Below are 470,403 nucleotides of genomic sequence, written 5' to 3'. Positions count from 1 at the left end.
TACTCTATTAATCTTAAAATAAATTATTAGACTGACTGAAATGAAATAGATAACTCTATTACTCTCTGGAGACATATGTAATTTAAATTAAATTTAACCTGAAGTGGTCAAAAAATGGAAAATAACCAATGGACTTCTTTTTCCCTCCACTGTTTTTCACATGAACTAAAATGTTTGATGTTTTCTCACTACGTCTTTCAATGACTAATCTCACCAAAAATTAAGAAAACAACCACTACAGAGAGAAAAACACATCACTGCAAGCACACTGCCACTAAAACACATTATTAAAGGCAGGGCTGATAGGACCACCTATTATTAAAATTGTTCAACACTTTCCATTATAAGACTCTGTTTTCAGTTTCTTATAACTTTTGCAAACTTTTACTGTCTGGGCTGAAATTTTCCATGCCAGGTTTCTGTGGCCAGTGGTATCGACTAAATGTTTGCGGAAATTTCAGCCACAACAATTAATCCATTTCCAAGAATGATGCTAGGGAAAAATACATTGTTTTGCCTGTTAAAATCTAGCACCTCCATGGGGAAAAAAGATAACAAAGGCTCTACTGGGATAGTGCTTGGGGTCTCCTACAGACCCCCCCCAGGATCCTGTTTGGATATGGATACGGAGCTCTACTATTTTTAATGAAATAAATGCTACTGGGAATTGAGTGATTATGGGAGATTTTAATTTCCCAGATATAGTTTGGAGGACTAGTGCTTCTAATAATGGTCGGGCCCAGATATTCCTCGATGTGAAAGTCAACAGATTGATTCACCAAACAGTCACCGAACCAACAAGAGGTGATACCGTTTTAGATTTAGTATTGGTAAGTATCAAGGACCTCATAGAAAAATTGTTTGTAGAAGACAACCTTAGTTTGAGTGATTATGAGTTAATTCAGTTGAACTTAGGTTGGCAACTAGAGTCCTGGATTTCAAAAGGGTAAACCTTTAGAAAATTAAGGAAATTAGTTAGAGAAGTGGAGTGGACTAACGTGGAGGAGGCTTGGAATTGCTTTAAGTCAAAGTTGCAAAACCCTGCAACCCAAGAAAGGAGAAAAGTGTAGAGAAGGGTTGCAGATGAAATTGGATGAACAACCATCTCAAAAAGTTAATTAAAAAGCAGAAGGAATTCTATAAGGAATGGAAGAAGGGATGGATCAGCTACCATTTAAAGGTCTGAAAGTTGGGGGGGGATGAGAACTGTCAAAAGCCAAGCATAGTTGGACCTTGCACAGGAAATTAAAACAAATAGTAAGAGAGTCTTTGGCCATATAAAGAAAACTAGGAAAGAAGAAGTGGGACCGCTAAACACTGAGGATGGTGAGGAGATTTAAAATAATCTAGGTGTGGTCCAACACCTAAATGAATGTTTTGCCTCAGTTTTTAACAGGGTAATGAGGAACTTGGGGGCAGTGGCTAATGGAAGAAGGATGTGGAAGCTAAACTCAAACAGTTTAGAGGGACTAAATTGGAGGTCCCTGATAATCTCCCTCCAAGAATATTAAAGGAACTGGCACATGAAATTGCAAGCCCAATAGCAAGGATTTTTAATGAATCTCTAAACTCGGGGGTTCTACTCTGACTTGAGAATTGCAAATACAGTACCTCTATTTATGAAAGGGGAAAAAAGTGAACTACTGGCCAGTTAGTTTGACCTGAACTGTATGCAAGGTCTTAGAACAAATTCTGAAAGAGAGAGAAGTTAAGGATAAGGTCTACCTAATTGCCACAATTGGGGTCAGAAAGGAATTTTCCCTTAGGTCAGATGGCAGAGACCGTGGGGGGTTTTCACCATCATCTACAGCAGGGGGTCACTTGCTGGTTTGAACTAGAATGAATTGTGGATTCTTTGTAACTTGAAGTCTTTAAATCAAGGTTTGAGAACTTCAGTAACTCAGCGAGAGGTTATGGGCCTATTTACAGGAGTGGGTGGGTCAGGTTCTGTGGCCGGTCAGGTGTAGGGGGTCAGATTAAATTATCATAATGATCCTTTCTGTCCTTAAAGTCTATGTGTTGGAGCAGGGACTTGAAATTTGACAGGGAGTGAGTGGCCTTTATGTCAAGGTTGTGCCTTTTGCTGTCTCCCTAAAAATCTGCCCAAATTTGTGCAAGATATAAGCCTTTGAAAATTTTCAATCACAGTTCATGCAAGTTTAGTAGAGATTTCTTAGATTTTAGCAGCTAAATTCAGTGATGATTCTGTACGCACTGGCATGCTTCATCATAGGCTCGAGCAGGACTCTTACTGCAGTTACATCTCTGTGCTGTGGGTCCTGGTCCACAGCTGGCTCTCAGGTTCCCAATCTCACTCCGCGCGTGGGATGGATTGCACCTTCAGTCTTTGCACCGAGTGACCCCGGCTGTAAGGGGAAGTCTGGCGGGTGGGATGTGGGTGGAACATGCATCTAAGGGTTTGACTGCTTTTGATTTAGAAACACAGAAAGCCAAGTAATTTTTCCACAATAAGCAGGTGAGTGCAGCATCAACCCAGCCTGCAGGTTGATGGCTGCCCTGCACCTGGCCCCACTGCGGCCAGTTAGTGCAGACACTGACAGTGGCTTTCACAGGCACACACTTGGCTGCTGAGAATGGGCCCCCCGCTTCTCATTTCACACCAGGAGTTGGGCATGGAGCTGTGAGCACCATGACAACTGGAGCTGGGTGAGGAAACAAGGCCATAGCCCAGGCCCTGTACTTGGGTCACAAAGTAACTCCTGGTGTGGGCACGCTGCTCCTACCCTTTGTAGTGGTGGTTTGCTCCAACTCCCCCACACTCTCTTCTAATCCTGAAATGGTTTGCCCCAACCCCCTCCCAAATTCTTCTAAACCATGAAATGCGTCATCCCAAACCCCGGCCCCATTCTGACCCGACATGGTTTACCCTCACTTCCCTCTCCCACTGCCCCTGAAATGGTTTGCCCCAACCCCCTCTTTTCCTTCCCAGCCCTGATAGGGTTTGCCCCTCCCCCCGCCGCATACACCCTTCTAACCCTGAAATGGTTTGCCCTCAATCCCCCTCTCTTCTAACTCTGAAATGGTTCGTCCCAGGCCCCTCACACTGCGCCCCCTTCGAACCCTGCTCGTCTCAGGCCCCGCCTCCCACAATAATTTATCCCAGCGACCTATCCCACTCTCAGCCACCCCCCCCACCCCCGTCCTCCATTGGTTGTCAAGGAGCTTTTCCGTCCCCTCCCGCGCGCTCCTCATCCCGCTCTGCTCGCAGATTGGGCGGCCGGGAGGGTGGGAAGGAGCGCGCGCTGAGAGGGGAGCGCGCTGAGGGAGACAGTTAGCTGCTCCGCCCCCACCTTCCCCCAGCCTGGCTCCCGCCTCGCCTCGCGCCCGACGCGGGGCGGGGCGGGGCGGGGCGGTTGGGGAGCCGCTCACCTGCCCGTGGGTGAAGTGGGCTCGGCGGGCGCCACCATCCCGCGCCCGGGCCAAGGGGTGGAGGAGGGGTAAGATGGTGGCTGCTAGCGCCGAGCCGCGGGCTCCCCGCTTCGCGAAGGCCTCTTGGCCCGAGGTGAGGCCAAGCCCCACTTCTGCCCCGGGAAGGGATCGGACAGGAGCCTCCCGGTCTCCGGTGGGCGGAGCCAGGAGGCCAATTTGGCTGGGGGGGGGGGGTGTCCTGCTGATGTAGTTCAGAGGAGCAGCCCTGTTAGTCTGTATTCCCAAAAAGAAAAGGAGGACTTGTGGCACCGTGGAGACTAACCGCTTTATTTGAGCATGAGCTTAAATAGGATGCACTTCAGCGGGTGCATCCTTCTCCCAGGGGCTCCCCCTCCCCCTTTGTACTGGGGCGGGTGCGGGTCAGAGTCCGGCTTCCTCCTCCAGGGCAGGGGGGGCGGTGCGCCTTGCTGCTCGACGGGGGGGGGGCAGGTGCTCCCCTCGCCTCAGGTATTGGGGCAGGTGTGATAGCCACCCTCCCACTTACTTCTCTGGCAGTGGGGGGTTGGGCAGCTCCCTTCCCTTTGCCTGTTGGGGCAGTGACCCCCCCCACACACTTCTCTGGCAGTGGGGGGGCTGGGCTGCTCCCTTCCCTTTGCCTGTTGGGGCAGTGACCCCCCCCACACACACACACTTCTCTGGCAGTGGGGGGTTGGGCTGCTCCCTTCCCTTTGCCTGTTGGGGCAGTGACCCCCCCACACACACTTCTCTGGCAGTGGGGGGGGCTGGGCTGCTCCCTTCCCTTTGCCTGTTGGGGTAGTGACCCCCCCACACACACACTTCTCTGGCAGTGGGGGGCTGGGCTGCTCCCTTCCCTTTGCCTGTTGGGGTAGTGACCCCCCACACACACACTTCTCTGGCAGTGGGGGGGCTGGGCTGCTCCCTTCCCTTTGCCTGTTGGGGTAGTGACCCCACCCCCACTTCTCTGGCAGTGGGGGGCTGGGCTGCTCCCTTCCCTTTGCCTGTTGGGGTAGTGACCCCGCCCCCACTTCTCTGGCAGTGGGGGGCTGGGCTGCTCCCTTCCCTTTGCCTGTTGGGGTAGTGACCGCACACACACACTTTTCTCTGGCAGTGGGGGCCTGGGCTGCTCTTTTCCCTTTGCCTCTTGGGGCAGTGACCCCCGCGCACACACACACACTCCCCATCCTGCTCCCAGGGCGTCCTCTCGGGGCTTTCGAAGTGCCCATCACTGTGGTATCTACCTGGGGCTGGCGGCTGCCACGCTGTACTGACCCCTCCAACAGCACTGGTGGTGGCAATGGGTAACCCAATTTTCTGCCCGCTGCTGGGGGTTTTGCCAGTCGTCCACCCTCCCTGCTACCCCTGCCCTAGTGCCCACTAGCTCCTGTTCATACCTTCCTGCCATAGTGCTGAAAGGGTTTGTTGGGGGTAGTATTTGCAGACCTGGAAAAAGCAATTAAAAATCAAGCTGGGTCATTGAGGGGCGCACTTTAATCACTTCCTGAAGCTGTTGCTACCAAAGTATGGCACTCTTCCCCTCTCATGCTTTTTTCACACCGCTTTAAGCGCTGTACAGGGGTGACGATGTATCTTCCCATCTTATTGAAAGTGTAATTGGGGGAAGTTATCTATTGCCACAAGTTTTAAAGTGTCTCTCAGGCCATGTTTATCTACAGACTTCTGCTGGCCTAGCTCTGTTCATCTGGGATGGGGTATGGTCCCTGACTAACGTAGCTGCTGGCAGATGCAATTATGCTGGCCAGAAAGTGCAGTTTTATTGGTATAGCTTGTTTTGCTCACAGAAACAAGGGGTGGAATAAGCTGTACCAGTAAAAGTGCATCTTTGCCTGTATAAGTTAGGAGCACCTTGCTGGTATAATGACAGGTTTCAGAGTAACAGCCGTGTTAGTCTGTATTCGCACAAAGAAAAGCTCATGCTCAAATAAATTGGTTAGTTTCTAAGGTGCCACAAGTACTCCTTTTCTTTTTGCTGGTATAGTGTACCACTTTTTCTATATGGGTGAAATGCTCCTACTGTATATATGGATTTAGTGGTGGTTGGACAGCCTAGACTCTGAATTATTTCTAAAATCACTAGGGTGTGGATAAATATTAAAATCTGTTTCATGAAGAACTGATGTTAAACATTCAAGGATGTTATGCAGTTTTGAAGACAAGAGGATACCTTAGTGCCTTTTATTGATATTGCAAAACAGTATAAATGAGGGCTGTGACTTGTTCTTATATGGTAAATTATATATATTTATATGTGAAAATGAAGAAGCATCTTCCTTTCCCCATCTCTATCATACATATTCCTGCCAAAAATCTGTTAAGAGGTTATAGGGAGAAGTGAAAGAATGTGAGAGGTGGTGGGCTACAGAAAATAGTGACATTTCTGAACAGAGGGATGTCAGAGGAGAGTTGTGAAGTAAACAAGTACAAAAGCTTGAACTACAGTACAAGGAGGCAGGAGTCATTTGTGCTGAAACATCAGATGTTAAGAGAATGCTGAGGGGAATAAAATAGCATTTACTGAACCTGAAATAAAAATTTAAATGCATTTTATCCTTCACATTCACTTTTGAAATATTGCAGTTAGAAAATGGAAGGCTGTTCTCATTCCATTATCTCTAATGTTGAAAAAAGCAAGGAAAATCTAAGGATTGCTGGTAACAGTTAAAGCTGTGTCTACACATAGCTTTTGTACCGATTCAGTTAAATCCACAATAGGGAGCTGTACTGATTAAGTACAATATGATCACTCTTCTATTGGTATAACTACATGTTTACTAGGTGGTTGAGTATCAGAGGGGTAACCGTATTAGTCTGTATCCACAAAAACAATGAGGATTCTGATGGCACCTTAAAGACTAACAGATTTATTTGGGCATAAGCTTTTGTGGGTAAAAACCCACTTCTTCAGATGCATGTTTTTACCCATGAAAGCTTATGCCCAAATAAATCAGTTAGTCTTTAAGGTGCCACCGGACTCCTCATTGTTTAGGTGGTTGAATCGATTTAACTGAATAGGTTTTTTTCCTGATTTAAATTGGTACAAAAACTGCTAGACAAGCACTTTCAGATATTTGTAGATATTTCAATATTTCAGTCAACCATTACTGTTAAGCTAAAGCATTTGTAAATCTTGAGCCAACTAACTTGCTAGACAAGATTATGAGTGGAGGCTTGCATTCTATAAAACCTACTATATATAGAATGTGGGAGTGTGGTTTGTTCTCTGCTGTTCATGATACCTTTTGCATCAGGCATGCATTTTTTTTTTCTTCCCTATGGTCTTAGTGCAGTAGAACTTGCTGGCATTTCTTGACTGATTTTTTCACAGCCATCATTGATGAAGCACAACTATGTTTACTTACTTGTGCAGAGCCAATAGGGGGCTTTGCATACTGTTTTGGGGTGGGGAGTGTCTGTGTGTCGTTAATAAATCTAGTATCCACTCTTAAAAAAACAGACTCTGGAATACACTCCCCACCAGTTCATAAATTTAAAGTTTATCAAATTTTTAGTTTTCAGAGTAGCAGCCGTGTTAGTCTGTATCCACAAAAAGAAAAGGAGTACGTGTGGCACCTTAGCGACTAACATATTTATTTGAGCATAAGCTTTCGTGAGCTACAGCTCACTTCATCGGATGCTGTAGCTCATGAAAGCTTATGCTCAAATAAGTTTGTTAGTCTCTAAGGTGCCACAAGTACTCCTTTTCTTTTTGCAAATTTTTAGTGTCAACTGCAGTGTCTCAAATTTCATTTTGATGGCTCTGTCAGTTTCAAGTTTTTATTTTGCTTTTAGGTAAGTTGTAAGCCCTTTAGAGCAGGGACTGTGTATTTTCTTATATTTCTGTAAAGTACTATTCTCAAACCTATGATGCAGTGGAAATTATGATATTTGAATGAATAGATTTTTTAGTAGATTAATGTTTTCATCTTTTGTCCCCCCCTTCCGTGCTGGGGTCAAACAGGTATGAAATTCTGCTGTCAAACTTTATTTGTAGCCATCAGCACTCATGTTTGCACCAGTTAAGTTAATGCTTGTTTTTTTAGTATCTATATAAGAGCTATATAGATTACCATTTGCAGAACTGTGCTTTGAATTAATAAAATGTGTTTTAATACATCCAAATGTAAATGTATATATCTGGGAATAAAAAACGTAGGCCCTAATTGGAGAACAGCGGACAGTGACTCTGAAAAAGACTTTGGAGTCATGATGTATAATCAGTGGAACGTGAACACCTGCTGTAATACCATGTGATCCTTGGATGTGTAATTGTGACAAGAAGTAGTGAGGTTATATTACCTCAATATTTGGCACTTGTGTGCCTGCCACATGCAGTCTTGGTGTCAAAAACTCAAAAAAAGATGTTGATAAATCAGAGAGAGTTCAGAGAAGAGCCACCAAAATGATTAAAAGATTGGAAAAAATGCTGTATAATGATAGACTCCAGGAACTCAGTCTGTTTAGTTGAACAAAAAGAAGATTAAGGAGTGACTTAAATCACAGTCTATAAGTGCCTACATGGGGAACAGAAATTTGATCATGGACAATCTAGTAGATAAAGGTGTAACAAGAGCCAAAGGCTGGAAGTTGAACCTGGACAAATTTAGACTGGAATTAGGGCTCCTAAGAGCTGCAGTAATACACAGTAAATAATGAATAAGGTGCAGTTTTTTTTTCACAGAAAGGGCAATTCGCCATTGGAACAACTTGCCAAAGGCTGTGGTGGATTCTCGATCAGTAGCAATATTTAAATCACAATTTAAACCCCTCCCCTTAGTTATCTCTTTTCTAAGCTGAACACCCTAATCTTTTTAGTCTCTCGTCATATGGAAGCTGTTCCATATACCCTTGATCATGTTTTTGCCCTTCTCTTAACCTTTTCCAGTTCCACAACATCCTTTTTGAGATAGGGCAACTAGAACTGGGCAGTATTCAGGGTATAGGCAGACTGTGGATTTAAACATTGGCATTAAGATATTTTCTGTCCCCTCCCTAGTAGTTCCTAACATTATTGTCTTTTTGACCACTGCTATGCATTGGGCATATTTTTTCAGAGAACTATTCACATGACTCCAATGTCTCGCTCTCTCTTGGGTGGAAACAGCTCATTTAGAACCATCATTATATACGTATAATCGGGATTATTTTTTCTGATGTGCATTTCTTTGCACTTATCAACACTGAATTTCATCTGCCATGTTGTTGCCACTCAGTCACCCAGTTTTGTGAGATGCTCCTAATTCTTGACAGTCTGCTTTGGTTTTAACTACTGTATCCTGATAATTTTTTATTTTCTGAAAACACTGCCACTTCACTGTTCACCCCCTTTTCCAGATCATTAATGAATATGTTGAACAGCACAGGTCCCACAGATCCTTGTGGGACCCCATTGTTCACCTCTCTGCATTGTGAAAATGGACCATTTATTCCTACCCTTTGTTTCCAGTCTTTCAACCAGTTACTGATCCGTGAGAGGGCCTTCCCTTTAATCCAATGGCTACTTAGTTTCCTTAAGAGCCTTTGGTGAGGGACCTTGTCAAAAGCTTTCTGAAAATCCAAGTACATTATATTGACTGGATCTCCCTTATTCCTATGCTTGTTGACTCCCTCAAAGAATTCTAATAGATTGGTGAGGCATGACTTCCCTTTACAAAAGCTGTGTTGACTTTTCCCCAATAAATTGTTTATCTACGTGTCTGAAAATTCTGTTCTTTACTATAGTTTCTACCTGTTTTCTCAGTACTGAAGTTAGGCTTACTGGCCGGTAATTGCCAGGATCTCCTCTGAAGTCATGTTTAAAAATTGATGTTATATTAGCTAACCTTCCAGTCATCTGGTACAGAGACTGAATTTAGTGATAGATTGCATATGACAGCTAGTAGTTCTGCAATTTCATATTTGAGTTCCTCTATAATTCTTGAGTGAATGCCATCTGGTGTTGGTCACTTATTACTGTTAAATTTGTCAATTTGTTGGAAAACCTCTTCTATTGACACAACAATTTGGGATAGTATTTGGGATGGCTGATTTGTCACCCAAAAACTAGCTCCGATGAAGGTATCTCCCTCGCATCCTCTGCAGTGAAGACTGATGCAAATAATTAATTTAGCTTTTCTACGATGGTCTTGTCTTCCTCGAGTGCTCCTTTAACCCCTTTGTCGTCTAGTGGCCCCATTGCTTGTTTGTCGGGCTTTGTGCTTCTGTACTTGAAAATTTTTTTACTGTTAGCTTTTTACGTCTTTAGCAAGTTGCTTCTCCAATGTTTTCATGGCCTGCCTTATTATACTTTTACATTTTACTTGCCAGAATGAGTGATCCTTCCTTCCTGTTTTCCTCATTAGGATTTGACTTCCAAATTTTAAAGGATGCCTTTTTGCTTCTAATAGCCTACATTATTCTGCTGTTTAGCCATGGCAGAATTCTTTTGGTCCTCATACTGTCTTTTTTTAATTTGGGTTATACATTTAATCTGAGCATTTATTATGGTTTTTTAAAGTATTCTCCATGCTGCTTGCAGGCATTTTACCCTTCTGACTGCTCTTTTTAATTTCAATCTAACTAGCATCCTCATTCTTTTGTAGTTCCCCTTTCTAAAGTTAAATGTTACTGTGGTGGGGTGTCTTTTGGTGTTTTCTCCCCTACAAGGCTGCTACCTTTAATTACATTATGGTTGCTATTAATGAGCAGTTCAGGACCAGATCCTGTGCTCAGCTGAGGACTAAATCAAGAATTGCCTCTCCCTTTGTGGGTTCAAGGACTAGGAGCTCCAAGAAGCAGTCACTCATAGTATCTAGAAGTTTTATCTCTGCATCATGCCTGAGGTGACATTTACCTAGTCAGTATGCGAATAGTTGAAATCATCCATTGTGTTTTCTGATTTTTATAGTCTCTCTAACCTCCCTTAGCATTACACAGTCACTGTCACCATCCTGGTCAGGTGGTCAGTAGTATAGTCCTACTGCTACGCTCTTATTATTCAAGCATGGAATTTCTATCCATCGAGATTCTATGGTACAGTTTGAACCATTTAACATTTTTACCTTATTTGACTCTATACTTTTTTAACATAGTGCCACTGTCCCACCAGCGCTACCTACCCAGTCATTCCTATATATTTTGTCCCCTGGTATTATCATATCCCACTGATTATTCTCATTCCACTAAGTTTCTGCATTGCCTATTATATCAATGTGCTCATTTAATGCCAGGCATTCTAGTTCCCCTATCTTAGTATTTAGACTTCTAGTATTTGTATATAAGCACTTATATATTTTGTCAGTGTTTAATTGCTTGGATTGTGTTTAAATGGGACTCTTATGTTTGAGTGTTGCTCACTAGCTCCTACCTGTATTTTACCAATTTCTTTCCTACTTCTAAACTAGGATACAGAGTTCACCCTTTAATATATTCATCCTTAAGGGATATCACCACCTAAATTGTGTGCTGCTCCTCAACTGTTGGCTTTCCCCAGCCCTTACTTTAAGAAATCCTCAGCAACCTTTTTAGTTTTACATGCCAGCAGTCTGCTTCCATTTTGATTAAGGTGGAGCCCGTCCATCTCATATACTAAAAGGCTACTCCTTCCCCAAAAGGTTCCCCTAGTTCCTAATAAACCTAATCTCATTCTTACCCCATCATCTCATCAATGCATTTAGACATTGCAGTTCTGCCTGTTATACTGCCCTGCACATGGAACTGGTAGCATTCTCTGAAATGCTTCCATGGAGGTCCTTGACTTTAATTTCTTAACTAGCAGCCTAAATTTGGCCTCCAAGACCTCTCCCCCTATCTTTCCCTGTGTCATTGGTACCTATGTGTAGCACTCACTAGCACCACCTATAAGGCTATAGATGTCTCATGAGATCTGATACCATTGCACCAAGCAGATAATTCACTATGTGGTTCTCCCAGTCATCACAAACCCAAATATGATTAGAATCAGGATTAGAATTCAAAATGATCTTCACAAACTGGAGAAATGGCCTGAAATGAATAGGATGAAATTTAATAAGGACAAATTCAAAGTACTACACTTAGGAAGGAATAATCAATTGGCCAAATACAAGATGGGAAATGACTTCCTAGAAATGGATTTGAGGGTTATAGTGGATCACAAGTTGAATGAGTCAGCAATATAATACTGTTGCAAAAAAAGTAAACATCATTCTGGGATGTATTAGCAGTGTTGTAAGCAAGACATGAGAATTCTTCTACTCTTTTCAGCAGTGTTCATGCCTCACCTGGAGTACTCTGTCGAGTTCTAAGCATCACACTTCAGAAAAGATGTGGTCAAATTAGAAAAAGTCCAGAAAAGAGCAACAAAAATGATTAAAGGTCTAGAAAATGTGACCTGTGAGAAAAGACCTCTCAAAATTGGGTTTGTTTAGGCTGGAGAAGAGAAGACTGCAGGGCAGGGCATGATAACAGTCTTCAAGTACATAAAGATTTGTTATAAAGAGGAAGGTGATAAATTGTTCTTTTTAACTACGGAGGACAGGACAAGAAGTAATGGGCTTAAATTGCAGCACAGGAAATTTAGGTTAGACATTAGGAAAAACTTCTTAACTGTGAGGGTAGTTAAGCACTGGAATAAATGACCTAGGGAGACTATAGAATCTGCATCACTGAAGATTTTTAAGAACAAGTTAGACAAATACCTCTCAGGGTGGTCTAGATCAGTGCTACTCAAAGTGGTGGTCCGCAGACTGTCCATTGGCTGCCAGTCTGTGCGCACATTGGAAAAAAAATATTTCCGGTCCCCCACATCAGATAGCTTGAGAAGCACTGCTCTAGATAATACTTAGTCCTATGTCAGTGCAGGGGACTGTACTAAATGACCTGTCAAGGTACCTTCTAATCCTACATTTCTGTGATTTCTATCTATTTCTAATGATAGAGTTCCTGATATTTGGGTCCTGGCCTCTACTATTTACCCCTGTGATGAAGGGTTATCACTGATAAGTGAGTAGTACTCAGCTGCCATTGTGCCTAGCACCTCCAAGGGGGCTATGAGTCACCAGTTCAGCCTCTCTGATCAAGTTACGTTTTAGATCTGGGTAAACTTTAGATTTTAGACCAAGATTTTAAAATGCTTAGCCTGTTAACAATGCTAAGCCCTCTAAAAACTAGATTTTAAACTAAGATTTTAAATGCTTGGCTAGTAGCATGCTAAGATCCCTGCAAACTAGTTTTAAAGAGCTTACACTATTAAGCCTTCAAAGTTCAAAATCAGGATGTTCAAATTGAGAATTTAATTTCTTCTAAAAATAAAATTATTTTAAAAACCTCACCTTTTTAAGTCTTACTCAATAGTGGGCTGGCTAGGGTGACACAAACCATGACCCTCTGTGTTGGAAACAGAGAGATGTGGGTGAGGCAATGTCTTTTACTGGACTCCTGCTGATAATAGCTCATCTTAACTAATTAGCCTCTCATAGTTTGTATGGTAACTTCCAACTTATCTGTATGTTTATATGTATATCTTACTATATGTTCCATTCTATGCATCCGATGAAGTGAGCTGTAGCCCATGAAAGCTTATGCTCTAAAAAATTTGTTAGTCTCTAAGATGCCGCAAGTACTCCTGTTCTTTTTACTAGACTAACGTCTTTGTGGAGGAAATAGTCTTTTTTCTTTTGTCTGTCACACTCACCGTAACAAACATAACACATGGTCAGTGAATTGCTTCTTTATGGAGAATTACTCCCCCCAACCCAGTAATATATGGGACTTTTATGATCAGAACTCTTGTACTCCATTAAAAAAATTAATTTAAATAATTAAATCCCACAGCTAGTAATGCTTTCCTAGTGAGTGATGCGTTCTGACGACAATTTAAATCACTGTTGAAAGCATAAAGAAAAGGAGTACTTGTGGCACCTTTGAAGTGAGCTGCAGCTCACAAAAGCTTATGCTCAAATAAATTGGTTAGTCTCTAAGGTACCACAAGTACTCCTTTTCTTTTTGCGAATACAGACTAACACGGCTGTTACTCTGAAACCTGTTGAAAGCATGTGATCACCTTAAAATTGCTTAATATAAAGTGGGGAGCAGAGAAAGAAGAATTAAGTTTTGCAGCACTTCTCCCTTTTTCATCCTGCCCATATCGGTTTAGACTTTAGCCTTTTCCCCCAGGCAGCTCCGAAAATGTAGTAAGGAGGCTGTTTCCAGGGCTCTCACATTTGCAGTACATTACCTTGAGCCCTGTACTTTGTAGCTGTTACACAATAGGGAGAAGACTACAATTCCCATAGTACTTCCACATACTGGTACTACAGTGACATCACACATGACAGGGCTGAGAATGGTTGTATAGCAAGAGGAACGAAAATGTAAGCTCGGTTGTTTTTTTTTTACTCCTGTAGCAGGGCCTTGGGCAACCTGAAATCCTTGTACAGAAGAGGGGATTGCTGTTGCTGCAGCGGATGCATTTAAACGGGGAAAGTGTTTGAAGGGGCTGTGGGGTGGGTGGCATTCAAGTGTAGGCAGTTCGCAGTGTTTCTCCTAGTAGGCGCAGATTTGCGGCGACTCTGTCTAGGGCAAGCCGTGAGGAGTAAGTGCTTAATGCTAATGCTGCTAGTTTACCTTCTGAATTCATACTAGGGGCTTTTTGCTGCGCGCAGACCAAGCCGTGCCTGCCTTTCTCCCCTGTTTGTGTATTGTGCTGCTTCAGTGGGTGGAGGAGAGACGCTGGCCATAGCCTGGCAACAGTTTCTATATGCAAGGAGTATCGGAGGTGTGCAGTGTGCGTGTGTGTCCCATGGCAGCGGTGTTTAGGGGAGGTGGACGAGGTTCAGCAAGGTACAAGACTACGCCACTAGACTTCATGGCACAGGGATCAGCTGGTGCTGCAGTGCGTATGGTTGGTATGTTTTAACACCTCTGCTGCTTTTGCTTCCCCAGTGGCTTGTGTCGGTGGGAGGAACGCACTCAGGGAACGGCTGATGGTAACGTTTGTGCAGGTTTTGTTTTGGTGGAAGTTGATTCTCACACCTGGAATTCAGTTATATGTGCATTATCTAGATCAGGGGCGATGTTTGGAGGCTGTATGAATATTGCTGTTGTAGTGAGTGGAAAATACAGTCTAACAAAGCATTTTTTTCAGAATAATATTTTCTAAAGGAGCTAGATTGGTGGCCTGCTTAGAAGAAGCTGTGATACCTAGTTGCCTGGCTGTGCCCAACCTTTATAAATCACCTCGGAAATTGCTATTATTAACACTTACCACAAAAGCCCAAGACTCCAAACCGCAGTTGTATGTTATTGGTCGCTCAAAAGGAGCCTTCTACTAGGGGAAAAAGACAAATTTATTAGTAGGGAGGACAGGGAGGGATCACCATCTATCACTCCTTCACTCTAATCAAACAAACACCAAACAGTTTAGTAACTTTCCAGCCAGATAATTTTTCCTTTCATTTCTGTATTTTATGGCTTGTGTTGTTAAATAGCATGACACAATGTTTACCTCAATCTGATATTTTTGAGATCTTTGTCTGGGTTTCCTTTCTGTAGGAATTTTAAAAATTGCCGACAGAAAGAAGCAGTTTCTGAATCTAATCACAGTAGGCTAATATAAATAAGAAATAAATCCTTGTATGAATGTAATAATGAGCTACCTAGTACATTTAAATCTTGGCACAGGTGAGGGGAGAGTTCTCTTACTTGATAACAAACATTGGCTTGTTGCTTTCAGCTCCTTTTGAGACATTCAGTGCCAGTCAATTTCTTAACATGTTAGGAATATTTTTATAAGTATCTGTTAGTCTATTTAAAAGTGAGAATACATTTTGAAGGACAAAAAATGGAATTTTAGTAGGTATTAAGTAGTGCCCAAATCATCTTTTTTGTTTTGAATAAAACTTTTGGAACAATATATGGTAACTTCACTTTTACTTTCATTTTTTTAAATGGCAGGTTTGTTGATTTTGTACTGTGTCCCTTTTTAACCCTTTCAAAAATATTTTTTATCTTATGATCTGTAATATGTGATTTATAAAAATATTGAAACCCACTTAAACTGACTTGGTTTTGTTGACATTTTAGTGGGTCAGAGTTGATAGTCCCTCCTGTTTCCCTGCTCTACCAGAAGATAATGGATTGTGACAGAGGTATGAATTAAAAGGTGGAGGAAGTGTCGTTAGATAGTATCAAGCTTCGTTACCGCTCAGTAGAATCTGCAATGAATGACTTATAATTAAATGCTTTATTAGTGGTTTGGCCACTTACAAATCTTATGAATTTTATAGTTTGCCTATTGATAGGGCCAATAAAAGTTGTCTGTTCCCCTTTCCCTCCCTTAAATGAAATATTCTTGAATAGACACCTAATTTGAGTCAGAGCCTTTTGGAAAAGATTCTTTTAAATTGAATTTTGCAGACTATTCTAATACTTGACAACTTTATATGAATGCTTCATGAAGAGTTTTTGAAAGTAAGGAATACTTGTTATGTTTTAATAATCGGAGAGCAGAGCTATAAAGTCCTGAACTGTAGTAAAATAATCTTTTTCAGTAAGATTGTTCTGCACTTTGGGTCTCTTTAATACTATTATGAAATAATTTATAACTCATTATACAAAGACTGGCTTCCAAAACTTGAAAGCAGGGGCAAGATACTCCAAACTCTTTGCACCTGGAACAGCTATTTATATCAATGGTACTTCTGTGTACAGAAGTTTTCTGGCAACAGGTGTACTTTTTAGATTGATTTTTTTTCTTGAAGGTATTTGGGAGCATGTCTGATTCCAAAAGATTGGAAAAAATTGGTGTGGAAACAAGGCCCTTGTCTGTAACCTATTTTCATTTTAATTTAGTTTAATTTTACTGTATTTTAAGTAATAAGGCTGTAAACTGAATTTGACAGACAGAAATAACAAAATTAAGGTTCTTATGACCACATTTATTTGCTCACATTGCACATACATTAATGTTGCCAAGAGAGCTTTAACATTTGCATTTCTTGCTGTCCGAGTTTTGAATCTGCAACCTTAAAGTTGCATTAATGTTTCTGTATTTAATTTTTTAATCTTTATTAGGAAAAGAACTACAGTAGTGCATACTTCAAAGGTACCGGTTTGGTGTTAGCCAGGGAGTGGATTGGAGACTTCTGTTCTCCAGTCATTTTTTCAAATTTTTTATGCTCTGTGGCTTTGCAACCCGGAATGCACATGGGCCTCCAGAGTGAAGGAGATTCAAAGTAGGTGGTCTGAGAAGGAAGCGAGTTCCCCAGACTTTTCAGTGCCTTTTCCACATCACCTGAATTGTTGAATTTGGCCTTCACTCCTGGACTTCAGATAGGTTGCCAATCCTCTTACCATGCTTTCTCATGTCACCTCAAAATATTTATTTCAAATTGCCTGTTCTCTGGAGGCCTAGGTATATTCTGAGGTGCAGAGCCCCAGAACTAGTGAAATTTTTACACTTCTCTGTAGTGGCACCCACATACACACTGCATCTGACTAGAAAGGCATAATAAAACATCTGTGTGCGTGCTAAAGCTCCTTCAAATCTTAATATAGTGACTATTTGAAAATTATATTGTTAGGTTTCAGAGTAGCAGCCCTGTTAGTCTGTATCCGCAAAAAGAAAAGGAGTACGTGTGGCACCTTAGAGACTAAAAAATTTATTTATCTCACTTCATCGGATGCATGTAGCTCACAAAAGCTTATGCTCAAATAAATTTGTTAGTCTCTAAGGTGCCACAAGTACTTCTTTTCTTTTTATTGTTAGACAAATTCCCATTCCTCAGTGAAGATAATTTATTGGCTAAATTTGAGGTTTCAGAATTTTGGTGGTGGTTTTTTTAAAGCATGCAAGAAGATAATGGGAAATTGTTTTTTCCCTGCATTCTCCACACGTACATACCTCAGGTAACTCAAAAATAGCCCAATGAATTTCCACAAAAACATTCACCTTTTGGCTGAGCCAAAGCATGGATTGCTTTCATCCCAAAAAGAATCTTTTTGTGCCTTAGGTAGGGGAAACTGGTATAATGAAAATCATCTAGCAACTTTATAAGGATACTGTCAACTTTAAAATAATTTTTCTGTCTGAAAAATTTTATACCTGTTATAGTTATGGGTAATGCCTTAGGTAGCGGGGATAGAGAGTACTTCCCTGGATCCTTGCATAGAACTTGGGAGTGACTTAAAACCTGGGGTTGGGGTACTGATGGATTCTTCCCTCCCTTGACCCGTGTACTGACTGAGGAAGCAATTGGAGTCTTGGAGTTAGTGAATATTTTTTTCTCTATGGGGTCAGATGGGGATGAACAAGTGTTGGTGGGTCATCCATTACTCTCAAATCCTGTTAAGGGTCTGGAGAGCACCTGGTACTAGCTGAGGCATACGCTCCCCCACCCTTCCGTTGAGATCAGAAGAGGCACTTAGTTGCAGGGGTGAAGGAGGCCCCTATCCTCTCCATGTGACTGGAGACCAGATGTAGTTGGGCAGAGGGCAAAAGGAGGAAGTTTGTCTCTCATTTCCTGGCATGACTTTAAATCCAAGAATTTTTTTTAAGTTAAGAGACTTTGCCTCAATGTTGCTGCTACTGAAGAACCAGAACCCGTAGCAGAAGTGTGGATGGGGATGGGAGAAATCCTGCTAAACAATAGCAGATGAAAGAGATAAACAATTAAAATTTAAAAAAAATAAATTTAAAATAATTCAGGGGATACTATTAAAGGTGCTTTGTGAGAAACATGAATTTTTTAAAATTAGTCAAATAAAATGCAAGCTGTCAGTTTTCCTGTAACTAAAGCATTTGCTTCTGTCAAAGCTATAATGGAAGCATCTTCTATACATAAGATATCCCAAAATGCATTTCAAACAGTGAATTATTTACTACTAGTGCAATGAGTGTGCATGCATATTAGCCATTAAGTGCTCAGCAACAGCTCAGAGAAAGCCATGGACATTGAAAATCTATTCTACTGAGAGAGAATGTTGGCTAGGACACAAAGGTGGTTCCATAATCTTTTTCAAACAGCTGCCATAGACTTTAACTTTTACTTGGACACCTACCTACATACGTGGCATCGTGGAGTATCACCCAGTGATTTGAAATGCTCCCCAGTTGCCTCCTGTTCTAGGACATAAACTGCTTGCAATAGAATGCTTACCCCTCCCCACTTCATAATTGCATACCTGGTCAGATGCAGTATTGTTTCTTTTGTATTCCTGTGAAATATCCAGTATAATACAATGTGATAGCTGTTGTGATATATTAGATGAACTGTTGGGTCTCTTTCAGTAAGTGTACTTCTACACACAGATGAATGTGCTAATAGCTGAGCCATATTGATCGTATACATGTTATTTAACAGATCAGTAAGGCCTTATCTTCACTGCATGCCTATCATAGGGTAAGCAATCACAGGTTAATTAACCAGTGGTAACCTAACCCATGAGAGTGCATCCACACCTATTGTGCTGTCGCTCCTTGTGTCCACACTTGTTCTGTATCTGGCCATGACAGGCAATATAACTATCTGAGCATATCTTGAGCATATCTCAAGACTGCTGACACCACAACATGGCTCTGTGTTCCCATTTACAGGGTGTTGTGGAGCAACTTGTCTGCCCACGCTGGGGACTGTGGGAGGCAGTTTAATGGAGAGAATGCTTCAGTAAATTCTTTGTTTTGGGTATATCGAAAATACCAATCAACAGAGGAATTGAAATGAACTAAAACAGAATAAAATTAGTCAAAAGAAAACGATTGTAAAATAACTATTTATTCTCTTAATGATATGTACGTAAGAAAAGTGTGGAGAGAAGAAACTTCTTTTGAAACCTTTTAGTTTTCTGTCTTTTCCTATGTCTACACTAGTACTTCTGTCTGTATAACTGGAAAAACACCCCCCTACCCCCCCGAGCAACATAAATTACACTGATAAAAGCGCTAGTGTGGACAGCGCTATGTTGGCGGGAGAGCATCTCCCACCAACATAGCAACTGCCACTCATTAGGGGCGGTTTAATTATGTCGATGGGAGAGCTGTCTCCCTTCGACATAGAGCGGCTACCTGGGAAATCTTCCAGCTGTATCAGTACAGCTGTGCCGCTGTAAGATCTGTAGTGTAGACCTGGCCTTAATCTAGTCTGAAAAGCTTGAATGAATCAGCGTTTAGAATAGGCTAACAAACTTTTAATGGCTCTCATTAAAACTCATTTGTTCCTGATTAACTGTCCTGAATAACTTCATGTGTACACACTCATTCTGTTTAGTTGAACAGCTGTTGCACTGTAAATTCACACCCTATCTTAATCCAAATTAACTTTCAAGTGTAGACAAGACCTTAGTTTTAGCTTGAGAGACAGTAGGCAAGGTCAACCACCGTCCAAGTTATAGTGCTGACATTGCCTAGCTACATTGGCATAAACACTACAAATGACTTGTCTTCACTTAGGATTTTACAGTGAGATAATTATTGCACATTTGTTATCCTGTTTTTAAAAAAAAAAATCTGTCATTGAGGATAAATCCTAAGAGTTTCACTTTTCCAAGGGATTTTTAGTGGGCGTTGTTCTGCTGAATCAAACCCAGAGACAGATGAAGGTGGAGAAACGGCAAGCATGCAAACTTAAATTACGAGGCTGCATAGAGGCAAATTAATAGTCACCTTCTGTGGTTAAGCCTGTTAAGTCTTCACTGGGAAGTCCTACTTCTATAATTGATTGTAAGTCATTGCTGATAATCGCAGAGTTTACACGCTATCTTTTATAAATGTACATATGGCCAGCTCTATTTTTTTCAACCCATTCTCCAAGAGCCAAACTGTTACTCTGGGAAATCTTGTTTGTTGGGAATCTTAACTTGAAAGTGCAAAACTGGCTGTGAGGTGAAGTAGCCATGTTGTGACTAGCCTATGAGACAGGTTTAATTTTTTTCTTGACATATTGTTAAGGGCCCTACAAATGTTGATGTTTTGGAAAAAAACTGACTAATGTGAAGCTTTTAAATATTGCCCATGTTATTCTTCAGTCGACTGCTCTTTATTTAATTACAGCACTTGGAAGTCTAATATCACTAAGTTCATCCTTTTGAAATTAGACTTCAGTTTACCCACTTGCTGTTTGTTGGTGAATGACACTGAACTCATTAACACCATGTAGGTGAAAACTGACAGACCTAGTCAATTTTCACTCTTCTGCATCTTGCAGAAGCTCTGAGAAGCCAGGGAGACACTGGGAGTATCTGCCTGAAAACTTAAACCAGTGTGGTGCTGTCTTACTAATTTCTGTTTGCATTTGGAAGGTACCTTTTCTTTTTAATGAAATTGTAAATTCTGCAGGAAGTTATGGCATTTGTCAGGGAAATTTTCCAATTTGTGCTGGATGAGTGGATTTTTCAAGCCTTGGATTGGAATATAGTACTGTCATTTTGGCTGAACCTTATTTACTCAACTAATAACAAGTTAATCATCTTTAATGTTTCATTTTTTGGCCTTCTGAATAATATATACTATTTTTTTCTTAAAACGCTGATGTTTCTGGTTAAAATTGCTAACCATTGCTTTTCATGTTTAATTATCTTTAAATAGGCTACACCTGTGCTTAAGATTCTGAATTTCTGCATATTCGGCAATGCAACAAACTTGGGAAAAGAGAATTTATATTCTGACAGCGAGGACATGGTCAAACAAAGTGCCATTCTCAGTCATTATGAGCCACGGGTGAGTCCAAAGTAATTGCTTGCTTAGATGAATAGAAATGGAGTTCTCTTAGTGTTCGTTCGGTTTTTTTCAGACTGAAATGTATACGTTAACCCTATCTTTAGGCGTGTCTTTAGGTTTCTTATATGCTAGAGGTGGAAAAGATCTCTCTAGTGTCTCCATTTGCATCACTATACAGAAGAGTAATCCTAGATTTCTACAGCAATCAACAATTCCATGTCTAGTCTGGCCTCAAGTGACTCTAGTGATGATAATCTCATGAGCTTCTTTGGCAAAATATTCTGAAAAATAGTTGCAAGAAGTTGTTACCACTTGCTAAGTGCTCAGTGGCAATATGAAATGAATTAATTTTCAGTCCACTTCCCAGCTAACTGTTATCCACATAAAAAGATCATCAATACAATAGACACTATGCATCCTTGATGGCAATCAGATTATAAAGGCTAAGGAAAGATGGGCATCACAGAATGGTGGGAGTCCTAGCAGGTGCTAGCAGCTGCTATTGTCTGAAAACAGAAGGATGCTCTTAGTCTTCAGCTGTGATTCCATATCCGAGAGTAGGATGTGGCTCTTAATGGTTAAGCAAATAGACTCCTCAAACATGCATGGCCTGACTGTGATGTCGAGGACAGAATTCTTATTGTTATGTCCCAGTATTTACAGCTTAGAATCATAGAATCATAGAATATCAGGGTTGGAAGGGACCTGAGGAGGTCATCTAGTCCAACCCCCTGCTCAAAGCAGGACCAATCCCCAATTAAATCATCCCAGCCAGGGCTTTGTCAAGCCTGACCTTAAAAACTTTTAAGGAAGGAGATTCTACCACCTCCCTAGGTAACGCATTCCAGTGTTTCACCACCCTCCTAGTGAAAAAGTTTTTCCTAATATCCAACCTAAACCTCCCCCACTGCAACTTGAGACCATTACTCCTTATCCTGTCCTCTTCTACCACTGAGAATAGTCTAGAACCATCCTCTCTGGAACCACCTCTCAGGTAGTTGAAAGCAGCTATCAAATCCCCCCTCATTCTTCTCTTCTGCAGACTAAACAATCCCAGTTCCCTCAGCCTCTCCTCATAAGTCATGTGTTGCAGACCCCTAATCATTTTTGTTGCCCTTCGCTGGACTCTCTCCAATTTATCCACATCCTTCTTGTAGTGTGGGGCCCAAAACTGGACACAGTACTCCAGATGAGGCCTCACCAATGTCGAATAGAGGGGGATGATCACGTCCCTCGATCTGCTCGCTATGCCCCTACTTATACATCCCAAAATGCCATTGGCCTTCTTGGCAACAAGGGCACACTGCTGACTCTCATGTCCAGCTTCTCGTCCACTGTCACCCCTAGGTCCTTTTCCGCAGAACTGCTGCCTAGCCATTCGGTCCCTAGTCTGCAGCTGTGCATTGGGTTCTTCCGTCCTAAGTGCAGGACCCTGCACTTATCCTCATCAGATTTCTTTTGGCCCAATCCTCCAATTTGTCTAGGTCCCTCTGTATCCTATCCCTGCCCTCCAGCGTATCTACCACTCCTCCCAGTTTAGTATCATCCACAAATTTGCTGAGAGTGCAATCCACACCATCCTGCAGATCATTTATGAAGATATTGAACAAAACCGGCCCCAGGACCAACCCCTGGGGCACTCCACTTGATACCGGCTGCCAACTAGACATGGAGCCATTGATCACTACCCGTTGAGCCCGACAATCTAGCCAGCTTTCTACCTACCTTATAGTGCATTCATCCAGCCCATACTTCTTTAACTTGCTGACAAGAATACTGTGGGAGACCGTGTCAAAAGCTTTGCTAAAGTCAAGAAACAATACATCCACTGCTTTCCCTTCATCCACAGAACCAGTAATCTCATCATAGAAGGCGATTAGATTAGTCAGGCATGACCTTCCCTTGGTGAATCCTTATTTCAGCTTATTAAAAATGAGCTGAATGTTTGTCATGGTGTGCGTTAAGAGAGAAGGTATTCCACCAGAGTACGTTGTTGTTACATTTCCTTTACCAATTGGATACAACAAGAGATATTGTTTTTTGAAGAAGGAGAGGTTTGTATCCCCTGCTAGCTGATAAGAGAGACTGGGTGAAATCATGGCCCCACTGAAGTGAATGGGGCTAGGGGTTGCATGCATTTTCCCCTTAGTGGTATCCATAGGGCTGGCCCTAGCTCCCCCTGGAGCCCTGCACACATGCACCAGTATAAGGGGCACCGCCGACTCCACACCCTCTCAGTTCCTTCTTATCAACAGTGCCAGCTGGCTGGAACGCCTTCTTGCTTAGCAAGGCTTTCCTAACAGTGATTTGGACTCAGATCTGGTATATATAATTTTTGTAGTTAGTGAGTTTAGTTACAAGTCTTAGTGTGTGTATATTATAGTGTAGTTCAGATAGTTATTCCAGTCTTAGAGGGATGTTGTCCCAGAGACTGGGCATGCCCCAGTCTTCAGGCTTCAAGCCATGCTCATCCGGTGCCAAGTCTATGCCGGTGTGCGACCACATATGGCCTATCTGAAGTGCCTCGGGGAAGCTCACGTTAAGGAGAGGTATGGAATCTGCAGGGGCTTCAGACCAAGGACTTTGAAAAACAGAGACATTCGCCTGAAGGCTCTGCTAATGGAGGCAGCCCTCAGACTGGCCTCGGAGCCGTCCCGCTCCGAATCAGTGCTAAGTACTTCGGCCTGTGTATGAAGTGCACCACCAGCACTGGGCTCTTTTTGGCACCGTTCTCCATCCCTGGTGCCAAGGAAGAAGCACAAGAAACAATGCTTTGAAAGAGGGCTCTCCCCGGCACCGAAGAGAGACAGGAGGGGAGCAGCGGACATAGTGAGATCTGTGCCAGGCCACTTTTCCTCCCCAGAGCTGCGTCGAGCCCAGTTCGGGACCCACCTCCCACTCCTGTGAGTGGTTGTGGTACCTCATGCCTGCGGGCCCCCTCAACTCCAGAGGTCTTCCAGGCTGCAAAGGACTTGTTGCCCCTCCTGATGCCACCCACCCCCCAAGGTCCCATGCTTATCAGGGACAAAAGGGTGCAAAGCGTAGCAAGCTTCTTTGCGGCACTGACAGTTGTGGCACCGACAGTAGCAGCACCTTCCAGGGGGAAGTGCTGCATGGCCCCCCCCACCCCCCCCACAAGGGTCCCTGACCTGGCATTGGTCACTGCCTCCTCAGCATTACCTGGAGGTGGAACCATGGAACTGGGCATGGCCCCTCCTCCCCCGGTCTCTGGGAAAAGAGTTCTTCGCTCTGCCAAAAGAAGTACTGGTACCTGTCGTACACACCAGACTTTGATACTGGACCTGCAGCAGCTGCCTGGCCACCGGGACACTGGCTCATGCAGTGATAGTATTGGAACCCATGGGGGTTTCCCCTGCTACCGGGGCCCCCTTCCCAGTAGTCGTACTCAGTCGCGTCTGAGAGGGGAGCCACTACTTTGTCCTCCGGCATCGACCCTGGCTCCGAGGTCACGGAAGTGACCTCACTGGAGGTGGTAGTAGGATTATTTAACCTGGTCCCGCCAGATGACTTCAGGACATATCAGGAGGTCCTGATAGGGTCACCACAAACTTGGAGATAGAGGAGCTGAAGGAGTCCACTCACAGCCTGATAGATGTCTTGGCTGCAGCGGCTCCCTACAGAGTGACCCTCCCAGTCAATGAGGGGGTTGTAGGACCAGTCAGGGCTCTATGGCAGACCCTTCCTCTCTGCCCCGTACCTCAGAATGGGTAGAAAAGAAGTACTATATACTGGCCACAAGGTTCGAGTACTTGTATTCACATCCCCCCATGGGATCCCTGGTGGTGTCAGCCGCAAATGACAGGGACAGGCAGAGGAAGCCCAGTGCCACCTCAAAAAATAAGGAGGCCAAGAGACTGGACCTTTTTGGCAGAAAGGTTTATTCCATGGGAAGCCTCCAGCTTCGTATCTCTAACCAGCAAGTGTTGCTTGGGGGTATGATTTTAACTTGTGGGACTCGATAGCCAAGTTCAGAGACTCTCCGAAGCAGGAGTCGAGGCACGAGTTCATGGCCATCCTGGAGGAGGGCAAGACTGTGGCCAGAGCCTCCTTACAGGCAGCTCTGGATGCGGCCAACTCGGCGGCCAGAACAATGGCGTATGCGGTCACCATGAGACACTGTTTGTGGCTCCAGTTATCGGGCCTCTCGCATGAGGTGCTGCAGTTGGTCCAGGACCTCCCCTTCAAGGGCACCACTCTGTTCTCTGAACAGATGGACTCCAAGCTGTGTGGTCTCAAAGATTCAAGGGCTACACTTCGCTCTGTACACACCCCTGGCCTCCAGGAAGCATTTCCAGCCTCAACAGCCTCCCAGATTCTCGGGGCCTCCCAGACATGATTCCTGTAAGAAGAAAGGAAAGGGCTACAGGCGTCACCAGACCCTACCTTCCACTTCAGCCTCCCAGAAGGGCTCAAGTAGATACCCAGTGATTCCAGGCAGGCCTTTTGAGGGTATGCCTGAGGACAATATAACAGACCTGAGTCAGGATCCATCCCCCTCTTTTGTTTTTGGACCTCCTGTTTCCCTTCTGTACTGCATGGTGTCACATAACATGCTACAGTACATAACAGTAGAGGAAGTTCCTCGAGACTTGAGAGGGAAGGGGTTCTACTCCTGATGTTTCCTAATCCCGAAGGCCAAGGGGGGCCTGCATCCCATCCTGGACCTGTGTTGCCTCGACAAATATCTCAAGAAACTGAGGTTCCGCGTGGTCTCCCTGTCTTCCATCATTCCCTCTCTGGATCTGGGAGAGTGGTATGTCACCCTTGATCTCAAGGATGCTTATTTCCACATTTCCATCTTCCATGGACACAGAAGATTCCTTCAGTTTGTGGTGGGCCAATGTCACTAGCAGTTCACTGCATTCCCCTTCAGCCTGTCAGCTGTCCCACAGACCTTTACAAAGTATATGGTGATGGTTGCAACTTACCTGGGACGTCGAGATGTACAAATCTACCCGTACCTCGATGATTGGCTGATCAAAGACCATTTGCAAGCTCAGGTTCAGCACAGTGTTGGCATAGTACAGGCCACCTGTTGGGCCTGTTAGTAAGCAAATAGAAATCAATGCTAGTCCCAGTGCAAATAGTAGAGCTTATGGGGCAGTGCTCAACTCTACCCAGGCCAGGGCCTTTCTACCAGAAGCCCAGTTCCAAACTATGTCAGATCTAATTGCCCACATCACAGCTCATCCACTTTATGAGTGCCCAGGTATGCCTCAGGCTGCTAGGTCACATGGCAGTGTGTATTTACATGGTGCAATATGTGAGGTTACACCTCAGACCCCTACAGATGTGGCTGGCATCGATCTATTCCCTGGGCAGACACCACTTGGACTCAGTTCTCACAATCCCATCAACTGCCTTAGCATCTCTGACTTAATGGGTAGACCCGCGTTCGGTTATAAAATGGGTGCCCTTTGCTGGTCCGTATCCATCAGACACCTTGGTTACGGACACATCAGAACTTGGTGGGGAGCCCACCATGGCTCAGGATCCAAGGGCTCTGGTCCCAGGAAGAGCTAAACTCAGGGCGATACATTTGGCCTGCTAGGTGTTTTTTCCCCAGCTGTCCAGCAAGTTTGTGCAGGTCTCGATGGACAACACAGCCTTGATTATTTTATGTCAACAGGCAAGGGGGAAACTTGCTCCTCAGGCCTGTGTCAGGAGGCCCTCCGTCTGTGGGACTTCTACGTGAACCACGCCGTCCGCCTCGAGGCGGAACACCTTCCCAGAGAACAGAATGCGTTGGCCGATCAACTCAGCGGGTCCTTTTCATAGAATCATAGAATCATAGAATATCAGGGTTGGAAGGGACCCCAGAAGGTCATCTAGTCCAACCCCCTGCTCAAAGCAGGACCAATTCCCAGTTAAATCATCCCAGCCAGGGCTTTGTCAAGCCTGACCTTAAAAACCTCTAAGGAAGGAGATTCTACCACCTCCCTAGGTAACGCATTCCAGTGTTTCACCACCCTCTTAGTGAAAAAGTTTTTCCTAATATCCAATCTAAACCTCCCCCACTGCAACTTGAGACCATTACTCCTCGTTCTGTCATCTGCTACCATTGAGAACAGTCTAGAGCCATCCTCTTTGGAACCCCCTTTCAGGTAGTTGAAAGCAGCTATCAAATCCCCCCTCATTCTTCTCTTCTGCAGGCTAAACAATCCCAGCTCCCTCAGCCTTTCCTCATAACTCATGTGTTCCAGTCCCCTAATCATTTTTGTTGCCCTTCGCTGGACTCTCTCCAATTTATCCACATCCTTCTTGAAGTGTGGGGCCCAAAACTGGACACAGTACTCCAGATGAGGCCTCACCAATGTCGAATAGGTTTTCCTTTTCCTTTCATCCCGAGTGGTCCCTTCACCCAGAGGTAGTCAGTGCTATCTTCCAGAAGTGGGGGACTCTCCAGGTGGACCTGTTTGCCACCAGACAGAACAGGAAATGCCTCAGGTTCTGCTCAGTGCACAGGCTCAGTGAGGGCTCTCTGTCAGACGCCTTCCTGCCCTCGTGGGTGGGCAGGCTGCTGTTTGCCTTTTCACCGATCCCCGTGGGGTTCACAAGGTCCTCCTAAAAGAGGGACAAGGCGAAGGTTATCTTGATAGCTCCGGCATAGCCATGCCAGCTTTGGTTCGGCACACTTCTGGACCTCTTGGTGGCAACTCTGTTAGAGCTCCCATGACATCCGGACTTGATTTCACAGGACCAAGACCAGTTGCTTCACACAAACCTCGCCTCCTTACACCTGATGGTGTGGCTTCTGTGTGGCTAAACTCCGAGGAGCAGGCCTGCTCGAAGCAGGTCCAGCAAGTCTTGCTAAGTAGCAGGAAATACTCCACCAGGGCTACCTACTTGACTGAGGGGAAACGTTTCACTTGTGGGCCTGTGAGTGGAATCTTTCTCCATCTCAGCCCTCGCTGCAGTTCCTCTTGGAGTATTTGATCCACCTGAAGCACCAGAGTCTGACTGTCTTCAATCAACGTTCACTTGGCAGCCATCTCAGCTTTCCATCCTCTGGTCCGGGGCAGATCAGTCTTCTCCCATGAGATGATGATCAGGTTCCTCAAGGGCTTAGAAAGGTCTACACACAGGTTTGTGCCCTGATTCCCCTATGGGACTTAAACCTGGCCCTCTCAAGGCTCACGGGTCTCCTCTTTGAGCCGTTAGCTTCTTGTTCTTTCCTACTTCTCTTGTGGAAGGTGCCTTCCTAGTGGTGGTTACCTCGGCCAGAAAGGTCTCTGAAATCAAAGCTTTGACTTCAGAACCCCCGTATACAGTGTTCTTCAAAGACAAGGTCCAGCTGCGCCCCCATCTTGCCTTCCTTCCAAAGATGGTGTTGCAGTTCGTAACAACCAGGACATTTTTCTGCCTGTTTTATTTCCGAAGCCTCACAGCACCGCTGTGGAATGTCGACTACATACGTTAAATGTTAGATGGGCCTTAGCCTTCTATATTGAAAGAACTAAGCCTTTCTGCAAGTCTACACAGTTTTCATGGCCGTGGTGAACAGGATGAAAGGTCTACTGGTGTCATCCCAAAGAATCTTGTCCTGGATAACCGCCTGCATCTGAGCTTGCTATGAGCTGGTGAACGTTCCACCAGCGGCTATCATGACAGCTCATTCTACAAGAGTCCAGTCTTCATCAGCAGCATTCCTCACACAGATACCAATCCAGGATATCTACAGGGCCGCAATGTGGTCACCAATTCAGACCTTCGCATCCCACTATGCCGTCACCCAACAGGCCCGTGACGATGCTAGTTTTGGGAGAGCAGTGTTGTGATCGGCACATACATGAACTTGGAGCCCACCTCCGGGGATACTGCTTGTGAGTATGGACTGGACATGAATAAGCACTCGAAGAAGAAAAAATGGTTCCTAATCTTTTGTAACAGTTGTTCTTCGAGAAGCGTTGCTCATGTCCATTCCCTGACCCACTCTCCTACCCTCTGTTGGCATTACCTGCAAGAAGGAACTGTGAGAGAGTGCGGAACCGGTATAAGGGGTGCCTCCGGCTCATGTTCACAAGGCTCCAGGGGGTGCTAGAGCTGGCCCTAAGGATACCACTAAGGGAAAAATCTCCTGCAACTCTGCACGTGCACATACCTAGCCTGGACTGGACATGAGCAACACATCTCGAAGAACAACAGTTACAAAAAGTTAGTAACCATTTTTTTCTTTATTAAAGTGCCCTATAACATCAAAATGTTGTCCAGTCCATTCAGGTTAGGTGCCTTTTCTGCCAAGCTACATCTATCTGATTGGGTCAGAGTGGGGAAGAGAGACCTACTAAGAAAAAGGTATGGTGGTTACCACCAAATCAAACTGAGGCCTAGGTCTTGCAACAAGCAGGGCTTTAGTGTTCTGGTTTCTTGAGGATCTAATAGAGAAATTCAAAGCAGCTGAATCCCACTGTAGGTGTGTGTACCCCATGTGTGCAAGCCCAGAATCTTTTATCCAGCTGTATTCATTGGGGCTGCTCATGCATCCTGTACTCCCTCATGCCCCTCCCAAGGATATAAAGAGTGGAGCAGCCGCAGCTGCCACTCAGTTCCTTCTTGCTGCTAATGGCAGCAAGACAGAACTACATCGTGTCCTTTTGCCTCCCTGTAGTTTCTTAGGTTGTTTAGGATAGTTACTTAGTGAGTTAACTACTGTGCTTTGTAGCCTATAAATTTTTATTTAGTGCCCATTGGCCCCCCCAAAAAAAGGCAAAATGTATTTTTTTGTTCGATTGGTACTTGGTATTGAGGTGCAAGTCTGATGGCTGACACTGTCTTTGGGCTTTAAAATCTGCACTGCCTGTGAATCACCTGTGCCTGCAAATAATGGACGTACTAAGTGCCTTTTTTTTTTTTTGTTTAGGGGAACTATTACGGACAAATGTTCAGTTTGCAAATCTTTTTCTACGTGCATGCAGGGAGCTATAGATACCCTTTGAAAAATGTTTCTGATGGAAAGGTCAGTGAGGAGTTTTCCCAAATTTGAAGTCCCTCATCAAAATCAATCTGCTGTTTTAAAGCTGGTTTCTGGTAGTGCTTCAGCTACCAGCAATGCTACTCATATTGGATAGCATGCCTACTGCTCTAAGAGACCTCATGCTTCTCAAAAACATGCTGAGCCTTCTCTTCAGTCCTCTTCAGGTCAGTCAGTCTGACTCCTCCTGCTCAAGATAGGAAGGAGCAGAGATCTTCAGATGGTGTTTGGCACTGGTCACTGTCCTTGGCACCAGCTAAGAAGAGGTCTAAGACTCATTGCTCTGATGTCTCCAAGCTCGTTCCTTCCAAATCTGATCAGCACCGTGAGTCTTCAGGGACTAGGAAAGGCCTTCTTCCACTTGGTACTGTGTTGACAGTTCTCAGTGACCAGTACTACTTCTTCGGTACTGATACCACTGGTGCTGTCTGCCACAGATTCTTCAGTACCACACCTTAATAAAAAGATCCCAATTTACTGAGACATCCACACTGGTACCATGGAGCTCAGTCTACCTTGGTACTGATTCCTCTCTCAATGCATGCTGCCTTTACAACCTCTAGGAACATAGTGATCACTCCAATACCAGAATCTCCTGTCTTTGATATTCTCTAATATCTACTGGATTCAAGTCCCTTCTGGTATGGGAACCAAAGGTATTGATTATGAAAGAATCTCCCTGAGACAGTTATCTGTGGTACCAATATCTATTTTTCAATAACTAGAGTCTAGATCTCCACAGTCTGTTACAACCCCTCAGATAGTATGTACCATTCTGGATGGAGTTCTGCTAGTCTGTATCTTCATTTTATGACAGTAGAAGTACTTCTTGTAGATTTTCTCCTCATTCTCCTAGACTGGTTCCTGAAAGAGACCTAAGAAGGAGTCCTTTTTGTCATAGATCCCATACTTCTGACAGGTTTCAGGCACCTTACATCCTGTGGCATTATCTGCCTTTCCTGTATGGAATGCAGTCTTGGAATGCAGGTCAGCATGGAATCCTCAACATTTTCCTGCTTCTTATTCATCTAGATTCATGTCTGAGAATAGATCGCCTCTTTCTAAAGAACCATCTAAGGTAACTCTCTGACCGGAGCTCGTCCAGGAAGTTGAACAGGAACCTCACGGAGGACAATGAAGGACCAATGCATTCCTTTGGCTAGTTTATTTTCGTCACCAAATAAGGCTATAGCACCATCTGCTCCTTCCACAGCCTAACTTCAAGGCAAGTCAGGACCTCCTTTAAAATGATGGTGGAAACCTTAGATATAATCCTCAAAGTCATTCAGGAAAGTTCTCTCAAATTATTTGATATTCTGCATCCAGTCTCTCAAGTCTGTTTGGCCATGCCAATCGGTGAGAGTATCCTTGAGCCAGCTGAAGAGTTGTGGCTTGCCCCATGTTTATTTTTACTTGTGATTTGTGTCAAGCTCCATTAGGATGGAAACTGGAGTTGAATTACGATGCCCCAAACAGCATTTTAAAATTATCTTTGGTTAAGTAAAGCTACCTTTAAATGTGCTGCATACTTTTTAAAATGTAACTTTATCAAAATATATTCTGCATTTAAACCTGATTTGATAAACAAAGGAAGTATTATCTGTAGTTAGTTAATTGAACTGATTGTTTCTGGTTACCATTTCCTTTAGATTTTAGAAACCATAGCTCTCGTCCTTTCTCACCTAGTTTTTATGCATAGACTGGAAAGGAAAGCAAGTTTTCCTGCCTTTTTTCTTTTCTTAAATTCTGAATCCATTTCTCAACTTTCAGTGAAGTAGTCATTTAACCAACTAGTTGAATAAAATGAAATAAAGAAAATATTCTCTCTGCAGCTGTGTAAGTGGCTTCTGTTATCAAAATCTGGTTAACACTTCAACAAATGCACTTCCAGGTGCTTAGCACAGTGAATTCCACCAGTTCAGTGGTTTGACTTTCGTTAAAATTTCAGCATAAACATGTGCTGCTTGAATATTATTTAGTTAATTAATTTTGATAGATTATACTAAGTTTAGGCCTTAACATAAGTTGTCACAATTTCAAATTTAATTTTAAATAGGTTTATTTTTAAAAAGAAAAATCTGATTTAAATAACACATCTGATTTTTAAAAAAAACCATAGTTATGGATTTGCAGAAACAAAGTTTTCAGAAAGAAAAAATATTACCTCTTTTAAAAAACAAACAAACTTCCTTTTTTTCAAAAGAGGTGCCCTTTATTGTTCACCTACATAAACTCTTCACATTTTAAAACTGTTCACTCCCTTTTCAATTTAGGTAAACGGCAAGAAACAAAAAATGGACACTCAGTTATTCTCCCCATTGTTAGGAGGGATCACAAGTACACCACCACCCCTGGAATCATCCCGGTTATATAGTAATTGGTCTGTGTGTGGAGATGATACCAACACAGCAACTTCTTTACAAGACTGCACCAAAAAAAGGTACTAAATAAGTATAATCTTATGCTGTTCGCTGTTTTCTGTAAGACTGAAAGTTTAATTGGGTAGGAGTGTTTGAGTATTGAAAGGAAGAAGTTATGGGATAACTACAGAAACTCATGGCCAATAAATTACCTGCATTGAGTAGTATTTATCAAATAACTTTGGAAATCATGGTTATACCTTTTTTAATATGTGACCAAAGATTTCCTTATTAGGGAACGTAATGGGAAAGTCAAGTATCAGACAAATCTTGATCTTTGTATAATAACAAATATTTACCTTTTGAAAAAGCTTCCTTGTTACATCACGTCATTATGGCTCTTTTTGGTGACAGAGGGAGCTGTTTTCTGTAACAGCAGGGGTACAGTGAATGCCAGTTTCTTCCTCTTGTTACTGAACGGTACAAATGGATGAAGGTTAGGGGACATATGTGTGTGGAACTTCTCCACCACCCGTATCATAAGCATGCACATGCCAGCTTTCTGGGATTTATAGTCTTAACCAGGGATATGCAGAGGTCTTCCAGGGGGTACATTAACTCACCTAGATATTTGCCTAGATTTACAACAGGCTACATAAAAAGCACTAGCAAAGTCCATACAAACTAAAATTTCATACAGAAAAAATTAGAAAGTAAGCAGTTTTTCAGTAATAGTATGCTGTGACACTTCTGTATTTTTATGTCCGATTTTGTAAGCAAGTAGTTTTTAAGTGAGGTGAAACTTGGGGTACACGACAAATCAGACGCCTGAAAGGGGTACAGTAGTCAGGAAAGGTTGAAAACCACTAGTCTAGTCTAGTCTAGTCTAGTCTAGTCTCTCTCTCCCTCTGTTTACATAACTCACCAGAGATGCCTGTGCAGCCCTGAGGGCCCTCACTACTTGCATCACAGATTTAGCGCTGCTAGATGATATTGTTACATTGTAACTAAAATTTACTCGCTCAACCAGTGGTGTAGGATAGCTATTGAGCAACTTTTTATTAGTGGCAGAAGAGATCTGAAATACGGGATGTTCCAGTCTCAACATGGTTTACTTGATCCACTTACTCTCCCATCAAGGTGGGCAGCCTATATTAAGTATTGATAGACAGGAATCATGTTAGCTATTAAATTAAAGTTTTTAATGGACGCCACAGTCTGCACTCTGGTCCCTCTCTCCTAGGCCTGGGCTACTTTTCCCATCTAATCTTTCCTACCCTAGTCATTCAGTAGGCTTATGAAACTGTTGCTGCAGCTGCCTGCTGTTAGGCTCTGTATTACCCCTTCTTTTGTCTACTTCTATTTTCTTTCATATTCCTATTACCCTGTTCTGTTTCCTTTCCCCTTATATACCGGACATTTAAATGAGTGCACTCATGCTATCTCACATTTATCTTAGTCATCTTAAGATAAATATGTGCATCTGTTGAAGTATTTAGTGTATCTTTATGGTAGCTTTAGAAATATATAGGCAGCTGTTAACAATTAGAGAAGTTATATAAATGCAGACCTCTCTCTCCCTCCCCCTGTGCTCTTTTCATCTCTATTCCCGGTGAGGTCTATGGCATGCATTCTTACTTCAGGGTTGTATTATGCTAACTACCACAGTAATTTTTTGGCACTTGATACCCATGATGACATCATCTGCATTTTCAATATAAATATCTCATTTTAGTATTTGTAACTCACTACATCAGAAATAGGAAGCCTAAGAAAGAATAGGTGCTGTGATGGGTTCCCCCCGGGGTGCCATCTGGAACTGGGGTCCCACTAAGTACCCACAAGCCTAGGCTCCCTCTCACACTGTGCTGCTGTGGCAAGCTGCAGACCCACTCCCACACTTACACCAGCATTTCACCCAGGTAGGGACACGCCCAGTTGCAGTTACACGCAGGCTCTCTAACCACCAGCTTCCCAGCCTGGGACACCAGAGCAGTACCGTCCTGCCATGGTCAAATCTGGCCAGTATATGGGTTTAATACCCGGTCCACCTCTCCCTCAATGTGAAGAGAACAATGCACACTTGTGGTAACCAAGCAGAGATTTTCCCCGAGCACTCCAGTCAAAGCTCCCCGGTTTAGATTAAAACATAAACAAGTTTAACTGCAAAAGATAGATTATAAATGCTAGCAAACAGATTAAAGCAGATTACCTAGCAAATAACTAAAAAACGCAAACTAACCTTAATATACTAAATAGATTGGATATGAATTAGCAGATTCTCACCCGGAGAAATGATACAAGCAAGCTGCAGATTCTTAAGGGGCAAGCAGCACTTGCTTTACAGCTTGGAATTCCCAGGTCTTTTATTCACAGGCTAGAAATCCCTTTAGCCTGGGTCCAGCACTTCCCCCAGTTCAGTCTTTGTTCCTCAGGTGTTTCCAAGAATCTTCTTGTATGGGGAGTGAAGAACTCCAGATGATGTCACTCACTGGATTAAAGGGAGAGATTAAGGAAGATAAAGGCATTGCTGAGAAGCTAAATGATTTTTTTAAAATCAGTCTTCACTGGTGAGAATATTGGGAAGAATGACAGAAATGTAGGACTGAAAGGGACCTCAATAGGTCATCTTGTCCAGTCCCCTGCACTAAAGGCAGGACTACATAACAGACCATTCCTGACAGGTGTTTGTCTAACCTGTTCTTAAAAACCTCCACAACCTCTCTAGGCAATTTGTTCCAATGCTTAACCACCCTGACAGGAAGTTTTTCCTAATGTCCGACCTAAACCTCCCTTGCTACAATTTAAGCCCATTGCTTCTTGTCCTATCCGCAGAGGTTCACAAGAACAATTTTTCACCCTCCTCCTTGTAACAACCTTTTTTCGAAAACAGTTATGTCCCCCCTCTGTTTTCTCTTCTTCAAACTAAACCCATTTTTTTCAATCTTCCCTCATATGCATGTTTGCTAAACCTTTGCTCTTCTCTGGACTTTCTCCAGTTTGTCCATATCTTTCCTGAAATGTGGCACCCAGACCTGGACAGAGTACTCCAGTTGAGGCCATTATTAGCAGGGAGTAGAGTAGAAGAATTACTTCTTGTGTCTCGCTTACAACAGTTGATCACCACCCTCTTTATAACAGACCTCAATGTTTTTGAAGACTATTATTAGACCTTCCTGTCAGTCTTCTTTTCTTGAGACTAAACATGCCCAGTTTTTTTAACCTTTCCTCGTATATCAGGTTTTCTAAACTTCTTATTGTTTTTGTTGCTCTCCTCTGTACTCTCTCCAATTTGTCCACATCTTTCTTAAAGCGTGGTGCCCTAACCTGGAGACAGTACTCCACCTGGGGCCTCACCAATGCTGAGTAGAGTGGGACAATTACCTACTATGTCTTTTATACTACCCCAGAATATTAGCCTTTTTAGCAACTGCATCATGTTGTTGTCTCATATTCAATTTGTGGTCCTTTGTAACCCCTTGATCCTTTTCAGCTGTACTACTGCATAGCCAGTGATTCCCCATTTTGTAGGTGTTATTGCTCTTTTTTTATTCTCAAGTATAGTAATTTGCACTTGTCTTTATTGGATTTCATCTTTCTGATTCCAGACCAATTCTTCAATTTGTCAGTATTTTGAATTCTAATCCTGCCCTCCAAAGTGTTAGCAATCCCTCCCATCTTGGTGGCATCTTCAGATTTTATAAGCATACTCTTCACTCTACTATCCAAGTCATTAGTGAAAATATTGAGTAGCAGCAGACCCAGGACAAAGCTCTGTAGGCACTACATACATCCCTTAGTTTGACACAGAACCATTGATTACTCTTTGAGTATGGTCTTTCAACCAGTTTTTTACCCACTTTATAGTAATTTAATCATTTCCCTAGTTTGCTTATGAGAATGTCCTGTGGGACTGTGTCAAAAGCCGTAATAAAATCAAGATATCTCACACCTACAGCTTCCCCCTATCCTCTTGGCCAATAACCCTGTCAAAAATGGAAATTAGGTTAATATGGCATGATTCATTCTTGACAACTCCATGTAGGCTGTTACTTATAACCCTATTATCCTCTAGGAGCTTACAGTGGGATTGTTTAATAATTTGTTCCAGTATGTTTCCAGGTATCAAAGCTAGCTTGAATGGTATCTAAATTAGCCACTGTTCCACAGGAGTGGAGGGCAGCAAATTTGTACATATATTTTAAAAAGGGTCTGTGGGTGACTGGAATTATAGTTCACAAAGTTTTGCATCTGTACCTGGCAAATTTATTGAAATGATCATTTAAAAGGGAAAACAAAATGTCTGAAAGATCGTGATATGATAGGATTTAACCAGCATGGTTTCTACAAAGGAAAATGTCTCATTAATGTCTTACAATTCTTTGAACATGTCAGTGAAGTAGTGGATAAAGGAGAAACAGTTGATGTTTATCTGAACTACCAAAACAACCTTTGACCAGGTCCCTCAAAAAAAAAAAAAACAAAGTAGTCATGGACTGAGAGGCGAAGTATTGTTACGGATCAAAATCTGAGGAGGAGCTAGGAAGCAAAGGGCTATGTCTACATTGCAAATATTACAGCTGAACCTGCGCTGCTGTGGTGTAGATACTTTCTACAGTGATGGAAAGGTTCTTTTTTTAAATCCACTCCCTTGAGAGGTGGTAGCTAGGTTGACAGAAGAATTCTTCCTATGACCTAGTTGGTGTCTATACTAGGGCTTAGGTCGGCTTAGTTATGTTTTTCAGGAGTGTGACTTTTTTTCAAACCTCTAAGCAACATAGCTACATTGACCTAAGTTTAGGTGTAGGCCAGGTTGAGGATTAAGTGGCCAAAAAAGAAATATTTCCCACAATGTGTAATTAAGCTGTGGAAGTCGCTACCACAGAAAGTTGTTAAGGCAAGAATTTAACAAGATTAAAAAAAGGATTGGATACTTAACACAGATATCAAGAATATCCAGAGTTATAATTAGGTTAAAAATTGGTGGAACAGACATTAAACCAATCTCTGACTATTATAGATCACAATCAGACCTAAAGTTGGGAGTGCTGGGGCGCAGAACACAGTAGGGTTATTACACCTCGTTATATTTGGTGCTGGCCACTGTCAGAGACAGGATTCTGGATTAGATTGACTTTAGGTCTGATCCAGTATCGCAATTCCTATGTATCCTTTTGTAGTAATTTTCATGGAGCTGGTTGGAGGATGTTGGGTGTTGTTCCTCCCACTCTTCACAGGAGTGTTGCAACCCACTTCATGTCTGCTCAGTCCCCACCCACTCTTATCTCCCCAGAACAGCTTTCTGTGGAAGAGGGAGGAAAAGGTGACAAGGAGGCAGATGACATCCCATCCATCTTTTTTCCTTCCCATTCCCCTGTAAACATTCTAGAAACCAAAAACAATGCTTTGTGCATGAGGGCTGAGATCTGCACAAGGGGCCATGATCCTGATGCTTTAAAACATACTAGTTACTCAGATATGTGTTTACCATCAAAGGTATGATAGAAGATAATACTTAGCTTGTCATCTGCAAGGAACATTATTGCATTAATTTTTGGTGGGTGAGGAAGCTTCCTTTTCTCCTCCTCCTATATTTATAATATGTTACTGCTAAAGAAATCAGAAGGTAAACTTTTGTGTGTTTTCTCTTTATTGGTGGCTTTTTCTCCTGAAGACAGGATCATATTTGTCTGGGTCATTATTTTTCAGGGCACAGATAAATCTGTCTTACTCTGGCAATGGCCCAGATATGTTTGGGTTAGTGTCGAGCATCCTAGAGGAGCCAAACAAGCCAGAACCCGTTACAGATTGGTAAGTTTATACTGAAAACTTGCATGGTGTTGTATGTCTTACATTTTAAAGTAAGTTTTATATATTTTACATAACAGTAGACATTTGACAAGACAACTTATGTGTTGTCTGACATAGTACTGAGTTTTAAGATATTTAAATAAGCTATCATCAAGTTAAATGGGAAAGATCTGTTACTAGTACTTACTTGGAATAAACTAAAGTAGAAAGGCAGTCTTCTGTTCATCCTTCTACCAGCAGATGGCAACTGGAAAGAGAAATGCATGTCTTTTGTTACTTTAGTTTTATTAAGAGTAACTTTATTATTATGACTGTGAATATATCTGAAGGTAAAGGTAGCTCATAATTCAGATCATTCTGAAATATATTTGTATTTCTAGATACTATAAAAATCTTAGGATTTTGAACTGATTGATCATTGCAGCTAAATCATTTTGAGTAAATGGCCTCCAACTTAAGAATTTTGCTGTAGCATAGGCAGCCTTTTTCACTCAACTAAGACAAATGTAGAAGGTTTTATAGTGGGGGTTTTAACGATATATACACAAGGCTATTAAAAAAAAAACATTATAATACCGTCCGCATTTGTTTTAGTTGAGTGGAAAAGGCATCTTACCAAATGCTATGGCAAAATTCTTCAGTTGGAGGCCAGTTCCTCAAAATGATTTAGCAGCACTGATCAATCAATATAAAATGCTAAGATTTTTATATCTACACATACAAATACATTTCAGAATGCTTTGAATTGTTTATATATTTCCAGGATTTATGAACTATAATATCTAAGAAAACAAAAAATATCCCCCCGAACAGTAGCCAGTCCTGCAAATCAGTATTTTTTTTTTCTTCAATAAACTTACAGGGATAACATCAGAAGCAAAACATTAGTGTTGTATCTCTTCCCACATCATCCATCTGTCTTGTCTTTTTAGACTGCAAACTATTTGGGAGCAGGGACCAGATTTATGTTCTGCAAGGTACCTAGCATACTTTTGGGTCCTAACTAAATAATACTTTTAATTATACAACTGTGATGAAGTTTGCTAGTGGGATCTATGCAAATTATATTGTAGGAACATGAAAGTTAAATTTCTACCATTTTTGTTTTCCAAATGCAAAAAATATTTGTATGTAACAGAAGAAAATAATATGGCACTTTGAGTGCTATACTGATGAGATGCTTATTCAAAAGACAATGTCATAAAGTTGTGGGAATATACCAGCAAAGGAGGTACTCCCTTTTATTACTGTCATGAATTTTGGAGTGTCTTTCCTTTATAAAGAGAAGCAATGATATATTGATAATGCATAGTGATAAGAGCCATAATTTTGATTGTCCCCAAGAAGAGCCCATATTTTGGGTATAGAATCGTAGAATATCAGAGTTGGAAGGGACCTCAGGAGGTCATCTAGTCCAACTCCCTGCTCAAAGCAGGACCCATACCCAATTAAATCATCCCATCCAGGACTTTGTCAAGCCTGACCTTAAAAACTTCAAAGGAAGGAGATTCCACCAACTCCCTAGGTAACCCATTCCAGTGCTTCACCACCCTCCTAGTAAAAAAGTTTTTCGTAATATCCAACCTAAACCACCTCCCCCTCTGCAACTTGAGACCATTACTCCTCATTCTGTCATCTGCTACCACTGAGAACAGTCTAGAGCCATCCTCTTTGGAACCCCCTTTCAGGTAGTTGAAAGCAGCTATCAAATCCCGCCTCATTCTTCTCTTCTGCAGACTAAATAATCCCAGTTCCATCAGCCTCTCCTCATAAGTCATGTGCTCCAGGCCCCTAATCATTTTTGTTGCCCTCCTCTCAGGGCTGTCCTTAGGATTTATGGGTCCCTATGCAATATTATTAAACTGGTGTCCCTATGCCTGATGGCAGACCAGGCTCACATGTGTATTTTAGATAAGGGTGGCCTTTTGAAGGATTTATTTAAAAAACTATATGTCTGAAGAGCCAAGCATTGAAGGCTAAAGATGAATACTCAGATTGTGCATCTAAAAATCTATGCAAGGATTTTTTAGAGATGTGATTTTTATAATCTTCAGCAACCCACTAATGAAATATTTTTAAAGCAAATTTTAAACTTAAGGTCCTGTAGACTAACATGTTCTGAGGCAACCCCGCCGATCAGCGCCTCCCGCATCTCCTGATCAGCTGTTTTGTGGTGTGCAGGAGGCTGTGGGGGGAGGAGCGAGGGCACTGCAGGCTCAGGGGAGGGGGCGGGAAGGGGTGGAGTGGGGGCAGAGCCAGGGGTTGAGCAGTGAGCACCCCCCGGCACATTGGAACGTTGGCACCTGTAGCTCCTGCCGTGGAGTCGGTGCCTATACAAGGAGCCGCATATTAACTTCTAAAGAGCCACATGTGGGCCACCCCTGTCATAGAAGATTGCTAAGAGGGGAGGCCATCAGACATTTTCAACTATTACAGGAGTCAAATCTGTATCTGACGGCTTACGAATATTGTTAAACATCGAGCAGGATGATGTGTATATTTAAAACAATGATTAGAAAACCTTATAGAAAGGAATTTAAATAAATGCTTTCTTGCTGGGGGCAAAAACACACTTTTGAACAAGGAAAATGTAATTAAAGAAATAAGAATTACTGCAGAACATGGAATCGACTTTGCGGAGATGTTGTGAGGCTTAATTTTGTTTTAGAATACTATGGAATCTTTCTATGGAAAGTGCTATATAAGTTCAAATGTCAATACAGAAACTCTTAAAGAATAAATAATTAAGTCTCTGAAGATTACGAAGGGCAAATAGTTGTGATTGAAGCACCAAAATGTGACTAGAAAAAACAATAAAAAATAGACTTTAGGAAATAATTATAGGCTGTCAACAGTCTAGTACACTAGTAGTTTTTTATTGCTGATTTCTGTGACAAAATTTCTTGAAATTATATCTTTAGCAAAGGTTTTAGTAGTAGCTTTGCATTTTGAAAAGACACTAAATTCTCTGAACAAAGCTATAATGTAACATAAATGTGTTTGGTCATTCCTAAACGTGCAATTCTATTTGTTACAGGAATTCTCTGTCGAGATTGTTTCCCCCTATGTGGGCATCTGACATTGGAAACAATGGTGACTTCTCAGGTCTGTCTTCTAAGCATCCTTTACAAAGTAAAGATTTTCCAAACTTGATTGGCACACAGAGCTATTATCAAGGACACTTGCAAAAGTCACCTGATGTAGAGACTTTACACAGAGGATTTGAAGACCTTCATCTTATAGAGTCTTGGCTTTCTCCTTCTGACCCATATACTCAGCCATCTGATGATATCTTGAACATTTACCCTGAAAATTCTGCTTTTGAAAATAATGCCATAATTCAGCAAGAAGGATTAGCATTTCAGAATGTACAATTTAATCAGCACGTGTGCAATTATGATAAGATGAACTTAAATGGAGACAGTGAAAAGCACTGCTCTGATTTTAGTAATTTTTCTTCTCAATGCAGAATTAAAGATGGCACTGGTATTCAGAAAGAGTATTGGGAAACTGACAGAGCAAGAGGCAAACTTACAAAAAATGACAAACAAGAGCAAGCAAAGTACTCCAATGATGCTAATGGCACTTGGGGCAAAATGTTCCAGGACAACCATTTGTTTTCTAAAAGATATGAAGATTTTACAACTTCTCATAAATCACAGCCATCTGTTCACCAATCGCTCTATTTTTTCAATCAACCATTTACTAAAGAAAATAGTTTTCCTGGAGGAACAAATAGAAACCCACAGGAAACGCACTTGCAAAATGGCCATAATAGCTTCAATTTGGGAGAAACCTGTAATAACTCTGAATGTAAGAGCCATATTAATCCTAAAGAATGTTCTCGTAAACCTTCTGAATATCATTTATCTGTAAAAACTGCTCAACAAAATGGAAATTTTCATTCACCTTACCGTGGACATACGTGGCTGGATGGTAAAATCTTAAGTCCCACATCTACATCAGATATTGCATATAGGAAGCAAAACCAAGTAGTAACAAGCCCACAGTCTTCTTCTGGGGTTTCAACTATGTCCAGTGGATCTCCAACACATCAGTCTGTAACCCAGCCCTCTTATTACTCACAGTTGTCACCAGTGCCCTCTTCAAGGAAAGATGGAAGGATACAAATATCAAATAGTGTTCCTGGTAACTTGGGGGGTTCAAATTTCTTTGCAGAAAATCAGAAACAAATTAAACCTATTGGACATTCCCAGCATGATTCATTGACTAATAAAGGCCAGTATCGTAAAATACCCGTTAATTTGTCACACAACTGGTTAACACAGCAGAATTCGGCAAGTGATGAGTCTGAAAAGTATCATAGGTTTCGCAAAAAGCAAAACCAAGATAACTGTAATAAAGATGAAAGAAGAGGTAGAAGGAATTGGATACCCCATCCTGGGTATGCAGGGCAAAATCAGCAACAGTTCAACATGTTCCGAAAGAAGCAAGAACAGAATGGTGGCAACGCGTCAGATTTCATCAATCCTTCTTTTCTTCCTTCTTTCCCATTAATGTCTGATTTTAAGCAAAATCCCAATTTTACTCCATTTAATCCCCATCCTTTTCCATCAGCAAATAATTTTGCTTTTCCTCCATCACCATTTCCATTCTCGGAACTTGTTGATCTTTTTCACTATGATGATTTTAACCATTTGAATCCCTTCATTAACGACCTATTTTGTGGGGAATTAAGTGCACCATACTTTGCCTTTCCAACTCCTTTTAACAAGTATAGGCCTCCAAGAAATCGCAGTGGACCTGCTAATGAGCTTCATATTCGACTAGAGGAGTGTTATGAACAGTGGAGAGCTCTGGAGAAGGAGAGGAAAAAGGTAATAATATATACCATGATAGACTTGTATGTAGGATGGTGATTATAAAGGAACAGCTAGGTAGAGTAGAAATTCCTGCATCTTACTGGTAAAAAGGAGCCAGTCTTGCTGCCTTTTTGAAATATTGTGACTTTAATTCCACTCTAAATATTTTGAGCCCCATCTACAACCATCTATTTTGAGTATACAAAATTGTAAGAAGATACCAAACAGTGTGAATGTCGTACAATTGTGCGTGAGACTGAGATTCACCTTTCATTTTTCAGCGGCACAGGAGTTAGGACCGCTTATTCAGCAGTAATTTTCTTGAACTAAATTACACCTGACACCAGTGGTTGCTTAACCAAGTACCCTCTTTGGCCAAAGGTCTTATATTATCTGGTGGCATGGATCCTATTCTTCGGTTCATGTTGTTCAGTGCAAGTTTAGTAGCCAATAGTTACCACTATCCATGGATCGTGGAAGAGGCCACTGATGTGACTTGTATAGCTAAAGCCTGAATGGTTGATAAAGCAGGGACTTTATTAGTCCAGCTATTTTTGGATAGTACTCAGTTCAGCATGAACTGAGGGAGGGCCAAGAGGATGGTTGTTTATATCTGACTTCAAATATAAGAGATATGTCACTCTAAAACATATTATTTTGGCTTTGTCCAATATATCTTTATCTGCCTGGTATTGGGCTTTGCTTAGGCCTGTAGTCATAGGTGAGTTTCATGTCCATGTGGATGACTTTTCAGGGCTGATATCTTCTCAAAGCCAATATGTTAAACCTGGGATTATCCTTGGGGGTTTCAAACACAACCACTGCAGCAATTGAGGACATCTCATGTACTTGCTAGTAGTTCCTGGATTTGACCATCTGAGAGTCCTTAACAAAATGTTATCAGTAGGCAGTTGGGAATTCACATCTCTAATTTGGTGTGACAAAGCTACAGTGTAACCTTTCAAGGACGGTGCAAGATCCTTCTATTTACTTGTATCTGTACCCAAGACTGGTTAATATTGTAAAGGTAATTTTGTTTGTTGGTTACCGATGTTGATTCTAGATTTATGCTTTAAAGTAGTACTTGGAATTTTTGGAAGTACCCTTATATTTACAGCCAGTTGTTGGCAATTTAAAGTTTAATCATGACTTCTTATTGTTTTAAATGCCAACAGAGACTTAAACAGCAGACACATCTCATCCATCCATGTAGTAGTGAAAAAATAGAAAAGCTTAGGCTATAGGATGAAACTCCATTCTAAATATTTTAAAGGTATGTGTTTTCTCTTCAGACTGAAGCTGATCTTGCAAGAAACTTTCCAGGAAAGCGGGTATCTAGCTCAAATAACACTCCTGTTTCTCGACTTCCTGCTAACCCTTCACGAGTGGATCGTTTGATTGTGGACCAGTTACGAGAACAGGCCAGAGTAAGCATACTTACAGCATGGAATCTTCTGCAGGGATTAGTAACATCAGGTTATATTTTTGTGGGTTTATTATATTTTGTGTAGGATTTTAAAAAAATAACTGTTTTTGGTGTTTGAAATATATTCGTTAGGTGCTCACCTTAATAGGAAAAATGGAAAGGCTTCGCGGTACTCCTGTCCATGGGAATATATCCAAAACTCTGGAACATCATTTAGAAGCCATTCATGTTACACAAGCGAGGCGGAAAGATGAGATTGTCAATGCTGCCAATCCACAGAGACAAGGAGCACCTCGCTATAATAATGAAAAAGGTAAATACTTTTGATTGCTTTGTAGTTCTAAAAATTGTTTTTTTTTTCCAATTTGTATTCAGTTCAATTTGTAACACATTTTAAATGTTGTTTTAATGGTAACAAGTAGACTTACTCCCTTAAACAGAAACTTTCTCTATATGTGTGCCTTTGACTTTAAAAGAGAAAAATCCCCCTCACTTGTATCAGGTAATTTCTGCATAGACTTTATTCTGTTTTGTGTTGTTGATTTTTAGACCCCTTCTTGTCACAAGATATTTTCTCGGTTTAAAAAAAAAAAAAGCCCTCTATTAAATAATCAGATTTTGTTAAAGACTCTGGATGAATTCCTGCTTGTTTCAATGCATGCTGCTATTTAACAGGCAGGGGATATGAGAGTTATCGCTGTAAAAAGGTAGCCTATGACTGGGAATTGATACCAAACAAAAATATCTGCCAAGTAAGCAATTCACCATCCTTAATTAGGTTGTACTCATTTTAACAAATTGAGCTTCGTCATTAATAGTGATTGAGAGTGGGCTTTCATCCTTCTTAGCTTACACAGTGAAAATTTCCTTGGTCTTACACTGCTTATTAATTGATGTTTTGTTTGTCACAAAACCACTACAAATTTGGCCTGATTGGCAGCTTCTGCCGAGGTATAGCAAGCAAGACTGTTTGATGACAGGAGTCAAGTGCACTGGTGAATCAAAACCAGACCTCTTTTGTTGGGATCCCATCTATCCAATTTGGAGGCACCAAAAAAAAAAAAAAGAAAAAGAAAAGTTGGGTTTCTTTGTTTTTGCTTTGTTTAAAAAAAAAAAAAAAAGGAAGAGGAGGATAACTCTTTGTGTAAGATAGAAGCCCAGGATCCTAAGGTTAAGCATATTGTGGGCTAGTACTTCCCTGCTAGCAGTGAAAAGAACAGGCTTTACCACCAGATCTTGGTGTTGAAGAGTTCGAGTTCACCGCCAAGAACAGAAGTTGTATTCGGCAGTTAATTGAAAGTAAGTAAATTCCACATGGAAAAGGCCGTATGTCCAGACTCCAAAAGTGGAATCCATAGTCTCAGTTGAAACATAAAACCATCCTGATCCTGTGGACTTTTTCCTCTTAAAGATGTCAGACAGACTGGAAAAGCTGTAATAAAAAAAAAATCCACATTTGAGTTAGTAGACAGATTCTTGTAGACTTCCACTGCAATTGCGTGTTTGGAGGAACTTATCCCAAACAAGGACAAAAGAATTGGCTTTTTAATGACAAATATCTCTGGCAGTTTTATTCATGCTAGCCCCAATCACATTTCCAGCCAGACCCTTCGTGGGTAGTGCACGAGTTAAAAGGCAGCTTTGGCTTCATCCGTGGGTTGTATTTTTCAAGCAAGCAGTTGCTACTTTCGTAATGGTGATTGTGATCTGTGTAACCCAGACAAGAATGGCGGAGAATTTCAAGTAGGACAAAGTCATTGTCTACCTCCACACATGTTCTCCAGAAAGAGCATACATACTATAAATCTTGTATCTCCTTTCAACCGGTCCAGATGCAACAAGAAAGACCGCTCATCCTATACAGGCAAACTGAAGATTAGATCTTACAAGGAGACAAGACAAGAGTTAGTCTTTCAAGGTGTTTTCTCCTTTGTGATTTCTTGAATCGTTATGATTATCCACAAGGAATAAGTATCTTACACAGAGCAGTATATCGTGATTGATCATGTTAAATGTTGCAGAGAGAGCCAGGATAAAGGTGGAAGGCTGCCCTCCATCCATCTACATCAAGAGAACATCCATCTGTGCCAATAATACAGTTTTTGCTCCATGTTCTTGGGTAAATCCAGATTGCTTAGGGGCTGATATCTTGGTTTGAGATCAATGAGACTGAAAGTGATTTATTGCTAGCTTGCTGGGAACCCTAAAGATTTCATAGTGGATACTAGCCAATTCGAGTGCATCCAGGGTGTATTTCTTAAGTGTTGGTCAGTCTGGTCTATGATTCAAGGATGAAGGGTGGACTTACTCACTGAGTGAGGCATTGGCTATCTCCGTCAGGTGAAGCTCCAGTTTACTTTTTTAAAACCAAGCAGGAAGGGTAGTATAGGACAGGGGTCGGCAACCTTTCAGAAGTGGTGTACCAAGTCGTCATTTATTCACTCTAAGGTTTCACATACCAGTAATACATTTTAACATTTTTAGAAGGTCTTTCTCTATAAGTCTATATTATGTAACTAAACTATTGTTGTATGTAAAGTAAACAAGGTTTTTAAAATGTTTAAGAAGCTTCATTTAAAATTAAATTAAAATGCAGATCTTATCAGTTTAGTGCAGTGGTTCTTAACCTGGGGTGCACGCACCCTGGGGGTGCAGGATGCCCTTTCTGGGGGTGCGAGACATGCAAGATTTTTTTAGAAGGTAAATCATTGAAAAAACAAATTAAGCGCAGGCACATAAGTACAACTATTTTGTTTCATCAAACCTATGTATTTATTAACATTATACATTTTTAATGATTTCTGTAATATACAGACAAAGTTTTTAAGTTTTCAAGTTTTTAAGCTAATTGTAGTGTAACTTTTGATAAGGGGTGAGAGAACATATTTTAAGAACTTCAGACCATCAGCGGGCTGAGCGGGGATGGGTGGAGTGTATTAAATTGCTCCCCATAGGAATGTGCTACTTACAGTGTACCGCTTACGGCTGCCCGTCCTGATGCTCTGAGCGGCATGGTAAGGGGACAGGGAATGGGGTGGTTGGATAGGCGTGGGCGTCCCAAGGGGCCTGTCGGGGTCGGGGCAATCAGGGAGCAGGGGGGCTTGGATGAGGGGGTGGGATCCCGGAGGGGGTGGTCAGGAGACAAGCAGCAGGGGGATTGGATGGGTGGAGGGTTCTGAGGGGGATAGTCAGGGGGCAGGAGGTCCCAGGAGGGGGGGACAAGGAGCAGGGGCGGTGTGGGATGGGTCAGAGGTTATGAGGGGGGCAGTCGGGGGAGGGAAGCATGCTGGCTGTTTAGGGGGGCACAGCCTTCTCTACCCAGTGTAGTGTATTAAATTTCTCTCCATAGGAATGTGCTACTGACGGTGTACTAGTTACGGCTGCCAGTCCTGGTGCTCTGCAAGTAGCGCATGCCTACGGGGAGAAATTTAACACACTGCACCGGCGGACAGAGCCCCAGACCGAGGGCGGGCTGAGACGCTCAGCCCACCACTGGTCTGGGGTTCCGTCCGCTGGCTCCTGCCAGCCGGGGTCCCAGCCACCGGCCCCACTCAGCCTGCTGCCGGCCTGGGGTTCTGTTCACTCAGGCTGGCAGCAGGCTGAGCAGGGGCGGAGGCCGGGACCCCGGCTGGCAGCAGCGTGCCAGTAAAAATCGGCTCATGTTCCGCCTTTGGCATGCGTGCCGCCGGTTGCCGACCCCTGGTATAGGACTCGCAGGTTTGGGATTAAATCTCCTTTAGGGTGTTCAATAATTCCTTTGTTGTGAATGGGCTGAACTCACTGAATGATAACATGTAAGTTGTCACATTGTCTTGAAGGAAAGGAAATTTTTAGTACAAAGTTCTTTTTTTTTCCCCCTGCTTTATATGTCAGCACCATTTGTCACCAACAGCCCGTGTTCTGGAGTCTGAATTTATCTCATAACTTCGGTGCATTGGAAAGCCTAGAATATAACTAAAGAAATATTGGAAATATGGTTCTTTAATAACAGGGTGCAATCTTTCCCGCGGTTTCTTGGAATTACGTTACTATAATAAAAGGAGTACTTGTAGCACCTTAGAGACTAACAAATTTATTTAAGCATAAGCTTTCGTGAGCTACAGCTCACTTCATCAGATGCATTCAGTGGAATGTTTTTTCTTGTTTTTTCCTACCCCCCCCCCCCCGATGTTCTGGTTTAACTTGGATTTAAACTTGAAGAGTGGTCAGTTTGGATGAGCTATTACCAGCAGGAGAGTGAGTTTGTGTGTGTATGGGGGTGGGGGGATGTGAGAAAACCTGGATTTGTGCAGGAAATAGCCCAACTTGATTGTCATGCACATTGTGTAAAGAGTTGTCACTTTGGATGGGCTATCACCAGCAGGAGAGTGAATTTATGTGGGGGGGTGGAGGGTGAGAAAACCTGGATTTGTGCTGGAAATGGCCCACCTGATGATCACTTTAGATAAGCTATTACCAGCAGGACAGTGGGGTGGGAGGAGGTATTGGTTCATATTCTCTCTGTATATATAAAGTCTGCTGCAGTTTCCACTATATGCATCTGATGAAGTGAGCTGTAGCTCACGAAAGCTTATGCTCTAATAAATTGGTTAGTCTCTAAGGTGCCACAAGTACTCCTTTTCTTTTTGCGAATACAGACTAACACGGCTGTTACTCTGAAATCTGATTCTTGTCTTTGTAGATGTTCTTGCTCTGGCAGCTGCCATTAAAGAGTTAGCTGTTTCCACACGCAAGGCTCGTACTGCTTTATGGTGTGCACTGCAGATGACTCTACCAAAAACCTCCTTAAGCACTCCAGTGAAACAGGAGGAGGTCGAAAGGGCATTGCAAGAGCTTTGTCCAGGAAACACAAGCACACAAGAAAAAAATAGTGCAGATCCTGAAGACCAGGGAAGCAAAAAAGAGAAACATGAGGAACCCATACAGATTTCTGAATAACTGTGCAGAGAAAAAAAAAAAAAGGAAGAAAGTGAATTGCATTGTGCTATGGAGAACTTTTTTTTGCTAGGTTATCAGAAAAAATAAGGATAACTCAACTGATCAGTGCTGCAATTTTATTACTGTGATTCTGGTGTTGACAAATATTTCTTGTAATAGTGTTATTGCAGTTTTAATATTGCTGGTATTGCAGTGTCTTCTATGTAAGATAAAGATTTTATTAATAAGGGGAACTGGGCAATAGCTGATCATTTTCTTGACCACTTAGCCAAAGCTATGTATCAGCTGTGACCCAAGCCATGATCTGAGAAACCAGTGAGTGGCTAAGCTAATTTTGATTCTTTTCTTCATTTGTTAGTTTTAAAATTTAACATTCTTTAGAAATGTCATTTTTAAAGGGTATTCCATAATTATTGGGGTTTTTGCACCATTATGTATTCTTTTAAGTGCCAGAATGATTGCTAAAAAATGTAATTGTACTGTCACTCAACACTGAATAGTCCACACTTCTGCTTTGCTATTGTGACAGGGTGTCAAATCTTTCAGGTAATTGCCAAGAGTCTGACTGGAATAATCAGAGTTTAATGTTCGTTACATGACCTGCTTGTTCTGCCAATTAAAAGTTTCCAGCTGGACCAATCTAAACCAAAAGTTCCCATAGTATAATCCTTGTGGCAAAATTTTTACATAATAAATAAATGAAGAACTAATTTTAAGGAATTTTTAGAGTTGCAGTATATTGCATTAAAATACAGTTGGCAGTTAACATAAAATAGTTACTCTGACTTAGAAATTAGATTTACTGATGCCTAATGGTTAAAAACAGTAAGTATGCACTTAATGAAAAATTACATGGTTAATAATATGTTTATGGTATTTTAATTTTCAGAAACATTCCATATTTATTTTAATGTTTTGATTAAATGTTTATTTAAAATTCTATTTTAATAATATACAGTCGGGTCTTTTGCCAAACCTTCCTAATAATCAGATTTAATGATTTACTCAGGAACTATGTATATTATATATATAAATACACACAGTATATAGGGGTTTTTTGAGGGGTAGGGATGTTTGCAAGATATTTACACAAAGCTAACTATACTAGGTTACCAAAGCTGTTGAATTGATTTGTTTTAGCATGAGAAGATTTCATATGTTTAATTGCTATTTAGTAGTCTTCATCCTGGGGCTTAGACAATCAGAAGTGTTACGTATCAATGTGAATGTACAGAGTAAGAATTAGAAAAGGATGAATAATTCATATTTTGATCTTAATCACACTACTTATGAGTATTTTAATGCTTTATCAATCGTGTCTTAATGTTAGATTGTCTTTCAAAATGTACTAATTACCAAGTGTGTTCTTAGGTGTTAGTATATTGATGAATGGCTTTGGAGAGCAGTTCTTGTTTTAAAAAATAATTATGTTGAGGACAGGAGAAAAAGTTCAAAGACTTAAAATGAAGATTTATCTGTGTTTCATGATGTTATGATATTGAATTTGACGCTTTCTTGATAAATATATAATTCTGTTTGCATATACATGTACTTGCTAAATATTCCAAACAGTCTGTAATTTTGGACCTGTGAATGTTTCTAGAACATCTGTAGTCTTATAGTTCTATTAGTACCAATATAGTACCAGTGGTCGTACCATTGTTAATGGTAATGAGGTGATAAGTGCATCATTTTGTAGAACAGGAAGTCACTAAAGCCTCATTTTGATCCACTGATTAAACAAAGGAATCATAAGAAGGCAGAATCTTATTAAAAGTATGCTCCACATTTTCTAAAGAAAACTTAATCCATTTCAGTGGATATTTTTAAGCCTTAGTCTAAAACTAAAAATTGGTACTGAAGAGAATTATTTCAGTGCTGTCTCTGTGTGTGTGTGTGTGCAAAATCTGTTTGCACTAATATCTGAAGGTCAGATGTGTTTTTGTGAAATTATAGTTGGTGGTTTGAAACATTTTCAGAGTTTACAGTATTTGAGTTGTTGGAATTTAAGTTACGATTTCTGTTTCCTGTTAACATAGTATTTGAAAGTCTTGATTTGCATTTCTATTTACAGAATAATTTGTAGTCTTGCAGGATTGTTTTGTAGTATTGAATGTATTGGGCATATTAGGTCCTTATTGTATTGTTTGTATGTAAGTTATTGTGCAGGAATGTGATCTTAATCAGTTCATAATATAGTTAATGTGCCTTTAAAAGTCTTATTTTTCAAAAACGGTAAGTAACTGTGTATGCTCACTTTAGCTTTCTGTTGCAATTTAATAATACATTTAAAGGGGTTAAATGTAGCTGCATTTGACTATAGCTAACGTAGCATATGGTATTAGTGTTTTTCTTGCATAATATTTGATTGTCCAGTTATGGACTCTTTAACATGTGTAAGGCACCATAGCTGTTGAGAGTTGCCACAAGTCAAGTGTATTCATAACAGAGTTTAGTTGTGTTGCCCACAAATGCAACATGTGCACATTTAATTCTTTTTGACTTGACCGGCCTGTATTCTTCTTAAAATGTGAACTATCTGATGGTCCTCTTAGTATGGAAATTTTTCTGACCATTTCTTGAAATACTTAAACAATTAACATCATTGCAATGTAAAAACAAAAATTCTTTCAAGACGCTTCCGTTCTGTTTTTGGTTTGCTACACATTCTTCTATATTTCAGGGCGGAAATACAGTCTTTTGGAAGTTTACCAGTGTAAGTTTGGGATTACAATAGTTCTGTGCAGTCATATAGTGTTCCTAATTGACTATTGTTTGACTTGATAATGAAAAGCAGTTTCCATACATATTCCATTCAGAGCTTCAGGTGAATAAATATCATTTCCTTCTCTGGTTTGTTAGGGCCTAACCCTAGTCTCATGTCATTGACTTCCGGGGAAGCAGACCTGGGTTATTAGTTAGCAGTCTGGATTAAAGTGGATAGCGGTGTGTGAGTTTTTGAGTTTGTGGAGCAATCAAACAGTATACGGTGAATTTTTCTGTTTAAAAAGTTTTCACCCCATCCTGTCCTTTTTTCTTCTAATTGGCTCACACATTTCAGGTGTGCGGTTAAGTGTGGGGATGAGGGTGCTGAGTGTTCACTGTGGCTAGTCCACAATATTAGTCAGCTCAGTTCCAAGAGTGCAGAATGTTTAAGAATTCTTGTTCAAATCATGTTAGTTAAAATACAATTGTATTTATTTTATTAGAATAGGGCTGAAACTTTAAGATCCTAAATTGATAACACAATACAGTATAGACTTAAAAATCACAAGGTAACATCCCTTTTATGGGTTATTCCCCCGATAGTGGACTGGAAGCTTGTGCTTGTTTCCTATTTCCACTTTTTTGTTCCCCCCACAGAAAGTGTATGGCCTGCTGCAAAATGAGTACTGTTCCACCAATATGTTTAGCACCTGTGCCTTTGCCTCTCCTCCTCTACATCCCCAGAGTCCCTATGATAGTAAAGCTATTGTGATAGAACTGGTGTAAGTTAACACTAATGAGATCAGTATTAATTTGTCAGCATTAAGGGAAGTGAGATTGTCCAGGAATGTGGCTGTTCTGTATGGTGCCATGTCCCAACAGAGGGGATCTCCAGGATCAAGAAGTCTTTACAACAAACTAGGGCCTCATCTTTCTACAGGGCCTCATCTTCTGCCTCTTGCTGTCCTCCATTTGTGGAAACAGTGATGGATACTTTTTTCTAAATGAAGTAAAATTCATTGGTGCTCAATGTCCCTGATAGTGAAGGGCTTTTAGCACATAACTAATGTTTGGGTTTTTTCATCTCAGTTCCCCTCGGCCTGAAACCATAGCTTTCAACACTACTCAATGTGACATTTTCGGAACACATCCTTTTGTGAAGTCACAGCTACTGGTTCTCACTGAACTAAGGAGATGGCCTATAGGAAGTTGGATGTGTTTGGGTTTTTTTAATTGCAATACAGTATTACTATGAATAAAATGTAAAACCCTTGAGAATTATTTTTAAAAGATAATATAAAACACAATGCCATTTTCTGACCTGCTCTGAAAGCTGTTTTCATTTTCTATCTGTGCTCTGTGCAGCTTTATGTCAAAATGATGGATTCTGAGGCAATCCAAAAGATGACTGGTGTGTTTTTTGGTAGGGTCTGAGAAGTGAGCTTTAAATTAATTCTCCTTTCCGTTCAGGACATTTGAGTAGAATGGGCTTTTGTAAAATGTGCAGGTCTCCGCTAATTTGTGAAGACTTGAGTTCAGGATTCTTTTTCAACTCTGCAAGAGTTGACCTCAACTGAAAAAGAGAGCAGGAACACCACACTCTAGTATATTAGGCTAATATGATGGAGGAGCTGACTTTCAAATGTGTCTTTAAATGTGAATGCATTTGAAATTAAGGCTACACAGAAATTGTTCACAATCCTGCTTCCACTGAAGTCAATAGTTTTGCCAGATACTGACTTCAGTTGGGTTTACTGTTTTACTGACCTAAGTCTTTACTATTTAAGTTTTTTTTGTATATACAGGCTTTGCAGTTCATATTGAACATTAGGTACCAAGAAACTCCCGAAACATATGTTTTTCCTAACTTTATTGTAAGGTTTTTAAACATAGTAACATCTTGGAGTTAGGAGAAATAGTCTGCTTTCATTTAAAGCTGAGGAATGTACCTACTGTAAGATGCTTTGGCTGAGTTAAATCAATAGGCTTTTGAGAAATTTGCACCTTGTTTTATCCTGATTTGCCTGGATAGAAATACAGCCTTAACCGTGTTAAGATCTTGATTTGTTTCTTGTGCAGTTTTATCTGTCTCAATCACCAGCACTTTTCTGTTTTGTGGAAACGTATAAATAATTATAAAAGGAAAAACTGTGTATCTATGAAGTTACTTTTTTATGATAAATTGTTTTACAATTTGCTTTTAAAAAGCACTTTCTTTTTCTTTAGTTTTTTACTTTTTAATAGTGCAACCAAATCTGTCAATTTTATAGCGTGGTGACTCATTTTTCTTTCTTAGCAATACTACAATTAAAGGTGCAAAAAAATAAGGTGCATTATAATGTATTTATTTAGCCTTTGTTGTTAGAAGTTGAAAATGTATGGAATAAAGTAGTTTTGAGCAACTTTTTTAGAATTGGGGAACTGAAACTATAAATCCTCTGCTTCTTATTTGCCAGATAAGCTTTAAAAAGGAAATTGTTTGCATATACTATATGAAAGCTAACTAATGAGAGCAAGGATAGACCAGTGTCAACGTTAAAAAAATCAATTCCAGATAAAGGTTGCTTTACATTTTTTACTGTACAAAATAAAACTGGTCTAAAACTTGTGTATGCACAGTAATAACTTAATGAACCTAGGGTTTTTTCCCCCACAAAATTAGGCTATTTCCAATATATATGGGGAAAATAAGTTTACTTTTATTTTTATGACATATACAAAGACTAATAGTGTCTATATTTTAATATACTGTTTAGTGTCTGAAGTATATCTTTTACATGTATGTTGGTCAATCTCATTTAATTAAAAACAAATTTTACACTGTTAGTGAAATATTACTGAAGAAAGCTATTGTGAGTTAATCCATTTAGTAGACCCAACAGAAATAAGTGGAAGTATACATTTAACTAAAAGAAGCAAGATGTCAATTGTTAATACTTAATGATTAGTCAATTTAGGCTTATTTCAGTGTTTCTGTAAAATAACTGGATATTTAATGAACGTTGCAAAAATATCACTTCTACCTCTTGTGTAACACTTAACTTTAAAAAAGGTTATTTATACTACACAGATTTCTGTTGGGACATACTTTGCTATTTTAGAAAGTTGATACACCTTAACTAGTGAATTTGGTGTGCGTTTTTTGTTTTCGGTTAGACAGCTCTCTTATGTGGAATACCAGGGAGCCTTGCGGCTAGATTGTGTTCACTTGTGTAATGTAACCTACCATGATGTGTACACTTAAATATGGTTTATATTAAGAAAAAGGTACAACAGTAGAAAGAGATGCTAAGGTTTGTATTACATGTATGAAAGTCACAGATTTATGAGAATCCTGTAATAAATCATGGCCAGTGTAATTTTCTAGCATTTTTTTTATGTATGTGATTGTTTCCTTATTTAAATAATCAGTTGTGTTGTATGTATGTGGCTAATAAATAGTTACAACTATTGTTTTATTCAGTTCAACTCATGTTACTTTTCAGCTGCTGTTCTATATGCGAGGTGTTTCTTGTTTGTTTGGGGTTTTTTTGTAATTCACTGAAAAGACCTGTTGTATGTTCTGGGTAACACTTACAGTTGTAAAAATAATTAAACTATTTCGTATTTTAAATCACTGATTGTATTATTTCAGTAAATTTATGTGTGGTGGTGGGAACACCAGATGTCAATGGGTAATACTTGTTTTACATGGGTCAATGTTAATGAGCAATATCCATTATTCCAGTTTCCAGGTGTGAGGTCACATGTATGAGGTGCAGAATCTTTCTAAACATCAAAACTTAAATGAATTAATAAACTAATAATTGATAATACATAAAAGGAGAAGAGGTTAGTAAATAACCTAAGTAACTTTCACCTCTTTTTTCACCTCTCTTTTCTCCCTGCGCGAGTGAGATTACTGCAAGGGAATTCAATCTTGTTGGATAAGTTGATGTACAATTTAGCTGTAATTCTTTCACAAAGCATCACAAATCAGTTTCTGTTATGTTAGCACTTAGAAGCCCCAGTCCTGATCAGACCATTGGGCTAAGTTCTTTGCAAACACAAGAAGACCTAGATAGGCCCTTCACTGACAACCTAAGAGAAGAGCTGACAACCTAAGACCCTGATCCTGCAGTGAGATATGTGCAGGTGGACCCCTGGGCCCACACAGAGCCCCACACAGTTGGTGGAGCTCTGCATAGACCCAGGTGTGTGTCTGTGCATTTTGGAGGTTCAGGCCTAAGATGACAATCAGTATTCAAAGGGTAGGGGAGAGGATATAGGCAAAATATGTAGAATGTTCTAGATCTATTAAATTACATGTTCCTGTTTCATTTTAATTCACACTGTGATCCTTTCTACTTTTATTTTGTATACAATATATAAAAGCTTATTTTGTATAGCTTGTGTGACATGTTTTGAGAAAAGAAAAGGAGTACTTGTGGCACCTTAGAGACTAACAAATTTATTTGAACATAAACTTTCATGAGCTACAGCTCACTTCATCAGATGCATTCAGTGGAAAATACAGCGGGGAGATTTATATACATAGAGAACCTGAAACAGTGGGTGTTATGATACACACTGTAACAAGGGTGATCAGGTAAGGTGAGCTATTACCAGCGGAGGGAACAACATTTTGTAGTGGTAATCAAAGTGGGCCATTTCCAGCAGTTGACAAGAATGTCTGAGGAACAGTGGGGGGTGTGAGGGGGGAATAAACAAGGGGAAATAGTTTTACTTTATGTAATGACCCATCCACTCCCAGTCTCTATTCAAGCCTAAGTTAATTGTATCCAGTTTGCAAATTAATTCCAATTCAGCAGTCTCTCGCTGGAGTCTGTTTTTGAAGTTTTTCTGTTGAAGAATTGCAACTTTTAGGTCTGTAATCGAGTGATCAAAGAGATTGAAGTGTTCTCCAACTGGTTTTTGAATGTTATAATTCCTGATGTCTGATTCGTGTCCATTTATTCTTTTACATAGAGACTGTCCAGTTTGACCAGTGTACATGGCAGAGGGGCATTGTTGGCACATGATGGCATATATCACATTGGTAGATGTGCAGGTGAACGAGCCTCTGATTGTGTGGCTGATGTGATTAGGCCCTATGATGGTGTCCCCTGAATAGATATGTGGACACAGTTGGCAACGGGCTTTGTTGCAAGGATACTTCCTGGGTTAGTGGTTCTGTTGTGTGGTTGCTGGTGAGTATTTGCTTCAGGTTGGGGGGCTGTCTGTAAGCAAGGACTGGCCTGTCTCCCAAGATCTATGAGGGTGATGGGTCGTCCTTCAGGATAGGTTGTAGATCCTTGATGATGCGTTGGAGAGGTTTTAGTTGGGGGCTGAAGGTGATGGCTAGTGGCGTTCTGTTATTTTCTTTCTTGGGCCTGTCCTGTAGTAAGTGACTTCTGGGTACTCTTCTGGCTCTGTCAATCTGTTTCTTCACTTCAGCAGGTGGGTATTGTAGTTGTAAGAATGCTTGATAGAGATCTTGTAGGTGTTTGTCTCTGTCTGAGGGGTTGGAGCAAATGCGGTTGTATCGTAGAGCTTGGCTGTAGACAATGGATCGTGTGGTGTGGTCTGGATGAAAGCTGGAGGCATGTAGGTAGGAATAGCGGTCAGTAGGTTTCCGGTATAGGGTGGTGTTTATGTGACCATCGCTTATTAGCACCGTAGTGTCCAGGAAGTGGATCTCTTGTGTGGACTGGTCCAGGCTGAGGTTGATGGTGGGATGGAAATTGTTGAAATCATGGTGGAATTCCTCAAGGGCTTCTTTTCCTTGGGTCCAGATGATGAAGATGTCATCAATGTAGCAGGGGCATTAGGGGATGAGAGCTGAGGAAGCGTTCTAAGTCAGCCATAAAAATGTTGGCATACTGTGGGGCCATGCGGGTACCCATAGCAGTGCCGCTGATTTGAAGGTATACATTATCTCCAAATGTGAAATAGTTATGGGTGAGGACAAAGTCACAAAGTTCAGCCACCAGGTTTGCCGTGACATTATCGGAGATACTGTTTCTGACGGCTTGTAGTCCATCTTTGTGTGGAATGTTGGTGTAGAGGGCTTCTACATCCATAGTGGTCAGGATGGTGTTTTCAGGAAGATCACCGATGGATTGTAGTTTCCTCAGGAAGTCAGTGGTGTCTCGAAGATAGCTGGGAGTCCCGGTAGCTTAGGGCCTTAGGAGGGAGTCTATATAGCCAGACAATCCTGCAGTCAGGGTGCCAATGCCTGAGATGATGGGGCGTCCCGGATTTCCAGTTTTATGGATCTTGAGTAGCAGATGGAGGATAGCCCAGGTCGGGGTTCCAGGGGTGTGTCTGCGCGGATTTGTTATTGTGCTTTTTCAGGGAGTTTCCTGAGCAAATGGTGTAGTTTCTTTTGGTAACCCTCAGTGGGATCAGAGGGTAATGGCTTATAGAAAGTGGTGTTGGAGAGTTGCCTGGCAGCCTCTTTTTCATATTCCAACCTATTCATGATGACGACAGCACCTCCTTTGTCAGTCTTTTTGATTATGATGTCAGAGTTTTTCTGAGGCTATGGATGGCATTGTGTTCTGTATCCGATGAAGTGAGCTGTAGCTCACGAAAGCTCATGCTCAAATAAATTTGTTAGTCTCTACGGTGCCACAAGTCCTCCTTTTCTTTTTGCGAATACAGACTAACACGGCTGCTACTCTGAAACCTGTCAGTATGTTTTGAGAGTATATTATCAGTCATAAATCCAAACAATGTAAAATCAATGGAAGAATTCAGACTGTTTTTTCTCATGGAATATAGTGCCAAATTACCTCAATCCTCACCTGAAAAAAGATTTTAGGGTCAGGAATTAAAATTTCCATGTGATCTCCTTTCTGGTAACTAAAATAAAATCTTTAATTCAGTCTAATCCCTTTCTATCCCCTGAAGTGGAAGATTTTCTCAACTCCCCTTACGTACGAAAAATTAAACATGTGCTTTGTGACCACGTGGTTTCCCACTCCGTTCCAAACAGTGCATGCAAGCTGTAGGATGTCAACATCTATCCCTTCCTATGGTGTGGTTTTATTTCCTAGGCAACTGAAAATGATCTTCAAAGTCAAGCATAAGCATGACTACTTCATGACTACTTTCTCTTCAAGGACTGTTCAGCCTACATCCCAGGTCCTCCTCTCCCACAGAGACACTCTCACTTCCCTTATATCCATAGGAGTCTACAAGCCACCTGCAACAGTGCATCAGCAAAATGATGTTTTGTATCAGGATCACTGCCTGACTGTTAAAGTGACTTAAAAATTAGAGTCCACGGTCTTCCAGGATGACTAATTATACAATAGATGAAACATACAATACCAGTGGCTAAATTCTGTCCCTGTTGCTCTCCCCTCCCTGCTTCATGCTCCTCCTTATGGCTGCATAAGGTAGCTGAACTGGTTTGGTAGTATGCGTGGGAACCTGTGCACCCTCTGTATTCTGTGGAGTACTTCCCCATGGGACTGCATCCAAGGCTGCATGGACAGATGTGTTGGAGACTGGGGTGATTACATGCAACTCCATAAGCAGAAATGCCCTCCCTTAGAGGTGAAGCACAGAAGGTACAGAGCCTGATGTGGTCCTGAGGCATTATTAGCCTCTGTGTCATGCAAGTGCTTTATATAACAATACTTACTGTGCTGCTTTATATTTTCAGAGCACTGTACAAATATGAATCCCCATTTTTCTGATTAGGAAATATAGAGAGAAATTAAGGCCAGTTTGGGGCATCTGATGAGGTTCAACAAGGACAAGTGCAGAGTCCTGCACTTAGGACGGAAGAATCCAGTGCACCGCTACAGACTAGGGACCGAATGGTTCGGCAGCAGTTCTGCAGAAAAGGACCTAGGGGTTACAGTGGACGAGAAGCTGGATATGAGTCAACAGTGTGCCCTTGTAGCCAAGAAGGCCAATGGCATTTTGGGATGTATAAGTAGGGGCATTGCCAGCAGATCGAGGGACGTGTCGTTCCCCTCTATTCGACATTGGTGAGGCCTCATCTGGAGTACTGTGTCCAGTTTTGGGCTCCACTCGACGAGAAGGATGTGGAAAAATTGGAAAGAGTCCAGCGGAGGGCAACAAAAATGATTAGGGGACTGGAACACATGAGTTATGAGGAGAGGCTGAGGGAACTGGGGATGTTTAGTCTACGGAAGAGAAGAATGAGGGGGGATTTGATAGCTGCTTTCAACTACCTGAAAGGGGGTTCCAAAGAGGATGGATCTAGACTGTTCTCAGTGGTAGCAGATGACAGAACAAGGAGTAATGGTCTCAAGTTGCAGTAGGGGAGGTTTAGGTTGGATATTAGGAAAAACTTTTTCACTAGGAGGGTGGTGAAACACTGGAATGCGTTACCTAGGGAGGTGGTGGAATCTCCTTCCCAAGAAGTTTTTAAGGTCAGGCTTGACAAAGCCCTGGCTGGGATGATTTAATTGGGGATCGGTCTGCTTTGAGCAGGGGGTTGGACTAGATGACCTCCTGAGGTCCCTTCCAACCCTGATATCCTATGATTCTATGATCTGTGAATGGGGAATGGGCTGAAGCAACAGCCCTGCATGAGACCCTCAGATAATGCAGAGCAGTCATCAGAAGAAAATTCACAAAGGGAATTTATTACTTATTTGTACAGCATCTAGCCCAATGGGTCCTTGGGGGTCTTCAGATGCTCCTGTAATACAAATGATATTATGAATAGGAGGACTCCATTGAAGCTGCACCGTCAGGGAATGGGAGAGGAGGAATGTCACATCCCAGAGCCACTGTGAAGGCATAAGGTCTGTTAAGATTGCCCTAGTTTCTTGTGGAGATCTCAGGATCTGCAAGGTGTGGGGGGGGGGCAGAATTACATCATGTTGTTATGGGCATAAAACCCCCACCATTGCCTTGCTCCTCCCCCATAAAACAATTGTGGGGAACTCTACCAAAGAAAGCTTCAGTTCTTCAAGTGCTTGTTCCTGTCCACTCCATGTCAGGTGCGTGTGCCCGTCCCAGGCACCAGTGCTGGAAGTTTTCCCCCCAGTGGTATCTGTAGGACTGGTTCTAGCGCCCCCTGGAGTCACGTGCATGTGCTCCGGTATAAGGGGTGCTGCCGGCTCTTCCCCGCCCCCCCCACCGTTAGTTTCTCCTTACGGTGATGGTGCTGAAACGTCCTTTTGCCTCAGTAAGCTCTTAAACCAGTGGTTTTTTCTCTCATTTAGTATTCGTCTATTTAGTGTATATAGATTAGTTAGTTTTAGTCATTGGTTAAGTGTAAATAGTAGATAGTCCTGCGAGGTCTTAGCCCAGGGGTGGGGCATGCCCCGATCCCCAGGCTTCAAGCCGTGCATGTTGTGCAAGAAGCCCATGACCGTGAGTGACCCCCATCAGAGCTGCCTGAAGTGTCTTAGGGAAACCCATGTGTGGGGATAAATGCAGCATCTGTAAAGGGTTCAAACTGCACACCAAAAAGGAACAGGACATTAGACTAAGAGTGCTATTGATGGAGTCAGTTCTCACAACAGCTTCCAAGCTGGTCAGAGTCCACAGACCGTGTACTCTGTGCCAAGTACATCAGTGTTGGTAAGGAGTGTCCCTCTGGCACTGATCCCCATCGCTGCTACCCACCAAGAGGCATAAGGAGCAGCATACCAGGAGAGGGCACTTCCGGGCATCACGCAAGGGAATAGGGAAGGTTGGGGATGAGTTGAGACCCATGCTGGGCCGCTCATCTTCCCTGGAACTCGGGTAGGCAGCAGCCTCTCCCCTTAGACTTCTGAGCCTGACCCAGGACCTGCCTCTAACCCCGGGGAGCAGTAGGGGTGCCCAGCACCTGACACTACCATCTATGCCAGAGGCCTTACAAGCAGCCAAGGACATTCTTTCATTGCTGGTGCCGCCAACATCACAGGAAGAGAGATATCCAGAACCCTCGTTGCTACTGATGTGGTAGTCCCATCTAGTGCCAAGCCCACTATGGGGCCCATGCAGCGGTCTTCATCCCCACAGCACCACTCCCAAGATCCACGCCGGTCACCAGCATCTAATCACTTGTCCCTGGAACCCTGTTATTAGTCCCCGGACCCTCGGCACCGGTCCCCAGAACCTTTGCACCAGTCCCTGGAATCCCGACGCCAGTCCCCGGATCCCCATCCCTGGAATCTCAGCGCCCGTCCCTGGAGCTGCCACGCCAATCCTCAGAATACCAGCGCCAGTCCCCTGAGTACCGTTGTCGGTCACCAGATACACAACATCGCTCCATATAGCCCTGGTATATTCCCCAAGTGCAAAACACTGGGCCCCCCAACACAGTGGGAAGCAGAGGCTGCAGCCGCACTGCCTTGGTCACCAAGGGAGAACTCTTCCTCCTTGGACTCAGAGAGCGAGGAGATCACTATGCCCAAGGGCCAGGCATACCCTGCATTAGCGTCCCATGGGGGTTCTCCCCTGCCCCAGGATCCCATGTGCAACACTCAATCTCCAGGGCATCAGAGGGGCGGTATGCAACCACATCACTCCCGACTTAGATGACGGATTGGACCAAGGTGCCCAGGCATTAGCACTAGCCTGGGACCAAGGCTGCCTCAACTGGGGCGGTAGAATTGGTCCCTCTTCCCATTCTGGCCTCACCCTCTTCCTCACCTGATGAGGCAGTGGCGGAACCTTCACACTCAGTTCCATAGATGACTTTAGGGTGCACCAAGAACTAATCAAGTGTGTAGCCTCAAACTTGGACTTAGAAGCAGAGGAGCTCAAGGCGCCCACCGACACCCTTTTCGATATCCTGGCAGCAACGGCCCCATCTAAGGTGGCCCTTCTCGTCCACAAGGGGGTCGTGAAACTTGTTGGGCCTTGTGATAGACCCCATCCTCTCTGCCCCCTATTTCTAAGCGTGCCAAGAGAAAGTACTCCATCTTTGCCAGGGGCTTTGAATATTTGTACTCTCATCCCTCTCCTGGGTCTTTGGTGGTCTCAGCCGCCAATGAGAGGTACAGGCAAGGACAGACCAGTTCGATGCCAAAAAATAAGGACACAAAGAGGCTGGATCTTTTGGGCAGGAAAGTTTATTGAACTGCCAGCCTGCAACTGTGCATATCAAACCACCAAGCTCTGCTAGGGAGATATGACTATAATGTATGGCACTCCATGACCAAGTTTGCTGACTCCCTGCCGCAGGAGTTCTTGGCCATACTTGAAGAGGCCAAAACTGTAGCCAGAGCCTCCCTCCAGGCAGTCTGTGACACAGTGGACTTGGCAACCAGGACAAGGGCATATGCTATCTCTATGAGAAGGGCATTGTGGCTACAAGTCATCTGGCCTGTCCGCTGAGGTCCAGCAATCCATCCAGGACCTCCCCTTCAGTGGCTCAGCCCTGTTCTCAGAGGAAATGGATAGCAGGTTGAAAGATTCTAGGGCCACACCAGACTAGGACTGAGCCCTATAGAAAGAAGGGCAGGGCTACAAATGCCACCAGGACCAACCGCTGGCTGTATCAGCCCAATCAGGCTTGAGCTGCTAACCTCCTGGGAATAAACAGGATTTTGAGGGTGTGCCCGAGGGCGACCTTCCAGTCTTCACCCAGGATCCAACCCCCGTCTTATTTTCAGACTGCCTTTTGCCCTGCCTCCCTACTTGGGCCATTATAACATTGGACCAGTGGATGCTCAGCACTGTAGCAGCAGAATATACCCTCCAATTTATTTCCATTCTTCCTTTCCATTTCCCATCCCTGTCCCTCTTCAGGGACCCTTCTCACAAACAACTTCTCATCCAGGAGGTCCAAGCCCTCCTTCGGATAGGGGCGGTAGAGGAAGTTCCCCGAGAACGGAGAGAGAAAAGGTTCTACTCCCGCTGCTTTTTGATCCCAAAGGCCAAAGGGGGTCTACGGCCTATTTTGGACCTGCGAGGCCTCAACAAATATCTCAAGAAGTTGAAGTTCCGCATGGTCTCTTTGGCCTCTATCATCCCCTCCCTAGATCCTGGAGACTGGTATACCACCCTCAACTTAAAGGACATGTACTTCCAAATTTCTATTTTCCATGGCCACAGAAGATTCCTATGTTTTGTGGTGGGAAAAAGCCATTACCAGTTTGCAGTGCTCCCGTTTGGCCTATCAACAGCACCAAAAGTGTTCACAAAATGTATGGCAGTGGTTGCAGCCTACCTCAGACGTCTGGGCATACAATTTTACCAGTACCTTAATGATTGGCTTATCAAGGGTCACTTGAGAGCACAAGTCCAACACAGTGTCGCGGTACTGCATATTGATAAATGAACAGAATTTGACACTAGTCCCAATACAGAGGATAAAATTAATCGGGGCAGTTCTCGACTCTACCCAAGCCAGAGCCTTCTTACCAGAAGCCAGATTCCTGGCTATGTCAGAACTGGTCGCCCAAGTCACAACTCACCTATCACCGTGGCCCGGGTATGCCTCAGACTGTTAGGGCACATGGCAGCATGCAGCTATGTAGTGCAGCACACAAGGCTACTTTTCAGTCCCTGACAAGCATGGCTGGCGTCAGTTCACTCCCCTACCAAATGTCACTTGGACATGGTTCTCACAATCCCGCCACCAATACTTACCTCACTAGCATGGTGGTCAAACCCATATCATGTGACAAAAGGGGTTCTGTTTGAAGCCCTGAGACCCACGGTGTCCCTGGTGTCAGATGTCTCAGACTTGGGCTTGGGAGCCCACCTTGGTACCCTCATAACCCAAGGCCTTTGGTCCCGAGAGGAACTGTCGTTGCATATAAACCTCAGAGAACTCAGGGCTGTCCCTCTGGCTTGCGACGTGTTCCTTCCCTGGCTGCTGGGCAAGCCAGTACAGGTATTGACGCACAACACATCATCAGCGCTCTCTGTCAACAAGCAAGGGGGAGCACGGTCATCAGCCCTCTGCCAAGAAGACCTTCACCTGTGGGACTTCTGCATCAAACTTGCTATCCACCTGGAAGCCTCCTCCCGGGGTCCAGAACACTTGCGCAGATCACCTCAGCAGGTCCTTCTTCTCTCGCCACGAGTGGTCTGTCCACCCAGAGGTCATCAGGATCATCTTCCAAAAGTGGGGAATTCTACAGGTGGATCTATTAACTACCAGACAAAACAGAAAATGTCACCGGTTTTGTTCTCTGTAAGGGCTTCACAGTGGCTCGCTTTCAGATGCCTTTCTCGTGCCATGGGTAGGCAACCTGATGTACCCCTTTCTGCCAATCCCCCTCATCCACAAGGTCCTCCTGAAGATCAAGAGAGGCAAAGCGCAGGTCCTCATGATAGCTCTGATGTGGCCTTGCCAGCATTGGTTTGACATGCTGGTGGACGTAGTGGTGACAGCCCCATGGACACTTCTGAACTGCCCAGACCTGATCTCACAGGACCATAGATGACTGTTACACCCAAACCTCGCGTCCTGCACCTGACAGCATGGATGCTGCCTGGCTAAGCCTCGAGGAGAAGGCCTGCTCCAGGCAGGTCCAACAGGTTCTACTGGGAAGCAGAAAACCCTTCACCAGGGCCATCTACCTGGCCAAGTGGAAATGCTTCATTTGCTGAGTATCTGAAGGTAACATTTCTCCGGCTCAGTCATCTTTACAATCCATCTTGGAATACTTGTTCCATCTAAAGCAACAAGGCCTAGCACTCTCATTGATCAAGGTATACCTGGCAGCCATATGGGCTTTCCACCCTCACATCCGGAGTAGATCAGTCTTCTCTCATGCGATGATAATCAGATTTCTCAAGGGCCTGGAAAGACGTTTCTCACAGGTCTGTGATCCAGTCCCCCCATGGGACCTCAATCTAGTTCTGTCTAGGCTCACTGGTCCTCCCTTCAAGCTCCTGGCATTCTGCTTTCTTCTACATCTATCGTAGAAGGTTGCCTTCCTTGTAGCGATCACTTTGGCGAGAAGGATCTCAGAGATTAAAGCTCTAACCTCAAAACCCCCTTATAGAGTGTTCCACAAGGACAAGGTCCACCTGTGCCCCCACCAGTCTTCATGCCAAAGGTGGAATCGCAGTTTCATGTCAATCAGGATATCTTCCTGCCAGTGTTCTTCCGAATGCCACACAACTCCAACGAGGAGAGGCATCTGCATACTCTGGATGTCAGACATGCCCTGGCTTTCTCCCTTGAGTGAACCAAGCCCTTCTGTAGGTCTACTCCTGGTGTCATCTCAGAGAATTTCATCCTGGATGACTGCCTGCATCTGAACTTGCTACGAGCAGGCAAAGGCCACACCACCACCGATACTGACAGCTCATTGAACAAGAGCACAGGCGTCATCGGCAGCGTTCCTGACTCATGTTCCAATCCAGGACATCCGCAGGGCACCAAAGTGGTCATTTATCCGTACTTTCATGACCCACTATGCCATCACTCAACAGGGTCAAGATGATGCTGGCTTGGGCAGAGTGGTATTACAATCAATGTGTCCATGAACTCGTGGCCCACCTCCAGAGGTACTGCTGGTGAATCGCCTGACATGGAATGGATGTGAGCAAGCACTCGAAGAAGAAGAAAAAACTGCTACCTACCTCTTGTATCTGTTGCTCTTCAAGATGTGTCGCTCATGTCCATTCCATGACCCACCGACCTTCCCCTCTGTCGGAGTTCTGGCAAGAAGGAAATGAAGGGGTGGGGGCGGCACGCCTCATACCAGCGCATATGCTCACAACTCCAGAGGATGCTGGAGCCAGCCCTACGGATACCACTGGGGGGAAAAACTTCCGGCGCTGATGCATGGGGGGCGCGCACACACATCTGACATGGAATGGAGATGAGCAACACATCTCAAAGAACAACAATTACGAGAGGTCGCTAACCATTTTTTTCCCTGGGGCGCTGGTCTTTCTCCAGATCAAAGACGGTTGCATTTATGCCTCTCTTCTTGTAAAAATTGGAGGCAACTCAGACTTGCCTCTGGGGCTCAGGGCTTTGGCTATGCTCCTTCCAGCGGACAAATCTCGGCAGTTGTCTGTACAATCAAAGGCATTTGCACGCTCCCACCTTCTTTACTGGCATCCTAGCTTTTAAACCTTATGTTGAGGCAGCAGCAAACAAAACCTTTTCTCACTCTTCCTCCCTGCAGGGAAGCAAAACTTCCAGGGCTTCATCCAGGGCTTCATCCCCCAAATGGCATGCTGGCAACTGCTTTTCATTTATTCCTCTACCACAGTGGTTCTCAAACTTTTGTACTGGTGACCCCTTTCACAGAGGAAGCCTCTGAGTGTGACCCCGCCTTATAAATTAAAAACACTTTTTAATATATTTAACACCATTATAAATGCTGGAAGCAAAGTGGGGTTTGGGGTGGAGGCTGACAGCTCACGACCATCCAGGTAATAACCTCATGACCCCCCGAGGGGTCCCGACCCCCAGTTTGAGAACCCCTGCTCTACCCTGTCCCTGCTTCTCACCACACATCAGAGCAAGGCAGGGAAAGCAAAAAGCCCAGAGGTGCTGTGTCTGTGACAAAGACTCTCTTAGAAACCACATAAATTCATAGATTCCAAGGCCAGAAGGGTCTGTTGTGATTGTCTAGTCTGACTTCCTGTATAACACAGGCCACAGACTTTCCCCAAAGTAATTCCTAGAGCAGATCATTTAGAAAAACATGTAATCTTGATTTAAAATTGTCAGTGATGGAGAATCCACCATGACTTTTGGTAAGTTGTTCCAATGTTAATTACACTGTCTCTCAAAAAAAAATTTATGCCTTCCAGTCTGAATTTGTCTAGCTTCAACTTCCAGCCTTGGATCATGTTATAACTTTCTCTTCTAGACTGAAGAACCCAAATATTTGTCCCCCATGTAGGTACTCAGATTGTAATCAAGTCACCCCTTAATCTTCTCTTTGTTAAGCTAAACAGGTTGAGCTCTTTGAGTCTGTCGCTATAAGGCATATTTTCTAGTCTTTTAATAATTCTTGTGGCTCTTCTCTGAGGCCTCTCCAGTTTATCACAGTTGAATTGTGGGCACTAGAACTGGACAAAGTATTCCAGGAGCAGTCACATGAGTGCCAAATACAGAGGTAAAATAACCTCTCTACTCCTACTCGAGATTCCCCTGTTTATGCATCTGCAAATCGCATTAGCCCTTTTGGACACAGCATCACACTGAGAGTTCACGTTCAGCTGACTATCCTCCATGACCCCCAAATCTTCTTAAGAATCACTGCTTCCCAGAATAGTCGCCCATTTCCTTGGTGTATACATTTACATTTAGCTATATTAAAATGCGTATTATTTGCTTGCACCCAGTTATCAAGCAATCCGGATCACTCTGAATCAGTGACATGTCTTTTTCATCATTTGCCACTCCCCCAATTTTTGCGTCATCTGCGAACTTCATCATTGATAATGTTATGGTTTTTTTTCCAAGTAATTGATAAAAATGTTACATAGCACAGGGCCAAGAACTGATTCCTGTGGGACCCCACTGAAAATACACCCACTTGATGATGATTCTGTGTTTACAATTACATTTTTAGACCCATCAGACAGTTTTTAATCCATTTAATGTGTACCATGTTAATTTTATATCGTTCTATTTTGTTAATCAAAATGTCATGAAGTACGAAGTCAAACACCTTACGGGAATCTAAGTATATTACATCAACACTATAATCTTTATCGTCCAAACTTGTAATCTCATCAAAACATGATATCAAGTTAGTCTGATGGGATGTATTTTCCATAAACCCATATTGATTTGCATTAATTCAATTACTGTCCTTTAATTTTTAATTAAAGATCCAATATAAACCACTCCATTATTTTGCCTGGGATCAAAATCAGGCTGATAGCCTATAATTACCAGTCATCCTATTTAGCCTTTTTAAAAATTGTCACAACAGGTTTCCTCTAGTCATCTAAAACTTCCCCAGTGCTCCAAGACTTATTGAAAATCAATGTTAGTGTCCAGTGAACTCCTCAGACAGATTAAAAAAAACAAACAAAACCTTTTGGAGGCAAGTTATCTCGACCTGATGATTTAAAACTGTCTAACTTAGAAGCTTTTGTTTAACATCCTCTAGTGGAATGGAAAGTGTTTTATCACTATATAATGAGACAATATTCTCTTTCTCCCCCACCCCCGCAAAATGCAGAACAGAAATGTTTATTGAACCCTTCTCCCTTTTCTGCATTACCACTGATAATTCTGCCATTTTCACATAGTAATGGACCAATAATACCATTGTCAGGATTCTTTTAGTTCCTAAAACTCATTCTTAACTCCTTAACTCTGCTAGCCGTACACTTCTCCCTATGTCCCTTTGCTTCTCTAATCAATGTTTAGAAACTACAGAAAATTGATAAGAGAAGCAACTCTTCCCTTTCCTCCATTTGTAATTTGTTATAACTGCCTTCTTTCCCCCCCACACCCCCCCGCAACCATGTTGGTTTTTTAATCAGCATGGTCGTCTTTCGCAATTGTGGCCTTGGGGACATCTAGTAAGGTGTTCTTAAACAACTCCCAAATTGTCATTCATTTTTTTTCTGATTAAATTCTTCCTCCTTGCTGATTTGGCTCATAATTGTGTTTAGCTTTGTGAAACTGGCCCTGTTAAAGCGGTGTGTGTATTACTGGTCTGGACTTTATTCTGCTTGCACATTATAAATGTGATCAAATCATAATCAGTTGTACCTAAGCTACCATTAGTTTTTAGTTTTGTGATCTGTTCCTCTATCTGTTAGGCCGAAGACTAATAAAGAATTCCTCCATGTTGGCTGCAACACTTTTTGATTTAGGAAATTGTCATCCCTAATGCCTTGAAATTCCAAGGATGTTTTAGTACTGGCACCATGAAACCTCCAGCATATGTCAGCCAAATTGAAGTCCCCCAGGATCATACAGCTTTTTTCCCCCTACACGTTATACATGGGTGCATAAGGAGCTGGTCATCCTGTTCCCAGGTGTGATCTGGTTGTCTGTAGCGGACACCAACTAATACCCCATCTTGTGCTTTGTCTGTTTGGACACTGATCCATAAGTGTCCAATTCAACATCATTGTCTTCTGAGTTATCAGTGACTCGGAAACAGGTAATGCCATTTTGACGTAAAGTGCCACTCCCCCTCCCCTTTTGCTTACTTGATCCTTCCTAAATGGGTTATAACTACTGATTTTAATAAGGGGAGCTTTGCTGCAACTTATTCCTGCTCCCACACCGCTTGTGCCGTTCTTGGGGGTTGTAAAACAGAGACGGCATGTGTATCATCCTCATACCAGGTAAGACACCAGGCAATGTCCTCCTTGGTACCTGGCACTCCAACAACCTGGACTGTCCTCATCAGTTAAGAGATTATTCCAGGGGAAGTCCAAAAATAAAACACTAGAGATCCATTCAGTAATGTGCAAGAGACTGTAATCCCATTGGAAGAGGAAAGATGCAAGAAGAAAGCAGCAGCCAGTGTGGCTGCATGAGGGACTGTGAGCAGGATAATTACTCCATGTCAATTTCCCCGTATAGACAAGCCCTAGTTCTGGGAAACCGCAATGAAAGTTTTGGCATGCTGTTTCAATTATACTGTAGACTGATTTGATGACACTTGGCACCTTCTCTTGACCTCTTACTAAAAAAAAAAAAAAAAAAAAAAGTTGGTTGAAGGTATTTGTAACACGTCATTATTGGCATGATGCCTTCTTTACCTTCAGTTTAATTATTCTTCTGTTTGGATTTGTATTGAAAAGCCCCATACTCAACTCTGGCACCATATGTGCAATGTATTTCTGCAGTAGCTTGTTGCTGAGAGAACCTTTGATTGTAAACTACGAATTGTATTGTGTATAAGTGAATTTAAAGAGACTGTCAGATTGTATTCAAACCAAAACTTCTATAAACACAGAAGTGTTTCACTGAATTTTTAAAAATTCCCCTGGTCAGTATTTTTCAAAAAAAAAATTCTCAGAAATGTCCTTTGCACTCTTGGCAACTTAAATGTTGCAGCATTGTAGGGGAGTATGAAAGTGGAATGGGTTTAGAAATGGATTATAAATGTGAAACTGAATACCTTATTTTAATTTTCTTGGCTGAGTGAAATGCAAAAGATAAACCTCATAAATGGGGAAGAAGTAGATTTAGAGTTTTAAAATGTTTTTCAGTTTATTATCGGGGTGGTGGTTTTTCATATGTAATCCATTTGTTTTAAACATGACATTTAATGTGACTGAAATGTATTTAGTGTCTTTAATTTACTACTTATTGACCTTTATTGGGAAACTAATAAACCTTCCAACTAGTTGGTGGTTTGTACTACGTACATTTTCTTCCTCGTACCACTAATCACTAGTATTTTGTAAAGCTTGGCTTAAATCATTTGCTTTTTAGAGTTATTTTTGGGCATATTGATGTATGCTTAGTAATGCTCCTGATGTTCACTCTGATACATGCAGACTCGGATAGTAAGTTCTGGAAAATATATTAAATGCCAGGCAAATGCAGCTCTTTTGGTTGAGCTTATGTGATATCACTGACCTTACTGATATGTAGTGGCCAAAGAATGTGTCTGCCATGGCAAGTCATGAGTGTAGAAATATAAATGAGAGATCTCTCTCAAAAACTATAAACTTGATTATTGGTTGAAGGTTAACTCCAGTCAGGGTTTGAGCTTTTAAATACAGCTCACATTTACTCCCCATCATTTGCCATTTCACTTAGGGTGTCTGAAAGAAATAAGTAGATGACGAACAAATGGAAGCCAAGTACTAATCGGCCTATTTATTGCCTTTTCTTAGAGCAAAAAGCTAATTTTGAGTCAGGAGCAGCATATCAGTAATGCTGCTTTATTCTCCGCAGTAATAAGAGTTGGAGACAGATGAAAGCAGCAGAAGACCCTGGCTCTAAGTCGTAAGGTCAGAGCATCTAGAAAAAGCTGCTTGGTTGTATTGAAACTTTTGGCTGTGTGTGTACATACATAGGTATGCAACACAGAAAGAGAGAGAGAGAGAACATTTGCAGCAAAAAGAAAAGGAGTACTTGTGGCACCTTAGAGACTAACCAATTTATTTGAGCATAAGCTTTCGTGAGCTACAGCTCACTTCATCGGATGCATACTGTGGAAACTGCAAAAGACATAATATACACAGAGACCATGAAACAATACCCCCTCCCACCCCACTCTCCTGCTGGTAATAGCTTATCTAAAGTGATCACTCTCCTTACAACGTGTATGATAATCAAGTTGGGCCATTTCCAGCACAAATCCAGGTTTTCTCACCCTCCGCCCCCCCCCCCCCCCCACTCACTCTCCTGCTGGTAATAGCCCATCCAAAGTGACCACTCTCTTCACAATGTGTATGAAAATCACTTTGCAGCAAAGTGGCTGATGCAGCTAAAGAGGATGCATCCTCCAACCCTATCTACAGTATACTTACTCGCCCTCTGGTGTCAATCATGCACAGGATGGTCTTCCACTGATTTGTTTTGTTCCTCCCATGGCTGCAGTGACCCGGTTAGAGATTGTTCAACATGCAGTATGTGTGATTTGATTTTTTTTCCCCCTTAGTGGCATGAACATATTTAGGATTCAGTTCCCCAGTGCCCTGCATCATGCATAGGCATTGTATTGTCTTTTGCTTTTTAGCCAGTGTACATAATAGAAAGGAACCACACATGTACAGTAGGTCCAATCAACAGTGTTTACTAGTATACAGCATGCAGAGTCTAGCTACTTACTGACACTGCTGCTTTGGCAGGATTCTGTTGCCTTTCGGAGGAGACAGTGAGAACTCACAAACTACTTGGGGGATACTACCCATTTCCTGTACGCCACAAAGGTGTTATCATTCTGATCTGGTAGTGTTTTACATTTGCATTGCACTGATATAAATAAATACAAAAGGTTCAGGACAATGATGAATTGGGCCCTTCTTGTGCAATTAATGGACCGGATCCTATAATTCCTCTGTGCCCTGTAGGGAGGGCTTGAAGGATAATGTTATGTTACAGGCACAGCTGCATATTAAAATTTAGAAAAAAGGGATTTCCCACTTCCTCAAAAACTCTGTTGATGAATAAACAATAAGACCACGTAACAGGAAACAATATTTTTTTAAGATAGTAATATGCATACTAATGTACAAGACTGTCTCCTTAACGGAAAGGATTGCGAGCTGTTTAAGCAACCAACAAGCAATTAGGGATTGCCTCTTTTTGGGTCCCAATCCCAAATGGAACCATTGGTGGCTACCATAATATAAATGTTCAGAAATCGTTAACTTTTCCCTCCCTTTGTGTTGGTTAAGCTGGCTTCTGAGAGAGAAACTGTATCCTTCTGAAGGATTAAACTTGTTTTTATCCTTCTCCAGGCTAAGCTTGACTATGTGACTCCGGGATGGTTAATGTTTTTCTGTAAATCTATGTTTTTCTAGCTCTTGGGACCTAATTGTGATCTCTCTCCTACCTTATAGTGATGCAATGCCATTGACTGCAGTGGAGTCCTCCTTATTCTCTGCAGCGGGCATGAGAATATCGCCTTGGAATCCCCATCCTAAATCTGGACGGGAATAACTGTACAGGCCAAATTTTAAACCTTCATTAGACTCAAACACGTAAGTCAATGTAGTTTTGCAGTTTTAAGTGACAGCAGACTATGGTGCTTCATGTCCAGGTTAGATAAGATTGTAGCCAGCTTTTTTAAACTATGAAATAAAAGTGCTAAAGATTTACTAGATGGACAGCATGGTTCATTTACTTGCTGTGTGAAAACATAAAATAAAGGTAGAATAAAATGATTGAAGTAGCTACTGTATCTTAATGCACCTTGCAAATATTTGAGAATATCATTTTCGCCCTAAAAGTTGGCAGTTCAAAATATAACTACGCAATAGTGAACTGTAATTTTTTCTTGCAGGGGGATATAAATTAAAAAAGTAACTTTTAGGGTCTAATAAGCCATATAGTAGGGGAAAAGTCTTACCATTTCCCTCCACAGGTATATAAAGCCTTAACCACAAATTAACAGAGGTAGGGTATGGGGAGCCCACACATCTCTGTAGGGAATCCTTGTGCACTGGTCTTTTGAGGGGCAAGGCAGATGAATTGGTGAGTGTAGTTCCCTCCACTGGGTATTTCCCACCTTCCCAATTCTGTCTTCGTAGCCTGGAGGAGAATTTCATCCATCCCTGATCCCCACAGACCTCCTTGGTGCACAGTACATTTTTATTGGTGGATTTTAAGGTCAGACGTGACCATTCAGATCGTCTCTCTGACTTCCTGCATATAGTACAGGCTATAGAACTACACCCAGACTGTATGTCCAGAAAAGTTACCACCAAAATAGAAAACAAGCAGGTGGGGGATTGGATTTAACAAAAGCAAGTGAATGAAACGTGAAGTACATCATGTGGTGTTAATGCCACATTTTTTCATTAGCACTTCTTGGAGTGATTTAAAGGCCTCCTGAACAAAGTGTGTTTTAAGGAGAGGATGGAGACCAGGCAGGTGGTAATTACCAGGATTTAGTCATGCCTCACATTATCTCTATCACGTAAGTAAGTTATTCCTCTTTTTTTACAGGTGTGAAATTTTGAGGTTCTCCTTTTATTTTAATGGAACCTCTAGCCACGCTTAATCATCTGCATTTAGAAGGCATCATATAGATCAAAATGCATATGAATTGGGTATGAATTTAGGCAACCGTACCATGCTTATCAGTGTGGTGTCTGAGCACCATGACATGTTCCTTTATTTCTCATGCTACTACCTCTGGTGTCTTGCAGGCTGGAGTGCGTCTACTTTAACTGACATCTCTATAAAGCCCGATGGCATCTGCTATCAACAGCTTCCCTTTTCCCCATGTTCAGCAGAGATTCTTGAGCAGGGAGTGAAGTTCTATTCCATTTTAGGCACAGTTGTTTCTAATTTTGGTTCTGCTGTTCAAATTAAATTTCTGAAGACAGAAATAGATGACAGCAGCTAAGAAGACTCTAGTCTCCAGGTTTATGCATTTATAAACTACACGACCTTGAGGGCACCACATTCATGTGCTTTTGATGCTTGATAAAACTAGTAAGGGTTTCATCTGTGAAAAAACAGAGCTCCCTAAAATAGAAAGGCCCACTGGGCCCAGTTCAAATAGGATATGGAAATAAGCTCCCTTTCTTAGATTGGAAGCCCTCTGGGGCAGGGACTGTCTTTGTTGTGTGTGTTTGTACAATGCCTAGCACAGTGGGGTCCAGATCCATTACTGGAGAGCCTAGCTCCTACCACACTACAAATACTAACTGATAATAGACTCACTTCGACCTACTTACACCCATTCTACACCTAGATGTAAGGTGTAGTGCAATTTATTTTTGGGCCCTAAATGCTGTTCTGAGTTACTCCCTCTGCAACTCTATTGAGTTTAGTGGGGCTGCATAGGATGGGGAAGCAGATTATGGCCCTAAGGAGCCAGAAGAAGGTATAAAGTTAGACTCCCTTATGCTTTTGAAGAGTAAGTTTAAATGAACAGCAGTTAATGAAAGGCAGTCAAGCTTACACCACATTGTTCATTGCCTTTGCATTTGGAGAATTAAAACAGCCGTCACATAGTTTACAAATGATTGAGAAATGGTGTGCAGGAAATAACTTTCACACGTCTGTGTTTCATAGCATTATCCACAAAGGAGGAGAATGCATGGCTCCGTAGTTAAATCAATGGGCTTAGAGCTAAATTGGCCTCTCAGAATTTGCAGATTGTCTAACAGAACACCATTTCTATGCCAATATTAATACCCTGTCCCTCTGATAATCTACATATGTTCATAATGTGTGTGGTATTTGCATTGTTTTTTCTGGTTGCAACAATAAATTGCTCTTGTATGTCCTCATCAAAAGAGCAAACTTTCTGAATAAAAGAAAGGTGTAACTAATATATATTTTAAGGAAACTTCCAATCCTTCCCAAAAGGAAAGTTTGTCAGAACAAGTAACCAAGACTGGCACCCTTCAAGTTTGACTCTCTCCTTTCCTACCCTGCCAGTTTATTTGCAACCCTTTTTGCTTTCAACTGATTTCTTAGAATGCATAATAAGCATTTGTTTGAGTTTGCCACTGGTCTAGCTAGCAGTATTCTGTAAGCAGTCATGGAAGAGATGAATCACCAGGGGAGATTTGACAGAGGATAAGGTGATGACTTTCTTTTATGTTAATGTTTCTTCCTGATTAAGGCTCTGATTGAAGAAAGGATTTAAGCATGTGCCTAATTTTGAGCATATGAGTAATCCCACTGACTTTAATGGAGACTACACATGCTCTTAAAACTAGGCATGTGTTTAAGTATCTCTCTGAATGGGGACCTAACTCTTGTAATAACATGTTTCATATTATAAATTATCTTGTTTCATTTTGTGTCCTAGCGTTAATCTGAATATTGATTTTTGTATGGAAAGAAAAGGCCTCTATTCCCTTCTATCTTCCTGCCCCTCTACGTTTTCTGATGACTATGTGGGATCAAAGATATGTCTTGGGTGGTTTGGATAAAGTTTGATGAGATTGGTGATGTTTCGATACCTCTTGGCAAAGAATGGCTTATAGCCATACAGATGGAGGCTACCTCCATGTTAGAGTTAGGTAATAACTCACTGACCATTAAATATTAATCTTGCTATAACAGATACGCTCATGTTGGATAGTGAAACCCTGCCCATCAAAAAGTACTAAACCCCAACAACGCAAACTTTGTTCCCTATGCCCAAGAGAGATTCCGATCCCTCTAATAACTTGGGTGAAGCTAATTGGATCCACCTGCTGGTATGAATCTGCCATCATTACACTTCTCTTTCCTCGACATCTAGCAACAAACTAGAAGCCGAAGTTGAGAGAATTGCTTCCTTTTAAAACCTTTTATAAATGAGAACTCTGAAAATAATCATGCTGAAATATATGATTTTAAATTATGATTTGATAATTCCCCCCCTCTCCCCCACCGCTCATTAAAAATATTTTTCCAATAACCCCACCCATCCAATCAGGCTAGATTCTGTGCTGGCTTTTATAACTTGTGCAACTCCATTGAAAGCTGTTAAGTCATTCTGCATAGAATTTGACCTATACTCTCAAAATAATCAACAGCCTGCACGGCCCATTAGAGTTTTCAGCATCCTAATGAGATGATAACCCTACCCCTTCCCCTAAAATAAACATTAGTCTCTGCTGTACTCCAGGTCCTTCTTAAACACCTACCTCATTACAGCTGATAGAATTGACTTGTATATAACTACCTGTTGATCCTCCCAATGTCTACTTCTATCTGTCCTCAAATCGGCCTTTCCCAAACTTTTGAAAGTTGAGCCCATCTTCAGAAAAGTTCAGCCAATCTCTTTCCCATCCCCTTTTTGCCTCACTAATATGGGGTGTATTCCTCTTAATTTATACATCTTCTGTGCTCCTCTCCTTCTCCAACTAGTCCTTTGTGCTCCTAGGCACCTGTACTGCATCCTTTGGGAAATGCTACCTTAGGCCAGGGGTTCTCACAACAAATTTTTTGGTGGCCTCAGAGCGCGGCCACCAACTTTTGCTGGTGGCCACTCTGACAATTTTCCTAAAATACTTACTTAACTTTAGGGAAAACAAATAAATATGCACATATACATGTCCAAATCATTGTAATTAATCTATGTAGGGTTGGGTTTTTTTTGCAGATTCAATAATAAAAATAATTACAATTGGCTCTATTTACTGGACATAAAGAGAACAGAAACACAGATAAGGTGCTTTCCACCTTCTTGTCTTTTTTTCTTGTTTCTTTTGCTTTTATGGCTGCCTTTAAAAAAAAACCAAACTTGTTAGTTACTAAGTCTGCTGTGAAAAGTTGATATTAACAAGCATACAAATATCACTTTTCACAGCAGGCTTACTCAGCAAGCCCAGGGACAAATTAAGCACTGGATGGGGAGGTGGGTACAGAGGCATCAGGTGCAATGGGTCACTGCCGGAGGAGCAGTGGCCGGGGTAATGGCGGGGGAGGAAGGAGCTCAGGGCAAGATCCCGCCACCGTGCAGCCAGGGAACGGAGCCCAAAGGCCCATGCCCAGGGAATAGGGCCCAGGGACGGAGGCTGAAGTCCTGTGGCTGGAGCCTGCCACCCACCACCCCAGAGATGAAGACTGACCCCACCGCCCTGGGGAAGGTGGGGAACTCACTGGCTGCCTGCTCCTCCAGCTTTTGTGTCTCCAGAGTGGGGCAGGGCCCAATCACTGCTGGTGGCCCCAGGGGAGGGACAGCTGCCTTGCCCCCCAACCACTGGCTAGGAGGCTGTGGCCACAAGAAAAGCTCCCGGTGGCAGCGTTGGAGAAATGCTGCCTTAAGCTATGAGCCACTTGGAGGAGGGATCATGTCTTCGAGTGTTTGGAAAGTACCTGGCACATGGTGGGTGCTAACGCAAATAAAGATTAGAGCTGGTTGAAAAATATCAGTACCTTTTTGTGGGAAAATTTCCTTTATTTTTCCTTTTCATCAAAATTTCCCATGAAAAGTTGTCAGTTTTCAATGTAAAACCAAAACCTGAGCATTTAATTTTAATTTAAAAAAATCAGTGTTTTTGAAAACAAAAACGTTTTACCAAAGTAAATATTGGCTTTTGTGTGTTGGGTGAAAATCAGGGAAACATTTTTTGTTAAATTTTGTGGAAATTTTAATTTTTTTTTTTTTTTTGGGCAAAGCAGTTTTTTCCTGCAAAAGTACTTTTTGATCAAAAATGTCAATCAGCTCTAATAAACAGCAATACACAAATCATATGTAGTGGACCCAAAGCCTGCTGGTTGTACTAAAACACGGAATCTTACTGACCCCAAAGGGTGAGCAGCAAAGCATTTTGAATCAGTTTGGAATTGCTTTAATCTTCAGTGCAGAGAGAGTTTAGATGGGAGTGTTGCATTTTTGCAAAGCTCCCTAGCTTCACATTGGCCCCATATTTTTATAAAAACAAGGAATTTTATTAATTTAAAACCCTTTCAATAAAGGTTGCTAACTAATGTTAATAAAAGTTAGCAGTGACCCCTAGTGGATAGGGCACTGAAATAGGAGTTAGGAGAGCTAGCTTCTATTTCTCCCTCTGCCACTGAGCTGTTGCATGACCTTGGGCAACTCACTTCCCTCTTTGTGGAGAGGATGAGAGAACAAATCTTATATGACTGATGCTAGTCGTGTCACTTAACTAGGCTTGGAAAGATCTGAGTTTTGTCGGTAAATTTTTTATTGATTTCACCACACAAAGTGACAAAAAAAATTTCAATTGAAGAGAACTTCTTAGAGTTTGATTTAAGGATATTTACGATGTATATTTTGATGTGATGTTGACAATTTTTGTTTCAACGGTTATAAAGCTTTAACTTCTTGAATCTCAGCATCTACTGTCATTAAACAATTACCTGACCCCCCCCCCTCCGTAATGTCAAGCAACTGTGAAAATTCAAATTGATAAAAAATAAATGCATAAAAATAAATCAGTACTATCTGTTGAAATTATAAACAAATAAAAATTGAATTCTGCCAAGCCTACGCATGCATGAGTGGAAGTGGTTCAGATACTATGGTGATGATGGTGGCACAAGAACAGATATAGAATAGAAAAACATTAAAGTTCAAACATATGCATGCGAAGGAATGTAACACTTAAATGCTTAAGTGTGAATCAGATCTTATTTGAGAGGTTCAAACAGCTAACTCCCCTTTTTTTCAATGTAACTTTTCATAGGCCTCTCTACTTTTGTGTCTTATGTGGGACATGATCTTGGGTGAAGGCTGTGGATAGAACTTCAGAAATTAAATGTTGTGGGAGTGGTTCTGGTTTCAGGACCCAGGATATTCCCTTTCTTGGTCCCTTGGAAGTTTTCTGGTGGGTGCTCAGTGTACAGGGCCTTGAATCTTTTAGAGACTTTCCTGGGGTTCACCCGATTGTAACAGACTTTTAGAAGGTGGACATCCTTACCACACTTACAGCAGAAGTGTGAGGGATCCTAGGGAGGATGATCTTGTCAGGAGTGGTCATCTCATGCTCTCAGCCTCTATGGAAATAGTCTCTCTCTCTCTTGGTCAGGTGGACAGGTTCCTCAACTTTTGGTCATCTGAGAGGGTGGCGCATTATTTTCTGGGGGTCTCATGGACAGGACGGCTACTTTCCTTTGGAGTTCTGCCAGATGTTTCTTCATAAGCATGGTGTCAGACTCTGGTTCATCCCTGACAGCTTCAAGGGCTCTCACTCTCACAGAAGTTCCTCTAGTTGGGCTCTTGGGAGTCTTTCAAAGACCGTACACTGTTCACAAGCCAAAAAAAAAAAAAATTTTTTTTTTTTTTTTACAACTATGTATAACAGCTCCCCCTGGTGACTCCGGCCATAACAATAATACTGAACTTAAGGTGGTTTATGTGATTCCTGTTACATCGTGGGTCATTGTTTGTGTAACTATAACCTGAAGCAATTGTTTCCAATTTCAGAAACCTCACAGCAGGCATTAGCATTAGCTAATTAGGCATTAGCCTAATTCTTGTCTATTGTTTTTAAGCATTGTTGTGCTTTGAAAAGTGACTATGTAGAAGTAGGGACAAGGTGGATGAGGGAATATCTTTTATTGGACCAACTACTGTTGGTGAGAGAGACCCGCTTTCGAGCTTACACAGAGTTCTTCTTCAGGTCCTGAAGAAGACCTCTAATATCCTTGGACTGACACAGCTACAGCAACACTCCATATGTAAAAGTAGCACATTCTTACTCAACCAGTACTGTTCCCTGTGGGTATCTGGGATGTTATCTGCTTAATTTACTGCCCCACATAAGTATTCACTACTTGTCTCTCCTGTTTACCCGTGCTCGGCCGGAGCAGCTATGGGAGAGTGAGCAGGATTCTATTCCGGCTTGTGCATTGTCAACACAGTTATTGACTAAGTTCCAGTTGTGGAATCTTCATCAGCAGGAATGTGGAGACTAGAATGAATTAGTGGATTCGAGGCTGTGTTTGAGGAAGTGGTAGTTGGGAAAATAACTGTTTTTACGTGTACCGCGAGGCAATATGAGCAGGAGTCACAGAGGCAGAAAACCTGCTCTCTCACTATGCCATTTTTGCAGAGTCAGTTTTCGGAGCAGAACCACACTTTAATGTTTGGAGAAAGAGTGGCACAGTCACTTTGGTTCATTTGCTTTTTATTCATGGTTGTTCTGCAAATGTCCTTGGTCAAGGAAGCCGAGCCTAAAATGAGCTTTTTTCCCCATAAACCCTGTTACTGATCTGATGTATCTGAAAGGGAATTCCTCTTTTTTTTTTTAAGGAGACACTTGTAACACAAAAGGAGGACTTGTGGCACCTTAGAGACTAACCAATTTATTTGAGCATGAGCTTTTACAGACTAACACGGCTGTTACTCTGAAACTTGTAACACAGATACACTTTGCCAACAGCCTGTTCTCCTGTCTCTGTTTAACAGCTCTCACTTGGCTCTAGGACGCACACTTGAGAAGCAGTCCTGACGAATCCTGGCACCACAGCCTGTTACACACAGACACACACACATACACACTCACACCTCTGCCGATTTTTTTTGTTTTTCCTCTTTGGATGGGCCAATTGAGTCCCTAGAACTATGCCCTTTCGCCTCTCTACCAGATGAAATTTAATCTCTCCAGTAAGTGACACCCAGGGCTATTTTGGAGCTGGGAGGCAGAAGGAGAGCAAAGCACGTCAGCAATTCGAGTGGAGGAGGACAGCCAGGGGGAGGGGTGGGGCTGGGGGTGACACAGCCTACACCCCAAGCAGTGGAGACACTGCAGGGGGACTGGGGGACCTTTTACTGCACGTTCGAACCATCGTTGAGGTTTCTGTTTTATTTGCTGGAAGGGAGGGGGGACCAAAATCCAGATGGTCTCCCCATGTCCCCGACACCTCTTTCCCCCCCTTTTCCCCGTGTGTGTCTCAGTAAGGATCTGCTTTCCCTCACCCCGATGAGAGCCGCTTGCCGTCTCAGACTCTGACAAGACTTCAGGTAAGGTCCTGAGGGTGTATAGGAGGGAACAGCTCATCTGAGGTAGGCAGAGGGACTTGTTCATGGCTGAGGGAGGAAGGAGGTGATTTCAGAGTCCTCGTTAATTATATCTGAGTGTCTACTGCCTTGTTAAAGGCATTTGAGGTGAAGGACGACAGAGCTGAAGGTCAAAGAGACATTGGCCTGAGCAGTATTTGGATTGTTTCACTGTATTATTTTACCTGGGTGACCAGGAGACTAAAGAACAGTCTCCAAAAGAGCTGTGGAAAGATGGAAAAAAGAGGGCTGGAGAGGTTACTTGCGGGGGATTATTTTTGACCTTTGTAGCTGGTGGATGTCAACCTGTGTGACAGATGGGCTTGATGTTGGGGGTGGGGAAGCTGGGTGTTGGGAGGGAGTGATTTTATTTTATTTCATTTCCAAGGCATAAACCAAGTGTTGCTTTTCTCTTTAGTAAGTTTTGCACTGAGCTCCCCTCCGTCCCCATGTCGGTGCCAATTCAAGCTGCAACCCCCCACTCTCGGCTTGCATTTCTACAAATGGCTCTGAGGAGAGATGGAGTCCGACAGCTGGGGCTATTTTAGGACCTACAGCTCAGGGGGATGGAGCGGGAGCGATGGCAATGACATCCACCTTTTAAAATACAGGCGTGTTTCTGGAGAAGCCGTAATGCCATTGTCACAAAGGGGATTTTTCTTTGTGTGTGTGTGTGTCTTTTTTGTTTTGTTTTGAGAATGATAAAACTTTCTGGGTGGCCTGGCTGTTTAAAAATGTTAAAAGGTTATTTCCATGAGATCTCATTACAGCTGGGTGTTAGCTGTAAATTTAAGGTGTGGATCTAAAGTAGTTTGGGATTGTTCAGACCTAGGGTTTTGGTTTGGGCCTATCCTTGTGTGTGATTGCCAAATTACAGTATTGCTAACCTCAAGCATTCCAAAATCATGAATCATCCACAAAAGAAAAATCCTGGCATTCTTAAAGTTGAGGATCTTTTCCTTGGTTTACTGGTTGCTGAATATTTAGTATGCTTTAGGGTCACATTTTCAGTCTTTTTTTCTGCAACCACCAGGGCTAGAAAAGTACTGTTTTTAAAAATGAAAGCTGCAATTGCCACAATAATAGCTTGTCTCAGGAGCTGGGGCAGCAGGGAAGCACCAAATAGTGCAAGACTTGTGATTAAAAATTATGAGGATTATGACTCCCATGAATTGCTAGTTATGACCCTGGCAAGGTGTGGTACGGTAGTATCCCTCTCCTCATTCCTCCCACTCTGCCCTGTTTTCCTCAGAGCCAAAGGGCAGGAATGATGATTCCCAAACTCCAAAAGCTCCAATATATTATCTTCTATTTATGCATCATCGTGTCAGCATGTGGGATGGCTGCAGTGCATGATTCTGTACAGAAAAATAAAAGGCATGGATCCTGCCTCAACAAGCAAGCTAAGGGCCTGGTCCTGCAAGATGCTGAGCGCTCATGGAAGTCAGTGGGAGTTGGTGCTGAGCACCTTGCAGGAGTGAGTGCCAAATTAGGTCCCAATCCTGAAATGAGGTCTGTGTGAGTGGAACCCTGCCCTTGCATGAAGCCTATTGCAGGATCAGGGCGGTTGAAGGACTGAGGGGGAAAGAACAATGGATGGAGAGGGATGAGGTTTTCAAAAAATAAGACCATCTAGGGCCCTGGTCCAGCAGATGAGCTTAGGTACCTGAATCATCTCATTGATGTCTATGGTCTGCTCACATGCTTAATGTTAAGCACATACTTAAGAGCATGTCTGATTTGAGATCTGGGGGTGTTGTTTCTGGAGTGTGCACACGTTGTGTTAGTTCTGGGGTTTTTTGTAATCTGTTGTTTAATTTAGTTGCACTCGATTAGTCATCAGAAATGTCCATGCTGCTCTGGCTCAGCAATAGAGGTTATTAAAGCTAAGGGGAAGGACATTCCATCCACTCACATTATCTGACCTTTGAGGATGCCAGGTGGTTATGCTGTCCCTTACGACTGTGTAAATCTGTAGTAACTCTGTTGGCTTCAGTGGAGTTACTCCAATTTTAAACTGGCGCAACTGAGATGAAAATCCGGCCTCTCAGTTATGGATGCTTGTCCTGCTATGAAATGTTCACCAGTGAATTCTGCAACATTTAAGGCTTTTAGGGTAAAATTCAGCCCAGGTCAGATGATCTATGCATACATCATTTAACTAAGGGTGTGAGCGGTATACAGAGCCATTGGCAGGTCGTCTGCACTAGTGTGAATGTCATCCTTGCACATTCAGTCTGGTGTAATGTTTGGCCATGTCCATTGATTATGGAGCCACTTGAATAGCTCCGTAGTTAAATTTGCAGCTGGCGTGGAATGCTTGCCCTGGGGATCTCTCTGTTTGTTTAGTAAAGCTAGCTCATTCCCTGGGAGATCATGAAAGGTAACAGGGCAGCCGGATCACTGCAGTTTGCCATTAGCAGCTCTTCTATAGACTTCAATGGAAATTAGTGCTTCCCTGCTTTGTTGCCCATATAACTTTTCTTCCCAGTTCAATATTTTTATGATGCATTTCTTTTATATAAAACAATTGTTGCATGTAAATCACAGAATAACAGTATTGCCAACTCTCTTTATTTTATTTTATCTGATGACATTTGGGGTGTTTTTTTCTGAAAGGCCCAGCTCCCAGATTCAGGTTATTACATGACAGGTTTCAGAGTAGCAGCCATGTTACTCTATATTCCCAAAAAGAACAGGAGGACTTGTGGCACCTTAGAGACTAACCAATTTATTTGAGCATAAGCTTTCGTGAGCTACAGCTCACTATCGTTTTTTTGTTTTTTTTTTTAAAGTAAGTTTCTAGCCCTCATTACTGCAGAGTAAAGCTTGGAAATATTACCTCCAAAGTCTCAAAAGCTAGAAGGCACAGAAAAAGGCACCAAATTTAATATTTTACAAATATGATTTTTAAACGTTTGGGATTGTCATCAGTGTTGTACGTTCTAACATAGAGTGGTAAAGAAAAAAACAATTATTGCTGTCCTCAGTCAAACTTAACTTCCATAATGACAGGTTTTAGAGTAGCAGCCGTGTTAGTCTGTATTCGCAAAAAGAAAAGGAGTACTTGTGGCTAGTCTCTAAGGTGCCACAAGTACTCCTTTTCTTTTAACTTCCATTGTCTTTTTAAAGGACAGAGTGAAAGCTGACTCAGAATTTCAGGATGTGACCCATATGTAGCAATCTGCATGGAACTTGGAGGGAGGAGCACAGGTTACAGGAAGGAAGAGTTTGGAGGAAGCACCCGGAAGTCAGTCTCTGGGCACATGGTTAGAATGCTCGCTGCAGCTATAGCACCTGCGTAAATAGTTCTCTTAATAAAGAGCCAGTTTAGTTTTAGAATCACAAAGTCTTCTCATGTTACTACTCAGCATGTGGTACATAAAACGTGGTGGCACTAGCCAGCCTAGTGAGACTGACAGCAAGGAAGAGAGTGTGACTAACAATCAAACAAAGCAGCACCTGGAAACAGAGCAAACTGGCAGCATGGAGGGACTCAGGTCATCAGGAAGTGCCATTTTCTGGCAACACCTCTGGTTTTGGCTAAGATTTTACCTTACATAGTTAGGTTCAGAAATCCACCTAACACCTGCCTAACATTGTTAAAGCTACTGATTACAAATGTGCATAACATATACACAAATTTACCTCCCGATGAATTTTATTGGATATATAGTCCAGTCCTTACCACACCTCACAATCACACCTCACAATTTGTACCTGGTCACTATGATAGAGACCTTTTGGCTTTGTTGAATTCTGGGGCAGACCTCGGGTCTTGTATATGGTTGTCACATGGACCCTTCACTCTCCCTCCCTCAGTGTTTCCTCAGTTTTTCTGTGCTCTTCGCATGATGCACACAAAGGCTAGGAGTTTCAAAATGTCTCCGGTTTCAGAAGTACCTGGATTTTAGCTTGGACTTACTCAATAGGTTCATAGATGTGAAGGCTAGAAGGGTGATAATCTAATCTAACCTCCTGTATATGACAGGCCAGAGAATTGTATCTAGTGTCTCCTGTAGTGAACCAATACCTTGTATTGTGCTCCTAACTCCCTTTAGGCCTGAGGTCTCAAACTCCTGGCCCTGGCCCGCGAACCTCCCCAATGTGGCCCGCGGGGCTCTAGCAGTTTTGGGGCCAGGTTTCTCCCTTGGCCCCACCGGCGGCCCCCGGGTGCTCCCTGCCCTGGGACCCCGGCAGCGCAGCAGAGCTGAGCGGCGTCTGCCTGCTCGCTCCAATGGCTGTCGGCCTCCGCACGCTGCCCCAGCCCCGAGCGCCCCTGCGGCTAATGGGAAGTTGCGGGGGCGCTGCCTGGGGGCAGCAGCGCACGGAGGCTCCCTGGCCCGCCCCACCTTGGAGCCCCAGGTAAGTGCTGCCCCCCCGGGGCCCCCTCCCAGAGCCTGCCCCACCACCCTCTTTCCACACCTCCTCCTGCCCCCAAACTCCCTCCCTGAGCCTGCACCCCAATCCCCTCCCCCAGACCTCCTCCCCCACCCAAACTCCCTCCCAGAGCCTTAGGCAGGTGGGGGGGGGCGGAGTTTTGGGGGGCGGGTTCTGGGCAGCCTGAGTGACATTATTGGCCCGCTCGGAGGATTTGCGGACTGGCACTGGCCCTAAGGTAAACTGAGTTTGAGACCCCTGCTTTAGGCATTCCCCACCCAACTTCTTTAATGCCAGTTTTGTCCCCTTTGCAGTGGGTTACATAGCAAGGCTGGGATGAAGTATATCGCTAAAAAAAAAATATACTAAGCCCAAAGCTATTTTTTTTTTCTACCTATAGGCCTGATGCTGGCAGGTGCTTAGTGCCTCCAGCAAAGTCAATGGGAGCTGATGGTGCTTACCAGTTTATTGGACTGGGCCCTAAATTGGCATACACGCATGTAGCCCCATACATCTTCTTTGTATATATTTATTAAGCTTTTCAATCTTTTTTCTTATAACAAACCAAAGTCTCAGTGCCAACTGATACAACAGACACAGAAATGCGAGCTACCGGAAACAAGGAAAGACCAAAGATATTTTCACAATGCTGAGACTCCCGTGTATTAATCACAATATTTCCAGCACCCAGGGTTTTTATGGCACATATCGCACAAAAACAAAAAAGCAAAAAAAAAAGAAATCAAAGTCGAGGGAAAATGGCGGTGTGTGGGAGGGTGAAGAAGAGGAAGGGGGTGGGGCATGGAGGGAGTGTGCGGATTTACCTCCTGTGCGGCTCTGTACAACGCCAGGTAGGGTACGAGCTTGGAGACCCAGGTTCCATATCCTGCTCCACCACAGATTGCCTGTTTGAACTTTGTCATGGGTTGGGCTGTAGAAGAGACCACACTCGTTAGTGCTGTAGGGTATGCACATGCTGTCTTGTCTGCGTATCGATTCAGCCATCCCCTAAAATGCCTGCCGTTGTGGGACAATCTGCTCTCACCAGCTCATTTTAGTGAGCAGCCCTCTTTTTTGACAGCGATGTTGCACGCTGAGCAGGAGGCAAATGCCCAAGCCCAAGGCTAATACTTTCCACAGTGCCCCAGTTTCCGCTATATATGGCATATTATTGGCCAGATGATGTAGCAGCACTTAATGCTCTTCATTTGTGTTTGTCAAGCGTCACCGTGCAACCAGAGACAGTGTTTTCAGGGTTGAATGTAGGGGTAGGAAAAACTGCTTACAACTTCCCAAATTTTTAAATTTGCATTAAACATACACTCTATCCTGTTCCCTTGATACTTTCTCCAAGGAGCTAAAGATATGGTCCTGGAAGCACTCTCTGTACTGAATTCACCCTGAAAACTTCCCAGGTCAGACCTTCCTAACTCCATCACATGCAGGTTCCTGAATGGAACAACATGATGGAACATCCCTTGATAATTCAGCTGCAACTGTTGATGTGTGGCACCCCACTGTAGTCACAAGTATATTTGTATTATTATTTATTTGTATTCCCATAGCACCGAGGAGCCCTAGTCAGATTCCAGTGCTAGGTGCTGTACAAACATAGGATAAAACGACAGTCCCTGTCCCAGAGAGCTGACAACCAAACAGATTTTTGCAAAAATTATATTTTGGTGGTTGATTAAATTTCAAATATTCTAATTCTAAAAATAATCGATTTCAACTTTCACTCCTCCTTACCCCCAAAATGCCTTTGAATGATTTACATCAATATTTAACTCTTTAAGTAAAGAACCACCATCTTTCACAAAACACTATATCTAGTACATAAAAGCAGCCTTTAGGATAGGGAAAATCTTAATTTTTAATGCTTCCTTTGCCCCCAGCTACTTTTAAGTATTTTTCTCAATCACTGGATTTCTTCGAGCTGGCCTGATTGGTGAGTCATCACCAGTGCATTAATGCAGTGTCCCACAGCGCGTACCTGGCATGCTGCTAATTTCCCCTGAAACTGCTTTTGTGAGAGCAATTTTTTTTTTTTTTTTTTTGGTTATAGCCTGCCTGCCTGCCTGTCATCTGTGTATATGTGTATTTACGGATGCAGTGTTGTGGCAGCCGTGTCGGCCCCAGGATATTAGAGAGAGAAGGTGGGTGAGGTAATATCTTTTATTGGACCAACTTCTGTTGGTGAGAGAGACCAGCTTTCGAACTTAAGCCCCACCTGAGTGGGCTCAGGTAAATCCAGAAATGAAAGTAAGCCGGTCCGATCCGGTGTACCGGTAAGAAAGTGGCCGCTGGTACACAGCCGACCGTACCGGTAGGGCCACTGATGTGTGGGGAAGGGGCAGCTACCTCCACCGCCAATTTAAAGGCCTTTTAAATTGCTGCCGGAGCCCTGGGCAGCGCAGGCCGGGCAGCGCTGAAGGGCTGGCTGGGGGAGTCTGGCCCCAGCCCTGCTCCTTCCACCTGAGGCCCTGCCCCTTCCGGGGGCCCAGAGCCGCCCCCCCCCCCGCCCAGGACCCCAGCCACCCTGCGTACTGGTAAGTCCGTTAAATTACTTTCACCCCTGGGTAAATCCATGTAAAGGACAGCAGGTGGCTGCAATGGGGGAGAATGTTCAGGTAGATCAAAGATTGCTAGGAATGAGCAGGCTCCAGCAGCGTCCTGGGATTTGAGACTAAGATTCCAGTCTGGAAGGGCCGGGAGTAGCCTACTAAGACAGAAGAGATCCTGGGCAAGCAAGGGAAAGAGTGAAAGCTCTCCAGGCAAGGAGGCCGGGGGCCAGGAAGCAAAACGTTAATTTGGGTCTTGGAGTTATTGGCTGTGAATGAACCCACACTCCAAAGAGGGGTGTTTTGACCTCAGAAAAGTGTGTGGAGTCTGTGTTAGGAGCTCTTTGAGGGAGAAATTATTAGCAGGACACCACAGATGCAGCCCTGGCCATGAGCTGGTGCTTGGGTGGCTGCCAGCCCTGTTACAGCCCCTCATTACTGCGTGCCCCACAATCACAACTGGATTTTATCCTTTCAACACCCCTGGGAGGCAGGGCATTGCTATTATCCCCACTGTACAGATGGGGAACTGAGGCCCAGAGAGATTAAGTGACTCACCCAACGTCACACGGGAAGCCTGTGGCTGAACAGGGCATGGAACCCAAATCTCCTGAGTGCTCAGTCCTTCCTTCCTGCCACAGTGACAGGCGCTATCGAAACTCATCTGAAATAATAAAGACAGTCTGTAGATTTGAATGTGTGAATCCTGCCCTGATAGTAGTGATGGAGAAAGGACAGTTCAGAATGATGGATCAGTGAATGCTGGTAGAGGCCAAGGCAGGGGTGGATAACAGGCAGGAACCTCAGGATCTTGGCCTTACAATAGAAGGAGGACATGGACTCAGTAGTCCAGGGCAGAGCATTTGCCTTCTGGACTGGTGGAAAGGGTTACTTCACTTGCGGGGAGCTTCAAGGATTCAGGAGTCGGCATATAGACAAGATAAGAGTTTATTTCGGAGGTGTGAGAAGGAGAATCCACTGGGTCTGGGCATGGGTGGAAGACTCTAGCCAGGGGAGGCTGGAAGGAGAGTCTGCCTTGCAGGGGATGGGGAACTGAATTTTGGTGGAGCCAGACCCAGTTAGCCTTAAGCCTGGGGGGGTCAAGCATTTCAGAGACACTTACTTCACACTCCAGTCTGGTGCAATCATGGCACCAGCCCAGCCCAATATAAAAAGAGAAATACGGAGGGTCTCTGGTTTTAGAACACAGCCACTTCCAAATGGTGTGAGGGTTTGAGAGGGGAGGGGCCCATGCAGGGCTTGGAGAGTTTCCAGCATCTCGGATGCTGGCTAGATGGGAGCGCGTGCCCAAGCAGGTGGACTGTGAGAGCAGGAAAGCACCAGTAGTGGTAAGGAGCGGGGTGCTTTGGGATGGGAGATGGATGCCAGGGGGATTAGGAACTGAGAATTCTTGTGCTCCTCATTCCATGAGAGAAACTCACCTCCCAGCGTCCCTCCCCTGGCTAGAGTCTTCCTCCCAAGACCAAAGCCAAGGCCTGCAGATGCATTCGCCTTCCCACACCTCCCCGATAAACTCTTGTCTTTATGCCCACTCCTCAGTCCTTGAACTTTCCCCCACGGAAAGCAGTCCTTTTCAGACCAGCAGGCAGGTGCTCTGCCCTGGACTCCTGCCTGAGTCCCCAAGGCCCATTGTCCATTTGCACAGTACACCCACAGAAGGGTGTTCTTTTGCTTGTGACAGGGTGGGAAAAATCTGTGTTCAGGGACCCTGATGTGCCGTGGTGATGAAGCTGTTGTTCACTGAAAGGGCCACTGGCTGGCTCCAAGCCAGGCACACCACGTGACTCGCACTGTCTGTTTACTTCAGGCGTTCTCAAACTGGGGGTCATGACCCCTCAAGGGGTCATGAGGTTATTATGTGGGGGTCGTGAGCTGTCAGCCCCATGCATGCGGGGCTCAGGCTGTTAGCCCTGTGCATGGCCAACTCCCCGAGCCTGGCCATGCAGGGTTCACAGACCCACCACGCGTGGAGCTGACAGCACAAACCTCTCCAGCCTAGCTCAACCCCACTTCACTTCCAACATTTAAAATAGCATTTTTCATATATGTAGATATATAAACTCATATTTGAATAAGGGGTGAAGCATCTTTGGTTTGGCTCTGGAGTTACCCAGGTTAACACACTTGAACGTATTGTCAGGAACAATCATGAACTAGTATGGGGTCTGAGGAGGACTAGAAGACCTAACAGGTCATTTCCATCTCTCACGTCAATGGCTTTTTACATTTGATACAAGTACATTGTTAACATGTTGTAGCCTGTCGCTCAGATAAGTTAATGATGAAGGATAGGACATTAGTCTGTCTGTATAGCTATCTAATCTTAAAATAGCACCTAGGAGCCTAGTCCTGGACCAGGACCCCATTGTGCTAGGCACTGTATAAACACAGAACAAAAACACAGTCCCTTTCCCAAAGTTCCTGGTGCATTAATTTCAAAGGGCCTGATCCAAAGCCCATTGATTTCAATGGAAATTCCCATTCATAGAATCATAGAAGATTAGGGTTGGAAGAGACCTCAGGAGATCATCTAGTCCAACCCCCTGCTCAAAGCAGCACCAACCCCAACAAAATCATCCTAGCCAGGGCTTTGTCAAGCTGGGCCTTAAAAACCTCTAAGGATGGAGATTGCACACCTCCCTCGGTAACGCATTCCAGTGCTTCACCACCCTCCTAGTGAAATAGTTTTTCCCAATATCCAACCTAGACCTCCCCCACTGCAACTTGAGACCATTGCTCCTTGTTCTGTCATCTGCCACCACTGAGAACAGCCGAGCTCCATCCTCTTTGGAACCCCCCTTCAGGTAGTTGAAGGCTGCTATCAAATCCCCCCCTCACTCTTGTTTTCTGCAGACTAAATAAATCCAGATGTGGCCTCACCAGTGTTGAATAGAGGGGAATAATCACTTCCCTCGATCTGCTGGCAATGTTTCTACTAATGCAGCCCAAGATGCCGTTAGCCTTCTTGGCAAGAAGGGCACACTGCTGACTCAAATCCAGCTTCTTGTCCACTGTAATCCCCAGGTCTTTTACCGCAGAACTGCCGCTTAGCCAGTCGGTCCCTAGTCTGTAGCGGTGCATGGGATTCTTCCGTCCTAAGTGCGGCACTCTGCACTTGTCCTTGTTGAACCTCATTAGATTTTTTTTAGCCCAATCCTCCAGTTTGTCTAGGTCCCTCTGGACCCTATCCCTACCCTCCAGCGTATCTACCTCCCCCCGCCCCCAGCTTAGTGTCATCCGCAAACTTGCTGAGGGTGCAATCCATCCCATCATCCAGATCATTAATGAAGATTTTGAACAAAACCGTCCCCAGGACTGACCCCTGGGGCACTCTGCTTGATACCGGCTGCCAACTAGACATGGAGCCATTGATCACTATCCGTTGAGCCCAACGATCTAGCCAGCTTTCTATCCACCTTATAGTCCATTCATCCAATCCATACTTCTTTAACTTGCTGGCAAGAATACTGTGGGAGACCGTATCAAAAGCTTTGCTAAAGTCAGGATATATCACATCCACTGCTTTTCCCATATCCACAGCGCCAGTTATTTCATCATAGAAGGCAATCAAGTTGGTCAGGCATGACTTGCCCTTGGTGAATCCATGTTGACTGTTCCTGATCATAGAATCATAGAATATCAGGGTTGGAAGGGACCTCAGGAGGTCATCTAGTTCAACCCCCTGCTCAAAGCAGGACCAATCCCCAACTAAATCATCCTTCCGAGGGCTGATCATCCCAGCCAAGGCTGATAACCTTCCTCTCCTCCAAGTGCTTCAGAATGGTTTCCTTGAGGACCTGCCCCATGATTTTTCCAGGGACTAAGCTGAGACTGACTGGTCTGTAGTTCCCCAGATTCTCCTTTTTCCAAAAGGACATAAGAATGGCCATACTGGGTCAGACCAAAGGTCCATCCAGCCCAGTATGCTGTTTACTGACAGTGGCCAATGCCAGGTGCCCCAGAGGGAGTGAACCTAACAGGTAATGATCAAGTGATCTCTCTCCTGCCATCCATCTCCTCCCTCTGACAAACAGAGGCTAGGGACATCATTCCTTACCCATCCTGGCTAATAGCCATTAATGGACTTAACCTCCATGAATTTATCCAGTTCTCTTTTAAACCCTGTTATAGTCCTAGCCTTCACAACCTCCTCAGGCGAGGAGTTCCACAGGTTGACTGTGCACTGTGTGAAGAACAACTTCCTTTTATTTGTTTTAAACCTGCTGCCCATTAATTTCATTTGGTGGCCCCTAGTTCTTATATTATGGGAACAAGTAAATAACTTTTCCTTATTCACTTTCTCCACACCACTCATGATTTTATCGACCTCTGTCATTTCCCCCCTTAGTCTCCTCTTTTTCAAGCTGAAAAGTCCTAGCCTCTTTAATCTCTCCTCGTATGGGACCCGTTCCAAACCTCTAATCATTTTAATTGCCCTTTTCTGAACCTTTTCTAATGTCAGTGTATCTTTTTTGAGACAAGGAAACCACATCTGTACGCAGTATTCAAGATGTGGGCGTACCATGGATTTATATAAGGGCAATAAGATATTCTCCGTCTTATTCTCTATCCCTTTTTTAACGATTCCTAACATCCTGTTTGTTTTTTTGACTGCTGCTGCACACTGCGCAGACGTCTTCGCAGAACTATCCATGATGATTCTAAGATCTTTTTCCTGATTAGTTGTAGCTAAATTATCCCCCATCATATTGTATGTATAGCTGGGTTTATTTTTTCCAATGTGCATTACTTTATATTTATCAACATTAAATTTCATTTGCAGTTTTGTTGCCCAATCACTTAGTTTTGTGAGATCTTTTTGAAGTTCTTCACAGTCTGCTTTGGTCTTAACTATCTTGAGCAGTTTAGTATCATCTGCAAACTTTGCCACCTCACTGTTTACCTCTTTCTCCAGATCATTTATGAATAAGTTGAATAGGATTGGTCCTAGGACTGACCCTTGGGGAACACCACTAGGTACCCCTCTCCATTCTGAAAATTTACCATTTATTTCTACCCTTTTTTAAAAGATGGGCATTATATTTGCCTTTTTCCAATCGTCCGGGACCTTCCCCGATGGCCATTCTCTTCAGTGAGCTCTGGATTGCCCCCAGGGTGCATATGTACATCTGTTAACCACTGCTGTAATTTTCCCACTTGTAGTTTTATAAATATTTATGATAAATGTATTTTAAAGATTAAAAAATAATGTGGTGGAGAAGGAGTTGAATTTCACAGTAGCCATGGGATGCGCGAAACATACTTGCACAAACCTCCAGGCCAGTGTGGGACATGGTCCTCTAGGTTTACTGTTGACAAGCAATGTTTCTTGACACTGCATTTCTCCCTATCTCAGGAGGGAAGTGTAAGCAGGTTTCTAAAGTCAGCATAAATCCTATGATGTGTCTGTGTTTAGGGTTCACATCCTCTTCAGGCTGCAGCCACTAGGGGGCTGTCCTGCGCACAGGAACTGGTCCAACATTCTGTTGAGCAGAAAGCAATGGAGACTATGGTTGGTCAGAAAATGCATTTTTTCCCCCCCATTTTCAGTGAAAATTTTCTTCCAATTTTTTTGTTGAAAAAATGAAAACTGAAAACGTTTTTATTTTATTTTTAAAATGTTTATATATTTATTTACTTGTTTGGCACTGAGAGAGCAAACATGGACGTCTTTGGGTTTAAAACGGAAAACCTTCCGTTTTTGCTGGCCAAAACCTGGGAGGTGAAATTGGTTTGTGGGTTTTGGATGTTTTTGATGAAACCCCAAACATTTTCAGCAAAAATGGAATTTTTTTATCTTCACAAAAATTTCTGTTTTGTCAAAAAGCCATTTTCTGTCAAATGTAAAGTTTCCAATGAGCTTGAACAGTGACACATTGCAGGAAGGAAAAGAAAATGATGTTTTATTAATGAATAATATTATTGTTATAAAGTTTGTGTATGAAAGGAAGATGACATTAATTATTTGATCCAGGTGGGCTTCTAAGGCCTCCTCAGAGTCTCAAGGATAGCTTTATTATTTCGATAAAATATCAATAATAATAATTCAATAATAATAATAATTGTAAATACATTAATACAGTTGTTGCAATTGTGAATCTACATTTATCCAATGATTTTCTAGTACTTTACCAACATTTAATTGCTTCTGGGAGGCTGGTGTTTTGATCTCCAACTAGGGAAAGAGATACTGATGATTCATTTTTATTGTTAAGCATTATTTGTAGTATAGTGATGCTAGATGCTGTGCAAACACATTGTGAGAGTGATGAGTTTACAGTTTTAATAGCTAAGAAAGGAAAAGGGTGGGAGGGGAAACTGAGGCACAGAGTGTCAAAGTGACTTGTTCAAGGTCATGCAGCAGGCCAGTGGCAGAGCTGGGAATAGAACCCAGGAGTCCCGATTCCTTGCTCAGAAAGTTTTGCTGATTTTGGAACTGATGTCAACATTGAAATATGAGTCAGAGGAGAGAAGGGGAAAAAAGCAGCTGTAGAAATGGTGAATCATTCTCTCAACAGTTTTTAGGCCTGATCCTACTGATCTCCAGTGTGAGTGTGTGGGGGAATCCTGAGAGCATTTGTCATTGGGTGATTTGGTGGGTGGGTTGGTGGCAGGCAGGGAAGCCAAACTGCTGCAGGATTATAGAGGATATTTCTATCCCACTGACTGCCTAATGTTTCCTTTCTGAGTTACTGAGATGAACTGCAGTCCACAATGCCAGTCATTGAACTGCTTTGTGTGGGAAGTTGAAGGTAAATAAAATCAAGGATATAAAAAGATTGGCAATTATCACTAATTAGAGGCCTCAAATATAGCTCAATGGGTATTTGAATCCCCAACAGGGAAGGGTTATTTGGCATGATAGGACTTAGTAGATATAGTAACGAACTGAATTGGGACCTACAGCAATAGCTGGCAAGCTTGTTCTCTTTACAGCATGCTAAGACAGGGCCCAATCCTGTTCCCAGTGGAGTTTTGCTATTGCCAGCCATTAGATAGCTCTGTAGTCCTCCCTGTATATGCTAGCCAAATCCATGAAGGAAGCTCTTTCATTCGTTCCCACTTAGGGAAAAGAGATCCCACCCCAGCAGCAGAAAAACAGCCAGCCAGGAATCCATGTCAGGGCTAGTAAAGAAATGTGAGGAGGCTCCCAAGGGGACATGTGCTGTGCAGAATCCATTGGGAAGTTCAAATGGGTTAATGTCTGTAACATTGCTTTTCAGTTCTGCAGAGGCGTACGTGTGAACATTACAGTAATGATTAGCACTGCTGCCCATTGCTTTTAACTTTCTCAAGACAAGGCAGTGTCAGAATTGTCCTGACCTTTAGTTCCAAGCAGTACTTCAATTATTTTCCCTTTGCTGATCTGTCTTTGCACAGCTGGGAGCTATTGCACAGCAAGTATTTAAGGCAGCACAAAGTAGGCAGGCAACAAGTGAGAAATCTTTCCGAGAGCTTTCAGCCAAACTTTTTTGAGGAGCCTGACACCCATTTAGATTCAAACTTGCAATCACCTTTGGAAATGCTCAAGCCATGATTTTGCATTTTCTCCAAGAGGTGCAAGTGGCTGTCACTCGCTAACTGTCCTCAGTGAGAAGTTAGCCAGAGTTAAACAGTTGTCTTAAATAGCAATTGAGGAATAAAGAGGATATCACCAACAATACACTAAGCTTGTCTGTCTGTCCCTCTAAACACTGCCCCCTGCTGGGTGGAATGTCCTTCTCAGGACCGAGCTAGCCCATGAACATGGTGTTCTCTGCTGCCCACAGAGGACAAGACATGTGGAAGGGGAGGGAGGGGGACATGGAATGGATGAAGAGAAAAGCAGAGAGAGGTGGGAATGAAGAGGATAAAGAGAGATGAAAGTGAAATGTTGATGAAAGGATAGAAGGAGAACAAGTTGAGAAATGAAGGGGAGACAGAGAGATGCAAAGGTGAGTGTGAAGAGAAGAAGAGAGTGTGGGGAGAAGTATCCTTGATGTCACATTCCTACCAATCCATAAATATATCATGGATATCTGATGGTCCTTGGTTAAAAAACAGTCCACAAATTATAACCCATTAGTGCTGCTTTGTTTTGCTAGTGCATAGATTCTAAGGCTAGAAGGGACTATTACGATTGTCTAGTCTGACCTCCTACACAACACAGGCCCTTGGATTTCACACAGTGATTCCTATGGTAGAGGGAATCACTTGCCCATTTTACATAAGTGATTAATACTATTGAGCCCAAATTGAATTATCCATAAAAGACCTGTAATGTCCCTAAAACTTGCTGACTGATCATGCAAAATCGGTGGTGGAAACGCAGTGGACTGATAGCTATTGCTCATCTTGTTGCTTTATGTGAATACGTGTATTGGCATCACTATATAAAGACAAAGCAGACACTGTGTGTACACCCATGTATATCAGCTTTCTCTTGGTCCTTCTGTTTTCCTAGGAAACCAAGATGGATTACAGTTCCTTCAGTGGAGCCCCAAGGTTCCTGACTCGGCCTAAGGCCTTCATGGTGTCGGTGGGGAAGGATGTCACCCTGAGCTGCCAGATTGTGGGAAACCCCGTCCCGCTCGTGAGCTGGGAAAAGGATAAGCTTCCGATCCAGTCGGGGGGAAGGTTTAAAATGGTGGAAGATGGTGATCTGTACCGGCTAACAATTTATGACCTGAGCTTAGAGGACAGTGGTCAGTATATCTGCAGGGCCAAGAACACCATTGGGGAAGCTTTTACTGCTGTCAGTATCAAAGTTGGGGAGGAGATGACGGTGACGGAATCGGCCCCTTACTTCATCCAGAAACCATCCTCCATCAGAGTGACCCTGGGAGACGACGTTACGTTCAAATGTAAAGTCCAGGGCAGCACGCCCCTCTCTGTGAACTGGGAGAAAGATGGGAAGCACGTGAGGGGCTGGTCCGACTCCAGCCGCTTCCAGATTGAGTCCCTCGGGGAGTCAAATGCTCTCAAGATCCAGTGCGCTCGGTTGGGGGACAGCGGGACATACGTGTGTCGGGCGGAGAACCCCATTGGCTCTGCCAGTGCTACCGCCACCTTGGTGGTGGACACGCATGGTCCTTACAGTCCGAGCAGCAGCCATCTAGACACAGGCTATGGCAAGACTGCCTCCTTGCTGTCTCATTTGCAAAAGAGGCGGGAGGAGATCAGGAAGATGGACACGTCCATGCTTGCAGCCGCTGATCCCATGGCTGCCCCAATGTACTCCGCCCCAGAGGGGCTGTCTGGTATTGGTCTCAGCCTTTCTCTGGATTACGAGAGGGCTGCCAGTCTCACCACCAAATCAGCCCGCAACGCCACCTTCGGGGTGCTGACGCGTACCTTCAACGTGACGGAGGGGAAGCACGCCAAGCTGAGCTGCTATGTGACAGGAGAGCCAAAGCCGGAGATTGTGTGGAAGAAGGATGGCGAGGTGATTACAGAGGGGCGCCGGCATGTTGTGTATGAGGATGAACAGGAGAACTTTGTGCTGAAGATCCTTTTCTGCAAGCAGGTCGATAACGGGCTCTACACCTGCACAGCCTCCAACCTGGCAGGGCAGACCTACAGCTCCGTGCTGGTCACTGTCAGAGGTGAGCGGTTATGTTTACTTATCCATTGGGGCCTGTTCGTACTCCCTTTTGTCATCCGTGGGGATGTGAACCAGTGGGGATGTGGTTCAGTGACAGGAGAACTAGTAATGTCTCTTGTTTTTACTCCCTTTGGTTTATCCAAGTCTCTCACACAACTGTTTCCAAATGGCTATAGAGGGAATTCCTTCCATCCAAGTCTTCCCCTCAGTCTACCCTGGACTCCCTAAAGCTCTGGCTCCTTCCTAGGTCTCTCTTCTCAATGGAGCCATCTCTCACCATTACCTACTATTCCTGCCCTTTTTCCCAGCATGCTTTGCTGCAGGGCCTACAATTCCCATGTGCCCCTGGAACTACCATCCCCAGAATGCATTAGTTCTGGGCAGAAACCTGGAACAGGGCAGAGCTGGACCTGGGAACTCCCTTAAAAGGCCAGCAAACCTTGCTGACGGTCTTTCCATTGACTTCAGTGGAAATGGAATGAGATTCTGGTAGAAGAGTGTGACAAATACTAAATGAACTCCTCCGTAAAGAAAGTTTTCTTACTCAGTTTTGAATCTTTAAACAGTTCTCTCATCATCCAAAATTTCGGAGTAACCCATTTGCACTCTAAAATGTCCCTGTGAAAAATGAATTTACGTGTGAGAATTTTCCTTGGTATTTTTTTTTTTAATGCAAAAATGATGATTTCCTGGAAAATGATTTCTGGCTAGAAAAGTGGCCTGGAACAATAGAACATTAAATTCTACATGAGAGTTTTTCAGCACATTCCCTATTATCTGTAATACTGGACAGCATTCTAACACAAGTGCATTTTGCTAATCAGCATTTGAAAAGATACAGCAGCATCGCCAACCCTCAGCATTCAAAAATCACGAGATTTAAAAAAAAAGAAAAAAAAAGTTGGTTTCTTTTTATTTGCCCACTGTGGGTTGTGGTTTTTTTTTTAAAGTCTTTATGGTTCATGTTTTCAAGCTTTTCTTTGCCACCATGAAGGCTAGAAACTTACTTTAAAAAAACAAACAAACCTGTAAGCGGAGAGTCTAATATAATCACATGACTGCAGGAGCTGGGGCTTTCAGGAAAGCATCAAATAGAGCAAGGCACACAATAAAACCACAAGAATTAGCAACAAAATACATTTGCTGGAATTAAGACTGAATAAGGTTTTTGTGTTCTCTACCCAGTGTCCTTTAATAGCCTCAATTTAGTTTTTTTAGCCTCCAGTTTGTCCCCAGCATTTAGTGCCCCCTTCACCCACTTAGCTTATGGCCTGGGGTCACAGCCACTCTCTTTCCTGTCAGGAAAAATCCAGGGGGCTCATCTCCAGAGTCCATCGCTGCTGCTCCATATGGGGCCTACTCCTGCTCCTATGGAGGTCCATGGCAAGCCTCCCATTCACTGTGATGGGGGGAGGCCCCGGGAGCTCAGTCCTATGAGGCGCTAAGCGATGTCCGGAAGGCACAGAACGTCCTTGGCTCCCGTTGATTTCAGTGAGGGCACTTGGCCTCTCCCAGGAGGTGGCCAGCACCTCACAGGATGGGACTCAGGACCTGACCATTGTGCAGGGGCTCAATTTGGAGGTGCAAGGCAGTCCCTGCCTTGGGTATCCATCCCACAAGGCCAAGCATAATGCCAATGCACCTGAATGCAGGGGTGGCCCCCCCTGGAACATCAAGCTGCCGGCCAAATTCCAGCCCACACAACAGCAGCCTGCTGTTTACGCGCGCAGCATGCTGTTCGCCCTGTCTTCCACACAGGGCATGCTGGGAAATGCCTCCTCCTGCAAGGGGCTTGGCTGGAGGCCAGTCCGCTCACCTGTGTCAGACACTGGAACAGGCAGTCATGGAAGCTTGCTTCAATCCACTAGCTATCTGATGGCCAGCCTCTGTTGCGTTCTGTGTCAACAGATGTCCTCACAAATGGTAGGACTGCATCACTGGGTCCCTTGCAGGCAGGTTCAGCAGAGGGGACAAGGCCTGAATAGGTCCAGAGACCCATTTTGCTCTTCCACCCCTAGAACTAGCCTCTCCCAGTTAGAGGCATAGCATTGGGGCAGCTTGCCCTGCTCCTGCCCGTGTTGTACCCGTTATGTGGGCTACACAGGCTACCGCTGTCTCCTGGGATGTCCAACTGTTACCAGCACTCAATTCACTGAAAAATGAATGCAAATGTTCTATTGGATGAGTTGCCCATGTGGAGGAAAGCAGGAGACAGGCCTCAAAATATCAAACTCTTTATGAACCTGGAAGGAAATATGCCTTTCTGATTTTATTGCAAATTCTCCTGAACCAGGAGCCCCAGGTCACGCAGACAGAGATCCTACACCTTTCCCTTAGCAAATGGATAGTTGTTTTTATGCAATTTTGCAAATTTTATTGCCCCCCCCCTTTTTTTTCTCTTTTCTTTTGTGCAATGTTGATGAAATCTTCCCCTGGCACTTTTTTTTACACTAAAGTGTGCCAGAAATGCAAATCCCTCGCATTTTTGAAGCAAGCCAAAAATAGGCTAATTATCACTTTAAAAACAAAACAAAACAAAAAAAAAAAAGGAAGAAAAGAAACCAGTTAGGCAGGTCAGCCCACTTTTCTGTCTGTGTCTTGTGTCTGTGGTGTGGGAGTGGGGGTGGGTGGGTTGCGGGGGGAGAACAGGGAACCAACCTGTCCAAGTAGTTTTGCACTTTTCCTGTCTGTATATTTAAACTGTTTAGTGTTTAGGACTTAATCCCTTAAGGCCTCATTCCCGTGATACAAGCCAAACAGGTTCTGCCTGAGCGGATCATTTTGAAGGTTCTCAACCTTATTATTTAGAGTCGGTTGGAAAATTTTAAAAAATTCAAAATTTTTGACCAACAGCCTCCTCCTCAAAGAACAATTCTTACATAATATAGTGGGGTTCCCCCTGTTATTCAGCCATCGCTGCCCTCTATATTAAGTTAAAATGTAACTGTAATATAACTGGCCACGTATTTGGAATCTGTTGGGCATTTAAACAGAGGATAAGGGATGGAGCATGACATGTTGGAAGTACTGCATGTTGTTTCATACAGCTGCCCTGCCACACAAACCCTGCTAATAGACTTGACACCCACTGGTGCCCCTCTTTGAGGACTTTAGCAGCTATGTGGATTACTGTTGACCATTCGTATCTGAGGATGAGGAAATTTTGGGTACAGAGCTAGAGGTAACAAATACTGCCCTCTAGGGGCTGATCCAAAGCCCATTGAATTCAGTGGAAAGACTCCCAGTGACTTCTATGGGTTTTGGATCAGACCCTATGTCCATTGCCCATATAACTCATCCTACATGATCTTAGATTGAAGGAAAGAATGTGATCCAGTAGACTTTTTAAAAAAGAAAACATCTGCAGGTTGTGTTATCATTTATTATTAGACATAATAAAGGAAATAAAAGCTACAGGGTGTAAACACCAACAAGGGTTAGACTAGATGACCCTTGTGGTCCCTTCTAACCCTGTGGTTTTATGATTCCATGATGCGTTCTCTGGTGGATGGGGAAAGACTTAGATGTGCTGGAAAACATCTAGAAATAGCATTATTGAAAAGGGTTTTAGAATGGTGTCCATCTCATACATTCCTTTTGGAAGCTCTAGCATTAGTCCCTGTGACATGGAGAGTATGCAACTGCCAAATCCCTGATCATAGCCCCAGTGGAAAATATTAGTTATCAGTGTTCACTGTCAAGCAACACAAGTGAGTCAGAGAGCTAAAGTGGAAATGTTTATGGTTTGTTTCTTTGTTCTGGTTACTCTGTTCAGGCTTTCTGCTCTACGATGGAATGAATGGAAAATGTGTGTGTGACTGTTATAATTAAGTTTTGGATAGTGACTCCTTGCACCACCAGGAGGCCCTCCAAAAACACATCCCCAAAAGATGTAACAAAGAAGTGAACCTTTATATTATTTATATAATCGTCTCTGTGCCACACCCTTGCATTTGGGCAGCACATCTTCATTGAACAAGCAGGCCTTATTTTGATAAGGCAGGAAGCAGCAATAATATTCTCCAAGTGTCCACCTTTCGGCCAACGAGACCCTGCAAATATGTCTATGTACGCTGATACGGGCGTATTTATGGGGCCCGTCAATGTTATGTCTCAGGCATGCGTACTATTGATTATTCATATCTAGAAAGATGTCTCCATTGAGTATTTTCCTAAATGGCAGATTTTTTTTCCCAATCTCATATTTTATAAGTATTATTTTGTCTTTCTTTGGGAGATTTATAATTGAATTCAACAGCGTCTATAATGGCTCTCTCTGCTTTGGCTATAAACAGGCAGGTAAATGTTAAACAATGTAAAAGAATCTATAAGAATACAGCAGTCATTTTTCTCAGAATTTTGTACTAGAGCTGATGAAAAATCAGAATTTTCATTCCGCAGGAAATTCTGATATTGTGACATGTGTTTTATCCCCTATTGAGATGAAACATAGAAACAATTAATTTTTTTGTGGAATGAAAAGTTCTGAAAATGTTTTAATTGGAACTTTCAAAACATGTCCTTTCGATTCAGTTGGACATTACATTGCATCCACCTGAGCTGCTGCGGTGCTTCATGGAAACTGTAGTACAGGTGCCTTGTGCCTCCATTCTCCTGTATGGGCTGAGCCACCCAACTGGACTACATCTCCCATGATGCACTGCAGTCATTGCGACTCAGACAGAAGGAAGCCCTCCATGCATCATGGGAGACGTAGTCCAACTGGAGACCACAGCCCATGGGGAGAATGGCAGAATGAAGCAATGGAACTTCAACTCCCACGTGGCACCGCAGCGGCTCAGGTGGATGAAGATTAATGTCAAACGGAGCCAAAACAAAAGGTTTTGATTTTGTTGAACAAACTGAACTGTTTCGATTCTGGTCAACTTGACATGAATAGTTTAGCTTTTCCTAATGGGAAATTGAAAAATTTCAGCAAAACCAACATTTTCCTGTGGAAAATGTAGATGTTGCAGAAGAATCCACATGTTCTACTGAAAAAAAAAATTGATGGAAAATTCCAGACCAGCTCTAATTTTTTACAGAATCCAAACTCAAGAATTGATGGCTTTTCTTCACTGAAACAGTGGGGAAAACTTGCCACCCTGCACCCCACCTGAATTATTATTTGTGGGTAAGAAGTGGAATTGCCAGGCACTCTGGTTGTCCTCACAAAACTAGGCATTCTCAGCCATGTTCATATCTAACTGATAATAATGAAAATAATTATGTTTGCCAAGTCTGCCATCATCATGATCACTAGTATATTATTATTATTTTATCTATTAAGTTTCTACTTATAAAGGGTGAATAAATTATTCATAGATTTTTTTAAAATGGTTAATCAGTTGTTATAGAGTCTGACAGGCCAATTGGTTATTTATAACCATAACATTTAACCATCTATAGCACCTTTTAGTGATGTGTTTATAATCCTTTGTACCAAATGCTACTCATGTCTGTAACATTCTGATAACATCTAGTGATAATTTATTAACCATTTATGAATGGAAACATAATTTAAAGTATGACCTATATTACAATAGTGCCTAGGAACTCCAATCAAGGATCAGGATCCCATTGTGCTTGTTGTTGTAAAAATAAATAATAAAGAAGAGCCCCAATGAGAATCTAGATGTCAGACAGGAGAGGACAGGTGGACCAAATAGGCAAGTGTTGGGAATAGGGCTGTCAAGTGATTAATAAAATTAATCATGCTATTAAAATCAATTGTGATTAATCGCACTGTTAAACAATAATAGAATACCATTTATTTAAATATTATTGGATGTTTTCTACATTTTCAAATATATTGATTTCAATTCTAACACCGAATACAAAGTGTACAGTGCTCACTTTATATTTATTTTTGATTACAAATATTTGCACTGTAAAAAACAAAAGAAATCATATTTTTCAATTCACCTCATACAAGTACTGGAGTGCAATCTCTTTATCATGAAAGTTGAACTTACAAATGTTGAATTATATACAGAAAAGCAAGTTTGTTTACATTTTCAGGAGATAATGCTGCCCGCTTCTTGTTCACAATGTCTCCTGAAAGTGAGAACAGGTGTTCTCATGGCACTGTTGTAGCCGGCATCACAAGATATTTACATGCCAGATGGTATGGTGGCCGGAGCATGAAGGGGCATACGAATGTTTAGCATATCTGGCACATAAATACCTTGCAGTGCCATCTACAAAAGTCCCATGTGAACACCTGTTCTCACTTTCTGGTGCCATTGTAAATGAGAAGTGGGCAGCATTATCTCCCATAAATATAAACAAATTTGTTTGTCTTAGTGATTGGCTGAACGAGAAGTAGGACTGAGTGGACTTGTAGGCTCTAAAGTCTTGCATTGTTTTGTTTTTGAGTGCAGTTATGTAACAAAAATATCTACATTTGTAAGTTGCACTTTCACGATAAAGAGATTGCACTACAGTACGTGCATGAGGTGAATTGAAAAATACTGTTTCTTTTCTGTATCATTTTTACGGTGCAAATATTTGTAATAAAAATAATAATATAAAGTGAGCAGGGTATTCTGTGTTGTAATTGAAATCAATATACTTGAAAATGTAGAAAAACATCCAAAATATTTAATAAATTTCAATTGGTATTCTGTTGTTTAACAGTGTGATTAAAACAGCGATCAGAAATTTCTTTTATTTAAATTTTAATTTTGATTTTTGAAATCTGCAATCACTCAGTCAATAGGTTGTGTTGATCATTTACCCATCCCATGCTCTGGCATCCTCATGACATGCAACTTTTACATTCTCGGAACAGATCGTTTTCATTTCAATATCATATGATAAGATAGTTAGACAGCTGATACCTTCCCAAGAATAAGTAGGATAACCGCCCCCGCACTCTCCAGCCTAGATAATAATCTCCAGTGCTCTAGACATCTCTCCCCAGATGCCTGTGAGGAAATATTGACCTTGCAGACTATTTTCACTGTCCACAAGGCAGAATGGCTTGTCAGGTTAAAGCTGGGTCTGGGATCAGGAATCTTATGCTCTTTTCCTTGCTCTGCCATGCTGACTTACAGTGCGGCTTTAGCAGGTCACTTACCCTTTCTGTGCTTCAGTTTCTCCCTCTGTAAAATGAAGGTGATAATATTGAAGTACCACAGAGAGGTGTTCTAAGGCATGTTGGTAAAGTCATCAGGACCCCCAGGCTGGAAGGTGCAACAGAAGTGCAAAGTATTGTGTGTATATTATGCCAAATTGATGGTGATTGGATAGATGAGCAAATTGGGGTAGAGGGCTGAGTGAGAAAAGAAGGTTTAATGTAGGCCTATATTGTCCTGATGTATAGAATTGCAGCCTGTCTCAAATTTATTAATGAAAACAGCTTCCACTCTGCTTGAGTTCCAGGTTTGTCCCTCTTATTTACCAAAGATCACATTTTGTCTGGAACTCTATATGGCACACACAGATACCTAGCGGCTGGATAACATAAATACAAGCACATATCATTACATAGCTGTCTGACCAACCTGATTACCTTCTATGATGAGATAGTTGGCTCTGTGGATATTGGGAAAGCGATGGACGTGATATATCTTGCCTTTAGCAAAGCTTTTAATACGGTCTTGCACGGTATTCTTGCCAGCAAGTTAAAAAGTATGGATTGGATGAATGGATCATAAGGTGGATAGAAAGCTGACTAGATCATCTGGCTCAACGGGTAGTGATCAATGGCTTGATGTCTAGTTGGCAGCCAGTATCAAGCGGAGTGCCCCAGTGGTCGGTCCTGGGGCCGCTTTTGTTCAACATCTTCATTAATGATCTGCATGATGGGATGGATTGCACCCTCAGCAAGTTTGCGGAAGACACTAAGCTGAGGGGAGGTAGATACGCTGGAGGGTAGGGATAGGGTCTAGAGTGACCTAGACAAATTGGAGGATTGGGCTAAAAGAAATCTGATGAGGTTCAACAAGGACAAGTGCAGAGTCTTGCACTTAGGAAGGAAGAATCCCATGCTCTGCTACAGGCTGGGGACCGACTGGCTAAGCAGCAGTTCTACAGAAAAGGACCTGGGGATTATAGTGGACAAGAAGTTGGATTTGAGTCAACAGTGTGCCCTTGTTGCCAAGAAGGCTAAAGGCATATTGGGCTGCATTAGTAGAAACATTGCCAGCAGATCGAGGGAAGTGATTATTCCCCTCTATTCGACACTGGTGAGGCCACAACTGGAGTATTGCGTCCAGTTTTGGGCCTCCCATTATAAAAAGGATGTGGACAAATTGGAGAGAGTCCAGCAGAGGGCAACAAAAATGATTAGGGGGCTGGGGCACATGTCTTATCAGGAGAGGCTGAGGGAACTGGGCTTATTTAGTCTGCAGAAAACAAGAGTGAGGCGGGGATTTGATAGCAGCCTTCAACTACCTGAAGGGGGGTTCCAAAGAGGATGGAGCTCGGCTGTTCTCGGTGGTGGCAGATGACAGAACAAGGAGCAATGGTCTCAAGCTGCAATGTGGGAGGTCTAGGTTGGATATTAGGAAAAACTATTTCACTAGGAGGGTGGTGAAGCACTGGAATGGGTTACCTAGGGAGGTGGTGGAATCTCCTTCCTTAGAGGTTTTTGAGGCCCGGCTTGATAAAGCCCTGGCTGGGATGATTTAGTTGCGGTTGGTCCTGCTTTGTGCAGGGGATTGAACTAGATACCTCCTGAGGTCTCTTCCACCCCTAATCTTCTATGATTCTATACAATGCTATGCTATTTTTGGAGGATATATATGAGCCTGATGGGCCACAAATGGAGTTGCACTTATTTTGTTTTAGATACTATTCTGCAATTGTAAAGAAAAAGGAACTGATAAAGAGGGGAGGGATAGCTCAGTGGTTTGAGCATTGGCCTGCTAAACCCAGGGTTGTGAGTTCAATCCTTGAGGGGGCCATTTAGGGATCTGGGGCAAAAATTGGGGATTGGTCCTGCTTTGAGCAGGGGGTTGGACTAGCTGACCTCGTGAGGTCCCTTCCAACCCTGATATTCTATGGTTCTAAGATGTAGAATTTGACTCACTGCTTCACATAGAGAAGTGAATAGGAATTGGTGTATCTTACACTTTCTTATGATGCCTTCAGCATGTAAATTGCATTCCCTTACATTAACACCCCGCAGTACATGGGGACAAGCAGGAAAACGTATGCAAATTAACTAAAGGTATTACTGTAAAGTAAATTAGTTCAACTGCATAAAGCCCTTGTGTGGATGCTCTTATTCAGAAATAAAGTGGCCTTAATTTCATTTAGATTCTTATTCTTAATTGAATTAAGGCCACTTTAATTCTGAATAAGAGTGTCGAGACAGGGATTTAATGCACTTTAATCCTCTTTAAAAGTTAATTCGGATGAATTTTTCCTGAAGCAGGTGTCTCTGTATACACAAATTCTAATTTATACATTTATATCATCACTGAATTTGATTCATGGAGTCTTATACTCTCTGGTTTTTGCTTCCCTGCTCTGCCCCTCTGTCCTTGCCTCCCAGCATATGAGTTACATCAGCTCACACTCTCAGAGGGACAGATTTAGAGGTCACAGGACGTGGGGTGCAAGGTTCATGTCAGTTAGTGGGAGGAATGTAACTTACATGCTGAATGGGTCAGAGAAGGTTTGACTCACTTAGGTAAACTTAGACTGGTCTCTCTATGAGGCCCTTTGCGGGGGGGGGGGCTCTGTACTGTGTAAACCCATGCACACCTAGGCAGGGTGGAGGCAGAGAGTGGGACCCAGAGTGGCTGGAACAGCCCCGGGAGCAGGTAGGAACCCCTGGGACCCTTCTTCGTAGCCTGGAGCTGACTGCCCTCCCCCTGCTGAGTCTCAGTACCTCCCTTCACTCCCCCTCCTATCCCTCTTTCCCTCCCCCATTCACAGGAAGCTTCCACACACCCCTCCACTCTCTGACAGTGACTGGGGGGTTACTGGTAGAGCTGCTCTTAGAAGGTGCACTGTGCAGCAGGCAGGAGGCAGTGTTGCATGCTGAGACAGGCTTTCACCTTCTTTCCCCGCCACAGCAGGCAGGTGTGTACATTAGCCTTTCCTCCCCAAAGGGGATGCTGTTTTATGCCATCTTTGCTGAGAAGCAAGGCATTTGGGTAGAATAACCTCGTTTCCAAAAGTACATTCCACATGCCTCTGAAGTTTACAGGATGGAGGCTCCCCTCCGCCAAAGCACAAATCCAGGATGGTTTAGGGCCTAATCTTTGTGGGCCTCCAGCCCCAAGAGCGTTAAATGGTCCCTTGCTGGGCACTGCTGTTCGACCCAGGAGAGAGAAAGTGGTGATGTGCATGCACTAGCCATTCGAGCAATATCACAAGGCCACCGAGTTTCTTACAGTTACTCTTATCAGAACCTGTTCCTACAGCCTTCACCAGGTGTCAATTTATCTCTCCCCAATTGTGTACCAGAATATTAGGAAATGTTAGGGATGCACTTTCAAAGCATTGTCTGGTGATTCAGCCACATAGCTGCTGTTAATATGCAGTGGAAACTGTATGAATAAATCCCTTTGTTTTGTTTATAAAATGTATCCCCTTAAGGCACTGTATCAGCTTCAGCACTTCTGTTCTAACCTGTTTTCTACCTAAATAGGAACAATGTGGCCCAATGGCCAAGGCAGTGATGGAGGAGTTAGGTGACATGGGTTCTAGTCCTATTCCTAGTTCTGGTCTTGACACTGAAGAACGATGGTCCGGTGGTTAGAGCACTAGCCTACGGCATGGGAGACCTGTGTGCCATTCTCTGTTCCACCACATTCTCTGTTTCCACATCTATAATATGTGGATAATAATACTCACCCCTCCCTCCCTTTATAAAGTGCTCTGAGTGCCTCATACAAAAGATGTGCAGGAACAGTTGTTATGCCCTCCTTGGGAGGCCATGACCCAACATGGCGTGGACTCTTACAAAACCTGTTTGTGTCATCTTGTCTGGCTTCAGCTGACCAGACAGATTTGTATTTATTAGGCCAAGTTTCCAAAGCACACACAGCAAGCATTTCCAGATCTGCGTTGCTGCATAAGATCATCCCGGCCCATTGTTCTGACTATGTCATCTGCTCGGAGTCCCACCCGTGGCTGCCACACAAGTCACATGCTCACTGGCCTTATCGTAAAGACCACTAATAATTTAGTCTTGCCCTACCTGTCAGATCGATTAGCGTGGAGTTGACTGCGGTATTTGCTCCACTGGTGGTGCCAGTCTGTGTCCCCCATTGGTCCATGTCTCCTTCCAAGCGCTTTGGTGCTTTCTCCTCCACTGACCCTTGTGTGTGGAACAAACTCCCTGAAAATAATCTACGAAGCCACTACTCTGTCCCCCATTCAACTCCCTCCCATAGGCTCACCCTCTGCTGGAATGCTCACATGTGGGCTCAGCTCACATTCCCCTATTACTGTTACCGTGTCCTATCTCCCCCAGATCCCCACTTGCTTAGTGTTTTTTATTCACCTGTTGTGTCCTGTCACTAACAGGGAATGTAAGTTCTGCAAGGCCAGGACTGTCTTTTACTGCATGTTTGTACAGCGCCCAGGGTACGGGGCATAATCCATGATTAGGGCCTCTAGACACCATTACAGTGCAAATAACAATAACAACAATAATAACTAATAATGCATACACATTTCTATTTACTTACTTGCACATTAGGTGCCCCAACGATGTCACAAATTCTTGTTCCTTTGTCTCATTTCTAAGAGCCCATAATACCGTTCAAGACAAAACTGAAGGATGTTGAAGTTCAGGAGAAAGAATCCGCCACCTTCCAGTGTGAGGTGCCTGTCCCTAGCACTGAAACTGCCTGGTTCAAAGAGGAGACCAAACTCAAGCAGAGCAAGAAGTACAACATTGAAGAAGAGGGGACATATCGCCGGCTCACCGTCCAGAATGTCACCACGGATGATGACGCCGTCTACATCTGTGAAATGAAGGAGGGGAGCAGGACCATCGCAGAACTCACTGTCCAGGGTAAGAGAATCCACTGCAATGGGTTTCTCCTTCCCTTTTTGTGCCTCCCTCACACTCCTTAAAGATTTTTATTTGTGTGGGCTAAGGTAAAGCCTGCCTGACGGCGCTGATGATTTCATCTGGAGTTGACATGAGCGTTTGCAGCTGCATTTTATGCTCTGGTGGGTGGTGCACAGTGTACTGGGAATGTGATTTCAAAAGGCCTGCCGCATTACTAGGACAGTGGAATGATCCCGTTGAGGGGTTGTTAACGGGGATTGAACCTGGACACCCCAATCTGTAAGCATGAGTCTGTACCACTTAGGTGAAAGGATTTGGGGCCAGCTTTTTAAATGTAGTTAGATGCCTGAAGATACAAATAGGCACCTACTGAGGTTGTCAAAAGCTCCTAAGGGTCTGTCTCCCGTTGACCAAAATCTTCCCCAAGTCCTTTAGCTGTAAGCAGTAGCAAACTCAGAAACGTTCTGTGCGGACCAGCCACTGGAGGGACATTAAGCCACGCTGTCCTGGTGCAGGTTACTAGAGCACAGCACAACTTCGAGAGTAGGGCCAAAAGTCAATCGTTGGTGACTGGTGGGGAAAGTAAATGTTTTGGTAGGGTTGACAGAAAAAGTGAGTTCTTTTTCACTCTTCACTTTTTGCAAAAAACCAAAAGGCCATTTTCTGAGGCAGGAAAGTGACATTTCACCACTTAAAGCGATGATTTGCTAAGAGAATGTAAACATTTTTTTCTCAATGAACATTTTTTCAAGAGGTTGTGATGAAAGTTCACGAAAGGCAGCACGAGGTGATGAGAACAGGGAACTTCATCCCTAGAACAAATCTGTGACTACATCACTACTTCACAGATGGATATTTGAAAGGAGGAACGTTGCTAACATTAATGATTGTACCAATCACACTTCTCTCAGAGTGAAATTCACCAGGACAGGGAGTGGCCCAGGGTCTAGGCACTACTTAAGTCCTGCTTCAGCACTATTGTTAGCTCTTAAGTGGTATCAGTCTTGTGTGGGCTGTGTGCACAGGGGTGAATTTCACTCCCATCACCTGAGCAATAGACTGGAAGCCAAAAACTCCTACACTGTAAACTCAGATCTGCCTCTGACTTTCTCTACAGACTTAGGCAAATAGCATTCCTGGACTCAGTTTTCCCATCTGCACTATGGGGTGGGGTTTTCAAAAGTGCTGAAGTCTTGATGCTATTCATACTTCCCTATAGAGCTTTATCTCCTTATAAATACTAACAATATAGGGAGCACGGGTTAAAAAGGAAATGTATGACTAAAGTTACCATTAAATGTGAGCTGCAGCTGCAGAGTTCAGATATTGAGCCAGATCCAAACTTTCCTGAAGCTTACGGCTGTTCTTCATCAGGGATTTGGTTTGCCCCATAATATGGATTAGGCTCCTGGGGCAAAATCTGGATGTTGGTCCAAATCCAGATGCCAGTTTCCCCAAAGTTTGGGAGCTTAGGGTTGATGTGTATTGAGATCGAGGGTTTGGGCCAGTGTAGGTTTCTCACAAACACAGAGACATGTTTGCAGAAGTGTCTGTTAATTTTAAGTTTGTTGATTCACCTACATGAAATCTAAGTCCGATAGCTGTGATCATGATTCTGATGTTGATTCTACTTATGTAAATTATAATGATCTCCACTGAAACTAATGGAGATACACTGTTGTAAAAGCTAGAGAAGTAAATTTGGCCCTTTTCATTTCCGGTCTGACTATATTTCAGTTGAAGGCCACGGAGGTATCCCACTGTAAAACCTGGTGGGCCCTGTCAGATTTGTATATACAAATGCAGGTTTTACACCTGACAGCAAATGGAGAGGTGCAAGCATTATGGGAAATTTGACCCAAACAGATGCAGGAGTTGATGAAGGAAATTACAACCTACTCTTGGGAATATATTATGGATTTCTTGATTAATTGTGAAATTATAAACTTTAGAGACAAAAAGTATTATATTCATGGCATGCACACAAAAAAGTTAGATTAAAAAAATAAATACTCTTGTTGAAAGGTTGCTGTGTTACAATGCTTTATTTCTCAGAATTCAGAATAACTCCCAAGAACCTCAAAACAGAGAGCGACAAAGCAGGCTGCTCCCTAAAAGGGAGAGGCACAACTCACCCCACTTTACCCTAGAGTGGGTGGCTGCAGACCTACTCAGATGACCCATATCACATGGCTTCCCTCAGAGCCCCCTCACTTGCAAGCAGGACCAGGAAATCCTCACACTTAAAAATCGCTTGTTATTTTTAACACAGATGTTTTGGAGCATCTGATCCATCTTTCTGTAGTATTCATTGCCCCAAGTGGGGTGTATGTATGGCAAACAAGACAAAGAGGATAACCCTATTAATACTGAGGAGTCCGGTGGCACCTTAAAGACTAACTGATTTATTTGGGCATAAGCTTTTGTGGGTAAAAACCCTCACTTCTTCAGATACCCCTATTAATACCCCTCCTCTCCTCTTCTGAAAAAAAAATCCATCCATGACTTGAATATCATTACAGCTATTCGCATTTGCAGCTTTGCAAACAAAAGTAACTTGAGTTCACACTGCAGGATGTAAACCGATCTCACGTGGGAGTCAGAAACGATCATTTCCCTCCATATCACAGCATTGCACACCCAGCTAAATTCTTCGCATACTGGTCAATCCCAGAGATGGGATATTGAATACTAGTGATAGAGTACTTGTCTGATCTGCCATGGTTATGGATACAATTTTGTCATGGTAAAATTATGCATAATTCATGGCACAGTCACAATAAAAATGAATAATTTCAAACTATGGTAATGGCAACTTTATGGACCCTGTTGATGAATATGAACAGTTCATTAGTTCACTTTGGTCAAGTCTTCTTTGAAACAGGACTATCTGAAGCCTGTCTCCCAAGCAAGGGGGAAAAAATTCATAGGGAAGGGTTGCAGAACAAAGTGTGTGAACAAGCATCTCAAACAGGTTATTAGGAGAAAGCAGAAAGCCTACAAGGAATGGAGGAAGGATGGATCAGCAAGAAATGCTACTTTTTGGAGGTCAGAAAGTGTAGGGAAAAAGTCAAAACGGTCAAAAGCCAAGCAGAGTTGGACATGGCAAAAGAAATTAAAACCAATAGTAAAAGGTTTTTCAGCCATATAAATAAAAGAAAAACAAGGAAGGAAGAAATGGGACTGCTAAACATGGAGGATGGTGTGGAGATTAAAAGTAATCTCGGTGGGGCCCAACACCTACACTAATATTTTGCCTCAGTTTTTAATAAGTGTAATGAGGAGCTTGGGGCAGTGGCAAGATGGCTAATGGAACAAGAATATGGAAGGAGGTGGAAGCCAAACTCAGACAGCTTTAATGAGCCCAAATTGGAGGGCCCAGATAATCTCCCTTCAAGAATATTAAGGAACTGGCACATGACATTTCAAGCCCAATAGAAAGGATTTTTAATGAATCCATAAATTTGGAAGGGTCAACACTGTGACTGGAGGATTGTGAATATAGTACCTATATTTAAGAAAGGGGAAAAAAAGTGATTCATGAAACTATGGGCAAGTTAGCTTGACCTCAATTGTATGCATGGTCTCAGAACAAATTTTGAAAGAAAAGCAGTTAAGGACATAGAGGTAAATGGTAAGTGGGATAAAATATAACATGGTTTACTAAAGATAGATCATGCTAGACTGACCCAATCTCTTTCTTTGAGAAGATAACTGATTTTTCTAGATAAAGGAAATGCAGTAGATCTAATCTACCTGGCTTTCAGTAAAGCATTTGATATAGTTCCACATGGGAAGTTATTAGTTAAATTGGAGAAGATGGGGCTTTAATATGAGATTCGAAAGGTGGGAAAGGAACTGGTTAAAGGGGAGACTATAACAGGTCATGCTGAAAGGTGAACTGTCGGGCTGGAGTTCCTCAAGGATTGGTCTTGGGACCAATTGCATTTAATACTTTTACTAATGACCTTGATACAAAATGTAGGCATGTGCTAATACAATTGCAGATGAGACAAAGTTGGGAGGTATTGCAAATATGGAGGAGGACTGTAATATCATGCAAAAAGATATGGATAACCTTGAAAACTGGAGTAATAGAAATGGGATGAAATTTAATAGTGCAAAGTGCAAGATTGTGCACTTACGGACTAACAACAAGAATTTTTGCTATAAGCTGGGAAAGTATCAGTTGGAAATGGCAGAGGAGGAGAAAGACCTGGTTGTGTTGGTTGATCACTGGATGACTGTGAGCCACCAATGTGATGCGGCCATGAAAAAAGCTAATGCAATCTTGGGATAGCTCAGGCAAGGTATTTTCAATTGAGATAGGCAAGTGTTATTACCATTATACAAGACACTAATGAGACCTCATCAGGAATTCTGTGTGCAATTCTAGTCTTCCCATGGTTTAAAAAGATGAATTCAAACTGGACCAGGTGCAGAGAAGGGCTATTAGGATGGTCAGAAGAATGGAGAACCTACCTTACGAGAGGAGACTTAAGGAGCTTGGCTTGGTTAGCCTAAGCAAACAAAGGCTGAGGGGAGATAGGATTGCTCTCTATAAATACCTCAGAGGGATAAATACCAGGGAGGGAGAGAAGTTATTTAAGTTAAGAGCCAATGCTGACACAAGAATAAATGGATATAAACTGCCATCTATAAATCTAAGCTTGAAATTAGATGCCGGTTTCTAACCATCAGAGGAGTGAAGTTCTGGAACAGCCTTCCCAGGGGAGAAGTGGGAGCTAAAAGCCTAACTTGTTTTAAGATTGAGCTTGATAAGTTTATGGAGGGGATGGTGTGATGAGACTCTACAATGGCATAAGGCCCATCCACAACTGCTGTTAGCAAATATCTCCAATGGGTGGAGAAAGGACACTAGATGGGGAGGGTTCTGAGTTACTACAGAGAATTCTTTTCCAGGTGTTTGGCTGGTGGAACTTGCTCACATGCTCAGGGTCTAACTGATCACCATATTTGGGGCTAGGAAGGAATTTACCCCCAGGTCAGATTGGCAGAGACCCTGGGTTTTTTCACTTTCTTCTGCAACGTGGAGCACAGGTCGTTTGCTGGTTTGAACTAGAGTAAATGGTGGAGTCTCTGTAATTTAATTCTTTAAATCAAGATTTGAAGACTTCACTAACTAAGCCATAGGTTATGGACCTACTACAGGAATGGGTGGGTGAGGTTCTGTGGTCTACAATGCACAGGATGTCAGACTAGATGATCATGATAGTCCCTTCTGGCTTTATAGTCTATGAGTGGGACTGGATCAAAGCAACTAATAAACTGTTCATACGCAACAGCCGATGGAAGTGAACTAACAAACTGTTAATGTGGGGTAGCAGGATCCATATCAATGGCAAAATTCACAGTTCCGCGATCGTGGTGACCTTTCATGGTTGACTTGAAATAAATGGCAAAATTAACGGGTTCCATGACAGTGTGCACCAGGGCATAATCATATACTTAGCCATAGTGAACCCTACCTCCCCTGGCAATTCAGGATTGTTGCCTATAGGAACTATTTGCAACAGCCTCACAATAGGAGGAGTGGGGGCAAACAAGCTAGCTAATTTTAAGATGGAGTTTGGTAAATTTATCAATGGGATTATATGATGGGGTTGCCTGCAATAGCAGGTGAGTAGAACTGATGACCCAGGAAGTCCCTTTCGATCCTATGTTCCTGTCTAGTCTGACCTCCTGCATAACACAGGCCATAGAATCTCACTCAATTATTCCTATATCGAAGCCATATGTTGTGACTGAGGGCTTGTCTACACTACCACGTGGGGTCGATCTAAGATACGATCTAAGATACGTGGGGTCGATCTAAGATACGTGAATAGCGTAGCTGAAGTAGACATACTTAGATCTACTCACCGTGGTGTCTTCACTGCGGTAAGTTGACAGCTGGCGCTCTCCTGTCAACTCCGCTTGTGCTTCTCGTTCTGGTGGAGTACCGGAGTTGACAGGAGAGTGCTCAGTGGTCGATTTATCACATCTATACTAGACGTGATAAATCGACCCCCACTGGATGGATCGCTGCCCGCTGATCTGGGTGGTAGTGTAGACAAGCCCTTAGTTAGAGCTTTTGGCACTGTTTTGATCTAGCTGATCTGTGTACCGTAGTATTCTGTGTCTGCTGTATTATGACTGTAGTAGTTTTCTTTCATACAGGGAACATCATTAAAAAACTGCCACGGAAGACTGCGGTCCCCATAAACGACACAGCCATATTCTGCGTGGAGCTGGACAACGAGTGCCAGAACATCCGCTGGCTGAAGAATATGGAAGAAGTGAAACCCAATGACCGAATCACTATCACCTCAGCTGGCAAGCAACATACGCTGATTATCCGGGAGTGCAAGATGGAAGACGCCGGGGAGATTGCATTCCTGGCTGATGAGTGCAGAACATCTACCCAGTTCACTGTGTCCAGTAAGCTTTCCTTTATTCTATATTACAGTGAGCATCAGAACATAAGAATGGTCATACTGGGTCAGACCAACGGTCCATCTAGCTCAGTAGCCTCTCTGACAGTGGCCAATGTCAGATACTTCAGAGGGAGTGAACAGAGCAGGGCAATTATTGAGTGATCCATCCCCTGTCATCCAGTCCCAGCTTCTGGCAGTCAGAGGCTTAGGGACACCCAGAGCATGGGGTTGCGTCCCTGACGGTCTTGACTAATAGCCATTGATGGACCTATCCTCTGTGAACTTATCTCATTCTTTTTTGCACCCTGTTATACTTTTGGCCTTCAGATTGACTGTGTGTTGTGTGAAGAAGTACTTCCTTTTGTTTCTTTTAAAACCCGCTGCCTGCTAATTTCATTGTGTTACCCCTGGTTCTTGTGTTTTGCGAAGGGGTAAATAACACTTCCTTATTCACATTCTCCTTACGATTCAATAATTTTATAGAGCTCTGTCATATCCTCCCTTAGTCATCTCTTTTCCAAGCTGAACAGTCCCAGTCTTATTAATCTTTTGTCACACCCCTAATAATTTTTGTTGTCCTTCTCTGTACCTTTTCCAATTCTAATAGATCTTGTTTGAGATGGGGTGACCAGAACTGGATGCCATATTCAAGGTGTGGGCATACCATGGATTTATATAGTAGAATTATGATATTTACTGTCTTATTATCTATCCCTTTCCTAGTGGTTCCTAACATTCTGTTAAGTTTCTTGACTGCTGCTTCACATTAAGCGGATGTTTTCAAAGAATTATCCACTCACAGAGATCAAGAATTCACTCTCAGTCAGTATAATTATTTCCTGCTAGTGCCATGATAAGCTAGATGCTATACAAAGACAATAGAAGGCCCCATACCTGCCCCAAAGAGTTTATACCATAAAAGTGAACTTTATGTTAAATTATGATATCAAAATGAGAGAGAACAAAAGTTCCAGGGTGAGAGTGTAGTGTATGTGTGTATCTCTGCTGTAACAGTCTGCACTGAACACAAAATGGCTGTGTGGTGGGGTGGCTGCCCCACACAGGCAGGAGAAGGGTTAAGGCAGCCTTGGAGAGGCTGCGCAGAAACCAGCCAATCAGGAAAGGGTTTACTGGGAGAGCCAGTCAGGAGAAGGCTTGCAGGAGCAGCCCATACATAAAAGGCTGCTCAGCAGAGCAAGGGGCAGTCTCTTCCTGGAGGGCAAAGGGGAAGGACTGTCTGCTGAGGAGCACCGGCAATACTGCAGTGCTGGGCAGAGTAGCGGGGCAAGAGGGGAGCTCATGGCTGACCATGGCCAAACTGAGGCCCTGAAGCAAGGGCAGTGAAGGTGCTAGGGCTACGGGGGAAGTGGCCCAGGGAAAGTCGGCAGCAGGAATAGGAGGAGGGGCAGTAAGTGGCTGCCAGCTATAGGGTCCCTGGGCCGGGATCTAGAGTAGTGGGCAGGCCTGGGTCCCCCCACTCCTTTACCCCTATTTGTTAATGAGGAGAGTGGCCTAAATCCAGACTGCAGTTTGCCCTGAAGCCAGGGGCTAGACTAGAGACTGCAGTTGGCTGCTGAGGCAAGTGGAGGGACTAAGGACCTCCTGTCCCCCAAAAGGAGGGAAACAGTGGGCTGGGGCATAGCCGGAGGGCTGTGTCTCAAAGAGGACACCGCGGTCCGGGAGTGACACGGGTCCAGGTGGTGAAGACGGTGGAGGAAGTGGAAGTAACGGCGAGTGAGACATCGCTAATAAAGGGCGCCCTGGTGGTCCAAGAGAGCTATTTCCCAGCACGGCCTCAGCCGTGGGTCTGCACCGCTACAGGTAGTGATTCAGAACTAGGGCTCGGGACTTCTCTCCATTTAAAAATCAGTACACAGATAGCAATTCACACAAGCAACCTATAGTGCCTATGTGTTCATTGTTTACAGAGCACTGTAAATGGGCCAAGTGCTTTAGAAACTCTATTCCCCAAATGCTTAGGTGGTTCTTTGAGTGGTATTTGCCCAGTCCCACCTGTGGGACTGGCATCTCCCGGCTACTGAATCTTCTAGAGATCAGTGCCCATTGGAGTTGCTCGTCCCTCTGTCCTTCTCCCCCTGCAGAGGATTCTGAGGGTATAAGAGGAATGGGGGGAGTGGCCCTAGCCGTCCTGCAGTTCCTTCCCTAATTTTGGAATTCCTGACTGGAGCCTCTAAAGAAGTGGGGAAGGTGGGCAGGGAGTGTGAATATGCAAAGGTGATGCTCTCCAAGAACAGCTCCAGGTGAGGAGAGCTGAGCGGAGAATGTTTCATGGGGGAGTTCAAGATTTCAGAATTTGTTTTTGTTCCAATTTGGAATAAAACCTGAAAATTTGAGGTTGGTTTTAAAGAGGGATTTGGAGAGGAAAAGGGATGGTGCTTTTTTCTTTTCAAGCAGTTAGCCCAGCCTTAGTACCTCCACTTTACACACAATTCTTTATCGAGAAGCATTTAAAAAGTTGGGAAGTTCAGATTCTGAAACATTCAAGCTGTGGAACTAGATAGTCACTCATTCCCATTATCACTAATGGCATGTCATCCATTAAACACCCAAGCAGAGGCGTTGGAACAAATTGTATAGTGGGGCTGCTAAGAGCCAATGAACCAAACAGGATCAGTCCCCTAATTAGCACTGTAACAGTTATTGAGCTGTTTATCAGTATCTGGCAAAGCACACAATATCACATGATCTGCAAGCAAAATCTGACTGTAGTGATTGTTCATTTTATTAAATTGTAGCTGGTTAACCATGGAGATGAAAACTTTTAAGAAGCTGCCCTCCCACAGGCATATCTCTTGCTATTATATATTAAGTTAAATATACAACAGTAAGGCCCAATGATCTGATTTCAGTAGCTAAGTGTTCTTCTGAACCCAAATTGAATGATAAAGTAGTAGGAACTTTGACCTAGGTGGTTTAATCGTCAGTAACCCAATGGGTAGTGTGACAGTGTATCATATAACACTGGAATATATATTTATGTAACTAAGGAGGAAGAGTGGATCATGCCAAGGTTTCCTATTTTTACGCTTCATGTGTTAGAAAAGTGCCATGTTAGCTACTTGAAAATCCCAGGGACTGTGTTCACACCTTTTTCACTGAGCCATACTGGGGTAGTGTTGGCTGGTTTATGAGCCCTCATTAAAAGAATAATGCACCTCTCTCATTCTCCACGGTTTGTGCTTTAAAAAAATCATATTATTATTACACTCAATTTGTGGATGGGTAAACAGAGGCACAGGGTAGATTATGAAACTTGCCCAAAGGTACTCAGTAAATCAGTGACAGATATGGGAATCAAATATATCAAATGATGCCGACCTCTGCTCTTACCACTAGGATATGCTGCCTCTCAGAAGGTATTTAGCCTCTAAAGTAGTGAACAATTTTGATCAGACTTTGGCCTTCTCCAGAGACTTCAGGGCTTACCCAAGGAAGTTTTAAACATAAGTCTCGGATAGCCTACTATACACAAATAGTTGCAGAAGTAGAAAGCTATAGATGGGATTCCATAGATGCCCTGACAGAGCATCAGAACAAAAACTCAGGCTCCTGCAAAGCTGTATTCATTTGGGGGGTACTGATTTCATTTAATTATTTTAGTTCTTCAAGATTATTCCACACACAAGGCTCTGGCTGTCCATACATTACTAAACAAATATATGGCTTAGAAATCGCAGTGGATGGTACGAACAGCAAGTAACTGACTCTTGGGTGCTCATGTTACAAAGGGCCATGTGGATGGGGATGCCATGATGTGCTGAGGTTGGTATATCATTGGCTGTCAGAGACAGGACAGAGGAAAGACTCTGAAATGGTGTTCACTTCAGAGCTAGGCAAAGCATGTGTGACCAGTGATAGATCAGCACAAACAGTGTGACCCCAAAGACGGCATTATTCATTCATTTTCTCTGTCCCAGTCTTCTCTATCCCGTCTCTCCAGCATTAATGTCTGAGCTTGGCTGAATTACAGATCCTCGGCTGGCATAAATCGGTACTGAGGTCAATGGAGTGATGCCAGTTTACATCAGTTGAAAATCTGGGCCAAATTTTAGTTTCATTATTGGATCAGGTTCTAGGTAAGTAATGTTGCTCTGTGCAAGGGAGTGATCAGGCCCTCATCACAGGTTGCTCTAGATGGCATAGATCTATATTATGCACAGGATGCATGTGGCGGGGCGGCGACTCCTGCTGGTCGCCCAGGGAATTAGCGTTCCAGCCTCCGGAGCGCCCTCTGCAGGCCGGTGTCCCACTTGCCATTGGGCCCTGAGTCTCTCCCGGACCTCGGTGCCCCTTTTCGTGCCGGGGTGCTGCCACCTGCAGTACCCCGCACAGATCTAGGTCTCCCCTCCCTGGGGAACCCCCAACCCTCTACCTCCACCTCACCTCAATCTATGGCCACTGCCAGTCATCACCTAGCCCTGTTCCCTGGGGCCGACTGCAGTGTAAACGCCGCTCATCACTGGTAAGAGGGGTTTGGACCTGCTGCCTCTGCCTACCCTGTGGGCTGCCCCCTGCAACCCCAGTACCTATTTGGCCTTCCACTAGGCCTGCAGCCTGCGGGGTTTCCAGGCCAGAGCTCCCCCAGCTCCTTTGGCCTTCCCCCAGCCCTGCTCCACCTCAGGTACTCTCTCAGCTTCCCAGCAGCCAGGCCCCTCTCCCTCCACAGCTAGAGGGAGAGTTCTTCTGCTCCTGGCTTTGCTGGCTTTTAGAGGGCCCGCTGGGTCTGTCTGGGGCGTGGCCTCCCAATCAGCCCCGCTTTTCCACTGCCCCAGCCCTCTCCCAGGGCTGTTTTAAGCCCTTCCAGGCAGGAGCGGGTGATCACCCCGCTACAGTGCACTGCCGTCTGCTGGAGGTGCTGACACAGCAGTAACATCAGCAGCTCTCTGATCTTATCACAGATCACTTCCCCTCAGGTACGGCTTTTTGGTGGGGTAGCAGCACTGTATGTACAAAGGGCAAAATTCTGCTCTTCTTCCAGAGCAATTGTGGGGATGTCGCTGGTGTTACCCTGGGTTTACACCCGTGAAGCAGAGAGAGGAATTTTGGTCCGTTGCATTTTGAATTCCTTCATGGGGTCATTCTACTTATAGTACTGCGTAATACAGCAAATTGTCCATTACACTACACTGCCCAAAATCTTTACAGGAAGTTGGCTGTCTGCACTTGCCATGGAAAAATTAAGCATGATGAATCGTGAACAAACAACTTTATGTTAGGGAGCTCCCCAAGGCCAACTCCTATGTGTGTACAATGTACCAACCATCTCCTTTAGCGAAGGAATCTTTTGGAGTTCCCCAGCATTCTCAGCAGCCATCTGGTAGTACCGTGCGTACAGCCCACTGTTACTTTAAAGGGATTGCATAAATGCAGGGAGGGAAGTGCTGGAACAAGGGTTTGATTTAAGCAATGTTCACACCTTCTGAAGAATCCCAATTAAGATGCATCTCACCAGGGTAACAGTGTGTAGTGATGCTAAACGGGTGATCCATTATTCTAGCTGAGCGTTAATGAAATAAAATAAGTTAAACCGGCTCCATCTAAGCTTCTTACATGGTCAGTATTGGTATGTGTGTAGGAGTCAATGGTAATTTGTGTACATGTGTGAAAGGTCAATGGTAGTTTGTGCGTGTACTTGGGGAATGGAATTAGTGGTGTGTGTTGGGTCTATAATATTTTGTGTGTGTGAGACAGAAAAGGGGTACAGTCAGTGGACACCAGTGATACTGTGTGTGCGTGTGTGTAGGGTCCATGATAGGGCAGTATGTGGGAAAGCAGATGGTGAAAGATGTGTGTAATTATAGGGATTATTGGTATTGGGTGTGTGGGTCTAATGGTAGTGTGTGTTAGAGGTGTCAGTACTTCGGGGGTACTGAGTGCTGTTTTGTGTATGCTGTGTGTGTGGATGGTCAGTAGTGTTGTGTGGGGCCAGTGATCTCCGTGATTGTCTAGGGCGACACTAGCATTGTGTGTGTACATGGATTGTGTGTCCATGGACGGTACTGTTTGAGGATGTGTTTTTCTTCAAACCCCCTTGCTTATCCATCTTGGATTAAGACTGTCTGAAACATTCCTTGTATTGACGTCAGCAGAGGAGTAAGAACGCTAATCCGATTCCTGATAGCCCTCGTGCACAGGTGCCGGCGTGTCTGTCATGCGCTGTGGTGTGTTCATTCTGTGATATGGTTTTGTCTGTGTTTTTATCGCACTTCAGCTCCAAGAAAACCCCCATCCCATCCCCCATCCGACCCCGTGGTGAAAAATAAAACAGAAACCTCAGTGACGCTTGCCTGGTCCCCTCCCAAAATGGAGCAATTCATTCTCCTCGATGGCTACCTGGTGGAACGTAAGAAGCTGACCGGCTTTAGCTGGATGAGATGCCACCAATCTCACATCCCCATCCCAGAGTTCACAGTGAGCGATCTGGCAGAAGAGGCAGACTACCAGTTCCGCGTGTCTGCAGTCAACAGCTATGGGCAGAGCTCTTACCTAGAGTTCCCAGGGACCCTGCACCTCGGTGAGCCACGCAAACAAAGGGATTCAGGCCACTCAGTTGACTAACAATAGGGCCGTGATCTTGCAAGTCCTTGCCGTGTGCACAGCAAAGCAAGGCAAGGTGGCCGCGCTCCAGGATGCGTGCGAGCAGGGCTATGCATTGAGCTCCTGCAAGGTTAAGTGCTAGGCGCAGAGAGCTCTGCACTGAATCTCAGGCCCTTGCTCTCTAGAATGCAGAGCTGTAGCTGAAGAGACATGATCTTAAAGGCACTCGTGAGCAGGTCCGTGAGCCAGCGAGCTATGTGTTCCTGTCTTGGACCTCAGCCACGCTGCTAGATGGGGTTTATGTGATGATTGTGCAGTCACACTCATGCAGACAGGATCAGGTTCCCTGGTGTACCCTGCTCCACTCTGTCACTTTTTAACCTTCCAATTCTATAGAGAAATGTAGGGACTGGGTTTTATTTCTGGGCTGCTGGGTTCTCTGCTGTTTGTCGGTGATCTGTTGTATTGAGTATTTATTTGAAGTGACAAGGTGGATCTGATAGGCACCTCGTGCTATTATTTTATGAATCTAGGGCTATGTAAGTAAAATATGCCCAGCATTCTACCCTTGCAGGAACAAGCCCTATCTCTGTACCCTAACAGCACCGACCTGCTGCTGTAGAAATCAAATCCTGCAGCCCTTCCACATGCAAAATGCCCATTGCCTTCAATGGGTGCGGAATTTTGGTCTGTTACTTTCAGTTTCCTTTTTCTCCCCCGAAAAGTTCTGATCATAGGAGGCAACTCTTCACAGTGTCCCCTAGCTTCAGATTTATGGCTTGCTCTTCTCTGACAGAACCAGCATTGGCTGTGAAAACGCCCCTGACTGATGTTGAAGCTACTGCAGGAGGTGATGCTACCTTTATTGTTGACCTCACGACTGCTTGTTCTGGCACCTGGTACCTTAATGGCAAAGCCACACAGAGCGGTGAGACCTACATCATTCGGAGAACCAAAACCACCCACATCCTCACCATAAGAAACGTCACCAAGAATGATGATGGAGCAGAGGTGAAATTTGTTGCCAAGAACATTGAAACCAGTACGAAGATGAAAGTAAAAGGTAGTTACTTGGATCTCATTCATTTCTTCCTTCAGTCAAGGGGGAGGCAGGCTGGTCTTGTGGTTAGAAAGGGGCTTGAGTGTTGGAGCTCCTGGGCTCTATTGCGAGCTCCATTACTGATTTGATGTGCGACCTTAGACAAGTAACCTAAGCTTTCAGAGCCAGATTCTGATACCTGAGTAGTACCTCACTGACTCCAGCGGCATGACTTGAGGACTAAGGGAATATTCAGTGTTTCTAAGAGCATCAGAATGTGACCTTGAGTTGCCTAAGACTCCCTCTCTGTGAAATGAGGATCATAACACTTACCTGTTTCACAAGGCAAAGCTTAATGGACATTGGTAAAGGGCTTGTTGACCCTTGGATGAGAAATCCCTGTGGAAGAATGTTTAAAGTATTCCTGATTAGAAGGGAGCGCACAGCTGATTGCGTGCCTCATACAATGCAAATATTGATGGTGAAATTCACTGCAGTGCAGAAGTAACTTCCTAAACATTTCTTAACCCCCCACTTAAGCCTTTCCATGGGGGTGTAAATGGGGTTTAAATGTTTGTACAGCCTTGCCAAAGGGCAGTTTCACCCCAAGGATATTTGTTGTGTGCGATTGTTCTGACAAATGACAAAAATGTTTTAAAAATAACAATAATAATAAAAAGACATGTTGGAACTTTAATGTTAGGTGGAGTGTAGGGGTCTGGAGAGTCTGGGTTTTCCAGGTGCAAGGGCAGAGTTAAACGTAATGGCTTGTTAAGTTAAAACCTGAACTCATTCATTGAGCCACCCAAGCAGAATGGTGGCTTAGCAAGGGGAGGGTGTGGCATGTGGTGGGACCCTTGGTTTGAGGATGGTGTTCCTGCCCTTAAGGCAAACAAAATTTGGCAAGTTCTGATTTTAGCTCTGCTGCAGAATATAGGCTTGCCGGATGCTAAGACCGGGCGGCAGGCAGTAAGTGAGGTGACTTCATTTCCGGCGCTTGCACCTTAGAGGGAAAGATGGACATGGGGGAACAGAGGTCAAAAAGTGGGAAAATATTTACCTGGGGGGAAAATGATACTCTTCTGATACATTCTGATTCTTATTGAACTCTGCTGGATTTCTTCTCTTGTCTTGGGTATGAACAGGGCTGAGCCAACCATGAGTTTCTTCTGTGACTGGTTTAATATCCCTGCCTACAGGGAGAGGCACTGGCTGCTTTAGTGTCTAAAGTGAATTCAAGTTGCCTGTGGAAGACTTCCATTGGGGAAAAAGGTTTAAAACCACGGCTTCAGTGCTCAGAGATGTGTGTAATTGATGATGAGATTTTGGAGATAGCATCATATATGGTGCTCTACAAGGCATAAAAATTAGGGTACAGATTCTTATCTCATTGACACCAGTATAAATCCAGACCAAGTCCACTGAAGTAAATGGAGTTGCTCCGTATTTACACTGGAGTGAGACCAAGATCTGGACGCAGGTTCCTTCTGAGGAGAGCTTGCAACCTAACGCAGACATATATGTGGGACAGTATGATATAATAGCAAGCCTTTCTTTCTTTCTTTCTTTCTTTCTTTCTTTCTTTCTTTCTTTCTTTCTTTCTTTCTTTCTTTCTTTCTTTCTTTCTTTCTTTCTTTCTTTCTTTCTTTCTTTCTTTCTCTCTTTCTCTCTTCCTCCCTCCCTCCCTCCCAGCTGCTGCAGTAAGAATCACCAACAAGAGTGGAGACACAGAAAAGGTGTCTGTTCGGCTGTGTGAGGAGGCACAGCTTTGGGCAGAGCTGTCAGATTTGGAAGCTTCCGTGAAGTGGATGAAGAATGGGAAGGAAATCCAGGCCAGTCCAAAATACGAATTGAAAACAGCAGAGAAGAAACGCATCCTGAAAATTCACAACGTCACAGCAGAGGATGCTGGCGTTTATGAATGTGTCTGTGAAGGGGATGAAATAGTCTATCAACTCTCAGTGAAAGGTGCGTGACTTTGGCTGGGCAGTTCCTGGTGAATGGCCTGCCCCCAGCCAGTGTGGTCTTTATGTGACAGAAAGGGAGCTCACGGAAGTTAGTGACACCCACCGCTCCAATAGGAAGCAGAAGTACCTCCCTAGAGAGAGGTGGTGTGTGTGAGGTGAGGAGTATTTGGAAGCTGACACCAGACCCTGAGCTCTGTCAGTCGTAGAGGCTCTGCCATATCATCCATCCTGCTTCGTGTCCCGGAAAGTGGATGAGAAAGTCAGCTGGAGCTTGGTGTAGTTGAGTGAGCCTGGGCTATAGGAAAGGGAAAGATGGTCTTGTGGTTAAGAAACCAGCCAGGTAGTTAGGAGACATAGGCTCTATTCCTGCCAGAGACAGATTCACTGTGTGACTTTGGTCACATCACTTAGGGTATGTCTACACTGCCATAAATCACCCACAGCTGGCCTGTGTCAGCTGACTTGGGCTCCCAGGGCTTGGAGTGTAGATGCTTGGGCTGGAACCCAGGCTCTGAAAACCGGTGAGGGAGGGAGGGTCCCAGAGGCTGGGCTCCGGATCGAGCTTGAATGTCTACACTGCAATTTTATAGCCCACCAGCCTGAGCCCTGCAAGCCCGACTCAGCTGACATGGGCCAGCCATGGGTGTTTTACTGCAGTGTAGACATACCCTTAGGGACTGATCCAAATTTAGTTAAATTGTCGGGCTCAACGGGTAGTGATCAATGGCTCCATGTCTAGTTGGCAGCCAGTGTCAAGTGGAGTGCCCCAGGGGTCGGTCCTGGGGCCGGTTTTGTTCAATATCTTCATAAATGATCTGGAGGATGGTGTGGATTGCACTCTCAGCAAATTTGCGGATGATACTAAACTGGGAGGAGTGGTAGATACGCTGGAGGGCAGGGATAGGATACAGAGGGACCTAGACAAATTGGAGGATTGGGCCAAAAGAAATCTGATGAGGTTCAATAAGGATAAGTGCAGGGTCCTGCACTTAGGACGGAAGAACCCAATGCACAGCTATAGACTAGGGACCGAATGGCTAGGCAGAAGTTCTGTGGAAAAGGACCTAGGGGTGACAGTGGACGAGAAGCTGGATATGAGCCAGCAGTGTACCCTTGTTACCAAGAAGGCCAATGGCATTTTGGGATGTATAAGTAGGGGCATAGCGAGCAGATCGAGGGACGTGATCGTCCCCCTCTATTCGACATTGGTGAGGCCTCATCTGGAGTACTGTGTCCAGTTTTGGGCCCCACACTACAAGAAGGATGTGGATAAATTGGAGAGAGTCCAGCGAAGGGCAACAAAAATGATTAGGGGTCTGGAACACATGACTTATGAGGAGAGGCTGAGGGAACTGGGATTGTTTAGTCTGCAGAAGAGAAGAATGAGGGGGGATTTGATAGCTGCTTTCAACTACCTGAGAGGTAGTTCCAGAGAGGATGGTTCTAGACTATTCTCAGTGGTGGAAGAGGTCAGGACAAGGAGTAATGGTCTCAAGTTGCAGTGGGGGAGGTTTAGGTTGGATATTAGGAAAAACTTTTTCACTAGGAGGGTGGTGAAACACTGGAATGCTTTGCCTAGGGAGGTGGTGGAATCTCCTTCCTTAGATGTTTTTAAGGTCAGGCTTGACAAAGTCCTGGCTGGGATGATTTAATTGGGGATGGGTCCTGCTTTTGAGCAGGGGGTTGGACTAGATGACCTCCTGAGGTCCCTTCCAACCCTGATATTCTATGATTCTATGATTCTATGAAAGTGAATGGAGTCAGGCCCTCTGGGACCCAGTGTTTGCTCTGAGTACATGGAGGTTAAGAAGAGGTGTGGGGAGCTGTAAGGCTTGATCCTTTAGTGTTTGTAAAGCACTCAGATGGAAGGCACAATAGAAAGGCAAAGTCTCATAACTGTTTATTATTTGGTGTTTGCCAAGCTTTGTACAGGTAAGAAAAGTTCAGCTTGTCTTCACGTGCTCGTATTGTCCTTCAGCTCATGGTAATCCCCTGCTGCACTCCTTCCTATGGTTTGCTTCCTGTTCATTTAACAGGCATGTTGGCTACATGTTTGCTTTAACATTCAGCCCCTACCATGTAGCCTTTGACCCGCTGCATAACATTAATGGATATAGGCCTAGTGTTTACAAACCTTCAGCCTCCTCAGGGAAACTTAAGGCTCAGTCAGCCTGTCAATGGGAGAGTTTCCATTGACTTCTATGAGAGCTGGAGCTGGCTTGAAAGGGTCAAATTATCCCCTGATTGCACTGGCTGGATTTTCATCCAGTTGTCTAATAAGGCGGGCAGTATAAAAGCTGGTACTTTCTACTCCGCGCTGGTGAGGCCTCAGAGGGAGTACTGGACTGTGTTCCCATTTAGGCACCACAGTTTAAGGAAGATGTGAACAAATTGGAAGGAGGCCAGAGGAAAGAAACTCTAGTAAGAAGTTTGGAAAGCCTGGCCTACAAGGAAAGGTTGAAAGGACTGGGTATGTTTAGTTTAGAGAAGAGAAGGCTGAGGGGGATCATGACAACAGTGGTCCAATATGTGAAAGGTTGCTGTAAAGCAGACAATGTTCAATTGTCCTCCATGTCCCTCCACGGTAGAACAAGAAGTAATTATCTTAGTTTGCAGCCAGGGAGATTCAGTTTAGATCTACGGAAAAACTCTCTATTGACAATGATAGTTCAGCACTGGAACAGGTTACCAAGCGAGGCTCTTGAATCCTCATCACTAGAAATTTTTTGGAACAGGTTAGACAAACACCTGTCAGGGATGGTCTAGGTTTACTTGATCCTGCCAAAGGGCAGGGAGCTGGACTAGATGACCTCTCGAGATTCCGTCCAGCCCTACGCTTCTATGATTCTATATTGTAGCCTGTTGTCAGACCAAAACCAGGAGTTATATTACTCAAAGTTCATGTGGCAGGATTAGGGCATTTGGCATCTGATCCTCATCCCGCAGACCTTACCTGGCCAAAACTCCTGTTGACTCCAGTGTGGGTTTTGCCTAAGAAAGGACAGCAAGACTGTGCCCTCAGTGCATTTGCCTCAGACCTGGCCTTCCTCCTTTTCTCTGAGAATGGTTGTGTGAGGAGCTGACTGGAGGAGCAGAAGAAGGATAAGTTAGCTGTGTTTGTGGCGGGAGGTCAGAGGGGGAGCTGACTGGAGGAGCAGAAGAAGGATAAGTTAGCTGTGTTTGTGGCGGGAGGTCAGAGGGGGAGCTGACTGGAGGAGCAGAAGAAGGATAAGTTAGCTGTGTTTGTGGCGGGAGGTCAGAGGGGGAGCTGACTGGAGGAGCAGAAGAAGGATAAGTTAGCTGTGTTTGTGGCGGGAGGTCAGAGGGGGAGCTGACTGGAGGAGCAGAAGAAGGATAAGTTAGCTGTGTTTGTGGCGGGAGGTCAGAGGGTTAAGAGAGGGGGAAGAGTCTTGACTGTTTTGATGGTGTATGAGGAGCAGTTTACACAGCTATTATTGGTAGTGCAATCCTTTCTCTTTCATCATCCCATGCTGAGGTCCAAATTCAGCTCTCAGGTTTTCACACCAGGCTCTGATTTCAGTGAATATAAGTCTGTACATATCCCATAGAACAATTTGGTCTCTGACCCTGAGAATATGCAGAGCAGTGATCTGTGCAGGGTCCTATATTAAGCACAGTAACACAGATAGGGACCTAGCCAGCTTTCTCCCAACCTATGATTGGCTCCTCCTAACTGTGTGTATCTATGATCCCCCCCCCACCCCCCAACCTTGTCAGCATTTTCTGGCCTGTGACTTCCTTCAGGCTGTGATTCCCTGCCCTTCCACCACCCACCTCTACCTGCCTGTGAGATTGCAGTCTCTGTTAACTCTCATATGCCCGTGGGAGGAAGCAACATACGTAACTGACACATGAATGCTCGCTTGCTAGATTCTTCAGAGAGCAAACACAAAACAGGCATGAACACACATAAAAAGAATTCATTCAAAAATTCAGCTATTTGTGGAGAGCTTTTTGCTGTCTACACCTGGCTGCAGAATGATTTAATTCTCATTCTCTTGCTGTCCCTGCCTCTCTCTCGGTATATTTTTTTCACTCTGTCAGATCTGCCCACAGCTTTGTATTGGATTAGCTGGAAGACATTCACAAATGTTTTCACCTAAATGTAGCTCTCAAACGAGGGGTCTGGGTTAATGTTTTTCTGGTGCTGCATTGAGGGAGTTGCATTTGAAACTCCTGCTGTACTCACACTTTGGCTGCAAATGTATCCTCTTTGGCATCTTTTAGGTTGCTGTAGTTATTCTTTTTTTACCCAGAGCAGTCTTTACACCAGAAGCTAGTGACTGAATGGAGTCCTGTAAGAAAAACCAGAACAGCTAAAATACCCCCCACCTTTCTCAGCCATTCTCTCATTTGTCTGTTTAATCACTGGGTGTAGTCTTAATTCTAGATTGTGAGAGCTTTGGGACAGCGATTGTCTTTGTTTTACTTGTTTGTGCAGTTCCTTAGTATGATTGGCCCTGATCCCTGTTAGGGATTCTTAAATGCTACTGCAGTATAAATCATCATGAATCAAATTTTCATCATTGTTTAATCAAGTTTTTAAAGATTGTTTCTATCGGGAATCCCTCCTTACTACTGGGCTGCCCAGATCTCAAAGCATCAATTCCGCTCCTGAGCTAAAGGAGAACTTCCATTAGTTATAACTGACAGCAACACTAATGTTCTCTTCCAAGCCTGGGGAGAGACTGGAAGGTGCCCTGTCAGCTTCTGTGGCTTCCAGACTGTGACTGAAAGGGTCTGTAGCTATTTTCAGTAGGGATGATTAGTAACTTGGATAGTAGAGGTTGTGCTTCTGTCCAGTGGTGATGTGAAAGAAGTTCTGCACGCTCATCTCTGTTAGAAAGAACAAAGGGTTTTTTTTGTTTTTGTTTTTTAAAGGTTGTCAGTATCGTAAAAAGAGGGTTGAATTTATTTACAGTGTATCAAGCACTTCAGTGCCCAGCAATTCGATGTTGCTTTCCCTGCACATAAGAGCACAACAACTGTATAAAAGTAGTTCAGATATTTTTTCTTTAAATTAAGGGTAAAAACATATATATGTATACTTCTGTCAGAGTAGCTTTGATCATACTGGACCAACAAGCAGATTTAGATTTAAACTTTTGCTGTACTTTTTTAAAATGACATGGCAGAATTTTAGGACATTAATTCCCTTACTTGGAATAAATAGTATTATGTCTTTAGGCACATATTTTGAGTTAATAATTATTGCTGCCATTGTGTATTTGGATCTACACCTTGAATGGGGTGAGGTTATACTCGTGAATTGATTATTCCACTACAAATTAGTATATCACTGAGTTACTTTAATTCTTTTGTGTTCTAGTTAGTTTCCTGTAAGGGATGTCTCTTCATTTTTAGAGGGCGTTGGTAATTCTGTAGATTTATAGTACAGTGCAACTCAAATTATCCAGATTACATTTAAATATCTTGTAAGGTACAATTATTTGCTATCTAGATAAATACAGTGAGTTAATAAGCCTCAATGTTTCCCTTAATATTTGTTCATTCTCTCTTCCTCTCTTTCTTCCATTCTTTCCTTCCTGCCTTATTAAGATTATTTTGCAGGTTAGCATCTTGGATGATAACTGAAAATCACCCACTGTTGAAACATGAAATTCTTATTCATAGTCCCAAATGTAGAGTACATTCTAAGGCAGCCTTTACTTACACAAACTGTCCTCATTTACCTGAGTAGTCCCATTGACTTAGCAGAGCTGCTTGCACAAATAAAGCATATGACAAAGGCTTCCTGGATTAGATCCTAAAATAACAATTTGAGGTAATTAGCCAAAACAGGAATCCAGGAGCAACCTACTAGATCCTAAGTGCGGTGGGGGGATGGCCAGGATGACCTCTCAAGGTCCGTTCCAGCCCTTGCTTTTCTATAATTTTGTGATTTCTAATTAAAGCATATGTAGCTGGCTGTATGGATAGATGAACTGACAATATGGACCCAGTTCCTTACTAGTGCCATTTGCCATTCTGTTTCAGCACTCGTGCACTTCACAAACAAAGAGAAAGCTGGTGGTGTTGTCATCGCCATCTCCGGAAAACAGGCCGAATTTGTTTCTGAGACCTCTGAAGCCAATGTCATGGTGCAGTGGTACAAAGACGGCAAAGAAATCAGACGCACAAAGAAATTCACCCTGGAGGATAACGGAAAGCTGCACAAACTCATCGCCTCAGCTGTAACGAAAGAAGATGAGGGAACGTACATGTGCAAAGTTGGAGAGGACACTCTAGTTTTCAATTTAAAGGTCTCCGGTGAGTTCATGAGGCACGTGTGAGCAGGGCTTATGTTGGGTCCTGAAGTCCTGGCTCGTGTAGGAATATTATCGCTTAGATTGTGAGCTCTTTGAGACAGAGGCTGCCATCTTTATGTGTGTAGAGCATGTAGCACAGTGAGGCCTCGATCTCTAGGCACATCTGCAATACGCGTCAACAACAATAATAGTAATATTCAGGTCACTAGTGGAATGACTAGAGATGGGCCCAAGCCAAAACCACAGCTCTAAACACCCCAAACTTTGGACAGGTTTGCATCTGGATCTGGGTCTGAATCCTGTAGTTTGGTCCCTTCTAGAGCACATTGCCTCAACAATTTACGCTCCCTTTGAGCTCTCTCCTGTGAGAGGGGGTTTGAAAGTCTTGGGCTACCTTCTGAGAAAGCCTTGGTGTCCAGTTAAACTCAAGTTCTGTGCTCCTGTGGAACGTTTGCGGTCTCTGAGTGTGAGTCATTACTTCTGGGATAGGTCAAGCTACCTAAGGGAGAGTGCATGACCCTCAGGCCGAATGAGGGGGAGTCCTAGAACTGATGTATTCCAGTCCAGAGCTGGACAGGGGATGGCTCACTTGATGATGACCTGTTTTCTTCATTCCCTCTGGGGCACCTGGCACTGGCCACTGTTGGAAGACAAGATACTGGGCTAGCTGGACCTTTGGTCGGACCCAGTATGTCCGTTCTTACTTTCAGAGCTAATGGTATTGAGGAGACATGCTTTGTGAAATCCAGGCGACTCCACACACAGGGATTGGTGGGAAGTTTTTCTGGATTTGGTTCACTGGATTTTGCTTTGAGCTTCATCCTCAAATGATTCCAAAATCTCAAACCTTGAAACTACCAAGTTTCATTTGGTCATGGTCAAAACTACTGAATTTCACATTGTTTCCATCAGAAGTTGTAGCCTGGCTCAGGCAAACTCTACCCACGATTATCAAAAGATTTGGAAACCTCAGTGATCTTTTTGGCAAATGGTCTGAGTTTCAGGCGGCTAAGAAAACCCTAAACCAGACAGGTTTCACGTTTCATAATAAAAAATTGTCCAGAGTGCTAATCAGAAGCACGGCTAGGCAAGGGACCAGAACTAAGACTGGGAAATAAGGTACCTTTGTGGTAGTGAATGTTCCCCATAAACCTTTAATGCCAGGACTCCAATGAAACTATTATTCCATAGTCAAATAGTTCTTGTTAAAATAGATTACTCCTAATGGTAGATAAGTTTTAACAGAAATGTTTGTTCCTTGGTGCTGTAGAAATGGTTGGCATGGGTGTATCATCTTAGTTGTCCTTGGGATACTTGGCGACCTAAAGCAACAGGTGCTGCAGAATAGTATGTAATGTTAAACTAAGGTTACTTATCACTGACAGCCATCAACTTACTCTGCAGCAGGCTAGCTTGATTGAGTGCATGGTATGAAATACATGTTACACTCACTGTTGCTTGTTAGCATGAGCAATAGGATGTGTCATACATGTTTGTTCCTAGATTAATCTATAAGGTGCTTATCTCCATGCAGCTCAGTGCTACTTATGTCATCTTCACTTTAATGTTAACCCCTGGGGGAAAAAACCCAAAAACTACAGCCCTCATTGTAGTAACCCCCAACCTGGATCATTAGTCCGGTTTGAACCATAACCTTCAGTGCCAGGGTACAGGCCTCTACTATTTGAGATAAAGGAAAACGCCATTAAATGCACACTGAAAGATTTTATTATTTCCATGGACAGGCTTCTTGTTTTCTCAAGACTAAACATGTCCAATTTTTTAATCTCTCCTTACAGGTCAGGTTTTCTTAACCTTTTATCATGTCTATTGCTCTTTTCTGAACTCTCTCCAGTTTGTCCACATCTTTCCTAAGGTCTGGTGCACAGAATTGGACATAGTACTCCAGCTGAGGCCTCACCAGTGCCAAGTAGAAGGTCCCTTCCAATTACCCCCCATGTCTTACATATGACACTCCTATCAACTTCTGCCCTCAGCTACACTCATATGCAACTCCCTTAGTGACAACCATGTTGTCTTTACATTCTGTAACCATACTCATCCTTCCTGCATTAGGCTGAAATACATAGCACCAGATTCTGCACATGGTTAGTGTATACACAGCTCCCATGGAAGTCGGGGAATCCATGTTTAGTAACTCCCTGGAGTGGTCATCAGAAGGGTTTGAACTTGGGACCATTAGCACAGACCTCTAACACTTGAGCTAAAGGAGAAATTCCACTAGTGGGTAGCTGTAGTTGGCTGTTATCATCTGTGAACCTGCTACTAGAGGGGAATGAAACACAAGCAAGTTACAAATGTAAATTCTTCCATAGATGGAACCCCGGGCCCTGGAGGTCACTAAGATTGAAATCATGCCAGGGTGTAACTGGATTGTTCTTATGTTGCTCTAGGTTAATGGAGGGGCACAAACTACTTTTCCTTCTTCTTTTTTAGATGAAGTTGTTAAGTTTGTCAACAAGCCTAAAGCAATGCCAGAAATTTCAGTCAGTCCTTCTGAGGGTCTAGAGCTGGCGTGTGAGGTGTCGGTGGCCAGTGGAGCTGTTGTGTGGAAGAAGGATCAAACTGAGGTTAAGCAGGACCAGAGAATGACCGTCACCTCTCAGGGAACAGACCGAAAACTCATCATCAAGAATGTAACACAGCACGACCAAGGGAGCTACACCTGTGAATCTAAGGATGACAAAATAACATTCCAAGTCAAAGTCAAAGGTGAGCGGATGCATGAAATCTCAGGAGCAATAAAATACTTAATCCTGGATTGTGTCTTGCATCTAAGGTTCATCCCCAAACACTTTTTGGTGTAAATAACTCTGCCACAGGGCTTGATTTTCAGCTAAGCCTGAAACCTGCCTCTACTTTTGAAAGTGCAATTGTGTGTCCACAAATAATTGCACGTGCAACATGTTGTGGCTGCAGAAGGTAGCTCTTAGATATCTAGCAACCTGCCTGCACCATTACATCTGTAAAATTAGAGGCCATCACACCTGCAACATCAGGTCCACAGAATTAAAACACAGAATGATAGCAGAGAGTCAGGAGTGGGTGAGAGAGAGAAACAGAGATGTAGATAAAAGCAATGAGGGACGTTTGCAGCAGAGCTCTGGAACCAGATGGGAATCAGTGAGGTGGAGTGACACAGAAAGGCTCTTCCAAATGGCAAGAGGAGCTGGTTTTTGCAGCATTGATGAACTGGTTGTGTGTAGTGACAAGAGGAATTTGATGCTAGGCATGGAGTGGAAAACACTTATAGCAAAGAGAGAAAGAGTCTGTGAGGTGGGCTGGGTCTGGTGCATAGGTTTGCGAAAAGCAGTTTTGAACAGGATCTTGAAGCTGACGGGGCTTTGTCTGGGGTTGAGTGCTAAGAAGTACAGTAGAGCCTCAGAGTTGCGAACACCTCGGGAATGGAGGTTGTTCGTAACTTTGAAATGTTCGTAACTCTCAACAAAACATTTGGGTTTCAAAAGTTTGCAACTGAACATTGACTTAATACAGCTTTGAAACTTTACTATGCAGAGAAAAATGCTGCTTTTAACCATCTTAATTTAAAAGAAACAAGCACAGAAAAGTTTCTTTACCTTGTCAAATTTTTTTTAACTTTCTCTTTATTCTTAGTAGCTTGTATTTAACACAGTACTATACTGTTTGCTTTTGAGTGTGTTTGTGTCTCTGATGCTGCCTGATTGTGTGCTTCTCGTCCCAAATGAGGGGTGTGTTTGGCTGCTCAGTTCATAACTCTGATGTTCATAATTCTGAGGTTCTAGCATTTGTGTTTATTGTGGGCCTCGTCTTGCTTTGCTGTCCTTTGAAATCCTCCATTGGTTCCAAACAGTCTCTTGCTCACTGTTCCAGTTTTGACAACTAGGAGGCAGGAGGGCACCTGCTACAAAGCTATCCGCAAGCTAATCAGGACTAAGACAGGGCAGTGTTTGGATGGGAAGCCACCAAGGAACATGTAGGTGCTGGAAGAAGTCAGTGGAATTACTCTAGATCGGGGTGGGCAAACTTTTGGCCTGAGGGCCACATCTGGGTATGGAAATTGTATGGCGGGCCATGAATGCTCATGAAATTGGGTGTTGGGGTGCGGGAAGCGGTGAGGGCTCCGGCTGGGGCTGCAGGCTCTGGGGTGAGACCAGATATGAGGAGTTCAGGGTGTGGGAGGGGGCTCCTGGCTGGGACAGAGGGTTGGGGTGTGGGGGTAGGGGGTCAGGGCTCCGGCTGAGGGTGCAGGCTCTGGGGTGGGGCTGGGGATGAGGGGTTGGGGGTGCAGGAGGGTGTTCTGGGCTGGGACTGAGGGGTTTGGAGGGGGGGGAGAGGGATCAGGGCTGGGACAGGGGGTTGGGGCACTGGAGGGGGTCAGAGATGCAGACTCCGGGCGGCGCTTACCTCAAGCAGCTCTCAGAAGCAGTGGCATGTCCCCCCTCTGGCTCCTATGTGGAGGCACGGCCAGGCAGCTCTGTGCGCTGCCCTGTCTGCAGGCACCATCCCTGCAGCTCTCATTGGCCGGGGTTCCCGGCCAATGGGAGCTGTGGGGGTGGGGGCAGCATGCGGAGCCCCTTGGCTGCCCCTACGTGTAGGAGCCAGAGGGAGGACCTGCTATTCCTTCTGGGAGCTGCACAGAGCGGGGCAAGCCCCGGACCCCACTCTCCAGCTGGAGAGCCAGAGCGGGGCAAGCCCTGGACCCCGCTCTCCATCGGGAGCTTGAGGGCCAGATTAAAATGTCTGGAGGACTGGATGTGGCCCCCGGGCCATAGTTTGCCCACTGCTGCTCCAGATTTATACCCGGGTAACTGACAGCAAAGCCTAGCTGTTAATGTCTGTGAAAGTGTGTGATCCTTGGACTAAAGTGCAGTGTGGTGGTGATCAGTCAGGGTCATCACGTGATCTCTCTTTATGGACATTTGGTGCACCAGCCTACAGCAGCTTTAGAGGATAGGTTTTGTTTTTGATGGTCTTGGGGTGAAGACATTGGGTTGGGAATCAGTAGACCTTGGTTCCATTCCTAGCTCTGCAGGAGACTTCCCATGTGACTTTGAGATATTCCTCTCTCGATGTCTCACTTCCCCATCCGTAAAATGGGAACAAAGATACCTCCTTATCTCAGACGGCTGTTGTGAGGGTGCAGTCATTAACATTCCTGAGGTGCTAAAATATTACAGTGATATGGGGAACGTCACCTAAGCCCCTTGATAGGAGACTGCAAAAGGACGTACGTCACTGTGTTTCCATCTTGCAGAGATGGAAGAGGTGTTTTCAAACAAGCAGAAGGTGCAGAAGGAGGTGAAGGCCGCCCTGACAGAGAGCGCCACCCTTAGCTGTGAGGTGACTCAGGCCAAGACTGAAGTGAGGTGGTACAAGGACGGGAAACTGATCACCTCCAGCAAGAAATTCAAGGTGGAGTCTGAGGGCAAATCCCGGCGTCTGGTCGTGGAGCAGGTGGAGAAGAAGGATGCTGGAGAGTACACCTGTGAGGCCGCAGGCCAGAAACTGACTTTCAAAGTTATCATCACAGGTGAGGGAGATGCTCTGATTTGTATTTCATTGACTTCTCTTTCTGGGTCTTTTCTCATGTTCTCTGCTGACATGATAAAACGGATTATTTCATCTCCTTCTGTTGTTGCTTTGAGCTGTACTGCCATGGAGGCTGGGGAGGGCTGGACCAGATTTGAGGCTAGTCTGGAGACACAAGGTCTCTGCAGGTCTCCTGAGGTTCAGATTCTGGGGCTGGAACATGTATAAAATGTCATCAGGAAAAGCAGTTTAAGCACGTCCAATGCAATCACGCAATAATCTACCCTGTCCTCCCCACTGCTGCTCAGCCTGAAAATCACTAGCTCTCCTGTTTTGTTCTCTCTTCTTTTCTCCTCATAATAGCCTCCCTCTCATAGAATCATAAAATATTAGTCCAATCCCCTGCTCAAAGCAGGACCAACACCAACTAAATCATCCGAAGACACAGACACACACAGCTGGCACCTACAGGTTGGCAGGGCAAACAGATCAGCAGTAGACATACTCATTTGCACACACATACTGTGTGCAAAAAATACATATTTTGCATACTGTGTTCAAAAAATCCCCTCCCCAAGTCCTCAAGTGTGTGGCAAAGTGAACAAAAATGGAAATGTGTGTGTGGCTGGAATGAACAGTGAGTTGGATTTCACAAACACGTGAAAGCACATCTTTTATCCAGCTCTCCTCCCAACCCTCCTTTCATCCAGTGACGGTGACATTGAGTGTGTTCTCTAAATGGATCTGGGACCCACGGGAATCTTAAGAGAAGGTGTCTGTACAAGGTCAGCTCTGTTCTTGGAACAACAAGCAATGACCCAAGCAGACTTTTCTCTTTCAAACCTCCTTTGATTTTGAGGCTCAGGACATTTTAGGAGCTAGATTTTTCTGTCACTCTGACAGTGATGGGATTTCTTTTGGTATCTTAATCATTTTGCAAGCGGTTCAGATGTCCAGTAAATAGCAGCTCAGGCCTGACCTATCCTGAGCCATTTCAAAATAAACTGAAAATAAGATTCAATTGGGTAGAAGTGATGGGAACATCTTGCGGTTTGATCGAGCACCTGCCGATATTCTCCAGCTTTTTGCTGTTCCAGAAGCCTCTGGAGCCCCACACCATGACTACCAAATAATGAGAACAGCAAACAATCCCTGATGCTGAATTTTGTTTTCATAAAACAGTTCAGTGGACAGTTCTGAGTGTAACCCTTCTGCCCATCAGAGTTGGCAGCGACCGGGTTCAATATCGAGGGGATCCATTCCAATAACACAATGCAAAACCGGGTTGAGCCCCCACCCAGTGACCTGGGACAAATATATACCACCCCCGCTGGGCGCCTCCAAGAGGCAATACTTCCCCTCTCGCAAGCACATAGTCTGAGTGTAGCAAAAAGCCTTTTAATAACAGAGACACAATGTGACATTATGTTGGGGAAACACCACCCACAGGATTCATAACCCAACCCATGAGCAAAAAAACGCACCCCAAGCAAATTGGGGCATGCCCTTTCCCTTTGGTTCTTGAGTCCAGCAACCCCAAATCACCCAAAGTCCCAAAAGTCCAATGACCCAAAAGTCTCTGTCCCTGGTTAGGGCAGCCCCAGAGTTCGAAAGTTTATCTGCAGAGCTTTACCTCCCAACCTGGGTGGAGATGGGGTGGGGTGGAGAGAGAAGTAAGGGGCACCTTACATGATCTGAAGCTGACCGCCCCACAGCTCCGCTCCGCCAGCCGCCCCACGAACTGCTTTGCTTGGCTCCGCTCTGCGGCCCACAAGCAGCTCCCGCCATCCCACGAACTGCTCCACCAGCCGTCCCACGAACTGCTTCGCTTGGCTCCGCTCTGCGGCCCACAAGCAGCTCCCGCTGGTCCACGAACTGCTCCGCTCCACGTCCCACAAGCAACTCCCGCCGTCCTATGAACTGCTCCACCAGCCTGTCCACAAGGCACTCCAGCCCTCCCACAAACTGCTCCACAATATATCTTCAGGCTCCCCCACTACTTAACACAACGCTCAGTGATTTCAGCTCTTAGTCAGTTCAGCTCTTTGGTGAATTCAGCTTGTAATAGGGGAGCCTCAGTGCTGGTGCACCATTAGCCCAAAGTGAGCTCAGCAGCCTGTAACTAGAGTCCTGATGGAATCAAAATTAGCTCTGATATTCCACAGTGGAGAGAGGAGGAAGTGCAATTAGCATGTAAGGCCCTCACCAAGGGGCCTATGCCACCAAGTATTAATACTTGTCCCCAGTCTCTCTCAGTTCACAGAGTTTTGGAACCCATGACCCTTGCCTAGCGAGTGGTACTTAGTTGATGGTGAGTCCCTCCATCATAACAAAAAGCCAAGTACAGTTCCAAGCAGAGTTCCCATAATCAGGGTAATAACAATTTATTCTTCCTGCCCCAATAACAGAGACACTGGGGATCCCACAGCAGCCAAAGTGACCATTTGGGCAGCTATGGCCTCATTCTAGGCAGGGTGGGTGTGCCTATGCAAATGAGATCGGCCCCTGAAGTTCTTTTCCACAACTTGCCACACTTCACCACCAGATGTCAGGGTGGAGCTCATCCTGACACTGCTTACATGAGTAACAAATAGATTCCTTCAAACCCAAGTCTTTTGTGGATAATTAGCCCGTTGAAAGAGGGATACATTAGCCCGATAAATTATTTGCAATAAACAGTTTGAGCTGCTCTGGTGTTAATTCTGAAGACTAACGACAAAGGATTGAATGACAACATTACTGTTTTATTTCTGATCATTTTAGCAGAAATACCATCTGCTCTGGATTATAGGTGAATCTGGAGCAAAGAATATCAGCACTTCCCTCCCATAATCTGACCCTTGCTATCTGTCAATATAATCAATCTATTCTCATCTATTTGGTCTCATATCCATTTCTTCTACTCTATGGTATCTCTTTTTCCTCTGTTGGTGAAGTATCGGGTATAAGCCACTGCCAGAAGCAGGCTACTGGTGATCCAATCCAGCACAGTTCCCGTTGTCTTAAAACAGCAGGAATTTGGACATTAACAAATACCTTCCAGCGATTTATTTGGTATTAGGTTAGATTAGGGACAGATTCTGGGTGTGCTTCTGCAGGTGTGGTAGATGACTCCCTGTGAAGCCACACAGGGGCAAGGTGCTGTGTAATTATAATGCTACCAGTGACGTAGGGGGTAGTACTTGGGAGACCTGGGTTTGAGTCCCAGTGGGACTTACTGTGTGTGTCTGGGCTAAATCACTGCCCCTCACTGCATCAGTCTCCACAGGCTATGGAACTTAAAGTGCTTTGCAAACATGATGTGCTCAGTGTGGTTATTAATCAAGGTAGAAATTAGGCTACGGAATAACAATTCATTAATAAATTGTAAGATGAGAAGGGACCATTATGATCACCTTGTCTGCTCCCCAATTAAAACTGAAAAGACAAAAACTAGCTTCCGCCTGGCAGAGAGGCAGTTGTGCTTAATTGCTTTTTACTTTATATAAAGAAGGTCTCATCCCCAGATCCCTGTGCTTGTACCGGGCACAATGGGACACTAATCCTGACTGATGCCTTTGCGTGTGAATGTAACACAAATAAATAATGTTTTATTAGACACACAAAGGAGCCACAATGTTGGGAGGCCAGGGGCCCTCCTACTTCCGTGCTCACTAGGGGTCCGAGCCAATACAGGGTGCAGCTCCACCGTAAAGAGTGCAAGCTTTGCTGCTCCTTCATCGCCTCGGGAGACATTCTGCTTGCCTCAGTCTTCTGTAAGCAGAACACCTTTGGGACCTGCTGCCCCAACATGGTGTATCTCTGCTTCCTGCTAACACTGCTGTGGCTTCAAGTGCCCCACAATCCACTGGCCCGTGTGTTATGTGTTCAGAGAAGGTGAGTTTGTTACAGAGCTCAGCTACAAAGGTTTGGCTCTTTAGCTCAAGCTGTAGCAGCTTGTGCCTCTAGCTCAGGAGGTTCCCTAGTTCAGTCCCCAGTGTCAGCCAAGATGGCCGCTGTTGCAATTTAGTGGGGCTCAGACTAGGAAGGAAGCTTTTGGAGGGGAGATTGCAGAGCAGGAGTTGATTTTAAAAAAATGAAAGAAACCCTGGTGGTCTGCCATTGCAGATGCAAGGCCACAGAAAATTTCGGAGATGTAGCCAGTGGACAAAATGGCTGCCCTGGTCAAGCCTCAGAATGACGGAGTGCTGTTTGCATGAGAACACCAGTGTTTTCAGTTCTCTTTCAAACAGGGTGACTTCAGAGCTGCACGGGATAATGCGGCATCTTACCCCTCTCTTGTCGTAACCAGAGAGCACAACGCAGTTACTATTGCTGTGTTTCACATACATGTGACTGTAACGTGACATGCAGGTCCATCAGCAGCTCATTGGAAAACTGATCCAACCTTGAAAGGCAGGAGGGATTTATCAGTTCTTTTTCAGTGGCTGGTGCTTTAGTTGCAGAAATCTTTATTTTACTGGATTCTCCAGAAGTGCCGTGACTTTCTGGGTCTTAATTTATCTGGTTACCATTGCACTCACCTTGGTTTTCACAGTTCTTATGTGCCAGGGCTCCACTGGAAGCACAAAACCTTTCCTTTTAAAGGGGTAAATATTCAGTGTGACGCACTGGGATAGACTCATAAACTTTAAGATCAAAAGGGATCATCATGATCATCTTGTCTGACCTCTTGCATATTGGAAGCCACAGAACCTCGCCCACCCATTCCTATAATAGACCCCTAACCTGTGGCTGAGTTACTGACGTCATCAAAACCTGGTTTAAATACTTCAAGTTACAGAGAATCCACCATTTACACTAGTTTAAACCTGCAAGTGACCCATGCCCTATGCTGCAGAAGAAGGTGAAAACCCACCAGGGATGTAGCCACTCGCCGTCCTGTTGAGGGAAACAAGAACTGAGCATCTACAACCTTGTGCGCTGGACCACATATGGTCACCAAGGAGTTGGTTCTGCAATCGACATGATTTTAAAGTTAATTGTACACAGTGTTTGCTCATAAAATCCTAGTATAGAGGGGCCAGGTCCTCAGCTGGTGTAAATCATCATAAGCGACTTCTATGGAGCTACACTGACATATGCCAGCTGAGGACCTTATAATATGTCTATTTTACCAGCTTAATTGAATATCTTGCTTAACTTTAAAAGTATTTCTGTCCCTTTGTGAATTGTAAGGGTCATATTCATTCCTAGTATAAATTTAGCGGAGTTAACCTTGGGATAAATTTGACCCTAGCAGAGTAGCTCAATTATATTGACTGGCAATTAGCAACTTTATTCACAATATATAACATGTCTAATATTAAAGGGGAAAAGTAAGACTTAGGAGGTGAAATCATTCATCTGTAATGTATGGCCTGTTACTTGATCATTCAAATAGATGACATCCAGTTATGTGAGCTGTTTTGTGAATTATTGTATTAATATATACATGTCTAGTCAGTCCATATTCACAAAAGTCTAACATTCAGACCAGTGTTAACTGGACCGCTTTTTTTTGCCCCTGTAATTCTGAGTGCAAATAACTTGCATCCATGGTAATACATTTCGATATCTAATCACTGACTGTGTCTGTAAATCAATTTAAATATGTGAATCACCTAAATTGCATAAGCGGTTATTTTTAAGCACAAATAGTGGATGCAAAAATGGAAACTACTGCTTAAAAATCTGTCCCTAAATACCTACTGCCTGATTCTCCTTTCCCATACATCAGTTTTACACTAGTGCAATCTTTAGACTTCAATGCAATCAATTCTGATTTACACTGGTGGGAAAGGAGAATCATACCGCTTTTCATGTATGTATTAATGCAGACAGTAAATCAACATTTAAATAAAAAGATATAAAACAACATTAAGTACAATATACAGGAAGAAAGAAACTGTTCCACATAAACCACTCTCAGACAGGCAATTGGTTAGCTGGCAATTGGTTAGTCATTGGTTAGCAAGATGGCTGACCATATCCTTTAAATGGGTATATTTAGTTTATCATTTATTAGCCATAATAGCCTTTCAATGCCAGTTCATTTGCTGAGGTAAAAGTACTAAGGTTCTACTTTGGAAGTAAGGGTGTTTAAATACTTCATTTGCTGCCAAATATATTAGATACATTAAGGTAAAATCCCCCTGCTACACTGCTGAATGTACCATGTGTGTCTCAACATTCATAGATTTTGAAGGCCGAAAGAAACTGCTGTGATCATCCAGCCTGACCTGCATCACCCAGGCCATCCATTAATAATTCCACCCATTACTTCCTACATTAGGCCCATATTTTGTGGTTGAGTTAGAGCATATTTTAGAGGGAGATACCCAATCTTGATTTAAAGACTTCAAATGTCAGAGAGCTGATTTAAATGGCATATTACTAGACCACAGCAGCACTGCAAATGTGATGGGGTTGGCTTATCCCCAAGAAGATGAACCAAAAAACCCCCACTCCCAACAACAACAACAAAAGAAACAGTTTTTGGATGTTAATATTGAAAGCTGGAAAATATGCAGGGCTGCCTACCTAAAGAGAGTATCAAGATACCAAGGATTTGGAGAAACCTTGGGGGTGTGGGGTAGAGAGTTCATTGATAATATGCTGTTAATGGAGTATGGAACTATAAGAACCATGTTTCATCAAACGAATGACTTTATATTTTAAAAACACTAGATATATGTAACAGTCCATCGCCCATGATAGTTTTATTCCTTCTGTGGTTCTTCTTTAATTTCCCCATCTCAGAGCCTGAGGAAGTGTTTGCGAACAAGGAGAAGGTGCAGAAGGAGGTGAAGGCTGCCCTGACAGAGAGCGCCACCCTGAGCTGTGAGGTGGCCCAGGCCAAGACTGAAGTGAAATGGTACAAGGATGGAAAACTGATCACCTCCAGCAAGAAATTTAGGGTGGAGTCTGAGGACAAATCCCGGCATCTGGTGGTAGAGCAGGTGGAGAAGCAAGATGCTGGAGAGTACACCTGTGAGGCCGCAGGCCAGAAACTGACCTTCAAGATTATCATCACAGGTGGGAGAGATTGTTTCCTTTCTACTCATGCACTGATTTGTTGCAGTTGTTGAGTAAAGCAATCTAGAGTGAGATGCACTTCCTACATTGCTGCCATCTCAGCTCTGAGTGAAGGAGGCTTTTGAGGGGACTTTGGGTTTTGCCACAATATTGTGAATACATTTACAGAGTAAGCAGGTAAAATGCTGCTGAATCTTCTTAGTCGGTGGGTGTTCTGCAGGAATAGCATAACATTTTCCAAACTAGGTTGGAACTCTGAACGTGGTATCCATCAGTGCATCCTAGTTTCTCTGTCATGTCTTCATTTACTTTGGAAAAAATAACAATGCTCCTCAAAGAGAAGAAATGTTGGTCCTTTCACCTACCACAGGGGAAGGAAAGTTTTGCAGCGAACATCTCAGCTAAATAAGCTACAGGGAGGCTTGAGAGGATAAATTCAAATTTGGATCTGAGATCGCTCGAGGGGAACCATGAGAGGTTGAGTCTGGGGATTTGGGGTGGATTATTATAAAGGACAGGTGCTGGCAGGTCCATAGTTAAGGTTGCACATGGACTTGCACTGATGGTGGCAGGGGTCAGGCAGAGGTGGGAAACATGCGGTGAAAGGTGCCTCGGAGGCAGAGCTGTCAGCTTCTCCCTCTGGGGACTCCGGATGGCATCAGTGAGGAAGTTTAAGCCCTTCTAATTCCTTCTTCATGGCAGAGAGAGAGGATGTGTTTGCAAACAAGGAGAAGGTGCAGAAGGAGGTCAAGGCCGCCCTGACAGAGAGCGCCACCCTGAGCTGTGCAGTGGCCCAGGCCAAGACTGAAGTGAAATGGTACAAGGACGGTAAACTGATCACCTCCAGCAAGAAATTCAAAGTGGAGTCTGAGGGCAAATCCCGGCATCTGGTGGTGGAGCAGGTGGAAAAGAAGGATGCTGGAGAGTACACCTGTGAGGCTGCAGGCCAGAAACTGACCTTCAAGGTTCTTGTCACTGGTAGGAGAGAGTATTTTCTTTCAACTTAAGGACTGATTTGCTGCCGTTGTTGATTGAAGCTTTCTAGAGTAAGATGAGTTTCTTGCCCTGCTGGCACCTCGGTTCTGAGTCCAGAGAGCTTTTGGAGAGATGTTGCGTTTTGCCACAATGTTAAGAATAAATTCTCGGAGTAAGCAGGTAAAATGGGGAAGGCGCCTGAATCTTTGTAGTCGGTGGGTGTTTTGTAGCAGCAGCGTAAGATTACTCTTCGAGGTTGGGATTCTGAATGTCTGTTTGGCATTCATCTGGCTTCTCCTTAATGCCACTGTTTCACTCCTAGGGAAATGTCAGGGTTTGATTTACCTGTGCCCTGTCCCTTTAAAGATTGATGGTCTGCCCAGGTCTTCAAAGGGGACAGCTCTGATTGCAGCAGTCAAATCTGGTGTGAAAGGACTGTGTGGCAGAAAGCCTTGTGCAAGCTGGGTTTGTTTGTCTTTGGATTCTGTGTGTAATAAGCCCCCAGATTTGAAGCTGTCCCTGGCCGGGGAGCGGAACATTTTGTGAGCCAGGCTCAGGGACAGTTTTAAATCTGGATTTTTGTTAAGCTGGGTATCCAAAAACAAACACAACTTGCACAAGCCCCATTGCTGCTGAGTCCTTTCAGGGTACACACAAGTCTGCTGCTGCAACCAGAGCCATCACCACCTGAGAATCCATCCGCAGACCTTCCATTCTTAAAGGGAGAGGGCACAGGTAAATCAAACCTTGCTATTCCCTTATGAGGTATATGCAATCACGGACTTTATGGAGTTGACAGCACTATTTAAAGGGGATGAAAATATTCATCCCTTGAGGTTTCAAAGGGGAAGGAAATATTTGGACGGAAGATGAAATAAACTGAAGGGAGCCCTGCACCAATAAATTGAGATCTGGATCTGAGATCACTCTCCAAAGCAATCATGAGCATCTGAATGTGGGGGTTCAGGTTGGTTTATTATGAAGGGGATGCCATACAAGCCCCACAGTAAAGGTTGAAATTGTCCCTGTAGTTATGTTTTTCGGGGTCAGGCAAAGTGGGGGAGACCTGAAACTAATACGGCCTTAGGAATCATTACCTTTTCCCTGCCTTCTCCTTCTCTGTTCTCTGGATGGCATTGTTACAGCAGCAGCATAACGGTTTCCAAACTAGTTTGGGATTTTGAACGTCTGTAGGGCTTCCATCCGAACCACCCTGTCTTTTCTGTAATGCCTTCATTTACTTAAAAAAAATAACAGCGTTCCTCGGAGGGAAGGAATGTTGGTCATCTCAGCTATCAGAGGGGAGGGAAAGTTTTGCGAGGAACATCTCAGCCCAAATAAGCTACAGGGAGGCTTGAGGTGATACATTCATATTTAGATTTGAGATCGCTCCAGAGGAATCATGAGAGGTTGAGTCTGGGGATTTGGGGTGGATTATTATAAAGGAGAGGTGCTGGCAGGTGCATAGTTACGGTTGCATGTGTACTTGCACTGATGATGGCAGGGGTCAAGCAGAGGTGGGGAAACATGAGGGAAAAGGTGCCTCAAATGCAGAGCTGTCAGCTACTCCCTGCCTCCTTCTCTGTTCTCTGGATGGCATCACATCAACGAGAGAGTATACGCCTTTTAATTCCTTTTCCCCAACAGAGAGAGAGGATGTGTTTGCAAACCAGGAGAAGGTGCAGAAGGAGGTGAAGGCCGCTCTGACAGAGAATGCCATCCTGAGCTGTGAGGTGACTCAGGCCAAGACTGAAGTGAAATGGTACAAGGACGGGAAACTAATCACTTCCAGCAAGAAATTCAAAGTGGAGTCTGAGGGCAAATCCCGGCGTCTGGTGGTGGAGCAGGTGGAGAAGAAGGACGCTGGAGAGTACACCTGTGAGGCCGCAGGCCAGAAACTGACCTTCAAGATCACTGTCACAGGTAAGAGAGAATATGTTCTTTGAACAGTTTACTGCTCTTGTTGGTTTAAGTATTGTAGAATAAAGTGAATATCCTGCACTGGTGGTATCTTGGCTCAGACATTCCCTACTGAGTGATACACAATCAATGACTTTTTAAAACCAACAGTGCTTCTTAAAGGAAAAGAAAGTAGTCGTCCATTAAGTTTTAAAATCGGAAGGAAGGGTTTGTAAGGAAGATGTTGGAAAAATACTAAAGGGAGCTCTGTGCCGATAAGTTCAGATCTAGATCTGAGGTCACTCTCCAGAGCAATGATGAGAGTTTCAATGTGGAGTTTGGGATGGTTTATTATGAGGGAGACGCCCTACAGGCTCCATAGGTAAAACTGAATTTTGCTTGTAGCTATATCGTTCAGGGTCTGGCAAAGTCAGGGAGACGTGCAGGAAGCAACCTAAGGAAGCAGAGCTGTCAGCTTCTCCCTGCCTTCTCCTTCTATGTTCTCTGGGTGGCATTGCATCAGTGAGGGAGTTTTAACCCTTATAATTCCTTTTCTCCGGCAGAGAGAGAGGATGTATTTGCAAACAAGGAGAAGGTGCAGAAGGAGGTCAAGGCCGCCCTGACAGAGAGCGCCACCCTGAGCTGTGTGGTGGCCCAGGCCAAGACTGAAGTGAAATGGTACAAGGACGGTAAACTGATCACCTCCAGCAAGAAATTCAAAGTGGAATCTGAGGGCAAATCCCGGCATCTGGTGGTGGAGCAGGTGGAAAAGAAGGATGCTGGAGAGTACACCTGTGAGGCCGCAGGCCAGAAACTGACCTTCAAAGTTCTTGTCACTGGTAGGAGAGAGTATTTTCTTTCAACTTAAGGGCTGATTTGCTGCCATTGTTGATTGAAGCATTCTAGAGTAAGCTGAATTTCCTGCCCTGCTGGCACCTCGGCTCTGAGTCCAGAGAGCTTTTGGAGAGATGTTGGGTTTTAGCACAATATTGAGAATATGTTTACAGAGTAAGCAGGTGAAATGGGGAAGGCATCTGAATCTTCGTAGTCGGTGGGTGTTTTGCAGCAGCAGCGTAAGATTTCCCTTCGAGGTTGGGATTCTGAATGTCTGTTTGGCATTCATCTGGCTTCTCCTTAATTCCACTGTTTCACTCCTAGGGAAATGTCAGGGTTTGATTTACCTGTGCCCTGTCCCTTTAAAGATTGATGGTCTGCCCAGGTCTTCAAAGGGGACAGCTCTGATTGCAGCAGTCAAATCTGGTGTGAAAGGACTGTGTGGCAGAAAGCCTTGTGCAAGCTGGGTTTGTTTGTCTTTGGATTCTGTGTGTAATAAGCCCCTAGATTTGAAGCTGTCCCTGGCCGGGGAGCGGAACATTTTGTGAGCCAGGCTCAGGGACAGTTTTAAATCTGGATTTTTGTTAAGCTGGGTATCCAAAAACAAACACAACTTGCACAAGCCCCATTGCTGCTGAGTCCTTTCAGGGTACACACAAGTCTGCTGCTGCAACCAGAGCCATCACCACCTGAGAATCCATCCGCAGACCTTCCATTCTTAAAGGGAGAGGGCACAGGTAAATCAAACCCTGCTATTCCCTTATGAATCTTCTTCTTAGTATATGCACAACATGCCTCCTGTGGCATGTGACCAGGATTCATGATCAAATTTAGTCCTCTGGTTGGATCATTTGCTTCGCCAGCTTGGGCCAGGTACTTGCTGGGGAGTGTGACGTGAACGCTGATCCATGCCCCTCTCCTTATGAGTGATAAATAATCATTCATTTCTAAAAACGAACAGTACTGCTTAAAAGGAAAGAAGATCGGTGTCCATTCAGGTTTCTAAGGGGAGGGAAAGGTTTGTAAGGAAGATGTTGGTGAAAAAACTAAAGGGAGCCCTGTGCCGATAGATTGAGATCTGGATCTGAGGTCACTCTCCAGAGCAATGATGAGAGTTTGAATGTGGGAGTTCGGGTTGGTTTATTATGAAGGAGACGCCCTACAGGCTCCATAGATAAAGTTGAAATTGTACTTGTAGTTTTATTGTTTGGGGTCCTGCAAAGTGGGGGAGACGTGCAGGAAGCAGCCTAAGGAAGCAGAGCTGGCAGCTTCTCCCTGCCTTCTCCTTCTCTGTTCTCTGGGTGGCATCGCATCAGTGAGGGAGTTTTAACCCTTGTAATTCCTTTTCCACGATAGAGAGAGAGGATGTGTTTGCAAACAAGGAGAAGGTGCAGAAGGAGGTCAAGGCCGCCCTGACAGAGAGCGCCACCCTGAGCTGTGAGGTGGCCCGGGCCAAGACTGAAGTGAAATGGTACAAGGACGGTAAACTGATCACCTCCAGCAAGAAATTCAAAGTGGAGTCTGAGGGCAAATCCCGGCGTGTGGTGGTGGAGCAGGTGGAGAAGAAGGACGCTGGAGAGTACACCTGTGAGGCCGCAGGCCAGAAACTGACCTTCAAAGTTCTTGTCACTGGTAAGAGAGTATTTTCTTTCAGCTTAAGGGCTGATTTGCTGCCGTTGCTGGTTTGAATATGGTAGAATAAAGTGCGTTTCCTACACTGGTAGCGTCTTGGAGAGATTTTAGGTTTTGCCATGATATCGATAAGAAATGAACAAAGCAAGCAGATAAACTGGGGAGGAAACTGAATCGTTGTTTAGTCGGTGGGCGTTTCACAGCAGTAGCGTAATATTTTCCAAACTAGGTTGGGATTCTGAACTTCTGCATGGCATTAGTGTTACCACCTTTGAAAAGCAAAAAAAAAAAAAAAAGGCACCCGCCCACACAGAGGGCAAACCCCCTGTAACTCCAACCACAAGGCGACTTCACAGTTCCCCTTCAACAGCAGCTTATAGTTTCTATAGTAACACATATAGATAAGATTGATAACATCGTACATCTCCTCACTGTTGCGTGACTCAAACCATCTCTCTTACCCACGGCCGGTGCACTTGTGTGTTGGTGGGCAGCCAGCTGCTGTGTTTTCAACACCTTTGACCTGTTATCGCTTAAACGGCAGAACTGGGAACACTGCAGCATCTTTAGCTGGACACAGAAACTTTTAACATTAGATCTCCCATTGTGTTATGATAATAATGCAAATCTTTAGACCCATGTAAAAAAACCCTGGGAAATGAAATTTATTTTTCTGGCAACTGGCAAATCCATAAAACAATGACCAGGCCTGTCAAATATCTGCCAGGTGGTAACCCTGCAGGGCATCCATACATGCCACTCTGGCTTCTCTTTAATGCCTTCATTTACTTTAAAAAGTAACAGTGCTCCTCAGAGGGAACAAATGTTGGTCATGTCAGCTATCAGAGGGGTGGGAAAGTTTTGCAAGGAACATCTCAGCCCAAATAAGCTCAAGGGAGGGTTGAGGTGGTACATTCATATTTGGATCTGAGATCGCTCCAGAGGAATCATGAGAAGCGGAGTCTGGGGATTTGGGGTGGATTATTACAAAGGAGAGGTGCTGGCAGGTCCACAGTCAAGATTGTACGTGGACTTGCACTGATGTTGGGAGGGGTCAGGCAGAGGTGGGAGATGTGAATCAAAAGCTGCCTAAGATGCAGAGCTGTGAGCTTCTACCTGCTTCCTCCTTCTCGATTCTCTGGATGGTATCACATCAGTGAGAGAGTATAAGCCTTGTAATTCCTTTTCTCTGGCAGAGAGAGAGGATGTGTTTGCAAATCAGGAGAAGTTGCAGAAGGAGGTGAAGGCCGCCCTGACAGAGAGCGCCACCCTGAGCTGTGAGGTGGCCCAGGCCAAGACTGAAGTGAAGTGGTACAAGGATGGGAAACTGATCACCTCCAGCAAGAAATTCAAAGTGGAATCTGAGGGCAAATCCCGGCGTGTGGTGGTGGAGCAGGTGGAGAAAAAGGACGCTGGAGAGTACACCTGTGAGGCCGCAGGGCAGAAACTGACCTTCAAGATTGTTGTCACAGGTAAGAAACAATATTTTCTTTCAACAGTTTGCTGCTGTTGTTGGTTTAAGTATTGTAGAATAAATTGAATATCCTGCACTGGTGGTATCTTGGCTCAGACATTTCCTATTGAGTGATACACAATGAATGACTTTTTAAAACCAACAGTGCTTCTTAAAGGAAAGAAGATCAGTGTCCATTCAGGTTTCTAAGAGGAGGGAAAGGTTTGTAAGGAAGATGTTGGTGGAAAAACTAAAGGGAGCCCTGTGCCGATAAGTTCAGATCTGGATCTGAGGTCACTCTCTAGAGCACAGTTGAGAGTTTCAATGTGTGGGTTCGGGTTGGTTTATTATAAAGGAGACACCCTACAGGCTCCATAGTTAAGGTTGAAATTGTACTTGTCGCTATATTGTTTGGGATCAGGCAAAGTGGGGGAGACGTGCAGGAAGCAGCCTAAGGAAGCAGAACTGTCAGCTTCTCCCTGCCTTCTCCTTCTCTGTTCTCTGGGTGGCATTGCATCAATGACGAAGTTTAAGCCCTTGTAATTCCTTTTCCACGATAGAGAGAGAGGATGTGTTTGCAAACAAGGAGAAAGTGCAGAAGGCGGTCAAGGCCGCCCTGACAGAGAGCGCCAGCCTGAGCTGTGAGGTGGCCCAGGCCAAGACTGAAGTGAAATGGTACAAGGACGGGAAACTGATCACCTCCAGCAAGAAACTCAAAGTGGAGTCTGAGGGCAAATCCCGGCATCTGGTGGTGAAGCAGGTGGAGAAGAAGGATGCTGGAGAGTACACCTGTGAGGCCGCAGGCCAGAAACTGACCTTCAAAGTTCTTGTCACTGGTAGGAGAGAGTATTTTCTTTCAACTTAAGGACTGATTTGCTGCCATTGTTGATTGAAACATTCTAGAGTAAGCTGAATTTCCTGTCCTGCTGGCACCTCGGCTCTGAGTCCAGAGAACTTTTGGAGAGATGTTGCGTTTTGCCACAATGTTAAGAATAAATTCTCAGAGTAAGCAGGTAAAATGGGGAAGGCGCCTGAATCTTTGTAGTCGGTGGGTGTTTTGCAGCAGCAGTGTAAGATTTTCCTTTGAGGTTGGGATTTTGAACGTCTCATGGCATCCATATGAGCCACCCTGGCTTCTCCTTAATGCCAGTGTAGCACTCCTTAGGGAATGATCACTCTCCAGAGCAATCATGAGATGTGGAATGTGAGGATTCAGGTTGGCTGATTTAGGAAGGAGATACCATACAAGCTCCTTAGTTAAGGCTGAAATTTCAGGCAAAGTGGGGGAGACATGCAGCTAATACTGTCTCAGGAAGAAGAGCTGTCAGCTTCTCCACGCCTTCTCCTTTAATAGTCTCTGGATGGCACTGTATCAGTGACAGAGTTCACCCTGTAATTCCTTTTCCATTGGCAGAGCCCGAAGAAGTGTTTGCAAACAAGGCGAAGGTGCAGGAGGAAGTGAAAGCCGAACTGACAGAGAGCGCCACCCTGAGCTGTGAGGTGGCCCAGGAAAAGTCTGATGTGAAATGGTACAAGGACGGGAAACTTATCACCTCCAGCAAGAAATTCAAAGTGGACTGTGAGGGGAGATCCCGGCATCTGGTCGTGAATCAGCTTGAGAAGAAGGATGCTGGAGAGTACACCTGTGAGGCTGCAGGCCAGAAACTGACCTTTAAAATTATCGTCACAGGTGAGAGAGAGGTGTTTACATTGCTATTCTCTGTTGTGACCTGCCATTTTGATTTTCTTCTTCAAATATTTTGAGTTAATTTGAACGATGTGATATTATTTGCTGTTTTATTCTGAACAGTTGAACGGAAGACAGATGGGGGCCCAATCCCTAACTAGTGTAAATGAGCAGTGCTGTCTTGACCTTAGTGTGGCAATGCTGGTTTATACCAGCAGAGGATCAGGTCTATAAGGATGAATTTCAATGAGTTTGGTGTTATTTTGTGAATGGACGTCAGGGTATAAACAAGGACAGCATTTGGAGGGGAGGCCCAATTAATAACCATGGGGTGTGAATCGACTTTCACTTATACTGAGTTTACACCACTGTAACTCCACTCATTTCAAAGGAGGTACTTTGGATGTGCAGGCGTATGTGAGAGAGAAATCAGACCCTCATTTTATGAAAACACAAAATTTCATGTTCTTGGATTTTGAGATCACCTGACAATACAGACATTATCTGATTTGGAAGCTATAACTGCGTACCGAATTCATAAGTGCAGTTACCACCGTGGTGGCTAGGTGTGAGTCTAACTGATCAATGGCATTCAGAAATGCCGATGTGTGAGCAACTGGGCCAGCTGTGTTCTCAAATTCGATGCACATTTGTTCAAGCCCATTATATCTGTGTAACGCTGACCACGTCATTCGTTGTGTTGGGGATCAAACCTAAGACCTCTTCAGCTAAACAAGTGAGCCTCTCCTGTTCACCTAAAAAACACATCTCTAGCTGGCCTAGCCACCACTAGAGGGAGCCAAAGTGGCACTCTGAGCTGGCTGGGGTTACATATACAAGGCACTGTATTTCTTCTGGAGCCTTTCATTTCTTCTGGATGATGTAGCATCAGAAACACCTGATTGGTGGAAGGAGAAGTGTTGCATCTGGGGCTTGAATTGAACAAAATGGGGCCCATTTCAAAATTGCATGGAATGTGACGCAGCTCCGCTCCTGGGCTTTACATTGTGTTGGGAGTACTTTGTGCAGCTCTAACTGGGCATTAGGTTTTTAAATGGCTTCTCCCCCTCCCCCTTGCAGAGCCTGAAGAGGTGTTTGCAAACCAGGAGAAGGTGCAGAAGGAGGTGAAGGCCGCCCTGACAGAGAATGTCACCCTGCGCTGTGAGGTGACCCAGGCCAAGACTGAAGTGAAATGGTACAAGGACGGGAAACTGATCACCTCCAGCAAGAAATTCAAGGTGGAGTCTCAGGATAAATCCCGGCGTCTGGTCATGGAGCAGGTGGAGAAGAAAGACGCTGGAGAGTATACCTGTGAGGCCGCAGGCAAGAAACTGACCTTCAAGGTTATCATCACAGGTGAGAGAGACGCTTACTTCTATTTGTTATTTTATTGTCCGCTCTTCTGGGAGCGTTTCTTTGTGAGTTATGGGATGTTAAATAAGCAATATATGGTCCTCTGGCACTGTAGTGAAGCGAAGACTCACCGGCGCAGCACCTCCTGCTGGTCATCTGGGAATTAGCTCTTTTCCAGCTTACGGAGCACCCTCTGTAGGCCGGTGTCTTGCCTGCCGCTGGCACCGTGTCCCTTTACCTCAGGGTTCTGCCCCAGCAGTACCCCCACACACTCGATCTCCCCTTCCAGGGGAGCCCCCAACCCTCTAAACCCACCTTGCCTCAGTGGCTACTGCCAGTCATCATCTAGCCCCCGCTCACTGGGGCAGACTGCAGTGTAATGGCCACACATCATTGGCAAGGGGGTAGGACCTGCTGCTTTTGCCTGTCCTTGGGCTGTCCCTCTGCAGCCCCAGTACCTTTTGGCCTTTACCAAGGCCTGCAGCCTAGTGGTTTACCAGGCTGGAGCTCCCCAGCTACCTTGCCCTATTCCCCAGCCCTGCTGTGCTTCAGTACCTTACTCCCAGGCAGCTAGCCCTTCCCACTCCAGGGCTAGAGTGAGACTCCTCTGCTTCTGGCCCAGAGCCCACTTATCAGGGCCAGCTGGGCCCTGATTGAGCTGGCCACAGCTGTGGTCAGCTACTCACTCAGCTTCCCCCAGCTGTTCTCACGCTTCTTCCATGCTGCAGCCCTCTCCAGGGCTGCTTTTATCCCCTGTTCTGCAGGAGTGGGGCAGCCGCCCCACTATAAGCACTCTACTGCAGTGTGCAACTAGGCCTTCTGGGTGTGTATAACTTCCAGCTCAGTTGTAGTCCTGCTGCCTTCAGTGGGATTGCTCCTCTCCGTTAAGTTATGCAGGTCCTGCAGTAGCTTGCTGAATGGTGGTCTTGGTGAAATGCAAAGTCTGAGGTTTGGCGTTTGGGTTCAGATGAACCTCCAAGTAGTTCAGAAGCTCCTCTGAACGTAAGAGGATTTATTTGAGTCTCTTTCTGCTATTTAGTCATGTTAAAATCTCACAAAAACAGGCTATCTCACAACACTTCTGGTGCTTCCTGCTTTTGGCAAGGTCAGCAGTACAGTGAGAATAGGCCATCTCATTGTGCTCTGGTAATTTTTGATCTATTTGCTGTCTGAACCAGAAAGTGAAAAGTTACCTGTGGGGTTTTTTTTAAATAACAAAAAGTGGACAGAAAATTGTGTTGGTGTTTAAGGCAAAGTTTCTGTTCCTCTTTTATTTATCTGAACTGATTTACCCAGCACTAGATTCTACCACCGTAGTTCCCAAACTTGCCAAACGTTTTCTGTGCATTGTAGGGGCTTACTGGATTTTATCCTCACTTATTATGTCATATCTTTATTCTAGCTGTAAGTGACTGGAATTGTCCTGGGAGTAAGTCAGGGCCAAATCTGGGTCATTATATTGTGTTTGTGTTATCCCACACTTCCTCCACGAAAATGATGGTAATGATTGTAACATCATTTCAGCCTTCTGACTTGGCTGCAGGGTTAAGTAGGAGGTGCAGGTGGAGGGTGTGAGATCACAGATCACTTTTTTATTTTAGACAAGGCAATCTTTAGTGATTAGTGAAGGTGGGAGAGGAAAATTATGACAGATTATAAATACGAGACTGAGAGGCAGAAATTGGCCAAGAATCATATTACACTCTTTGAAACAAGAGCTCATGTTAGCTTCCTGTGGCGGATCATCGTTGTTTTTGTTTTGTTTTTTTTTGTTTTAAAGCCAGGAGCTAATTGCCGTTTCCTACTTGGGCAGTGCACACAACAATGCAATACTTCCAGCAAGAGGCATTGATTGTTTGCATCTATGTATACGAGAGAGCTCCATAGCTTTAGCACAAAGGTTTTCTCAAGATGATGGATGATGAAGTGCTTCTGGCTGAAATACCAGAGCTTTGCATGAGTACATACTGTAACCTTGGATGAAAGCCTAAGGATTTTCCGCTACTCAAGGCTTCTGGCATAAGGCTGAGACATGATAGGTTTGTTTGTGTAAATGGGTCTGGTGGTTACGTGCTAGGCTCCACTCTACTCTGCTGCTCACTTCCTGCATGACTTTGGGCAAGTTACTTAACCTGTATGTAACTGCCTTTAATCCAGCTGGAAATGGGCATGCTGATACTTCCCTACATCCCAGGGGCATTGTGAGAATTAATTGGTGTGTGCAAAGGGCTCTGAAATCCTCACATGAAGGGTGCCATTTACCTACAAAGGTTCCTCTACCTGTTCTATGCATGTTGCTAGGAAGGATGGTCCAGGGGCTAAGACAGGAGCCTGCGACTCGGGCAAACCAGGTTGGGCTCTGCCATGTGAGGCTAAACACCATACAAGATTGTGAGATGCTCAGACGCTGTAGTAGTAGGGGCCAGATAAGTAGCTTAGATACATTATTAACATGTCTTACAAGCACAAATTAGTTGAGCCTCTGTGAGATAGGTGGTATTATCCATATTTTACAGATGGGGAAACTGAAACACAGGGAGAATCAGGATGTGCTTCTGCTCCCATTGAAATCAATGGGAGATTTGCCAAATACTTCAATGGCAACAGTTTTGGCATCCTAAGTGACTTGCCCAGGGTCACAGGGAAATCTGTGGTAGAGTCAGGAATGGAAACCAGGTCTTCTGACTCCTCCTTCTGTGCCTTAACTCCAAGATCGTCCTTCCTCCACATCTCTTGGTATTAATTTGTGGTGAAATTCAAGTGAATTCACCAAAGAGAATTGGTGTGAGCAAGTGCCATGCCACTCAGGTAAATCCAAACAACTGAAACTTGCAACTGGGAAGAACTCCATCACTTAAAATTAAGTTCCATACATCTGGGGCAGGGACTGTCTCTTTGTTCTTTGCTTGTACAGCCCCTAGCACGGTTGCTTCTTGGTCTAGGGCTGGGACTCCTAGGCTCTACGACAAGGGTGCCCAACCTGCAGGCCATACATGGCCAACCAGAGCATTTCATAAGGGCCCACAGCCTGCTTCAACACAGTATACTACTGGCTGATTCATTAGCATTTTGTTGCCATGTTTACATCATTTTAGTTCACACAAGTGTGTAAATAGATAATACTGTACATAGAAACAGCCTATCTAAATACATACGAAACAAGCTGAACTTAAAATATAAATCAATACAGGTGCCTTTAAATCATATTAAAATATGTAGAATCTGTTTGGCCTGCACAAGGTTGTGCTTAGGTTTTATGTGGTCCTCCTGTGTAACAAGGTTGGGCACCACTGCTCTACGATAACACAAATAATAATAATGGAATGACATGAATTGTACATATTAGCGGCTATGTTGGGTTTGTTTTAGCATATAAAATCCTCTCCCAAGATTCAGAAGACAGGATCCAGTGGGGACGAATTAGTCCAGAGGAATACAGTTGTTCTTCCCTCATGGTCTTTGCAGAGAAATGAGCATACTCATAGGTGTGACACAAAGAGCCTTGTGGATCTTCTTTATTGTAGAGGGTCCAGAACACGTCAGCCATCCTTTACCCGCACTGGAAAATCACTCTGTGCCTAACCTTTCGGGCCAAATGCTTATCGAAAACACAGTGAACTTAGAGGGCTCTAATTCCAAGGAGAATCAGTTGTCATTTTGATTTACAGGTGCTGTAGGAAGCTCTGCATGCATCACATATGACAAGATTATATCCCATCCATTCTAGGAGCTATGGAAAGAACCATCTAAATAATTGATAGGCCCTGCCTCACAATGGTGAACAGCACTGGATATCACCATGGCCCGAGCTCTGCGAAACTAGGTGGTTTCATATAACAGGCATTTGTGTGAATATTTCTCATGGTTTCAGTCTGGATGGGTCTGCCTCATCCCTTCTCCACCTGTGTTTTGCCTTAAGCTTTGGGTTTGAAACAACTCAATATCTAAAAGTGCTGCTTGCTTAAACCCACCATATTTCTCTTGATTTCCCACTGAAAACATAAAACAATGTGCATTTGGGTGCCAAGCTACAAAGCAGCCCAGGCTTGACCAAAACTGTGTCCAGCTTTGCTGAAAAGTTTTGTAAATCTCAGCAAACCTTTTGGATGAATCTGGACTGAATTTCAAGGTTATCACAAAACCTGAAGCTTGAGTTCTGGTCCAAGGCCCATACAAGTCCATAGAAAGAATCCCATTAACTTCAGTGGACTTTGGATCAGGTTCAGGCATGTGGTATGAGGTTTCCTTGTGATCGTTTTACAGAGCTATGATGGCAGGCCTATTGCAATTGCCAGACTGGGTCAGATCAATGGTCCATTTAGTCCAGTATCTGGTCTTCTGCAGTGGCCAGTACCAGCTGCTTCAGAGGAAGGTGCATATTGACCTGTGGGCAATTATGGAATAGCCTGGCCATTTGGGAAGTCTCTTTCTGACCCCAATTAGTTAGAATTTGGCTTTGCATGAGAGTTCATGGCCCTTCCAAAATTTTTTTTTTTTGAAGTTCGAGCATCTTGCTGGGATTGGATCTTGAATGAGCAATCGCCTTTATTCCTTCACTCTGGAGATGGTGTGCAACTGCAAAACCTGTCTCTGGAGCTGTGTTAAAGTGCAAACATTCACAGAATTCAAGGAAGTTTTGAATCTGGAGTTCCAGTGACATGAAATTTTGGATTCTGATCTAAAATTCCCCCAAATTCAAGGGGATGTGGATCCAGTGTCCTGATTCAGACCTATCGTTCTTTCGATTGTAGTTCTCCTGGCACTGTGGCAGAGTTTAAATACTAAAGAAGAGATCTGAGCTAGGTTTTATATTTTTATATTTTGACAGGATGGATAGTTCTCCCCCCAAGCAGTTCTTGCTAAGGGTAGGTTCTGTCATTTAAAAGATCCGAGGTCAGAGTTCTGTCCAGCTTTTCTATTAAATGAAGTCATTAGAAGTTGGTCCAGTAAACAATACTACCTCTGCCATCTTATCGCTACATTAAAATGGCCAAACCTAGATTTATTTTAAACCAGCTGCAGTCATTAATGGGGAATCTGAAACCCCCTGCTTCAAAAGGAAGGTTTGTTTCTTGACTATCGCCTATCCTCCTATTTGCAGAGGCAGAAGATGTGTTTACAAACAAAGAGAATGTGCAGAAGGAGGTGAAGGCCGCCCTGACAGAGAGCGCCACGCTGAGCTGTGAGGTGGCCCAGGCCAAGACTGAAGTGAAATGGTACAAGGATGGGAAATTGATCACTTCTGGCAAGAAACTCAAAGTGGAGTCCGAGGACAAATCCCGACGGCTGGCCATGGAGCAGGTGGAGAAGAAAGATGCTGGAGAGTACACCTGTGAGGCTGCAGGCCAGAAATTAACCTTCAAAGTTATCGTCACAGGTGAGAGAGACTGATTTCTCTCTTATTTTCCATATTGGAAAACTGACGCACAGAAAAGTTAAGTGACCTGTTGTTCAGGTAGCCAGTAACAGAGCCAGTTTGGCTTATGATAAATTGAAACCAACCAACGAACCAACTGAAAAGTTCAGGAGTTTATGCATTAGACTAGTCTTTGATTCTGGCCTGGCATAATTCTGGAAAAGTAACAGAGGTGGGTGGTTTATTTTTTTTGTTTTTAATTAGAGAACACCTGTGAAATTTTGGAAAGTTTAACCATGAAATCCAGAATGTAGACTCTTTTTTTTCCCTTAAACCACCTTTATTTTGGATTGCAAGATAAAATGCATCTCTCCTCTTGTTTGTATGATTTAGTGTGTATTTTCTTACAGCACAGTCATCCAACTGATGATATTCAGTGAAGTTCTGATAGACAAATGTTAACAAATGCATTAGTTTCTTCCATTGCAGATTTTAGAAAATCATGGTAATTAGACATGGAAAAACCCTTGTAGGTCACCTAGCCCATCCTCCGCTGCTAGTGAAGGAGTGTTCCTCCTACCACTTGTTGATGTGGTCTAGTTTAAATGACTCAGGAGATGGGCACTCCGGAGATATGAATTTGGAAAAATTTTCATAAACCTGCCTGCTGGTAATGAAGATCAAAGTTGGGGGAGTTAACTTTTTAAACTGTTTCCCTCAATCTCAGAACCTGAAGTTGTGTTTGCAAACAAGGAGAAGGTGCAGAAGGAGATGAAGGCTGTCCTGACGGAGAGCACCACCCTGAGCTGTGAGGTGGCCCAGGCCGATACTGAAGTGAGGTGGTACAAGGACGGGAAACTGATCACCTCCAGCAAGAAATTCAAGGTGGAGTCTGAGGGCAAATCCCGACGGCTGGTCGTGGAGCAGGTGGAGAAGAAGGATGCTGGAGAGTACACCTGTGAGGCCGCAGGCCAGAAACTGACCTTCAAGGTTGTCATCACAGGTGGGAGAAACTCTTTTTTTTAAAATTTTTGTTAGGAGACTAAAGTGATTTTATTTTATTAAGAATATTGTCCACCTTTTTAGGAGCAAATTATGGGTCAGAGAGTGGCGGCTGTTGCTTTGGTGCAGAAGTTGGGGGGACTTTTAAGAAAATGTATATATTTGTAATGGATTGCAAGATCTTTAAGGCAGGGAGAGCCTCTTCTCAGTATGTTTGGAAAATGCCCAGTATATTGTGAACCCTTCCCGAATATACATGAATAATAATAGTGCCGCAATCCCTTCCCCTCCCGTAAATCCATCGATGCAGCCAGAATGCCAGAGAGCCAGCACATGGCTCTCCACGCCACTCTCAACCCTAGTGAATTTGCAGAGGGGGGCATGGTAGAGCGGCCCTGCGGGGGTATCTGCACTTCCTTGCCCCTCATGGATGGGTACTCTCCGTGTCTGCCCAAGAGACGTTGGTGGGGAAGGACATCACAGGGATGGGGATCTGCCTTTACACAAATGCAGTGGCCCTAACGCCCCATGCGAGTGGCACGGAGGGGCAGACGGTGAAGTGCGCTGAGGTCTGGTGCCTGGGCGTCTGATTGGGAGAGTGGATTTCACCTGCCCAGCTCATCCACGGTCCTTTGCAGTCAGTTTGATTACTCCAGCGTTATGTGGGAGATGAGCATTTCATCCCGAGCGTAAGGCTGTGTGTGTGTGAGGTGGGCAGGCTGGTACAGTCTGAGATGCTCCATGCCCCAAAGGGGTCCTGGCTGGAAGGGGATGGTGTGTAGCCAGATGACCAGTAGCATGGTGAGAATGCAGTCTGCACCCCGGTGCCGGGGAAGCATCCTTTCTGTCTCTGTAGGCTACAAGGATGACAGCTCTGGCATCTGCCTCTCAGATGGTGCAGCTCTGTGACATATCCTAGTGGAGCCAGGGCTGCAAAGCCACAATCCAGCCTTGTGTATAGAGTATACCATCTGATCTCAGCCCTCTAGCAATATACAGAAAGACTTCAAACAATGTATTAAGCACCTGTTACCCGGTCACCCCTTGGTGCTGTGCCTTAAGCAAATTCAGTAATTGAATCATAAATTCAGCTTGGTGGGCCAGCTAGAAAGTCCACCAGACCTTGTCCTAGCTATAGGAGACAGCCTTCTCCCAAATTTGCAGAGACATGCAGGTGCGAACAGGGGAGATTAAACAGTCATCATTCAAGCAAACCAAACTGCACAGAGGGCATGTGAGCCAATGGGTAGGGCACTGGACTGGGGACTCGCGAGAGCTTGGTTCTATTCCTGACTCTGCTGTTGACCAGCTGTGTGGCCTTGGTCCAGTCATTTTCCCTCTGTGTGTCTGTTTCCCCTGCTACCCTTTGCCTATTTAGGTTGTAAACTCTTTGGTGCAGGGACTGTCTCCTCCAGTATATTTGTGCTGCACCTAGCTTGGTCCTGCCTCTAGGTGCTTCTTTAATACCATTGCTGCTAATAACAACAAATATGAGGAGTTCTGCAGTCACCGTGGGATTCTAGCTCATGTCCTCAGGAAGGGAATAGCATAGTCAAGGCCCTGCTGCTGAAAACTGCAGTTGGTCTGATCCTTAGAATAACTAGTCAGAACTGCCCAGCTGATCTGATTTGCCTTGATGGGACTGGGAATGAGAGCATACTGTGGTGGTCAGCAATGTGGCCACCTTCCTGGCATGCTAACACAGATCCTTAACTGTCTTGTCATAGCTCCTGTGAAACAGTAACAAGAAGTTTACCGTATAAGAAAACCTGAAAATGTGTTCCGTGGTGATGTGAGAACTTTAAATGCATGTTGTCAGATTGGAGACGTGGATTTAACTGTTCCCCTTAGGCCCTGATACAAGTTTTGGCAATTTTCAGGTTATAGTTCCCCTAATTTGAAATGTTCTCTTTTTTCAGAGCCTGAAATCATATTTGCAAACCAGGAGAAGGTGCAGAAGGAGGTGAAGGCTGTGCTGACAGAGAGCGCCACCCTCTCCTGCGAAGTGGCCCAGGCCAAAACTGAAGTGAAATGGTACAAGGACGGGAAACTAATCACCTCCAGCAAGAAATTCAAAGTGGAGTCTGAGGGCAAATCCCGGCGTCTGCTCGTGGAGCAGGTGGAGAAGAAGGATGCTGGAGAGTACACCTGTGAGGCGGCAGGCCAGAAACTGACCTTCAAGTTTAATGTCACAGGTGGGAGAAAGACCCTCCTGAATTCCCAACGATACTGTCGTGTCTGAAAATGGTCTAACAACAACAGTAATAAATGTGTGCAGTGAGACAGACCCTCAGCTTGCATAAATTAGTGTCGCTCCATTGCAGGCTAGGAGCTAGGCTGATCTATGCTAGCGGAGGGTCTGCCCTAATGTTTTGCATATACCAAAATATCAGGGTGTATCAGTATGTGATAAGAGTGCATCAGATTATTAAATTGGAGATATAATGATAAAGTAATAAAAATTATATACTCCTTGCAGAACAGCATGCTACTTTTATATATAATGCATAATATATGGGAGTGGCCGAGTCACAGAGGGAGAAGTAAATTTAAGAAGCACAGACAAGGGAATAAAGAAAACTGCTCAGTTGAGATTTGAAAAGAAGCCAGGGGAGAGAGGCGCAGTTGGGTTGTTCCAGCTGGCAAGATCTGCAGAGGAGATGGCTTTTGCACGCACACTGGTGAGCTGGAAGTCCGTGGAGCCCTAGTGATATACACTAGTGGAGAAGCTAGTCCTAACTGGTGATGGGTGAAGCAGTGCGGAAACTGGCCCAAACTGTCACTCAGAATTCAAACCGAATCTGGACCAAACTTTTTGAAGTTCAAAAATGTTGGACTTTAAAAAACAATCAGACGGTGTGTTTCATTTGCTTGCTGCTGCTGCTTTTCCCATATTCAGGTGTAAAGTACCTAATTATCACAACAGGTTCTTCTTCTAGCGCCTGACACTGGACAGCATCCTTGTTCAGGAAAGCCTGTAAGCATATGCTTAACTTTAAGTATATGCTTAAGTGCTTTCCTGAATTAGGCTTTGGCATTTCCAGCCTCAGAGGAAGCCAGAAGTAACAAAAACCTCTTCTTGAAAGATTCCCAGCCTGGCTTTGGAGACTGAAGATGCTGGGATGTGTTTTTTGGAGAATCATCCATATTTTTGAGTGCTCATCCAAACTGATCTAAAGCTGTGAATTTTCTGAGGTCCTTTCATAGTATATTTTTGCTTCTGATCCAATGAGATGCTGCAAGCCACCTGCCATATATTAAATGCCCTCTTCTCCTGAAAGTTGCCTGCAATTTGCAAGATTGGACCTGATTCAGCAAGGTGCTTAATTTAGGTAACTTTAAGCATGTGAAGTCAAAGGGACGGCCAGTTGCTTTAAATTAAACATGTGTACACTTGTGTATCTTGCCAAATCAGGTCCTTAATGATCAGAGTATTGTACTAGTAACAGTATTCTTTGGAAAGAGAGGTTCCTGCTGGGAATGACCATGGGCAAGATCACTAAGAGACCGTTCTGGAAGACTGTGTTATCGTGTTGGTTTATGAGGGAAACATGATCAAAGAAGGAAGAACTTCTGCCTTGTATGGCCTAATTAGCAACAAGCAAATAAATAAATAGAAACATTCTCCAGCAGTGACTGCTATTGTTGGCAAATGACAAATTTCAGAATTTCCAAAGTTGGTGCACGTGGATGTGCTAAGACCTGTTAGATGGGCTAATTTTATTTTAATCAGTCATTTTTCTCTTTTCTTTTTCCCACTCAGAGCCAGAATCTGCATTTGTAAACCAGGAGAAGGTGCAGAAGGAGGTGAAAGCTGTGCTGACAGAGAGCACCATCCTGTCCTGCGAAGTGGCCCATGCCAAGACTGAAGTGAAATGGCACAAGGACGGGAAACTGATCACCCCTAGCAAGAAACTCAAAGTAGAGTCTGAGGGTAAATCCCGGCGTCTGGTAGTAGAGCAGGTGGAGAAGGAGGATGCTGGAGAGTACACCTGTGAGGCTGCCGGCCAGAAACTGGCCTTCAAAATTGAAGCAGTAGGTGAGTGTTTTCTTGCACACTCATTCTGGGAAGAATTGAGGTCAGACTTTTCATCTGTAAAACATGTGCTTGGAGTGAATTTATTTCTTAATGCCTGGGAGCAACTAGGCCAAGATCTGCTTGGTTGTTACATCACTGACTTCAAATAAGCTATACCACAGATTAATTAATCCTATTCACTTTGTTGGTGTTGGGTATGTGTAGTTGAAGGCAGAATTTGGCTGATAATCTTTACGTTGTATAACACGGTGCTACATGGTTTATTTTTTCATTGTCTCCTCCACAGACACAATCTCAAAGGTTTTACAGAGATAATGGGCTGAAAGTGAGATAGAAGTGGAAGGGTTTTAAAGAGGAGAAATGGTGACTTGGAAGAATGGTGCTAGTTAAATGGAGTAGCAGGATGTGTTAAAGGGCTGTGATGCGTTATGGGAGTTAGAGATGAGGCCATGAGAGGAGGAGAAAAGTGAGCCCATAGGGTAGTAGGTACAAACAAGGAAATTTTTTGAGGGTGCAGCACGTCCACAGAGTTGATTTTGAATTAGGACCATGGTGACAGAGTAATTTTCATACACTATGAAACAAGAATCTTAGAGGATCCCAGATGCATGTTTATGTGCATGTGTATTTTTTTTTCATTATCTTTGATTCTATAAGAAATTACCTCTGTGAAGGAACAACTGATCATTTCCCACTCAATCCAAGAGAAAAGAGACAGCAGGTTGCAAACATTCAGCCATATCCCTTGGATATGGTGGATCACAGGACAATTTTGGGGTCATTTTGTGAGTCATGGAGCAAAAAATGGTTGAGAACCACTGTTCTAGGGAGCAGGAAACCAGCCTGTTTTTTTATTTTCATTACTTCTCTAGAACCGGAGGCAAAATTCCAAAAGAAACTTGACCAGAAAGAACCGATTGTTGCTCAGGAACATGAGAGCATCACGCTGTCCACTTCAGTAATGCCTGAAACAGCCGAAGTCAAGTGGTTCAGGGATGGAACTGAGATCAAGGGAAGCAAAAAGTATGAGATTAAGGCTGACGGGGCCTCCAGGACTCTGACTGTGAAGCTGGCTGAGGGCAAAGACAGTGCTGTGTACACCTGCGAGACAAAGAGCGACAAGCAGGAGTTCAACGTGCAGGTGAAAGGTGAGAGGAACAGCAGCAGGCGTGTCAGCTTCGTTCCCAACAAAGTCAAATGGATCTTCCTCCCAGTGGGGGCCAAGGGGCTGCACTTGAAAACCACCCCCCACCCCCTCACCATTGCTCAGCTCTCAGGGCCCCTGTGTTGTGGCTGCTGTGATTCTGGCTCCAAGGTCCAGCGGATCCATTTCCCTAAATGTCCACACAGAGCAAAGCAAGATGCTTCCTACTCCCACCGGGCTAGTTCTTGGCCCATATTGCATGCTCGTGTCGGGGGAAGGGAGTCATAAGGTGCCCCCTATTCCTCGGGGCTTGCTATCCATATTACAGGTAGCTGTACGGGGGGAGAGCACTATTCCAATGCGTTCACAGTTGGGTGGGGTGCGGGCCAGCTTGGAGGTGGGCATAAATTGTGCAAGGAGAAGGGTGTAGGGGATAGCTTAATTCCCCATGGAGAAAGCAGGGACAGAAACGTGGCTCTGAGACACAGTTTGGCCCTTGCCGTGTCTCTGGGGTTGGGCTGCTCTCTGTGTCCCTTTATCAAGGCAGACTGTAGAAGATGACAGTCTAGCCTAGAGTGGTGGAGTTGCGCGGGCTCAGAAACAAATGGATTCTCCCATCTACCTCGCAGGGCTGAGTTATGGGAATGATTTGTAGCTGGGGAGCTCTGGGGAGAGCTCTGCTTACCCAGGCTGGGGAGAGGAGGGCAGCTGCTGCTTCCCTGGCCACCCCTTTACTTTAACCTCTAACAATGGTTTTGGGCAAGTCACTTAGTCTCTCTGTACTTCACTTCCCCGTTTACTTGAGATTCTACTCATTAGCAACCCCTCAGCTGCCAGCAAAACGTAGCTATGGTCTGGCTATTGCCAATAAGCAGAAGGCAGGATTGCGGGGCTGCAGCCAGGGAAGGAAGCACTGGAACATGCCAAGCACGGGCTGCAAGCAGATTGGTGGGGCCATCCAGGGATGGCCCATCCTAGCGCTTCGTCCCCTGGCTACACCCCGCAAACCTGCCTGAGGCAGGGGGTCTCGCTTCTAGAAAAAGTTCTCAGTAAGCGGCACATCGTTGCCAATATCCAATCCCATGAAAATTAAAGTCGATGGGACAGGATGGATTCCCAGCACAATATTGCTATGAACTGGAAGTTGTTAATATCAAGGTTGCTATTGAGGGCCATCCACTTTACTTCCCAACCTCACAGGTGAGTTGTGAGGGTAAATATATTAAAGAGGGTGAGGCACCCACGTAATGGGGGCGATATACGGGCCTTGGATAGATAGATGTCAAAGAGGTGAGAGAGATTGTGGAGAGAGATACCTGGGAGTGGAGGGTGAATTTCACATCCTGGGGCCACAGAACAAAGGCTGTATCATCTCCTACCCCAAAGCAATGATGGTAGGGAGTCTATGCCAACATCCCCCTGTCAAGGAGACACGTGATGTGATAGCTCAGCAGGTAAGTTTGGTTTATCAGGTGGAAGGGAGAACAAAAAGGAAAAAGGAGAGGACAATCCCCAAACCAGGCATTTTAAGGCATCATTCTGACACCTGTCCTTCCAGAATTAAAAGGGGTCTAAGATTTCTTTTGTATTTTATTTTACTTTAAAGGGTTCACTCTAAGCTGCCAACTCAATGGTCTGTAAGAATCTGATGGATTTGTCGCTTGATAAATATGCTTTCGGCTGTGTGTCCGTTCCCACTCTCTCAGGATAGGCAGTCAGCCCATAGGAGCATTGGATCAGCCGTTAGGAGACCTGGGCTCTATGCCTGACCTACTGTGGTGTGTGACCCTGGGCAAGTCACTCACCTGCTTTGTAATCTTAGTGTCCACCGGTGTAAAATGGGTTTTTTTGTGTCTTACTCATGTTCATGTCGTGTTTTGAGACGGGAGATGAAATGTTGTTATTATTATTACCGAGTCAGAATTTGTGACGTCGTTTCTATTGCTGACAATCTCTTGAATTTCCCTCCTTCCTCTGATCCAAAAACGCTCCTATTAAAAAAAAAAAAGGAGGTGGGGGATAAGAAAACAATCTTCTGATCTGCTCTGCTTTCATTCTTTCCCTTCCAATGACTCTCAGAAATCCCTGTGAAGTTTGCAAAGAAATTAGAAGCGGTGAGTGCCGAGATCGGAGGGACCATCTCTCTGACCTGTGAGCTGAGCCAGGCCAAGGGGGATGTGCTGTGGTACAAGTACGGAGTTGAGATCAAACCCAGCAAGCGCTTCCAGATTAGCGAGGATGGTGTCAAGCGGACCCTGACCATAAAGGGACTCCGGGCCGAAGACAAGGGAGAGTACTCCTGTGAATCCCGGGATGACAAAAGCAGCATTCAGGTCACCCCCAAAGGTACCTTGCCAGATCCATGACATTACTTGTGACATTCTGCTCCCCTCTCCTTCCATTACAGTGCTAAAGAGCTGCATTAAAAAAACTCTGCCTGTGTTAAGAGGGCAGGGGACATTGTCGCTAGCATGAAGAAATGTATGTTATAGCTGGGAAAATAAGAGCTACCATCTTGAGGTTAATGAATAGACAGCATGACTGCCATTCTGAAAGAGAGAAATGCAATGTATGTTGTAGGTAGAAGATCCCTAGAAATGATATTTAAATAATATTTAAACAATGATACAACTCTATAAATTTAACTAGCAGCAACAATAAGAGCTAGTGCAGTGTCCTGCTAAAGTAATATGTGGGCTTAGTATGGGTTGATTGTATCACCCTCTACTGGATGAAGCCACAGCGATATAACTTGCTGCTTATGCAGAGTTAACCAAGTTTCTCTTTTCTCTCACGTGGCAGAGCCCTGTGATTTTGGTGGTGAAAGTCCCAGGGGCAATCCCTGCGGGCAACCTTGGTATTAGTATATGTGAAGCCACAGTTTGTTACCTTACCATGTCCACTTTAAAGTCCAAATTATATGTGAGCCTTAAAAAGTCTCCTCCTAGGACCCAATTTGAACTATGGCAGTTTAAGAGGTTGTTCAGATTCTGCATTTGGATGCTCTGTTTTCAATTGATTTCATATACAGTGAAGGGCGGAACTCTGCTACCTTCCTGCAAAAGTGGTGAAGGTTCTCTTTGCAAAGAATGTTGTTGTGACTTTGAGACAAACTGAGTTGGAGGTCTCATGTTAGATAGGCCATGGACTTGTTGGCCCTGATATTGCATGTAAGGTTGGGGTTAAGGATCCTGAATCTAGACCCAGGATTTTCCCTTACACGCGTGCTCCTATCATAGAGATGGCACCTCCCTATTTAAAAGTTGGACAGTGAGATGTAATGTGACTATGTTACCATGAGCACACTGTCACACAATGAAATATCCATGGCAAAGCCATTTGGATCCATGCCATTGACAATATTGCTAAGCCAGTCTGCCCTCTGGAGGTGCTCACAGTATGGGGGATTCTCATGCATGTGCTTCTAAAATGTCTCCTTCTTCTCTGTCAGCTCCTAGAGTGGTGAAGTTCACTACAGGCCTTCACAACGTGGTGTCTGAAGAAGGAAAAGAGGCCACATTCAAATGCACCGTCTCCCCCAGCGATGCTGCAGTTACATGGCACAGAAACAGTGTCAAAATTGAAGCCAGTAAGAAACACGTGATCTCTCAGAAGGACACCAACCACAGCCTCACCATCGTTGACCTGACTCTGGAGGATGCAGCAGAAATCTCAGCCAATGCAGAGGGTGTGGAAAGCAAAGCCACCCTCACAGTCCGAGGTGAGGGAGTTAGGTCCCTTTGACTGACTGTCATCCACACTGTGGGATGTGTTGTTTTGTACGTTCCTTCTACTAACTTTCTGACTTGGCCATGGGGATGCAAAAGGCATGTGTTCCACATGTTAGAATAGTGCCCAGAATGTTGCAGTGCTGGAGATGCTGCTTCTGTTCATGTGGATTTTCCCCAGCTTTGATTTCCTCAGAAGCCACCGTTTTAATCTTACTTTAGAGCCAGTTTTCTGGAGTCACTCAACTTTTACTCTTGTCTCCTCTCATTTTCCAGAGGCGCCGGTGACGTTCAAGAAGAAACTGGAGCCCAAAACGGTTGAGGAGAGGGACACGGTGACCCTGGAGGTAGAGCTGAGCAAGCCTTCCATGGAGGTGAAATGGATGAGGAACAGCATCGTGCTGCAGTCCAGTGACAACGTTGAGATCAAGGCCGAGGGGCCGAAACACAGCTTGATGATTAAGAACATCACCTTTGCCGACCGGGGCTTCTATTGCTGTGAGACTCTCGAAGATAAGACCCAGGCCAAGCTGAATGTGCAAAGTAAGCTGATGCTGAATGACCACCTGTGCTGTAGCCAATGTTAGGAGGCTGGTTTGGGAAATGCGGGTCTTTCCGCTTAGCATGCTGCCAGTCAAATGACTGTGTGGGAGAACGTGAGCCCTGGAGCTATCACAGGGGCTGACTGGTTGTTTGCTCTGACCTCCCCCTTCTATTGTTTCCATCTACCACAGTCCCGTGTCTATTGGCTTCACTCCCCCTGTTCACCATTACACCTCTGAGCTTGTCCCTTCTCCCCTCAAATTCCCTCACACCTTTTCATTCTGTCTTTTGCCCCATGCGTTTGCTCATGTGAAATCATTCCTCTTCCCACCATTCCATATTCCACCTCTCTTCCTTACAGTACCCCCCACAACACAGCTCTTGAAATGCAAGTAACGTTAAAATAACAAATCTTCTACCAACAAGTGTTTGAGTGTTCAAATAAACTAACGCTCTTCAGTCTGTAACCTCTGTAATTCAGCCTCCTTCCCCGCATTCCCTTTGTCTTCATTGTAATGCCATATCTTCATTTAGGGTGTATGTGCTTCAGGGCTAGGATCTGTCTAGTTATATGTCTGTAAAGCACCGTTAGCAGTTGGGGTGCTATATAAATAATGCATGATATTTAGGCACCTTTTGAATATCTAACAGATGGAGAGATATGTTAGAGAGGCTGAGCCCTTAAGTAATGGTTCAGACCCGCACATGAACTTGGCGAGTTCTGCTGAACTTGGATATGGTGTTCTGGCTCATGTCTGTATCTAGTGTGTATACAGGAAATCCATAGCATCCAAAGGGATAAGAGTTCAGCAGTGAGAAATATTCTTACCAGGACCAGAAACCATGTGACACTCACCTGGCTTTGCATTTTGTTAAAATTCAAAACTCAGGTGATCTCTGTGGAAAGATTGAAAACCTTGGGGTGAGTTTTGAACAAACCCAGGCCAGTTTTGAACAAACCCAGGCCAGTTTATGGCTTTGCAGTGAAATCCTGTGAAATTTGTGATTTCAGTTATTTCAGTGGAAAGCCAGGTGACGTTCAGTCTTGTGGAGATTTTGGGTTTGTTCAGACCCAGAGTTTAGAGGTTGCAAATGGACATGGATCAAAAGCAAAGCAGCTGCTGTGAAACATCCGTAAGGTGTCTGGCCTTAGAGCAGCTTTAGCTAGGATAGATCCCAAAGTTATAAAGTGTGATGCTTCCCAGGGGTACCCAGGGTTGTGAGGCACCTAGCTAAGACCAGCCCTTAGCATGAGCAGGTCTTCTCTGTGCCTGCTGTGGCTGCCCTGAAACCGCCAGCCTCTGGCAACACAAGCACTGCCTGCCAGGCTTCTGCGGGCCTTGCTCTTTCTCTATACAGGTTAGCGATAGACACACTCCAACCTCTGAGACCTCTGAGCGACCCCCTGCAGCGTCCAGCCCCTGTTCCAATGGACACACAACTCTTAGACCTGCTATTCCCAAAGGAGTAGTACACACCAGTCTGTGAGATTCAACTCAAGGGGACCACTTGACTTAACACACAACACACAAAGATGTGTAGTGAAAACTATAAGAACAAAGAACATGGATTCTAGCGAGAGAAAGTCAGAATATTGGAAACAAATGGTTACATATAAAACAAAATCATAACACACTTTCTGGGTCCTAAATTTAATTAGCAAGGCATTCATAGAATCATAGAATATCAGGGTTGGAAGGGACCCCAGAAGGTCATCTAGTCCAACCCCCTGCTCGAAGCAGGACCAATTCCCAGTTAAATCATCCCAGCCAGGGCTTTGTCAAGCCTGACCTTAAAAACCTCTAAGGAAGGAGATTCTACCACCTCCCTAGGTAACGCATTCCAGTGTTTCACCACCCTCTTAGTGAAAACAGTTTTTCCTAATATCCAATCTAAACCTCCCCCACTGCAACTTGAGACCATTACTCCTCATTCTGTCATCTGCTACCATTGAGAACAGTCTAGAGCCATCCTCTTTGGAACCCCCTTTCAGGTAGTTGAAAGCAGCTATCAAATCCCCCCTCATTCTTCTCTTCTGCAGGCTAAACAATCCCAGCTCCCTCAGCCTCTCCTCATAACTCATGTGTTCTAGACCCCTAATCATTTTTGTTGCCCTTCGCTGGACTCTCTCCAATTTATCCACATCCTTCTTGTAGTGTGGGGCCCAAAACTGGACACAGTACTCCAGATGAGGCCTCACCAATGTCGAATAGAGGGGAACGATCACATCCCTCGATCTGCTCGCTATGCCCCTACTTATACATCCCAAAATGCCATTGGCCTTCTTGGCAACAAGGGCACACTGCTGACTCAACAAGGGCACACTGCTGACTCAACAAGGGCACACTGCTGACTCAGTGCATTCCCCTATCCCCTACAAGATAGCTTACCCATGTCCTTTCCCCAGCATTTCCAAGCCCATTGGTGGCTTGTCCTCGCAGGTGGAAGGAATGAGGTTATACCTCTGTACCCCTTTGTTATGCCCCCCAAAAGTTCATTGTCCTTATTTGTAAACAGGGCTCTGCCCTGCTGTTTCACGTCTTCCTGTATATTTCCTTTCTTAGAAGATTTCACAATTGTTCATTAGCAGGCTCAGAATGTAAATGGATACCCATTGTGAACCATACAATACTTAATTTAATGTAAACAGACAGACAGATAAATATTTCTTACCAGAAAGAAAACTCGCTTTTCACCTTTCTCGTGACCAGCCCCTAGTCACAGACCTTAAGAGCATAATTTTCAGTATATATACATAACTCCTTACACAACAGCCATACATGTTTTGCAATAATGATGATGACCACTGTGACACAGGCTTTCCTTAGAGATGGCCAATTGCCATCCAGAGGTCCTTGGGTCACATAAAGGTCCTTATACAAACTGGGGCCTCCATTTTAATTTTTATTTTATAGCTTTGTACATACCACAAGCAGAATCTTCACTAACAGGTTCTTTGATATAGCTCTCTGTTTGATACAAAGCTTTGTTTGTTGTACCGTGGCCACATCACCAATCCCCTCCTCTTTGGATCTCTCCACAGGTTCCCCTTTATACACTGAATCAGATTTAATTATTAGGGGTGAAATCTTGGCCACATTAAGTCAATGCTAAAATTGCCATTGACATTCTTGGGGTCAGGATTTCACCCCATTGTAATTCTGCATAGCACCCCTCTGGCCTACAACTCCAAATTTGTCTTTTCCCATGTCACCCACCCCCTCTACTCTCCCTCACTTTAATCCATATTATAACTTCCTTGGTTTATACAAACATATTTCTATTGCACACCAATTGTTTTGTATACCAACACTAGTGCGCGCATGCTGTTTGGTATTGTTTGCATGCATTTAAGACCAGATTAGCAATCAAAGGTATCAGAAACTGATGCCCAAATGTATTTAAAAAAAAAAAAGAAAAGAAAAAGCCAGGTCTGTGTAATCTCTTTCACACACTGTTTCTATAGTTTCTTCCTCTTCAGAGTCTTCCTTGCTGTCCTCTGGCAAGAGCCACTGTTTTAATATCCAGATACAGGAGAGTTATCAGCTCTGGTGGCAGCTGCTCATCCAACCGACACCAAACTGGTTAGCCCTGGGAAACAGCAGACTCTGGCTGTGGTGAGGAAGATAAAAAGTACCAACCAGGCAGTTAGAGGGCAGGGATATTTAGTGGGTCCATGCAGTGGTAGAATGATAAAGAACAAAATGTATGCAGTACCTGTTTTTTCTGCAAGTACCATATATCTTTTTTCAGAAGCTGACTTTTTTCAGTAGTTTAACCTTTACAATTCAAGCTGTCGGAGAAGGCAGTTAGATACAATAGAAGGCATCCTTCTTTGGAGCAGCTTTTGATATATTACCAGGAGTATATTGAGTTTTACAGGCTTTGAGAGTTTAGCATCACTTTAGTCCCCTGGACCAGTATCTTTTTTTATTGAGAATACGTTGGAAAGGGAAACATTGTCAAATCAAACTTGGCTCAAAATTTGGCTTTTGTAAAAATGTGTTTTACAAAACCTCAGACCAACAGAAATGTTCCCATGACTTAAACAATAAATTCCAGCAGAAACAGTTCTTCAAAGCCACATAAACATATCATGAATCATAGAATATCAGGGTTGGAAGGGACCTCAGGAGGTCATCTAGTCCAACCTCCTGCTCAAAGCAGGACCTAATCCCCAACTAAATCAGTGCTTGCAACCCATGCGTTGTAACTTTGGAATAATACAGGACAACTTGTATGTGAAATAACCTTAACTAAAAGTGAAACTGATTAGCATGTTCATTGCTCAAGCTGCTATAAATTTATAAACCACATAAATAGAGTTGCGTGAATGCATCACAATGAATTTGGCTCGTTTTCCTGCTTTTAGTACATCTGCAAGCAAATAGTGATGCCTCAAATTTATTCATTATTAAAAGAAGGATTTTTTAATTTGAAATTTTGTATTTTGTTAACTTTGAAGATTAATCTTCAACCCACCTATTCATTAAGGGGATGTACAGTGTAAGAGATTCAGACAGTAGACATGCAAAAAATATTTGGTACACGGTATTCCAAGTTTGAATTTTCTGTGTTAGTTGGGGTTGTTCACATCAATCACATGACATTACACTGTTTTTGACTGGATGAACATTACTCTTTGCAATTAGGTTTTCAGCACAAATGCAAGGGAAAGGATGGTCTTGTATTTACAATACTGGACTAGGATTTAGGAGAGTCTGTGTTTGATTCTACCATAGACTTCCTGTGTGTGAGCCTACACAAATTATCTAATCTCATTTGCCTCAGTTCCCCATCTGTAAAATGAGGATAATAACCCTTGCCTTGTCTAAACAGATTGTGATCTGTTAGAGATAGCAATTGTTTCTTGCCATGTGTATGTACAGTGTAGCACAACGGGGCCCGGATCTAAGTTCGGTTGTATAGGCACTCTAATAATACAAGTTATAAATAAGCACAGAATATTTGGAAATTCATGAACACTTTCCATGAACACTTGTAAGGTTAAACTTAACCTTCATGTTCCATGAACATTTGTGCTAATATACTTAGATTACTTGCATGCTCATGGGGAAAACCCCCCACAAAAACAGTGAGAATATGGACAAAGTAAATTCACATTTAAATTAGAGCCGGAATTTATATAAATAGTAGGCAGTAAATTAGGTATTTAAAAATTGTTTCAATTAAAATAATCTCAAGCATTGTTAGTAACAATTTAAAATCTATTTTGTAAACATTATTAGTAACTTTTTAAAACTAAGCAACCTTTAACCCGAGTGTCCCTTTAATATTTATAATGTAAAATCAGTGTTTATGACACATTTGGGGGAGGGATAGCTCAGTGGTTTGAGCTTTGGCCTGCTAAACCCAGGGTTGTGAGTTCAATCCTTGAGGGGGCCATTTAGGGATATGGGGCAAAAATTGGGGATTGGTCCTGCTTTGAGCAGGGGGTTGGACTAGATGACCTCCTGAGGTCCCTCCCAACCCTGTTATTCTATGATTCTATGACACTTAGAAAACCTGTACTGTGGAACTTAGCTATAACTCAAGAAGTTATGTACAGAAATCCCCAGCCTTCTGTCTTAATTGTACTAGACTGTTTGGCTAGCTCCATGCCCATAGTAAATTTAAAATATAACACAATATTATACAGAGAGGTAGAATGCAGTGGAACACAATACAGTCTGCTCCTCTCTCATCTTTCACACAATGTGCCTGAAAACACTTTATACTTTATAGGAAACATTCAGCATTCCTTCCAACAAGTCTGTTTGTCACTTCCACTGTTCTGAAGCTCAGGCTTCTGTTACTTCTTTTCTAGACACTGGCTAGTTATCATGGCCAATTGTTAAAAACAAAAGAGCCCTGGCATCCCGATCACTACTTATATTGTAATGACTTGGCTACTTTTAATGGCTGCAAAAAGGGTTTTACTCCTTAGGGTTTTGCATGCTTTGTACTGTGCAAGGCTAATTTCATGTCTCTCTTTTTTTAACTTCCCGTTCTGAAGACAAGAGGTGATTTCTGTGCCGGATGATCCCCCCTCACCTCCCCGCCCTTGTGCTTCCCATATATCTAGCTGCATTTTCATCACTTATTTCAGAGTAGCAAGCCTGTTAGTCTGTATCCGCAAAAAGAAAAGGAGGACTTGTGGCACCTTAGAGACTAACAAAGTTATTCTTAGCTTCTCTACATGAGATAGCTCTAAATAGGGATGTTAATGGTTACAGATTAGTGAGTGCTGGAACTGAATGCACAATGAGATTTAAAATGTACAAGGTGATCTGAAACAAACTGTGACTTTACAGAGGAAAACCAAGGGGATTCTCTTTGCATATGATCAGCCATGCTTTATTTATAAGAAGGCATAGGGAAAGGTGTCCATTTTAAGGAAATCTCAGCTATACGGTATGCAATGTTTATAAGAGTCATACACGTCACAATGCAAAGATTATAAGCCTAATTCTGATATCACGCTGGTTTTACACCAGAGCCAAGATTTTAAAAAGTAGAGGCCTAAAGTTATGCTCCTAAATCCATATTCAGGTAGCTAAATAAATGTCCTGATTTTTAAAAGTGCTGGATAGAGCTGTGAGAATGACTGACTGATTTGATTTGCGTAGAAGAGAAACCAACTTTTTTGATACTTTCAGGAAATCAGAAAAATTTAATTTTGGGTTGAACAAAATTTTTCATTGTGAACATTTTAGCAACAGCAGAGGGAATGAAGGGCTGGATCTATGAGAAGCTGCTGCTGCTGGTGGTTACCACTCCACCACCCTTTATATCCAATTTTGCCCAGTGGTTGGAGCACTCAACTGGATTGTGGGAGAACTGGGTTCAAGTCCTTGCGCCAGAGCAGGGTTTTGAACCTCAGTTTCCCACAACCCAGGTGAGATCTCTGACTTCTGGGCTCTTAGGTATAAGCATGGCAATTACCTAGTCCCTGATTCTGCATTTTTTGGCCACATTTTTTTTTCAGCCAAAAATTGTTTGCCCAGTTCACACCTAACAGTGCTCAGTAGTCAGTTTAAGTGCTCAGTAGTCTTGAAAATTGGGGCACTTATTTAGATACTTTGCACTGGGCTAAGAAGCTTGATTTTAGGAAGCCATTTTTAAAAATCTTGATCTGCACTGATACCATTTGGCCTGATCCTGCTTTCATTTACACTAGTGCAAATGCAGAGGTGTCACCGTAAAGTCAATTGAGTTATACCATTGTGAAAGCAGTGTGAGAGCAGTGACTAGAATATTAATATTGAGAGGGAAGATTGCAGATCTCTTGACATAATTCCAGCCTGTAATATTTTCTTTTAAAGGAAACCCTTTAAAGGCTTTTCCCCAGCTGCCCTCATGGGGGAGGATGTTTGCAAAAGAAGAAATTTGTCCCAGGCCTATCTGTACTATATGGCTGGAGGGCGTCTGCTGAGAACTTGCTCCGTTTCTTGAGTTAGTGTTTTTTTGCTAATCCCTTCCCCTCTAGCTCATCCCCAGCAACTTCAGCACATTCCCTGTTCAAAATGCTGAAGTATCTGTTGAACCAGAGGAAAGGTCATCACAGCAGCAGGCACACCGGATTCTTTGGAAACATCTTTCAGCTTAAAGAATAAGACACCACAGAGCAGGGAGGGAATGGCTGTAAACTTAGATGAAGAGCCAAGGACTAATGCAGCCTTAGAGAGAATGGACTTCAGAATCTGTGTCCGAGAGAGGGAAGCAACAGTGCAAACTCCTGGGAAAATGTCTCTTCTCCCCTCGTGGGGCATGTGCAAAGAATGTCCCGGGGGACAAATCTTGTCTCTGCCTCAGTGGCCGTGGAAAAGATGCCTTGGCAGAGGAACCAGTGCAGTTCCATTGGACAGAGATTGAGTAAGATTTAGAGATTTGTTGTGGGTACTGCACATCCCCTGCTGTGTGGAGGAACAGGGCAGCAATACACAGTAGGAAGAGCCAAAGGATCCATCATTGTATGGATTCTTTGGCTTTATTCCTGAGGCAGAAGGGGTTGTGGCCACATAGAACTACTTAGGCGTAGTTTCAGAAGCGGCTCCATGGAGCAGTTCCGCAGTTGCTCTGGAGTCTATGGGGAGGAGTACATCAATGGCTGGAGGGTTTTGCGTCTTGAAGAAGACAGTGGACACCTGAGAGTAAGAGTCGGGCCCAAGTCACAACCATGGAACTGAGCACCCATGTGAACTCCTGGCAATGCTTGGATATCTGGATCCATATCTGAACTTTGTGGCTTGGGTTCATCTCTTCTGAAGATACATAAGAAGGCTGGACTATTCCCAATTCAGCCTTGTGGAGTTTAAAGTTTTGTGTGTGTTTCATGGTTTTACTGAAGTTAAATATCCTAATTTTTTTTCTGTTATTTTAATCCATTTTTAAGGGTGATTCAGTTTTAAATACTAAATTGATCTTTCTAGTTGATGGGCTGTTGGCGCTGTGCATTCAGGGTAAGTAAAACTCCCCTCAAGCGAGGCTGGTTCAAGTGCATGTCCTAGGCACTGTACTGTGTACTGAGAGACTTTGTTATTCAAATTTTTCACTTCTTTCTTTACCTGCTATTTTTGCCTCATAGTTTATCCTTTTTGGAATGCTGATCAGTACTGATTCCTTGTTCCTTGCACTCCCACATCTGTCTGGTGTACCTACCTGTTGTTTCTCATTTGTATATGGCTTGTAAACTCTTCAGGTTAGGAACTGTTTCCTTGTTCTGTGTTTGTACAGTGCCTCGCCCAGTGGGGTCCTGGTCCATGACAGAGGCTTCTAAGCACTACCAATAAATAACAAAAATTACCTTCTCTAGAGCATCTGGTACTGGCCAGTATCTGTGAGTGGTTTGATTCACTTTTGTTTGTTCGTTTGAAGTGACTGATCTGTTACATTTACTCCAAGTGAATGGGTGGAGAGTTATCTTTGCTTCCCAATGCAATGTCTCCAACCCTTCAATATCGTTTGTTTTTCAGTGAGGCAGATCAAACTGGTGAAAGGCCTGCAGTCGCTGGAAGCCCGTGAAAAGGGGACTGTCACCTTCGAGCTGGAGCTGTCTCATGAGGATGTGGAAGGAAGCTGGATGAAGGATGGCCTGAAACTGAAACCAGGGGAGAACTGCCACATGAGCGTCCTGGGGAAGAAACATTCACTGACACTTTCATCCCTGAAGCTAGAAGACTCAGGACTCATCTCCTTCAAGGCAGAAGGCATCCATTCTTCAGGGAGGCTTATAGTAACAGGTATATAACCCTGCAGTTTGGAACTCCACTTGGGATGTGTTCCTGTAGAACAGACAGTGCATGCCATAGGTTGACTGCCAATGACGCAGTTCATCTGGGCATGTCTTTGATTAGTTGTTAATGCCTGAGGTTTTCAGAGCCGTGCATGTCAATATTCTGCAGCTCATACTGTGGAGTTCATACCTCGCTTCTGTATTTACTGTTGAGATGCACAAGAAAACAGCAGAGAAAACTGACATAAATATACCCTTTCACACATCCCCACCTATTATTATTTATGATTGATTATTATCTGTTATTAAGTACTGACAATTTGCTTGGTGCTGTCTAAGGTACCAAGTGAAGGCAATCCTTTCCCTTATTGTGCATAGAACTCCCTTCTTGAGCTGGTCTTTCCTTTATTCAAATCCCTCCCAAAGACCTGCCTTTTCTCTGTTGCCTACCAGTAACTATAATGGTATAGATGTAGGGTAATTTATGACTGTCTTTAGCTCTTTATATAGATAATGTATATGCTGTCGTTAAAACTGTGTATGTTCTGATGTGTCTGTATCTGAATGTCATGGCAGGGTCTTTGTCTGCCTTTTTATTTATACAGTGCTTAGCACATTCTGTCTGCTACCAGGAACAAATAATAATTAATAATAATGACATTATGTACTGAATAAATTAAATATGGGCTGTGAGCCAATGGCAGAATATGCAAAACAAATTTTTCATTTTCTTTTTTGCTTACAAGATATAGTAATCACTTAAGATGTAATCTATTTACTGATTATTCTCTGAGTCTTGTACTCCTACCAAACCCAATCCTCTTCTTACTGTATTTTCTTTTTGGCAGAGTTGCCTGTGAAAATAAGCAAGCCTTTGGTTGACATCAAAGCTCCTGAGAAGGATAAGGTGACATTCGAGTGTGAGCTCTCCAGGCCTAATGCGGAGGTCAAGTGGTTTAAGGTACAAAACTTAGCAGACAATAACATCTTCATTTCTCTTTTAGGGCCTGATCTAACTTCTCCTGAAGTCAGTGGGCACCTTTCCATTAACTTCAAAAGGAGATGGATATGGGCTGTTATGCAGCTCTGGTTATCCAATATTAATCAAAACTCCCCAGTTTTCTTTGTGTCCATTAGCTCGTACAGTCTACCTTACCTCTGCCTAGAATATTTATTTACCAGGTCTTTAAGGGTGTTTTCATGGAGGTAGTCCCAAATTTCAACTTTTCTGGAATTTACAGTAAACTTCCAGATTTTTGTTGCTTTTAGGTAAGGCTTGTTGATGACTATTGGTCCAGTCTCCTGACTCATTTAACTATGAGGCATGTTGTCAAATTGTTACAATACAAGACTGGGTTCCAGGACTCCTGGGTTCTATTTGCACTCCTGGGCATGTTAGATAGCCTCTCCTGGGCCTCAGTTCATCCCTTTGTAAAATGGGGACAATAGTGACAAGTCTCAGAGTGGTGCTGTGAGGCTTAATTATTTACTGTTTGTGAAGAGCTTTGAGGCCCTTGGATGAGTACACTACGGTTCCAGTTCCTCACAGTTTTAAGTACATGCTTAAGTCCATCCCTATTTGGTGATGCATTCACACACGTGCTTAACTTCACACACGTACGGTAAGTCCCATTGACGTAAGCGAGACATAAGCATGTGTATAAAGTTAGGCACGTGTGAATGCTGCGCTGAATCAAGGCTTATATAACGGTAATAAGTGACTATCTTGTTTTGGTTTTTTCCTTCTAGAATGGATCTGAGCTCCGGCCAAGTAAAAAAATGGCAATTATTTCCCAGGAGATTAAGAGAAGCCTCATTATTCACAAGTGTGACTATGACGACCAAGGAACCTATGTATGCGATGCAGCTGACGACAAGAGTTCCGCTACCCTTATTGTCCACGGTATGTTTGATAGATAGAGGAAAGGTCCCCTGCTTTGGAGGTGTATTTCCTAGGTGATTTCTGTGTTTCTCGTCTGCTAATAAGTTGCCTAGAGTTCAGAATTCCGCCTCGTTCGGTTTTCTCTTCTGTAGGTACTTTTGCAAGTAAATGCCAACTTTTTTTCCAGGGCTCATGGCAATTTATCATTTTCCTTATTCTTTTAAACTTTGTTTATCGATTTGTATAATAACCAACAAATTATGACAAATGATTGGCAAGAGACGAGGTACAGTACTGCTTGGTAGACAATCATGGTCAAATGGTTAGAACTCCCAAGTTTTAGTTTAGACTCTACCATTGAGTCAATGAGAGTTTGCCAGAGTCAGGAGTGGATAAAACTAAGCTGGGGTCCCAGTATTTGTTCCACTTTAAGCTACAAATGCTAAAATGGGAAAATAAAATCTCATGCTTCATTAGCAGCAAAGAGTCCTGTGGCACCTTATAGACTAACAGACGTACTGGAGCATAAGCTTTCATGGGTGAATACCCACTTCGTCGGATGCATGTCACCCATAAAAGCTTATGTTCCAATACGTTTGTTAGTCTATAAGGTTCCACAGGACTCTTTGCCACTTTTACAGATCCAGACTAACACGGCTACCCCTCTGATGCTTCATTAGTTTAGCTTACTGCCATAGATGTCAAGACCAGATTTTGTCCTCTGTGTACAGCAGTGCACCACTGCTGTATACTGATAGAATTTCTCATCTTCCTCTGAAGTTTCAGGTCTTAGCAGTGCTGAAGGAGGTTTTGGAACTGCGTTGAGTAGCGGTCTGGGCTATAATCAGTCATATTAAAATATAACATAACCGCCCTTTTTTGTTTCCTGTTCTATGCTGCCATTTGGCAGCCACTCCAGGTCAAGTTGCAGAAATGTTTTTAGACAATGTCCCGTTCCTGCCCTTCGTTAAACTCACCCTTTCTTCTTGAGTTAGCACTTTGGATTTGTTGCTCTTTGGAGGCTGGTTCATTTACATATAAGGATAGAAATATAGTCACAGGCAATTCTGAGATTAATGCAGGCTGTATGAGGTGCTTCCCTTTGGGTAGTGAAAGGCTCCAATAAAATAGACCAGGCTAGATTCAGAGCTGGTGTAAATGGTTGCAACTCCACTCATGTCAATGGACTTGTGCAGGTGCTTACAGAAGAGACCTCATTCTGATTTCAGTAGACCGTAACACAGACGTGACGTCATGAAGTTACAGTAACACCTGTGGTTGTAAAGCCTGCACAGCTGACTTTCAAACTAGGCCTCAGGGCTGAATTTGGGCTGCAAAGTTCCAATGACTGTAACCTCTCTAAGTGGAAATTATGTTTTTTATTGTGGTTGTGAAACACAAACAGAGGCTGTGCCATTGATCCTTGGCTGTGGCCAGGCACAAAGAGGACAGTGCAGAGACAGAGCCGGAGAGCTGCCAGTGCTCTGTCCCAGTGCTGGGACTTGCTGTGTGTCAGTCCAGTCCCCTGGCATAACTTAGGTTGCTCTAACTTGTATTGGCTGCCATTGGCCCACGGGGGCTGTCCTGAGGGCTGTGGATTGCCGGGGTTCAGGGAAGCCTTGTCCATGCCCACTTTTACTGGACCAAACCCCTTGCAGTAGCTGCAGAAAGGGGGTGGTGAATGAGCTGTTACACTGGCTCTGCAATGCTGGAGGATTCCCCATCACCCCCATACTGAGTTGGATCATCCCATAGTTGGCTATGCCATGTTCAGGGCTGCTTTATGCTAGCAGTACAAAACAGCTGCAGGCCAACCAGGAGCAGGGCCTGTGTATTTAGCAAGTGACTGGTTAAGGCACCCATTGTCGCATGGTATAAGTTTCCTCAGCTTGCTCAATTAATGCTTGACTTAACCCTGACCATCAAGGAGAACCATCTTAAAGCTTGACACTTAGTTGATTATGTTTTCTTGGCAGATGAATCCTAGGCTCCTCCTGAGAGTATTAATCATGACAAATTACCTATGATAATGTGAACTTTCCAGCTGTTGTTTCTGAGAGGGGAATAGATTGAGGTGGCTGATAGAAACCCAGCTATTATGGTGTCTTTAAAATAAAACACTCTGAGGAATTCTCAGTGGCCAGGGCAGATTGGAAAAGGCTTCAGATGAATCATACTTAACTGGCCAAATTTGCTTTCGCACCAAATTTTATCCTATTATATGCACAGTTTTGCCCTAGGAATGCACAGCTACTAGTATGAAGTCATTGGTAATTCCACAGACACTTAAAAGAGTAAAATGTGTCTAATATGCTATGGAAGGATTTGTACAGAGAAAGGTGGGCAAGTGTGGATTATGTGAAAAATAAACCAACTTCATAAAGCTATGGAGGAATCAAATATAAACATGTCTCTGTGATCCCATAGCCCGAGATATCAAGATCATAAAGCCCCTGCAAGATGTGGAAGTGAATGAAAAGGCGAGTGCATCTTTCACCTGTGAGATTTCACATGATGAAGTCCAAACCCAGTGGTACAAAAATGACACCAAGCTGAGGGCTGGAGAAAACATTAAGATGCGTCAAGAAGGTAGGGTGCAAAAGTAGGGTGTTGCACGCTGTATTGTTAATGAGTCTGTGGCAGAGAAAAGTGGGAAGAGGAGCAGCATTGCAGTGTAGTGGCAACATGAAGGGGGATGTGAGTATGGATCACTTGCCTTCATGGCACTCCAAGGCAGGAGCAATGCACTTGGTTCCTTGAGGGAGTGAGCCGTTACCTCGCATTGATTGACTCTGGAAGCAGCTGTGTCCAGTTTTCTCCAGCAAGGGTGCCTATCACTTATGCAAGAGGGGCTTTCAGTTTCTTGAGACAGAAAAAGGGAAAATGTGTGGATGTGTGTGTGTGTGTGTGTGGGAGAGAGAGAGAGACTCCAGATGAGTTCAACCATCCCTACTATTAAATAATTCTAAGTACAGTTCAGTCCCTCGAAGGCACAAGGATTTGGGTTGGAGTTAGAGTGTGTGATAATGTACCTGAGTCTGCCTATCCATATTCCAGATGGAAACTCAGAATGGGGGAGCCATTACAGTCCTACAGGGAGTCAGTTTTACTTTTCTAACCACTACAGGAACGTGCACTTACTGTGACTTGGGGGTCAGATTCACCACTATCAAAAGTGGCTATTGGTCTGTTAGAGCTAATGGAATAGTGGCTGCTTATACCAGCAGCATTTAACCTCGGAAGATAAAACCATCTTCTCACAGCGGCTTGTGTATGGTTGTATTTTTATTCACAGGAAAAACCTATGCATTAGTTTACAAAAGTGTCCATGTGGAAGATGCTGCAGAGATCAAATTTGTAGCAGAAAAGGCAGAATCTCGAGCGCAACTTAGAGTTAAAGGTAAGTCTAACAGTAATGACAGCATTATTAAAACAGTTTTTTGTAATAAATTAACCAGCTCCCACTGACTTCAGTGGGAACAGTGCGAAGCTGCTGCTTAGCACTTCTGAAAATCCCAGCCTCGCTACATTGAAATGAACAGGAAAAAATGGAACACCACTGTCTGGGTTTCCCTGTACCAAGAATCAGCCTCCTTGCTGGGTATTTACCTTTGCTAAATAACATACAAGTCTTCCTCTCGATACGGACAGTTTTTTTTATTCCTTTTTTAGACAAAAAGGGCCATGTGTAGATTTTGGAGGGAAATGTTTTCTTTCAAGAAGGCATCCCCATTTCTGCCTTGTGAGCACTGTCCCTTGCTACTTTACACTTAAGTTGTGTGACAATGTGTCAGACTGGGCAGCTGCAAGAGGGTGGTCCTATTGGGTTCCGGGAAGTGGGTGGGCGCAAGGGGACAAGCCACTGGGTCCAGGACTCAGATAAATACGGGGGACAACAAAACCCAAAACAAGGACAGGTGTGAAGGTCAAAGGGTCAAAAGTAGGCAACCTGAAAGGGACACTGAGCAGAGAACCCTGGACACCACCCACTGCTCCTTGAATGTGTCAAGGGAGCCAGCGGACGCCGCCCAGAGGAACTCTGCCCAGCTATGTGAATGGAGAGAGGAATGGAAATAGGCTCCAACAGTTGCATAGTGCCCCCTCGGTCAACATCCTCTCCCTAGTGTTATAGTGGACCACTTTGGCCATTGCTAGGAGGTTGATGAGGAGGTCTTGCGACTTTGAGGGACCATGGGATGTGCGTAGATAAGAAGGTGAGGGGAGAAGTGCAGCCAGAACCGTAAAAATAGGCTTCAGGAGGAGCCAGAAGAGGAGGTACAACCTGGCACACTCAAGATAAGCATGTGCCAGGACCTCCCTAATGCCGCAAAAGGAACAGGCATCTGGGATAGGGGTGAACCGTGCCGGATACACGCCCATGCTCATGATGCCATGAATGAGCCGCCAACTAATATCCCCGGTGGGCCATGGGACCAAGGTGGAATACAGACTGGTCCATCGGGGATCCTCACCCTCAACGGGTGGCAATAGTTCCTGCTACTTAATATTGGGGTGGGACACGAGGGTGAGGAAATGGAGAGTATGGGGCATGAGCATGTACAGATTTGTGCTTGGTGCGGTTCGGAAGTAAACCGGCTGCAGGTCATCCAATCATTTCCAAATAATTGATGATGATAATGAAGGAAATGTTACTAATGAGCTTCATCTGGCACCATCCACTACAACCACACAATTTGTTTTTTATTCCTCCTCCTTAGAACTGCCTGTAAAATTTGTGAAGCCTCTGCGGGATAAGATTGCTATTGAGAAGCACCGGGGTGTCCTGGAATGTCAGGTGTCTCGTCCTACTGCCAAAGTTAAATGGTATAAGAAGAACGTTGAGATTCTTCCCAGCCAGAAATATGAGCTGGTGAGTGACAGTGTCTATAGGAAACTCATCATCAACGACGCCGAGTTTCAGGATGAGGACGTTTACACATGTGATGCTACTGATGACACAAGCTGTGCTCATTTCTATGTTGAAGGTACTGGACTATTTTCTTTCAACTTGTTGGAAGGAGAGTGGATAGTTCCAGAAAGTATTTGAAATTTAATCTACACATGTAACTTAATTAGCATTTGATCATTTTTTTATTTCTGCAGCCCCTAGGCTATGGGGGGCAGGCGCATCCAGGAATATGAACTTGTGATCTGTCCTCCCAAGGGAAGTGTTAGAATCCCCATTCTGGAGACCTTTCCAATTAGAGTGGAGAAAGAATTATTCCCTACAATAGGCTAGTTTTGCAGTGGGATTTCAACTGGATGCCCGATGTGTTTCCCATCACTGGGAAGGTTTAATTCTCTGAACCTTCTATTTCGGTTTATATTTCTTGGTTTCTGATAACAGAACAGAAAGGATGGTCTTGTGGTTAAGGAATACGACTGCAAGTCAGGAGACCTGGATTCTGGCCTTTGTCCCAGGCTCGCTGTCTGACCATTCACCAGTTGCATGTTTTGCCATATATAAAAAGGAACCAATAATATTTACCTACCTGACAGGAGTTCTGTGGGGCTTAATTCACTAATGTTTGTTAACTTTGTTGACCTCTCTGGGCATGAAGTATTATAATTAATATGAAAAAGTCTATTCCTAAATGCATGGCCTAACACAGTGTTTCTCAAACTGGGGTCTGCGAGGATACTCTAGGGGGTCCGCAGGCCCCGCTGATCAACTCTTCCCCTTTCCTTCCTCAACTCTTCCCCCTCCCTCCCGTTGCCTCCTGCGTGCCAGGGAACAGCTGTTCAGCGGTGTGCAGGAGGCACTAGGAGGGAGTGGGAGGAGCAGGAATGGGGTGCATTTGAGGGAGGGGGTGGAATCATGTGCGGGGCCTCTGGCCCCACTGATAAATTCCCCCCCCTCCCCAGTGCCTCCTGCACACCACGGAACAGCTGTTCCCCAGTGTACAGGAGATGCTGGGAGGGAGTGGGGACAGGGCGTGCTTGGGGAAGGGAGGATCCTAAGGGTTGCTAAAGTTTTGAGAACTTAGAACCGCTGGTCTAATATATTCCTCTTCTTGCTTTCCACCCCCATCCCAGAGCAATCCATTAATATTGTAAAGCAGTTAAGTGATGTGGATGTGACAGAGCCCACAGAAGCCAAGTTTGAATGTGAGATCTCCATTCCATCAGTGAAGCCTCCCAAATGGTCTCTGGGTGGAGAGGTCTTACAGACTGGTAGAAACGTTTCTATAGAGCAAGAAGGCACCATCCATCGGCTGATTCTGTGGAAGACCAATTCTGACATGACAGGCACCATTCAGTTTGCAATTGGCAAATCAAAATCCACAGCAAACCTGCTTGTAAGAGGTAATTTGATGTGCCCTGGATGTGAGAATTAATTAGAGCATGGCCCAGACTCCTTCAGAACCTTCTCCCACGCACCCAAAAATAATTTCAGCCTAATTTGCAACTGTTTTCTGTATAGTCTCCATCGTTTGGAGTCTTTAAACTGAGATGTCTTTCTAAAAGATATGTCTTTCTAAAAGACAAGTTATTAGGTTTAATGTAGGAATCAGTGAGTGAAATTATATTGTCTGTGTTACCCAGGAGGTCAGATTAGATGATCGCAAGGGAACCTCTGGCCTTAAAATCTATGAATGTAAAACCAGGACAGTCACAGTAAGATCCCATAAGAACATAAAAGCTGACATACTGATTCATACCATGGACCAGCTTGCCCAGTATCCTGTCTCCTACAGTGGCCCATACCAGAAGTTCGGGAGAACTGTACAGAACAGGGCCACTATGGAGTGAGCCAACCCTGTCTTCCACTCTCAGCTTCTGGTAGTCTATACCCTCTATACTTCCTGCTTTGGGTCAGGGTCAGAAATAAAGAAATACTAAGAGAGGCTGCTCCCAATGTGGTTTTACTCACCCAAGCACAGAAAAAGGCTGAAACCTTCCAGTAAAGCCTCTTGCAGGTTTCCAGGCCCATTTCTAGAAAGGAAAAGTTTCAGTAGAAAGGCTTTCTCGCCCCCCCCCCTTTTTTTCCCTCCCAGGGACACACACACACACACACACAAACTCACTCTCCTGCTATTACCAGCAGGAGAGTGAGTTTGTGTGTGTGTATGGGGGTGGGGGGTGAGAGAGCCTGGATTTGTGCTGGACATGGCCCACCTTGATTACCATGCACATTGTAGGGAGAGTGGTCACTTTGGATGAGCTATTACCAGCAGGAGAGTGAGTTTGTGTGTGTGTATGGGGGTGGGGGGGGGTGAGACAGCCTGGATTTGTGCTGGACATGGCCCACCTTGATGATCACTTTAGATAAGCTATTACCAGCAGGACAGTGGGGTGGGAGGAGGTATTGTTTCATATTCTCTGTGTGTATATAAAGTCTGCTGCAGTTTCCACGGTATGCATCCAATGAAGTGAGCTGTAGCTCACGAAAGCTCATGCTCAAATAAATTGGTTAGTCTCTAAGGTGCCACAAGTACTCCTTTTCTTTGTTCAGATTAAGTTGATGATGATGATTGTAAAGTGCTTTGAAAATGAAATGTGTTGTGTGCCATAAGTGCTGAATATAATTTGGATAAGCTTGGTGAGACCAGCAACATTTTTGTAGATTCTAGCTGAGAAAAAGTTCCCAGTCTTTTGAACTTAATTTTTCCATATGCTAAATACCCTGGGCTAAATCCTGAAGTCCCCACTCAGCCCTTATTTAGACAAAATCCTCAGTAAGAATTTTGCTGAGTAATAAACAACGCATCAAAACTTTCGAAATTTGGCTCTGCATTTGGTGGTAAATATTCAACAATCCCTTGGGGAATCATATCAGCAGAAATTCCTGGTGTAAATTCTGCTACCCGTGGCCCCTTGGCAAGTCAAACCTCTAACAGAAATTCAGAGTGGTCCTTGTATTAACTGCCGTTGATTACAGATAAAATTGCACCTCTATTTTCAAATTGTTCTTACCTGTTCCTCCTTCACAACCCTCTTTTACAGATATTAACGTGCAGATTACCAGAAAGCTGGAGGATAAGACTGCCTTAGAACGCCATTCAGTTGTCCTGTCCTGTGATTTTAGGCCTTCTCCAAAGGTTGTAGAGTGGTTCAAGGGACACACCCTCATTGAGCCCTCTGAAAAATACAAACCCAAGTGGGAGAAGCACACAGCAGAACTCAAAATTCTGAAACTGACACCTGAAGATTCCGGCACATACAAGTGCCGAGCAGGAAATGCAGAAACCAAAGCCACGCTGACAGTGGAAGGTATGTGGTTTGCAGTAGGGATGGCTTTCTCATTTGCCCAGCACATATCTGTATGGTTTGATATGCACCTTTGGCTCTGAAGATTCTCTGCTTGGTTTCTTTTGTTGACCACAGAGAAATTCGCATATTTCTCCTCTGCAATTTTAATATGTAAATAATCATTAGTGAAAAGTGCTATTTTTCAAAATCATTACAGTGCATTTTAATGGTGCTGTGTTGATAGTCCAGCAGACAGAATTATAGTTCCTATCCACAGAACAGGGAAATCATGTACAGGGGCAGTGCTTGTGCAATGCTCTGGCATTATACATGTGATCATGTCATTCTAGTGGCTAGTCTGAGGGACTAGAGTATCTGGTACTTTCAGCTAAATAAGTCTCTTAAGTCAAGTCCTAGAAGCTCTGTTTTGGGCGCTGATGGTCCTGGGCTTTATCCCAATGACCAGTGCAGTGTCTGTTTATACGTGCCAGAGGTTCATTATTCAAAAAGTACAGGGTCTGGAGACAGAGGTAGGTAGACGAGACTTTCCGGGACACAGTAGTGCAGTCCCACACTCAGTCTGACAGCTTCAGTGGCGTGGAGGAGGAGGAAAGTCTCAGGAAAGGAGAACATCAAGCTGGAGTGGAGGGAAATTATCCCATAGTTGGAATGCTCCTTCCAGATGATGTAGTGGTATCCTCTCGCACTTGAGGATACCCCTGGCGGGGCAGCTATTAGGAAGAGAGTGGTAATAGTAATGGGGGATTTGGTTATTAGATAGTTGGGTTTGTGGTGACTGGAGAACTGCATGATGAATTGCCACTGGACAATGGAGTTGCTAAAGGACCACTCCAGGAAGACAAGCCCATTGCAGAGCAGCTAAATGAATTCTTTGTGTGAGTCTTCATTGCAGAGGATGAGGGGGAGTTTCCCATACCTGAGCCATTCTTTTTAGGTGACAGATCTGAGGAACTGTCCCAGATTTGAAGTGTCAGTAGAGGAGGTTTTGGAACAGCTTGATAAACTAAACAGTAATAAGTCACCAGGACCAGATGGTATTTACCCAAGAGTTCTGAAGGAACTCAAATATGAAATTGCAGAACTACTAACTGTGATATGTAACGTATAGCTTAAATCAGCCTCTGTACCAGATGACTGCAGCATAGCTAATGTAACACTGATTTTTTTAAAAGGCTGTAGAGGTGGTCCTGGCAATTTACAGGCTGGTAAGCCCAACTTCAGTAACAGGCAAATTAGTTGGAACTATAGTCAAGAACAGAAATATCAGATACATAGATGAACACAATATGTTGGAAAAGAATCAACCTGGCTTTTGTAAAGGGAAATCGTGCCTCACTAATCTGTTAGAATCCTTTGAGGGGGTTAACAAACATGTGGACAAGGGTGATCCAGTAGATAAACTGTACTAGGATTTTCAGAAAGCCTTTGACAAGGTCCCTCACCAAATGCTCTTAAGCAAAGTAAGGAGCCATGGGAAAAGAGGATAGGTCATCTCATGGATTATTAACTGGTTAAAAGATAGGAAATAAAGGGTAGGAATAAACGGTCAGTTTTCACAGTGGAAAGAGGTAAATAGTGGGGTCCCCCAAGGATCTCTAGGGGACCAGTGCTGTGCAACATATTCACAAATGATGTGGGAAAAAGGGTAAATGGTGAGGTGGCAAAGTTTGCAGATGATACAAAATTACTCAGGATAGTTAAGTCTGAAGCTCACTGGGAAGAGTTATAAAGGGGTTTCTCAAATCTGGGTGTCTGGGCAACAAAATAGCAGATGGAATTCAGTGTTGATAAATGCAAAGTAAAGTACATTGGAAAACATAATCCAAACTATACATACAAAATGATGGGGTCTAAACTAGCTGTTACCACTCAAGAGAGAGATCTTGGAGTCATCATGGATAGTTCTCAGAAACATCTGCTCAATATTTAACAGCAGTCAAAAAAGCTAACAAAATGTGAGGAATGATCAGGAAATGAATAGAAAATAAGACAGAAAATATCATAATGCCACTATATAAATCCATGTTATGCCCACATCTTGAATATTGCATGCAGTTCTGGTTACCCCATCTCAAAAATGATATTTTAGAATTGGAAAAAGTACAGAGAAGGGCAACAAAAATGATTAGGGGTATGGAACAGCTTTCCTATGAGGATTCAAAAAACTGGGGCTGTTCAGACAGGGGATATGATAGAGGTCTATAAAATTATGCATGATATGGAGACAGTGAGTTTACTTTTTCACATAACAGACGAACCAGGGGCAACTCAATGGAATGAATAGGCAGCCATCGGTTTAAAAGAAACATAAGTCCTTTTCTCACAATGCACGGTCAATCTGTGTAGCTCATTGCCAGGGGATGTTGTGAAGGCCAAAAGTATAACAGGGTTCAAAAAAATTAAAGAAGCCCATGTAGGGCAGGTCCATCAATGGCTATTAGCCAGGTTGGTCAGCGACACAGTTCTATACTCTGGGTGTCCCTAAGCCTCTGACTGCCAGAAACTGAACAATGGATGGATCACATGATAATGGCCTTGTTGTGTTCATTCCCTGTAAAGTATCTGGCATTGGCTATTGTTGGAAGACAGTATACTGAGCTGGATGCACCATGGCTCTGACCCGGTTATGCCATTCTTATGTTCTTGTGTTTTCACCATGCTTCCCCTGCGATAGGCTTCATCCCTGACCTAGAGGTGCAACCTAGGGTAACTCATTATCTCTGTCCAGTTAGCACATTGTCTATGAAACTGCAGTCTTGAGTGATTGTTGTGATTTTTTTGAGGGGGGAGGAACATGGCACCTTTCCACTAACAATGGAAATTAGGCCTGTGATTAATTTAATTTAATAGTCATATAGCCATCACTTGATAGCATCTAGATGCTACTGACCAGAATCAGATTCGTACTAGTGGCTTACAGTTTAAAGGTTCCATATTGCTAATCAATCCCCTTAATCAGCCAGTCCTGTGAAGAATAACATTTCAACGATCTGTTGGCTTTCAGGAAGGTGATCTTCTAGTTAAGCCACTGATCTGGAACTCAAAAGAAAGGGGTTCAAGTCCCATCTCTGTCACAGACTTCCTGTGTGACCTTAGGCATGTCACTTGATCTTTGTATACCTCAGTTCCCCATCTGTAAAATAGGGATAATTAAATTTTCTTTCTTGCACCCTTTATCTGCCTTATCTGTTTGGAGTGTAAGCTTTATGAAGCAAAGGCTGATTTTTTGTGTGTGTGTGTGTGTGTGTGTGTGTGTGTCACAGTGAGAGCTAGATCCCAGTTGGCACATTTAGATGTAATAATATTACTTTATAATATGTGGCTATACCATGTGGGGGAGGGGAGAGGTCCTATCATTTGAGAAGGAATTAATTATTTTTTAATAAAAAGAGTTTTGTATATTGCAAGGAGAATAGATGGTGCTGCACAATATGAGAAGAGGCTTTTGCATTGGATGTCTTATTATTGGGCTCAATACATGAGTGACTAGAGGCAATGTAACAGCCTGTGGTGTACAGGAGGTCAGAATTGATGATCTATTGGTCCCTGCTGGCCTTAAACGCTATCAGATCTGTGATTCTGTTAATGATTTTATTAATTAATTATCATCATTGTTGTGATGACTTATTCGTTTGTTTATTTATGCAACTTTGGTTTCTTGCAGCCCGGCAGGTGGCGATAACCAAACACTTGCAGGATGTGGAGACTGAGGAGGAGAGCTGCGCTGTCTTCTCCTGTGAGCTGTCCCATGACGACGAGGAAGTGGAATGGTTACTGAATGACACTGTCCTCTACACCAACAGCTGTAATGAGATCAAGAAGATCGGCAAGTACCACACTCTGACACTGAAGCAAGTCACGCCGGACGATGCAGGAACGGTGACTGTCAAGACAGAGAAGGTGTCAGAAAGCGCTCAGCTGAAGGTGAAAGGTGGGTAATGGCCCCAATCCTATGGAATTATTTAAGAATGTAAATAAGAAATGGAAAAGAGTTATTCAGTTGCCCCATCCTTTCCCTGCCAGTGCAGTGTAGCTCCCTATAGGCCCTATGATTCTCTACCAGAATTTGAGTAGTTAATAAACATGGATTCTACCTCTTCCCTTAGGTGTGAATACTGTAGTCCAACTGAAATGATTAGGAAATTCGACCCCGGTATCCTGCCAAATATTTCCCTTGTTCAGCATTATCCTATTACTTCTCACTGCTGCGACCTGGATCAGTCTGAAAAATTATTTCCTCTGCTGAATGTTACCACCCTTCAAAAATCTATAGATGATTATCTTGTATTGGCCTTTGATTATTTGTAGCTAAACTCCAGTGTGTATCTAATGGGGCACAGCAGACCACGCCTTCCTTTCAAGAAACCTATTCTGGAATTAGACTGTTTCAAAAGCAAGGAAATATTTTGTCATGGTTATGGATGTACCTTTGGCAAGAAGACAACAGAGGGAGAAGCTGGAACTGAAGGTTCTTTGAGATTTAGTCCCCAATTCCCTTCAGAGAATCTGAGAGATATTCTCCCCCCCCCCTGTCATGTCCTCTTCAGAGCGTCTGAGGGATTTACTTCCCATGTCCCCTCAGAGACGCTGAAGGGTTTACTCCCCTGTCCCCTCACAGTCAGACGTTGTTCTGTTTTTCTATACACAAAGAGCAAAGATGCACTTTTAGTAAAAATGTATTTTAAATTAGATTAAGGAAAATAACAAGATGTTGGAGGGGGAAGTAGAATCTCCATGAGAGAGAGCACACTATGTTTCTCTCCTGCTGCTAACATGCTGCATTGAGTGTTGAGTGATATGCAGTCTCTCCAGCTGGGGGTGTGTGTGTGGAAAAATGAAGTCACATCCTTTTCTCCGGGGCTCATTTTCTTTCTAAACCACAAACTCAAAACCAGAACCAATCAACTCACACTCTTGGGTATTAACAATCTGAACTCTTTCCAGTTCCCTTCCCTTGTGTTGATTCTCCCTGGCTACAATGGAGAGACCAACACTAGGGCTTCCCTGACCCTAGGTCTCTCCTGTTGGCTACCCCTGCTTTATAGCTGGTTTCCTGCATGGACACGACATGCTTGCTCCCAGTCATGTGTCCTGTGGCTACAACTTCCAGTTTTAAAGGGCCCAAGGGCCATAATAGGTCCATGGGGGTGTGCACCTGTACCCCAAGGCCCAGTTAAAGGCACTGTACTACAGAGAGAAATATGATTCATAACGGCCACAGTACACCTCAAGGAGCACCACGATTCCGTGGGACCTCAGCACTGCAAATAACTGTCCATGGCATGGAGATGCAGATCAGCTGCTCCCACTCATCTCTACACCCCTCCTCCCACAACAAAGGGGTTATTGAAAACTGTGGTCCCCCTCTCTCCAAAATAAATTCCAGGGACATGAGGTGTGAGAGTGCCTTCGATTCCATATGTATATGGTCATGGCTGCACTGAGCATGACAAGGGTTTGATTAAGCCCTCTTCAATCAACTGGAATATACTGCAAGTTGTTTTGTCTGAATGTCCTGGTTTTTTTTCTCCTTCTCCACCTCTCCCCCCACATTAATTTCCTTCAGAGAAGCCCATCGTCTTCATGAAGTCCTTGGATGATGTTGTTGGGGAGGAGCGTGGTGTGATCACACTGGAGTGTGAGCTCTCCAAACCAAAGGTCAACCCCATCTGGAAGAAGGACAATGTGGAGCTCACCCCTGGCGACAAGTATGAGCAGATGCAAGCTGGGAAGACACTGTGTCTCATTGTTCACGATCTGGACAAGAATGATGCTGGTTTATACACATGTGATATTGGCACTGACCTTGCCAAGTCACGGGTCAGCATTCAGGGTAGGTGCAGCTGAAAATGACTGTGTTCTTTTAAATGGTGCTATGAATGAGTGCTGCCTGCCTCTTCTTTTTGAGTCACATATTCTCCTTCATGAGGCACAGTAGTCTCCATTTTAAAATCAAGATGTCACTAGTTACCAAATGATACATAGATGTCTCTGCAATCACAGTTATTCTCTATTCTAAGCATAGGGAAAAACTATGACATCTCAAATAGCATTGAATGGTACCTGTTGGCAGCTCAAAACATTTTAGTGGCAGACATTGTAGACCTGCACATTTTTCAGGAACTTTATTTGCTCATTTTCTTCCTAGGTCAGGCATATTTTATGGTTAACTTTCATAAGGTGGCCAATCATTTCCCCTCGTATTTATCATTCGTTTAGTTTATGAGGCATTTAGTATAGCAGAGGTGCAAATTGCTGCACACCTCTCTGCTGGGTTCAGCTGTTTATTGGACTGAGCTATGGAGCAAATCCTTCCGAACCTTCTGTTATTAATAAAAATCATGAGCCAAAATGACAAATAAACTCCTTAATAAAAATATTGATCGTACATATGCATGCAAAGAGAAGAAATATGGGTTTCTTTAAAGAAAATAACATGGAATTTAACATGTTTCAGATGTTAGCTTAGAGTCTATTCTGAGGAAACATATCCTCCATCTGAAAAAAATACCCACAGGCCCCTGTTCCTCAGTCCTTATTACTATCTGTAGGAAGAAAGTGTCCCAAGTCTTTCAAATGCCTATGTGTTCTGAGCGGACTTGGGCAGGTCACAACATGGCAAACAATCACTAACATCCCATTTCTCAGAGCCAATGTGAGCGGAGACCTTCACCGCATGCCCAGTTGTAGAGGCTTCCTGACTGACATTCTTCTCTCCAGCTTTCATGAAATCTTGACTCCATTTCACAGAGGATGCTTGTTTTTCCTGAGCATGCTCATTCTAGTGCAAGTTGTCCAGGTTCTGTCAAGTCCCTTTCCCATCCTTACAACTCAGTGGAGGAGGAGGGGTTACACTGGGCATTAAGGGATAACTTAGTAGTAGTTCTTCCACAATACTGAATATGCAAATGAAGAATGTGGTGCTTTTCCATCTCTCATTCTCCTAACCCTTCAGATAGCAAGTGTTCAGTGTTGTTCTTCATGTGAATTTTAAGCTTTTCCATATATGTCGGTTGCCCTCTTAGGCCTCTGACTGCTATACAATACCACATTTCTCCAATCCTAAATGTAGCACCTGCCTTCTTGCCTTCCAGAGTTGAACATTGGTATCACTAAACGCCTGAAGAGCACTGAAGTTCAAGAAGGGGAGAATTGTACTTTTGAGTGTATTTTGTCCCATGAAAGCATTGGTGATTTCCACTGGATGCTGAAGGGGAATGAAGTGCACAGTGGTGGACGATTTAAGACCTTTAACAAAGGGAGGAAATACACCCTCGACATCAGGAATGTGGTTGCTGCTGATGCTGGGGAAGTAGTCTTCACTGCTCGCAACTTAAACTCCAAGGCCTCCCTGGTTGTGAAAGGTAACGAATGCAGAGATATTTCAGAGTTGGAGCAATGTCAAAAAATTGGTTAAGGCAAAATCCTTATCTCATTGAAGTAAATGGCAACTCTTCCATTGAATTCAATTGGATGAGGAACTGATCTTAAAAACAACTTGAAATATTGAAACATTTATATTGCTTTAAAGCTTTTAAAATAAATGTTTATGGAGGGAAGGGACTATTTAAAGTGGCTTCATCTCTGCTTGCAGTTTTCTCAGTACTATTAATTACAGGTCCAAAATTATGGGTGCAGATTATTGCAGGTGCAAATGCAGTTAGATGACTAGCCACTCAATTTGCACCCACAGTAACAGCATCCATAATTAACTATGGATGCAAAAATGGTAGCCATCAAAGTGAATGCCTTTGTTACAAATAAGTCCCATTCTGTCATTCTTGTAAGTAATTAATTGTCAGTTCCCAATTGCTGCTCATTGACATCCAATAAACAAAATTAATGTCCACTAAACATGAGCACTTGCTTTTTCCCCAGATAGTTCTATCTGAAAGTAAATCAGTAATGTAATGTGAATTTATTCTGTTATGTGAATCTATATTAAATGATTTTTTAGATAGAAGGAAGCCTAATGCTCTAAAAAATGATAAAGTTCCAGAACATGGATTTTTAACAGATATTGTTGCTTCCCTTAGAAAAACCAGCAGAGATTATAAAGCAGCTGGAGAATAAGACAGCAGCAGCAGGACAAGACATCAGCCTGAGCTGTGAAATGTCCAAACCTGACACAAATGTGAAGTGGTACAAGGATGGCAAAGCGATTCGGAAAAGCCAAAAATATGACTTGCGCCAAGAGGGAACATGGGCCATACTTGTCATCCATGATACCATGACCAAGGATACTGGGGAATATACGTGTGAGACGGAGACATCTAAAACTAAAGCATCGGTCACAGTAGAAGGTCAGTGGACAAACACCCGGGAGCCTGAAAGTATGTAGAGTAGGGCAAAAAACTGCAAAATTATTCCACTGGCCTTATTTAACAGACCAATTTTTTTGTTTTTCCAAACTTCGTACAGATCTATCTATCTTTCTTTTTTTTTAGATTAGTAATTTCTGAAAAAAACTTCGCAATTTTGCAGAATCTTACTGTGTGACTTAACTGACTGATTTGCATGGGCGATGGCGAGGGAAAGCCCCCAAACACACACTGAAAATGATATAAATGAAAAACTATTTGAACTTTATTAATGTTAATTGTACCCTAAACGCCAGAGTAATAAGACCACAATCTATGCCAAAGAGGAGTCCAGGGGTTAGAACAGGGGACTGGGATTTAGAAGCAACTGTCTCTATCCTCATCTCTACCGCTGACTCTCTGGGTAACCTCTTTGTGATTCGGTTTCCCTATCTTTACAATGGAAATAACAACACTTGCCCACCATTATTATTACTATTATTATTTAACATTTATATTACAGTAGCACATTGTCAGGGTTCCCCCGCACTCTGAACTCTGGGGTACAGAAGTGGGGACCTGCATGAAAGATCCCTGAAGTTTGTATTCTACCAGCTTAGGTTAAAACTTCCCCAAGGCACAAATTCCTTTCCTTTCTTTGGACGGTTTTGCTGCCACCACCAAGTGATTTACACAAAAATTCAGGGAAGGGTCACTTGGAATCCCTTTTCACCCCCTTTCCAGGGGAGGCTTGAGATTAATATACCAACTAATTGCCTTAGCAATGTGAGCACAGACCAGACCTTTGTCTTCAGGACGCTGAAATCAATCAGGTTCTTAAAAGAAGAACTTTATTATAAAGAAAAAAGTAAAAGAATCACACCTGCAAAATCAAGATGGAAGGTAACTTTACAGGGTAATAAAAAGATTTAAAACACGTAGGATTCATAGAATATCAGCGTGGGAAGGGACCTCAGGAGGTCATCTAGTCCAACCCCCTGCTCAAAGCAGGACCAATCCCCAATTTTTGCCCCAGATCCCTAAATGGCCCCCTCAAGGATTGAACTCACAACCCTGGGTTTAGCAGGCCAATGCTCAAACCACTGAGCTATCCCTCCCCCCGCAATTCCCCTCTGGGCTCAGTTTCACAGTTACAAAAACAGGAATAAAATTACCTCTGTAGCATATGAAAATTTACAAGCTAAAACAAAAGATAACCTAACGCATTTCCTTGCCCTACTTACAATTTCTGTGGTTTTAGATGGATTATTCCAGGTCTATTTTCAGAAGATGCTGTACCTGCTTGGCTTCTCCCTCCGCCGGGAGAGGGAACAATAAAAGAGAGCAACAAACAAATCCTTCCCCCACCAGATTTGAAAGTATCTCCTTTCCTCATTGGTCCTTCTGGTCAGGTGCCCAAGTAGTTTATTTGAACTGCTTAACTGCTTACAGATAAGGCAATTCAGTACAGCTGCCAAGGAGGGATTTTATGCTACACTTCCCTCTATATTTACGGCACACCTAAAGGCCACAACTATTACCCCAGGCACAAAACAGACCGATAATAAATTACAATCCTTCCCCCAAAGAGTTTGCAATCTAAAAACCAAAATGTAACAGATGAATGAGACACACCTCTCCATCTCTGGACAGCACTTTGAGGTGTTGAATAAGTGCAAAAAATATTCATGTTAATAATGATAAATAATAATACATCAAGCTCTGACAGTGTGTTCAGTGCTGTATGATTTGAAAAGTATCAAACCAATTCCAAGGCAATCCAAAATCCAGGTCTCAAGAGGTAATATTGTTATCATGTGACCTGATTTTCAGAGCGGCTTGAAATCTATGAAAATCAGGCCAGCAGTTATAATTCAAGTGGAGGCCCGGATTTATCCCTAAACTCATTGTACATGTCTCTTTTCAGTACTAGGAGCTAGTGAACTACATCTGGAAATCTTTGCATTTCTCACCAGGGAGAGAGAGAATTTCTTGCTGTGGAATTTAGTACATTGTCTTTCATTGTCTGCTACAGACTAGGGACCGAGTGGCTAGGCAGCAGTTCTGAAGAAAAGGACCTAGGGGTTACAGTGGATGAGAAGATGGATATGAGTAACAGTGTGCCCTTGTTGCCAAGAAGGCTAACGGCATTTTGGGCTGGATAAGTAGGGGCATTGCGAGCAGATCGAGGGATATGATCATTCCCCTCTATTCGGCATTGGTGAGGCCTCATCTGGAGTACTGTGTCCAGTTTTGGGCCCTACACTAAAGAAGGATGTGGAAAAATAGGAAAGAGTCTAGCGGAGGGCAACAAAAATTATTAGGGGGCTGGAGCACATGACTTATGAGGAGAGGCTGAGGTAACTGGGATTATTTAGTCTGCAGAAGAAATGAAGGGGGATTTGATAGCTGCTTTCAACTACCTGAAAGGGGGTTTCAAAGAGGATGGCTCTAGACTGTTCTCAGTGGTAGCAGATGACAGAACAAGGAGTAATGGTCTCAAGTTGCAGTGCGGGAGGTTTAGATTGGATATTAGGAAAAACTTTTTCACTAGGAGGGTGGTGAAGCACTGGAATGGGTTACCTAGGGAGGTGGTGGAATCTCCTTTCTTAGAGGTTTTTAAGGTCAGGCTTGACAAAGCTCTGGCTGGGATGATTTAGCTGGGGATTGGCCCTGCTTTGAGCAGGGGGTTGGACTAGATGACCTCCTGAGGTCCCTTCCAATCCTGATATTCTATGATTCTATGAATTCTATAACAGACTATGGGCATACCTAATACAGGTGGCCACAGAGAAGGAAGACTAATGACATTTTGTTTCTTTACAAGCATCTGATTCTCAACAGCTTTGCTCCTTGTACAGTCGTGTACACACCTGTGCATGGTAGATGTAAAAGTGCTACCGTTCTGATTGGATCTCACTTCGGACAGCTGTAAATGATTGCAAAGCAGTGGAGATTTCGGTCTAGGGTGTTTAGAATGTTCTTGAGGACTATGTTGGGCTAACCATTGGTTGTCACTTTCCTCAGAAAAACCCAATCGCTTTCTGAAGGAGCTTTCAGATCTGAAAGCTGATGAAAAAGGAGTCGCTGTTTTTATGTGTCAGACTGAGAAAGCCGCACCCACAGTGACCTGGCGGAAAGGGATGGTCGAGCTCAAGACAAGCAAGAAATATGAGATCGTCCAGAAAGGGAACATCCTGCAGCTCACTATTAATGCCTTAGAGAAAAGTGACAGCGACACCTACACCTGTGACGTTGGCGAGGCTCAGTCTAGAGCCAAGCTGATCGTGCAAGGTATGAACGGCTTGAATGCATGACCAAGTACTGCACGATTGACGGATGGCAGGAAGTGTGTGTGTTATAATTCTGAGCTCAACTTACTGGCAGCTGAGCAGCGTGAGTTAAGGGATGCCAATCGGATTACAGCCTAGAGGCTCATGTTTTCAAAAGTGGCTAGTGATTTTTGGCCCCTCCATTTTTTTTGGTGCCCAGATTGAGACTCCTTGAAGGAAGCTGACTTTCAGAAACTGCCTGAGCATTCACCCTTGAAAATCAGGCCCCTTTAAGGTGACTTGATTTGGGCACCCAGAATCACTACTCACTTTTGAAAATTTAGGCCTGAAATGCTGTGGGTGAAATTTAAAAAATGGGCACGAGTATGTGTGTGTATATATGTGATTGATAGGATTTGTGGAGCCAAGGGGTGGTGGCGGGGTGTGGGTGTGTGTGTGGTTAGTTCAGCACAGGGCCTGTATGCAGAGTGGCTGCTGCAGTCTTCAGGAAGTGGTAATAGCTGGAGAATCCTTCTGCTGCCACGGAAGAAGGATTTGCTTCTCTTGAGCCCTGTGGCAAACCTCTGTCCCAAACCTGTGCACTTGGGCCAGGCATAAGGTAAATATTTTTGGCCCATTGGTACATTTTATTCTGCGCTTTCAAGTAGCTGAATTAATTTTGTACCCTTCTGTAATTTAGTGTCGGTTGTGCACTAATGCATATGAATTGGCCAGGTGAAGTGAGGCCTAATGCTTGACTCAGTGGCATTTCTTTGTCTGTCTGTAATGTGATAACATTCATGGGGGAGACGGGGCACACACAGATCTCCTGACCTGCGGAGAGAGTGGGAGGAGACAGTGGGAACCTTAGTAAGGGGGCAGCTGGAAATGGGGAACTCACAGAGCCCTAGGTATGGGGAGATGGGAGATTTTTCCATCAGAATATCCTGATTCGTCAAAATCTAAACACTCCACAGGAGTGCAATGAGTTTAGCCTACAGAAGCAATGAATTGTGTGACCTTCCAGGTGGCCAAACAAAGTGAGGCCTAAAACTCCTCTGTGTCTATGTCAGTAATGCAATAACCTTTGAATATCACCTCTGATCAAGTCTAACATCTCAGAGAATGCTCTAGGCGCTGCTAGGATGAGCTCTACTGATTTTGGAGATAGTCAAAAACAACAGAACTTGGGGAAAGCCTGATTTCCACATAGTGCTCATTTTGGTGCTGCTGGCACAGGAACATTGTGACATCAGAGGTAATTCAAGCAATCATCACTCCCTCCATCGAGTTAATTTGCATGCTTCAGTCCCATTGGTTGAAATGAATTGGTTGATATGAGTCAACAGTGTGCCCTTGTTGCCAAGAAGGCTAACGGCATTTTGGGCTGTATAAGTAGGGGCACTGCCAGCAGATTGAGGGACGTGATCATTCCCCTGTATTCGACATTGGTGAGGCCTTATCTGGAGTAGTGTGTCCAGTTTTGAGCCCCACGCTACAAGAAGGATGTGCAAAAATAAGAAAGAGTCCAGCAGAGGGCAACAAAAATGATTAGGGGGCTGGAGCACATGACTTATGAGGAGAGGCTGAGGGAACTGGGATTGTTTAGTCTGCAGAAGAGAAGAAATGAGGGGGGAATTTGATAGCTGCTTTCAACTACCTGAAGCGGGGTTCTAAAGAGGATGGCTCTAGACTGTTCTCAGTGGTAGCAGATGACAGAACAAGGAGTAATGGTCTCAAGTTGCAGTGCGGGAGGTTTAGATTGGATATTAGGAAAAACTTTTTCACTAGGAGGGTGGTGAAGCACTGGTGATGAAGCACCTAGGGAGGTGGTGGAATCTCCTTCCTTAGAGGTTTTTAAGGCCCGGCTTGACAAAGCCCTGGCTGGGTTGATTTAGCTGGGTGGTGAAACACTGGAATGCGTTACCTAGGAAGGTGGTAGAATCTCCTTCCTTAGAAGTTTTTAAGGTCAGACTTGACAAAGCCCTGGCTGGGATGATTTAATTGGGGATTGGTCCTGCTTTGAGCAGGGGTTTGGACTAGACGACCTTCTGAGGTCCCTTCCATTCCTGATATTCTATGATTCTATGAAACTGCAGGTCAGGGTTGAGGTGCTTTGACAGAATTGGAGGGTGTGGGGGTTCAGGACTGGAATAGCAGGGGCTGTTTCAGATCTGGAGCTATATTGACCGAGGTAAGGTGAGGCTGCAGATTTGCACTGAGACACCCTCCACACTACTCCTGCCTCAGGCAAGATTATGTACCTTTGCCCAGTCAAAACTGTTTTAGTTAATCTAAACGGTGCCCATTTGGTGGGGCAGGAAGAGGGATTCCTCAGCACCAAATAACAACTGTCAATGGGAAAGGTGACCAAGGCAAGCAGCAGCATTAAGGTTTTCAGGTTAGGGTTAGGGTTACTGGAGGGAGTGAATGGTGATTGGTTGAGTTACCTCTGATGTCACAATGTTCAGAGGACCTCACGCACCTCTGATTGCAACACCAAAAGGGCGCTATCCGGGGGAAATTGTTATTGAAATGAAACTGATGAAACAACAAAGAGAAGAAGAGGAACAGCTCAGATGACTTAACAGTACAATTTTAGGTTCCGTGGCAGTGTCTTGTAAAATTGCTACGGATTCAGGGATAGACACTGCATTCTTGCCCCTCTGTAGCAGATCAAGCACTCACCAGCGCAGTGCCTCCAGCTGGTCGTCCGGGAATTAGCTTGATTCCAGCACTCGGAGCACCCCCTGCTGGCTGGTGTCTCTCCTGCCTCAGGCCCTGTGTCCCTCCTGGACCCTGGTGCCCCTTTCCCTTGGGGTTCTGCCCACCGCAGTGCCCCCACACTCTGGGTCTTCCTCCCAGGGGAACTCCCAACCCTCTAAGCCCACCTTGCCTCAGTGGCTACTGCCCATCGTCATCTAGCCCCCTTTCCCTGGGGCAAACTGCAGTCTGTGATGGCCACACATCACTAGCAAGGGGGTTGGACCCGCTGCCTTTCTTGGCCCAGCTGTCTCCCTGCAGCCCCAGTACCTCCTTTGGCCTTCAGCAAGGCCTCAGCCTGGGGACGTGCCAGGCCTGAGCTCCCCAGCTCTGCCTGCCCTTCCCCAGCACTGCTCTGCTTCAGGTACCCTGTGCTCCTTCAAGCAGCAAGGTCCTTCCCACTCCAAGGCTGGAGTGAGACTGACCCAGCTCCTCTGTTAGCCCTTATATTAAGGCCAGCTGTGACCTGATTGGGTGTGGCCACAGCTGTGGTTGCCCTTAACCCCTTTTCTAGTTAGGTCCCAGCCATAGCCCTCTCCAAGGGCTGCTTTTAACCCCTGCTCTCCTGGAGTGGGGCAACTGCCGCACTACATCCTCCCATTATCTGCCAGTTGAGCTTACAAAAGAAACAGTGTGCAACCTTCTAGCTTTCCAAAAGCACCAAATTACCCTAAAATAGGGAGGACCCAGGGTCTTGCCTAAGATGTCGTACAGCATCTGTTGCACAGTGTGAAAGATTTCTAATGCCAGCTTTAAACAACTTTGTTGACCTATAAAATATTTGATTTAACCACTAGAAAGGACAATGTTATTAAGCTCAAATATATGACTGAAAATGTGGAACAAGCTTAGTCCATGAAAACTATGGGAGTACTCTGGTTTTTGTGGTTCAGTAACACTTCTTGAATTTGTGTTGTAATTCACATTGACATCCGGAATATCTTTATGTATATATAATCTTTTTTTTCTTGTTCTTAGACTGATTTCCAGGACTGCTTCTTGTTTTTCCTTTGACAGATAAATTACTAACATAGTTCCCAAATTAAATCTCCATTCATCAGTGTGTTTGTCATTTGGCTGTTTACAGAGAAGTTGGAATCTGGCTGGTAGCACCGCTAAAGAAGAAAGTTGTATGTGGTCTAGCAAAATATGATAAATCCAGACAGGGGTTTTGGGAACATCCATTCAATGAACCTAGATGTCCAGAACACATGGCATATTGAGGGCCTCATTCTTTTCTCAGGTCCATATAGTGGATTTCATTTCTGAAATTCTGGGGAGATTAAAATATTAGAATTGTAATTTTCCCCTGAGTGTGTACTGGAATCTTTACAAATCAATGACATGTAGACTAGTGCCCTGAATTTGTCTTCATCCTGTTCTGGTGTGTCCTGTAAATGTTTATTTTCGCTGAATTCTTTGATCAATAACAGTGGAATGGTATTTAAACCTTCTGTACCAAGAATCGTGTTCCTTTCACAAAAGCACTTGTGCTGGAGGTCATGTCATTGGCATTCCCCTTTGCTTTTATTTGAACACAGGGATAGAAGCAAAGGAGTCCAGCAATTGATATGTCTGTGTTCCTTTCAGGCCAGAAAATACTAATAATTGAAGATCTGGAAGATGTTGATGTGGTAGAAGGAGAATCTGCCATGTTCAAATGCAGAATCTCTCCAGTAGAATATAGCAATGTGCAGTGGTTTTTGGATAAAACCCCACTCCATACCAATGAACTTAATGACATCCAGTCTCATCCTGGAGGATATCACTTGCTAACCTTGAAAAAACTGTCACTGAAGGATTCGGGGGTCATTACCTTTGAAGCTGGTGATAAGAAAACATCTGCCAGTTTGGTTGTTAAAGGTAATTCAAGCATAAAGGCCACAGGAAAGGATAAAGAGTACAGGCCAGCACTGGGTAGTGGTATATGTGTGCAGATGGATAGATAGCAGTAAATGCTATAAATTAGGTCCTGTGATATGAGTTCTTTAGTTAGAGAAGTCAGTATTGACAAACAAGGAAGAGAGAGAGAGAGAGGCAAATGGAGAGCGTCAATGAGGCCACATGACCTGAATGTTATGAATTCAGGATCCATACTGTGTACCTTTTGGAGTCATAAAATAATTCTTCAGTATGCAGAGCTGAGTAAAATACTTGGTTTCTGCTGCATCAAATTGAACACTTTTTGAAGAATCACATGAACAGTTTTGGAAGGGTGAAACTTTGCACCGTTTTATAAAATTGACATTGTTCTGCAGAATGGGCAGCTGTTTTCAGAAAGCAAAAAGCCGCTTTTACTAGCAAAACCCTGGCATTTAAGTGGGAAAAACTTGTGACGATCTGCTGGCAGAAACCAGTTTCTGATTCACTTCTTTAAAAACCACTGAGAAGTCAAAAGTCAACAGTTGATTGGTTCTGACAAATTTGCATTGCCATGTGCTTTGTATCGGATCAGTTTTCTCACTGTGCACATGTACACTTATTGTTTAGGCAGAAGCATCATGCTGTGCATTTTTCATATTGAAGAGGATCTAGGGGAATTTTCCTGAAGTAGTGAAATTCATGCTTCTCCCTAGTTAATGTTAAACCATGCCTGTTCTAGATGACTTATCCCTGATTCATATTCTTCCACAGAGACATTTGGCCCCTGGATTTTGCCATACTGTACCAGGCATTTTCAAAACCATGTCTACAGGTAGAAAGCCCCACTATAAGGGCTTAATGCCTCCCACCCCCAAATTGTTCTTTTGCGATAATGACGTTGCAGAATATTGAACCATATCTTTGGTATAAATAATCACATGTAAGGAAAGTGCTGCTCCCCTCCCTCTGAAAATCTCAGACAAGTTTTATGTGATTCTAGAGAAACCCTGCATCATTACAAAGGAGCTTGCTGATGCCAAAATCTTTGAGGGAGAGGATGCCTTTCTTCATTGTGAAACCTCCAAATCAGACAGCCCGGTAAAGTGGTACAAAGATGGGAAGACCCTTAGAAACTCCTCTAAGTATAAGATCAGCCGGTCGGGATTTGAAGCCACGCTTGTCATTCATGGGACAGAAGAGAGAGACAGTGGCAGATATGAGTGTGAGGCTGGAACAGCTAAAAATAGTGCAGTTGTCACTGTCAAGGGTAAGGAAGTTTGGAGTGATGCTGCCTAACATAAAGGTCAAAATAACAATTTAACACCTGGCTGCAACTGAACTGAAAATTAACTCCATCTCTTCACACTGTAATGCAAGATATGTTCTGACTAACTCAGCTGGACAGCCTCCAGGCAGGTGAAAAAGTGTAAAATAGACAAAACATTTATTCTGAGATTGAAATGAGCTTCGGAGTGCAAGGATAGGCAGGGGCTGGAGCTGGGTGTAGTTTACTGAACTGAAAGGAAAATACCCTTCTCAGTTATGCACATTGATTTTCAGTCAGCTTCCTTATGTGTGCTCATCTCCCATGAATGTCACTGAGTCCTCCAGGTATGTGGGGAGAGCACCATTTAGAACTGAGGGAATGCAGGATTTTGCCCTAAGAATGGAAGGAAGAACTATCTTAACAATGTGACGAAGGAGAGCTTTGTAGTTGTTACTCATCTTCATTTGTTCGTTATGCTTTTCTACCACACTTAGGGGACTGATCCAACTCCCATTAAAGACAATAGAAACACTCCCATTGGTTTCAATAGGAACTGGCTCTGACACTTGGGGGGAGAGGATTTTTTTTATCAAGAAAAAGAAATGCAATGTTTTATGTTACATAGCAACTACAATAGATTTGAAATTTCTCCTCTTGAGTGTTAAAGGATTTAAGCAAATGGATTTAAGAGATCCCCAGTGGAACAGTAGATGTAGATGGCCCATGGGATAAGGACACATGCTATAACACATTGTACTGCCATGCCCCGTCCAGCTATGAACCCAGGAAGTTTACTCAAGAGTTCCAGAATGATGAAGTGGTAGATAAAGGCAGGGCCCCGTGAAAGGTGTGTGTGCACCGAAGTAGGGCTGAAAGTGGAATGGAGGAAAGGAGCTGTCGTTCTTCAGCCAAGCAACTAGTGTGTGATGAATCAGAAAGTGTAAGTGCTGCGCTACACATTCATAACCTTGTGCTAGAAGACAGTAGTGAACACATTTGTGAAAACAGAGACCGTCAAGCAACAGCACTTTCTACTGTGACTGATCTGAAGCAGGAAACCCCACCAGATGTTTCCTCTTTCCTCTTCCACAGTCAACACTAACAGAAACTTTGGATGCCACCTACTTTTCACTAATTCACTTTGCAATCTGAAATCACTGTTTCGGACAGAGGCTGTGTGGGAATCTTCAGTGGGACTCTTTTATTTATCTGCTCACCTTTCTCTCTGTGTATGCTTTGCAGTGTTTGCTACATTAGTACATCTTCATGTCTGATAAAAATGTGTCCATCTTCCTATAAGGAGAAGGGATCCTTGACTGGGAAAACTAATGTGTCAGTTATTGTTTGTCATGCTGTTTGTCCTATCCTTGTGTTCTCTTTCTGTATGTATTATTTTACCTTGCTAGTTCTCTTTTTTTATATGGCAGTGGGCTAGCTCTGAACACCTGTCCGAAGTGTAGTCCAACTTCTCACATCCCTGACTGACATCTGCAAAATGTGGTACTAGAGAAAGGATACCTTTAACTAACCGCAGTGACAAAAATGGTATAAAACAGTTCCCCTCTTCTGTGTATTCAGTAGTTCACAGCATGAGGCAGGCATGCAAATAGCGTTACAGGGGAGTTGAAGGTGTCCAGTTTCTCTCACGATTGGGCCAGTAGAGAGTCTCCACATAACGAGAGGCCAAGATCTCATGCTATTAAGTGTTTAAACCATTTAAATAATATTTGTGGTGTTATTAATAATATATTGCACTGACAGCTGGAGATGGATTATTAGAATCTAAGCACTTTTTCATCCTGGCATTCTGTGATTCTACATCTTACGTGAAAGGGCTCATGTGGGATGAAGCAAAAAGGGGAAAAGTGATTTCCAGGCACTCTTGTTTTCTTCAATGGTCACACTCTGCAATTCTACATTTTTAGCTCTGCCAGTTCGTTTCAAACGAGAACTCCAGAATGAGGAAGCTAAAGAAGGAAATCAAGTCAAACTGACCTGTGAGCTGAGCAAACCTGACATCCCAGTGAAATGGACAAAGGGAGATACAGTTCTACAACCCAGTGACAAGTATGAGTTAAAGCAACACGGCACTGTTGCAGAGCTCATTATTCAAGATGCCAAATCAATAGATGCTGGAGACTATAGCTGCAGCACTGGAGAACAAAAGACAACTGCTCGGGTGAAAGTAAATGGTAGGCAGAGCTGGTAGATTTCAATTTATTTTACTTATGCAGTACTTAATACGTGTGCTATAATTTAACGGCAGTTCTTTATTATAGAGGGGCCAGTTATGGGTCCATAGTTAAGGTTTAACAATAATATATGTACTCAGTAATATCTGTATTACTTTAGTGCAGTTTCACATTACACTAAAGCAATGTGGGTGATTTATCCCCTGTTGTCCAGTCCCAGCTTCTGGCATTTGGAAGTTTAGGGACACCTAGAGCATAGGGTTGCATCCCTGACCATCTTGGCCAATAGCCATTGATGGACCTATCCTCCGTGAACTTATCTAATTCTTTTTGGAACCCAGGTATACTTTTGGCCTTCACAACATCCCCTGGCAATGAGTTCCACAGGTTCACTGTGCATTGTGCAAAGAAGTTCTTCCTTTTGTTTGTTTTGTACAACTGAAAGGAATTTGCACTTGTTTCACACCCAAATACACCACACTGCCAGTCACAAGTCCAATAATAATAATAATAATACTTCCTCTTAGTTTCAAACATACTGGCCATCTTTCTTGACTGCTGTTGAAAGGGTAGACCATATCAGAGCATTATCATATGGGAGTGGTGGACATGGTCTGTACACAATATTGATCACCTCTGGTTGTATATTTTAGCTCTGCCAGTCCTTTTTAAACAAAACCTGCAGAACACAGAAATGGAAGAGGGGAGCACCGTAGCTTTGCACTGTGAGATCACTAAACCCGATGCCCGAGTGGTGTGGAAGAAGGGAGGAGCCATACTCCAGGAGAGTGCCAAGTATGAGCTGAAGCAGAAGGGTTGTGTGGCAGAGCTGCTCATTCACAATGCAGAGCTGGAGGATGCTGGAAGATACACCTGTGATACTGGAGACCAGCAGACGACTGCTCAAGTCAAAATCCACGGTAGAGGTTTTTTCATCACTTTCTGTTGTTGTTGTTAATCATGTTTATTATGGTAATGCCTAGGCGCTGACTAAAATGGGCACCATTGTGCAAGCTGCTGAACAAACACAGAGGGGCCAATAGACCCTGCCCCAAAGAGCTGATGGTTTAGATAGAGAAGACTGATGACGGGTTGGGGGTAAGGATGTAATACATGAGCAGAGCAATCGGTGGCAAACATCGTGTTAGTTCCAAGGTTTTCTGGGAGGGATGTGAGAGGTTAGTTGGCAGCTTTAAAAATACAAAGACAAAAGAAGGGAGAGGGAATATTGAAGGGAAGGGGATGGTTGGGCAAGGAAGGAAAGAGGGAGACTATGAGGAGCAGATGTGGAGTGATGCTGAGGTGAGGAGTCCGTGAGAGAGGGCTGGAGCAAACCGCCAATCAGCACAAGGCAGCAAATGTCCAGTCAAACCTGTAAAAAGTATTTTGATGACATCGCCAGTGTTCAAAGTCCCCGGCTTAAACAGCTTCTGCAGAGGCTCTCAAGAGTCCTAACAGGTTGAGTCTCTGGCGAACTCCTCCCTGCAATTTCTCTCACCAAAGCCACATATCTGGAGGGAGGAGGGCCACTGTATAGGGTCTTAATGGGCCCCAGAGCAGGGGGCCTTCCCTGCACAGTTCGGGATCTGGAGGTCGGGTGGAGGGTCTGAGGGAGAGGCAGCCCAGGCTGGTCCTGCTTTTCTGTTGTGTTCTCTAGGTAACCCTCCTATCCAGGAATATCAGTCAAATGATCTTTTGTTGACGACATAATATCTGTCAATGGCTTTGAAATAATTATTGCAGTAAAACCTCTTTTCTGCTCTGGAGTAAGGCACTAGGCTGAACTTGACAGTCTAGCTGAAAGGCCCTGTGGGGCAAGATGTCTGATTTTAAAGAACAGGGAGTTTTTGCAGGGAGTTAAAAAGCAGGTTCTTTGGCAAAGTAACTGCTTGGCAACAGTTATTTTAAATTGTGTTTAATTCTTTCCCCGCCCCCCAAAAATTAACTGTGTGCGAATGAATATGCCAATTTATCAGCTCTGGAGACAGACCCCGCCATTTATCCAGGCATTTCCTTACGTCCCAGCTCACTTTCCCGTTTTATTTAGCCTTTCGCCCATGCCATCCTTGTCAATATCCTTATAAAGTCATGGCACTGAAAGAGAGTCATGTAACTGTTCCTTGTCTCAGTCTATGCCATATACAGTGCAACCATATTACGTGGATGCACATCATATAAATGCCTGTTTCCTCCTTCAGCCCTGCCTGTACTCATCAAAGAAGAACTGAAGAACTTGGAAGCCACAGAAGGTGGAACAGCCACTCTGCGCTGTGAGCTGAGCAAAGCCGCTCCAGTGCAGTGGAAGAAGGGGCCCAAGGGGCTCAGGCCAAGTGGCAAATACAGAATGAGACAAGAAGGCACCATTGCTGAGCTGGTCATCCATGATCTAGATCTGAAGGATGCTGGAGATTACACATGTGTGTTTGGAGATCAAAAAACCACAGCAACCTTAACAGTGAATGGTAAAAAGTCATAAAAAAAATGACACTCCTGAGAGTCTCCCCCCTCCCCCTTTTACCTATTTCCGAACAAAATTTACCTGTGTCCTACTTGTCTTTTCTTTGTTCTTCTTTGCACATCATGCTGTGCCTCCTATGTCCATTTGTCCTCTACCCTGACAGAATTCAGTGCATGTACGCACAGTGTAAAGTCTTCTAAAGAACGCTAACCAGGCAAAGAGCATGTGTGTGTATTTTACTGAATTGGTACTGAAGCATGAGACCCCCTGGGCAGTTATCAACCTCTCTGTTAAGGGGATTAAGTACAGTCAATCACTTCCTCTGTTGACTGTCACAAAAGCCTTGCTTTACTGGGGACTTAGTTTTCAGGTGGCTTGTTCTCTGGGTTTCAGTTGTTTGCAGCTAGACAAATGGTAGATCATGCTTGGTGTAAGAGTGTTGTGGTGAGGCCCATGGCATTAAAAAATAAATTACAGTTCACTCATTGTCCGAGGAAGATGCTTCACAGTTCCAAGTTTGTGGCATTTGGATGAAATATTTGTTTGTTTTGTGTCTCTCAGCCCTACCCACACGTTTCAAAAAGGAACTGAAGAATGAGGAGGCCACTGAGAGTGGAACAGCCACACTGCACTGTGAGCTGACCAAGGCTGTTGACTCAGTTGAGTGGTTGAAGGATCAAAAGGTGCTGAAACCAAGTGGCAAATACAGGATGAGGCAGGAAGGCCGCTTTGCTGAGATGATTATCCAAGACCTAGATTTGGCGGATGCTGGAGATTACACTTGTGTGTGTGGCGACCAGAGGACAACAGCTGCTTTAACAGTGAATGGTAAATGTGCCCAAAATTAAATAGGTTGTTTTATATTTATCTCCTCTATGGAACTCAAGATGTTGGCATTCAGCATTCACACTGATCCATGGCTGCTCCTCTGATCCCTTGTTCGCTGCAGTTTTGGAAAGAGGACTCATATCCTCAGCTTTGTGGTGACACTGGGTCACCTTGATAAAGAACATTCCCCCGTGTGGTATTGGTTTGCCACAGTCCAGCTATGTTCCCTCATTTCTTTTCCTTCTTTATGCACAACTTATTCTCATCCTTATTGCTACAAGCTGTCTCCATTCTAAGAATGATGCACATGTATTTAACTGTATATTTTACTTAGTTTCCTTCTTTTAGGGCTTTGAAATGTGTGATTGGAAAAAAATGGGTTATCACAAAAAAAACACAAAAAAATCCTACTCACTGCATTCTGGTTCTGATACAGTCTCTGTCTATATTGCATTCTTCAGCCTTGCCTGCATTTTTCCAAGAAGAACTGAATAACAAGGAAGTTTCAGAGGGTGAGACAGTCACTCTGCACTGTAAATTGAGCAAGCCCGCCCCAGTGGAGTGGAAGAAGGGACAAAAGGTTCTCAGACCAAGTGAAAAATGCAAAATAAGACAGGAGGGTCCCTTTGCTGAACTGTTGATCCTTGATCTGGATTTGATGGATGCTGGAGATTACACTTGTGTGTGTGGAGAACAGCAGACTACAGCGACCTTGACAGTGAATGGTAAAAAGAAACACGCAGCAGATGTCCCAGATAAAATGATATAACTCTATAATTTCCTCCCCTTTAAAATTCCTTTTCCAATATAATGTTTTATCCTCACCTTCATTCCACCCCCGGTATCCCTGTGTATTTAATTTCTTTATCTTTCTTTGCATTCTCCCTCTTGAGAGCTGCATGTAATTGCATTCATAGGCATTATATGTGCAAATATCAAAGGCAGTACAGACACCTAAATGTTTCTTTTCCCCAACTCAAATACAAATTCAGTCTAGTTTTTTGGTCTATATATGTGGTGGTTTGAAAGTTTTTCCTTAGGGATTGTGTTATAAAATGGGACTATATTATCTCACTTCAGATTACGTGGAATGTTGGGTCTGTGTTCCTACGGTGACCAGATGGTAATCATCATCTTATGCCATTACATAGAGGATAGTTTAGTGAAAATGATCGACTTTTTTTTATGCTATTGTAGATTCTGTCACTTATTTTGAATTGTTTCTTGGCCCCTCTAAAATATTTTAGTGCAGCAAAAAGTTGACACCATGGTTTCTAGTTATGTTCCCTTCTAAAGAGTTCTGTTTTAGAGAGAACACAGACACTAATCTGCATGGGTATTATTTATGTCAAGGGAAAACATTTTGGGCCTGATATTGAAAAGCGGTCTCTGATTATACTCCTGTGATTTTGCTGAGACAAATACTAATGGTTATGTAGCATTTTGATATATAATCACCTGATTTTTATCAACCGATCAGATTGATAGATGTTGAAATGCTATAAAATAACCCTACGCAATTGAGGGCACAAAATCAGAAGCCCGACTGAGACCTTTTTCTTTAAAAAAAAAAAAAGTCTTTGGGGCTACAGTGACAGCATTGATTTAGATAACTAACAGAGGAGAGCATTTGTAGTTCTGAGTTTCTCCGCTCTGATACCCTTCTGTCCATATCACATTCATTCTGCAGTTCTGCCTATACTTTTCACCAAAGAACTGAAGAATCAAGAAGCTACAGAAGGTGAAAGTGCCATTCTGCACTGCGAGCTAAACAAGGTTGCTCCTACCGTGGAGTGGAAGAAGGGACACAAGATCCTCAAACTGAGCGACAAGTATAAAATGAGACGGGAAGGTGTTGTTGTTGAGTTGATAATCCAAGACCTAGAAGTGACAGATGCTGGAAATTATACCTGTGTGTGTGGAGACCAACAGACCATGGCGGCTGTAACTGTAAATGGTAAAAGAAGAAGCATGCTAAAAATAATTCCATTTTCCCCTCCATTGCTTTGGATAGACTCACTCCTTTCCTGATGTAACCTATAGGCCTTTTTCATCCCTCGCTAAGGTCCTGATCCAAAGCTCATAGAAGTCAAAGAAAAGGTGCTCACTGACTTCAGTCAGGTTTGGATCAAGCTCTTACACAGACACAAAACAGTGAAAATAGATAAGAATGGGACCCTGCATAGCCAGAACTGCTGCTGCTTTTCTGTTTCCAGGCCATTGTTTCTTCACTGGAAGTTTCTTTGTTGGAGTTACTGTTCTCCTCATGCTCCCAATAAGCTGTTAGCTTAGTAAGGCCTATAGCCTGACTCATATTTAGGCTTTACAACAAACCGAAAAGTTGCATCCCATTCTGTCCTTAAGAAAAATTGATTCTTTCCCTGTGCTCCAGCTTTGAGACAGAAAAGTGATTACATACAGTCCTGTATGTAAAGGGCATTGCTGTAGAGTTCCCATGCTCTCACAATGAGAGCGGGTCAAAACTTTTCATGTGGAAAGTTTTCCCACTGAAAAATATAGTTTTGCTGAAACAGACATTTATTTTTATGGGGAATAAGGTCAAATCAGGTGAAATTTTTTTTTGTTTCCTTCAGGATATTTCTAAACAAAATTTCCTTTTCAAATTAACATTTCAAAATGAGGCTTTGTTTTGTTTTGACGTAGAATGTCATTTCGTTTTGTGTAGAAATCTCAGGTTGAAACAAGAAAAAAATCATTTTGAAACTTCTCATGGGAAAACCAAAATGTTTCAACTGAAAAGTTTTGAATGAAGATTTTTTCATTTGAAATTTCACGGGGGAAAACATGGTTTTTTGACCTGCTCTTCTGATCCTCTTGTCCACTTCCTTCTGTAATGATTTGTGACGATTGTGAGGCTTCTGCTCCTTTCTACCAATACTGCATTTCTGGGCATGGGGGTTATCTGATTATCTATTTGTTCCTCATATTGATTATATGAGAGCAGTGAAGCTGATCTAATGACAGCTGATGGTCCAGTTCTGATAACTCAGGAGGAATTAACTGGAAAATGAGGGGAACATTTAGTTTTTACTTTTCGCATTTTTAAATCCAACTGTCCTTATTGCTGTCCCTCAGTCCTGCCTGCATTTTTCAAGGAGGGATTGAAGAATAAGGAAGCCTCAGAAGGTGCAACAGCCACTCTGCACTGTGAGCTGAGCAAAGTCCCTGTCCTCGTGGAGTGGAAGAAGGGGCAAAAAACGCTCAAACCCAGTGAAAAGTACAGAATGCGACAGGAAGGTGCCATTGCAGAGCTGTTGATCCGTGACCTGGATGTACAAGATACAGATGATTATACCTGTGTGTGTGGAGACCAGAAGACCTCTGCTGTCTTGACAGTCCATGGTAAACAAAAATTCCACCTTACAAGAGAAATATTCCAGAGAGCTTCACTCCCTTTGGAATTCCCTTCCTGACCTGTTTTACTGTTAGTTTTCACTTTTCCTTTTTTTTCTTTCTATAGTGCCCATCTGTATTTCATTTCACCTCACCTTGTCTCTTGGTATTAAAATAATCTTCCTTATTGTGAACTAAAAGGGGGTACAGATGCCTTCCTTTTCTAGATCCATTTTGTGTTTTTACAGAGTAAAAACTTTATATGTACTTAGTAAGGCCAACATTTTCTAGGCCCCAAGAATGTACTTAGGCTTCTAAATAAAAGTGGCCTGATTTTCAGAAGATTTGAATACTCGCAACTCTGATTGAAGTCAATGGATTTCAGTGCCTGACTTGAGGAAACCATATCTGAAAATTTTGGCTTCCATTTGGTTATGGACTTTTTGGAGAAATCAGACCCTCAGGATTAAATGGTTCCCAGTATTTCTTGGGGGTAACCATGATATGTGCTAATGATGAAATTACAACATCCAATCTGATGGGTGCCGATGGTAATTTTATTGTTAGTTTTGCTGTCATGAGCCGTTGTCCTGGAGCTAGGAGTGCTGGGGGTACTGCCGCACCCCCTGGCTTGAAGTCAAAAGCCAAATACATGGTTTCCACAGTTTTCATCATCAGCACCCGCTCTATAAAGATTGTTCCAGCACCCCTGGTGGTGAGTGATACAAAACAGTCTTAATTACACTATCAGCGGTGTTAATTTATTTATAGTGCTGATCAATGGATAAATCTTAAGAGACCCTGTTCAGTTTAGATAAATCTCAAAGTTCAGATGCTTTTGAAATCATAGTTCAACCTTTGCAGCACATCTATGTCCTGTCCCCTTTCCCTGCATTTTATTCCTTCCTTCTCTCCCAAACGCAGTCTTCTCTTTCACACCAAGCCCACGCTTCCTTTTCCTCACAAACAATCTTCTGCACATTTGTTTATAAGCCCATTAAAAACCTTATTACCGATTGTTTGAATACTTCTCAAGAAAGGTATTTTTGATACCGAACTGACAATTATCATGTTCTGGAAGTTATGTCTTAATGCCATACATATGCTTAGGCTGCTAAATCAATATCTAAAGAGACAAGGTGGGTGAGGTAATATTTTTTTATTGGGCCAACTTCTGTTGGTGAGAGAGATTCTGTGTAAGATTGAAAGCTAGTCTCTCTCAACAATAGAAATTGGTCCAATAAAAGATATTACCTCACCCACCTTCTCTCTCTAATATCCTGGGACCGACACAGCTACCACAACACTGCATAAATCAAGATCTAGTAATTTAAAAGAAAGGTATAAATTAAAGTCTGAGTTTATGGATTTTGATGCACTTTCTGTCCCTATTCCATCCCCCAGCTCTGCCTGCACTGTTCAAAAAGGAACTCAAAAATGAGGAAGCCACAGAAAGTGGGACAGCTACTCTCCACTGTGAGTTGACCAAAGCTTCTCCAGTGGAGTGGATGAAGGCTCAAAAGGTGCTCAAAGTTAGTGACAAATATAAAATGAGACAGAAGGGTGCCATTGCTGAGCTGACAATCCATGACCTGGATGAACAGGATGCTGGAGATTACACTTGTGTGTGCGGAGACCAGAAGACCACTGCATCCTTGACAGTGCATGGTAAAACAAAAAATAATATGAGATTTTCTACAATGTCCTCTATGATTGCGATTAGGATCACAAACTGATCTTGATATCATCTGTCATTTTATATTGCTACTGTATTTATAACAACCACTATGCATTTTCTTCACTTTAAGTCCATAATTTGGGTTTGGTACAACGTTATGGAGGTTTTTCTGCTCCTTTTTGTCATGTTAATAGAATTTGGGGGTAAATAATTAAGTCATGGCAAAATTACATGCAACAGTTTGAGTTTTCCCCTTAATTAATTTCTTTAATCATATTACTGAGATTTCATTTATTTTAATAGGTAACTTGAGAGAAGATGAGTGGGAAACCAAGTTGACCCACAATAGCTTGCAATTTTAAATAGTACATTGGATACGTTTTAAATGCTAACCTAATAACAGCACAAGTAGACTAGGCGTACCTTCTTGAAAGTTCAGGGCAAGCTTTCTTTTATTGTATATGTCAGACGATGCCTCTCAGTCCTAACCTGCTACACTGCAGCTGTTCTAACACTGAGCTTGACTGTCTCAGAGAACAGACTGCCAGTTTGGTTGTAATGCGCTGAACTTCGTGCACTGGAAAAATGTCAACCAAGGACTCAGATGAGACCCATGAAATCATTTTAATTTGTTTTTTAGATACTGTATGTTGTAACCCAAATTACTAGAGACTGAAGATTAATACACTAATCTCCTGGAGCCACCCAGCTGCAATTAGTTCTTGAATTTTAATGCACTCTCTGTTCATCCTATGCTCCTCAGTCCTTCCTCCACGTTTTAAAAAAGAATTGAAGAATTTGGAAGCCAGAGAAGGTGAAGCAGCCATTCTGTGCTGTGAGCTGACCAAGGTCGCTGCCCCAGTGGAATGGAAGAAGGGTCCCAAAGTGCTGAAACCAAGTGACAAGTTTAGAATGAGACAGGAAGGCACCATTGCTGAGTTAGTGATCCATGATTTAGATCTGACAGATGCTGGAGATTATACATGCACGTATGGAGACCAAAAAACCACAGCTGCCTTAACAGTGAATGGTAAATAATATATCCCAAATTAAGTGCATAATTTTCTACTATCTGTTCTGTGAAAAATAATGGTATCATCAACTGGATTACAGCCCTACTTTCAGCCTGCGATAATTTAGTCTGTATATCTAAAAAGTTAAAATCCATGTGCTATAATTTTCTTAAATATTGCTGATGAATTTAGCAAAATTTTAGCGGAAATAGAAATAGACTGTTGGCATTGTTTGGACCAGATGTTGGTCATGCACTCATTGCAGAAATTTCCACAGAGAGTTGGGAAATACACCTCAATTTCAACGGCAAATCCTTCTGATTTTCATGTTAAATAGTAGGTGTTAAAACAGTAACGTTAATTTTATCACGATAAATGTTATGATGTTACATTCCAAGAACGGGGGATATCATGATAACAGCCAACACCATGATAAGAGACATGTTTCCTTATCAATTTTGAACAGTGTATTAAATTTCCTTGGCAGGAAATATAATCGTTGCTACTCTCTCTGGGAGGTCGGTAATGCGACATCCAGTGGCTAGTTGATGACACTGGTATGTTAGTGAATTTGCACAAAGCACGAAAACCACCAACACTTAACAGGAGCACCGTGTGAAGGTTGTTGTCTTGCTCTTTGAAACTTTCTTTAAATAGAAAATGAGGCAAACACCTGTATGCAACTGTGGTCACCAGGCATAAGCAATGGAGCACATCATATCTGAATGTCTCCTTCGTTCTTTTGCCAGGGGCCTGAAGGACATTCACCAGCACACTGCTGCAGCAATGTGCTGGCTATCAAATCTAGATATCAACAATTACAAATTTATACTCACCCAAGCCATACGAAAGAAGAAGAAGAATTTCCTTGGGGAGGTACTGACAGTCGTGTTATATTGAACTAGGCATATTGCAAGGACACATCTAAATGAGAAAGGACATGTCAGCCAGTGCCATTTCATTTGTGACCCTATTAGTTTATTTATTATTTGTATTACACTAGCTCCTAGAAACGTCAATCAGGTTTAGGAATCATTTGTTCTAGGCACGATACAAATACAGTAAAAAGGAGGTCCCTGCCCTGAAGGGGATCTGAAAGACGAGGATGGTTCTCTAGCTGTTTCATTCTGTGGGGCACCTTATAAAAAGAGAGATCTGCCTTAGGATAGGATCTTTTCTGAACCTCCCAAGCCACCACTATGTGGTCCTCAGTATGATTAATTCTGTTTCAGGGAAGGCTTTGCAGACCAATGGTGGTCCATGGATCACAATTTGATAATTCTGTGGGTTAGTGTGTTTGATGTCTGTGCCAGGTAGTTGCCGTAATGTGAATGTTCATGTACTCTGTCCATTCTGAACTCCTCAGCTCTGCCTGCACGCTTCAAGGAAGAAATGACAAATGAGGAAGCCACGGAAGGTGGTAGAGCCACTCTGCGCTGTCAGCTGACCAAGGTTGCTTCGGTGGAGTGGAAAAAGAAGCACAAGGCACTCAAACCAAGTGACAAATATACAATGAGGCAGGAAGGTGCCATTGCAGAACTAGTCATCCATGATGTAGAAGTCAAGGACTCTGGCGATTATACCTGTGTATGTGGAGACCAGAAGACAATGGCAGCTTTGATAGTGCATGGTAAAAAAAAATAATCAGAATTTTCTTTTTAAACTTGTGATTTTTCTACCATCCCCTTTGGAAAACTCAATACTGACAGCCACTAAGCTCCCATTCTCATCTTACCATAATCGGACTCTTCTATAATACATTTTCCTTCCTTTTTCCTGATCTCCATCTAACTCACTGGAGCCCTATTTCTTGTACTAGCTCTTAACACCCTGTGTGTTTTTCTATTTTCCATCTAATCTGTGCATGTTTCGTGCTTACATTATACTTCTTCTGGAAGGATTTCACTTACTTGCATTGTTTTTGTGTTGCTTGTTTCAGAATGAGCCAGGAGAGAAGGTGGGGCTGGAATTTTTATATTTCTTAAATGAGAAGAGAGGTCTTTGGTTATAATTTAACATTTGGCTGACAGTTTTAAGGGCTCAGGATAGTAATACTGCAAGCAAGCGATGGTTCTGTGCAGTCTTTCTTACAATTCTAACAATACATCCTGCATATTTGTCTACTTATTTGGCCCACGTCGCCTCAGTATCTGAGACATTATTCAGGTTTATCTGCACAATCTCCCTGTCGGGTAGGGAAGTATTATCATCGTGCCCATGGGGCACTTGTCCAAGGTCACAAAGAAATTCTGTTCTAGAACCAGGAACTGAATTCAGATCTCCTGAATCTCTGTTCTTGCCTGACTCTCCTCCTTCCATCATCGTCCTGACCAACAAGACATTTGCTCTTCCAGTCTTGAACCTCTTATGAGGTGACCAATTCCGTAATGAGTGGAAGAATATTTAGACATGGACAGAAGCTTGTGACCATCAATTTAATTTATTTGTCATCTCTGGAGGTTGTGAGAATGTTCCCTCACTCTTTGTTCCTTAGCCCTACCGGTGCTTTTCCAAGAAGAATTAAGAAATGAAGAAGCTACAGAAGGTGGTGCAGCCGCTCTGCGCTGTGAGCTGACCAAGGCTGCCCCAGTGGAGTGGAAGAAGGGACACAAGGTGCTCAAGCCAAGTGACAAATACAAAATGAGGCAGAAGGATACCACTGCAGAGCTGGAGATCCACAATCTAGATGACAATGATGCTGGTGATTATACCTGTGTGTGTGGAGATCAGCAGAGCACAGCTGTCTTAGCATTACATGGTAATTACAAGTATCATAATGAAGTTAATAATTTTCTAATAACTTTAATAATTTTCAGGTTCATCCAGTGGATTCAAACATCTGTCCTTGTGTAATTTGTCATTTCTGTACTTTTTCCTTTATTATATTTGTTGCATATAGGAGTCATAGTAATTAATTTGTTTTTTGTTGAGCCTCCCTCCCCGGAACCCCAACTCCATAATACAATATCTGTGTTAACAGCCTGATCCAGTTACCACTCATTACAGAATAAGTGTGGGATCAGGCCATGTGACAGGGTGCTCTGGTCACGGCAGGCCGGTCCCCCTCCTGCCCGTTCTGGGAATTAGCTCTGTGCAGCCCATGCCCCTTCTTGGGGTTACACTCTGTCTATTTCTCCCTCTGTGGTCCCTCTCTGACTCCAGGAACTGCAGCCTCTGCTTTGTGACTCAGCTGTCCAGCCAGGCCACTGTGTGGTTTCCCTTCTGGGGATGTGTGTCAAAGTCCCTGCTCACTAGCAATCTCAGGCAGTCCTCCCATTCTCTGCTCCAGGTGCCACTCCCTCTGTGGCTGGTGAGGGAACCAAGGTCCACCCTCTACTCCGGGTTCCAGCTCAGGGACCCTCTAAGCAGCATCCAAAGTGTGATTCCTTCCTGCACCTTGCTGCTTTTCTCTGAGCCTCTTCCTTTCCTCCTGGCCCTCCCCACTCCCTGGGGTTTGCCAGCCTCTCAACTCCTTCCTCCCAAGGTGTAACCAGCAGGTATTTGTCATCCCCACCCCCCTGCCACCCAGCACACCTCCCTTCTCCCAGGGAGTGACTGCAGACTACCTCCCTGCAGCCCCCTCTGCTTCCAAGTTCCTGTCTTTCTATAAATCCCTCCCATTCCCACACAGTCGAGATTCCCCTAATTAGGGCTTTCCTCCCAGGCCTAATGCTCCCAGATTGCAGCCTAACTGGCTGATTGGACCCACTTGGCCCAATTCAGCTCTTGCAGCACCAGTGTGGGGAGTATACCCCATCACATGCCCTAAGACAGCTCTCTCTTTTTATCACCTTCTTCCAGCCTGTGATGTTTTCTACGCCCCTTTCTTCCACCTATTCTCTGGTGGTTGTGCTCAGAGCTCCATTTTAATGCTCTGTCTTTTACATCCTCCAGCTCTGCCTGCGCTCTTCAAAGAAGAACTGAAGAACGAGGAAGTTACAGAAGGTGGAACAACCACTCTGCGCTGTGCGCTGACCAAAGCCACTCAAGTAGAGTGGATGAAAGGGGACAGTTTGCTCAAAGCGAGTGACAAATACAAAATGAGACAGGAGGGCACTGTTGTTAAACTGATTATTCATGATCTAGAACTGAAGGATGCTGGAGATTATACCTGTGTGTGTGGAGACCAGAAGACAGCTGCTGGCTTGATAGTGCATGGTAAAGCAAAAAATCAAAATTCAATTGCCTACCACCCCATCTGCTATAATTTTTACCTGCATCTGTGTCTGGGGCTTTTTTTTTTTTTTTTAGTAGTTGATTGTTTATATGCATTTATAATTTTTGTGTTACTTTGCTCTTTATCGCTTGTCTTATTTCTTGGAATTTCATTGGGTGCATTAACAGTCCTGAAATATATTGTGAGGAAAGGAGCTGATTGCAAAGAGTTCTCACCTTCCTTTGTTCATGCTGCTTTTCTTGTTTCCTCTTTACAGTGTAATTTTTGTCCATTTTCCCCCAATCACACCAGCCACCTGGCACTTACAGTGTTTAATGTACTGTCCATCCATTCTGTGATCCTCAGCTCTGCCTGCGCTTTTCAAAGAAGAACTGAAGAACTTGGAAGTCACAGAAGGCAAAACAGCCACTCTGCATTGTGAGCTGAACAAGCCTGCTTCAGTGGAGTGGAAGAAAGGGCACAAGATACTCAAGGCGAGTGAAAAATACAGCATGAGACAGGATAGTGTCACTGCTGAGCTGGAGATCCATGATCTAGGTCTGCAGGATGCAGGAGATTACACATGCATGTGTGGCGACCAGCAGACCACAGCTACGTTGATAGTAAATGGTAAATAATATATTCCAAATTAACGCTTAATACTTTACCATTTGTTCCTGTGAAACTTATTATTGTTCCACAGAAGATTCACCTAATTCTCTTGGGCTCTTATTAATTTGTGTATAGCTGAAGAAGGAGAACTTCTTGTTTCCATATGACTTAGATGGTAAATTTAAAAAAGTATTCAATGTTCGTGATCATCCAGTGTGGAGACTGGCTGGATTGAATGTAGATGTGGAGCAGGGCACAGGCTCAGCATGGATTCACCAAGGGAAGGTCATGCCTGACTAATCTAATTGCCTTCTATGATGAGATTACTGGTTCTGTGGATGAAGGGAAAGCAGTGGATGTATTGTTTCTTGACTTTAGCAAAGCTTTTGACATGGTCTCCCACAGTATTCTTGTCAGCAAGTTAAAGAAGTATGGACTGGATGAATGCACTATAAGGTGGGTAGAAAGTTGGCTAGATTGTCGGGCTCAATGGGTAGTGATCAATTGCTCCATGTCTAGTTGGCAGCCGGTGTCAAGTGGAGTGCCCCAGGGGTCGGTCCTGGGGCCGGTTTTGTTCAATATCTTCATAAATGATCTGGAGGATGGTGTGGATTGCACTCTCAGCAAATTTGCGGATGATACTAAACTGGGAGGAGTGGTAGATATGCTGGAGGGGAGGGATAGGATACAGAAAGACCTAGACAAATTGGAGGATTGGGCCAAAAGAAATCTGATGAGGTTCAATAAGGATAAGTGCAGAGTTCTGCACTTAGGACGGAAGAACCCAATGCACAGCTACAGACTAGGGACCGAATGGCTAGGCAGCAGTTCTGCGGAAAAGGACCTAGGGGTGACAGTGGACGAGAAGCTGGATATGAGTCAGCAGTGTGCCCTTGTTGCCAAGAAGGCCAATGGCATTTTGGGATGTATAAGTGGGGCATAGCGAGCAGATCGAGGGACGTGATCGTTCCCCTCTAGTCGACATTGGTGAGGCCTCATCTGGAGTACTGTGTCCAGTTTTGGGCCCCACACTACAAGAAGGATGTGGATAAATTGGAGAGAGTCTAGCGAAGGGCAACAAAAATGATTAGGGGTCTGGAACACATGAGTTATGAGGAGAGGCTGAGGGAACTGGGATTGTTTAGTTTGCAGAAGAGAAGAATGAGGGGGGATTTGATAGCTGCTTTCAACTACCTGAGAGGTGGTTCCAGAGAGGATGGTTCTAGACTATTCTCAGTGGTAGAAGAGGACAGGACAAGGAGTAATGGTCTAAAGTTGCAGTGGGGGAGGTTTAGGTTGGATATTAGGAAAAACTTTTTCACTAAGAGGGTGGTGAAACACTGGAATGCGTTACCTACGGAGGTGGTAGAATCTCCTTCCTTCGAGGTTTTTAAGGTCAGGCTTGACAAAGCCCTGGCTGGGATGATTTAATTGGGGATCGGTCCTGCTTTGAGCAGGGGGTTGGACTAGATGACCTCCTGAGGTCCCTTCCAACCCTGATATTCTATGATTCTATGTTATATACACTTCCCCACACACTTTTTACAATCCACCTCAAACCAAGCTGATCCATTGTATGTTGAGCTTCCTCTGTGCCATGATTGTCATATGAACTTTATTTTCCAGGACATAATGATATTGACCACAATCTGACTGGCCAGAGTGAAATCCAAACTAACCAGATTTGATCCTAAGTTATGAGAGGTGAAAGGCTACAGAATTAGTTCATGGTACCAGCCAGTTACCACAGACTTTTCAGTTTTAATGCATTGTCTGTTTACCTCATATTCCCCAGCCCTGCCTGTACTTTTCAAGCAAGAACTAAAGAATGAGGAAGTTGCAGAAGGCGGATCAGTCACTCTGCGCTGCGAACTAACCAAAGCTGCTCCTGTGGAGTGGAAAATAGGGCACATTGTGGTCAAAACAAGTGACAAATATAAAATGAGACAGCAGGGTGCCATTGCAGAGTTGGTTATCCATGATGTAGAACTGAAGGATGCTAGAGATTATACCTGTGTGTCTGGGGATCAGAAGACAACAGCTGCTTTAACAGTACATGGTAAAAAAAAACCTGTCAATATTCAATACTAATATGAATACTAATTTTCTAGTATCACTCCTGAAACTCAAACTGTCAGACACTGGAATCATATAATGACTCGATATTAATTTGCAATTTCTCTGTTGCTTCTTCCATCCTACTTACTATTCATTTCTTTGTACGGGATAATACTTTGGGTCAGAATTCCTGGGCATTGCCAACCCACCCCTCAACAAGGAGAAAGTAAAGGAAGTTCCTTTCAGTTTTTCTCAAGCTCTTTCATCTTGTGTATTTTTCTCATTTTCTTCCACCTCCATTTCATCAGCTGACCCCAGCCAATTGTGATTCTTCCATAAGTGTTAACATCTGATCTATTGTGCCCTCAGCTCTACCTGCATGTTTCAAAAAAGAATTGAGGAACAAGGAAGCTACAGAAGGTGAAGCTGTCATTCTTCGCGGTGAGCTGACCAAAGCTGCTCAGGTGGAGTGGAAGAAAGGGCAAAAGGTGCTCGAAGCCAGTGAGAAATACAAAATGAGACAAGAAGGTGCCATAGCAGAGCTGGTGATCCACAATCTAGATTTGAAGGATACTGATGATTATACCTGTGTGTGTGGAGACCAGCAGACCACAGCTACCTTAACAATAAATGGTAAAAATAAACTGTCAGCTAATATACTATCAGTGATTATGCTGTTTTATTCTGCTGCCTCCTTAGAAACAAATTTGGAAATGAATCCTTGCTCTGTGTACACATTTCCTTAATCTGTTGTACTTCTGTCCACCTCATTCATTGCAACTCCTTTTGTTTGGAATAACTTTCCTAGGCTCTGAAGACATGGAGGTTGTTTATACAAAAAATCCTATCCTATCCCATCTTGCTTTATGTGACACATCCTAATGCTCCCTGTCCTTCCCTAAAGCATGGGTTTTTCCTTTCTTCTGACTCCTCCTTTTCTGGGCAGTATTCTTTCCCTGTCCTCCTTTCGTAGTCAACACTCATTATGCACGAGGCAGATTTGGGTGAAATTTGCATCATAAAAATTAGTTTAGCACTAGGGTTTTGTTCCTGTAGCCATTGTTTGTGTCTCATATGGATGTTTTTATTTTGGGATATGATTTCTGAGGAGATAAGTGAGAAGCCAACATTCTTTGGTCATGTTTTTGAGGCTTTCCCGTAGACCTCAATTTAAAGTCAGAAGTGTGTGATTTATGTTTTGCCATCTAGTTGCTTTCATTATTTTAGCTTGTAAGTTGTCTGAGAACTTATCGGTAGACCAGCCTCCAAGAGATCATGTCCATATAGATAGAATAGTAATATATCTAGCAGCGTAAATTGTCAATTCCATTAATGTAGGCACTACATCTCATTTGTAATGCTGAGATACTAGCCCATGTGGTTAATCGGGAACAATAGTCATGAATATGTTATCAGACATTGTTTAGAGGAGATTGTTTTCTTTAGAGGGTTGGTGAGACGTATCAAGGCAGATATCTGAAGAAGATAAATGAGGAATGCGTAAACAGAAAAGTCATATCCTGGGGAAGGAGGACAAGTTAGGGTTAAAAGTTCTGTGAAGTTTGGATTACTTCTCCGCTCATGGTGAGCCCGTTGGCCCTGAATGCATTTTTAAAAGAAGAACTAAAGAATGAAGAGAAAACCAAAGCAAGGAACCATGCCTCACAGTCAGCTGACCAAGGCAGCTCTAGTGGAGTGGAAAAAGGGGGCAGAAGGAATTGAAAGCAAGTGAGAAATACAAAATGAGACAGAAGGAGGCCATTAAGACAGCTAATGATCTCCAATCTAGGTGGAGGATACAAAGATTATGGTCTTAATGCTCCCCTTGCTGACACGAAAGATAGGTCCATCAATGGCTATTAGCCAAGATGGTCAGGGATGCAACCCCATATTCTGGATGTACCTAGCCTCTGATTGCCAGAAGCTGGGAGTGGATGACTGAGGATGGATCACTCAGTGATCGCCTTTTCTGTTCATTCCCTCTTAAGCATCTGCATTGGCCACTTGTTGGAAGACAGGATACTGGCCTGACCCAGTATGGCCGTTCTTATGTTATGTAAGTCAGGAGTAAAACTACTGAGGTCAGTAACGTTTCACAAATGTAAAACCAAACAAAACAATACAAGAATTCAGACATACATTTCAATTGGGATATAATATCACTTTTCACTTCTCTTCTGTTTCTCCGTTTCTCTCAAGCCCTATCCTCCTTCACTCTTTTCTTCTTTCCCCTCCACCTCCTTTTTTTCAACTACAGCAGCTAATTGCATCAGTTTGTAACACACTGTATATATTGCATCCTTCAGCTCTGCCTCCATCTTTCAAAGAAGAAATGTGCAATGAGGAAGCCACAGAAGGTGGAACAGTCACTCTGCACTGTGAGCTGACCAAGGTTGCTGCCCCAGTGGAGTGGAAGAAGGGGCACAGAGTGCTCAGACCGAGTGACAAGTACACAATGAGACAGGAAGGTTGCATTGTGGAGCTGGTGGTCCATGGTTTAGACCTGAAGGATGCTGGAGTTTACACCTGTGTGTGTGGAGACCAGAAGACCACAGCTGCCTTAACAGTGCATGGTAAAATAAATAGCTATGAGACACCACATGTATGCATTTTTATTTACTGTCTTATTATGACAGCAGTATTATTCCATTGCAAGCTCTTCCTTAGCTGGATTTTATTAGCTTGTTGTGTTCTTTTCCCATGGTTTTAGTTTGTCTTTTTACATGCCCTTATAATTTGCTTGCCTTACTCTTCCTATGGTTTATAATGGGGAAAAGAATTGTCTATATGCAAATGTTCTTAGCTACCTTTTCTCCTTCCATTTTACTTTATATCCTTCTTAAGGTCCTTGTCCATTTCCCACTGAAGCCAATGGGCGGCTTTCCATTGCATTCTATGGACATTGGACCAGGCCTTCATACTGTAGGATTCAACTTTCTCCCCAACACACCAGCCATCTGCCAGTGTGAACTTTCATGCATTCTCCATTCATTTTGTATTCTTCAGCCCTGCCTCCACTGTTCAAAGAAGAACTGAAGAGCTTGGAAGCTACAGAAAATGGAGCAGCCACTCTGCGCTGTGAGCTGACCAAGGCTGCTCCAGTGGAGTGGAAGAAAGGGCACAAAGTGCTCAAAGCCAGTGAGAAATACAAAATGAGACAAGAAGGTGCCATTGCAGAGCTGGCTATCTGCACTCTGGAGGTGAAGGACACCGGAGATTATACCTGCGTGTGTGGAGACCAACAGACCACAGCTACCTTAACAGTAAATGGTAAAAATAAACTGTCAGCTAATATACTATCAGTGATTATTCTGTTTTATTCTGCTGCCTCCTTTGCAACAAAATTGGAAATAAATCCTTGCTCTGTGTTCACATTTCCTTAATCTGTTTCACTGCTCTCCACCTCATTTACTGCAACTCCTTTTGTTTGGAATAACATTCCTTGGCTCTGAAGACATGGAGGTTGTTTATACAAAAAGATCCTATCCTATCCTGTCTCATTGTGCTTTATCCGACCACATCCTAATGCTCCCTGTCCTTCCCTGAAACATGGATTTTATCCTTTCTTCTGACTTCTTTTCTAGGCCATGTTCTTTTCCTGTCCTCCTTCCTTAGTTAACAGTTGTTATGCATGGGGCGGGTTTGACTGAAATTTGCACTATGGTTTGTTTCTATAGACCTTGTTTGTGTCTCCTGTGGGTGTTTTTATTTTGGGGTAAGATTCCTGAGAAGATAAGTGAGAAGCCAACATTCTCTGGGCATGTTTTAGAGGCTTTCCCATGCACCTCGATTTAAAACCAGAAGTGTGTGATTTATGTTTTGCTGTCTAGTTTCTTTCATTATTTTAGCTTGTAAGTTGTCTGAAAACTTATCGGTGGACCAGCCTCCAAGAGATCATGTCCATATAGATAGAATAAGATTACATCTAGCAGTGTAAGTTGTCAATAGGCACTACATCTCATTTGTAATGTTCTTGTGAGAGGTGAGGTTATTCATTAGGGACAGTAAGTAAAAACATGGTCAAACAGAACCAGGAGTTGCTTTCTTTTAAGGATTGGTGTGTCAGTCATATCAAAGCAGATATTAGAACAAGATAAATGAGAAATGTCTGAATGGAAATAGCATGAGAAAGGAAGAGAAATTAGGGTTCAAACTCTGGAATTTTGATGCCCACTTTGTCCATGTTGCATCCCTCAGCCTTGCCAGCACTTTTTAAAGAAGAACTAAAGAATGTGGAAGCTAAAGAAGGTGGAAATGCCACTCTGCACTGTGAGCTGACCAAGGCTGTTCCAGTAGAGTGGAAGAAAGGGCACAAGGTACTCAAAGCAAGTGAGAAATACAAAATGAGACTGGAAGGTGCCATTGCAGAGCTGGTTGTCCATGATCTAGATGAGAAGGATTCAGGAAATTATACTTGTGTGTGTGGAGAACATCAGACCACGGCTGCTTTAACAGTACATGGTAATAATATTTTGTCATGAACTATGTCTAATTTTTCTTATCACCTGCATCCTTGGTAGGAAAACTTGGCTCTGTGTCCACATTTCCTTTATCTGTCATGTCTGCTTCATTCACTGCAGCTCCATTTTTTTAGAATAACATTCCTTAGCTTTGATAAACTGGAGGCTACCTGTATAGAAAAATCCCATTCTGCATCCTCATGAACATCTAACACATCCAATTTCTGCCATTTCCTTTCCTAAAACACAACTCTGACAATTCTTTTGTCTTCCTTTTCTGGCATTTTCTTTCCCCGTCTGTCTACTATTTGTATAGGAAAATAAATACTACTCTGATCACAAGAATAATTTAGACAAAACATCTACTGTAAGAACTGTTTTGCACTAGGGTTCTGTTCCTGCAGCCATTGTCCATTCAGATGGCTTTGCTTTGAAGTCTGATTTTCTGAGGAGATAATGATGATTTCTTGATATGATCTTATTCTATTTTCACACTAATATAAAAATCAGGGGTCACATGGTTGAAGTTGGTACCTCAGTTTCAAACTAGTTTAAGTGGGAAATACATCACATCCAAGGAGTTTGGATTTAGGCCCATAGTTTGGACATGGGATTCAAATTTGGAATTTTGGTCTGACCCAACCTTTACATTTTAATGTTTTGTTTCTTTTCCAATTTGAGACTGTGCCCATTACAACTTGAAAGTTGAGATACTAATCCATGTAGTTAATCGGAGACAATAGTCATGAAAATGTTATCAGACATTGTTTAGAGGGGATTGTTATCTTTAGAGGGTGGGTGAGATGTATCAAGACAGATATCTGAAGCAGATAAATGAGGAACGTGTAAACAGAAAAATCATATCCTGGGGAAGGAGGACAAGTTAGGGTTAAAAGTTCTGTGGAGTTTGGATTACTCCTCTGCTCATGGTGAGCCCATCAGCCTTGAATGCATTTTTAAAAGAAGAACTAAAAAATGAAGAGAAAACCAAAGCAAGGAACCATGCCTCACTGTTAGCTAACCAAAGCAGCTCTAGTGGAGTAGAAGAAGGGGGCAGAAGGAACTAAAAGCAAGCGAGAAATACAAATGAAACAGAAGGGGGCCATTACAGAGCTAATTGTCTCGGATCCAGGTGGAGGATACCAAAGATTATGGTCTTAATGTTCCCCCTCCTGACGTGAAAGATAGGTCCATCAATGGCTATTAGCCAAGATGGTCAGGGATGCAACCCCATATTCTGGATGTACCTAGCCTCTGATTGCAGAAGCTGGGAGTGGATGACTGGGGATGGATCACTCAATGATCGCTTTTTCTGTTCATTCCCTCTTAAGCACCTGCATTGGCCACTGTTGGAAGACAGTATGGCTGTTCTTATGTTATGTAAGTCAGGAGTAAATCTGTTGAGGTCAGTGACGTTTCACTAGTGTAAAATCAGACTAAACAGTACAAGAATTCAGACATACATTTCAATTGGGATATAATATCACTTTTTACTTCTCTGCTGTTTCTCCGTTCCTCTCAAGCCCTATCCTCCTTCACTCTTTTCTGCTTTCCCCTCCACCTCCTGTTTTTTCAACTACAGCAGCTAATTGCCATCAGTTTGTAATGCAGTGTATATATTGCATCCTTCAGCTCTGCCTCCATCTTTCAAAGAAGAAATGTGCAATGAGGAAGCCAGAGAAGGTGGAACAGTCACCCTGCACTGTGAGCTGACCAAGGTCGCTGCCCCAGTGGAGTGGAAGAAGGGTCACAATGTGATCAGATCGAATGACAAGTACACAATGAGACAGGAAGGTTGCATTGTGGAGCTGGTGGTCCATGGTTTGGATCTGAAGGATGCTGGAGATTACACCTGTGTGTGTGGAGACCAGAAGACCACAGCTGCCTTAACAGTGCATGGTAAAAAGGAAAAGAAAATAATTTCTGAAGTATTTTTAATACCAGCTTTGCTTATTGAAATAATGTCATGGGATGCAAAGCTTGCTATTAAGGCTTGTACTCATACAGTAATGCTCCAGCACGCAACAACTATAAGGCTGGGGGACTCTGTTTAAAATAGCTCTCAATAATACTGTGCTAGAGTCCTCATGCATTTTAAACTGAGAAGATGTCTTAAGAGAAGGGATTAAAAGTCTCCTAAAATGAAAGAAGGATATGACTCATCATCCTTTTTAATTCTGAAAGTGACATGTTTTTATCTCTGTACATTATCTGGGCATCCTATATAAGTGCCTCTTGCAATTTCCCTGCGTCCCCTTCTGCTCTTTTAGGAATACTGCTTCTTATTGTTGTTATGTGAGAGGTGTGGTTTTATGCAAATTTTTGGCTGAATCCTGCATCCTTTGCTAGCTACCTTGAGATTCATTAAGAAGACTAGTATGAGCAAAGCCTTTGACCAATATTCCTTTCTGGTGTGCTGTATTCTGTACTTCCAGCCTGGGATGTATGTTTGTGACTCAGGTTCTCCTCCATTTACTTTGAATTGACCCTTGGTGTACTATAGTAATTTTTATTATGGACAGTCTTTTGTGATGGATCATGTTTGCAATTTAGGAGATATTAAACAGATCTAGAGCAATTCATTGTACAAGTACATCACACAAACCAAAAAACGCAGCCCAGGTGAACTGAATTGTTCACTGAGCTTCACAAACTCTTTGGCAAAACTGGGCCAAGTTTCAGACAAGCTTGCATCAGTTTTGGGCCAGGAATACAATTAAATCCGCAAGGGGAGCACAAGAGCATAGCCCAAATGGCCTAACAGAGTGGCCATGCAGCAAAAGGGAATTGCAACACAGAATCCTGTGCAGGCCCCAAGATGGGCCATGTAACTCTAATTTTGTCCGTAAAACCCTCCTTTAGGAAAAAATATTGAAATGCTTACTCCTTATTGCAGATGTTCAGATCAACTCTTCAGCCCCAAGAACTTTTCCAAGACCATGGGGCGGACCCAGCACATTTGTTACTTTTGTATCAATAAAAGCCTCCTGCCCCCTGTAGGTCCTGGTTCATGTTAAGAATGAGCAAAATACATAGCAAGAGCTGCTTCCTGAAATAGATACCTTCTGGTTCTGAAAATATGCACATTACCTCTTTGGGATCTACTACTGTAGATTCCTGAGGTCTTGACACACCAAAATAGTTCATTGTAGAGGGTTACAGAGTCCAAACTCTTTCTACATTGTCTCTCCCCCAAGAAAGCCCAGTTGTGGTATGATGCACGTTATGTTTTTATTTCATAGCCCTACCAGCACTTTTTAAACATGAGCTTCGGGATGAGGAGGCAGAAGAAGGTGGCACAGTCACACTGCAGTGTGAGCTTACCAAACCTAGTGCTCCTGTAGAGTGGAGGAAAGGAGCTACAACTCTCTACCCTGGACTGAAATATGAGATGAAGCGACAAGGGCCCATTGCTGAGCTGGTCATTCATGACTTAAAACTGGACGATACAGGAAAATATACCTGTGACTCTGGGGATCAACAGACAACAGCTGCAGTGACCATACATGGTAGGCAGAACATTGCAACAGTGGCCACATAAATGTGCTATGAAATAAGGTCCTTCGAATTTTGCTTTAGTTGCCTTGCTGCTGGTCCTCTATTCCAGTGTATGTTCTGCTGTGCTCTTGGTGTATTCATAGATTCATAGATACCAAAGTCAGAAGGGACCATTGTGATCATCGAGTCCGACCTCCTGCACAACGCAGGCCACAGAATCTCACCCACCCACTCCTGCCTATTCCACTGAAATCTGAATGGATTGTTCCCACAGATCTGGCACATGTGCCAGTCTTGGGGGTGAGGGGGTTGCCTGGCATACCTGAAATGTTTAAGCAGCAGCAAAGCAGTTAAACAATCTGGTGATGTAAAGGTACTGGTGCACCCAAGCCGTCTGAGTGAGTGAAGTTGACAGCAAATGAGAATTTGGTGAGCTCTTCTATAATGGCATTATAGCTACTGCTGTTTGTGGGGGTGACCCCATATTTAAAATGTTTCTCACGCTGAATGCTCCCAAGTGGATTTTTGTAACCCAAGCTGAAGTCCGTGGAGTTTCATTCATAATTAATTTGGTCCAACTTCAGATGTCGTCTGAATCCATAGGGCAGGGAATGACCACTACTAGTGAAATGGGTAAAAGTGCCATGTTTATGGGTTTGTGAAAATTGAAAGTTTTTTTTTAATTTTATTTTTGCTTCAAATTACTTTATGCAAATGAAAGGCAGTTTATGTGGCAGAATTAGCTGACTTTTCATCATGAGCAGCTGTTTTTTTTTATGGCGACAGGAAAATTTATTTGCAAAAATTGTTGGCCTTTTCAGCTCAAGAAGATTTTGCCCAGAAGGGAAAAGCTCTATCTGGTGAAAGAAACTTTGCTGTCAATCAAATATTGACTATAGCTACCATATAACTTAAGTGTTGATGAGAGAAAACCCAAAGATGAGTTATTTGTTGCTGAATTCCCTTTTCTTTTTCGAGCTGTTCTTTTTATTTTTTCATTAATAATAAGTGGTAGGACAGGCAGGTAGAGTTGTAGGAAACAGATATTTATTAAATGTTCTGAGTAGTCAGTGCTGCACACTGACGGTAGAGTTTGAATGCAATTAGTGTCGCTCGACTTGCCTGCCTGAGCCCCCGGTGTCATACTAAACTAGGTCCTTTCTGAAAGCTGAAACTTTCTCCAATTCCATTCGTATTACATTCATCTCCCATTGAACTAACCACTGTCACATTTTGAAACTTAACATTGCCTGTTATGCATTGGCTGAGAATTTATCTACTACTAGTATTATTTATTTATATTACTGTAGCCCTGGTCACAGACCAGGACCCCACTGTGCTTTGTGCTGTACAAACACAGAACAAAAAGATAGTCTCTGTCCCAAGTTTCAGAGTAGCAGCCGTGTTCGTCTGTATCCGCAAAAAGAAAAGGAGGACTTGTGGCACCTTACAGACTAACAAATTTATTTGAGCATAAGCTTTCATGAGCTACAGCTCACTTCATCGGATGCATTCGTTTACAATCTAAAGGAGAAGATTCTCTAAGCTAAACACAACAGGCTGTTGTAAATCTTAAAACCTGATAGGAGGGAAAGGGACCACATAGGAGGACAAATTCACTACCACTTCAGCCCTTGCTTTCAGGTACTGTGTTCTTCAAATGCAGCCTCTTCTGTTCTTGTAGAGATGCTTCCATAGAAAAGTCTGATCAGATTAGATCAGTGGCTCTCAGACTTGTTCATTTTGTGGACTACTTTGTGAGACAGATCTACTCATGAAGAAACTCTGCTCCTAATGCCACAGTCCTTCCCCCACCCCACCACCGTTTCTAGGTTCAGAAACGGTTCATGAAACAGACTGACAAGAAGTGGTCTACAGACCAGTGTTAGAGAAACCCTGGTTTAGCTTGTTCTTTATGGTCCCTGGTAGATATCTTCATCTGGGGACTAACATGCACTTAAAATATTTACCTCTCAATTTTTACAGCCCTGCCCATTGTATTTAAGCAACCCCTTCAGAATCAGGAGGCTGAAGAAGGAGGTACAGCCACATTACATTGTGAGCTGTCAAAACCAAAAGTTCCAGTGGAATGGAGGAAAGGAGGCCTGGGGCTGCAGCCTAGCAATAAGTATGAAATGAAACAGAGGGAATGCATTGTGGAGCTCTTAGTACATAATCTCCAAGTCGAAGATACAGGAGAATACAGCTGTGATATTGGGGAACAGGAAACAAAGGCTTCTTTATATGTGAAAGGTAGGTGATGAGAGTCCCTCGCTGACTTCGCTCCTGAAACAATTGATTTGCTTCAGCACACAAAAGTAACATGATTGAATTATATAATTTTGGGGTATAATGATTTTTTCCCTTCAATCTTATTGATTTTCTTTAAAAATAAAGTCGCCCGGCACCATTATCCTGAAGGGAACAGTGGTATGGAAGAGGAGATGGTACTTTATTTTAAGAGATCGTATTTGTTTTTAGGAGCTGGGACAGGGTCGGGCCAGACAGCTACAGGAGTGTGCTCCTATTGGATTCTGGGAAGGTGTAGGAGCCTCCCGCAGTACAGGAGAGTGCTGGAAGGCAGATATATTAGCCCCAGGATAAGCAGGTCCCTTTTCCCTTGGTAGCTGAACAGGGGTTACTCTAAGTTAATTAGGACATCTGGGGCCAATCAAGGGCCTGCCAGAACCTGTTAAAAGCCTTCCCTCCAGCCAGATAGGGCATGCAATAGGAGCTGAGTGGGGAGGGCAAGCTACTGGAGCGCTGGGCAGTGTAGAGGCTGACAAGCATTAGGAGAGAAGCCACGCAGGTACAGAGGTGAAGAGTGGGAGAATCCCTGCCTAACAGGGTGGATGGCCCTTCTGGGCTCCAGAGGTCTGAGGGAAGAGACCCTGCCAGAGCGGAGAGATTGAACCGAGTGTCTGGTCTGTTGCCACCATGACCAGAGGGGCTACCAGAGACTGAGGGGCTCTCCTTCCTTCCCCCCCGCCCCATCAGGGAGGGACCCTGCTCTGACAGGGTGTGGACAGTAAACCCAGGGGCATGGGGAAAATTCTGAGGGAAAAGAGGAATACCCCAGCCCGCCGCTAAATGGAAGCGTGGGACCCACAGAGGCAGAGAGGAAGCTCTGTCACAGAGCACTTGAGTGTTGCTTGTAACATGAGTAACTTTCCCATACATTTGGGAAGAGTTTGAGAGGGAAGCTCCGCAATGATTCAACTTAATGTCACTGGACATTTGTCTTGATGCACCACTGATGTCCTCTCCAATATTAAACAAAAACAAAGTTCTCCATCTAGTAACTGGAATGAGACCAATGTGGGACTTTCCCAGGGTCTGGCCCTAGGAAGATTCATTTCTGAATACAGACATATCTCTGGGATCGGTTCAAAGTTAATTTAGCTCAAAGAACTCAACCAAGGGAAGACGTAAGGTCAAAGAGTACTTGAAGGAAACTTCAGAATTGCAGACAGCCTCTTTTGAAGATAATGGAATCAGTTACCATTATAATGTACAAGTTGGCAGTATACGTTCTATGATAGTGACTTTGGGGGGTATTTTTAAAAATCAGGCGCTACCTTTCCCACAACGTCAGTGTCTGGTTATGTTAACAGGTACTTGATTTGGGGTTAAATAAAAGCCCCTGTTTTTTTTTTCATTTCCTTTTAGCCCTCCCAGTTCTTTTCAAAAAAGAGCTCAAGGACAAGGAAGTGGAAGAAGGAGCTACAGTAAAACTCCAGTGTGAGCTGACAAAGGCCGCGGCTTCTGTGCAATGGAGGAAAGGCACCATAGACCTCTTTCCATGTGCCAAATATGAAATGAAATTAGATGGTCTCATAGCTGAACTTGTGATCCATAACACAGAACCAGAGGACACGTCGGATTACACCTGTGATACTGGAGATCAACGGAGCACAGCCAACCTCAGAGTGAATGGTTAGCATCACCCTAAATGGGGCACAATTTAAAAACATGATCAGTGACATGTTAGAGAAGTTACTCTGAATTTCTTCGTGAATACAACAAATTAGTAATAAGTTGAATAAGAGAAAAGCAGATGCAGAACCACGAATCAGAATGCACAAAAGTGGATTGTGGAGGGACATTTTTAGAATGCCTGTTAGGATGCATAATTCACTGCATATAAATGACCTCCATGTGTCCCTTAACAGTTGCAAGAAAATTCACACTGGATGAAGATTCCATGATTTTAACAAATGTTAATTTTTCAGATCTGGTAGTTTGGGTTATTTTCTAGTCCAGTGCAGTAATAGAATCATCATGCATAAGCAAGTTATAGAATCACTTTGATTACCTACTGATTTTCGTCTTTAATAAACTGCAGTGAAAGGCATGAGCATTTAAACAAAACAAAAATAAAGTGGGTGGCTAGTCACATAATTAACTACCCTCCCAACAGTTCAGTGGCTGTTGTCCAAGTAGTTGGATGGAATTTGTTCTCGTACAATAGTGCTACATCTTCTGCGAGGGATTATTGTTGCGAGTCTAAGGATTTTGGAAAGACAGTGATGCAACAGAATGTGTGTTTAAGGCCTGATTCTCCTCTTTCTCAAGTTGATGTAAATCAGGAATAACTCCATTGAAGTCAATGGAGTTACACTGGTGTTAGTAAGAAGAGTATACTCTGTATTTAGAATGAATGCCAATAGTGCATCCTAACTCCTAATGCTATCTTCTACATCACAAGAAGGCTCATAATAGAGCTCCTTCTGATAAAGAAACGCTGAACTTTGTGTGCAATAAAACCTTGAGGGAAATTGCACTGAAATTGCCTTTCTTTATATACTGGGATCACAAGTGGTTTATTTACCTCTGACATTATTAAATGCATATTTGTTCTGCAGCATGAGGCCACAGGCAGCCAGCCTCCTTGTGTGTAGCTGGGTTCATCTTTCTACATATAAGCACATAGCTAATGGATTGTCTATTGACTGTTCTTGACTCCACAGCCATTAAACCTCTGTTCAAGCAACAGCTAAAGAATGAGGAAGTGGAAGAGGGAGGAATGGTCAAGCTACGCTGTGAGGTCACAATAATTAATGCTGTAGTAGAGTGGAGGAAAGATGGCAGGGTGCTTCAGTCAAGTTCCAAGTATGGAATCAGACAGGATGGGACCATTCATGAGTTATGTATTCAACACCTGGAGCCTAAAGACACCGGCGAGTATTCCTGCATTGCTGGGGATGAGACAACCTCTGCAATGCTGACTGTGAAAGGTAAGAGCCTTTTACTGTGCGGTTGCTTTTCAGTACAAGATGGTGAGATTTCACAACATCATAATAGTTACTGCATATAATACAGTGTTTCATCTTCAAAAAATGATTAAAAGAGTTGTCACAAGGTAATAGAGTATGGCAAGTGTGAAGTTACTGAAGTGTTACTACGAGAGACAGAGTTTTCTTGTGGGTTCATCCAAGACCTTGGAACCAACTCCCACAGTTTCTGAAAACTACCTCCCACCTCACTACTTTCCATGCCAAGTTCAAGTCAAGCTTCTTTGACATTGCTTTCAATAATATAAACACATAATCTGGAGAAGAGAAGACTGAGAGGGGACATAACCGTTTTCAAATACATAAAAGTTTGTTATGAGGAGGAGGGAGAAAAATTGTTCTTCTTAATCTCAGAGGATAGGACAAGAAGCAACGGGCTTAAATTGCAGCAAGGGCGGTTTAGGTTGGACATAAGGAAAAACTTCCTAACTGTCAGTGTGCTTAAGCACTGAAATAAATTGCCTAGGGATGTTGTGGAATCTCCATCATTGGGGATTTTTCAGAGCAGGTTTGACAAACACCAGTCAGGGATGGTCTAGATCAGTGGTTCTCAAAGCCGGTCCGCCGCTTGTTCAGGGAAAGACCCTGGTGGGCCGGGCCGGTTTGTTTACCAGCAGCATCCGCAGGTTCGGCCAGTCACGGCTCCCACTGGCCGCGGTTTGCTGCTCCAGGCCAATGGGGGCTGCGGGAAGTGGCATGGGCCAAGGGATGTTCTGGCCGCCCTTCCTGCAGCCCCCATTGGCCTGGAGCGGTGAACCGTGGCCAGTGGGAGCCACCGTCGGCCGAACCTGCGGACGCAGCAGGGAAACAAACCGGTCCGGCCCGCCGGGGGCTTTCCCTGAACAAGCGGTGGACCGGCTTTGAGAACCACTGGTCTAGATAATACTTAGTCCTGCCTTGAGTGCAGGGGACTGGACTAGATGACCTCTCGAGGTCCCTTCCAGTCCTATGATTTTATGATAGCACATGGTGCGCTATTTTAAAAGAGGCACATACAATTTTATCCTTGGAGAGAGGAAGAGAGAGAGAACCACATGTGAAAGATGTTAGCCATGTCACTTAATGCACCTGGAAAGTACTCAGATACCAATGTGATGGACATGTTATAAGAACCCACATAAAACAGAACAGTTTTCTAGAATTATGATGAGCTGCTCTTGCGATTTTGGTCCATGTGCAGCCATTTATTCTTTCACTAATGGACATTGCAACATTTGTAGAGCCTGATGTGACCATAGTCAGTGGCCTGAAGAGCGTGGTGGTGTTTGAAGAGGAAGATGCTATGTTTCAGTGCTGGGTTTCACATGACAACGCAAGGGATGTGGAGTGGAAGCTAGAGGATGTTGCACTGCAGAGCAATGAAATGAATGAGATCTCTGTTGAAAAAGGCAAGATTCACACACTTAGGCTGAGGAAAACCACCCAGCAGGATACGGGCACCATCACTTTCAGAGTGGGACCCTACGTGTCCACAGCAGAGCTCACAGTAAAAGGTAACAAGATCCATGGCCTGAGTGAGAAGCTGATGTGGGTAGAGTGCAGCTTCTCAAGGTGTCATCCATATACAGTAATGGCAGTACTGTTATCAAATGAAATTACCAAGGATGATTAGGATCAGGATTTTGATAGAACCTTCTTCTCTCCATTTCATAGTGCCATTCTCTCCCTGAATGCCCCTTCATAGCTGCAAAGAAATTTGCACTTGCAAAATCAAACCGTATTCCCTTCCTGTACTTATTAATCATGACATTGAGCCAGCCAAAATACTGATTAATGCTTCATTACAATATGATATTTTAAGAGATGTTGTCAAGTAGCTGAGGTCCAAAAGGCAGGCTTTTGCTTCAAAAATAGCCTTACAAAACCTGCATAGAAGTTAAAACACTTTTTAGTATTTAAACGTTCCATTGCATCATTTGCACGCCAGTTATTATGTTGACATAGCATTGTAAGGGGCTCAGAGCTGAGTGGTTGACAATGTACTGCCAAAGGCAGAATCTTGAAAACTAGACTAGGGTAATTACAAGCTCCTGCAATTCCATCCTCCATATATTTATAATTTCAGTACCGCTTCCAGTCTTTAAAGAGATTCTCAAGAACGCAGAATTGGAGGAGGATGCTACAGCCACTCTGGAGTGCGAGGTCTCTCAGCCCAATGTATCAGTGGAGTGGCGGAAGGGCTCCCAGGTGATTTCTCCGAGCTCCAAATATGAAATCAGGAAAGAGGGGACAATCCATACATTAAAGATTTATAATTTAAAGCCAGAAGATTCGGGCAAATACACTTGTGATAACAGAAATCAGCAAACTACAGCCATTTTAACTGTCAAAGGTAGGTTTTTGAATGATTTTTAAAGGACGTATTTGTTCTAGTTAACAAGCACAGTCCTACTTCTATCAGATGCACTGGGACAGAGTTGGTCCTTTGAATTCGGGGGAGCTATTCTGATTTATACTGCTGAGGTTCTAGACCTCTGTTTTTAGTAGTTACGTTATTTCCACTGGATGTTGCATATGAAAGTGGTAATGGCCCCATAATGAATTCTCTCTGTGAACATCTACAAAAATTATGGAAATTTGTTACTGTGTATGTACATCCGCTTTCATATCTTATTTGGTTACTATCATAACTTTTAAAGTGAGGGACTAGTAGGTTCTGGCTACAGAGCTAGTTTTACTCTGAGTAAATGTTTGCAAACTACTCCAGTACATCTCTGTCAATGAACTTCATTCCTGACTTGAGAGGCCCCCTTCTAGTCCAGCTCTGGGCCTCAACCCTGGTCACAGATTCATAGATTTTAAGGCCAGAAGGGACCATTTAGTCTGACTTCCTGCATAACACTGGCCATAGAATTTCACCGTCACACTCTATTGAGCCCAGTGATGATTCTGTCACCTCAGTCCTGACATTCAGAGTTCTCTGTTGCATTGGCCTTAGTCAATATACACCAAAAAAAGGATTATGCAAGGTAAGATAATGGTGCTGATGCTGCTCTCTCTTACACCAGCGTAAATCAAGAACTCCACTGAAGTCAATAGAATTACACTGATGTAAAAAGCGATATGATCACTGTTAATAGCTTTAGCTAGACACTGGAAGTCAATGGGAGATGCTAGAGATCAGCACTAGTGAAAGTCAGACCCAAGGTGTCTAAAGTGGACACCCAAACATTGAGACACCCTAGATTAGTGAATTCTTTTGAAGTAACTGGCCTAAATGGCTTGTCTATGCTCACATAGTAAAACACTGTTAGACGAATATTAGAAACCAGATAATCTGATTCTCATCCACCTGTCTCCACCACTAAACTACAGCGCCACAAAGGCCAATCACCTAAACCCTTAATGTTTCCTCTTCTTAAAATAGAAATAATATTTCAGTGGGGAAAATTTCCATATCCAGATTGCAATATTATTATTAATATTTTGGGCCAAGAGTGAGTAACACATACCATTTTGACTCAAATGTGTGATATGGAATCATAGAAATGAAGGTTGGAAGGGAACTCAAGCGGTCATCCAGCCCAGCCCCCTGCACTAAGGCAGGACCAAATATACATAGACCATTCCTGACAAGAGTTGGTCTAACCTGTTCTTAAATATATCCAATGATGGAGATTTGACAACCGCCTTTGGAAGCATATTCCGTTACTTAACTGACTGTACAGTTAGGGTAGGTCTACACAGCAATTAAACGCCTTCAGCTGGCCCTTGTCAGCTGACTCGGGCTTGTGAGACTCAGACTGCAGGCCTATCAAATTGCTATATAGACATTCAAGCTAGGACTGGAGCCCAAGCTCTAGGACCCCAGCAATAGGGGAAGGTCCCAGAGTCCAGGCTCCAATGTATAGCTAAAGCTATTAACAGTGATCATATCATTTTTACATCTGTGTAACTCTATTGACTTCAGTGGAGTTCTTGATTTACATTGGCATAAGAGAGAGCAGTATCACCTCCATTATCTTAGTGTCACCCACACATTTTATAACAATACTTGTCACTCCATTATCCATGTCATTAATGAAAATATTGAATAGTACCAGGACTGATCCCTTTGGGAGTCCACTAGATATGTCCTGTCAGTTTGACAGCAAACCGTTGATAGCTACTCTTCGAGTATGGACTTTCAACCACTTGTGCATCCACTTTATAGTACTTTCATCTGGACCACATTTCCCTAGTTTGCTTATGAGAATGCCTTGTGAGACTATATCAAAAGTCTTACTAAAATCAAGATATATCCTGTCTACTGCTTCCCCCATTCACATGGCCAATAACCCTCTCCAAGAAGGAAATTAGGTTGGTTTGGCTTGATTTGTTCATGACAAATCCGTGTTGGCTGTGACTTATTACTCTGTTGTTTTCTTCTAGGTGCTCACAAATTGATTAATAATTTGTTCCAGTATCTTTCCAGGTATCAAAGTTAGGCTGGCTTGTCTCTAGTTGACTGTGTATTCGTTGTTCCCTTTTTTTTAAAATAGGTACTATGTTTGCCCTTTCCAGTTCTCTGGGACCTCATGTATCCTCCATGAGTTTGGCCAGAGATTCCCAAACTGTGGGGCGTGCTCCACTAGGGAACATGGAGGAATGTTTGGGGGAGATGTGGTTGCGGCTTGGGCCAGCCCCCATGGGTGACGGGGAGGGAGCACTACCCAGCTCCTCTTCTGGCCCTGGCTGCTGGCCCCGTCCCCGGGACTCCAGCTGCTGGCCAGCCTCTGGCCCCAACTCTTTAACCTGTTCTTTCCCTATTCTGACTTGTGTTCCTTCCCCATTATTGTTAATATTATTTGTGTTAAGTATCTGGTCACAATTAACTGTTTCAGTGGAGACTGAAGCAAAAAAGGCATTAAACACCTCATCCTTTTTGGTGTCATCCATTATTAGTTCTCTTTCCCCACTAAGTAATGGACCTACAACTTTTCATCTTCTCTGTCTTGCCTCTAAGGTATTTATAGGATCTCTTCTTACTACCTTTTATGTCCCTTGCTAGGTGTAATTCATTTCGTGCCTTAGTCTTCCTGATTTTGTCCTTACATACTTGTGCTATATTTTTGTATTCATCCTTTGCGATGTGTCCACGCTTCCACTTTTTGTAGGATTCTGTTATGATTTTCAAGTCATTATAGAACTTCTCATACAGCCGCATTGGCTTCTTGTTATTCTTCCTATTTTTCCTTCTTATCGGGATAGTTTGCTATTGCATCTGTATTATTTTACCTTTAGTATTAGATATGCTACAACAAAGAGTCAGTCTCAAAGTTCAAGAGAAATGAAATGTTTCCAATTTCACATGGAAATTTTCCCCGTGAAAAGTGTTCACTAGTTTTGCCCGACTATAATATTAACTCCAGATTCCAACTGTTGCTTGTGATACCAAGCAAATCCAAATGCAGTTGTACTGTGAGGGGATGTACTGAATGGCATGATACTTGACCCTATTTTTTTCCTCTATGGAACCTAGCCATTCCAGCACTTTTTGAACAAAAACTCCAGAGCCAAGAAGCTGAGGAGGGCTCCCCTGTCACCCTACATGCTGAGCTCTCCAAACCCAATGCCCCAGTGAAATGGAGAAAGGGTTCAGTCCTGCTCCAAGCTAGTGCCAAGTACGAGATGAGACAGAAGGGATCTGCCGTGGAACTCCTGATTCATGACTTGCAGCTGAAAGACTCTGGAGACTACACTTGTGATTCTGGCGATGAGCAGACTACAGCGTCCTTGTTGGTAAAAGGTGACAGAAACATTATTTCTCCTAATTGTAGCTATTTCTAGTTTAGTTTAAATGTAGCAGTCATATTACTGGGATGGAAGACCAATCAATTATGAAGCATGTTAACCAAGGAATGCTGCTACCTGTCCAGTGATCATGTGGTCACCAAAAGCTTTGGTAGTGTGATAAGATTGATAGTGATTGAGCTAGACCAACCAGCCAGTCTTACGGATCTAGCTAGACATCAATCCAGGTGGCACTCAATCTGTGAGGAGGCTACATCCCTTTGGGATTTTCCTGAATTATGGAAAAGGATAAATGTGTCAGTGCTCCACATGATGCTAGGCTCAGGGACACTGGACCAGTGAGCCCAGTCCCCCTGAGCTGAACGCTGTTAAGTGTCATGCGTTTCTCATGACACTCACTGCAGCCCCCACTCCACACCACATGCTAGCCTGCCTTCCTGCAGTCCAGCTGGGTTCCCATGCGTCCAGTTGTGCTGAAGGCAGAGAGATGACATTCTGGGGCTGTTGTGTCACTTGTTCTGCAAGCAGCTTGTCTGTTACACAGCCCCACCAACTGTTCCCTGGTCCTCTGCTGGCTCCATGGAGCAGTGGCCAGGAGGAGGGAGCAGTGCAAAAGGTGAGAGCAGTCCACTCTCCTGTCCCCACCGGCAACCCCCGAACACAGCTGCCCCAAAACCTCACCCCAGCCATTACCCAGCTGCCTCTCAGAGGCAACCATCCCTCCTCAGATACACCCCAGGCACCTCCAGAAGCCACCCTCCCCTCTTACAGGCAGCCACCTTCCATCCCTATTAGCTCTCCATACACACTCAGAACCATATTTCCTGCCCATGCAAATCTCCCCTTTCACTGTGGAGCCACTAGCGCATAATAACAGGCTGAACCAAAACTCGGGAGCTGAGCCCCCAAACTTTGTGATGTTCCAAACCAAAACCCAAAAGCTCATCTCTGAATCATACAGATGTACCCATCTATGCTCTAAATCAATACAAATAATTCTAGTTCTCCTTTCTTTCTGGAGTTTGATTTTGAAAGCTGGGCAGATTAAAGGAAGATGCCCATTTCCTCATTTGTGCATTCAAATAAAAAAAAACCCTAAATCCCTAGCTGAGGCATCTAAGTTCCACCTTGAGCACCCAAATGGAGAATTAGGTGTCAAACTTCAGTGCTCACGTTTTAAAATGGGCTCCTGCTACTGGGCACTGTGAGATGCTGCTAAGGTCATCCTTGATTTCAGCTGGAGTTGTTGCGATTCAGCACCTCTGAAAATCAAGCGCTCTACATTTGTTCCCCATGTGGGGTTTTAAAAATGTATTTTGCAACATGAGCTAAAGAAATATCTTACAGGGTGCCATGATTTCATGTAAACTCCACTTAGACTTACCAGTCTATGAAGGCTTCCAAGAGACTGCTGCTAATGGTGATGTAAAAGGAATTAGTACATTGTGTCTGTCGGTGTGTAATTTTGGTGGGGAAACGAGTCAAAATGTTCACAACTGTATATGAAAAATAGAAGACCAGCTGTAAAGCAGGGGCAAGTTCATATCAGAAAGTCAGGAAAAGACAGTCACTAATGAAGTGCAAATGTGTTTCCCTGTTTATCTTTGTTTAGCTTTGCCAGTACTTTTTATACGACCACTCCAGAGCCAGCAAGCAGAAGAGGGTGGCATCATCACCCTGAGCTGTGAGGTCTCTCAATCCAATGCCCCCGTGCAATGGAAGAAAGCAGGGAAAGTTCTGCAACCAAGTGACAAGTACGAGATGAAACAAACTGGCCCTGTCACTGAGCTGACAATCCATAACCTGAATGAGGCTGATGCTGGGGAATACACCTGTGATACAGGAGACCAACAAACCACAGCAGCTGTATATGTGAAAGGTAGGATTTGAACTCCTTTTTGGTCAATACCGTTGGAAGTATCTGAACTGTGTTTAAAATCATGATCCTGGCACCATGACAAAACAGAGTTCTATAGCAGTGTCGAGGGAAATCCCACTATACCTGGTCCCATGCCTGGTAGAATAAAGAGGAATTTGGTCAGCGATTTCAGTGGATTCAGGGCCTTCAGGGATTAGAGGGCTTCACATTAATATTACTTAGCTACAGTGTGTAATCTTTCTGTTAGAAATATTTGTATATTGTATTATAATATTGTTTTAAGTACCCAGAATCCTTTGGGCATGAGTTGCCTTACCAATAATAATATAATAATAATGTCTAAAAATGGGGTAAGGTGCTTGAAAATGGATTTAAAACAGTTGTGACTTTTTCTACCAAAGAACCAGCAGCGAGCATAGTGGAGGTGCTAAAGGACGTCACCTTATATGAAGGAGAAGACGCAGTGTTCAAGTGCAAGGTTTCTCGGGAGAAAGCTCGGGACGTGCAGTGGTGCCTGGGTGGCGTACCGCTCCAGCCCAATGAAATGAACGAGATAACAGTTCAAGGGAAGCTTCACACTTTGACCCTGAGGAGGGTGACCCTAGAAGACTCTGGGTCTGTCAGTATCAGAGTAGGGCAAAATACCACAGAGGCACAGCTAACAGTCCAAGGTAAGTAAACAACCCCTTTGAGATAACAATTGCTTCAGTTCTATAGGAGGTTTGTTTGTTTTAAATTCTCTGTGCAGTCACCATCATAACCAAGCACTTTTCTAGACACCTCCCACTTACGATGGCATTGGATACTACTTGCTTGTTCTTTTACAAGCTGTGATGGTACAAAATAAAAAATAATCTTAAGGGTTGGTCAGCACCATGTGCCACCGGTTTCTTTTTCTTTTATCTCATTTTACAGTGCCAATATAGGAGTCAGTTCTGATTTCAGTTATGCCAGTTTTACACTGATGTAAGTGCAGAATCAGATCCATTATTTTTTTATGGTTTTTTCCCTCCAAAACTTCTATTTCATAGAGTTTGATTCTGAAGTCACAACACATTAGTGTAAAATTATGCTAGGTCATCAGAATCAGGGCCATTGTGTAGTCTCCTCCCGTTCACTCTTCTCTCTCCTCTACACCCAAATCCATGCTTCATGAGACAAAATACTAGCAAATGTAGGGAACAATCTTTCATTGGAAGGGCGAGGGGCTTTTATCATACTCCATGGGTTCACAATCTTTTTTTATAGCACGGACCACATCCAAACCGATAGATTGTCTTGTGAAAACCTTCTCTCCAGTTCACCATAGTATAACATTACTGCGGCAACAAGAGCAAGTGCCTACATGGAAAATCAATACTAGGAAAGTTATTTAATTTAAGTGGTTAGCTTCTTTTCTTGCATCCAGCAGGTGGGAACAAGTAGGAGAGTTAGAATCATAGATGTGTAGATTTTAAGGCCAGAAGGGATCATTAGATCATCTGGTCTGACCTCCTTTATAACACAGGCCAGAGAATTCCACCCAGTTGCTCCTATATTGATCCTCATAACTTGTGTGGGACTAAAGCATATCTTCCAAAAAGGTAAGTCTTGATTTGAAGACTTCAAGAGATGGAGAATCCACCACTTCTCTTGGCAATTTGTTTCAATGGTTAATCACGCTCACTGTTAAATTTGTGCCTTATTCCCAATTTGAATTTGTCTGGTTTTAGCTTCCAGCTATTCATTTGTGTTAAGTCTTTCTTGCCTAGATTAAAGAGCATTTTAGCACCAGGTATTTTCTTATAGTGAAGGTATTTATACACTCTAATCAAGTCAACTCCCAGTCTTCTTTTTGATAAGCTAAACAGATTGAGCTCTTACAATTATAGGATATAAGGATTGGAAGGGACCTCAGGAGGTCATCTAGACCAATCCCCTGCTCAAAGCAGGACCAACACCAACTTATCTTGAAGTCGTTAATTGAAAGGTGGTTTTTTCCAGCACTTGAATAATTTTTGGGGTTCTTCTCTGTACCCTCTCCAATTTTTCAATATCATTTTTAAAACGTGGACACTGGAACTGGGACACAGTGTTCCAGTATTGAATGACCAATCCCTAAATCCTTTTTAGAGTCACCGCTTTCCAGGATACATTTCCCTCTTCTGTAGGTATGACCTTACATTTAGCTTTTCTAAAATGTGATCCTGTGTGTGAAAACGTGAAATCTGAGACTTAAATCTTGAGCTGCTGTGCATTTCTTATGATAACCTGTATTAAAGAGTTTCCTATCTACATGCCTGATTATACATGTGCAAAATGCTTTTATTCCCCTTTCTACAGTTGCTCCAGCCATATTTGTAAAGTTGCTCGAGAACCAGGAACTGCAAGAGAGTGACACTGCAAAACTACAGTGTGAGCTATCTAAGCCTAACATCCCAGTGGAATGGAAGAAAGCTTTGTCTGTGATCAAGTCCAGTACGAAGTTTGAAATCAAGAAGGAAGGGAACGTACATACTCTGATCATCCATGATTTAAAACCTGAGGACTCAGGGGAGTATAGCTGTAATACAGTTGACAAGAAGACCACTGCCAGACTAGATATTAAAGGTGAGAAGGTGTCTCGAGAGTGCCATGCACTGAAGCCATTCATAAAATGCTATATTTTTTATGTCTGGAGGTGTTTGTGCTCTGGGATCACTCCTCTTGCCTTCAAGGATTTCATTTTTTGGGGGTGAAAAACAATCTTGTCTTTAATAATTGTTGTTAGAGCTGGTTAAGAATTTTCTGTCAAAATGATTTTTTGAGAGAGATGCGGTTTCTGCAAAATGGGAATTTTTCCATAGGAAAATTTGATGAAATTTTTGGGTCTTCTGTTGGGAGAATCTAAACTAAATATTTTGTTTCAGGTTGGGTCACCATTAAACTGCATCTGCCTAGCGTGCTGTGGTGGCTCATGAGAGTTGTAGTTTGGCTGCACTGTGTTCCCATTCTCTCCTATGGGCTGGGCTCCCTAACTGGACTACATCTCCCATGATCTCCCCTCTAATTTAGCCGAGTAGTGCAGGATGAGTCACAAGACTCCAGTGAAACATGGGACCTGTAGTCAAGCCAGAGACCCGGCCAATAAGGAAGAATGAGGGCACAAAATTGACTGGCACCTAACACAGATGCAGTTCGATGCTGACATGACTTGAAACAAAACATATTGATTTGGGAATGTCAAAACATTTCATTTTGGTTGAAAATGTCAAAATGAACATTTTTATATTTCCAAATCAATTTTTTTCAGAATTTTTTGTTGTACACGAGTCCCTGTTTTGATTTTGCACTCCAATTCTGGATGAAAACAAATGTTGAAATATCAGAATTTGCCACAGGGCAGAAATTCTGATCTTTGCTCATCTCTAGTAATTATTCATCTGCAGTGGTAGAGATTATTGAATGTATAGGCAATCATCAATCTTACCTTGAAAATGGACTACATGTAGATTGCAGCATTACTCATTTAAAAATAAGCCTCTTATAAGTACTATAAATGAAATGATGGTTTGTTGGACAATTTTAGTCTCCGTTTTTTAAAAAAGTGGTTAAAACTATCTTGTGTTTCAGATAAATAGAGCTCCAGTCCAAAATGCCCCTGGGTCTTATTTTGGTTATCACCCCAAATGTGACTGACAAAACTTTGCAAACCACATTTAGCTAGTAGAGATCTGACCAATAGAGATGGGTCAAAACTGGAGCGACTAATTCAGACCTCACTACCCAAACTTTGGAGGTTCAGATAAATTGAACCTGGATTTGAATCAGACATTCTTCTGATTTTTTACAGAACTGAAGCCTGACCAATATTATGTAAAACCAAACCCCCCTTTCCCATTGGAATCCCTTCATCATTTTGAATTGTAAAGACACAGGTATTAAATGATCCCCCAGTACAAACTACTTTGCAAAACTTTGTTACTAACTAACAACAAATAGTTGCTCTACCAGAGAACTATCAACAATTCTGACATGACTATAGGCCAGGTTCTATCCTTGTTTGCATTCCTACACCCTGACTGGGAGTAAATGCAGGCAGAATTTGGCCTGTTGTCTTCAGGAATTCCATTATTGTTCAAGCTGTTATCAGTTCATTTTTTAACAAAACAAACCTCCTCTCTTGTTTTGCTTAATTCATGCTGTCAGCCCTACCTGTGCTTTTCAAACGTTGGCTCCAAAATGAGGAAGTCGAGGAAGGGTGTATGGCCGCGCTGCGCTGCGAGCTGACAAAACCGAGTGCTCCAATTGAATGGAGGAAAGGAGATGTGGTGCTGCAGTCAAGTGACAAGTATGAGATCAGGCAAGAGGGGACTTTTGTTGAGCTGTTTATTTATGACGTGGAACTTCAGGATGCTGGGGAGTACACATGTGATTCAGGAGATCAACAAACCACTGCAGCACTGCTAGTAAAAGGTAGGAAAAGGTTTGATTTGTGGTAAATAGTCATAAAGGCCCTGGCTGTCCTCCAAAATTGGTAAAATAGAATTATCTGTAACGTTTATCCGCCAGCAAATCTCCTTTTACTATAACAATGATACAGGGTATCACTACACAGTTATTTGTACCTGGTGGACCAAACTTTTTTAAAAACCACTTCTATTCTTGTACTTGCATTTTCAATCTCACAACTGGATACTGGAACAAAATTGCAGATGCTATTGACAGTAGGCATAAACTATAGCTTCTATGAAATTGAGATTTGCTGACTGTTACTACGTGACATTATCTGAGATAAGAGTATTTCCCTGTACTTAGAATGGGGGAATACTGCTGCATATGACATACTGCTGTATGTTAAAAGTTAGCAAATATTGACTTAGAAATGGCCACCAGTATCCTCTGATTGTATAACAACCCACGCTTATGCAGTGTCACGCTCTGTTTCCCTCTAATGGCTAAGCCGTTAGAGGTTTGAGTTTGCTACTGGCTTTAAGCTGCCAGCTCCAGAAGTGCTGGGTTCAGTGTCTGTTACTGATGACACACCCAGGGGTGTTGCATTACACATGCAATTCAGATAGTTAGATGTCCAAGTACTATCATTTGCACCTGCATCTTTGTGCTTATAGGTGATTGTAGCCACAAACTGTGGGTGTGAAAACAAAGGCCAAATACAGGCCCCTTAAAAAGCCATAATTCATAGCAGCCCTGCACTGAACAACCATGATCTACTGTTACTGTTTTGTCAGTGGCCAGTCCCTATGGGGCTTTGGCCATAGTGCAACTTGAAGCACTGTATTGGGATGGCATTTACAGGTTTCCATCTCTCTCGGCCACAACTAGCCACTACCCAGAGAGAGGTGGCCCGGGGGGAGGGGGGGCTGTGATTAATGGACTGGTTCGGTAGGCCTCAGTAATTCATGCTTGAGCATTCTCACTGCAGTGCTATCAGTGTTCTTTAAAGAGGAGCTGCAGAACATCGAGGCCGAAGAAGGGGGAACAGCTGTCCTCCGGTGCGAGACCTCCAGACCTGGTGCCCTGGTGGAGTGGAGGAAAGGAGCGCTGGTACTTCAGCCCAGTGACAAGTATGAGATGCGTCAGAACGGCACCGAAGTGGAGTTAATTATTCATGACTTGGAGGTTGAGGACTGCGGACCCTACACCTGTAGCACTGGGTATGAGCTGACCACAGGCTCTGTGTACGTGCAAGGTAAGAATAAATCATTTCAAATGACCTCACGTTTCTGGTTGAGTTCAAACAGGCGGTTCTTCAGTCAACAGGCCAGATTTAGCCCTGGTGTAAGTAGGTGCGACTCCACCAATTTCTGGCTTGATTTCAGTGATGTTGCACACTTTTATACCAAGCGTGAATATGGACCAATATTTATCATATAATGGAGTTCAAAAACAATGACCATACTGTCTGTAAAATGGTATAACAGCACCTGCTTAAATAGCTATTTGCTTAGGGTGACTGCTATGAAGATATTGAATACCATGTTGTTAATTATTATTATGTTATTTTATAGCATTGTAAGTATACACAGTACTTAAATCACCGGGAAGATCCCTGGCTTAAATTGTTTACAATATCAGTGCAGATGACACCATACAGGACACCAAATCATGAATGGATCACGAAATTCGTAGACTGTCCTCATATTGAAATAGTATGTCCGAACAAACCCACTATGTTTGTCGGCAAATGCGTTGTTTATCTGAATGAGTGTGACAAGTTTATTTATGCAGGACAGTTTGAATGTAGTTCACAGAATCTAAGAACTGTACTTTAGATCAGTTCTGCGGAAGGAACGTGTATATGTTTGTCCTTTGTTTTCCCTTGGTGTACCCGTTTTCTTGCTCTGTTATACAGAAGAGGAAGCAGAGATAGTTTGTGGTTTAAAGAACATGGATGTCTTTGCGGGTGAGTCGGCCACCTTCACCTGCGAGCTCTCGCACCCGGGGGTGCAGAACATACAGTGGTGGCTTGATGGATCTCCCCTTCAGAACAGCTCTGTGAATGAAATTGCTGTGAGAGATGGAAAAATCCACACTTTGACCCTAAAGAACCTGGGGTCTGATGATTCGGGGATTGTGACTTTCAGAGCTGGGTCCCTCATATCTTCAGCTAAATTATTAATCAAAGGTATTTTTTTTTTAGAAAGATGCAGATGTCCATCCCCCAAATTACTCTCCATACTAGCACTCCTGCCTTCTGGTTACCTGTATGAAATTCCTCCAAAATACTGTTGTTAGTATTCTGCCAGTGGCATAAAATTTTCATAACTAGTGGACTCTAGGATAGGGCCCAGGCTTGTAATATTTACTCATGCAAGTTGTCCATATTCATGCATGTAGACCTGTTGGTTTCAACAGACCTACTTCTGTGAATAAGGGTGACTCAACTGAGTAAGGGTTGTAGGATCAGGCCTGTGGCTTTTACCGGGCAGCACAGTCAGGATTTGTTCAAACTCTGGAAACAGATGGTGAGGATTTAATCTTACCATTGTGGTACCTGGGTGTTTGTCCTCCCCAGGACCATACGAGAATGATATTACCATAAATGCCACCCACTCACATTAATAAGTGGGAGAACTTGATGGGGCCAGCGATGAAAGGGGGACAGCCCCAGCAGCAAGGGAGGGAGACAGTTGCCAATAGACAATAGGTAGCTCCCCAACCCCCGTGAGACTTTGGCACCCATTGGCCAGCCAGGAGAGAGGAGTGCTGATTGGCCAGCATTCCCCAGTGTCCATTATTTAACCTGGTGTGGGGGCCATGTGGAGCATCTTTCGGCTCCGTTCCAGCAGCCCACCCTACCCACTTAAACTAGGCATGGGAACCTGGCCTGACAGATGCTGTGGGTCTAACCGATGGCCTATTTACGGGGTCAGGAAGGAATTTTTCTCCCATAGGCCAACTAGTGTAGGACCAGGGAGTTTTTTGCCTTCCTTGCAGCACGTTCAAGGCACAGTGGATTAAGTAGGAACCTTTAGTACCCAGCTGAGGTACTGGAGTGGTGGTGTTTATTCATCGCAACTTGCGATTGGTTTCCAGTGTGGTAAAAAGGATAAAATGAACAGTTCCCAGAGGTAAAAGACCTGGATTTTGGTGATGAGCCTTGGGCTTGTGCTAGGGAGAGACCTCACTGCCCTTGCACACTGAGGTCCCCACCCTGCTTTACCCTGTCAAGGAGGGCAGGGTGCTAGAACTCAATGAGCTGAGTCCTGGGGGGCAGGCTGAGGAGAACATACCACACATTATGGGTCATATGGTAGGAAGCCCTGGAACCCCGGCACTGGAACCAATTAAACACATGATATAGGAGAGCGTGGGGGATGGGTGGATAGCGCCCCTCCCCATCTTAAAGTTTAATTAAAGTTGCAGCCTGCGGCTTAATTCCATGCATGTGTCTGTCCTCGTTTTGCCACTGTGTCCACTTCAATACCATATAACCATCACCCTGCTACTGCTCCACAAGAAACGCGAGCGCAGATATTGGGCCTGATTCATCAGTGTGTGGCTGGAGTGTGGACATGGCATAACTCCATCAACATCGATGCCAGCGAGCTCTTGTGCATGGGAACGCAGAACGAGTCGGGGTGCCTGGATGGATCGCAGTGGAATAACACAGGCCTAAAATTGCAGTAACACAATGGTGACTTGGGCCCACTAATTTGTTACCGATGTACTGCTGGTTAGTACTGTAGTGAGAACGTTCTGTGGCTGTTGACTTGATGCTGTTTTAGATCTGGTAAAGGTAGCCATGAACTGCAAATAAAGCTGAACTCCAGACTTTACAATAAAGAAATCCCCTGCACATACACCATCCTTTAGAGTTCTCGGGAAAAGCTGAGACTTTACTTTGCTTTTGCATGGAGAAAAAAATTATTTTTGTCTTTCTTGTATTATTGGAAGGGAGTCACATCCCAAGAGGCATAGCAGGTTAGCTACTCTTTCCATTAAAATCCTCTGTCTTGTTGGGTAGCTGTGTCCTTTAACTAAAACAGGACTAGTCAGAGATGTGTAATCGCAATCTGAAATGGCCATCAATTTTCTGGTTTCAGAGTAACAGCCGTGTTAGTCTGTATTCGCAAAAAGAAAAAGAGTACTTATGGCACCTTAGAGACTAACCAATTTATTTGAGCATAAGCTTTCATGAGCTACAGCTCACTTCATCAATTTTCTGTTACACCATCAACTCCTCAGCCCTAAGCAGCAAGAATGGCCTCAGGAGCTGCCATCACATTTCTCACAAGGGGAGCTGTGCCATTAAAAGCCATAATAAAGCCCCTAGGGAACAGAACTGAGCTGAGCAGGAGGATTTCAGCAGACATCTTTGGGCTGCCTTTGCATGCCAAAGCATGCATATAATTTCCATTAACGTCCGTGAAATGCACACGTTGTTGAGAGGAGCATTTTCTCACAGGTCCAGTTTACCTGATTTTAGCGAGGCTGCAATGAGTTCTGCTTCTTAAGATAAAGGCTCCTTCTGGTCTAGACCTTCAATGACTACTAGTTTTTTAACCTAATTGATTATATAGCTTCGCACCTACCAAGTCCTTTGTAGCATAGCTGTGCTCCCAGGGAGAAGGGCTTTGCTGAGAGGCTGCTATTTCAATTGCCATTCAGATTTTTGGTCAAATATATACAATAAATATTATCGCCTGCAAATACTCTCATGGAGGGGGAATACAAAGTAGCATCTAGGAGGATGCCCTATGCCTGCTTTTGAAGCTTGCAAAATCTTCAGTTTTGTTTTCTTTACTTTATTGTATTATGCCTATAACCATAGCAGCTATCTTCAGCAGTGGTATTTTAAAAGAAAGTAAAGACCATCAAAATTCAACAGCAGGGGCATGGGTATCACCTTTCTCAGCGGGAGCAGTCAGCTACCAGGACCATTTCCAGGATTTCTTGGGTTCCTCAATTCAAGATTTCAATGAGCCATGGGAACTAATGGTAGCATTGAGTTATCTACAGTAGACCCTCAGAGTTACGAACACCTCGGAAATGGAGGTTGTCCATAACAATGAAATGTTTGTAACTCTGAATAAAACGATATGGTTGTTTTTTCAGGTTTACAACTAAACTTTGACTTCATACAGCTTTGAAACTTTACTATGCAGAAGAAAAATGCTGCTTTTGACCATCTTAATTTAAATGAAACAAGCACAGAAACAGTTTCCTTAGCTTGTCAAATCTTTTTTTAAAACGTTCTCTTTAATTTTTTAGTAGTTTACTTTTAACACAGTACTGTACTGTATTTGCCTTTTTATTTTATTTTTTTTGTCTCTGCTGCTGCTGCCTGATTGCATACTTCCAGTTCCAAATGAGGTGTTGGTTGACCGGTCAGTTCGTAACTCTGGTGTTTGTAACTCTGAGGTTCTACTGTAGTTACACAATTGACTTTACAAATCGACTAGTTAGATGGCTACATGCAATCGTTTGTTGTATACACAGGCAGACACAAGATCAGTCAAAAACTGGGCACTTCTCTTCTGTGGAGTGCTCTCTCCATGATATTTTGGAAGGTCCAGAATAGGGTGGCCCAGCTATAGTGCCATGCTTGCCTTACTGCGTGTGGGTTTCTGACAGACTTTATGACCAGTGACAAGCCGGAATGCCTAATGTAATTATACATTTCATTTCAAGTAGCTTTCACAGGTTGTTCACGTAGAGAAAGGCTCCTATGAACTTCCAGACAGTCCTGAGTACCACTGCTGCTCTCCTTTGGGCCTCAGAAGTATCATAGTAAAGGCACCATCATATCACATCCTGTTAGAAGCTGTGGGTTTGTTGCTGGAAAACTCCTGGCCAGATTTAATCAGATGAACATATAATCACACTGGGGTTCATTTTTAGCCCAGACTTCCCAGTTTAATTGGAGTCACCCTGCTAAACCCCAGCCAATCTTGCTGAATATGTTCATTTTGACTTTTCTGTTTTTAAGTCACTCAGCCGTCTTCTCAAGGCAGCTCACCCATCCCACTTCGCTATCTCCACCCCTGACAGATTCTGAGAAGCCCTGACATACTTGAGAGTGAGCCACGTTCAGTGCTCCGTGGTGGAACGAGGGCTCCTGTGATATGTGTCATTGTGGGGAGGAAATGACGGAGAGGGAGAAAATCCCAGTGGATGCTCTCCAAAGAAAAATAGCCTTCAAGAATCTTTGTATAAATCTTAGTTATTTAGACTAAACCAGGGGTTCTCAAACTATGGGGCAAATGTGTCAAGGGAGGTGTGAGCTGTGTGATTTTATTTAAGAGCTCTGTCAGCCCCGGGTGGCTGGGGCTGGTGCAGAAGGGCCGTGCACACCCGGGAGGCAGGAATAAAGGGGACAGCTGGAAGCCCCGAGCTGATAGCTGGAGCCACACCACCTAGGCTTGGGCTCTCCTTCCCCTCCACTCAATCCCTCACCTGGGGTGGCAGCAGCAGCGCAGAAGTAAGGGTGGCAATGGGACACTAAGTCTGCTGTGAAAAGTGATGTTGACAGATATCACCTTTCACGCGGCCACCCGTACTTCTGCTGGCGCAGGTGCTGCTGCCCTCCGCTCTGCCTCCGCTCTGCCTTCTTGTGGGGTCGGGGGAAGGAGCACGCAAGCACCTACAGACACAGAGAAGCGGGGCCCAATCAAATAAGTTTGAGAACCACTGGTCTGAACTATCTGACAGTACAGCTATCCTAATATACCCTGTTTGCTTCCACGCGGCTTGATGCTGACACAAGCAAACGCTAAACCTGCTAGCCTGTAGCGCATCTGGGCAGCCTTATGCTTGTAATTTCATTTCATTTGCTTCCCATTCCACGCGGGCTCTGTGCTTGACAATATCTAAGCTGCCCTTTCCATAAGGATCCACTAATACATGTCCCTCCTGACATGTTGGTTGACAGATCCAACTATTGAGGTGGTCAGTCCCATGCAGGACATTACCGTTGATGAAGATGGCACAGCAGAGCTCATATGCCAGTACTCTAGGCCAGTGCAAGCCACATGGAAGAAAAATGATCAGGAAGTTTCTGCAGATGGGCAACGAGTCATTATCGAGCAGGACTGGAATGTAGCCAAGCTAAAAATTAAACCTGCCCTTCCAGAAGACAGTGGCATCTATTCTTGTGAAGCTGGAAGCACTAAAGTTGTGGCTATGCTTGATGTTCAAGGTGAGGTCTTCCAGCACAGAAGGAAGACTACTAAGGGGACCAAATAGCAACCAAGTGGCAAATCACAGTCGCATCTGACAATAAGTGGCAAATCGTTACCTATTCATTGGGTGTTCATTCCAATATCGATAATAATGAGAAACATGTTTGGTGTTAACATGAGTTGAATGTGAAAATGCACAAAATTCAGTTGGCAACTAGTTCAATTTAATGCCCACTAACGGTTCCAAACGCGTATAGGCAATCATGCCTGCTCTCCAATTAACTGAATTTGGAGGTAGCACTAATCAAATGGGATATGTTCTGCTGAATTATTGTCATGCTGCAGATGTGGCGTTCTTGGACTTGAAAAATAATAGCTTTTATATAGTGTTTTTCACATACAAAGTGCTTTAAAAAATTAACTAAAGGATAAAATGGCATTGTATTTTTTTATTTTCAGTTAATCTAATCTACAGTTCACCTTCCTTGAGTTTTATATCTATTTAAAATAATAATTTCTAAAGCCTCATGTAATTTGAAATTAGATATTGTAAGTGTCCCTGAGAGACAAAAAGTGGAAAAACAATAGAAATATTATTTTACGTGTAGTTAAGTGTCTGTGATAGAAAAGATGAGGAGAGCAGCTTGATTCTTAGGTTTACAGAAAACAGTGTTTCAAGGTTTGTTGTATCCTGTTCTTATATTTTTTCCCACCAAAGACTAAATCTTGTTTCCAATGAAGTTAATGAGAGTTTTGCCGTTGATTTTAGTAGGATCAGGATCTGGCCCCATATGTAACCTTTCTTGGTCTAATTAACAGAGCCGTGTTTATATATGTCTTGGACTCAGTTGCTCGGAGTCTGCGTTCAAGAGTCACTATTTTCTGTCTCTATCTTAGGTACTTGTATTCCCTCCATTACTGTGCTATGCAAGTGCCACACAGTCTTTATTATAGTTATTTATTTTCAATTTAGGACAGAGTGGAAATGAATATATTTTAAAAAATAATTGTCCAAACATCACAGGGATGATTTTCAAAAAGGCCTAATAGATTTAGTAGCACAAGGCCCATTGGCCTTAAATGGGAGTTGTGATACTGTAACCTGTAGGCATTTTTGAAAATCTTCCTCCACGGGTTTTTGAGATACATAAAGACCAATCTAGCGTTTGGTGTCCCATGTAAGGTGAAAGACACCTGATCTCAGTCTTAGAATTGATGGTGCGTAGGATACTTCCAAGAAAACTACCATACGTTTGCCAGTATTAACTAATTGAGGGGGTTGACCTGCAGCTGCTCCATGTAAGGAACTTTCCTTGACTTCAGTGGGAGCAACTACAGAACGTGACCCACAGCCTGCCATTTAAAGCCTTTAAAGAACCAAAATATCCAAGTGATCAAAGCAAACAACAGTAGAGCATAGCGGATATAATGTTTTAATAACTAGGTTTCTGCTATTTGCACATGGAATTCTTGTTTTCAATTACTGGGTACGCTATTATGGTTAGAAATATTTGGTTTCTGAGCTGTTGTTTGGTTTCTGAACTGTGAGATTGTGCTCAGTTAAAAAGCCATATTATTATTGATTATAATGCTCTGCACTTTGGTAGCTCCTTCCATCTTAGGGTCTAAAAGCACTTACCAAGTATTAATGAATGTAGTCTTAAAACGCCCTGGTGGGGGGGGAGGGCAGGGATCTGTAAGTATCAGCATTCTATATATGAGGAAAGTGGAGCGCAGAGAAATTAAATGACATAGATACATTCACACAGGAATGCAGTCATGCCGCTGACTCCTGTCCTTTGCCCTAGGCACAAGACCATTGTTCTCTTTAAACGTTCAAGTTGGAAAATTCTGGAACCTCAGAAAAACTGATTTGGCTTTGCTAGGGAATACATTTTCTAGGTGACAAGCAATTGCACGTGGGTTAGAAGTTACAATGATTGATGTGGTTACTAAACAGGATTGATTGGCCCATTATTCTGGTGCTATATTAGAACGTTGATCAGGAGGACCATGGTGTATAACTCATGTGAGCATTGTGGGTTTCAGCTTCTAAACTGTGCTCACCCAACTCAGCATACATAAATGTGTACAGTAGTGTGTGCCTAATGTGTCTATGCAATTAACCTGGTTGTGCACACAAATTGGGGATATGTGCATCAAATTGGTTAGTTGTGTGCAATTATCAGTTGGTGCATGCAGTTGCAGTAGTTGTGTGCAAATGGGTCATGCACATCTGTGCACATTTTTGCACACACGATGGCCCCAGCCCCCGACACTCAGATTAGAAAATCAGGTCCTGGACATATGTCAGAAGAATTTGGTAATAATTAGAAAGTTACTACTAAAAAAAGTGTTGCCGATGCAATAAATTGTAATTTTGCAAATGGCTTTTAATAGTACAATTTTAAAAATCTCTTGTTGGCTTAGATTTCAAATATCATTGCATTGACCAACAGTAGTCTGCTGCTGGGATAAGGACATGTTTTGTATAAAAGGTGGTAAGATTTTAAGATGAGCTCCCTATCAGTTTCAAATCTTTCTAGCTATGATGTTAATTATACATATGGAGGAGGTTGGCAAGAGGATTCCTGTTGTACGCAAATGGAAACTGGTTATACTCTATATTCTTGGACTGTGAAAGGCTTGTTGTATTCGCTTCCATTGAACAATTATTCAGTTCATACAAACAATGTGATTTCGTCCTTCATTTATAAAGATATAGGTCAGGTTATTGGATAAATGTTGAATAAAGCCAGAAGGAAACACCGGGTTAGAGTTATTTTACTACTTGTTAGACCACATCGCTGTTGTGGATGTATTTTAAACATCATGTTGTGTTTGGATGCCACTGAAATTTAAAAGGAGAAACCACAAGCTAACTTTCCCCATATGATCTCATATCAGCTTCCGGGTGATGGGAATTATATAGTGTGCTCTAAGGCTCGCTACTACTCAGAAGTGTGTAAGCAAAATAGCTAATGTTGTTGATCATTTTCCTTTTCCATTAGCCAAGAACAGTATTGTCAAGGGTTTGGTGAATGTGGAAGCCATGGAAGGTGGTGAAGCTCTGTTTGAGTGCTACCTTTCCAAACCAGAGTGCTACAATTACAACTGGCTGATTGATGATGAGCCTGCCAAAACCACAGAAAACATTGAGATGGTTTACTTTGAAAATGGACGCAGGCATCTTCTCCTGTTGAAGAACCTCACTCCCCAGGACAACTGCAGGGTGACTTTCCTGACTAGTGATGCTGTGACATCTGCATTCCTGACTGTGAAAGGTAACAATGACAGACCTGTGCTTGGAGTGCTATCTTTCCGGTTTGAAAGGCTGGACAACCCAGAAAAATATTTGTTGCGTGCCAGAGCTGGATAGTTCATGAGTAGCATAGGTCATGGGGCTCCATGCATTACTTCTGCTTCACACAGAGAAATCTTTTATTTTATACTTTACTAGTTATGTTTCATGTGACAAGCACTTATGTGTAGGAAGTGACATATGCCACGTCTCATATAATGCTTATAAATTGTGCAAATTAGCTAGAAACAAGCCACATTCATTCAGAGAGTAAGTATTCTAGTGGGTCAGAGATATAGATATTTCAAGGGTTCATAGATTACAATGTACATCATGATCATCATAATTATTACTGTTAATTACATTAGTTCCTAGAGGCCCCAGTCAGTTAGGCAATGCCCAGACATAGAATAAAAAGCAGCCACTGCCCCAAAGAGCTTTGAATCTATTAGCATACCAAGACAACAAAGGGTGTATTAAACAAACAAATGAGGATGACAACAAGGTAAACAGTGAAACCGTCCTGATTAGGTTAAGTAATAGAGTTGCCAATCCTCCATGTTTGGCCTGGAGTCTTCCGGAATCGGCACTGATCTGCCGGTGACTATTGGAAAGCAATCCGGGAGATTTTAATAGGATATTTTAAGAAAATGACATTGGCATGTTGGGGGAAAAAAAATCTCCTGGAATAGCTTCAGTCAGAGTTGGCAACCCTATTAAGTAGAAATAGCAGCAGGCCAAACAGCCTAGCCACTGCTGACTGATTTGCAGGCATCATGGCAGAGGTGAGTATACTTTGCATAACTTCTGTTGACTGTGGAACACAACCATTAACATTTCTTTCTGCTACTCAGCAGAGGTGAATCCTTCTCAAACATGCTTTATCCGTTTCTCTGTGGTCTGACTATCCATCACTTGTGTTCCCATATTTTAGGACTTGCTTTTACATTCGCTCATTATACATCTTGATTGATGTGGCCCAACCAGAATAACCTCTATTCTTGTATGCTTTCCAGTGTACTGTTTTCCTGAACTGCACCTTAACTTATCTTACGATATTATACTCATGAGCTTTGCAAAGCATTCTTCCTATGAGGGAATGCTTCCATTTTTCAATCGGACACAGAATCTCACAGCCATGCAACATAATGAAATTATGGTTGCAGGATGTTGGAGTTTTTAGCTTCGGTTTTCTGCTTGCCCAATCTTGTTGAATCAGTTACATGCATCTACTGCTAATTATTAAAACAAATTCAGCCCTGCTGTAAACAGATGCAACTCTATTGAAACCAATGTCATTGCCCATGATTGCACTAGGAATAAATGTGGCTCTTTTATGTATTTATTTCATGTACTACCTCTCCATCTATGCTAATTGGGGTGCCCAGGTATGTGAACTCCTTTGTGCTAGTTATCTGTCAAACAATCCATCCTCCCTTGAATTCCATTGTACAACTAGTCTGATCTTCATCTTCCCTGCATTCATCTGTAACCTCTGTGAATGCTGCTTGTCCCTCTTGTGTCTTGGAAACCAGTGCAGGACTATGTACAAACTCAATCAGCTGTTTGCCTTCCCTGATAATTCCTAATTTGTTCTTCCCTTTTGTCCTTACCTACCTACTTCAATTCAATGCCAGTGAGAGAAGATAATCTGTGGCAGATACATTCTTGTCTCTCTCTAGATTTTATGTTAGAAAACAGCCTTTATTTTAGTGAGCTGGCTTTAAAAAGAGCCACTGTCAAATGCCTATTATGATAATTATACAAAATACCACTTTCACGTGGGCTGTTTGAGGAAACTGATGAGGATAAGATGGCAAGACAAGGTTCCAGGTACTGAGGTTCTCATATGGGCAGGCATTCCAAACATCCATACTCCATTGATGAAATCACAGGTGAGATGGGCAGGCCATGTCACCAGAATGTCAGATGAGTGACTGCCAAAGAAGATCTTTTACGGCAAGCTAAAGGAGGGAAAGTGCTCTCAGGGAGGCCAGAGGAAACATTTCAAAAACTCCCTCAAGTTATCCTTGGAGGGTTTCAGCACAGACCCCGAGTTCTGGGAAGACCTTCTTCATGGTAGTTCTATTTGGCGAAATGTCACCCATACCAGAGCAACAGTCTGTGAGTGGAGGAGAACTGCTGAGGCAGAGCAGAAGTACCTGCAGCGTAAATTTCGTAACAGCAGCATGTTAGCTGTAAATCAAGCAACCCAGGATGGCATCTCTTGTTCAATGTGCCAGACAGTTCAAAGCTCAAATTGGCCTGATCAGCTACTCTGTGTTCAGACCATGTCATGGTCATCTTCGAACTCAAAGGATGAACAATGGTAATTGCAAAAGGGTCTGAGATTTTCAGTAAAGATTGGCCCAGATCCTAAACGCCCAAGAATTTCAGAAGAGTTTGAACCTACATCTGACTTTTATGGCTGACGTGTTTCCTATAGTAAGCCAAAGCAAAAGCCACCCTTGACCTCTGAGGATCTGGTCAATCTCTACTTTACTGAGTTTGAACTTTTAATATAATTTAATTTAATTTTTGTTTTCTTTCCTTCTAACAATCTAAACTATGGCTATTTCATCATACTCTTTTTAATTTGTTACATTTTTTACAATTCTTTATCAGGTGTAGTATGGCTTAGTATCTTACAATCACAGCTGATAATATAACTGAGTTACATTTAAAGATGCACTGTAAATTAACTCATGACACTTTGACATCTGGGTCTTCTCTCTTACTGTGGCTACTTAGTCATTAGTATAAATTCCATCTGTTGATAGTCTTTTAGCAAGACTTCTATGGCACCATTAGAAAATTCTTCCTGTAGGGAATGAGTACAGGCTGAAGAATTATTTGGGACTGCCTTGTCTACTGCTAGTCAACATTTGGAAAAAGTGGTTAAATTGTGACAATGGTATGTCAAATTTACATGTAATAAGAAACCTTTATTCATACATAATATATATTAAATAAAACCTGGCTTATGTATTTGAGCGATTGCATCGCCTCATGGCATTGACAAACATGCTGCTTCTTGGTTAAATGTAGCCACATAGGTTGCAAACATGTCTCTCCATCTTCATCTTTCGGTTGCCAGTTGTAAGTATACGATGTCTTTCAGCCTGCCTTATATTTCAGCTACTGGAAGCTCAATGCTATTTTTGATTCATCAGAGTTTTCAACTGGTCTTTCATCTTGTTTTTTTTCTCTTATCCATTTATGTGCTTTCATATTTTTTCCATATAAGCCATGCATACCTCCTCCCATGCTTCACAGTCCAGCTTGCTCTTCAAACCTTCTTGCTGTAGTGTTTGTGTAACAGCTCATGGGTTGGTGGTACACCAATGTCGAAAATCTAATTTTTAAACAGAGGTGGAACTGTGTCTTCTATCTTTCAAAGGTTCTCCACAGTTTTGTTTCCCTCCAGTCTATCTTCTTGGTGAGGAATAGCATCTCTCAGTTGGGCTGGGTAGCTATTGTTAGGGGGCTTATTCCTTCACCCACTTACTTCCCTGGTCCTTCACGCATGAACAGAGAGCAACAATACCCGAAGTCCAAAGGTGCAAACAATTCGATGTTTATTGGGGTGAACTTCCAGCAAGCATGATTCCAGTTTCCTTCCTTAGTATCCTCCTTCCCAGCTCTGACACCACAGAGCCTTACACCTGTGTCCCTGTTCCCATTCCTGCCCTTAGCCAAACATTATTCCAATTTCCTTACCCCCATTCCCTGTTCCCATTTCCCCCTTTAGCAAAACATGATTCCAATTTCCGCACCCCCATTCCCTGTTCCCATCCCCCCACCCACACACCCATCCCCTCCCACCCACGCCCACTCACTTCCTCATTGACTACAGATTATATAGTAAAACTTGAGTTCTGCTTAGCTATACCTTAACTAATCATTTTCCTGAAATTTAACTAACCAATCCTAACATATTGTAACATGATTATGTAACCAATTATATCCCACCACCTTAATTAGTTTACACCCAGCAAAATTCATTATACAGCAGACAGGAACAATCACAGAACCAGACAGAGATTATACAGACAAACAATAGCAAAGTGGGAACTATAATGACAAAACAATACAGAAGAGAGGATTTCACATCCCAGCTATTGATAAGTGAGTTCTTGCCAGACAGGATGCTATCAAACTAAGTTTCCTTTTACATTTTCTAGGCACTTCCATTCCTCTGGAGGTGATAGGAATACAATCCTGTCCTTATAGTGCCTAACAGCCCAATAGCACCTTATTTCAATGTGACTAGTTTGGAATGTGAGGATGTGACTGTTCGCTTCCCAGCTTATGGCTGCCTCTGCTGCTTAGCCAAAGGCCTTAGCCTAAGAACAGGGCCTCAGACTGTCACAGTAAGAGAAGGCCCTTACACCAGCAGACAGTGATTTTGATTCTTTCTTTTATACCTCTAGAACTAGCCAAGTGATAAGAATACACCTAAATTCTTAAAGTACAGGCCTTTACAGACAGGCCTGAATATCTATATCCTAACAGCTATACTCCCCAACAGCTCCTAATTCTTTTCTGTCTATGACAGGTTTCTTTTCTGTCTATGGTGATCTTCGCTTCTTTTCTATTGTGATTGAACCGGATGTTTTCTGTAAACTTAGCAGTGCATCTTCCATGCCTTCTACATTTCCATCATTTCCCCCCGTCTGCTTCTCCTGCAGACAGAAATTAATCAAGCTCTTTATACAGGATGTAGAGTTAAAATAATGTTTTGGGAACTCGGGGCTCAGATAAATCTTTTATCTTCGTGACATACACAAAATATCAGTTTTTTGTGAGCGGGAAATGGATTCACAGTCACAGCTCTCACAGTTGTACAAAGTACCTATCTCAATCTCAGTTGTCCAACCAAATAATTTCAACTAGATATAAAGAGGAGCATATTCATTTATCTACTCAACATTTCTTTATAATTCTTAGGAGCATTAGTGCCCCTGTCTGGCTACACTCTCACAATCTCCATTTCGTATCTGGGCATCGTGTGTCTCACAGTGATATGTGCCCAATGGCATGTTCCATGAAAAAAACTGAAGATCTGATCCAGAGCAAACCCTAATTATGTTAGTCACCCTTAGTTGTACGTTACCAGCTAAACCCAGAGTATGTGAATAATTTTGCACAAAAAGTGAAATCCAACATATCTTCAGGATGTCCAGTCATGTCACTTCACCCAGTGTCCTTCACTGAATTTCATTGAGGGAAAATAGTACAGTAGAGTAAAAAGTAGGAAAGAGAGGAGCTGAATTCAAAGGACTCAAGGTCCGTCGTCTTCTGCTCTTGACAGCACTCACAAACCACTCAATAGGGAAAACATGGAAATAGTGTAGGTTGCAGGTGGAAAAGAAATTCAAGAGCAAAATGTGAAACCATTTGAAACCCCCTAATATCATTCTATGGATATTCTTCTCTGTTTGAAAAGAGTAAAGGGAAGACATTGTTTCAGTCGTTTTTATTTGCTGACAGAGACAAAAAACAATTGTGATGTGTTCTCCTTGAGTGGAAAACAGCGAGGGAATGAATCCCAAATTAAATTACAGAAAAGGGGAAAAGAGAGGGTGAGGATGAACCAGTGAAGTAAGTGTGGGCATGAAGGGAGATTACTAAAGCTTAGAAGCTTTTTTAGTTTGTGCTTTACAGATGTTGTACCCACAACACCAGCAAGCATGTGGAGTGTTAAGAATTCACCATCATTTCATGAATTTTGCTGCTATTTTCATAAAATGTCAGGAAATAGTCATCTTTTTTCAGAGACAACTGCCATTTGCTTGTGCAAAACTCCCCAAGCTCCAAGTGAGAAAAGTGCTTTTGAATTTTTTGCCTAAACTGGGAAAAGGGCCCTTATATCCAGTAAAGACCCCTCTCCTGAAGCCTGTTGGCACAGATGGACTCTAGCACCAGGACGGAGCCCCAGTGACTTTAATGTGGTTCTGCACAAGTAAAGGGATCCCCCTACACATGAGCATGCAGAATCAGGGCTAAAGCTGGACCAAAACAGGAGGTTACAGCACACAGATCTGAAGGAGATCTCCTGATAGCTTTGGCAGTCTAGCTTCTAAGATCTCTGTCACCTTTAACCAGATTGCATAACCTAGACCTTAGAAAACTCATCAGGCTCTTCTGCCAGCCCATGTGGTCTAGCTGCCAAAAGATTCAGCAAGAAGATTAAGGATAAACCTTGACACTTAAATCTTGGGGTTTGATTACATATTTTTACCTGCAGGATGGCGCCTGGAAATTTTGCAGCCTTTGGTTGACACTGAAGTCACTGCTGGGGACCAAGCTACACTTAGCTGCGTTTTAAGTGAAGCAGTACCAGTCAGCGAAGTTGCCTGGTATGTTAATGACGTGGATATCCAACCAGACGAGAACTGGGAAATACAGGCAGATGGAGACAGCTACAGACTGATCCTGAAGAAAGCCCAACCACATCATGCTGGAGAGGTGACTTTTGCTGCAAGGGATGCAATTGCATCAGCCACGTTATCTGTAATAGGTAGGTTTATCCGGTGTACATTTCTGCAAATTCTGTCCATTGGCACTTGTACCACGGAGGGCAGGACAAGAGGCAGTGGGTTCAAACTACAGCAGAGCAGATTTAGATTAAATCTCAGGAAAAACTTCCTAACTGTAAGGACAGCAGGACAATGAACAGACGCCTAGGGAGGTCGTGGAAGCTCCTTCACTGGAGGTTTTCGAAAGGAGGCTAGAGCCATCTGTCTTGGTTGATTTAGATACAACCAATCCTGCATCTTGGCAGGGGGTTAGACTAGATGACCCTTGTGATCCCTTTTAACCCTATGATTCTATGCTTCTCAGCCTACAGGATCGAGCTGTATCACTCTGATTTTCTTACATCTGTGCTGTTTTCTGTTTCTCCTTCCCACAGATGCGCACACCAGCTTCCCCAGGTTAGATAAATTGCTGCTGTGCTATTCTGCTCTGACTGTTTCATGAAATGAAAATTTAAACCAACTAGTGAAGAGATTTTTTTTTCAGTGTTTCCTTAGCTGAAATCCACCATTTTGTAACCTACGATGCTTCTGTGAAGTACTAACTAGAACTGTACATACTTGTGAAGAAACCAATTTTCTGAGCAAGCTCTCTCTATCTTTATTTAAAACAATACTCTGCAAACTTACCAGCCTTAGGGAAAATTGAATTACAGTCAGTGAGGAAAAATTACCAAGAAAATAAAAGCACTTGAAAATGTGCTATTTTATTCTACAAAAACAACAAGGAGTCCGGTGGCACCTTAAAGACTAACAGATTTATTCTTCAGAAATGGGTTTTTTACCCACGAAAGCTTATGCCCTAAAAAATCTGTTAGTCTTTAAGGTGCCACCGGACTCCTCATTGTTTTTGTGGATACAGACTAACACGGCTACCCCTCTGATATTTGATTCTAGATTTTCATGGTCAATCTGATTGATGTATAGCAATACTTTACTTCACAGTGCACGGGTATCTTGCTGCTCATATTTAATAACAAATTAACTGTTGACCTTTTAGGTCCTGTTTGTCATTATGGGACAAATTTTCAGTAATGGCTTCTAAATTTTAGGAACCCCATTATTGGGGTGTGTAAGGAAACAGCATTTGTGCATGCAGAAAGGGTTATTAGACTTTGGGAGTTGTAGATGTAAACCCAAACAAGAAGCTGATAAATTGTGAATCCAAGACTTGGACAGTCAAATTGGAGGTTTTGGGTGCCCAAAATTAAAGACTAGGTTACAGTCTAATTTGGCCCTTAATTTCATAGTAAGAGACACTGCAATGCCACCTAGTGGAAAGTAATTTTCTTGGAAAATGCCCATGTAGTTTCAGACTAAAGAGAGGTTTCAGGGTAGCAGCCATGTTAGTCTGTATCCGCAAAAAGAAAAGGAGGACTTGTGGCACCTTAGAGACTAACCAATTTATTTGAGCATAAGCTTTCGTGAGCTACAGCTCACTTCATTGAAAGCTTATGCTCAAATAAATTGGTCAGACTCAAGGGGGGAGGGATAGCTCAGTGGTTTGAGCATTGGCCTGCTAAACCCAGGGTTGTGAGTTCAGTCCTTGAGGGGGCCATTTAGGGATCTGGGGCAAAAATTGGGGATTGGTCCTGCTTTGAGCAAGGGGTTGGACTAGATGACCTCCCAAGGTCCCTTCCAACCCTGATATTCTATGATTCTAAGAGAGCTATTTCTGTCTTCTAAACCAGAGTGTATATTGCATGATAAATCCTTATGGATATGCTGAGAGTACTTATCAGTCCCCAAGTAATCTGCAGGGACACGGTTCCAATGTTTTCGTGCGTTTATGCTCTATTTGCTGGTTTACGTGGAGAGCGACACCATAGTTACACAAGCATTGGAGCAATTTCCATGAGATTTACGAGAGTTTTTGTGCAATCCTGTGATCACTCCATTTCCATTAGAGATGGACTGTAATTAAAGTTTGGGCCTGACCATCCCTGAACTCTGGGCACATTCTGACCTGATTTTTGGAGCTTTTGGCTCATCTGTACTTTGTCTTTGATTGGACAAGGTGGCATTGAAAATCACAAGAATTGGGAAGGTTTCTTGGTAAATGTTAGGAGATCTATTGTGGTTGCGGTGAGTTTATTGCTTGTCATTAGAGCTGGGTGAATAATTAATTTTTTTTGGTTTGGCCTGGAAACCGCAAAATCAGGGAAAATATTCAGTTTCATTCTGAAGACTTTCGGAAATGGTCGGCAAATCAGAAAAGTTGGTTTCAGGCAGGCAAATATGTGTGTGTCCCCTTTATAGCCTTTAATCCAGTGGTTAGGGCACTTGTGAGGGACCGGGGTTTGAATCCCTGCTCTGAATCACACAAACAGAAGATTTGAAGCCATGTCTCCTACCTCCTAGGTGCTTTGATCAGCAAGGTATAGTCATCCTCACACTATTTCTCTGGCCCAATGACTATGTAAGTGTTTATATGAAGTGGAACAGCTTCAACAGGAGAGATTGAGAGCAGCCATACCCCAGAATAGTTTATAGCCAGGCTGCTTACCTGGGAGGAGGAGACCTGCTCCAGAGTGGGGATTCAGGCTTGGGTCTCCCACATCTTAGGCATGTGACCTAACCGCTGGGCTAAGGACAGATTTAGACACACAGTTTGCTGATGAGAAAAAAAAAACTTTTTCCCAAAGGTATTAATTAAGTCATGTTTGCCAGTAGTTTCGGATCAGGCAAAAATGCATTTTTGGTTGAATAAATTATTCACTCCAAAAATTCGACCCTGCTCTATATGTCACCCCCACCGTAGATTACAGTACAGCACAGGTCTGCAGAGAGTTGTCAGTTGTGTGAAGATGTGTCTGATTTTCACGCAGCTCCGATTCATGGTGAGAGAGATCCTGAAAGTGTCACTTAGATTTCTCCTTATTGTTTATAATGAGGGCTTATTTGTAATCTCACTAAAAAGCGACAGCACTTATTTTATACATCATTGGAACTCTGTTGTGCCCTCAGCCCTCCCTGACCCCCCGGAAGATCCAGAGATTTTAAGTAAGAGCAGTTGCTCGGTAACTCTGTCCTGGTTCACACCGCTGAGTGATGATGGCTGTGCCATCATAGGCTACAATGTTGAGAGGAAAACGCCTGGTAGTGGCTGGCAGCAACGCAACAAGGAACTTATTCAAAACACAGAGTTTGTTGGGGACAGTCTCTCACCAGGCGAACCCTACAGATTCCACATTTCCACTGTAAACAAAGTTGGTGCTGGTGAACCAGTGCATTTACCTCAAGCTGTTCAGCTAGGCGAGAACTAGAGAAGTCCCATTATGCACTAAGAGCTGTTATAGGCCTGTATTTCACATGGCATGTCCGCTTCACACATTCAAGGGACCTCACATGAGAGCTAAGGGTCCACACTAGAGCATATTTCGGTGCTTTGTAGCAAACACAAAATACTGAGTCTTGGAGAGAAGGTTGGTAAATTGTTCTGAGCAGAAGCAAAGTGAAACCTGCTGTGTTGTTTATCTGCTTGACATCTTTCTCTCCATACCGTAGCACTCAATCTCGTGGCTTGCAATGCATCTCTGAGTTTTGTCTGATCAACATAAGATTCTTTTCTCATGAAGACCAGATGGAATGACTGAGGCAGGGCATGCTGGAATGGCTATATTACTGTGACTGATGGCAACCGAGACTTTTAGTGTGCATGCAAGGGAGAGGCAGTGTTTCCTCCTTAAAATGCCTCTTTCTGTCTCTTTCTCTCTCTCTCTCTCTGATATTTGTATATCTCTTGTAATTTAACACCTTGACAATGTATCTGTGGGTACCAATTCACAATTGCTCCAGTGACTATTTGTGAAACCCCAGTGGTCATGGAGAGATAGGGAACCATCATTTCAGTTTCCTCTAAGTTGTTTTCTTGTAAAGCCTCTCTCTACATTCTATTGCAATGGTGCGTGTTTGCTTTATATAATTTCTTCTTATCTTTTTTTGAAAACCCCTGGTATGTTAAATTCCTAAGACGGGAAAAAGAACATTTAAAAAACATATTTGCCCATGTTTCTTTCTTCGGTCAAGTCTGGCTGAACTCAGGTGCACTTTAAATACTGGTGCCATGCAATTGTCATGTTATTAGAAGGTCATCTATCAAAGTGATGAACATAACAAGAAATTTTCTCACTATTTAAGAGTTGCTGGCTCAGTCATTAGTAACAAGAGTGAAGGTTTCATCATGTTTTTCAAAACCTGAGATGGAGGCAGCTTTCAAAATCTTTTTTCTATGTTGGATCTTTTCTTCAAAAGCTTAAGGGAGCGCCACTTCAGCTGGCTCTACGATTCTAATTCACACTTTGAGCATATAGGAATTGTGAGACTACTATGGGCTAGGTCTTGGTGGGGTGTATGAGACTGTGTGAGAGACTTGGCAAAAGTGGGTGATGACCAGGCTGAGATTTTGTCACGAATATTTTTAGTAAAAGTCACAGACAGGTCACGGGCAATAAAGAAAAATTCACGGAAGCCTGTGAGCTGTCCTTGACTTTTACTAAAAATATCTGTGCCAAAATGGGGAGCTCAGTTGCAGGGTCACCACACAGCCCGCGGTGGCCCAGAACTCCCAGGGGTCCCCACAGCTCCTGACCACCGTAGGCAGTGGGGGGACCCTGCGGCTCCCAACTGCCACAGGCTGAAGTCACAGAGATCTCTGGAAGTCACTGATTCTGTGACTTCCACAACCTCCATGACAAAATCGTAGCCTTAGTGATGACCTATAAGCACAAAAACGTAAGGGGGGAAAGTGCAATGGCTTCTGCATATAGCTGTAAACTAATGTGATCTAATCTTCTTGGAGAGCTTTAGAAGTTGTAAACTCTAAATTACAGCACTTTTTCCATTTACCTTCCAATGATTGGCTGCAGCAGTTGAACAAAAATTTTAAAACACCAAAATTCAAAGCTTGGATGCTTCACAGGCTCTAATTTCCACCCGTTTTGGGGTCCATACAGCAGACGGGTGCATTCATTTATTTTAATGCCCTAATTTTTATAATTGCAGAGCCTCCATTTACAGTCACTCGTCCCTTAGAAGGCAAGTCAGTCTTGGAAGGGGAGGTGGCTGTCCTGGAGTGTGAATTTTCAAGAGAGACCCAAGAGGCAATCTGGGTCAAAGGAAAAGAACAACTACAGCCTGGAGGGAGATATGAAATAAAGTCTGATGGCAAGAAGCAGATACTCATTATTCGTGCGTTTAAACCTGAGGATCAAGGATTGTACACCTGCATGATCTCTCCCGATGTCAGATCCTCTGCCCTTCTGTCTCTTGAAGGTACAGAAAATGTGTATCTAAGAGATTTTATTAGTTCAGATTAAGGACACTCAATAGCCTCTCCATTGTTAATATTGGGAATTCAGTTTGCATTATAAACTCAATATTTCTCCTCATGCAAATCCACAAGCAAAGACGTATAAGCCTCAAAATTAGGACATCATGTCTGTTGTCGAGATACAATTTGTCTATGGGTTTTGAAGTGATCAGACAAGAATTTCCTTATCAATGATACATTTAAAAATGGACACATTCACCAGAGTCCAAAACTTTGTTGCCACTTTATAGGGAAGAGTAAAACCAAAACACACACAAAAACAGAAGTGAGACATTTTAGTTCACTGGAGTAATATAGCCACATCCTAGTGCTCAAGACTGTTGATTAAACTCTAATTGTAAGTCATTAATATTTTAAATGGTGATGTCCAAGTGTCTCATTGGCTCCCACAGCCATAAAAAGGGTCACCAGATGACTACTGGAGACCTACTGGTAAGCTTTCGTTTAAAGAAAGAAAATAAGTCTCTAGCTCTTTTCCATGCAGAGATAGAGCTCTCAGTGCAATCCAATGGATAAGAGAGGATTCTCAATGCAAGGAAGAGAATTGTTTCACAAAAACTAGCTTAATCAGATAAGCTGTGGGTAAATTAAAACACTATAAGAAAAATGGTGTTCACCACACTAGAAAATTTCTCAAATGCTTTTTTACCACATCCTCACTTGAGACCAAGGATGGTGGGAAAGAATTAAAATTGAGTTTACTGGATTCCTCAAGAGGGAGGGAAATCAAAGTCAAAGTAAGTGTATTTATTCCCTACACAAGAGGCAACCATATGCTTTCATTCTGAATTACTTTCCTGTTAGGAAAAATAGTTTGAGAAAGCAAACTTAAAGAGAGAGAGCACAGGGCCTGGATCTCCTCTGGGACTGGCTGCTGCAACTCTGAGGCAAAGAGGCAGAGTTCTTACATTGCAATTTAGACTTTCCCCATTCAGTGCCAGGGCACCTCTTAAAAAATGCTACACTTTCCTAATGGCATTAGTAAAGCTGAAAACAGATAATGTAGGTAAAAATAGTGTTTACAAAACCTTTTGGGCTGAAAATATTTTTTCTGCGCCCTCAGACAAATGCATAAAGTAGAGCCAGGTGAAGAATGTATGACTTCCTCTCAAATTCTCCAGTGAGAATCGTTGTGTTCTTACAATACATGTTTTCACTGATCATCTGCAGGTTGATCCAGGATGTAACATAAAACAAACATAAGGAAGTACTTTTTCCTCACAACACACACAGTCAACATGTGGAGCTCATTGCCAGGGGATGTTGTGAAGGCCAAAAATATAACTGGGTTCAAAAAAGGATTAGATAAGTTCATGGAGGATAGGTCCATCAATGGCTATTAGCCAGGTTGATCAGGCACACAGCCCCATGCTCTGGGTGTCCCTAAACCTCTGGCTGCCAGAAGCTGGGAATGGACAACAGGGGATGTATCATTGATAAATTGCCCTATTCTGGTCATTCTCTCTAAAGCATCTGGCACTGGCCACTGGTGGAAGACAGGATACTGGGCTAGATGGACCATTGATCTGATCCTGTATGGCCATTCTGATGTTATTACCACCTCCTATGGTCTTCACTGCAGGTTCTGTGGGGCATTGTTTCCATGGAGTATGTTCAGCAGAAAGCTAGACAGCTTTCAGTTTCATAAAGTGACTGCATATAAGAAGCTGAGTCAGACATTGGGGGATGCATAAACAAACAAAGGCAGGATTTGGCCCATCACTTTTATGCATGGGGGAGGGGGAGGAATTTGTTCAAGGACTGGCCATATTTTCTTTCTAACGTGTGTGATTTGTGCTTTATGCAGTGGTTAATTTTAATTTCAGTGATATTTTACTGCCTGGATTTGGAGTAACATTTTCAGGTGATTTCTCTTGCCTTATTCACATGCTCCTTCTTACCATCTTACTAACTGAATCCCAATTAGTTCCCACAGTGGCACTGCCAAAAGAGGCAGCCCAGGAAGCACGTGACGTGATTCAACTTGAAGAGATGGTGGATGGACATCTCCAGCCCAGCTTGCCACCCGAAGCTGCTCAGGAGGGGGACCTTCACCTCCTGTGGGAGGCTATTGCCAAGAAGCGAAGAATGAGCAGGGAGCCAACCCTGGATTCCATCAGTGAAGTGCCAGAAGAGGATGATAAACTTCATAAGCTGAAGAAGGAAGAAGTGGAGTCTCATTATTATTCAGAAGAATACTCCACCTGTGATGAGCTGACTAAAACTGGAGAAGCAGACTTCTCTTTCACAAGCTCAGACGATGAGTCTAGGGCTGGGACGCCTTCACTAGTTAACTACCTTAAAAAGGCCGGGAAATCTACTGTTAGCATTGGTAGCAAGGTTCAGACGGTCTCCACCAGTAAATTCTGGAAACACTGGGATCAGTCGGGCGTCGAGACTAGTGAATCTGCACTCCCTGCCAAGCCTGCTGAACCAGAAATCATGGAAGATTTAGATGATCCTTCCATGAACAAAGCAGCTGTGAAAATTCAGGCTGCTTTCAAAGGCTACAAAGTGAGGAAGGAGATCAAACAGCAGGAATGTCCCGTGTTTGGTGATACCCTCAAAGATTTTTGTGGTGAGCCAGGAGGCACTCTCCACCTTGAGTGTGTGGCTCTCAGCAAAACTGATATGAAGATCCGTTGGCTGAAAGACGATGAGGAACTTTCAGATGGGCGCCATTATCATATAGACAATTACAGTGATGGAACTTGCTCCTTGATTATCACTGGCCTGGACATGAAAGACACGGGAAAATATACCTGTGAGGCATCTAATAAGTTTGGCAAGGTTTCCCAGAGTGCTAAGGTGGTGGTTGGTACCCGGGCACCGGATGGTCTTCGTAAGCACAAGCAAGTGAAACGCCTCACTGATAGTGAAACAGAGAGCTCTTCTGGCAGCGAACTGGATGATGCGTTCCGTAAAGCGGGAAGGAGGCTTCACAAGCTCTTCAAGTCCAAGATCTCAACGGAAATGTCTGATGTGGAGGAGGAACTCTTTGTCAGCGCGGATGAAGGGGAGGTGGAGGTGGTAGATCACCAGACGTATCGCGAGGATGATCAATACATCTACATCAAGTTTGAAATCTTGGCGGAAGCAAAAACAGCAGCCGGCCGGTTCAGAGAGATGTTTGCTGCACTGGGTATCCCAGTCGAGATTGACATCCTGGACCAAGGCCTTAAAAAAATAGAGCTTCGCATAGGGAAAGCAGCATCTCCTGCTCCAGGGCAGATTCAACCCTTGGTGAAAAGACCTCCACCACCTTTACTGACTTCCGACACAGGTTAGCAAGGCCTGCTAGGTTCTTATTTAATAATCATATTTAGAGCTCACTTGGAAATTATTTTTCACCACAACAATTTTCTTTAAAGTTTGGGGGTTTGAAAACCTGAAAACAGAAATTTTTATCTTTTACTAAAATTTCCATTTCCAATCCTTTTTGCATTGTAAAAATGTTTTGAGGGAAAAAATTTTACTCACCCTAATAACAAAACACACAATCGCTTTCATACAATGCTTTGAAAGCATCAGTTAACTAAGCAGTTCTGAGAACAGCCCTTTGGGATAGGAAAGCATTCTCAGCCCCGTTTTACAGAGGGAGGGACTTGACCCAAGCCTTACTTTACCGTGGTGATGCTGCAGTGTCTGGAACAGCTCTTGGAGAATAAATTAGTCCTTTTTATAAGGCAAATTCTACTGAGTAGAGTTGGGAAAGGAAGGGGTGGAAAGCGGTTTTCCCATTCCTTGAAGATTTCAAGATATCAAAACATTTTCCAGTCCTGAACTGGGGCAAAAAGCCAAAATATTTGAAAATTTTTATGAACTGGAAATCAGGGGAAAAAATCCTTTTGGTTCAATCTAAATATTTTCTTTCAATGATTTTGGAATGTTTTGTTTTGATAATTTCAAAACATTTTGTTTCGATTTTGACCATTTTCAATTTTTTTTACTAGAATTAACTGACATTTTGAAACAAAACGCCATTTAGAATTGAAAAACTGGAATTTGTCTTTTTGAAAATGTTGAAACTAAACCATTCAAAACAATTCAAACATTTTCCAAGTCATAAAACATGTCAAAACTGACCCTTTCACACAAAAAGTTTTGGTTTTGAGGAAGTGGCATTTGCTGATGAAAAAACATTTCACTGGAAAATACCCAACCTAGGCTACTCCTTCACTGTTTATATTATGGAGGAAGGGCACTTCTCTATTATTTTAAAATGTGCCAATCAGCATCACTGCAAGTCCCTTCCTCTGACACACCGCACAGCAGCGTTCTTGAAGTGCATCTTTACCAATTAACACAGCTGGTTGTTTCCTTTTCTCTCTTCCAACTGTACCATATTCAGCTCCCATGTTCATAACTGAGCTTCAAAACCAAGAGGTGCAAGACGGCTACCCAGTCAGCTTTGACTGTGTTGTTATTGGCAAACCTTTACCCACGGTGCGCTGGTTCAAGGATGGGAAAGTTATCGAAGAAGATGACCATTATATGATCAACGAGGACCAGGAAGGGTGCCACCAACTGATCATCACCGCCGTGGTTCCTACTGACATGGGTGTCTACCGCTGCCTTGCTGAAAACAACATGGGAGTTTCTTCAAGCAAGGCGGAGCTGCGAGTGGACTGTGAGTCTTGAGGAATGATTGAAAAGACTGAATATTATGAAACAAAATGTTTTATAATATTAATGGGGCGTGTGAGTGGTATTTGAATAAGATGCATATTTGCACATTTGTTATAATATTATGCATAATATTAGTAGGGGAGTGTGAATGGGTGTTGAATAAAGATGCATATTTATTCTGGCTGATCTGAATAAGTGAATCTCATTGGCAGGAAAATCATTTGTTAATTAAAATGTAGATGAAGTAGCCGTAAGCTTAATGATTTTGTGGGGTGTATTTTCTCCCATTATCATGACCCATGTTTGAGGGTGATGCAGCTTTTGGCAACGTTGTCACCAGTGTAACTGTATTAGTTAGTTGCTGAGCATAGCACATTCATTCCCCATGGTCGGAGAAATCTCACATGAGAAATGCACCATAGGGCCATACCCAGTGCATTGCGATCTGAGATTGAGTTCCCAGCTCCCTCTCTCTCCACGAAGGCTGTAAGCCTTACGGAGACAGCACACTCACTCCTGGGGAAAAACGTGTGTGGCTTCTCTCTTGCAATGCCCTCTGGCTGGCTCTTGCAGTAGCATTGGTGGGGCTCAAAGGGAGACACATCTAGCTGTCCTTTGTCTGGAGGGGGCATCAGGTCAAATGGGGGAGATGAATGAGTATTAAGAAGGGGAATCACGGAGGCTGCTGCTCCCAATAATGAAATTTCAGATCCTGCAAGGACCTTTAGCTGTAACTGTTACGAACAGCAGTGGTTACAAAGTGTGGATCATGGAGAATTTCCATTTTTCCTTTATCAGTGACCAGTACTGATTATGATACAGCAGCAGACGCGACAGAGACATCTTCATATTACAGTGCCAAAGGATATCTCTCAAGGTAAAATATGAATGACAGAGCCGCGGTGACTGGAAAACATGGCACAATGCTCATTTTTATTCATGAGTGTTTGGATTTAGATGGGTTCAGTGGGAATCAGACAACGACAATCATTACAGTGGTAAAGCAAAGGCTGTGTAATCTGTGAATGTAATTTCATGTCAGTGCTACCTGCTTATAGTGGGCTTGGTTACAGTGAAATATCAGCCCTCTTGTGTCTGCTTTGTGCTGCTCCCTCAGTGCAAAACAGCCAGCAGCCTGGCTGCTTCAGCCCCATGGGAATTCCTTCCTGGTGTAATGAACTCCTCAGTCTGGGACTGGGAGTGGCCAGGAAAAGAAAGTGAAGCTGAAACTGCTGCACTGCCTTCAGGAATGACCATTAGGGGTCATTGGTAGCTGGGTGCTCATGGCTTCTCTAAATTATACCAGGGACCGAGATGGCTCTGACTGTTCCTGAGATCCAATCCAGAATCACCTTTATACCTTAGAGTCCTCTTTGTCCCCAACCTCTCAGCAGTGCCGGGTGTATCATTGAGATTTTAGCCAATTGTTTTCGATGGGATTTAACGCATGTCTGATTTTACTTTTCAGCCACATGTAGAATGGCTGGAATCCTGGCGTTCTGTTTCCTGTTTTGGCACTGATCTGCTGTGTGACCTCAGGCAGTTTCCTTAACTTCTGTGCCATAGGTTCCTCATCTATGAAGTGGGGATAACGCTGCTTTCCCACCTTTGTAAAACACTTTGAGATGTACAGATAAAAAGCTTGTATTGTGAATGGGGCTGTTAACACTGCCTGTTTTTCAGGTTGCCCACCAATTCCCATTATAAGACCCTGTTTTCAGCTGCTTATGACTCTACCAAACTTTTATCGTTTGGGCTAAAATTTTTGAGTCCTAAATGTCTGCTCAGCCTGATTCTTCCCCCCCCCCCCCAAATTGCAGCCAAAATGGTTCTGTCATTTCTGAGAATGGGGCTTGGGGGGGTGTTGTTTTGATGATGTTAAAAAAATTCTGACTACCTTTGTTTTTAAAAGCTCTAGTGTTCCCATGATTCGAAGCAGGAACTTGAAATTTGGCAGAGGGTGGGGTGTTTCCCTTTTGTCAGGGATGTGTCTTTTGCAGTCCTCATGAAAATCTACCCAAATTTGACCAATTGATAAGCCTTTGAAAAATCCCAGTTCACACAGGCTCAAGAGAGACTCCTTGGAATTTACCAGCTAAAGCCAATAAAGATTCCATCCATACTTGGGCCCTAGGCTGCTGTGGGTCATGTTGGGTCTGGGCACCTGAATTGAAAACCGCAAGACTGTCTCTCCTATGTTCTAAATGACCCCCCTGATGGGCCCAGGTGGTGTGGAGGAGGAAGCTGCCTGATTTGAATGCAGTGAGGACAAGAGTTGGACTTGTTTTGGGGAGAGTAGATTGGTACAAGGAGTGTAGAAGGAGGGAGGGGACTGGAAGTTGGGGTGGGGGAGACTGGGAGTGGCTGGGGAAGGAGACTGGGATAAGGAGCCAAAGGGCTGACCCTGAGATTAGCTGAAGAGCTTGGAGAGGAAGATTAGGACTGGGAGCCAGTGGGGTGGAGAAAGGGGGAGGCATCTGGAGGCAGGGTGGAAGAGAGAAACAGATTGGATGAGGAGTCAGGAAGGAGATAACATAGACTGACTGTACAAGGAGACTGGGACTAGGATGAGAAGCTTGAGGAGAATGTGGCTGGGAGGGTGGGCCCTCGGTGGAAAAGAGAAAAGACTGGGACAGGGGTAGGTTGGAGGAGATCGGGCAGAAGGGATCATGCCTGGGGGGAGTCGAAGAAGAGTCTGTGCCTACTAGAGTGCATTCCTCTGTAGAGCCTAAAATGGAATATGCCAACTCCTCCTTTCTTTCCGACTCTAATCTATACCTAGCCGAGAACAAGAGGGAGTAGAATCCACCACAGAAGAGGAGCAGCTGCCTCAAATCCTAGATGAGCTTCATGATATTCACGTGGCCCCTGGAGCATCTTTGGCTAAATTTCACCTGAAGGTCAAAGGTAAGGGGACCTATGACATTTACATCAGTCCCATCTTGATATCTGTGAACGTGTGTGGACAAGGTTTTCTCATATGCTTTTGCATGCAATTGTGCTCGTAATTTGTGCACTCAAATAGCACATTTGAAATAGCAGTCACAAGTGTGTGTATGCATAGATGACCAGCACCTAACTGGGCAATAGTTCATGCAAAGTAAGTATTCAGTTGTGTGGTCATATCCTCAGTGATTAATTGCATGCACACATTTCTGGAAATCTAGTCCTATAACTCTTTTTTTTTAGGTTTTCGGTCATGAAGATCAACTAGTCTCTAAATGCATTAATTGCTGTGTTGCCAGGAATGAAAAGTACAGTGTGGGCATGCTAGTTTTTAAAAATAATGCTTACAAATATGAACCACTGCCTTTCATTAGTGTTTCAGGGTAGATGTACTATGTAATGATTAGTTCAAGTGACAGTAGCTAAGGCCCAAATTGTCTGCTACTTGGGATAAGCCTATATAGGGGACAGAAAGCCTTGCTAAATCATGGTGCTTTCTTCTTGATCTTTCCATCAGTGTGTGTGTGGGGGGAAGGGGGTTATCCCATCCCTACCCCTCCCCCCAAAAAAGCAGAAAGGTCGTTTGTCCCCCCAGAACCAGCAGATTTCCCCAAAAGCCACACAAAGGCCCAGTGCCTCCGCCCCGGCTCTGGGATCTCTTGTTGTCCCATCTCCTGTCCCTTATCTGTAGAAGACCTACACAGTAGATGTGTACCCAACCCACCTCTGTGACCTAGACCCTCCCTCCACTGGCCCACCCATTCCACCTGTGTGTATCCCTGACCTCACAGTGAAACGTCTACAACATCTGTGTGGATAAAGGAGAAAAACTACAGAGATGTCACTGCCCCCATCTGTGCTTTCCTGGAGCACTTTTACTGGGTTGTTCTGCTCCTGCTCATGGAAAGAGTGGGGACTGTTTTGGCTTAAATGGCCATGAGACCAATCTCGAAGTCCCCATGCAGGCAAAGTGTGACTTCAGTCTGAATTTTGCCTGAGTAAGGATTTTAGGATTTGGCCTTGTATTTGTAGAAAATCAGATCCAAATATCAATGTTCTAACTCTGGAAGGCACTCAGATACCAAGGTGATGGGGCAGAATTAGAATCTGAAAAGTACATAATAGAATTTTAATTCTTAAATAGCATTCACAAATATCAGAATCAAACTACTCTCTGTATGTGGGTTAGTTTCCAAGTGGACACTGTAGAACCTTGAACAAACAGCATTGGTAAGAATGGACCTTTCTTTGATTACACTGAAGTGTATGATTGGTTTGAGAGGCTCCAAAATAGTGAGTCACCCCTTCTTACATTGCTTCTTGTAGGGTACCCAGAACCTCGTCTTTACTGGTTCAAAGATGGGCAACCATTACAGGCCTCAGACCGAATCCTGAAGACTGAGAAGAAGCAATTTCATGCACTCGAAATCCTCAATGTCGTTAAGGAGGATGCTGGTCAATACTCAGTATTTATTAGCAACTCTGCAGGTTCTGCATATTCATCGGCCAGTTTGGTTGTCAAAGGTAAGTTATTGGTGCTTTCTGCCAGTGGCTATCTCTGGTTTAAATATTTACTTTTCCTGATAAAGCCTATAGACAGCAAGATATTCTGGAAAATAAAATGGGCCATAAACTGAGGATAGAGGGATGGTTTTGTATTTAAAGCACTGGACTGAGAATCAGGCAACCTGTGTTCTATTCCTGACTAATCTTCCATGGATCTTCACTGTGTTCTTAAGGGAAGTCGTATCACCTCTCTGTTTACCTGATTCTGATCTTACTTGCACATGCATTCTAACTCCATTGTCCTTAATGCCTTCACTGGGGAATTGTGCTTAAAAACTAAGGGTGTGATATGGTCCATATCTGAGGCCATAACTGCAGAATACTGCAGTACTTTTAATAAGGGTTGAGTTTATCTCAATTGTAGAAGCAGATAGGTATAGAGCCAGTGTGGTGTTTTGATGATGATGTTTGGTTAATTAATTTCTTTATTTATTAATAAATATCAGTACTCATGGAGTTAGTAATTTATGGCCGAATGTTTTTGTGGTGTAATTTATCAAAATGATCTTTGTTCAAATGTATGATATATTAATAGAAGATTAAAACAGATTTTAGTCACTCTTGTGCAGAGTTACTGTACATGTACATGTCACTTATATTATAAAATGGCTTTTAGATATATTCTACTAAAGAGATGAATAACAATTTTTAATAAAAATGTAATTTGTGTGTAGTCCATATTGTATTGAGTAAGTCATTGATATCACCTGACCACATGCTTGAGTGCACAATTCACAGAAAGGAGACATTTGTCCTTTCTATAGATGTAGTTTCATAGTGGGATGATTTGTCTTTCTGTGTTACAGGTCCTGGTGAGAAGGAAGAACTGCCAGAAACAGGTGAGAGGAGCAGCACAATCAGTGATAATAGAACTACGAATAACTTCTCAATAGTCTTAGCCTCACTTGTACCACTTCATCATGAACTTTTTAATTTTCAGATGCTCAAGAACAGCTGGTGCCACCCAGGTTCCTGGAGAGATTTACCAATAAAAGTGTCAGGAAAGGTGCAAGTATCACCTTCTCTGTGAAGGTTGAAGGTAAATGGAGCTTAAACACAACTTTCTTTCTGTGTTACTTAATTTGCAGAGCTTCCCAGTGTATCCTGTCTTCTCATTGGGCCAAATCTTGAAGGCCTTATCTACTGCAGGAGTCAGAAGATTTGGGTTCTGTTCCCATCTTTGTAACAGACTTTTGGATGCTCCTAGCCAAGACGTGTAACTCTTGTTGCATCAATTTTCCTATGTATAAAATGGGGATAATAGCACATTCTTATCTCACAGGGGTGTTGTGAGGGCTAATCTTTCATTTTTGTAAAGTGCTTTGAAGTTCTTAGATGGAAGATGCTCTAGAAGTGCAAGTATTCATTTATGATTTATTACTGTTATTGGAAATGAATCAGCAAACATGTCGAAAGTAGGATTCACTCACAATGTAGTACACAGGGTTTTAAGAAGGGAGGAACACCAGTGGGACAATTAAAGAGGTTATTGCTCTTTTCTTTAGGACATCCAGCACCCACAATTACCTGGTTGAAAGAAGAATCTCATGAAGATGTTCTGTGGATCAAACCAGAGACTCCTGGTTACAAGCTCGCCAGTTCCAACATGCATCACAGTCTAATCCTGCTGGATGTTGGAAAGGAATATAGTGGAACCTACACTTGCATTGCTACTAACAAGGCTGGACAATCCATCTGCACTGCCTCCCTAGAAGTTCTGGATGGTAAATTTTTGCAATATTACAAACACTTTCCCTATAATATTAAACATAATATAGTGTAGATGAATGGTATCTCATCATTATAATATGTCTATAATTGCTGAATGAAGAGCAAATGTGAAAATACAATGAATTTCAACAAACTACAACTCAAGTACATACATTTCACAGAGATTCCGGTATATCTCTATTACTTTTTTTGATAGAAAATGATTATATGCCCCTAATATAAGAATAACGTTTACTGTCTAGGGCTTTGGTCCATGCGTCAAATTAAAAGTGTGGTAAGGTTTTGCATAAACAAAACAAGAGACTAAAGAATAATCAAGAGGGGAAAAAAAGGAAGAAAACAGGCCCCAAACATTACCTTTTTTAGGAACACTGGATTCTTCACTCTGCTAAGTCTGTTTTGCATCACATCTATGCCTTAAAGCACCTGAGGCAGGCGAGTGGAGAATTTCTGCTGCGCAGAGAAATTCTCCACCATCTCTTGTGTCAGCCTCCTCTCCCCCACTCCCTGGTGTGAGAGGAGGGGAGGGAAGGGACATGTTAAGGGCATTCTGGGGGTGGGGCATGGCCAAGGCAGGGAGGGGCCTGGAAGAGCTCTGCTCCACCAAACCTTATTCTGCCTTGATGTAATTTAGAGCTTGTCATAAATATAAAGGGAAGGGTGGACCCCTTTGAAATCCCTCCTGGCCAGGGGAAAGCTCCTCTCACCTGTAAAGGGTTAAGAAGCTAAAGGTAACCTCGCTGGCACCTGACCAAAATGACCAATGAGGAGACAAGATACTTTCAAAAGCTGGGAGGAGGGAGAGAAACAAAGGGTCTGTGTCTGTCTGTATGCTGCTCTTGCCAGGGACAGAACAGGAATGGAGTCTTAGAACTTTTAGTAAGTAATCTAGCTAGGTATGTGTTAGATTATGATTTCTTTAAATGGCTGAGAAAAGAATTGTGCTGAATAGAATAACTATTTCTGTCTGTGTATCTTTTTTGTAACTTAAGGTTTTGCCTAGAGGGGTTCTCTATGTTTTTGAATCTAATTACCCTGCAAGATATCTACCATCCTGATTTTACAGGGGGGATTTCTTTATTTCTATTTACTTCTATTTTTTATTAAAAGTCTTCTTGTAAAAACTGAATGCTTTTTCATTGTTCTCAGATCCAAGGGTTTGGGTCTGTGGTCACCTATGCAAATTGGTGAGGCTTTTTATCCAACATTTCCCAGGAAAGGGGGGGGTGCAAGTGTTGGGAGGATTGTTCATTGTTCTTAAGATCCAAGGGTCTGGGTCTGCAGTCACCTAGGCAAATTGGTGAGGCTTTTTACCAAACCTTGTCCAGGAAGTGGGGTGCAGGGTTTTGGGAAGTATTTTGGGGGGAAAGACGCGTCCAAACAGCTCTTCCCCAGTAACCAGTATTAGTTTGGTGGTGGTAGCGGCCAGTCCAAGGACAACGGGGGGAATATTTTGTACCTTGGGGAAGTTTTGACCTAAGCTGGTAAAGATAAGCTTAGGAGGTTTTTTCATGCAGGTCCCCACATCTGTACCCTAGAGTTCAGAGTGGGGGAGGAACCTTGACAGAGCTGCAGGCCCCATCTCCACTGTACCAGGGCAGGGTTTGGCAGGGTGAGGAATCTGCCCCTCAGTGTTTAGCAAATACCTTCTTTTGGCGAAGACCCTCTGATTATAGACTCTGATCTTGCAGTGAAAGAGGCTGAAGTTCTGACCCGCGAGCGCATGATGGTGACAGATGTTATAATGACCACGCTGGGGTAAGCAAGGGCAGCGTATGTTAAGCCAGAAGAGTGTGTACAAGAGTCCTCTAGATTTCACTGAGATGGATTTACAGAATGTATTGCACTTCAGTCCCACATTTCCGATCGGATGGGAGACTGACTGAGCTCTCCAAAGATCTGGAAGTGTGTGAGTCATGGTGCTGGTTTGTTTGGGAAGGTCCCCCAGTATTCAACTAAAAGGTTTGGCCCCAGCCTGAAGCCTTAACTAGAGGGAATCTTCTGTTTGATTACAAGTGTTTAAAATCCTGAGTCTAGCTCCGGAAAGCTAAATGCAAGAGGTTATTGAAAGCTCACTATTTCCAGGGACAAAATGATGCAGTGAGCTAGTGGCCTGCCTTTCACTGCAGGAAACCACTCTCCAATCCAGTCAGATTTCCTCTCCCTCCTTTTCTGATTAGGAAGATTGTCCAGTTCTCCACCAGAGCTAAAGCCTGTATCACCGCCAAAGCTTCTACGGTTAAATTCTCCTAATTCTTCACTGCCACGCGCACCCGTGGAACTGTGTGTAATCACACCTGTGCAGATTTAGTGTAAAATGCCTCTTCTGGTGTAAATGAGTGATGAATTCTGATTTGATGGTGTTTTACACTCACTTTGCACTCATTTGCAGTGGTATAAGTGGCTGTACAAGAAGCAAGGCGGTGGAGAATCCGACCCAGTATTCTGAACTAACACCTGGTGTCTCTATTTTATATTTAATTTTACTTTTGTAATAGAGGGGTAGCTGTGTTAGTCTGTATCCACAAAAACAACGCAGCAGACTCCTCGTTAATTTTGTAATAGTTTTCTTCGGAACAATGTGACTTTAGCTCCATTTCACATCTGAATATTGAGCTGTACTTAAGGTTAAGAATAAAGGATTTTTTAAAAAATTCTTAGACTTAGTTTAGTTCATAATCCAGCCAATTCATATAGATCCCCATTCTGCAACTGCTTCCAAGACATGTTGTTAATGGGGTTTCTCACGTGGGGCAGGTACAGAATTAGACTTGTAAACAGAGTGGCCAAGAGCGTAACGAAGGTTTTCTCGTGAGATAGTTCAGCAGAGCCAAAGGATGCTGAATATGTGCGTGGCACACTGCCAGTATCTGTGTTTTAAAGGGTAGCACTTTGCTTGCATAATGCATGAAGGTTTTTTTCGAGAGAGTCAGGAGATCTAGATTCTATTCCTAGTCCTGACATGGAATTTCTGCCTAGGCTTGGAAAACTCTCTTATGTCAAACTTTAGGAACTAAAACAGGCATCTAAACGAAAATGTTCTGATTTTCAGAGTCAATGGTAGTTGTAGTTGCTTAGCACCTCTGAAAAACAGGTCACTTTCACTTAGAAGCCTAATTATAGACTTGGGCACCTAATTTGGGGTACTAAAGTTTGATAATGTTGGCTGTACCCGCTCTGTGCCTCAACTTTGCCATGTGTAAAATGGGGCTAATACTTTAGTTAAATACCTTAGAGGCATGTGGTAATTTCTGAAGGTTTATTAGATGCTTCAAGATCCTCCAATAAAAGAGAATATGTAAGTGAGTGTATTAATAGTAACAAGTTTCTTCTTGATTGGCAGGTATGAAGACAAGGACAGAAAAGGACATGGGTAAAGTTGTATGAAAACTCTTGTTCTCGTACAGTGTGCCTCATTCACCTCCAAAGCAGGCAAAATTCACATACTCAAATTCTGAATTTCAGTTGCATAGGATTAAACATAGTAACAGCTTGAGGAAAAAAATGGATGACAGGGATCATAGAATCATAGACTTTAAGGTCAGAAGGGACCGTTATGATTGTCTAGTCCGACCTCCTGCACAACGCAGGCCACAAAATTGCACCCACCCACTCCTGAAACAAACCCCTAACCTATGTCTGAGCTACTGAAGTCTTCAAATCGTGGTTTAAAGACTTCAAGGTGCAGAGAATCCTCAAGCAAGTGACCCGTGCCCCATGCTGCAGAGGAAGGCAAAAACCCCTAGTCCTCTGCCAATCTGCCTTGGAAGAAAATTCCTTCTCGACCCCAAATATGGCGATCAGCTAAACCCTGAGCATGTGGGCAAGACTCGCCAGCCAGACACCCAGGAAAGAATTCTCTGTAGTAACTCAGATCCCACCCATCTAACATCCCTGATATATTTATAGAGAGCAATCCTATCTCCCCTCAGCCTTCTTTTGGTTAGGCTAAACAAGCCAAGCTCCTTGAGTCTCCTTTCATAAGGCAGGTTTTCCATTCCTCGGATCATCCTAGTAGCCCTTCTCTGTACCTGTTCCAGTTTGAATTCATCCTTCTTAAACATGGGAGACCAGAACTGCACACAGTATTCCAGGTCTCACCAGTGCCTTGTATAACAGTACTAACACCTCCTTAGCTCTACTGGAAATACCTCGCCTGATGCATCCCAAGACCGCATTAGCTTTTTTCACGGCAATATCACATTGGCGGCTCATAGTCATCCTGTGATCAACCAATACTCTGAGGTCCTTCTTCTCCTCTGTTACTTTCAACTGATGCGTCCCCAGCGTATAACAAAAATTCTTGTTGTTAATCCCCAAATGCATGACCTTGCACTTTTCACTATTAAATTTCATCCTATTACTATTACTGCAGTTTACAAGGTCATCCAGATCTTCCTGTATGATATCCTGGTCCTGCTCTGTATTGGCAATACCTCCCAGCTTTGTGTCATCCACAAACTTTATTAGCACTCTCCCACTTTTTGTGCCAAGGTCAGTAATAAAAAGATTAAATAAGATTGGCCCCAAACTGATCCCGGAGGAACTCCACTAGTAACCTCCCTCCAGCCTGACAGTTCACCTTTCAGTATGAGCCGTTGTAGTCTCCCCTTTAACCAGTTCCTTATCCACCTTTCAATTTTCATATTGATCCCCATCTTTTCCAATTTAGCTAATAATTCCCCATGTGGAACCATATCTACTGAAATAGAGGTAAATTAGATCCACTGCATTTCCTTTGTCTAAAAAATCTGTTACCTTGTCAAAGAAGGAGATCAGGTTGGTTTGGCACGATCTACCTTTTGTAAAACCATGTTGTATTTTGTCCCAGTTACCACTGACCTCAATGTCCTTAATGACTTTCTCATTCAAAATTTTTTCCAAGACCTCACGTACTGCAGATGTCAAACTAGCAGGCCTGTAGTTACCCAGATCACTTTTTTTCCCTTTCTTAAAAATAGGAACTATGTTAGCAATTCTCCAGTCAGACGGTACAACCGCTGAGTTTACATGGGATGACCACTAAACCGCTTGTTTACAAATTTAACTGAAACGTAATTCTCCAACTCTGCCATCTTGATCTTACATACTAGGTAGGAGAAAAATAAATACCGGTAACTAGTCATTACATTTTAAAAGGTTTACAGCTGGAATTTTTATTTAAAAGTCCTGTCTGGTACATTGGCAATAAAATTTGGTGGTTCTCAACTTAAAAATCATTCAATCAAAGGGACAATGTCAGTATCTCTTGCTTGTCAAGACTATGTCTCTGATAGGCTCTGTAACTATATTTATTTCCTAGTTTTGCTTCTCCTAGTGTAAGAAGGCTCCAGCATTGCTTCCTTAAGAAAATGAAGATGTGTAATGAGTCTTAGAAAGAACCCAGGATCTGCACACCACACAACTTGGCATGATTTGACACAAATGGAAATCTCTGTCTCAGAAAGAACTGACGCTGGAAAGCAGGGGTGTTGCATGTCAGAACAGAAGTTCATTAGCAGAGCTGTGCTGTGGGAAAACCTTGCACAGTGTCTTTCCATGCGATGCTTGACTCAGCCTAGAGCTGTTGGTTTTTCACTCTCATGAACACCAACTTCATTCAGAATTTAAAATGTAGGGTTTGTTTTTTTCCTGGGCTGAGTGAATTTTGTGCTGGTGAAAGGTGTCAGACTAGCAGCCCTGCATAGCCTGAAAACTTTTTTTACTCACAGAATAATTACAGCACTGGCAGTGGTAGTTTACCCCCCAAACTGTCCCACCAATATACTTCAATCCTGATCTGCAGGGACCTCCTCTGTGGGCAGGTCCACAGACAGTCTGCATATCCCTCAGTCCTTGGTTTCTCTATTATAACTACAAACCAGGGCAATAGTTGGCGATAGGGACATAAATTCACTGAGAGCTGGAACTGAGACTAGACTCTCATTTGACATAAGTCACTATTCAATCCTCTTTCACTCACTAATAACCTGGGCTATATTTCAACCAGTGTCCTAGAGATGAATGGTTCCATGTTCCATTACCTATACCCCGGGCAATACGGTCCTCTAAAACTCCATGTTAAAATAAGCCAATCTGTCTTGGATGGTTAGACACAACAAATCCTGTATCTTGGCAAGGGCTTAGACTAGATGACCCTTGTGGACCCTTCTAACCTTATGATTCTATTATTCTAAACCTCATGCAAGAGGAATAACCATACCTATGCCACGCCGTTGGTTTGAGTGTGGCACTATTGTGGTTTCCATGTTCAGAGTTTATCTGTTTTAAAGTTCACATCTGGGTCCTAAATCCAGATATGCTCCAAGACCATGTGAAGAGTGAGAGGGCATCTGGTTCTGACTCATCCCTGATGTAAATAGCCCCCATGATCACACTTGTCATTTTGGCCTTTGACTCCCCCTTTCTCTTTTTCAGAGTTGGTATCTCTATCCACCCTCCTGAACCGAGGAAAGGTAGGAGAAGCCCACACATCTATAGTTAAGGTTGCCAATGTGTTTCCATTGTAACCTTCTGTTTTTAATTCCTTAGAACTTTTTGAAATTCTGACCTATCAGATTGAAATTTTTCAGGCCTGGTCTCAGGCCAAGGATGAATGATTTTGGGCGGGAAAATATACACACACATTTTTTCATCACAAAATACTTTTGTCACCTTTTTTGGAACAATGGTTTGGTTTGGAAGGACATCAGGCTGTGCTCCAGGCAATCCTGGCCAGTCTAGCTGTGGACTCAAAAATGTACCCTAGGTTTGCACATTGAGGGTACAATTTATTTCTATGCAGAAGGCTAGCATAAGGAATGTTCAGCTATTGAATCCCACATAACTCTTCAAAATAGAGTCTAAATGGAACTTAAGTGGTTTTTAGGCCTCATGCCGACTGTACAGGGGTGAATTTCAGCCTGAGGGAGGCAAGACTCCATAGGAATGCACAGGTAAAGTTCATTCCCACAAGGGAGAAGAGTTAAGGTTTTTACACCACACCGATCACCCTGGAATCTGAGCACTTGTTCTGTACAACCTTAACTCTGCCCCCTTCTGCATTATCAGCTGGTCCTTAATTATATGATCAGGACAGTGTATCATTTGTTGCATAGGTTGTATTGTCCACAGGGGATAAAGCAACTGTTCAATATTTATTTTTTATCATTACTGCTCAGTGAGTGGACTCCTGCCTCAGTCACTACATGCTACCCATCCAATCCACTGAGAGGCTGGGTTCACTGTCGAGGTGGCTCTCCACTGTGTCTGTGGGGAGTTAAACTCCAAATTGCTCTTGTCTGGACACCACAGCATCACTGACATCAGTTTCAGAAGGACAAGTCAGTCATATCTGGTTCATTGGAGTGGACTTTCAGATGGCATACTACAGGCTTGAGAGCATGTTCTCCCTTTTCTAGGAGAGCTTGTAGAAGGTGAGGCTGAAGGTGCGTCCAGAAGTCACATTTCATTAGCTGATGTTGGAACAGAAGAATTCCTCCAGAAACTCACCTCCCATATCACAGAAATGGTGTCTGCAAAAATAAGTCAGGGTAAGTGTAACCCACACACCTTCTGGGTGTGGTGTTCTGTCCCATCTAGTGGCACTGAGACCATGGAGAGAGAGAGAGAGATAAAATGAATCTGCTCTACAGGCCTGGCTAACAGCCAGTTGGCTTTCAGCTCATGCAGTAGAGGCTCATGGACTAAGCTCCAGAGGCCCAAGTTTCAGTCCCGCCCGCCACCGACCGGGGTCTGCTAGCGTTACATAAGTAGTTGGCAAGTGTGAATACAAAGCAGAGCAGTCAATCATCAGGTTTGGGTTGAGTTTTAAATCTCATCTATGAAACAATTGTTTTGCACATAATAACAACAATAATAATATAACACTAATAAGAGATTCATCAGGTAGAGATCAATTCCCTGACTTTTCTTTATGCTGTTTCTGGAACTTCTTTCCAGGAAAGTTAGTATCTAGAGTTGAAAAGGGACTTTTCCATACAGGCATAAACTTTCAGTTTTGTTTTAGTGAAAATACAAATTGAATAAATTTTCACGTATTTTTCAGATGTTTTACCATGCTTGTGAATTACTAGGCTAAAGAGGATTAATCCAGTGGAATAAGCATGTGTCTGAGGGGACTAGAACTCCTGAGCACTAATCTCTGCTCTGCCATTACTTGCCATGTAGCCTTGGGCACATCATTTATCCTCTCTTAATCATAGTTTCTTCACCTGTAAAATGGGGTTAATGATATTTGTGTATCTACTTCACCAGAGTGTTGTGAGGGTTAATCAGGTAGCGCTGTGAATAATATAAACCCCATGTAAGTACTAACTACTGATTATTATTACCAAAGCTATGTCGGCCAAAATTTCATTGACACAAAAACTGCTCCACACCACTCTGGCAATATAAATAGGCCTCAGAATGGCAATAGGTTATATTTACGTGCATTTTCAGGCCCCATATATATGACTAGGGAGATATAAAGTGGTCTCATGTAAATGAGAATTAGGTCCATATGAAAGTTAGAATCTTTCATAGTCCTGTTGCTCTTTCAGCAGTGTTTGAATTTACAGTGATGGTATGGGCCCTCATCCTGCTGTGTTATCTCTCTACAATCCAACTGAAGTAAATCATGTAATCTCAGGGACTTCAGATGCCCAATATGCATATGCCGTCACAATTATTAACAGGAGCTTATGTACTGGATGATGCAAAAGGTCTGTCCTGGGGATATTTGATTTTGTGAAGACTTAAAAAAATCCTATGGATTTGAACCCTATTTGATTTTCACAAGAGAGCAGTCTCTCATCTGTGTACCTGTTTCCCCACTGTTCTTCATTTCAGCCACACTTCGAGTGCCTGGAGCAGACAGTGATGATGAATCTAAGACGCCATCCCCATCTCCACGCCATGGCAGATCTCGACCTTCCTCAATTGTTCAGGAGTCTTCCTCTGAATCTGAGGATGGGGATTCTAGAGGGGAGGTACAGTGCACACACGAATAAACGTCACACAAGTGTTTACTAGGCGAAAGGATTAATCATTCTGAGTAAACAAATCTAGGGTATTTTAAGGGTTTCCATCTTAAAAGGAGGTCAGTGGTTTAAGGTGAATGGTCTAATACATGGAACACAGGACTAAGGGTATAAAGTCACGCTTTCGCACGCAGTGCATGGTCTCAAACAGGTTGCGTAGGTCAATGTTTTCAATAGCTTCTGTTCATTTGGGGGTCTCAAATTTTAGTTACTCAACTTGAGACGCTCCGGGCTTGACTTTCAAGGTGCTGAGCCCTCACAGCACCAAGTAATGTCAACGGGAGCTGCAGGAATTCAGCACTTCTGAAAATCAGGGCCTGGGTATCTCAAGTTGGGCCACTCAAGTTAGTGGACTTTTCTTTTTTTTAATTCAGCCTTAACGTTTTTGAATTTCAGTTTTCCATCTGTAAAATGGAGGTAGTGATTCTCTTCTGTCCTCCAGGGGTGGTGGGGATGAAGTATTTAACACTGGTAAAACGTGTTAATTGCGTGCTATTGCTATTATCAGAACCTTGCTTTCATGCACACAAATAACTCTCTTTTCATGCTTGTAGATTTTTGACATCTACATGGTCACGGCTGACTATGTGCCCATTGGAGCTGACAGGGAAGCCATCACTCTGAAAGAAGGGCAGTATGTGGAAGTCCTTGACTCTGCTCATCCTCTAAAGTGGCTAGTCAGGACCAAACCCACTAAATCCAGCCCCTCTCGGCAGGGATGGGTGTCGCCGGCTTATCTGGACAAGAAGTTAAAGGTGATTGATCTTCCTTGTTTTATTTTTTTTATGGAAACTGTTTCCTTTGCATGGTAGAGCAGTTCCCTGCTTGCCTTGGCTGTCGCTGAGTTTCCATGAGGGGCAGTTCTACTCTGAAAAGGGAGTATGTAAAAATGGCCCCTTGTACTCATCAGCTCTGCTCCCTGTACCTAGCTAGAGTCCTGTCCTCTGACTTCAATGACAACTGTGTGTGGTTGTTGGTTTTTACTGCAATTGGCCCTGGAAACAACACAGCTACGAGGAAGTGAGCTGGTATCTAGTCTGGTTTGTGTATCATTAATAGAATTATTTACCAAAATCCAATCATGTATATTTGTGTTACCCATGCCCCCCATGCCTTTCCCCAGAGGTTGTACAGGTGTCACTGAGGGCATAACTGGAAGGAAAGCGGGTCAAAAAAGTCAGCAAAATTTTCCTCCATCAAAAATTCTGTTCCATCAAAAACAAAATGTTTTGCAGAAGCATAACAGTTTTGACTAAATTTTCACTGAGAAGGAGCCTCAGGTCCAGGATGGAATTTCTGGTCAAAACTTGAGAATGCCAATAGCCCAGAGGTAGGAGACCCAAATCAGGCAGAGCAGGGACCTGTGCATTGCTCTCCCACATCCCAGGGGAGTGCCCTAACCACTGGTCGTATTGGCTATGCTGGGGTTGCTCCGACGTAACTCATGGGCTGATTTTCCCTGCAGAAGCCCAGTGGATGGTGAGTAAGAAGAAAAGAACCCAGCTTGACAGTCAGATCTCAGGTTTCAGAGTAGCAGCCGTGTTAGTCTGTATTCGCAAAAAGAAAAGGAGTACTTGTGGCACCTTAGAGACTAACCAATTTATTTGAGCATAAGCTTTCGTGAGCTACAGCTCACTTCATAGGATGCATACTGTGGAAAATACAGTGAGGAGATTTATATACACACAGAACGTGAAAAAATGGGTGTTACCATACACACTGTAAGGAGAGGTTTCAGAGTAACAGCCGTGTTAGTCTGTATTCGCAAAAAGAAAAGGAGGACTTGTGGCACCTTAGAGACTAACCAATTTATTAGATTAATAATAGTCTCTAAGGTGCCACAAGTCCTCCTTTTCTTTTTACTGTAAGGAGAGTGATCACTTAAGATGAGCTATTACCAGCAGAAGAGTGGGGGGAGGGGAGGGGAGAGAAAACCTTTTGAGTGATAATCAAGGTGGGCCATTTCTAGCAGTTAACAGGAACGTCCGAGGAGCAGTGGGGGAAGGGGGGGAAATAAGCATGGGGAAATAGTTTTACTTTGTGTAATGACAGTGTAATGTCATTGTAATGTGTAATGACACATCCATTCCCAGTCTCTATTCAAGCTTAAGTTAATTGTATCAGTTTGCAAATTAATTCCAATTCAGCAGTCTCTTGATGGAGTCTGTTTTTGAAGTCTTTTTGTTTTAATATTGCGACCTTTAGGTCTGAGATTGAGTGACCAGAGAGATTGAACTGTTCTCCGACTGGTTTATGAATGTTGCATTTGCAGAGCTGGCAGTTAGAAAGGCCATATTTTTATTTGTAAATAGAGTGCGTTTGACCGGGAGTCACAGATATAATACACTCGGCATCCTATCATGTCTTGTTACACAGTAGTTTGTCATGGTATAATGATACTTTTAAATTCTCAGCCCTCCTGCATTTGAGCAACAGTGCTCCATTGCCCCCAAAGGAAACATGGGTCTCCCCAGTTTGGGATGTTTTATGCAGAGAAACAACATTGCTCAGTATTCCTTCTTCCAAACTAAGCCCTTCTTCTTGGAGACTGGCTGCCCTTGCTAATTGCCCCTTCCTGTTTTATCATCTCTGTAAGACAAGTTATCATTCCTAATAATGGTAGATTCCCCTGAGCTTCCCTGTGTTCCCAGCTACACACTTGCGTAGCCACTGCCCTCTCTTTAGCTTGTATTGCCATATACTTATTAATTTAATGTTGTTTTAAAAATGTGTGTATTAAACTAGTCTAGTCTCATGAGATGTGCTATTTGCTTTTTACACCGAATTAAGGCTCCTTACAATAAGAGTCAAGAGTTCTTCAGTCTGAAATAACACATGTGCCCAGTTCAATGAAAAGATCACATGTTTGGAGCTAGAACCCCAAAGTCCATCCATCTAGTTTCTTATATTGGCACCCCATCACCATAATCTCTGCTTCCATTATCCCTTTGGCCTTTAAGCACTTTCAGGTTAATACAGTGGTGTGTGACAGAGTGTAGGTTCCCATGGAACAAATCCAGTTCAGTTGTCAGTGGAACCCAAACCAGGGACCTTCAGCACCAAAAAGCACAAACCCCTACCAGATGAGCTTCAGAGGTTAACTCCATCAGCTGTATGTACCAGTCTGCTATTCTTGATGGGTCCAGCTACCAGAAGGCGGGCAAGATGATCCCAGACACTCAGTCACGGACATGTGGATTCACTGTTCTGTAAAACATCTTCCCTATCCTTTCTCCTCCCTCCCAGAGCCAGAAGAGTCTCCCAGTGCAAGCCCTGCCCCAAGTAACACTGTTTGAAACCCTGTTGGTGTTGCTGTCTGGCAGTGATCTACAGCTTTGTTACTGGCAGATTATTAACCTTTACAAAAATGGTTTTTTGTGGCTGTTGGTTAGGGACAGAAACAAGCTGCATGTGACAGCGCCATGCCTGAAGTTATTCTGCACACGTGCTTCAGTTACATGATACAGGCATTCCCGCTCTGTTCCTTAGAGAACTGATGTTTCCTGTTTGTCTGTTAGTTGTCACCAGAGTGGGGCACGTCGGAAGCTCCCGAGTTCCCCGGCGAATCTGTTTCAGAAGATGAATATAAAAGGAAGCTGAGGTGAGCACTTTCTGATTTGCACTGCTGCCTTTCAGGATAGTGCCATGTGAACTAACAGGGATGCTTGGGTCTGAGGCTTCTCCCAAAGGATCCGCAAATTCCATTTGCGCCTCTAGGACTGTCTGATGAAAGCCCAATTTCTTTGCTGCTAAATCTCACCCGCTCCCCTCCCCCAGAGTCCCGCTAAGCTCTTGAGGCTTCCAACCTACAGCAGGGTTTAAACATTTGAATTCTAAGTCTCTACTGATTTAGGTTTGGGGGAAATGCCATGTGATCTAAACCAGCTTGGGAGCAAGATTTGTTTTCTTGTCCAACCTGCTTGTTCCTCGCATATTGTCCTATGGCTGAGTAGTTAACTCCTTGGGATTTCATAGAAGGCTCTGCGGTCCCTTCCAGTATAACTAGTTCTGCCCTGCGGGTGCTCTGGGTCATAATATAATAACTTAAAGGGAGAGCTGAAGGGTAGCATATAAGGGCCATGTGCAGTGTTCCCGCACTGCCAGGGTGGTCCAACAGAGTGCTCATCTCCTTGGTAAAAATATTTACCTGTATGGCCTCTACACAGCAGCCACACCGCAGCCTGGGGACTGTGCTGCAGTTACCCACTCTTCTTGAAATCCTCTTGTTAACTCAGACTTAACAGGGAGAAAAGCAGCCGCAGCCTCATTCTGGTTATTGGTTACATCCCTAATGCTGGGCACTGATTTATGTAGTCTCCTCTCTGAGGGCCTGAGTCTATGAGGTGCTGAACACCCTGAGTTCTGCCTAACTTCAGGGCCAGTCGAGGTGTGCAGCACACTGCAGCTGGGGCCCTGAAGGAACAGAGCCTGCCCCTCTTGGAAATCAGCATGTCAAGAACAATATTTGTAATTGCTCTTCCCTTTGTCTGTTTGTCTTTCCTGTAGCGTCATTATTCAGGAACTGCTGAACTCTGAGGAGGAGTTTGTCAAAGATCTGCAGTTCCTCCAGACCCATCACCTCCAGTACATAGAGAGCTGTCCGGATGTTCCAGAAACTGTTGCCAGTCAGAAATCTACTATCTTCAGAAATGTCAGTGCTATTGCGAGCTTCCATTCCAAGTAGGTATTCCTGGACGCGTTACCAGTGTTAGTGACAGAATTGCTTTGGTTATGAGGCATGCCGTGGAAAATGCTAAGATTGAAGGGGGTGGATGAGAATTTTAGGAGCCAAGAGCAAGAACACAGGAATGGGAATCAGAAAGTAGTAGTGTTAATACAATCCCAGAGTCTTGAAATTCCTCTTGTTCTGCTGAGCATTTTTTGCCCTGCAAGGCGAATTTCAATGAATAACTATAAAATTCCTATAAAATACACAGCCCCTTCTCTCAGGTGAGATGATTCTTTAAGACTCCGACGCTGTATTTAAGGATGGAGATAGCCAGTGTAGATCCAATACCTACTTTGAATGACCCAATTGTATTCACAAAATGTGGCACATTGTTGTTTTACAGTCAAAAGGGGCCAAAAATCATGCTTGCAATGGACTTACATTCTGGCCATCCTGCAAAAGCCTTGCACACGGTCAGCACAGATTTCTCCTCCCAGCAGCCTGAGCAGAAGGGGGCATAAAATGTGCTAAAAGTTCAACCCCTCGCACAATGTTCCTTTCAAATGTAGCCAAGATACCTAGCCATCAAACTCAGCCACAGCCCCGCTCCATTGAGGAGAGATTTACCTCAGATGCAGTGCTCACAAAACAACTTCCCTTCATCCTGGCCAAATTCTTCTCTTGGTATAGAGAGAGGAGGGGAAATCTCCACTCACCCGCACATGGGAATTCAGGGACACTCAAACTGAAGCACAGGGACAGAAGGTTCCAACTCCCTGCTTCAGTCTGAGCCCCTAAGAACTTCTCTTCCTTTGTCTCCAAGCATTCCTTAAATTCAAGCCGGCCAGGAGGGTCTTCTGTCTAAATTTCAGGTGTGATTAAATTCTTGCCCAATGGCTTTTAAAAGTTTACCTCTGGGTACAATTGCAGTTCTGACAACACAGATCACTTCATCAAGCTGGATTAAACTGAGAGAATATGTATTTAGGTGTAGCGTTCTGGTGAGGTTCTTGTCACGTCTGTGTTCTATTTTCTCTGTGCCAGCTTCTTCTCAGATGTCCCTCTTTCTCCACCTCCACAGTTCCTTCTTCCCAGAGCTGCAGAAATGTGACACTGATGACGACGTAGCTATGTGCTTCATTAAGAATGAGGAGGACTTTGATAAGTACATCCAGTACCTGGTGGGGCGGATACAGGCCGAGTCTGTCATTCTCAGCAAAGCCATTCAGGAGTTCTACAAGGTAGCATATTAACCAAAGTACATGCCACACATCGGGAATGAAGCCTTGTATAACCCCACTGCTTTATGAAATGCAAAGCCCAATGGTGGGTCATACCACTGAATATCTAGGGATTCCATTGGAGTTGCATATATAATATAATATAATAGGATTATTAGATAGGTAGGAAATTATTAAAAAACAGGGTTTAGTAATCTTCACAGTGGGATGAAGCTCTCATTAGTGGCAGAAAAATTCAGAGTAATATTACTGTAAAGAGCCATAGCCACATACGTGCATATTGTCAAGGAGGATCAAACCTAGGACGTTTCATTTGAAAATGCACAAGCTCCTTTAGATCTTAGTAATGATCCACCTGTTCCTGTCTTAGGCCAGCCAGTACTGGGAGTCTTGATCAATACACAGAGACTTTGCAATAATAGTTAACAGAATCTGACGAGAGCTATGGTGCCTTTAAGACGTGCACTGTATGTGGACTCAAGGGTACAATGTTAACCAGATGTCTACGGGTAGAGGAAAGAAGTGTTGCTCCTTCCCATCATATTGTGCCATTTTCTAAGCAGCATATTGCATTTTATTATTAATTATAGCATCAACAGTGTGCTGGGTGCCTTACAGGCAAGTGAAAAGACACAGTCACTGCCCCCAAGCAGCTTACCAAGTCGACAACCAACAGGGAAGGGATGCAACAAGAAAGCAAAGGGGTAGAGTGGTGAGGCTTCACAGTTTTGGAGGGGATTAAGGCTTGTGGGATTTACTCTTTCTTCTTATGCTCAGACTGACTTGCTGGGAAGACTAAGGTATATAGGTCAGTGTTGTGTGATCTTGTCATTTTGGGCCATTTTTTTCATCACAGCATTCTTTATAGTTGTATATTTTCCCCCAGAGATATACAGAGGAAACATTAGCCAGTGAGGATCCGTCCCAGCCACCTATACCTCCACTGCAGCACTATTTAGAGAGACCCATAAACAGGATCCAGCAGTATCAAATTATAATCAAGGTAAGGAGCTTCCAATAGATTCTTACCACTCCTAGTGTGATGGATTTGCCTTCCATTTTGGAGAGCCTTTGGAGAAAATGGACCTGATCAGTTACCCTGGCTTCACACTAGTATAACACCATTGGAATTGCTCTCGAGCAAGGGAGATCAGAATCAGGGCCAAAGTTCGTGCACTTGAATAGTTTTGTAGACTTAAGTCGTTTGAGAAGTTCACAAAGTCTCAAACACCACACGGTTTGCCCAGCTTTAGCTGAATGCTCTAAAAATGGTTACATCCATGAAGAATATAAATTCGCCACGTGTGGCAACATATCTGTTATAAAAGCAACTAGTTTTCAATGCATAAGTCATTGACTTGTCAACAGAGGTAACTTCCCTCCCTGTTTTTTCAGGCAGAATTCAAGGTAAGACAAGGCAGATAATGTAAGAGCTACCTTCCCACCTACTGCAAATCTTTGCTGTTTCAAGAGCTGAGCCCAAAGCAAATCATTTCTAAAGGTTCTGAAACATTTCACTATCTGAGGATTTAATTTATATATATATGTATACATACACACATACATAATATTTGTTGTAATGTTTATTATATACTACATAAAACTGGGCATGTTTAGTCATAAGAAAAGCAGACTGAAAGGGGACCTGATAGACTTCAAATATGTTAAGGGCTGTTCTAAAGAGGATGGTGAAGATAGGATGAGAGGTAATGGGCTTAATCTGAAGCAAGGGAAAGCTTTCTAACTATCAGGATAGCTTATCTCTGGAATAGGTTATGACAGGTTGTGGAATCTTTGTCACTGGAGGTTTTTAAGAACAGATTTGGCAAACACCTGTGATGGATCATCAGGTTTGCTTGGTCCTGCCTCAACCTGGGGGGAGGAACTAGATGATCTCCTGAGGTTCCCTTCCAGCGCTACATTTCTAAGATGCCCTGATTCTATTTTTGGGCTTCTTCTATGCTTCCATGTTCCAGCCAGGACCAGAAGCAGAGTGTCAAAATACCCCTTCTTGTAGTTCTTTCAGTCTGAGTAGAAGGAAATAATATCAGGAGCCCCCAAAATTGCTAAATTTTTACAAATACAGATTTTACAAATTTAAGAGATTTAAATAGTTTGGAGAAGGTTCAAACATGCCTTTGAATTATGCCCACCTGTCTGGTCATACACACCAACATTTTTGAAGGTTCTCCTGATGCTTGTTCGGAGCCACTGTACAAACACTACCTGAAAATGAAAGAGAAGAACAAATGTAATATTTACATTCATTTTGGCAGAAAAGTGTAGGTTGACGATGATAGATATTTGCTGCATGCCCTTCCCTTCTTACTTTCACTGCATTGACGGTTGTATTTTAGCACCATCCCTTGTTTGACTCATTGTGGTGCCTTGATACCATTGTAATAATTAAATTAGAAATACGCTGATAAGTATGTGGATCTCTTCACTGTTCAGTTTTCAGTCAGCCAGACAAGTATCCTACTTGTGGGCTTCACTTCAGCCATGTCTCCACTCAGTAATAACTATTTGAAGGGCGGTGTGGCATGGTTAGTCAAAGAGGCCATGCATGTGGAATGGAAAGAAACTGACCAACAAGTGGTGAAAGAGTGGGGCAAAGGTGGCCCCGCATGGAGAGCTGGATCACAGACTCCCACAGGGTGATGTCTGGACTGCATGAGGATACCAATAGAATGCAAACTCTTGGAAATGTCCAGTAACAGCTGCTTTGTTCACTTGTAGGAATTAATCCGAAATAAAGCAAGAAACAGCCAAAACTGTGCATTGCTGGAGCAGGCTTATGCCATTGTGTCCGCACTCACCCAGCGTGCAGAAAACAACCTCCATATCTCACTCATTGAGAACTATCCAGGGACCCTGGAAATTCTAGGAGAACCCATCCGACAGGTAATTAGAAACTCTGAATGAGGACAGTCAGTGCTTAATGCTCTTCCTGCCTTTGATAGGCCTTAAGTGGTCCATATTCTTTAGTGGCTTCTATACAAATTGTCATTTGAAACAGAAAATCAGCTTAACACCCACCAAAGTGATTATCATTAATTCTGTGTTGTTGCGTATAATAAATTGCAGAATGTGACAGAGATGGACCTTCTGAATTGACTAAGCTTGAGAGCCTCTGAGCATAGAAAGTAACTCCCCTCCCCATGGGTATATAGGTGTTTGTCTTCACAACTCACCATCCAAACAGCAGGAAATCCTGTTTGGGGCATGTTTAATGGCTCATGTCGTGCACCCATGTGCTGATTAAGCTGTCCACAGTATATGTTGTCAAAAATATATGGACCAAATCCTATTCTCATTGAAGTTGATGAGACTTTTCCAATTACACTTATGGAACTAGAATTTGGCCTTAAGATTTCATTGCATATGTTTCCCCAAGTAATACACTTTTGTTTTTAAAGCTCAGTTTTAAAATGCATATCCATTCAAGTCAACGTGGGTAACATTGTATATGCTTTATATGAAATCATGAGATTTGTTTCTCGATATCTTAGCCCTCACAATCCATATAATTTCAGAAGCTCTGTCTGCCTCTCTACCTGTTTCTTTAGAAATGAATGGATGGATTTCAAGATACCACATAGGACATAATTTGAAATTATATTTAATTTTTTTAGTAGCTTTAGCCCTGGTGAAAGATGCCTGGCTGGCAATCCTGGAGATTTATATCGGGTATTTATTTGTAGGCAAAGGAGTAATTTAAAAGATAATGTTGGGACTAAAACTGTACGCAGATTAGGAGTAGTGCCATTTTGAATGCATCACATGTAATGGTAACGATCATCTGCTATGCTGCAATAAAAGCCAAGGTGGATGGGATGGAGGATGGAACACAGAACAATTGCTATTCAGTGATAGAGAGACACCATGAAAGTAGTTCAGCAATCATTTCTACTTATTATTTCCTGCTTTCTTTTCCAGGGTCACTTCATAGTGTGGGAAGGAGCTCCAGGAGCCAGAATGGCATGGAAAGGTCACAACCGACATGTCTTCCTCTTCAAGAATTATATCCTGATCTGCAAACCCAAGCGAGACACCAAGACAGACACCTACAGCTACATCTTCAAGAACATGATGAAGGTCTAACCATTACTTTTACCTCCCCACTAGTACAATTGCTCTCTTTTTTTCAGTCTACTTCTCTCTCTCTTGATATGCAGTTGCTGGTCATCAGAAAACATGACATTTCACTTATCCTTTCAAATTGTTCTTTTGTTTCCAAATTTCCCTACAACACAGATAGAACCTGCATTATCTACTGAAATACATTTGTTAGCTCTCCAAGTCAGGTAGAATATATGTCATAAACCACCAGAGAGCAAACGAACAGGCTTTCACTGCGCAGTAGTGAGGATACATATAAGATGTTATGGTCATCCCAGCAGGAAGCCCACTGAAGCCAATGAAATTAGCCAGGTGGCAAATTTGGACTGAGGCGGTTTCTGTAGTTTATTCAAGTCAGTAAATTGGAATAGTTTCCATTTCAGTCTAATGCTGTACTTCCAATAATTGTCCTCTGCCAACAAAAGAATTGGGCAGGCCCATCTTAAGTCATTTGTCCCCATAGTATAAGAACATCACATAAGAAAATAAGAGCTGCCATGCTGGGTCAGACCAATGATCCACACAGCTCAGTATCCTGTCTCTGACAGTAGCCAGGACCAGAGCTCCAGGGAGAGTGTACAGAACAGGGAAATTCGGGAATGGTCTGCTCCTGTCTTCCACTCCTGGCTTTTACCAGTCAGAGGTTTAGGGTCACCTTGAGAATGGGGTTGCATCCCTGACCATCTTGGCTAATAGCCATTGATGGCCTTATTCTCCATGTCCATCACAACAATGGCAATAAGTTCCACAGGTTAATTGTGTGTATAATTATAAGAAATTCAGAGTGGATTTTCAGAGTGGATTTTTAGAGCTCAACTCCTACTAAGAGTCAATGGGTGTTGGGTGGTCTAACTCCCATAGGCCCCTTTGAAAATCCCCATCTCATTCTTATTTGACAATCACATGCACGGTCTGTGTTTCCCAGCTGGATTGTCTTGCTCTCCGTATGATATCTGCTGTGCAGTTTCTCTTCATGTTGCTACTAGTAGCCTGTGTTGTTTCTCGCTATGAATCATCCTCTAGAATAAAGATCTCAGCGTTGCTGTTCTGTTGATGCTGGCTTGTAGATCATGTGGAATATTCTTTTAACATTAAGTAATTCTTTTTCCTGAAAATAATAATTCACCGGGGTCAGACTTTAAGCTGCCTGTTTGCTATATACAATTAGGTAAATAGCACAAAGCACTACATAGTGGGCTGAATTCTCAATTACACATAGGCCACTTTGCATGGCTCAGGCAGCGGAAAGGGACCTTCAAGAGGGTGTAAATTACATTTACACTCACTTTAATGCCCTTTTGATGTAAATGAGAAGCAGGGCCACTGTGTTCTAGGCAACAACTCTGCATTGGCAATGGGGGATTAGATGACACCTAATAGAATTGACCCCTCTTACATTTTTATGGAGGTGGTTCTGACTCTCAAAGATTAGATCTAGATCTGAACTTTCCTAAATGTTGGGGCTTTGTTAGGAGCCAGGGCTTTGGTTCAGACTCGTGTCTAATTTCTGTCATGCGACTGAAGACACTTAATTGACTTTCTTACTGTCCTCCTGGTCACCCAGCTGTCCCACATAGATGTGAACGACCTGGTGGAAGGAGATGACCGGGCATTTGAGATCTGGCATGAGCGAGAAGACTCTGTCCGCAAGTACCTACTTCAAGCTCGTACGGTCATCATCAAGAACTCCTGGGTGAAGGAAATCTGTGGTATACAGCAACGTATCAGCCTGCCTGTGTGGAGTGAGTATAGTCAGGAAGATCGATTGAACCTCTGCTAAAACTAATTGATGCCTCTCCAGTTCAGAAGTGCAAGTGATGAATGGCTTTGTTGCTAAGATTAGCTCTGCAAGGAGGGGAGAGCCATCACGGCCAGCGTTATACCTCTGACGCTTAACTAAGGGCTGGCCTAATTATGTCAGGGTCTACACTACAGCCTTCCTCCCACCGATGTAAGTGCCATACTACACCGACATCATAACTCTACCTCCATGAGAGGTGTAAGTCTTAGTTGGTGTAGTTAGGGTGACACAGGGTCTGTGTAGACACTGTCCCTTACATTGACTGTTGACTGTTGCGTCAGTTTCACAGCAGGACCTGTGAAATTCACAAGAAAACCAGGCAATTAGGGCCCTGCTGCCCCCAGATCCCTTAGAGAACTGGGCAGAGGGACCCCACTCCCGGCTGGGAGCCAGGGGGAGAATGGATCCCTCTCCCAGCTGGGAGCCAGGGTGAGAAGCCTGGGCAGCTGGACCCAGCTTGGAGCCGGGGCAAGAAGCTCAGGTGACTTCTCCCCACCCCAGCTTCTAGCTAGGAGTCAGGCAGCCTTGTTAATGTCAGGGCTCCCTGAGCTGTAAAATTGACATGGCTGTCCTGCTCCTGTCTGGGAGCAGGGGGAGAGGGGAGTGGGAGAAGCCAGGGCCTCTGGACCCTTCTCCCCAGGGGTAAGAAGCCCAGGGAAGCTTCCCCCAGCTCTCCACTGGGAACAGGGAGTGGAGGTGGGGGGACAGCCCTCCAGGAGCCTGTGGGGGCCTGCCAGGTTCCCGGCAGGCTGCTGCCAGCAGAGCTGAGAGACCAGGCTCTGAGCTCCCGCCACTGCCCCTCTTAGGTCGGTGGACGGTCTCCTGATGAGGACGCACATCATTGACCCAAGGAGGGTAGTTTGAACATAATAATTCACAGGGGTCAGACTTTAAGCTGCCTGTTTGCTATGTACCATTAGGTAGACAACACAAAGCACTACACGGTGGGCCTAATTCTCATTTACACAGAGGGCACTTTGCACTGCTCAGCCTAATTAGTCTGAAATCACCAAGATAAAATTCAAAAAAGAAAAGTTCAAAGTCCTGCACTTAAGAATGAAAAAAATCAAATGTCCAGCTACAAATGGGGAATGATAAAATGGGGAATAATTGACTCGGCAGCAGTACTGCTGAAAAGGATCTGGGCATGATAGTGTATCATAAACTCAATATAAATCAACGTGATGCAGTTGTGAAAAACGCTAATGTCATTGTGGGGTGTCTTAACAGGAGTGTCATCTGTCAGACACGGGAGGTAACTGTCCTGCTCTACTCTGCAGTGGTGAGGCCCCAGCTGGAGAACTGTGTCCATGCTTTAGGAAGCTGAAGGGAGTCCAGAGGAGAACAATAAAAACAATAAAAGGTTTAGACAACCTGGCCTGTAAGGAAAGGCTAAAGCAAATGGGCTTGTTTAGCCTTGAGAAAAGAAGATTTGAAGGTGTAACCTGATAACAGTCTTCAAATGTGTTAAGGAATGTTATAAAGAGGACAGTGACCAGTTGTTCTGTATGCCCACTGAAAGTAGAACAAGTCGAAGGGGCTTGATCTGCAACAAATAAGATTTATGTTAGATATTAGGAAACTCTTTCTAACTCTAGGGGTAGTTAAGCTCTGGAATAGGCTTCCAAGGGAGTATGTGGAATCTCTGGTTTCACAGTAGCAGCCATGCTAGTCTGTATCCGCAAAAAGAAAAGGAGGACTTGTGGCACCTTTGAGACTAACAAATTTATTTGAGCATAAGCTTTCGTGAGCTATAGCTGCATCCAATGAAGTGGGCTGTAGCTCACGAAAGCTTATGCTCAAATAAATTTGTCAGTCTCTAAGGTGCCACAAGTACAACTTTTCTTTTTGTGGAATCTCTGTCACTTGAGGTTTCTAAGAGGAGGTTAGACACACACATGTCAGGGATGGTCTCTAGGTTTATTTGGTCTTACCTCAGGACAGGGGGTGGGCTAGATGACCTCTCAAGGTCCCTTCCAGCCGTATATTTCTATGATTCTCCAGCACAGTTGAATAGTCCCATAGAAATCAAGAGAACTTTTGTTGCTGGGTGAGGAAATATGGCTGTTAAAACCTCTATAACAAAGACTTTGAATTAGATCCCAAGTACCCAGATTGTATTCAGAAAATATGCATTCACAGGTGCAAAGAGGTAATTGCATGCAATGGGCTTATAGCATATTTAGTAAGCTACTGAGTGAGCACCTACACTTGCATATATTACAGATAAAGCCTAAGAAAATTTGGCTTCTATTTCTACTACATTTGCACAGAAAATAAGGCTGTGTATTTTAACTTTTACTAATAACCTGTTCTTATAAAGTGAGCCTTCCAAATTAATTTTTATATAACTTCTTGATATACATAAAGGTCAAAACTTAAAGTGTTTTGACAGTACTCAGTGCAGAATAAACTAGTGTGGAAAGAAGCAGAAATACATTTTGGGTGCTCAGCATTTTCTGAAAAAGAGGATTCTTTAAGGTGTCTCACACTGGGCAGCCAAAAATGGAAGCTCCCAGAACCACTAGTCAGTTTTGAAAATCTTGGCCGAAGGAACTGCGAAGGCTATAGAGTGAGTCAGAACGAAGGATAAAACTCAGCATTCCTGTCCCCCAGGTCTAAAATCACTAGCCAACACATGGTGATCTCTGTTTATCCACAAACAATTTGCAACACCGTGAAGTCATTAGTACCCGTTGGTTAATAAACTCTCCATTTCAGGTATCCCATGTTGAAACTTTAAGGTTTGCAAAACTCAGCCATCCTGCGTGTCCTTTTCCTTCATTGCATTAGTCATTCTTCAGACAGAACCATTAAAAATGCCTAATAAATCTCTTTTCTTTCAGTTCCTCCGGATTTTGAGGAAGGACTGGCTGACTGTACAGCTGAGCTGGGTGAAACTGTCAAATTGGCTTGCAAAGTGACAGGAGCTCCTAAGCCAGTAGTCGCTTGGTATAAAGGTATAGTCAGCATTGTGCTGTCATGAGATATGTACTCCTAGTTTACGTGGCACTCACACTGCTCCATCCCAAGTTCTTGGTAGCTGATCATTTAACTGAATTGCATGTTTTCCCAGCAACATTATAATTAGTTTTTACTTGCAATGAAAACATCTTTGCTGAAAGTTGACACCCAATACAAAGCCGTTTCACGTGCCTCTCACTGCATTTAAGTCTTTTCCTTTTACAAAAAGAACAGGAATACTTGTGGCACCTTAGAGACTAACAAATTTATTAGAGTATAAGCTTTCGTGGGCTACAGCCCACTTCATCGGATGCATAGCATGGAACATATAATAAGAAGATATATATATACACATACAGAGAAGGTGGAAGTTGCCATACAAACTGTAAGAGGCTAATTATTTAAGATGAGCTATTATCAGCAGGAGAAAAAAAAACTTTTCTTGCGATAATCAAGGTGGCCCATTTAGACAGTTGACAAGAAGGTGCGAGGATACTTAACATGGGGAAATAGATTCGATATGTGTAATGACCCAGCCACTCCCAGTCTCTATTCAAACCCAAGTTAATGGTATCTAGTTTGCATATTAATTCAAGCTTGGCAGTTTCTCGTTGGAGTCTGTTTTTGAAGCTTTTCTGTTGCAAAATTGCCACCCTTAAGTGTTTTACTGAGTGGCCAAAGAGGTTGAAGTGTTCTCCTACCGGTTTTTGATTCCTGATGTCAGATTTGTGTTCATTTATCCTTTTGCGTAGAGACTGTCTGGTCTGGCCAATGTACCTGGTAGAGGGTCATTGCTGGCACATGATGGCATATATCACATTGGTAGATGTAAAAAGAAAAGGAGTACGTGTGGCACTTTAGAGACTAATGAATGAGCCCCTGATGGCGTGGCTAATGTGATTAAGTCCTATGATGGTGTCACTTGAATAAATATGTGGACAGAGTTGGCATCAGGCTTTGTTGCAAGGATAGGTTCCTGGGTTAGTGTTTTTGTTATGTGGTGTGTGGTTGCTGGAGAGTATTTGCTTCAGGTTGGGGGGCTGTCTGTAAGCAAGGACTGGTCTGTCCCCAAGATCTGTGAAGGATGACCCAACACTCTCACAAATCTTGGGAGACAGGCCAGTCCTTGCCTACAGACAGCCCCCCAACCTGAAGCGAATACTCACCAGCAACCACATACCACACAACAGAACCACTAACCCAGGAACCTGTCCTTGCAACAAAGCCTATTGCCAACTGTGCCCACATATCTATTCAGGGGACACCATCACAGGGCCTAATAATATCAGCCACACTATCAGAGGCTCGTTCACCTGCACATCCACCAATGTGATATATGCCATCATGTGCCAGCAATGCCCCTTTGCCTTGTATATTGGTCAAACTGGACAGTCTCTACATAAAAGAATAAATGGACACAAATCAGATGTCAAGAATTATAACATTCATAAACCAGTCAGAGAACACTTTAATCTCTTTGGTCACGCGATTACAGACATGAAAGTTGCGATATTACAACAGAAAAACTTCAGAAACAAACTCCAAAGAGAGATTGCTGACTTGGAATTAATTTGCAAATTGGATACAATTAACTTAGGCTTGAATAGAGACTGGGTATGGTTGATTCATTATAAAAGGTAACCTATTTCCCCTTGTTTATTCCGTCTTCCCCCGCCCCCCACTGTTCCTCAGACATTCTTGTTAAACCCTTGATTTGTGCTGGAAATGGCCCACCTTGATTATCATACACATTGTATGGAGAGTGATCACTTTAGATAAGCTATTACCAACAGGAGAGTGCGGGGTGGGGGAGAGAAAACCTTTTGTAGTGATAAACACCCATTTTTTCATGGTCTGTGTGTATACAAACATCTTCTGTATCTTCCACAGTACGCATCCAATGAAGTGAGCTGTAGCTCATGAAAGCTTATGCTCAAATAAATTGGTTAGTCTCTAAGGTGCCACAAGTACTCCTTTTTAAGATCTGTGAAAGTGAGGGATCATTTTTCAGGATAAGTTGTAAATCTTTGATGATGCGCTGGAGAGTTTTAGTTGGGGGCTGAAGGTGACGGCTAGTGGCGTTCTGTTATTTTCTTTGTTGGTCCTGTCCTGTAGTAGGTGAATTCAGAGTACTCTTCTGGCTCTGTCAATCTGTTTTTTTCACTTCAGCAGGTGGATATTGTAGTTTTAAGAATGCTTGATAGAGATCTTGTAGATGTTTTTCTCTGTCTGAGGGATTGGAGCAAATGTGGTTGTATCTTAGAGCTTGGCTGTAGACAATGGATCATGTGGTGTGGTCTGGATGGAAGCTGGAGGCATGTAGGTAAGTATAGCGGTCAGTAGGTTTCCGGTATAGGGTGGTGTTATGTGACCATCGCTTATTAGCACAGTAGTGTCCAGGAAATGGACCGCTTGCGTGGATTGATCTAGGCTGAGGTTGATGGTGGGATGGAAATTGTTGAAATCATGGTGGAATTCCTTAAGGGCTTCTTTTCCATGGGTCCAGATGATGAAGATGTCATCAATGTAGCGCAAGTAGAGTAGGGGCGTTAGGGGACGAGAGCTGAGGAAGCGTTGTTCTAAGTCAGCCATAAAAATGTTGGCATACTGTGGAGCCATGCGGGTACCCATAGCAGTGCCACTGACTTGAAGGTATATATTGTCCCCAAATGTGAAATAGTTGTGGGTGAGGACAAAGTCACTAAGGTCAGCCACCAGGTTTGCCGTGACATTATCAGGGATACTGTTCCTGCTAGCTTGTAGGCCATCTTTTACATCCTTTTAGAACACACCATAATCAACAAGATCCTTCACCACACAGGAGAGACTTCAGGAGAGTTTTCGTGTTTACACGAGGACAAAGCATGACAGGTGATGAGCACCTGCAGTGCCCATTGAGATCAGGATTTAGCTCATGGTGGATACAATGTCTCCTCAGCTGTGTTCTCAGGGTGCATTGCAGAGAAGGAAGATGAAGAGCTCATTCTTCAGCCATTCTGACCTTATGCAATGTGTAGCTGTTTTTAGAAAGGCAAATACAGCCTTAAGCCCCCTTATCTCTATGCCTTTCTCTATCCTGGGGATAGCCAAGGTCCAAAGTGGAAGAAAAAGGTACAGTTCCCAAACAGAGGATGTAAACTGATGCTGCGTTTAATGAGGGATTTTTCTTTCTTTTATTTTTAAGATGGCAAACCAGTGGAGATGGATCCCCATCACATTATAATAGAAGATCCTGATGGTTCCTGTACATTGATCCTGGACACTCTGACGGGTATTGACTCAGGACAGTACATGTGTTTTGCCACCAGTCCGGCTGGTAATGCCAGTACACTAGGAAAGATCCTTGTTCAAGGTAAAGTCCTATACAGATACATTGTTTTAAAGTGCTATTCACCACTTCCCTGCTGTGTATTATATTAGGTATGTGCATTAAAACATGCAGGCAGTTCTGCATTACGTTCCTGGCATGTCCTCTTTGAAGCACCCTCTGATAGCTCAGGAATAGCGAATCAGAAAGTCAAATCTCTTTCTTGGTCTGCTACCAATGGGAGGGATGCAGTCAGGCCACAGACCTGTGTTGTATGTTTTGATTGTTGTCGTGTTTATTAAGTTTATTCTTATTTTCTAGTGCCACCGAGGTTTGTGAACAAGGTTAGAAATGCTTATTATGTTGAAGATGAAGATGTTCAGTTTACCTGCACCATTGAAGGAGCACCGTATCCTCAAAGCAGGTCAGTTCTTGGAGTTATTTCTTGACAGAAACCAAATGTTTGGGTGGTTTCCTCAAGAAATTTATTGTAGCAATTGTGTGGGAGGGAAAAACCTTCAAATAATAATTGATATGGGACTCTATCAGATCTAATGTGCTGATGTATATTTTGGGGTTCCTTTAACTATCCTCACCCAGCATGCATTCACTTCACCAACCAAGTGTTCTGGGCAGTCCATCATGACATTCTTTCTAGCAGCGGAAACTCAGTACAGCATCCTCTGAAGCCTGGCAATGCTGCTCTATGCATTGGCTTGAGGCATTTCATGAGAACACCGTAAGACTCTGGTTTTCCACGGGGGATGAGTGTGCTCCCTCCACAGTGATTCACATCCCTGAAAATGCAGAGAGCATGAGTTTTAGCTGGGACCTAAACTTGTATCTCCGGCCTGGGAGTGTTTTGCTCTGCCGACTGGGTTGATGGGCGAGTGACTCGTTGAAATGTCACGTTTTGCCTTAGACTTGCTATTTTCCATGCACAGGTGGTATAAAGATGGTGCCCTGCTGACAGACATCAATAAATACCAGACTTTTAGTGAGCCACGGAGTGGCGTGTTAGTCTTGGTGATCAAAAATGCTTCTAAGGAAGACATGGGACACTATGAATGTGAAGTAAGTTCAAACAGATTTCAACAGCTGCTGTTTGACTCATCATAATGTAAGAATTTCTTCTCTCTGGGGACAGATTTTTGACTGTGTTATTGCATCTGAAGTGTTACACACAGCGTACCAAGAAGCTCAAAATAAAGGAGGGATGGACCCAACTGTTCGGGGATACTCTGATCTGAGATTTTGGTTCATCAATTAATATAACAATGAGGCAGTTTGGAAATCAGAGTCAGAGCTGAGTTTAGATTCCAAATCTACCCCAGGCAACATTCAAATGTTCTGATGTGGAGTTTTGCTTTGGGCCCATCACTAAATGAAAGAGATCCAGACAAACATCCAGACAAGAAAAAGCACTTTTGGGCTTCAGCCAAAAGGGCAACCATTGAAATTCTCTTTTATTTCAAAAGATTAGCAGGAAGTAACTAAGAAAATCAAATCATATATGTCAGGGCAGGCAATTTCAATTACTTCAAAAAAGAAATTGCACTTCATTTTTTGTAGTAAGTCAGTAGTAAATCCTTAGTAGGAAATTAGAAAAGGAGTACTTGTGGCACCTTAGAGACTAACCAATTTATTTGAGCATAAGCTTTCGTGAGCTACAGCTCACTTCATAGGATGCATACTGTGGAAAGTGTAGAAGATCTTTTTATACACACAAAGCATGAAAAAATACCTCCCCCCACCCCTGCTGATAATAGCTTATCTAAAGTGACCACTCTCCTTACAATGTGTATGATAATCAAGGTGGGCCATTTCCAGCACAAATCAAGGGTTTAACAAGAACATCTGAGGAAGGAGGGGGGGGTTTGGAAAACAAGGGGAAATAGGTTACCTTGCATAATGACTTAGCCACTCCCAGTCTCTATTCAAGCCTAAGTTAATTGTATCCAATTTGCAAATGAATTCCAAGTCAGCAGTCTCTCGCTGGAGTCTGGATTTGAAGTTTTTCTGTTGTAATATCGCAACTTTCATGTCTGTAATCGCGTGACCAGAGAGATTGAAGTGTTCTCCGACTGGTTTATGAATGTTATAATTCTTGACATCTGATTTGTGTCCATTTATTCTTTTACGTAGAGACTGTCCAGTTTGACCAATGTACATGGCAGAGGGGCATTGCTGGCACATGATGGCATATATCACATTGGTGGATGTGCAGGTGAACGAGCCTCTGATAGTGTGGCTGATGTTATTAGACCCTGTGATGGTGTCCCCTGAATAGATATGTGGGCACAGTTGGCAACGGGCTTTGTTGCAAGGATAGGTTTCTGGGTTAGTGGAAAAGAAGATATGAGGAATTCCACCATGATTTCAACAATTTCCATCCCACCATCAACCTCAGCCTGGTCCAGTCCACACAAGAGATCCACTTCCTGGACACTACAGTGCTAATAAACGATGGTCACATAAACACCACCCTATACCGGAAACCTACTGACCGCTATTCCTACCTACATGCCTCCAGCTTTCACCCTGACCACACCACACGATCCATTGTCTACAGCCAAGCTCTACGATACAACCGCATTTGCTCCAACCCCTCAGGCAGAGACAGACACCTACAAGATCTCTATCAAGCATTCTTACAACTACAATACCCACCTGCGGAAGTGAAGAAACAGATTGACAGAGCCAGAAGAGTTCCCAGAAGTCACCTACTACAGGGCAGGCCTAACAAAGAAAATAACAGAACGCCACTAGCCGTCACCTTCAGCCCCCAACTAAAACTCCTCCAACGCATTATTAAGGATCTACAACCTATAGAATCATAGAATATCAGGGTTGGAAGGGACCTCAGGAGGTCATCTAGTCCAACCCCCTGCTCAAAAGCAAGGCCAATCCCCAATTAAATCATCCCAGCGAGGGCTTTGTCAAGCCTGACCTTAAAAACTTCTAAGGAAGGAGATTCCACCACCTCCCTAGGCAACGCATTCCAGTGTTTCACCACCCTCTTAGTGAAAAAGTTTTTCCTAATATCCAACCTAAACCTCCCCCACTGCAACTTGAGACCATTACTCCTTATCCTGTCCTCTTCTACCACTGAGAATAGTCTAGAACCATCCTCTCTGGACCCACCTCTCAGGTAGTTGAAAGCAGCTATCAAATCCCCCCTCATTCTTCTCTTCTGCAGACTAAACAATCCCAGTTCCCTCAGCCTCTCCTCATAAGTCATGTGTTCCAGACCCCTAATCATTTTTGTTGCCCTTCGCTGGACTCTCTCCAATTTATCCACATCCTTCTTGTAGTGTGGGGCCCAAAACTGGACACAGTACTCCAGATGAGGCCTCACCAATGTCGAATAGAGGGGGATGATCACGTCCCTCGATCTGCTCGCTATGCCCCTACTTATACATCCCAAAATGCCATTGGCCTTCTTGGCAACAAGGGCAGACTGCTGACTCATATCCAGCTTCTCGTCCACTGTCACCCCTAGGTCCTTTTCCGCAGAACTGCTGCCTAGCCATTTGGTCCCTAGTCTGTATCTGTGCATTGGGTTCTTCCGTCCTAAGTGCAGGACCCTGCACTTATCCTTATTGAACCTCATCAGATTTCTTTTGGCCCAATCCTCCAATTTGTCTAGGTCCCTCTGTATCCTATCCCTGCCCTCCAGCGTATCTACCACTCCTCCCAGTTTAGTATCATCCGCAAATTTGCTGAGAGTGCAATCCACACCATCCTCCAGATCATTTATGAAGATATTGAACAAAACCGGCCCCAGGACCGACCCCTGGGGTACTCCACTTGACACTGGCTGCCAACTAGACATGGAGCCATTGATCACTACCTGTTGAGCCCGACAATCTAGCCAACTTTCTACCCACTTTATAGTGCATTCATCCAGCCCGTACTTCTTTAACTTGCTGACAAGAATACTGTGGGAAACCATGTCAAAAGCTTTGCTAAATTCAAGAAACAATACATCCACTGCTTTCCCTTCATCCACAGAACCAGTAATCTCATCATAGAAGGTGATTAGATTAGTCAGGCACGACCTTCCCTTGGTGAATCAATGCTGACTGTTCCTGATCACTTTCCTCTCATGTAAGTGCTTCAGGATTGATTCTTTGAGGACCTGCTCCATGATTTTTCTGGGGACTGAAGTGAGGCTGACTGGCCTGTAGTTCCCAGGATCCTCCTTCTTCCCTTTTTTAAAGATTGGCACTACATTAGCCTTTTTCCAGTCATCTGGGACTTCCCCCGTTCACCACAAGTTTTCAAAGATAATTATCCTGAAGGATGACCCAACACTCTCACAAATCTTGGGAGACAGGCCCGTCCTTGCCTACAGACAGCCCCCCAACCTGAAGCAAATACTCACCAGCAACCACATACCACACAACAGAACCACTAACCCAGGAACCTGTCCTTGCAACAAAGCCTGTTGCCAACTGTGCCCACATATCTATTCAGGGGACACCATCACAGGGCCTAATAACATCAGCCACACTATCAGAGGCTCGTTCACCTGCACATCCACCAATGTGATATATGCCATCATGTGCCAGCAATGCCCCTCTGCCATGTACATTGGTCAAACTGGACAGTCTCTACGTAAAAGAATAAATGGACACAAATCAGATGTCAAGAATTATAACATTCATAAACCAGTCAGAGAACACTTCAATTTTTCTGATTACAGACATGAAAGTTGCGATATTACAACAGAAAAACTTCAAATCCAGACTCCAGCGAGAGACTGCTGACTTGGAATTCATTTGCAAATTGGATACAATTAACTTAGGCTTAAATAGAGACTGGGAGTGGCTAAGTCATTATGCAAGGTAACCTATTTCCCCTTGTTTTCCATACCCCCCCTCCTTCCTCAGACGTTCTTGTTAAACCCTTGATTTGTGCTGGAAATGGCCCACCGTGATTATCATACACATTGTAAGGAGAGTGGTCACTTTAGATAAGCTATTATCAGCAGGGGTGGAGGGAGGTATTTTTTCATGCTTTGTGTGTATAAAAAGATCTTCTACACTTTCCACAGTATGCATCCGATGAAGTGAGCTGTAGCTCACAAAAGCTTATGCTCAAATAAATTGGTTAGTCTCTAAGGTGCCACAAGTCCTCCTTTTCTTTTTGCGAATACAGACTAACACGGCTGTTACTCTGAAACCAGTAGGAAATAAGTAACATAAATTGCACTGAACTGGGATGTGCACACTCAAGGGATCTGCTTCATGAGTATATTTCCCAAGGTCCAGATTCTTCTACTGCGGGATCCAGCTGACTTCTGTTGAAGTTACTTGAATCTTGCCCTTGGATTCAGTTCAGCCATTTATGCAGTCCTGTATTGCACATATGGCCTTGGCTGCAGTAGGGTAAAGTGTGGATTGACTGTATAAAATTATCCTACATTTTACTGAGTATTGCTTGATTCTTGTTAGCTGACGAACAGATTAGGTTCAGCAAGGAGTGGAGCGGATCTTTGCCAGCAGAGTGCAGCATTACTGGCCCAGGAGAAGAGAGGAGACCAAGCCATTACTATAGAAGGTATGACCCTTTGCCAGCTCTGTAAGTATATCATTGAATTACCCTAAAGTCGTCATCTTGAGGGCTGAATATATTTGCCATCTTATCATACAGTCTTATTCATGTTGATTGTCAGCGTACATGTGTCTGTATGTCCATCTATGTGTGTATGCGTATACTGCAGATCATGTATACCCATCACGTACTTAGTTCATTTCCAAGCCGATGAAATCAATGGATTATCTTACCATATAATGTTTATGGAATCCATTAAATGGCAAAGGAGGAGCAGCTTATTTTGCTGCCACTAAGTCTGGTGATTTTGTGATTCTTCCCATTTGATCTAGCAATAGTAGTGTTTCAGTCTAGAGGCAGAATGTGATATGAGCTACACTGAGGAAAGACCGGACTCAATAACTAAAGCACAGCAGAAATACGGTGGTCTCTAAAATGACACAGGAGAATATGTGGAATTGTCAAAGAAATACATCTGATGGATCAGCTGTATTTCCAAGCACGTGTGTGAATAAGTATTAATTTATCTGTTAGCAAGAGATATATTGATATTAAACATCACATGTTCATGGAATCCATTCCTTTTTTATGAGTGTTTTTGGTTTGTTTATTTAACTTAAATTGGTAAGAATCCAGTGGAGAGGTCTTTCTCTTCATTTCTTAAGAGGGCTGTTGTCCTAAGTTATCTTGTTCTTTGAATTATTTCTACCATAAATATGTAAAGAAAACAAACTACACCCTTCTTAAGTGTGCTTAGGCAACACTGAATGTCAGAGGTTTGCAAACAACTAAGGAAGTTATTTTTCTCCTTCCAGTGATTGTGCATAGATACATTCCATTGTAGCTGTATGTGCATTCAGTGCACTCAAGTGGGAGACTTTTGCCAGCAGTACCCTAGAGGGCACATGCCCCCTGCTTCCCTTGTGCTCAGACCTGAGGGCATAAAAGGGGCATGGCTGCTGCCTCCTTCTCAGTTACTTCTGTGGCGAGAGTTGGGAGTTCCCTGTGGCTCCTTAGCTTCAGTTAGCCGATCTCTAGACAGAGATTTCTCTAAATGCATATGGTTCTAATGATAGTTTAGGCTTAAGATAGTTTAGTATGGTTTAGTTTATTAGATAGTTAGTTCTTTCATTTGGGGGCTTAGTATGGAGAAATCCCCAAGATTCAAACAATGTGCCATATGCAGGCATAGAAGCTGGAACTAGGGGAGCTGCTGCTGCACCCCCTGATGGCTTGAAGTGGTTTCCATTATATACAGGGTTTACAGTTTGGTTCAATGGCTCTCTGCACCCCCCACTATAAAAATTGTTCCAGCACCCCTGTATACAAGGCGTAATCCTAGTTACAGATAAGCACTAGAGAGGAGAGAAAGAAACATGGAAGGAAGGCAAGAAACTCACCACCTGGAGTCATCCTCCTGGATCCTACTGTCTCTTGAGGACGACACACTGCTCGAGGCCAGAGAAATGAGCAGCCCCTGAGAATGGGGACCCTGTCTCCCTCGTAGCCACAGTTAGTCAGGAACCTTTTCTCACAAACCCAGCCCCAGCTAACGGGGCATCCCTGCCTGGAATACTCAGTAATAGACTAGCCTGAGCAACAAGTACAGGAAGTTCTGCTCCAGAGCAGGCCGCAGCCTGGGCTCTGTCATGGATGCCTTCCTTCTTCCCTGGTCAAGCCATCTGCTGTATGCATTACCTCCAGTCCTTCTCATTTTGAGGGTGATCAGGAAACTAAAAAAAGACAAGACAACCATAATCTTTGTAGTGCCGGCCTAGCCAAGATAGTACTGGTTCATGTACCTACACCAACTCTCCATTTGGTCACTCATAACTTTACCCCTTGTTGACAATCTCCGGCTCAAAACCAATGTCTTTGCATCCCAACTGGCAATCTCTCCGCCTCTCCGCATGGATGATCTCTTGTTGAGTAATCAGGAGAGATTATGCTCCCAAGATGTCCAAGCGATCTTGGTAAGCAAGAGAATGGATTCCACCTGAGTGACATATGCAGTGAAATGGAAAAGGTTTTTGATCTGGGCAGAATCTCACCATTTATCACCAAATCTTACAGTGGTTAGACACATACTGGACTACCTACTGCATCTAACATTTTCTGATCTCTCAGTTCACTGAGAATCCATCTGGCATCTGTCTCTGCAGTACACCTTGTAGTGGCTGGCTTTTCTATCTTTTTGCATCTCGTGGCTTCCAGATTTCTAAAGGGTCTCGTTAATGTGTATCTTCTCATGTCCAATCTGGGGGTACCTTTGTGGGATCTGAATCTAGTTCTGACCCATTGAATGGGTCCCCCCTCTTTGAACCTCTGGCAACATCATCCCTTTCACTATTATCAGTGAAAACAGCATTCTTGTTAGCAATTACCTCTTACTAGGTGAGTCTAGTGCTGCTAGCACTTTTAGCTGACCCTCCTCTCACAGTTTTCCACAAACACAAAGTTTCCCTTAGGTTGCGCACTAAGTTTATGCCAAAGGTGGTATCAACCTTCTACTGGGGGAGGTTTAGATTGGATATTAGGAAAAACTTTTTCACTATGAGGGTGGTGAAACACTGGAATGCATTACCTAGGGAGGTGGTAGAATCTCCTTCCTTAGAGGTTTTTAAGGTCAGGCTTGACAAAGCCCTGGCTGGGATGATTTAACTGGGAATTGGTCCTGCTTCGAGCAGGGGGTTGGACTAGATGACCTTCTGGGGTCCCTTCCAACCCTGATATTCTATGATTCTATGATTCTACTTTAATCAGATAATTCATTTCCCAATATTCTCCCCAACACCTCATCCTTTCAAGGCTGAAGAAAAGCTTCATGCCTTAGATGTATGTAGGGTTTTGGCATTTTACATAGACTATGCAAATCTTTCAGATCCTGCCCCAGAATCTTTGTAGCCTATAGTGAAAGAATCAAGGGAGAATCAGATGCAGTTCAGTGTATCTCATAATGGATTTCTGACTGCATCAAGCTTTGCTTTGATCTTGCTAAGGTCTCCCTTTCACGCAGGATAACTGTGCTCCACTGGGGCTCATTCCACTTCATCAGCCTTTTTGAGCAACATTCCTATATGGGACGTGCAAAGCAGCAACATGATCATGGGTACATACCTTCCCCAGACACCATGCTATTACACAGGCTTCCTGAGAGGATGTCAGCGTCGGCAACTTGGTGTTGCAGTCTCTTTTCTAGTAATCTGCAGTCCCACCATCTGTAGGAAAACTGCTGGTGAGTCACCTCCTGGGCAATGTATACAAGCACAATCACTTGGGGAGGAAAAAATGGTTCCCTACCTGTACAATAACGGTTGTTCTTCGAGATGTGTTGTGCACACATACAGTCCATGACCTTCACCGCTACTTCAGGAGTTAGATACATGGCGGTGCAAAGTAATGGAGAGGGAGGTGATAGCCGTATGCCTTCTGTGCTCTCTGCTCTGATCACACGAGAGTAGGGCCACATTCAATGCTCATTGGTACTGCTGGCAAAAGTCTCTGGCTCGAGTGCATTGGGCTTACATGCAGCTGTAAAGGAATGTATATGTGCCCAACGCATCTCAAAGAACAAGGGTTACTGTACAGGTAAGTAAGCACTTTTTCACGTCACTGGCATTTGAATAGTGACAGCACTCAGGATTTCAATGGGGGCCATGACTGGGAGAAGTGTACTCTTGACAATTACTTTTGCCTTGAAGCTAGTGTTAATGTTGGGAGTCAGAAACCATAGACTACCCAGATTAGTGTCCAGGCCTATAATTTATTTAGCCTGTTTGGAATCGTTATATGTTTCTAATGACCTAGAAAAGTTGGAATTTATTCATTATTCCCCCTAAGCTTCTGAATTCTTATAAAACAATACCTCCTCCCACCCCACTGTCCTGCTGGTAATAGCTTATCTAAAGCGATCATCAGGTTGGGCCATTGTGCTGGAAATGGCCCAACCTGATGATCACTTTAGATAAGCTATTGCCAGCAGGACAGTGGGGTGGGAGGAGGTATTGTTTCATATTCTCTGTGTGTATATAAAGTCTGCTGCAGTTTCCATGGTATGCATCCGATGAAGTGAGCTGTAGCTCACGAAAGCTCATGCTCAAATAAATTGGTCAGTCTCTAAGGTGCCACAAGTACTCCTTTTCTTTTTGCTAATACAGACTAACACGGCTGTTACTCTGAAACCTGAATTCTTATAGAAACCCAGATAATCTCATACATACACACATAATTATTTTCCTCTGCTTTATGCTCACTTCCATTGTGGCTTTGTATTATGGTGATCAAATCACTGAGGACTGCAGGGGAGAACTTTATTGGGATTATCAATACCATAACTTAATCGGCTGGAGGGGTGCTGTTTCCGTAATATGCCCTACTCAGGGAGCGAATATGTTGAACCCAGAATGCTGATAAAAATGTACAAAACACCACCAGCGTGGCATATCTTGGTGCATTTACCTTGTAGGAGGCTAAACTGCAATTTATTATCATTTAAAGCAAGTTAGAGGAAGATGTTGTAATAAAAAGTAAGAATTGCAAAACTGCATTAAAAGTGTTGTTTAGTTTATAGCGTTGTGAGCATTTAAATTCACGTTGGAATTACTCATGTTTGTATATCATACATTTGTATAGTTCATATAAAAGAAATTATTTTGTGGCGTTGATTGAAGAAATCTAACACGGCAATTGCCTGCGGGCACCAGAAGTACTGTGAAATAAAACAATTTGTTGTTTAAACTGGAGAGATACTGGTTGTGACTAGTGGTTATTGGGTTCAAATTGGCATTGTCGAAGGAAATACGGTCCCAATGCAACTGCAGTTAGTCAGTGAAAGATGGTTCAGGGCCTTCCAGAGCAAAATGTTAAAATGAGCCGAAGTCATCCCTGTAATAGCTTCATTGCATTCGATGGAGTTGCACCAAGGATGAATTTGGCCTAATACGTGTAACTGAGAAAAGAACTATTGGTTATTTAACATCCAATAATCTATCTGGATATATCTGCTGGGAAGCCAGGCTCCCCTGGCAAAGAACAGAAGGACAGACAGACTTGATGAGAGCCATCTCTTTCCATCCTTATGATTCTGCATATTGGTGGCGATGTTATTGTTTATGACTTCAGCAGGAAGATAAGCTATCACAGTGTGATATTATTACACTGGAGAACAGGCATTGGACCTGGCCCGCTCCCACACACCAGCACTGTTTCTGAGAGTTTTACCTATTTAATAGTTGTTTGCTGTTGGCTGTATGGTGTGATGGTTGCCAGTTCTTCCTGTGACTCTCACAGAGACTTTTGTTGCTATTGGTTTTTTCCTTGCCATTGTTTTACTGTTACCTCTCAGTTTATTTCACTGAGCCAAACATTGTTTATTACTCACAGTATTAAATTAGTAAATCTTGTTGTCCACAATTAGCAATCCAGGCACCAAGCCTGCAATTTGTAGAGTTAAATTCTGCCCTCAGTTAGCACCTGGCATTGAAGTCAACTGAGAACTGATTTAAAAACAGAAATCCAAATTCAGGAAGAATTTTAGGACTTTCACACAATTATTTGTAGGGTTAAAGAGAGAGAGAGAGAGCGTGAACCTTTCTATTTGAGTTCAAGTTGAATATCTGCTTTGCAACCAATCTCCTTGCTGCTTAATTTAGATGTCGCAAATCTTTAAAGACATGCTGATTCGTCATGGCTCTAGCTTTCATGTTTAACATCATAATTCAGCAAATTATTCAACCCAGGTTCACTAACTTGCAATCAACTCACTTTTAAAAACAAAATGGCAACATTTCTGAAAGTTATTGAATTCCCATCATCTCTGACTGGCATGGTACAGACTAGGAAACGACAAATGTAAAGCTTTTTATTAGCAGGAATAATCGTAGCACAAGTGGAAATAAGCAAGATTTTGCAGAAGACTGAACACTGGGATGGAGCGTGTTTATAGCAGGAAAATGGGAATCCGGCTTCCTGGGTTCCGTTCTTACCTCTGCCACTGGCTCCATGCGAGACCTTTGACAAGTTACTTAATCACTCTGTGCCTCAGTTTGCCTGGTAATACCTGTCTCACAGGATAATATTAAGTGTTTTGAGATCCTCGAAGGCAAGATTGCTGAAGAAGCACACAGTATTTTTAGTTCTGTTTTTCCCACTATCCTGCCGAAGAGCTAGAGAATGTGGGTTTGCTCCCTAGACTTTTTAATAGTTCCATTTTTAGGGTGAAGATCAGGATATTATTTATATTTTCATTGTTCTCTTATTATTAATTTACTATTATTATTGATGTTTATTTTTAGTTTAGGGCTGGCAATGTGTTCAGCACAGTACTGTGCACAAGAACGTCTTTAGGTCCATCTCAGTCATAGCAAACACACAGTATTGTTTCCAAGTAAAGGCTTCTAAAGCTATAACACTGCTTTTCCAACCACAGTTGTTTTTCTTTACAGAAAAAGTAGAATACTTGTATTTCATACAGAGCAGTTTAGAAAATTCTGTTCTGTTTGTGAATTGTCTGCAGTGTAATTAGATTCAACAGTTGGTAGATCAAGGGGGGGGAAATTCAGTAATCATCTTCCTTGATATACATGATCAGCGCATACTGTGCAATGGGATATTATGGTTTTCTGAGGGGGACAAGGTAGGATTTACAGATTGTAAGAAAAATCACATTGGACATCATCTTTCATGCATCTCAAAGTTCTGAGGGTTCTATTTGCCTTCAAACGCATTCTTGTAATCATTTCATAATGTGTGCGCTGTTGGTTTAACATATTAACAAAAAACGTAGACTCGTTGGCTGAACCTAATGCTTAGAGCTGTTAATCTGCTTATCAGGATCTTCTGCTTTGCAAAGCTGTTTTTCTAAAATGCTACAAAAAAGTTGAAATGATAAATCCTACGAATAGTTCCTGAATTCCCTCATCCTACTTTCATGTGGTTCTATCCTTCATATGGGATTGCTTCAAACCTATCATATCTCGGAGAGTCTATATAAACTGCCATGCACTAAATTAAAGTTTTAATTTAAATATTTAGGGCCCATATACCCCATTTAATTTATGATTGGCGCTCTTGTGCCCAGTCCTGCAGAACTTTTGTATACAAAATCTCCACTGACATCAGTTGGGAGTTATGCATGCAGAACAACTGGGACTGTTGTCAGCTGGAAGGAGTGCAAGATCAGACTTTGATAATGGGAATTGTGTGCAAGGACAGAGAACAGTGTATTTAGGTTTGGCAGTATATTTATTTAGGTTTAATAAGGTGCAGTTCAATAAAATACCAGTTACTAATGACACATATTTATTGATATTTCCTAACTGAACATTTGATACAGTTCTTTTCTGTGAGACAATTTTGGATATTCACTAAATACATTTTTAACGATCAACTAGTATTCAACATACAGTAACTGTTAAAAGAACCTCATAAAATATCTTTTATCTACATAGTATATCTATTGCACACTAATTAATTTGCATAAATATATTGGGCCTGATTCTCATTTGCTTACTTTGGTTTAATCAGGAGTAACCCCATTGACATGAGAAGAATAGGTCCCATCTGGAGGAGTATTTCTGTTAGTTTTGTTATATCCACATTGTTTATCTATTTGGGAATCTTGACTTAAAGGGTTCCTGATTTTATGAACATTTCTAACCTGGATGCAAAAGCAAAATACTGTTTAAGGGCCCAGTCCAACTTCCATGTAAAGCAAATTTTAAATAGTTTCAAAAGTTTTCCAAGTTACTAACAAAGTATTTATATAGGCTTAAAATTTTATTTAATTTTGAAGACAAAACTTTTGCAAATAATTTCTTCCTATATTTAATAGCTACAGTCTAAATTCTAGATTCTAGGTCCGACACTGGTTTCATTTAAACCAGTGTAAATATAGTGTAACTCCATTGGCTTTAATGAAAAAAATCTAGTTTTACTTAGGTATAACTGAGAGCAGAATCTGGCCGTCTGTGTTTGCCTAACAGAAACTGGAAGACAACATGGAACAGCCACCTGCTCTCTTTTTTCAGGCATTTGTGAAACTAGCACTCCAGCAGGGAAAACATGGAACTCTATACGCAACTGAGATATTGACATCAACTTCTGCACAAAATTCTCATTCACCCCAGTGGGATTTCCATGCTTAGCATAATGGCAGGATGGGGCCCTTGTAAGTTAAGTGAAGGTGAAATTAAATTTCGAATATTCTGTCTTATAATGTAAATATATTTTGAATTTTTTAGTCTATAGATATGTTGGTGACCATTTAAAGAATCAGGATTTGCTAAAAGATGTAACAGAGGTTAGATTCCCCTGCCCCCGTCCCCCTCATATTTTGAACAGGAACTATCTGTGATATCTCAGATATTGCTGTGTAGTAACTCTTGGTAACTGTAATTTTTGGACGGCAGCCACTGTTACTGTAGAGATAATGACTTGGGACAAGAAACAGCTTTATTTCAAAAACAACAATGAAAATTTTGCAGTTCACTTTTTAAGTGTTTTTTTAATTATACAAACTAAATAACAACAATGCTGGAGCTTATTTGCTTTATTAAGCTGGTTGCTGGAAATATAATTCAAAGGAAAACTTAGCCCTTTAGAAGCTCACTAACTTGTCACTGAACAAAGAGAGGGGCTTGGGGTCTTGTTTTGCAAAATCCCACTTATAGTCAGCAGTTCAGAGTGCATTAAATACAATCTAGTTCATATGGTGTCATGACGCTGTACCAGCAGATTGGTAGAAAAAATGATGAAAATCTCTATTAGCTTTTGAAATGTTATACCACTTTGCTTTTCCTTTTTTATTAAATCTCTAACTTAAAAAAATCCTATCTGAAATCTTTATGTAGTCACCTCTAAAGCAGTAGTTTATATTATTGGGCCATAGAAAGAGAGCTATACAGAGTTAATATGCATGGATGGAGCAGACATATGCATACTGTAGGTATATAGATGGACTCTCATTTTGTGGGGCTTTTTTGTGCTAATTTTCTATAATTTTTTTTTTCATTTTGAGAAGCTTGGATCTTGAATCCAGTTTGCAGAAGCCTGAAAACTGACCGATTATTTAGTCCGGGAAACTCCTTTTCCAGAAACATGACAATCATAGGTTAAAGGATTCCAGCTCTGCTGAATATTCCCTATAGAGACATATTTTGATCTCTCACATGGTAGCTTGCAGAAGTTTTGATTTTCCAAAGACAAATGCCAGGTTATCAAAGTGGGAAAAAATAGGCCACACTGGGAATCCTCAGTACTGATCAGAGACACTAAGGATATCACTGCAGATAACCACAGAAAGCACGGATGGGATGATACGTGCGTTTTTTCACTCAAGTTTCTCTTGATTAACTTAACAAAGTTAATTTAATCATTTCAGCTTTTGCCTTTCTTTAACCCCATGCTGTTCATACTGTTTTCTTTGTAGTCACTGAACAAGAGACTAAAGTGCCCAAGAAAACCATCATCATGTAAGTGCTTTTTTTTTTTTTAAACAGTCATGTTTTGACTTGCTGCCTATGCATGATCCAATAACAAGCCTGTGTTTGTTGGCCATGCAAGTGTGTTCATTCCCATCCCATCCGATTTCTTGGTATTTTGTGTTATGAAATGTAACAACCTGAAAAATGTAGCCATCCCTCTCAAAAAGCAGGAACACTAGAGTTTAGACTCAGTCTGGGCCAAATTCTTCGTTCAGATATATGAGCACAGATCCCACTGATGTCAATGGAAATTGCACTTGAGTTTGAGACGGTAGAATCTGGCTCAATAACACGACACATGACATTGTTAGAAGCAAGTTCATGGCTTGGACATGAAGCAGATACTGATAATTGACTTCCTTGTACCTTTGTTAAATTATGATGAGTGTGTATGAAACAACAACTGAAATATACATAGAAACAAAAGCTGAATACCATCTTTTACTCGTTTTATTATTGTATATTCTTATAATCTTCTATTCATTTATATAGCACATTGGGTCCCAATGGCACCATGTAGGTGTGTAAGACAACAGGTCCGGGCACCTAAGAGTTTTCAAACTAAATAGCCAATTGGCAGACAAGGGTAAAGTGGGGAAGAGGTGCTGCCTTTTGCTGTTTTCCTTTGACCTCAGTGGAAGCTAGATTGGGCTCTTTGGGCAGTTGTGAAAAAGTTTTACTTCTGCAAAGAGCAGAACCCCTGGTGTTACTGTCCATACCAAATTGTTGTGTGCTGTGTGTAAAATACAAGTGGGTTAGCTAAAGATTATGCAAGACACAGTTTTAGAGAACAGATTCAGAAGTAGCCCAGGAAAATGAGTCCTTGTTGCTCTTCCAGGGGTTGCTCGGGGTCAGGCCATGCAACAGTTTAAAGTTTAAAGCTTTTACCTTTATGAGCCTCTGCTGCAATAAATCAGTAGACAGAAGGACAAAGCATTTTGTTTTGGATTTCTTCTCAGTCATCCGGTGATGTCAGCAATCTTGTTCTAGTTCTTTCTTTTTAAAATTGTCTTGTAATTCTCTCCAGCAGTCATACACTTTGTTAAATATCATTCAGCAAACACAAAGTGCCATTCAGTAAACTGATTACTAAGGTCCTCATAAGTAAATTCTACAGAGAGTACTGATTTAAACCTCTGAGGGCTTGACCCAACTTTTACTAAAGTCTTCAATGGGAGATGAGTCACGCCCTAAGTATGTATCTATGAGGATAGCAATGTTCAAACTTTACCAACACGGAGCAAGTTAATGCATAAATTTGAGATGGAACAGAACCAAAATCCAGGCTGTGCAAACCCCCAAACCTTGAGCGTACTCATATGTGGGTCTTAACTTTGCAGCTCAGGCTCAAACCCATATCTAATGCAAGTATATAAAGGTTAATTCTCAACTCGGTTGCCAGAGATTTTCACACGTACCTTTGATTGGCATTGATGAGAGTTATGCACATACAATGTAGACCTTAAAGACTCTCCAACAGTGAAGGCTGGTGACCCCTGGCTGGAAGCAAGCAATCCCAACATGAGAAATAGCTTTAGGCATGGTGAGAAGGTAGTGGCGCTGAGGCTAGGGGGAGAGACTCTCAGTGGGAAAGTGTGCTGTTGGGTGAGATCATTTCAATGTGAGAGGTGTAAGTACGGGGATAGGCACATTCTCAATGGAAGAGGCTAATGCTGCAATGAAATATATACTCAGTAAGAGAGGGTGATACTGGCATGGGCACATTCTCATGGAAGGAGGTGCTGGAATCACATCGTGATAGGGTGATGCTAGAAGAGAGAAGTAGATCAGATCTCTGAATCTTTAAGTCCCTGTCCTGGCCAAACAAGAGCAGAAGAAGTTCTCTTAGTGGAGAGTCCTTGATCCTTTCCCATCTCCCTGTGCAGAACAGCCTATGAGAAGGGTGGAGGAGATAGGAGGATTTCCTGTGCAAGGAATGTTCTGTGGATGGCAGGCCCATCTTGCTGGGGCTATAGACTGAGGCATGGAACTGCCATGTGGAGCTGGGGAGTGAGGCTGGAAATATGAATTCATATTCATTCCTTCCTGGGTCCAGTCCTCTTTATTGATCTTTCGGTTGCTTCCGTTTCGGCCTCTGGCTCTGCACTTGATGCTAGAGGCTGTAGCTCAGTGAAAAACAAACTTGGCTTTGCCTCTTCTGTTTCCCCTGGAGCAGCCACCTCTAAATTTGGGGATGAGACTCTTTAAACGCAGGCTGTTGTGCTATTTGAAATGTACATTTTTACACGTGACTTTCATTATGGCTTTTTCAATGTTATGTCTACAGGAAAAAGTCAAGGGAAAAGGACTTATTTGTCTGAGAAGTCTGGGGAAGCAGACATTTATCCCAATCTGTACTGCAGCATGTTTAAGGTCAAATTCTGCCCTGGGATAGGTGCATCCCATTGACATCAGTGTGTATGTATCCAAGTGCAGATAATGTAGACCTCAATGTGCAGAAGTCCCTGTTGTTCTGGGCACCTCACCGTACCCACAGCAAAGCCAGTAGAATTATTCTGAGAAATAGTGAACATGCATTATGGGCCTGATCCTGTACTTCTTAGGTAAAACTCACACTGAGGGTAGGATCCGGTTCCGTGCAGTATGCTAGCCCATCATCATTTTTACTGTAAAAATAAAGAGAAAAATAAATGCACACACACGTACACACACACACACTTATAGCAAGAGGGAATACTAATATCTTGGCATGAATAGCTTCTTCAGGAAATATTTCAGCTGTCTTTCCTTTCTTGGTTTTCCCCATGTGCTTAACGATCTTCTAACACTGCTTTTATGTGTGTGTGAAAATGCAGGTCTGTAGTCCACGCTGTTGATTGATAGGTAAACAAACCCTTTCTTTGTGACCATTCATTTTAACCTACAAAAAGAGAGAATATGTTTATAAATAAGAGGTGAATTCCTGACCCGTTGAAGTCAATGGGATTTTTGTCATTGATTTCACTGGCTCCAGGATTTCACCCAAGGAGACTGGATCAGGGAGAATGGGTTGAGCTCCTGACTGTCTTTGGGATCTTTGGATGAAACTGCTATATGACTGCAAAGTAACACTGTTCCTGTTCTAAGAAAATCATTGATAATAGTCAGTGAAGCAGCATGCAATATAGCAGGCATCTAAAAGAGAGCTCCTTAGCTGGACATACCCAACATGCTTCTGTGCATTCCAAGTGTTAATGGATTTGGAAACCATTTGGATGGGACAGTGCAGAGCTCTCTTGACAGAAAACCTGATTCTGAAAGTGAGTTGAGTATGTGTGTGTCCCTCTGAAACTTAAATGCTCACAAAATTGAGTGCTCACAAAACTAACCCCACCTGGGTGGCTTTGTCCACAATGGGCATGTGCTGAGGGAGTGTGGATCCCAGAACGATTTTTGGCTTCACGCAAACTCCATTTCAACCATTTTTGTCATCAGAGAGGAAACGATAACAACTGTGGTGAAGACCCCAAGGCAAAAGCGAAAGATGTCTCCCGCCCGTCCTCCTTCAGGTTACTCTCTCTCCCGCTCTCCAAGATCAGAGCTGCTGACCCCAGAGCCAGTTTATGTGACAAAGGTCAGGCAGCCTGTACACAGGCATGAGCCGGAGGCCACACGGAAGACTGTCATCCCTACGTTCTTTGTGACAGAGCCAGAGGACAGACAAGGAGCGGCAGCTAGACCTGTTGTCGTAGAAACCAAGGCGGAAGAACAAAAACCCAAATGGGTCGAAGTGGAGGAAATCATTGAATTCAAGGTGAAAAAATCACCCAAGCCTGCGAAGAAAAGAGGCGCTTCCCCAGCAAAACCAGAAAAAGATGACTCAGGAGTATTGACATTCACTATGCCTGACCCAAGACCTAGGCGTTCCTCTGAAGATGACCCAAACACAAACAACTCCAACAATAAATTAGTGGAGCAGGCCAAGTCTTCCCTGCCTAGAGACAATCTTTCAGATGTCGACATCCCAACCCTTGCATATGGAGCTGACCAGGAAGGAGCTCCAGTCAACAGTGAAGAAGACATAAGTTCTCAGTGTGGGTCTGAACAGTTAGGAAGTAGTTCATTCATTGACTGTGGGACTGACGGAAAGAGCTGCATGCAGGAAGCAAGCAATGACGATGTTTCAGAAGCTACTTCCCCACTGCTTGCCTGTGTGGGTGAACCCTTTGTCTTTAGCTTGGAGACAGCTGATACAGGCAAGCCTGAACTTCCACCTTCACCGATGAGCCGAGGGGTTAAAGAAGAAGCTGATGAGTTAGATACATCTTGGACTGCTGAAGGGGGAGTACCTGATACAGTACAAGATGAGGATCTTCCAGAGGAAGATACTGTTATAACTGATGAGCCAGAGGAGCTAGAGACAGATGACATTGGCAACCGAGACCCCAAAATCCTGACCCACAATGGAAAAGTGCTAACTCTGGAAGACCTTGAAGATTACTTTCCTGAAGAAGGTGAGACCTATGGATGTGACGATCAAAACTACACAGAAGACAAACCCTGTGAGATCTCTGTGCTCCAGACAGAAATTAATGAACCGACGGTGGGGAAGCCTGTGTTGCTAAATCTCGGGAGACCTGTTGTTCCTAAACCAAGGCAAAGCTTTTTCAGCAAGTTCAAGGAGCACCGTCCTGAAGGAATGTTCATGTCGGCATCCAGAGTAACAGGAGTGCAGTCCGTGGGTCCGTCTAACATTTCTTTCCATGTGAGTGAGACATGCACCACAGCAGCCGCTCCTGGTGTGCGTGCAGCGGCACCAGCAGCCTCACCTGGACCTTCCTTCCAAGTGAAACCGTCTTTCTGTACCGGAGTCCAGCTCTCAGCAGACAACGGACAGTCCAGCTTTAAAACTGAAGTTTCCACAAGAACCCTCAGCTATGGAACTATCGGCGAGCCTGTTATGTTGCACATCAGCACGGAAGACCCCTCCCAGAGCTGAGCAGATACAAGCAGCATTCTTAAAATCAAATAAAAAAATACATAAACAAACAAAAACATTCTAGGGTGGGTGAAATTGGTGGTGAGAATTCTAGGGAAACACCTAACAGAAAAATACCTTAAGGAAAACATATAGACCGTGATATGTAGAGCTTTTCCAGTCTTAAAGGGAACACTTCTGTCAGTTCAGTTTATAATTGATCCTGGTGAAAGCATATCATTCCATAGAGAAAGAGTGAGAGGCAAATAGACTTAGGGTGACCTGCCTCTCTTACTTGTGACAAAAATATAAATAAGCAAACACATTTTTCTTCGAGAGTTTAAAAATTACTTCAGCTCTCAGACTGAGAAGTCACTCAGTGGTGAGACATTTAAGGTATCTCAGCTTGGCAATACCTTCCAGCCATCGAGAGAAGGGAGGGTAGTTTCATGTAAGCATATCTTCTGTCACTGTACATGCCAGACAGCCAGCAAAATAGTTTGCGCTGCTTTACTTTTACTAAATGCTGATGGGACAAATTAGCTCTACCAAAAATGTGTTCATAAACCTTTCAGATTGTGTACTCTGTTTAAATTATTATTATATTTTTCCAGAGAGTGAAACCTACAGAAGGTACTACACTTATTAGGCAACACTGCTGACTTAAGAGACTGCTGAAACATTTTGGGTGAAATTCTGACCCTACCAAAGTCAATGGCAAAACTCCCATTGACTTCAACAGAGCCCAGTCTGGGTACAACTACGTTCCACCTTTATTAAAAAGGCCATCATTGTTAATCAACTACTTCTTGTTAATCCTTTAAGACGTATGGGTTTCTATGGTTCTGCATTCTTTATTCAAGTTCAGTAACGCTATAAATCATCCTAAATTATGATAGAGGTTTGCTTTATCTACACTTAAAAGAGTATTGATTAAAGGAATGGACAGGCTAATACAATATCTACAATCCAGATTAAAAACATGTGTAGAACCACAAATAAATTATTTCATAAATGAATAATTACTATGTGAGTAGAATGGTTAATTAGGTCTCCTGTACATGTTAATGGTTAAGCTTCGCCACCAGTGCGTTAGTGGTTAAAGTTTCCTAATCTCCTAATGAAAATTTACCCATGAACCATATTAAAATTGCAGGAGTACTAATACAATTAAAACCTTCTTCCAGAAATAACTTGTTTATGGGGTTTTAGTGTACTATGCCATTTGAATACACTCCCAGTGCAAGATGTACCATTATACTGTAGCCACTTTGGTTTAGCTGTGTTGTAGAGGTCACCCTTTATCATAGACAGTTGTGTTTCTCTAGAGCTTTGACAGAGAGATCTCAAATGCATGATGATGGCTAATCCAGTAAGGGTATAATTCTGCAAGGTGCTGAGTGCCTCTGAGAGGTGGTGAGCACCCTCAGCTCTCACTAGCTTCAGTGAAAATTGATGTTGCATAGCACTTTCAGAAGGTGCTCAGTCCCTTGATGAGACTGAGTCCTTACAGCTAGGTTCTTGTCCCACTTGATGTCAGTTAAAGTTTGCCATTGTTCTCAATGGATATGTCTACACTGCAATTAGAAACCCACCCCTGGCTTGTGCCAGCTGACTCAGGGTTCAGGCTAAGCCTCTGTTTAACTGCAGTGTAGACGTTCGGGCTTGCCCGACCTCTGGGACCCTCTCACCTCACAGACTTGTAGAACCTGGTCTCCAGCCAGAGCCTGAATATCTACACTGCAGTTAAACAGCACTTTAGCCTGAGCCCCACAAACCTGAGTCAGCTGTCACGGGCCAGCCACTAATTTCTAAATGCAGTGTAGACATACCAATAGGACCAGGAATTGGCCCTGGGTGTCTGACATTGTCTATGTGACAGAAGATATGAGAAAAAGAAACAAAACCTTATGTAAGTTGAGTCGTACGGTAATGTTGCTAAAAAAACACAATAACTTTTATCTGGATGAAATACAGATCAGGATGTTACAAGAATGCTAAGAGACAGTTTGCTTGCTAATCATCTTAAAGAGGATTAAGTGAGTTTTCTCTTAGAATATCACATGCCAGTGTTTTCAGTCTTGATGTTACCTAACTAGATAATGTATGAAACTTGATCCAGTGTTCTGCAGGGCACTGCCTTAGAAAAGGTACAGCTAACTTTAAAAAGGTGCCTTCACAAAAATTACAATTCTTGTTTCAAGAGCTGAACCTGGAACATGTGATGGCTAAAATTAATTCAGTAATTTAACGTTCTTTTTCATTTCAGTATCTAAAGGATATATTTTGTATACAGACATGCACTACATTTTTGAAGTTTTAAAATTTCTCAGTGACTACAGGTGGTGAAAGAAATAAAACCTCTTTTATGGTACTATCATTTTTTCAATAACACCTCATTGGTTTATACTGTATCTTTTATATTTAAGCTATACAATGGCTATATATTAGTTCTTCACTTATGAGAAATATTACACTACTGTACATTGGAGAGTAACAGACATACAAGGGGAGGAAATATTTTTGAACTGAAAATATTTCTGTTTTATTGGGCCATATTCTGATCTCAGTTACTCTGATGTAAATCCAGAATACCTCCACTGAAGTCAAATTTACACAGATGCAACTGTGAAAAGAATTTAGCCCATAGCCATCGTTAAGCAGAAATAAAATAGAGATCTAGGTCTGTCAAGATATACAACGGAATGTGGAGTTATTAATTTTCTCTTGACCTGGTTTTTGCTTAGTAATGACTTTGTTAATGAAGTAGAGTTGCATTTCAAATGCTTGTAGCAAAGAAATACTTATATTTCTGGTGATCAACCAAAAGTAAATAACATCTGTTTACATTTTCTTTGGAAATTTAAACAAAAAATATAAGTGAAAAAGGAATTAAAAATCCTATCACGGTACTCTATTTTAAAAAAATGAAAAAAATATTAAAAGTCCTTTTCGTTTATTTTCAAAGTATTTTCCTAGAGGTTAAAAAGTATGCTTGTAAGTGATTTAAAATTTGTAGATAACTAAGGATATGCGTGGGGGTTTATTTCCTGTAGATGAAGACATAACACTGTATTAAAATTAACACACAGAATGTTTTACTGTAATTCCCCCAGGCAAAAGGGTGTGAAAAAGGTGGAAACTTCAGTTTGTTTGAGAGACAAAAAACTAAAATAAATCTAAGTCAAGATGTTATAGGATGCTCAAGTTCATATCAATAAATGTCTTGCATCAGCTATCATTGATCTCACTTGCTTATGTGTTTTTGTTTCTTCATGGTAACTGGCTCTCTCTTGAAGTCAATGAGAGCCCATGAACATAAGTCGGAGTTAGTTGGGACCCCAACTGCACTCAAGTATTTCAGGGCTACTGCACTTGAGTTGGAAAAGTGCTGAAGTATTGTGAGAGAGCCGTTTTGTGAAGTGAAGAATTTTTGGGAACTTTGTGTCAGCATCTCAGGGGCTTCTCTGAGTTGAATTTGAACTTCAACATGTTTGAGCTACTGCCATTCCTTATCAGGTTAAATGTACAGGGCACTGAAAGGGACACATCAGGTTTAAGGTTTACAATCAATAGTTCAGGATTTTACAACCGGGAAATAGAAGGTGCATTAAGAGTTTGTCTTCACTGCATTGTTAGCTCTGGTTATGTGCACGAGAGTGAACTCTCTTGGGTCAGCCTCGCTCAAGTGAGAGCAGTCACACTGCAGAACACTCACGCTGCACAGTGTTTGTATTAGCAACACAGAGTGATGAGTTCCCACTGCATTACTAGTCAGCAGCTCTCATGTTTCAACCAATATCTTAGGCCAGTTAGCTTAAGTGTAAAGCACCATTTACAGGAGCTAGACACTTTTGGGTGCGCATTGAAGTTGCGTTAGCGACAACACTCAAGCTATCCCTTGAGCTAACACAGCAGTGAAGTAATAAGATTTAAGCTTGTCCTGCTGAAGAATTGGGTATATTTTGTCTACAGTGTCCATTGTTTATGTCTGATCATGTTTAATTATCCTTGTGAAATTAATCCTACTTAAATCGGAGTAAATTTTCTCCTAAAGGGACAGTGTTCACCACTAAGTATATTCCACTCATTTCATAACAGTTCACTTTCAGGTGGGTGCTGAAACCAACATTACACTAATTGGTGGGTAGTCTCAGAAATGGTGCTTCTAGATCAGTGTTAATGCACACAGGTGGGGTGGTATGGTATGCAATTGAGGGAAGCTTGACTGTCCTGTGGATAAACAGAGGGCTTCAGTCTCCAGGTCTTCAGGTCTAGCACCTTTCATAACCGCTATACTCACATGAAGAAAATTAAAAAGAAATTAAGAGGCGACACCATCAAAGAGGGCTGAGCCAAGATGGGACCTGCCTTTTTTCTCCCTGAGGTTTGTGTGTAAAGTTCATGTGCCCTAATGATTTTCTGTAAGAGGGGAAGGGAGCAGAATCAGAACAAAAGCTGCAGTGTTTCTTCTTCTGTGAATATGAAATAAAACACATCCGCACTCCTGAGCAATACTAAAAACAATTGAATTCATGGGTTGGGGGAAATAAAACCATTTTTGAGCCTGGAATTCCCCGTGAATGAAGCAAGGAGAAATTCACAGGAAAAGATAGACTGAAGAAAATGACATTTTCCAGCGGGGACTCTGTATGGAGGTGGACACTCGGTACAGTCCATTAGCGGTAAAGAGCTGTTGATATTGGTGATATGACCATCTTGCTCTTAACACAGTTAATTTTTTCTCCATTCCACAGGAGTCATATTTATTGGTAAAAATATTTGCTGGTCTGATAAAACTAGTAATCGTATTTCCTACTTCATGCATGAGCACACTCTCTCTCTTTCTCTCACTCTGACCTGAAAGCAGTCCTTACACATTGACTCCAGTGGGCTAGTCGGATTGGCCCTTCTGTCATTTATAGATCATTCTCTGTAGGGTCTACATTGTGTAGTGACCAATCAGGATTGGTGCCTGGCCTGCCTGTAAATTACTCTTTTTCACAGGAGCACCAGTTTCATAGGAATAGAATTTTTTAAAAGGTGGGAAGTATATTTAGAATAACGAAGTGATGAGCAACTGAAAATGAATGGCTCTAATAAAAAGAAAAGGAGTACTTGTGGCACCTTAGAGACTAACAAATTTATTTGAGCATAAGCTTTCGTGAGCTACAGCTGAGCTGCAGCTCACGAAAGCTTATGCTCAAATAAATTTGTTAGTCTCTAAGGTGCCATAGGTACTCCTTTTCTTTTTGCAAATACAGACTAACACGGCTGTTACTCTGAAACCTGGCTTTAATAAAGACTATTAGGCAACCTTAGCGTGGAGTAAATTATCATTTGGTTTGCATTGTTCATTTTACACTTGAGACATGCTAGTGTGCCTTACAAAATGGGGGTCAAATTGCAGACACAGTGTCTAGCCTTCTCCTGGGTTCGTTGACCGACCTCTGGCAGATACCTGGGGAGTGGAGGAGCCTGTCCCTTCTTTTACGCCTTGGAAACATTTGTACAGCATGTCATACCCATACAATCTCATAGATTTAAACTGAGTTAGATACTGATTGTGCTGTGACTGTGAAAGGAAACTCTACTATGTACTTAGCTGTTGCTCAGAAACTGAGCCTTGGGCTTGAGAGCCAGTTTAAATGAGTGAGAAAGATCTTGGCTATTTTCGGAGATTTTTACCTTCTGCCTATCTTTCTAGCCTGTGAGCTCCTTGAGCCAGGCGCCAGGTCTTCCTCCATACTCTGCTGCCATTCAGCAAATAATCTAGTAGACCAGCCACCAGCAACAGAGGGACTTGGGTTCTACATTTCTTCTGAAGGACTGCTCCCCCACAGAGCCTCCCTTAAGTCCTGTGCTGCCCCTCGGTACTGCCCATCCCCTGCAGTGTGTTGCACAGGCATGTTGCTTTAGAAACATATCTAATAAAAATAAATTAAAAATAACTCTCAGATGTCCCTTAGTGCAAAGCCCACTGCTCCTCTCAGGTTTCCCTGAGGCAAATGGTAACATAAAATATGATATCACAAGCTAAGAAATAATCAAAATATTGTATTGGGGACAGTTCCACGTGCTCCCCCAGCCATGCCCCTCTTAGTGTGATGGAGTAATGACATTGACACATACCCTTACCTCTCTCCTTCCTCTCCTCTCTCAACGCACAAGTCATCCTGTAACCTATTCACTCCTTCTTTCTCTCCATGCAAGAAACCAGTTGTATAGCTTTCATTTAAAATAATAACTTGAGTTTTGTTGCATAAAACACCGTGTTAGCACAGGAGTCAAACCAGGGTTCCTTCTATTGATCTGATGAACTTAGCACTGTGTGGTTTTCCTCTCACTCATCCTCCCTAGCTTGAGTCACCAGTTTGGTCACCTCCACCACTATGTATCACTTAAATTCCGTCGCATCTGGTGAGAAGATGTGAGTGTACATAGTGTGTTAAGCCATTTGCAGCACGATGAGCAGAGTCTACTGGACATTCATTGTGAAGTCTAGCTAGACTCCATCTTCCTGGAAATAAACATTTGCACATTCTCTACTGGAGAAGGTGGCGGGGGGGGAGACTTGAATGCAAATGTTTGCTCCGAATCACATTGTGGGTCGATCAGTACTGAACTTTTTTGTTTTATTCTGAAGAGAGAAAAGCTATTCTTCTTGTCTGTAGGAGAGGTCTCACCACAGTCAGAGCTGGAGAATTCTGTCCGGGCCTCGCTTGAACGTGCAGACAAGGAGATAAGGATAGCCCTGAAGAAACTCGTGGATTCCACATCAGTGCATGTGACTCTTCCTCCAAGTATGAGAGGAAAGGCTGGTGGCTTTGGCGTTCTTGAGTCCACAGCTTCAGATACAGAAAATAGACATCCTGTGATAGTTCATGAAGTCAGCACGCAAACCCAAAGTGCTGGAGGTCATGGTAGGTTTGGGTTGAGTTTGGGAAATGTCATGTGGATGTTAGACACAAATGTTGCCAAGACCAAAAAATGAAGCTCTTCTCAATTCTATATTTCTTTGTGTTCTAAACAGAGATGTGTCCAAGACACACAATTCAGACACCACAAATTGTGGGGGTATCATGATGTAAATAATACCAGGGCTCCTGATGTAAATGGGGGGCACTGGCAAATTTGGATCTGAAGCTCAGTTTGGACTTTGAATGTCTCCAGAGTTCATGGATGGGGGATGGTTCCATGTCTGGGATTTTAGCGTGGGGTCATCTTGAATTTTAGACCCTGAATATGTTGTTTGTTTATGTTTACTGCATGTCATAAACAACATGGTGATTCAGGCCTTTCTACTTGACATTCCTTGGCTAAGTGCTGCAGACTTTTTAGGCTATAAGGGTATTAAGGATTTATTTGCATTCGATTAACATTGTAGCCTTAATAGAATTTGGGACATTTTTTTTCAGGAGTAAAAATAATGCTCTGTGTAACTAGAGTCAATTTATGTCTTGCAAAGAGAACAAAAGCTTTCATATTTGTGTTACTGTATGTTATTTTTTAAAAATGGGAAATACATTTCACTTCTTAAATCTTGTAAAAAGCCTGGTAAATACTACAGCCCTTTCATTCTTCATCTTTACTAGCTGCCATAATAACTAGAGAACCGTTTTGTCTAGCCCATTGTCATTTTGTGTCAAGTCAAATAATTGTTCTTAATCCAGTATGGTCTTAAAGGGACACTGTCTAGTACCTTTCGGCCCCCAAATCTAGATTTTGTTAAAAAAATATTTTGTTACACAACATAATGAGCATGCAAACATTTCATGGATTCAAACAAAATAAATTACATGAAAAAGTTTGGGTGCTATTTATTCAAAGTCTTTCCGCTGCAGTGTTGGAAACCCAAAACAGTAGCATTCTGCCAGTGTAGGAGAACCAGAAAATGACTGTAAGCAGAAAGTGAAACAGAATAGTTTAGTTCCTTGACAGTAGCTCAGGGAAGTGGAAAAAAGGAAACCAGCGGCATACAAAGGTGAAAAAGTAAATTTAAGTATTTTTAAAGTTCTTTCATTTTCAATGACTTAGACGTTATTAACATGGGTATGTGTTTTTTAAAAACAGAGGCTTATTATGTTGACATGTGTCCCTTTGATCACCTGCTTTTGAATAAGAACAAGAAGGCAAATATTTCAATAGCACTGTCAGTAAGAAATCATTGAATGAAGATCTTACTCATCGGTGAACTGTGGTCTTTTGTTGGATGCCATTATATAACAGTGCTCTCTAGTAAAGCTGCCCAATTAGCTTACTAGGAAGAGTCACTTCTCTTTCCAATACAAGCCATCACTAATGATCTCCCAACCATCCTACCAAAGAATGACAATGCTTCTCTTCCTCTGCACTTTGCATGCTTACATTGCACAGGAAATGGCATTCTTCACCCTTATAGGTAACCCTGATGGTACGTATCACAAGGTGATTAGTTCTTGCTGGAATAGAACATCAAGCCCATTCTGGAGGAAACAGCTTGGTTAAAGAACCCACTCATCTTTTCATTTCGTAATATTTCTGGAAAAGAGATTCTGGACCTGATTCTGGTCCCACTCATAGCTGTGTAAGTGAGGAGAACGTCCATTGAAGTCAAGGGAGTTATAACAGTGTAAAAGGTGTGATGGCACAACTAGGCCGTCTTGACAGTAGTAGCACGTATTAGGGCCTGATTTTTATCTCCCATGCACTGGTTTTACATTAGTATAACCCTATTGACTTCACTGGAGCTACTTCTGATTTATACCAGTGTGAGTTGACAATCAGTCCAGTAATTGTTGGTGTACCCTAATAATGGAAGCACTGAAATTTATCAACAGAGCCAAAATTTGTCATTTTCATTCAATCTGCAAGCTGGAGAACACTCAGCCAACTATTTTCCGTGAATGTATGTAATTGATCAACTTGTTTGCTTCACACATGCTGGGGTTTTTTTCATTTCTATTTAAATTTTCTTTGTACTTTTCCTATTCATGCCTGGGTGTTTCCTCACAACAAAAATCCTGATGCTTTTGCCCAGTCAGCCATATTCTAACATCGATGATTTTTATTTCACTGAGAACACTTCGTTTCACATAATCCTCTGAAAAGGGCCAAATTCTCCTCTTAGTTACGGTGATTGAACCCCACTGAAGTCTGATGGGATGTTCTGCTGGAACTCAGAGCAGAAATTGATCTCAGCCCTTGTTTTCAGCCATGTTGTCCTATGTAACTAGTCTAACAGGTCCTGTTTTCACTCTCAGGTGAAGTGCGAGACAGCACTGGGAAAATTCCGGATGAGAAACTGAGTGAAACAAAGTCAAGCCCAACCACTTCCCAAAAAGAGACGACTGCTGGAGCTGCAGGAGGTCAGGAACGCACTATTCCCATTACCAGGTAAGCATAAACATCATGACGCTCAAAGTGTTGAATGGAATTCTGAATGTGTCTTTGTCCTTGAAAAAGCTGCCCTACAATCCATTCTCTTGAATGTTGTAGCTGGTAGCTTGAAGTGACCTGAGTAGATTTAACATGAGAACAGCCATACTGGGTCAGATCAATGGTCCATCTAGCCCAGTATCCTGTCTTCCAACAGTGGCCGGTGTCAGATGCTTCACAGGCAATGAACAGAACAGGGCAATTATTGCGTGATCCACCCCCAGTCATTCAGTCCCAGTTTCTGGCAGTCCCAGGTGGAGGGACACCCAGATCATGGGGGTTGCATCCCTGACCATCTCTGCTAATAGCCATTGATGGACCTATCCTCCTTGAACTTCTCTCATTCTTTTTTGAACCCAGTTATACTTTTGGCCTCCACAACATCCCCTGGCAACAAGTTCCACAGGTTGATTGTGCATCGTGTGAAGTAGTTGTTTGTTTGTTTTAAAACTGCAGCCTATTGATTTCATCAGGTGAACCCTGGTTCATGTGTTATGTGAAGGAGTAAATTACGTGTCCTCATTCACTGTCTCCACATCATTCATGATTTTATAGACCTCTGTCCTATCTCCCCCTCCCCCCATCTCTTTTCTAAACTAAACAATCCCAGTCCTTTTAATCTCTCCTCACCTGGAAGTTGTTCCTTACCTGTAATCATTTTTGTTGCCCTTCTCTGTACCGTCTCCAATTCTAATAGATCTTTTTCAAGATGGGGCGACCAGAGCTGCACGCAGTATTCAAGGTGTGGCTGTACTATGGATTTATACAGAGGCGTATTACAATGTTTTCTATTTTATAATCTATCCCTTTTCTAATAGTTGCCAAGATTCTGTTAGCTTGTTGACTTCATGCCCTCTTTTTTGAGGGGTTACAGCTAATTCAGAACTCGTTATTTTGTGTGTATAGTTGGGATGATGTTTTCCAATGTGCATTACTTTTCACTTACAAACATTGAATTTCACCAGCCATTTTGTTGCCCAGGGACCCAGTTTAGTGAGTTCCCTTTGTAACTCTTCACAATCAGCTTTGGACTTAACTATCTTGAGTAATTTTGTATCATCTGCAAATTTTGCCACCTCGCTGTTCACCCCCTTTTCCATTTATTAATATGTTGAACAGTATGAGTCCCAGTACAGACCCCTGGGGGACACCACTATTTGCCTCTCTCAATTCTGAAAACTGACCATCTATTCCTACCCTTTGTTTGCTGTCTTCTAACCAGTTACTGATCCATGAGAGGACCTTCCCTCTTATACCATGACTGTTTACTTTGCTTATGAGCCTTTGGTGAGGGACCTTGTCAAAGGGTTTCTGAAAGTCCATGTACACGATGTCAACTGGATGACCCTTGTCCACGTTTGTTGATTCCCTGAAAGAATTGTAATAGATTGGTGAGGCATGATTTCCTTTTACAAAAGCCATGTTGACTCTTCTCCAACATACAGTATTCATATATGTGTGATAATTTTGTTCTTTACTATAATTTCAACCAATTTGCCTAGTACTGAAGTTAGGTTTACCGGCATGCTAGGATCACCTCTGGAGTCTTTTTTTTAAAATAAGAATTACATTAGCTATGATGTAGTCCTCCGGTACAGAGTCTGGTTTAAGCATAGGTTACAAAACACAGTTAGTAGCTCTACAATTTCATATCTGAATTCCTTCAGAACTCTTGGGCGAATACCATCTGGTCCTTGTGATTTATTACTGTTTAATATATCAATTTGTTCCAAAACCTCCTCTATTGATACCTCCGTGTGGGACAGTTCCTCAGCTTTATTACCTAAAAAGAATGGCTCAGATGTGGGAATCTTCCTCATATCCTCTGCAGTGAAGACTCACGCAAAAAATTCATTTAGCTTCTCTGCAACAGCCTTATCTTCCTCGAGTGCTTTTTTAGCACCTCAGTTATCCAGTGGCCCCAGTGATTGTTTGGCAGGCTTCCTGCTTCTGATGTACTTTAAAAAATTGCTGTTCGTTTGTGTGTCTTTTGCTAGTTGTTCTTCAAATTCTTTTTTTGGCCTGCCTAATTATGTGTTTATACTTGCAAGAGTTTATGTGCCTTTCTATTTTTCTCAGTCGGATTTGACTTCCAGTTATTAAAGGATGTCTTTTTGCCTCTAACCACCTCTTTTACTCTCTTGGTTAGACCCAGTGTCATTTTTTTTGACCCTCTGACTTTTTTTTTTTTTCCATTTTGGGTATACATATAGTTTGAGCCTCTATCATAGTGTTTTAAAACAGTTTACATGCATCTTTCAGGCATTTCCCTCGTGACTGTTCCTTTTAGTTTCTATTTTACTAGCTTCCTCATTTTTGTGTAGTTCCCCTTTTTGAAGTTAAATACGGCTGTGTTGGGTTTCTTTGGTATTTTTTTCCCTGCAAGGATGTTAAATTTAATTACATTATGGTTGATATTACTGAGCGATTCAGGTATATTCACCTCTTGTATCAGATCCTGTGCACCACTTAAGACTGAATCAAGAATTGCCTCTCCCCTGTGGGTTCCAGGTCTAGCTGCTCCACGAAGCAGTCATTAATGGTGTCTAAAATTTTTATCTCTGCATCCTTCCTGAGGTGACATGTATAGACAATATGGGGGTAACTCAAATCTCCCATTATTACTGGGTTTTCTGTTTTTGTAGCTTCCTTAATCTTCCTGAGCATTTCACAATCACTGTCATCATCCTGGTCAGGTGGTCAGTAGTATATGCATATGGACATGCTGTAATTATTCAAGCATGGAATTTGTATCCATAGAGGTTCTGTGGTACAGTTTAATTCATTTAAGATTTTTCCTATATTTGACTCTGTTTTCTTTTATGTATAGGGCCACTTCCCCACCAGTGTGACCAATCCTACCATTCCTATATATTTTGCACCCTGGTATTATTGTGTTCCATTGATTATCTTAGTTTCACCAAACTTATGTGATACCTGTTATACCAATATCTTCATTTAATATGAGGCATTCAAGTTCATCCATCTTAGTATTTAAACATCTAGCATTTGTAAACAAGCACTTATAAAATTTGTCAATATTTAGTTATCTGCCTTCGTGCAATGTAATTGAATGGGACTCTTTTTGTTTGACTTTCTCTTCAGTTCCTACCTGTACTTTCTTAACATCTATCCTCTCCTTTTTAGTAGGCTATAGAGCAGGGGTCGTCAAACTTTAGCATGCAGCCCATCAGGGTAATCCGCTGGCGGGCTGTGAGACATTTTGTTTTTGCTGACCGTGGGCAGGCACAGCCCCCTGCAGCTCCCAGTGGCCGTGGTTTGCCGTTCCTGGCCAATGGGAGCTGCAGGAAACAGCCTAAATTTGGCCTCCAAGTCCTCTCCTCCTATCTTTCCCTTTGTCATTGGTACCTACATGTACCACGACCACTGGCTCTGCCCCAGCACTGCACATAAGTCCATCCAGATGTCTTGAGAGGTCCTCAGTCTTCACACCAAACAGGCAATTTACCATGCGGTTCTCCTGGTCATCACAAACCCAACTAGATAGTATAGAAATTTCTAATAATCGAATCCCCCATTACTGTTACTGGGGTTTAGCATTATCTTTAAAGTGTCGTGCATGTTTGTCATATGTCAACAAGACAGAGGACAGTTGAGAGGTACACTACATGGAGAGTAATTAAGTCCCCAAATCAAAACTATCCTGTAATCGGTTTTAAGTAAATATTGAACTTACTGGTAGTTAAACACCCAGAACAATGGCAGGATATAATCCTAGATGGCTGTATTATCCCTTCTGTTTCGTGTGTGAAATTCATTGCTTGTTTTTGGAGACATGAATGCACATTGCAGGAGAACAGAGCAGCTAGAATTTCCAAACACATTTATGTTGTAGCTGGTTGTTTGTGCCAAGGACACAACAAAGCAGGGTTTTTCTCTGCCATAATTTATATCCTAAAATGTCCATGATCAGTGAATAATAGTAGCACCACTTGGCTATAATTACTATTATTCTATACTCCAGCTGGTGGGGATGTCTTTTAAGATTTCATTATGAGCAGTGAGTTAGTGAGTGGGAGGCATCTGAGGATGCTGTGGCCTGGTCTGTTTAAGTTGCTTTGTAGATCGTACTTATTATTGTCTGAGGTGAAGGATGTCTGAGTAATGACTCTGCCTCTTGGTTTATGTGAAAAGAACATCAGCAGTCACAGAAGGAGCAGACTGGTGTAAAAGAGAAGGGGCAGACGTGGTCTGGGATGTCCAGAGTCAAATTTATATTGAGACCACAGAAAGAACCTGCGTTTATAAAACAGAGGAGAAGAGCGCAGCAAGTAAGAAATTGCATCGTTTTACCCTTCTGTCTCAGTTCCCATGGTTGTCTCATTATTTTGCCAATGGTTGCAAATTTATCACGTTTGGTGGTTTTCTTAAAGCTCCAGCTCAGGTGAGCTTGAAAATGTGAAGCCCAAAGGGTCAAAAGCCAACAAAAAGAAGTGCAGATGTATTATCTTTAAAATCTCATGGTTTTTAAGCCACTCACATGACTTTTGGGGCATCTTGGGTTGGTAATCTTTGAGCATCTCACAAAATGTAACCAAAACTCCCATTCGTTGAGCCCCAGCTTGAGTCTACCAAAACTGAACTCTCTTTTAAGCAATGTAAACCTTTTTGTCTCCCCAGGCCCTCCATATATGCAAGTGACCATTGAGGATGTGCAGGTTCAGTCTGGGGAGCTTGCCAAATTTCATGCGGTTATTGAAGGAAATCCCCAGCCTACTATTGCATGGTATAAGGTAGGTAGAAGATGTTTCCCATAGTGGATGAGTGCAACAGAAAAGAATGGGGTGTGGCGAAATTAACAAATAACGGAGAAATTAGAAAACAGTTGGCCATAGGGGACTTTTTTCTCAGCCATAATAGGCTCAAATAGCCTCCTGTATTTATTGTTGGGACGAGAATGGCTGGTCTTATTTGCCAGCAAAGAAGTGATGAACTTCCAAGGTTAAAACTTCTGATTGTTAAGTCAATTAAAGAATAATGCAAATATAGGAATGTAGGAATTGCCAGACTGGGTCAGACCAAGGGAGTAAAGGAAGCTAGCGTCAGAATAAGAAATAGAACCTAGGAGTCTCGATTCCTAACCCTCTACTCTAACCACTAAACCCCTGCTTATTCAGACTTCTTTGGTCTTGAAATTGAGCTGGAAATCTCACACAAAAAGCTTGTATTATGAGACTTCCATTACTACTTGGTCATGAATGGAAAATACCTAGAGCTCCACTTTTTTGTGGTATTTCTGCTTTTGGTCTTGGCTAAAACTGAGAAGTTGGGAATTTAAAAAAAAAGGCTTCAGATTTAGATTTTTAGGCAAAGGTTTGAGTTCATTCTTATTTTATCTGCACTGGGTTTACTCTGTCCAAGTTGCTATTGAAAACAGAACATCAGTACCAGGGCATAGAAAATTTTCTCTGAAATATAAGCAACTTCTATATTCTAAGTGCACAGTAGATCTCCATTTTAGCTACTGTTGTTCTACCTAAATCAGGGATACTCAGACTAAGGCTTGCGAGTCCCAAATGGCTCTGTAATGCGTTTCCTGCGGCTCTTTGCAGCACATGATATTAAAACGCTGTGTGATTTAATTATAACCAGTCTAAGTTATTGACCAATAAGGATGCTTTTACTATGTTATTAACCAATTAATTTATCAACTTGCACTAAATTATTAACTTATTTGCTGTGAGAATAATATCGAGAGAGAGAGAGAGAGAGTGTAAATGAAACAATGAATTCACACTAGTATGGCTGTTTTGGGTAATGTTGATCGCTAATTTGGCTCCTGAACCACTGAGGTCTGAATATCACTGATCTAAATCCTTGCAGTGTACCAGGACCTATTTCACCCTGGCACTTTAATACTGAAGTAGTGTCTCATTCTTCCAGGATAATTCCTTGTTGCCTGACAGCAACAGGATCCATCAAGTGAAAGAAGGCACAACATACTCTTTGATCCTGGAAGATGTTGCCTCAGAAGATGGTGGCGTCTATACCTGCATTGCCAAAAATGCAGGAGGGGAGGTCTTGTGCAAAGCAGAGCTTGTTGTACATGAGGGTAACTTCATTTCTTAGGTTTGCTATATTGGCTCCCCATGACCATTAGCCACATCCAGAATTGTGGTGCACTGATTCATGTCTAACGCTTAGGCTTCTGGAGCCATATTCCAGGGTTATTAGCACCTTGCTAGCTGGAGCCACGCTAGGGCTTGGTTGGTGGTATATTGTCTAGATATGCTATCTACACCGGCTGAGAATCTGGGCCCCTGTGTATGGTGCCAAAAACCTTCAATAGCCCTCTGTGCCTAATTCTAAACAGAAGCTTAGAAAATGGATCATATTATTTCCCGCAGAACATTGTCAGCATGATAGTTTTGCATGTTGTGCCATGGCCGTGTTGTCTGAACACTATAACAAACTTTTTCTTTGGTTACCAAAGCTAAGAAAGACCAAGTGACAAAGAAACAGAGCACCCGAAGGAAACTCCATTCCTTCTATGAGGTGAAGCAGGAGATAGGAAGGTAAGTGTGATTTTTCACTTTTAAAATGTCCTTTCAGGGGAATGTATAAGTGCCTGTCTGATCTCTTTTAATATGAAGAGAACTACTGATCGAGAGTCGGCATGCTCCACAAACTCTAAGGAAGGGAGCTTCTATCCCGGCTCTCTGGCCAGAGCATGGAACCAGGACTACTGCACTCCTGAAGAAGTTGTATCCCTCACTTGACCAGGAGGAGGGTCTCCAAGACATGGACATTTGAGGGCATATGCAATAAAAAGGGAGGACACATTGCATTGCAGTGGAAGTGTATCAGATTAGGAGCATCCTGGGTATCTCACTCCCCATATGGAAAGTGGAAAGGGGAGCAGGGACAGTTTTTCTTCAAGGGAAGAGGGGGCAATGTGGTAGCCAGTTCATGAAGCAGTATTAATCCCAGTCTTGTGACAGGGAAGGTGTTTCCCTTCCACTCACAGGAAAATTCATATAATGCAGCTAATGGGAGAAACAAAGCAGAATACACAATGGTGTGAGGAGCTATGAAACCCGAGTCTGGGGTGACCACCTAACTTCTGAGAGGAGGCATGAGTGAATGGTGCAGGCCTTCCCAAACACGTGCGGACCCATTCTGCGCATCACCCTAGGCTATCACTATGTTGTTGTTCACATCTTCTTTTATTCATTCCTATTTTTAGTTAAGCATCCAGGCTGCATTCAGGTTTGGCACAAGTGGGCAGAGCTCTCGTTGACTTTCTTTGTTGCTGAGCCCACTTATCCCAGGACTTAATCTGATCCACCTTTTCTTTTTGTCCACTTTGCACTATAGTAGTTAGTATGGTAAAAACCATGGCTGACATCCTAGTCTCAATGAAGTCAATGACAAAACTCCCATTGACTTCAGTGGAGTCAGGAGTTCACTCCATGTCTTTGGTATTGTGGGATCTCAGTGGTTTCCGCAAGTGCAGTATAATTGCACTGGTCTGCATTTTTCCTTCATTTCTATGCCTGCAACTTGATTGGATTTCACTTAAACACATTGAAGTCAATGGTATTCATACCTAAGTAACCGAGGGCAGAACTGTGCCCAGTTTTGTCAAGTTTTGACATGTCTAAAGCACAGGAGTTGATGGGATGGTCATCCCTGCTCCATGTGTGCAGGGTGTTCCCTGAGATTTTTAATAAAGGATGGAAGGGACGATAAAACCATCTCAGGGTGTACCCCAAAGTTGGGTGAAGTATTACCGTGTAGAGAAAACAGCATTGATAGAGCAAATTCTGCCTTTGGTCACACCCCGTGCAATTCCATGGACTTGCTTTGACGCTTGTGCAACCCTGTTGAGTTCAGTGAGGCTGTACAGGTGTAATGGAGAGGAGAATTTTGCCCCAGATACGTTATTTTGGCATTATCTTGTTGTGACAGACCCATGAATGTGTACATACAGACACCATGTTGTCTGTCCACCAAGAGTGAACCTCGGGCCTTCAGCACATGCCCCTAACACTGGAGCTAAAGGTGTAAGTGTTAACTGGCAGTGAATAGCAGGCTGTTCAGTTTTGGGGGGCCAGTCAACAGAGGGAGACATGATCTCACATACAATAAAGTCAGATCGTTACATTAGACTGAGTTTAAGGTGAATGTGGAGGGAAGGCTTTGAGAGAGGATTGCATGGGGGTAGAAAATGAACGCAAGCATTGTGAATCTGACATGCAAGGGGATGCAGGGCAAAACCTCAATGTGGTATATTTTTTGATTATGTACAGGGGCTCTTTCAGCTTTGTGAAACGGGTTGTGCACAAAGGGAACAGAGTATCCTGTGCTGCCAAGTTCATACCTCTGCGAAGCAAAACAAGAACCCAGTCCTATCAAGAGAGGGACATCCTAGCCACTCTCTCCCATGATAAAATCACCCAGCTGCTGGATGAGTTTGAAACAAGGAAAACCTTGGTTTTGATTTTGGAGTTGTATCCTTTTCTTCCCTTCTTTTTCTCAGATAATGCTGGGAAGTGCCAGTTAAGGGAAACCCATGTCAATATAAATATAAGCATTTATATTTTTCACCTGAGATAAAAGTACACTTTTGTACAACATAAACATATTAAAGATTGGAAGGTGCTCAGATACAATCGGAATGGGGGCCATATAAGTACCAAGGATGGGTGGATTCACAATAGAAAAAGCTGTTTTAGAAAAATACCTCTCGCACCAATTGATTATATAGCGCCAAAGCATTTTACTGAAATATATGAAAGCTGAGGTCCCTGCCCCAATGGGATTATAGTCTAGATGGACAATATGCAAGCACAGAGGAAAGATGGTGAGGAGCAACCAACCAACATGACTAATGGGAGAATTTTAGCACAGAGCAGCTTGTTAATTCCATGGGTTTCATTTAATTTTTAAGGAGCAAAGATTTTCAGCTGTTGAGTTTACCATTTCCCATAGGAGGACTGCCCTAGCTCCTTCTGTATTTGAGGTTTTTTATAACAGACCTTCAGACAATTCCTGGCAAAGAGAGAGGATTTAACATCACCAAGGATATGCTGCCCTCTTTGATCTGTTCTTTTTTTTATCAAAGATTGTATTTGTTGCAGAATGCTAGTAAATTATGATACTAAACCAATGGTCTTAGTTTTCCTTAATGTCCTTGCTAGGTGCTCCAATGAGGAGCTCTTGGACCGTTTATTCAGGAAGAGTGTTGTTACTGAAGCAGAGGTACCAATTTCTTGTCATTTTAAAATTTCAAAGTATAGTAGGTGCACTCCAAAATTCATTCTGGTTCTACAGAATATGGCAGCTTTATTTATACTATCCATCTTAAGTATGGGGATTTTCTCAGTCCGTCAAACCAGAATGAATTGTTTAAGTGCCCACCCTGAATCTTTCGTTCCCAATGATAGCTTCTCAAGGGAATGAAACGAGAAGCCGATGGTTTTTGATGATACACGTGCTCAGCCAAATTCTATATTTCCGTGTTAGACCCAAGAACATATTGTCTCCATAACTCTGCCACTTTCCCCCACCAGAACTTCTGTCATGTAGCTTCCATGTGTTTTGACTTGTGTAATAATTTCATGTTCACTAGGGATTGTGTTTTTCTTCACTTCCTTGCGCTCCCCAAGCCAAGAACTGAGATGGTGTCCTCTGAGTTTTTTTCAGTCCATTCTAGCTCAAAATATAAGAGCCCCATAGTCTGTCTTGTTCTGGAACACAAGTCTCCTACATTCCAGGGGCTACTTTTATTTTCCTCAGGTCTTGGAGGAAACATCAGATAAAACTGTGGAGGCAAGGCTAAATTATCTTCTAACTGGGTCTGGATATTAAACCCCCACCCATGGTGAAATTTTACTCGTATTAGGATCTGTCCTTGATCTAAAAAATGGCTTTCTAACACTATTTAAAAATGTGCTTGCCTGGTCTACACAGACCAAACAAACTGTGTTAAACAAGGCCCTGAGACATACTGTTGAAATCTGGATTGGAATTTCCCCCAAAGTTTCGGGGTGTTCATTTCCCCTGTTAAGTGCATCTCTGTTTTTCAAGTTCAGGCTCCCTAACATATGGAAAACTTTGGTGTGGAAGGTATGTCTGTGCAGCCCATGTCAGCAAGCCCCCAAGCCTTGATCAAGAAACTCGGAAGCCTAGGAAATGGGGATGGGCTTCAGAGCCCAAAATCCAGCATCAGCTGCAACTACAAAGCGCTGTCTACGCAGCTGTTTTTAGAGAGCTAGTATGAGCTTTGCTAGCCCAAGTCTGTCGACCTGTGCTGGGAGGCTTGTTGCCATGGGCTGTGTAGACATCCCCTTAGCCGCTGTGTCTGAATTCTATGTTCTAATGTTTGGTTCCCCATCTGTTTCACATTAAATAGTCTCACTAAAAAGTTTATTCTCTTTTGTAGAGGTGTTACCATTAGAGCTGGTTGGAAATTTTTTCACTAAATATATCCATTTCTGAGATCTAGAATGGAATTTCACTGGTGGGGATAGGCCCATGTCCAGGTCCCACTCCAGAATAGCCAGGAGACCTGAGGTTAGGACACTGATATGGAACATGGAAGACTGAGGTTCACGTACTCCCTCCAAGTACCCTAATCACTGGGCTATTCGCTATTCTGCGGTGGCTGGAGCTTTCTCATATGGGTTGTGGGGTGTTTTGTGAAAAACTTCAAAAGGTCACATTTTTAATCTGCACTGAAAAGAAAAAACCTTTTGAAACCTGGAAACTTGTCACAAAATGAAATTGTTTTCCAGTTAGCGTTAATGATCAGTTCAAACTTTTGTTTCCCATATTACTTATAGGGAATATTTCTGGAATTGGTAATCCCTCTGAACCGTGAATTAACTTTTTAAGTAGACCCACTGTACAATTCAAATGAAAATATTTTGTAACTGATTTTGATTTTTAAGGTTAAATTATACATCAAGCAACTTTTGGAAGGACTCCGCTATCTCCATGACAATAATGTACTTCACTTGGATATTAAGGTAACCCGCAAAGGAAAATCTACCTTATTTTAGCCATTATTGCATGTCGGTCAGGAGACTGATGTGCTTTATTCAGACTATATATTAAAGATTTACTTATATCTAAAAATAATGCCCTTTTGCAAATAAACCTTCTCCATGTATTCTGATTCATTAGCCTCCAAATATCCTGATGATTTATCCAGAAAGAGAAGACATTAAGATCTGTGACTTTGGGTTCGCTCAAAAGATAAATCCATCTGAGCCTCAGTACAGCAAATACGGATCTCCAGAGTTTGTATCCCCAGAAATTATCTCTCAGTCCCCGGTGTCAAAAGCATCTGATATTTGGTAAATTGTCACTTTTTTTTAAAGTTATAACACCTAACAACATAACTTTGGGGCTTCAGGATGAATTGATTGATACACTGGAAGCATGTACTGTAGAGGGATAAACACATTGTCTATTGCAAATATTTATGTATTTTAATTTTGCTGTACACTTTTGCTCTGGAAGGGCCTTATCTTGTGAGTTGCTAAGCATCCTCAGTTCTGCTGAAGTCATGGTGTAGTACTGAATGTCTGATATGTAGAAATACACACTGTTGATCATATACAAAATGTTTTCAATGCAACATCTGGCTAATTGCTTGAAGGGTTAAAGAAATTGGGCTTGTAATCTATTTATGCAGTATAAAGAAGTGGTTTTTTTTTAAAAAAAGGATGGTAGGGGAATTTCTACCAGTGATTTACTGCAGAACTGGTACAATGATCGGGACAATTTAGAGTTAAAAATGAAAGATGAGCAATTTAGAGGGTAAGGGGACTTGAGCCACAATGTTAAAAACTCTGATTTTTGTCTGTTTTTGATATAATTTATTGAACGCTAATGGCAAACTAGAAAACAAAATCTTTGTTTGAGAGACATCCAATGGGTAGTCCCGCAAAGCCAGGGACAGCCAGAATTGACATTCCTGATATGTTTACAGTAAAAAAATTTTTTTTTTAAATTAATAAATAAAAACTAACAAAAATTTCTTCTTTATACATAATAAAAAAGAAAAATGCACACAAACCTGATTTTGTTTTAAATCCTTCCTAAGTCACCTTTAAATAAATTGTGCAAAAACTGTTTCCTGTGTTTTGTAAAGATAAAATCAGGACTAATGCAAAGGAACAGTGAGAATTCACCTTTAGAAAGCTAATCCTTATAGGGCAGGTAAAGCTGATCCTATTGTACAGTTATTTGGATTATTGTCATCTGAAATTGGGGAAGCTATACGGTGAGGTAGGGGGAGAAGCAAGAATATCTGTCTGATATAAGTATGTTTCTTTTCTTCCCAGGGCTGCTGGAGTCATCAGCTATTTAAGGTAAATAATCTGCTTTAAGGGCCCTATTTAGCTTTCATAGAATATCAGGGTTGGAAGGGACCTCAAGAGGTCATCTAGTCCAACCCACTGCTCAAAGCAGGACCAATCCCCAATTTTGGGCCCGGATCCCTAAATGGCCCCCTCGAGGATTGAACTCACAACCCTGGGTTTAGCAGGCCAGTGCTCAAACCACTGAGCTATCCCTCCCCCCCTTTCCTTAATCCTAACTCAGGCAAAACTTCCAATGACTTCAGTGGGAGCTTTGAGTGAGTAAAGAGTGAGGTGGTGGTGATTGTTATTTAATAATTTATTTAATGTGTGTGTTACCAACAATATTCTAAGCACTTTCAGTTCTAAAGATGATGTCCCTGTTCCAAAGAGCTGACAGCTTCTATGAATATTATAGTCAGTAACAGTCAGTTCATAGCTTTGAGTTAAGTGTTTCACAATGACCGATACAATCTTATGGATACATATTTTGGCCTTCCCTAATGTAAAGGCATGTGTCCACGTCTACATAGCTAAATTGCAAGGGCGGTTTTGAAAATCAAACCCTTAATTTTTCTGTTCTTCAGGTGCCTTAGCTGTAAAATGGAGATAAATAATTTTGCAAAGTGCTTCACAAACCTTGGCTGAAAGATGTTATAAAAGTGCAAATATTATTATTACTTGTGCTGTGCATCTCTCATTTTGAATCTGCCTCCCACTTTAAAACCTTTGTCATGCATTTATGTTTTTGGAGGGTTGAGTAGCAATAAAATACTAACAGATCATGTCTCCTTTTATTTTATAATGTTAATACAATAAGTTTAACCTGCAAGTCTCCATTTGCTGGGGAAAATGACAGAGCAACCCTTCTAAATATCCAGAACGGGACAGTTTCATGGACTATCCCTGACTTTGTTCACCTAAGTGAAGAAGCGAAGGATTTTATCAGACAGATCCTACAGCTCTCTCCTGAGTGAGTACATTTCTGTTGTTTTCCAAAAATATTGTACCAGATGTTTGTGGGATGAGCTGCCAATTCTCAGCTCATCAGACCTACATTCACTCTGAGAAGTACAAAATTTGGAAAAGTTGGTATGGTCAGTTAGTGTATCAGCCTTTCACCTCTGAATGCAGCTGAGTTCAAATCCATCTTTATATAGTCACCAGAAAACTCTACCTTGAAGAGTTTATAATCAAAAGATAAGAATGTGTATAGCGAATGAGCAAAGTGTCTTGATGTTATTACTCATAGACAGGTGGGTGTTCAGAAATTATTTGAAAGAGAAGTTGGTTACTATGGTGATGGGGCACTATAAGAACCTAATTAGAATATCATACCATGTTAATTTGGTTGTTCTAGAACACAGCTAAATAATAATAATATTCCAAGCATGGGAGAAGGCCAGAAACTGGGAGCTTCTTTTTCTGCTCTGAATGGCTGGTGCCTCCACTATTTAGGCTTATCCCAAATAGCTACCAGTGTGGAAGGCTAAGCCAAACCCACAGTTAAAGGTGCCTTCTGTGACTTCTAATGCAGCCTTCCTTATTAGAAACACTTCAGTCATTTCTGTTTTGGTCAAGACTGCACTGCAGAGACTCGAGTCAGGTGCAGTGTAGAGACATGAAGCTTGGTCTTCCCCTGTGGTATCATGAAGGAAGGCACTGCAGGCCCTGCAGAATGCTGTGGTAACTGCCATCGTCCCTGACTTGAGGGACCTGCAAGAAGTCTGAGCATTGGGAAATATACTATAGATTAAAAGAGAAAACGTGTTTTACCGTTTAGGAGAAAAAATTGGCTTAAAAAGGTTCATTCTGGTTGGCTTTACTGCCCCATAACAGAGCCTGCCTGGTAGAGGGCAATCTGTAGAACCTTGCTGGTATTGTTTAAAGTGACTTCCAGGCTCAGATGTCTTAAGGCCCTAGCTAGAGAGCAATCTGGGTGGCACTTGATCTTCAAGGAAGCTACATCCCTTTGGGTTTGTCATGCTGATGATCACAGCTGAAATGTGTATCTTTTCTATTATCAGAACCAGGCCTAGTGCTTTGGAATGTCTCTCACACAACTGGTTCTTGGTAAGTTTGTTTGGATTTTACCCAGTCTCTCTCCCAGTCAGCTAGCAACTGTGTTTCTCTTGTAGAAGCTATTTTGTACATATAGATGCTGGGGAACCATCCTGCAGAAATAAGCGGCATTTTGGTTTATGGTCATTCAGGTCTTTTCTTTTCAAAACATGTAAAGAACTCCCCTTAACATTAATAGGCAAAACACATTTGCACTGAGAGGAGATTATGCCCTTTTGCGGAAGGAGAAATTAAAATTCATATTTGGGTGCCTGGAACCCCTAATGAAGGAGAAAAGCTGAAAGGAATGAAGAATCGAATTATTGTGTGTATGTGTGTGCGTTTGTGTGTGTATGTGTGATGACTGGGACATGGGCGGCCTGACCTAGTGGTTGGAGCATGAGTTGAGGGTCAGGAGGCAGGCTGGGTTGTATACTGGGAGATCAGGATTAGGCAGCAGGAGCAGGTAGCATAACTGAAGCAGTCTAAGTAGGGGAAACCCAGTTGCACAGACAACTTCCTCTTCCTCTGCTTGGTTTAAATAGAAGCAGGGAATGAGTCGGGACCCCTAGAGTTCCACCAGTCAGATCCCAGCACTGGACTCCTCTGTCAGTGCTGAGTTCGTAGTTCCGGCAACCATTAATAGGTCACTGGGTGGCAGGTTGGCGCTTACTGATGCCTAAGCGCCCTGTGACCCTGGGTTTGGGACCTGCAGTCCTTGACACTGTGTCTGTATATATATGATGAGGGCCTGATTCTGGTCTCATTGGAAATTTGTTCAAGATGTCTTCTTATTGGTCCACAATGAGAGATAGAGCCAACACTAAATAAGGAGTTCAAGATTTGGCCCATTGCAGCTAAACAACTGGACCTTTCCTTGAATTAAAATATGCTGTGTCCCCTGGAGAGTGAAATCTGACCAGGATGATAGGAAGGGGTTTCCTACAATAGCAGGGGACTGGATTTGAAGATCCTGGAGGTCCCTTTTAGTCCTATGTACCTGTGTTTCTAAATCTTAAACGCCATTGAAAATGTCATTGAGATTTTGTGACCAACACTTTTTTCCCTCATTCTTCTTTTTTGCAGCATAATCTCCCGCTAGAAGAGGCTCATTTTATTAACACAAAACAGCTGAAGTTCATTGTGGCTCGAAGCAAGTGGCAGGTCAGCAGTCCTCAGTCTATTTTGCTCTTTTTTTAAAAAAGTCTCTTCTTTTCAAGACTGCAGCGCAAGTGCAGGGTGTGCAGCAGAGGTCTCCTCAGTGTGCCTCTGAGAAGGGAATACGGTCAAAGGGCAAAGGTTCAGTGGATGTGGCAAAAATAAGATATCCAGGCTGAAAAAATACAGGTCTTCCAGCTCTCACCAGTGTTTTGCCTTCTGTGGCATGATCCAGCCCAGGGCAATGAAAGAGGGAAGCCCCTTCTGGACATTGAGTAAAGACAGGTTTCAGAGTAACAGCCGTGTTAGTCTGTATTCGCAAAAAGAAAAGGAGGACTTGTGGCACCTTAGAGACTAACCAATTTATTTGAGCATGAGCTTTCGTGAGCTACAGCTCACTTCATCGGATGCATACCGTGGAAACTGCAGCAGACTTTATATACACACAGAGATCATGAAACAATACCTCCTCCCACCCCACTGTCCTGCTGGTAATAGCTTAGCCTGAGGTCACCAATGACTTCTGAATATTAGATGACTTGTTTCGTAATCTACAAAAAGACTTTGTGCTTCGATGCACAAAATGCTGAGAATACTAAAGACCAAGAGTGAAATCCCCATATAAACATCAATGGGAGTTTTGCCACTGATTTTGCTGGAGCCAGGATTTTACCTCAACAATTTGGATACCTGTATTTTAGTGTGTTCTTAAGATTGGTCTGAGGATGGGGTTGGGACTCAGGAACTTCTGATTGCTGATCTCCTCTCTGAGTCTGATTCATTCTGTCAGTAGGAACAAGTTCTTTGCCTCCCAGCCGCACGTGTTCCATTTGCACAAATTGAATAACACTGCCTATCTCAAGGGTATGTTGTGATAAACTCATTAGCTGATATGTGTAAAGTACCTTGTAGATGAACAGTACTATGTGAGTGCTTATTATTATTAGTGGAAACCTCTGATAATCTGTCTTTGAACTTTGGGCCAGGCCTAGTAGTTTTGAATACCCCCATATCCCTTTGTATTATATAACACATGTGGAATATGGGTATTTACATCTATTTAAATGTTTTATTCATTTTAAGGCCTGCAATCAGTAGCAACACAGAAGCAAAAAGGTTCCCAAAGAAACAATGAAGTACATAATAACATAAGGAAGCACGCCGGGGTCCAGCTTCTCTGCTGATGTATGTCAGTGGAGTGCTACTGATTGCAGTGGAATTATGCCATTTTACTTTACCTAAGGATCTGGCCTTGTATGTTTAATTAAGAAACTCAGTGAAACAATAGAAATAAGTGACCTGTGGCTAAATCCCCTGCACTGCTTTGAAAATGTCAATCAGCAGCCTGGTTCTCCACTCACACAGGTGTAAGTTAGCAATACCTCCACTGAAGTCAGTGAATGAGAGGAGAGTTCAGCCCAGAAATGAATCTGTCAAAACATATTGCACAGAAAGAAATAATGCCAATATGCTGTGCAGCTCTTATGTGTGTTAACAATTCTGAGGATATATAGCATAATTCTTGCCGTGTATGTTTACACCACTCTCATCACTAGGTTGCTTTTTGGTTATGTTGTATTTTTTTCTGTTTTCAGCGTTCGCTCATGTGCTATAAATCTATACTGGTAATGAGATCCATTCCAGAAATCCTACAGAGAACTCACAAAAACACGTCGCTAGGCATCTCCCGACACCTGGTTGCAGAAAGTAGTTCTTCGACTACTCCTGGCTCCTCTTCAGACGATGAGAACGCATCCTTCCCCAGGAGAGGGCACTTTGGCTCTACACCAGAACTGCACTTGCCTGTGTTTGATTCACCAAGGTATCAAGAACCTCCAAGTTATGCGGCAGAAGAGAAACGTTCCAAGGTCTTGGTGCCGCCAGTAAAACCCATGAGACGGAAATACGCTTTAGTGAAAAGTGAGCTGGATGATAAGCCACCTACAGAAAGCAAAGTACTAATGGCAGGTGCCTTTGCTCAGAAAGCAGAGGTGATCAGTTCAGAAATCAAAGATGAAAAAGAAGATCAGTCCCAAGAGAGTGATGCAGAACAGCCTTCATTGGTGAAGGCAGCCACTTTAGATACATCGGACTTGGCACCACCAAAAGGAAAAACAGACACGTTATTACCGGACAAAGACAAAATCGTAAAGACTGGAGCTGCAATGGAGAAACCACCCTTGTGTGTCCCCAGACAGAGTGTCATTAAAAGCACATTCTACAGCCAAGCGTCTGAGGCTCCTACACGTCTACCTGTCTCACCAGGCAGAGACTACAGAAGGTACCTTGACAGAACAAGAAGAGCCTTCAGGAAAGCAGGGTATTTAAAGGTACCCTTGAGTGGTCTACGGGAACCCCTTCTAGAACAGTTTGAATTGAAAGAAGAGGAGGAGGAAGAAGAAGAAGAAGAAGGAATGTCTGGTGATGAAGAATATGGAAAAAGCAGAGAAGGTGTGACAGGCCCTCTGACCAAATCGGCTTCCTTTGATACTGCGAGGAAACCCTCACGTCACACCCTTCAGGTGTCCAGCAGAAGCCGTTCCCTGGATGATTACAGACTAAGAGCCGTAAGTTTAGCCAAGGAGCAAGACATTCTGGAAGAAGACTGTGATCTAACGTCACAGGGGAGTTATCCTGGACTAGCTCAGCAGCATGACATATCTACTGACTCTGGCAAGGTTTGGCCTGAGGAGCATTTGATGGAGGAGGACTCAAGGGAAGCTAGGAAGGATTGTTCAGAAGAACAGCCAGTCCCTTCTGCACAGTGTGGTGATGAAGGATGCCCGGGTCTAGCTGTTCAACCACAGAAGGTCCCAGTGTCGGCCCACCAGGGTGAAAGTGAGGGGCATTTACATCAAAAGACAAAACCTTCCATTGACATGGATGTGGAGCCAGCTGTTCTGGAAGGTGAAAGCCTGATTCTAACTGCTCAGCAGCCAGACACAGCCCCAGTGTCAGCTCACACATGTGAAAGTGAAGAGCATTTAAAGCTGACACTGAAGCCGAGTGGTGCAGAGTTTACACTTCTGCAGGGTGAAAGCTCCGTTTTGATTGTTCCCGAATCCGAGAGAGCCCCAATATCAGGCCACGAGAGTGAGAGAAGAGAATGCGCACATCAGCAGCCAAAGCCTTCTGTTCACAGTGCTGCAGAGTCTCCTGATCTACAGGGTGAAAGCCCAGTTTTCCTAGAGACTGCCCAAATTCCAGCTTGTAAGGGTGAAAGCCCAAGTATTTTAACAGCTCCACAACCAGACACTGCTCCACTTTCAGTCTGCCAGGGTGAAACCCAGGGATGCTTACATCCGAAGCCTTCTGATTACTTGGGCACAGCCTCCACTGTTTTGGCAGGAAAACATCCAATGATTCTAACACCGCCACCAGAAAGTGCCCCAGTTTCAGACTGTGAGGGTGAAAGGCGGGAACATTCCTGTCAGGTGCCTTCTGTTCACATTAAGGTGGGGTCTGCTGTTCTACGGGGTGAAAGCCTTTTTATTCTCACAATTCCACAACGAGAAACTGCCCCGCTTCCAGTCTATGAGAGTGACAGCCAGGAACAGTCACCTCAGAAGCCTTCAGTTTGCAGCGAGGTGAAATCTGCAGACTCAGAGAGTGAAAGCCTAGCTATTCTAGAGACTTCCCCTGTTTCACTTGTCGAGGGTGAAAGCCAGGAACGCTCACATCAGAAGCCTTCTGTTTACAGCAAGGCAGAGTCTGCTGTCCTGGAGGACTTGGTTGAAGAGATGGTTTGTCTTTCTCAAGATATGAATGTTTTAGCAGAGTCCGTTTCTACTCAAGAGGGATGTGAAAAGCACTTCTCCCCTCCAAAAGAAATGTTCTACCAAGGTCCAGCTGGTCATACAGCCACCAGACATCCCACTCATTTTGTGCCATGGAGTAAAAGAGAAGAGGGCATTTACCAGGCTGATCTTACAGAATCAGCTGCACCAGTTCCTGCAGTGGAAGATAAGTTGAGTATGCCAGCTCTGTTGAGTGTAGTCACTGAGGAGGGAAAGGTGGCTTCTCATGAATGTAAACATCTAGGGGATTTAGCAATCAAAAGCACTCGTTCCAGCAAAGCAAGCATATCCCCGTCTGATCATTCAGGTTCTGGAAAAAGATCTAGTCATATCTCTGATAGCCAGGAACCTGACAAACACTCTGAAGTTTCCTTAGTGAAGATTAAAGACCTCTCAGAAGAGATGCCTAGCACTGGCAGCGGGACTTCAAAATTTGATATCTCTGAGGTAGAGCCTGCATATTTGAACCTATCAGATCTCTACGATATTGTATATTTTCCATTTGAATTTATGAACGTCAAGAAGCCCCCAACCAAACCAATCGGTAAAAGATTTATGCCCTTCGGCGAAAAGGTTAAATTACCTCCTGCGACTAAAGGACATTTGCATCAGTATAAAAGACTGTGCATTCAGGAGGACGTTAAATCCCCTTCAGATAACTCACAAGATGCCACGACGGGGGAAACCAGACAAAACCTTTTGGACATTTCCGAAGATGTCGGGCAACCCCTTCGAAGGCTGGGGAAAGGTTCCGAACCACCAACGGGAAAAGGAGCTGAGGGCCATGTGACAACTGAACCCCAGACAATGTGTGGTTTCCAAAAGGACTCAGATGGTAAGCAGAGAAGCTCCACACACAGCAAATCAGGACTCTTTAAACTCTATGGCAGATCGCACTCAATGGAGCAGTCAGTAGAGCAGACTCTGAAGAAGAAAGTAAAAGCTTCTGTTGCCCATATTTCAAGAATCCTGAAAGGAAAGCCAGCCCCTGAACCGGAGCAAAAGGAAGGTAAAAATCTCATTGAGGGTGTAAATGGGCCTAACAATATACATGGGCTCTGTTACCCCTTCTCTCTCCTCTTTCCCCTCCACACTTCTTATATTCATCAGTTTATACATTCGACTTGTGTGCAATAATCAAGTGCAGATGCAATTTAAAAGCTTTAAGCTAGGTTTAAGTATGAAATAACATCAGCCGCTCCACTTACCTAGAGGGGTAATCCTTCATATCCTGATCCCCGTGGCAAAACACCCAGGAACATCAATAGGAATAGGATCCGGCTGTACTGACTAGTGGAGTTCCCTCCATCCTCTGCGGCTAAGTGTTTTATTTCAGTATAATATTTGGTATTCTCTCTAGCCCTGAATGTAAAACATGGGGCACAGTTCTGACCTTCAGTGAAGTTGATGTCAATCTGGAGTGACTACACTGAAGTCAGTGGAATTACTCCAGATTTATACCTACATCAATGAGACCAGAATCTGGAGAATAGAATCTGTCTATACGCTCAATTTTCCCGCACCTAGGTTGTGCCATATAGTGTGTCTTTCTGCCACAGATCATCCGCCCTACTACAGCTTAATATCATCCTTGCCCCAGGGCCTTTTATTAAACTTGCCATGACTTTTGGTATTAACTGGCAATTCATTAATAAGAAACTCATGGCATTTTTACTGCTAAACTAATCACATGAACCACAGATAATAGTAATTATATGCTGCAATTAAAATGTCATTGATTTAGTAGACTGGCTTCTACTATTAAATTCTTTGAAATAGGCATTGAGAAGCAGGGAAGTGACATACCAGAAAGAGAGTCTCTAAATGGGGCTGCAGGGTATTAAAAGAGAAAATCAGGACTTCATTGATCCATTCATCCATCCATCCATTCCCTTAATTCTGAGAACATGAGCTCCCAGTTCAATGCTGTGGCCAAGAGAGCTAATGCCATCCTGGGATGCAGAGACAGGGAAATCTTGAGTAGGAGTAGAGCGGTTATTTTACCTCTCTTTGGCACTGGTGCGATTGGTGCTGGAACACTGTGTCCAGTTCTGGTACCCACAATTCAAGCAGCATGTTGATAAATTGGAGAGGGTTCAGAGAAGAGCCACAAGGATGGTTAAAGGATTAGCAAACTTTCTTTATAGTGATAGACTCAAGGAACTCAATCTATTTAGCTTAACAAAGAGGTTAAGGGCTGACTTGATGGGGAAAAAATATTTAATAAATGGGCTCTTCAGTCTAGCAAAGAGAGAGAGATAACATTATTCAATGGCTGGAAGCTGAAGCTAGACAAATTCAGAGTGGAAATAAGGTATACATTTTTTAAATTGGGAGTAATTAATCATTGGAACAATATACAAAGGGTCATGATGGATTCTCAATCATTATACTTTTTAAATCAAGATTGGATGTTTTCTAAAAGATCTGCTCTAGTAGTTTTTTGGCAGAAGTTCTTATGGCCTGTGTTATACAGGAGGTCAGATCAGATGATCACAATGGTCTGTTCTGGCCTTAGAATCAATGAAATTATCAAGCCTCAAAACAAGGGAGAAAGGTACCTTTATGGCATGAGTTAGCAGTTAGTTTTATTGTGAAATATCACAGAGGAATATAATTGTACCAGGCTAGTATTTGAGAAGCTGAGAGAGATGTAACTTGCAAGATTTGTAAGAATTGTGTAGAGGAAAACCTTGGTAATTTACACACACTAGCAGGAATTCCAGCAGTTCTCTTTGTTCCATCTTTGCAGCAACTCCATCACCTTGTGCGGTTTTCAGATGCTTAAAGTATAGCTCTTGACCTGAAATGCAAAATCATTTTTTTTGGTGGAAAAAATAACTGCCATGGTGTCCAGGGCTTTTTTAGATGAACACATTTCAAAGCAAAATGGCATCTACTGTTAAATGTCCTTTTGTAGAATATATGTCTACAAATGAAGGCCCAAATCCAGCTTTCCTTACTCAGGCAAGACTGCCATTGAAGCCAATGGAAGGTTTGTTTAGTTGTGGACTGCAGGACAAGGATACCATAAATGCCACAAAAGTTATGTTTCTAAAGAAGGACTTCAAAGGGGCCTGATTTGCCTTTTCATCTCTGAATTGTTTGGGAGCTTTTAAATTGCACAGTATTTTGGAAGTGGCAAGGGTGGTGGCCAGCTGCCACTCAGAAGGTTCCTCCAAGCTGGGTAGGGGTAAATCCAGGACTTAAATAAGCACAGTCGTAAGAGTTTCTAGTTCCTTCACTGGACTTTGTGAACATTCAGACCTTCAGTAGCCCTTCTTGGCTCTTTTAGCTTGTCCTCTAGTTTAGCCAGAAGGCTAACATTAATTATCTCCTGAGACATATGACGTTTGGCAAAGCTATAGGGAGGAAACTTTTCCATTGCTGCCTATGGTATAGCTGCTGACTGGCTAAAGAGAGGGCTTCTGTATCTGTCAGTCTGCCTATCTCTCTATCTATCATCAGCTAATTTCTAGAGCACTCATCACTGTCCTATCAAAGCACTAACGTACTTTCCAAGAACTGTTGAACTGATTACAAGTGCTACACTTACTAAAGAAAAAGTATGCTGCATATCACTACTATATCTGTGTTACCTTCTGAAGCTATTGGGTCTTCTCTAGGCAGCTTGCTTGTAATGTAATCTCCCTTCCAGGGTCTGGGCCGGCACACCGTGAAAAGACATTGAATGACGTGCAGGACTTTTTTTTTTTGAACTGTCACATTACTATGTGGTCACTGGGGCCTAAAAAGAGGAGGGATGGCATAATGCATACAAGAGCGTGAAAGAAGTTTGTTTTTTCCCATCGGCGCTCCTTGAAAGCTAGTCTGATTAAAGACGCTGTCTGTTATGTTGCTTGTGATTTACATATGTAATTGTCTTAATCTATCTGAAATGCTGCTTTCCCTCTTTCTTTCAGCACCTTCTTTTGTAGAAGAGCTCACGGATCAGGATGTTGCCCTGGGGCAGTCTGTGACTCTGTCCTGCCAAACGTCTGCCCATTTCCCTCTGCACATTGACTGGTTCAGAGGTGATGTAAACTCTCATTTGAGGACTTGGGACAATTTAATGATAGGATCTGGAGTTATAGCACAATAAAGATGATTGAGACTCTAAGTTCCAGGAGAAGGTTAAGGGGAGTGGATAAGAAGCGACTTTTAGGGTATGTCTACACTACGGAATAAGGTCGAATTTATAGAAGTTGGTTTTTTAGAAATCGGTTTTATATATTCAAGTGTGTGTGTCCCCACAGAAAATACTCTAAGTGCATTAAGTGCATTAACTCGATGGAGTGCTTCCACAGTACTGAGGCTAGAGTCGACTTCCGGAGCATTGCACTGTGGGTAGCTATCCCACAGTTCCCGCAGTCTCCGCTGCCCATTGGAATTCTGGGTTGAGATCCCAATGCCTGATGGGGCTAAAACATTGTCGTGGGTGGTTCCGGGTACATATCATCAGGCCCCCGTTCCCTCCCTCCCTCCCTCCATGAAAGCAAGGGCAGACAATAGTTTCGCGCCTTTTTTCCTGAGTTACCTGTGCAGACGCCATACCAGGGCAAGCATGGAGCCCGCTCAGGTAACCGTCACAGTATGTCTCCTGGGTGCTGGCAGACGCGGTACGGCATTGCTACACAGTAGCAGCAACCCATTGCCTTCTGGCAGCAGACGGTACAATACGACTGGTAGCCGTCATCGTCATGTCCGAGGTGCTCCTGGCCACATCAGCTGGGAGCGCCTGGGCAGACATGGGCACAGGGACTAAATTTGGAGTGACTTGACCAGGTCATTCTCTTTAGTCCTGCAGTCAGTCCTATTGAACTGTCTTATGGTGAGCAGGCAGGCAATATGGATTGCTAGCAGTCGTACTGTACCATCTTCTGCCGGGCAGGCAAGAGATGACGATAGCTAGCAGTCATATTGTATCATCTTCTGCCGGGCAGGCAAGAGATGAGGATCGCTAGCAGTCGTACTGTACCATCTTCTGCCGAGCAGCCATGAGATGTGGATGGCATGCAGTCCTTCTGCACCGTCTGCTGCCAGCCAAAGATGTAAAAGATAGATGGAGTGGATCAAAACAAGAAATAGACCAGATTTGTTTTGTACTCCCCTCCCCCGTCTAGGGGACTCATTCCTCTAGGTCACACTGCAGTCACTTACAGAGAAGGTGCAGCGTGGTAAATCTAGCCATGTATCAATCAGAGGCCAGGCTAACCTCCTTGTTCCAATAAGAACAATAACTTAGGTGCACCATTTCTTATTGGAACCCTCCATGAAGTCCTGCCTGAAATACTCCTTGATGTAAAGCCACCCCCTTTGTTGATTTTAGCTCCCTGAAGCCAACCCTGTAAGCCGTGTCGTCAGTCGCCCCTCCCTCCGTCAGAGCAACGGCAGACAATCGTTCCGCGCCTTTTTTCTGTGCGGACGCCATACCAAGGCAAGCATGGAGGCCGCTCAGCTCACTTTGGCAATTAGGAGCACATTAAACACCACACGCATTATCCAGCAGTATATGCAGCACCAGAACCTGGCAAAGCGAAACCGGGCGAGGAGGCGACGTCAGCGCGGTCACGTGAGTGATCAGGACATGGACACAGATTTCTCTGAAAGCATGGGCCCTGCCAATGCATGCATCATGGTGCTAATGGGGCAGTTCATGCTGTGGAACGCCGATTCTGGGCTCGGGAAACAAGCACAGACTGGTGGGACTGCATAGTGTTGCAGGTCTGGGACGATTCCCAGTGGCTGCGAAACTTTCGCATGCGTAAGGGCACTTTCATGGAACTTTGTGACTTGCTTTCCCCCTGCCCTGAAGCGCATGAATACCAAGATGAGAGCAGCCCTCACAGTCGAGAAGCGAGTGGCGATAGCCGTGTGGAAGCTTGCAACGCCAGACAGCTACCGGTCAGTTGGGAATCAATTTGGAGTGGGCAAATCTACTGTTGGGGCTGCTGTGATGCAAGTAGCCCACACAATAAAAGATCTGCTGATATCAAGGGTAGTGACCCTGGGAAATGTGCAGGTCATAGTGGATGGCTTTGCTGCAATGGGATTCCCTAACTGGGGTGGGGCCATAGATGGAACCCATATCCCTATCTTGGCACCGGAGCACCAAGCCGCCGAGTACATAAACCGCAAGGGGTACTTTTCAATAGTGCTGCAAGCTCTGGTGGATCACAAGGGACGTTTCACCAACATCAACGTGGGATGGCCAGGAAAGGTACATGACGCTCGCATCTTCAGGAACTCTGGTCTGTTTCAAAAGCTGCAGGAAGGGACTTTATTCCCAGACCAGAAAATAACTGTTGGGGATGTTGAAATGCCTATATGTATCCTTGGGGACCCAGCCTACCCCTTAATGCCATGGCTCATGAAGCCGTACACAGGCAGCCTGGACAGTAGTCAGGAGCTGTTCAACTACAGGCTGAGCAAGTGCAGAATGGTGGTAGAATGTGCATTTGGACGTTTAAAGGCACGCTGGCGCAGTTTACTGACTCGCTTAGACCTCAGCGAAACCAATATTCCCACTGTTATTACTGCTTGCTGTGTGCTCCACAATATCTGTGAGAGTAAGGGGGAGACGTTATGGCGGGATGGGAGGTTGAGGCAAATTGCCTGGCTGCTGGTTACGCGCAGCCAGACACCAGGGCGGTTAGAAGAGCACAGGAGGGCGCCGTACGCATCAGAGAAGCTTTGAAAACCAGTTTCATGACTGGCCAGGCTACGGTGTGAAAGTTCTGTTTGTTTCTCCTTAATGAAATCCCCCGCTCCTTGGTTCACTCTACTTCCCTGTAAGCTAACCACCCTCCTCTCCTCCCTTCGATCACGGCTTGCAGAGGCAATAAAGTCATTGTTGCTTCACATTCATGCATTCTTTATTCATTCATCACACAAATAGGGGGATGACTACCAAGGTAGCCCAGGAGGGGTGGTGGAGGAGGGAAGGAAAATGCCACACAGCACTTTAAAAGTTTACAACTTTAAAATTTATTGAATGCCAGCCTTCTTTTTTTGGGGCAATCCTCTGTGGCAGAGTGGCTGGTTGGCCAGTGGCCCCCCCACCGCGTTCTTGGGCGTCTGGGTGTGGAGGCTATGGAACTTGGGGAGGAGGGTGGTTGGTTACACAGGGGCTGTAGTGGCAGTCTGTGCTCCAGCTGCCTTTGCTGCAGCTCAACCATACACTGGAGCATACTGGTTTGGTCCTCCAGCAGCCTCAGCATTGAATCATGCCTCCTCTCATCACGCTGCCGCCACATTTGAGCTTCAGCCTTGTCTTCAGCCCGCCACTTACTCTCTTCAGCCTGCCACCTCTCCTCCCGGTCATTTTGTGCTTTCCTGCACTCTGACATTATTTGCCTCCATGCATTCGTCTGTGCTCTGTCAGTGTGGGAGGACAGCATGAGCTCGGAGAACATTTCATCTCGAGTGCGTTTTTTTTTCTTTCTGATCTTCACTAGCCTCTGGGAAGGAGAAGATCCTGTGATCATTGAAACACATGCAGCTGGTGGAGAAAAAAAAGGGACAGCGGTATTTAAAAAGACACATTTTATAAAACAGTGGCTACACTCTTTCAGGGTAAACCTTGCTGTTAACATGACATACACAGCATATGTGCTTTCGTTACAAGGTCGCATTTTGCCTCCCCCCACCGCATGGCTACCCCCTCAACCCTCCCCCGTCCCTGTGGCTAACGGGGGAACATTTCTGTTTAGCCACAGGCAAACAGCCCAGCAGGAATGGGCTCCTCTGAGTGTCCCCTGAAGAAAAGCACTCTATTTCAACCAGGTGACCATGAATTATATCTCACTCTCCTGAGGATAACACAGAGAGATAAAGAACGGATGTTGTTTGAACGCCAGCAAACATACACTGCAATGCTTTGTTGTACAATGATTTCCGAGTATGTGTTACTGGCCTGGAGTGGTAAAGTGTTCTACCATGAAGGACGCAATAAGGCTGCCCTCCCCAGAAACCTTTTGCAAAGGCTTTGGGAATATATCCAGGAGAGCCGCGAATGCCAGGGCAAAGTAATCCTTTCACATGCTTGCTTTTAAACCATGTATAGTATTTTAAAAGGTACACTCACCAGAGGTCCCTTCTCCACCTGCTGGGTCCAGGAGGCAGCCTTGGGTGGGTTCGGGGGGTACTGGCTCCAGGTCCAGGGTGAGAAACAGTTCCTGGCTGTTGGGAAAACCGGTTTCTCCGCTTGCTTGCTGTGAGCTATCTACAACCTCATCATCATCATCATCTTCTTCATCCCCAAAACCTGCTTCCGTATTGCCTCCATCTCCATTGAAGGAGTCAAACAACACGGCTGGGGTAGTAGTGGCTGAACCCCCTAAAATGGCATGCAGCTCATCATAGAAGTGGCATGTTTGGGGCTCTGACCTGGAGCGGCCGTTCGCCTCTCTGGTTTTCTGGTAGGCTTGCCTCAGCTCCTTCAGTTTCACGCGGCACTGCTTCAGGTCCCTGTTATGGCCTCTGTCCTTCATGCCCTGGGAGATTTTGACAAAGGTTTTGGCATTTCGAAAACTGGATCGGAGTTCTGATAGCACGGATTCCTCTCCCCATACAGCGATCAGATCCCGTACCTCCCGTTCGGTCCATGCTGGAGCTCTTTTGCAATTCTGGGACTCCATCATGGTCACCTCTGCTGATGAGCTCTGCATGGTCACCTGCAGCTTGCCACGCTGGCCAAACAGGAAATGAGATTCAAAAGTTCGCGGTTCTTTTCCTGTCTACCTGGCCAGTGCATCTGAGTTGAGAGTGCTGTCCAGAGCGGTCACAATGGAGCACTCTGGGATAGCTCCCGGAGGCCAATACCGTTGAATTGTGTCCACAGTACCCCAAATTCAAGCCGGCAAGGCCGATTTAAGCGCTAATCCACTTGTCAGGGGTGGAGAAAAGAAATTGATTTTAAGAGCCCTTTAAGTCGAAATAAAGGGCTTCATCGTGTGGACTGTGCAGGTTTACATCGATTTAATGCTGCTAAATTCGACCTAAAGTCCTAGTGTAGACCAGGGCTTAGCCATCTCAGTAGAATTTAAGGACTTATTCCTTCTGCCTTACAGATGGGGTGCCCATTCGCAGCAGCAGTAGGATACTGATCTCAGCCACACTCAAAAACTTTCAGCTTTTAACCATATTGGTGGTTATGGATGAGGATTTTGGTATTTACACATGTGCGGCCAGCAACTCCCTGGGTACAGCATCCACCTCCTGTGTAATAAGGAAGGCAGGTAAGAACTGGAAGTAATTCAAGGAAGTAGATGCCTGGTTTGTACAGCTCTCACTCGAGGATTATATCCAGAATTAGCAGACATGTTGCATAATAGATTTTCTTCCACTGAGGGATACTTCATTTTCTGGGAACTCACAGAGAAAGTTCCAGATGGGAAGGCAGCAAAGGCGACGTATCCGTCTCCATTTGCACTTTAGCCTCAACACCCCAATAGTACAGATGCTTCAAGGTGCCTTGGTGAAAGCTGACGCATTGACCGTAGTGTAGAAACCTTAATTTAGATGGTTGGAACTGGAAGACCTTGGAACATAGAGGCTGGAAATACAAATACCATTTTTTTTTAGCAAGTAAGATCATTATAAAAACTAAAGCAAGTGACATTCAGAAGTAAGGATAGGCGGATCTGATAGAATGTGATGGTTAGTAAACTGATGTTCACAAAACTAGTTCAAATTGCATACCTTTTCAAACTCCTGGGTTTTTCAAAGATTATTCTGTTTTAGAAAACAACCAAAATATGTTTTTACCTACGAAGAATTCACCTATCTCCCAGAACTAGGTTGGTGCAAATGCATAGCTTGTATTCATTGTATATACTGAGTCAGATTCTTCCATGATGTAAGTCTGTTGAAGTTAATGGAGTTTACACCAAGCATGCATCTGACAGATTGTGTTTATATTTTCCATGGAATTTTTCTCTCCTCCCTATCTCTGCTCCTTATATAGAGGAGTTTATATATGTGTTTGTTTCCGCCATGCTTGCTGCAGTTTGCCTTGAGTTCTTTCTCTCTGCTCCTTTTTTCAGAGTCTCTCCTAAGTGGAATGGAAAGTCAATAACACTCTAGTTTGAATCCAACTTTCAAGTTTTTGATAGGTTTGAAATCAGGCAAACAGAGTTTACCATTCCAAAAGGGATCAGCTGTTTGGAATGGAAGAAAATCTACAACTGTAAAATTACTCATCTGTTAGAGGAAGAGGGGTCTAGGCCTTCATGTCTGTCTATTGTCTATGACATCCTTAATTTTCCGTGCCTCCCTCACAGAAGTTCTGGCTAGTCCCCCCGCCCCTGATATTGTGGAGGTATATGAGGATGGAGTGCAAGTGGTCTGGAAACCTGTGGAATCTAACACCGTGGTTACGTATACTGTACAGTGCAAGAGCGAAGGTAAAGCAGAACTAGATAGTCTCCACTTCTCATTATTGTTATCATGATTGTCCAGTCGTAGTAGTATCATAGTGCCAAGGAGCCCCAGTCATGGATCAAGGCCTCATTGTACTAGGTGCTGTACAAACAGAATAAAAAGACAGTCCATGTGCCAAAGAACGTAGTTTCCCATCAGTATCCTGTACAAGATCTGTGCAATGACAGTCTCCTTGATTCAGAGATAATTATACCTTTAGTCATATATTATTTGGGTTGCCTGACTCATTCAGAGATTGATGCAAGGCCCACTGAAGTCACTGGGAATCTTTCCATTTACTTCAGCTGGCCTTGGATCAGAGCCTTTAGCGCCTGACCTCTCTGAGTTCCTTTTATTATTACTAATAATATTAAATATTTACCTTGCAGTAGCACCTACAGGTCACCCACATTGGGCCTAGAGCTGTGCAACTAACGGATGTTTGGTTACATGGCAATTCTAAAAAATCAGGGGGAAAAGATCATTTTGGGTCAACCCAAAGCAAAAAATTTTGAAATTTTGGGAGAATTGTAGAGTAAACTAAATTTAATTTAATTTCAGGTCAAACACTGTTTTGGCATTAATTAAATGGAAAGGTTTTATTTTGACCATTTTAAAACATTTTTTTAATTAAAAATGCTTAAAAATGGCCAAAATAAAATTTTGAAAGGCAAAATTGTTTTGAACAAAAGTCAGCGGATTTGATTTTGAAATGTTGAAATAAAATGTTTTGAGCTTTTCTGATTTTTTTAGCTTCTTTTCAGTTGAAACAGTTCAGTAAAATCAACATCAATTCATGAAACATTTAGATGTCACCATTCAGCACTTTTTGTCAGGAAAAAAGTTTTGTCCGAAAAATTTCACCCAAATGTAGTTGGGCCCAGTTGTCCTATGTGCCTTCCTCTAGATCTGTGTATATCAGAGGTTTTCAGACTGGGGGGCATGGAAGGTATTCTGCTGGGAGGGGTGGGCATGAGAAACTTTCGGGGAAAAGAACATACTGCACACATTTTGCCCACAGCAATGAATAACTAGCAACGCTGATTCGGCCAGAATCATATCAGGTCCTCGGATGATGCTGTGTATTGGACTCCAGATGGTGCTGTGCATTCTGGCGGATTTCTGTTAAGCTGGCACAGCATTACACAAAGTCATTGCCACTGTTTGCTACCACGCGGGGTGCCCATTTAATTGAAGGTAGAAGGGGATCTCTGGAGAGCTGTTTCAAGCATCCAACCCAGGATGGAAATTGCTGTGCTCCAAAAAATAGGCAAACCCATCACACTGGTAACAAGAATGTGATGCCAGTAAGCAGTATCTCACTTAAAATTTACATTGCTATGTACTTAAATGGCTCTGTTTGAATCAATGCCTTACTGTTTTTAATGTTTAGTGAGAGTTGCATGTTGATTTTTTTTATCAGTATATGTACTTGTGTCACGGGGTGTGTGTGTAAACTACTACACAAAGAAGCAGGGTGCAATCATATAGGTTTGAGAACCACTGAATACATATGTAGTTCATTCTGGATAGTCATGAGTTAGGTAAGGAGTTGTTCCTCTATGAGGGTTTATACCTGAATAAATCTGTTCCTGTTGTTCCCTAACCCTGGGCCTGTGGTGTATCCATTTCCCTGCTGACACAACAATACTATATAACACAATGTGTAACTGCAGTATGCAAACCGGAATGTATAAAAAGTAGAGTTATGTGAAATGTTCTCAACAAAACTCAGAATCACATGAGACTCATCTGGATCGGGATTCCATTACAAATCTAAAACCCTTACTAGAGTCCTTGAAAGGTCATTTGAGCTTAGAATCATAGAATATCAGGGTTGGAAGGGACCTCAGGAGGTCATCTAGTCCAACCCCCTGCTCAAAGCAGGACCAATCCCCAACTAAATCATCCCAGCCAGGGCTTTGTCAAGCCTGACCTTAAAAACCTCTAAGGAAGGAGATTACCTCCCTAGGTAACGCATTCCAGTGTTTCACCACCCTCCTAGTGAAAAAGTTTTTCCTAATATCCAACCTAACAAACCTTGAGTGATCTAGGGCCCAGGTTTAAATTATTCTGGGGATTTATTTATGGTTCTTAATTATAGTTGTGCGATGTTTTCGGTTTTCCTTGCTTTCATCATGAAGCTAAGTAAAGTACAGCGTTTTTTTGAGCAGGGTTTTGCTTTGAGTTTGGGGTTCATGTTTGAACCTCAAATCTCAAAGTGGAGCTCAGGGAGGATAGGTATGAAATTACATGAACTGAAACTACAAACGCATTCACAGCCACCCCCTGCAATGAGCATTGCATGGCTCTAATATAAAATATCTGGCTTCAGAAGTGAAAATATGAGATCACTTCAAACATGACAAGGCAACGTGAGGTTATAATTTCAGCCCCAGCTGGTTCGTTTAAATATGCCACCAATTTTCTGCACTCCCAGAATAGCAGTAATTGGTGGCACAAAAGACACCCGATAATCCCTAGAACAAGTGCTAACCTGTGTCTCTCTTTGCTTGGCCAAGATGGTGAATGGAAGACCCTTGTTACTGACATGGCTGATTGCTGCTACTATGCCAGTAATCTCTCCAGGGGCTTGGTTTATGCCTTCCGGACAGCCTGCATCAGTAAAGCTGGAATGGGACCTTACAGCAGCCCGTCGGCCAAAGTAAAGATTGGTGAAAAAGACCAAACAGGTAAGCTATTGGGTGGTGGTAGAACATCTACACTATCGTACCTTCTTTGTGTGTACACTCAGGGGAAATGAAGCATAAACCTGGAGGAACTCCATTGCCTCCAGTGTGTTTTAGGGTTTTGAATCCTAGGTGCTGTTGTTCATAGATAGTCCCTCAGCTGACAGCAGGATGAGTTGTGAGAACTCCTAGCCTTGGCATCTTGGGATTGAAACTGTAGATTACTTGTACAGGAAAGACCACTTAATGCTCATTTAAGTGAGATCACTTAATGCTCCAGCATGCTCATTTAATTCTGGCGATCCCCAGGGAACAGAATCAGAGTAATGTGTTTCAGTTGAGTGAAGCGTAGGCTTAATAGTACACCTATGGAAGTGGTGAAAAGTCCATTGAAATGCCATGGCCCTGGTGCCGTCTACAAGACACAACTCAGTAGTTCATTGATGTGAATTGGTGTTTGCGTCTGTAAAATTCCCTTTGTTCATTTTGGGCTATTTCTCTGCTTAGCGAGTCAAACTTATCCCATAGTTTTTCTCTATAGTTTAATGGTTTGTTTGTATTGTTGCTTATTTTTAAAGAAATCCATTAAATGAGAAGGACTCTCCCAGCAGCTGAAGGCATCCCTCTGAGAACTGAGATAATGGCCTATCTGGCATTCTGTTTCATAGAATCATAGAATATCAGGGTTGGAAGGGACCTCAGAAGGTCATCTAGTCCAACCCCCTGCTCAAAGCAGGACCAATCCCCAATTAAATCATCCCAGCCAGGGCTTTGTCAAGCCTGACCTTAAAAACTTCTAAGGAAGGAGATTCTACCACCTCCCTAGGTAACGCATTCCAGTGTTTCACCACCCTCCTAGTGAAAAAGTTTTTCCTAATATCCAACCTAAACCTCCCCCACTGCAACTTGAGACCATTACTCCTTGTCCTGTCCTCTTCTACCACTGAGAATAGTCTAGAACCATCCTCTCTGGACCCACCTCTCAGGTAGTTGAAAGCAGCTATCAAATCCCCCCTCATTCTTCTCTTCTGCAGACTAAACAATCCCAGTTCCCTCAGCCTCTCCTCATAAGTCATGTGTTCCAGACCCCTAATCATTTTTGTTGCCCTTCGCTGGACTCTCTCCAATTTATCCACATCCTTCTTGTAGTGTGGGGCCCAAAACTGGACACAGTACTCCAGATGAGGCCTCACCAATGTCGAATAGAGGGGGACGATCACATCCCTTGATCTGCTCGCTATGCCCCTACTTATACATCCCAAAATGCCATTGACCTTCTTGGCAACAAGGGCACACTGCTGACTCATATCCAGCTTCTCGTCCACTGTCACCCCTAGGTCCTTTTCCGCAGAACTGCTGCCTAGCCGTTCGGTCCCTAGTCTGCAGCTGTGCATTGGGTTCTTCCGTCCTAAGTGCAGGACCCTGCACTTATCCTTATTGAACCTCATCAGATTTCTTTTGGCCCAATCCTCCAATTTGTCTAGGTCCCTCTGTATCCTATCCCTGCCCTCTAGCGTATCTACCACTCCTCCCAGTTTAGTATCATCCGCAAATTTGCTGAGCGTGCAATCCACACCATCCTGCAGATCATTTATGAAGATATTGAACAAAACCGGCCCCAGGACTGACCCCTGGGGCACTCCACTTGACACCGGCTGCCAACTAGACATGGAGCCATTGATCACTACCTGTTGAGCCCGACAATCTAGCCAACTTTCTACCCACCTTATAGTGCATTCATCCAGCCCATACTTCTTTAACTTGCTGACAAGAATACTGTGGGAGACCGTGTCAAAAGCTTTGCTAAAGTCAAGAAACAATACATCCACTGCTTTCCCTTCATCCACAGAACCACTTATCTCGTCATAGAAGGCGATTAGATTAGTCAGGCATGACCTTCCCTTGGTGAATCCATTTTGACTGTTCCTGATCACTTTCCTCTCATGTAAGTGCTTCAGGATTGATTCTTTGAGGACCTGCTCCATGATTTTTCCAGAGACTGAGGTGAGGCTGACTGGCCTGTAGTTCCCAGGATCCTCCTTCTTCCCTTTTTTAAAGATTGGCACTACATTAGCCTTTTTCCAGTCATCCGGGACTTCCGCCGTTCGCCATGAGTTTTCAAAGATAATGGCCAATGGCTCTGCAATCACAGCCGCCAATTCCTTTAGCACCCTCGGATGCAACTCGTCCGGCCCCATGGACTTGTGCACGTCCAGCTTTTCTAAATAGACCCTAACCACCTCTTTCTCCACAGAGGGCTGGCCATCTATTCCCCATGTTGTGATGCCCAGCGCAGCAGTCTGGGAGCTGACCTTGTTAGTGAAGACAGAGGCAAAAAAAGCATTGAGTACATTAGCTTTTTCCACATCCTCTGTCACTAGGTTGCCTCCCTCATTCATTAAGGGGCCCACACTTTCCTTGGCTTTCTTCTTGTTGCCAACATACCTGAAGAAACCCTTCTTGTTACTCTTGACATCTCTCGCTAACTGCAGCTCCAGGTGCGATTTGGCCCTCCTGATTTCATTCCTACATGCCCGAGCAATATTTTTATACTCTTCCCTGGTCATATGTCCAGCCTTCCACTTCTTATAAGCTTCTTTTTTATGTTTAAGATCCGCTAGGATTTCACCGTTAAGCCAAGCTGGTCGCCTGCCATATTTACTATTCTTTCGACACATCGGGATGGTTTGTCCCTGTAACCTCAACAGGGATTCCTTGAAATACAGCCAGCTCTCCTGGACTCCTTTCCCCTTCATGTTAGTCCCCCAGGGCATCCTACCCATCCGTTCCCTGAGGGAGTCGAAGTCTGCTTTCCTGAAGTCCAGGGTCCGTATCCTGCTGCTTACCTTTTTTCCCTGTGTCAGGATCCTGAACTCAACCAACTCATGGTCACTGCCTCCCAGATTCCCATCCACTTTTGCTTCCCCTACTAATTCTTCCCGGTTTGTGAGCAACAGGTCAAGAAAAGTTCCCCCCCCTAGTTGGCTCCTCTAGCACTTGCGCCAGGAAATTGTCCCCTACGCTTTCCAAAAACTTCCTGGATTGTCTGTGCACCGCTGTATTGCTCTCCCAGCAGATATCAGGAAAATTAAAGTCACCCATGAGAACCAGGGCGTGCAATCAAGTAGCTTCTGCGAGCTGCCGGAAGAAAGCCTCATCCACCTCATCCCCCTGGTCCAGTGGTCTATAGCAGACTCCCACCAGTACATCACTCTTGTTGCTCACACTTCTAAACTTAATCCAGAGACACAGGTTTTTCTGCAGTTTCGTACCAGAGCTCTGAGCAGTCATACTGCTCCCTTACATACAGTGCTACTCACCCACCTTTTCTGCCCTGCCTGTCCTTCCTGAACAGTTTATAACCATCCATGACAGTACTCCAGTCATGTGAGTTATCCCACCAAGTCTCTGTTATTCCAATCACGTCATAATTGCTTGACATCACCAGGACAATTGAAAGGATTCCACTACACCAGAGAAATAGCCTTGCCCATCTCAATGTAATTTACCAACCCTCGCCCTATATGCTTGCCTTAGGCCAGGAATTCTCAACCGTTTTTATACTGTGATCTCACAATCTCTCCTGAGCCATGATCCAAATTTCTTTATGCCAGTACACACAGTGCTTCCAAGGAGGTGCCATCATGTTTCATACGGTGCTCCTATTCCAGAGGAATATGCAGGAAGAACCAATGGCAAGTGACTGCAGAAATTCTGCTTCAGCTGATAAAACGAAACATGGAGTAGAAGCAGGTTACCGGTCCACAGGCAATGTCTTGCCATCTCATTGAGGGCTGTGACCAGGTGGCAGGTTGAGAACCAGTGGCCTAGGCTAATATAGACTAATTGCTTGCCATTTGCAGTGAGACAGAGCAGCAAGTTCTTCCATTAGGTCCACTGGTCCTCTAACCTGTCTATGTCATAGGCTAGTCCAGAGGAAACTCGTAATGGGACATGTCTACACTGGGGCCGGAGGTAGAATTTCCAGCTCAGGTAGACCTACCCATGCTAGCTCTGATTGAGCTAGCACGCTAAACATAGAAGTGTAGCTGCAGGCCCATGAGCGGTATGACGAGCTGGCTGCCCTGAGTGCAATCCTGTCAGAGACCTAGGTACATACTTGGGGTGGCTTGTGTCATGGCAGCTACATTGCTGATTTAGTGCGCTGGCTTGTTCAGAGCTAACCTGTGAATGTCCACCCGAGCTGGAAATTATACCTCCAGCTCCAGTGTCAGTAACCCTGTGTTCAATCCTGAAGGTGTTTCTTTGCACTACAACAGGGGTTCTCAAACTTCATTGTTCCGCGACCCCCTTCTGACCATAAAAATTACTACACTACCCCAGGAGTGGGGACCAAAGCCTGAGCCCACCCCAGCCCCACTGACCCGGGCGGTGGAGGGGGGACAAAACTGAAGTCCAAGAGCTTCAGTCCCAAGTGGGGGGCCTGTAACCTGAGTCCCAACATGCAGGGCTGAAACCCTCAGGCTTCGTCCTTGGGTGGTGGGGCTCAGGGCTTCAGTTTCAGCCCTGGGCTCCAGCAAGCCCAACCTAGACCCAACCCACAGTTTGAGAACCGTTGCACTAGAATGTGATTTGGTGCCTCTATTGTGAGACATTTCACAAATGTGCCTGCTGACGTCTGAAATACGGTAGCTGCCTGTCTTCATCTCTATTGACAAGAAGATACCCAGGGATGACAAAGCAAGGATTTGAACTGAACTTAGTGTTGTTTTCTCTTATACATCCATGTCTCTCTTTCCCTCTAGCGTTTCAATCTGCAAAGCAGACGTTCCCAGCTGCTACAGAGGGTGAGAGTGAAATAATGGCACCAGCAGAGCCTTTTCCAACCCAGCAAAGCTACGCCTTCCAGACAGAGATCAAAAGGTATAAAGGCCAGAAACCCCCAGTTAAAACACTCAAATGTTCAGGGGAAAATGCTTCAGTTTGGACCCTAAAACTCAGAAATGTCACTTTTATAAACCTACCGGCCACCCACCTGTTACCTGCCCATTTACCACTTTGTTTTAATGAAAACATCTCCAGTAGCACAGGATACTGGGCATTGCTTGGTTGCCCTCCTCTTGTCTGACTTGATATTGCCATCATTAAATGAATCCTGAGCCAGACCCTGCTCAAATGGACATGTGTAGGTCTCTCACTAACTCCATACACGTACTCACCAACCAGGGCAGATCCCACTCCTTCCAGGTAGATAAAGCTTGCCATTGAGCGCCTGGGGTTCATAGCAATTCAAATCCAATAGCCAGACATCAACTGTAACAGATCCATAGGCCCCCAGAATTTCGTTGTCCTTACTGTATCCCACACTGTGGCAGAGGAGAGGGGCTTTCCAAGAGGTGGGACGGAGGAGAAGATGGGGCCACTCAGGACTCACTCCGGGCAAGAGTCTCCATCACCTTGTAGAGGCCCCCCTCCAACACTTAGGAACTAGCCCATCCCCAAGGAATTTCACATCTGGGAATTAGCCAGTGTCCTAAAAGGTAAAAGACACTGAATCAGAATGTGGGGTCTAAACACTGGATTCTTGCTAAGAAGCCCAATAATGTACAGCCCAGCTATCCTCTGGGCTGGTAAAGGATTCTCTCTTAGGCTACCTTTACGCTTGTGAGCTCGAGGACGAGTCCCAGTTCACTGAGACGGATTGGTGCTAGCTGTCATCGAGCTGACACGCTAGAATAGTAGGGCAGCCATGAGCAGCAGCATGGGCCAGCCATGCTGAGTACGTCCCCATGGAGTTCAGGCAGGTTTGTACTCGGCACGGCTAGCCCATGCTGACACTGCTTGTGATACTCCGAAGACACTACTATTTTTAGCATGCTAGCTCCTTCACACCCCCAGCTCCAAACATAACATGTAAACATACCCATCATTACACCTATGCATGGCGGATATTATTCACAGGCACTAGAGGTCAGGCTTTTGCTGCTGCCATTAAAAGTAGCCATACACTTTCACTTTAAGGAAGTGCAGACTTACGGTCTCTCATGCCAGCCCAGCATGATCATAGTTTTCACTCCAGGGTCTGGATGCAAAACAAGCAGTAGGATGCTGTTGATCCTAAGGTAGGGCAGAACCTGGCTCAGGCTACCTTGTTCCAAGAGCAGCAGGAGAAGTTTAACTTGCCCCTGTGCTTTTGTTGCTCCAGGGGGCGTTTCAGCATCGTCAGACAGTGCAGGGAAAAATTAAGCGGAAATGCGCAGGCAGCCAAAATTATCCCCTACCGGCAAGAAGACAAGCAGGCTGTGCTCCAGGAATATCAAGTCCTGAGGAAGCTTCATCACACAAATATAGTCCAGCTGCAAGGAGCCTACGTGAGCCCACGGCACCTAGTGCTGATCCTGGAATTGTGCGTGGGGCCAGAGCTACTCCATTGTTTGGCTGAAAGGTACACATCCCACTGTACCTGCTTTCTTTGAGGCTGGTGTAGCTAGTGAAGCATCTGTATTGTGGATTTTTGCCCACCTCTTCATTCTGGAGCATCTTCTTCCACCAGGTTTTCCCCCAGTCTAATCTCGTACTACACTTGTGATACATCTCCTTTACTCCCCTGAGACTTGTTTGGATCTTCGGCTTCCGTGGATCAGCCACAAAACCAGTACCTATGGAGCACCACCAGAGATGAAGGGCATCAATTATTTGAATGCGTCTGTTCGCTGCCTTGATTCCCACAGTCTCTCGTTAAATCCCAGCTCTCGAGTGGCCATAAAGAGGCTGCTCGTTCTGGCCGAGTGTAAATCCTACCTTTAAGGTGTAAATGTACAATAGATGGCATGGTGATTGTGTGTGGTTCAGGCAGCCTTTCCACCTATTCCCATTTCTCCTTCAGCCTCCCCCTAATGGCTGAAAACTGATCAGATGACATCTAATGAGTAAGAAGGGAAGGCTAAGCCCATGATCTAACCACAGGAGCTGCATTCTGGTCCCACTCTGCCACTGACGCCCTCTGCAGCCCAGTCACTTAATTTCTCAGCCTCAGGTGTCCATCTGTAATACAGGCATAACAATATTTACTTACCTTCCCCCAGTGGAGCTTCATGAGGGTTAATTATTAATGACTGTGAAGTATCTGAAGCTGATGAAAAGTGCTGATCCTATTAGGACTTAATGGGAATTTTCCTATTGACTTCAGTGGAACAGGAACAGGCCATTAAAATACACAGGAAGGACAGTTATGATTTTTACTGTTTCCTTTATCAGGACATCCTATTCAGAGGTGGAGGTCAGAGACTATCTATGGCAGATCCTCAGTGCAGTTGAGTTCCTCCACGCACACCACATCCTGCACTTGGATCTGAGGTCTGAAAACATGATAATTACAGAACCCAACCTGCTTAAACTCCTGGACTTTGGCAACGCGCAGTTCTACATGCCAGACAGAGTCATTACCATGGATAGGTGCATTGACTACGTAGAAACCATGGGTGAGTACGGTATGTCAGTGCTACGTCAGCATGGCCTCGGGCCCCTGCTAGATGGAAGGTCAAACTGGGACAATGGTGGGAGCGACACTTCATAGATGTGTTTGTAGATGCTCCCATTCATTGCCTGGCAGATGCTCCCGTTGGTTGCCAGCTAACAGGAAATTGAGGTCGGCCTCAATTCTCTTAAATTATTCCCACTTGTGCTATAATGGAGGTTATAGAACTGGATGTTTCTGCAGTGTCCAGAATTCACCGTGAATTTCCTGGTCTGGATGATGCTGGAATTCAGAAGGTTTTGAGTCTGCCTGTGTGCTAGCCCTGGCCTGCGGTTGGCTGGTGCAGTGGCTAGAACTGAGTGGAAACAGCAGCCTTCCCAGCTTGCTCGTTCCATTGACTCAGTGACTGTAACTCATAAATATCACATTGGTTGATTTAAAATGTGAGACAACCCTTGTGAAGCACAATGTCTCATCATGCAGTCACTGCATGGGCAAAAGCAATGAACACAGCACTAGATTTGCAATATATACCTAGTAAAGACAAAGCTTTTTGAAGATGTGTTTGTAGGTCTCCATTTGTTTGGCTTCTTAAATGACTCAGGATATTCATGGGGTGTCATGCATCAACCTGTCCTCTGTAACAGACCTTCTCTTCCTCGACTCTTGGGAGCATAGCAAAGATTAAAACTATCACACTGAGCTTTTCTGCTAGAATAAATGTTCCATCTTGTAAGGAAACTCAACTCATACTGCTGTGCCTTTGTAGCTCCAGAACTGCTGTCAGAGCAAGGAGCCCTCCCGCAGACTGACATCTGGGCTGTCGGCATCACCGCTTTCATCATGTAAGTTGTTGCCTTGCAAAGAACTAGAGGTACAAGTGAATAATCACAATGACGACACAATTGGCATCACAGAAAAGTGGTGGGATCATTCACACGACTGGAATATCGGTATAGAAGGATACAGCTTGTTCAGGAAGGACAGACAGGAAAAAAGGGAGGAGGAGTTGCCTTGTATATCAAAGATGTGTATGTTTGCACTGAGGTTGAGATAGAAGAGGGAGGCAGACCTGTTGAAAGACTCTGGATAAGGATAAAAGGGGTAAAAACAAAGGGTGATGTTATGGTCGGGGTCTACTACAGACCAACTAACCAGGGAAGAAGAGCTGGATGAGGCTTTTTTTAAACAACTAACAAAATCGTCCAAAGCGCAGGACTCGGTGGTGATGGGAGACTTCAGCTACTCAGACATCTGTTGGGAAAATAACACAGCAGGGCACAGATTATCCAGCAAATTCTTGGAATGCATTGGAGACAACTGTTTATTGCAGAAGGTGAAAAAAGCTACTAGGGGAGAGGCTGTCCTAGATTTGATTCTGACGAACAAGGAGGAACTGGATGAGAATTTGAAAGTGGAAGGCAGCTTGGGTGAAAGTGATCATGACATGACAGAGCTCATGATTCTAAGGAATGATAGGAAGGAAAACAGCAGACTAAAGATAATGGATTTCAAGAAGGTAAACTTTAGCAAACTCAGAGAATTGGTAGTTAAGATCCTGTGGGAAGCAAATAAAAGGGGAAAGAGTTCAGGAGAGCTAGCAGTTTTTTAAAGAGACATTAAGGGGACAAGAACAAACTACCCCAAAGTGTAGGAGAGATAGGGATTATGGTAAAACACCACAGTGGCTTAATCAGGAGATCTTGGAAGTTTTTAAAAACAAGTTGGACAAACATCCATCAGGGATGGTCTAGGTTTTCTTGGCCCTGCCTCAGTGCTGGGTGCTGGACTCGATGACTTCTCAAGGTCCCTTCCAGCCCTACATTTCTGTGATTCTATGGGTATGTGTATACTACGAAATTAGGTCGAATTTATAGAAGTCGTTTTTTTAGAAATCGTTTTTATATATTCGAGTGTGTGTGTCCGCACAGAAAATGCTCTAAGTGCATTAACTCGGCAGAGTGCTTCCACCGTACCGAGGCAAGCGTCGACTTCCGGAGTGTTGCACTGTGGGTAGCTATCCCACAATTCCCAGTGGGTCTCCGGAAATGAGATTCAAAAGTTCGTGGTTCTTTTCCTGTCTACCTGGCCAGTGCATCTGAGTTGAGAGTGCTGTCCAGAGCGGTCACAATGGAGCACTCTGGGATAGCTCCCGGAGGCCAATACCGTCGAATTGTGTCCACAGTACCCCAAATTCGACCCAGCAAGGCCGATTTAAGTGCTAATCCACTTGTCAGGGTTGGAGTAAGGAAATCGATTTTAAGAGCCCTTTAAGTCAAAAAAGGGCTTCATCGTGTGGACAGGTGCAGGTTTACATCGATTTAACGCTGCTAAATTCGACCTAAAGTCCTAGTGTAGACCAGGGCTATGTATTAGCAGGAGTGTTGTAAGCAAGACATGAGAAGTAATTCTTCTCCTTTACTCAGCACTGATAAGGCATAATCTGAAGTATTCTGTCCAATTCTTCAGGAAGGATGTGGACAAATTGGAGAAAGTTCAGAGGAGAGCAACAAAAATGATTAATGGTCTAGAAAAGATTGAAAAAAATGGGTTTGTTTAGTCTGTAGAAGAGAAGACTGAGTGAAGACATAACAGTCTTCAAGTACTTAAAAGATTGCTATAAAAAGAAGGGTGATAAATTGTTCCCCTGAACCACAGAGGATAGGACAAGAAGTAATGGGTTAAATTGCAGCAAGGGAGATTTAGGTTGCACATTAGTGTAACCTTGCCACACCTCACCACCAGATGTCAGGGTGGAGCTCATCCTGACACTGCTTACATCAGGAAAAAACTTGCTAACTGTCAGAGTGGTTAAGCACCAGAACAAATTACCCAGGGACATTGTGGAATTTCCATTATTGGAGGTTTTGAAGAACAGGTTAGACAAACACCTCTCAGGGATGGTCTAGATAATACTTGGTCATGCCTCAGTTCAGGGGCTGAACTAGATGACCTATGGAGGTCCCTTCCAGTCCTGCATTTCTGTAATTGTGGATTGCATCAGTGGAAGGCAGCTTTAAATCCACTAGAGTTTCAAAGGAGATCCACCAGCAGAGATGCACTAAGGGCCTACTGCATCAGCTCAGAATAGCCAGAGTACAGTGGCATTCCAGCCACGTCCCTCCTCCCTGGCCACACACCCAGAACCGAGGGTTGTGAAATAGAGTGGTTTAAAGCTGTCTATGCTGGCTCCACACTGTCTGAGGTGAAAGGAGTACTCCCCGATGGGCTGCCTTTATAGGCTCTTTGCACAGCAGGATTGGTGTCAAGGGGCCATGTTGCAACACAGAATCAACCCACACCCACCTTTCGTGCATGGCTCGGCTCTCCAATAAAACTCAGCCAGCACGAGCACATTAAAACTACAGGAAGTAAAAAGGCAAACAAAGCATTCTAATGAACCCTTCCTCCAATAAATCATCTCGTCTTCCATTTCCTCTTCCCATACAATGCTTCACAGCACAGGTGGGGTCTGCTTCCTCGCACTGGCCCAGCACTTCCCAGGAGTGCTCAGCAAGGAACTGGGAACAGTCAGTTGCATTTACAAAGAGGCCTTTCCCCTCGCGTGTCGATTTACCCTCCTTTTTTGTGTTAGGCTGAGTGCCGACTACCCCCTCAGTTCTGATGTAGCCTGTGACTTTCTGAGAATCACCAAGAAAGGGAAGGTGAAACTTACCAGATGCTACGCGGGTCTGTCCGGGGGGGCCGTGACATTTCTTCAAAGCACGCTGTGCGCAAATCCCTGGTAAGAGGATGTTTGCTTTCCAGCCTGCAAACCTGTGCAGGGCCCAGTTACTGCTCTCTTCTCTCTCTCTCTCTAGCCAGCTACCTAACTTCCTCTCACTGCGTGTCTCCCTCTGATCCAGACTCTTGTTGACGCTCTAGCTCTCTTCCTATCCTAGGGGGAGGCCATCGGTAGAGGAATGCCTTCAGGCTCCATGGCTCCAGGAGACGGGATTGGATGGCAGACAGCAAGTGGTAGTCACTTTCTCCACCGCCAAGCTGAGGAGTTTCCTAGCAGAACGGGAGAAGAAAAGGAGCCTCTTGTGTTCAAAGTATGGGCTGATGATCGCTCAGTGAACTGGGTGGTAGCCCAGTGAAGAATAGATTCCCCTCCCCTGCCCCACCCCACCCCGACAAATACTTGCACTGGGGGTTTGGAACCTAAGTGTCGTATCTGGTTACAGACCTGCTGCAGTAAACCAGTGACCCTGACGCCTTAGAGAGAGATTTGAGTGAGCAGGTCCCATTAGACATGAGTGAATGGGAGCTGGATCTCTGGGTTGCTTTGAAAATCCTTCCCTTAGAGTTCCAAGACTGCACATAATGCCGCTCAGTGACCTCCCCACAAGGTCCAGCAGCAGCACAGAAATACCAGACCCCCAGCCACATCATGAGCCTTTCGGACATTACTAAACAGACCCCCTGCGATAACAGCAGCTTCAGCTTCTGATCACCTGTGCTCATGTGATATGCAGGTCTAGTTTGTCTCTCAAAACCATAAGGAGTAAGTAAAAGATTTCCCTTGGAATGCAGCACTGAGCTGGGGCAGAGGAGGCTATTGAATGATAGTGCCCCAGGATGGAATCAGACTATATACATCTTCACTGTTTAAAAAAAAATCCATTGTGTGGCTATCAGATGAAATGTGTAGTGTGTGTGTGTGTTTGTGTGTGTGTCTTCTAGGCAGAGTTGTAGGTAACTGGAGCTATAAATAACATTTGTTCAATAGGGCATCTGATGTGTCTGTCACATAGTAGCAGGGGCTAGAGTTGACATACACAATCAGCATGCAACAGTGACTGGACCCAGTGTGTAACGTACCAGGGCCGTGTTCACGTACAGCCACCATAGTCATCCGTGAGGACTGAACCCAAGACAAAACACAGGCCTCTGCCACGCACACTGAAAAAGAATTCTTTCCTCTGGAAGTAGCGGGCTGCTAAGCCTGCCACTAGAGGGAGGCACGAACACACTCAATACAGGAGTGTTACATGCACAATCTGCACATTACCGCAGACAAGACTGTAACCGGGAGTCTCATGGTGCCTAGACAGTAACTGTCCCAGGTAAGCCTCCCTCTGACCAGGCCAGAATGAGCCATGCTACGTTTGTTTCCAATGGAAGTCAGTCTTGCGTGTACCTTGTACGACAGGAGATACATGGTTTTGCCTGTTCAAGAACAGCCATTTGTGGCCATCTTCCTGCTCGTGCAAGAGAAAAGGCACTGATATAGTCTTGATTTTTCAGTGGAAGACCAAATTAGCCCTTTGTATGCTACTCCTATGGATGGCCCAGATCATGCCGTCTCAGACACAAGCCAATTTCTTCTGCTATGCACTAACAGAGTGGCAGAATGTATAGCATGCATCATTGGGGGGTCTACACATGCCCCTGTGCATTGTGATATATGCAGCACGGACTAAAATCCTCAAAGGATTGATCCTTACCGTGATTATAACCACAGTGAATATGAGCTTTGGGACAGGTATTTAAAGTCTCCAGTCTTTATGATCGGAGGGAAAATATATCAGACACCTAGTAGCTTAAAGCAATCCCAACTTGCTTTATCTGAATCTGTTGTCTTAAAAATGTAAAACACTCTGTTAGGAGTTTTATGCCGATTTTGCAGGTCACTGCCATGATATATTGATACGGCTTCTGTAGGGTAGGTGGCCCCTGCAGGTAGAGACTTGGCACAATTAGGATTTTAGAGCGAGGCATTCTCTCTCAAATGAGCACTCTCAGAAAGAAAACTTTTGTCCACATCTGGGAGAGACTGTTCTGAAACTGCAAAGGGCCATACTCTGGGCCTTGAGTGAGTGGTTCATTGCAGTGAACTCTACTTTGCCTGGCTTGCTGTCGAAAGTGACCTCTGCATGCTACCTTTGTTGGCTGCACTGATCTGTGTCCGTGGGTACAGAGGAAATGCCCACTCATGGGGTGGCTTTCATAGGAACAGCTCTTCCCCGGGACAAACACCAGTTCCACAGATGCTCGGGGGAGATGTGACAACCGCAGGAATCTGCAGTGATGAAGTTAGGGTCATTTTTCCTTAATGCCAACCATAGCCTTTTAAATCAACCACACACAACACACGCCTTTTCACTGAAGCAATCAAAGTAGCACAATGTTTTCCATTATGCTTCTTCTACACAGCAAAGATCACTTATGCTAGACCGTTTGTTAGCAGTGCTTGCCTGCTGCTGGCGATGCCAGGTACATCCGGGTGTGATGCACCTGTCGTGCCACTGAATGTACGAGACACATCCAGGCAGAATGTACCTGTTAAGCTGCTGAGAATTCTGGAAATATCTAGGTGGAGCACAGCTGTTGAATGTGCTTGGTATATCTAGGTAGAACACACCTGCTGTGCTGCTGAATGTATCAGATGTATCTAGTTAGAATGTGCCCGTTATGCTGCTGAATGTGCTGGGTGTATCTAGGTGGAACACCCCACCCCCCACCATGCTGTTGAATGTTCTGGGTGTATCTAGATGGAACACCCCTCATACTGTTGAATGTTCTAGGTAGAACACCCCTCGTGCTGCTGAATGTTCTATGTGCATCTAGGTGGAACACCCCCATGCTGCTGAATGTTCTAGGTGTATCTAGGCGGAACACCCCCATGCTGCTGAATGTTCTAGGTGTATCTAGGTGGAACACCCCCGTGCTGCTGGATGTTCTAGGTGAATCTAGGCGGAACACCCTCATGCTGCTGAATGTTCTAGGTGTATCTAGGCGGAACACCCCATGCTGCTGAATGTTCTAGGTGTATCTAGGCGGAACACCCCCATGCTGCTGAATGTTCTAGGTGTATCTAGGCAGAACACCCCCGTGCTGCTGGATGTTCTAGGTGTATCTAGGTGGAACACCCCCATGCTGCTGAATGTTCTAGGTGTATCTAGGTGGAACTCACCACTGTACTGCCGAGTCCATGCTAACTCTTCCATTATGAAAGATGTTAATAGAAAATCATCAGCTCAATAGGTACACTGTAATACCACTATCACATGGGTTAACCCCTGCTTTAACTTAGGCTTCTGTTGGTACTAGCTGTACAGCAGTCAAAGGCACATGTCACAACAATGACCTTGACCTCATTAAGTACAGAATTTGCATGTCTAAAGGCATTCTGCCACTTGGGCGCCTGGGCTGTTGATTTGTAGCTCTTCTGATATATTTGGGAGATGTGGGAACAGAGTTACTGGAAAATGTATTTCAGTCTGATTTTTAAATAGAGGCCACAACATCCTGGAGTTTAGTGTCTTCCATTGTGTCTAAAAACTGTCAAGGATTGTTTTCATTTACATTTGATGGTCTTAGCATTGTATTTCTTTTGTGAATATAATCTCTGCGTTTATGTGAAATGACTCATGTGTCTATTGGTTCTGGTGTGGTCGGTTTATTTCACCAAATACCATTTGGTGACTTTCATTACAAACGGTGTTTTGCTCATAGTTCTGTATCCAGAAGCATTAATGGAGATGGGAGCAGGAAATCAGTTCCTCATGTGCTACCGTTTCATAAGATCGTGAAAGAGTGAGCGTGTTTAAATGGTGACAGCCTTTCCAGTCATATTTAATGCACATTGGTAAGATCCTAAAATGCACAGCAGTAAGGTTCCTTATGATGCTTGTACAGCAAGCAGCACAGGAAATGCGGCTGAAACTAGAGGACGTTTAACTAGACTGGGGAGAGCAGACACAGATTCAACAGACTATGAAGCTCTGAATTTCAAAGTTACATTGTCGCCATAGTCCAGTGTAGGAGAGGGTGCTTAGGTCTTAGGGCCCAATTCTGAGCTGAGTTCCGCTGAAGCTAGAGGAGTTACTTTGGATTGATACTGGTGTTACTTAGATCAGAATCTGGCCCATAGATTTTCAGGATGCTGTCTTCCCTCCAACTTAATATCATAGCAATCAGATGTGCTTTAGATTGGCACAGTCTCGTGCTTTGGTTTGATTTTTAAGGTGGAGAGGGGTCAGTTTGTGAAGGGAAAACCCATTTAAGAGTAAGATTCTTAATGTAGGTTAACATATATCAAGACCTGGGCTCATATCCCTTTTCTCTTTCTTATGCAATTCAAATTAACTGAGTTTGCTTCCCTAATTTGCATGCATTTTGAACATGTCAGAAGTCTGTGCACTCAATACTGTTTTGTTAAATAAACTATGTTGACAAAGAAGTTAGACCATAGTTTTTGCTGTTATTCTTTTCCTATAATTATAGTACTGTAGCATTCAGGTGTGTCAATCAGACTCAGGGCCCTTGTGTTCTAGGCACAGCACAAACACATCCTAGCTGGATGCATACTTAGTTCTTTACTTAGGACGATTCCTGCCTCCAAATCATTTTGGTTGCGCCTCTTCATATTCTTTCTGTTGGATCAACATCATTCACATACCGCGGTGCCCAGACTGAATACACCGTACTGGTCTCTCCACTGCCAGAGAGAGAAGTACTACCAAGTCCCCATTGCGTGATGCAATGCCTCTGGACACCAGCCCCGAACCCCATTGTTTTGTTTCGTTTTCAAGTCACAGCATATGCTTGAAATAAGGACTCATGCTCCTTTCTGGCTCCTTTTCCTGAGCCTGCAGTGAAGCCATAGACCTGAGGGCAATCTCGTGGCTAAAACTATGTGCCATGGGAAACAATCCTCCAGGGCAGGGATGTGGGGGAATATCCACCAGAGGATACAGGCTCCTGCAGGGAGCAGGGACAGAGGGAGGAGGGGAAGCCAAGGAACACAGGGGATCGTGGGAGACAATAGAGGGAAGGAAGCAAGTGGGGCGCAGCCAGCCTGAAGACTCGGTCAATTTCCCTTCTGTTGCGGCAGAGCGGGCCCGGCTGGGCTGCACAGGAGCCGCAGCCATGGGAAAGCCCAGCCCTCCTCCACCTCTGAGACCTCGGCCCCCATCCTGCTGCTGCACCCCATGGGGCCAGGGGGCTCCCAGCGCCCCCCCGCCTCACCTGGACAGGCAGCACCGCTCGTGGGCAGAGGGAACCAGCACCTGCCCTAGCAAATCCCCATCCTCCGGGGATGGGCATCGGGGCAGGGAGGCACCAGCTGGGGGTCCCCGGGAGCACCAGAGCGGCTGTTGGACCTGCGGGAGAGTCTCTGCCAAGCCCTCCTCAGGTCCAGGGCACTCCAGGCTCAGCTCTTGGGCTGGGCAGCCCACACACGCTCGAGTCCAGCGGCTCATTGCTCGCTTCCCCCCCGTGCAACCTCTTGGTTCACTTCAGTTCCTGCTCCAGAATTCCCCCTGCCCTGCCCTGCCCCACTCCAGGGAAGGGCCCTGCAGCAAGTGGTGCTGGGAGAAGCCCTGCCAATGCACCTCCAAAGCCAGGGGCTGGCCCACGGTCCTTGCCCAATCGCTGGTGCAGCATCTTCCCTCCCAATGCATCAGAGATCACTCCACTGGGTTACTGCAGGAAGTAGATCATTAATCTAGTCCAGCTCTGGTTAAAGGTCGTACCAGTCAGCCAGGTGATTGACGCATCAAATCCAATGTTTATTCCATGTTGTTGCAGCCCCGTTGGGCCCCAGATATTAGAGCGACAAGGTGGGTGAGGCAATATCTCTTATTGGCCCCACTTCTGTTGATGAGAGAGAGAGAGAGAGAGAAAGTTTTCCGCACAGCGCTCTTCTCACCCAGATCTGAAGACAAGCTCTGTGTAAACGGGACAGCATGTGTCTGTCACCGACGGCAGTTGGAGCAATAAATGATCTTACCTTCCCCACCTTGTCTCGCTAATATTTATTCCACCCAGGAATTGGTTTCCAGCACATTCAAACGTGAAGGCAACTGGGAAATACATCAGCAGGCAAAACCCCAATCAGGAATCCAGCTAACCAATCATATCGAATGACTCACATTCGTGACCTGTGGCTGTTCCTTTCGCAAAGAGCTGGGGGAAAGGGGGAATCCTATTTTATTTGTTTCAGACTTGACAGCTGGGTGCAGAACACAGAAGCAACATATCAGGAAATGTCCATGCAAAGATAATGCATTCAGTGGGCCCCATTCCAATCCCGCCGCCCCTTCCACGATGCCCACAAACTCTGTCCCAGAGCCTAAGCGCTGTGATTTAAAGGGATGTGAGATTGCTTTTGAAATGCAAAAAAAGGAATCTTTCTAAGTGATCTCTACCCCTGGGTCTAGAGTGGCACCACTCCAGGATTTCCCAGGAGCAACGCTTTGTTGCGGCAGCTGTTCTGGGAAATGAGTCCAGGTGCTCAGTAGATGCTGCAGCAGGGCTGGCCTTAGGGGAAATGGTGCCCTGGGCAAACGTATATTTTGGCCCCCCTGGCTCCCATGATAGTGAAAGGTAATGTGGGCGTAGCAGCCCTATTTCCCCTGGCCCCCGTGGGCATGGTACGCCCCATTGCCTCTGGCCCCTGTGGGAGTTGCAGCCCCATTTCCCTGGCTCCTGTGGGCGTGGCACCCCCCCATTGCCTCTGGCCCCCGTGGGCGTGGCACCCCCCCATTGGGCCTGGCCCCCGTGGTTACCTTTTCAGTTTCTCTGAGAACTTGTCAATAACACTGGAATCACCATGCGTTGCTGTATCTGGTAAGTGCAACTCTCCACAGGCTGGGCTCATTCCAGGTTCCAAGGTAGACACAGTTGTTCTGTGTGCCTGATTCGCTGCCTGGACCTAACCTATTTAGGGTTGAGAAGGAATTGTCCCCTAAGTCAGATTGGCAGAGAGACCCTTGGGGTTTGTCACCTTTCTCTGCAGCATGGGGTCACTTGCAGGTTTAAACTAGTGTAAATGGTGGATTCTCTGTAACTTGAAGTCTTTAAATCATGATTTAAGGACTTCAGTAACTCAACCAGAGGTTAGGGGTCTATTACAGACAGGGCCGTCCCTAGAGGGGCGAGGCAGAAGTGACAAATCCATCACTTCTGGGACCGACCGCGCTGGGCAGGGGAGGTGGTGCCTCCCCAAACAGACAGGTGTGGCCCCACCCACACTCCACCCCCCCCTTCTGCCAGGTGTTGTCGGCAGCAAAAAGGGCCAGGTTCAATTTTCCAGGGGATCCTTCTAATGACTTACAAACCACCAGCTCAAGTCCCTTCGGAGACCTGGGAAACTATACACCATCCTGGGTGCCCCAAAGGGCAATATTTCTCCACCCCCAAGCCCAGAGTCCAGGCATTTGAAACCAAGAGGACTTTAATAAAGGGGACACAACAGAATGAACTGGGGGGGGGGAGCTACAATTTACAAACTAACAATATTAGGTAAGACTCAAACATGGTTAGGGTGACCCCCTATGTGATATCAGGCATATGTGATATCAGCCTCTTGTGCCTTCCTTTCCCAACAGGATTAAGAGCATTTTATTGCCCCCAAACTCAAAACGTTATTGTATGTTAACCAAAATAGCCCAAACTGTCACATAACTGAAATGCAAATGAGGTCTAGCCCAATCATCGATTCGAGATTTTTTTGTCGTTGAGACCTTTCAAAAGTAGCCCAATCGACAAAAAATCACTGAGGTTTGCAACGTTGCGCCAGACACATTGCAAAGAAACCGATTCTTGTGAGATTCTCACTCCACTTTTGCAAACACCAGAAGTTAGGCTAAGAATCCAAATATAGGGCACTCAATTGAACTTTGAAATTTGGGGGAGCGGGGTGTATTCATCCATCACTGTCATAGAATCATAGAAATGTCGGACTGGAAGGGGCCTCAATAGGACATCTAGTTCATCCTCCACACTGAGGGACCATCCCTGACAGGTGTTTGTCTAACTCAGTGGTTCTCAACCTATTTACCATTGTGGGCCGCATCCAATACTACCTGAATGGCCCTGAGGATGTCACATGGGCTGCAGCTCTGTGCTGACTGGGCCACAAGCGGCCAATGGGTTGCAAGTTGAGAACCACTAGTCTAACCTCTTCTTAAAAACCATGAGTGATGGAGATTCCACAGTAGCCCTAGGTAATTTGTCCCAGGGCTTAACTACCCTGACAGCAATGGGTTTTTTCCTAATGTCCAACCTAAATCTCCCAGCATGATGTTCTTTTTTTTTTTTACATTGCCCATTATCCTATTGAGTCAGACCCCACCTCATGGTGGTGTTAAAAAGAACCTTGTTACAGTAGTGGGTTAAGTCCAAGGGGTAAACGCTTTCTCCCATTCCCACTTGGCAATAGTGAGGCTCTGTTAATTGTTTCAGGAGCAGTTCAGCTCAGAAAACAGAACCTGCTTCTTCTCTGTGTAATTCTATAGTGTTGTTGGGTATAAGGGGAAAAAGTAACAAGGAGCTCTCACAACAGACACAGATAACAACATGGGAAAAGATACAGGTACGATCTCTACAAAAAGAACAGGAGGACTTGTAGCACCTTAGAGACTAACAAATTTATTTGAGCATAAGCTTTCGTGAGCTACAGCTCACTTCATCGGATGCATTCAATGGAAAATACAGTGGGGAGATTTTATGTACACAGAGAACATGAAACAATAGGTGTTACCATACACATACCATATGATCTCTGGTAGGGAAGAAACCGAAGAGCAAACAGGGGAAGGAAGAGAAAAAAGAGTAACAAAAGCGAGAGAGAGGTAGAAAGTTGCATTGGCTAAAGAGAATGTTAATTGCTGCTATGGTCCAATTAAATGTAGTGCACCTATGTGCTTGGTTATATCTTTGGAATGCATCAGATTTCCTTGCAGGTGATACTCTAGGATCTCCTTAGAACTTCTTCCCAGTTAATATTTTCTGTTGCCTAGGCTTGATTGTACTTAATAGCTGGTTCCTTGGCCCCAGACACAACACAGGTGTGTCCTGATGAGGATAAAGTATACTTTGCTCCTGCTGTTAGACTGAACCATGTTGTGTTCTTTAATCATATGAATCATCCAAGGTTCTAGCCTAGCCCAGGACACACCTGAAACACAGTTCAGTTCCCTTTATGTGGTCAAGACTGAATCACATTTTTTACCCAGGTCAGGGGAGTGTCGCATTATAGTTTGTTCCCCTGACATAGTAGGAATTACACTGTAAAAACAACTTTAGATCAGTTGCTATTATAGTGATTGTCACTTGGACCTGAAAGTGACACTCAGGGCTTGCCTACACAGTGAGTTAGTGCATGGCAAGCCAGAACTCTGCCGTGCACTAACTAGCCATATGGACTCTGCTACTGTGCACTAAAAGTTCTGCAGTCAAAGCACGCTACGGAACATTTAGTGCACAGTAGCAGGGACCACGTGGCCAGTTAGGGTGTGGCAGGCTGCTGTATGGTAAATTCAGTTGACCTAGTTCAAAAAAGAAGTAGATCAGTTCCTGGTGGACAGGTTAATCAATGGCTCTTAGCCAGGATGGGCAGGGATGGTGTCCTGAGCCTCTGTTTGCCAGAAGCTGGGAATGGACGACAGGGGATGGATCACTTGATGATCACCTCTTCTGTTCATTCCCTCTGGGGCACCTGGCATTGGCCACTGTTGGGAGACAGGATACTGGGCTAGATGGGCCTTGGTCTGACCCAGTCTGGCTGTTCTTATGTTCACACTTTGGCTTGCTGTACAGTAACATCTCTTGTAGATAAGGCCTCAGGAGCCTGACTGATGACACGTGAGAAGGTCAGTGGGAGGCTGCAGATAGAAATATACATGATTTAAAAGCATCCCATTGTGCCTTCCTAACCTTGTAATCTTGCTGTTGTTCTATCATCTACCCTCTCTTGTTAGGTTTCAGAGTAACAGCCGTGTTAGTCTGTATTCGCAAAAAGAAAAGGAGGACTTGTGGCACCTTAGAGACTAACCAATTTATTTGAGCAAAAGCTTTCGTGAGCTACAGCTCACTTCCTCAGATGCATATCGTGGAAACTGCAGCAGGCTTTATATATACACAGAGAATATGAAACAATACCTACTCCCACCCCACTGTCCTGCTGGTAATAGCTTATCTAAAGTGATCATCAGGTGGGCCATTTCCAGCACAAATCCAGGTTTTCTCACCCTCCACCCCCCCACACAAATTCACTCTCCTGCTGGTGATAGCCCATCCAAAGTGACAACTCTTTACACAATGTGCATGACAATCAAGTTGGGCTATTTCCTGCACAAATCCAGGTTTTCTCACATCCCCCCCACCCCCATACACACACAAACTCACTCTCCTGCTGGTAATAGCTCATCCAAACTGACCACTCTTCAAGTTTAAATCCAAGTTAAACCAGAACATCTTGGGGGGGGGTGGGTAGGAAAAAACAAGAGGAAACAGGCCTGCTGCAGTTTCCACGATATGCATCTGAGGAAGTGAGCTGTAGCTCACGAAAGCTTATGCTCTAATAAATTGGTTAGTCTCTAAGGTGCCACAAGTACTCCTTTCCTCTCTTGTTAGTTACTCAAGTGAGCCCTGATTCAGCACAGCACTTAAGCATGTGCTTAAATCCTTTGACTTACAGTTAAGTACTTGCTTAACAGCTTTGTTAAATTACAGCCCAGGTAACAAACAAGAGGAGAGGAGTGGGATGGGATGCTGGTGATAAAAGTAATAAGATTACATGATTACCTAGGGGTAGCTATGGGCACAGCTTGATGGTTCTGAATTGTAAGTTCTTCTAAACACAAGTCAAGCCCTGCCTCCACCAACTCTCTCATTCCTTCCAAAAGTTTTCTTCTTATTGCCTGTAGATGATCGGTGATTCTTCTCTTAAGATGTGTTTGTTATTTTACAAGAAATAAAAGTTAACCTTACTAAACATGAATGGTCAGGAACACTCTTCTTACCTCATGCCATATTTCCTTTTGTCCAGTTTTCTGTCACCTCCCCAGATCTTCATAACTTCTTAAAACCAATTGTCAATTGTTCACGAAGCTTTATAGTTCATTCCTTTAACAGCCTAGGACACAGCATGTAAAATTTTGTTTGAGTGCAAAGGAGCAAGAAGAGTTAGTCTGACCATACATGTCCAGTAAGCTTCCCTTCTATTCCCAGTAAAATCATGGGGAAATGTTAAATCAAAGCCCAAATAAGTAACACACAAGCTGAGGGCAGTTGGGTGAAAATTTTTCCTGTCATCTGGACTGACTGATTTATGTATGTTCAAATTTTCCAATTTTTTATCAAGAGGTATTTTACAAAGCTTGTCTTTCATTGCTTCCTAATTGTACAGACTTTTACTCCTGAGGCTAGATTTAGAAAAGGAACAGAATAGCTCACGTATTTGTGATTCCTCAATTTTATTTCCCTCCTAATTTATTAATGGAACTACTTTTCTAGGAGTAAAATTTTCAAAAGCAGCTACGTTTTTGAAAATACCTTTAAAAATCTGTCCACAGGTCACTAAGTCACTGAAAATGGGAATTAGGCACTTTTGAAAATTGTACATATACTACTTTTTGCTCTGATATATTTGTAAAAGTCCTTTTCCTGCTCACTTAAGTGGAGCAGCCAAATGAAACAGGCAAGACCTCTGGATTGTTCCATTTTCTTATCAAGCTGAGTATTGGGAGGAGAGAAGTAAGTCCTAGGAAAATGTCACTGTGCCAAATTGCCAGATTCATTCCAAATACAACCTCTGCTTTAAAGAATAATAATTCCTGGGACCTAAACAGGCTGACAGCATTCTTTTAATAAAAATAAAATTTAGCAAAGTACAGCGGGATTATAGTCAAGACAATTTTAAATTAATCTCTGGTATCCTTGTTCCTAATCCCTATATAAAGAATGTATTTGTCCTATGTCCATTCAATATATATTTTAATAGAAACATAGAATATCAGGGTTAGAAGGGACCTCAGAAGGTCATCTAGTCCAACCCCCTGCTCAAAGCAGGACCAATCCCCAATTTTTGCCCCAAATCCCGAAATGGCCCCCTCAAGGATTGAACTCACAACCCTGGGTTTAGCAGGCCAATGCTCACACCACTGAGCTATCCCTCCCCCCATATCTAAATGCACAGTCAGACATTTCAGATTTACAGTAAGAAGAGTGGAAGAAATAAAAACCCATAAATCCATGCTAAGGAAACTCTCCCTATTCCTATTTTCCTTCAGGAAATTCACTAACACTCTTGTTTTCTTTGCATGTCAGCAAGCATTCACTTACACAGCCCCTTACAATTCTGTAACAGGAGATAGGGGAATTTCTGCAGTGAGTCGGAGAGTTCCAAGGTGAGAGCAACATGTAGAGTGAACATTAACGTTCTGAGCAGTGCTGTGTTGCCAAATAAAGAGACAGGTTATAATAACCATCTAACAGGTATGGAAGATCTTTACACAGACCAATCTCTTCTGTAACTTTTATTGCAATTCAGCTTGACAAATCAATCCCTCTTGACTGAATTATGGAGCCAGTACGCAACAGGGCTGCAGCAGAAGGGGGTCATGTTTTCAAATTAAATACGCAGACGGTATTTAAACTGGACATCGTGAGTGGGCTGCATCGAACCAAATCCCCATCGGCTCACGTCTATCGGAGGGATCTCCTCTTTCTCGTTAACTAGCTCCAACTCATAGTAAGACAACATCAGGAACACAAACAGTTTTATTTCATTGACAGCAAAGAACCGTCCAGGACAGATTGAGGTGCCTGCCCCCCAGGGCATGTTAAAGTATTTCAGCTTTTTCCCATTCTTGTAGAAATCTTTTTTGGTGCCATCTTGGTTCAGGAACCGGTTGTATTTGAAGGTGTAAGGCTCAGGATGGACTTCGGGGTCCATCTGCACTGCGATGTAGGGAAACAGGGCTACCCTGTCCCCTTTGCGGAGGGCGTACTCCCTGCCATTGGCCATCTTGAGATTCAGGTCCTCAACCACTGCTCTGATCAGAATGGGAGCTGCTGTCAGGCGCAGGGTCTCATCCACTGCGCTGTCCAGAAGAGGGGTTTTCATTAACATGTCCCTGGTGATGTTAACCACAGGGCTACCTGGCTTCACTTCCTGGCCAGCCTCTCTTAAAACTTTGTCCACTTCTTCCCTCACAGCCTGCATTGCTTTGGGATGCTTCATGAGATACAAGAGAAGCCAGAAGGAGCTCGGGCCCGTGTTGCCTTGGGCCGCCCAGAGAAGCAGAAACATGAATCGGTCCCGCATGTACTCAGGCACCCCAAGCTCTGCCAGGAACTGTTCTTGGTCACTTACCCACCCGCTGATGTTAGCCTTCTCACGGCTGTTCTTCACAGAAAGCAGCTTCCAGAAGAGCCTCTTCAGCCTCTCCGCTTCCATTTTATCCTTAGGGGGCAGCACAGCATAGGCCAGGCGGGGGAAGAGGAGGTCGTACTTCCGGAACTCATCAAACAGCTCTTCTGAGTGGATGAGATCACGCTCCTTGGTTTTCTCCTTACTCTCTGTCCCTGTGCCTGGCTCGTTTCCAAACAAAGCCAGGTAGCCAGCTCTGAAGACAATGTTGTAGCTGTAGTGGAAGAGCCCATCCTGCTGCCAGGGTCTCTCTTCTCCTGAGTCCCTGTTGTGAAACATGAGGGTCTGCAAATTCTCCATCATGGCCTCAGTCATGACCACTAGCCCATCTCCCATGAGGTGTTTTGTGCTTGACACCTGAATAATCTTATGGTCATTTTTACACTGTTGATATCCAAAAACCCTGGCTACCAGTTCTACGGCAAACGTCTCAAAGTCGAGTTTGGCTTTTGACGCCTTCACTATGGCTCCAAAAGAGAGGGGGTCCATTAGGAAGGTGAAGTAGTAGCCTCCAATCAGCACTGTGAAAATGTCCCCATGTCTCCTCTGCATCTTTTTCAGGAACTCTGCGCTGTTCTTTCTGAAATCCAGCGCGTACCCCAGCCACGGAATGTGGCCTTTATCCAGTGGAGGCTCCATGGGTCTCCTCCTTCGAAAGGCTCCCAGGAGATAGAGCCCACCGAGAACTGAGGCTAACAGCGCACAGAGAACTGCCGCCCAGAAAGCCATTTGCTAGAGATCTGTGCACCGGAGCAGGAATTCCAGACAGACTGAGAGGAAAGGCTACAATGCTGTGTTTATAAACCCTTCCTGGCAGATGGCCAGTCACAGACTGACTCCTGACCTCATTCTCTGTTTGCAACTAAGACTAACCCTTCTGCTGACAAATGCTGAGCACTCCAGTTTTTATCCACGTCTCATTTACTAAAAGATCCACAAACTTTTAAGGCCAGCATGGGCAGTGTGTAATGGAGGCAGGGGGAGACTAAACCTCCCCAAACCTCATGCTGCCAGGGGCAGGACAGTGGGGTATTTGGGGCTCCCAGAAAAATCTCCCCTCACCACAGCCCTGGGGACATGGCAGGGGCACAGAGCTTTTCTGGTCTCGGGGCCTCAGTGGGGGGTGTGGGGGGAAGGAGCAAGCAGGGGACAGGGTCTGGGAGAGAGGCAGAGTGGGGGAAGAATGGGGGTGTAGCCAAGGGGGAAGGGCTCCAGGCTTGGAGCTCCAGCCAGGGCCAAGAGCTTGACCCCAGTGGGACCAAGCTCTCAGCCCCTTCCCCCCGCCCCCATACTCCCAACCAAGCTCTCAGTCTCCCAATGCCAGCTGGGGCCACAAGGGGGAGTGGTCAAGCTCTCAACCCCCTCCCCTCCCCCATAGCTCCGACCGAGCTCTCAGACCCCCCTGTCCCAGCCGGGGTCAGGTGGGGGTGGGGGGCTGAGAGCAGCAATCGGGGGGGGGGGTGGCCTCGGCTGGAGGAGGCGGGGCACGGAGCTAGCCTATGCAAGGGGAAGCTTCACCCACCACCCATGAAGCCCAGAAAGGACTATTATGGTCATCTGGAAGATATGTTGTATGGAGTCAAACACAAGCTTTTGGGCTCAATACAGGGGTACCTGGGTGTATTTCTCTGGTTTGTGTTGTACAGAAGGTCAGACTAGATGGTCTAATGATCCCATCTGGCTGTGAAATCTCTGCATTAATCTATTTTCATTTCCTGAATCAGAAATGTTAGAGAATTTCACTCAGTGATTCTGGCATCAGACAATGGGTTGTGACAATTTGCTGGCTGATACAAAAAAGTGGGACTTGTCCAAGTTGTTTGGAGAAGGGAAGGGGTCTGTTTGAGCAGGAGAGAGGATGAGGGGTCAGCACTGGGATAATTTTAGGACAGATGTTGTGAGAGGGAAGGACCCCAACACTCCAGGCTCTGAGGTTCCCCAACAGCACAATGGCCTGCCATTGCCCACAGATAAATAGTCAGATGCAATTACAGGGCCCAAGCCTGCAACGCCTTTCAACATGTGAATACGAATTTGCATAATCAGGTCCAAAGTTTGAGTAGTATCCTAATAATTACTTCTTATGTAGTGTTTTTCATCAGTAGATCACACAGCACTTTAGCAACCAGGTCAGTATCATTATCCCCATTTTACAGATAGGGAAACTGAGACACAGAAGAGGAACGTGATTTGCCCAAGGACACCCAGCACAGTTGGGAATAGAGCCTAGTTCTCCTGAGTCCAGTCTAATGCTCCATCCAGTATGCACACGCAGGGGGACTGTCATAAATATAAAGGGAAGGGTAAACTCCTTTAAAATCCCTCCTGACCAGAGGAAAAATCCTCTTACCTGTAAAGGGTTAAGAAGCTAAAGGTAACCTCACTGGCACCCGACCAAAATGACCAATGAGGAGACAAGATACTTTCAAAAGCTGGGAGGAGGGAGAAAAACAAAGGGTCGGTGTCTGTCTGTATGATGCTTTGGCCGGGGACAGAACAGGAACGGAGTCTTAGAACTTAGTAAGTAATCTAGCTAGGTATGTGTTAGATTATGATTTCTTTAAATGGCTGAGAAAATAGCTGTGCTGAATAGAATGAATATTCCTGTCTGTGTGTCTTTTTTGTAACTTAAGGTTTTGCCTAGAGGGATTCTCTATGTTTTGAATCTAATTACCCTGTAAGGTATCTACCATCCTGATTTTACAGAGGTGATTCCTTTACTTCTATTAAAAGTCTTCTTGTAAGAAAGCTGAACGCCTTTTCATTGTTCTAAGATCCAAGGGTTTGGGTTTGTGGTCACCTATGCAAATTGGTGAGGATTTTTACCAAACCTTCCCCAGGAAGTGGGGTGCAAGGGTTGGGAGGATTCTGGGGGGAAAGACGTGTCCAAACTACGTTTCCCAGTAAACCCAGATAAAGTTTGGTGGTGGCAGTGGAAATCCAAGGGTAAAATAATTTTGTACCTTGGGGAAGTTTTAACCTAAGTTGGTAAAAGTAAGCTTAGGAGGTTTTCATGCAGGTCCCCACATCTGTACCCTAGAGTTCAGAGTGGGGAAGGAACCTTGACATTGGCCATTTCAGATTTTGGTGGGGCGGGGCAACTTTGTGATTTCAGGGGCTACTTAGGTACCTGAAAACTCTAGTTTTTTTGCAGATAACTTAGAAATTAGCTGACAGGAGCACTGTATCTAATACCTATATAAAGAAAGGAAATTAAATTAATGAGACCCACAGCTTTAATACTAACATCTTGTGTCAAGTCACTTAAGGGACACTGGTTAGGTTTAAATTCTTAATGTCTATTCTCACTTTGTTATTAACTCTTGAATACAATTGAAACAACTGTAGAAAAATCTAGATTACTTTCTATCGTTTAGGCTACTTACTTTTTGCTGTTCACCAAGTTTGGAATAGATCCTTTAACTTTTGGAAACATCCTACCAGGGCAAGGCCCTGTGAGTTTACGCTGCACCTGCCTGGGGCTCTAAGGGTGCTACTATACTACAAACAATAGACTAGAAACTGACTTTAATAGGAGTGAAACTTTCACTTTCAAGTGACACTTTCAAGTCACTTTCACAGTATTGCCAACCTCAAATGTTCAAAAACCAATGAGTCAGGGTCACCAAAAATCATGAGATTATGTAAAAATAATAGATTTGCTGGTCTTTTTATTTGCCTTCTGCTTTTTGAGCCTTTAGGGTACCCTGGGGTCACATTTTGAAGCTTTCGCCACAGCCACGAGGTCTAGAAACATACTTTTTCTTTAAGAATGAAGGCTGAAATCATCACATATCACTTGACTCCAGGAGCTGGGGCTTTAAGGAAAACAATAATTATGAGAGTTTGCAACACTTCTTTCCCTTCTGTTTAAAGGCAAGTAACTTTCCAGAAGGCTTTTAAACACAACCCAGCGGTGACTGAGTTGCGGTTCTCACAGGAGAATATTTTAAACCAAACACCAGGAAAATTCCACATTTTAAAGTTGAGAAAAAAATTGAGTCTTCTGAGGTGTATCAGGGCCACTGCAGGCAGGAAAAGAAAACAAACAGGCACAGGAGCTCTGGGCAGCTCTTCTTCTTGTAAACTGTTGGAGGGCCATCAGCGCCTCCACTCATAGATATTAACATGTGCTCAAATATCTCAGCCATCATATTCAGGGCTACACATTTTATACATGTTGGCTCAGGGACTATATTTTCTGGCATATTCTGAACAGTGCTGAGCACATAGATGGTGCCCAGTGAATAATACGAATCATGACAATAAATGTTGACTTTATGGACTCCGTGGATGCAATTTCTGCCCTTTTTTCTGGAATTGGCCTGAATACAGCTGATGCCCTAAGAATTTGAGGGATAAACACATCTCATACTCATACGACACTTTCTCATTCCTTCCTTTTCTCAAACTCAGAACAAAAAATGACAAAACAAAATGGTTTTCAGTTAAAATATAAAATTTCACAGCAGCCATTGCTCTACAGTCCAGCATGGGGCAGAACCTGCCACCTGTTGGGAGTTAAATGATCTCCTCTCATCTGACACTCATCCTTTCTCTTTTTTCATCCTTCCTGACCTCTGTTCTGCTCTTCATGCTGTCAACCATGACATCCTTCCCAATTGCCTGGGACCGTTTGCTGGAGTCTCAGAGAACTGGCCTTCTTGGTTTTGCTCCCATCTATCAGTGTTCTTTTTTTTCCCCCCCAGCATTCAGCAGACAGAGCGGCTGGTCCAGTGGCTAGGTCTGAAGGACCTATTCCTATATGACCTCAGCCCAGTGCCTTAGCAACAGAGTTTCAAAGCTTTTAGGCACCCAGAGATGCAGCTAGGCATCTAGTGAAGCTTACAAAACACCTAACCTTCTAAGCACTTGTTAGGATATAGATATTCAGGCCTGTCGGTAAAGGCCTGTACTCGAAGAATTTAGGTGTATTCTTATCACTTGGCTAGCTATAGAGGTATAAAAGAAAGAATCAAAATCACTGTCTGCTGTTGTAAGGGCCTTCTCTTACTGGGACAGTCTGAGGCCCTGTTCTTAGGCTAAGGCCTTTGGCTAAGCAGCAGAGGCAGCCATAAGCTGGGAAGCGACCGGTCACATCCTCACATTCCAAACTAGTCACATGGAAAGAAGGTGCTATTGGGCTGTTAGGATACAATCCTGTCCTGATGGTGCCTATCACCTCCAGAGAAAGGGCAGTGCCTAGAAAATCGTAAAAGGAAACTTAGTTTGATAGCATCCTGTCTGGCAAGAACTCACTTATCAATAGCTGGGATGTGAAATCCTCACTTCTGTATTGTTTTGTCATTACAGTTCCCACTTTGCTATTGTTTGTCTGTATAATCTCTGTCTGGTTCTGTGATTGTTCCTGTCTGCTGCTGTATAATTAATTTTGCTGGGTGTAAACTAATTAAGGTGGTGGGATATAATTGGTTACATAATCATAGTTACAATATGTTAGGATTGGTTAGTTAAATTTCAGGAAAATGATTGGTTAAGGTATAGCTAAGCAGAACTCAAGTTTTACTACATAGTCTGCAGTCAATCAGGAAGTGGGGGGTGGGTGTGTGGGGGGGGGGAGAAATGGGAAAAGGGAATGGGAGTGGGGAAATTGGAATCACGTTTTGCTCAGGGCAGGAATGGGAACAGGGACACAGGTGTAAGGCTCTGTGATGTCAGAGCTGGGAAGGAGGATACTAAGGAAGGAAACTGGAATCATGCTTGCTGGAAGTTCACCCCAATAAACATCGAATTGTTTGCACCTTTGGACTTCGGGTGTTGTTGCTCTCTGTTCATGCGAGAAGGACCAGGGAAGTGAGTGGGTGAAGGAATAAGCCCCCTAACAGCACTTTTGAAAAATCTCACTAGGTGCCTAAATACCTTTGAAAATCTGGTCTTTAGTCTGTGTGTGCCTCAGTGCCCCATCTGTACAAATGGGGATAACAGCACTGCTCGACTTCATCAAGGCGCTGTGATAAGAAATCGGTTAGACATTGTGAGGCGCTCATTATGGGGCCACGTAAGTACCACAGGTAGACGGGTACTGGAACAATTTGTGCAGGGGGGGGCTGAGAGCCATTGAACCAAACTTCCAGCACCTATTCAGTTAGAATGGGAACCTCTCTATACCACTGCTAACGCTTTCCTTGGTTTTGGCCCCTTCTTGTCACCTATCCCTCTCATATCTCCCTCTTTTCTGAATGTAACCTTGGCTGTGTTTTTTTCTGGGTCCCCTACATTCTTTCTTCAACACCCTCCCTCCACCCCTGTCATAAATATAAAGGGAAGGGTAAACACTTTTTTAAAATCCCTCCTGGACAGAGGAAAAACCCTCTCACCTGTAAAGGGTTAAGAAGCTAAAGGTAACCTCGCTGGCACCTAACCAAAATGACCAATGAGGAGACAAGATACTTTCAAAGCAGGAGGGGGGGAGAAACAAAGGTTCTCTCTGTCTGTGTGAGGCTTTTGCCGGGAACAGAAAAGGAATGGAGTCTTAGAACTTAGCAAGTAATCTAGCTAGAGATGCGTTAGATTCTGTTTTGTTTAAATGGCTGATAAAATAAACTGTGCTGAATGGAATGTATATTCCTGTTTTTGTGTCTTTTTGTAACTTAAGGTTTTGCTTAGAGGGATTCTCTATGTTTTGAATCTGATTACCCTGTAAGGTATTTACCATCCTGATTTTACAGAGGTGATTCTTTTACTTTTTCTTCAATTAAAATTCTTCTTTTAAGAACCTGATTGCTTTTTCATTGTTCTTAAGATCCAAGGGTTTGGGTCTGTGTTCACTTATGCAAATTGGTGAGGATTTTTATCAAGCCTTCCCCAGGAAAGGGGGTGTAGGATTTGGGGAGGATTTTGGGGGGAAAGACGTTTCCAAGCGGGCTCTTTCCCTGTTATATATTTGTTAGACGCTTGGTGGTGGCAGCAATAAAGTCCAAGGGCAAAAGGTAAAATAGTTTGTACCTTTGGGAAGTTTTAACCTAAGCTGGTAAAAATAAACTTAGGAGGTTTTCATGCAGGTCCCCACATCTGTACCCTAGAGTTCAGAGTGGGGAAGGAATCTTGACGACCCCTATGCAGAGCGATTCATGTTTTACATGTTCATCCAAGGAGCCTGTTTTACAGGTTCATATAAGTACTAACTGCATGCAGATGTGGTAGTCCCATCTCAAAAAAGGTATACTGGAATTGGAAAAGGTACAGAAAGGGGCAACAAAAATGATTAGGGATATGGAATGGCTTCCGTATGAGGAGAGATTAATAAGACTGGGACTTTTCAGCTTGGAAAAGAGACAACTAACAAAACATTTTAAATTCACAGTGACTATTTTTTGTTCCCCTCATTCCCTTTCTTCTGGCATTGGTTTTTCTACTGTGTGGTTTAGTTTTATCCCTTTTTAGACATTTTAGTTTGTCTGCTTTTTCTCTATCAATATGAAAGGGTCAGCATTTCTTTCTGAGACTGTTCTTTGGGGTTTTTTAAACCTTCAGTAGTTACAAATAGTAGCTGTGGTAACTATCCCTGAAAGAGATCAGGGAGGAAGAGATCTCCTTTTTCAGTTTCTTTGCATAGTGTGCAGTTTCACCATTTTTTCCTGCTTTTTTGTGGATCTCGCATAGACCCGTGGGACTGTAAAACCACATAGCAGTGGGGGGTGGGGGGGCGGGGTTCTCAGGAGCAGGTGGTGTGCCTGAAACTACTGAAAGCAACGACTGGATTTCACACTGATGAGGTCTCTAGTTCCCCAGTGTTTCACGGACACTCTCCATCGTCTCTTTCTCCACCAATAAGCTTTTTGTTCCTTTTTGTCTCAAGGTACATTTGCACTGCCAAGTGTGGGTGGGACTGCAGTGTGTGTAGACATAGCTGAACTAGTTTATTCTAGCTAGGTTGCATGTCGATCGCAGCGAAGCCATGGCAGTGTAGATTTGAGCATGGACTAGTCACCTCGGTAACCATCCAGAGTCTCGGGTGGGCTTGTATAGCCCATGCTCTCTCCACTCCCGCTCCCCCCACCCCGCTCTCCCTGGCTGGTCTCTCTCCATTCCCGCTTCCCCCCACCCCCTCCCACCCCCTGTGCTCCCTGGCTGGTCTCTCTCCACTCCCGCTGCCCCCCACCCCCTGCTCTTCCTTGCTGGCCTAGGAGAACCCCATCTGCCTCCTGACACGTCCTGTGCCCCTTGTCCATCCAGGCACTTCACCCCTCACCCTCTTCTCTACCTGGATGTCGCCGTCAGCCTCTGTGCCCACCCTCAGCCCTTCCCTGATCTTGCTCTGCATCCCTACGCCTCTGCCCTTCCACAAACTCCCACTGCCCTGTGTGCCTGCTCCATCCCACCTCCACGGCCCTCTGTCCCCACCATCCTTCCTGGCTTCTCTCACTCCCTGTCCCTCCTCCACCTCACACTGACCCCTAGAGCCACCTCTCCATGCCCTTTATCCTTTCATGACCTGTTCTGTTGGGGGCGGGGAGTCGGGGGGACAGGATTTTCTCCCTGTTTCCTGATAAAAAAGAGAAGCGGATCTCTCCTAGCAGGTAGTGGGTGTGCATTGGGTGCAGCTGTCTCCTCTGCTTTCCATTCCCCTCTGTGGTGCAGAGATCTGCATGGATCCTGGGAAGGGGGGGCTGCCGAATGTGCCTTCTGTGCTGGCTGCCTCAGATTTGTTGGGGGGCAATGGAATGGATGACCCCCCCGTGTTCAGCTGGGTGGGGCACGTGTTCTATCCCCCCATCCCCACCCAGCATTGCACTCCAGGGTGTTAGAAGGGATTTCCATACTCCGTCCCCTTTGAGTGAAAATTATGTAAAACAAAAAATCCTTCTCTGAGGGCATGTTTGTTCTTTCTAAAGCTCTTGCAGGAACAAAGGTAACACATCATTTGAAGTCCAGGGCTGTGGGCTTAGGTGCAGGGTGTTTTCTGGTATCTGCTGGGGTCTCAGCCATGCATGAAACCACAGAAGTACCTGGCATGCAGGTAACATAATCACCTGTTTCTTCAAGTAGCTATGAAGTGATAGGGCAGGAGTGAAGTCCTTTTGGCAGAATTCACTGAGCGAGTCTGACCAGAGATGCTTTAAGCCTGGCCCATCCCCAATCCTATCACTCTCCCGTGTTCACATTGTACCAACAAAGTCTCCTTTATAAAGAGAGTGAAATTCCACTCTTGCTGGCTGACTGGTATGGGCAAAAGAGGGGTTTCCCACAGATTCATAGATTCCAGTGTCAGTCTAGTCTGCCTTCCCATAGGTAACAGGCCAGAGAACAAAACAATTCCTGTGAATGCCACCTCACTCCAAGAGAAATCATGGAAAGCACCTTTGAATGCCCCTTTACTTGAAACATCCACCCTAGTCTCCAGTGCAAGTAGCAAAAGCAAGAGCTCAGGTTTGATTTCTACTGTAGAAGTCAGTGGCTGGTAAGGAGGGAAGTCTGGGCCCCATTCAGCTTATGAAATGTTTTCTTAGGTATTTTATGCACGAGTCTTTATGCGCTCAGGTCTTCCAATGGTATAAAGCGTTACTTATATTACACCCAAAGTAAGGAAATACTTCTTCATACAACACACAGTCAACCTGTGGTACTCGTTGACAGAGGGTGTTGTGAAGGTCAAAAATATACCGGGGTTCACAAAAGAATGAGCTAAGTTCCTGGATGATAGGTCCATTAATGGCTATTAGCCAAGATGGTCAGGGATGCAACCTCATGTTCTAGGTGTCCCTAAACCTGTGACTGTTAGAAGCTGAAAGTGGACAACCGGGGATGGATCATTTGATAAATTGCCCTATTCTGTTCAGTCCCTCTGAAGTATCTGTCACTGGCCACTGTTAGAAGACAAAAAGAAAAGGAGTACTTGTGGCACTTTAGAGACTAACCAATTTATTTGAGCATAAGCTTTCGTGAGCTAAGCTTATGCTCAAATAAATTAGTTAGTCTCTAAGGTGCCTGTTAGGGGGCTTATTCCTTCACCCACTCACTTCCCTGGTCCTTCTCGCATGAACAGAGAGTAACAATACTCGAAATCCAAAGGTGCAAACAATTTGATGTTTATTGGGGTGAACTTCCAGCAAGCATGATTCCAGTTTCCTTCCTTAGTATCCTCCTTCCCAGCTCTGACACCACAGAGCCTTACACCTGTGTCCCTGTTCCCATTCCTGCCCTTAGCCAAACATTATTCCAATTTCCCCAGCCCCATTCCCTGTTCCCATTTCCCCTTTTAGCAAAACATGATTCCAATTTCCTTACCTCTATTCCCTGTTCCCATCTCCCTCACCCACACACCCACCCACCCCCACTCCCACTCACTTCCTCATTGACTACAGATTATATAGTAAAACTTGAGTTCTGCTTAGCTATACCTTAACCAATCATTGTCCTGAAATTTAACTAACCAATCCTAACATATTGTAACATGATTATGTAACCAATTGTATCCCACCACCTTAATTAGTTTACACCCAGCAAAATTAATTATACAGCAGACAGGAACAATCACAGAACCAGACAGAGATTATACAGACAAACAATAGCAAAGTGGGAACTATAATGACAAGACAATACAGAAGTGAGGATTTCACATCCCAGCTATTGATAAGTGAGTTCTTGCCAGACAGGATGCTATCAAACTAAGTTTCCTTTTACGATTTTCTAGGCACTTCCCTTTCTCTGGAGGTGACAGGAATACAATCCTGTCCTGATAGTGCCTAACAGCCCAATAGCACCTTCTTTCAATGTGACTAGTTTGGAATGTGAGGATGTGACCGGTCGCTTCCCAGCTTATGGCTGCCTCTGCTGCTTAGCCAAAGGCCTTAGCCTAAGAACAGGGCCTCAGCCTGTCACAGTAAGAGAAGGAGCTTACACCAGCAGACAGTGATTTTGATTCTTTCTTTTATACCTCTATAATTAGCCAAGTGATAAGAATACACCTAAATTCTTAGAGTATAGGCCTTTACAGACAGGCCTGAATATCTATATCCTAACAGTGCCACAAGTACTCCTTTTCTTTTTGCGAATACAGACTAACACGGCTGTTACTCTGAAACCTGTTAGAAGACAGGATACTGAGCTAGACAGACCATTGGTGTGACATAGCATGGCCATTCTTATGTTCTTTTAAGGAACTGAAACAGAATCTTGTAGATGGCTGAGAGAAGATATGATTATTCTCTTAAAATACATCGGGGTGTACATTCCAGAGAGCGAAAAGAGCTATTGAAATGAAAGGACAATGTCTACTCTCAGAGGGGCCAGGTCATGGGTGTTCAAGCCTACTGGTCAGAGCAGGAGTCAGAGGCCAGATGCCAGAGTCTAAGAGCAGAGCCGAAGTTGGAGTCGAGGGTCTGAACTGGCATATCGGGAGCGTGCCAAGGCTGGGGCCAGGGCAGAAGACCAGAGTCAGAACCAGAGTCAAAGGCCAGACGTCAGAGTCAGAGACCAGCAGCAGAGGCAAGGGCTAGGAACAGGGCAGGAGTAAGGCTGGTAACAAGCAGTTACCATAGCAATCATTAGCAAATGCACTGAGCAGTTGCTAAACTTGTATTTTATGGAACAGCAGACTCACATTCTCAATCTGTAACCACCAGGTGCTGGATTTCATGATATATACTTAGCCTCTCTCTTTTCCTGGTATTTTTAAAAAATTGTAATATTGACGCCCATTTTCTTTCTACTCTTACTAGGTATTTGTCTCTTTTAGATGCCTGAGTTAGTCAGACAAAAGCCCCTATCAATATTACACTCCCAGAGGATATGATCAAGTGTTTCTTTGATTTTGCAGTCTCACACAGAGATGTGTTTATTAACTAAGGACAATAGTTTATTAACTATTACTGTTTAAACCACAGTGTCCGGTAAGCTCCATTCAGAGTAGAGCTCCTTCACTGCTTTCTCTCTGGCTCTTGCAGTAGGTCAGCGTTTTTTGTTCCAGAGGATACTTCATTAAATCTTCCCCCCTTGTTGCCTTTGTCCATACTTCCTGCCACTCCTCCCTTAGTTCTCTGTCAATTTTTTTCATTTTTACAGCATTTTTGCTACTTTGTCTGCCCCCTCGTTTCCTGCTCTCCCAACATGCTCTGGGATCCCTGCTATTTTAGTGTTTACTCCCATCTGTGCCAGTTCTGTTGTTAGCAACAATATTTCATTAACTGTATCATTTCTGCTATCCAAAGTCCCATTTTGGTCGCCAATAGTCCTAACAGTGAATCTGACAAGAGGACAATGGAGTATCCACTTCAACACCAACATTATCCTTGCTAGTTTAGCCATTGTAACGCCTACCAAATTTGATAGTCTATGGGTTTCTTTATTCCATGTGTTGGAATGCAGAACGCTGTCCCCATTTTCCCAGTTTTCTCATCTTTAGACCCCATCTGTAAATATAAGAACATAAGAATCGCCATGCTGGGTCAGACCAAAGGTCCATCCAGCCCAGTATTCGGTCGACCGACAGTGGCCAATGCCAGGTGCTCCAGATGGAGTGAACAATTGATCACATATATATTGATTTGCTATGTTTACTACATTTAGATCTTCTTTTCCCTTTCAATATCATTCTATAGTTCCATATTTATATTGGGGGATGATTTTCCACCCCTAATGCATTTGTCCATGACTATATATGCTAATTTATTTTCTCATGCAATGTGTAATGCCTGGGCTTGGATTGAGTCTAATTTCCTTAGGTTTGTTTTCGATGCTGAACTGAATGCTTGGCATGCTTACTCAATGACTCTATACAGCATTACCATTGCTTTCTTATCCACACCCCTGGTGGTTCCAGAAGTAGTTTTAAGTACATTGATTCTACCTTTACATTTATGTACCATATTTTCAACGTAATCCTTCCATGTTAGCTCACTATCAAATGTCACACCCAGGAATTTGTAGCTTTTAACCATACCTTTTTGCTGTCCATATAGAGACAATTTACAATTTTTTTTCGTTTGCTTTTCAGTGAATATCAGTCCTTTAGTTTTGAGAACTGAAAATGTAGAGCCCCACATGGTTCTCCAGACTGCACTTCTCCCATGTGCTTCGTTAATTCAGTTCTCAGCTATTTCCTGGGTCCTATTTGTAGCCTGTATGGCGAGTCTTGTGCAACGAAGGAAATGCCTATTTCTGCACTCAGCCTTTTCTGGAGATCATTTAGCGTTATGCTGAATAAGTAGAGCTGATGACACTCCTCTGCAGAGTGCCCTTTGTGGTCGTATATATGCTAGAGTAGGCTTTCCCGACTCTGACCTTGAGAAATCCTTTATCCACCTGTATACTCTTCCTTTTATGCCCATTGTAAGCATGTATGTGGGTGTGACTTTCTCTTGCCAGGACCCTTTGCTACACATGCTCCTGAAACAACAGGCTAAGTACATGGGGAAATTAGCGGTCTTTGTCCCCAACCCGTAGTCAGGGTAGTTCATGAGCCCAGGCCCTCAGCCAGGGCAGGGCACAACACAGTCAAAGGCTTTAACCATTAGATAGGGTAGCTGTGAGTGGTTTGGGGGGCCCAGGCCCTCAGCCAGGGCAGGAGCCCCAGCAAGCTACCTAGGGTGCCAGCAGGGGGGTTGAGCACCCAACACAGTCTTTGGGGCTCGGGCAAGGGGTGTCTGAGGAGCTCAGGCCTCCTGGCCTAAGGAGAGGGAGTACTGCCATCCCAGGGGTGGAATAGCAGGGGGAACACGGGCCCGCCCAACTCCACCACACCCCAGCCCAGGGCTTAACAATGGCAGAGTGGTCTGCCACTGAGTCAGTGGGGAATCCACCCACAACACACTGACCATGTCTCTGGTGGCACCACAGCCAGATTGTAGCCTGGTTCTCCTGGGCTGCTTCCTATACTCCCCCTCGGGTCGTCCTCCGTCTCCTCGGGGTACATTGTGAGAGGCCGTCCCAGCAACTCCTCAGCGTCGGGCATGTCAGGCAGTCCTGGTACCTGGGCGGTCTCCTCGGGACAGCCGAAGTCTTTGGCAGGTTCCATCTCCAGCAGTGGGCTGGAAGCGTCTGCCTCCCTCGGTGGCGCCTCCTCAACTGAGCTGCAGGGCCCGCCTCTTTTGTTTCCTGTTCCTGTCCCGTCTTTCCGTTTCTGCCATGGCGGCCTAGGCCTTCCGGGTTCCGCCCACCAGGAGGCGTCTGACTCTCCCTTGCTATCAGTCTCTGAGGGAGGCCATGGCCCTTTGCTACACCCGTGTATGATATTTTATGCAATAAGCCCTCTCTCCATAATGTATCCTCTGCTTCTTCAATATCGTGGAAAGCTACTATCATATATTCTTTAAAAAAAGAAAAGGAGGACTTGTGGCACCTTAGAGACTAACCAATTTATTAGAGCATAAGCTTTCGTGAGCTACAGCTCACTTCCTCAGATGCATATCGTGGAAACTGCAGCAGGCTTTATATATACACAGAGAATATGAAACAATACCTATTCCCACCCCACTGTCCTGCTGGTAATAGCTTATCTAAAGTGATTTCCAGCACAAATCCAGGTTTTCTCACCCTCCACCCCCCCCACACAAATTCACTCTCCTGCTGGTGATAGCCCATCCAAAGTGACATATATTCTTTATTTATATATATATATATATATATATATATATATTCTTTATTTCTCATACTTTTTTCCACTTCTGTCGCTACTCTTTCTGTACAATAAGCTGTACCCCTTACCCTCCTGAACTCACTTTGCACATTGTCAGTAAGTCCATTTCTCTCTAGATATGTTGTTAACTCTTCAGTCACCATTCTTTACCCATCCATAACGTAGGGGCACTTAACTTTTGCACATCAGGTCTTGTTTGCAGCTTACCTGGTTTCCACGCTTGGACTCTAACCACGTGTTTCCACTCCACTGGTATCTCACCTTTCCCCCATATACTGTTGTCCAATTTTAGCAGTATTCTCAAAGTCCCTTCATTCAGGTGTTGTAGCATTTCATTACATATGCCATCTCTGCCTGGAGCAGGGTTTTTGCTTTTAGCTATAGCTTTTTGAAGTTCCTTCCTACAGAAGTTTTCATTTAATATCGAAACCTCATCTTCCTCCCCCACTCTTGCCATTTCATGATTCTCTTTAATGATTTTTTTCCCCCTTAAGCAGATTTCTATACCCTCACTTTCACCATTGTGAAATATTTCTGCTAGGGCTTCTGCTTTTTCTTCACTAGAGCTTTTAATCCCTTTGCCTTCTACAATGAAGCCTGGTATAGAATTTGTCTCACTCTGTATTGCATTCATTATCCTAATCTGCCTATATGCCTCTAATGTTTCAGTATCTTTATTTATTTTTCCACTGTGCTTTCTCCAGCTTCCTCCTTTTATCTTTTTAACAGTCATTTACACAATTGGCTTGTTCCTTTTATATTTCATTAAGTCCTCACTATTCATTGTATTTTTTGCTTTCTCATTTGCCTTGTTACTTTCCTTAATTGCTTTTCTACACTCGTCATTCCTCCGTGATACATGGTTTCTACCTTTTTGCTAAACCTAAGATACCAAGTCACCCAACTTTACTGCCATCATGATTCCCTTAGTTATATTGCTACTAAACTCCTCAATGTCATCACTTATGCATTGTTCATGACTATTTTCATAACATTAGTGTTTAAATAGTTCCCAAGTTGCTTTATTTATATTCTAAGTAGAAGGCCTTTTTCCATCCTCAACATTGCATTTACTTCGATATACGTAAGTACAGAGAAGTGATCCCTCCTCTTTATTGACTTCCCAGATGCATTTGTTTGCTATACGACTTGACACAATTCCCAGGTCTAAATAGGAGAGAGTTCCATTCAGACACCATGCCTTGGGGGTGGCAAAAGGGTCACATACCCCTCACCAGATGCCTTGGGGGGGGGGACACATTCAGCAGGGAACCGCAGTGGAGAAAGGAGCAGAATGTGGGCCCACTCTGTACCACCCCTAGCCCTTCCACACAGCTGCCTCTCCAGGGATCTGTACTGCTCCGCCGGAGGACAGGGCTGCGGACGGTACCAGAATAGCTGTGCCAGGGGTGCTCCTGGCGTGGGGCAGCCAGGTAACCCCATATTCTGCTCCTTTCACCGCTGAGGTTTCAGAGAGTCCTGCGGCTCAGAAATCTGTATCCGGCGCAGCAGGAGGACAGAGCCCCTACCCTCAGGTAACATGGGATGGGGAGGGGACAGGGAGAGCGCAAGGGGCTCCCCGGGCTAGGGGCAGAGTCACATGGGAGGTCACATGGGGAGATCACGTGCCCCCGTTTAGCTGGTGCCCACCTTTGTGTCCCTCCCATGACTCGCCTCTGGTTCCATTGGCTGCTTTAAACCTAGTGGATAGACCATCATTCAGCATCTCTACATTATTTTCATCCATGAATTGTTCAAGACATTTGCCATTCTTACTACAGTGATAAGATGGGGCCCTGAAACATAAACTCTTGCATCAGAGGCCTGGTACGAAGCCTAAGACCTGAACTAAAATAATGGTCAAGACTTTGCTAACATAAAGCACAGTTAAGCTGTGAGCCAGAGGCAGGCCCTGCTCACAGAATCTGGCAAGAAGAGGGCTCATGTTGCAAAAATACACGTACCTAAAAGGCACTGGGCACTAGTTATGGAAATACGTGCCAGGATAGTACCAGAACACTCTGGTATTAGCACATTCCCCACAGACAGGCTGACCTATCCTAAAGACAGAGGCAGGAAGGTAATATGGTAGAGTTGTTTTGTAAGAGGCGGCACCCTACCACGTAGAGGGGTTGCATCTCTACGCGCCAGGAGTGATGTGCAACTTGTTTGTGCCTGTGTATAAGAATGCATCCCTGAGTGGATGTCTTTGTCTGGCCTAGGGGGCAGTGGTAAATCTCGCCACTGACTGAGCCAGTCCATTGTCAGAGAGCACATATGTACTAGCAGAACTGTAGACATCTGATCCAGGGAGCTAGAGACTGTGTTTCATTTGGCAATAAACCTGTCCTGGTGCCTTTGTACCTTATCAGAGTCTGTGGTCATTGGGGGTTCTCTTGGGGTCTGCTGAGCCAGCGATCTGCAGAGCCAGGGCAGCACACAGAGGGAATACATTAACACAGCCGACTGTTATCAACATTGAACAGAGCAGAGCACCACACCAGTGACTTCTGACAACAATCACTATTTCCACTTCCCCACAATCTGTTACGTCCGTTTAGGTCTCCACATACAATATAGGAGCCTGTTGCATCTTCAACTATCTCCATCAAATCCTTAATCTCCAATTTTCCGCAGGGGTTGCATACATTACATAGTCTCAGAGATGCAGATTTTGCTTTGGAATCTCACTAGCATTATATTCTATACGTAGTTACTTCACTTCAAGTTCAAGATAATTTAGGTTTTCCTTAATTAATGTACAAACTCCGCCTCTCTTTTCTACCTCTCTGTCTTGCCTATAGATGCCATATCCTGGGATTCTGGACTCTAGTTTTCCTATTAACCATGTTTATTGTACACAAATGATATCAGGTTTGGTATCATTACCAAGGACACTTTGTTTAGTTCCTGTCCCAGTCCTATTAGGCTGCGTGCATTCCAAGAGTAAATAGCACCATTCTATTTATCCTTCAGTATTTTCTTCACTTAAACAAGCATGGAGTCATTCTACTGCTTAGTTGCGAACATGTAGGTACTTTTCTGCTACTTTAATTATAAATTTTCATTTTCTCTGTTTTTTATCCTGTCTGTGATGTGACATTTATTACTTCAATTATAACAGCTATAACCTGCTTTGTCTATACTGTGATAGACCCAGGCCAGTTGGGTACAACAGAGTAGCAGAAGACAGATATACTGGCCATTGGATTAGCAGTTTTCTGTTCCTTGACTGACCAGAACAGGGGCTGCTCCAGGCTAATGAGAACACCTGACTCCAATTAACCTGCAAAGAATCAGGTGAGGCCATTAAGTTAATGTGACCACCTGACTCTAATTAAGGCCCTTCTGATACTATAAAAGGGCTCACTCCAGTCAGGCTGAGGAGACCTAAAGGAGAGGAAGTGTGGCTGAAAGGCTGAGTAATGAAGACACCCTCAAGCCATCGGTAAGGGTGAAGAAGAGAGAAGCAGGAGAGCTGTGGGGAAGTGGCCCAGGGAAATGTAGCAACTCTGGCAGTGAAAGGTTGGCTGCCAACAGCTGCTGCCAGTAGGGTCCCTGGGCCGGAACCCGGAGTAGAGGGCAGGGCCGGGTTTCCCCCCAACCCGCCACTACAGAAACACCTCCTGGGAGGAGAAGACAGGCCCCTGTCAGGACAGGAGGCTAAACTATTATGAAATAAGCCTATAGGGACAACAGAGACTGTGGGAGTTCTCTCACCAACCTCCTTGCTGGCTTATGATGAAAAGGGCTCAGTAGACTGTAACCCTGGCCCAAGGGAGAAAAGGGCTACGTGGAGGGTCACAGTGAGCCTCTGAGGCTAGCATAAACTGCCTGGAAGCGCGGGACCCACGGGGACAAGGTTGGAGCTCTGCCACAATACATTATATGCCTTCTTTTTTCCCTCATATCCTTTGACTTATTGTCTCTTTCTCCTTATTCAGTTTCCTGTCCTCTTCCTGTTTTGGTCTTTTCCCCTCCTGGTAGCTTCCTCATACGATATGCTATTTGTAACTTAGTTTTGGTATCTCTTTTGCTTGCTTTGCTGCTCCGTATGCTGCACTGTGTTTTCTTCCACAGTTACTGTACTTCAGTTCTGTCCCTTCAGCCTCCCAGTAGGAGCAGTGGGGGCAAACAACCAAACTGGTTTTAAGAAAAAATACCTCATAACTTTTAATGAGTCTCAGTGTTGCAGCCTGACAGTCTGGCCAAAAAGTAAACCTCGTTTCCAGGGCAGAATCAGCTCAATCTAGACAACAAACAGATCAAGGTCTCCCAACCAAGCAAAAACAGCAAAGATGACCCTGAAAGCTGATATGCCTTTGCAGCTGAAATGTGCGCTTGTCTTCATCTGTTTGGCTCCTTAGGCCATAAATCACTCACCAAAACTAAGGGGAATATCCTCAGCCTACTAGAGTATGTGGATTTATACAGTCTGGGACTGCTCCTGCTCCCATTTCAGTCAATGGTAAAACCCTCATAGCCACCTATATACACTCCCCAATGCATCAAGATGAGAATGGACCTGTAGTGGGAGAAAAGGCTGCAGGTGAATTAATACCCCAGATGTTATTCCATTTGCTGATTTTAAATGACCAAGCAAACAAGCACCCATCCTGCATCCATGAACCCTGCAGAAAGGAGGCAAGAAAAATAGGACTTTATTAGCCCTGACAGCAAATGCAACTGTGCGACCTAGATTGACTGTCTATCCTGCAGCTGGAGGTATAATTTCCAGCTCGGGTAGACCTACCTCAGTGGCAATACTTCAACAAAAAAACTTCAAAAACAGACTCCAATGAGAGACTGCTGAATTGGAATTAATTTGCAAACTGGATACAATTAACTTAGGCTTGAACAGATACTGGGAGTAGATGGGTCATTGCACAAAGTAAAACTATTTCCACATGTTTATTCCCCAACCCCGTTCCTCAGACGTTCTTGTCAATTGCTGGAAATGGCCCACCTTGATTATCACTACAACCCCCCCCCCCCCCGGCTCTCCTGCTGGTAATAGCTCACCTTAAGTGATCACTCTGGTTACGGTGTGTATGGTTTCAGAGTAACAGCCTGTTAGTCTGTATTCGCAAAAAAAAAGGAGTACTTGTGGCACCTTAGAGACTAACCAACACCCATTGTTTCATGTTCTCTACGTATATAAATCTCCCCACTGTATTTTCCACTGAATGCATCCGATGAAGTGAGCTGTAGCTCACGAAAGCTTATGCTCAAATAAATTTCTTCGTCTCTAAGGTGCCACAAGTCCTCCTTTTCTTTTTGCGAATACAGACTAACACGGCTGCTACTCTGAAACCCAAGAGGAAGGGAGGTTAAGGTAGTTTTAAGTCCCCTTTGTGCCCTCCCAATTCCGGGATGCTCCAAGGGTTTGGAAGACCCCCCCAGCATAATTTAAACAGCCTTGGGGGCCTATGTTAGGGCAGCCTCCCAGAACTACTCTCCAGACTGCAGCATTGCCCAGAAACTCTGCAGTACCTGTCCCTGACATGCTCCTCCCATACCCAGCCCTTCCCCCAGCACATCCCCCTGTGCCAGGGCTTGTGATAGGGTCCCCTGGGGACAGCCTGTGGCTGTCTCCCCCCAGTGCCTGCACTTTGGATTGCCAGTTTGGGTTGGATGTATTCCTGGAGGTTTCATTGCATGCATTGGTACAAGTAGAAATCATTTCTTGCCGGTACTGCATTCATGGGAGGGACACGAGAGGGCATGTGACTCCTCCCCGTCCCCTCTGATATCCCCCTTTACCTGATGCTTTGGGCCCCTGGTGTCACCTGTACCTCCAGGTGTCGTTGAGGAGCCAGCAGCACCCCAAATTGAAAACTACTTAAATGAAAGAATAGGAAGGACAATCACCCCACTTTCCCTTAACACACTATCAATGCCTCCCTTATGTCCAAACTCCCTATGTCCTTCTGCTAGCTTGCCTTTATCTAAGTATTGCTCTCCGCCAGGCACTAGGAAAGCAAAGGTGCTGAGCCATCTGGGTTTGATGGAAAAGAGGCACAGAACTGTGTGTGCCCTGTACACCTTGATAGAACTACAGCCCACATTGTTTCATTATTTTCCTCAGCATGACATACAGGAGGGGCAATCAAAACCAGCCTGGCAGAACGTGCATGAGAACTGTCTCTGGACAGACAAGCAATTGATCAAAATCACATTCCCTGATCTCTTGGGGCCAAATCCTGTTCTCATTGAGATCAAAAGGAGTTTTGCTATGGAGTTCAATGGGAACAGGCTTTGACATTTGGAGATGAAGGAGCAAAACCACTCAAGCAAGGGCTATGTTGCTTATACCACAGGTATCAAAGGCTGCTGACTTGTGAGAAAGTCAGCAGACATCTGATCTTTATCCATTGCAAGTGAGAAATCAGCAATCAATGAAGCTAGAGCAGTCTCCATACCATATCCAACCCATAAGTCCATCTGCAAAGGATCAAGGAAATATGAAGACTCCAGATTACCTTAAAGTCCTCAGTCCCTTGGTTAGAATGCTCCCATTACCATATGTTCATAGGCCAGAGGCCGGATCAGGAAAGAGGCAAAATGGAGATATTTCCAGGCCAGGGCCTTTTAGCTTCTGCCAAGTAAAGGGAAATCTGGTCTTTGGAGTCACATGGGCAAGTTACACGTCCGTCACCCCCACCCATATTCTAGTTAGAATATTCACAAAAAGTCCATTAAGTGTAGGCAGGCGTTTTCCAGGGTCCATTGTGAGCTAAGTGTTCCTTAATGAACTATTCAACTTGACTTGTCCCTTCATGTGCTGGCTAAATAGCGTGTGGGCCTTACGACAGGAGCAAACATGTAGTAAACATAGCTAATATTCATAACTTCAGATACCAAGAAGAATATACATGCATAGAATAGCATAATCATAAGTACCAGCTATTTCACCTACATCACTGTTCCCAAAAGAGATTCTGAAAAATCACACCACATACCTGAGACCCCTATGTGCCAGCACCATGCCCTACTGGAGTTTTGTTATCTGTTATGTAATAACAGAGATGGATCCAGTGCCATAACTCTGTTTAGTCTAAAAGGGCAAGGTTAACTTTTAGCTGTTCAGATGTAACTGCACCTTTAGTCAGTGAGGCATACTGCCTAGCACACATTCAGGTTAATGGGCTTCAGTGTTCCTTTGCCGTTACCAGGCTTCTGAACATTAAAAAGTTATGTGCTGAGTGGTTTAAAGCATAACACAGGTTTTTAGATTTGCAAATCTGTGAACCTCTGCCTCTTAGATATTATTATTGTTGGGTTTTTTTCCGCTGGTCATAATGTGAGAGGGTCTCCTCTCTGCCCTCTGCTCATGAGGTTATGTATGTATCTTGTAGCATTCTTCTGAACACCAGTTGGAAGGAATTTTTTTTTTCTCTTAGAAGGCATGTAATTTTTTTGGGGTTCACACTGATAAACATAGAAAACAATTGGGGCTGTTAAATTTTTTTCAAATTCCATAGAAACTTAAGTTCAGCTACATTTTCCAGTACAGTGATGAAATGGGTGTTTGTACATACAAATATCGACATGCTTAACTACTCACTTCCCCCCTCCCTAAATATGTAGTATTTCAGTCTGTTTTTATGGAATATGAGCGTTGGGTGAGGAGCCATTTCAGCATATGTCTGACTTATTAAAAGACACATTTTAAGTAGAACTGTATCTTAAACTGCATTATGATATTGTACCCAAACACTGCATTTCAATGGTGGATTCAACTTCCTTTATAGGAAAAGAACGGAGTCTTGAAACTCTTACCACAAAAGTGGTCCCTAGACATGCAAATAGTCCCATTGTCTTCAATGGGATTGATCAAATGATTAAGGGTTTACAGGCTTAGGTTCCAAGTTTGTAAATTGTTCTGGATGAAATGACAGTGCCTAAGCTGTCAGATCAGAAGGAGCTTCATTCGAATAAAGGTGGGCAGATGTGTGATAAGTCTTAGCAACAGATCTAAGATGGGGAACATATTTTCAGCAAAGTTCTTTACAGGTTCCTGAGGCAGCTGGTTTAAGGCTGTCAGTGCATTTTAATCTTCACTTATAGTTCTCTCACCCACAAAGATCGACAATGAGGCATTTGTGTTCTTTGTTTTGCTGCTCCAGTTCCAGTTAACAGAATGCATGTTCAACTAGTTTGGCTGCAAAGAAGAATTCTGTATACACTGGGGACAACACATGATTCCTGTCAGGCTGCAGAACTAGGCTGACATCAGAATCCAAACATCCTCTGGTCAGTGTAAGCAGAGGCATTCCTCTAATGATTTGGACTTGATGTGATGCAGTATGAATGTCCTGGATAATTCAGACCAATGGGGAGAAACAGAATCAAAAACACTGTTTAAACACCTTCTGTCGTCCCCCCCACCCCTCCCTTCTTGAAGACTCCTGACCAACTTAACAACACAATACATAGAATCATAGAATCATAGAATATCAGGGTTGGAAGGGACCCCAGAAGGTCATCTAGTCCAACCCCCTGCTCGAAGCAGGACCAATTCCCAGTTAAATCATCCCAGCCAGGGCTTTGCTAACAAACTTTAACCTCTTGTTTATATGGCTTTATTTTACTAGCACAATGCATGTGCTAACAAACTTAAACAAGGGCTTTGTTAAAGTTTGTTAGCATATGCATTGTGCTGTTAAAGCCATACAAAGAATGAATGCCGTCCCCAGCTGCAAAATGCAGCCCCACCCCCCTCTTGGGGGAGGGGGGAGACCCAAATCTTTCCGGTACCCTGTACCCACTAAAAATCTCTTGCCGGTACTGCACACTGGAGAGTACGGCCCTACTTGTACTACGGATTGCATGACACAATCTAAGATTCATCGTTGATTCTTGGAGACCCCAGGGCAATCCTGGAAGGTTGGCAACCCTACCTGCATTGTGTGAATCCTCCCTGGGCCAAAAAAAGTGTTTAAGACTCCCTTTACATTGTTCTGGTCCTTTTAGTTAGTGTGAAGTGGGCAGGGTGGGAGTGAGGATCTCCCCCTATGTTTTTAAATATGGACCTATGTCCAGAGTTGTCAGACTCCCTGGGCTGTCCTGCCCACCCTCTCCAGATATATAAACACTTTAGGAGAGAGTGAAACCAGTAGCTCATAGCGGAGTGGCTCACTTTCTCCTTCCCTCTCATTGGGCAAATGGATTTCCCTAGGACTGAATGAGGTTTGGCAGTACGCATAAGTGTGGCAAGTTGTGTCCCACCATCCTCACACTGACCTACCTGAAGGCCAGCAGTGGGGCAGCACTGGACATTTGCCACTACTTTGTCTAATCTAATTATGTCCCCAGTGCAGGGGCGAAAGAACAGGGGGAGCCAAGGGGCTATGGCCCTCCCACTTTTGAAAGTGGACAGGCCTAGCCCACTTACTTTTCACCAAGGGTCCCACCCCTGCCCCTCCTCTTCCCCCCAAGCCCCGCCTCCCAGCCAGGCCAGAAGCTGGAGCCTGGCCCCGGTGAGAGCGGCTCAGGGAGCCGGGGCAGCTGTGGGGAGCCGCAGACCCTTCACCTGCCTGGGGGAAGGGGCCAGAGAGCAGCCCCCGGCCTGTGTCCCCACCCCCTGGGCTCCCTGCCCAGAGCAGATGGAGGGTCTGTGTGGGCAGCTGTAAGGAGCCACGTACCCTCCACTTGTCCTGGGTGGGAGACCCAGGAGGGTGCTCTTGGGCCCCCCCCCACTCCCCAACAGGCTCTGACTTCCGGCTTGGCTGGGGGCATGGCCTCAGGGGGAAGAGGAGAGATGGAGCAGGTCCACGGGGGGGGGGGCTCATGGTCCCCCCACTTTTATGAAAAGTCCATCACCCCTGCCCCAGTGACCAAGCTTCCACTGTTCTACTCCCTAACAGATTGCCCAGTTGAGGAGTAAGTGTTGAACGGTTCATGCAACGTTTCTATCCCATGCACCGACTGGAGCGCCTACAGAGATGTAGCTTGATTTTCAGAGGTGATTAGCACTGCAGCACCAAGGGGATTGTCTTGTAGGCCTGGGACTTAACTCACCCCCATGCTAAACTAGCCTCGACTAACCCTTGGGTGAAACCCAGGGTTTTCACCGCTAAAATTAAGAAAAATGCTCCCCTGTTGCTAAGGAACCCCTACCTCAGATATGTCCCTAACAAGAGTTATAACACCACGGGTTGTACAGTAGAAACACCCAGGCGCTGGGAAGTTTAAGGAGGAAACAGAAAGACCCCAACAAATGGTAAAATAGATAAGCTAAGCTCTGACCAGCGAATGTATGCTGACCATCTGCACTCACAAAGAAGGTCATAAAGAAGTTACAATTTAGGCACGAAAGATAAAATGTAAAAAAGATTTGAGCAGGGAGGAGGAAACATAGGTGCCAGTGCGTGATTGGTTAAATGTTGCTACCTAAGGGTATTGAATAATGTGACTGGTTTAGTAAAGTTAAAGGAGGTAGCTAATTTTACCTGTATAATGTAACTAAAAACCAATTCTCTTTGGGGGAACCATCTCTGGACTGCAGCTCAACACCAAGCTGCTAATACTTTGACCCCTCTGCATGACCGTGATGTGCAAGAGGCATCACCTGGCTCGTTTTTAATTATCTAGTTTCAAGACTGACTTCAGTTAGGACCTGTCCAATCAGAGCTGCAGGTGATCAGCACCTTTTGAAAATCAGGCCACCCTTGTCTAACCTTGCACCTGCCAATCCCCCGCCCCGGTTAATGTGAAACAGTTAATAGTTAACAGTGGGTGTTTTTCTGTCCAAGGCTGTGTCCTTGTTATGGGTAATTACATAGTGGCCTTGGACATGGATCTCGACTGGTAGTCAAGGCCGGTCACTGTTTATCTCAAAGACCAGTCTCTGTTTCCGCAAATACCTAAGGGAACGTGTTTTTTTAGAGGCGATATCACATTTTCTGTTCCTTTCTCTGGCGTTAGTAATGGGACTGACCCTGATCCTTTATTGCGAGATGTGACCTTCAGGCGAGGCTATTTGCTTCTCAGGAGCTCACCATTCCCCATGATGACAGAATTGATCTCTCAACATCTACATGCTCATTTTTTGAAGAACTTCGCCCCTTCTCCCTTAGTTACAAAGGAACATTTCCAAAGTAAGGCAGAGGGTCGCACGCTTCACTGCCTCTGTCAGAGTTCATTGAACACACCGGGGCACCTTGCATTCCTCTGTTCCTAACACTGGCTCCCTGGGTGCCAGACTCCCATCCACATCTATTGTAGGGACGCTCTGCAACTCCCTCACTCCCTTCCTCTGTGTAACTCCTCCCCATTCAGTTCTCCACTCATGCCAAGGACTCTGTGTGACCCCCATTATCCCAAACCAGGGACCCACATTCTTCTCCCATGCCATGGGCGCTGAGTCCCCAATTCCCTCCCATCATTCCCCCAAACTAGGGGCTCTGTCTGCCCCCCATACCCCTCTCACCCCCATGCCCAGGGCACTGTGTGCTCCCATTCCCCCGCACTCCAGAGATTGTGTGCCCCCATTCTCCCCTATGCCAGGAGCTCTGTGTGCCCCCCCATTTCCCCCTCATCCCTATGCCAGGGACTGTGTGTCCCCCATACTCCCCTAACCCAATGCCAGAGACTCTGGGTGCCCCCCTTCCTCCCCATACCAGAGGCTCTGTGTGTGCCCCCATTTCCCCTTCATCCCCATGCCAGGGATTCTGTGTGTCCCCATTTTCACCCCTCTCCCCATGCCAGGGGCTCTGCATGCCCCATTCCCTGTCCCATCCCTATGCCAGTGGCTCTGTGTGCCCCCCCCCATTTCCTGCTCACCCCCAGGCCAGGGATTCTGGGTGCCCCACATTTCCCTCTCACCATATGTCAGGGTCTTTTTGTGACCCTCCCAGCCAACGCTCACCCCCATGCCAGGGATTCTGTGCCCCACATTCCTTCCTAACCAGGTGCCTGGAGCTTTGTGTGCCCCCATTCCATCCTCACCTTCATTCCAGGGGTTCTGTGTGCCCCCCCCCAACATTCTCCACCATGCTGGAGACTGTGTATCCTCCAGTCATCCCCTCCCCCTATGCCCGGGGCTCTGTCTTCTGTTCCCCCTTCACCCGCTGCCAGGAACTTTTTTTATCCCCTATTCATCCCTTCCCCACTGTGTCAGGGATTCTGTGTACCCCCCATGCCCATCTTCCAGCTCACACCCCACCCTTTCTTTCTTTCAGTCTGGGACCATGCTGGAGTCCTAAAGAAAGAAGTGCTGGAACTCATGAAGAGATCCACGTCCGGCCCTGCTCCAGAGGGAGAGATGGTGGCTCGCTAATGAGTCTGGGGTTCCCGGTACGGGTGTGGGGGGATCCTTTCATTACACCTCTACAGCAAGCTAACACTTGTCAGAAGAACTGGAACACCATTCCTGCTCCCAGAAAACGAGGCGAACACCGTTCTGGCATGACTACAGCACTGGTCCGTGAGAGAAGTCATTGAGGACTTCAACATGCCAAACTCACGTGGGATGATGGGCAGAGTTGAGGTGTGTGTGTGTGGCGGGGGGGGGGGTATTATTCTGGAAGGTGCTAATTGCCACCATCCGCCACTTCTTTGTATTAAAGACAATTACAGAGGTGGCTGACCTGCTGAGGCTGCTAACCACAGGCCAGGGGAATCTTTGTGTCCCCCTTTCCTGGTTTTCTGATTGCCATCAAACTCAAGCATGTGCTGCCTGCCCATGTCTAGAACATTCTCTGCCATTTTGGAATTGATCGGACGTGGTTTTTCAAAGTTACACTGTTACAGGCAAACAGAGGCATGCCTTTAAGTGGAGTGTAAGGCCTGGCATTGCTTGGGCAATAATTGATACTTAAACAAAACACTGTAACATTCATGTAAGTAGTTTAGTCCATGTTTGTTATTTTCCTTCCCTCCACTTTTAAGGAGTTCCTTGCTTGCTATTTGTCTTCATCTCTTCCTGGTGTGGCTTGGGAGACAGGCCAATCCTCGCTTACAGACAGCCCCCCAACCTGAAGCAAATACTCACCAGCAACTACGCACCACACAACAAAAACACTAACCCAGGAACCTATCCGTGCAACAAACCCCACTGCCAGCTCTGTCCACATATCTATTCAGGGTACACCATCATAGGACCTAATCACATTAGCCACCCCATCAGGGGCTCATTCACCTGCACATCTACCAATGTGATACGTGCCAGCCATGCCCCTCTGCCATGTACATTGGCCAAACTGGACAGTCTCTACACAAAAGAATAAATGGATACAAATCAGACATCAAGAATTGTAACATTCAAAAACCAGTAGGAGAACACATCAACGTCCCTGGACAGTCAATAACAGACTTTCAAATGGCCATTCTTCACAAAAAAAATTTCAAAAACAGACTCCAACAAGAAACTGCAGAACTGGAATTAATTTGCAAACTGGACACCATCAAATTAGGCCTGAATAAAGACCGGGAGTGGATGGGTCACTACAAGAACTAAACACAAATTTCCCCATGCTAATTTCCCCCTACTGTTACTCACACCTTTTTGTCAACTGTTTGAAATGGGCCACCCTGATTACCACTACAAAAGTGATGTTTTCCTCATGCTGATAATAGCCTACTTTAATTGAATTGCCTCGTTAGAATTGGTAAGGCAACTCCCATCTTTTTCATGTACTATGTGTATATATATCTTCCTACTGTGTTTTCCACTCTGTGCATCTGATGAAGTGGGTTTTAGCCCACGAAAGCTTATGCCCAAATAAATTTGTTAGTCTCCAAGGTGCCACAAGTACTCCTCGTTGTTAGAGTAAATCCAATGGCAATAAAGCAATTATCGTGATTCCAAAACCCTCACCACCTTTCACTGGATGCATAATAAAAACATCCTTAGGATTTTTGGGACATTGACCTCAAAGATAGAGGCCTCTGCCACTGAAGCCCATTGAAGTTTTGCCACCCACCACAACCAGCATTTATTGCAGTGCTGGCTGACCAGATTTTACCTTAGGACTTCAGTCTCCCTCTTGAAAGGGACATACATATTTAAGAATCACATGAAGCTTCCATTCCTAAAAAGCTAGAGAGGTTGGGGTGTGTGGGAGCGATTCAGAGGATTGCATAGTCACCGGGCCACTGTCAGTGTGCAGTACGGGTTAGGGAAGGATTTATCATGAAATCCATCAACAGCAGCCACCAAAGGCACTGCATCTGATATTTCTCTAGCTATTGTTACAAGTAGCCGCATAATGGAGTGTGATGCATTTGGAGAAACTGAAATCCTAGTGATCAGCAAGGCAGGGGCCTAGTAGACCAGGTGTCACAGGGTTCACTCACTGCAAGTGGCGCCTCCTGCTGGCTGTCCTGGGAATTAGCTCTGCATTATGCTTCCCTTCTGGCAAGATCTTCTCCTGTACTATCTTGCCCTGCAGCCCCTCGCACACCAGGGACTGCAGTCTCCTCTTTGTGGCTTGGCCCTCAGGCTGGGTCACTAAGATCCTCCCCTTCCAGGGAATTCAAAGTCCTTCCAGACCCACTGGCTGGCTAGCATCTCCAATGCCCTTTCCACTTCCCAGCAACTGCGAGGGGAACACAGGTCCACCCTCTACACCGGCTTCCAGCCCAGGAACTCTATAACAAGCAACCACAGTCCCTGCATACTCCTACCTCTTGCTGCTGTTTCCCTGGGCTTCTTCCTACTTTTCTAGCTTCCCCCCCTCTCTGGGTTTGCCAGCCAGCCAGCCTCCCACCTCCCTCCACTCAGGGAATGACTGCAGCCTTTCCCAGCAATCACTGCCTATCTGTAGCCAGCTACCTGGCTTGATATAGGCCCCGCCTGTTCCTTCACAGATAAACCTGTTTCTCTAATCAGGGCTTTCCTTTCAGTATTCAATCTACTAGGTTAATTGGCCCACTTGTCCTCCATTAACCACTTCCACTCTTGTGCGGGGTGGGGTGGACAGCCCATTACGCCAGGTTTCACTGTATTTGACATCTAAATTGTACGTAATCCAGATCTCTCTGTGTGTATGTGTTTGTGTATGCCCTCACTGATAATACTTAGAACTCAGTTTGCTCAGTGCAGTGGTTCTGTGGTTGTCCCTCCCCACTCGGCCTCACTATGTCACATAGTGAGCAGTCATTAAGAAGGTTAGGGCTCTGACCCTGTGGTCAGGACAGAACAGCACACAGTCTATTGCCCAGCCTCCTGGCTGAGGCAGATAGCAATCTACAATCTATTGCCTTGACCCTCTGGCCAGGGAGAGTAAAGAGCAGCCTTTAGCTACATCCTTCAAGCTGGAGCAGACAGCAGAAGTAGTCTGGGGCTCTACTCCTCTGGGCAGGGCAGAGCCACAGGCCTTCTGGCCTGGGGTGAATAGACCCCCACCTCAGGGGTGGGGTTGGCAGCAGGGGGAAGGAGGACCCAGGCCCCTCTACTCCACCAGGTCCCAGCCCAGAGCCCAAACAGTGGTGGGTGGTCCCACCACTGGGTCAGCAGGGAAGTCACCGAAACATGCTGACTCATTTACTGGCCACATAACTGGGCTAATGTCTGGTTCCCCTCAGCTATTTCCAACCACCCTTCCTTGGTGTGGCTCCTTCATCCATAGGTCTTCAGTCTCCTCGGGGTAAATGCATGGGACCCCTGTCCACCAACTCCTCTCCCCAGCTGGTCTCTTCCTGGGGCACTGCACAGCTCGGTCTCTGGTCCAGAGTTCCACAGCAAGGTAGAGATATCTGGCTCCAGTCCAACTTAGCTGGAAGGCCTTCCTTTTATACTTCCTGTCCTGCCCCTTCCCCTCCACTTCCAGCACAGGGACAGGGCTAGCTTGGTTCTGCCCAGTCAGGAGATGTGGAGTGTTTCCTCCCTGTCAGGCTTGGAGGGAGGTCACTCTGCCTCACACACTCAGTTTGCGCCACAGCCCAGATTCTCCGAGATATTTAGGTGCCTAACTTTCATTTATTTCAATGGGAGTTAGGAGCCCAAAGACTCTGGAAGTCCAGATCTGGGCCCACGTGCTTTACAAACATCAGGCAAATTTTAGCTGCCAGTTACACCAGTATAAATCCAGAGTAATCCCTTTGTAACTCTAGTTGCACGGCCAAATTCCATTCTGTTGGAATATCCTCATTGTGACTGATTACAGGGACAGATTCTGCTCTCAGACACACCGGTGTAAATGCAAAAATGATTCCCAACTTCAGTGGGATTACTCCACATTTACACCATTCTAGAAAAATCCTCCCAACAAATTACCACCATCCCCATGAGTTCACAGATAGGGAAACGGAGGCAGAGGCAGGTTGTGATTTGCCCAAAACAACTGATCCCAGTGCTAGAGCTGGGATTAATACTTGGTCCTTCGTGATTCCCAGGTCTGAGCTCCAACCGCTTATGCATACATCACTCCAGAATGAGTTCCACGCCGGAAACAGTACAATATGTGATAATAAAACATGTACAGCAATGAAATTCTCTAAATATTCATTACACATTCGTGATGCTTGTCATTTCTACTTGGTCGGTGCACCTACTAGAAGAACGACTTGTCTCGGACACCTGGAGAACAAAGAAATCCTGCCTCCTGAATATGGCCCCAAAAATCTTCTTTAAGTGTAACCTGAACCGTTTGTTCACAAAAGCATACAGCAAGGGGTTGAGGCAACAATGAATAAAGGCAAGGCTCTCAGTCACTTGCATAGCGTAGTCCAAGTGCTTGCTAGTTTCACAATCCTTAATCACATGGAGGTTTTGCAACAAATGCAGAATGAGGGTAACGTTGTATGGGAACCATAGCACAAAGAAAACTACCACCAAAAGAACGACCAGGCGGAGAGCTCTCTTCTTGCCAGGAGACATTAACGCAGTGAGGACACAAGCTACGCGGGAGTAGAAGAACACCATGCAAAGGAATGGAAGGAAGAAGCCTAGCAGGATCTGCTGGAATTGAAAGAGAAGCTGCCAGATGGAGTTGTGCAGGCCATAGTCGAGGTGGCAAACTCGTCTCCCGTTGTGGAGATCCTGCACCTGCATGAAGATAAAGTCAGGAATAGACAGCACTATGGAAATAACCCACACTACTGAAGAGATAAGGAAGCTCTTTCTTGGGGCCCTTAAGTTTTTATTGGACCAAGCATGAACAATCTCCAGGTATTTGTCCAGACTCATGCAGCTGACAAAGAAGATGCCACTGTAGAAGTTGGTGGTGTAGATGACACTTATGATCTTGCAGAAGGCATTCCCAAACACCCACTGAGACGCTGCGTACGTGGCCCAGAAGGGAAGGGTTACCACGAAAAGAAGGTCTGAAACGGTCAGATTCAGCAGATACACCTCGGTCATTTTCTTGTTCTTGGTATATTTGATCAAGATGGCAAAGAGTAGACAGTTCCCAGGCAATCCAAGCAGAAACACTGTTGTATAGAGCACTGGCAGGAACACCTTGCCAAACGCCTTGACATTTTCCTTTGTGCAAAGCAAAAACTGGATGTAATCCTCCTCCTCTAAGTATTGGTACTCGTAGTCAGTCAGATTGGCTGGGTTATCTGTGGTATGCAGCATGGTAGACATTGGTACTGTTGCCACCCTTGGTGGTAAACTTTTCAAGAGACCCCTCTGTTACATTCTGCAATAAAAAAGTAAAGAGGACCAATAGTGCATTTCAAAAGACATTTTGATCTACATACGAAAAGTGAGGTTTGCATGCTAAGTAAGTTACTATGGAGATTTCTACCTCCACTTCATAGGTTTGAATCCATCCCAGGTTGACAGTGACTGACCCTCTGCCAGCTGTTTAGTGGCCTATGTTTGGTGACCTCAGCCCAGTCCCTGGTAGAGATGCCTACATCACCGGTCTCTGCACAAGGTGTCAAAAATTCAACAGCTCTGGAGACAAAACTATACTCTTGCCTCTTTGGAGTAGAGCCCTCAGGTCAGGTCTGAGGAACACTGAGGCAGTGTGGGATGCCTGCTGCTCTCCATGCTGTACCTGAGAAGTACATGAGGCCTTATAAAAAGAGAGAATGACAGATGACAGGAACGCTATGGCTTCACTGCAAAAAAGAGGTGTGATTTTACGTCAAGATAGCTATCTTGATGTAAAATCCTCATGCAGCCAAGACACAGATAGTTTTTAGTCCTTGATGAAGCTAGTCAAGATCAACACCATTGTTATGATTTGGGGGATCTGTCTGTACAGTGTATGAATTCTGTTTGAGATGATTAACTCTGTATATATGACCACATGAGACTGCAAACTCCATTTTGATTGTAAGGCTGGTCTTCACTTTTCTACTGTCTTTTAACCTCCATCTAGAACTAGGATTCAAGTGGGGTGTTGGCACATGGATAACAAAAGAGAGTTCTTGACTTAAAGGGCTCTCCCGCTGAAATAGAATAGTTCTGAACGACAGACTGGCTTCCCACCAGTAGAAATGGTTAATCAAGGGGGAGGTCACTTTGGCAACTAAGTCACCTGACAGGGGTCTGTGGTCACATGTTGAGGCTAATGACACAGGGACAAGAAGGTTATAAAAAGAGAGGCGCTGAGCTATTTGGGGCCAGATCAAGATGATGGAGAAGAAACCCAGCATGGAAGAGCCTATGAAGCAGGGGACCGTGCCTGAACACAGATGGTCCTCCAAGGACTCCCAAGGGAAGGGTGAGCTAATGAGGGGCATTGTGCTTGGGATGTTTGTTATGATCTAAATGATCTGTACTCTCTTCTGCTTTATCTGTTAAGTGAAAGGGTGATGGTGTTAGAATCTAGGCAAAGTGTCTCACTGTGTTCTGTGCTCTATGGTACCATGTGCACCCTTGAAGAGGTAAACCAGATGGCTCAAAACTTCTGGTGGGAGTCTGGGAGAGGGTGTGTTTAAGCTACGGGTCAGTCTGGAGGAGTCAGCACTGAGCCCAGGAGCTAGGCAACTAGAATTGGGGTGTAACTCTCAGGAGCGTTGCCAGACAAAGGGTCTGCACCTGGATAGTATGCTGGGAACTCCCCAAAATGGGGCGGTAGATGGTCTCTGTTCAGGCTCCAGAAGCTTAAGACACAGTGGACACATCAGCTGGGTTCCCTCACAACAGTCTGGTGAGTGGCCATGGGATGGTGCTCAACTGGGACCTGGGAGACCTATACCCACACCTGGGGTGGACCTCACCGATCTACGATGAGGTAAAAATGGCAGTGCCCTGTCTCCTCCAGGATCTTATGTGGAGATAACTACCTCTTTTTTGGAGTGAAGACTAAGGCTGTGTCTACACTTGCAGAGTTTTTGCGCTGTCAGTTTCAATGGCGACAGTGAACTAGTAAAAGAAAAGCGCTGGTTTGTGTACTCACTTTCACAGGCGAGTGTTTACATTTGCAGCACTTCCATTGCTGAAGAGAGCAGTGCCATGACGGCAGCTATCCCACAGCGCAGCTCTGTCCATTTTGACGGTGGGCCTTGTGGGAAGAGGGCCAGGGGAGGATCGCGGAGCATCCTGGGTCCCTGCACAGCCTCCTCTCCCTAAACACTGATCAGCTGCAGTAGTTCAGCATTGCTCCAAGCAGGGGATCATCTGCTCCGTGGAGCAAGCATTGTCACCTGGCCAGATAAGTGAGCACTTGCCAAGAAAACAGGAAAGGGAGTTTCCAAAGTTCCCTGGGACTTTATAGGGGGAAGGGTGGATGTCTGTTTACCTAGCATCACAACAGCGGAGCTGCTGGCCAGAGTCATTGCCTAAGTGCCCTGGGATATCCTGCAGAGGCTAAAAGCTCTGTAAAGAGGAAAAACACGTCTGCACATCACCGCAAAAAAAAAGCTGTGCGCCTCTCGTGGAGGTGGTTTTCTTTGAGGTGAAACTTCTGAGTTTCACTGCAAAAAGTCATTGGCAAGTGTGGTTTTTGCACACACACACACAAAAAGGACATTTTCCGCTTTAAATGGCAAGTGTAGACATGCCCCAAGGCCTTTTTGCGCAGGAACAGGTATTGACGCTAAGCAAAACCAGCGCAGGTTAAAATTAGCAGGTCAAGTAACCTGTGTGTGACCCTGAGAGGCATGTTGAGAGACATTGCAATTGTAATCAGGACAGTTCACTTGTGCCTGGGCATCAGAGATACTAAAAGAGGTTCCTAGGCTAGGCCTATTCATATGTGTTGATAAGAAATCAAGGAAGATACTGTGTGTATGTTTATGTCTGTCTATATCCTGCAACTGTAATTAACTTTAAAATCAAAGGTGTATATACTGCATGAATCTAATGAATTTTACCTATATATCTGCAATGACTGGGAGTGATCAGCAGCAGAAAACTGGAGCTTTTTACAGTCATCAACAGCCTCACTAGAATCTGATGTGCAATCTGTCCCCGCAAATCCTGACAGCTCTGGAAAACCAGGTCTGCCCAGATCCACAGGCGTGGGAAGAGAAAAACATACAGTGTAGCGTTAGTACTTTTTGTAAGTGGCAACAGTTATATAACCAGGAGCTAATGAATCCCCCACCTAAAACTAGGGCAAGGAAAGAGCAATATTATATTGTCTGCAGTCTTAGTGTATAGCCTGATAGAAAAGAGACAGTGAATTCCATAGGCAAAAGGTAATGATTTTCTCAGATCCAAGAGACAAGAAAAGAATTGGAGGACGTTAGAAATTATGTGGTGGAAAATAATTCTCCAAATGTCAGTGCTCTGAGTGCAAACACTGCATAGAATTAAATTAGATAGTAAGTAATCACAAAAAAAAACCCTACAAATTGATTGTCATAAAGAAACAGACAATGGAAAATAATAAAAGGTAAATGTCTAACAGCATGTATATGTTTCTGAATACCACAAGCTTCGTGGGATCACTGTAGCCAGACAGCCAGCCCCCCCCCCGCCCCCCTCAGACCAGCATTGCTGGAAACACAGGAGGAAGCAGGAACAGGGCACTTAACATATATTCCAGCACAGCCTTTGAAGCTGTGAAAGCACAGGTGTGCTGCTACAATGTGCCTCTGGGAACAGATACGATGATTAAGCTCACAGCAGGCAGAGGCCCTGTGACAGACATGGCTCTTAGCCCCAACTAAATAGCGTGATGCACACACACCAACATCCTAGTTGGGAAAATATTTACCCTGATAAAAGAAATGTCCAGTAGTCGACACTTATTGTTTCTCTCCTTTGCAAGTGTAAACTACTCTTGCGAAAGCTGGCGTCACCCCGACAGACCAGCCTCAATTTGGCATAAGAAAGGAGAAAGAGAATAAAGGAGTACAGAGGTATAAGTAGGGGACCTACAGCACCATGATTTTTGAGTGCTTTTCACTATCTATCTGCTGGTCAGATAAGTGACAGCCTCCCAAGGCTTCTGCAGCTAAGAGGGTCCCTACGCCTTGTCCCTTATTCGTCTTTCCGCGGAATTGAGTGACCGATCCTGGCTTGGCACCGCTGGAATCGAGAGATGCAAGGAGGGTAAGAAGCACCCACACCTGATCTCCTATCTTTAGTGTACACATATTTTGAAATAGAGCTCTATACTTTGTTTTCTTTCTTTGGGATTGTGGCTTCAGTTTTGTAACTTGTTTGTATGTGTAACATCTCTACATTTAAATAAGTAGGCACTAGCAATTTTGTAACCACATGATTAGAATCTAGCTTAATAAATTTTGGTAACCATTTATGCATAAGCCTGACTTGTTTTCTCTGGTTTACTGTAAAGCAGCCAACACAATGTAACCCTTCTGCCCGTCAGAGTTGGCAGCAACAAGGGCCGGGTTCAATATCTAGGGGTTCCATTCCAATAACACAATGCAAACCGGCTCGAGCCCCCACCCAGTGACCTGGGACAAATATATACCACCCCCGCTGGGCGCCTCCAAGAGGCAATACTTCCCCTCTCGCAAGCACATAGTTTGAGTGTAGCAAAAGTCTTTTAATAACAGAGAGAAACAATGTGGCATTATGTTGGGGAAACACCACCAACCGGATTCATAACACAACCCATGAGCAAAAACAACCCCACCCCAGGCAAATTGGGGCATGCCCTTTTCCCTTTGGTTCTTGAGTCCAGCAACCCCAAAAGTCCAATGCCCCAAAAGTCTCTGTCCCTGGTCAGGGCAGCCCCAGAGTTCGAAAGTTTATCGGCGGAGCTTTACCTCCCAACCTGGGTGGAAATGGAACAGGGGTAAGAGGCACCTTACGTGATCTGAAGCTGACCGCCCCATAGCTCCATAGCGGCGCTCCGCTCCGCCAGCCGCCCCACAAAACTCCTTCGCGCAGCTGCGCTCCGCTCCACCAGCCGCCCCACGAACTCCTTCGCTCAGCTGCGCTCCGCTCCGCCAGCCGCCCCACGAACTCCTTCGCTCAGCTGCGCTCCGCTCCGCCAGCCGCCCCACGAACTCCTTCACTCAGCTCCACGGCCCACAAGCAGCTCCTGCCATCCACACACTGCTCCATGTCGAACTGCTTCACCAGCCGTCCCGCAAACTGCTCCACAATATATCTTCAGGCTCCCCCACTACTTAACACAACACTCAGTGATTTCAGCTCTTAGGTGAATTCAGCTTATAGTAGGGGAGCCCCAGTGCTGGTGCACTGTCAGCCCAAAGTGAGCTCAGCAGCCTATAACTAGACTTCTAATGAAATCAAAATTAGCTCTGATATTTCACAGTGGAGAGAGGAGGAAGTGCAATCAGCATGTAAGGCCCTCACCAAGGGGCCCATGCCACCAAGTATTAATACTTGTCCCCAGTCTCTCTCCCTTCACACAGTTTTGGAACCCATGACCCTTGCCTAGCGAGTGCTACTTAGATGATGGTGAATCCCTCCATCGTAACAAAAGGCCACGTACAGTTCCAAGCACAGTTCCCATAATCAGGGTAATAACAGTTTATTCTTCCTGCCCCAATAACAGAGACACTGGGGATCCCACAGCAGCCAAAGTGACCATTTGGGCAGCTATGGTCTCATTCTAGGCGTGGTGGGTGTGCCTATGCAAATGAGATCGGCCCCTGAAGTTCTTTTCCACAACTTGCCACACCTCACCACCAGATGTCAGGGTGGAGCTCATCCTGACACTGCTTACATCCTCCCCCCAGCCGAGACTTTGTCGTCCCGACAAATCACACTCCCTTTATACCAACTCATTGGTTTCCTCCAAAGGGCCTCAGGAAGCCCACTTTAGCTTCCACAAGCCTGTGTGCTAAATGTATTGGCTCCTCACTAGTCACCCCAGGTGCATCATAAGTTAACCGTTTCACTGGTCTTATCACCCTGTCTCGTCTATTGAGAATCTCTGTTGCCGAAGTAAGGGGAACATCCTCTTGAGTGACGGATGGAGAGGCTTCCCTGGAGGGTCCCTCGGCTACTGGCGTAGGCCCCTGCACTCCTAGTTCTAACGCTGGAGGGTCCAAGGTGCCCAGGACATCCTCTACCTGTCTGTCCCCATTGTCCAATAACCTGTGTGTATCATCACAGGGGGGTCTCATCAGCAGCACCGGGGTATCAGAAAGGGGCCTAAATAGTTCCGCCATTGGGTTTAGGGCGGAAGAGGGAAAACTCTCGTTTGGTTCAGCTGATCGAGACTGAAATCTTGTCTCCATCCCAGGATACACCAGGGTTGTGTCTTCCTCCTCAGACTCACTCTCAGATGTGCAGAATAGGGGTAAGTTAGCTGCAGGGGGCCCACTGTCTGTGTTGGATGGCGGCTTTGGTCTAGCACCTCTGTTCTGCCCGGCGGCCCTGCCGTGGCCCATCTCACAAGGGGTGCTTACCAATTCCCCCACAGGGAGCAAAAGGTTTCTATGCACCGTCTTTATTTGCCCTGGACCGTCTTCAGGTTTGATCTTGTAGACCGGCAGATCTCCCAGCTTTTCCATCACCAGGTAAGGTATTGCCTTCCATCTGTCAGCTATCTTGTGTTTGCCAGCAATACCCAAATTTCGCAGCAGGACTCTGTCCCCCAGCTGGAGCTCCTGCGAATGCACTCTAGCATCATATCGATGTTTGTTGCGGTCTGCGTTCTTCCGAGCCGCAGCGGTAGCTAAGCGATAAGCATCCCGCAGCTTTTCTCTTAGTCGGGATACATATTGCTGATGAGTTTCATAGCTATCTCCATCCTCTGATACACCAAAGCACAAGTCTATGGGTAATCTTGGTTCTCGCCCAAACATCAAGAGATATGGGGTGACTCCCGTAGCATCGTTCTTTGTGGCATTGTAGGCATGCACCAGAAATGCGACATGCTGGCTCCAGGTTGCCTTCTGCTCTGGTCGCAAAGTTCCCAACATATCTAATAGGGTTCGATTGAACCTCTCTGGCTGAGGATCACCTTGGGGGTGATAAGGCATTGTCCTAGACTTTTTAATTCCTGCTATCTTCAGCACCTCCTTCAGAAGGTGACTCTCAAAATCCCGCCCCTGATCAGAGTGTATCCGAGCCGGGAATCCATAGACTGAGAAATATTTGTCCCACAATACTCGAGCAATGGTGGTGGCCCTCTGATCACGTGTGGGATATGCTTGTGCATACCGTGTAAAATGGTCAGTCACTACTAGAATGTTTCCAACATTCCTCTTGTCTACCTCTACAGACAAGAAATCAATGCATACCAACTCCAAAGGTTTGTTGCTGGTGATGTTCTTGAGATATGCAGCCCTCGTGGGCAGAGTTTTCCTTTGAACACACCGAGCGCAAGTCTCACATTTCCTGCGAACATCTTCAGCCATTCGGGGCCAATAGAACCTACTACGAATAAGTTCCAGGGTCCTCTCCATCCCTAAATGCCCAAAGTCATCATGCAGGGCCCTCATGGCCAGGGCTCTGTACTTTTTTGGCAGTACTAGTTGTGCTCGTTGTTTTTGTAAAGGGTCAGTGGTCATTCGGTGTAGCACTCCCTGAATCAGTTTTAGTTTGGTCCATTCTCTCAATAGTAGTTTACCCTCCGGGTTAGGTGGGACAACCGCAGTTGGGCTTCGCCCCTCCCTTTTGGCAAGTAGTGTATCACGAATGTCAATATCTTGCCGCTGGGCTTCTTGCCAGTCAGCCGCATTGAGCATGGGCAAAGGAGATTGGTCTAATGCAATATAGTTCACCGAAGCAGAAGGCATGCATTCAGGGGGCAGGCCCAAAGCTTCTGCAACACATCCCTGAAAGTCTTCACGGGCCTCTGGCTCTCGGCGACTCACACTGCAAATAGCTCTCACTCCATCTGTGGGTATCACAGCAACTTCTGGAGCCTGCGGACGCCTGGACAATGCATCTGCATCTACATTGCTTCTCCCTGATCGGTACTGAATGCTGAACTCATAGCTAGCCAAGGCGGCCACCCATCTCTGCCCTGTAGCATCCAGCTTAGCACTTGTTAACACATAAGTCAGTGGATTGTTGTCTGTCCACACCTGGAACTGAGCACCATACAAGTAGTCTCGAAATTTCTCAGTGATGGCCCATTTCAAGGCCAAAAACTCCAGCTTGTGGGTGGGATAGCGAGTTTCACTATCAGACAATCCTCGGCTGGCAAAGGCTACAGGTTTACATTTGCCTTCCACTTCCTGGTACAGGACTGCTCCCAGACCCTCCAAACTGGCATCAGTATGCAGGATAAATGGTTTGCTTGGGTCAGCAAAAACTAGGACTGGAGCATGAGTTAGACAAGTAATGATTTCTTGAAAAGCCCTTTCACATCTCTCATCCCACCGTGGCCCAAATGGTGCAAAGGGGCCATTGTGTCTCTGCACAGGAGGCTTTGGGGACCTCCCCTTATTCTTGGACTTAGATTTGTTCTTGCTGGACTGATGTCCCCTGGTAAGATCATTCAGAGGCTTTACAATCGTAGCATAGTTTTTCACAAATCTGCGGTAGTAGCCACTAAATCCAAGGAAGGTCTTGAGTTCTCTGTAGTTACTTGGACGTGGCCATGTAGTGAGTGCTTCTATTTTATCAGGATCAGTACTCACACCTTCTTGGGACACAATGTGACCCACATACTTCACTGAGGTTCTGCAGAACTGGCATTTGTCAATTGAAAGCTTCAGACCATAATCCTCCAACCTATCAAGCACTTTAAGAAGTCTTTCTTCATGCTCCTCTAAGGTTCTTCCAAACACAATCAGGTCATCCAAATAAACTAACACTTGCAGTAAATTCATGTCTCCCACAACTTTCTCCATGAGACGTTGAAAGGTGGCAGGTGCTCCAGAAATCCCTTGGGGCATGCGTTCGAACTGATAAAACCCTAATGGGCAGATGAAGGCTGTCTTCTCCTTATCTTCTTCTCCCAGAGGGATCTGGTAGTATCCACTTCGAAGATCCAACACAGAGAACCACTGGCTTCCCAGCAAACAGTCTAAGGCGTCTTGCACTCGAGGCATAGTGTACTGGTCGACCACCGTACGGCTGTTTAGGGTGCGGTAGTCAATACACATCCGGATTTTCCCATTCTTTTTGCGGACTACCACAATGGGTGAGGCGTATGGGCTGCGGGACTCTGTAATGATGCCATTCGCAGCCAGCTCCTGAAGATGATGTCGCACATCTTCCATCTCAGAGAGAGCAATCTTCCTAGATCTCTCCCTGAAAGGTCGAGAGTCATGTAGTCTGATATTGTGCTCTACTCCTTTTGCACATCCCACATCCCACTCATGCAGTGAGAACACCTTGGATCTTTCACAAAGTTTCTTCCTCAGGCGATCTTTCCAGTCCTCGGACACTGGTGAATCTCCAAAGTCAAACTTTGCTGGGTCTATTGCCGGAACTGGAGTTTCATACTGGGGTTTTACAATCGACTCAGGCTCAAAGAGGTCTGCTATCTTTTGTCCTTGCTTCACAAAAATATCACGACTCGTTTCATTAACAATCAGTATAGTCACCCTTTCCTGGGCTTCAGCAGGTAGGGTTATGACTCCACTGGGGACCAGCACTCCTTCAGGGAGCTCTCCTCCCATCGGCTGCTCTATCATTGCTAACGTCCCTTTACTGCCTTTCAGACAGGTACTCATGACAAGCACTTCTTGCTCCGTCCTTGCAGGCACTACTAAGGGGGTTGTGCCCGCGTACTTCAGTGCCCCAAGCGGTAGCTCAGATGTGTCCCTTTTAGCGCTCTCAATTTTCCTATAGGCTTCAGCACAAAGCGTATGGATCATCAGGGTATTCAGGTACTGGTCCCCAGCCCGCCTTCTGCAGTAATCCGCGAGTACCTTGAAGAGACTGGAGTTGGTCCCTATCAGCACAGACACATCAGAAGTCCCTTTAGGGTCAGGGCATATTAAGGCAGCTGTGTCTACCTCTTCTCTTACCCCAGCAACCTCCTCTGGGAATTCCAGGTGCACTATGACATACCCTTGATAGGGGTATTCATCCATGCTGAGGCCACATAGGCCAAGGCCAGTCAGTGGCTGTATAGGCAGGTGCCTAAGCATCTGTTGGTAGAATGACTGAAATATAATAGTCACTTGAGATCCAGTGTCAAGCACTGCTTTACACTCCACCCCTTCGATCCTCACCATGACCTCTGCTCGAGGCCCTATCAGTCCTGCAGGGATCCCAGCTGGACAGTCTTTTCTGGGGGAATCTTCAAATCCTGCAGACCTGGGGGGTCCCCGTCCCCAGACCCTCTGGCAGCTACCGGATCTCTCCCAACTGATCCTCAGCTTTCCATACACTAAGGAGGGGTTTTCTTCATTACGGCACTTGGCAGCACTGTGTCCATCCTGACCACATCGGTAGCAGAAGAATTGACCTTTCCCCCTTCGCCTGGGGGGGATGGTGGCTCTAAGTGCGGGCTTCTCAATCGCCACAGTTTGAGGCTTCTTATTCCTAGAAGTCTTAACTCGGTCAACGGTACTTTGCAGCTCAGCTATCCGTTCCGTCAGGACCTGCATTTGTTGGGCAAGTTCCTCTCTGGTGCTCACCATCAGTACACTGGCCATTTGCAGTGGTGTTGTGCTGGCTGGCTCCGATGTTTGGGCTTCCCAAAACTCACTGGCAGCCTGCCTTTCTTCCTCCTCTCGGACCTCTTTTATCAGCTGGGAGTAACTTGGGGGATGTTCCCGTCGTTCTCTTAGCCGGAGATGAAGTAGAATCGGGTTCTGATACTGAGTTCCTCTTACAATTTGAGCCAGTCTGGTCTGATCCATCTGCTCAGCAGTCACTGCTCCCCTCATGACAGCTCTCTGAAGCAGTCTCTCCAGTCTCTGTATGTAGGCTGAAGCCTTCTCGCCCTTTTGTTGTCGGGAATTAAGGAATTTACAGTAGCTGTCTTCAGGGCCCTCTACGCTCCCAAAGTTGTGTTCAAGGGCCTCTAGGCAGTCCTTCACACTGACCCCAGGGTCAATGAGCTTCAGGGTGCGAATCACATCTAATGCTGGGCCGCCAAGGCTCTCTATAAGGCATCTTCGCTTTTCTGCATCTGGTACGGCCCACTCTTGCAGCATTTCAGTGGTATGCTCTAACCAGGGTTCAAACTCCTCCTCCCCAGCAAATAATCTTAACTTACGACAAGAGTCTGACTCAGCATGGGGCAGCACAACCTTTTCCAATATTTGCCCCAGAGCTTTTGTCCAATCATCAGCCGAGGCTGCAGCCTCCGAGCTAGAAGCTGCTGAGCCAGGGTCCAACAAACCTGACATATTAGCCATTATACAAACAGTAATTTCCTCAAAATATAAGCACAAACAAAAAAAAATATAAATTGTTTCCCAATGTAGTGGATCACTCAACAGGTGCTTGCGAGGGGTACTGACCCAGGCAAATCCCGGACGAGCCCCCAAAAATGTAACCCTTCTGCCCGTCAGAGTTGGCAGCAACAAGGGCCGGGTTCAATATCTAGGGGTTCCATTCCAATAACACAATGCAAACCGGCTCGAGCCCCCACCCAGTGACCTGGGACAAATATATACCACCCCCGCTGGGCGCCTCCAAGAGGCAATACTTCCCCTCTCGCAAGCACATAGTTTGAGTGTAGCAAAAGTCTTTTAATAACAGAGAGAAACAATGTGGCATTATGTTGGGGAAACACCACCAACCGGATTCATAACACAACCCATGAGCAAAAACAACCCCACCCCAGGCAAATTGGGGCATGCCCTTTTCCCTTTGGTTCTTGAGTCCAGCAACCCCAAAAGTCCAATGCCCCAAAAGTCTCTGTCCCTGGTCAGGGCAGCCCCAGAGTTCGAAAGTTTATCGGCGGAGCTTTACCTCCCAACCTGGGTGGAAATGGAACAGGGGTAAGAGGCACCTTACGTGATCTGAAGCTGACCGCCCCATAGCTCCATAGCGGCGCTCCGCTCCGCCAGCCGCCCCACAAAACTCCTTCGCGCAGCTGCGCTCCGCTCCACCAGCCGCCCCACGAACTCCTTCGCTCAGCTGCGCTCCGCTCCGCCAGCCGCCCCACGAACTCCTTCGCTCAGCTGCGCTCCGCTCCGCCAGCCGCCCCACGAACTCCTTCACTCAGCTCCACGGCCCACAAGCAGCTCCTGCCATCCACACACTGCTCCATGTCGAACTGCTTCACCAGCCGTCCCGCAAACTGCTCCACAATATATCTTCAGGCTCCCCCACTACTTAACACAACACTCAGTGATTTCAGCTCTTAGGTGAATTCAGCTTATAGTAGGGGAGCCCCAGTGCTGGTGCACTGTCAGCCCAAAGTGAGCTCAGCAGCCTATAACTAGACTTCTAATGAAATCAAAATTAGCTCTGATATTTCACAGTGGAGAGAGGAGGAAGTGCAATCAGCATGTAAGGCCCTCACCAAGGGGCCCATGCCACCAAGTATTAATACTTGTCCCCAGTCTCTCTCCCTTCACACAGTTTTGGAACCCATGACCCTTGCCTAGCGAGTGCTACTTAGATGATGGTGAATCCCTCCATCGTAACAAAAGGCCACGTACAGTTCCAAGCACAGTTCCCATAATCAGGGTAATAACAGTTTATTCTTCCTGCCCCAATAACAGAGACACTGGGGATCCCACAGCAGCCAAAGTGACCATTTGGGCAGCTATGGTCTCATTCTAGGCGTGGTGGGTGTGCCTATGCAAATGAGATCGGCCCCTGAAGTTCTTTTCCACAACTTGCCACACCTCACCACCAGATGTCAGGGTGGAGCTCATCCTGACACTGCTTACAACAATTAAAGAACCTCAGCCGTTTTGGCTCTAAAGCCTGGCCATTAGGTGAGAGTACTAAGAGCCTAGCGTTGAGTTGTGCCGCCTCCACGGGGCAAACTCTTGGGGCACCTGTCAGTCAATCCTGGCTGCCCGCTGCGAAGGAGCTCTGAGCTCTAGCAGTTAAAGTCACGGGTGTGGAGAGGCTCTTAGTGCTGCCATTGGGGCACCTGTCAGTCAGTATTGACTGCCCGCTGCGAAGGAGCTCTGAGCTCTAGCAGTTAAAGTCACGGGTGGTTAGGACCTTGGGGCATCCGTCAGCCTAGCCCGGGCTGCCCGCCGCGAAGGGACAGTGCGTCCTAGCGGTTAAAGTCACGGATGGTATAAACGGGCATAGCTGGCACCTCACCAAACATCCTTGGCCGTCGGCTAACAATCACCAATAGAATTATACAAATTTACAAATTATCAAAGCTGCAAGATCAGACAATACAAATCCAGTCAATACTACATAGCCATAATATGTTAGGGTGGGGATAATAGTAATAAAATGGGGGAATACATACATATTTGTTAGTAATTTTGAAGACCGAGAGTTTGTGTTTAAATCATTACCCTATTCTCTCTCCCAATACCCATCTGCTTCTGTCATCCACCTGTTGCAAGGCAAAGCGTTTCAAAGGGGATTAGTGATTACAGGGCCTTACTTTCTGAGGCTGGGATTTTCAAAGTTGTCCAGTGGAGTTATATACTCGGAGCCCAATAAATGTCAATGGGAGTTGGACACCTTATCTTCCTGGGACTCCTTTGAACATGCCAACCTGAGTATCCAATTTGAATCACTATAAAGAGATCTCTTTTTCGCTGCTACTTTGCGGGGATCTATAGTGAGTCCTGTCAGGGAAATGACATTACCCAGGAACATAAAAACCTAAGAACTTCATACTGGGTCAGACCAATGATCCATCTAGCCCCGTATCATGTCTTCTGATAGTGGCCAATGCCAGATGTTTCAGAGGGAATGAACAGAACAGGCAATCATTGAGTGACCCACGCCCTGTCATCCACTCCCGGCTTCTGGCAGTCAGAGGCTAGGGAATCCCAGAACATAGTTGTATCCCTAACCATCTTGGCTTGTAACCATTGATGGACCTATCCTCCATGAACGTATCGAGTTCTTTAAACCGTTATACTTTTGGCCTTCACAACATCCCCGGCAAAGAGTTCCACAGATTGACTGTGTGTTGTGTGAAGAAATACTTCCTTTTGTTTGTTTTAAACTTGCTGCCTATTAATTTCAGTGGGTGACTGTGATTCTTCTGTTATGTGAAAAGTAACTAAGATTTCCCTATTCACTTTCTCCACACCATTCATGAATGTACAGCCCTCTATCATATTCCTCAATCAGATGTCTCTTTTCCAAGCTGAAATGGCCCCGTATTTTTAATCTCTCCTCATATGGAAGCTGTTCTATACCCTTAATAATTTTTGTTGCCATTCTCTGTACCTTCTCCAATTCTAATATATCTTTCTTGAGCTGGAACAACCAGAACTGCATTCAGTATTCAATATGTGGGCGTACCATGGATTTATATAGTGTCATTATGATAATTTCTGTCTTATTATTTATCTCTTCCCTCACGGTTCCTAACATTCTGTTAACTTTTTGACTGCCGCTACACACTGAGCAGATATTTTCAGAAAACTATCCATGATGACTCCAAGATCTCTTTCTTGAGGAGTAACAGCTAATTTAGAACCCATTGTTTTGTATGTATAGTTGGGATTATGTTTTCCATTACTTTGCATTTATCAACATTGAATTTCATCTGCATTTTGTTGTCCAGTCACCCAGTTTTGTGAGGTCCCTTTGTAACTCTTCACAGTCTGCTTTGGACTTAACTATCTTGAGTAATTTAGTATCATCGGCAAATTTTGCCACCTCACTGTTTACCCCATTTTCTAGATCATTTATGAATATTTTGAACAGCACTGGTCCCAGTAGACATCCCTGGGGGTCACCACTATTTACCTCTCTCCATTCTGAAAAATGACCATTTATTCCTACCCTTTATTTCCTATCTTTTAACCAGTTACTGATCCATGAGAGGACCTTCCCTCTTATCTCATGACTGCTTACTTTGCATAAGAGCCTTTGATGAGGGACCTTGTCAAAGGCTTTCTGAAAGTCCAAATATACTATATCTACTAGATCACCATTGTCCATGTTTGTCGACCTCCTCAAAGAAGTCTAATAGATTGGTGAGGCATGATTTCCTTTTACAAAAGCCGCGTTGACTCTTCCCCAACAAATCGTGTTCATCTGTGTCTGATAATTCTGTTCTTTACTATAATTTCAACCAATTTGCCTTGTACTGAAATTAGGCTTACCAGCCTGTAGTTGCCAGGAGCCTTTGTTAAAAATTGGTGTCCCATTAGCTATCCTCCAGTCATCTGGCACATAAGCTGACTTATCGGGATCGATTGTGCATGCTACTTCCCAGAGAAGGTTTTGATCCTTCCAGGACTGTCATACCCTCATCCACATACTGCCATTCTTTACTGTGTGTGTGGCTAAAACAACGAGATTAAAGGAGAGAAGAGGTTGTAGTTATTCCAGGACCTGATCCAAAGCCCCTTCAAATCAGTGGAGAGACCCCCATTGACATCTGAGCTTTGGTTCAGGCCCTAAGTGAAATGGGCCAGGAGGCCTCGTGCTCACTGCTACATGTTTTGGGGTATGTCTACATTGCATTCAGGAGGGATGCCTGCAGGATTTGTAGGCAGCCGTGGGCTAGCTTTGATCAAGTAGCTTGCCAAAAACAGCAGTGTAACCCACAGTGGCATAGGCTAGCTGCCCAGGCAGGTACCCTCCACCCCCACAGGGTCCCAGAGCTCCGGCTCCAGCCCAAGCCCAAACATTGCACAGCAATTCTTCAGCCCTAGAGCTCAAGTCAGCTGACCTAGGCCAGCTCTGTGGTTTTTTATTCCCACGTCGATGTACGGTAAGAATCTAGGATCTGGTCCAAAGCCCACTGAAGTCAGTGGAAAGATTTCCATTAACGTCAGTGAGCTTTGGATCAGGCTCCAGTATAGCTAGTAAACCATCTAATACAAAAGAAGAAAAGGAAACACCTCAAATCCCTTATGGAAATTTTTTTCAGAGGTTCAAATTTAAATGAAATTAACTTACAAATGCTTTCTCCTGATCCTCTCCTGTTACAGTCCAGCCATCTGACTCTGCTGCAGCAGCTTCTCCGCTGATCGCTTTGGCTGCGAACAGATAAGGGAAGGAAACATAACAGGAAAAAGAGTGCTTGGATTTTTTTTTTTTGGCCTTTTATCTTATTTGCATAGAGCAGATCAAAGTGACCTATCATAATTCATAGAATTTAAGGCCAGAATGGACCATGACGCTCATCTCATCCAACTTCATACATAACATGGTCCACACCCAATAACATCTGCACCAAGCCCATAACTTCTGGTTGACCTCTTGCCGCTTTTAGAAAGTCGTCCAGTTTTGATTTAAAGAGTGCACGTGATGGAGAATCCACTACATCCCGCGTTTCACTAGTTAATTACCTTCACCATTAAAAATGGATACCTTATTTCTAATCTAATCTAATCTGAATTTGTCTAGTTTCAACTTCAAACCACTGGATCTCATAATGCCTTTTTCTGTTAGATTAAAGAGCTGTACTGTCAGAAATCTCTTCCCCATCTAAGTACTTGTAGACCATGATCAAGTCATCTCTCGATCTCTTTGATGAACTAAATCGATAGAGCTTCTTTAGTCTCTCAGTATAAGGCATATTTTCCAGATCCCAAAAATAGTATAACCTCTATAGTATTCATTACCATGTATTTTTTGACAGGTTTCCATGCCCCATTTAGGGTTTAGGTCCTGCCCTCTGTCCCCGTTTCCGCTGGCGTCAAAGTTTGGCGCTGTCGACCATTTTGAAAAATGTTATGTTTGAATAGGGGGAATGTTGCCTGCTGGTCATCTTGGGAATTAGCTCTTGTCCAGCCTGGAGCGCCCTCTTCAGGCCAGTGTCTCACCTGCCTTAGGGACCCCATGGCCCTCCCAGACCCCGGTGCCTCTTTACCTCAGGGCTCTCCCCCAGCAGTGCCCCCTTACTCTGGGTCTCCCCTCCTAGGGGAACCCCCAACTCTCTAAACCCACCTTGCTTCAGTGGCTACTGTCAGTCATCATCTAGCCCCCGCTCACTGGGGCAGACTGCAGTCTGTAAAGGCCACTCATCATTGGCAAGGGAGTCAGACCAGCTGCCTCCGCCTAACCCCGGGCTACATGTCTGCAACCCCTGTAGCTGCTTTAGCCTTTGGCAAGGCCCGCAGCCTCAGATTTGCCCAGCTGGAGCTCCCCAGCTCCTCTTGCCTTTCCCCAGCACTGCTCTACTCCCAGTACCCTGAGCTCCCAGGCAGCCAGGTCCTCCTCTCTCCGCAGCTAAAACGACGAGATTAAGGGAGAGAAGAGGCTGTAGTTATCCCAGGGCCTGATCCAAAGCCCCTTCAAATCAGTGGAGAGACCCCCGTTACATCTGAGCTTTGGTTCAGGCCCTAAGTGAAATGGGCCAGGAGGCCTCATGTAGAGGTACCGTGCTCACTGCTACATGCTTTGGGGTATGTCTTCATTGAATTCAGGAGGGGTGCTGCAGAATGTGTAGGCAGCCATGGGCTAGCTTTGATCAAGTAGCTTGCCAAAAACAGCAGTGTAACCCACAGTGGCACAGGCTAACTGCCCAAGCAGGTACCCTCCACCCCCACAGGGTCCCAGAGCTCCGGCTCCAGCCCAAGCCCAAACATTACACAGCAATTCTTCAGCCCTAGAGCCCAAGTCATGTGAGCCCAAGTCAGCTGACCTAGGCCAGCTGTGGGTTTTTTTATTCCCATGTCGATGTACGGTAAGAATCTAGGATCTGGTCCAAAGCCCACCGAAGTCAGTGGAAAGATTCCCATTAACTTCAGTGAGCTTTGGATCAGGCTCCAGTATAACTAGTAAACATCTAATACAAAAGAAGAAAAGGAAACCCCTCAAATCCATTATGGAAATTTTTTTCAGAGGTTCTGTCAAGGTTCCTCCCCCACTCTGAACTCTAGGGTACAGATGTGGGGACCTGCATGAAAAACCTCCTAAGCTTATCTTTACCAGCTTAGGTCAAAACTTCCCCAAGGTACAAAATATTCCACCCTTTGTCCTTGGATTGGCCGCTACCACCACCAAACTAATACTGGTTACTGGGGAAGAGCTGTTTGGACGCGTCTTTCCCCCCAAAATACTTCCCAAAACCTTGCACCCCACTTCTTGGACAAGGTTTGGTAAAAAGCCTCACCAATTTGCCTAGGTGACTACAGACCCAGACCCTTGGATCTTAAGAACAATGAACAATCCTCCCAACACTTGCACCCCCACTTTCCTGGGAAATGTTGGATAAAAAAAGCCTCACCAATTTGCATAGGTGACCACAGACCCAAACCCTTGGATCTGAGAAAAATGAAAAAGCATTCAGTTTTCTTACAAGAAGACTTTTAATAAAAATAGAAGTAAATAGAAATAAAGAAATCCCCCCTGTAAAATCAGGATGGTAGATACCCTTACAGGGTAATTAGATTCAAAACATAGAGAACCCATCTAGGCAAAACCTTAAGTTATAAAAAAGATACACAGACAGAAATAGTTATTCTATTCAGCACAGTTCTTTTCTCAGCCATTTAAAGAAATCATAATCTAACACGTACCTAGCTAGATTACTTACTAAAAGTTCTAAGATTCCATTCCTGGTCTATCCCCGGCAAAGACAGAATATAGACAGACCCACAGACCCTTTGTTTCTCTCCCTCCTTCCAGCTTTTGAAAGTATCTTGTCTCCTCATTGGTCATTTTGGTCAGGTGCCAGCGAGGTTACCGTTAGCTTCTTAACCCTTTACAGGTAAGAGGAGCTTTCCCCTGGCCAGGAGGGATTTCAAAGGGGTTTATCCTTCCCTTTATATTTATGACAGGTTCAAATTTAAAATAAAATTAACTTACAAATGCTTTCTCCTGATCCTCTCCTGTTACAGTCCAGCCATCTGACTCTGCTGTAGCAACTTCTCCACTGATTGCTTTTTCTGCTAACAGATAAGGGAAGGAAACAGGACAGGAAAAAGAGTGCTTGGATTTTTATTTTATTTATTTTTGGCCTGTTTTCTTATTTGCATAGAACAGAGCAAAGTGACCTAATCATAATTCATAAAATTTAAGGCCAGAACGGACCATGAGGCTCATCTAGTCCAACTTCATACATAACATGGTCCACACCCAATAACATCTGCACCAAGCCCATAATTTCTGGTTGACCTATTGCTGTTCTTAGAAAGTCGTCCAGTTTTGATTTAAAGAGTGCAAGTGATGGAGAATCCACTACATCCTGCGTTTCACTAGTTAATTACCTTCACCGTTAAAAATGGATACCTTATTTCTAATCTAATCTAATCTGAATTTGTCTAGTTTCAACTTCAAACCACTGGATCTCGTAATGCCTTTTTCTGCTCGATTAAAGAGCTGTACTGTCAGAAATCTCTTTCCCATCTAAGTACTTGTAGACCACGATCAAGTCATCTCTCGATCTCTTTGATGAACTAAATTGATAGAGCTTCTATAGTCTCTCACCATAAGGCATATTTTCCAGATCCCAAAGCATTCTTGGAGCTCTACTGGAACTTTTTCAATTGGTTATCTGCCATTTCGGTCATTGCTTTCCAGGATACAGTGCCCTGTCTTATAAATGTAACTTACATTCTTTGTTCCTGGATGTACGACTTTGCATTTGGCTGTGTGAAATCATTTTGTGCAAATGAGCCCACTTTGCCAAGCAATCCAGGTTAATCTGTATAACTGACCTGTCGCCATTATTTTACCAGCAATTATTTCATATTTTCTTCATTGACACAGATATTGAATAGCATTGAGCCAAGAACAGATCTCTGCACAGCGCCACTAGAAACACCCTTATTTGGAGGATGATTTCCCCATTGGCAGTTACTGTCTGCAGTGTATCAGTTAATCATCTTTCAGTCCATTTAATATGGTCTATATTGATTTTGGATAGTGCTAAAAATTTTTATCAGAATGTTATTTGGGACTAAGTGAAATGCCTTACAGAAATCTAAGTATGCTATTCATGGTTACTTTTTTCAACCAAAACTGTAATCTCATCAAAAAACACTATTACATTTGTTTGGCAAGACCTATTTTCCATAAAACCATGTTGACTGGCATTAATTATGCTACCATCCTTGAATTCTTTGCTGATCAAAATCCATATCAACCTTTCCATGATTTTGCCCAGGCTCAGTGTTAGGCTCAGTGGTCTATAGTTTCCCAGGTCATCCCATTTTTACTTGTTTTTAAATATTAGTACAACATTTGCTTTTTCTCAGTTCTCTTGAACTTCCTCAGTGTTCTAAGATTTGTTAAATGTCAACATTAATGGTTAGAGAGATCCTCAGCCAATTCTTTTAATACTTTTGGGTCTAAGTCATCCAGGCCTGCAAATCTGAAAAAGTTTAACTTTAGTAGTTGCTCCTTACCATCCTCTCTAGTTAATGATGAAATAGAAAGTATTTCATTATCACTTGTAGTTATGAATGCATCATCTTGCTGCTTTCTGAATACAGAACAGAAATATTTATTGAATACTTCTGTCTCTTCTGCATCATTACTGAAGAGGTCTGTCAGTTAAGGCCCTGAACTGGGATTCAAAAGATATAGATTTGAGTCCCACCTCTGCCACTGGCTTCCTGTCTGACCTTGGGCAAGTCATTTAATCTCTCTGTGCCTCAGTGCCTATCTGTAAAGTGGGGACAGTAATATTTCCTTTTCTCTACTGTTTATCTATCTGGTCTATTTAGACTGTAAGCTCTTCATAGTGGGGATTGTCTCTTACTATGCCTATGTAAAGCAGATGGGAGTTCTGGATGCTTCTCTAATGCTGCTGCTAATATTAAGAGACTTCCCTTCTAAATCTGCCTGCTTCTGCATCCAGAAAATTGGAGCAATTATATGCCATTTCTCAATATTTTGAGGAAATCCACCTCCCCGGAGTCAATGATCCACTTGATCTCCAAAGTTCACACATGCTGAATTTTGTAAAAGCCACTGTAAGACGTGCCCCATGGCACAGCCCAGCCCTCAGTGAGTGGAGGAAGCAGCACCACGAGTCACTGGGCCTGGTTCTCACTTATGCCAAGGCCCTTTTACACCACTCTGAGCCTTAAAGTGGGTGGAAACAGTTACCTGAGAATAACCCCAGCACAGAGCGCCTGCCAAGCTAGGTCAGAGCCAGTGTAAGGAGTTTACACTGGTCTGGCTCCCAACCCACAGCATCAGAGGCATGCTGGGAGCATGTTGTGATGTTGCACTCCATATGATTTAATGAAAATATGCTAATGAGTGTGAATATAATGTAACTGGAATGTGCTTCATGCAAAAACGTCTCTTGAAACGTATCACAAAGCTTATAATCTACTGAGTGCGGTCATCCTATTTGTATAAATGTATCATTCTTGTATCTAAAACTAGAAATATGAAATAAAACTCTGAGGTCCTATTGTAATTATGCGAAGTGTGGGCCATTCATGGTGGCTTGGAATCTTGATGGCTCCCATCAACTAGGACAATTGGTTGTAAATGACTCTGTTTACTTGCAAGCCTTTCTGTGAGTCAGACCATGAAGAATAAAGGCTTAGGGTCTCACAGGACATGTGACCATGTCACCTGGTACTAGAATCCATCTTAAACCTGGTGCTTTTCCATTTAGAAGGAGGGGTGGGGACCCAGAGAGACAAAAGATTCCTGCCTTGTCCCAAAGCTATATAAGGGGGTAGAACATAACAAAGGGAGCTGCAGTCATGAGAAATCTCCTAGCTACCACCTGAGCTGGAACAAGGGCTGTACAAGGGGAAAGGATTGGGCCCAGGCTAGAATGGAGTCTAGTCTGTGAAAGAAGCTTATTGGAACATTTCTAAGGGTGAGATTTCATCTGTAATTTCTTACCGTATTAGGCTTAGACTTGTGTGTTTTGTTTTATTTTGCTTGGTAACTTACTTTGTTCTGTCTGTTATTACTTGGAACCACTTAAATCCTACTTGTTATATTTAATAAAATCACTTTCGTTTATTAATTAACCCAGAGTAAGTAATTAATACCTGGGGGAGCAAACAGCTGTGCATCTCTCTCTATCAGTGTTATAGAGGGCGGACAATTTATGAGTTTACTCTGTATAAGCTTTATACAGAGTAAAACGGATTTATTTGGATCCCACTGGGAGCTGGGTGTCTGGGTGCTAGAGACAGGAGCACTTAAGCTGTTTTCAGTTAAGTCTGCAGCTTTGGGGCGCGTGGTTCAGACCCTGGGTCTGTGTTGGAGAAGACTGGCATGTCTGGCTCAACAAGGCAGGGTTCTGGAGGCCCAAACTGGCAGAGAAAATGGGCTCAGAGGTAGTCTCAGCATATCAGGTGACAGTCCCAAGGGGGTTTCTGTAATCGAACACATGTACGGGGCATGAGCAGAGAGTGTACTGCACAACGGCTGGTCTCACATCCCGGGCCTCGGAGGGTCATGGAATACAGGTGTTATTAAGTGCTGTGGAAAGTTGTTGCTGCAGCGTTGCGTTGCTGTTCTTGGAGCTCTGATGTCACCTGCACCAGCAGATTGTTCAGCAGGTTAATCCCGCAGCCCTCTGTTATTTGTCAGACGCACCACAGGCTCGGTTCAGTGGCAAAGGCACTCGGTCGGGTTTATTGTCGTCAAAGCACGGTACTACTGTCCCGTAAGAGCTACAGGTTCACTCCCATACGCACACCCACGACCTGGTGCTGCTGCCCCCTCGGCTGTACAAAGATGGCCTTCCAATGACGTCTGCATTTATACATTGATCCAAACAAATTCCAAATCACGCTCCAGACATTGCTACTTACCACCTTTCTTGTACCTGCTGGTTCAAACAAAACATCCTTATCCTTTATCCTGTCATCCCAGCCTGATTTTATGAGGGATCAGTGTGTTCCTGTACCATCGCCTACGAATTTGTTTACATAGTTCTTGAGAACTCTGGGTGTTCTTGTACCATCCTCTCCAGGCAGGAATGTGCTTACTTGGTTAGCCAATACCTAGTGCGTTGTTATTTTGCCAAGGCCAGGCCTACTCTGGTTCACAGCCTTTGGTTCACACTGTCAGTTACGCCTAGGGCTCTGGCAAGGCCTACAAGAGGGAGTGCAAAGGTGGTTTAAAGAAGCATTTTCTCTCTCCTTCCATCATGTCTACCCAAAGCAATGGGATGGAGTAACTGAGAATCAGGCCTGTTGCTGAAAACATCACAGTGCAAAAATGTTAAATGCACTTAACAATATACACACACACACACACAGCGTCAAATACACGCACACACAATTACACTCACACACCACCCCAAAGGGGAATGTAGTGGGAGACGATACTACAAAAAGTCATTACATTGTGCAGTGATGCCAATCCGTTTGTGAACAGATGTGAACTCTTGGCTCTAAAATGCCCCAAGTGCTGCTGGGAAACTTCTGAGGTGGGTTTGAGATGGGTATACTAAAGAACAGGGTGGGAGCACTAGAGGAGGAAGGGAAATCTCAGGAGAGCAGAAGAGTATGTTAATGTTGTCTTTATGATCAGCAGTTTGGTCTGGTGGTTAGAGCAAAACTATGGCCCAGCTCAGACAAGTCATTTAATCTTTCTGACTCAGTTTCCCCATCTGTGAAATGGGAATGATAGTTCGCTTCCTCCCTCATAGGGGTGCTGTGAGGGCTACCTAATGTTTGGATAAAGTGCATTGAAGGTTTTAAGGTGCCATGTAAATGCTAAGTATAATGCCAGCTCAAAAAGATTTTGCTGAGCCCAAATTCACTGGAAGTGTAATTTACCTTTTCCAGAAGGAATGCAATATTTGAAATGTCTGGGTTAGAGCTCAGAGGACAGAACAGCCTTGGTGGAGTGTATTTTACCATGCTGGCCTCTCAGCTAACCAAACTGATCATCTGGGGAGGAGTGTCCATAGCTTATTAACCAGAGCAAAGAGCTGAGCATCCTTGAACCATAATGACTTCAGTGAGAATTGAGGTGCTCAACTGCCCCAGGACAGGGCCCTAAGCACCTTCTCCACTGATTTTGGAAGGAGAGCATCTTACTGCTGGGCCTGTGACTCACACCATTTATAAGAAGTCAGGCAAGGTGATGACTCAGTTGTCCGTTTAGCATGTGCACTCCCACACCAGGGGAACTGAAATTACTGATGGCAGGCCACAGCAGGACTTGCTCACTTGACAGTCAATCCTAGGTGCAAACATCCGCCTCCATCAGGGCCCAGCTCACCCCTCTCAGGGTGTTTACAGACCATTGCAACCCCTCAATGTACATCCCTGGAGTCCCAATTATACAGGGAAGTCCTTGCAGTACAGAAGAACGTCTTCTGCACACTGTACTAGGCTGTATCACACTCAGACTCCTTATCTTCACAGCTGTGATAAATATAAAGGAAAGGGTAACCACCTTTCTGTGTACAGTGCTATAAAATCCCTCCTGGCCAAACGCAGAACCCTTTCACCTGTAAAGGGTTAAGAAGCGAAGGTAACCTCGCTGGCACCTGACCCAAAATGACCAATGAGGGGACAAGATACTTTCAAATCTGGAGGGGAGGAAACAGGTTTTTTGGTCTGTCTGTGTGATACCTTTGCCGGGAACAGATCAAGGATGCAAGCCCTCCAACTCCTGTAAAGTTAGTAAGTAAACTAGCTAGAAAATGCGTTAGGTTTTCTTTGTTTTGGCTTGTAAATTCGCTGTGCTGGAGGAAGTGTGAATTCCTGTTTTTGTGTCTTTTTGTAACTTAAGGTTTTGCCTAAAGGGATTCTCTGTGTTTTGAATCTGACTGCCTGTGAGATGATCTTCCATTCTGATCTTACAGACTTGTTCTCTTATCTTTATTTGTTCTTCTAATAAAGTTCTGTTTTTTAAGAATCTGATAGGGTTTTTTGGGTCTTAAATATCCAAGGTTGGTTTGTGCTCATCTTGTTTATTCTCAAGCCCCTCCAGGACAGGGGGTGTAGAGCTTGGGGGGATATTTGGGGGGAGAAGACGTCTCCAAGTGGGCTCTTCCCGGATTCTTTGTTAAATTGCTTGGTGGTGACAGCATACCAGGTTTTAACCTAAGCTGGGTCCCAAGGCGAGAAAGAAATCTGTGCCTTGGGGAAGTTTTAACCTAAGCTGGTAAGAATAAGCTTAGGGGGTCTTTCATGTGGGTCCCCGCATCTGTTCCCTAGAGTTCAGAGTGGGGAAGGAACCTTGGCAACAGCTCTGCCCCTGCCTGCACCTCAGATCTCTGCCCTGCCCCGGCCTACTTTCTGCTCATGTGCAGTACCCATAGCTGTTCCCTATGCCTGGGACATCCTCCCCGATCGGATGCACCATCCCTTTCCACTTCTCCAAATCCTTCCCAACATTTGCTCCTTTCCAGCAGGCTTCCCATGCAGACTGCCACCCCAGGCACAGCCCGTAGACCCCACTGTCTTACAATATAGATCCTCAGAATCCCAAAGAACTGGAGGCCTGATCCATTGAAGTCAATTGGAAGACTCCCATCGACTTCAATAGGCTTTCAGTCAGAACTCAAGGCCCAGATCCTCAAAGGTATTTAGGCACCTAAGTCCTCCAATGCACACGCGGCTAGGTCAATGGAAACATTCTCCCATCAGCCCAGCTACCACTGCTCAGCGCGGTGGATTACCTACAGCAATGGGGGAAAAGCCCTTCGGTGGCTGTAGGCATTGTTTGCACTTCAGCAGCACAGTGCCATAATGGTGCAGCTGGAGAGCTCGTAGCGGAGTCGCAGCCTAGCATGAAGCTGATCTCTCAGTCATTATTTACAGTGGGTTGGGCGTACCCCCACAATTGGGTTAAAATTGGGTTAAAATGCTGGAGTTTTTCAGGACGCTGTACTAGAAGTGAACCCTGGAGTGACTAATTTGCCGTCCATTGGTGCTATCCCAGGGCTGGCCAATCGGTGGCTCCGGAGCCACAGGCGGCTCTTCAGAAGTTAACATGCGGCTCCTTGTCTAGGCACCGACTCCGGGGCTGGAGCGACAGGTGCCAACTTTCCCATGTGCCAGGGGGCGCTCCCTGCTCAACCCCTGGCTCTGCCACAGGCCCTGCCCCCACTCCACCCCTTCCCACCCTCTCCCCTTAGCCTGCTGTGCCCTCCCTCCTCCCCCACTCCCCGAGCCTCCTGCACACCACGAAACAGCTGATCAGGAGGTGCGGCAGGAGGCACAGGGAGCAGGGTGGGGGGAGCTGATGGGGGGGCTGCTGATGTATTACTGGGGCTCTGTGGCAGTGTACATTGGTAAATTCTGGCTCCTTCTCAGGCTCAGGTTGGCCACCCCTGTACTATAGCAAAAGTGAGGGGCAGCTGGCAGGCTGAGCTGCTTAATGGTTCATGAGTAGGGTGACCAGATGTTGCAATATTATTGGGACCATCCTGATATTAGAGGCTTTGGCCTATAGAGAACCCTATTATCCCGCACCCTGGTCCCAATTTTTCACACTTGCTAGCTGGTCACCCTATTTGTGAGTCTGGCTTTCGTGCTGTAGTTGTAACTTCTGCAATTGCTAGATATTATGATTTTATGTCAAAACACACCCAGTGCGTGCCAGTTTCAGAAGGACATGTTTCCTTCCTGGTCCCTGCTTTCAAGAGAGATTTGTTTTTTACATTGTGGGAAGGCAGAAGTCTGGTTTGGTTTTCTGTTGAGGAAGGATTTTTGACCTCGTTCAATTAGTCATGTTAATCAACTTCTTCCAACACCAGCTGCACCAAACCCCAGAATCGCAAACTAGCCAGCTACAAGGGACCAAATTCAGCCCTGGTGTAAATTGGCTGCAACAGCTTACATCAGGGTTGAATTTGGCTGAGCATCTTTACCAGTCTTTAACTATTGTGCCTTTAGTCATGGAAATCTACCACCATGCAGAGAGAATTACAGGTGAAAAAACTGCTAGGGTGAAAGCACCTTTCACACAGAAAGATATCCATGGGGTTTGTAATCTCTACTTATTGATTTAAGCCTGGTCTACACTACAGAGTTAGGTCAATGTTTGGCAGCTTATGTTGACCTAACTCTGTAAGCATCTACACTAACATGTAGCTTCCACCGTTGTAACTCGCCCACTCCACCAATCTAAGAACTCCACCTCCACGAGAGGCGTAGCACATAAGTCGATGTAGTTAGGTCAATGCAGCGTCCGTAGAGACACTGAGTTGCTTACATTGACTGTTGATACCTTTCAGAAACTGTCCCACAGTGCCCCACACTGGCAGTTAAATCGGTGCAAGCGCTCCTGGTGTGGATGCATACCGCCGCCACAAGGAGTATAGTGTGGCCGTGTAAAACTGATTCAATGACTGCAGTGGCTGTACGTCGACGTAACTTAGGTCGACTTATTTTTGTAGCGTAGACTTGCCCTAAGGGTCAGATTCTGCCACTCTTATTCATGCTGAGTAGTTCTTTATGCCTTGAGTAGACTCTTTGGCTCAGATTCTCTCCCCTATCTTGGCCCCTTTGCGTCACTGTCATGGCATGAAGGGTGCACAGAGCCATCATATCTCCCCAGCTGGGGGGATCCCTCATTATGGGGAGCTCCCAGCCAGTGTAGGGGATTATTTCTAGTGGCCTAAACTGTTATTTGTCTAGAAATACACCACGTGGGGACAAAATCTTTACATGGCTAACACCAGGAGCCCTGTGCTTGTCCACCTCGTCCCTCCAGGATTCTCAGCCCACCACAGGTACGCCCACATCTTGAATACTACATGCAGATCTGGTTGCCCCATCTCTAAAAAGATATATAGGGATTGAAAAAGGTACAGAAAAGGGCAACAAAAATTATTAGGGGTATGGAACAGCTTCCATATGAGGAGAGATTAATAAGACTGGGACTTTTCAGCTTGGAAAAGAAACGACTAAGGGGGGTGGGATATGATAGAGGTCTATAAAATCATGACTGGTGTGGAGAAAGTAAATAAGGAAGTGTTATTTACTCCTCATCACACAAGAACTAGAGTCACCAAATGAAATCAATAGGCAGCAGGTTTAAAACAAACAAAAGGAAGTATTTCTTCACACAACACACAATCAACCTGTGGAATTCTTTGCCAGAGGATGTTGTGAAGGCCAAGACAAAAAATAACTAGATAAGTTCATGGAGGATAGGACCATCAATGGCTATTAGCCAAGATGGGCAGGAATGCAAAATCATGCTCTGAAGTGTCCCTAGCCTCTGTTCACCAGAAGCTGGGAATGGGTGACAGGGGATGGATCACTTGATCATTACCTGTTAGGTTCACTCCCTCTGGGGCATCTGGCACTGGCCACTGTCGGAAGACAGGATACTGGGCTGGATGGACCAGTGGTCTGACCCAGTATGGCCATTCTTATGACTCACTAGGACTAGGCCCCAAACAGCTCCCTCCTCCCCATTGCCCACACAGATCTGCTTGGTTTTCTGACACCCTACGCTCACTGAAGAGAGGGGGTGGAAACTGAAGCACCAAAGGTGGAAAACTAAGAATCCTGACAATCTACATCCTGCATCAGAGCCGAGCACCAAGTGCTCCAAAGAACTGCCATCCTACTTCACTGAAAAGATCATGCACATTTGGGAAGGCTTCTCAAACATCCTGAATCTGCTCCAACTGCATCTTCCAACCAACAGCCCACCTGCATTCCCAGAGTTCAGTGCATTCGCTCATCCAGAAGTTCTGGTCACCCTAAAGGAGTCATGATCCAAGATTTGTGAATCTGACCCAGGCCCTTCCTGACTGGAGAAAGAGTCATGAGCAACTGGTGCCACTCCTGACTGAAATAGCTAGTGGCTCATTCAGAGAAGGAATCGTCCCTTCCACCTTCAAGTACACAATAATCCGACCAACACTGAAGAAACCCGTCCTGGATACTTCAGTCCTAGCCAACGACCGCCCATTCCCCAGAATATTCACAGAGTAGCTAGCCAAAGGCCTAAGCAAGCTCATCTGATTGAATCTAAAAATCTAGACCCAGCATGCCCTGCATGCAGGCCAGGACATGGCACTGGAACCATTTTAGTGATGGAGGATCTCCTGCTGTCAATGGACAGAGGGCAGACATCCATTCTCATCCTCCTGGACCTCTCTGCAGCGTTCGGAATTGTGGACCAGGAGATTCTGCTGTCTTGCCTAAAAGAAGTGGCAGCAGTCCAGAGGGGGCACTAAAATGGTTTGAGTCCTTTCTGGAGGGACAGACCCAAGGAGTAATGATGGGAAACTAGAGCCCACACCTGTGGAGTTCACAAGAATCAATTCTCTCTCTGATCCTTTTCATAGCATCATAGAATTGGAAGGGACCTCAAGAGGTCATCTAGTCCAGTCCCCTGCACTCAAGGCAGGACTAAGTATTATCTATGCCACCCCGACAGGTGTTTGTACAATCTGTTCTTTAAAATCCCCAACGATGGAGATTCCACAACCTCCCTAGGCAATTTATTCGAGTGCTTAACTATCCCGACAGTTAGGAAGTTTTTCCTAATGTCCAACCTAAAATGCCCTTGCTGCAATTTAAGCCCATTGCTTCTTGTCCTCTCCTCAGAGGTTAAGAAGAACAATTTTTCTCCCTCTTCCTTATAACAACGTTTTATGTACTGGAAAACTGTTATCATGTCCCCCCTCAGTCTTCTCTTCTCCAGACTAAACAAACCCAGTTTTTTCAATCTTCCCTCATAGATCATGTTTTCTAGACCTTTAATAATTTTTATTGCTCTTCTCTGGACTTTCTCCAATTTGTCCACATCTTTCCTGAAATGTGGCACCCAGAACTGGACACAATACTCCAGTTGAGGCCTAATCAGCACGGAGTGGAGCGGAAGAATTACTTCTCGTGTCTTGCTTACAGTACTCCTGCTAATACATCCCAGAATGATGTTTGCTTTTTTTGCAACACTGTTGACTCATATTTAGCTTGTGATCCATTATGACCCCCCAGATCCCTTTCTGCAGTACTCCTTCCTAGGCAGCCATTCCCCATTTTGTATGTGTACAACTGATTGTTCCTTCCTAAGTGGAGTACTTTGCATTTGTCCTTATTGAATTTCATCCTATTTACTTCAGACCATTTCTCCAGTTTGTCCAGATCATTTTGAACTTTAATCCTATCCTCCAAAGCACTTGCAACCCCTCCCAGCTTGGTATCGTCCACAAACTTTATAAGTGTATTCTCTATGCTATTATCTAACAGTGATGAAGATACTGAACAGAACCGGACCCAGAACCAATCCCTGCAGGACCCCACTCATTAAGTATATTGTTTTCTACATGTACAGGCAGCCGCTAGGCGAGCAGGCAGAGTGACACGGACTCATGTGCCAGCAATATGCAGATGAGACACAGTTCTACTTATCCTTCACCACATGCGACCACACCACCAAGACAGCCCAGTGCTTGGACAAGATCCATTTGTGGATGAAGAACAGCTGGCTGAAGTCAAACCTGAGCAGAGCAGAGCTGTTGGTGGTGGGCAGAGGAACGTGTTTGGAAGAGTTTCAGCCACAGTGCAGTCTCCTTTGTTTAAAGATACATGCCCACAATTGCTCAGTTAAGTCCATAGTCTAAGACTACTCTTGGATTTCTCGCTGATGTGGAGCTCTTGCAGAGCAGCATCTGTGAGTAATACTCGGTCATCTCCAGTTGGCCAGGAGACTCCAGCCCATCCTGGTGGATAAGGTGACCAGATATCCCGATTTTATAGGGACAGTCCTAATATTCAGGGCTTTGTCTTATATAGGCATCTATTACCTCCCACCCCCGTCCCAGTTTTTCATCTGCCCACCCTACTGGTGGATAATGACCTGCCCTCAGTTATTCATGCCTGTCTCCCCTCTCAGCTGGCCTACACCAATGCGGCATTCCTGGGCCTGAAGCTTTCAATGCTTAGGAAACTCCAACTAGTACAAGATGCTGCAGCGTGTCTCCTCACCAACACAGGCTACTGCGAGCACATCAGGCCTGTCCTGGCTCTCCACACCGGCTTCCCATTGAGTAGCAAATCAAGTTTGAGGGCTCAGTCTGTATCTTCAAGGCTCTCCATGGCCTGGGCCCAAGATACCTAAAAAAGCTCTAAGTTCCAGGATGAAGACCAGGGTCAAGAACTCTACTCCTCTGGCACTATAGAACTCAGTACAAGCAGGGTAAAGCTCAGTTTCTGGGGGACAGAGCTTTCTCAGGGGACAGACCCTGCCTGTGGAATGAACTCCCCCCAGGAACTAAGGGCCATCACAAACCTCAGCACCTTCCGCTTTAAATGTAAGATGCATTTCTTTGACCTGACCTTCTTTAACATAAATACTTAGAAACATGTATATTAAATAAAAAGAAACCTGCCAGAACAAGATTCTGTAACAGGGTGGTCTGTCCCCTTTTAGGAATAGGGGAACCTGGGGTCAGCCAATCCCTATTCTATTACATGGCCCCTTTAAGGAACAGGTATTCAAGAGCATAGCAGACTAGCTGAGAAATAGGGGCCAGATGTTAACTGGGTAACTACCTCCTTAACATGGTAAAATCCAGCAGCAAAGTGCCTTACAGGAAGATTAAGAGGAAGAGAGTTGACACCCTGGAGGGTAGAATCTCAGGGGAGCTATGAGTCAAGAGAGAAGTTTCCTGGCCTAGGAACCAGAATCAGAAGGGAGCTGTTGGGCTGGGGAAGCCTGCCTGATACCCAGCCCAGCCCCAAGAAGGAGGCTATGGGTCCCTGGAACCAAGGGGATGTGGTGTGTGAGTCCAAGCATCAAGCGATGGTCTGTGCAATGGGGCTGGAACCCAGATACTGGGGGATGGGCGTCATGCCCCTGTATCCAATATAGACAGCCTACAGAGCTTACTTCTGAGCAAGACGCACCCCAGATGTGTTTGTTAATGCACTGCCAGGTATGGCTGAGGTTAGCTTAGATAAGATCATTTACACACAGCGCCACCTAGAGGTTGAACTGAATAATACAGTTTAGCATCCACTGGAATCCCAGGTGGGCAGTGGAACCCTTCAACAAGCCAGGGCAAGGCGTTGTGCGTGCAGGGACCAGGGCTGGAGGACAGCTATGGGAAAGACTCTCCAGGGAGGCCAGGAGCTGCCGTGGGGCTGGCAGAGCTCCCTGGCTCAGAAGGAACTGGAGGGCAACTGGGAACCTGGAGTCTTGGAACAAGGGTGAATTGGCGCTGATGCTGCCTGATGCCCAGTTTAAGGCTTCCACTTCCAGCCAGGACCCCCCCGCCCCGATGGCCCTCCTCTCTGAGCCCTCCCTACCTGTTCTAAACACATACCCAGCACCACTACACACCTCCCTGCATCTCACACACACACACACACACACCACTGCAAGAAACATCCCTTTTTCTCCCCTCACTCACACACCCCCAGCCCTGCACACCAGGGACCTCCCTGCCCTTTTTTCTCACTCTCCCTCACAAGGCACAGCTACACGGGAGGCATCATTTCCCGGGTGGGTAGACATACATGCACTAGGCTTGATAAAGTTGGCATGCTAAAAATTGCAGTGTAGCCATGACGGGGCAGGTGGCGGGATGGGCCAACCCCCCCCAAGCAAGTACCGAGGGTTCTGGGTGGGACTGTACTTGAAACCACAAACCTGGGGTGGCCAACCCGTGGCTCCGGAGCCACACGCGGCTCTTCAGAAGTTAACATGCGGCTCCTTGTCTAGGCACCAACTCCGGGGCTGGAGCGACAGGCGCCAACTTTCCAATGTGCCGGGGGGCGCTCACTGCTCAACCCCTGGCTCTGCCACAGGCCCTGCCCCCACTGCACCCCTTCCTGCCCCCTCCCCTGAGCCTGCCATGCCCCCACTCCTCCCTCCGAGCCTCCTGCACGCCACAAAACAGCTGATCGGGAGGTGCGGGGAAGGAGGGGAAGGTGCTCATTGGCGAGGCTGCCGGTGGGTGGGAGGCGCTGGGAGCAGGGTGGGGGAGCTGATGGGGGGCTGCTGACATATTACTGGGGCTCTGTGGCAATGTGCATTGCTAAATTCTGGCTCCTTCTCAGGCTCAGGTTGGCCACCCCTGAGCTAACCTGTCTCACTGCCTGTGATCCTCAACTGCACTGCTCTTTTTAGCACGCTAGCTGTGATCGAATTACATCTTCCAGCTCCAAGTACAGAGGTACCCACATACACACCCCACCAGAGCCCTGCCCGCCTCCTCCAGCCAGAATTCCTACACTCAGGTGAACTCAATGGAGCTGGATGGGAAACTGTCTTCCCACCTCCGGAAACTTTGCATGATTTCAAAAATCTTTCCTGTTCTGCATCAGGATGAAATTGAGGTCTCATAAATTTTGTTTCACCAAAAAATAGAGAGAGACCCACTCACCTCATAACGGCTAGTAGCCCACTGGCCATGAATCAGGGAAACCAGTGAGTTCAACTTGGGTCTCCTACACCCCAGGTGAAAACCCTGACCCCCCCTCTCTCCCCATCCCAGGCTATATGCTTTTGCTTTTGATCATCAAAAGTTTAGTCAAAACCAGTAGGTTCCCGTAAAATTTCGATTTTGACAAACTGGCATTTTCTGACGTAAAACATTGCGATGAAAAAATTCCAACTAGTTCTAAACCTCTTGTCCTCTAGCCCTCCCACCCAGAGACTCCCCCACCAAACTCTCTTCTCTAATTCCCACCCCCACCCTGGCAGATCTCACTAGCCAAATTCAAAACTTATTTTACTCTGGATCCATAAATACTTACGTTAAATCTATTAAGGCCTAATATAAATGTGTGCAAAAAGGAGAAATTTGCATGTGATACTTCAAACATCAGTTTTATAAGAAGGTGGTGTATGAACCAATGAAGGCTGGGAGCCGCTGATCTAAAGCATTTCTTGTCTGGTGAGGATTAGGCAGCACTGCCCTCTCTTGGATTGAATTAGATTCACTCCAGGGTTTGTTAATTTCTCGTACTTTGGTAGTGGCTGGACTTGGGCCAGATCCAAAACCCATTGAAGTCAGTGGCCGTCTTTCCATTGACTTCAATAGGCTTTGGACGGGACTCTCACAAATACATTTGTTACTGCTGAATAATAGTATTTCTGGAGTATCCACATGCCCAGCATGGTGGATGAACTCAGAGCATGGTCCAATATTTCAATGTGTTGGAGGACACCGCTCAGCTTAAGCTAATTACGAAACCGGAGAAGGGAGAAGGTAACAGCTAATTTAGACCCCATCATTTTGTATGTGTAGTTGGGATTATGTTTTCCAATGTGCATTACTGTGCATTTATCAACATTGAATTTCATCTGCCATTTTGTTGCCCAGTCACCCAGTTTTGTGAGATCCCTTTGTAACTCTTTTCAGTCTGCTTTGGATTTAACTATCTTGAGTAGCTTTGTATCATCTGCAAATTTTGCCACCTCACTCGTTATTCCTTTTTCCAGATCATTTATGAATATGTTGAACAGCACTGATTCAAGTACAGACCCCCTGGGGTACACTACTATTTACCTCTCTCCGTTCTGAAAACTGACCATTTATTCCTACCCTTTGTTTCCTATCTTTTAACCAGTTACTGATCCATGAGAGGACCTTCCCTCTTATCCTATGACAGCTTACTGTAAGAGCCTTTGGTGACGGACCTTGTCAAAGACTTTCTGAAAATCTATGTACACTCTATCCACTGGATTCCCCCTTGTCCACATGCTTGCTGACTGCCTCAAAGAATTCCAATAAATTGGTGAGGCACGATTTTCCCTTTGCAAAAACCACGTCGACTCTTCCCCAACTCGTGTTCATCTATGTGTCAAATAATTCTGTTCTTTACTATCATTTCAACCAATTTGCCCAGTACTGAAGTTAGGCTTACCAGCCTGTAATTGTTGGGATGGCCTCTGGTGTCAGATTTGCCAGTCATCTGGTACAGAAGCTGATTTAAATGGTAGGTTACATACCACAGGCTGCTACTCTGAAAGCATACCACAGTTAGTAGTTCTGTAGATTCACATCTGAGTTCCTTCAGAACACTTGGGTAAATACCGTCTGGTCCTGGTGATTTATTACTATTTAATTTATGGTTTCAGGGTAGCAGCCGTGTTAGTCTGTATTCGCAAAAAGAAAAGGAGTACTTGTGGCACATTAGAGACTAACAAATTTATTTGAGCGTAAGCTTTCATGAGCATCCGATGAAGTGAGCTGTAGCTCACAAAAGCTTATGCTCAAATAAATTTGTTAGCCTCTAAGGTGCCAGAAGTCCTCCTTTTCTTTTTGTTTAATTTATCAATTTGTTCCCAAACCTCCTCTAATGAGACCTCAATCTGGGACAGTTCCTCAGATTGTCACCTAAAAGAATGGCTCAGATGTCAGAATCTCCCTCACATTCTCAGCCGTGAAGATCTATGCAAAGAATTTGTTTAGTTTCTCTGCAATGGCATTGTCTTCCTTGAGTGCCCCTTTAGCATCTTGATTGTCTAGTGGCCCCACTGGTTGTTTAGCAGGCTTCCTGCTTCTGATATACTTAAAAATTTTTTTGCTCTTACTATGGCTAGGCATCCTGCTATCAGTGTTGCCAATTCTCCTGGTTTCACCAGGAGTCTGTTATTTGGTGTGTTTCTTAAAGCCCCAGCCCCAGACTTTAAGAGTCTGGTGATTACATGAGAATCTCAGCTTTCATTTTTTTAAAAAGGACATTTCCAGCCATCACAGTGGTGGAGAAAAGCTTGAACCATGACCCAAGTGTGACCTAAAGGCTCAAAAACCCAAAAGCAAATCAAAAGAACCTCAATGAATTTTTTAAGCCTCATGATTGTTAAACCAATCTTATGATTTTTGGGTGGCTGACTCACGATTATTGATGGTTTGGGGTTGGCAATACTGTGCTTTCAGATCTGCAGGGCACATCTGGGCTCCTGTGTTCTCATCTTCCAGCACGCACAGAGTTCTCGTTGACATCAATGGAAATCTTGCGCGTACTAGCAGAGCACAACACTGAGTCTGAGATCTCCCTATCTTAGGTACTCACCTGAGCCCCATTACTGTAGTACTGAAGCACCCCACAATCTCTAATGTGTTTGTCCTCACAACACCCCTGGCGTATAGGGAAGAACGTATCTCCTTTTTTTTCAGATGGGGAACTGAGGCCTCCAGAAACTAAGGGTCTATGTTCACTGCACAGTTAATCTGGCATCTGGGTCTGAGCATCCAGGTTAGCCTAGCCCAAGCCTGAGCATCCCCACTGCAAGCCCTACCTGCCTGTCCTGTGTCCTGGTTCTTCACTTGCCTGTGTATGTCTGGGGTCTTAGCCCATGATTCTTTGTTCTGGAGTGCTCCGGGATTCTGTCCCCGCCAGCTGTGTCAAGGAGAGCTAGTTTGTCCTTCAGAAGAAATTGTGGGAAGGGGATTGGAGGCCTATTAGCACTCAAGCGATTTGGCCTGTGTCCTTGCTGCAAAGAGGGCAGGTTCCAGCCTGAATTATAGCAAAGCTCGGGCTCCAACCCAAACCTCCAGCCGAGCCAGCTAGTCTGGGCTTAAAGCATCTCCCCACCTGGGTCAGAGTTTTTTCTCAGGGTGGGGTGGGGGTGGGGGAGGATGTTGGGCTAAAACCCAGATTAGCTGGATATTGAAGACATACCCTAGTGATACTCAGACTGAGGTTCCTGAGTGACAGGTAGCTCTTTAATGTGTCTTCAGCAGCTCTTTGCAGATCATGATATTAAAACACTGTGTGATTTAATTATTAACCAGTCTAAATTATTAACCAATCAGGATGCTATTACTATGTTATTAACCAATTGTAGTTGAGAAAATAATAACACTTGGTTGGTCATTTTGGTGTGAGAATAATGTTTAAATGTGAATATATAATACTATAGGACATGAAACAATGAATTCACACTTCTGTGGCTCTTTTGGGTAATGCTGATCGCTAATTTGGCTCCTGAACCCCTGAGGTCTGAGTATCACTGCCCTCAGGTTACATAGGAAGTCCATGGCAAAGCAGGGAGCTGGCCTGAATCTCCAGAGTAACAACCTAACCACTGCACCATCCTTCCTCTCATCCACTGTGTTCATATGAGTGCAGAGCTTTATTAGCAGGAATCGTTAGTACTTGCATTACAGTAGCACCTACAGGCCCACTTTTACCCTCACTTTGTCTAACAACAGTTCTGAGGCACAAGCCCATGCTTTGCCCCCCACCCATGCTAAAAGTAAACATCTATTTCATACTTTTAGAGATCCCAGATGAATGGTAATTCAGCCATAAATTGGCTGTGTTTAAGAAGATAACTATGTAAAGTATCACTGAGCCGTATGACTAGTTATGAATGCATAGCCAAAGAAATGCTAAAGGGTTAAAATGGACAAGTCCATGAGTAAAGTGAATGAGTGGGTAGGTGCTTTTCTGTTTAAAATGGACCCTCTCATTTGTAAAATTGTTGTTACATGAAGACACTTAATGATAGGAAAAAAAGGTGAGTTTGACTCTCAACCAAGAAAACAAATGTTTGCTGATAGGCTCTGAGGAGGAAGACCCAGCACACATTGTCTAATAGTTGGCATTGTACCCCTAAAAACAAAGTTTTGCAAGCACAAGCTTGTCAAATACAGTGTAATGGAATGCTAAGTTGTGTTATTCTGTTCAGACACTAGATGGCACTGTGGGTAAAATAGCTTAATTAACAAACTCAGCCATACTTAGGAGAGCATTAAATGTCTTGTCAGATGTCACTGGGAAAGTTATGATTTGCTGAATATAATTATCCTACTTGAGTGCAGGTATCATTGTTGTATCTGAAGTTATGAATATTGACTATGTATCTGTATTTCAAATGTGCTTACACCTGGATGACACCCACTAGGCAAAAGCCTTCCAGACTAGACAGCTGGTTGTAAAGGGCCTATTCAGGGTAACAGGCCATTAGGGGAAACAACAGGCCTTGGGAGAAGCTTATTGCCCACCTGGGGAGCCTTCCTGAGAAGGCTCCAGACAGCCTATGGACAATGGTTGCTATGACTCAGCAAGTCTATGTGACCAGACCACATGACTCTGGACTCCATTTGGGGTACCTGTATTCTTCCACAGTGCTGGACTGGCAACTGTGTTTGAAGCAAAGGGTTCCAGCCATATGTTAAAGCTGTATAAGGTGGGGTGTGACATCATCTAGGGGCTTCACTTCCCACAAAAGAGAACTACGGGAAACACCTGAGGAACAAAGACTGAACTGGGGGAAGTGCTGGTCCCAGGCTAAAAGGATTTCTAGCGTGTGTATGGAAACTTATGAACTGCTTGTGTCATCAGCCAGGGTGAGAATTTGCTAATTCATATCCAATCTTTCTAGTATTTTAGGCTTAGTTTGTGGTTTTGTTTATTTACTAAGTAATCTGCTTTGATCTGTTTGCTATCACTTATAATCCCTTAAAATCTATCTTTTGTAGTTAATAAACTTGTTTTTTGCTTCATCTAAACCAGTGTACCTTTAAGTGAAGTGTCTGGGGAAAAATCTCAACTTGGTTAATACACGCTTGTTGCATATCCTTCCCACATTGAGGGGAGGGCGAACACATTAATAAGCTTATTTTTTGTACAGATCCCTGGGCAGTGTAAAATAGTATAAGTCTGGGTTTATACTCCAGAGGGGGGGATACGAGCCTGGCGAGCTGGAAAATTGGCTATTGTTTCCTGTATGTCTCTGAGTGGCTTAGGTAAGCACTCAGATAACTTTGTTTGTGTGTGTGGCGCCATCTGCAGTCCTGTTGGGTGATAACAGGGCCTGGAAAGGGTGAATCTCCAACAGAGCAGGGTGAGCAGAGCCAACCCAACTGGGTGAGTAGAGGGGTGCAGCGGTTCCAACGGCTCCCAGACTGCACCCCGGGGTGACAATCCGTCACACTCACGCGTTTGGTTTTCTGTGCACCCAAGATTTTGATATTGACAACATATAACTGCACTGAAGAAGCTGTCAGGAGAAGCTGGAGATTGTGGTAGCAGTAGGGGGTGTTTGTTGTGTTCATTTAGATGGAATAAGTGGGCCCAAGCAATTAAAGGTGTTAACATTACCCTGTGACTTTTCAACTTTAAACCAGGTTCTGGGTTTCTAGGACCATGGCAAACATACCATTCAGGTTTTTAACCTATTACTAAAGATTCAGAAAAAGAAAGAAAAACAGTTAAAGCATTTGAAATGCAAAGTATTAAGTCAGTAAGTAACAACATCCTTTGTTTCCTTTCCCTTTAGCTGCATAGTCTTTAGAAGGGAAAAACCCTGGTTTGAAAGTTTTTAGAAAGATGGTATTAAAGATGGCAATAACTTTCCTTTTAGGGGGAAAGAGCAAAACATTAGCTGAAATGGGCTGGAGCTGCTGCTGTTAAAATTTGATTCCGTTTCCTAAAAGACAAAACAGAACAAATACACAAGAGGGGAAAGAAAAGAACCACACAGAGAGGAAACGCAGCTTTTGCTTCTGGCATTGGCTTTTACTTGCAATGTTATTACTGAAAAACCACAGGCTCCGTACCCAGGCTTATCAACCGCTCTGGGTAGATCTACACAGCCCTCAGTAGCGAGCCTCCCAGCCCAGGCTGACAGGCTTGGGCTGGTGGGGTTTGCGCGAGTGTTCTGAAAAGAGCTGGGTAGACAGCGCTTTGAAGCTGCAGTTCGGCTGGAGCTTGGGGTCCCCTCTCCCCCGGCTTCAAAGCGGAGTTCCAGTCTGAGCAGCAACTTCAAAGTGTTGTCTCCACAACTATTTTGAGAGAGCTAGCACAAGCCCCGCACGCTGGAGTCTGCCGAGTCAGGCTGGGAGGCTTGCTCCAAAATGCTGTGTAGACATATCTTCTGAGACCTAGCAAACTTGTACCAGTGCTGGGCTGCTTAGAGCTCTGCTTTTAACGGCCTCATGGGTCATAGGCTTACAGCAGTCTTGCACAACATATTGGCTGGCAAAGCCAGACTTTTATTATAAACCAGGAGACAAAGGGAGAGGGACAGAGAAGAAATGATAAGGTGGGGCAGGAAAAGGACACAGAATGCGGGGGGATGGGGTGGATTTTGACAAAGTCCCAGATCCCAGGTGGTGGTTGGGATTCCAGTGATGCTGTCACCTGGGTCCCCCTCTCTGGTACAATCTACTCAGGACACCTCTCAGGATCAGGACAATGAAGCCCAGAGTGTGAAGGTGGATCCCATGGTCCTAGGAGATGGTGGGGATGACAGTCATCATGGTGCTTCCCTTCTTTCAGTCAGCAGTTGTTGCGTTCCTGTTCACCTCTGCCCAAAGGCTTTTCCTTTAAGGACCTTGTGATGGGGTGTGCACCGCAT

At 43.8% G+C, this 470,403-nt stretch overlaps 4 protein-coding genes across 15 annotated transcripts; 2 read left to right on the top strand and 2 right to left on the bottom strand.

Annotated features, from left to right (window-relative positions):
- The first annotated feature begins 3,291 nt into the window (after positions 1 to 3,291).
- Positions 3,292 to 55,766, top strand: LOC140907864 (meiosis-specific coiled-coil domain-containing protein MEIOC-like). 11 transcript variants are annotated; one of them, XM_073334814.1, is made up of 10 exons: positions 13,704 to 13,757; positions 15,469 to 15,533; positions 19,930 to 20,101; positions 20,966 to 21,097; positions 32,363 to 32,529; positions 38,159 to 38,260; positions 41,298 to 43,098; positions 44,376 to 44,510; positions 44,642 to 44,822; positions 49,191 to 55,766. In XM_073334814.1, the coding sequence occupies exons 4-10, from the start codon at positions 21,056 to 21,058 to the stop codon at positions 49,445 to 49,447; spliced, it is 2,685 nt and encodes an 894-aa protein (XP_073190915.1). In that variant the 5' UTR covers positions 13,704 to 13,757; positions 15,469 to 15,533; positions 19,930 to 20,101; positions 20,966 to 21,055; the 3' UTR covers positions 49,448 to 55,766. The 11 variants fall into 11 exon arrangements, with proteins under 11 accessions (XP_073190919.1, XP_073190920.1, XP_073190916.1 ...); XM_073334815.1 differs by lacking the exons at positions 13,704 to 13,757; positions 19,930 to 20,101 and adding an exon at positions 3,507 to 3,523; XM_073334812.1 differs by lacking the exon at positions 19,930 to 20,101.
- A 41,767-nt stretch (positions 55,767 to 97,533) lies between these two features.
- OBSCN (obscurin, cytoskeletal calmodulin and titin-interacting RhoGEF) lies at positions 97,534 to 389,337 on the top strand. Its single transcript, XM_073329682.1, has 118 exons — positions 97,534 to 98,255; positions 98,355 to 98,665; positions 110,378 to 110,647; positions 116,828 to 117,088; positions 123,317 to 123,619; positions 124,439 to 124,705; positions 126,374 to 126,649; positions 132,667 to 132,939; positions 138,196 to 138,471; positions 145,212 to 145,487; positions 146,190 to 146,465; positions 148,110 to 148,385; positions 148,925 to 149,200; positions 150,552 to 150,827; positions 152,024 to 152,299; positions 152,841 to 153,116; positions 153,695 to 153,970; positions 155,048 to 155,323; positions 160,422 to 160,697; positions 161,404 to 161,679; positions 163,598 to 163,873; positions 166,590 to 166,865; positions 168,941 to 169,207; positions 170,313 to 170,582; positions 170,866 to 171,132; positions 180,108 to 180,374; positions 181,216 to 181,328; positions 182,117 to 182,270; positions 184,677 to 184,838; positions 185,545 to 185,649; positions 186,968 to 187,234; positions 188,286 to 188,555; positions 190,197 to 190,463; positions 194,128 to 194,394; positions 196,030 to 196,296; positions 197,558 to 197,827; positions 198,500 to 198,766; positions 201,791 to 202,057; positions 206,389 to 206,661; positions 207,662 to 207,928; positions 212,319 to 212,582; positions 213,140 to 213,406; positions 213,868 to 214,131; positions 216,503 to 216,769; positions 218,165 to 218,428; positions 220,818 to 221,081; positions 221,946 to 222,209; positions 223,346 to 223,609; positions 223,974 to 224,237; positions 226,015 to 226,109; positions 226,742 to 226,910; positions 228,584 to 228,850; positions 229,284 to 229,547; positions 230,475 to 230,738; positions 232,370 to 232,636; positions 236,222 to 236,488; positions 237,905 to 238,171; positions 239,206 to 239,472; positions 240,750 to 241,022; positions 247,543 to 247,812; positions 261,756 to 262,028; positions 268,296 to 268,568; positions 271,552 to 271,839; positions 273,589 to 273,858; positions 275,844 to 276,256; positions 276,302 to 277,199; positions 278,268 to 278,546; positions 279,344 to 279,422; positions 281,328 to 281,452; positions 282,818 to 283,015; positions 283,864 to 283,896; positions 283,998 to 284,096; positions 284,563 to 284,781; positions 286,480 to 286,546; positions 288,132 to 288,161; positions 291,206 to 291,243; positions 292,189 to 292,320; positions 293,621 to 293,760; positions 294,366 to 294,566; positions 297,330 to 297,412; positions 298,318 to 298,491; positions 299,562 to 299,721; positions 300,608 to 300,724; positions 302,461 to 302,625; positions 303,661 to 303,819; positions 305,408 to 305,585; positions 308,491 to 308,604; positions 311,793 to 311,960; positions 312,237 to 312,339; positions 312,860 to 312,989; positions 317,375 to 317,480; positions 326,902 to 326,944; positions 338,549 to 338,583; positions 341,117 to 341,249; positions 345,447 to 345,583; positions 345,933 to 346,045; positions 347,196 to 347,364; positions 347,746 to 347,827; positions 349,565 to 349,765; positions 350,456 to 350,516; positions 352,208 to 352,285; positions 352,443 to 352,615; positions 353,609 to 353,635; positions 354,444 to 354,596; positions 355,651 to 355,696; positions 356,771 to 356,848; positions 358,438 to 361,648; positions 363,158 to 363,196; positions 364,563 to 364,673; positions 369,711 to 369,878; positions 370,923 to 371,045; positions 373,584 to 373,754; positions 378,518 to 378,635; positions 379,918 to 380,157; positions 380,970 to 381,193; positions 381,959 to 382,034; positions 384,785 to 384,934; positions 385,092 to 389,337. Exons 1-118 carry the CDS (start codon positions 97,534 to 97,536, stop codon positions 385,267 to 385,269), a joined length of 27,936 nt encoding a protein of 9,311 aa, XP_073185783.1. The 3' UTR covers positions 385,270 to 389,337.
- A 2,462-nt stretch (positions 389,338 to 391,799) lies between these two features.
- On the bottom strand, positions 391,800 to 399,113 carry CYP8B1 (cytochrome P450 family 8 subfamily B member 1). 2 transcript variants are annotated; one of them, XM_073334807.1, is made up of 2 exons: positions 395,946 to 399,113; positions 391,800 to 391,857 (listed from the first exon to the last, which is right to left on the bottom strand). In XM_073334807.1, the coding sequence occupies exon 1, from the start codon at positions 399,083 to 399,085 to the stop codon at positions 397,556 to 397,558; it is 1,530 nt and encodes a 509-aa protein (XP_073190908.1). In that variant the 5' UTR covers positions 399,086 to 399,113; the 3' UTR covers positions 391,800 to 391,857; positions 395,946 to 397,555. The 2 variants fall into 2 exon arrangements, with proteins under 2 accessions (XP_073190908.1, XP_073190907.1); XM_073334806.1 differs by lacking the exon at positions 391,800 to 391,857 and adding an exon at positions 393,557 to 394,805.
- Positions 399,114 to 429,405: 30,292 nt separating this feature from the next.
- Positions 429,406 to 436,112, bottom strand: ACKR2 (atypical chemokine receptor 2). Its single transcript, XM_073329596.1, has 2 exons — positions 435,087 to 436,112; positions 429,406 to 430,543 (listed from the first exon to the last, which is right to left on the bottom strand). Exon 2 carries the CDS (start codon positions 430,486 to 430,488, stop codon positions 429,406 to 429,408), a length of 1,083 nt encoding a protein of 360 aa, XP_073185697.1. The 5' UTR covers positions 430,489 to 430,543; positions 435,087 to 436,112.
- Between the last annotated feature and the right edge of the window lie 34,291 nt (positions 436,113 to 470,403).

The sequence above is a fragment of the Lepidochelys kempii genome, chromosome 2 (genome assembly GCF_965140265.1).
Source record: "Lepidochelys kempii isolate rLepKem1 chromosome 2, rLepKem1.hap2, whole genome shotgun sequence".
NCBI lineage: Eukaryota > Metazoa > Chordata > Testudines > Cheloniidae > Lepidochelys > Lepidochelys kempii.
This window is presented reverse-complemented; position numbering and strand designations above follow the sequence as displayed.

What these genes read in the sequence shown, in the direction of transcription:
- LOC140907864 (XM_073334808.1), top strand. Translation starts at nt 14,144, where the DNA reads ATGCAAGGAGTATCGGAGGTGTGCAGTGTGCGTGTGTGTCCCATGGCA. An exon ending in CCAGAACCCGTTACAGATTG is followed by an intron (nt 38,261 to 41,297) that starts GTAAGTTTATAC and finishes TATTTGTTACAG; the next exon opens with GAATTCTCTGTCGAGATTGT. An exon ending in TCGCTATAATAATGAAAAAG is followed by an intron (nt 44,823 to 49,190) that starts GTAAATACTTTT and finishes TTGTCTTTGTAG; the next exon opens with ATGTTCTTGCTCTGGCAGCT.
- OBSCN (XM_073329682.1), top strand. Translation starts at nt 97,534, where the DNA reads ATGGATTACAGTTCCTTCAGTGGAGCCCCAAGGTTCCTGACTCGGCCT. An exon ending in CTTCAAGGTTGTCATCACAG is followed by an intron (nt 161,680 to 163,597) that starts GTGGGAGAAACT and finishes CTCTTTTTTCAG; the next exon opens with AGCCTGAAATCATATTTGCA. An exon ending in AGTATCAAATTATAATCAAG is followed by an intron (nt 300,725 to 302,460) that starts GTAAGGAGCTTC and finishes GTTCACTTGTAG; the next exon opens with GAATTAATCCGAAATAAAGC.
- CYP8B1 (XM_073334807.1), bottom strand. Translation starts at nt 399,085, where the DNA reads ATGGCTTTCTGGGCGGCAGTTCTCTGTGCGCTGTTAGCCTCAGTTCTC.
- ACKR2 (XM_073329596.1), bottom strand. Translation starts at nt 430,488, where the DNA reads ATGTCTACCATGCTGCATACCACAGATAACCCAGCCAATCTGACTGAC.